General features: G+C 42.9%; 1 protein-coding gene across 1 annotated transcript; it reads left to right on the forward strand.

Moving 5' to 3' along the window:
• Nucleotides 1-191,058: 191,058 nt before the first annotated feature.
• LOC126298543 (facilitated trehalose transporter Tret1-like) lies at nucleotides 191,059-466,577 on the forward strand. The gene is made up of 8 exons (XM_049989903.1): nucleotides 191,059-191,108; nucleotides 304,749-304,793; nucleotides 441,040-441,112; nucleotides 445,586-445,694; nucleotides 448,379-448,592; nucleotides 451,702-452,032; nucleotides 457,286-457,542; nucleotides 465,456-466,577. The coding sequence occupies exons 2-8, from the start codon at nucleotides 304,758-304,760 to the stop codon at nucleotides 465,990-465,992; spliced, it is 1,557 nt and encodes a 518-aa protein (XP_049845860.1). The 5' UTR covers nucleotides 191,059-191,108; nucleotides 304,749-304,757; the 3' UTR covers nucleotides 465,993-466,577.
• Nucleotides 466,578-576,716: the final 110,139 nt, after the last annotated feature.

Raw genomic sequence — 576,716 nt, forward strand, 5'->3', positions numbered from 1 at the left:
TTGTGACTGGAGTTCTTCCATCGTCGCAGACGAGTACAAGAACCATCACTTCGACCCACCGGACGCAGTACATACGGTGATATCGCAAATTACTTCGGCTTATTAGGGCTATAAAACTAAACAGCTACGATCACGTTAAATTATTTCCACTGAGGTTCCACACCACTTAGATCATCTTTGAAAGTAGTGTCTTCTAGTGTTTGGTACGTAGATAGTGTCAGTAATTTCGCGTTATTTGAGAATAAGGGGCAGAGTTGGGCAATTGATTAATCATTTTAGTTAGGAAGTATAGACAATTGTACTTAAAGGGTTGATTTTAATCTATAATAAATATATATTGAACAACAACGTTTATCGTTTAGTTGTATTAGTTGCGTTCATCATTCATTCATGTTTAGATTGTAATTTATGTGTTAAAAAGAGCATTAAGAGATCCTCAGATCTGCTTCAGGGGGTAGTCAGACAGGGCCAAATCATAATTTTAGCGTTTATTATTTTCTGTTGCGCACATTCATTTTTACACCCGCCTGGAGTAGCATCTTGGAACGTGATGTATGCCACAGATGAAACACTCAATTATGTAAACTCAAGCACAACTTCACAACTTGAACTTCAAAAACAAAAATGACGATCTAGAAATGTATGAAACACAAAAATATTTGGTTTTGAACAGTAGGTTGGCCACACCAATATCAAACTAACACAGAATTACCAACCATAGATGTGGAACAGCTGAGGGTGTGGATGCGGCTTTTAGGCAAATCGCACAACCAATTAGGTGAACGCTAGACTAGGAACCCATTTCCGCCTCAGAAACACAACGCTCAAAAATATGAATAACGAAAATACCCAGAATAAAGTTGACATGAACGTTCTGGTCCTTGCAATACAGGGTAACGACAGAAGTAATAAAAATGTATTTTATTCTAAATCTGTATCCATTAACATACTCCGCAACCCACCATACGATGCAAAGTGGAGGGTGCTTTAATCACTGCTAGTCATTTCCTTTTGTATTCCACTCGCAAATGGAGTGAGGGAAAAACTGTCTATTTGTTACCGTACGAGCTCTTATTTCACTGATCTTATCTTCGCAGTCCTTGATCGATATGTATTTTGGTGGCAAAAGGATCGTTCTGCAGGCTGTCAAATATGCAGATTCTTGAAAGTTTCACAACGGTGTTTCGCTTTCTCCCTCGAGGGATTCCCACTGGGTCACGAAGCATTCCCGCAATACTCACGTGCCGATTGCGCTTATCGGTAATACATTTAGCAGCAAGCCTTTGGACTGCTTTAATGTCTTTCTTGCATCCGTCCTGGTGGGGATCCCGACAACTCAGTCAGTACTCAAGAATGAATCGTACAATTGTTCTGTACGCTGTCTCGTCTAAAGATGAGCTACGCTTTCCCAGAATCCTCCCAAGAAACCAAAGTCACCCATTCACCATCTATACAATCGACCTTACGTGTTATTTCCATTTCACTTCGCTTTGCAACGTTAAGATATTTAATCTGTGCGACAGTGTCAAACAACACACTGCTGTGTAACTACGGGAATGTGGTTCTGCCTTGAGCAAACGCAAGTTCCTTCTGTTTAACACACACTACACCACAAATACTATACCCCAACATACAGTATCGTTTGCCGTACTCATAAACATTAACTTACATTTTTTCCACATTTAAGGCAAACTGTCATCCACCATCCCAATACAAATTCTCTACAAGCGATCCTATATTCATCTACAGTCTCTCAACGACGATATTTTCCTGTACACTACAGCTTCATCAGCAACCACAGTCGCAGGTTGGTGGTCACCCTATCCGTCAGATACTTTATGTTTATTGTGTATTGAACTGGGGACATAGAAACGACGGAGAGACTTCGTCCCGTCGTAGCCCTAGGTCGTTCACAACGCCACAACAGGCCACAGCAGTCCAACCACCCCACCGCCGTCCCACACAGAAACCAGGGTAATTGTGCGGTTCGGCTCCCCAACGGACACCCCTCCAACCCGGGAACGTCTCCTACCAGACAAGTGTAACCCCAAATGTTTGAGTGGTATAGTAATTATGGTGTACGCGTACGTGCAAAATGGTTAAAATGACTCAGCACTATGGGACTTAACATCTGAGGTCATCAGTCTCCAAGACTTAGAACTGCTTAAACCTAAGTAACCTAAGGACATCACACAGTGGCCCTTGTGGCCGAGGGGTTCTAGGCGCTACAGTCTGGAACAGCCCGACTGCTACGGTCGCAGGTTCGAATCCTGCCTCGGGCATGGATGTGTGTGATGTGACAAAAAAGTGTTTCGCGATATATTTGCTCAGGACGGTGGCACGTTCGACCAAAACACAGCGACAGCTACTTCCACACACTTTGCGAAGTGGCGTACTTGTTAAGACACTGGATGTGCACGATTGTAGTCCCCGTCCAACCATCTTCATTCACATTGTCCTTGGTTTCCCTAAATCGCTTCAGTCAATTTTAAACGACAATTTTGCATCCTCTTCCTAAACGGGCCTGTGTTCTGTCCATAGTGACATAGTCGTCGAATGTACGCTAAATCCTAATCCTCCTCCTTTATTTCTAGCTGAGCAACATAATCAGAAAAGTTATGGAATTGTGAGGCGTACAGCATTTGAACTCGAACGAATGAAAAATCTCAAAGGAATGGATGGCGCTTATACTGAATGTTCACAGTTAATTAATCGGTACGCTGCATTTCGTAAGCTGGAGCTGTCAATCAACGACGTTTCAGTTAGCTTGCCGATGCGGTCTCCGCGCGGCTTACCACAACTGTCCAAATGCACTCCTAGCTGGCAGCGCTTTTCTGCCTCTGATACCCATCACACAAACCTCTAAAACACACGCGCTTCGCAGTAACACGCACTGAGAGAATAAACTGCTGAAATGACTGAGTTAATCAAGGAAACTGGTTGATCTCGTCACTTTTTAGCATAATAGTGGGAATGCATGTTTCTTCCATCATGCCCTGGAATTAGTTACATTCACGTTCACTTCAGAAACGTATGGTAGCGACCACGGATACAGAAAGACAAGTATATGGTATGTGTAAATTGAAAGTGGAGGAGGGAAGAAAGGAAACGAAAGGTGAGAGTTCACTGCTGTCACTGCATTGGGACATTACATGGAATGACGAGTGGAAATGTGTACCGGACAGGAATTCGAACCCGTGACCTCTTGCTTACTAGGCGGATGCGGTAACCCGGCGGGGTCAGGGATTTTCTCTGCCTCGTGCTGACTGGGTGTTGTGTGGTGTCCTTCGGTTAGTTAGGTTTATGTAGTTCTAAGTTCTAGGGGACTGATGACCATAGATTTATGTCCCATAGTGCTCAGAGCCATTTGAACCATTTTTTTGCGGTAACCACTGCGCCATCCGGGGCAAAGTATTATCGCAACTGCACACATTATCTCGCTCGCCTCACGGCCGATCTACACTCCCAACGAGTGCCACCTATCCGCGGCCCTTGTCCGTGTCCTCCAAATTCACTCTTCCGAGATTCCCGCAGGTCGGACGGATTTTCGCATCCGTACTGAAGAAGGTGGATTCATTCCAGATATACCTATCAAATTATATGAATGTGTGGCGTGTCCGGAAGAACAGACACCACGGTCAAAGTAACTAAGTTTACAATCTCAGGGCTGGCCTGCCGACTGGTAGAGCATGTAATGGTACTTGAATTACGTAATCATTACGGCACCTCACCTCAACCTCTCGATACCAGCAATATTCTACTGTGTTTCTGTAAAATAAACATATTTCTGTGACAACATTCAGATTTGATTTCATTACTGTAGAGGTACTTCGATACATCGATATGTACATATTTCAATGATATTATTCTTATGTGTATTCTTTCTTTTGTCACTATGATCTTTGACCTACTTGTAACTCTGATTTTTGGGCGCGTAAGCGGTTATTAAAGAGTCAAGCTTTGGTCGTCATGTTAAAAAGACGCAGATTGTAGTCAGTTTATGAAATGTGAACTTTAACAGTGCGAAAGATATTTTAGAGTATGTTTTATATTGTGAAGTGATGTTTTGGAACGAGTTACGTGATACTGCAACAAAAGTAATGAAAAAGAAGTGTAACTTAAATTCGGAGTATTGATTACTCTTTTTACATCACCATTGTCCTAACTTGTAAAAGTTTAATCTTCAAGAATGGTTTATGAAACACATCTATAAAACTTTTGAATATCGCAGAATAACACCTAGGCCTCTTTGCATCCGAGCTTGGAATCATCACTGCCTAGATTTTCGACGATTGAGCCATGAGTTCACAACGAGACCAGCGTGGGCAACACGAAAAGATGAGTGCTAGTTTATCCATTATTTCAAGAAATGACTTTATTAACTGTGCTCTAATGACACCTGTCACATAATATAACTTTGTTGTTGCCCGAAAATGCAATACTTAGCAGCGTGAGCAACGCTACAATCATAATTAACTTTTGTCCTTTGTTGTGGTAGGGTTGTTAGAAGGAGCAGTCAGAATTGCAAGACACTTGCACGACATATCAGGATGATGCAAAACTTATATTGATGTTTGTATCTTATTGCTTAGATTATACTGTCTTACATCAAAAGCTGGCCACGTCTAGTGATTTTGGGATGCCCTTGTGTAGATTTTTCGTAGTGCAGTTGTTTGAAGACAACTCACTCTACAGGAGGTGGCTGGTAGTCTGCAGGTGTCTGCAGTTAAACTGAACCCCCCCCCCCCCCCCCACCCTTCCAGGTGCTTTCTTTGGACCCTGCAAATTCACAGCACAGTCTGTTGATAGACTTCTAGGTCGTTCACGCCTCGATGTGGCTTAGAGGGAGTACTTCTCCGGGTGTTGTTCTGTCACTGAGATACGCAGTTCTTTCTTTCCACTGGTGCCGCATTGTCTGTTGTGGTGTATTACTGATGCCTTGTATTGTACACATAAAGCTTTTCTTAAATTGAGCGACACGATAGAAGTATGTACGTGGCTTTTCCTGATAACGTATTTTGTCGGCGAATTCTCTCACACCAGGAGAATCAGGTAGAACTTGCAAGAATAGCTCTGAAAGTTGTAATTAGTTAGTACTTATGCTTCTTTGGAACATACTATGAAAAAAAGGGAATTTTAATGCATCATCAGCAATGAAACTGCAACTATAAACGGAATGTTCATTCTGTTGCAGTAGGATGGTAAAAAGAAAATTAGTTCCGTTTTAGGAACAAGCCCAACATTTTATTCAAATTGTTTAGAAAACCACAAAATGAAAAGCTGGATGGTGGTATATGAATTCCAATTTCGAACGTTCAGAATACATTAATGTGGTCATAGGCGGCTTCAAAGTGCGACGGCAGGTGACAGCACTAGCAGTGGAGGGTAAATAAACCTAATCGGGGGACGCGGAAAACAGTGCAGTCTTTGTCGCATTAAAGAAACGGTGCGATTTATCTGACGTCCAAAAGCGCGTGATCATTGGCTTTCCGTCCAGGGATGGAAGCATATCTGAAACGGCGAAGTTTGTAAACTGTTCGCGTGCACCTATGGTTAAAGTATATCATGCATCGAAAAGGGCGCTATCCACAACCGGAGCCAAGGCAACTGTAGTGTACCACGGCCCATAGACGAGGGGGCCGAACAAAGGCTGCGTAGATGTGTACGGCGGAATAGACGGGCAGCTGTTGAGCAATTGACCACACGCATGAACTAAGGGGCTACCAACAGTGTCTCCTCAAAGACCACCCAGCGAACACTGCTGCGTATGGGCCTCCGCAGCAGGCGCCTGGATCATGCACCCGTGGTGAAGGCTGTTCATCGATGACGAAGGCTGGGATTTGTACGCCTGTACCGCAGCTAGACGACCACTGAGTGGTGGCAGGTGGCCTTTTGAGACGAATCACGTTTTATGCTCCTTCGTACGGAAAGCAGACCCTACAGCAATCGTCAGAAGGTTCCAGGCCGGGGGAGGGTGCGTTACGTCTGGGGAACGTTTTCGTGGCATTCCCCAGGTGATTTCGTCGTTCTGGAAGGCACAATGGATCAACAGAACTATGCATCTATCCCTGGAGGCCATGTCCACCAATGCATGCAGTTTGTTCTTCCTCGGCACGATGGCATCTACCAGCAGGACAATGCAACGAGTCACACAGTTCACAGAGAGTATGATTCAAAGACCATTTGGATATACCACAATTTGTAATCTGTGGGACCACCTCGATCGGGCCGGTCGCGCTATGCATCCTCAACAGAGGGTACCTTCCACTTCAGTGACACTCTTCCACCAAGTCTTGCTTCGGTTCGCGCTGCAAAAGTCAGTTACCCAGGCTTTTTAACAGGCGGCGGCATTAATTTAACTCGACAGTGTATTAGTCAGTTCTCTTAAACACCACTTAAACTTCGCTCTTAGAGAAGAGAACAGCTTTATACTGGAAAGACTGAAGGAACAAGGTATTTATAAATCAGCTACTAACCATAAAGCTGCTGTGATGTTTAAACAATCGTAGTGTTGCATGCTTCTGTTAGTTTATAACATATCAATTTTGTATATGGATTCATCAAATTTAGAAGTGCGGTAATGCATCTCTGATATTTTGCTGTCATTCTGACTACAGTGAAAACAACTTTAAATAACAAGGCATGAAACTGACATTAAGTGTCTATCTACACAAAATAAATATATTGTACTGAGAGAGATGCTGGGGTATAAACTACCACAGTATTTTTGGGAGGGGGAGGGGCGAGGGGCGGACGTGTGTAAAGTATACTGTGTAATTCAGCAGCGTTGAGATATGACGATGAAGCAGTTTTGTAGCGCAATCTCTGGCTTTACGATAAAAACAGCTTCAGAATCACTTTTTAGTGCTACTGAGCCATATTCTTTACACAGGCTCGGAAAAAAATTATTGCAATTTAAGTGACCCGTCATCTATTTACTACAGAAAATATACCCTGTAAATAGCAATGTATTTCATTTTCATACCTGTACCTCACATCCAGCGCTATGTTACCGTGGATGTCTATATTGTGTTCTCGCTACGCCAGTTACCGGATACTTACTAAGAATTTGTTGTCCTGTTTTGTATCTCGAGCATTTTAAGCTGTCACTAGACCAGTATTACCGAAGCGCCAGTGTAATAAATAATGGTAGCAAACTACTGGTACTAATTATCTACGGAAGAATGGGACACGTGATAGAAGACGATTTGCTTGGTTGGTTGGTTGGTTGGTTGGTTGGTTTGGGGAAGGAGACCAGACAGCGAGGTCATCGGTCTCATCGGATTAGGGAAGGACGGGGAAGGAAGTCGGCCGTGCCCTTTGAAAGGAACCATCCCGGCATTTGCCTGGAGCGATTTAGGGAAATCACGGAAAACCTAAATCAGGATGGCCGGACGTGGGATTGAACCGTCGTCCTCCCGAATGCGAGTCCAGTGTCTAACCACTGCGCCACCCCGCTCGGTGAAGACGATTTGGGGGATGATCATTTTAGCTTCTGGAGAAATGCAGGAACAGACGAAGTAATATGGGCCCTACAACATATTTTCAAGCTACATTTTAGATAAACCTACATTAACAGCACTTGCAATCTGAAAAAGAGATTTTTAACAATCTTGACTGGACTATAATCTCTGGAATTCTGAAAATAACACGAATACCATATAGTGAGCGAAAAACTTGTACAGAAATCGGACTGCAGTATAAGAGTCGTAGAACATGAAAGGGAGGCAGTGACTGAGAAGGTAATGCGACTCGGCGGTAGTAGCCTAGCCCCCACGTTATTTTATCTTTACATAGAGTCAGTAGTAAAAAAGACCGAAGACAACTCTGGAAAACCACTGAAGTTCAATGAGAAGAAATAAAAACCATAAGTTTGTAGATGATATAGTACTTCTGTCACAGGCAGGAAAGAACTGGGAAGATCATTTGAACGGAATGGATGGTGTCTTAAAAACAAGTTAGAAGAAGAACATAAAAAAGTAAAATAAGGATAATGAAGTGTAATCGAATTAAATAAGGACAAGCTGAAGGAATTAAATTGAGAAATGAGACACTAAAGGTAGAAGATGGGTTTTACAGTTTGGACAGTAATATTGACGATTACGTCAGAAGTAAAGTCGATACAAAAAGAAGACTGAAAATGGAAGGAAAAGCTTTACTGAAAAATAACATTTGTCAGACTCGAATATAAATTTAGATATTAAACATTTTTTTCTCTTTTTTAGAGTGTTTAGAGGGTAGTATTACACGAAAGTGAATCGTGAGCGCGAAACTTTACAGAGAAAGGAAAAGAAGCTTTTGGAATGTAATGCCACAGAAGAGTGTTGAAGATTAGATGGGTATACCGAGTTAAAAGTGTAAAGGTTAGCGAATCGAGCTGTCTAGGAAGGGTTTTGTAGTGCAACTTAACAAACGCATCGACACGGTTGAGAAGAAAAATCCTGAGGCACCAAGCATCAGCTAATTTGGTAATGGAGGGAAGTGTGGATGGTAAGATTTGCAGAGGGAGATTAATGGACCTGCCTATAGTAACCACCTTCAAGTGGGTGTATGTTGCACTAAGTACATAGAGATAGGGAGGCCTGTACACGGTAGGCTAGCGTGGAGAGCTACATCAAACCAGTCTTCCGACTGAAGACCGCAACAACAACACATTCCCAATATCAAATTAAAAGAAAAATATAAGAAAAAGACAATATGCCCTGTGCCTCCGGAAGCTGCAAGGGACTTGGTGGCTTTCAAGAGTAATAACGACGTTACAACTGTGGTAAGTTAGCAGATTTGAAGACAGGACGTAGCTGGAAGAGTGTAGGGTGTTTGAGCCCGGCAGACTGGCCTTTGGCGCGGAGGATCCGCTATTGATTCCGGGGGCGACCGCGGCCACGGCCAGCCATCCTAGTTCCTGTTGCGTATTTTCCTCAGCCTCCCAGTCGTATCCTGTTGCCGGATCACACGCCCCGCCGATGAAGACTCAGACAGGCAGCAGCTTGCAGGATGTTGCTTCTCGGTTACCTGTTCTATTACCGCTGCAAATGCGAGGTCACAAACAGATGGCGAGCAGGAAGCGTGTCTCGTCCGTATGAGCGTGCGCAGGTAAAGCAGGAACCTTTCTTTTGAAACTGGAATAAAGTACGTTATCTTCTATGTCGTTCTCTGCTATCATATCTGTTCGAATACTTTATTCCTGTTGACCTTCGAGAAGATTATGGTTCTTGAAGCCGAATGCCTCAAAACGCAATAAAAGAACGTCTTCCTCTTAGGGGTAGAGGGTATCATATTTCGTTTAGTAATCCTTCCAGTACTGTGAGTTGTGTTAGTATTTTTAATATTTCTCATCCGAAAAATGGATATTATTAAAGGAAGATTTGGTAATAATGCCCCCTGATGACGATGTCACTGAAGACAGAGCACATCCTCGGATTGGAAAAGCTTCATCTTTTGGTTCCGTCGGGCCATTCAGTACCGAATGGCCGCCGAGTCATCCTCTACCACCGGCGTAATTTGGATCCCGTACGGAGGGGCGTGGAGTAAGCACACCGGTCTCCCGGCCGTTCTCAGCTTCCCAAGCCTGGGAGCCACTACTTGTCACTCAAGTAGCTATTCAATTGGCATTACTAGGCTGAGTGTGTCCCAGTGCAGTCCTCCCACCAAGGAAAGTGTCCCTGGCTGTACCGAGAATGAAACCCTGGTCCTTCGCGTAGCAGTCAGGGGCGCTGACCACTGAGCAACGAAAGCAGACCGGACTGGACTCGGATTGGAAGGAACACGCCGTGTGCCCCCTAAGGAACCACACGGGAACTCGCTGCAAACGATTTTGTGGAAACTACGCAAAACCTTAACCTGGATGGCTAGATAGTAAATTAAATGCGAGTTTAGTGCGTTGGTCACGGAAACGCTTTTCTCGGTGTACAAACTGTGCGATTTCTACCGGGTGCCGTCTCATCCTCTGCCAATAATGTCATTTCTCATTTTGATGTGGTGTGGAGGGCTATGGGGATAAGCACAACTTCTCCCAGCTGCCGTCAACTTTTCAAACTTTAGAACCGCTACTTCTCATTCTGACAGCCCCTCAATGGACAACGCAAGCCTGAGTAACACCCTGTTTCAGTCCTCCCATCAGGAGAAATTACTAACTGTATCAGGATTTGAACTCGGAACTTCAGCATGGCAGCAGACGTGCTAGTCGCTCAGCTACATAGGCGAAAGCTTTATTTAATAGGAGATATTTAAATCGCAGTAATATAAATAAACGATCAAAATTAATCGAGGTGGTGCAGTGGTCAACACACTGGAATCGCAATCGGGAGGACAGGGGTTGAAACCCCTAGTCTGGCCATCCCGATTTAAGTTTTCCATGATTTCTCTATATCGTTTTAGGCGAATGCCAGGATGGTTCCTTTGAAAGGGCATGGCGAACTAACTTCCCCATCCTTCCCTAACCCGATTGGACCGATGACCTCGCTGTTTGGTCCCCTCCCCAAAACCAACCCACCAAACGAGCAATACGGAGCTTCAAAATCACTCGCCGCTTGTGAAGCCCTCCAGCACTGTTATAAGAGAGTACGGAATTATGCACTCCGTCTGCAGGCAACAAGTTGCCCATCGGGACCATCCGACCGCCGTGTCATCCTCAGATGAGGATGCGGATAGTAGGGGCGTGTGGTCAGCACACCACTCTCCCGGTCATATGATGGTTTTCTTTGACCGGAGCCGCTACGATTCGGTCGAGCAGCTCCTCCATTGGCATCACGAGGTTGAGTACACCCAGAAAAATTGCAACAGCGCATGTCGACCCGTATGGTCACCCATCCAAGTGCCGGCCACGCCCGACAGCGCTTAACTTCGGTGATCTGACGGGAACCGGGTTACCCACTGCGGCAAGGCCGTTGCCACGAAATTATGAAATGAAATGACATGTCATGTGGCTAGGGCCTCCCGTCGAGTAGAGCAGTCGCCTGGAATTATCGTTCATGTAAACTGTGTGAAATTCATGTTTCTCCACACTTCCACAATGCACGCATGTACAGAGCAATATTAATATAGATGAAATGTTTCTAAGAAAAGACATGTCCATAGAGAAAGCTGTAACCAGAAATGGTACAAACGCCTAAACAGGTAAATGTGGCTAAAGGTGTATTTAAAGAAAACAGTCATTGTGACATTAAGGGCGAGGAGTCCGCTATGTGTGGTATGTATATCAGAATATTTGATTGAGTGATGTGTAGCTGGCAAGTTTCCGTGATGTGACTGGGCAAGGTTGTGTCACAGAGGCCGTAAACGGATGAATACGGGGCTAACGTTCGGCTTGTAGACTTCACAAATCGAGGCGTCGCTGTTACATCAGTGCAACGGGCTTCGATCATTCACACTATAGTTTCCCAAGTATGACGAGCCTGAAAACTGCCGTCGCTTTGTACTGGTCGACCCGTTCTCTCTTACTGAGCCCTGAAGGAGTGTGAGGCTAGTCGCGGCTTATTGTTAGTTTTGAAGAATAGTACAAGACCTTGCTGCTGTAAAGTAGCACTGACAAGGCAAGATGACCGACTGTGGGGTTCAGATGGCCTTTAACGAAGCTGTGTTTTGTGAAACTGTGGAGGGTGTAATTAATTGATGCATAGTCCGCAACAGTAAATGTGTTCTCTTAGAGGAGGGGTGATATCTGAAATACGTTTCACGCTTACAATGATAAACAGGCAAATTTCGTCAAGTGTAAACAAAATCGTTGTATTCCTGGTAATTCCACCTCGACCATGAGGACATATATGTGCCGCGTCAAATGAAAACTAGGGACAGAAGGACGTCACTGTTATACACCTGCGACAAAAAGGAGCGGTATTTCTGTATTCATTTGGCCATGGCAACTTGCATCTATGGGCTAACAGCGAGTTGTGCAGCTTATCATTCATTTCTGTAACTTATTTTAACAATTAATGTCCATTTCGAGATTACACTTCATTCTCATTTCATATTTTCTAACACTGTCGTTCCACACTCGGTAACGCGTCGATATTGTGTACAAGTATATGACAACATAATTGTTAGTCATTCTCTGAGTAGATATCAAAAATTAAAGTAAATTTATAGTAGTCTTCGAAAAAGGCTTATATATATATTATTGGTGTTTTGCCCTTCAAGAGCGCATTTGGACTAAACTACATGGCCAGTTCCTTTTTCTGCCTTCCTTGCTGCCCAAACTTTCCTCATTCGCTCGCCGTGTTTCTGTTTCCGGTCCTCTGTCCATGCTTCTTGTCGACTTTGTGTCTTGGGCTTCATCTTGGTGGCCGTTTTGGTTGCCCATATTTCTTTCATCTTCTGGCTGTGATCTTTCTTGCGTTCTTCGGTCCATTTTATGCCTGTTCGTTTGTCACATTGTATCTCATGTAGTTTACTTTTCTTAATGATGTTTCTGAATTTTATTCTCTCGTTTATTGTGTCTGCTGTTATGTTGAGTTGGTTCAGGTCGTTTTCTACCTCTGCCACCCATTTGTTGTTTGTAGTGGTTACCCAGTCAATGATCTGTTTGGTCAGCCTGTGTGATGGCATTCTGTATAGGTGCCCATAGAATTGTAGTCTGCGTTTTCTAATCTTTTCTTTGATTGTCTCCGTATGTTTGTACAGTTCCTCTGTAGGTTTCTTGATCCGTATTCCATTGTTGTTAGTTGCGCCAAATATTTTCCTAAGTATTTTCCGTTTTACTTTTTCTAATTGTCTGATACATGTATGCCCTAGGATTAGTGTGGTCTCTGCTGCATATAGTGCCTCGGGGAGCACCACCGTGTCGTAATGGCGTAATTTGGTTTTTTGTGAGATAGACTTCTTGTTGTAATGATTCCACTCTACTTTGTATGCCTTGTCCAGTTTAGTCTTTCTTTCTCTGTTTGAGTCTCTGTTATGTCCACTCATTTGTATTGTTTTACCGAGGTATTTGAAGTTTGCCGTTTTGTAAATCGTGCCATACTTTGTGTTCAGAGATGAGAGTTTCTTTGTGCTCATAAACTGTGTCTTTTCGTAAGAGATCTGTAGTCCAGTTTTTCGTGCAGTTTTTCAACAGCGTCTTTTGTTTCCTTTATCCCTTTCGTGACAATCGCCAAATCGTCTGCAAAAGCCAGGCATTTAATCTGTAGGTTTCCTAAGGTTATCCCCTGTTGTGATGTTTCCCATTCTTTTATGACCTTATCTAACACCAGACTGAAAAGGAGAGGTGAGAGGCCATCGCCTTGTCGGACACCTGTGCGAATTTCAAAGGGCTCTGATAGTTCCCCACAGAACTTTACTTTGGAGGTCGTGTTGGTTAAAGTTTGCTCTATGATAGCCCGTGTTTTGTTGTCTACTTTGTATTCTGCTAGAATTTTGAAGCGAGTTTTCCGGTCGATAGAGTCGTACGCCTTTTTGAAGTCAACAAAGGTAATGATCAGGTTGTGTTTGTGTTGTAAAATCATTTTCAGGTTCCAAATTTGCTCCGCACAAGACCGCCCTTTACGGAAGCCTGCTTGGTATTCCCCAATCAAGTGGTCGGTCTAGCATTCTAGTCTGTTCAATAAAGCTTTAGAGAGGATCTTGTATGTGACCGGTAGTAGGGATATTCGTCTGTAGTTGTTCGGGTCAGTCTTGTCACCTTATTTGTGTAGTGGGTGTATCAGGGCAGTTTTCCAGTCGTCAGGAATTTTCATGGTCTTCCAGATGTCTTCCAAGATCCTGTGGATGTCTTTGTTGAGTTCTGGGTCTTGTAACTTCCAGATTTCCGCGATGATGCCATCTTCTCCTGGTGCTCTACGATTCTTGAGTGACTTGATTATTTCTTTAACTTCTTCTAGAGTTGGAGGTTCACTATCTGGATTGTACGTGCTCGTTTCTGTCATCATTTCTTCCATAGGGGGGGGGGGGGGGGGGGGGTCCGCGTTGAGCAGTTTTTCAAAGTACTTTGCCAGAATGTCACAGTTGTTTTTGGTATTGGTTTCTAGGGTTCCGTCCGGTCTTCTGAAGCACAAGTTGGGTGGTTGATATCCAGTCATATTTTCTCTGAACGTTCTGTAGAAGTTTCTTGTATTGTTCTTCATGAAGTCCGATTCGATCTCCGTCAGTCGCCGTTTATCATACTGTCGTTTTTCACTGCGAATGATTTTGCTTGATAGCTTCTGTGTTTTCAAGAAGTTCATTCAATTCTCTTGGGATTTATGGCTACTAAATTTTTTCCATGCACTGATTCGTTGGTCAATAGATTGATCACATGTGTGGTTCCACCAACGGTGTTTCCGTGTGCGTGATGCTTGTGCTAGTTTCATGGCCTCTCGGATTCTTCGTGAAAGTTGTGTCCAGTCTGTCGTTTTCTCCATTTTAATTTTGTGTAATATTTGTGTCTGGTTTAAAGTAACGTATTCTGGATCTGGTCTAACAATTTTGTTCTTCTGGAGCTTTTTCTTGGGCAAAAGACGAATCCTGATCTGTAGTAGCTGGTGGTCTGAGTCGAAGTAGCCTTTACGGGTGTCTCTGTTCAAAATTTCTTTTTGAGAGTCTTTCTGGACTATTGCGTGGTCGATCTGTAGTTCTTGCTTTCCGCTGGGGAATTTCCATGTGGTAAGTTTTCGTGTTGGTTTCTTGAATTTTGTTGACATAATGGCGAGGTCGAGGCTTTCGCAAAAGTCTATCAGATGTTTTCCGTTTTTGTTGGTTTCCTTGTGTGGAGTATGTTTTCCTGTGATATGTCTGTATATCTTTTCTTTTCCGAGTTTAGCGTTGAAGTCTCCCAGTATTATTTTGACTCTATGTACAGGAATTTTTCTGATAGTTTCTTCCATTGTCGTCCAGAAGTCATCAATTTCGTCCGGGTTTTTCCTGTTGTAGTCATTAGTCGGTGCATGTGCGTTGATTATTGTGTAGGATTTATTGGCTGATTTCACTGTGATGGTGCTGATTCTTTCGTCTGGTGACGAAAAGTCGATTATGCTGTCCGTGATGGACCTGTGTACTGCAAATCCTATGTTTTGGCACAGGTTTTTCAGTTGTCTCGATGGTTTTCCTTTGTATATTCCGAAATTCTCCGTGTTGAAATGGTCTTCGTCTGGGAATCGTGTTTCTTGCAGTGCACATATTTTGATTTGAAATTTTTCGAGAGTGTCTGTCAGTTGTTTCATCTTTCCTGTCTTCATCAGTGTGTTCACGTTGAGTGGGCCGATGTAGTGTTTGCGTTTGGTCTTGAGGGAGTTTGAGAAGCTCCGATTCTTCTCACGACGGTCGTGAGCCCTCGGAACCCGATGCTCACGACGATCCCAGTCTATTGACTGGGGCCTGGGGTAATGAGATTTTTCTCGTTGTACCATCATGATGTTTAGTAGTTGGATGTATGGCATGCTGCCGACTACAACCTGACTTTCCAGATCAGGAGGTTGGTTGAGGCCGCCACTGACACGTGGAGCAGACGCCTTTTGTGGCCGCCCACTGTGGGAACAGACGCTACTAGTAGTTTTGGCCCACCCCAAGTATTTCATTTCCTCGGTACCACCTATATCTAAGAGGCATTCCCCTATCCGCCACCTGGGGAGGCGCTCGGTTGCGGATCTACTAACCGCCCCTATATATATATATATATATATATATATATATATATATATATATATATATATATATATATATATATATATTTCACTGTTAACCCGTCATCGTTATATTGGTATATAACTTGCTTCTTTCACTCAGACTCAGGCATGTGTGAAATTTTGTGACATTTTAACTTACACTTGAGAATGGTTATAATGCCGAAATTAATAATAATTTCCAGTCCAATGGCGGAAATTTCTTTCAAAAAGATTGGGTTGTTGTTGTTGTGGTCTTCATTCCTGAGACTGGTTTGATGCAGCTCTCCATGCTACTCTATCCTGTGCAAGCTTCTTCATCTCCCAGTACCTACTGCAACCTACATCCTTCTGAATCTGCTTGGTGCATTCATCTCTCGGTCTCCCTCTACGACTTTTACCCTCCACGCTGCCCTCCAACGCTAAATTTGTGATCCCTTGATGCCTCATACCATGTACTACCAAACCGTCCCTTCTTCTTGTCAAGTTGTACCACAAACTCCTCTTCTCCCCAATTCTATTCAATACCTCCTCGTTAGTTATGTGATCTACCCTTTTAATCTTCAGCATTCTTCTGTATCACCACATTTCGAAAGCTTCTATTCTCTTCTTGTCCAAACTATTTATCGTCCATGTTTTACGTCCATACATGGCTACACTCCATACAAATACTTTCAGAAACAACTTCCTGACACTTAAATCTATTATATAATATATTTCTCTCCTTCAGAAACGATTTCCTTGCCATTGCCAGTCTACATTTTATATCAAATAGTTCAAATGGCTCTGAGCACTATGGGACTCAACTGCTGTGGTCATCAGTCCCCTAGAACCTAACTAACCTAAAGACATCACACACATCCATGCCCGATGTAGGATTCGAACCTGCGACCGTAGCAGTCGCACGGTTACGGACTGCGCGCCTAGAACCGCGAGACCACCGCGGCCGGCTATATTTTATATCCTCTCTACTTCGACCATAATCAGTTATTTTGCTCCCCAAATAGCAAAACTCCTTTACTATTTTAAGTGTCTCATTTGCTAATCTAATTCCCTCAGCATCACCCGAATTAATTCGACTACATTCCATTATTCTCGTTTTGCTTTTGTTGATGTTCATCTTATATCCTCCTTTCAAGACACTTTCCATTCCATTCAACTGCTCTTCCAAGTCCTTTGCTGTCTGACAGAATTACAATGTCGTCGGCCGACCTCAAGGTTTTTATTTCTTCTCCATTGATTTTAATACCTACTCCGAACTTTTCTTTTGTTTCCTTCACTGCTTGCTCAGCATACAGATTGAATAACATCGGGGAGAGGCTGCAACCCTGTCTTACTCCCTTCCCAACCACTGCTTCCCTTTCATGTCCCTCGACTCTTATAACTGTCATCTGGTTTCTGTACAAATTGTAAATAGCCTTTCGCTCCCTGTATTTTACCCCTGCCACCTTCAGAATCTGAAAGTGAGTATTGCAGTCAACATTGTGAAGAGCTTTCTCTAAGTCTACAAATGCTAGAAAAGTAGGTTTGCCTTTCCTTAATCAAGCTTTCAAGATAAGTCGTAGGGTCAGTATTGCCTCACGTGTTGGGTGTGTAGTGGGAATGGCGCGAGTCCGCTGTTGTACTTGAGAACTCGAGTACTCGATATCCTATGACATTACAGGACTCGCTTGTGTGTATGGAGCTTATTTCCGATTACTATCAAGTCAAGGCTTGGCGCTGGGCAGAGCAAGCAGGCTATTGCAGTGAGCCGTGGGCGGCCGGAAGGTGCTCGGTTACAGCGACTTAGCGACTTCGTAATTTAACGGGGTGAGGGGGGTGGGGATGGGGGAGAGAGTGCCGCCGTCTGCTTGAGGAAGCGTGGCAAGATCCCTACGAACTGAGTATGTTAAAACTGAAACCTAATATATTAACTGAAAATACCAGAACTGTTTATGGACATACTACGAAAAATCTATACACAGCCTCTCATTGCGATACTGAGATGAGCACACTAAAATTATTACAATATCTGAATACAATTATTATTAACAAAGGTATGAAAATGTTTACTATAAAATTGTTTAAAAAATTATACAGACACACTCTGTACGCATGTGATGCGCCATTAAGTGATTCTTGATTTCAGCTAAGGGATGAGCAAGTTTATAATATTGTTAAACAGGTAAGTAAATAGTTGTAAATTTGTCCACGAATAATCTTAAAAGGAGTGTCAAAACCATAACTTATCCACAAGTACACGATCGATTATTGGTAGTGTGAGATTCTTACTGTATTATCCTAACAGTTCATATCACTCCATACGTTTCGTTAATGAGATTTTGGTAACGGTCGTCCTATACATGTGATGACCGTTCGGCTACTGTAGGGCTGCAATGCCGATGTGTAAAGATGTGGCATTGCTTAGTGTAGCTGCAGCTCTAGAGATGACAAAATAAGATGATTGTTGATGCCAAGTATAGAGAGAATATTGCAAAACGAAATCATAAAGAATTGGTTGGTTCAAATGCCTCTGAGCACTATGGGACTTAACTTCTGAGGTCATCAGTCCCCTAGAACTTAGAACTACTTAAACCTAACTAACCTAAGGACATCACACACATCCACGCCCGAGGCAGTATTCGAACCTGTGACCGTAGCGGTCGCGCGGTTCCAGACTGAAGCGCCTAGAGCCGCTTGGCCACGCCGGCCGGCCCATAAAGAATTACATGAGAGTATTTTAAGTTGTGCAGATATTGTAATGCGTCTCATTTCATGAATGCTGGTGAGGATGAGAGACCCTAGAGTGACTCAAGTGTTGGTCAAGTGACCAAGCCAGAGTGAGGGGTCTCTTTTCAATGCGTAGATTTCTGGAAGGAACTGTGAGGCCACAGAGTCGCATGGGTTTATATACAGTAGTTCTGGCTTAGAAATTTTTGGGCGTCTACCAGTTTGGGACCAGGAATAACATTTGAAATCTAAATGATGGTAAACTTACAATGATACTACACGGAAATCGCATTACGTAAGTTTTTATATTTATGGTACACAAAGTTCAGAACTCAAATATCAATATGCCTACACGGTCACAAGCAACTCTCAAAAATTGTCGAGAAGATCGGCTTTGAAGTTTTCCGAGAATCGTTAACTAGCTAAACCAGTTCGGTTACGGCGTGTTCCACGTGGCTCTGTGGTAAATTTCTCGTCTGTCTTGCGGGTGACCCAATTTCGATTACCGTCTGACGCAAATTTTTAAAGAAAGGTGCTTGTTTTACTAGTCTTTCTGTGAAATGTTAAAAATACATAACGTAGAAAGCATAATATTTATTTTTTTCAATTGAAACAATCATTATTAACAATATTTTATAAAAGAGAGCTGTACCTAATTAATAATTTATATTTACAACGAAAACTGGGATTTTGAGTGTGGTGTAATTCGAAATAATAAGACTCGCATTTTCAATAGCAAATGACGATTAGATATGTGTTGATTAGCATATACTTGAAAAAATGTGATATTTCAATGACTTTGGTATTCTAGCTGAACGGAAAGTTCTGAAATAAATAATGATCAAGAAAAGACTCAAACCAGCGATTACCAGTCTCGAGAGCCACTGATTCCTTTTTTTTCTCATCGTTACGTATTTTACTCTTCACGGAAATGCTTACTGAATATACACATTTGCTTGAAAATGTACATCGGCTGCGAATCAAACCTGCGCTGCACACATGGCCAGCAAGCATTCTGCCACAGCCCACGTGGTCCAGCGAAAATATCCTTTAAGCTTTAGGTAATTAAAAATACTCGGAAAACTTCAAAACCGATTCCTTAGCGAATATCTTAGAGTTGCATAGAACTGCTGTTGACGATTGATACTTGTGTTGTTTGAATCGCTTACCATAAACACAAAAATTACAAAAAACTGACTGTAATGTGGTCTCCTTGTACAGTCACAGGCTCCCTATCAGTGACAATAATCCTAAAGACTACTGTACAACTGTTGGACTTCGTGATTATCTTTGCAAGTTCGTCTGATTTTGTTGCTTGGCTCGTGCACTTAATTTGTAGTGCTACTGACTGTGAAATGTTCTGTTTGCACTACAAATTAAAAATTAATCATTCAGTGGTATTCGGATTTAATTATTTTGAGTTTACAGGCTGTGCGAGGCTACCATTCAGTAATATCTACAATATTCTGTGACAAAAATATTGCACGTGGAATGCAAGACATATGAGACAGGTGAAATACCTTCAGATTCAAGAAGAATCCAATACTTCCAGTTCCAAAGTAGGCAGGTGCTTCAGTATAAAAAGTCCAGGTAGCAAAATACTAACATGAACTATTTACACAAGAATGGATAGACTTATCTTAGAACAGTGGCGATAACGGCGTGCAAATTTTCACTCATGCACGATGTGTTGATCGCTTCCGGGGTCAATTTTATAGGCACGACTTTCTTCAGTTCGGCATAATCGTGACATAAGCGCTGTTATACTCTGCTATTTACCGTAATATGCAGGAAGCTCACAGGTCCAGGGGCTGTTTGCGCAAAAAGTGGCAGTCTAGCGATCTATCGCCGCAGTGCTTTAAAAATGAATGGGAACCACACAGGAGAAGGATGAGTAATCTCTAGTTGCATAATTCACGGGTACCGCAAATTTACATTGCAACACCGCGCAGAAAGAATTTGAAGATTTCGTTGACGATGAAAGAGCTAAAAATTATAACAATCTATGGAATTCATTGTTTTATACATGAAGAAGCACTTTGTGTTAGACATCTAGGCATGGAATACGTAGCAGAATTGGTGTTGCGAATAGTAAATTTTCTGAAGTCACGCGCATTATTACTTCGCCAATTGCAACCGTCTTTGATGGAACTAAACAGAGGGTATGGAGACGCTATATATTACTGCAAAATACGCTGGTAAGTCCGACGACATGCATGTAACGAGTTTTCTATTTAAGACCCGCTATTGATGAATTTATAAAGGCAAAAGGAAAGCAAGAACGATAATTAGAAGATCCGGATTGGATTGCAGACCTTGCATTTTAAATAGACTGCTCTCAGTAATACATTGCAAGGCGAGAAGATAATTTCATGGCAAAAGTAGATGCATTTAAAAAGAGAATCGCGTAGTGGAAGGGATAGTTTCTGACAAGAAATACCGTCCATTTCCCTCAGCACACTGGCATTTACAATAAAAAAAGACGCAAATTTTGAACAATCGATTATGACATTGAAAGCATTGCAGGTATAACTTTCTAAGTGTTTGAGGAAACTGCCAGTCTTACGTTTGTTTTTGAGGCCTTTTGTCATTTCAGTTGAAGGCGATCCTGTGCATCTTCAGATGGAACTGGTCGATCTGCAACGCAATTTCCCTTCGAAAGAGAAATTCTTTAACGTTAAAACTGTCCACAAGTTCTACGTTGTTTTCCTCCGATAGATTTTCCACTTCCCGATAATGAGGTTACTTGCGTGATATCAATATTTTGATCAACATATTTGCGAAAAAGTCTTTTCTTGATTATGAACTAAATATGTCACGATTACGCGGCAACCTGAGTGAAGAAAATCTGCGAAACTGTCAGAAACCGTCCCTATGCTGACAGTTTGTGACAGACATAAATTTTACTATATCTTCAGCGCCCCAAGAATAATTAAATAATATCAGAAATTTGTTTTGCAGGTGATATATGCTGTTGAGAAATATGAATTATGAAGCAGACCCACATGCCGCATGTGGTGCTTTCACAGCTGTCCGCTCTTCCCGCACACACAACGTTGCGATGTAGAGAGGAAGTACGCACGTCGGAGAGAGAGATTCACATGTGTGCATGAGCACCACACGCGAGCCAAGAAGACAGACTGAAGACAGGCAAACACACAGCAGACATGTTTTAGCAAGAAAAGTGTTCCCGAAAAAGAGAAATATTTTAAATTCGAACTGTAATGATAGAAAATATTTCCTAAAAGTGCTTGTATGGTATGTAGCCTGATATAGAAGTGAAAAGTGGACGCTACATATAGGAAGCGAACAGAAGTTTTCGAAATGAGATGCTACCCAAGAACGCTAAAGATTAAGTGGCTAGAAGGGATAACTTATGAGGAGAGACTGAAGCGAACTAAGGAGAAAAGAAATGTGTGGCACAACTTGACTAAAAGAAGGGATCGCGTGATAGGTGACGTCTTGAGGAATCAAGGAATCGTCAATATGGAAATGTGGGAGGTAAAAGTTGTAGAGGGAGACCAAGGCTTGACTACAGTAAACGGGTTCATACGGATGAAGGTTGTAGTAATTACGCAGCAATGAAGTGGCTTGCACAGGCTAGACTAGCATGGAGAGCTGCATCAAACCAGTCTTCGAACTGAAGATCACAAGAACCAAAACAACGACGGCAGTATTAGTCAATGTGATAAATCTTGTGTTCAAGGTAAGGAGCTGGACTCGTAGTGATGAGGAGCGCTGTTTTAACCTACCTCTGGCTTCCTAGATCACATCAGGCAAATGTCCTGATGGTTCCGTTGTAAAGGCTGCAGACGAAATCCTGCACCATCTTTGTCTACTCTAAGTTTACGCTTTGTGTCTTTATCGTTGTCATTATCACTATCATCATCAGCAGCAGCAGCAGCAGCCTCATCATCTATTGCATTAATTGGTCTTTAACGCGTACGGCCGAAAACATAGGAAATAATCACACTACAAAAGGAGGAAAACAACACAGTATAAAATATTATAAAAGAACAAATTACAAAAAGCACAATAAAAATGAGATAATTCGGTCACAACAAGGAGATATCTACTGCAGATAGTAGTCCATCGTTGTCGGTCTCCACCTTTATCTTCCACTGTTGTCGGCTGCACTTCTTTAAGCGTTGCTAATACTCGATCCTTCCATCGCGCCCTTGGACTTCCACTTGAGTGTTTCCCAGCAGGTTGTGAATGGAGGACGCGGTATGGGAGGAATCCGTCAGCTCGAAGGATGTGGCCAAACCACTGTAGCCTCTTGTGCCCTAATATTAGGCCAACATTTGGCTTTCCAAAACCCTCGTACTTTCCTTGATACTGCAGCCCCCCATAGATCTTTCGAAGTACCTTCCTCTCGAAGCCACAGATCGTTTTTCCAGTTGTTGCTAATGTCGCCCAGGTTTCACAACCATATAAAAGTGTCGGCAGTACTAGTGTCATACCGAGCGAGATGGCGCAGTGGTTGGCACATTAGACTCGCGTTTGGGAGGATGACGCTTCAAATCCGCATCCGGCCATCCTGATTCAGGTTTTCCATGAATTCCCTAAATCGCTTCAGGCAAATGCCGGGACGGTTACTTTGAAAGAGCACGGCCTATTTCCTTCATCATCCTCCCGTAATCCGAGATGGTGCTCCGTCTATAATGACCTTGTTGACGACGGGGCGTTAAACACTAGTCTCCCCTCCACTCATGGCCGGCCGGAGTGACCGAGCGGTTCTAGGCGCTACAGTCTGGAACCGCGCGACCGCTACGGTCGCAGGTTCGAATCCTGACTCGGGCATGGATGTGTGTGATGTCCTTAGGTTAATTAGGTTTAAGTAGTTCTAAGTTGTAGGGGACTGATGATCTCAGAAGTTAAGTCCCATAGTGCTCAGAGCTATTTGAACCTCCACTAATGTCATGTACAGCTGGTTCTGTTTCTTCTATGATATCTTGACTTGAATAAATTTTTCAGACTAAAGAACATGCGATTGACGTTTGTCATTCGTTGATACACTTCTTTCGCCACTTCACTTTTATTAGTCGACAGGGAAGCAAGGTACGTGATTTCTTACTAGCTTTTTATCTACGGGACTTTAAAAACTGACGCTTTTCTATCCTCTGCTTAATACACTCCTGGAAAGGGAAAAAAGAACACATTGACACCGGTGTGTCAGACCCACCATACTTGCTCCGGACACTGCGAGAGGGCTGTACAAGCAATGATCACACGCACGGCACAGCGGACACATCAGGAACCGCGGTGTTGGCCGTCGAATGGCGCTAGCTGCGCAGCATTTGTGCACCGCCGCCGTCAGTGTCAGCCAGTTTGCCGTGGCATACGGAGCTCCATCGCAGTCTTTAACACTGGTAGCATGCCGCGACAGCGTGGACGTGAACCGTATGTGCAGTTGACGGACTTCGCAACCGTCTCCATGAAGCTGGGCTACGGTCCCGCACACCGTTAGGCAGTCTTCCGCTCACGCCCCAACATTGTGCAGCCCGCCTCCAGTGGTGTCGCGACAGGCGTGAATGGAGGGACGTATGGAGACGTGTCGTCTTCAGCGATAAGAGTCGCTTCTGCCTTGGTACCAATGATGGTCGTATGCGTGTTTGGCGCCGTGCAGGTGAGCGCCACAATCAGGACTGTATACGACCGAGGCACACAGGGCCAACACACGGCATCATGGTGTGGGGAGCGATCTCCTACACTGGCCGTACACCTCTGGTGATCGTCGAGGGGACACTGAATAGTGCACGGTACATCCAAACCGTCATCGAACTCATCGTTCTACCATTCCTAGACCGGCAAGGGAACTTGCTGTTCCAACAGGACAATGCACGTCCGCATGTATCCCGTGCCACCCAACGTGCTCTAGAAGGTGTAAGTCAACTACCCTGGCCAGCAAGATCTCCGGATCTGTCCCCCATTGAGCATGTTTGGGACTGGATGAAGCGTCGTCTCACGCGGTCTGCACGTCCAACACGAACGCTGGTCCAACTGAGGCGCCAGGTGGAAATGGCATGGCAAGCCGTTCCACAGGACTACATCCAGCATCTCTACGATCGTCTCCATGGGAGAATAGCAGCCTGCATTGCTGCGAAAGGTGGATATACACTGTACTAGTGCCGACATTGTGAATGCTCTGTTGCCTGTGTCTATGTGCCTGTGGTTCTGTCAGTGTGATCATGTGATGTATCTGACCCCAGGAATGTGTCAATAAAGTTTCCCCTTCCTGGGACAATGAATTCACGATGTTCTTATTTCAATTTCCAGGAGTGTATATCACACGATAATATTGGTGACCCACTTACTTCCCTCTCTTCTTGTGAGAAAGTGAATGAACTGAAATTATTAAGGCCATTCGGCTAGAGAGATTAACGTTAGTTCCCAAAGCTTCCCGAATCCACGATTTTATTCTTACATACACAATCCCAAACTTGATCGATGTGATAAATAATGATACACACATCCACAGTTTTCAGATTCATAGCGATACTTTTCTTCTTAGTTTCAGCTGGTTCCAATGCGCAAAAAGACAGAGGAAGAAGATAAGTTGCTTTTTAGTTTTAGAAATAGAGCTCCAGCACAAATGTAGAAGGATGGCGGGGACAGCCGGTCGCGGCATTGTGGAAGCAATCGTCCTAGAATTCGTCAGAAATTATTCACGTGAGAATCGCAAATTTTCATCACCATAACCTCACGACGATTAGAACCCTGCCCATCTCGAATGCGACCCTGTTGTAGTAACCAGAGCATCACTTTCTTGGGCCGCACGGCGTCTGACGTCCCGACGTCCAACTATGAGAGAAAATGAATTTTAAAAATGAAAAGGTGTTTGCTTCACAAAAGGGTCTCGTAATAATGAAACGTCTAAATCAGTGTGTTCTCACACTGTGTATTGGATCTAGAGACATTGGCCCATTTTTTTTTTTTTTTTTGTAAAAGGATTGAATACCTTAAGTATACGAGTGAAATGGCTTTTTTTGGATGGGGGGGGGGGGGGGAGGAGAGGTTTCAGCCATCATCTGTCTTGTGCAGACCATAACAACAGAATGAACCTTCGATTGAAGTAGGATTCGTAAGTGTATCAGATTTATTAATTATTTGCAACACCACTGACAGCTTAGCTTTCATTAAATCAACTGACGTTATAAAACTTGTTAGTAAATGCTGTTGTAGTTTGGCTTCCTGAGACGCAATGCTAATGTTAAAGGATACGGAAATTATCTGCCATGAAAATTTTCCTGCAGTTGAAAGAAAGGCCATATTAATATTATCCATCTTATACGTTGGAGGCATCGGTTGTGAAGTTAATCGCTATTGTTATTTAGCTTATATGAGGCAAATGTGAGGAATGTTGCCCGCAGCTATGTGTTTTTGGAGTAAAGCTCACATCATCTGGCTGCCTGCATTCAACTCTTCAATACACCTCCACTTGGAAGAGCACAACTTAATCATGAAATAAAATAAGTCTTACTTCAAAATCGGCGACGTCTGATTCGCTTCTTTATACCACCGCCGTAGCTAAACTGCTCCTTGTTTATAGTGTTAACACTGATCGCATCTACTTAGAGTCGCACCAGTTGCGTTTCTGTACACTAGCTCGTCCTAAAAACAAATATACAACTCCAGTAGTGGACCAAATAGAGAACGGGTCCAATGATTTATGGCCCTTCTGTAAACAAACCACACCTGCCACTTTTCCCTCCACCATCCATCCTGTCCGAGTCAGTCATTTGGAGTATTATTCTGTATCAATTTGCGATCTACTTTATGACTCTGTGGTGTTATTCTAGTAGATGTTAGTATTTATTTTGGATTTAATTTATTACGCATTTACTTATACTTATCATGACAGGATGGCGATATGTGTATTTATGTCATTCTTACATTCATCGCCATAACTTATGATGCAATTTGCTCACCAGATTTTTTCCCACTTATCTTAATGCGTATAATTTATGACAAAATATGGGTAACAAACTATGTCATCGCCATTATGCTGTCCAAGGTAAATCAGACACTATAGCAAGGACATGCAAAAATGGCTGGAAATTAAAAAAAATTAAGTGATATGGCGTGGTCTATAAATATATCTACTCTTATTATGATAAAAAATTCTTCCCACAGGCATCGCCAACACTGTGTTATGTATAAAATGGCACGAAATGCGTTGTGTAACAACTGTCCAGCGTTATTAATTGTGAATGAGTAACTTTTAATAAACGTATCCACTGTAAGGAACTTGTTCTCAGACCAGAGAACATTACCAGTACTCATTTTAGGATCGTCATCCAAAGCCACACATGGATTATCGTAAATACGAAACTTTAAATTTTTAGGCAATTACGGCTACACGCGTGTTGCGGCACAGGATTTGGTAGGAATGTTTATATATGTAAACAAATACTGTACAAGGAGGGCCCCACCAGTGCTGCTGCCGCCGAGCCGCGTGTCATTAGAGATCCGCGGAGTGTGTAACACTTCGCGCTGGGCCACAGCCATTGCCACTTGGCCTCCTGCCAGCTGTAGCTCATGCCACCCACCACCGCCTCTGATTGACTGGAGGTCCAATGTGTGGATGAATTTAATAGCGTGGCCAGAGGGACCGCAAGGTTGGGATGTGGCCAGCGAACATGCATAAACATAATGACCGTCCCACCACGCAGCAGGAAAAGAGAAACGTCGAGTCAGCCACTGCCAGCCTCAGGGAGCGAGATAACAACTGCATATAGGGAACTGTTGCCAGTCTTACACTTAAACACACTATAATTGAATAACTGGACGGTTTATGTTTCTTACTTGTCTGAGATATTTCCACGAATGAGACGTTATTATTAGCATTCCATCACCCTGACATGCTATGCCTAGCATTGTTCTGCTATACTGAGCGCCACATACAGTTTAATCAGAAACTCTAAAAGTATTGATCTCCTGTAGAGTAACCAAACAGGGGCTGCAAAGACCACACACTTATTCTTTGGTCTATGATCGATCTCTGCAATATATGTACAATTCTAGAATATCATTCCCCGTTGAAGTAAGGATATGTGAGGTCACCTACCTCTTATTAACTGTACTGTGATCTTATTTGAGGGCATAGGCGTATATTATTGATTTGATCCGTACTCTATATACGTTGATGTGTAATGCATCTACAGTTGTTTTGTAGTCCTTATTTTTTTAAAAAAGAAAATCGTGATTGGCAATAGAAAAAAGTTATTTTATAAACTAATCCATTACTTACATCTCGATCTGAAGACGGAACAAAGTGTTACTGGCTAACAAGTTGTGAATTTGAGCCTCTAAATGCTACGGGTTTTGCGATTATTTGCCTTGTACATTGAGAATTTGCCTCTTGCTGTCACATTGTTGCTCCCCTGCAGCGCCGGCCAGAGTAACCGAGCGGTTCTAGGCGCTACAGTCTGGAACCACGCGACCGCTACGGACTCAGTTTCGAATCCTGCTTCGGGCATGGATGTTTGTGATGTCCTTAGGTTAGTTAGGTTTAAGTAGTTCTAAGTTCTAGGGGACTGATGACCTCAGAAGTTAAGTCCCATAGTGCTCAGAGCCCTTTGAACCCCTGTAGCAGAAATGGTACTTTTGTCTTCAAACCATGACTTTAGAATTTTCCATCTTTCCTCAGTTAAAGTAAACACACATAAGATTCTGACAGAACTATATAACTGTTATGTTACAGAGTGCTTGTGTGGTATCAGAATCGGATAATTTCCATATTATAGATCCATCTACTGCTTCAAGACATTACTAGGTTAGTGAAGTATGTCAGATCGCTCTGGCATGCTACTCCCATATCGCAAAGCACTTTTTACCTAATAATATTGAGCTGTATAGCAAAGGTCCAAATGTCTTCTAAATTAAACTCTGCAGGGATATTGATGTTTTTAATCCTGTGGAAGATTGTCGACATCGACAAATGCTGATAATTCTACGTTTTGAAAATAAAATCATGGTTCTTTGATCTTGGTCAATTTTTTCAAAGGAAGTGTCAAAAGCACAGTGTAATCATAGCCATCATATTGAGAACTGATTTACCTAGATATTATCTGCCTCAATGTGGAATGCTGATGCACAGCACGTCACATGGAAAAGAAGCTACAGCCTTAAGAGGTGTATATATGTACAATTAAAGAGCATTTTGTTAACTCTGCCGCAGGATTTGTGACTGTGTATCTTTATGCAATGTAAATCACGCCGAATATAGAAAACGTCTGCTTAACTTCCAAAACTTTCATGTCTGAAGTATGATGTAAACTAATGTGTGCTGCTGCGTACCACACTTTACTACTGGAACACTTACAAGTTAAGAAAGGTATACTAAAGGGACTGCATACGCTATGCATACCAGTAAGAGAGAGAATTCTGGGCTTTAAATTTTGCTTTTTATTTTCTGAATTTGTTAAGCAGACTTAGAATTGAGGTTCATAAACAGATTTTTTTTCTAGTATCCTCTAATGTGGTTAACACCCTCAAACCCATGATTTCTGACAACTACGCCAACGGATGATCAACTCTCCATTAGTATTTACAGTAAATGCCTATATATTGTATTCCCCATCCGTATCTGGAATTTATCCATATTCTGTGTGTAAATGCAAATTCCATAATGAATAACGACTTTCATACTAGAATATTTGAATTCTTATTCTCTGCCGTACTAGGTGCAGCTTGGTTTCTTTACCCTCCAACAGTGATTCGGGTTACTCCAACCAATCAGGGTATCTACAAAGTGTTTTCCGGAGCCTTTATTATGCTTTTTCCTATTATATACCCAAAAAACTTCTGTCAATTCAATGATAGCCGTCAAAACCACCCCTGGATTATTTCGTGTTTTTTCAAGAGTATGTGTACGAAAGGTTGACACAGACAGCCAGATGATGGGAGCTTTATTTCCGAAACGCATAGCTGCGGATAAAATTAATCATATTTGTGAATTGAGTGCTAAATAACGATAACGAAAGAGATCATAGTTCAACATCTCGTTGACATCGTCAAAGACGATGGAAAAATCCGGATTGGACGCAGATGGCGAAGACATTTGGGCATGTCAGTGGTAAAGGAAATATCTTAACCGTCGCCTGAAGTTCTTCGTGTAAAACATAGGAAATTAAAATCTGGATGGTCAAACAGACAACTCCTCCCAATTACTAATCATAGTACCATCTCGCTATGTAGCAATGACATTCTGGACAAGAGATGCGCCAGTGCAGTACACTCATACAGTATAACCTGTATCACTGCTAACCAAGTACACAATCAAGTTGATCTTGCTAGTACACGCGTGTGGTAAGGTACCAGCAGTAAGCGGCTGTGGCGTCTGGTGCACAAATCCTTGGTTTTGCTAATATTTGGATAACAAACACGTCACACAATCGCTGCTCAGTTCAAGTGACTTCTGACCAGTTACCTATTTCTGTAGCTACTATCTACTATCACGTAGATAATTTTCATCTGCTAGCGGTCAATTACAATGTCTGTATCAAATAGTTTAGAACTTTGTAACCCTAAATAAACGCAAACAGCGATGATTTCTTTTTGGAAAGACCAATCGGTATTCTATTACTATCAAGGGCATATAGATCAAGAGGAAAAAAATGAGGTTTAGATTGAGAACGCGCCGGCACGGAGATCCGTACGCTATGGCTGCTATAGCAGCCATAGCGTAGTTCACAGGAGCTCAGTCCGTCAGTTCACTTGATGATGGCGACATGTTTGATCGCCGAAATATTGTGCCCGTTGGACACTATAGACCGGCAGTACACCCGTGGATATTTTGATTATCAAATACGCCGGGAGAAACTCAAGAATCACTTAATTACCTTGATTACTTTGAAGTAGTTAAATCTCTTCCAGGATGAATTTTCACACTGCAGCAGAGCGTGCACTGATTTGAAACTTGCTGACAGATTAAAACTGTGTGCCAGACTGGAACTCTAATAGGAGAACTTAGCCTTTCATGGACGTGTGCTCTGCCAACTGAGGAACGAAGGAATGACTTACGACCAGCATTCGCCAATACTTCTTCTCCTACCTCCAATAGTGTATCCTTTCTTCCAGGAGTGCTAGTCCCAAAACATACGTAAGACAACATCTGTGAACTGTGGAAGGTAGGAAATGAGGTATTGGCGGAAATAAAGCTGTGAGACCGGGTCGTGAGTCGTGCTTGGATACTCAAGTCTGCCGGTAACGGTGGTGGTGTGTGGCCCTCGGAGGAGGCGTGCAGCCAGCCTCGCTGGCGGCTTAGCGATTGTGCGCTTTCCAGCTTTCATTTGCAGTGTCTGAAATCCTCTGGATAGAAGACAATGCCGTGATGTGTCAACGAAGTAGGAAAGACACCCTGAAGTTCACTTTCGATGGAACCTGTGTTAGACTCCCTTCCTTTGAGGTAAAAAAGTTTCTTGCAGAAGAACTGAAACTGAGTTTTTATTACGTCTTTGGCAACCGTATGTCGATTATCAATTACTAATTGTTTTATTAAGTTGGTAAACGCAGAAGTCCGTGACAAAATAATAGAATGATGTGGTGATAATTTAAAATTTAAGCATTTCGATGGCAATATAGGTGATGTTACTGTTTCACAGGTCAGATTCGGCATGATAATCGTCAGAATTTTTGAGCTTATGTCTTAGGTGCCTGCTGAATATATTATTGCGGTAGTCTCGACTAGTAATTAATACTACCGACGAATGGTTCAATGTTCATAGGTTCCCTTTGCTGAATGCCGTGAGACAGATAAAAGTTGATTTACAACGACATATTCCACTTTACATTAATGTGTATGGATATGAAGCCACAGTGATCTCTAATGCACAGCCATGAACATGCGCAGGGAGTAGTGCAAAAGGTGACATGCGCGCCTATTGTGAACAGAGGGACATCGACCAGTTCCAATTGGCGATCCAGTAAGACCTGCACCTATATACACTATACTGCTGACTGGTATACCGTGGTTTCCGTAAATTATTTCAGGCAAACGCCGGGATGGCTCCTACTCTAAGACCACGGCCCTCTACCTGCCCCATCCTTGTCATTCTAGACCTTTAAGTCTGTAAATGTCTGTGAATTGATTTATTTTGGTTGTTCTTAAGTTTTAATACCACGACATGTCCTATATCCACGTAAAGGAGATTTACAGCCAAAAAATCAACAACAAGAACAACAACAACAGCGGGTGCCACCAGACAGAAAACCTTTGCTGCAGTTACGGCAATGATATCGAATGGCACCTTCAGTGTAAGAGACATACCAGTGGAGACCACTGCGACTGAGAAAGCGTTCTTGATCAGATCGCAGCTGACAGAAATTTTGACGAAGGCCCGAATCAGTAATGCCGCAGAAATCACTAACATATCGGCTGCCACTGGCCAGGAACAATCCACCTCGATTTAGGCAACGATCCCGAATAATAATTTCAATTAAAGTGACATCCCAATGGAGACCATCGATATTGCGGGAGTGCCCATGACTAGACAGCAACCAGTAGAACCTGTGACAAAATCCCCAACCACCAACATCCCTGATGACACTCAAATATATGAGGAAGCGTCTGCTGAAGATGACATTTCCTATCAAGAATAGAGAACTTCAACGGAAATGCCAGGGAATCCAACAAAAACCCGTTCCCCTAGGAAACACTAAAAGCGAAGGTTTCTGTTTCAAAGCACTGAGCGAACTGCTTCGCTAACACGTGTGAAGGCTAAACAAGTAGCCAGTAAAATCAACGAAGATTATGTGGGAACCTCTGTCCAAAAATCCACTAGTATCAGCCGCCAGCAGTGCAACACTCCTGGTAAATTAAATCAGACTGCAAGTGCAGTAAATAGTAACGATACAGAACAGACCCCTCATGATTATGGAAAAAAAAATTCTAGTCGACAGAAGGGGGCATGCGAACCAACCGAGGATAAAGAGATGGGTGGAATGCCGGCTCCTACTAATGAAGAAAAGACTGACTCTACGAAGAGTAAGTTAGACAGTAAAAGTGTGACACTGATTGATTAGGCAATGGGAAGTGGTTATGTGTCGGATACACACAATATCAGAAAAACAAATTAGTACACCTGGAAAGACGGCGTCGATTTTGATCCGATGACGGCAAATGCCACCTGGTGGATAGCAGACGTAGTGATAATCGTTTCAAAGCCGTCCGCTGACACATAGTGTAGTGGCATAGCGATCAGAGCGCCATCTGTGTCTACGTAGGGAATTTTCACAGCCAGAAGGTTCAGTGTGGTGCAAACGGGTGAAGTGAGAAGGCAACCATGCCACGGACATACACTCGTGCTTCCTACAGCCAACTGAGTGTGTTTGAAAGGGGTCAAATTGTGACCTTCCGAGTGGTGGGATAGTCCTTTCGGAGAAACTGACACACAATTCGGACGTGCTGTCAGTTGTGCAAAGATGCCGATATCAGTGATCACGTGAACATTCTCACACCCATAGACGATAGTCTACGGCCATGCACACCTCTAGCCCGTATTCCACTCACACCACACCATCAATGTGTACGGTTCGACTGGCACTGTCAGAGGATCACTTGGATGGTGGAGTGGCGTCCCATACTCCTCCAGGATGAAATCAGTTTCACCTGCACAGAGGTCGTTGCCGTTTGCGCGTACGACGTAGACCTGGTGAGGCTGTCTCGTAAAGCGCATTCGTCCAAGGCACACTGGGACCACCCCGAGCCCTATAATCTTGGGTGCTATGAGCTACAACCCTCGTGTGGGATACGAAAGGACAGTAAGTGATTCATGCGACTTGTCAACCAACAACTCTTACAGAACCACGTGAACAGGTCGAGCGCGTAGGTCATAATGGATGCCAGAGTCAGCCCCTGCATTGCCTCCGGTGGACGCTACGCCACGTACTAATACGGGTGTTTCAGCATGGGTCGATACCAGTTTCCTCAGAAACCTTTGTACTATTGATTTGTAAAGGTAATAATTTCATGATCTCCATACACACTGTCGCAACAATGAATCCTGAGTGAAATAGAAACTTCTAAAAGGGTCTTAGATAAGAATGTAATAATCTTTTTCATCCGACAGTGTATTAAAAGTGTCAGTGACGACTGTTAGTGAGGGGAATCTTAATTCAACATCGTTCAATAAATTATGACCTCCCTTCAAGCTTATCGCATTCTAGCATTGAATATTCGAGTGTTCGAAGCTCACTGAAATTAAATAGCCCGAAAGAATTTCTATATGACGCCGATAACGACTTTGACTTTGAAACTTCCTGGCAGATTAAAACTGTGTGCCCGACCGAGACTCGAACTCGGGACCTTTGCCTTTCGCGGGCAAGTGCTCTACCATCTGAGCTACCGAAGCATGACTCACGCCCGGTACTCACAGATTTACTTCTGCCAGTATCTCGACTCCTACCTTACAAACTTTACAGAAGCTCTACTGCGAACCTGCGAGATGGTAGAGCACTTGCCCGCGAAAGGCAAAGGTCCCGAGTTCGAGTCTCGGTCGGGCACACAGTTTTAATCTGCCAGGAAGTTTCATATCAGCGCACACTCCGCTGCAGAGTGAAAATCTCATTCTGGACTTTGACTTTCTTCAAAAAGTGAAGGAATTTGAATTACTTTTAACTGTGCCCTGAGGCCCAGAAATCAAGTCCCCAGTTTTAGCACGTACATAGTTTAGATACACAGTGAAAGAGTTTAGCCTGCCTGGCACATGGGAGCATAAAAAATGCAACGCGCCTGGCTTCACTTTTATTACGAGTCAGGCTCCAGCTCTCGGTTGATATACGAGTACTACTACAGATCGGCAAGTTAAATGTTTATCTTTTTCTGTGTTTTCCTGTAGCATATTTATTAAATTTCGCGCGTGTTTCTCTGCTGAAGAGGCCATATCTCGCGTTTTTGTAAGTGTAAATTCATTCAGTCTGTAGCGTAAAAGTTGCTCATTGAACAGCCAACTATGTAGCTCATTAACGCATCAGCGTCCATTGGTGTCATATGAGGAGGGTGCAAGTTTTATATCTAGAATTGTTTGCTTTTGTAGTTCACTTCTTCAGTTCGTCTTGCTCGGATGTATAGCATGTGTGCATGCTGTGTGCTGATGCATCAGGAGCTTGCCGCAGTTCGCAAACAGCTGAATGTGCTCTTGGCTATGGTCAATCATCTTGAGGCTGCTGCCTCGGGGTGTAGCGGTGGCGGAGAATATGACGCGTCGCATTGGACACTTCAGGTGCCGCTTGTTTTGCCCGCGGGCTGTGCTTTCGAGGCACCTCCTAGTGAACTCAACGTAGTGTGTCCGCTCTCACAGCAGGATGAATGGCGGATGGTAACGCGTTCGCGTTGCTCGAGGTGGAGGACCAATCCGGCACCTGGCCTCGCCTATTTACCCCGTGAGTGGACAGGTGGTCGCTCCTTCAGCAGGGTCCGAGTACTGGGAGAAGGGGTTCACTAGTTACTGGGAACTCCAATGTTAGGCGCATTGCGGAGCACTTTAGGCAGATAGCGTTTATGGCTGGAAAGAAAGACAATGTGCAATCTGTATGTCTGCCGTGGGGCCTCATCTGGGACGGGAAGGTGGCCTTGTCTGGGATCATTGGGCGTGCAGGGTGCAGTCGTCTGCATGTTGTGGTTCACGTCGGCACCAGCGACACGTGTCGCGTGGGTTCTGAGATGATCCTCAGTACGTATAGGTGGCTCGCGGAGGGGGTGAAGACTTCTGGCTTCGCGCGCGAGGTGCTAGCAGAGGTCGCAGTTGGCAGCATCTTTCACAGAGCTGATCGGGGTCCTTTGGTTTAGAGTCGAGTGGAGGGTCTCAAAGAAAGGCTTCGTTGACTCTGGCTGCAGATTTATAGACCGCCAATATTATGTGGGGATTTATAGAACTCCCTTTCACAGGTCAGGGGCGCACTACACAAAGAAAGCGGCTGCTCGGGTAGCTTGTGATGTGCGCATGAGGTTTTTTTAGGCTAGGCAGTAATTTAAGATGCTCTGATGAACACTTGCGAGTCGATATGCAGTAAGGGAAGTCAAACGGCGTTCAGAATAAAGACACTTAGACTGTCACAATTTTGTCAGCAAACTGTAGATGTACTCTTAATAAAGTTCCCGAATTTACTGCCATCCAGGAAAGTTCTTGCGCTCAAATTATTCCTGGGACCGAGAGCTGACTGAAACCCGAAGTGGAAAGCTCTCAGATATTTAGCGAGACGTGGAACGTATATCGGTAAGACAGATTAGAGGCCATGGGAGATGAAGTGTTCAATGCAATTGACAAAAATATTGTCTCTGCTGAGGTCGAAGTTTAGTGTGGCAGTAAAGTCGTCTGGTCGTGTGTAACAGGTGCAGGTAAAACCAAGTTAATTGTTGAATGTTTTTACCGACCACCCGATTCTGCTGTGACGGTTCTAGAGTCATTAAGAAAAGGTCTTTGTTCAGTACAGTGTAAATACAGAGCTTGTAGTACTAGTTGGAGGCGACTTTAACCTGCCGAGTATAGACTGGGATGTCTACGGATTCATTGTAGGGGGTACAGACACTTTTGGACACAATTTCTGAAAACTGTCTTCAGCAGCTAATTAGGCAGCCCACACGCAATGGAAATTTCTTAGAATTTGTAGCTACGAATAGGCCAGACTTTATCGACAACGTCGGTATAGAAACGGGCATTAGCGATCATGATATCATTATAGCAACTATGATTACGAAAGTTAATAAATCAGTTAAAAAGGCTAGGAGAAAGAGCAGATAATCAGTTACTAGTCTCTCACTTGCATAGTGATTGACATCACTTAATATACTGGAACTAAGTGATGCCAGTTCACTATGTAAGTGAGAGGATGTAGAGGAATTATGGGGAAGGTATAAGCAAATTATAAATCGTGATCTGGAGAGGTATGTGCCTAGTAAGTGGATAAAGGTTGGAAAGACCAACCATAGTTTAATAACGACATTTGGCGGACGCTGAGGAAACAGAGGCTGTTGCACTCTCAGTTCAAAAGGGAACGCGCAGATGACGACATGCGAAGGTTGGTAGAGATTCGTGCGTCTGTGAAAAGATCTATGCGCAAAGCATACAACAACTACCACCGTCACACCTTAAAAAAGATCTGGCAGAGAACCCGAGAAAATTCTTGTCCTACATAAAACCGCTAAGCGAATCTAAGACTTCTATTCAGCCCCTTGTTGGCCAGTGTGGTGTGGCAATTGAAGATAGCAAAACGAAAGCCGAAGTTTTAAATTCCACATTCAAGAAATCGTTCACAGGGAGAATGGTACAAACATTCTGTCATTTGGCCACCGGACAGACTCCCGTATGGACGACATAGTAATAAGAATACCTGGCATAGAGAAACAACTGAAAGATTTGAAAGCAAATAAATCACCAGGTCCGGATGCAATTCCAGTTCGATTTTACACACAGTATTCTACGGCATTGGCCCCTTACATCGCTTGCATTCATCATGAATCTCTCGACCAGCACAAAGTCCCAAGAGACTGAAAAAAAAGACGCAGGTGACTCCAGTATATACGAAGAGTAAAAGAACGGACCTGCAAAATTACGGACCAATATCCTTAACTTCACTTTGTTGCAGAATCCTTGAACATATTCTCACTTCGAATATAAAAAAGTTTCTTGAAACTGAGAAACGAATGTCCAGGAATCAGCATGGTTTTAGAAAGTATCGGTCGTGCGAAACTCAGCTTGTCCTTTTCTCATATGATATACTAAGAAGGGCAACAGGCAGATTCCATATTTCTAGATTTGCGGAAACCGTTTTTAAACGGTGTCCCATTGCAGGCTGTTATCGAAGGTACTAGCATAAAGAATAAGTTCACAGATATTTGAGTGGCTCGAAGACTTCTTACATAATAGAACCCATTATGTTGTGCTCGACGGCAAGTGTTCATCAGAGACAAGCGTATCGTCAGGAGAGCCCCAGGGAAGTGTGATAGGATCGCTGTTGTTCTCTATATACGTAAATAATTTGGTGGACAGGGTAGGCAACAATCTGCGGTTGTCTGCTGATGATGCCGTGGTGTAAGATAAGGTATCTTAGTTGAGTGACTGTAGGAAGTTACCAGATGACTTAGAAAAAATTTCCAGTTGGTGTGATGAACGGCGGTTAGCCCTTAAAGGTAGAAAAAATGTAAATTAATGCGGATGAGGAGGAGGATCAAACCCATAATCTTCATATACAGTTTTCCCAGTGTCCTGCTGACACTTTCAAGTCATTTAAATATCTGGACGTAACGTTGCAAAACGATATGAAGTGGAACGAGCTTGTGAGAACTGTGGTAGGGAAGGTGAATGGTCGACTTTGGTTTATTGGGAGAATTTTAGGAAAGAGCTGTTTGCCTGTAAAGGAGATCGCATATAGGACGCTGGTGCGACCCATTCTTGAATACTGCTAGAGTGTAAGGTATTCGTACCAGGTCGGACTGAAGGAAGACATCGATGCACTTCAGAGTCGGGGTGCTAGATTTGTTTGCGGTTGGTTCGAACAACACGCAAGTCTTACGGAGATGCTTCGGGAATTCAAATGGAAGTCCCTGGAGGGAAGACGACATTCTTTTCTAGAAACACTATTGAGAAAATTTAGAGAATTGCCATTTGAAGCTGCCTGCCTGCCGGATGATTCTACTGCCGCCAACATACATAGCGCCTAAGGACCTCGAAGGTAAGACACGAGAAATTAGGTTTTATACGGAGGCATACAGAGTGTCATTTTTCCCTCGCTCTATTTGCGAGTGGAAGAAGAAAGGAAATGACAAGTAGTGGTCCCCCCCCCCCCCCCCTCCCTGCTACGCACTGTACGGTGGCTTGCGGAGTATCGATGTAGATGCGGATGTAGAATACTTCAGCGAGCCGATTAGACACGATCTACGTCTCTAACAACTTGAAGAACAGTGTACTGCAACGCTAAGTGTGGTCTACGACATTTTCCGACCATTCCGCTTACGTAACCAAATATGAAGCGGCAAAAAACCTTCAGAGCATAGGGATACTGGAAGTTAAATGTCGCCCGCCTGAGAGATTCCGTATGTCGCGAGCGTTTTTGCAACATATGGTAAGTAGACTTCTCATAAATCTACTGTGACATGGCATCTTCAAATTGCTAAACCAAAATTAAGAGAAACGTTAGTGGACTATTGGGGAGAAAAACGTTTTTGGCATAAGAAAGCGGTTGAATTTTACTGCTAGTGTCGGCTGGCATTCCATAAACGTCATGCATGAGCGATCGAGAACTATGTCCAGATCAGCAAAGTAAAATCAAAAATCTTGGCTTTGAAGCGCAAACAGAGCGCCACAGAGCTCGGTCGAGTAGGCAGGACACTGTTTTTCGCGAAAGAAACTTCAGTGTTTCATGTTTCACCAAAAGGAAGAAGGGGGCAAAGGAATTTATTCACAGAATTTCATATGAAAGGTAAAGCCGTTTTTATCACCCAAAATGAAATTAAAGGAGCAATATACAAACATTTCGTACAATGTGCCGCAGTGCTGTTGATAATAATGCACATATAGTTTATTTCGAAATCTTCAAGAGACACTTAATTTGCAGCATTTCACAGTTTAAACACAGGATAATGATGATCTACATGCTTCCGCAGCACATAATCCGGAAACTCATTCGCCTGGGCCGGATGGCATTTCTGCGGTGTTTTCCCAGAGTATCCAGGCGCAAATGATACCTAACTTAACAATGTACGAGTCGTGACTTCGAAAACCCTAAAGATTTATTGGAAGGAATGGTTGTATTTCTTCCGAAAAATACACGAAGTGTGTTTCTCGGAAACCTATGGCGTATCACACTGCTTAATACTGACTACAAAATGGTGGCCCGTATCCTTGCACAAAGCCTCAAAAGGGGACTACACGAGGCCAGCGGTTCCTATCAAAGTTGTACAGACTATGACAGGTTACACCATCACACCGTGGGTGATTATAGATACATTATAAGAGCTATAACAAATGTTCTTGAATTTAGATGTGTAATGATGTCATTAGTTTCAAAAAGGTTTAAGATTTTGTAAACCATTGGTACCTTTTAGAGACGATCAGCGCAATAAGCTTCCCACTACGGTTTATCAACATGATACATATAGTATTAAAAAAAACAGGTCATGTAGGATCATGATCGAATGTCACTTATCTAGGATCTTTCTGTTTAGGAGTTCCTTGAGGCAGGGCTGCCCAATGTCGATGGCATTGTTTGCCATCGCTATTGAATCTCTGATTGCCACCCTGCAGCTAAAGCTTCGAGGACTATACACACAGCGTAAAATTGTCTGAAAAGCATACACCGACAACGCAAGTGTTGTGGTAACAGATCACACTACAGATTATAGGCCAATATTGTGATGTCATCGTAATACACCATTCGTACGGTGGCCGGCAAATCATCGAGAAGCCACTGCCTTCCAGACATCAATAATCTGGAAGGGGCGTCAACTTCACTCCCTGTAACCTGGATAATGATGACAACATACGATATAATCAATGGAAAACTCGGACATACAGTACCTAGGCTCTCCAAGCCTGTGAACATAGCAGATCATATACCGTATTATTTTTATGAAACCTGCAGCATCATGACACTGATAGGGTACATTATAACTCACTGCGAATGGAAGAGAGTAGCTATAAAGCCATGTGTTCGCGAAACCACACGGTTCCGTTGAAACGTGAGCCGTACTCACGCGCCTGTAAACATATTACGTGACGGGAAACTTGACATACAGCCGAGGACTTGCAACGAAAACACTGCAGACACGTCGCTGCCTACTTCATTCGAACCAAGTCAGTCGCTGTTTTCCAATTTTGGAGCCACATGCCTAACGTCCACGGACTACGGAAAGGAGCTTCAAGAAAAATCCAGCTTTTGCCTAAAATTTTTTCGATTACATCACTAGCTTTAACATCGACGGCAACACTTTGAGAGAACTACGCCACTGTCGGTACCAAGCACGAAAACCCATTCCACAAGAGATGGGAGGAGAAGCAGTGGAAGGGTGAAACCTTGTGTCCATCTGGCTCCGGGTGGTAGGCCCCCCGTCTACAGCGGTCTTAACAGCGGAGGCGTCGTGGAGCTGGATCTCGGAAAGAAATGAGAAGCAAGGCCAAAGGCTCAAAGGCAGCAGCCCTGCCAGTGGTGGACTCTATAGCACGCCTTTAGAGGGATTTATGTGACTCAAAAGCTACAAAGGAAAAATAACTACAGATCCCTTGCGCCCGGAATCGGAGAATCTCCCACTGACACACACACACACACACACACATATATATATATATATATATATATATATATATATATATATATATATATATAACCTTCCGTTCCCAACATAAGCGAGGTTGAGACGACTGTTTATTTGCTTCCATAATAATCGTTCTAAAGTCTGTCACAAATACAGGTTCTCTAAATTTTCCTAATAGTGTTTCACGAAAGGAACGTCTTCTTCTTTCCAACGGTTCCCATTTTAGTTCAAGAAGCAGATGTCTTCCTTTAATCTGATCAGCTAGGTATCCCAAACACTCGGACAGTACTCAAGAATGGTTCATAGAAATGTTCTCTATGCGGTATCCCTTATAGATGAGATACATTTCTTAGGATTCTCCCAGTAAACACAAGCCGACCAATTTCCTTCCATATAACCGATCTCACGTACTCGTTCCACTTCAAATCGCTTTCCACTTTACGCCAGGTATTTGATCTATGTGACTGTGTAAGTGTCATATTACTAATATTCGCCACGCGGGATTAGCCGAGTGGTCTGGGGGGGGGGGGGGGCTGCAGTCATGGACTGAGCGGCAGGTCCCGGCAGAGGTTCGAGTCCACCCTCGGGCATGGGTGTGTGTGTCTGTCCTTACGATAATTTAGGTTAAGTATTGTGTAAGCTTAGGGACTGATAACCTTAGCAGTTAAGTCCCATAAGATTTCACACACATTTAAACATTTTTGAACTAATATTCTATTCCAACACTGAAGGATCGTTTTTCCAACTTACCTGCATTAACTTACATTTTGCCACGTATAGAGGAAGTTGTCGTTCTTCACATCAAATAGAAATTATGTCAGAGTTATTCTGTGTCCCCATACCACCACTCTACGACAACACTTCCAGTACACTACAGGATCATCATCGAAGAGTGGCAGATTACTGCTCACCGTGTATGTCACATAATTTATGTATATGCCTATGGTACTAACACACTTACCTGAGGCACGTTTGATGATACCTTTGGCACTGATGAACACTCACCATCCAGGACAACGTATTCAGTTACAATGCTTAAAAACTCTTTGAATCAAACATATCTGAGAACCTTTTCTTCTACACTCTCAGAGCTTAACATTCTGCAGTGTGGCACTCCTTGGAAGAGGGGAATGAGAAGAATCAGCTTTGATTCGATCTCAATGTGTTTTGAAAAATCAGGGCTACAATTTCTCAGAAGTTTAGTCCCTGGCTACTTTATAGGATAGAGATCGAACCCACTGGCTTGAAAGCTGGTGCAGTATTTCTTCCTAATATGTAGGTGCTATAATTTAGTCATCTAATTTTAAAAATAGATCAAACAGGTAATAGAAAAGTATGCCATAGGCTAGCGAAAGCAGTAATTTTGTACAACACTACCGTAAAATGTTTAGGCAGTGTAATTCCAATGCGTATATAAAATGGAAATGCCGTTTGACTATGGCCTCCCGTCGTATAGACCGTTCGCCTGGTACAAGTCTTTCGAGTTGCCGCCACTTCGGCTACTTGCTTGTTGATGGGGATGAAATGATGATGATGATTAGGACAACACAACACCCAGTCCCTCAGCGGAAAAAATCTCCCACCAAGCCGGGAATGCACATCTTTGTAACGGAAGGAAGTTTTAGCAAATGTAAAACGAAGAAAGATAAGCAAGGCCTTTTTTCACGACATTTACAAAAAATGGTTCAAATGGCTCTGAGCACTATGGGACTCAACTGCTGTGGTCATTAGTCCCCTAGAACTTAGAACTACTTAAATCTAACTAACCTAAGGACATCACACACATCCATGCCCGAGGCAGGATTCGAACCTGCGACCGTAGCAGGCGCACGGTTCCGGACTGCGCGCCTAGAACCGCGAGACCACCGCGGCCGGCACGACATTTACACAAAATTATTGAATCAGAGAAAGTTATGAACCCATTTCATGTAATTCCAATGCGTATAACTAACTTGTTTGATTTTAAAGATGCTGCTGAAAACTTGTTCTCAGCGGCGTGGTTTAACATGTCCAAATGCAGTATGATCAAGGTGTCTCATTCTCCTTTACCTCAAATAACTATTAAATATTCTTACTGTGAAACAGAAGACTGGAAAAATGTGCATGTATTCAAAAGAGGAAAGATCATGGCTGATGTATTCCATGCCGTGCTTCAACTGAAAGACCAGCTACATTTACATGTTGCAAAATAGAAAGACTTGTTGATCGTGTTGCTATTTCTTTCTCAACAGCAAAGGCATTTCTGCAGTAAACTGTGCAACATCTGATCCCAAGAATGGAGATACGTAAGGAACAGAAGTCAGTACTGAGACACTTTTTCTTTGAAGTTAATTTTGTTATTCTCTCTTAAAAAACTTAAAAGAAATGTAAACTGGGTTTTACTGACTGCAGTTCTACGAGTTAAAATATTACTACCTCATTTCTGTACTTGTATTATCACAAATAATACGTAGTAACTCAATGTTAATGGCACTTAAAACAAAAACATTCTTATTCACTCTTACAAGGAAATGTTACCAACTGGACCTCGTATTATGAGGAAAAAGCGCATGCCCAAGAAATCAGCCCTAGCAGTCGTGATGATGATGATTGGTTTGTGGGGCGCTCAACTGCGCGGATGACTGGGAAGATGTTGCCTGGTCGGACGAGTCTCGTTTCAAATTGTAACGAGCTGATGGACGCGTAAGGTGATATAGGACCCCTCACACGTCTAGATACGACTTACGTAAGCATCCTTTCTGATCACCTGCATCCATTCATGTCCACTGTGGATTCCGACGGACTTGAGGAGTTCCAGCAGGTCGATGCGACACCTCCACAGATCCAGAATTGCTATAGAGTGGCTCCAGGAACACTTTTCTGAGTTTAAACACTTCCGCCGAGCACCAAAATCCCCAGACATGTAGATTATTGAGCGTACCTGGGATGCCTTGCGACGCTTTGTTAAGAAGAGATCTCTATCCTCTCGTACTCTTACTGATTTATGGACAGCCCTTCAGGATTCATGGTGTCAGTTCCCACCAGCACTACTTCAGACATCAGTCGAGTCCATGCCACGCCGTGTTGCGCCACTTCTGCGTACTCCATGGGCCCTACACGATATTAGGTGGGTGTACCAATTTCTTTGGCTCTTCAGTGTGTAACATATGCAGATTACCGACTTTTTATGTTATATGTAGAAACGGTTTCATAAGGATGCAATGAGTGACACTTGACTTTGTTGTGAACGACTATTTATTGAGTTAGATTTCGTTTCTTAGGACGAATTAGAGAGATAAGTGCATTCAGGAAATAGAAACAAAAAGGTTGATGGTAGTGCTACAGAATGAAGAGCACGTTTTGTCGCTTTACTATGCTGATTTCTTCGGATGAGTCTGATTTCCGGCTTAGTTCCATAATACCATCTCATACCATACCAAACCTCTCGTTTTTTTTTTCCTCTCTGAACTTACGCGTATTCAGATTACCAAGTATTATACCTATATTCTAATATTTATTATCAATATTCGCATCTGAGATCATCACTTTTATTCATTTAATACTTTAAGTAAGACAAGCCCAATAAATTTACCAATGTGTCGTCGAAACGGAAAAAATACATAAACGCGAAGACGTAAGGTCGAACACAAATATTCAAAACATAGAGACATACTCTTAACTTTTCAGAGTGTTTCTACGTCCATATTTGAAATAGGATTGTGACTGCTAGTGTGACGCGCAGAAGCATTAATATGCATAAGCACATGCAGGCACGTACACAGCATACGTTACATCCATTAAGTTCCATACCGCGCTGCTCGTGCCACGAATGTGCGAGTGAACTATCGCCATTTATCTGCCGCGTAATGGTAGCCCCAGCTGCAAGAAACGCTTTCGTGGAGGATTAGCCGATAAGGATGCTTTATCGTAGTTTCTAAAATAATAACCCCCACAAGCCAGAGGCGAACCAGCAGCACACACACAATCTGCCTCGATTGTCGTTGCCAAGCGGTACCGAAATGTCGGGCACAGCACCTTAACTGCCACAAGAACTTTGGGTTACGAAGCAGCATCAGTACGCCAGTGCATTTAAAGGGAAGACAAGTGTCGCGTTACTTATATATAACCAACGGAACGCAGCATATTTTTGCTAGGGAGCAAGGAATGTCTAACAGAACCAAAGTTCAGCTGCTCCTGGACATTTCCCTTCTCTCCATATTTATAAAGATAATATGGAATTGATCCTTGTATTCCCCGTTTAGCGCTTTATTAACCATACACTCTAAGAAAACTGTCGACACTGTGTCTAACATGAGTAAGTAGCTGTTTCGATAGCAGTCGGAAGATAGTTTATGACTTCGGACTCATATTCAGTTGTTACTGTTCGCTGCCAGTCTCTGCTTTCAATATTGTGTTCATCGACTATCTTCATTGAATGCATCAGTCAATTTAACCCGTTTGAAACTCAGTTACATATAACATTTCTGTGATGTTTAACACCGAGTCTAACGAGTGCTTTCGTTTACGAGTACGTAGACTCTAGAAAACTGGCGGTACCAACCGAGTCCTTTCGAATTTTATCGATACAGCTGTTTCCATCAACCACCGTGCTGGAAACCTTCTTAGACTGAAAAATTAGCACTAAAATGAAACTACACGTTTACTGGTACCAGTAGTTTATTTTCACTACGCGGAAAACCTCATAATTCAAATGTGGAGATCAAATGCAGGAAATTCCTTGGCAAGTTAAAAGACGTTGCCTCATATTTATAGCAAAAGAAAGTGATACGAAAATTCCGGAACTTCAGTGGTTAATTCTAGTACAATCTAAAAGATGACTGCTCCTTCGTGAATGCTGAGTTTCATGTTTTGCCTAGCATCAGAATATACAGTTTTCACCAAAAATATCCAAACATCTCTATGTAATGTGGAATTGACCACCAGATGTGACAATAGGTGGACCCACCAGTATAAAAGCAGCCGGTGAATATTGTGTTGCCAGTACAGACGCGTTGACAGCAGAATGTGTCCGTCAGAGGAGATCAGTCACATCGAATATGTCTAGCCACTGGCTGTCACCTCAGTAACGTACATCCATCAGGGACGTTCCCACCCTTCTGAAGTTTTCCAAGAAAACTGTTCGTAATGTGATAGTGAATTGGAAACGTGAAGGACAAATGACAGGTAAGCCAAGACCAGACAGACCTCCTGTACTGACGGACAAGGACTGTCGAGCATTATGGAGAGTGTTTGTGCAAAATCGCATAAAATCAGGGGAAGAATCAGACGTGAGTTCCAAATTGCTACCGGCAGTGCAGCCAGCACAATAACTGTGAGTAGCAAATTAAAAAAAAAAAAAGGGGGGGTTGAAATCGTCGATCAGCTCCTCAAAAGCCACAAATTTCTGTGGTCAATGCTAAGCGACGCTTGTAAAGAGGGACGCCACTGGACAGTGAATGACTGGAAACGATTGATGTAGAGTGATGAAATAACCAAGGCAATCCGATAAAAAGATTTGGATGTGGCAAATGTCTGAAAACGTTATCAGCCACCATGCGTGAAGCCTACAGTGAAGTACGAAGGAAATGGTGTTACGGTAAGGGGATGTTTTAAATGACTAGGCTCAAAAAATGGTTCAAATGGCTCTGAGCACCATGGGACTCAACATCTGAGGTCATCAGTCCCCTAAAAATTAGAACTACTTAAACCTAACCAACCTAAGTACATCACACACATCCATGCCAGAAGCAGGATTCGAACCTGAGACTGTAGCGGTTGCGCGGTTCGAGACTGAAGAGCCTAGAACCGCTCGGCCAAGACGGCCGGCAATGGTTAGGCTGTGGTTCCGTTAGTGCACTTAAGAAAATGTTGAAAGAAGAAGGATATGAACCATTTTACAGCATTACTTACTGCATACGTTCAGGAACAGTTAAGAGAAAATGATTTTTTTGTATCAGTAAGACAATGTTTAGTGTCACAAAAAAGCATCCTTGAGGCAATTTTTTGTGAGCGGTAACATTCCAGAAATGGACTGGCCTGCCCTGAATCCCTACCTAAACCCAATGTAACAACTTTGCTATGAGTTGTAACGTCGACTTTGCTCTAGAACCCAGCGTCCAACATTACTGTCTTCTCTGGTTTCGACTTTTGCGGAAGAATGGGCTGCCATTCCTCCACAGATGTTCAAAAACCTCAGTGAAAACTTCCCCGTCAGAGTTCAAGCCTTCGTAAAGGGGAACGGCTGGCACATCCGATATTAATGTCCGCTAACAGGTATCCAGATACTTCTGATCATACGTGTCTGGTGTTTCACAATGCTTAAGAAGAAGAAATACATTATTTGTAAATAGCGCCAAAGGGCCAAAGTATGCATTGGTTTCTTTCGAACAGGGAAGGCAAAGTAATGATGGAAGATTAGAGTTAAATGTCCCATCGACGTTGATAAGATCAGCGATTGATGTTGGCTGAGGAGAGAGTGCGTAATAGGCCGTAGCTTTGTGAGAGAAAATATAGCTGCAATCGCCTGGGATGATTAGGAAAATGAGTATAACCATAGTCCAAGTTGGAGAACCGCACCTCCTGAATACGTATTAAATGCATCTCTGTTCTGGCTTGGTTGGAATTGAAGGAGTAGAGAAACTCAACTAGGCCAACTGTGAATCGAACCTTTCAGAATATACAGTACAGACGTATGACCAATATAGGAGGAGCAAGCTCTCCAAAGTTTTCTTTGTGCCACTACGGAGGAGTAAACAATGTGCCGTTCAAGTTACCACGCCTTCCTTCTATTTTTTATATGACAACACAATTGAAATCCGACAGTACACGAACCCTCTTCATAGCCATACACATGATATACAGCGTACACTTGATCTACATGTTAGTAGCTTCCAATAAGATATTACGAAAAGTCAGTATGTAATTGCCTCGTTACTCCCGTTGTGTAATCTTCAGTTTATTAGTTACTCGATCTGGTCATCTAATTTAAATCATTCTTATAAAATGTCTGAAGACAGAATTCTCCAGAGAATTCTTCGCCCGGGCATTCGACTGGGATACTATTTTATCTCCGGTATATTTTACCCAAAAGGTTACAGTAATCGTTAACCCATATAGTAACATTGAATGTCCACTTGCTTTCCGCCAAGCTGTATTAGCATCATAGCAAGGCCATGATCACTGATGTTTCGAGGCCAGATCAGTCGAATATCCAGACTGCTGACCCTGACACTACTGAAAAGTGTGTCTTCTTCAGGACCCGTATTTTAGTCTGACGTCTTTACAGACACCCTACCAGCATGGTTGCACGTATGACTCCGCTATCTGCATTATTGGAGAGAACAAGCCACTTTTACCTGAGCTGATACTATGACTCCTTATGCTGAAACATTTCGACCCAAACCAAGTGGAGAAAGGCACAAGAAAGGAAAAGCAGGCATGGGCCTTATCAGCCGCAGCAGTCCTGTACGTGACGAGGCGTTCCATCCCGCCGCGTCTGAGAAACGTGCAGACACGCGCAAATCTCTGGAAGATGTCAGTGCGACCTGAGCGACGTTCTTTAGTCATCCTTTGGGTCCTTGCGGGACTGCGTGACGGCTGTAAACGTCAGCAGAGTATCGCCTATTGACGTTCTACCGTGACCCGGCGACAGAAGTTAAAGCACACAAACAAAGGACGAGCAGCATGGTTGGCAACGACGCACTTACCGCAGAGTAGTTCGTGACTTGCATCGCGACGAGTTGACTGTTCACAACAACTGAAAATGACCGTAATTTTGTCTACTACCAAACTTCATGTATTTCAGAGCTAGTCTGTTTGTACGTTGGACTAATGTGTCACCCAACTTCCTCCGAACTATACATTCGCAGACAGAATGGAAGATTGGCCGATGGAACCTCAGCCAGGAAACAGTATTCAAAATTTTGTTGTCTTAAGCACCCCTTAGAATGATGATAAATTATGAATAATAATAATAATACTTTGGAAACAGGTTGAAGACTATGGGTCAAGCTGCTGGAAAACCATTCTGGAGTGTAATTAGCAGTCTTCGAAAGGGAGGTAAGAAGGAAATGACAAGTATTTTGGGCAGGTCAGGAAAACTGCTGGTGAATCCTGTGGATGCCTTACGCAGATGGAGGGAATATTTTGAAGAGTTGCTCAATGTAGGTGAAAATACTATCAGTAATGGGATAGGAATGATGATGGAAATAGGATCACATTTGAGGAAGTGGAGAAAATGGTCAATAGATTGCAGTGCAATAAAGCGGCTGGGGTGGATGAAATTAAGTCGGAACTCATCAAATACAGTGGAATGGCAGGTCTTAAATGGCTACACAGGATAATTGAAATGGCCTGGGAGTCAGGACAAGTTCCATCAGACTGGACAAAAGCAGTAATCACACCAATCTTTAAACACGGAAACAGAAAAGATTGTAACAGCTACAGAGGTATCTTTTTAATCAGCGTTGTGGGTAAAATCTTCTCAGGTATTGTTGAAAGGAAAGTGCAAGTATTAGTTGAGGACCAATTGGATGAAAATCAGTGTGGGTTTAGGCCTCTTAGAGGTTGTCAGGACGAGATCTTTAGCTTACGGCAAATAATGGAGAAGTGTTTCGAGTGGAACAGGGAATTGTATCTATGCTTTATAGATCTAGAAAAGGCATATAACCGGGTTCCTAGGAGGAAGTTATTGTCTGTTCTACGAGATTATGGAATAGGAGGCAAACTTTTGCAAGCAATTAAAGGTCTTTACATAGATTGTCAGGTATCAGTTGACGGTAAATTGAGTTCATGGTTCCGAGTAGTTTCAGGGGTAAGACAAGGCTGCAACCTGTCTCCACTGTTGTTCGTATTATTTATGGATCATATGTTGAAAACAATAGACTGGCTGTGTGAGACTAAGATATGTGAACACAAAATAAGCAGTCTTGCATATGCGGATGACTTAGTTGTGATGGCAGATTCGATTGAAAGTTTGCAAAGTAACATTTCAGAGCTAGATCAGAAATGTAAGGACTATAGTATGAAGATTAGCATCTCCAAAACGAAAGTAATGTCAGTGGGAAAGAAATATAAACGGACTGAGTGCCAAATAGGAGGATCAAAGTTAGAACAGGTGGACGGCTTCAAGTACTTAGGATGCATATTCTCACAGGATGGCAACATAGTGAATGAACTGGAAACGAGGTGTAGCAAAGCTAATGCAGTGAGCGCTCAGATAAGATCTACTCTCTTCTGCAAGAAGGAAGTCAGTACCAAGACTAAGTTATCTGTGCACCGTTCAATCTTTCGACCAACTTTGTTGTATGGGAGCGAAAGCTGGGTGGATTCAGGTTACCTTATCAATAAGGTTGAGATCACGGATATGAAAATAGCTAGGATGCAGGTACAAGTAGATGGGAACAATGGCAGGAGGGTGTCCACAATGAGGAAATCAAAGAAAAACTGGGAATGAACTCTATAGATGTACAAGTCAGGGCGAACAGGCTTAGATGGTGGGGTCATGTTACACGCACGGGAGAAGCAAGGTTACCCAAGAGACTCATGGGTTCAGCAGTAGAGGGAAGGAGGAGTCGGGGTAGACCAAGGAGAAGGTACCTGGATTCGTTTAAGAATGATTTTGAAGTAATAGGTTTAACATCAGAAGAGGCACCAATGTTAGCACTGAATAGGGGAACATGGAGGAATTTTATAAGGGGGCTATGCTCCAGACTGAACGCTGAAAGGCAAAATCAGTCTTAAATGATAATAATAATAATAATAATAATAATAATAATAATAATAATAATAATACGAAGCTGATGAAGACAGTGAAACGGAAGAGGTGAAATAAGAATTAATTTTGGGTACGGAACACTCACAATAGAAAGCTGAGTAGAATATTCAATCATTTTTAAATGTACCACCCTCAAATATAAAATAATTAATTACAATTTAAATAATTTTAAACACTTTTTTATCGCACAGCCCATACGCTAGGTGAGGGAATACTGCGATTCACACATCCTTTGTCCTTACTTGTTTATACCAATAGCAAAGGAACATGTTGTGACGGATGGTAGACAGCATGGACTGCCTATTCATCTGCATCTAATGTCACTAGCCGGCCCGGGTGACCGAGCGGTTCTAGGCGCTACAGTCTGGAACCGTGCGACACCTACGGTCGCAGGTTCGAATCCTGCATGGATGTGTGTGATGTCCTTAGGTTAGTTAGGTTTAAGTAGTTCTAAGTCTAGGGGACTGATGACCTCCGAAGTTAAGTCACATAGTGCTCAGAGCCATTTGAACCATTTTTTTTTTTTTTTGAGGATTTATGAGCACTGTTTATTAAGTTATTTTCCTGAGAGTTACGGCAACGAATTATTATTTAAATAGAACGTTATTTTTTCTATCACACGGTCATTGTATTTAATCCAGTTACGTGTAAATTTATTAAAATTAAATTTCTATCTATTTTAGCCACGGATCTTGAAACGTTCCGGATTTGAGGGATGGATGCTACGTGCTGTACATTATTGGCTGTGCTGAGATAGGTGTTCTGGTTGCGTAACACACATTTAAGTTTAATGTTCCAACGAGCGCTCATTTCTCTTGAATGCACAACTCAGTGTCTCTTCTAAATGACCTGCGACCGAGATGTAGTTTTGTTGTTGCCACTGAGCGATGCACTGTTTGAAGCCATGTTCGTTTATATTGCAGAATATAACTTACACTTCCATATGTAACTCAGATTGGAATCTAGAAATGTAGTTCGCCCTGACACGGACATTGATGAGGGAGAAACATGATACAAACACCAGTGAGCACACTGAAATGTTGCTGGTGCACAGTGATGGCCAACACGATGACAGTTAATCACTCATGGCTTATTGAATTTGATTTCTTGGTCGAAGAGCTCCATCAGTCATTATGTTGTTACGTGCTGAACAACGACTTCTAAAAACAAGTACTTCGAGAAGGTGTTGTAGTATTATAGGAAGACCGGCAAAAAGCGCGGACATGGAAGTGTTTGTTTCAGCTCCAATACACCGACAAATTTGCATCTCATCTGCAGGTCTTTTGGAAGACGCCCTGAGTTGTGCAGTCACAAAAAGGGGCACTCGTTTGAACACCTCACGGAAGTGAACATTCCGCCACAAGAACATCCGTCTGAACACTGCCAATTATGTACATATGCCGCATCTACCCATAAATTTTAGAACGTTTCTAGTTTCCTTTCTAAAATTAATAAAAATTTGATTTAAACTGATTTGTATACGGCTTATTTAGGTACATTAGCAAAATTATGGAAAAAATAATATTCTATACAAAAAAATTGTAACTCGTAGCTGTGCCTCTGTGGAAAATAATTAAATTAACTGTGTTCATAAATCTGCAGGAACAGTAACGTTCCTTACGTCTACCTCTGTAAATAATATTCCTATCACTTATTATTGTGTAAGCTACAGTCAATAACTCCTGATTTTGAACACTCTGTATGTGCTAGTTGTTGTACGGAATGAGTAACTTGTTGTCAACATGGGAATATATATACTGAAAAATATTCATCGCCGCAACAACTGACCTCTCATATCGCCGAACGCGACATTACCGATACATGTTTCATAATAAAGCTCGAATTACCCGCCTAAACAACAACCAGATTTTTCCACATCCAAACCAACTTTCGAAACTTAGCAGTATTGTAGTTGTCAATGTAACCAGTTATCGGAAAAGTTTGGAAACGGCAGTGTATGGGTAACTGGGAGAGTCTGACGCAGGAATTTCGCCGATTGCGTCGGCCCTTCTCATGACGCAGTAATTACGTCAGCAGATGCTGAAGGGCCAAGCGCACAGAAAGCTACATAACTGCTTACTGCCTTTCTGCTGAAAGGTCTCCACAGTGGAACGACACGAACTGAGAGCACAAGGTGGCACTAAATTCCCGCCGTAGCGTCTTCCACTTCCGGAGTGATGTTTAAGGAACTTCTGTTCTAAGCTTTCATCATCCTCTTTAACCAAATCGCTATAAAAGCATCAGTTGTTATGAAGTTAAACAACTGCACCAAAGTTTGTCAGAGAACGTCTTAAACGACCTTCAGATACGTAGCGTAGCATTAATTTTGGCTGCCAGTTCGCAAGCTTGGAGAATTTGTCCTTTCGCATGGGATTTTAAATTCTGAAATATGTTGATGATAACAAAAAACTGTAAGCTTATATGAAATAAAAACAAATATAGACAGGACTAATTTTGTACTGCTATAATCCAATGGAACGGCAATGAATACTAAGTAACTTCAACAGCTGTTACAGCTGGTTATTGCATAAGTGAATCCTATAGTACCATGTAATATGTAGAATTCCATCGGGAGCGAATTCATTAATGAAAATTGTAGAATAGTCGAGTGTGGTATTTCGAAGTGACGATTCCGGCACTGAGCGAAATGGATTTGACCGGCTTTCGATATCTATCACACGTAACTGTTCTTTGGATTCTGGCCTTCTAGTGACAGCGTAAAGCACCACAAAGTGTTAATCTTAATCTGCTCTCCACTTTACGTTGCGCTTTCTAGTAATTGGAAATACTTGAAGCTTTTAATCCAGTTTATAAATGTAATTTTGTTGTCTTAACGTGTGTTGTGTTCATTCTTTTCATGTCACTATTAGTTTCATCCAGTTACTGCCATTTTCACCTTGTGCACGACTGCAACAGCCGCACCGTTACTGTAACAGTATGGTGACATTTGTCATGATCGAAATAATATCAATTTTTTCTGGTGTCGTATACATTGTGAAAGTCTGGATAGCTTCACCAACAACTTGTCTGACAACTACAACAGCAAGCATGAACAGCAAATGTGCAAAGGTAAACAAACAAATCGTACATGAGTTACGTGTTTTATTACATTTTGCCTAGTATGGTCGATGGAAATCACATGTTACATCGTTCCTTTTCTAAGAACATATCCAGTGCCACAAATGATGGTATACAAAAAACACACATTCAGTGTCATAATTCAAAGCAAATAACATTAAAAGTTTTTGCATACGTCATAAAATTCCCCATACTATCAGTACAACTTCACGAAACCCGTAACCGGATATTTTCCAAACACGTCTTCACTGACCATCAAGGCTAATTTCGAAGCGAGACTCATAACTGAAGACATTTCTACTACTGTCAATGAGATTCCAGGCGGGAGGCGTATTGGAGGCGCCCTGGACAACAGTGGGACACCAAGTTGACTGTCGCCCGCCTTACGCGCCGACATTGAGGACTGATAGTATGGGGTGCCATTTCTTTTCGTAGCACATCCCCTTTGGTTGTCATTGGCGGCACCCTTCTAACACAGCGGTACGTGGGCGATGTTCTACACCTCGTTTTGTTATGCGTCATGGCAAACCATCTTGGGCTTACACCTCAGCAAGATAATGCCCGTCCGCACACGGCGAGAGTTTCTATAGCGTGTCTTCATGCTTAGCCGGTTAAGTCGTCAGATCTTTCCCCAACTGATGACGTTTGGAGAACTCTAGTCAGGGCCCTCCACCCATCTTGGGATTTTGACGATCTATTTCGCCAATTGGACAAAACTCGGCACGTAATCCCTCAGGAGGACATCCATCAATTCTATCAATCAATGTCTAGCCGAATAACTGCCTCCGTAAGGGCCAGGGGTGCACCAACGCGTTATTGACCTGCTTAATTTGTAAAGCTCTTTCTCTTGAATCTCTTGAATAAATCATTCAATTTTTCTGAAATTGTAATGATTTGTTTGTCTGTACGTTTGCATCACATGTACCGATTTCCGTCCCATTCGAATATTTGCGTCATTGTATTCGTCTTAGTGTGTATCTAATCCGTACTTATAACAGAATCAGTGTTGAATTCAGGAAATATAGCGGATGTTTGAAGTTGAAAAAGTCTTGCTGTTCCCAATAATTCATGTATCTTACTCTTGTCTTTGGCGCTGATGTATTTGGTGGTATGACACAGCCGTATTCTGTGTTTCCTTTTGAAAGAATTGCACCAGCTACTTAAGGCTTTCCATTGATAACTTTCCGACTACAATGAGGCAGCTGCAGCCATTGCTCTCTCACAATGCTCGTGTTGCAAGCAAATATCCATTGTTTCTAAGCCTCTGTAAAACGATCGAAAACTCATGAATCGATCACTTTGTATTTATCTCGAGTCGACGCTCTGCTTGTCACTTAAGCCCTCCATCACGGCAGCTTTTTTGTAGTTGTGAGGTTCCGCACATGTACAGTTCCTAGTATGGATTATCACTTTCGGGAAAACTGTTGTCAACAGTTTTTGTTTGTCACCAAGCAGTCAGCTTCAAATTTGGTCCTCGAGGCCAATAAGACTTAAGCCAATTAATGGAACGACAATACAAATGGCACGCACAGCCACTAAAGATACCTAACATCAGTTTTTGGACAACATTTTGTGACCTTACGTAAAAACCTCCGTTTCTGTGGAGCATCTCTCTCAAATCGCTTCATCTATACAACTCCTGCACACAAATGCACCAAACAGAATCTCTAACTAGGAGCTCACAGCACTGGCATTTTCACAGAATGTGAAGAAGGCCGCACACATCACCAGATAAAGATCAGATAATATTTTTTAATCCCAGTAATATACATTTTTATGAATATTAATTCCATTAATCAAAAGCTGAAGATCGGTTACATGGAAGCCGTCAGCACGTATGAGAAATGGGCGACTGTAAGTAACGGATAAATACACATTTTGCACTTTCCATGTTGCCACTCAGTAAATTTCTTGAACCGGCCGCGGTGGCCGAGCGGTTCTACGCGCTTCAGTACGGAATCGTGCGACTGCTACGGTCGCAGGTTCGAATCCTGCTTCGGGCGTGGATGTGTTTGATGTTCTTAGGTTAGTTAGCTTTAAGTAGCTCTAAGTTCTAGGGAACTGATGACCTCAGATGTCAAGTCCCTTAGCGCTCAGAGCCATTTGAACCAACTTTCTGAGGTATTTCTTCACTCAGAAATAAAGTGTTGATTGCACAGTAGCGAGCAGTAAGAATAATGTACCCTGTTCATCTACATTTATCTCGCTTCGTACTTACTGTACAATACTAGAATGAAACATGACCTTTATTTTCTATAATCAAAAAGCTCTCAGTAGCTCAGAAAGGACCTCGGCATAAATCAACAAATTTTTGATCATTTTCCCAATAGCATAAAATATTTGACATGCAGCAAAGCAAGTTTTAAATGCAACCTCATATCATTTATTCTGGACAACTCCTCCTATTCCACAGACGAATTTTCATTTAAAATCTCGTAGCTTGTACGAGATACAAGTTAGTTCGTAAGTGTAGTTGAATGGGTAGAACTTAAAAATAATATTTTCATTAATATTAAAATTAATCATCTATACATAACCTGTGACCTCATTCGATTCATGTCATGTCGATAAAAAAATCGTTCAAATGGTCTACGGAACATGTAACTAAATACTGTCGGTTGCGTCCACCGCGAGAGGTAGTCAGTATCTAATGCAGTCGATTTCTCGCATTCCGTAGTGGTTGAAAGCTCTACAGATTCTGAGTTCAGGAACTGAAGAAACGATAATGTATCGAAATGAATGACAATACGAAATAAATAATTACACGCAAACAATGTGCACAACAGCTGTCACAATATTTCCCTGGCAGGTACGTATTGCTACATGTCTTCACCGGCCTTGTCGTTTGCGCACTGTTGCAACAGAACAGACTGTTCTTGAAGACGGTGCAGCCATGGTACAAAGCGGCACAAAATATTGCTAACAGCTGGCGCCGCCAGCTAGCGAAGCCCCAGGCGACCGCGGACACGTATGGCGAGGCTGCCGTGTTCTGCATTTCCTATTGGCACGTAACTACTCCAAAGACGAAAAGGAAGTCTCCTCAACAAAGGAATACCAGCGCCCTGCATAAGGTGCGACGCTGCTGTGCGAAAGAGTTCCGGGAAGACAGCAACAAAGAACAGCTGATTTCAGGAAGCGTTTTGGTCAGAGCCCCTGCGATCGATCCAGTACGATGTTCACGTTTCGGCATTGAGCCAACTACACCGCATGCATTATGCTGCTACCGCGAGTGCGCAGTTACAAACGGCATTCACTATGCTTGATTCCACTGTGGTGTAGCCTTTTTCGCATTGTAAAGTCTGTAGAGCATTCACTTGAATCGTAGGAGAAAGTTGTTGTGTCATTTTTAGAAGAAGTCCACGACATTCACCTTAATAGTTTTATGTAACCAAGGAAATCCTAAAGTCGTCGTCACACGGAGCTGTTTCTCATAGTGAAGCACTCCAGACGTGTGTGGTGGATGCCTAGAAACAAGCTGACGCACCACACGGCACATGCTACTAATCATGCAATGCTGTTGTCTCCAGCGGCAGTTGTCGGCTGTATCTCGCTCGCAAATTATACAGTTTGTTTACGAAAACGGACGAGCATTAAGTTCCTACCTTAGCTCTGTTAAAACGCACATTTCCTCCCTTGTCCATATGCTAGTCACGTTGTTCTGTCTGTCGTATACACAAACACAAACTTCAATATTCATGGCCTTATGACAAAAAGGAAAGTTCCATTTTCAGTTACTAAGGACATTAGCTTCTAAAAGTTCCTTATAAACAGCGCTATACAGATTTACAAGTCAGCCAAGTAAGAACAAAATAATTTCATCATTCTCACTTTTTAACAAAACCTTAAGGCCACTGACTAGTTTACTGGGTCCATCCAGTAGCAGAAATTATTGAACTGGTGTGACACACGGCTTGAAACATGAAGGTGCAAAACATGGTACCACAAGTGCCAGGAATTAAGTATCCCTAAATATAGAACGCTTTTTGGATGAATAAATAAATATTGATAAATAGTGAACTGTGATCGAATCAGGCAGTGACGTAGAAAACAATCTTGTAATTCGTCGGTCAACATTCCCTGGCATGTTCACAAAATCGAACTAGCTTACTCCTCAGAGAGAGTGCTGTTACATTTACATCATGTCGAATATTACGGAATCTAAACTGCATCCGAACAGGTCTCGCAAGACCCTAACGCTACTGACCGACTGCCGTGTCATCCTATGCTGATAGGCGTCACTGGATGCAGATACGGAGGGGCGTGTGGTCAAGCACACCGCATTCCGACCGTTGTCCGTTTTCGTGACCGGAGTCGCTGCTTCTCAATGATGTTGCTCCTCAATTTGCCTCACAAGGGCTGAGTGCACACCGCTTGCCAACAGCACTTTGCAGACCGGACGGTCACCCATCCAAGTGCTAACCAAGCCCGACGGCGCTTAATTTTGGTGATCAGGCGGGAAAAGTCCCAGAGCCGAAGGCTAGTAAAATTAATATATAGATACAGCAATACTCGAATCAACTACACTTGACTTCATAACATATGTAATATACGACCGTTTCCTTGGTGTTATGATCTCCTTAAGACTTTAATCGCAGATACGTAATTAACTGACATTTAACTATAAGAAATCATACCAAGAACGAGAGGCTTTTGATAAATCTTCAATGTGCCGGTCCATAACATGTACTTCATAAATCTAAAACAACTAAATGTAAAAATTCTTTAACAACGAATTTGAGGTTTCCCTTCATTTTAGTACACCAAATCGTATTAATAGCGACGCGTTTTCGATAGATCCTCAGTGTGCTGATGTTTTGAAATAGCATATTATACTGATAGGAGTAGAACGAGGAGGAGGACCAAATATGGGCTTCAACTGAGAACGACGAAATTCGACATGGCACCCCGAAATTCTGCTTGTGACGTAGAACGCCATCTTGCATCTCATTGGCCATGTTTCTCACCACGAAGCAAAAATCTGACTCGGCTGATTCACTTTTTCACGTTACGGAATATTGTGAAACGTGTAATTCCACACTGTGACGTCACAAAACACAACTAGCTCCTCGTCCACGAATGCTTTCTTGCGCCGTGTATGAGTATCTTATAGCTGGATGGTCGGACAGGAATTTTAATCGCTGTCCTCCCATGGTGACTACTGCCTGCTAACTACTTTGTCACCTCGCTATGTGTGTATCTTTTGAAGGTAGTAATAAACAAATAAGGGTAAAAGGATGATTACTGTACCTTACAGAACGAAGTGTACATATTACTTTAACACTAGAGACGTGGGAACGAGAAGGTAGAATAAACATAAAGTTTGCAGTTATCACCCTGTCATTCTACTTGCAAAAGCTCTTGCCCACAAGTTTGATAATAACAGGCAATTTACTAAGTTGTATTACTGGGAGATATTCAAAGAAGAGGTGCACGATTCTTGAAATGATTGTTTAGTTATCGTGAGAGTGTCATACAATCGCTCAAAGAACTTCAGTGTAAAACGTTTAGGAAAGTTGTATTGCATTAAGGAGAGACTTACTCACAAAATTCCACGAGACAATTGTCAAAAATCAGCCAAGTAACAAATTCCGCCAATATATATTTTTCGTAATGACCATGACGCCGAAAATGGAGAAATTCAGGCTCACACAGAATCTATCTCCCCACGAACCAACCCCAAATGGCACAGGAAAGGGAGAGGAAGAAGGGAGGTATGATACTGGCTGGCATACTAAGTACCCTCTCTTACACACCATACAGTGGTTGCGGAGCGCAGATGTAGTTGAAGGCACTATATGAAAATAACATAGTATGATAGCACCCTAAATTGATCTTCACTCAGCTCAGTAACAAATCTTGTCTTCAGTACTTCTTGGAAACCATATTCCTTTACTTTGGTGCATAAGCTATATGACAACAACTGAAGAAATCAGAAGGTGCCTGACAGAAATGAAATTGATTCCACCCATTAATCTCGAAATGTTACATAAGGGGAGAACGATAAGCCAAAATCAAGTTATAGAATATGAAAGACAGATAAACCCAGGAGATAGGCTGGGACAAGATTAAGATACAGCTTCCTAAAGACGGGAGGAAGGATGTAGGCGAAGAATGGTGAAGGATGAAACAGGCCCTAGTCAAGGCAGCGGAAGAAGCATATAGAAGGAAATTAAACAAGAGTCAGGCAGAAAGAAACTCCACCGTGGAATGAGAGAACTGGAGGATCAGTCAAGAAGAAGAATGAAAATGAAATGTGATGTGGCGAGAACCTCCCGGTTGGTAGACCTGATCAGCTCTTGCAAGTCGTTTGAGGTGACGCCACTTCGGCAATTTGTGAGTTGATGTGGATGAAATGTGGATGATGAAGGCGACACAAACACCCAGTCCTTCATCGGAGGAAATCTCCAACAAATTAATCTTATATTATCAACAATGAACCTTTTGCAGGTCATTAATGTTTCTACGGATAAATTAAGAGCTAATCACATCCACTTGTTGCACCTCTTGGACAAACGGGAACAGCGACACGCGTACATTCGACGAACGTCACCGGCGTTCCATCCATTTGATCGGGCACGGGTACAGTAGGACAGCTACACAGACAGCCTACAATAACATTTTACAGCACACGGAACTTAATGTGATGTAGCTAAACGTGCTTTCGTATTGTTTAATGCTGGTGCTTATGTGTATGTGAATCATTCAGAAACTTATTCAGAGTAAGGACCCGTGTGACATCAAAACACTCGAACGTTAAGGACAAGTTACCTGACTATTTTCAGAGTAAAATTCCAGTTGCGGTGGAACGCCATAAATTTCATCGAAAATTAAACAAGCCTTGACAGTCATTTAAAGAATACGATGCCACATTACTAGGCTTCACTAACGACTGTCTCTTCAAGAGTGACAATCAAGACAGTGCTCTTTCTTGTGCTGATACAGAGGTCAGAGATATGCTTATCGTCCATGTTCAAAAGGCAGGATTGCGTAGTGTTCTTATCGGTTTCCATAATCCCACGTTGGACGAATGTTGATTGGTTATCCAAACCTCTAAATAGGTCAGAGAAACAGAGCAAGCGCTCGAATACGGAGGAACGTTGTCTTGTGAATGTCAAGTACAAAAATAAAACAGTGCAGGCCCCGCCGCTAGTGACGAAATCACATACAGTGGCTAACCTCACGAGACTGGGCCTCTTCCTGTAACTGTAATTTAGGGTTCAAGATTCGGGTAACTACATCCGAGTCACCTATGTGAAAGTGAACTCTACATTACCGTCCTTGGCACGATGAAGCGGAGCCCTGCAACAGTCTACACCTCCATAACACCGTACCTTTTCTGGTGTCATACTTGCACGCATCTGTTAACGCCCACACGGGCTACCCTTACATGGTAAGGATGAACAGTACTGGGACGTCCCAAAAAGTTCGTGCACTGAAACAAATTTTCGCTATAAAGAGTCTTTCTCTTGTAATCATGACGGCAGTTCATAAGTCAAGAGTTTGAGTCTTTCTGCCTGTCTCATGGGATCCAGCACGAATCGAATGGGGCCGCCGAATACTTTGTTCGGACAGTCAAGAAACAAACGAAAAAGCTAGCAGCTGGTTACATATTGGAAGATGCTTTACTAGTGCTTCTCTCCTCTTACAGAAGCGCCCCCTCCCTCCCCCACAAGGACATATCTTCTGAGGAGATGTTCCAGGGTTGGAAAAAGAGGACCCTTATGTCCCTCACGGCACCCCGCAACTGGGACAACACTGTCATCACCGTATTTGGTAACAGAAAACGACAGTTGGCAGTAGACGCTGAGATCTCGTACGCAGGTGTTCGTATGGAAAAAAGGAATCGTCTCTAGGGACAGTGTTTTGCTGTTTGGGCAACGCAATGTACGTTGTATTGACAGTAAAAGGACACACACGCCGAAAACATGTCAATCAACTCTAACCACGAAACGTCGGGAAGATTCTTTCTTCCGGGAATGGCATCACTCATTCAGTTAAAACATTCTAGAATCGCGTCTTCCGTGGAGGGAGGAAGGGCAGGTTCAGCATCGCAGCAGCCTATCAACGCCGACCCCCTGCCATGGAAATGGTAATGAGCGTTTGGCATCATTGGCCGGCAGGCCCCGTGTGGGGCAGGACCGGCCGCTTGGTGCAGGTCTTATTACATTCGACGCCACATTGAGCGACCGGTGCGCCCGATCGAGATAAGATGATGATGAAGGCAACACAACACCCAGCCCCTGAGCGGAGAAAATCCCCGACCCAGCCGGGAATCAAACCTGGGCCCGTAGGACGGCAATCCGTCATGGCGACCACTGAACTGTCGGAGTGGACGACTCCCTGTCATCACCTGAGCCTATGGAAGCAGAATCCAGAAGCGTCATAGTGGAGCCCGAGATGGAGATGTACTTCGTGCACGGAAAACGGCAACCGCTAAAGAAGAAGAGCCTTCGCCTCCCTCTTGTCTCTCCTTTCAGGCTGGGCGAAGAGTGGGCGGGAGGGAGACTGTTGTGCCCCACGCTACTAACGCTGCCGAGCAGGCCTCCCTTCCATCGCAGCAGCGTTCAACGAAGACATCATTCCGAATGAAGAGCCATCGGGCGAGGAGCACGTGATCTCCAGCAGCGGCAGTCAATTGTGCAGGCTCGGTCTTGCAATCTGTGCGGTGATATAACCCGCAGCCGGGCAGTATGCACACAGTCTCCAGCGAAAACTCTCCACTCCTCGGCGACTGCTCTTCAGCGAGTTCAGTCAACAGGATGCCCTTCGGCATCTGTGAACAGCCAGCAAGGACTGAAACCGGCACATCCTGTAGCACAGCGATGTGACTACAGACTTAATCGATGAGCAAGTGTTTACAACTGGAAATGACTGTCTGTTATGGAACTCAGTTCTCAGTCTGCACAGATCAAATTTCTAACCAGAGTTTGGTTTAAATGTGTTATGCCGGAGCCAAGGTAGCACCTATGGGCCGGCAACCCATATTACACCACAGAGGACGGGTTGTCTATGTCCAAGGTGTACCGAAAGCATCCTGGTAAACACCGGCTATTTATATACTAGATAATGGAAACAGACATTCCGAGCACTACTTCCTGCAGGGGGAGCTCGAGCCACAGCCTACAGGAAGTATCACTATGCCAAAAGCCGATTGGCTCGAGACAGCTATTTAGGGGCTAGAACCAGCCCCAAAGTTCATTCCACTCCGGATGCCGACTTCGTGGACTTCGACTGCTGAAGATTACATATTCGTCTCTGAATTGGACTTTTACTAGTGTGTGGGTGTGTGTTACCACGAACCTTTGGGAAAAATTAGAAGTGAACTTTTGTTTGCCTCAATCAGGAGACTTTTACTGGCATAATTATTGTTAGCTTTCTTTTGTTGTTCAGTCATTAACCTTGTGAATGTACCTAAATAAAAGTTGATTTTTATGAAAAATTGCGAATTGTCAGTTACTGCACAAGTGGCGACGAGTTGGTGCCTGGGTGTGTATTCCTCATGGCGGAAGTTGTACTTCAGCAGCTGGTCCAAAGTTCTTTGACTTTTTTCCCAGATTGTGAGGTTCTCGCGGCTTACTGCCGACGACAGTTCCACATGTGGGCTGCCCATGTCGAATTTTACCAGTGTCTCAAGAAGGCTGACCACTTATATTGACAGTGGACAGCGGATATGCAATGTCTCAGCCGGAAATGTCATTTCAACACACGAGTTTCCAAAGAATCCTATGCGGACGAGATGGTCAGCGACCACCTCACTCAGGCCGCCTCTGAGGCGGCTTTCCGGCGCGACGCCCTCCGAATCGACGAACCTACTCTGAATCAGATCATTTATCTAGCATTCAAGTACGACGTCTCTACGGCGGCCGACAAGAGTTTGGAATCCTGGGGGGAAGTGGCGGCCCTCCGCGACGACGACGCCTCGGAGCCCGTTGCATCGCTGGCAGAGGTCGAAGACGTTGACGGCATCCGTTCCGATGACCGACGCCGACCGTCCTGTTCTGCACAGAGTCGACAGGGCAGCCGCCCTGTCCAGGAATTCGCGCCCTCGGACGGCTCCACGGGTCCGGCGCAGACCGTCGGCGCACGGAGGCCCTTGCGCCCTCGCCAGTGTCGCCAGCCCCTCCGGCTGTCGTCCTGCCCGGGATGCTTTCAGAACCATGCATGGAAAGACTGCTCTGACAGGTAACAGACACGTTAGTTCGGTCTGCCGATCTTGGCAACCCCGTCCTCATCTGGCCATTGACTGTCAGGGGCCTATACCCATGGATATCAACCAGGTGCAGTCATCGGGATCTTCCAAGCTGATGATCGACGTTCAGGTCAACAGTCAACAGTCAACAGTCGGCCGCTGCAGATGGAGGTGGATTCTGGAGCAGCGGTCTCACTGATCAACTATTCTCCTCATGCGAAGATTGGGCGACCCCCTCTGGCGCCCACACCTCGGCGCCTCCTTACTTATAATAAGCAAGGGATCGCCCTCTTGGGTCAGTTCACGTCTTCCGTCATGTATAAATCGGTTCGCCGGGAAGTTACCTTCCTTGTGGTCAACAATGGGGCCACGGCGGATCTCTTTGGGTTGGGTTCCAGGGCTTTGGCTTCACCATAGACGACAATGTTCATCTGGTGTCTTCACAGGTTCCGTTTCCGGCAGTGAGTACCTTGTGCACGGAATTCCAGGACCACCTCTCTCCGGGCCTTGGCTGTGCTCAATATTTTCATGCGTCACTCCAGCTGAAACCGTCTGCCCAGCAGCCTCTTCAACAAGATATGAACCGTCTCACCATGAAGAGAGTCGTCACTCCGGTCCGTTACTGTTCGTGGGCGACACCCTTAGCCGTCCTCAAGAGACCAAATGTACGTATTCGAGTTTGTGGCGACTCCAAGGCTACGCTTAACCCCTATCTTCCTCTTGGCTATGGACGTCTCAGAAGACTACTGTGCTGGGGCTGTCCTTTCGCACCATCTACCGGATGGATCGGAACGCCCGGAGGCGTACATATCTCAATCCCTTACAGATGCCCAAAGAAAATATTCCCAAACTGAGAAGGAGGCTCTAACCATCGTGTTTGCTTGTACCAAATTCCTCCTGTACCTAACGGTACGTCTTTTCGTTTAATTACTGACCATAAACGTCTCGTGGCCTTATTTTCCAAGTCAACCCAGTTACCCACGAAGATTTCCCAAACTGAGAAGGAGGCTCTAACCATCGTGTTTGCTTGTACCAAATTCCTCCTGTACCTTAACGGTACGTCTTTTTGTTTAATTACTGACCATAAACGTCTCGTGGCCTTATTTTCCAAGTCAACCCAGTTACCCACGAAGATTTCCCAAACTGAGAAGGAGGCTCTAACCATCGTGTTTGCTTGTACCAAATTCCTCCTGTACCTTAACGGTACGTCTTTTTGTTTAATTACTGACCATAAACGTCTCGTGGCCTTATTTTCCAAGTCAACCCAGTTACCCACGAAGATTTCCCACCGCCTGCCGCGATGGGCCCTATTGCTTTCACTTTTTAGGTACACCATCCATTTCCAGTCCTCCTCTCAGCATGCCAATGCCGATGCCTTTTCTTGGCTCCCCCCCCCCCCCCCTCCCGGCCAGGATTTGGCATTCGATTTGTTGGACCTCCTAATTTTTCAAGTCGATGATGACATCTAGGATGCGTTAGCTGCATTCCCAGTCACAGCTGAGAGGGTGGCCGCAACGACGACTGCAGATCCACTCCTGCAACTGGTGCACTGCTATGATCTCCGCGGCTGGGAGACGCTACCCCCGCCTCGCGCCCAGGCTAACCTCCGATTCTTCTTGTTCATCCGCCATCAACTGGTGGCTGTCAACGGGGTGCTCCTCAGTGCGGAAAATGACGCCAATACAAGAGTCATCGTACCAACTTCCCTGCGGTCCCGGCGACAAGCCAAGGTTGGCCCTGAGGCCGGCAACCCATACTACACCACAGAGGACGGGGCAGTCTATGTCCAAGGCGTACCAAAAGCAGCATAGTAAACACCGACTATTTACATGCAAGATAATGGAAATAGACATTCTGAGCACTACTTCCTGCTGAGGGAGCTTGAACCTCGGTCTGCAGGAAGTAGCACTACGCCAAAACCTGATTGGCCAGAGACAGCTATTTAGGGGCTGCAACCAGCCCCAACGTTCAGTTCACTCCAGATGCCGACCTCGTCGACTTCGACTGCTGAAGAGTACGTCTTATTCTCTGAATTGTGTGTGTGTGTGTGTGTGTGTGTGTGTGTGTGTGTGTGTGTGTGTGTGTGTGTTACCACAAACCTTTGTGAAAAATTAGAATAAACTTCTGTTTGTCTCAATTAGGAGACTTTTGCTGGCATCGTTATTGTTACTTTTCTTTTGTTGTTCAGTAATCAACCTTGTAAACGTACCTAAATAAAAGTTGTATTTGTGAAAAATTGTGAATTGTCAGTCACTACAAAAGGTGCAGGTGATGGAAAAAATATGGAATATGGAAACACCAAAACACATTACCAGACGGTGTAGGAAAATCAATGGCGTTCGAAATAGCTTCCACGCCTCTCGAAATGGATAAATAAAAGTGTTGCATGGTTTGCAAGGGGATGTGGTACCATTCTTCCCGCTAAATATGTTGTTCCCAGGTAACGATGAAGGAAGTGGATAGCGATAACGCAGCGTTCTCTCCAAAGAAGGCCAAAAATGCTCAGTAATATTGAGATCTGGTGACTGTGGTGGCCAGAAGAGATGCAATATTTCATCATCGTGCTCACTAAACCAGTCCTGGAAGACTCGAGCTGTGTGAACAGGGACGTCTCGTCTTGAAACACAGCTACGCAACAGCGGAACAGAAACTGTGACATGAAATGGACCTGATCGGAAAAAATGGTCACATAATCCGTGGCAGTAATGCGAAAATTCAGAGTAACCACTGAGCCCATGGAATATCACGATATGGCTCCCCAGATTCCCCATATCATTACCAAAACCGTATCATCTTTCACTCTTGGGACACAAACTTGTCCAGAAGTTGGAAATAGTGTGCGCAAAGATCATCCACCTAATGAATTTCTTACAGTCTGTTAGTCGAGGTTTTACGGCTTCGGCACCTCATTATCCTGTCACAGGAATTTGCATTACTGCTGAGAGGCACAGGAATTCCAGAGCGCCCTACAGTTTCCCGCCTATGGAATTCGTTGCTTTGGCACTGATACGGTTCCCCAGCGCGGCAGTACGCCCTTCAGTGACTTTAGCAGGTGTCATAATCATTCAAAACACACTATCGCCCTCGCTGTGACTTAGCGGATGATGATTTTCCGCTTTCTCTGAATGCAGTACAAATTTTCGACACAGTACCTCTTGAAAAGCTAAACACCTCGGCTACAGTCATTAAGGAAGAAACCACAATAGGGGCGCCATCACTTTTTCCACGTTAGAATTCTCTTATCTCCGACATTATGCACTCACGGCTTCACAGAACACTGTTCTGACCACCGCTGTCATTTGCAATGCGTGGAGGACGCTGGACAGGTGCCGTTTGTCGTCAAATACAATAGCGCAACCCACAGGCTTGCCTAGAATCTGCATTGCTGTTCTCGCCATTTTCCGTATTTTGTCCAACCCTCGCATTGATGAGTTACAATAGATAAATGTTCTTATTCCTCGACTGACTTATATCTGTAACGGGTACTAAACTCCTACATTGGCGCAGTCTTTGGAATCCAACCACATTCTTGGTACGATAGATACCGTAACTGTTACAACAGACAGGATCTTGAAATCCATCACATTAGCTACGGTATATCGTATATTGTTTTTGATGAGATCTCTTCAGTATGTTCTATATATAACACCAGATATACTTTACATAACGTGCTTCTATTTTCTGAAAACACTGTCCTTCAAGATTAAGTTCGAGACCCCCCCCCCCGCAAAAAATTCCGTAATTCATTAGTGAATCGAAGTATGCTGGATAAACTAGTTTTTATCAGTTAACTGTAACAGCTTACTGCAAAAATATCTGAACTATATCTGAACTAAAGCCCTTTATTAATTCTGGGGCATACGCTTTCCAGTTAAGATCGTGATCCATCCGTATTCCCAAAAAAGTGACGATACCTACTTATTGTTTTTCATAGTTTGGGTACACTATTCTTATTGCTTAAGTCCTACAAGGAGTACTAAATTGTATGCACTGAGTATAGTCAAAATTCATTGATAAATCCACTTGTTGTGACATGTATTTTTATGCTTTTAAATATTTCACTCGCTACCTTTTGAGTAAGAGTACTATCATTATACAGTACTTTCTGTTACTATATCTGCAGCATCTGCAAGAAAGAAGAGATTAGCTGGTATCTTGTGACAATGGAGGTGGAATGCAGCAGACAGCTATCGTAGAGGCAAACAGCGCACGACTAATGCTCCGTACATCGTCTGCAAACACTGTGAGAAAAAACCAAAGAAACGTTAAAGATTCCATTTTGGAGAAACTAAGAACGGCAAGAGTAAGGTCTGCGCTTTCCTACATAGAATTTATACACGATCGCAGAATGGTTTACGAAAGAGAGCCGTGTGGTGAATACATTTCCCCTCCCGCTAGCTGAGTAGCGTGGCGGCCTTGCTAGCAGACAAACGCACGATGCATTAGTCACGTCGGAATCCTTAAGAAGCATACTAGCTCGGCCAAATCGAACTTGGTAATCGGGAAACTGAAGCAGCACTTGTGCCGCATGGCGGCGCGCATAGCAAAACGCTCGCCACAGACGCTCTGACGCACAATGGTGGCTGCCGGCCAATGGGGCAAGGTCCGCCTAGTACACACAGAGTGCTCCGGACCTCCACAACAAAACCGACATCAAACGCTCTGTACACTTTTTGGGGAGGCTAGATAAGCTCATAATGTCAATCATTCAAGGAGGAGTGTTCCGTAAGTAATGCAACACTTTTTTTTTTCTCTCGGTCAATTTCAGTGCAAAAGTTGTGAGACGTCGTGGTATATTCTCGCTTCAGCGTCTATGATTTCATCAAGTTCGTATAGGTGGCGGCGCTATAAATAGTCTTCAAAATGATGTCTGTAATGAAGGTGCGTTCCAAGCAGAGTGTTGTCAGTGAATTTCTTTTGGTGTAAAATCAGAGCATTGCATATATTCATTTACGGAGACCTGGCACTGAACAAAAACACAGTGAGTCACTGGATGAGACGTCTGCCATCGTCGAAACAAGGTCGCGCACACCTGTCCGATATTCCGCGTGCCGGTCGGCAACACACACCCTCAGGAAATTGAAAAACGACTTCAGCGTTTTCGTTGCCACAAAAATGCAAACGTACTTCTCCATGACAACGCAAGGCCACACTGAAGCCTGCGCGCCCGAGAAGAGGTCCCAAAACTTCACTGTACTGTTCTTCCTCATCCACCCGACGGCCTTGCTCTCGCACCTTCCGACATTCGTAAGTTTGGCCCAATGAAGGATGCACTCCGCAGTAAGCAGTTCGTGGATGATGGAGAGGGTGTTGATGCAGCAAGAAGACATTGGCTCCGATGTCGATCAGTGGAGTGGTACCTCGCAGTAAGGTGGTGTAAGGCCTTCGCATTCAACTCAGATTATGTTGAAAAATATGGTTTTGTAGCCAAAACTGTGGAGAATAATATAGTCTATGGAATTCCTGAATAAAAGCAACCTGCTATCAGATGGTTCAAATGGCTCTAAGCACTACGGGACCTAACATCTGAGGTCATCAGTTCCCTAGAGTTAGAACTACTTCAGCCTAACTAACCTAAGGACATCACACACATGCATGCTCGAGGTAGGATTCGAACCTGCGACCGTAGCAGCAGCGCGGTTCCAAACTGAAGCGCCTAGAACCGCTCGGCCACGGCGGCCGGCCCTGCTATCATCAAAATATTGTGTTCCACTACTGACTTAATGCCCCTCGTATCAAATGAGTGTGCTGGTCGCATTGGAGTGATGTAGATTGTATAGAGCTGCTACCAGGCGGTCATCTGAACATTCACCGTTGATGTTATTCATGGCAGTGACTTCGTGTGCATGTGAAAATCGGTTGTAGGGAATCAGCGTATTGAGACAGGTCGTCGTGGAGACGTGATAGAATCGCATAAAGGAATATCGTGTTCTGCTCTACCCATAATGACGCTGTGAATAGAGTTTTCTAAGTTGTTGATGCACCACAGTCAAAAAGTAGCACGTTACAAAAACGGCTGTCATGAAAACATCCTAGCTGACAGGGGCCGGTGATGAGTGCCATGATTGGTAAACGAAAGTCTGTGACAATACCAAGAGGAATTTCTGTTGCCAGTGAGTGTAGGTACATCTAAACCACTTTCCGATCAAACGTTGCGAAAGGAATGGCACGCAGTGGTCATTTGGAGCCGAGTACCTCACAAAGCGCCATTTCTCATAGCGACATATGAAGGAACACACATTCATTGCGCCAAACAATACACAAATTGGATAGTATGTGAGGAGAGGCATGTAGTGTGATCCGAAGAGGCACGAGTTTGTTTATTTTCAAATTATACAAGGCGTCTATGCACCGAAGGCCGATTAGGCATTTAATTCGCAGTTTGTGGAGTGTGTAGTTCTGACAGGAGCTGTAATATTTCGGGGCTGCACTTTGAGGTTACTATGAACACTGAAAGGGGAGCTTATTTCCCATTCTTAGTGACCATGTGTTAACATTTCTTCAACATCTTCATGATAAGAATGCGGTAGCCATTCCTTTTTCAAGAATTGATAGCAATATTCACAGAGCTGCTCGCACACGTACCTGGTTTGACGAACACTCACGCACCCGATCATACCTCTACTTACCCGCTAAATCTCCGTCTTAATCCCTTAGGGAATGTCTGAGACTGTTCAGAACAACAATTAACATTCTTCAGTTAAAACTTCCGGGCTGAGAGGCCGTGGTCGATGTATAAAATTTCCACCTGATGTTTCGTCTCCATCTGCGGGAGACATCTCCTGAGGTCGTCCGGCTACTGCCACTGAGGCTGCTGGTACTCTCGCATTTATAGGGCGTTTAGAGGCAACATGGTAAACAATGACACTACATCGAAGCTATTTCATATATAGCAGATATTTTTACGACTGACATAGTGGCTTTATTTAAACACTGCCTGACGACAACTTATTTCCAGTATAACAACGAATTTTACGAACAGATCGACGGGGTGGCGATGGGAAGCCCTCTCAGTCCAGCTGTTGAAAATTTATTTATGGAGATCTTCGAACAGCGAGCGCTGCAGACTGCCAGTAAAAAGCCTGCTAAATGGTACCGCTATGTTGATGACACATTTGTAGTGTGGACTCATGGTGAAGAAGAGTTGGATGTCTTCTTGGTGCACCTGGACAGCATTAACCCGAAGATACAGTTTACGATGGAGAAAGAGAGCAGCGGTCAACTCAATTTCCTGGATGTGTCGGTAATTAAACGGGTGGATGGGACGCTGGGCCACAAGGTATATAGAAAGAACACTCACACGGATCGATACCTCCACAAGGAATCTAACCATCATCCTAGGCAGAAAAGAGGTGTTATGAAAACCTTGGTGGACAGAGCCAACAAAATCTGCGAGCCGGCTTACTTACAAGATGAACTGAATCACCTACGGTCAGCCTTCATCAAAAACGGATATACCAGCAAGTACATTGATCGAGCCCTTCATCAAAGAAGAAAAGAAGCCAGAAGTCCAGAGCAACAACGGTCACCTACTGGAAAAGTTTTCCTACCGTTTATTAATAAGGTTACGGACCGTGTCGGGAAAGTTCTGGCCAAGTATGGGATCGAAACAATCTTCAGACCCACCAAGAAGATTAAGGAATATTTAAGAACTGCAAAAGACGCCCGACATCGCCTAGCAACACCTGGGGTATAGAAAATTCCATGCGGTTGTGGACAAGTATATATTAGAACAACGAAAAGAAGTGTAAACACCCGTTTAGCAGAACATAAAAGAAACTGTCGCTTAGGACACATCGAAAAATCGGCAGTAGCTGAGCATGTTTTTCGAGATGGGAATCATGAAATTAAATTTAATGAGACAAGTGTTCTAGCACGAACATCCCATTATCATGCGCGCATGTATAGAGAAGCAATAGAAATTCACAAACACCACAACAATTTTAATAGAAAAGAAGAAGTTTTAAAGTTGGACAAAATATGGATGTCAACGTTGCGCCAGCAGAATGATAATCGATTAATCTTAATCGAGAATGATGACGCCTTCCAAAGATAGACATACCGTCGGCATCACGTGATGAATGGTGGTGCCCTCTATACGCTCTATAAATGCGAGAGTACCAGCAGCCTCAGTGGCAGTAGCCCGACGACCTCAGAAGATGTCTCCCGCAGATGGAGACGAAACGTCAGGTGGAAATTTTATACATCGACCACGGCCTCTCAGCCCGGAAGTTTTAACAGAAGACAACACCGGCCGTGAAAGCCTACATTGTATGAACAATTAACATTCTTGGAATCTGGTAGCTCTACGGGATGTTATCATCATTGAGTGGCTTCAGCTCCATATGGTGTACCTGCAGAAATTTGAGGATTCTCTTCCTCGCCGAATCGATGTATTTATCAAGGCTGCAGGAGAGACAGTATTAGCGTGACTAACCTTTTTTTCCGGTGTGTGTATTTACGAGGGTATCCGTAATTTAATCCCCGTATTCATGTACCATACGAAGTACTGGAGAAAGAGGTGGGATTTGGGGCGGAACAGTCACTAAGCTGACTTGTTTAGGACAGTGTTCTTAGAGCTGTTATAGCGAGAAAACCACATTGCTTCTACGAAGCGTGCTTAAAAGTAATGCTTAGAATTTCATAAGAAAATTATTACAGCATTTTAAATAACACAAGCTTTATTAACATGCTTAATGTTATTCTTCATGTCTACAGATTTGCCACTAGAGAGTTCCGAATCGTCGTATGTAACAGGGTGCTGTGCAACTTAGCTATGTCGGTGAGTGAGAAACAGTGTGCTTTAACCGAGTTTCGAATTCTAAGATCTCGTCCACACAGAGAGTATCCTGTCCTCGAGTATGACAATGCCTGACCACACTCGAAGGCTGCGATATTTGAAACAATTCGACGCCTTCGATTCACTGTCGTCGATCATCCTCCATGCAGCTCCGACTTGGCTACATCCGATTTTAATCTGTTTTCAAAGCCTAAAGAACACCTTCGAGGGCTTCACTTTGATAGTGATGCAGCGGTGCAGGTAGAGGTGGGGTTGTGGCTGCGTTAACAAAGTCAAAAATTCTACAGTGACGCTAACAACAAACTGTTCTCTCGTCGGAAGAAATGTGTTCGTCACCAGGTTGACTGTGTTGAGAAATAAACATGTGTACAATAAATTTCCTTTACTTTCCGTCTATGGTCACAATTTTTTTTGTCATCAGACTACCGGTTTCGGTCTGTAATGACCATCTTCAGATCTTTTCTTTAAAAACATATCCTAATGTACTGCAGTCATAGTGGCATCGTCAAAGGTTAAGCACAAAACAAGCACCAGCATCGTTAAAATATATAAATAACAGCATATGTGTCATCTTGTCAGCTCCATTTCCGAAATAGTTAGAGAATTCAATATTCCGAGGCCCACAGTGTCTAGAGTGTGGCGAGAATACCGAATTTCGGGCTATACCTCTCACCACGGACAACGCAATGGCCGACGGCCATCATTTAACGAGCGAGAGCAGCAGCGTTTGCGCAGAGTCGTCAGTGCCAACAGACAAGCAGCACAGCGCGAAATGACCGCATAAGTCAATCTGAGACGTAAGACGAACGTAGCCGTTTGGACAGTGTGGCGATATTTGGTGTTAATGGGCTATGGCAGCAGACGATCGATGGGAGTACCTTTGCTAGCAGCTCCTCTCCTGGGCTCGTAAGCTTATAGGCTGGACCCTAGACGACAGAAAAACCGTGGCGTGGTCGGATAAGCCCCGATGTCAGTTTGTAAGAGCTTATGATCAGGTTCGAGCGTGGTGCAGACCCCACGAAGCCATGGACCCAAGTTATCAACAAGGCACTGTGCAAGCTGGGGGTGGCTCCATAATGGTGTGGGCTTTGTTTACATGGAATGGGTTGGGTCTTCTGGTCCAACTGACCCGTTCATTGACTGGAAATGGTTAGGTTCGGCTACTTGGAGACAATTTGAAGCCATTCATGGACTTCATGTTTCCAAACAACTTATACGGATCACAATTTGCCATGTCACCGGAGTACAATTGTTGGCGATTGGTTTAAAGACCATTCGGGACGACTCGAGCGAATGATTTGGCCACCCTACGGCCCGATGTGAATTCAATCCAGCATTTATGGGACTTAATCGAGAAGTACGTTCACGCACAAATTCCTGCACCAGCAACACTTTCTCAATAATGGGCGGCTATAGAGACAGCATGGCTCAATATTTGTGCAGGGACTTCCAACGACTTGTTGAGTCCATGTCACGTCTAGATGCTGCACTACGCCGGGCAAAAGGAGGTCCAACACGATATTAAGAGGTATCCCACGACTTTTATCACCTCAGTGTAATTCACCAGACATCGAGCACTGCCCAACAATTAAAACGTCATCACGTATTGCTTACACGGCATTACCAAACGCCATCCCGCACTATTAACAGTTTTAGTTGTAAGTCGCCGAAGTTGTTTGAACTTTGACTAAACAGCGCTTGGCGTCTAGTTCTTAGGATTAGATATTCAGGGAAAATTAATAAAATAACAGAGCGGTTCTTGTGATCGTAAATAATATTTTTCTATTTACCTTAGAACGTGTGTTCTCGGAATTCTGCAACCGTGACTTTTCCATATGCATTGCATTGTAATGTTCTGTTTATTTAGAAAATCCATCCCCATGTTATAGAACAAATAACTTACTGGTCGATTACGTGGTTCGCTTGGTAAACATACGGTATACACATTTTATGTTAATTATTTAGTACTTAATTAAACACATGCACCTAAGCGTGACAGCTGCAATTAGTAATTTGAAGGGATTAAGTGTATCAGCTACTAGGACGGAATATAAATACACTGTAATTACTGCTATTTCCTCTAAATCACATTCACAGTTCTAGACACACTAATTTTACAACATTGACGAATTTCAAACTTTCTCATAGGAAGCTAGTATTTATTAAAATTATCGCAATATAATATTTATGTTTCAATTGTCAGCTTTTGTAGCTTGGAAATCTGTAGAGCGTGGTTCGTTGATCAAATGGGTAGATGACAGGCTACAATGCTACAGGGTTCATCCCAAGTCTGTTCCTAGAATTCACATCTTTCCTTTCCGGCAATTATTTGTACGTGTGTCATTAAACCAGCTCAGTTTTTGTAGCTAGGGCAGTTGAAGAAAACGACAGCAGTAGAAATAAACGGAACAGTAAAACTGCTTGGTAAACCAAATTCTATGTTCAAAACAATGCTTCCGTGGTTTGCGACCTTTTGGTTTGTATATGAAATATATTCGCAGCTGAGAACATACACAATCATTAGCTGTATAATGGAATGACGAAAACGAAAATTTATGACGGATCGAATTTCGAACCTGGATTTCCCGCTTAACGCGAGCGTTCGTTTGCTGCATGTCCGAAGGAGCATTGTATCGTACTTTTGGACAACACAGTCACTGCAATATCGTATTGTTTTGATTTATAGCAGTGAGACATGAACTTGTAATACGAAACCCGTTCAAAAACGGAGTTCCTCAGCGGACAATGTCGAGATGTATGTGGGAAATTACTTGGTGAGACGGGAAAGCGAACAAATGATCAAGGAATGGACTGAAGTCACAATTATTACTGCGCTGAAAAAAAAGTGGAGCTGTGACCATCGCATGGTTGGTAGGTGGACAAAGACCAAGAAATTATATTTTTTTATTCCAAGAGATACGAAAGACCAAGAAAAATGTCATTAGAAAATCAGCAGGAGCGGCGAGGAAGGGTATTGGCGAACCGTACTGCATGGAAAGGTCTAAAGGAGGTTTTCATCCAGTAGTGGGTGTCAAATTTTTGTTGCTGCTGCTGTTGCTACCGATGATGATGATGATGATGATGATGGTGGTGGTTGTGGTTGTGGTAGTGGTGGTGGTAGTTGTAGTGGTGGTGGTTGTGGTGATGATAATGGTGAATTTCCGTAATTTTTTTTTACATCTGCGAAATAGTTAAGGGGGTAGGACGTAGGACGTCAAACGGGCCAACTTGGAGCAGGAGAGGCACCACAGGACATTTTAATTTCTACTGTCTATACTTTTACAAATAAATTATAAAACTTTGTCAGCATGTCCAGGAAGGATTCACAATTCACACTCATAGCAGTGGAAGTTCGAAAACGTAGCAAAATATCTTTTTTTTACATGTTAAATTTCATAATTTTTTTGCTTATTACTGGCTGCAATTGTTTCTGTAGGTACACTTTTCTTCCTAAGTAAGAGAGATCCTTCTATGAATTTTGCACAGCATACAAGCAGTACTTACAGGTGTATGAAACTCTAGAATTTTCCAAATCTATTAAAAACTGTGGTAAAAATTGAGATATTAACTATAAAATTTGAGTTTTTTCTAAACAAGAAGTTTAAAATGTAACATTTCATTCATTTTTTCATAAATTAAATAAATTCTAGAGTTTCATACACATGTAACTATAGTTTGTATGCTGTGCATAATTCATCGAAGAATCTCTCTTACTTAGGAAAAAAAATATACCCATAGAAACAAATGCAGCCAGTGGTAAGTGAAAAAATGATAAAATTTCACACGTAAAAAAATGTATTTTGTTACGTTTTTGATCTTCCACTACTATAAGTATGAATCCTAAATCCTTTCTGATCATGCTTTCAAAGTTTTATGAATTTATGTGAAAAAGTATAGACAGTGGAAATTAAAATGTCCTGTGGTGCCTCTCCTGCTCCAAGTCGGCCCGTTTGACGTCCTACCCCCCTTACTTAAATAAATTCACCCCAATGAGACACGGTATCCTAGAATAAATTCCCAGCACAGTTGCACTTGAGGAAACAATGAAAATGACTTTACGTCTGCAGTAGTGAAAATGCAAAGGTTATTATTTTGTGAGCTGTTTAAGTCCATTCAGTTAGGTGACAATAGAATACAGTCGTCTTTAAAGTGTCAGGAGGTATTTGATGTGAAAAGGTGTCTAACCACAGATGTCTTTTTTACGTATTTCGATCAATTGATTCTTTTCTGAAATTAGCGTGCAATTTTTTTTATCGTGCAGCTCTTTGCAAAGCTTCCTTGAACCACTACCTTTGAGTAGCTGCTTATGGCTAATTATAGCACTGAAATTGGCTATTTATAATTCATCTCCTTCACTGAGCAATAGCTGTTGCATAACTGATTTGCGAGCAAACGAACTTCGCATTGACAAACTGAAAGGCGCAAATTCGCGCGCGCCTCCTAAATTAATTGGGCAGGAAAATCGTGCTGAGCCTGCCGCTAACCCGAACAACTCTGTTAACGGCAGCGATAAATTGGTTACAAGTAGCCCGCTGGACGGGAGCTGGAGGGAGGCGTAGGAGGCGGGGTGAAGGAGGAAGGGGCGACCTCAGATCAAATCCGTGGCCCACCTCGATCAAGCTGTGGGCGTAGCGACCAGGGCAGCACGGCTTTTTATGTGCAAACTTCCAACTAGGAGGCGTAACTTGCTCCGCAGAGCGGCGTAAAAAGTCAAACTGAGAAGTCACTCCCAAGAAAGGAAGTTTCAGGTTTAATATCCAGTCAGTGTCATTACAAACACAGCGAGGAAAGCTGTCAGCATTTGTCTGCAGTTATTTACGGAAAACACGGAAAACTTTCGTTTGAACGGAAGAGCTGGGTTCTATCTCCTTAGAACGCTGGCCGATCCTAATCTCTTGGAGTTCGGAAGATAAGGAGAAATGTTTGTAGCCTGTTCCTCGTGTTGTTCAGTTTGTACACTGAACAAGCAAAGGAAACCAATGAGATAAGGAAAGGAATTACAGCGCAGGGAGCAGAAATGGAAACCTTCTGGTTTGCCAGTGACACTGTAAATCTGTCAGAGACGGCTAAGTGTTTGGGAGAACAACTGGATGAAATGGATGGTGTCGTGAAAAGAGGTTACACAACGAATATCAACCAAAGTAAAACAAGGGTAATGGAACGTAGTCGAATTAAATCAAGCGAGGCTGAAAGAAAATAAGATACTAAACGTGATTGAGAAGCTTTGATATTTAGGCAGTAAAATAACTGACGAGAGCCGAACTAGAGACGATATGAAAAAGCATTTGTCCAAAGTAAGGAAAGCTTTTCTGAAAAAGGGAAAAATGTTTAACACGTAATAGAAATTGAAGTGTAAGGAAGTCTTTTTCTGAAAGTAGACCTATTTGTCAGGCAAGTAGCGTTATTTGGAAATGAAACGTGGACGATAAGCTGAGCAGTTGAAAAGAGCCGGCCGCGGTGGCCGTGCGGTTCTGGAGCTGCAGTCCGGAACCGCGGGACTGCTACGGTCGCAGGTTCGAATCCTGCCTCGGGCATGGGTGTGTATGATGTCCTAAGGTTAGTTAGGTTTAAGTAGTTCTAAGTTCTAGGGGACTTATGACCTAAGATGTTAAGTCCCGTAGTGCTCAGAGCCATTTTTTAGTTGAAAAGAAGGGATAGGTTGATGTGCACATCCAGAGGCATCGAAGAATAGCTTAGTAGCTACTGTAGAGAAGTGTGGGAGGGAAGAAAGTTGTAGAGAGAATTCAAGGATTGACTACAGCAAGCAGCTTGAAGCGAATGTAATCTGCAGTAGCTACCGAGAAATGAAAAGACTTCACTAGGTAAACTAACGTAGAGAGCTGCATCAAAACCGTGTACCGACAGATGACAGCAACAACCCCAGACATAAGTCTCGTAAAGTTATCTCATTAAATGTTGTAAGGAAGATGTACTTTACATAATTATATTCTGAAAACGAATTCAGGTTGGCTCCTTAATGGGTAAGCATCAGACACCTAACTTAATTGGACGTTGCACCCTGGATTGCTTGTTGCGCGTAATTTAGTGCTACGTGACGAACTGGAAGATCACAGCCACTGATGAAACACCTCACGTATCACTGTATTTCAAGTGTGATCTCTAAATCACCGATTTGAAATACACGTAGGTTTTATGTAAATTGGAGGTGGAGGAGGCGAGAATGGAAAGGAAACGGAAGGAGCTATTGATGTCAGCTGCATCGGGACATTATGCAGAGTCAGCGGTGACGAGTGAAAATGTGTGTCGGACCGGGATCTGGACCCGAGATTTTCTGCTTACTAGGCAGTTGTGTTAAGCACTGCTCCACTCGGGCGCAGTGTTTATGGCAATTGCGCAGACCATGTCGGCCCGCTACTTTGAGATTCCCGCAGGAGGTCGAGCGTAATTGTGCATCCGCACTGAAGGTGGTGGATTGATTACCTATCGAGGTGAATTAAATAAATAAATGCGTTGTGTCTGTTATTTCGGACATGCCCGAAAGAACAGACACAATGCATTTATATAGCACGTAGGTTTACCAATGATACATTTTTAAATTCTAGATTTGTGCCGGCCGCTGCGACCGAGCGGTTCTAGGCGCTTCAGTCTGGAACCGCGCTACCGCTACGGTCGCAGGTTCGAATCCTGCCTCGGGCGTGGATGTGTGTGATGTCCTTAGGTTAGTTAGGTTTAAGTAGTTCTAAGTTCTAGGGAACTTATGGCCTCAGATGTTAAGTCCCATAGTGCTCAGAGCCATTTGAACCAACCAATTTTTTATGATTTCGTTTTGCAATATTCTCTCTATACTTGTCATCAACAATCATCTTATTTTGTCATCTCTAGAGCTGCAGCTACACTAAGCAATGCAACATCTTTACACATCGGCATTTCAGCCCTACAGTAGCCGAACGGCTACCAAAATCTCATTAAAGAAACATATGGAGTGATATGAACTGATAGGATAGTACAGTGAGAATCTCACACTACCAATAATCGATCGTGTACTTGTGGAGAAGTTATGGTTTTGACACTCCTTTTCAGATTATTCGTGGACAAATTTACAACTATTTACTTATCTGTTTAACAATATTATAAACTTGTTCATCCCTTGGCTGAAATCAAGAATCACTTAATGGCGCATCACATGCGTACAGAGTGTGTCTGTATAATTTTTTAAACAATTTTATAGTAAACATTTTCATACCTTTGTTAATAATAATTGTATGCAGATATTGTAATAATTTTAGTGTGCTCATCTCAGTATCGCAATGAGAGGCTGTGTATAGATTTTTCGTAGTATGTCCATAAACAGTGTTGGCAATGTTGGTCATCCAAAAAGAGTGGAAACGCCTGAAAACATCGAGAAGACACGAGCTGTGCTTCAAACTCGCCCTAGGAAATCGATCAGACGAGCTGCACAGTAGGTGGGAATCAACCGGGAGACACTGCGACAACTTGTTGTTGACGACCTTCATCTCTCCCCCTACAAAATTCAAACAAATTAGCCATTAAGCCCCAGGGCGATGGAACAGCGGTTGTGTTTCGCCAACAGTATTATCAACATAAGTAACGAACTAGACTTTGATGTGAATATGGTTTGATTTAGCGACGAAGCCCAGTTTCACCTGGATGGGTTCGTCAATACTCAAAACTGGCGCATTTGGGGGACTGATAATCCGCATTTCGCGATCGAGAAGTATCTTCACCCTCAACGGGTGACTGTGTGGTGTGCAACGTCCAGTCACGGAATAATCGGTGCGATATTCCTTGATGGCACGGTAACTACCGAACGGTACGTGAAGGTTCTGGAAAATGATTTCAGCCCCATTATCCGGAGTGACCCTGATTTCGACACGATGTGGTTCAGGCAAGACGGAGCTCGACTCCATCGAAGCAGGAGAGTGTTTAATGTCCTGGAAGAGCACTTTATCGACCGAATTTTGGCTCTGGGGTACCCACAGGCCACTGGCATAGGCCTCGATTGGCCGCCATATTTTCCGGATCTGAACACATGCGATTCCTTTTTGTGGTGCTATATTAAAGACAAGGTGTACAGCAATAGCCCCAAAACCGTTGCTCAGCTGAAAACAACCGCTCAGGAGATCATCGACAGCATCTATGTTCCGACAATTCAGCGGGTCATGCAGAATTTCGCTATTCGTCTGCGCCACATCATCGCCAATGGTGGCAGGCATATAGAACATATAACCTAAATCCGAATATCTTTAGTGACGATTACAATGTTGAATAAAGCGTCTGCACGCCGCAGTTTGTGACTAATTTACGTTTTTTTTTCATAAAGTTCAATAATTGTCACCCTGTATCACTAGCGACTAACTTGGACGGAAATGAGTACTAACTTTATGGTAATAAATGTGTCTGCGCACAACTAGTCTTCTTTTGCATACCCATCCTACAGTGTCACCATCTCCGGGTTACAGAATGTCCTTTCCGTTTCGATATTCGCGATGTCTTTTAGTTCCTTTACTTAGTTCGTATTTTTTCTTGTTAGCCTCTCTTTCTCGGCGTAATTCTTTCCCTTTGGTTTGTGAGAAGTTCTTTTTTCCGATGTTTCCTACTGATAGCTCGTTAGTACGATCAACGTGTGAAACCTCCCGTCCAGCCTTTGTCATAAAACGAAAGCATCTTTAACTTCTTTCTTATTACAAGTGCATTTTGACGATCGTGAAGGCTGTCTTCAGTAGTAAAGTTACAGCAACTTCTCTTACTTCATACTGAATACACCATTTTATGGCAGAAAGCAGAGACGGAATACCATAGCGGGCTAACACCGCGACGCCAGTGAGGTAAATTCAACACCGCACCACATGGATGATCGATTGCGTGACATTCAGAATCGGAAGACACTTCCTGGATAATTCAGTTTAGGATTAGTCTCAGTGTGGCTAATGCATCCTTCACTGTACATGAGATGTATTCAATACAGAAAAAGCCCAGTATCAGTAGGAGGTATGTGTAATCAACAAGTTGCAGGGAACAGGAAGTTCACAGACACACATACAAGAGGAACTTTGCATCTACATAATTTCTATATACTCGTAGCATGTGGTTAGTATGTATCTGAATTTGAAGTAAGCGAAATAATTTATGTATTATAATTACCAAAAACGGAAACTCTGACTCCCGGATCAGATAAAACGCGACCTAACCTACCCAATCACTCAATATGCAAAGAAGTTGTTGGCTGATCGTAAGTTTACGAAATTAAAATTTGAAAGATATGTGTATATAATTTTATAGGTAATTTTCTTGTTTCTCGATGTCTTAGAACGCGCATGTAATATTTTTGCCGTTTAGTCACGCGCGTAGCCTCATCCGAGACACTGCGCTTGCGTGGGGCTACTGAGGTCATCTTTGGTCTGCGAAGATGTGCGGGTGGTAATTGTTGATCGCGAAGAGAGGAGATGGGAGTTGTAGCGGTGTGACGTGGCAGTGAACTTGTATAGGAAGAACGCAGAAGAACATGACGCTCTTTGGAATAATTTTATTGGTCTGAAGGAAGATATTATTATTACAAAAGAAGTATTATCATTATGCATTGAATTAGATGGATTTACTAAGATAGATACAATTTTGAGAAGATCGGGTCTAAGATACCGAATATACATATTTTACTTTATTGCGGTAGCATTTAGTTAGGCATTCTTGTCTAAACAAAGACTTCCAAATCAGGAATTTCTTGATGTTTTTATAAAAATTTGTTATACTCAGTGTTAATGGATTTAAAAAGACGAACAGAACTTAATCATTAGTACGAGGACTTGTATGTTAGCATAAATTTTCATATCGAGTTATATTTTTGCATTTATCCACTTTTGTTATTACGTAATTGTAATTTTTAATGAAATATGTTCTTATTGTTTGATAAGCCTTCAATGGTGAAATCTTCTTAAACGGAACAGTGTCAAGAAATTTTTTGAGATAATTTTATTTTAATGCGGTTTCTTGAGAATAATTTTTATCTAGGGAGTACATCAGATTATCCTATATCATTATCCATCTCCCATTACTTGACGGACATCCTGTTTTATGAGAGATAAATTTTATAAGAACCAAGTTTGCATTGGATATAGTTAAGATATCGCATTGCTTTACCGAAATTCTCTGTCGTTAGTAGCAGCTCAGAAATTGAGACGCGCCTTTTCTTCTTTTTCTACGAAACCGATGCAGCGCGTTTGCCATTGTGACACAGGTAAGCCAAATGCAGTTTCCCAGGATCAATTATCAGTGTTGAGTTTAATTACTGTTACTACAGTTCAGAGTCTTTTTTTTTGTAACAGACAGCGTTGGTTCAGACTAGGCGTATTTTTTTTTTTTTTAAATTCTCGGAGTCAGATTTGCTTCTAATTCTCATACACAGGTTCAGTTCTTACCTGTAAACGTGAGTTTAGCTCATGCACATATTTTTTCTATGAATGGAATTTTCTGGTGTGCAACAGCTTACAGTCTGAAAGAGACTATACATTCAGAAAGATAGAGTCCAAAAGTAAAGTAAACAGATTCATATTCAAGTAATCTTATTTTTTATTTATTAAGATAAAATTCATACTTAAGACCCTATTTATCTGAACTGTGTCTGCTGAATCAGTTTATCATCTGATCATTATGTAGATCGTCGCATAGAATAAATTACACTTTCGGATGTCCGAAAAAACAGATACCATCTTCAAATAGATGAGGCTTACCGGCCAATGATCTTCATCAATGCGGATGCACTCACATTGCCCAACTCTTACGGGAATCGGTTGGTTGACTGCCGCCTGTGGTGAGTATAGTGGGCAGGGGCACTACAAATAGCGTGTGGATAGAAAGTTGGAAGTGTAGGTTTCACGAGGAGCGTGCCAGAGATCAGTCCCTGCAGTCGCACTATCCTCTATGTCCCCGGTGGGATTGAGCGTCTGCCATGTAAGCAGGATATCCCAGGTTCGAATCCCGGTCGGGGCATACATTTTCAATTGTCCCCGTTGATATTTATCAACGCCTGTAAGCAGCTAAAGATCTGGATTTCATTGTAATTTCATTCTTCGAGAGCTGCAAGATCAGCAGTGGTGTCTGTTCTTTCGGAGATAAGAAAGAACAGCTGTCGGGCTGGGCTAGCACTTGGATGGGTGACCATCCGGTCTGTCGAGCGCTGTTGGCAAGCGAGGTGCACTCAGCCCTTGTGAGGCAAACTGAGGAGCTCCGGTCTCGGAAATTGACATGCGGCCGGGAGAGCGGTGTGCTGACCACGTGCTCCTCCATATCCGCATCCAGTGACGCCTATGGGCTCAGGATGTCACGGCGAGCGGTCGGTACCGCTGGTCCCTCAGGGCATGTTCGGGAGGAGTTTAATTTTTAATTTTTGCTTTGCATACAAAGGACTTTGTTACAATCTGAAGTTATAATTTAAAACTAATAACTATCTGCTCACAGGAAATTACAGGTTTTTCTGTTTGTAATCCATATTTTATAATATGAACCTATACTTCCATTAAAATTTAATGGAATGCACTAAAAACAATCGTTGTAGTACCACCTACCGTAACTGACAATTACCTTCTAATACTCATAGAAAAAGGTGTAATTCGCAAAATTGACTAAACTAATATCATATACTAGCGAGCGAAGGATTGAGATATTGTAGTTCTGAAAGGCGGTTGTTCGAATCCCCCTCCCCCCCCCCTCCGAAAATTCAGATTGAACAATAATTTGTTTCCAACATCCCCCAGCAATTTTAGAAATTCCGATGGAATGTTATCATCTACCCCTTCTGCCATGCTCGATCGAAAGTCTCCCAGAGCTCTGCCGTTTATTACGTTCTACAAAATACGCGTGTCAGCGCATTCGGAGTGAGTCGAGTGGTGGAGTGCGGAGTTATTCGCGGCCGAGGCCCAGCGGACGTAGGTTTGTAATTTTTGAGCGCGCACGCAGCGGGAGCGGAATTTCCACTACGGCCGCTGAATCAGTGTCCAGCCGGCGAGGAGCCTCATCCGTCAGAGGGCCACCCATTGATCCAGCGGGCCTAACAATGCACCGCGCACTACATTAAGCGACTGCTTTCACTACTGCCACAATTCTTTTGGACACGGCTAGAGAGAATCTCGCGGAAGACTGGAACACTTCGTGGAGCGTTAGTGATTCAACGCTACTCGGTTTCCGTGCTACTACCACCGGTCGGTTACAAGAGCCTTAAACATGTAAGTTCATCTGTGAATCACAAGTTTAGGCTAGCACACAAATTGTAACCCTACCAAACAAACAAACAACAACACCAAACAAACCAACAAAACTTTAAGAGCCTACTGGTCGCTATGAAGCTCTGTCCTGAGGGTGCACAAAAATACGGAACGCCAACAACAGGTCACATTACCATGCCTAACACGGAGACGAAAAATCACTGGCAATTAAAATAGCTCTCAGTTCTCTATGGATGGAAAATACAGGTCCTGTGTGGGGAATCTGATACCATTCTTCCTGGAAATAGTAGTAAGTTCAGCTAATGATGGTGGAAGTGGATAGAGATCACGCAACCTTCTCTCAAAAGTAGACAACAAAGTCAATAATACTGAGATCTGGCGACTGCAGTGGCCCGGGAGGATGCTACAGTTCATCTTCGTGCTCACAAAATAAGTCCTGGACGATACGAGCTGTGCGAACAGGGGCCCTCTAGTCTTGAGAAACAGCATCAGCATAGGGGGACAAACATTGTATCATGGGATGGACCATATAAGCCAAACGGATCACATAATCCTTGGCAGAGTAACTATGGGGCCATAGAATACCACGTTATGGCTGCCCAAATCATCACCGAACACCAGCCATGTTTCACTCTTGAGACGTGAGCTCGGTCAGAAGTTGGCTGAAGTGTGAAATAAAACTAATCTGACCAAATTGCACTACTGGACATGAAAATTGCTACACCACGAGGATGAAGTGCTACGGACGCGAAATTTAACCGACAGGAAGGAGATGCTGTGGTATGCAAATGATTAGCTTTTCAGAGCATTCACAAAAGGTTGGCGCCGGTGGTGACACCTACAACATACAGACATGAGGAAAGTTTCCAACCGATTTCTCATACACAAACAGCAGTTGACCGGCGTTGCCTGGTGAAACGTTGTTGTGATGCTTCGTGTAAGGAGGAGAAATGCATACCATCACATTTCCGAATTGATAAAGGTCGGATTGTAGCCTATCCCGATTGTGGTTTATCGTATCGCGACATTGCTGCTCACGTTGCTCGAGATTCAATGACTGTTAGCAGAATATGGAATCAGTGGGTTCAGGAGGGTAATACGTGCTGGATCCCAACGGCCTCGTATCACTAGCAGTCGAGACGACAAGCATCTTATCCGCATTGCTGTAACGAATCGTGCAGCCACGTCTCGATCCCTGAGTCAACAGATGCGGACGTTTGCAAGACAACAACCATTTGCACGAACACTTCGACGACGTTTGCAGCAGCATGGTCTATCAGCTCGGAGACTATGACTGCGGTTACCCTTGATGCTGCTCACAGACAGCCTGCGATGGTGTACTCAACGACGAACTTGGGTGCACGAATGGCAAAACGTCATTTTTTCTGATGAATCCAGGCTATGTTTACAGCCTCATGATGGTCGCATACGTGTTTGGCGATAACGCGGTCAACGCACATTGGAAGCATGTATTCGTCATCGCCATACTGGCTTATCAGCCGTTGTGATGGTATGGGGTGCCATTGGTTACACGTCTCAGTCACCTACTGTTCGCATTGAAGGCACTTTGAACAGTGGACGTTACATTTCAGATGTGTTACGACCCGTGGTTCTACCCTTCATTCAATCCCTGCGAAACCCTACATTTCAGCAGGATAATGTACCACCGCATGTTGCAGGTCCTCTACGGGCATATCTGGATACAGAAAATGTTCGACTGCTGCCCTGGCCAGCACATTCTCCAGCTCTCTCACCAATTGAAAACGTCTGGTCAATGGTGGCCAAGCAACTGGCTCGTCACAATACGCCAGTCGCTACTGTTGATGAACTGTGGTATCGTGTTGAAGCTGCATGGGCAGCTGTACCTGTACACGCCATCCAAGCTCTGTCTGACTCAATGCCAAGGCCTATCAAGGCCGTTATTACGGCCTGAGATGGTTGTTCTGGATAGTGATTTCTCAGGATCTATGCACCCAAATTGCGTGAAAATGCAATCACATGTCAGTTCTACTATAATATATTTGTCCAATGAATACCCGTTTATCATCTGCATTTCTTCTTGGTGTAGCAATTTTAATGGCCAGTAGGGTACTTTCCTCCATCGCTCCATCATCCTGGTTCTATGGCTTCGGCACTACGTATACGTCTTACGGGGATTTGCATTACTGCTGTGTGGTTTTGGAATTCCAGCTCGCCCTGAAATTCCCATTGTATGGAGCTTCCTTCAAGCCGTTTTGGTACTGACAGGGTTCGCCAGTACGACATCCACTCCTGCAATGACTTTTTCAGGTGTAGTCCTCTATTTTTTCGTCACAATCCTTTTCAATAACCATCTGTCACAATAATCCAACACCCAATTTCGATCGCGTTGTGCCTTAGCGGATGCTGTTTTTCCACTATCCCTGTATGCGGTATAAATCTTCGATACGGTGCCTCTCGAAACACCATACACTTCAGCTACCTTCGTTAGGGAAGTACACACCTTACGAACACCAACAATTTACCCACGTTCGGATCAGTTTGCTCCGACGTAATGCACTCACAACTACACAGAACACTACTGTGACCATGACTGTCACTGGCAACTCGTTGAGTGCATTGCACAGGTGCTGTTCGTAGTCAGCTCCAATAACACCGTCTTCGTTAGTACATACATTTACGTTCGAGCATGCATTTCTCATGGTGTTTCCGCATTTTTGTCCAACCCTTGTGCGTGGTTTACAACTGGTAACAGGTGGTCATGTCCTTCTTGCCAATGACGTATGTCAGTGCAGTGAAGTGGTGTGTATGTGCCAGTCGGTTCTATGGAATCAGCGCCATAAGATGGCTCGAGGTAACATAATGTCAGAAAGGAGCTATCGTGTTTGGATATCCCCATGACCACATCCTGGAAGAAGTTGTCCGATTTGTTGGTATTTCCACGAGGAAATAGGGCTACACGCTTACATTTCTGGTTTGACGAACACTCAATCACCCTACTGCGCCTCGACTGACCCGGTAAATCAGCCGGTCTTAATGCGATACGAAAATGTTAGATACTGTTTGGGACAGTGGATGAAAGGAAGCAATCAACAAACCCGCAGTTATGTAGCCCAGTGGGATCTACTCATCATCAATGAGTGCCTCGATACGGATTTCCCCCCCCCCCCCCCCCGAAAAAAAGCGCACTCTCTTTCTCGCCGAGTTCATTCTCAAAGATACAGGCAGTTTCACACGTTATTAGTGTGATTTCTCACTGTATTGACAAATTTTTCCGAAGTTCTGAAGAAACTGTATGTTTCTCCATTGTGTGACTAAGGAATAATGGATCACAGTAAGAGGTCCGAGACTGATGAAGCTGTTGCGTGCCGTTAAGTGTCGTCGCTGAATTACTTTAGGACGTTTCAGGCTGACTTAGACAGACTCATGTCGATAAAACATGTAGGCGTGACGCTGCAAAACGACATCAAGTGTTTTTTGCAGTTTTGCGTGGGTTCTGAGAAAATGTGGCATGGCTAAAAAGGAGAACACGTAAAGAAGGCTTAAGCGACCCATTGTTGAGTACTGCTATACTGTTTGGAATCTCAATAACGGATAACAAAGACATGAGCAATCGAGAGGCTTTCTGCTTGATTTGTCACCGGTAGGACTGGCAGTCACTTTTCCTTCGCTCCATTTGCGAGTGGAACAGCAGAGGGAATGGCTCGCCATAGTACAAAGTACCCTCCCATATGTACTGCAAAGTGGTTTGTGGAGTCTTTATGTAGCTGCGGAGGAAGGATACAGCGCTCGTTTCCTTTAAACAGAGAAAATTCACAACAACGTAATGACTACGGAAAACGTAAACTATTTCACACAAACGTTGAGTCTGCTGTCTTCGAAATAGTGCTGCAGAAATTCATCATGTCGTAGCCAAAGGCGAAGAAGCATTATTACAGTGTGGCTGAAGTCGTAATTTACACGTTGACGTAACGTTCAATGTTTAGGTTGAACCTGCACGTTCAAATGGGTCACATGGCTCTGAGCACGCTGGGCCTGAACTGCTGTGGTCATCAGTCCCTTAGATTTAAGTAGTTCTAAGTTCTAACTAACCTAAGGACATTGCACACATTCATGACCGAGGCAGGATTCGGTTCCAAACTATAGCGCCTAGAACCGCACCGCCACCCCGGCCAGCTGAACCTACAGACGTAATAAGATCCTCTAAAATGTGTCTTTTTGATATGGAACGCAGTTGGAAATGAATGCAAAGTGTGAAACGCATCCGGTACTTTCAACAAACCATATCTGTCAATAAATCTGTGGTAGCTGCTAAGTATGGAACATACAAGAGATTATTCATTCTGTTATTGATACGCAGTGACAAAAATCTCACACCTCAGGTTCAGTATCCTGAAAGTTTAGCCAACGACGGTCATGTTGTAAGACGTGCGCCAATGACAGACTATGGTTGTAGCGCACTGGAAGGAAAGAGAGCGCACCGAAAACTCGCCTGTGTCTGCCCTTGCTGAAACCACCGGGAGGGTGATATTATCGAGTACTGTGTGCAGAGGGCTTCACGAAGCATGTATGTCAGCGAAGCTAGTAGCTACTCGCGTACCGTTCAGCGCTCGTCACAGCAGGGCGCGTTTGTAGAGGGCACGCCAACATGCACACTGCGCTACACATCAATAGAAGGCATGTATGAGGCTGCATGTAAGCTGGAAAGCGACAAAAATGCATTTTTTTATGACGTCAAACAGGGAATCGTTGTAAAATAGATGACCCAAGTCAAGGCAGTTAAGTGCACGTACAGATTCTCGCATCTTTCTGGGGAACTTTGACTACGGACGCGTCAATAGATGGCAATGAGCACACCCATGTACCTTCCTATTCCAAAAATACAGGAAACTATTACATCCTGCAAAGCGACAAAACAGCAGCCGCAGGAGTTGTCTCATGTATCTGTTTCTTCCACTAACCATATTTCATCGTACGAGACAGCTACTCGTATGTGTCAACCTGCGGCACAGAGAGCATGTTTACTGTCGGTAGATGGAAATAATCGTTACTATCGTCATACAGTGCACCTACAAAAATATCCAATAATGGCAATCTCACCAGTAACAATCAAACTACATCACAACATATGAACTGTGGCTGAAACCGACTGATTAACACACTGGACTCGTATCCGCGAGGGCAACGGTTCATCGCCTCGTCCGGTCAACAAGATTCAGATTTTCCACGGCCTGCTAAATCACCTAAAGCAAATGCCGGAATACTGCTTTAAAGTGAAATCCGCAGTTCAAGCATGTACTCCGTGTCTAATGATCTCATCACTGAAAGCATAGTAACTTCCTTCTTTGGGCTATAACAGCATACAATGATTCAGAATTTATGTGTATCCTCTTGCTTTGGAAAAGGCATTTTTTGTTATTGTGGATGGCTCGTCAGTCTGGAACCGCTCGGCCGCTAAGGTTGCAGGTTCCAATCCTGCCTCGGGCATGGATGTGTGTTACGTCCTTAGGTTAGTTAGGTTTAAGTAGCTCTATGTTCTAGGGGACTGATGACCTCAGATGTTAAGTCCCATAGTGCTCAGAGCCATTTGAACCATTTGATGGTTCGTGATGTTTGGTAGACTATTTCAACTTCCGTGAATTCGGTTGCCCAAAACGATTGTTTTTTCGAAGCTGTTTTCTTTCCATACGAACTTACTTTCAAGTACATTGTTTATGTCTGCGTATTGTTTGACGTTTTCGTGGTGTAATTTGATGTTTGTCATTACTGCTGTTGTTTCTCAAAGGATGTTAGAGAGGCAGTGATCATTATACACACTGACAAACACGGTAGAAGAGGGTAAATGGATCAATTTGAGATAGGGAACCTGGACCGAAAACGAACGCGTCGAAAGCTACAAGCGAAAATGTGAAATTTTCAGATTTGCCATTTGTCTGCTGACGACGATAAACATCCAAGTACACACACTTCTCTAATAATTTTCTTTATCTTCACAACTGCGGTTTAAAGTGGCGTTCCGCAGCTTCTACACAAACACTGCATCTTGCGCAGAGCTCTGTCGTATCCGTTCGAACAACTTGACAGCGAAAATTTTTGCCATGAGATCCTTTTCAGTCTTGTCAGATAACTCAAGCCTTTTTACATTACTCAGATGATGTCAAGTGTGGTCAGACTGAATGAAAGAAGACCCTCATCCCCCCAAAAAATTTCATAGATTATATAAGTAAAATATCTGGACTAACAGTTTAGGGTCTCAATTATTTTTTCCGACAGTGCTTTTCTATTTTTGGTATACAGTTTGAATAATGATAATATCAATGCCGTACATATTCTCCTTTATGTTTTTCATTTTAATTACCTCTGGCTAGGTGTGTGAAAATGTCTACGGACATCTCAGTGGCTACCTCGACTTTTAGGCTCGATGTCTTATTAGTGAAAATATATCAATGCTATCAAATTTTTGAAATCAGAGACCTTATTCAATTTAAGTAGGTAGCTATACACGTGAAAGTAAAAAGAAATATTGTTTATTTTATTTGGAATTCCAGCATCAGATTAAGATTATGGAGTGACACAAAATTCGGATTTTGTAAACTTTTTAGAATAGTACACTATGTTTTTTGCTTCTATATAACTTCTGATGCTCATTTATTTTTTAAGAGTACCTTTTCTGGCGGTTCGTACGGTGTTTCTCCCTTACTTTTAGTCTACATTCCAATTTCAGAAATGAAGTAAATTGTACTTTCTGATCCTCTGGAGAAGAGGAGATGCAATAGGAATGGCCCAGTAGTACTGGCCATGCATCATTGTTTCTGGTTTCTCTACACCGCGAACTGTCTATTTCGTAGAGCAGACACATGTTTGGCACTGCGAGGTCCGCAAGTTGAAAGACGATTCTCAGGTGATAGTAATTTGCAGCTGGGACATGTACTGTATTGTATGACAATGACACATTGTTCTGGCTATCTCGCCTTTCATTTTATGTAAGTTTGGGTGCTTGTTATTTTGAGAAAACTCACGGGGTGTTACAACAATGACCACTTCGCTTAAACTTCGTGTTTCCATTCCTGTCAGAAGAAGGGTGTTTGACATCGGGAAAACGGATGCGGCTGCTTCAGCACCCACTATTGCGTTCGCGTTTCGAAGTTACAAGCTTGCATCGTGTTACTGCGTCTTACTTGAACTTATGGCATACTTACCATATTGCACTAACGACCGAGTGGGATGAGGATACCATACTTCCTGCACTGTTTCTTCTCGCAAAAATGTTGTATATGGAAAACGCATCTCACTCGCGTTTCTTGTACACCAGGAACATATCCTTAAAACAACATCTCATTAGCTGCAGCATGTACGGAATTATATGATGAGCAGAGCGTATTATTGATAAGCTGTATTTTCACTTGCGCGATGCATACTAATGATTTGATGCATACCAATGATTTGATACGAGTTCGGGATCTTTCGCCGTTCTCTCTTAACCTTTTAGCATATTCGAAGCGAATAATCTACAGGTACGTCGTCCATTTTAGTGTCACCCATCATTCCAAGCTTCCATCTCACTCATACACTAATTTTTTAGATCACTTTTCATCCTAGCAATTTCTTTAAAATATACATTATCTAATCAAGACTAGTGAGTCACCCTTATGTAATGCAGAATTAACCAGCAGATGTGACGAGAGGCGGACTCGTCTTTATAGAAGGAGGCGGGGAGTATTGTGTTGTCAGGAGAAAAGCAGAAAAAGAAACTAGAATGGGTCGGTTGGAGAGCTCAGTGACTTCGAACGTGTACTGGTCACCGTGTCTTCGAACGTGTACTGCTCACCGGATGTCACCTGAGTGACAAATCCGTCACGAACATTTCAGTCCTCCTAAATTCGACTGTTGGTGACGTGTTTCTGAAGAGGAAACGCGAAGGAACAACCATGGCTAAACCAAATCCAGGCAGATCTTATGTTCTGACAGTCGAGCGTTGCGGGGGGTGGTTGTAAATTATCGAGTGGAGTAAGTGGAAGAAATCACTCGTGAGTTGCAAAGTGCAACCAGCAGTCCAGCTAGTATAATGACTGTGTGTAGGAACTTAAAAAGAAGAGGGTCGAGCAGCTCCTCATAACTCACACATATCTGCAGTCAGTGCTAAGCGACGCTAGAGGTGATGTAAAGAGCTACGCCGTTGGATAGTGGATGAGAAACGAATGATTTGGAGTGATGAATCACGCTATACTCCGTGGAAATGCGATGGGAGTGTGGCCTAGTGAAAGTTAACTGCCATCATGTGTAGTGCCAACAGTGAAGTTCGGATGAGGCAGTGTTACGATAGGGGGCCCTCTCCGTGGTTAGGGTGTGATTTCCTTACTGTGCTTAAGAAAACGCTGATTGCGGACAGATATGAACACATTTTACAGCACTGTGTACTGCATACAGTAGGGTAACAGTTCGGAAACGATAACTGTATCGGCATGACAAAATACCCTACCATAAAAAACATCTGTGGGCCAATAGTTTGTGGACGGTAACATTCCTGAAACAGACTGCCCTGCCTCGGGTTTTGATATGAACCCAATGGACACATTTGGGACGAGTCAGAACGTCAACTTCGCTCCAGGCCTCAGCGTCAACCCTCTCAGTTTTGAACTGTTAGGACGAATGGACTGCCACCTCTCCACAGTCAGAGTTGAAATACTGAAAGTTTTGACTGGTTTCGTTTTCTAGGGGTTAGATACATAGTTGCCGCAATACAAGCCAAATACTTCTGAGTATACAGTATACAATATGAATATACACATGAATCGAATGGTCGAAGTTTCCTATCACTCGGGAATTGCGAATTTTGAACGTAACATAAGTGAAATATTACAATGAAATAAATTGTGCAGGTACCATCTTAAGGACTTTAAATGATAAGTACGATAGCAGAAGTACCTTGAAGAATGCACTTTATTACTGTAAAACATTTACTGGTGTCGATGGTCCAGCAATTAAATAAAATATAAGTTGAATAACAGGGAAACAATAGATTCCTACTTGAAGTAATTAGTTATGAACAACAACATAGCTCGCGAGATATTCACTTGTAAACGTATACTATGTCTTAACGAAGTTCCTGCGACCGGCCGTCCAGCACTCCCCCGTGTGTCCTCTCCCGTACTGTCCAGAACTCTGTGTGTCCTGTGCGACCGTCCCTCGCCCCGCCTTGTTCAGAACTGCCTCTCCATTCACTTCGGTAGTTGCCTCCCTTAGTAACGAGCGCTGTGGTTGGCGATAGCGCTCCCGTCATGTCTCCAAGCCAACGCACACTCAAACCTTTTGAAACACATTCGAAACACTGGATTTACATTTAAATAACTTGAAATTAAATGAATATTCCTAAAGCTGGACCATAAACACGTTCTTACACACATGATTAAATACATAAATAAATCATATAAACATATATCAAAGGAATAGAAACATAAGATAGGCCAGTAGCCTGTGCTCTCTAAAACACAGTAAACATGTAACCAATTTCTTTATAAATAGTATATATCGGATACAAACAAAGATATAGATGAATATATATATTTATAAGCATGCTGCTACCGCTTTTTCGTGTAACAGTGGAGTACTTATAGCCTGATGCGATCGAAAGTAATCGGCCACTTTGACCTCCCATAACTCATGTGCTATTTAAGTTACGTGCCTGTAATTTATACCAATTTAGCTTTACACTGATAGCTTTCAAAGGGAATGTCGAGCGACGAAATCAGATGAACCATTTAGATTTTGGAGATTCGTTGCTGGGTGTTACTTGTATAATTTACAGTCAAATACTAAACTTTAAACTAATAAAGATATTGAAAATCTGATTACACCATCAGAAGTGTCACACAAATAATGGTAATGTACATGTTTGTTTTTAAGGTATAATGACTCCTCTGGCTATTATTGATTTCTACGTGAACTGCGAAATGTCTGCCATTATGGTTTCACAAAATGGTTCAAATGGCTCTAAGCACTATGGGACTTAACATCTGTGGTCATAAGTCCCCTAGAACTTAGAACTAATTAAACCTAACTAACCTAAGGACATCACACACATCCATGCCCGAGGCAGGATTCGAACCTGCGACCGTAGCAATCACGAGGTTCCAAACTGAAGCGCCTAGAACCGCACGGCCACACCGGCCGGTATGGTTTCACAAAGTCCGCCATCTTTGCACTCCTGGCATGTCGTCTTCATCGACACAGCGTCACCATGGAATTCCCAGCCACGCTGTCGGCCTGGACACCGGCTAATGTTGGGCACCACGTGGCCGCCGACCAGCCGCGGCCCACCGAAAGGCCCAGCACGGCCACGCCAACTCCGAACTTGAATATCCTCAGGGCGCCACAACTTGCCCGTTACCTCACAATGTCCACTAGTATGTGTATGGAGACTTCTGACCATTCAGGGTACGTCCCAGCCGAAACGCCTTCCTTATTCTTATAATGTGAACTAGTTTTCTTTTCTCACAGTCTTACCAGTACTTCTTCATTCATTTAAGGCCTACTGTCAGAACATTTCATTTTAAAATAAAATATGCATTTTCCTCAACAACCACAATCCAATACCTTTGTGGAAGTACTGGAGAGTCTAGGAAATGCGAATACCAAAGTAGACTCTAGGAAGAAAAAAAAAATCTTGAAGTCACGTTCCTGCAGTAGCGATGGAGCAACGTCTGTATAACTGTTGTAAAAACGGCCGTCTATCTCCCGCGATAAGAAAACCATCTGAAAAGTACCAACGGTCACCTTGAAGGGTAGATGAGTGGGAATGGAGACCCATTCCTAAAGACGAGTGAACCTACAAAAGTAAACAGCATCGCATACAGGAGTCAACGTTCGAACGTCGAAACGACAAATATAGAGATAACCGATAGCAGGATTTAAAAACAATACAGTCGCTTAGCAGTGGGAAGGCATCAGGACCAAATGAGATACCTCTAAGATTCTGCAAAGATTACGCGAAAGAACTTGCTCCCTTCTATCGACAGTTTATCGTAGTTCACTTGAGCAACGAAGGGTACCTAGCGACTGGAAAAATACGCAAGTCGTTCTCGGTTTCAAGAAGGGTCGTAGGACAGATATACGTAATCATAGGCCTATATTGTTGATGCCAATCTGTTGTAGAACTCTGCTACATGTTTCATGCTCAAGAATTGTGACATTTTTGGAGGACAAAAAAATCTCCTCTATAAAAATCAACATGGATTCCGCAAACAAAGATCTTGCGAAACTCAGCTCGCCCTGTTCCACCATGAAATCGGTAACGCTGTAGCCAACGGCGCTCATTTACCGAGTATCGGATAATTTTTGTGGCTAGATTCAGGACTTCCTTGCAGGTACAACTCAAAATGTCGCTCTTAACAGAGCAAAGGCGAAATATGTAAATTTAATTACCGTAGTACCCCAAGGAAGTGTGATAGGGCCGTTACTGTTTACCACATATATAAGCGATCTTGTAGAAAGCGTTGGAAGCTTCGTAAGATTGTTCGCAGATGATGCGGTTGTCTGTAAGAAAGTAGCAACGCCAGAATGCAGTATCGATTTGCAGAATGAGCTACAGAGGATTGATAAATGGTGACGGTTCTGGCAGTTGAGCAGTTGAGCCTGAAAATGTGTAAATGTAACATTCTGCGCGTAAATAAGAAAAGAAATCCACTACTGTACAACTACACTACCGACAAAAAATTTCTGGATACAGTATCTACCGTAAAATATCTAGGAATAACTATCCAGAGCGACGTGAAGTGGAATGACCTCTTATAGCAAATAGTACGAAAAGCAGATGCCAGACAGATTCTAAAGTAGAATCTTAAGGAAATGTAACTCAGCTATGAAGGAAGTGGCTTACAAGGCGCTTGTTCGACGGATTCTTGAGTATTTTACATCAATCTGGGATCCTTACCAGGTAGGACTGATAGAGAGGATCCAGCGGAGAGCGGTGTGTTTCGTCATGGGATCGTTTTGTAGGAGCGAGAACGTCACAAAGATACTTAACGAACTCCAGTGACAGATGCTACAAGAGAGACGCTGTGCCTCACGGAGAGGTTTACTATTGAAACTTTGATAGAGTGCTTTCCGGTAAGAGTCGGATGAAATATTACTTCCTCCCACATACATGAGAAAATTCGGGAAATTGGAGCTAATACGGAGGCTTGCCGACGTCATTCTACCCACGTGCCATTCTCGAGTTGAACACGGAAACCAGATCAGTTAGTCGTACCGAAAGTACCTTCCGCCACACTCCGTATGGTGGTTTACGAAGTGCTGATGTAGATGTAGTTATGCTGCCGCATTACAGATCCGAATGCTACCCCTTGTTCCACTGCACGGATCTCACAGGCTTCACAGATACTGAGGCGAGGATTTGGGTAACAGAAATTCTCAGTACGTACCAAATACACTCCTGGAAATTGAAATAAGAACACCGTGAATTCATTGTCCCAGGAAGGGGAAACTTTATTGACACATTCCTGGGGTCAGATACATCACATGATCACACTGACAGAACCACAGGCACATAGACACAGGAAACAGAGCACGCACAATGTCGGCACTAGTACAGTGTATATCCACCTTTCGCAGCAATGCAGGCTGCTATTCTCCCATGGAGACGATCGTAGAGATGCTGGATGTAGTCCTGTGGAACGGCTTGCCATGCCATTTCCACCTGGCGCCTCAGTTGGACCAGCGTTCGTGCTGGACGTGCAGACCGCGTGAGACGACGCTTCATCCAGGCCCAAACATGCTCAATGGGGGACAGATCCGGAGATCTTGCTGGCCAGGGTAGTTGACTTACACCTTCTAGAGCACGTTGGGTGGCACGGGATACATGCGGACGTGCATTGTCCTGTTGGAACAGCAAGTTCCCTTGCCGGTCTAGGAATGGTAGAACGATGGGTTCGATGACGGTTTGGATGTACCGTGCACTATTCAGTGTCCCCTCGACGATCACCAGAGGTGTACGGCCAGTGTAGGAGATCGCTCCCCACACCATGATGCCGGGTGTTGGCCCTGTGTGCCTCGGTCGTATGCAGTCCTGATTGTGGCGCTCACCTGCACGGCGCCAAACACGCATACGACCATCATTGGCACCAAGGCAGAAGCGACTCTCATCGCTGAAGACGACACGTCTCCATTCGTCCCTCCATTCACGCCTGTCGCGACACCACTGGAGGCGGGCTGCACGATGTTGGGGCGTGAGCGGAAGACGGCCTAACGGTGTGCGGGACCGCAGCCCAGCTTCATGGAGACGGTTGCGAATGGTCCACGCCGATACCCCAGGAGCAACAGTGTCCCTAATTTGCTGGGAAGTGGCGGTGCGGTCCCCTACGGCACTGCGTAGGATCCTACGGTCTTGGCGTGCATCCGTGCGTCGCTGCGGTCCGGTCCCAGGTCGACGGGCACGTGCACCTTCCGCCGACCACTGGCGACAACATCGATGTACTATGGAGACCTCACGCCCCACGTGTCGAGCAATTCGGCGGTACGTCCACCCGGCCTCCCGCATGTGCCCACTATACGCCCTCGCTCAAAGTCCGTCAACTGCACATACGGTTCACGTCCACGCTGTCGCGGCGTGCTACCAGTGTTAAAGACTGCGATGGAGCTCCGTATGCCACGGCAAACTGGCTGACACTGACGGCGGCGGTGCACAAATACTGCTCAGCTAGCGCCATTCGACGGCCAACACCGCGGTTCCTGGTGTGTCCTCTGTGCCGTGCGTGTGATCATTGCTTGTACAGCCCTCTCGCAGTGTCCGGAGCAAGTATGGTGGGTCTGACACACCGGTGTCAATGTGTTCTTTTTTCCATTTCCAGGAGTGTAGTTCTCTAACACCTACAAGCACGGGTGCGTAAGTAAGGCTATGCGTTTCTTCTTACACTACACATTACATGTGGCCATAAGTGCGTAGCAATGGTTCCACTGTCAATGACTCTGTAAACCGTATGAAATATTGGTGGAGAATTCATGTTGCACTTAAAGAGGGAGAGGTTTCTCTCAGTCATCGAAAAATACATTACATATTGGAGAAAAGACACGTCATCACGGTCGAAGAATAAAAAGATACATTCTTTTGCTCTAATGCTGGATAAAAATTCCACAGGTTTTAGAGAATATACATGTAACTTACAGCAAAGATTAACTATCGGTACTTTTAATAATATTTATTAATTTTAGTACAAATTATTGAAGCAAAAATTGAGAGAATGAAGCCTGGGAGTCTGACAATTGGGTTTCCGACTCGCAACATGTCTTGCTGGGGTCAAGATGATCACTCCGATTTCCTGGGAGCCACATTACTGGCCGACAGGTCAGGGCGGTTCGTTAGGCTTGTTCATGGATGGTACGAGTATCGTCATGACAAACTACACCATACGAGGAACTCAATAGGTGTGATTTTTCTGGCAACGTAAGAGCTTAGTTACTGTCGCCTAGTCCACATATATTGATATAATTATTTTCCTGCAGCAGCAAAAGAAGTTCCTTTTTAAATCAATTTGCACGTCACAACCACATTTCGTAATGGATCTTAAGTTTCACTTACCTGACGGACGTACTTAACCATTAGTTTTCCTTGCCACCATTAGAGTTCTTGGTGGATCTGTTCAGGTACTCAGGCGTCAGGTGAAGCAAACCATCGCGAATTTCGTTAGGAACAACTAACGCAGTGCACTGAATACCTGAAAACGAAGGAAACATCTGTCAGAATAATTTTTTGTACCTTTTATCAGAAATACATGACTTTATATAAGTTCATTTAAAACCTGCTTTTTCAGGGAATCCGTCGAACAGCACTACATACGCTATCAGTTTTTCAGGTGGTAAGTTAGTATTTGTGTATTTATTTAGCGTTTGATGGATGCTCTTAGTCAATAAGTATATGAACAATTACAAACAAAGAGATTACAAACAACCAGTTAAATAAACAAACACAAAATTTCAAAGGTAAAAGTCCAGATTTTCCTACTACTCAGCTGCTTTAGAGTCAGCTTGATTTAGTTTTTCCAAAGATCTCAGGAAATGTCGTAAGAGGCAGCCCTGCGAGATATGTGGCACCGTCTGTTGCAGTTGCGGCTTGGAGAGTCTCGCCACTTGGAGGTGCAGAGAGTAGCAGCTATTCTTCCGACCCCACACCTAAGTAGTTTCAGTTTGCGATAGGTGACACGAGGGAGAATGAAGCCTGGGAGTTTTACAATTGGGTTTACGACTTGCAAACACGTCTTGCTGGGGTGAAGAGGATCACTGCGATTTTCTCGAGACCGCACTACTAGCCAGCAAGCTCGTGGCGATTCTCTAGGCTTGTTGAAAAGATTTCAGTTGGATTGTAGAACCTTGATGAATGATATCGTGTGTGGGAAGAAACTGGGTTTTCTGTATTCTTGTCCATAACCGAGCTGGAGCTTGCTGTCTTCTTACATGAGGTGGACTGTTATTGCTTGCAAGGAGACCGTACGAACTCCCCTTCACCGATTTGATTCGTGATAGCAGGTTGTGTAGGGCACGACTAGGACTTTAACATGTGTAAATAGGAAGAAGCAATTCTCAACCGTTATTGAGAAAATCGAGTTTGAATATTTTAGGCGTGTTTATGTACTTTGTATAGTTGCTAATGGTTCAAATGGCTCTGACCACTATGGGGCTGCTGAGGTCATCAGTCCCCTAGAACTTAGAACTACTTAAACCTAACTAATCTCAGGACATCACACACATCCATGCCAGAGGCAGCATTCGAGCCTGCGACCGTAGCGGTCGCGCGGTTCCAGACTGTAGCGCCTAGAATCGCTCGGCCACTCTGGCCGGCTATAGTCGCTAATATGCGAGCCGTCTGCAGCCGAGCGAGTAAGCACTTAGTTTCACAATCGTATGGTCTCTGGATCGAATCTTGCTGCCGGTACTAACTACTTCTCCTGAGTTATCTGCACCAATATTCAGTGTTACGCTTCGATATAAATGGTACTCCGCAAAACTGTGTGACGACCGAGAATCGTTTACGAATGTAAACTAAGTTAGTTTTGCAATAGAAATATTGAAAAAAAAACCACGTGCATGCACAATTTCGGCGTTCATTACATCAGCTGTATGATGCGACAAATACAGTTTTCCACGTTTCTGCGATCAGTATCATCCTGATTCGTTACAGATTGTACTTGTCACAAACGTAGATACAGTAATATGAGTAAAATTGAGTACATCGATTTGATTAAATATTCTCGTGTATCCTTTTTTTCATTTTCAATTTCCTTAAAAAAACTGTTCTCGCATTTTCATGTTAAAGATTAGGAAAATAGTATGGCTCTGAGCACTATGGGACTCAACTGCTGTGGTCATTAGTCCCCTAGAACTTAGAACTACTTAAACCTAACTAACCTAAGGATATCAAACACATCCATGCCCGAGTAAGGATTCGAACCTGCGACCGTAGCAGTCGCACGGTTCCGGACTGCGCGCCTAGAACCGCGAGACCACCGCGGCCGGCTAGGAAAATAGTAAATGAACGGTTAAATGCTGATAATAAATCTGTTGTTAGAATTACGTGGAAATGAAAAACTGCCGGCACCGAGATTCGATTCAGATACCTCGTGCTTATGAAACAAACCGCTTACTCGCTCGACTGTGGACACAGCGAACACTAGCGGCCCTAGAAAGCACACAGCATAAGCACGCCTGTAATTTTCAAACTCGATTTTCTCAAAAACGGTTGAGAGTTCCTTCTTCCTGTTAACACCCGTTAAAGTTCTAGTTGTGCCCTATTCATCTTGACAGTATGAATCAAATCGGTGATTGGAATTTCGTAGGTGCCCTTGTTAGCACGGGGAGCTACTGAACGAGCCAATGCAGAAACGTATCAGATACAGACTGAATGGCCTGTCGACAATAAACATCCGCTTGGTGTGTTTGGAAAATGGTGAGTTAGTATTCCTAACAGTAGTTAATCAACAATTAACTTTTTGTCAGTCACGAACCTCCACTTGGCATATATTCAGAACATCAGCTACTTGTAAGCACGATTCGCCTACATAACTGCAATCTACTACTCATTATTGTTTAAAAATAATGGAAACAAATTCCAAATTCAGCGCTCTGTTTATCATACGTTACTGTATTCAAGAAAGTAAACCTGCTGGTCGAAAAAAGGTTCAAATGGCTCTAAGCACTATGGGACTTAACATCTGAGGTCATCGGTCCCCTAGACTTAAAACTACTTAAACCTAACTAACCTAAGAACATTACACACATCTGTGCCCGAGGCAGGATTCGAATCTGCGAGCGAAGCAGCAGCAGTGCGGTTCCGGACTGAAGGGCCTAGAACCGGTCGGCCCTGCTGGTCCGAATGGCTGAAAGCCTCGAAGTGAAGCATATCTAATATCTTTGGAAAGTGCTGCGCAGAAAAATAGGCAGTGAGAGTAACAGATGGACAAAAAAGTACAATTAACATACTAGCTTTTTTCCCGGTACGTGCCTACGATAAAGACCACATGTTGCATAGTAATTGTTTCAGGTAAATCCCAAAGATGTTTAATTTGCTGCCCATGTAGGGTTTGAGCAGTAGGTGACAGTAAATTCAATCAGTGTTACGATCGACGACGAAACAGTTCTCGTTTTGTGGATAAAAATATCATAAAGCCCGTACAGACCGTTAGACTCTGATATGTTGTCATAGTGTAGAAAAGGCCTGTAGGTTCAAGCGCACATGACGGGAATCGAAACATATGTATATGTAAAGATATTTACGTTTAAAGATTTCCTTTAAGCTATTTACCGTTGCTTCAGCATACTGCTGAATTTCGTTTTTCATTGGAACAGAGCTAGGAGGTGTGGTGGAAGACCTCAGAGAACTGCTGAATACAATGTAAATGCTGTTTCGCCTTCCACAGAGACGAGGAGTAGTGGCTGCGTTTCACAAAACGCTGACTTACTCGAACGGCGCTATGCAGATAGGCAAATTGCGGCTTCCGGTCGAGAGATACACTCCCTTTTGATAGCTGTTTACGACCCACTCACCGTTGTGCGTGCCACAGCATTTCGCAGAAATCTGTGGTTACCAGACGTAGCGCACACAGTGAAACTGTGCTGACACAGCGTGAATCATCGTGTGCTCCCGAGAGTAAAAGAAGGAGCAGCTCGAAATCCACATGAGTCAGTCACTACACGAAAAGGAAAGTTACAAATTCAAAGCGTTGTGACTCGATTGCAGGAACCGGCTATCGTGCTTTCAGCTTTTGTCTCCCTAAAATATTTTAACTGTCTTACTAGCGTAACCCATTCTTGACTCTTCTTGTACGTCACATACTCCGTTTAGATGGCTTCAAAGATTGTTTACGTATTGATAGCCTGCAAATGGGATTTTCAAACCACATTGTCTCCAGGACCGTTTTAGGACCTGTAGACTCTTAGGCTGAATCTGTGATGCGGGCTCTGGAAATTTTATAATTGAGCCTCAAAATCAATATCTAGGAGAAATTGTCAAGTTAAAAGGCTGCAACACAGCATTAAATATGTGTTATTTAGTTGTAAAATTTGTTTCCATACAATTTACGATTTAACGAAATAATTAGATTGTTGTTTTTGTTGTTGTGGTCCTCAGTCCTGAGACTGGTTTGATGCAGCTTTCCATGCTACTCTATCCTGTGCAAGCTTCTTCATCTCCCAGTAGCTACTGCAACATACATCCTTCTGAATCTGCTTAGTGTATTCATCTCTTGGTCTCCCTCCACGCTGCCCTCCAATGCTAAATTTGTGATCCGCTGATGCCTCAGAACATGTCCTACCAACCGATCCCTTCTTCTGGTCAAGTTGTGCCGCAAACTTCTCTTCTTCCCAATCCTATTCAATACTTCCTCATTAGTTATGTGATCTACCCATCTAATCTTCAGCATTCTTCTGTAGCACCACATTTCGAAAGCTTCTATTCGCTTCTTGTCCAAACTATTTATCGTCCATGTTTCATTTCCATACATGGCTACACTCCATACAAATACTTTCAGAAATGACTTCCTGACACTTACATCTATACTCGATGTTCACAAATTTCTCTTCTTCAGAAATGCTTTCCTTGCCATTGCCAGTCTACATTTTATATCCTCTCTACTTCGACCATCATCAGTTATTTTGCTCCCCAAATAGCAAAACTCTTTTACTATTTTAAGTGTCTCATTTCCTAATCTAATTCCCTCAGCATCACCCGGCTTAATTCGACTACATTCCATTATCCTCGTTTTGCTTTTGTTGATGTTCATCTTATATACTCCTCTCAAGACACTGTCCATTCCATTCAACTGCTCTTCCAAGTCCTTTGCTGTCTCTGACAGAATTACGATGTCATCGGCGAACCTCAAAGTTTTTATTTCTTCTCCATGGATTTTAATACCTACTTCGAACTTTTCTTTTGTTTCCTTTACTGCTTGCTCAATATAGAGATTGAATAACATCGGGGAGAGGCTACAACCCTGTCTCACTCCCTTCCCAACCACTGCTTCCCTTTCATGCCCCTCGACTCGTATAACTGCCATCTGCTTTGTGTACAAATTGTAAATAGCCTTTTGCTCCCTGTATTTTACCCCTGCCACCTTTAGAATTTGAATGAGAGTATTCCAGTCAACATTGTCAAAACTTTCTCTAAGTCTACAAATGCTAGAAACGTAGGTTTGCCTTTCCTTAATCTTTCTTCTAAGATAAGATAATTAGATTAAATAAGATAATTAGATTAAATAATTAGATTAAAAAACAGAAATAAGTCCAGCCATTAAAACATTCAACACGATTTATTAACCTCTGCATGAATAACTATATTTTTTTAAAAGAGGAAAACAACAAAGTTGAGTTCTTGTCTATGCAAATCAGTATGTCTGTTTTGACAGCAACATTTTGTAACTTTAAGTAAACATGTTTTTAGGCACATGTAAGATAACAAAAAGGACTGACTTTATTTAGATTTCATTCAAATACAATATTTTCTCAAATAATCATCCTTAGTACTGAAGTTTTAAGTAACATTGTTGGCTAAACAGTTCGTGCCTACGGTTCATACCAATGAAGTTACTTACAATACCTTCAAAATTTAGTCGCATTAAAGTATCACTAACGATGCTGAGCGAAGCCATAACGTTGATCCTGTCTTCTAACATGGAGGTTAGAAGTCTGTTTTCGTTCAACTTCAGCTTGAAAAATAGCTTTTTTCACTGCTGTTTGTTGTCATGAGTGACAGATACATTCTCAGAGCGATCTCTGAAAATGGAAACCATCTTTAACGTTTTAGGATCCATATTAGGAAGAAAGTGACTTTACTAGAAATTTAAATCGTTTCAAACTGCCGAAGTTCAATTACCCATTCTTTTGAAAGTCTTAGTGGTTTTCCCAACTTCAATGCAACACGTTTGACCGGGAGCATCTGGGAATATGGCGTGAGGGAGCAAGAGGTTTGCAAGGTGAATGCTGACTTAATTCATATCTGCTGTGAGCTGAATAAATCCATAGAACAATTAATGGTACTGCTACAACATTTACGATTACAACTGGTCGTCCGTGTCACACATTCATAGACTGTCTACGGGCACAGAAATAGCACGGAGCAAAATTTGGGCCAATGTAACAAAACACTGCTATCTACTTCCTCATAGGTTACAGTTCGTATACAGACAGTTGAGTCACATTAATGAAGGGATATTATACACTTCGGCATTTCTTCACATTTGCATGGCAAATCGAACAGATTTCAGGTATCATTATCAACATGTGATGGCAACTTCATGTTGTAATCGACAGTCTTAAGACTATATGTAATCTGTACAACCAAGGAAGATCCATGATAATTTAAATGGACACGGTGGTGCTGCTTGGCGTGTCATATAACGCGATGTTATTTACGTTTCTATGGCAATGTCTCAGTGTTGCAACATCTCTTGGCAGTTATGGCTTTCAGTGTTGGGCGTGGCAACGCCTCCGTGTTTCCACAGCTCTGGGCGATTGTGGCTTTCAGTGTTACTGCACTCCTTTCCACTAAGCTGGCAACAGTGTTACTAACTGCCAATGATCTTCTGTTGCTGAATGTAGTATCATTATCTTGTCAAATTTCTTTTTATACTTGTGTAATGACTGCACTTTTCATCAGTTTGAAAATGCTTACAGCAATTATGCCTTATGTTCCTCTACAGTTTTATTCCCCCTCCATCGCCACAGACACACATATCTCCATTACCAGACTAACTATTCCTTCCTTCTTAGCAGCTACATATGTCCTTCTCAGGACATGTGCTATCACTCTATTTAGGTTGTTAGAGACAAGCTGTACCATGAAGCTTGTTTATTTCCAATTTGATTCGTTACCTCTTCATCAATTATTCCACCTTCCCATGTAATCGTTGTTACTTTTCTCCAACATTACTGTAAAATGGGGTGAACAGAAACGAAACTTACAAGATAAATGGGAATATCGTTCAAAGATTTTTTTGTCTAGTTTGGTAGTGAACCAATCTAACACGGAAATTATGAGTTTCAAAGTTGGCGACACTGTCAAATGATATTTTGTTCACTGTATGACAAACGTCGGATGTGGTGCTAAATTTGATTACTTCGAACTTTATCGGTAAATATCTATCTGAATTGTGGTTTTCTTTTAATTTAAGTACGTGGGAAGCAAATTTTCAATTCCATTTCATCAGCCAAAAGTTCAGTTTTAAAGAACACTTGCTTGTCTTTCGGCTAACTGAAAATATGAGGCTGTGTTTTCGGAATTTTTGGGGTGAACAGAAATTGTAATAGTGAATGTTTCTTCAGAAGAAGACCAAGAATTTCACGGAAATAAAGAACTACACAACTGTAATTAACTCTCAAGAATATGTTGTGATTAAAATAAATGGAAAAAGTAGGCAGTCATTTAAAGCGTATGAATATAAAATTCGCAGTTTAGAAGGCAGAGGTTATGTTGATCTTTCTTTGAAAATAAAATCCCGAATAAACATGTTTATTTTAACAGATGAGGAATCATTATTTCGTCAAAGAGATGTTGTTCGATAGTTTTCATTACTTTTGGGTGTACAACTTTTAGATTCAAAGACATAATTTTTAAACAAGAGAACCATGACTTAATGTATTAACAAACAAACCAAGGTCATCAGTTCAATGTTACAATAAAGCAATTAGAGATATAACGATTCTTGTTTGGTAAACGGAATAAACGACCACAAATCATGGAATATTTTTACTTTTTGTATCGAATAAAACTTTTTCGAAGCAGATAAACTTTGTTTCTTATACTTTTAGATTCAAAACAGATTCTGACATGTCCCTATTCATCCCAAAGACCAATCGCGAGGAAAAAAGCTATTAACACTGCTTCTTCTATTCGCCCCTTTTTTATACTATAAAAGCATGATCTAGGTTCCAAATTTAGTTAGCTACAAGACCTATAATCCCACATAATTTTCACATTTATTTTTAAAATTATAAGTATTTTTCTTTTAGAGATGAAGACTTTGTCTATAGGCCCCACTTTACGCTACCTTTCCAAAGTCTCCATTATCTTCTTGTCAATACTATTTATAGTCCACTTTTCACTTCCATAAAAGGCTACACCTTAAATACTTTCAGAGAAGACATCGCAAATCTTCAATTTATATTCAATGTTAAAAATTTTCTCTTTTTTTGCTATTATTAGTCTACATTATATATCCGATTTACTTGCCGTGGAGTAAGTTATTTTGCTGCTCCAGTAGCAAAACTGATTTTGTATTTCCAGTATGTCATTGACTAATGTACGTCTCTCAGTAGCACCTAAATTAATTCGACTAGATTCCACTGCCCTTGTGTTATTTACTTTCATCTTATAACCTCTCTTCACGACGCTATCCATTACGTTGGTCTCTTTCTCAGAATTGCATTGTTATCGGCGAACCTAACAGTTTATGTTTCTACTCCCTGAACTCTAATTCCTTTCTTGATTTGTTCTTTGTTTCATTTAAGGAGATACAAAATGCCGTATCCCCTGACAATAGGAAGCCTGTAGCAACGATCAGTCCTAGTAGGTTGTGGTACTGGCAGCGATCTCTGTATGGATGTTGATGCCGCTCGTTGATACGCCTGCTTATAAGTACTCGTTTACATTCAGTAACAAATGAGAAATCAAATGAGAAATCTGAAGGTACTTCTTCACCACGGTAGACACTGAAATGCAGAAATAACTGTCCGAACCGATGCTGTAAGTGGTGAACTTCTCCAACACCCTGATACCGAAGCTGAAACTTGATCTAAGATTTCACACTTGAATTGCTTGTCAGCCATTGCTCTGAAGGCACTATGGACTCTATTCAGTCCTTAAGAGAAAGCCATACAGCCTTCACCCCTGAAAGTGAAGGCTAGCAACCGATCAGTGCCAATATTGACTTTGATTATCACACTTAAAAGAAGGTAATAATTCACTCCGACAAACGATATCAGCATCAGTGCTTACTAAAACTGTCTCTGAAAATTCATTATGAAGCTCGTGAACTGTTCATCCCAGGCAAAACGCAGTCAGATAAAGAGTTTCATTTGATTCAGTCATTTTTAAAATGCAGTTATCTCGTTGAATAATTACCACATTTACCATTTCGCTCTGTACAGCTTCATTTGTTCAACAGCCACAAAGTAAATGAAAACATGGAACGTAGCCTTGTAAATTTACATATCCCAGTATTTAGCAGCCCTGTGTTTCATTATTTATCCAATAAAATTAAGTTTTGTGATTGCATCCAATCACTGGGGCCCAGCATTAACTTCCAAACTTTTATTTCATTTCAGCCGCTGCGATCTAAACGGCTAGAAGGCCGTGAACAAGCGTGAGGTGATGCTCACCACACTATCACACTCCTGATCCGTGCGATACGATGTACTGTGGCAATTTACTATAGCCACCAGTTACATTAGAGACACCTACGTAGAAGCGTGTAACAGCCTCTATCACTCTGCAGACAGTTGCTACGCACTATGTCATACACGCCACAAGATACCGAAAATGTAGGGGAGCGAAAAACAGATTTATTTATTTTATGTAGCTATTACAATTTGGGCTGTTACCTATAATTTGAACACAGGCTGTACTCATTCTTATTCAAATTATTACTATTAACAGTCAATTTTTGTCATATACATCGCCTACCAATGGTATAAAATTTACTATTGCAGCTAACACAGTATTACGTCCCATCACCAAAACTGTTTCTGCTATAAATGTTAAGTACACCTACTACCATACCTAACTACACTGACGTGACAAAATTCATGGGATACCTTCTAATATCGTTGGACCTCCTTTTGTAGGGAGTAATGCAGCAACTCGAAGTGGCATGGACTCAACAAGCCTTAGAAGCACATGCAGGAATACTGAGCCATGCTGCTTCTACATCTGACCATAACTGCGAAAGTGTTGCCAGTGCAGGATTTTTTGCACGAACGGACCTCTCCATTATGCCCCACAAATGTTCAATAGGTGACCAAATCATTCTCTCGAACTGTCCCGAATGTTCTTTACACCAATCGCAAGCAATTGTGGCCTGCTTTAAAAAACGTAACATTGTGCTCTCTGTAAAAATGTTATTTTATTTTGCTACCGGTTTGGATTCTGAACCATCATCAACGGCAACTGCACAATGTACAAAAGTGGACAATGTGACAATGCCAAACGAAAGAAGAAAAACATAAAAGTGTAATATCGATGAAACACACGCTTTAGAATAAGTTATCACACGAAACAGTAATTGCTGAGATAATATAAAATCAAAAATTGTAACAAGATAAAGATATGATGGCACATCAACATAGGGACAGTAAGTAATGTACAGCAACACAAGTCAAAGAACTTCAAGGTCAAAGATAACAGTCTTGATCCAATCCGAAGAAATTGCCATTAAATAATTATGTGATAATCAAATTACGAAACGGAAGTATTAAAAATTCTACACTTGATTGAGATTACATAGAAACACCAGTAAAATAGAGTATGAAGTAACAGATAAGCAAGATTGATGAATGTAAGAACATTTGACAGGCCATTCGAAAAACGTAAGCATTTGAAATACATGCTACAGATCAATCCACGACATTAAGATTAGTCAAGCCATGTCAGCTTGTATTTCACACACTTACGTTTTTTGAATGGATTGTATAATATTGCATGTTTTTACATTCTTCAGTATTGCTTACCTGTTGCTTCATATTTCATTTTATCGGTGTTTCTATGTAATCTCATCCAAGTGTAGAACTGTTTATACTTCTTCACTTAATCCGAAAATCCAATTCACCATGGAGACGGAAAGGAATGGGCAATTGAACTTCCTGGATGTGTCTGTGGTTAAACAACGGGACGGAACGTTGGGCCATAAGGTGCATAGAAAGTCCACACATACTGATCGTTGTCTACACAAAGAATCAAACCACCACCCTAGACAAAAAAGAGGTGTAATGAAAACTTTGGTAGACAGGGCGTACAAACTTTGTGAACCTGTTTATTTAAAAGATGAGATTGAACATCTACGCTCAACTTTCGTGAAGAATGGCTATTCTAACAAGGATATAGATCAAGCACTTCGCTCTAGGCAGAGAATAAGGAGTAACGACGAACAACAGTGGTCCAAGGGCAAAGTTTTTCTTCCGTTCATTAGTAAGGTCACAGACCGCATTGGAAAATTTTTAGGCAAGTATGGGGTGGAAACAATTTTCAGACCCACGAGGAAAATAAAAGAATTTTTAAGGTCGGCAAAAGACGCACGACACCCTTTGGCTACACCGGGGGTATATAAAATTCCTTGTAGTTGTGGACAGGTTTACATCGGTACCACAAAGAGAAGTGTGAACACCCGTCTTGTTGAACATAAGAGGAATTGCCGCCTGGGTCACACGGATAAATCGGCCGTAGCGGAACATGTTTACCAGGAAGGTGATCATGAAATAAAATTCAGCGAGACGAACGTCATATCAAAAAGCTCGCATTATTATGCACACTTGTATAGAGAGGCTATCGAGATTGATAAACATCGTAATAATTTTAACAGGAAAGACAAAGGTGTTAAACTGGATAAAATTTGGATGTCAGCGTTGCACCGCAAGAGTGACGATCGATTACTTTCAATCGAGAATGTTGGTGTTACCAGAGACAATCTCATAGCCGACGCCAAGTGATCAACAGTGGCGCCCTCTGTACTGCCTATATAATCAGCGCTTCCTCGAGTTCTCTTCGCAGTTCGCCGCTTTACCTCGGAGAATATCTCCCGCAGTCGGGGACGAAACGTCAGGAGAGAGTTTTATACTTCGACCACGGCCTATCAGCCCGGAAGTTTTAAGTGAAGACAATACCGGCCGTGAAAGCTTACATTGTATGTTAATACTTCAGTTTTGTAATTTGTCGGTTGGTCGGTGCAGCCGAGCGGTTCTTGGCGCTTCAGTCTGGAACCGCACGACCGCTACAGTCGCAGGTTCGAATCCCGCCTCGGGCATGGATGTGCCTGATGTCCTTAGGTTAGTTAGGTTTAAGCAGTTCTAAGTTCTAGGAGACTAATGACCTCAGATGTTGAGTCCCATAGTGCTCAGAGCTATTTAAACCATTTTTTTGGTAATTTGTCCTGTCCATAATTATTTAATTGCAACTTTTTCGAATTCGGTCAAGACTGTTATTTTGACCTTGAAGTTCTTTGATCATTTTTGGCCTTGAAGTTCTTTGACTGTACTGCTGTACATCACTTACTGCTCTTGTGTCAATGTGTCATCATATTTTTATTTCGTTACAATTTTCGACGTTTTATCATCTTGGCAATTACTGTTTCTGTAATAACTTATTTTAAAGCATGTATGACATGTGATAAATCTTTGATAATTTTCGTGAGTATTTTGATAGATTTTACACTTTTTCTGTTTTTCCGGTAGCAAAATAAAATAACATTATTACAGACAACGCAGTGTCAAGCATGAGTTTGTACATGCTTTGAGCATCGTCTAAGCCAGATGTTCAGTTGTGGGCTGGGGACATGGCGCCATTTCATCCACAAAAATTTCATCGTTTTTTGAAAAAATGAGGTCCATGAATAGCTGCAGATATCTCCACATAGGAGAAAATAATTTACAGTCCATGACCTGTTCAGTTGGACCAGGGGATCCAGTCCATTCCACGAAACGACAGACGTCACTAACATGGCGCCACCAGCAGCTAGAAGAGTGCCTTGTTGACAAGTTGGGTCCATGACTTGATGGCGTCTGCGCCACACTGGACCTTACAACCCCTTGTTAACAACTGAAATCGGAACTCATTCGACCAGGACACGATTTTTTAGTCATCTAGGGTCCAATCGATATGGTCACAAGCCCAGGAGCGGCGCTGCAGGCGATGTCGTGCTGTTACGAAAGGCAATCGCGTCGGTCGTCTGCTACCATAGCCCATTAACGCCAAATTTGGCCTCACTGTCCAAACGGATACGTTCGTCGTATGTCTCTCATTGATTTCTGAGGTTATTCACGCAGTGCTGCATGTCTGTTAGCACTGAGAACTCCACAAAATGACTGATAGCAGGGGCGTTTGCGTAAAGGCTGTCAGCCACTGCATTGTCTGTGTTGAGAGGTAATACCTGAAATTTGGCATTCTCGGTACACTTTTGATATTGTGGATCTTTGAATATTGAATTCCCTAACGTTTTCAGAAATAGAATGTCCCATGAGTCTAGCTCCAAATAAGATTTCGCTTTCAAAGTCTGCTAATTCCCGACGTGCATAATCACGCTTTCACATGAATCACCTGAGAATAAACGACAGCTCCGTCTGTGCCCTTTTATACCTTGTGTGCACAATACTACCGGCAACTGAATATGTGTATATCACTGTCCCATGACTTTCATCACGTCAGAGTATAGCGGACGGGGATCTACTGGTAAGGCACCGACTACCCAAGCCGTTCTGCTTACGGAGTCCTGCAGGCGGGCCACTTTTCCCGCCCAAGTGTGCCGACTTGTAGGCTACACTCGCCATCGTTACTGCGCGTCACCATCCCAAGTAGTTGCATGCTAACCAATTTATTAACTGAAGCGACATTACGTCAGCTAGGCACTGACCATCGTGTATTTCCCTGTGAAGTAATTTTACAGCTGTGGCGTGTTTTGTGAGGGAGTAATTAGTCGTTACAAGCTCGGAAAATTGCATGAGATCGCTCAGTGTGGGTGACTGCATAAGTTTTCCCACACTCTATTTATTACTGAAAAATTGTGGAAAAAGGTAAGAATGAAGAGGGGAAACGTGAGATAAACAATTTATAATTAAATAGAAAGGCAGAAAAGGTAAGAAATAGAGCACATAGGACTATGTGAATTAAAAACAAATGACGTTGTCAAGAGTTTCACAGGTAACGTTAAACAACGATTCAGGAAACAGAGGAAAGGAATACAATATAAGATGAAGAAGTAGCTCTGATGGATGAAATACTGAAAGCAGCAAGAGATACGGATAGGCAAAAAGACAAGGTCCAAAAGAAATCCTTCGATAACACACGAGATAATGAAAATGAAGCAGGCAAAAGGGATGAAGGAATCTAACGAAATGAGACTGAAAGAAACTGCAAAATTGCAGCGGAGGAATGTCTAGAGAAGAAAAGTAAAGCTATGGAAACGTAGATGACACCGGGCCAACAGAGGCTGCTTAGAGGATAATTAGAGAGAGAGAGAGAGAGAGAGAGAGAGAGAGAGAGAGACAGACAGACAGACGGACAGAGAGAGAGACAGACAGACAGACAGAGAGAGAGAGAGAGAGAGAGAGAGAGAGAGACCTTATGCGTATCAAGAGCTCAGATGGCAAGCTGCTTCTAAGCAAATAAGTGAAAACTGAGAAGTGGAAGGAATATATAGATGGGAACTGAATTTAAAGATAGTGTAATAGCAACGGAAGAGAAGTAAATAAATTAAGATGGGAGATATGGTATTGTGGGGAGAATATGACACATCATAGAAAGACTGAAGTCCAAACAGTGCCCCTGGAGTATATGACATTCCATAAGAATTATTGAGATCCTTAGAAGCGGTAGCAATGACAAAAATATGTAGCCTAATGTTCAAAATATATTAGACATAAATCGGCGTGGAAAACCTTCTAAAGATTCACTCAGCCTGATGTATATGTCAAACAAAATGCCATTAATTCGAACGAAGTAAGGTAGTATCCGGCGTCCCATAGTCCGAGAATTTGATGTGGATTTGGTGCAGCTCCTCGAGAGGCAAACTAGCGCATTCCTACAGATCTCTAAAAGTAAATTCTGAAATCCATTCTAAATTTAAAAAGTACTGAAGCTTCCACCATAAATTTAATCAGTCATTTTTCATTTTGGACATGTGTTTCACGCAGGGAAATATGTTCCCCGTTACCTGCTCAGTATTAATAACTTATAATTATCATCTCAAGCAGTTAAGTCATCATCATCATCATCATCATAATCATCATCATCATCATCATCATCATCATCCGCATCATTATTACAGATTCAGATATGAGTCACATAATGCGATTTTAATAGTGTAGCAATGTCGCAACGATCAAATACAATAAGATTTCTAGAAAAGGTCGAAAAAGTTCAAATATCTAGGAGAAATAACTGAGGAAAGTGAATTATAAAGGACATATTCTTAACTAAGATATCTACAATAAGTAATGCATCTTTAATAATGTGATCCTAAGTTACCATAACACAGTAGTTACATGAGAATGTCTGTAGGCGAGTGAATTATTAATTATGAATTACGAGCTAGACAAGTTGGATACACAAGAGAGAAAAACAGTAAGTTAGATTAAAGGAGGTATACAAAGAACATTTGGAAAATGAAGAAATCTGGCAGAATATTCAGAAAAAACCAAAAGGAATGCCAGAAGTTTAAAACTCGTTTCATATTTTAAAAAGTGAATTGCAGCAGATTAACGAAGCAAATATTTAAGAAACCCTGGGAAATCAACGGTAGCCTGTATCAAAATGATCAAGAAAGATATGGAAAGAAATATTACTGAAGTAGCAGAAATTTGTGTTGAAAAAGAAGATAATAAAGTTAGGATTTTAAGACACAGAAACCAAGTAAACAGGAGCAGCGTGGATAGAATAAAAACAAACAGAGAGAAGATGAGAGAAGTTTGGAAGAACAGAGGACTAAGAAAGACGACGAAGTGAAGTCGTAGCGCGATCGTTGTTGATTAATACAAAATTAAGGAAAGAAATATGTGTCCGCCATGTCAGCATCTACATCTCTTCCTACACATGCCAGTCTTGCTTCCGTTAAGGCTGTTCTCTCTATTTTGTACAGATTCCTTTGAACACTAAGTGTCCAGAGCAAAATACAGTACTGAAGGGGTCACACTAACCAGAAAATGCCACAGTGCGGTGGTACTACACGAGTTTCACGAGAGAGCAACACACAGCAACGGCGCGTAGTCTTTGTCAAAGGGCACAACCCGTTTACCTGAGAGATCACCGTGACGACGGGTAGATAAACCTCGTTTGGACGTAGGCCTAACAGAAAAAAGGAAAACAGAGCTGTCGTTTCCGAGCTCTCTATCGCCAAAGCGTACGTTCCGTTTACCTGCGAAGCACAAAGATAAACGTTGCTCCCGCGTTAGCCTGTCCGCAGCCAGTGCGTCACGCTGCGCTCAAATAAAGCGCGACACACGTGTACGTCTACCTCCCAACTTCACAACTGGCTGCTCTTTTCATTTACGTGTCTACAACTACAGACTGCGACGCCGCACAGTTCGATTACAATTACTGAATGGACACAGACAGGGCGATCCAGGTGACCTAACAAATTTGGGAAGAGAAAAAGTACTATGGAAAATTATGAGAATGTAGCCAATTTTCGGTTCCTCTGTAAAAACTTCCACAAAGGAGATGCAGCTACGCGACTGGAACAGTGACCCGAGACAGTGCTAACTCACAATTAATTTCGTCAATAAGTTCGCAAGCAAAAGCTGCAGCACAATAAAATTAATTGGGCACCCTTATAGAGAAGTGACTACGGTGGCTACGCATCAGTGGATTCCATGAGACACCGAAAATGGTGGGGAGTAATCCTCATCCTTGTCTCTTCAACCACAGCCGACAAATCGCGAGGGTCGATCGGAACTGGTTCCGAGGTGCGTGCATCTCGATCGATGACATCGCACAGGAACTCTGTGTGGCTGACGACAGGGAACTTTGGGACCACATAAGAAACCTAACGCCATTGAAGCGTTCCTCGAACCTGTATGCGTATGTGTAAAGATTTAGGGCTAAGTAATTAGCGCCCTGACACAATTCTCGACTATGTGACTGGCTGAAGGTGTAAGTCGCCTGCAGAATGTTGTACACTGCCATACGGGTGAGCATGATCGGAATGTACGTTCCTGTAAGAGACGATGGAAAATGCCCTTGGGGTCGCATTTCATCCCATGGCGATATTCCCAGCTTGGAAATATCTCTAGTACCTACCTGAACGGTACCGTGAAGACACCTTCTTTGGTTTTCAAAGTACTCGTATGCTCCCGCCAGCATGTACCAACATGTAGCACGACGCATCATTCGAGACGTCTTTCTTCCATACTTCGAGTTACAGCTTTTTTCTAATTTTTTGCAACTATGCTACCCTCTCTTAAAATTATTTTAAGGCTAACAGGAGCACGTAGAAGTGCGAAACTCACGCACCGAACACACGCATGATGTTGCATTTCATTCAACATGGTCAAACTTGGAAAGTATTCAGTATACAAAGCTGGAACTGCCATTAATGTGTTCTGCAAGAGATACCCTATTCTTCACTTCAGTTTTATTTACAACACCAAATTTTTAAAACGATGTACGGAATGTTAACGAAAATGAATTTCCTGTGATGATGTTATACAATTTTCGATACGTTAGAAACTTTTTTGTTATTGGAGGTTGATGAACACAGTACTGGACCTAAATCTTAGAAAAAAATCATATTTTCTTACATTCCAAATCTGACTCGAGAGAATTTCAGTTAAAAGTTCCTCATGATGCTCTGATCACGCATCAAGAGAAAATCCATCATCTGTTTGGTTTCATTGTGATAAACATCAGTAGGTTTATAGTTAACGTGTTACCGTCACAACACAAAACGCAGTAACAACAAATAAGACGTGCGTGTTACGGATTGCGCGGCCCCTCCCGCCGGAGTCCTCCCTCGGTCGAGGGTGTGTGTGTTGTTCCTAGCATACGTTGGTGTAAGTTATTTTAAATAATGTGTAAGTCCAGGGACCAATGACTGCAGCAGTTTGGACCGTTAGGAATTCACACACATTTGAACAACAAATAAAGTTACAAACACCGCAGATGTAAGAAATGGAAACTAACAAAATCACAGGACAGCAAGCTACCCGAAACTGAAGCATAATGCAAGGTGAAGTGTTGTATTGGGGGAGGGGAGGGGTGGGTGAAAGTATGGCGGGTTGCCTTACGGGACTGACCGAATGCGCCCCGTGCCTCCTGCTTCAGCTGTACTCCACTGTTTCCTTCGTAGCTGTCAACCCTAAAGTAATTTTGAGCTGATTATAGTTGTCTTGCTCCGTGGCATGCGGTAAGCTGATTTGAACATGTGACTTAGGGAATTCTGTAGCATGTGACAAGGAGTTGTTTCTGACAGGTATGGCCGCTCACCTCGTGTTGTCCAACAATGAATTGTCGAGTGACTGCTTACAGTGTGGTGCTCCCATCAGCTGTTAGAATCAGCAATAATCGATGGCGCCACCTGGCACCAACTAATTGTTACCCACTGCAGTTGCCTTTGGCGGGAGCTGATGTCCCTAACAAGAGAATCTCCCCATCGCACCTCCCTCACATTTAGTTATAAGTTGGCACAGTGGATAGGCCTTGAAAAACTGAACACAGATCAATCGAGACAACAGGAAGACGTTGTGTGGAACTGTGAAAAAAATAAGCAAAATAAACAAACTGAGTAGCCCATGCGCATGATAGGCAACATCAAGGAGAGTGTGAGCTCAGGAGCGCCGTGGTCCCGTGGTTAGCGTGAGCAGCTGCTGAACGAGAGGTTCTTGTATCAAGTCTTCCCTTGAGTCAAAAGTTTACTTTCTTTATTTTCGCAAAGTTATGATCTGTCCGTTCGATCATTGACGTCTCTGTTCACTGTAATAAGTTTAGTGTCTGTGTTTTGCGACCGAACTGCAAAACAGTGCGATTAGTAGACGAAAGGACGTGCCTCTCCAATGGGAACCGAAAACATTTGATCGCAAGGTCATAGATCAACCGATTCCTCCACAGGAAAACACGTCTGATATATTCTATACGACACTGGTGACGGCATGTGCGTCACATGACAGGAATATGTTGTCGACCCACCTAACTTGTACACTTGGCGAATGGGTAAAAAGATTCTTCTACCTTGCCCGATTTAGGTTTTCTTGTGGATGTGATAATCACTCCCAAAAAAAGTGATGAACATAAACTGCAACAAATGAATGCAACAGTTTCACAGTCGCACAGTTTTCCCTGTGCTCTGTCAAAACATATGTTTTTAACGTTTTCAAATTTTTCCGAGTGTTGATCGTCAAATCCTGCATATGTCCAAGCAAATCTGAACATGTCCTGGAATTCTGGAGAGCGAAGTTGATTATGTGTGAGTGCCTGAACTTTGATAATTGACACACGATCACGTAAACAATACTGCTCTGCGTACCTGTGCAGCTTCGCAAAATCATAGAATCTTCATCTACATCTACATGACTACTCTGCAATTCACATTTAAGTGCTTGGTAGAGAGTTCATCGAACCACAATCATACTATCTCTCTACTATTCCACTCCCGAACAGCGCGCGAGAAAAACGAACACCTAAAACTTTCTGTTCGAGCTCTGATTTCTCTTATTTTATTTTGATGATCATTCCTACCTATGTAGGTTGGGCTCAACAAAATATTTTCGCATTCGGAAGAGAAAGTTGGTGACTGAAATTTCGTAAAAAGGTCTCGCCGCGACGAAAAACGTCTTTGCTGTAATGACTGCCATCCCAACTCGTGTATCATATCTGCCACACTCTCTCCCCTATTACGTGATAATACAAAACGAGTTGCCCTTTTTTGCACCCTTTCGATGTCCTCCCACCTGGTAAGGATCCCACACCGCGCAGCAATATTCTAACAGAGGACGAACGAGTGTAGTGTAAGCTGTCTCTTTAGTAGACTTGTTGCATCTTCTAAGTGTCCTGCCAATGAAACGCAACCTTTGGCTCGCCTTCCCCACAATATTATCTATGTGGTCCTTCCAACTGAAGTTGTTCGTAATTTTAACACCCAGGTACTTAGTTGAATTGACAGCCTTGAGAATTGTACTATTTAGTGAGTAATCGAATTCCAACGGATTTCTTTTGGAACTCATGTGGATCATCTCACACTTTTCGTTATTTAGCGTCAACTGACACCTGCCACACCATACAGCAATCTTTTCTAAATTGCTTTGCAACTGATACTGGTCTTCGGATGACCTTACTAGACGGTAAATTACAGCATCATCTGCGAACAATCTAAGAGAACTGCTCAGATGTCACCCAGGTCATTTATATAGATCAGGAACAGTAGAGGTCCCAGGACGCTTCCCTGGGGAACACCTGATATCACTTCAGTTTTACTCGATGATTTGCCGTCTATTACTACGAACTGCGACCTTCCTGACAGGAAATCACGAATCCAGTCGCACAACTGAGACGATACCCCATAGCTCCGCAGCTTGATTAGAAGTCGCTTGTGAGGAACGGTGTCAAAAGCTTTCCGGAAATCTAGAAATACTGAATCAACTTGAGATCCCCTGTCGATAGCGGCCATTACTTCGTGCGAATAAAGAGCTAGCTGCGTTGCACAAGAGCGATGTTTTCTGAAGCCATGCTGATTACGTGTCAATAGATCGTTCCCATCGAGGTGATTCATAATGTTTGAATACAGTATATGCTCCAAAACCCTACTGCAAACCGACGTCAATGATATAGGTCTGTAGTTAAATGGATTACTCCTACTACGCTTCTTAAATACTCGTGCGACCTGCGCAATTTTCCAATCTGTAGGTACAGATCTATCGGTGAGCGAGCGGTTGTATATGAGTGCTAAGTAGGGAGCTATAGTATCAGCGTAATCTGAAAGGAACCTAATCGGTATACAATCTGGACCTGAAGACTTGCCCGTATCAAGTGATTTGAGTTGCTTCGCAACCCCTAAGGTATCTACTTCTAAGAAACTCATGCTAGCAGATGTTCGTGTTTCAAATTCTGGACTATTCCATTCGTCTTCCCTGGTGAAGGAATTTCGGAAAACTGCGTTCAGTAACTCCGCTTTAGCGCCACAGTCGTCGGTAACAGTACCATCGGCACTGCGCAGCGAAGGTATTGACTGCGTCTTGCCGCTTGTGTACTTTACATACGACCAGAATTTCTTCGGATTTTCTACCAAATTTCGAAATGTTTCGTTGTGGAACCTATTAAAGGCATCTCGCATCGAAGTACGTGCCAAATTTCACGCGTCTGTAAATTTTAGCCCATCTTCGGGATTTCGCGTTCTTCTGAACTTCGCATGCTTTTTTCCGTTGCCTCTGCAACAGCGTTCGGACCTTTTTTGTGTACCACGGGGGATCCGTTCAATCTCTTACCAATTTATGAGGTATGAATCTCTCAATTGCTGTTGCTACTATATCTTTGAATTTGAGCCACATCTTGTCCACATTTGCATAGTCGGTTCGGAAGGAATGGAAATTGTCTTTTAGGAAAGCTTCTAGTGACACTTTATCCGCTTTTTTAAATAAAATTATTTTGCGTTTGTTTCTGATGGATTTGGAAGAAACTGTATTGAACCTAGCTACAACGACCTTGTGATCACTAATCCCTGTATCAGTCATGATGCTATCTATCAGCTCTGCATTGTTTGTGGCTAAGAGGTCGTGTGTGTTTTCGCAACCATTTACAACTCGCGTGGGTTCGTGGACTAGCTGCTCGAAATAATTTTCGGAGAAAGCATTTAGGACAATCTCGGAAGATGTTTTCTGCCTACCACCGGTTTTGAACAAGTATTTTTGCCAACATACCGAGGGTAGGTTGAAGTCCCCACCAACTATAACCGTATGAGTGGGGTATTTATTTGTTACGAGACTCAAACTTTCTCTGAACTGATCCGCAACTGTATCATCGGAGTCTGGGGGTCGGTAGAAGGAGCCAATTATTAACTTAATTCGGCTGTTAAGTATAACCTCCACCCATACCAATTCGCACGGAGTATCTACTTCCACTTCACTACAAGATAAACCACTACTGACAGACACAAACACTCCACCACCAATTCTGCCTAATCTATCTTTCCTGAACACCGTCTGAGACTTCGTAAAAAATTCTGCAGAACTTATTTCAGGCTTTAGCCAGCTTTCTGTACCTGTAACGATATCAGCTTCTGTGCTTTCTATTAGCGCTTGAAGCTCAGGGACTTTTCCAGCGCAATTACAACAATTTAAAACTATAATTCCGACTGTTCCTTGATCCAAGCACGTCCTGCATTTGCCATGCACCCTTTGACATTGCAGCCCGCCCCGTACTTTCCCGAGGCCTTCTAACCTAAAAAACCGCCCAGTCCACGCCACACAGCCTCCGCTACCCGTGTAGCCGCCAGCTGAGTGTAGTGAACTACTGACCTATTCAGCGGAACCCGAAACCCCACTACCCTATGGCGCAAGTCAAGGAATCTGCAGCCAACACGGTCGCAAAACCGTCTGAGCCTCTGATTCAGACCCTCCACCCGGCTCTGCACCAAAGGTCTGCAGTCGGTTCTGTCGACGATGCTCTAGATAGTGAGCTCTGCCTTCATCTCGTAAGCAAGACCGGAAGCCTTTACCAAATCAGATAGCCGCTGGAATCCAGAGAGAATTTCCTCAGATCCAAAGCGACACACGTCATTAGTGCCGACATGTGCCACCACCTGCAGCTGGCTGCACCCTGTGCTCTTCATGGCATCCGGAAGGACCCTTTCCACATCAGGAATGACTCCTCCCGGAATGCACACGGAGTGCACACTGGATTTCTTCCCCTCCTTAGCCGCCGTATCCCTAAGGGGCCCCATTACGCGCCTAATACTTTTCACAAAGTATCTCACTTGCCGAAAACCAAACACATCTAACGGTTCCACAAGAGGTGTACAACCTGGAGGAATGGTAATCACGTCTACTACCACACTAAAATCGTGCAATGCCTGATCATTCTTTCCTGTATAGCTGTCAATGAGTAAGGCAAAATCTTTGTCCGCGTAAGGAACAATCATACGTTCATTAAAGTCTTTCACTAGTATTTTCTCCATTTTTCCTGACGCACTGCAACTCAAAATGACATTCGGCGTTTGCGCAAGTACCCTATTCACCTGTTGCTGAACTTGCGGTCCAAATACATCATTTTTTCCTGCAAACATAAATAAAATGCAGGTAAAAGAAATCCTGCTTTGTTCAGAGCATATTGTATGGTATAACTATGTGAAGTGACATGCAGCTGGTCTAAAATACATTCCGTGTCACCTTCTACAACTAACGATAACGTGCGGGTCGATTTCATTTCATAGATAAAACCGGACTGACCTGTGTTGATAATATATGCGTCTTCATACTGTTGCAATCTGACGTTAGTTTCTGTAACAAACGTCTCGGAACACTCTAAAAGTTCTTCCAGTTTATTCGCGTAGTTCTTGCTTACATACTTCGTTGTCTTCCTGCTCGTAATTTTGTATTTTATTTTGAACGTGACAAGCCAATGAGATGAAGCCTTGAAGTCCAGGCCGATTTGTTTAGCTTAATGCAATCCCCAAATCTGTAGGTCTGTATCATGCACTGCATTTCTGGCTTTAATAAATTGTAGGTATATATGGTTTTCTAGTTCATTGAACTTCTGTCTTCGGGTTCCACCTCGTTCCACGACTTCTTTGCAATATTTAATTGTGAATTTTTCCTCCATCCCTTTAAATTTCTTAAATTTATTTGTTACTTCACTCCATAATCTATATTTGCGTCTTTTAATTGGTTTGGAAAGTAACCTTCATGTAACCCAAAGAAATACCATCAGATTGAAGTCTCAGTATTTCCTCTTCGTGTTCTTCGTACGGATCGACAACAATCTCATCGTCTGGTATATACAGCCCCGCAGCAATCAGCAAGGTATCGTCATCACCACACGTACTGTTTATGAACAAATGTAGGAAATAATCATACAAATGTTCGACAATCGTTCGAGCCCTTAAGGAACTTTCTGATTCCTTACAGTTCGGAAAATATTCATTGACCTTGTTATTGAACTCGCGAGCTATATTTGCTGGATTCATACTGCCCACGGAATACATCTCACGTATTTAATGCACTCTTGTCCAAAGTAGCAAACAGTCAACTGCCAGCCAGGGAGCCTCGCTAGAAGGAATACTCTCTCTTCCGTGCGCTCTATACGACTGACGTCGTGTGTTTCGATGTTTGTTTAGGTGTAGCGTCCCCAAACTACGGCGCAGTTACCTCGCATCGGACGGACAAACGGACAGATAATAATTGCCTGAAAATAAAAAATTAAACTTTTCACTCGAGGAAAAACTTGATCCAAGAACCTCTCGTTCCGCAGCTGCTCCCGGAGGGGTCAGGATTTTCTCTGCCTCGAGATGACTGGGTATTGTGTGATATCCTTAGGTTAGTTAGGTTTAAGCAGTTCTAAATCGTAGGGGACTGATGACCATAGATGTTAAGTCCCATAGCGCTCAGAGCCTTTTTTTTTATTTTGTTAACCACGGGACCACGGCGCTCCTGACCTCACAGTATCCTTGATGGTTATCTTGCACAATGAGTACTCAGTTTGTATATTTTGCTTATTTTTTTCATAGTTACACACAACTTCTTCCTGTTTACGAATCTATTGACTTAGGAAAACGATTAGGTTTTCTTAGCACTATGTATCCTCATTTCACAACAAGATTCTACAATTCAGGGCCTGGAGGCTTTCGGCAACTATTCTGAACTTTATTTTCAACGTGCTATCAAAGGTCCACAGTGTCGGCGCATGAGCGATGGGACACAGCATGTCCGAGGTAGCGATGAAGTAATGTTGCTTTCTCTACACGGCAGTGAACCATGCCACAAATATCAATAACAGTTTAACAATCACAAAATTTTATCACACGTATCAAAATATGCCACGTATACAGCAAACACCATGTCTCCTTAAAGCCTCAATGGCATGTCCTTCTCGCAGTGCTATGAAAGTAGAGTTTTCATTTTCTTTTTGATTGTCTCCATTGCGGTCTGTGCCCTATTAACATACACTACATTTAGAGTAATACCGTATTATCTTCGCTCCTGTTACGATGACGTTTATTTCCGGTATCAAAAAGACATGGCTTCGGTTTACAACACTTAGTGAGAGCACTCATATGTTCTCTCCATCCAGATGCTATATTCTCCTTGTTTTTCCTCGAAATCACTTTGCCTGCGCGGCGCGGAATGTGTTGAGCTTTTACGTGCAGACCCCCACTTGAAAGCACTCGTCCGACTCAGCGATTCGTTCACTATCAGTAACTTTCGTGCAACTCATCTCCGGTTCCGTGCAACATGGAGGAGCAGGGTGGGGATAACGAACAGACTGCTACAATCCGCGAACTCTTGTTTTGAGCTAAATTGTACATATAAATAGCTAATTACAATGGTAGATGGCCGCGTGGGATTAGCCGAGCGGTCTTAGGCGCTGCAGTCATGGACTGCGGCTGATCCCGGCGGAGGTTCGAGTCCTCCCTCGAGCATGGGTGTGTGTGTGTGTCTTTAGGTTAATTTAGGTTAAGTAGTGTTTAAGCTTAGGGACTGATGACCTTAGCAGTTAAGTCCCGTAAGATTTCACACACATTTTTTTTAACAATGGTAGATGGCACAATAACTAATATAGAGGAAAGGGTACCAATATTCCGCGGCTTCCTTAAATATTTGCACAGTTTAACAGATGAACCAGAAACACAGGCATTGAATAATTTAAATGACATTCCGTAATTAATGCCTCATTAGGTGTACGCAGTAATTCCATTTATAAAGAAAGCAAGGCCTTCTGAGATATTTCAGTAGAAATGGATAAAGCTGCAAGTAAAGAAATACAAAAGGAACTTATGTAACTATGTACAGAATATAAACCTGAAAGCACTATGAAAGAAATGGCTGATAAACTGGTACAGTAAATTTTTCGTGAATTAGAACTGAGGAATAAAAGGTAATAACCAAAAAATTATGTCGGACTGAATGTTTTGAAATCCGAACAGTTATTAACGGTATAATGGGTACATTGCCACTCCATTGTCTTTTACTTATGATATTCATACTGGGTTATCGATTTCGGGATCATGCAATGGCATCTTCAGAGGGCTATATAGTAGTTGTGATTACTCAAGAGAAAAAACCACGACAGTCATCGAAACGAAAATTACTGTTACAAATTTCCAAATGGTATGATGTCTTCGAAGTATCATATGCGAGCAAAGTGTAAGTTATTAAGAACTCCGCAGGATGAACCTAAACACGAACGACAAAAATTTCTGACGTTGTTCAGATATATTTTCTGAGTATTTTGGTATAAAGAACCCGTGGTCCCTGGTAGCGTACTACAGAGTAATAACGTAATTTAATTTATTCGGTTTTTTACTCTACCTTTGTTTCGGTGAAAATGCTTTCCCAAGAGGAAACAAATCTGTTATACGCAGTCACTAAAACACAAAGCAATGAACAACCCTCAGACGAAACAAGTACACTTTTATCACAGTTTGTATAATATGACTGTCAGTGTACAGTCCAGAGCGTAGCAAATGCAAAATTGTTACCTTGGGGATATCTTTCACTATCACTGCAGGGTGTACAGAAGCTGTTGAGGTACAACTAACACTGCCGGGAAAACAAACCTGAGACAGACCCGAACAGTACTCAGTGCAAACTTGAAGACGCAGAGTAAACTGGACATTACAGTTGTCAACAGAAAGTACCGCGTGTGAGTAAACATGTTTGCTTCCAAGTAAGAGACACCGCACATACCATCGACATTTGCACTGCTGTGCACATATTTACAGTGTGATACAGACATAATGATACATGGAGTGATATATCACACGAAATGCAATTACTCTTTAACAAGCACTTGGGTTATGGGGGCCCTTATATTAAAATTCTCAGAAAAAATCCCTAAATAAGCTACAACTTTTGAGCTCGTATTTCTCTGTGAAGTGGTCTCCACAGTTCCAGTGACCTGCTGAAGTTTATCGTAGGGAGACTATCTGCACATCAGAAGGTGTGATTGCTTAACTCAGAAATAGAAAATGTAATATAAATATTACCGGAAATTTATCCTTTGCAGTATTTAAACGGGCTCTGATAACCGCGTTGTTGTGCGCCCTAAAACACTAACCATCATCATCATCATCATCATCAGTATTTAAAAATGCAGCTGGAAGCCCCACCAAACCGATAAACGAAGATGGAGCCTACAAAACTGAATCACTATTTTTTTAGCCCAAAGTTTCGCCGCAGTTCCTCGGGCGAGTATGCTTCTACGCTGAAACGATAAGTGCAGAAAGGTCGTCCAATGAAATTAGCTTTTTCCTACAAGTGTAACACAAGTTAAGGGCTGGTTGGATGGAACACGCGTCGGAATGTCATGACACCGGCGGTCCGCATGCGATGACGTTTGGGAGAACCCGATCGGGCACCGCTAACTCGGCGAACATGTGTCCGGAGACACTGCCCGATGGCGACGTCCCCTAGCATTCAACGTCATTTGCACATTAATAGTAATCTCTGGAAGTTGACTGTGAGTTAGCAGAAACACTTAGTAAACAAACTGGCTTTTCTTCGAGCTCTGGTGTACTTACATAACTCTATTGGCGCAACAGAGTTAGTCCAACGCTTAAGCCAGAACCGCGAACATACTGAGAACTTGCGATTCTTTGAATCAGAAAACAAAACAAAATACTTTTTCAAGACTTCATCTTCTTGAAAGAGAACAGGGGGGAACACATATTCTGTCTCTGCAATTAATGACAAATATAGTGTCATATCTCGTTACATTGTGTAAGATTTTATTCTATTCCAGCCGGCAGCGGTGCCGAGAGGTTCTAGGCGCTTCAGTCCGGAACGGCGCAACTGCTACGGTCGAGGGTTCGAATCCTGCCTCGGGCATGGATGTGTGTGATATTCTTAGGTTAGTTAGGTTTAAGTAGTTCTAAGTCTAGGGGACTGATGACCTCAGATGTTAAGTCCCATAGTACTCAGAACTATTTCAACCATTTTGAACTAAAACAATAAACGCGTAAAGAAGGACAAGAAATAATGCTTTACAATTCGAAAGTGTGTCCTTGATAAAATAAGATAGACAGACATACGAAAAGAAGATGTAAATATTACTCGTGTTTCAGTTGACACTGTCTGAACATCTTCGCCTTACTCTACAAGGTCATCGAGGCAATCTGTAATACCATACTGACTGGTGCGATAAACGGTAACATTGTATACGGTATACACTGCTACTGTTGAAATTCAGTCGATAAGGCTCCTTCCAGTTTCAACAGGTGTTCTATAAACGAGGGTTTTATGTAGTCCCATAAGAAGCAGCTCACCGGCGTGAAATACTGCTACCTAGAATGCAACGGTACTTTTCCATCTCATCCAGAAGGGGAGATAAAGTCCACATGATTTCACACATTCTGAGTTGGATGAGGAGCTGCTTCCAGACAAAACCATGGTCCGTTCCTCAGTGGGAAACATACTTTTTGCAGCTACATCTCCCTTTCGATTCTCTTCTAGAGCAATACAGTGTGTTTTGTTTTCGCTAGAGCCCGCATCTCGTGGTCGTGCGGTAGTGTTCTCGCTTCCCGTGCCCCGGTTCCCGGGTTCGATTCCTGGCGGGGTCGGGGATTTTCTTTTCCTCGTGATGGCTGGGTGTTGTGTGCTGTCCTTAGGTTAGTTAGGTTTAAGTAGTTCTTAGTTCTAGTGGACTGATGACCATAGATGTTGAGTCCATAGTGCTCAGAGCCATTTGTTTTCGCTCGAGCACTGTTCTCCTGTAGGTTTTACATTAAATCTCTCGTACTCAACCACAATTTATCGGTTGACAGTATCTCAGCAGAAAAGAACAACAGTTTTGTACAATGATGTAGCCACCAGTATGCAAATGTCACGTACAGATGATAGATTTTAGTTTTTATTTTAGTACTTGCTTTTTCTCCAACAAGCAAGGCAGCTTGTTATATTCTTTACTAACTGTATTTAATTATCACTATTAAATGAATATGAGTTTCCTCTATGGCACAGATGCCCATACCAGCGCTATGGGTGTTGCCACAATGGGACATTTGGCATACTTAGACGCTGTGGACGACATACTTATCAGGAGAAGCTGTAGTGCCTTGCTAGAATTTCAGCTCCTGATATTCTGCGCGAAGTAGTAGCCAAAGCAGAAATAAACAAAGCAACAACTTACGAAGCTAATTGTGTGTTCTGTTACCAACTGGTACGCTTACAACTAACATCAAGAAAAATTTTCCATACCTGGCGTACACTTTGCGATCAAAAGGATCCGGACACCCCCAAAAACCTACGTTTTTCATATTAGGTGCATTGTTCTGCCACTTACTGCCAGGTACTCCATACCAGTGACCGCAGTAGTCTTGGACATCGTAAGAGAGCAGAATGGGGCGCTCCGCGTAACTCATGGACTTCGAACGTGGTCAGGTGATTGGGTGCCACTTGTGTCTGTATGCGAGATTTCCACACTCCTAAACATCCCTAGGTCCACTGTTTCCGATGTAATAGAGAAGTGGAAACATGAAGGGACACGTACAGCACAAAAACGTACAGGCCGACCTCGTCTGTTGACTGTTAGTGACCGCCGACAGTTGAAGAGGGTCGTAATGGGTAATAGGCAGACATCTACCCAGACCATCACGCATGAATTATCTACTGCATCAGAATCCACTGCAATATCTATGACAGTTAGGCGAGAGGTGAGAGAACATCGATTTCATGGTCGAGCTGCTACTCGTAAGCCACACATCACGCTGGGAAATGCCAAACGACGCCTCGCTTCGTGTAAAATGCGTAAACATTGGACGATTGAACAGTGCAAAAAGTTGTGTGGAATGAAGAATCACGGTACACAATGTGGCGATCCGATGGCAGGGTGTGGGTGTGGCGAATGCCCGGTGAACAGTAAAATTCGGAGGCGGTGGTGTTAACGTGTGGTCGTACTTTTCATGGAGGGGTGTTGTAACCGCAGAAAAGCCAAGTCTAAATGCAGTTGTTCTCAGACGATACACCAGAAATCATACGGGGAGATAGAGTTAACAGGGGACGCCAGGCGTGTCAGAGGGGTCACAAAAGATAACGACGCAGCCAGATAGCCGAGGCGGCGGTCCAAGCGGCCAGGCAGCTGCGCGTGATAAGCAAGGAAGCAGACTCAGCTATTAAGATAAAAAGGGCGCTCTGGGCAGGTCCCTTAATAAGCAATAACTTACAGTATCAACACTCTTGGCTAGAGGGAGAAGTCTGGGAGCGGAGAGAGAAAGAAAGAGGGCCCTAGGTGGGGACCGCACTACGTCATGAGGAGCCAATGAAGGGCTCAGGACGCAGTGCGTGACCATATAGGGAGAGGCCCCTCTACCCCTCCACCCAGCTTCTGAAGAAAAGTACTGAAGTTAATACTAAAACAATCCCTAATAAGGAAAAGTTGCACTCGACGCTACGTCATGCCAAGCGCTGGCGGGGTCGAAGGGGAAGAGCTAACAAAACTCGGAGGCACGCCGCTCCGGGGATCTCTCTCTCTCGGGTTTAGGCAGCGACGGTAGTCAGCGTGAGTAGCAGCCGACTTGGGCTGAGGGCGGGCTGCAGGCAGACAGTTGGAGATAGTCGCCGATGAGCGTTTAGGCAGCGACCGCGGGACTCTGACGTAGGGTGCTAGTGTGGGCAGCAAAGTGCTGGAAAGTTCTATCAGGCAGCCAGAACGGTGGAAGTCAGTCACCGTCTCTGTAATGGGCTTGGCTATTCTGTAGGTACAATCACTACGCAGTTAGGGTGATCTGTATTCTTTATGAATAAATTAGAACTTTTATAACGTCCATACGAGTTTACTTCTACCAACATCCTAGCCTTGTACCTTCACACCAGGGAATTTAACATCTTAGCCAGATCAAAAGTCTCCCTCTCAATTAGGTCAACCGGCTAATTCCCGTTTACGAACCGTGTCGCTCAATCCCTCGCAAAACCCACGCTTGGGACGCGACAGGGGGCTTGCACCCCTTGTTGTTTTGAGTGATACTATCACAGCACAAGCCTATATTGATATTTTAAGCACCTTCTTGCTTCCCACTGTTGAAGATCAATTCTGGGATGGCGACTGCATCTTTCAACACGATCGAGCACCTGTTCATAATGCATGGCCTGTGGAGGAGAAGTTACTCGATAGTAATATCCTTGTAATGGACTGGCGTGCACAGAGTCCTGACGTGATTCCTATAGAACAAAAAATGGCTCTAAGCACTATGGAACTTAACATCTGAGGTTATCAGTCCCTTAGACTTAGAACTACTTAAACCTAACTAACCTAAGGGCATCACACACACGCATGCCCGAGGCAGGATTCGAACCTGCGACCGTAGCAGCAGCGCGGTTATGGACTGAAGCGCCTAGAAACGCTCTGTCACAGCGGCCGGCCCTATAGAATACCTCTGGGATGTTTTGAAACGCCCACTTCGTGCCAGGCCTCACCGACTGATATCGATACCTCTCTTCAGTGCAGCACTCAGTGAAGAATGGGTTGCCATTCCGCAAGAAACCTTCCAGCACCTGATTTAACGTATACCTGCGAGAGAGGAAGCTGTCATCAAGGCTAAGGGTGGACCAACACCATTCGTAATTCCACCATTACCGATGGAGGGCGCCACGAACTTTTAAGTTTTTTTCAGCCAGGTGTCCAGATACTTTTGATCGCATAGTGTATTTGCACCACAACCAATATCAACACAGAAGCCGCCACTACCATCATCGCACCATCTAGGCTAGAAACGTTATGTCCTACAGCTCTGCATTTGGAATGCTGGATCGTTCCCAAAAAAGAAATTCCTCCCAGTCCACAGCCAGCCAACTCCTTTCTGGTGTCACGAGGAACAAGAGGTTTCAATGTGGAATCTGTGTTTTGTGAATTTAGAAGTGAGCTGTCACTGTCGCTTTTGCCTAACCTTGCGTGCTATGAAAGATCAATTATAGCCTTTTAGTCGTCCAACATTTTTCTCTTGTTCTTTTGCAACTGCTTAAGCTGTGTATTTTTTTGATTTATACAGTTTCCTTCTGATACGATAAATAAATAAATTCGTTAGAGTTCAATTGTTATGAAAAGTTCTCGATAACTGCTGCTGGAGAAAGTAGAAAAGAATATTCTGCGTCGGGTCTGTTTACGTGAAATGTGCTGTGAGCCGTCAGCGACTGACCAATAATAAATAAGAAGGCATGCTGAAAAGTAATGCCTCAGAATTTTTAATGTGAAAACCCTTAAAGCTTTTTTAAACAAAACAAACGTTATTAGCATTCTACATCTTTATTCTTCATGTCTACACTTTTCAGCCCTCTCTCGCTTGAGGACTCCGAACTGAAGCGTGTAACATGGCGGTGTATAAGTTAACTATGTATGTGTATGAAAAACAGCGTGTTGTAATCAGGTTTCGTATTCGGAGAGTTCGTCCACACATGGGGCACCCTTTCTTCCAGCAAGACAATGCCAAAACACACACGAGTACTGCCACATCTGCAACAATCCGACACCTTGGGTTCGCTATTATCGATCATCCTCCATACAGTTCCAACTTGGGCCCATCACATTTTCATCTGTTTCTAACACTTAAAGAACACCTTTGAGGACTTCACTTTGATAGTGATGAATCGTTGAAAGCAGAAGTGAGGGCGTGGCTCCGTCAACTAAATTAAACATATTCCAGTGATGGTGTCAACAAACTGGTCTCTCGTTGGGAGAAATGTGTTCGGCGACATGTTGACTATGTTGAGAAATAAGTATGTACACATGAAGAATAAAGATATGGACTGTTAATAACATATGTCTATTTAAAAGAAACTTTAAAGGTTTTCACATAAAAAATTCAGGGGCATAACGTTTCAGCATGCCCTCCTATTTTTAATATTCAAGCCCTCTAAGTTAAGCCTTTTGTCTGTCTGAGCTTTCGAAATTTTTGCAGGCGTTATTGTAGATGACAAAGACGCAAGAGTCTGCAATGCTAAGGTAAATATTGCAGTGGCTAGCTGAACATAATGTCGACTGGTATGAAAGCGTTATTTTATTATTTAAAGCTCTCATATCGTCCACACCAACGGTAAGAACAAGACATGCATCAGACAAGTACCGTACGTGATTCCAGCGAGCGAGGCGGCGCGGTGGTTAGCACAATGGACTCGCATTCGGGAGGACGACGGTTCAGACCCGCTTCCGGCCATCCAGATTTAGGTTTCCAGCAGTGATTTCCCGAAATCGCTAGAGGCAAATGCCTAGATGGTTCCTTTTCGAGCACACGGCCGGTTTCCTTGACCATCCTTTTGCTCCGTCTCTAAGGACCTACCAAAATTTTTTCTTACTTTGGCGATTCTATGAAAATTGATTTCAAATGGCTCTGAGCACTATGGAACTCAACTTCTGAGGTCATCAGTCGCTTAGAACTTAGAACTACTTCATCCTAACTAACCTAAGGACATCACACACATCCATGACAGAGGCAGGATTCGAACCTGCGACCGTAGCGGTCGCGCGATTCCAAACTGTAACGCCTAGAAACGCTCGGCCACTATGAAAATTCTCTACTTAGTATTTCCGCAAGATGAACTTCACGACATGCATTCATACCACGATATGCCTTTAAACAAAATAAATAACAAGACAGATTTAAAAACTGTTTCAACTGTCAACTTACGGAGCGTTTCACACATATCAAATACTTAGTACTGTTAGCATTAATGGTACAACATTTACCGAATGCGTCAAATCTGATGTAGAGTAGGGGAGTGGAAGACTTAGATTTGTCGGGAGAAAGCCCAGCGCATCAGTTATGACCCAGTGCAAAAGTCAGTGGTTCTGCGCAGTTTGAAGTACTGCTCCAATGTTTGCGGCAATCCTCGATCTAGTCGGCCTGTTAGAAAACATCAAATTAATTCAGAGGCATGCTGCTAGACTCGTAACGACTTACGGGAACACGGATGTTCAAGATTGTTAAGTCGGAGTCCTTGGAAAAAAGGAGGCATTATTCTAACGAAACCCTACTTGGAGAAGTTCGGGAACTGTCGCTTTTCACGGTAAAGCAGATTCCTAAGGGTGTAGGAAGAAGCGCCAAATTTTTCACCTCAAATAACTTATAAGTTTTTCTAATTACATTTTTGGTAATGTGTTTATCTGACATGTTCCTCACCCGGGAGGATTCCCTCTTTTATGGGTCTATGGAATGAATAATTAATCTAATCTAATCTTAAATAGTTAAACCATTTGTAATCTCATTTCGCTACAGGAATTGTCAACAGTGACTTATGAAAAAAAGACAAACGCGTTTTCGTATTATCATTAAACACCAAGATAGTGGCATCAATTTTTTAATGGAGTTTTGTTTTTGCGTCAGTTTATCAGATATGTATGAGACAAATTCAGTGAAAATTCCTTCGTAGATCTGACGAGAAATTACGGAGTAAATATGTATTGAATACGGGGATTTTTGCAGTGTTGTTGCGGCCGTTTGAATGGTCCACCGGCCGGGAGTTTATTTCTCTCCACTCTTTATCGAGAGCAGCGTAAACATCATGTGCTGCTGGTCTCAACGGCGCTATTTTCCGACGAGAGTAGCATAAAATTCCTGGCGGTGCGCAGTCAAGCGGCCGCAACATCATAAAAGTCTCCAAATTCCAGTCCTTTCCTCTCTAATTTCAAGTCAGACTTGCAAAAGAGTTATAGTACTGAATTAGTCACACAGATCTCTGGTTTGGTGTGAAAAAAATAGCATCATGGTGACTATTAAAGCATTGTAAACGTTCTGGACTTTGTGTCTTGAGCTCCTAACGACTATTACTCTTGGTGAAGAGAGATTACAAATATTTTAATGAGTCAAAAACTGTTTGAGATGAAAAAGCTAGGCGTTTTACGCAACACATATGTAAGTAACGTTCTTGTCAGGTCCTACGAACAGTGTATGATTAGTGTATGAGTACCAAGCCCCTCAACTCTCCCGTTCAGCGATAGTCAGGCGTCGACAAATTTGATCAGCAATGAGATTCTTATGACACTGCTCCAGATATCACTTCATATGTTCTCCAGTCCACCCCTTTATGATGTCACGATGACAGAGTCTCCACTGTGCAATCTACTTTTAAATTTTATTTATTTATTTATTTTCACGTCAAGTTCCGTAGGACCAAATCTACTTTTAAATTTTATTTATTTATTTATTTACAGTCAAGTTCCGTAGGACCAAATTGAGGAGCATATCTCCAAGGTCTTGGAACGTGTCAGTACATGAAATTACAACATAAAAGTAATAACAGATAAAAATAAATGTTCATGAACCTGAAAAAAGTAAGTCCATAAGTTTAAGTAAACGCTATCAGCAATACAATAAGAATCGGCTTAAGTTTTTAAGGAACTCCTTGACAGAATAGAAGGAATGACCCATGAGGAAGCTCTTCAGTTTCGATTTGAAAGCGCGTGGATTACTGCTAAGATTTTTGAATTCGAGTGGCAGCTTATTGAAAATGGATGCAGCAGTATACTGCACACCTTTTTGCACAAGAGTTAAGGAAGTCCGATCCAAATGGAGGTTTGATTTCTGCCGAGTATTAACCGAATGAAAGCTGCTTATTCTTGGAAATAAACTAATATTGGTGACAAGAAACGACAATAAGGAATATACATATTGAGAGGCCAATGGCAAAATACCCAGGCTCGTGAACAGAGGTCGACAAGAGGTTCGTGAACTCACACCACTTATTGCCTGAACCGCCCGTTTCTGAACCAAAAATATCCTTCTAGAATGGGAAGAGTTACCCCAAAACATAATACCAAATGACATATCCTGTGAATTAGCTATTCTATTTGTATACCACATACTTTTTGCCTTGCTAATAACATTTTTAAGCACCTTGCAATACTGTTTGTAATGGGCTACTGTAGCTTGATTGTGACTACTTCTAACATTTTGATATAATTCCCGCTTTGTTCTACATGATATCCTTATCCCACTAGTCAGCCAACAGGGCTGTCCATTACTGCTAGTACCCCGTTTAGAATGTTCTAATGGAAAGCAACTCTCAAAGAGCATGAGAAATGTATTATGGAAAGCATTGTATTTATCATCTATATTATCGGCACCATAAACATCTTGCCACTCTTGTTCCTTGACAAGTTTAAAAAAACTCTATTGTTGTTGGATTAACTTTCCTACGTAGTTTGTAATTAAATATGACACTGGTTTGAGTACAAAAACCTTTCAGTGTTAGAAGTTGTGCCTCATGGTCTGAAAGGCCATTCACCTTTTTGCTAACAGAATGCCCATCTAGTAATAAAGAATGAATAAAAATATTGTCTATGACTGTGCTACTGTTCCCCTGAACCCTAGTTGGAAAAAAAAACAGTTTGCATCAGATCATATGAATTTAGGAGATTTACCAACACCATTTTTCTTGCACAATCATATACAAAATTAACATTGAAGTCACCACATATAACTACTTTCTGGTGCTTTCTACAAAGTGAATCAAGAACCATCTCTAGCTTAACCAAAAATGCTCTGAAGTCGGAGTTAAACAACAGCAATGAGAAGTTTAGTTTCACTAAATTCAACTAATGCTGCACAACTTTCAAATATCTGTTCAGTGCAGTGTCGTGATACGTCTATGGACTCAAATGAAATACTGTTTTTTACGTGCAGAGCCACTCCCCCACCCCGCAGGGAACTCCTTAAGAAACAACCAGCTAATCTGTAGCCTGGTAAAGGAAGCCTCTGAATTATCAAATTATTTGAGTGGTGCTCTGATATACCAATAATTTCAGAGTTAACATCTATTAGCAGTTCACTAACTTTATCTCTAATACCTCTTATATTTTGATGAAATATGCTAATTCCTTCTCTACTTGGAAACATTACATCCTCTGGAGGTGAGCCCTTAGAGGCACTTCCTTTAAGCAGATATACCTATCAGCTAACTTGAGTCTAAAAAAGGTGCAGCTATAACCCCAAGTACTACAGGAATTTTTCCATGAGTGACACCACTACCACCACCACCACCACCACCCACTTCACTGTCACCTATAAGCTTAGCCAGCCTCCCCTTCCCATACTTGATACCGTTATCTTAATATACGTATTGAGCAGTTGCGTGGCGTTTCCCCTCTTGGTTCCAAACATCCGTAATTTGTAGTAGCGGTCACCAGATGACGTTACTGACCACTGCGAGTCATGTCTCAAGTACTTAGTGGAATTCGAAAACGTTGTCATATTCTAGCTCGTCGTTACGTTTTTACGCTAATCCGAAGGGCAACGTTTCCTGTCACAAATTAGCGACACATGTGCGAGTGTAACATAGTGATTTATGTAAACACAGATACTGCACGTGGTGAGGCAACAGGGACTGTCCAGAACAGTCCGTACCACAAAGGAAGAGACAGAAATAAATTTAATTATTTCATTTCATCACAGATTCTGGCTTGTGATAAAATTCTGGGTAATTCGATACAAAACTCAGACCAGTCAGTTGATTAATTAACAAGACACCAAATTTAACTACCCTTTTTGTACCATTAAATTAATTTTCCCAACCCCGCCGACACCAGAGATGTCTTTTTTATACTGAGGTCGGTTGGCGGGGTATTTTGACATTTCCAGCTTCATTAATTGAATGCAGATAAGGCCCAAGATGGCGACGTGCAGCGAATTTCCCTGATCATTATTTCAAATTTAAGTTGAAACAATGTGGTGTCGGAGGCATACCAATTCCATTCCACGTTCTGAGAATTCGCGCCCTAACAGGGGTCCAGTTTTGGCGTCAAAGAACGCTGCCCTTCGTCAGGCCCAGGCTGCAGAAACGGATCCGCCTCTAACTCTTGTTACATTGGTGGAAAAAAAGAAAAAAATATTGTAGAGTAGTGAAATTTCGATAATACGTTTGTCTAGGTAACTTACTTTGTTCATGTATGCGAGAGATAACCACTGAAAATGTGAAGTGCTGGCACATTATTAACCGATGTAACCAACAGACTGTTAAATGTGAGCATGTAAACGTTAATGCATTGTGCTGTACAGGTACCGGACGTCAGTTTGTGGACGAGCCCCATGTCTGTTGAAATGGGTCGGTCAATATGGGGACGGTTAATGCCGTTTGTGGATGCCGCTGGAGTTGTCGTCCGATGATGTCGCACATGTGCTCGACTGAAGAGAGAGAGATATGGTGATCGAGCAGGCCAAGGCAACATGTCGACACTCTGTAGAGCATGTTGGGTTACAGCAGCGGTATGTGGGCAAGTGTCATCCTTTGGGAAAACACCCGTTGGAATGCTGTTCATGCACGGACTGTGCGGCTGGTCCCGGCGGAGGTTCGAGTCCTCCCTCGGGCATGGGTGTGTGTGTTTGTCTTTCGGATGATTAGGGTTAAGTACTGTGTAAGCTTAGGGACTGATGACCTCAGCAGTGAAGTCCCATAGGATTTCACACACAATGCTTTTCATGACAGCACAAAAGGTCGAATCACGGACTGAAGTACAACTCTGCAGTTAGGGTGCGTCGGATAACCACGAGCGTGCTCCTGCTGTCACACGAAATCCCACCCCAGAGCCTGCGCGAGCGCTACGGTCGCAGGTTCGAATCCTGCCTCGGGCATGGATGTGTGTGATGTCCTTAGGTTAGTTAGGTTTGAGTAGTTCTAAGTTCTAGGGGACTGATGACCATAGATGTTAAGTCCCATAGTGCTCAGAGCCATTTGAACCACTTTTCTGAACCAGTATACATCGAGATAGTCATCGTGCACCAGTTACGCCATTTCCTGCAAGTGTTACCTTCCATCATTTTGGGCGCAAACTTGTGTTTAGCCATCCATGATCTGCTCGTCATGATCTGTTATGCAGTGCGCCGCAACTACGGCGTTTGCTGATGTGCTGTCGCAGCGTCTGCACCGACACACTTCGGTTCCGCAAAACGACATGTCGTAGCGTGGTAACCTATATCGAAAGACCCTTCTTTTCTTTGATAGTATTCGTTTCACATTGCTGGCTTCTTGTGTTATCGTATTTCAAGTTGATTTACATTCCGCACTCTCTCTGAGGGACTGGACTTCATTTTTTAGATGTAACTGATCATGGAACTACTTGTAACTTCGGACTTGTCCTACAACAAGCTGACTGCTCGCCAAGAGTCTGTTACTTGTGGGAGATATGTTAAGAAAGTCTTGTGGCAGGACAACATGGTGTTCGTGAGCTAATCGCTGAATATATGATTCATTACCTGAATCTACCTGAAGTCATTGATACGTAGCTTCCCTGTTGCTCCTCTCAGTTTAATTAATTCATTACTGGGAAACATAAAACCTGTAGTTTGGACGAAGTCCGATGCCTGGGTCAGAAAATCAGCATGTGTTTTTGGAGCATTGACAGTTACTACGTTTCCGAAGGCCTCCGACGCCGTTTGTCCTAGTCTGCGTAATAATAGAAAAGCTATACGACTACATATAAAGACCAGCGATGTACGAATTTGGAACAAAATACAGAGGAAAAATACTGTTTAATGCCGTTTAGGTTTATAGGCGCATTGCTCTTTGCGGAATTACATCGAACGTTACGTACAAATGTCCAACACGTACGATTTGTGAGTGCTGCAGAACATTTCTCAGAAACATCTACACTAATTAACCAAAATATAATGACCACGTACTTACGCTGAGGTGACAAATGCCATGGGGACAGCAATATGCACATATGCACATATACATATGGCCGCAGTACCGCGTACACAAAGTATAAAAGGGAAGTACATTGGCAGAGCTGTCATTTATACTCAGATGATTCCTGTGAAAAGGTTTCCGACGTGATTAAGGCCGCATGATGGGAATTAACAGTCTTCGAATGCGAGCAGTAGTCGGAGCTAGACGCATAGGAAGTTGTAGTTCGGAAAGCGTTAGGGAATTCAGTATTCCGAGATCCGCAGGAACGAGAGTGTGTCGAGAATGCAAAATTGCAGACATTATCTCTCACCAAAGACAACTCAGTGGACGACGGCCTCTACTTAACGACCGAGAGCAGCGGCGTTTGCGTACAGTTGTCAGTGCTTACAGCCAATCAACACTGAGTGAAATAGCCGCAGAAGTCAATGTGGGATGTGCGACGAACGTATCTGTTAGGACAGCGCGGCGAAATTTGCCGTTAATGGGCTATGTCAGCAAACGACATAGCCTGCAGCGCCTATCTTGTGCTTGGGATGATATCGGCTGGGCCCTAGATAACTGGAAAGTCGTGCCCTGGTCAGATAAGTCCCGATTTCTGTTGGTAAGAGGTGATTGTAGGGTTCGAGTGTGGCGCAGATCTCACGAAGCCAAGGACTGCAGTTGTCAACAAGGCACTGTGCAAACTGGTGGTGGCCCCATAATGGTGTGGGCATTCCTCTGGTCCAACTGAACCGATCGTTGTCTGGAAACTGTTATGTTCGGCTGCTTGGAGACCATTTTCTGCCACTTATGGACTTCATGTTCCCAAACAACAATTGAATTCTTATGGATGACAATGCGCCATGTCACCGGGCCTCAGTTGTTTGCGATCGGTTTAAAGAACATTCTGGACAATTCGAGTGAATGATTTGGGCACCCAGATCGCCCGACATGAATGCAGTCGAACATTCATAGGGCATACTCGAGAGGTCAGTTTGTGCACAAACTCCTGCACCGGCAACACTTTTGGATGGCTCAATATTTCTGCAGGGGGCTTCCAGCGACTTGTCGAGCCCAAGCCACGTCTAGGTGCTGCGATACGCCGGGCAGAACGAGGTCCGGTACGATATTAGGAGGAAATCTCATGACTTTTGTCACCTCGGTTAATAGCGTATTAATCCACCTTTGGGACTCAATACAGCAGCTAATCTGCACAGTGAATTCGACAAGTCTTCGGTAGGTTTATGGAGGCATGTGGCGTAAGATGTCTACCCAAGGGTCAAGAAATTTCCGTAAATTACGGACCACTGGTTTGTGGGTCCGAAGCAGGCGCCGGATACCGTCCCAGATGTGTACCAGTAGCCAGCCACCAATATAGCACAATTTTCGTCTCACTGGAATTTGCCGAAGCCATCGGGGGAGACATCAAACACGAAGGCTCGCAGGTGATACGCAATAATTTTCATATCGTCCACATCTGTCATTCTACTTTCGATTACTTCCACAGATTCCATGCAGGTGCTGTTGAGTATCCCCCATAGCACAATACTGACCCCACTGGCCTGCGTCCGTGAGCAGGGCATGATTCTTTTGACCTGTCAACACCTTTCCATTGATCCAAGGTCCAATCTTGATGATCCCGTACCCACTGCAATTGTTACTAACGATGTCGTTGGGTCAGCATGGGAACACGCAGAGGCCGGTTGCTAAGGAACCTCATGTTCAACAATGTGTGCTGAACGGACATGAGGAGTGGATTTCAAATACCTTGGGGTTTACGTGAGGTTTAATCTTTCTTCGGTCATTTTCCATAATTTAACATATGAACAGCCGACAAACTTCGCCTTTTCCGAGATGCTCTTTGCCAGACGTCGCGCCACAACAGTCTGCTTTTTGTCACGTTCACTTATTTAGGTGGATTTCCCCATTTGCTACCTGTATCTTGGCTACAATGTTTCCAGATTCGTCTCTATCGTCAAATACTGGAGTTCTAGTTCATGAGATTTTTTACGAATTTCACAGACAACCCTGACGGTTACACAGATAACGGTTAAAACCTTTAGCGTCATCTCCTACAGCTAATTACACTCGCGGCTGCTGTTATTCATCCGTTCCTACATATGACAGATGTGCTCTGCGGTTGAGACATTAGACATATTTGGATCGTGCGGTGTTTAGTTCTTCGTGTAGCCATCCTGAGTTGGGTTTTCCATAATTTTCCTAAATCACTTCAGCCAGAGTCTGGACAATTTTATCCAAATACATTGCAGTAGAGTTTCTGCTTCATTGTTATCACACTGTGGTCGTTATTCGTTTATTTTTTATTAATGTTGTGGTTTTCCTGACAAATGGAGCAGAATATATATGTAAGAAGTGACAATTGAGATATATCACATGGCAAAAGGCAACATTTGGACATTGTGTATACTCAACAAAGATTAAACAACCTTTAAATTTTCGTAAGTTAATGCGTAACTGCCGCGTCCATTTCAGAGCAGCTGGATAGTTTCTACGCAGTAATACCGTTTCCATGGATACGACAGAAATATACACTTTCTCATAAAGAAGGAACATAAGCCTTTAACGTTTCGTCTACGACGAAAGCATTACAGACGAAGCACAAGTTCGTAATGTGGAAGGAAGCCAGCCACACTTCTTCAAATGAACCACCCCTGCATTCGCTTTGGAGAAACCTAGTGGCCTAGCGGTTCTACGCGCTTCAGTCCGGAACCACGAGGCTGCTACGGTTGCAGGTTCGAATCATCCCTCGGGTATGGATGTGTGTGCTGTCCTTGGGCTATTTAGGTTTAAGTAGTTCTAAGTCTAGGGTATTGATGACCTCAGATGTTAAGTCCCGTAGTGCTCAGAGCCATTTTCCTCTTTCCTTTGTATGCTCAGGTGTTATAGCAGGTAATATCCATTTATAAATACAAATATTTGGACTCAGTTAAATGCATTGAAAATAAATAAATGGCTGAAATAAATGAAGATTCAACAGCATGAAATGACAAACAGTGCAATCTGTTCAGGTATGCCGAACCTACACGGTAACGAATATGTAATGAAAATCAATAAAAAATGTGCCAGACCACATTTCTAACTCGAATTACTTGCTTTTAACTATTAGGCTATCTGTACACGCTTCCAGGCTTGGCTCAAGTTTTAAATGCCACAGATGTTTCCACCTAAGTTGGATATAGGTGTAATCCCTCACATTTTTCCTTAACAGTATTTTATGTAACTTCCCTGGTTTTCACCAAGCTTCCTCTACTCAAAACCGTCCCTAAAGAGTTTGCTGGAGTATTTACAATTTTGCAATTTCCATGACACCAAAACTACATTTTAAAAAATTCAAATTAATACTAAGCATAACCTTACTGTCAGTGCAGCATCAATATAGTTAGTGTCGGTGGTAGTGATACAATGTTGGAAACGTGTTTTGGTTCGTTAGAAGACCTCGTACGCTGTTATCTGGTCTGTGCACACCACTTAACAGTACCGCCTTCACAAGACATGTGAAAATTTGTCAGGTTTGTTAGGCGTTACACCATTACACCGACTGCAAATTCTGCTGTCTGCGTGTTCTTCCTTCTTTGCTTGGCTATTTTATTCTTATTGTGCTTTCCGACAGAAGCCTACATTAGCTGCACTAAGCCTGCAAGTTTACTTCCTCAACTGGTGCAACGTCAATATGATTGGAAAAATACAGAATACTATCGGATCGTCATGACTGGTGAGAATGCAGTTTTGTTTGAACGTGTAACGTAGATTTACGACAGTGAAATCGTATACACTCTTATACATGAATATAAAAATCGAATTGATTTAACAAGTTTGTGTAGCTAACATCCGCAGCAAATAGCAACTTTTTGCTAATGCAAAGGTATTTAATACTAAAGTTCATGCGGATTTTGTACATATATTATTAACAGAGTCAATGCATACTTGCTGTTACGTTTAGGTGAACTCCACATACGCTGTCACCATGTTAAAAATCAACGTCATGAGTATATGGCTATATTCCTTTAAATTGTATTTTATAATTCGACTATGTATGTTTACAACAATAATATTCGTCGTTTTGCAAGAATGGAGTGAAACGAAAAAAACTGAATAATATCAAAATAAAATATATGGTGCAAGGGCAACTAGCTGTCACCCACACTAGAGCCATGTGTCAGGTAGAACTTACATCTGCGTACAATTCTTGAACCCGTTGTTAGCTATGCCTCGTTTAGGCATCGCTTTTAACACTAAAACTTGTTTCGCAAGTTCAAAGTTTTTGGCGAGTGAACACTTTAGAAATATTTTCAACTTTTAAAATTTTTGTAACTTGATGTGGTATAACAAACGCCTGACACACTTTATATCCCTTTAACTTTAATTGCAGAACTTTAATGATCAACAGCCGAAACGGCATTTTATTATTATTGTGCTTTTACGGCCTCATTGGACCACTTCAGTCAATTTCTTACCGGTCTTCCTAAGATTTCTCATTGTTTTTTCCTTCTTGGCTTTCCAGTATTTCTTCATTCTATCCGATCTTTGTTTTCGTTCCTCTTCTGAAAATACCCTTTTAGTTGTTTCTCTTTTATCAATTTTTGGCAAGAAGCTAATATTTGTATTTTTAATTTATTTACTTGTTTTGATTTGGTTTTCAAGTCCTCATACGTTATGTCTAGTTTTTTCATGTCGTCTTTTATTTCCTTTATCCAGACAGGTTGTTGTTTTTGTTTCCAGAGTTTCTCCAAAATTTTGCGTATTAATCCGTCTTCAGGTGCTCTCAATAGATGGCCAAAAAACGATATTCTCTTCTTTCTCATGGTATCCGTTACTGGTTCTATCTCCTGATATACTACTGCATTTGGGACAATACGCCATTCTCCTGCTTTTTGGTACTTTTTATTGATGCATGTCCTTATTATTCTTCTTTCTATTTTTAGAATTTTGTCTGTGTTGTTCTTTTGATTTAGCTTAAACAGGGTTTCACTTCCATAGGTTATTTCTGGTTGGACAACAGTCTTGTAATGTTTTAATTTTGTATTTATTGACAAACATTTTTTGTTGTATGTGTTTCTGGATACTGTTTGGGCTCTTGATAATTTATTAGTTCTCTCTGTCCAGGACATTTTTTCATTTAAGTTATAGGTTATCTTTTATCCAAGGTACTTAAATTGTTTTAAAATTTCTATATCAGTCCCACACATCTTTACATTATTTATTACAAGGGGGTCTGTTGCCATTATTTTTGTTTTTTCAAATGAAATTGTTAATCCTACTTTTCCTGCAATATTTTGGAGATTTGTGAGTTGATCCCTAGCCTCTTCAATGTTGTTGGCTAGTAGTGCCAGATCATCTGCAAATCCCAAACAATTTAGGCTAATTTTGTCTTTATTGTACACAATTTTTATATTTTTTTAATTTTCTTTATACCATTCTCTCATTAAATATTCCAGAGTACAGTTGAACAGAAGGGGTGTTAATACATCACCTTGTCTTAGTCCTGTTTTAATTGTGAAGGGTTCAGACATTTCACTTCTGAACTTCACCTTTGATTTAGTATTTCTTAAAGTTAAGCTTATCATCTTCACTAGTTTAGGATGTAATCCAAGATTTCGTAGTATTTTCAACATTGAAGATCTGTGAATACTATCATATACTTTTTTAAAGTCCACGAAAGTTATAATCATTTGGTTCTGTCTTCTTTTGTAAATATCCAATACCAATTTTAGTGTTATGATTTGTTCCGGAAAGCTGCGCCAAGGTTGAAATCCTCCTTGGTAATCCCCTAATTCTTTTTCCAGATCACCTTTGCATCGATTGTAAATTATTCTAGAAAATATTTTATATGTACAATCCAAGAGAGAGATTCCTCTATAGTTGTCCGGATTAGTTCTATCTCCTTTCTTGTGTAGAGGGTGTATTACTGCTGTTGTCCAATGTTCTGGCAATGTTTCATCATTCCACATTTTAATTAAACTTTGGTGAAGTGATTCTTTACTTGATTCTGATGCATTTTTCCACAGCTCTGCAAATGTTTGGTCTTCGCCACTAGCTTTATAATTTTTCAATTCTTTAATGGCTTGATTTACTTCATTAATGTTTGGTGGACCAATGTATTCTGTTGAAGTTTTAATGGGCGTTTCTGTGTTTATATGAAACCGTTCTTTTGGTTCTTCACCATTCAGTAGTTGATCGAATGCATCTGCTAGAATTGGGGCATTATCTTTATTGTTGTGTGCTATTTTTCCGGTTGTATCTTTTAGCATGAGTGTTGGTGGTTCATATTTTTGAAGTTGTTTACTAAATATTTTATAATAATCCCTTGAATTTGTCTTTTTATGATCTATTTCTATTTGTTGAATAATGCTCTTTTGATATTGTCTTTTAGTACTTCTGATTGTTTTTTGAGTTAGTTTTCTTTGTTTAGTCAATTCTTCATGTGATTTCTCTGTTTTCTGGCTTTGATGATTTAACCATGCTTGGTATCTATTTTCAAATGCTTTATCGCATTCCTCATTCCACCATTGATGCATTTTCCTCGGGTTTGGTGGGGCAACTTTTTCAGCTATTTCTTTTAGTTTCGTGACTATCTCTTCTAATTTATCATTTTTCTCAATTTTTTGAGTTAGTTCTTTATATTGATCATTGTTTATTAGTTTATGAGGGTCATATATTTTTCTCATTTTAAATTTGGATTTTGGTTTCTTTGCAGGTGTGAATTTACATTTGATTTTCACCATGTAATGGTCTGACCCCATGTCTATTCCTCTAAGTACTTTAACATTTTGGATTTCTTTATGGTAATTTTTGTCCATACAGACGTGATCTAACTGCCGTTCCCCCTTTTTCCAATCTGAGTGTTTCCATGTCTTTAGTTTATTGGGTTTTCTCATAAAATAGGTCGATTTTGATATCATGTTATGGTTTCTACAGTATTCTACTTATCTTATTCCATTTTTATTGGTTCGTTTTTGAGCCGGCCATTTTCCTATTATGTCTCTTTATCTCTTTTCATTGCCCAGTTGTGCATTGAAATCACCTATTAAAATTTTACTATGATTTTTGTTTGTATTTGTCACTGTTTGATCTAGTAGGTCCCAGAATTCATCCGTCTCTTCTCTGGTTTTTCTCCTATTGTTTTTATCATTCGTGGGAGCATGGACGTTAATTATTGTATAGATTTTATTTGATGCTTTTACTGTCAGCGTCGAGAGCCTAGGAGATTGGGCCTGGAAATCTGTTATCGAATCAATTATTTTTAAGTTGACTATGAATCCCGTACCAAATTGTGGACAATTTTTCATCACTCTTTCTCCCGGGATGCCTTTGTATATTCTATAACCTTGAGATTCCATGGGCACCTGGTCCGAATTCCTCATCTCTTGTAGTTCTGCTATTAGCATCCCTTGTTTGTCTAGTTCATTAGTTAGAATTTTCAATTTTCCTACTTGTGCCAGGGAGTTAATGTTAAGTGTTGCTAAATAATTTATTTGTTTCATTTTTAATTTCTGTTTCGGTCTTTGGTCTGTCTTGGGTATTTCTAGATGCTCTGACTCATCTAACTTATCTTTTAAGTGACTGCCCACCGTATCCGACTTCAGTCTTCCTTGGGTAGTGCCAAGTGGTGGAGATTTTCTTAAAAGATTTCTGTCCATATTTGACTATCGAAGGCATTGAGCCTTGGATGGAGCAAGCTCCGAATTACAACTATGGTTGTGAACCATAGAGGTTGAGTGTTTGGTCCGCGAGAGCTATTATATTTCACTCATATCCGCCGGCAAGCCGGTGAGGACATCCCTATCCGCCACCCGTGGACGCGCCACGTCGGAATATCGCCTCTCCGCCTGCTACGACACCGTAGTAGGTTCGTGGCGAAATGGCATTATATATAAAGAAATTTATTTTACGATCTAGAAGGTTTCATGCGCAAAATATTCTCAATGATCACGGACTCATGTAGGAAATTTATTTCCTTCATTGTTGCATAAGTATTCGTTTTACAAATTCATTTTCGTTGTCCCAGGCGCGTTTCAACTTCTACAGTAACGCATCTTCATTGAATTTAATAAGGAATAATACCGTTTTGTTTTTATATGTGATACTTACAGATTACAGGGTGTTTCAAAAATGACCGGTATATTTGAAACGGCAATACAAACTAAACGAGCAGCGATAGAAATACACCGTTTGTTGTAATATGCTTGGGACAACAGTACATTTTCAGGCAGACAGACTTTCGAAATTACAGTAGTTACAATAGTCAACAACAGATGGCGCTGCGGTCTTGGAAACTCTATAGTACGATATTTTCCACATATCCACCATGCGTAGCAATAATATGGCGTAGTCTCTGAATGAAATTACCCGAAACCTTTGACAACGTGTCTTTCGGAATGGCTTCACATGCAGATGAGATGTACTGCTTCAGCTGTTCAATTGTTTCTGGATTCTGGCGGTACACCTGGTCTTTCAAGTGTCCCCACAGAAAGAAGTCACAGGGGTTCATGTCTGGCGAATAGGGAGGCCAATCCACGCCGCCTCCTGTATGTTTCGGATAGCCCAAAGCAATCACACGATCATCGAAATATTCATTCAGGAAATTAAAGACGTCGGCCGTGCGAAGTGGCCGGGCACCATCTTGCATAAACCACGAGGTGTTCGCAGTGTCGTCTAAGGCAGTTTGTACCGCCACAAATTCACGAAGAATGTCCAGATAGCGTGATGCAGTAATCGTTTAGGATCTGAAAAATGGGCCAATGATTCCTTTGGAAGAAATGGCGGCCCAGACCAGTACTTTTTGAGGATGCAGGGACGATGGGACTGCAACATGGGGCTTTTCGGTTCCCCATATGCGACAGTTCTGTTTATTGACGAAGCCGTCCAGGTAAAAAATAAGCTTCGTCATTAGACCAAATGCTACCCACATGCATATCGCCGTCATCAATCCTGTGCACTATATCGTTAGCGAATGTCTCTCGTGCAGCACTGCTAGCGGCGCTGAGGGGTTGCTGCGTTTGAATTTTGTATGGATAGAGATGTAAACTCTGACGCATGAGACGATACATGGACGTTGGCGTCATTTGGACCGCAGCTGCAACACGGCGAACGGAAACCCGAGGCCGCTGTTGGATCACCTGCTGCACTAGGTGCGCGTTGCCCTCTGTGGTTGCCCTACGCTGTCGCCCTACCTTTCCAGTACGTTCATCCGTCATGTTCCCAGTCCGTTGAAATTTTTCAAACAGATCCTTTATTGTATCGCTTTTCGGTCCTTTGGTTACATTAAACCTCCGTTGAAAACTTAGTCTTGTTGCAACAACACTGTGTTCTAGGCGGTGGAATTCCAACACCAGAAAAATCCTCTGTTCCAAGGAATAAACCATGTTGTCCACAGCACACGCTTACAGCAGAAAGACGACGTACAGAATGGCGCACCCACAGACTGCGTTGTCTTCTATATCTTTCACATCACTTGCAGCGCCATCTGTTGTTGAAAATCGTAACTACTGTAATTTCGAAAGTTTGTCTGCCTGAAAATGTACTGTTGTCCCAAGCATATTGCAACAAACGGTGTATTTCTATCGCTGCTCGTTTAGTTTTTATTGCCGTTTCAAAAATACCGGTCATTTTTGAAACACCCTGTAAATATCAAGTCACGTAATTGTTTTTACATGAATAAATTACTACTTGTAATTATTCGTTTTTTCAGCCGAAATCTTCGCTTCCTCTCATCTGGTCATAGGTTAAAAATATTTTTGTTTCAGAGTTTTCATATTTCGTAAGCTAACTGCTGTGGAACACTACAGCTGGTCTCACACTAACTGCGACTTGTTTGTTTGTTGCCATTATCCGCAGAAAGTATATAAATATTCTTTTAAAAAAATTCAGACGCCTGTTTCTTGCTGCAGTCTATTTCATTCGATAATGAGTTTAGAACACATCATACTTACATACGTCATACTTACAGTTATTCCATATTAAATGAAATGAAGATCCCTTAATGTGAAATCAAATGCGTCTGGAATAAATAAAATAGATTGCAACTAGAAAAAGTCATTTGAATTCGCGTGCACGATAGCTCAGCGTGTTCGGTCAGAGGGTTAGCTGCCCTCTGGAATAAATTTAAACAAATAAAACTGTCTTAATGGATCAACGATGAACTTGAACAAGAGTCATGGGACGTCCGCCCCAACAAATAGAACGAACAATGCCGAAAAAAATCATATAAAAAGAAAGAGGCACCACGTCACGGATTGCCCGTTCCCTCCCGCCGGAGGTTCGAGTCCTCCCTGGGGCATGGGTGTGTGAGTTGTTCTTAGCATAAGCTAGTTTAAGTAGTGTGTAAGCCTAGGGACTGACAACCTCACCGATTTGGTCCCTTAGAAATTCTCACACATTTGAACATTTTTTGCTTATCCAAGCTTTGCATTAAGCCTTTACATCTCGTCGAAATGGAAGCCATTAGAGACAAAGTGGAAACTGCTCTCTATGAGGAAGAAAATCGGTCCCCGTTTCACTAAGGGCCCACCTTCCTAGCTAGTATTCTGATTCACTGAATTTGGAAACCACGGAAAATTTACATCAGGATGCCCAGGTCTGGGATCAGAAACCCGCTCATGCTGCCTTTAGGAAGTTTTCGACATTTCGCTTTTCTGATTGATGCCCTATCTCCTCCGTCCATGGACACAATAAACAAGCACAATAATAAGGCCTGTGGAATGACATGTTCTCCTCTCCGTCAGTTAGGCTGATAAAAATCCAACAACCTTGTAGTCGACGTATTCTCAAGTTCAGTAAAAAACCTAACTCCAGGTATTAGCAAATTAAATGCTGAACTTCGTTGAAATTATTAAATTTCCTGTTCTCGTAACACGAAAACTTACTTCTTAAGCTACGTAAGGACTACGTGCGAAATGGTCGGTTTTGAAATTTCGGAGTTCATGTGTTATTACTTGTTGTTCCTTTGTGCAACTATGGCGCAAATAATTCCCGAACTTCCGCATGACAGTATACCAAATCGCCTTTTGACCTACAAAGTTGCCCCTACCAGAAGTCTGGTATCATCATTTCTTGTGTGTGTCCCAGGCACCTGTTTCATGGATCGTAGTGCGTTAAGACAAAATTTTCTTCTGTCGGTCACCGAGGATATCGATGTAACTCTCGGTGGCACTATGAGACCAGTTTTCCAGCCATTCCGCATGAGAACTCAGGGTCGATGGCGTAATAAATACCAGCGCCTCTACCTTTCCGACAGCCAGACGATCGTGATAAATTGCCCCATATCTCGCAATATCGCTGTCGGCGGGGCGTCAGAAACTATAACCGTCGTCCATAATGCTGTGCGTGTTTCCTGTCTCCGGACGGCGCCTTGTCAACTAAACTGAGTAGAGATACGCAACCTTTGTGGAAGCCGTATCGAGGCCACTGTGGAAATAAAAGCCGCCGTCGTTCACTGTCCACGAAACAGAAAGAAATGCGAATGTCTCCCTATCACGCCAACTGCGTGTAGGGGAGTGAAGTTTGTCTTGACGGAGGATGTCCAAAGACAAAAAGATGGCGTTCAAATGGTGCTGTGGTTCATTCCGGAAATGGGTATTACATTTATACAACTATAGTCTCAAAAACAGTGAGCTGAATAGCAAGATATACAGTACAAAAATTACTAAATAAAATTGTTCCAAGTTCTTTCTTATGGTTACTCCGTAACATTATATTTACAGGATGCTTCACATAAGTTGTTTCTCGCTGTAACGTGCAAAACAGTAACTGAAAGGAATTATTATTATACATAAGAAACTTACTCTTTCTGCAGAGTTATAAACATAATTTCTTAAGTTATTTTCCAGCGAGTTACAACAATGAGTTATAATTTTTTAAACAGAACGATATTTATTCTGCCGTGTAGCTGATTTACGTGAACTAACTGTGTAAAAATCAATGTCAATCCAGTTTCGATCAGTTTTATTTACGGAGCTAGAAACGCAGAAAGTTTTACGAATGACTCTGAGCACTATGGGACACAACATCTGTGGTCATCAGTCCTATAGAACTTAGAACTGCTTAAACCTAACTAACCTAAGGACATCACACACATCCATGCCCGAGGCAGGATTCGAACCCTCATTCGTAGCGGTCCCGCGGTTCCAGACTGAAGGCCCTAGAATCGCTCGGCCACACCGGCCGGCTTTTACGAATGACTGTGACATGCTATACTTAGCTGGCTATGTTTCAGATGGATGTTCTGTAGAGAAGTGCTGATTTAAGTGCGCTCTTAGAACAGGTACCCATTTTTATTACGTATTTCAAATGGTTTCTTGAAAAGAAAAAAAAAACTCCAAAGTTGTTTGAATATACTTGACACGTTCAACATAAATGAATTTTCAGCCTCTCTAGGATTTGGACAGCACGGCTTCATAAAATATCGTTCCTGCGAAACACAACTAGCTCTTTATATTCACGAAGTAATGAATAGGTTATGTCAAATTGATTCCATATTTTTAGATTTCTGGAAGGCTTTTGACACCATTCCTCACGAGCGACTTCTAATTAAACTCGTGTCTACGAAGTGTCTTCTCAGTTGTGGGACTGGATTCGTGATTTCCCATTAGAAAGGTCACAGTTCGTAGTAACTGGCCGGCCGCTGAGGCCGAGCGGTTCTAGGCGCTTCAGTCCGGAACCGAACTGCTACTCCGGTCGCAGGTTCGAATCCTACCTCGGGCATGGATGTGTGTGATGTCCTTAGGTTAGTTAGGTTTAAGTAGTTCTGAGTCTAGGGGACTGATGACCTCAGATGTTAAGTCCCATAGTGCTTAGAGTCATTTGAACCATTCGTAGTAATTGACGGAAAGTCATCGAGTAAAACAGAAGTGATATCTGGCGTTTTTCAGGGAATTTTCATAGGCCATCTGCTGTTCCTGATCTATGTAAACGATCTAGGAGATAATCTGAGTAGCCTTCTCAAACTGTTTGCTAATGGTGCTGTCATTTACCGTTTAGTAAAGTCATCGGATGACCAAACCAATTCCAGAGTGATTTAGACACCATGATACCTGTGTGGTGCGAAAAGTGGCAGTTGACTAAATAATGGGACGTGTGAAGCTATGATTATGAGTACTAAAACTAATCAGCTAAATTTCGGTTACATGATAAGTTACACAAATCTAAAGACTGTCAATTCGACTAGATGTTTATCGATCACAATTATGAGTAACTTAATTTGGAGCGATCACATAGATAATGTTGTGGGGAAGGTAAACCAAATACTGCGTTTTACTGGCAAGACGCATGGAAGATGCAGTTTATCTACTTACGAGACTGCCCACACTATGCTTGTCCCTCCTCTACTGAAGTACTGCTGCACGGTGTATAATCCGCATCAGGTAAAACTGTCGGGGGACATCCAAAAATCTCAGAAAAAGGGTGCTCGTTTTATACTATCGCAGGACAGGGGTAAGAGTGTCTCGGATACGATATGTGAATTTATGTGTCAGTCATTAAATCAAAGGCATTTTTCATTGCGGTAGGACCTTCCCATCAAATTTCTGTCACCAACTTTCTCCTCCGAATGCGAAGTATTTTGCTGGCGTCCAACTACATAGGGAGAAATGATCATTGCAATCAAATAGAGAAATCAGTGCTCGCACGGAAAGGTTTAAGAGTTCATTTCTCCCACGCGATGTTCGGGAGTAGAATGGTAGAGAAATAGCTTGAAGGTGATTCCATGAACCCTGTGCCAGACACTTAATGTGGATTCTAGGGTTCCAGAGTAGTCATGCAGATATAGGTGTAGACAGACGTAGTAACAACTTTTTTTCTTTTTTTTAAAAATTCCATATGTATTAACAAATGCTACTGTTAAATAGCATATATTGAATCAGAATTCCTGAATTATAATAACGTATCTCTGCTTTTAATTTCTAGTCGGGAGTATTCACATTAAATTAAAATTTGTTACAAAAATGTGAAACATGCAAAAGAATTTTTGTTCCCTTTTTAAGGATGGAACAATGTTATTTATACACTTTTTTTCATTTAACAATAAGGCATTTCGCTTGCACGTATCTATTTTTAATTTTTTCATACGAGTAGGAATTAAAAATAGGAAGATGTTTTTTATTAAAAATATGATTCAGTATTTGTAAATGAAAATGTCAGTTTGATAATAAATATGTAATTTAAACGCAAGTAAAAAAATTGTTACTAACCAGAATGGAATCAGCGACTTCAATATTAGAAGACTTGTACGCTCCAAAATCATCACATTAGAAATATTTTATAGTTAAAATTGCTCGGAAATCTTCTACTCTCCAATGAATTTTTTTTGGGATTGCGTCCTCCAGCTTCAGGAAACTGGTGTCAAACCAGTGACCTTTAAGCCCTATAAATATGAAGAAAATTAGAGAGGGTCGTTTCGTAAATTGAGTTAACAAAAGTGAGAGAGAATATTCAAAGGAGATCAGCGCGATTCCTCAGGTGTTTGATTGGTCAGAGCATTTCAGTGCCAATCTCGCACGACGAACCGCCGTAGGAAACGTAACAACAAAGAGAAAACTCTTCACATATTTCAGAGCCCACATTCCAAAATGAGTAAGGAAACAAACTACTTATTCCAACACATATATCGCGTACTGACCACGACGCCAAAATTAATGAAATTTGGGCTCATGGATACAGACAACCTGGCTTCACGTGTGCAATCCATGAACGGAATAGGAAAAGGGGGGGGGGGGGGGAGAAGGAGGCAGATATTCCTTGCACACTGTATATGCGCCGTACACACTGTAAGGGGGATTGGTGAGTGGAGACATGGATGTGAATTGCAACATTAAGAAAAATATCATTTGGGTATAAAATATGTTTGAAGATCGGATTACTTTCAAATCTCGCGCATTAGGGTACCTACACAAACTGAAAACAGGGCGTCGTCAGTCCCTGCTGTAATTACATCGCATACCATTCCCGTCCGACTAGAACAACGAATGCAAAAAAAAAACTGGTACGTTCGTAACTTGGAGGGTTAACTATGGGGCTCCAAGGGCCGGTTTCGACTATGAAGATGACGTCCTTCGTCACGGATAAGAGAACCTGACGGTGAGTACTCGAAACATTGCCCATACTACGTGTGCCTGTAGAGCACACAGGTGAGAGATCGTTGTCTCCGCTGCGTGCGTATTGTCAGTGGGAGATGTGAAAGTGATCCGATCATCAAATTTACTTCAAAATCAAATGATACATTTCCCATCAGGTCTTTCTTAAGACAATTTTATCCACTAAGTCCCCTCCTCTGCAAACCCCTCAATCCTATAACAGGTGCATTGAACTACTGCACGATTTCTTCATCGGAGTATTTCGTACGCTGTGAATAAATATTGGATTAATTTTTGTTTTATTTTAGATAATTTTAAAAGTTCTTGAATTTTATGTACGCAAGAGAGATTTCTTGCATGAGATGGCAGTTTTTTGTTTCCAGTTTGTGAGGGGTAGTAACACAGTTTTGATTATTTCGATATTCGCAAATCCGCGTAGGAGCGCATAACAGCTGACACAATTCACTGTAAGGTACTGTCAGATCCCAAGTTACTTGCATAAACGGATCACTTTGATCGCTCGATTTCAAGCTTAGGGTTTTATGACAGAGAAGTGAAATTACGTCCCCAAGGAGGAAATATGGAAAAATCACAATACCACTTCCAAAAAATTAAGTTGCATAATTAAAATGTTATTTGTGCATTTTCAACTTCTCGCGGCGTAATGAATAGTCCATTAAATTTTGCGCATGCAGCCGCGCAAATAAAATTTCCTCGACGGATATTTCGGCCGCGTATTGCCCGGCCATCCATCGAGTCGGTCACAAGATTGACGACAAGATGCCAAGCGCGGTCTTACGTGCCCCACCGCGGCGGTATTGCGCATGCGGGTCACAGATGCTGGTCGGCGGCAAAGAAATACGCTTACACCTGCGCCGCCTGTGGCGAAGGTGTATGGACATTAGATTCGCTTACCGATGTATGGTCGGCGGCGATGACACCATGACGAATTCTTTGCAGTTTAATTACCCCAAGAGACGGGTTCCATACTTTGTCCAAATTAAAACCATTATCCCTATTTATTAAATTATTAGCTAATCTAATCTCTATAGCTTCCTTGAAGACGGATTCCCAAAAAGAAGAGGTGGATGTTAAAATCGTCACATCACTGTAATTCATGGAATGTCCTGTATCAATACAATGTTCAGCTACAGCTGACTTGTCTGGTTGTAATAAGCGTGTGCATCTTCGATGCTCCACACACCTCTGATGAACGGTGCGTGTTGTTTGACCTATGTACGACGTTTCACAATTTCCGCAAGGAATCTGATACACATCCGCTTTACGAAGCTGTAAATCGTCCTTCGCAGAGCCGAGTAAAACTGCAATCTTCGTGGGATGTTTTAATTTCAGAATTCATTGGAAAGTGCAGGCAGTGATAACTTTCCATTCATTTGGACTTTCTTCTAAAATTAAAACTTGTCGCCTGATCTGGTGAAGTATACTAAGAAATTCATCTTATTTAAAATCAATTAACAAATCGAAATCATCAGTGATTATACTAGCACCGAAACGAAAGATGAAAGACAGAAGATAGACATACTGAATTTGAGCTTCCCAAATTGTTTCACTGCCGAGCATTGTATGCGGGTCTTCCTCTCAGTCGACGCACGGACGTCAAAGTACCGTTCGCAGTGCCGCCTAAGGAACAGAACACGAGCCTATGGAGTGCCAGTCAACTGTGGACCGGACTGGAGAGTTTCTGGCAAACAGAAATTCCATGAGGCTCGTCGCAGATGATGTTGTTGTATACAGAGAAATCGCTACGCTAGACAATTGCAACGAAATGCAGGAAGACCTGCAGAGGATCGATGCTTAGTGCTGGCAGTGATAATTGACTTCCAACATGAACAAATGTAACGTGCTGTGAATACATAGACAGAAATACCGTTTATTGTATTATTACAAAATTGAAGAAAAATCACTGAAAGCAGTTAAAGAATATGCGTACGGAGCGATTTGAAGTAGAACCACTACATAATATTATCCGCGAGTGAAGCAGATGCCAGACTGAGATATATTTGGAAGAATCTTCCGGAAATATAGTCCGACGACAAAGTAAGTAGTTTAAAAAGTACTCTCGTTCAATCAATACTTGAATATTTCTCGTCCCAGTGGGGTCCGTACCAGACAGGACTGATAGCGGGAATAGAGAATATCCAAATACGAGCAGCACATTTCGGTACAGGTTCGTTTAGTAAGGGTAAAAACGTTACGGAGATGCCCAGCTAACTCCATTGCCAGATGCTGCAAGAGTGGCAATCTGTATCACGGTACGGTCTACTGTTAAAAGTTCCGAGAGCTTACATACCTAGAAAAGCAAAAGCCAACCAGTATATCACTTCCTCCAGTATAGATATATATAGCGAAAACACCATGAACTTAAAAATTCAGAGATTCGAGCTTATCACCAATCGTTCTTCCCACGAACGATATGCGACTGGAACAGTTACACTGGTAAACAATGTACCTCGCGCTACACACCGTCAGGTGGCTTGCGGAGTGTAGATGTAGAAAATGCCATATGTTGAGAGATCTATCTGTGGCACAGAAATCGCCCAGGACATGATGTACTGTGCTATAGAGGCTGTGGAGAGATATTTGCTCCCCTCCTAGCAACAGTTTATCGTAGGTTTCCGTAACAACTGAGGGTCCCAAGCCACTAGAAACGGAGCAGGCCATCGCCACTTTCAAAGATGATGGTCGGCCAAAGACACATAATTACAGACCTATATGGCTGGCAAAAATTCGTTGTAGAACTGTGGAACACGTATTATGCCCGCGTATTATGGCATTTTGCGAGAACGAAAATCATCTCTGTGGGAACAAACAGGGACCCCGTAAGAACCCTGTAATACACAGCCCGATCTGTTCGTTCATGAGATCCAGAGAGCCGTAGACAGCACGGTCCAGATTGATGCAGTGCTGATTCATATCCAGAATGCTTTCGCTATAGTTCCGTACTGACGATTAGTGGACAAAAATACGAGATTACGAAAACTGAACCATCTTTTTGACAGGATTCAGGACTTCCTAGCACACGGAACTCAACAAGTACTTCTTAATCACGCGAAAGCATCAGATGAAAACTAATTTCAAGAGTACTACAAGTTCGTGTTAGAGAGTCGTAACTGTAAATTGTGTGATGGATAACATCGGAAGCAACGTGAAGCTGTTCGCGTACGATGCTGTTGCGTCTAGGAGAGCTGCAACGCCTGAATATTCTAGCGAAATGTACGAAGACCTGCAGAGGATTAACACTTGGTGCAAGGACTGTCAGTTGGATCTCTATGGAAAATAAATGTAACGTACTGTGCACGAACAGGCACAAAGACACGTTACTGTTGAATTACAGTATTATCGATAATTCAGTGGAAACAATAACAGCCGTAAAATATCTGAGAGCAACCGTCGGAAGCGACCTAAAATGAAACGAAGACGAGCTTTAGGAGAAGCAGATGCCAACCTGTGATTCAGAGGAAGAATCACTTACCTATGAAAGAAGTCGCTTACAAAACATTCTTTGAAACGATTCTCGAGTATTGCTCGCCAGTCTCGGACACATATCAAATAGTACCGTGTGGTTATAATTAAAGTTTAGCTAATCACGGAGCTCCATTATGGACTGTAATTATCGTAGAGCAGCGAAACTTGGCAGATAGGCTAATGCGTTAATGTGGAACAGATTTACGCTGGGAAACAGATCCAGTTGTGGCCACCAGGCGCAAATCTGGCGCTGTACACTGTTTGTTTGAGACATCCACTGTCACCTGACAGCCATAACGTGAGTGAAAAGCATAGCTATCCAGGAAGAGAGACCGTGCGCTGTTAGTAAAACGGTTTTATGTGCCGTTACAGTGCTGCACTGAGAGAGTGTCGCCGACTGAAAGGTCTGAGTAGGGGCCCGATATCATTAAATGATAATGAAATTCGGAAGCATGGGTGCACTTGGTGTAGCTCTTGGAAGTTACTGACGAGGTTGCTCTTGCTGTAACTGACCATCTGACCATGCAGCACGTGCCCGAGTAGCGCTAGTGCTCGTGCAGTGTCACGAGAATTGTCCATCCCATGGTCAGCGGTAGGGAAAGTTTTGCGGTCTGTTTTACACTGTATAAAGGGACATGTGGTGCACCAACTGAAACCTCGTGATCAGCAGCGACGTTCTGAATTTTCTCTTCGGTTTCTGCCACGGATAAAAACTGATGGCGTGTGGCTGAGCAATATTCTGTGGAGTGACGAGGCATATTTTACGCTGCAGGGTGCAGTGAATACACAGAACTGCCGACAATGGAGCACTCTTAAACAATGAATTGTGCACGAAGAGCCATTGCACTCACCGTATGTTACTGTGTTATGTGGATTTGCAAGCTCCTTTATTCTTGCTCGGTCCGCTCTTCTTTCAATAGAATAAAGTCAGAAGCCCTTTCATGTGTACCGAGACGTCCTTGTACAACATGTGACTCCTGCTTTGAACGAGCGCAACTATGTGGAAACAAGTTTTCATGCAAGATGGGGCAACATCTGATGTCGCTCGCCCAGTAAAAAATCTCCCACGAACGTGATATCTCCAGAGGTTTTCCAGATGAATGGCCTCAAAGATTACCTTATCTAAATCCATGTGATTTTTGGCTCTGTGGATCTCTGAAAGAACGCGTTTACCAGGGAAAAGTTCGATCTCTACCTGATCTTAAGGCCACGTTACGGGACCGCGTTGCTCAGATGCCGCCGGAACTGCAGCGAGCAACTGATTTATGATGCATTATCTTGTCGACGTTTCTGATGCACATACTGAGCAAACTCCATGAGCGGCGGTTAATAATAAAATCAACTTTATGCCTTTCTCACTTGTTTGATCTTTTCTGCTCATAAGCCGATTCCAATATATTACATCCTTTTCTGCTCATAGCCGGTCCCAACATATTACATATGGAAACATTTCTATACGGCCAAAATCGTAACTAATTTTTTTCAGCGTAAATCTATTCCACATTAACGCATTCAAATATCTACAAAGTTTCGATGCCATATAGTAATTACAACCCACACTGGACCTCTGTCAGTAGCTGCACTTTAATTATAACCAGCCGGTATAAAAAGAGGAGATGGAGAATATTCAAAGAAGAGCGGGAAGTTTCGTAGCGGTTTCGTTTAATAAGTGCAAGAGCGTTATGAAGATGATGATCAAACTGCTGTAGCGGTTACTACAAGAGACACGTAATGCATCGCGGTAGGCATAGAGTTGAAATTCCGAGAATGTACGTCCCAAGAAGAGTCAGGTCCTGCTTGCTCCTAGATACGGCATACTCACTAAACGACCATGACGAGAAAACGAGAAAAATTAGAACTGCTACGGAGGTTTCCCTGAAGTCATTCTTTCCCAAATGTAACTAGAAAGACGGAAATTAGAGTGTTGCCGGAAGTACTCACCACCACTGGCTGTTAGTTGCCTTCAGCATAGTGTTGTAGATTTAGAAATATATCAGGAACATTCCTTCACTAAACAACGCAAGATGTGTGCCGATCAAATTCCTCGTTGTTGTCTTAAGCATTTTCCCCCGAGCGGAGACAAAAATACCTAAAGTGTATAGTTGTTATTTTCGACCATCTAAACTGACAGAGACCCCGCGGACTTTGCATAATTCTTCACCGTTTATCAGGAACATTAAATAATTCAGGGCGGCATATAAGAGACAATAAAATTCAAAGGCAGCAGAACACTTACGTTGGCCTCTCTCCTAGAGTCGGCGTCTCTGATTCTCTCTGCTCGCGAGTGACATAAGCATCACATCCGGAAGCAGCGATTTAGATTCATCAGTTCGACGTGCGTCACGGACGAGCGGTATTTAAACGTCACACAGGCACATACAGTTCAGATTTCTGGGACCTACAATAGTGCGTGACGCAAACATAGAATATCTTCGGTGACCGCCACTGCTGATCACGGTCTCGTGCAAATGATCGTAAATACAGAAAAATAGTTCATCTCCGACTCGCATTTTTGACAACAAGGTAAACTTAACCCATGTAGTGTAATGACTTGTGAGCGGTAGTTACATTTTGACTTGCGCCTAAGCTTGATAAGTTCCTGCATAAACAGTTTACTGACGCTGAGGCAGTCTACTAACTACGACGAGGTAAGCGTTTCGTTTTAAAGAATTAAGACATCGTTTATGGCCTGAAAATTATAGGTACTTTACAGTTTTGTACCGTCGGAGATTGAAAAAGCAGTATTGGATTGCTGCTCTTTTGCGGACGACGTTTGCTGGACTCCTGCAAGATAGTGAGCTGTCGTCAGCGCGCACATTTCACATGAATCCTCCATTACATCTTTAAGTGCAGCGAATTTTTAAATAATTGAAAACCGATAGTTTCTCTGTCTGGGTAGACACACGAGCGTTAAAGCAGTGAATGCACGTTCAAATGGCTCTGAGCACTATGAGACTTAATATCTGTGGTCATCAGTCCCCTAGAACTTAGAACTACTTAAACCTAACTAACCTAAGGACGTCACACACATCCATGCCCGAGGTAGGATTCGAACCTGCGACCATAGCGGTCGCGCGGTTCCACACTGTAGCGCCTAGAACCGCTCGGCCACCTAGGCCGGCAGTGAATATATGTACTCAGACAGTATCGGATATACAGGTGTTCAGAGAAAATATTTCTGATGTTAATAATTTGCCAGAGCTGGTACATCATTCGTATGCTGATGATCCGTGGCAATTTCAGGCTATGGATAGCTCTTCAAAACACATGTGATGTGACCAAACTAGAAAAATAGAAATTGTATTGTTCCCCTTGTGTATGTGAATGTGAACAGAGGTAAGAGATAGGATAACACACAGTTCCGACACATTAATGAGTTATGCGGAATAGCAGTCGCTTGTAACGGAAAATACGGGCTAAGGAAGTGAAAATGGAGAAAGGGGAGGGCACAGTTTACCCCAGCATTCACTCTGTTGGTCCGTAAGATACGGAGCGTTACATACAAAGGTGCCCAGGTCAGTATTGTGTTCGTTGACTTCAGGAAGACATTCGTTACAGTTCCACATTGTCGTTTACTGAACACGTTACGAAAATATGGAGGACAGGAACGGATCTGTAACTGAATTAAGAAGTTCCTACCTAAACAGGTCGCTCTTAACAGTACGGAATCGACAAATGCAACAATAATTACAGGATCGTTAGTGTTTACGATTTGCCGGCCGGAGTGGCCGAGCGGTTCTAGACGCTACAGTCTGGAGCCGCGCGATCGCTACGGTTGCAGGTTCGAATCCTGCCTCGGGCATGGATGTGTGTGAAGTCCTTAGCTTAGTTCGGTTTAAGTAGTTCTAAGTTCTAGGGGACTGATGACCTCAGAAGTTAAGTCCCGTAGTGCTCAGAGCCATTTGAACCATTTGTTTACGATTTACACGATGCAGTCACATTAATGTGACGATGCAGTCACATTAATGTGACCACCGCTTATGTTCGACGTCAACGTACAGTAACCACTCTGAGACGGTACATGGAACCATTAGCAGTGGGGAGGCATATAAAGCAAGTCGGGTGCCGTTGGGAAGTGAGGCGGAACGCTGTGTAGTCGTTGTCGAACTCCGGAAACCGAACAATTTATATAATGACCAAAAGGGCATGGTCATTGGCTTGGGCCTAGGTTGGAAGCATTTCCGAAACTGCTAAGTTTGTATACTGTTCGCGTGCCGCTGTGGTTGCCAGTGCGTGGCAAAATAGCGCTATCCACAACGGGCGCCGAGGCAACTGTGGTGCGCCACGGGCGATAGGTGACAAAGGTGAACGATGGGTGCCGAGATGTGTGCAGGAGAACAGACGTGCAACAGTTGAGCAACTGACTGGCTAGATGAACCAAGGGGCTGCTAAAAGTGTCTCCTCAGCGACCGTTGCTGCGTATGGGCCTCCGGAGCAGGCCCATGATTCATGCGTCCATGCTGACTGCTCTTCATCGGCGACGAAGGCTGGAATTTGCACACCAACATCACAACTGGACGTCCACTGACAGGCGACAGGTGGACTTTTCACACGAATGATATTTTACGCTCCATCGAAAAGACGGAAAACACAGTGCAACAATTGTCGAGAGGGTCCAGGCCGATGGAGACAGCAGTGTGGTCTGGGGAATCTACTTTTTTCGAAGCATTACCCGTGTGATCTCGTCATTCTGAAAGGCACAATAGATCAACACAAGAATGCATCTATCACTGGGGAGCATCTCCATACCTAGATGCAGGTTGTTTTTCCTCGAAAGGATGTAATCTACCATCAGGACAATGCAATGCATCACACACATCACAGTGTACGTGCGTGGATCGAAGAGCACTAGTACGAGTTTACTGTACTCCCCTGGCCACCAAACCTCCCAGATTTAAATCCAACGGAGAATCTTCGGGACCACCTCGATCGAGCTTTTCGCACCATGCAGCCTCAATCGCGAAAGTTAGCGTAACTGGCCACTGCACTGGAGTCGACATCGCACCAAATCCCTGTCGGTACCTAGCAGAATCTCAGTGACTCTCTTCTTGCACGTCCGCGCTGTATTCAGTCTTCTGACAGATGTTCGCATAAATGTTACTGGACCGTGAGCAATAATGATCTAGTGGATAACGTCGGAAGTACTGGGAGACTATTCGCATATGATGGTGGTGTGTATAGAAAGGTTGCAACGTGGTAACATCATTACAAAAAATAGTAAGCCCTGTATGGGTCCGACGATTGGTGCACGGATTAGCAGCTGACCGTGGCGACATCCTTGGAAACAGTGACTACTGTAAAATACCTAGAAATAACATCCCGAGCAACCTGAAGTAAAATATCCATATAAAACAACAAATAGGTAAAGCAGATGACAGGCTGAGATTATTTGGAAGAATCTTAACGAAATGCAGTTTATCCACGAACGAGAGAGAGAGAGAGAGAAAGAGAGGGGGGGAGGGAGAGAGGCGGAGAGGGAGGGGGGAGGGAGAGAGGGGGGAGGGAGAGAGGGGGAAGGGAGGGAGAGGGAGAGACGGGGGAGGGAGGGAGGGGGTAGAAGATCCAACAAAGAACGGCGCGTTTCATCACAGGATTGTTTAGTCGAAACCAGAGTGTTACGGTGTTGTTAAGCAATCTCCAGCGGCAGACGCTACAAGGGAGAGGTTTAGTACTAATATTCCGATACAGTATGTCCGAAGATGAGTCGGTCAACATATTCCTACCAAATGAACTCGCGGAATGTCAACGACGAGAAAATCATAGAAATTACAGCTCATACTCAATTACCATTGGTGAATGGAACAGGGAAAAGCCATAAGGTAGTGGTACCAGAAGCACCCTCCGCCACACACCGTACGGTGTTTTACAGAGTTAAGATGTGGCTGTCTATTTGGAATCTTCGTGGAGTCTGCTACGTTCCGAATACCCATGGGGCTATCAGATATTATTAATGAAGTCGGTTTCCTTGCAGTTTTACTTGGATGATTACCCCATACAAGCGCTTTCGATTTCAAGAAAATATTATTTAATCTTAAGGCACCAGTTGGTCGTGTCTCATAAATCGAACGATATTACGTAGAGTAACAGTCCTTCCATCAAGGGAAGAATCTATAATGTGTTTGTCACATTGTAGGGTAATTCGTGTCACACATCATCTACTCTCTGCGCTGGAATAAAAAAAGTGTAAGATCCTAGACAATGATTTCTATGGAAGAAGTAGGACGAACGATAGTGCGAGCCTTAAAAACAGAAGTTTAGCTCAATGGATGAGCATAGGAAGAGAAACTGAGCGTGGTCAGTTTGCGGGTCTTAAGCAAGTTTGACAGTGAGTTCAGCGGTGCTGGTAGGACGGCAGACTCGCTTTCGAGGGAGCAGCGACTCAAATCACTGTTCAGCCATCCGGATCTAAGTTTAGCGTGGTTTCCGCAAACAGCGTAAAGTTCCATAGAAGGGGGAAAGGCTGATTTCATTCCTCTGCCCCCATTTATTCAAATGTTCAAATGTGTGTGAATTCCTAAGGGACCTAACTGCTTAGGTCATCGGTCCCTAGACTCACACACTATGTAAACTAACTTAAACTAACGTATGCTAAGAACAACACACGCACCCATGCCCGAGGGAGGACTCGAACCTGCGGCGGTAGGAGACGCGCAGTCCGTGACATGGCGCCTGTAGCCGCGCGGCCACTCCGCGCTGCCCTATTCTACACTCCTGGAAATGGAAAAAAGAACACATTGATACCGGTGTGTCAGACCCACCATACTTGCTCCGGACACTGCGAGAGGGCTGTACAAGCAATGATCACACGCACGGCACAGCGGACACACCAGGAACCGCGGTGTTGGCCGTCGAATGGCGCTAGCTGCGCAGCATTTGTGCACCGCCGCCGTCAGTGTCACCCAGTTTGCCGTGGCATACGGAGCTCCATCGCAGTCTTTAACGCTGGTAGCATGCCGCCACAGCGTGGACGTGAACCGTATGTGCAGTTGACGGACTTTGAGCGAGGGCATATAGTGGGCATGCGGGAGGCCGGGTGGACGTACCGCCGAATTGCTCAACACGTGGGGCGTGAGGTCTCCTCAGTACATCGATGTTGTCGCCAGTGGTCGGCGGAAGGTGCACGTGCCCGTCGACCTGGGACCGGACCGCAGCGACGCACGGATGCACGCCAAGACCGTAGGATCCTACGCAGTGCCGTAGGGGACCGCACCGCCACTTCCCAGCAAATTAGGGACACTGTTGCTCCTGGGGTATCGGCGAGGACCATTCGCAACCGTCTCCATGAAGTTGGGCTACGGTCCCGCACACCGTTAGGCCGTCTTCCGCTCACGCCCCAACATCGTGCAGCCCGCCTCCAGTGGTGTCGCGACAGGCGTGAATGGAGGGACGAATGGAGACGTGTCGTCTTCAGCGATGAGAGTCGCTTCTGCCTTGGTGCCAATGATGGTCGTATGCGTGTTTGGCGCCGTGCAGGTGAGCGCCACAATCAAGACTGCATACGACCGAGGCACACAGGGCCAACACCCGGCATCATGGTGTGGGGAGCGATCTCCTACACTGGCCGTACACCTCTGGTGATCGTCGAGGGGACACTGAATAGTGAATGATACATCCAAACCGTCATCGAACCCATCGTTCTACCATTCTTAGACAGGCAAGGGAACTTGCTGTTCCAACAGGACGATGCACGTCCGCATGTATCCCGTGCCGCCCAACGTGCTCGAGAAGGTGTAAGTCAACTACCCTGGCCAGCAAGATCTCCGGATGTGTCCCCCATTGAGCATGTTTGGGACTGGGTGAAGCGTCGTCTCACGCGGTCTGCACGTCGAGCACGAACGCTGGTCCAACTGAGGCGCCAAGTGGAAATGGCATGGCAAGCCGTTGCACAGGACTACATCCAGCATCTCTACGATCGTCTCCATGGGAGAATAGCAGCCTGCATAGCTGCGAAAGGTGGATATACACTGCACTAGTGCCGACATTGTGCATGCTCTGTTGCCTGTGTCTATGTACCTGTGGTTCTGTCAGTGTGATCATGTGATGTATCTGACCCCAGGAATGTGTCAATAAAGTTTCCCCTTCCTGGGACAATGAATTCACGGTGTTCTTATTTCAATTTCCAGGAGTGTATTTTACGCCTCTAATGACGTCGTCGTCGGGGATGTAAAAGCCTTCTCCAAGTTCAGGGAAAACACTGAAAGTACGAATCAGACTGATCAGCCTGTGATTTAACCTTACCATTAGCAACGTATTTCCAGTAACGTGTACTCCAGTCATAGGGGTATTTTATGAGCAATACACAAAGAAATTTGAAAAATATAAATTTCACTAATTGTTCTTGATTTTTATTAACAACATAGTTTTTAAGGGACACTAATGTTTAAGTAGGGTCCAGCAGCTGTAAATTTTCAATATAATATTCGTTGTCAAAAATCGGAACTACCACTAAGTAGCGAGACTCTATGACTACCCCTATGAAGACTTAAATTTTTGGATTACGTTTAACTGAGACAATTTAGAGGAGTTATAGAATCTAGTAGAACAATTGATTACAAAGAATAATTTAATTTTTAAATATTTTAAAACGTAAAGTACATGGCCAGATTACAATATTTACAAAAGGTAGGCGTAAAATACCCATTTTCCGGTTGCTATTAATGGGGTACAATAGAGTGATTGCGGTGTGTATCCGTTACGCGAGTGTAATTTTACACAGAACTCCGTCGATAGAGTCGGCTAGCTTTGTGAACAGGAGGAGCCCGGGAGCCAAGGTCAGAGGCGTCCAGGTGAGGCCGTGCGGGAAGATGGAGTATCGAGCAGAGGGGGCATGTAGAGCCGCCTTCCGCGTTGTGCAACGGCTCGGCTGTGCGCGCGGCGACACTCGCGTTCTGCCAGAAGGCCGGCGCATTGTAGGCCACGGTTGCTTAGCGCTTTCGGCGCACCGCTGGTTCCGCTCCGAGGACGGCAATTAAAGAGCTGCAAGGGCGCCTCTCTGCAACAATCACCGAATGGCCATTCGTGCCGTTGCTCTGTTAAGTGGATGGGAGTGGGAGGCACCCAGCAAGTTACCGCTATTCTCCGCTCTGTCAGCTGCGTCGCTGATGTAAATGTTTGCTAACGGCGCTTCTTCACCGTGACTGTGGCTGCTAGGTCTACTTAAAAGTTTTTAAATTGTTCGTAGATGACATTTTATAGATATTTTCGTATCTTTCTGTCTTTAATGGCACGATTCTTAGCCTCAGAGCCCGAGTATGAACACTCGCCTTACTTCGATTTGGCAACTTTTTAATGTTATTTAATCTATTTATTAATGTCATCATGTCAGTGTTCTGACTGACTTGATGTAGCCTTCCATGACTTGCTCTCTTGTGTAAAACTTTTCAGAACAGCGCCTACCTTCAAAGTTCGCAATTATTTGCTGCATGCAAGGTGTAAAGTGACTAATATCGAAACCTAACAAGGGTGAAAGTATACATAACAGAAGAAAAAAAAACATTCTAGTAAACCCGGGTCTGTATATGAGCGTGCGTGTGGCTATGAGCCGCAACCGAGTTCAGTTTACTAAAAACTCTTAGTGCAAGTGAATTTTCCATGTAATTGGGCTCCAGTGTCACTCGTGGCCAGTCTTGACAAGGAGGTCCGCAACTCGTGGTCTCGCGGTCGCGTTCTCGCTTCCCGAGTACTGGTTCCCGGGTTCGATTCCCGGCGGGGTCAGGGATTTTCTTCTGCCTCGAGGTGACTGGGTGTTTGTGTTGTCATCATCATTCATGGTAGTGGCGTGACTGGACTGAGCAAAGGTTGGGAATTTGTACGGGCGCCGATAACCGAGCAGTTGAGCGCTCCACAAACCAAACATCGTCATCATCATCATCATCATCATCATTTGACAAGTAGGTCAATATTGCTTAAGCAGGTATCGTGTACTTGGCCCTTTTAAAGAAGATGCTTCCGCATGGCGACCTCGCATTTGGATACAATACTGTACTCACCTCACGAAACGAGGTGGTGCAGGTATAGCACAATGGACTCGCATTCGGGAAGACGACTGTTCAAACCGTGTCCGGGCATCCAGATATAGGTTTTCCGACATTTCCCTAAATAGTTCCGGGCAAATGCAAGATGGTTCCTTGAAAATGGCAAGGCCGATTTCCTTCCTCATCCTTGACAATCCGAAATTGTGTTCCTCCTCTAATGGCACCGATGTCAAGGACGTTAAACCCAATCTTCCTTTCTCTCCTTTGCATTCATCTCTGCAGTCACTTAGGAATTCTTTCAAAGGCGTGTGAATTCCTAAGGGACCAAACTGCTGATGTCATCGGTCCCTAGTCTTACGCACTACTTAAACTAATTTATGCTAAGAACAACACACATACCCATGCCCAAGAAAGGACTCGAACCTCCGGCGGGGAGGGCCGCGAAATCTGTGAGACGTCGCCTCAAACCGCACGGCCAAATTCCTTCAGATAGCCCGAATCATCTAGTAAATGTTAACAACACTGTGCAATTCTCTCCACCAATTCTCAAGCCGTATCAGTAGGTGTGCTGTAATTTTTAAACAACCTCAGAGAGAAAAGTCTAGAGGACTGAGGTCAAATGATCTTAGAAGCAAAAGTATAGGCCGTGCTCTTCCTGTCCTCCTTGGCGCGTTAGCTGTCGTCTTACATCAGAAACAAAATGTGCCGGAGCGCCTTCACGAATGTATAACATTCCCCAGCAATGAGCATTTTCGTCACCGAATTTTAGAACTTCACACCTTACACAGATCAACGTGTCATTTAAAACCAACATCCGTGTCCGAAGCGAAACAGGAAATCGTGACTTCTGAGTTACGCGGCAATGACGCTATCACCCTCATCAAACACGCAGATCACTGCACTCACGAAAATGTCTCACAAATACCCTCAAAATAAATAATTCATATTTCGCAAACGAATAACGTCAGCGACTTCAGGTATGGGATACCTTATCCCAGAAAAACTGAGTTGCCGTAAGGAGTGTCAAAACCCACAGCGCCCTACTACTTACTTTCTCCACTGTTTATTAATTTTAACTAAAGGCCAAAATCTCCTCAGTTACATGCCAGCCAGCCCCTACTGTCACATACTCCTCATAGTACCGATAAAAAACGTCATCCACGGATAGACTGATGAAACTCTTCTTTCGGTGTTACAAGTAGCTCATGTCATTAAATTCAAAAATGGTTCAAATGGCTCTGAGCACTATGGGACATAACATCTGAGGTCATCAGTCCCCTACAACTTAGAACTACTTAAACCTATCTAAACTAAGGACATCTCACACATCCATGTCCGAGGCCGGATTCGAACATGCGACCGTAGAGGTTGCGCGGTTCCAGACTGAAGCGCCTAGAACCGCTTGGCCACTCCGCCCGGGCGTCATTAAACTCCTCGATAAGTTTAAATAAATTACTTTTTTAAATAGCAGAGGCTCTAGCCATATTTCCAGCTGTATTATAACAAAAATAGCGAATAAAAGAAAGAAATAACATCTTAACTATTTTTTACACAACATGGAAAGGTAATATGATGCATTTATCTTGCTTTAATGCGGCATGCATTGATTCCAAAACGCTTAAAATACGGACTGTTGACCGCAGTCACCAGTGATGCATGGGACAAAATTTAGCACAACCAAAAATATGTGGTAGACACAGAGACACTGCATTTCACGGCGCATAGTTCGAATAAATGGGAATTCGGCGTACATATCTGTCATATTTACGAACATTTTAACGGAATGTGCAATCAGAAGTGTGGTTTGTCTGAAATATGTACATAATGATGTGTGTTTAGCGAAGTCCTGTACAAAAATGTCCAAAAAAGGACAACTACCACAGATGTAACCCTGAAAATTTAAAAACATAGCATTCGATCTAACAAAGACTGATTTGGACAGCGCAGTGTTTTAAGGAGTATCATTTCGACGAAGGCGCTTTCCGAGATGGTGCAGTAGTTACGCAAAAGGACACGTTTTCCAGAAGACGAATGCTGCAATCCCCGTCAAGTCATACAAATTTAGCATTTTCGTAGTTATCTTAAGGCAAATATCGGAATGGATCCTTTAAACGGTTACGGTCGATTTACTTGCCTATCATTGTCCTATCTAAGCGTATGTATGATATCACAAAAAAGTTCAATATGCAGCAACAAAAATGGTTCAAATGGCTCTGAGCTTTATGGGACTGAACATCTGAGGTCATCAGTCCCCTAGAACTTAGAACTACTTAAACCTAACTAACGTAAGGACATCACACACATCCATGCCCGAGGCAGGATTCGCCCTTGCGACCGTAGCGATCGCGCGGTTCCAGACTGTAGTGCTCAGAGCCATTTGAATCATTTTGTTGGGCAGTGTCTCTAGCATGCCTGGCGACACGTCACGTCACTGTGCAGTTCTGAGCGCACAATGAGCACGTAAAGGTGACTAGGACAATAGTGTCTCCCTTCAAGTATGGGTGCCGGCTGCGAGCTTTCGCCTCATTTCGTACAATCCTGCATGACGTACTTGATATTAGACCTAGAGAAGATGGTAAATGTCCAACAGCATCACTTTGACCAATCCAGCGTCCATGTCAGTCGTAATCTAAACACTTCCCGATATGAATCAAATGGCTCTGAGCACTATGGGACTTAACATCTGTGGTCATCATTCCCCTAGAACTTAGAACTACTTAAACCTAACTAACCTAAGGACATCACACACATCCATGCCCGAGGCAGGATTCGAACCTGCGATCGTAGCAGTCTCGCGTCTTCCCGATATCTCTCTATAGACTATGCCCATGAGGACAAAATCTCTATCTCCAGAGAGCTATCAAACAGAACTGAAAATCGATCTTTGAAGCATATAGAAATACAGCAAGCTCGTTAAGGTATCTTGAAAGGAGAGTGAACCAATCAAACTCTGCGATGACAGATCGCGGAACACATTAAACCCAGTTTCATGAAGTTTACGTATGGGAAAGGAAGAGCAACGTCTAGGGCACTGAACTTCCATTCGAAAGAATTTGGGTTCAGACCCACTACCGGTAACCCAGATTTTAGATTTCGTAAATAACCTAAGCTAAGTGCCTGGATGATTTCTACGAAACGGACACTGCCGATTGCCTCTCTCATCCTTGTCCTATCCGAGCACAAGCTCCGTCCAGAAAGAACTCGATGCAGAGGACACCTTGAACTCTGATGTATTTCCTTCCTTCCTTTCCCTCGTTCGCGTGAACACGAGGAACTGCAGGAGCCAAATGTACGTATTTGTGGTGATTTACGATAACAGCGTTGATCAGTTGGAGCTGCGACTGGTGAAACAAAAAATTTCCGTACTCATGGCAGTCCCCGCTTTTGAACCACTCGCCTTACGTACGTTTATTCCTCGTCTTAGTCTTAGAAGGTACGCTCTGTATCCTTACCCACTCTAAACTGGACACTGATTCGCGGATTTTTTGAGGTGATCACGTCAAAAGTTGCCACATTACTGCACTGTCAGCTATACTTGACACTATTCGCGGTCCCTGAGATGTTTTCTTATGCAAATAATGGTCAATAATGACCGCTTCAGATGTATACCCAAAACGGACACCTATTCGACGTGTTAATGTTCACTACACTATTGTATTTATACTTCTTGAATGTTTGCATACTTACAGCAGGTTTTCCATGCAGTTAAAAGGAAAATCTCGTAACAACTATTCTTGCTGCTCTGTCTCCTGTTTGCAGCATGCGCGTGATCTTACATGACACTCCACCCTCGTGGAATCAGAAAACACGAACAGAAAATGCCTGGAGCACTTTCAGAATTTCCAAATGATACTTCTACACTGTGCTTTCATAGACGTCTTTCTCGGCGATTAACCCCGACCTCCCGCTCATAAACTGTCAAGTGTGAGTGCGGTGCATAAGTAACATCCCAAAGCGAATGCAATGGATGTAGACCTATACAGTCTGTGAACTGATGAGCCACTACATTATGAAGATCTGCTTAAAAACATGTTGGTCCACCTTTGGAATGCAATACAGCAGCGATTATGGATGGCATCGATGCGCAAAGTTCAAATGGCTCTAACCATTATGGGACTTAACTTCTGAGGTCATCAGTCCCCTAGACTTAGAAATAATTAAACCTAACTAACCTAAGGACATCACACACATCCATGCCCGAGGCAGGATTCGAACCTGTGTCCGTAGCAGCAGCACCTAGAACCACCCGGCTACTACGGCTGACCATGTGAGAAGTCCTTCGTAGGTTTCCGGAGGTATGTAGTACCAGATTTTGACGCAAAGCTAACCCAATTCCAATAAATTACGGCCCAGTGGTTTTAGGGAGCGCAACTGGCGCCCAGTAGCGTATCCATATGTGTTGCATGGTGTTCAGATCAGGTGAATCTGGTGGCCAACATATCAGCGCGAGTTCATCATCACGTTCCTCAAACCCCTGCATCACGATTCTGGCCTTGTGACACGGATATTTATCCTGCTGGAAGATGCCGTCTCTGTCGGGAAAGACATGAAGGGTGAAGTGATACAGGTGGTCCACTATGTTGGTCACGTAATCTGCAGTTGTCATGGAGACTTCGATTATTAACACAGGTCCCATACGAGCTCAGGTAAATGTCCATCATAGCATATACTGCCCAGACCGACATGCGTCCGTACAGTGGTGAATGTTTCGAGTAGACGTTTGCCTGGGTGACGGCTGACGGCGTATCCAGACAAGACCATCGACCTGGGAAAAAAAGAAAAAGAAACACAGCCGACCAGTCGACACGTTTACGCTAATCCTCTTTATAATCTTGTTGGTCTCTTGTTCACTTCAGTCGTAACTGTCGATAGGGGTCGTCAGTTGTGGAGCCCCATGTTCAGCAATGTACACGGAAAGGCGCTCCGAAAAACTCGGGAGCACGACGGTTCAATCCCGCGTCCGGCCATCCTGATTTAGGTTTTCCGTGATTTCCCTAGATCACACCAGGCAAATGCCGGGATGGTTCCTTTGAAAAGGCACGGCCGACTTCCTTTCCCATCCTTCCCTAATCCGAGCTTCTGCTCCGTCTCTAATGACATCGTTGTCGACGGGACGTTAAACACCAATATCCTCCTCCTACTCCGAAAAACTTTTATGCCTGCACCAGAATTGCACTTTGTAGACACATCTGTCACAGAATCCCGCCTATCCTGCTTCATAAAGCAGGCAAGCACAAACTCCACGTTCTGTGCGTGTACGTCCAACACTACTAGTGGTTTCACTGTCCTTCAATCACTTTCCAAAGAGGCTCGCGGCGGTAAGTTGCAAACAGCCGACCAGCTCCGTAGTTTCCGAGATGCTCGTTCCCAAGCGTCCACCCGTAAAAACTTTGTCAAAGTCGATTATGCCAGTAAGAGATCCCATCTGCGGTATATGTTGTCGTGAGGATGGATTCCCATTTGTCTTTGCTCCGCTTTTAAAGGGTGTTTCAGATTACATGTTTTTGCCTATAACTTACAGAACACATCCCTTCCGCGTCACGTGCCCACAGGGGCAACATGCGGCATTCAGTCTCGCGGTGGGCAGTGTTCGTAATGTGCTTGCATGTATTTCCAACAGCAAAATCTGAAATCGCGAGCCATAACGAAACTTCAGCACTCAACCTAATTTTCGCTTTTTTCCCGGTGGTCCTATACACTTCCTGACAAAGGAAGTGAAGCACCCAGACGGTGAGGAGCAAACGAAATTAAAATCCACGCGTTGAGAGTGATTACAATATTGAGTCTATTTACAAATATCTTGGCAATCTGGGTTCAGTTATCAGTATTACGTTGCACATCCTGTGCACTGATTCCTTTTTGACGAGTGTCATCAAGCCATTGTATCGTCTCCTGTGGCAAGCTGTCTCACAACTGTTGTAACTGGTCCCTGATATCCTCGACACCGACTACACTGGGACGGAGTTTACGTCAGGATTGTTCATAATCATGGTCTATCAGGGACAGAGCTGCGCATCTTGCTTGTCTCTGAAGAACCTCAATAGCCAGAAGAAAGTTCAAAGACAAACGTGTAATGTATGGACGAGCATTGTCCTGTTGAAAAATGGCACCATGATGTTATCGCGTGAAGGGTACCACACGAGGACGCAGCATATCCTTGATGTACAGTTGTGGCATTAGAGTTCCCTCAGTCATCATCAGCTGTGAGCTGAAGTCATACCCAATCGCTTCCCCACACTATGACTCCAGGAGTAATTCCGCTGTAGCTCTCCAAACCACTGGAAGGATGGGACTTCTTCCCACGTCGCCGACATACTTGCCGAAGATCGCCTTCCGCCGTAGTGCAGAACCGCGCTTTCTTTTATATACTGTATATGATAAGATACTGTCATCCCCCTTCCCTTCTGTGTGAGAGGATGAATGAGCAAATGTATTTCTAGTTGCATGCTGGATGGTAGCAGACAAGCCTGTCTGCTAGAGAACAGTAGGACCAACGTCGGAACAGGTAGATACGCTTTGTAAAAGCATAGAGGTTTCTATCCTTAGTATGGTCCTGTCCGTCAAATGTCATGTTGGTACAGGAAGCTGCCTCTCTGGTCCCTTCCGTTTTGTATACGGAAGCACCCTTGGTAGGAGCCCAGGTCAGTCTGTCCGTGGCGAGCGTCTGAAGTGGTAAGATCTCCGGCTACGCGCGTCTGTGGTAAGTCCGTAGGACAATGGATTTCTTAAGTTCAGCCTAACTGAAAATTTAATCACCTTTATTTCAGGTTTAGCTCTAAAACATCTAATGTTATCTTAAATTGCAACGCAGTGTATTTCGAGTGTGAAGTTCAGAATATCTTTTCAGTAGTTGCTTTGTCACTACTTTGTGAGTGGAGTGGAAGCACGTGTTGATCAGTAACTCTAACTAAGATTTTGTTTTAAAGTGTAGTAGTGTAGTAGTGTAGTAGTGTGACAGATGGTTCTTGTTTATGTGTAAAAGTAACACGTTTCACTGCTCAGACTCCTCCCAGATAGTCAGAAACACCACAGTAAATTTAGAAGAGGAATTTATGCCGTAAATGGCAACAGATTTCAGACATTAACATGAAAGAAATCCAACAGAGACCTTTCAAACTGTGGCAGCACATCTCGCAGGAACACCAGGTAACTTGGACCAGCCAAATGGGGAGGCAGCAAGTAACATCATGCTACGTGATCTTGTACAATGCCCATCCATACGTTAACTGAGAATCGTTGCTGGTGGCACCGATGTGGGTTGTGGTGCTGCCGCTGTTGGAAACACCATCACGGATGAATGAGGCCTGATCTGTGAACAATACAATCTGTTGGGCGCTGCAGCACTAAGGTAGATAATCTACTGACAGAAGTGAGGGCGGGGCTCAAAATCCGTTGGTCCCAGCGCATGCACACTTTCTTCATGACAAGGGTATAATACCTGTTCCACCAGTACTCTTCACACTGTATTCCTCGAAGTGTGAGTTCCACAGGCAAGGTGTGGCTGGTCGGCCACACGATCAGACACCCTCTTCTCAATGTCTGGTGTTTGGACATGTCTTTGGCAGGAACCTTGGCCAGCTCCCTTGTAAGTTGGTATCCACGGAGATAAACTTCTTTCAGTTAGGGTTACGCCTGCTGGGAAAGTGTTTTCTGTACATTCGTGCCGTATATTAAATGCAAGCCTTTCATCTCTCGTGAGGAGTAACGTTCCATGTTTGACTTGCGTCGTACACTGTACACACTAACACCCTTCACCGTGGGCATATCCCAAGCTGTCTGGTGCAATGGAAAACTGACTCCAGGGATAGTGGTGTGCGTACAGCACGGATTAATGCGCCGGTGCGATGCACGCGGCACAAGTGCTGTGAAATAAGTTGTGTACAGTATCTCAAAAGAATGGTCCAAATGGCTCTGAGCACTATGGGACTTAACTTCTGAGGTCATCAGTTCCTTAGAACTTACAACTACTTAAACCTAACTAACCTAAGGTCATCACACACATCCATGCCCGAGGCAGGATTCGAACCTGCGACCGTAGCGGTCGCGCGTTTCCAGACTGTAGCGCCTAGAACCTCACGGCCACTCCGGTCGGCTGTGTTTTATCACACGCTGCGTGTTCCAGTGTACAATAGTCGCCCGGGATCTTTGCGTTGCAATACATGACTTGAGACAGGCGATCGTCGCTTAGAACGGTTACTATGAGCTACGTTTCTATGCGGTGATTGCTATGCGGTGTACGGTGTGTATGTCCAAAATAATAAATACTCATTTCTGACCATTGGTTCCGTATCTCAGTATAGCCGGTCACGGACTCAGTATCACTTGTTTCAATTTGACGAAAAGGTTTGAGACAACACACATATATATACTCCTGGAAATTGAAATAAGAACACCGTGAATTCATTGTCCCAGGAAGGGGAAACTTTATTGACACATTCCTGGGGTCAGATACATCACATGATCACACTGACAGAACCACAGGCACATAGACACAGGCAACAGAGCATGCCCAATGTCGGCACTAGTACAGTGTATATCCACCTTTCGCAGCTATGCAGGCTGCTATTCTCCCATGGAGACGATCGTAGAGATGCTGGATGTAGTCCTGTGGAACGGCTTGCCATGCCATTTCCACCTGGCGCCTCAGTTGGACCAGCGTTCGTGCTGGACGTGCAGACCGCGTGAGACGACGCTTCATCCAGTCCCAAACATGCTCAATGGGGGACAATTACGGAGATCTTGCTGGCCAGGGTAGTTGACTTACACCTTCTAGAGCACGTTGGGTGGCACGGGATACATGCGGACGTGCATTGTCCTGTTGGAACAGCAAGTTCCCTTGCCGGTCTAGGAATGGTAGAACGATGGGTTCGATGACGGTTTGGATGTACCGTGCACTATTCAGTGTCCCCTCGACGATCACCAGAGGTGTACGGCCAGTGTAGGAGATCGCTCCCCACACCATGATGCCGGGTGTTGGCCCTGTGTGCCTCGGTCGTATGCAGTCCTGATTGTGGCGCTCACCTGCACGGCGCCAAACACGCATACGACCATTATTGGCACCAAGGCAGAAGCGACTCTCATCGCTGAAGACGACACGTCTCCATTCGTCCTTCCATTCACGCCTGTCGCGACACCACTGGAGGCGGGCTGCACGATGTTGGGGCGTGATCGGAAGACGGCTTAACGGTGTGCGGGACCGTAGCCCAGCTTCATGGAGACGGTTGCGAATGGTCCTCGCCGATACCCCAGGAGCAACAGTATCCCTAATTTGCTGGGAAGTGGCGGTGCGGTCCCCTATGGCACTGCGTAGGACCCTACGGTCTTGGCGTGCATCCGTGCGTCGCTGCGGTCCGGTCCCAGGTCGACGGGCACATGCACCTTCCGCCGACCACTGGCGACAACATCGATGTATTATGGAGACCTCACGCCCCACGTGTTGAGCAATTCGGCGGTACGTCCACCCGGCCTCCCGCATGCCCACTATACGCCCTCGCTCAAAGTCCGTCAACTGCACATACGGTTCACGTCCACGATGTCGCGGCATGCTACCCGTGTTAAAGACTGCGATGGAGCTCCGTATGCCACGGCAAACTGGCTGACACTGACGGCGGCGGTGCACAAATGCTGCGCAGCTAGCGCCATTCGACGGCCAACACCGCGGTTCCTGGTGTGTCCGCTGTGCCGTGCTTGTGATCATTGCTTGTACAGCCCTCTCGCAGTGTCCGGAGCAAGTATGGTGGGTCTGACACACCGGTGTAAATGTGTTCTTTTTTTCATTTCCAGGGGTGTATATCCATCCATTTTTATGATCTGTAGGGATTAAATAGATGCGAGATAGCTAATACTAAGGTTCGGAGATCACTTGTTGGCAGTCAGTTATCGCTAACTATTCATTTCTAAAGCTGAAGGTAATATAAAATATGCCTAGCTGCATCATGGTTCGGAGTCCAAGATTAACTGTAGGTCCATCTATAACAGGCTGGGTAAGTCAGTTCGTAAGTCAGACAATGACCAAAGCAGACCACCTCCAGCAGGACAACGCCCAGTAAAACACTACAGAGTTGAAATCTGTCTTCTGGTTGAGGATAGTTTTATATTTTATTTTATCGGACAAGGAAGCCTCCTAAACTTTATTTCGCTCCAATGATAAGGCTAATCAAATAGTTAATTCCCTTTCTGACTGGGTTGAATATACAATTTTCCACCCTACGTATAGTTCGGAAATGGAGCTCCTCAACCACGTCGTGAATGAGTGACTTCCAGCTGTGGCCGGCAGCTCACTAGGCTTGTTTCAACGCGTATAGTCGGTTGACAGATGTCCTGCCCGGCCGAATACAGAAGAGCGGCGGTCGCGACTGTTCGCAAACAGGTTGTAGCCTGGGCTCTATAGTCAAATACCAAGGTCGCAGACGCCGCCGTAGCAGTGCCACCCCGCTGCGCTCACGTGCGCCTTCGCCTCCCACCAGCTCCGTCTTCGTCTGCCGGCAGTCTGCACTGCCATGACCGTGTGCTCCGAGAACTCACCGCGACCTTCTTGTACTATGCTCGCCCGCTGCATTCTAATGGGCAAGGGAATGTAAAATCATGTTTCGTGACTCACGACAGCGTATTTTTGAATGGGAAACGTTTTCTAACTTTTTGGGAAATTCTCTTATCGCGACGCACCTTATTTCACTTTCAGTAAAAGATACTGTATGTTCCTCACGAGCACCTTACTCCAAATCGAAACCACGTGGCTCTGAACAATGTTCAATCAGTGTCGCGCGAATTAGTGTGTGTACAAGTCGTGCCTCTACAACTAAACACCGCAGGCCCAATCTACGGTGTGTGGCCGGGAGTACTTCTGGTATCACTATCAACATCACCTTACACGTTCCGTGGTGTGTGTGAAGAACGGCAGTCTATAAACTTCTGTATGAACTCCAATTTCTCTGATTTTCTCGTCATGGTCAGTTCACGAAAGACGTGTGGGGTAATATGTGACCCTACAGTTTATAGAATGCCCACGCTTTGTAATTCCAATAGTACTAATCGACAGTGATGCACAGTGTCTGTCTTGTAGAGTCTGCCGATGGACTTTGTTCAGTTTATGTCTAACACACTTGTGCTTACTAAATGATTCCCTGACAAAATGTGCAATTAGCCGTTGGATGTTCTCTATCTCTTTCATTAATCCAGTCTTGTAAAGGTCCCAGACTGATGAGTGATACTCAATAATCAGTTTCGCCAGTGTTTTGCAAACCACTTCTTTCGCAAATGAATTACATTTCCTTAATATTTTTCAGTGTTTTTCAGCCGTCTTTTGGCGTCTATTTTCCTAACACAGTACTTAGATAAACTTAAACAGAAATGAAACCAGGGTGATGAAACGCAGTCGAAATAAGTCACGCTGAGAGAATTAGATCAGGAAAAAAGACGCTGTAAGTAATGCACGAATTTTGCTACTTCTGCAGCAAAATAAGGACGATGCCAGAACTGAAGAGGGCATAAACTGCCCATTGGCAACAGCAAGAAGTATTTTCTCGAAAAAGAGAAACACACTGTCTAAGTAGTCTGTTTATATGTTGGCAGCGCTATAGACTGTAATTAATATCGCTGACAGCGCTCTACGCCCTCGGTAAGAGACTCTGTGGATGGACGGACTAACAGTTAGCAGTTCGCGAGCGGACGGCTTTGACATGTGTTATTCGTGGAGACTCAGTCTTGGTAGGACATGCATTAAAAATGATGCTGGATGTAGTTGGTACTGTTTGATTAGTGGAATTATTGACGACTAAATAATTTTTGGAACTTGATGTCATATAAATAAAGTAAAATCTGCTAAATACATTGTTTGCTCTACAACAAAATCTTTCTTCTGCTAATGATATGCCTCCTAATAGTTAGAGCCTATTATAGTTAGAACCCTTTTATTTAGCTGGCCGTAATTGATGCTTGCTGTAATTGCTATAGTTCGTGTTCTGAAGAGTTTCTGTGAGGTAAGTGACTTATGAAAAGTATGGGTTATTGTTAGGATTTCTTCCAATTCAGAGCCATTCTTTTGAGTTAATTATTTATAGACATGTTGTCATTGTAAAGCAGTCAGATTGCGTCGGGATTGCACATTGTGGGTAATAAATGAATAAGTTAAGTTTGAGTTGTCATTGTCAGGGAAAATTCCGTAGGTTAGTATTGAAATGATGAAAATAAGTAACGAGACAGTAGTAGCAGATTCACTAAGAAGTTTAAGTAAACGCTAACAAGCTTCATCTACTCACTTGTTTCAGGGGACACACAAAGAAGTTTCAACTGGAGCCTAATAAAAGTTTACGTGTTAGGAAGTATTTTTTGAAAGTATTTTGAGTGTAGCATAACATGGACATGAAACGTGGACAATAAACGGCATAGCAAGAATAGCATAAAAGCTTTAGAAATGTGACACTGCAGTCGAATAATGCGGATTGCACTGTTACATAGAGTAATTCATGAAGAAACACTGAATCGAATCAGGAAGAAAATAGCGTTATGGCACATTTTGTTTAAAATAAGGGGTAGGTTGATTGGACACATCCTGAACCATCAAGGAATTGTTAATTTGATGATGGAGGGAAGTGCTGGTGGCAAAATTTATAGAGGAAGACCAAGGTTTGAGTATAGTAGTGGATGTAGCATGCAGCAATTATGTCCTCACGAAGAGACTTGCACAAAATAGACTAGAGTGGAGAACTGTATCGACACATTCTTTGGGCTGCTGACTATGTATGCGAGCTGTCACAATCCACTCCTATCTGTTGGCAATGTCGCGCACGACCAACACCTGAAAGACAGCTCTCCAGCAGGCAGTACACTACTATCGACCATGGCGCGAGGATAGTGTGCGTGTTGTCGGGCGTGCCTTACGTGAAATAATCAGGACGACGGTAATAGGATTTATCTTCACTGGTCTTTAGAACAAGAAAATAAATAATTACTATCGCATATACTACCGTCGTCCCGCTGGTTATGCATATGGTGTCTGTTCTTTCGGACATGTCCGAAGACCAGGCATTTTGGTCCAGCAGCCACTATGAATCAAGACGCAAAGGAATTAAAGACATTAGCTGCCAGTGAGAATTGATTTATATCATTAGGGAAGGTTGAAAATTTGTGCCGGACCGGGCTTCTAACCTGGCTTTCCTGCTTAATAAGCAAATGCGCTGACCACTACGCCGTCCGCACACAGCGGTCATCACAAGCGCACGGACTACCTTAGCACGCCTCCCGTCAAACCCAAACCCTCAACTTATGCCACACATTATTGATGTAGTGCTCCTGCTCATTAGCCGCAATACGTGCAGCATCTCGCCGACTCCCGCAAGAATTCGAGCTTGGTGTGCATCTACTCCGAAGGGATCATTGGCCGTCATCGCCTGAATTGTACAGTCTGTTAAATAAGATTGTGGTCGGGTTAATCAGTACAGAAATCTATTTGGCAACAATCTAAAACATATACATACGTCACATACGAACAAAATAAAAATGTAATTACAATTAATAATACGTCCTGTCACTCGCGGCGTCGATAATTGCTTGGCACCTCCGAGGCATGCTTGAAACCAAGTTTCCCGCGTAATCACGTGGGAAAGACCTCCAAATGCGTCAAATCTGCGTTGGCTGCTTTCTGAAAGTGAACATCTTTTTTGCTTGCAACTTCGTTTTGATGAATCCCATAAATTTTAGATAGGATTAGCGTCAGGTGACTGTGGTGGCCAATCCAGTACCTCCACACTTTTCTCCTTTTTCCAATCGTGAAAAGCCAGTAGCGTTGCTTCGGATCATTGTCCTCCTGCAGAACGCAATGTTCATTTTTGTCGATGAACCAACGTCTGGCAGCCGGCATCAAGTATCTTTGATAAATTTATAATATCCTATGTGCATTTAAATTGTCGGTAAACAAGTGAAAATTGCCGAAACCTAATTTTGAGAAACACCCTCAAATATTTAATTTTATCCATATTCTGCAGCTTAAACGAAGCCAATGGTAAGGCTCTAAGTCTGTTAGAAAAACTGGAGATATACCTCGACAAAATCAAAAAACCAGAATCTATGTTAAATGAAGAAACAGATTTCGCAAGCCAGTAATTTTAAAGACCTATTCTAAAGTTATTTCTTGCATATGTCAATCGTTTAATAGTCGTATCTTTAGCACTACGAATAAATTCATCTTTGACAACATCATATACAAAAACACCTATGAAGTGTTTATAAACATGTGTGTACAAATTTACATCTTGAATGAAGTGACATGTACTAAAACGACGGAGAAATGGATGTTTGCCGGTACTAAAACGTTAAAAATGCTTTTCTTGGATGATGTCGTAAGTTTACACTGTTCATTTTCCACATTTGCACATACACTCCTGGAAATTGAAATAAGAACACCGTAAATTCATTGTCCCAGGAAGGGGAAACTTTATTGACACATTCCTGGGGTCAGATACATCACATGATCACACTGACAGAACCACAGGCACATAGACACAGGCAACAGAGCATGCCCAATGTCGGCACTAGTACAGTGTATATCCACCTTTCGAAGCAATGCAGGCTGCTATTCTCCCATGGAGACGATCGTAGAGATGCTGGATGTAGTCCTGTGGAACGGCTTGCCATGCCATTTCCACCTGGCGCCTCAGCTGGACCAGCGTTCGTGCTGGACGTGCAGATCGCGTGAGACGACACTTCATCCAGTCCCAAACATGTTCAATGGGGGACAGATCCGGAGATCTTGCTGGCCAGGGTAGTTGACTTACACCTTCTAGAGCACATTGGGGGTCACGGGATACATGCGGACGTGCATTGTCCTGTTGGAACAGCAAGTTCCCTTGCCGGTCTAGGAATGGTAGAACGATGGGTTCGATGACGGTTTGGATGTACCGTGCACTATTCAGTGTCCCCTCGACGATCACCAGAGGTGTACGGCCAGTGTAGGAGATCGCTCCCCACACCATGATGCCGGGTGTTGGCCCTGTGTGCCTCGGTCGTATGCAGTCCTGATTGTGGCGCTCACCTGCACGGCGCCAAACACGCATACGACCATCATTGACACCAAGGCAGAAGCGACTCTCATCGCTGAAGACGACACGTCTCCATTCGTCCCTCCATTCACGCCTGTCGCGACACCACTGGAAGCGGGCTGCACGATGTTGGGGCGTGAGCGGAAGACGGCCTAACGGTGTGCGGGACCGTAACCCAGCTTCATGGAGACGGTTGCGAATGGTCCTCGCAGATACCCCAGGAGCAACAGTGTCCCTAATTTGCTGGGAAGTGGCGGTGCGGTCCCCTACGGCATTGCGTAGGATCCTACGGTCTTGGCGTGCATCCGTGCGTCGCTGCGGTCCGGTCCCAGGTCGACGGGCACGTGCACCTTCCGCCGACCACTGGCGACAACATCGATGCACTGTGGAGACCTCACGCCCCACGTGTTGAGCAATTCGGCGGTACGTCCACCCGGCCTCCCGCATGCCCACTATACGCCCTCGCTCAAAGTCCGTCAACTGCACATATGGTTCACGTCCACGCCGTCGCGGCATGCTACCAGTGTTAAAGACTGCGATGGAGCTCCGTATGCCACGGCAAACTGGCTGACACTGACGGCGGCGGTGCACAAATGCTGCGCAGCTAGCGCCATTCGACGGCCAGCACCGCTGTTCCTGGCGTGTCCGCTGTGCCGTGCGTGTGATCATTGCTTGTACAGCCCTCTCGCAGTGTCCGGAGCAAGTGTGGTGGGTCTGACACACCGGTGTCAATGTGTTATTTTTTCCATTTCCAGGAGTGTATTTTCCGCGTTCGACGTACGAAATTCATAACCTAACATTAAACCTTTTCGTGACAGGAATATACATTTCACGTCATTCAGGAGAAGAAATAAATCATGTATTAAGACAAATTACACTTGACGATGGACCCACAGGTTCCGAAATCCATCGTGTAGTTAATAAAACACGAAAAAGTTGTGACTGAAGGCGTTGTTTAATTCATACCTCCAACCCTCAAATATGTTTTATGGACATTCTAAGGAGGCCAAATGTTCCCTCAATTGGGCTGTGAAAGAACTAAGGAAATATCTTTTACCATCTGTGTTTGATACCGACCACGTTCTTACTTAATAGACTGTATATTTGGTGCCGGTTCTTTCGGTCATGTCCCGCTAGTTACTTCACGTAACGCAACCCCAACAGCCGCACACACTTCGGTTGGATACCTGCCTCCTTAGGTCAGGTCGCTATCGCCCGCTTACGCGGCGGCGCTCAACTCGGAGGTAAGCCGTTCGAGTCCTGGTGATGCATGAAATTTTCACTGCTAGTATTTGGTCGGCAAGGGGAGGAGAGGTGGTGGCGAAAGTTCTTGATCACCAGACTTTGAGCTAATGCCTTGGATTAAATTCCAGACCTCTCGCAGTGTCTCATGAAATGAGAGCATGGGGCACTACTGATGGCGAGCCTCGCGTAAGACGGGACGCTAAGCTCGGCGGCCATCTTGGTGCGAGGAGTGCGTTTTGTGTAAGTTCTTTAGTTTTCGAATCATCTTCGGGCTTTGGAAGTAGTTCTTCTTCTCACGGGAAAATTATTCGATATATATCATTTCGATCAAACATGTGATGCGTTCCCATTCCAAGAAAAAAACGTGTTTATCACAAAATTGGCAACTATCGGATTTGAAAATAGGCCTTAGTTAGGAGTTCTTTCAGTATTTTCTAATAGCGACCGGCACCAGTTTCACAAGGCCGGACGACTTGTCTGGAACCGGCGGATGTGGCCGAGCGTTCTAGGCGCTTCAGTCCGGAACCGCGCGACTGCTACGGTGGCAGGTTCGAATTCTGCCTCGGTCATGGATGTGTATGATGTCCTTAGGTTAGTTAGTTTTAAATAGTTCTAAGTTCTAGGGGATTGATGACCTCAGATGTTAAGTCCCATAGCGCTCAGAGCCATTTGAACCATTTTTTCGACTTGTCTGGCGTAGTGACAAATATGTTTACGCGCCGCTGCATGGAGTTATGCATAAAATGCAGAGAACAATGTGGGGTAATTGATTATGATCACTTTCATAAAAGTGAAACGATTTAAGAAGTGCACACCAGAAAACTTATTTGGAGGCATGAATGAAACTTTGCCCATATTTAATTGGCGTTTGGAGTAACATCTCGTGGCATTGATGGGAACACATCATTATTATGTTAATAAGTTTACAACAAGTGTCAAACTGTATGCGAATCATGGGTGTATGTTTACGTGTGATTGGGAATATCTTTGAATTTGTAGCAAATTATATCGCGTACCCGAGGTTGGCTGGGTAAATCATGACCGGAGGTCAGAAATAAAAGAAAATAAAAGAGAAAACAACATGTCTGGTAATGATGTGTAGCCTGTGACAGCCCTCCTCCTGTAAACTTTACTACACTGATCCATTGTTCAGACACGTTGCCACAATTCTTCGTTACAGATTCTTTGTGGTACACTTACTTATCCTGCCACGCAAAGAAGAGAAGCAGATAGCTGTAAGTTGTCACCTGCTGCGCTGCTGAAAGAAACTTATATATATATATATATATATATATATATATATATATATATATATATATATGTATATATGTATATAGGGACAATGTTTTACTTTCAGCTTGAAGTTAAAAAACATAGATTCTGGTTTCTCATGTCTTTTGGTATGCATTTGTTCTCTAATGATTGCTTACGATACTCCAAAATTAAGTAAATCGCTGCTTCGTTGTTCGTAGGTTCTGCAGTGAATAATGAATGCGAACTGCGATAGCAAATCTGAAGAAAACAGAAACTGACCGCCTGAAAGTGTCGTTTTTCCCCCCTAATTGCGTTCACCATCCATCTGTAGACGTCCAAAGAAATCTGTAGCCATCCGCAAGGAATTTCTGAATCCCGTTCTATCCTCTATTTTTATGGAGTGAAGCAGATCGTACCCACATGTGTGTCCTTTAAGAAGCTGATGAATCCACCAATAATAATGAGTAATGCTGGTACTTTACAGTATTTTAGGTTATTCACTGTTGAGCACGAAACGTAGCATAATTTCACTGCGTCCAAACAAATAATATCTGGATATGTTCAGTTGTATCCACGTTGATACTGCCTGGCCGAAAGCCGATTCACGTGTTGTCGGAAGATCAAAGGTAGCGGAGCGTTAGCGCACCTGTTACGCATGGACTGCATCGTGCTGCGCAGAGCTGTGTGTCCAAGGACTTCTCATCGCTACATGGCAATGCTATAGTTTTCACAGCAGCAGCTGACGAATTCATCACAGATCAGCTAATTTGCACAAAATATTAATAAACTACATACCCGAACCTTCCTCATAAAGCAATCTACTTATTAGTAAGAACCGTATCAAAATCCCTACAGTAATTCCAGAGATTATACAGAAACTAGCGAGCAGGACACTTCATTTTATGTATGTAGAGATAAACCAGAAATTACGTTTATCATTTACTGAATCCACAACACTATCAGATACTTACAACTAAACGTGTCTTCTAAGGACTAAAGTGGTCAAATTTTACCTAAGCGGTCACCAGTAATCCTTGGGCTTACTACGGCAATGCATAAATAAGGCAGACTGTTTCAAATAGGCTATTCATTGTGTTTGTCATCCTTAAACCTACTATGCGAATGCATAAAGAAGGCTGACGATTTTACATATTCATTGTGTTACAATAAACGCACCCCCGTACGTGTTACATGACCAGTCTGAAATTTATATTCACCTAGCAAATCGGGAAATTAGATATTAACTGTACAACGTTTGATGTCTTTTGGACTGCAAATGATCTTACTGCCGCAGTAGCAGGGCATGGTAAATGTGCAACAGGAAGAGAATACAGCTGTAGTAGGTACATTAACCCTGCATTGCTATTGGTGGGTCTCCCGGACCCTGACTTGTGTGAGCGATTCGTTTTCGTTAGGTTTACAACACTGCACACGAGCAACGTTCCCTGTAGCTTCCTACCTTACACAGCTGTGCCATTTGCTCGTCAAGTGACGGCGGAAGTCCACTCTCTAGGATTGCTCGTAGCGTGTTTGGGTCTGCCGGACCGACCATAAGCAAGTAGGTAAGTACTTGATGCGGCTATGGGACCCAAAATAGCAATGATGATATCGGTTTTCACAACACAAATACGTTTGTAGCACACATTCAAATTGCTGAATCAGCCTATTTATTTCAGAAGAGGGCTATAATGGATGTAACAGAAGATCTGGTTAACGATACACTGCGAAATGAAATCGTTACTAAGGTGGCTACGGCGGAGACTTAGACGTCGAACTACACAGTGAACACGATACGGAAAGGGACGAAAGTGGGGATGACATTGATAGATATCAGAACAATAAGAAATATTTTGTTGGTAAGAACAAGCGTGCTAAATGGATGAAAGACATGCCTACACCAGGTATCAGAACGAGGTCACATAATATCGTGCCATATATTCCTGGTGTGAGGGGAATGGCAAATAATAAAAGGACAGATGTAGAAATACGGCGGCTGTTACGGATGAAATAAAGGATGAAGTAGTGATACATACTAACCAATGTAACGAATATGTTGAGATACTCCTTGTCTCAGACCTTCATATATGAGACAGATAAAGGTGAAATTGAAGCATTTTTTGGTTTGTTGTATTTGGGTGCATTCTACCATTTTGGTAGGGTTAATTTAGAAGAACTCTGGGACGGAGACGGAACAAGAGTGAAATTATTCTACTCTACAATGACCCTACAGAGATTCAGGTTTCTGACACAGTGTCCGAGATTTGACGATAAGTCAACGAGGTCCGACGGGCGAAAAGAGGATAAATTGGCTCCTATACTAAGTGTATTTGTTCACGAAGAACTGCATAGCACACTATTCTCTTGGAGAATATATCACTGTAAATGGAATGCTTGTCAAATTTCTAGAACGATGTAGTTTTCGAATGTACATTCTTTCCAAACCTGGCAATATGGAATAAAAGTGTTCTATCTATCCGGTGCAAGAACAACGTGCACGCCAAACTAGGAAAATTATTTAGTCGAGCAGCCAGACGGACCGTATAAGTTCAGTAATCGTGCAAGTGATGTCGTCAAAAGGTTGTGTAATCATATTTCCAAAACATCAAGGAACATAACGATGATAACTGGTTTACGAGCTATGAACTGACCCTGCCACTTCTGAAAGACCATAAAATAACACTTTTGGGAATAGTAAGGAAGAACAGGACGGTAATTCCACCTGAATTCGAGAACACAAGAGGTAGAAATGCTTTTAAAAGTATCTTTGGCTTTCAGGAGGCGTGCACATTTTGAGTTATGTACCAAAGAAAAACAGGTGCCTACTTCTAATGAGTACTATGCACCATGACAGCAAAATAGTCCGCAGCTCGTGGTCGTGTGGTAGCGTTCTCGCTTCCCGCGCCGGGTTCGATTCCCGGCGGGGTCAGGGATTTTCTCTTCCTCGTGATGACTGGGTGTTGTGTGATGTCCTTAGGTTAGTTAGGTTTAAGTAGTTCTAAGTTCTAGGGGACTGATGACCATAGATGTTAAATCCCATAGTGCTGCACATCGCATGGATCCACTTTCAGCAGTGAATGATGCTCAGATCTCCTGAAAAAGTATTTGCGACCTGTAATCAAATTTAAAAGACATGGATTGTTGTCTGCTGGTGTTCTACTGATTCATAACAATGTACGGCACCCCATGGTCAGTGCAACACCTTCGACAAATGCGGAGATGAAATTTTAGTGTCTTCCGCATTCACCAAACTCACCAGACATTACTTCGAGTCATTTCGATATGCTTCGATCACTTGAGGGATCATTGTGTGGAAACAGTATAATGTGAAAATGTGTAACAGCTCTGTGCTGCGTAAAAAGTACTGAGCAGTTTAATAATTTCGCTGCAAACCACACATAGTGAAGCATTTTCTCGGTAGCCTTGAATCTGCAGCTGATAATGGATCAATGCGTGTATTTCAATTGTATCACTTCTGGTTGTGTATTCCTTTTCCGTGCGGTAACATTAGGGCACTTCCGTAATAGGCGAATGTAATTCATCACTTGTCGGTAAAAGTATATGTCACAGGCTTAACATGACGGCATATACAATGACGTGACAAAAGTAATGGGACACTTCCTAATATCGTGGCGGACCTCCTTTTGCCCGCCATAGTGCAACAACTCAACGTGGCATGGATTCAACAAGTCGTTGGAAGTACTCTGGACAAATACCGAGCCATGTTGCCTCTTGGCTCAAATGGCTCTGAGCACTATGGGACTTAAGGTGGAGGTTATCAGTCCTCTAGAACTTAGAACTACTTAAACCTAACTAACATAAGGACGTCACACACATCCATGCCCGAGGCAGGATTCGAACCTGCAACCGTAGCGGTCGGACGATTCCAGACTGTAGCGCCTAGAACCGCTCGGCCACCACGCTGCCTCTATATCTGTCCATAAGTGCAAATTTTGTGCACGGACTGACCTCTCGATTATTTCCCATAAATGATCGATGAGATTCATGTCGGGCGATCTGGGTGGCTAAATCATTCTCTTGAACTGTCCGCAACATTCCTCAAACCAGTCGCGAACAAATGTGGCCCGGAGACATTGGACACTGTTATCCATAAAAATTCCATCGTTGTTTGGGACATAAAGTTCATAAATGGCTGCAAATGGTCTCCAAGTAGCCGAATATAACCATTTCCAGTTAATGATCCATGTAAATACACCCCAAACCATTATGGTGTCACCACCAGCTTCCACAGTGCTTTGTTGACAATTTTGCTCCACGGCTTCGTACGGTCTGCGCCACACGCGAACCCTACAGCTCTTACCAACTTAAATCGGCTCTCATTTGACCAGGTCACATTTTTCCGTTTGTCTAGGGGCCAACCGATATCGTCACGAGCCCGAGAGGCGCTGCATGCGATGCCGTGCTGTTAGGAAAGGCAGTCGGGTCGGTGGTCTGCTACCATGGATCCTTAACGCCTGATTTCGCCGTACTGTCCTAACGTATACGTTCCTCGTACGTTCCACTTTGATTTTGCGGTTATTTCACGCAGTGCTGCTTGTCTGGTAGCACTGACAATTCTACACATACGCCGCCAGTCTCGGTCATTAAATGAAGGCCGTCGGCAACTGCGTTGTCCGTTGTGAGAGTAATGCCTGAAAATTGGTATTCTATGCACACTCTTCACACTTTGGATCTCGGAATGTGCATGTCAGTATCTCATGTCTTTTGGCACCTCACTGTAGTTCTGTAGTTTGCCAGAAATGCTTTTAAGGGCCGGCCGCTGTGGCCGAGCGGTTCTAGGCGCTACAGTCTGGAACCGCGAGACCGCTACGGTCGCAGGTTTGAATCCTGCCTCGGGCATGGATGTGTGTGATGTCCTTAGGTTAGTTAGGTTTAAGTAGTTCTAAGTTCTAGGGGACTGATGACCACAGCAGTTATGTCCCATAGTGCTCAGAACCATTTGAACCATGCTTTTAAGGGGGGGGGTAGGACGTCAAACGGGCCGACTTGGAGCAGGAGAGGCACCACAGGACATTTTAATTTCCACTGTCTATACTTTTACAAATAAATTCGTAAAACTTTGTCAGCATGACCAGGAAGGATTCACAATTCACACTCATAGCAGTGGAAATTCGAAAACAAACGAAGTAATTTTTTTTTTACATGTAAAATTTTCTCATTTTTTCACTTACTAATGGCAGCATTTGTTGCTATAGGTACAGTTTTCTTTATAAGTAAGAGAAATGGTTCGATGAATTTTGCACAGCATACAAACCATACTTAAAGGTGCATGAAACTCTAGAATTTTCCATATCTATTAAAAACTGTGGTAAAATTGAGGTAATTCACTACAACATTTGTGTTGTTTCTAAACATGAACTTTAAAATACAGCAGATCATTCGTTTTTTCATAAATTAAATAAATTATAGAGTTTCATACACCTGTAAGTATGGTATGTATGCTGTGCAAAATTCATCGAAGAATCTCTGTAACTTATGAAGAAAAGTGTACGAACAGCAACAAATGCAGCCATTAGTAGGTGAAAAACTGATGAAATTTCACACGTAAAAAAATTATTTCGTTATGTTTTCGAACTTCCACTGCAATGAGTGTGAATCCTGAATGCTTCCTCGTGATACTGACAAAGTTTTATGAATTTATTTGTAAAAGTATAGACACTGGAAATTAAAATGTCCTGTGATGCCTGTCCTGCTGCAAGTCGGCTCGTTTGACGTCCTACCCCCCTTAAGGAAATTGTCGGTTTTATGACTGCAGCGACAAACAGCCCGTCTTTTAAGGTGGGAGCACTTTGTTTACCAGAAGAGTCAATAATGCACTGAAACTACTCTGTTTTTACGTAAGATCGCAAACTTTTGTCCAAGACATGATGAAATGTTCCATTCGTGAGTTCTCCAGATTTTACCGCTGTTGCGTCACATTCCAATGTCGTTCGATTAAGCGGTTTACATGTGATTGGACTCGAGGAAGAAATTTGCCAGTGACTTCCTTGAGAGAAATAAAACTGTTGATATGAGGTTTCCGGAAGGTGTGAAGCCGTATTTGGTATGAGTAATTTAGGTGAAAGGGCTGGCAGATATTTCCGTAATTTTCTCAGCCCGAAAGGATAACGATCTGTTACTATAAATACGACACCAACTGAGCGATACCCGGAAAGTCGGAGAAGTCTGTTACGCGGCACTGTCTCCTCAACGACGCAGTGTGAGCATCGAACCGTAACACGACGCAGCAGTGGTGGTTCGCGGGCGCCGGCGACAGGCTTAAGTGATGCGGACTCACGTGTGGGAGAAGCGACGCGGCCGCCGCCCCCAAGGCCTGCCAATTGATTGGCGACTACGGACGCGGGGCGCGAGATGCGCGCAGCGGCCGCAGCGGCGACGGCTGCTGAGGCGGTGGCAGGTTGTGTAACGGTGGTGGGGTGGGAGACACGGCCGCTATATGAGCGCCGGTGTGCCAGCGCGCCACAGTTCGCGCACAGCCACAGCAAAGCCAACCCGACGGCGACAGCCACTACCACAGTGAGTACCAGCTTGTCACTCGCCACGTGCTGCCGGCTCCCGCCGCCGCCGCCTGCGCCTCCGCCTCCGCCGTCGACATCTTCGCCGCGCCTTAAAGATCTCTATTGCTTTCTCACAAAGAAATGTCGTGGAAGTTAACTCGGGGCCCATTGTAAAACAATGGACAATTTAAATAACCACGACCTAAGTCAGCGCTTCTGTGAGCTCAACAATCTATCATTGTTCTCTGGCGTAACTCATTTTGATTTTATTTCTGTTCGGTTTCTCGAATAGCCGACATAATCTGGACAGTGAGTGAATCCATTTCTAGTTCAAAGTTCAGGAACACTTGTTTTCTAGCAATGTTTGTCGAAATCTAGAAAAATCTGCAGTGTTTTTTGTCATTCAACAAATTGTCTTTGAGTCAGTTGGACAGTTCTGTTTTGTTGTCATGTGTTGTTGATTGCTATCTTCGCGTGGAATTCTTTATTTACATTTTGTGTGTTATCAAAATCAATAACTATGGCACTTCTATGAACCCAGCAATTTATTACGGTTCTCTAACTTAACTCATTTCTTGTAGTGCATTTCAATCCGATTTCTTGGACAGCCAACATAATTTGAACAATCAGTGTATTTATTTCTGTTTCTTAGTTCTGTAACACTTATTTACCAACTATATTTGTCGAATTCTGGATAATATCTACGGTGGGTTTTGCCAGTAAACAAATGAACCTTCCGTCAGATAGTTATATTTTGCTGTGCAATACTTTATTGATTTTTTGTTAATTATCAATGACGACAGATGACGATGCATGTGCGCAAAAAATAAGGCAATTTCGTACTGTTTACAACTGACATTTCCCGTAGGTTGTCCGTTAATGTAGTTTCTAGTTTAGTGCTGTTGTGTGCCTTCTTCATCGCAGTATTTAGTTTTTGTTATTGCAGCCCTACGCGTTTCGGTGTTACAGCTACATTACCAGGAACTAGATTGATGTTTTTTGGACGCCTTTTCTGATTTAGTTTTTTCCCCTTCATTTTCCACAAAGCTGGTGAATATTTCCACATTTGTACTTACCCTGCAAACACACACACCACGTCATGTATTTTTTTCACTTTAGTGGTTATGCGAACGTATTTTAATGTGCCGTGCATGCTGGCACAGTGACAATACCAGCGTAAGATTTGCACTTTTTTTCCATTTTATACGGGATCCGCACATCTGGGATAGTAATGCCTGCAACTACTATGGTTGTGCAAAACTCTTACTAGGGACACCATCACATGTTGCTTTTTCCCCAGGTTGATGTGTGGCATGTGACGTGACGTAAGCACAATAATTTTTATTGTGATGCAGCTTGATGATGCCCAAGAGAGGCCAAAATAGTTAATTTGTAATAATGAAGTACAGTGTTTATTTCAAAACAATAAGAACATCATAATCTTCAAACTGACTTACTTTAAAATATTTACAGTGACTATTGACGCATACGTAAAAAACAAAAATGACGTGTGACGCAAGTCAGAGTATTAATAATAAATAACCCCTAACCAGATTTGCAATTTAGTTCGGTACCCGAGAACAACATTACATTTTTTAAATTAATTTCATGTACGATATTTCGTATGTTGCCAACACTGCGTGCAGTGAATCCCTATGAAGTTTCCGAAACTGCTGTACACCATTTACCACGAAGTCTAATAGAAGATTCTCCTCGAATCATCATAGAACATAAACAGTATTTTACAACCCTGTCAGTGGTTGTCGGAAAGAAGGAAAGGAAGCTTAACATCCCAGCAACAGTGTGGTTATTAGAGACGGAGCAATGACTTGTAACAACGCTAACGGGACGATTAACAGCTGTAACCTTTCGACCGAACGAACTCAGCATTCGCTTGAAGAGGTTTTTGGAAACTAAGGGCATGGTAAATCAGGATGGTCGGATAGGGATTCGAATTCCAATGCTCTTGAATATGTGGATTCGGTCAATAAAGACGCTACTGTTAGCCCGGAAGTACCTTATTTGTTGAGGTTTACAAACAATCATCAATCGTTCCTTCCACGTCCTATTAGCGGCTGGATAAGGAAAGGGAGAGAGAGACAGTGGTGTCGGAAAAACACACACCGAAAGATGGCTTTCGGAATATAGGTGTAGGTACTTAATTTTCCAAGAAATCGCAAGAAACCTATTACAAAAAACTCTCGATTGGGGAATAATAGAGACATACGCCTTTATTTCGTAATACATTAACTGACATATCTCATTCCTTCGGGTTCAGTTGATCATTTTTCTCCACTGAACTGTTATACCTGCGTGAAAAATGTTTGATCTAACGCGAAGCATTAACTGCCTCTTGGCGTATTACAACCTGGTTCCCCCACCCTACGCGAACGCCGTCTGTGTACCGGTAACTGCTCAGTATTACATTTTTGCATATTTGTTACAGAATTCCTCCTCGTAAGCTACATGTAGTTCCTTTATATCTGTGACTTCTATTTATTGCCATCGAGCGCAGAACTTGGGTACATTCAAGAAGTAAGTTCGTTCTCTCTTGCATTCTACCGGTTTTAGTTTTGGAATTGTACCTTCTATTGATTCTGTGGCCCCAGTTCGATTAATATTGGTGCTTTGAAGTTCGTGGGAGTACCGACCATTCTAAAATTACTTCTTTACTTTTCCAGTCAACAATCGTTTGTGAACTCAAAATCTTAGCGAGTATCGCGTTTTTAAGGGAGTTCGTTTTCCAGTTGGTAGAAATTAGTTACAGTTGTCGTTTTATAATAAATTTGCTTCTGGAAATATCCTCGCACTCGAATTCGTTCAACTACTTTCTACTGTCAGTGGCTCTACGATAACCAAGACTTCTGTGTGAGATACGTTCAACGAACGATACGCATTATCATCTACTGCATGCGTTGTAACCTAGTAACTTCACTCAGGGCAATGGTTTCTGTCGTATTTATTTGACTTTAAATGTTGGTTTGCGTTTACATTTCGCAAGATGCCTTGGGACAAAGTGGAGGCACGACGGTGAGTCATTGGGTTCATAATATGAAAAACCCCTATTGTAAGTCCATTCTAACAGTGCTCACTTGGCTTTTACACTGCTCTGCTAAATCTCTTCATCCAAATGCCAAATATTTTGTTTAAAATTTCTACCATTGCTTATTTTGCCCAGACTTTCCAAAACTGGACTTGTGTTCGGTCGCTAATAATATCGCTGTCGAAGGAAACTTGAAAATTAAAAAAAAAAAAAAAAAAAAATCCTATCATAATATGATGCAAAGAAATATTAGTATCCAGTCAACAGGGAATTCTGTTTTCGCATCGGTTAATCATCAAGTCCGTACCTCTGTTCTTAAACTTGAGCATTTTCGTGGCTTTTACTTTAACAACCGTAAATAACATGACAGTTTTTTCTTTGAGATACTACACAAATAATTTGTTTTTATTATAAGTGTCATATCAGTACAACAAAAATAAAAAATTATCATTAGTGTTACTACTATTATTATTGTTACTATCACTAACACGTTGTGAAACATAGCGTATATGGAGAAACAGAAGCTGAGGAACTGAAGCACATGCAGTTTTTGTTTTTTAAGCAGCGCGTCAAGAACAGTGGTTGCAGTGCCATTTCTACTCTATTCTTGATACATTTGGCACTGTGCTGGTCAGTTTCAAGATTATCGATTACTTTATTACAATAGTAGTCGCAGCACAATTTATACCGCATTTCTAACACGTTTTTCATTGTACTGGTCAGTTACGAAATTACCGTTATATACAACACGAAGGTTGAAAGACTTAGCAAGAGTCCTTGTTACCCGTTAATTACCAGCCGCGGGTATAGTAAATAACAGGAAACTACTTTTTCTTGTACACGCTACAAGCGTAATAATAATAAAAAAGCTGCTTGCTGTCTGCCCTGCGCAGCTGGATATACTTGAATTATTACAGCTGATCGGAAACTCGAATCCAGTTGGCGTAGACCGTGCAGGTCTTTGGATGTTTGGGCAGATTTTTCTGCCGTCAATGTCATTTTGTCGCACTGCCAAAAATTTATTTTGCGATTACCTACAGCTTGCGATAGCCATAAGTTCCATATCACTAAGTTGTAATTAACGTATTCTCCTACACTTGACGACGAATAAGGTTTGGACGTCCAGTTGATAACGAGGTAATTAGATAACTAGCCTAAAATAGGAAAGAGGACGGATTGAGAAGGAAATTGTTCTTTTGCTGTTGCTATTGCTTGACTCTATTTAGGAAAGCAAAGGAAAGCTAAATATTGACGACATGAATCCCACCCGTTTTGAATGCGGAGTAGGTGCCCTGAGCCCTGTACCACATCGCTCGATTTCTCCTGCACTTGGTGACCGCCCCTGACGCCCCACTGTGTCTACATCCCGTTGAATACAAGAAAATGTTATAATGTGCCATTGAGTTTCAGTTCACTGTAGTGCTCCGAATAATGTGTTGCCAGTACCGATATTCAAGTTAAAATCGTTTGGTCTCACTCTTTGCACATATTATATTGGTTGGGGCATGTGATTGCTACTCACACTGCGTTCTTCGAGGAATGCATATCACGGTCAAGTTGTAGGCTGCTTGTCATGATGTTCTGCCACAAGATGCAACACAATCTCTGCGAATTCTATGTGCAAGCAATCCTTTGTCGAGAACCTTCACCTGCCCCTCAGCAGCTACACGATCTACTTTTTCTAAGTTGCTTCCAATGGCATTTAACTTCCTTCATCAGTCGAACAAAATGAATAGTATGTTGAAAGAAGGTTATAAGATGAACACACATAGAATAACAAGAAATGTGATTGGCGCGTATTTGAATTAAGGCAGGTGACGCTGAGAGAACTAGTTTACGAAGTGAGACGCTTAAAGTCGCAGACGAGTTTTGCTACCTGGGAAACAAATAATCGACAACATAAGAAGTAAAGACGATACATACTGTAATCTAGCAATAGCAAGTAACATTTCATGAAAACCAGAAATATGTTAACATCGAATATAAATTTAAGTGTTAAAAGATTGTCCTCAAATTATTTTTGTTGAGTGCAGCCTTATGGAAGTTACATGTGGACAATAAACAGTACAGAGAAGAAGAAAGATGAGAGAAGTTTTGGAAGTGGGGTGCCAGAGAAAAATACTGTAGATCGGGTAACTAACGAAGAAGCACGGAATCGATTCGGAACGAAAAGGAATTTATGGCGCAACGACACAAAAAAAGGGTCGGATCTCAGGACACATCTAGAGGAGTCAAGGAATAGTTAATTTGTAATGGGAGAGGGTAAAAATTGGTTGGGAGAACCAGTATTTGAAGAGAGTAAACAGATTCAAATGGATGTAAGTTGTAAAAGTTTCGCACAGGGTTGAGCAAGACAGACTAGCGTGGAGAGCCGCTTCAAACCAGTCTTCCGACTGATGCCCACGACAATAACAAAGCTCTTCGAATTACAATAACGCCTGTCGCAAAACTATTCTCTGTGCATTCGTTCGGTTATCTTAGCAATATATCCTGCCGCACCACATATTAAAAGGAGGACTACAAGTTCCCATGAAGAGTAATGCATCAGCTTGGGCAGCCACTCATCAACTGTAGACAATTGTAAACTACGCATTATCACATCATATAGTTTCCCAAGGTATTGCCACTAACGTCGATATGACAGGCTGTTAGTTGTTATGAAGTATAAACCATCTATAAGTATGTGCTTCATACACATAGCTCACTAAAGACATCGTACCGCCAGAAATATTCATTTCCGACCAGCGTCTCCTTATCTGAAAATGCAGATTATAAATGTAAATACAGAAACCTGCAACCAGTCATTTTTGAAATATTTGTTGATTCCCATCCACTGCTTTTAGAGAATTTACAGGTTCATTTTCAGGTGGCGCTGGTGGAGGTTACATCTTTATTTCAATAGCGTGATAATAGTACTGGCCTGTGACAAGAAGAGAGAAAAAACCGTAAGGTATCGCCATGACTAACAGTTACAAACTAACGAATATTGCAAAATGTGTGCGGTTGCACTCTTGTTTATTTACAATTCAATAGTCAGTTACAGGTTCTAAAAAATCCATAATGGATAAGCTTAATCTCAAAATTCTCAATTTCGGATTCTCTGCAGTCAGTATGATTTTGACCGCGAAGGTTTCGAACTCCCTGCACAGGTAGCTCGTCACCCGAAATTTAGAGCTGTTCAGCTGACGGACTTAGAGATACGGGCGTCCTGCGGATTCCGCTGAAGAGTTCATCAATGTGACGTAGCTGACTTGCCACTAGTTACGTACCAGTGCAGCGTTCGTAAAATATGCAGTAGATGTATCATTCGATTCGCGCTAGGATAATGGGCTTCAAAACCCTCTCACAATATTCTGATTTAGATTCTTCTTGATTTCTTAAAATCACGTCAGGGAAATGCATTCAGGATACTTTGAACAAGGCTATGATCAGTTCAAGTCCAGGTCAATGACCCTATTTGTAACAGCCATGACGTCCGCTGAAGGGATAATTTTCCCCGGAAGAGATTCGTAAGAAACAAATTTTCTTCGAGTATTAGGGTAAAAGTAACTTATTGTACACGTCCCAAGACACTACGTCACGAATTAGTGTACTGTGGCCAAGTTTTGTCACGTGGCCAGTGTAAATAGCTGCCAGTCTTCAAACGTAGCAAAGCCTGGCGAGGAGCCGAATATGCATTAAGCGCGGGTTATTTTTAACTCCGCCTGCAGCACTGTTTTTGTTCGGAGGGGAATGACCACATACTGTAAACAGCCTCGTTACGACTATGTTTACAACTAATAAACTGAATTCACTTGCATTAAATGTACAGAGGTAACGAAGATGAAGTCAATGAAAATACAGTTAGACAAAATGGTATGTGTAAGGTAACACAAAGAAATGCTGAACTCTAATGTAATGAATATGTCGTGAAGAATGAAAACGTTTTCACTACAGGGATTCTAACCCGGATTTAGTGCTTTTTTGTGGGCAGTCGTCTTGGCCAGTGAAAAGCATAAAATCCGGGTTCAAGTCTTAGTCTAACATAAATTTCCATTAATAACGACATTTATCGCGCATGTTATGCGCCGCTTACAGACTCGGAGGCAGTATTAAAACAGAATCTACATTTCATACATTATTGCAATGTAGTTTCTAGAGTAGCGAGGAACGGAGAATTTGACGCTTAGGTTGGGCGGGATCGTGAAAGCCCGATTAGGTGACAAAGTGAAAGAGAGGGTCAGCACAGAATTCAAGCCGTCTTTCAAGAAACGTTTATATAACTTTGGAATGCTTCACTGAGTAATTCATCGCTGTCATCGCAATACAAGCCGCGCGGGATGGCAGCGCGGTCTTGGGCGTCTTGTCGCGGTCCGCGCGGCTCCCCCCGTTAGAAGTTCGAGTGCTCCCTCGGGCATGGATGTGTGTGTCGTCCTTAGCGTAAGATAGTTTAAGTTAGATTAACTAGTGTGTAAGCTTAGGGACCAATGACCTCAGTAGTTTCGTCCCATAAGATCTTATCACAAATTTCGAATTTTCGCAATATAATGTGTTGATATAACCCAGTCTAACATATCAAGTACAGTCCAGGAAGTAAGAAGCGATCATGTTCAGAGACGAGTTGTGCCCACATTGGCAACCATCGACGACCGATAATAATCGACCACAAAGCACCGATGTTTTTAACATCAATGTTAAATGAGGGATTTATAGAATTGCGTAAAAGTAATTTAACAATACACATCCGACAACTTTTTGTCTACGGGCTACAAAAATAATATTTGTTAGACATTCGTCTTTCAGTCTGTTGCGATGTTGATAAAGAGCATAACCTGTTTTCGAGAACAGTTTTTCAGAAGCTGTCGATGTGGCTATACAGCTCAAATATATAAGTGTAATTTTTTCTTGCTTTGGATTGATAGTACCGTTTATATTACGATTCCACACTTATAAGGAATCTTGTCTAACATCTAGACTAGGCCTTTCAGATACAATAATAACTGAGCTATGATGGTCGGACCATTTCTCCTCCAGTTTGCAGATTATTCTTTTTTTGTAGGCCTACTACTTCACAATGTTCAGTTCACTCCACAAATCAAATTTTGTTTCTGTGATTTCCCACGCAGTATCAACGTTATGCCCACACTACTTGACACCCGCATGAGAGTGATGAACAACGAAATGAATTGGTCCACGCTTAGCTACAACAATAGCCAATGCTCCTGCCTCAGTTCATTTGGAAATATTGCCCCCCCTCCCCCTCTCCCCCGCACACACACCCACAAAGACCACGTCTAGTAAGTTGCAAATACGTTGCCCGCATCTCGTGGAGGTGCGGTAGCGTTCTCGCTTCCCACGCCCGGGTTCCCGGGTTCGATTCCCGGAGGGGTCAGGGATTTTCTCTGCCTCGTGATGGCTGGGTGTTGTGTGATGTCCTTAGGTTAGTTAGGTTTAAGTAGTTCTAAGTCTAGGGGACTGATGACCATAGATGTTAAGTCCCATAGTGCTCAGAGCAATTTGAACCATTTTTTTGCAAATACGTTGCACTGTTGTCGTTATGAGGCATGTTCAGAAAAGGATTCGTTTAAGCGACGAAAATATTACTGGTCTTGTTAAAAAGTAGCCTGGTATTTTTGTCAACATCGAAAGAAGACACACTGACTGAAACGCCACTGTTACGACGTTTCAAAGATTTAAGTATCGATAGTGAAACATTATATTTAAACCTCTAAACATTGTTATTTTGCAAATACGTTTGATAAATGAACATCCCTAATCCTGTCTGGAGTCTGTGCAACACATTTCGATTGAGCAGCGTAAAAATTTTACAACTTACGGCTTAGAACGCACAAGAATTACGATATACAAAAAAAAGTCCTCACCACTTATAATAATCTCTTCGGCAGTGAACGGGCCGATCGCTAGGTAATCTCCGGCAGACACCTGTCTCGACTACAAGGCCACAGCCTCACCACTTACTCACAGAGATGAAGTTCGAGGTCTCTCCGACATTATAAGTGGGACCTACAACGAAGTGACAAAAGTGATGGTATAGCGGTACGCATGCATACGGAGGGCGATAGTACGTACTCAAGGTATAAAAGGGCAGTGCATTGGCGAAGCTATCATTTGTATTCAGGCGATTCGTGTGCAAAGGTTTCCAACGTCATTATGGCCAGCACGACGGAAATTAACAGATTTTGAACGTGGAATGGTAATTGGTGCTAGACGTACAGGACATTCCATTTCAAAAATCGTTAGGGAATTCAATACTCCTTGGCCCACAGTGTCAAGAGACTGCCGAGAAAACCAAATTTCAGGCGTTACCTCTCACCAGGGACAACGCAGTGGCCGATGGTCTTTACTTAATGACCGAGAGCAGCGGCGTTTTCGTAGATTTGTCACTGCAACCAGACAAGCAAAACTGCATGAAGTAACCGCAGAAATCAATGTGGGACGAACGAAGAACGTATCCGTTAGGACAGTGAGGCGTAATTTGGCGTTAATGGGCTATGGCAGCAGACTACCGACGCGACTGACTTTGCTAACGGCACGACATCGCCTGCAGCCCCTCTCCTGGGCTAGTGACCATATCGATTGGATCCTAGAGGACTGGGAAACCGTGGCCTGGTCAGCTGAGCCCCGATTTCAGTTGGTAAGAGCTGATCGTACGGTTAGAGTGTGGCGCAGACGCCACACAGCTATGGACCCGAGCTGTCAACAAGTCACTGTGCAAGCTGGTGGTGATTCCGTAATGGTGTGGGATATATTTACATGGTATGAACTGCGTTCTCTCTTTCAACTGAACCGATCAGTGGTTTGAAATGGTTATGTTCGGTTGCTTGGAGACCATTTACAGCCACTCATGGACTTCTTGTTCCCAAACAACGACGGAATTTTTATCGATGATAAGGCACCATGTCACCGGGCCACAACTGTTCACGATTGATTTGAAGAACATTGCGTACAGTTCGAGGAAATCGTTTGACCACCCAGATCACCCGACATAAATCTTATGGAAAATTTATGGGATATAATCAAGAGGTGAGTTCGTGCGCAAAATCCTGCACTGGGAACACTTTCGCATTTCTGCAGGGGACTTCCAAAGACTTGTTGAGTCCACAGCATCTCGAATTGCTACACAACGCTGGGCAAAAGGAGGTCCGACAATACCGGGTGATCAAAAGTCAGTATAAATTTGAAAACTTAATAAACCACGGAATACTGTAGATAGAGAGGTAAAAATTGACACACATGCTTGGAATGACATGGGGTTTTATTAGAACCAAAATGCAGGATGGCGCTCCGCCCCATACTGCTAGACGCGTGAAAGATCTCTTGCGCGCGTCGTTTGGTGATGATCGTGTGCTCAGCCGCCACTTTCGTCATGCTTGGCCTCCCAAGTCCCCAGACCTCAGTCCGGGCGATTATTGGCTTTGGGTTACCTGAAGTCGCCAGTGTATGGTGATCGACCGACATCTCTAGGGATGCTGAAAGACAACATTCGACGCCATTGCCTCACCATAACTCCGGACATGCTTTACAGTGCTGTTCACAACATTATTCCTCAACTACAGCTATTGTTGAGGAATGATGGTGGATATATTGAGCATTTCGTGTAAAGAACATCATCTTTGCTTTGTCTTACTTTCTTAGGCTAATTATTGCTATTCTGATCAGATGAAGTGTCATCTGTCGGACATTTTTTGAACTTTTGGTTCTAGTAAAACCCTATGTCATTCCAAGCATGTGTGTTAATTTGTACCTCACTATCTACATTATTCAGTGATTTATTCAGTTTTCAAACTTATACTGACTTTTTGATCACCCGTTATATTAGGAGGTATCCCATTACTTTTGTCACTACAGTGTATCCCTGCTGTGTACCCGAAAATATGAAAGGATACTAGACATTCGTGTTTAGGTAACAGAGTCGCAAACTCTGTGTGTAAATGTCTGCCACGTTCCTAAAGAAAATGTTCATTCAAACTTTCCCGAGTTGTAGAGCTAAATTTTACTTTAATGGGGCATACTCTGTATATTAGGAAAAGTGCTGCCATAGGCTGTGAAATAAATGAACCTGCAAGAGAAAAAGATACCGACACTGTGCATGGCCATATGTTAAATGGTACAAGCATTTTCCATTCATTCACAGGACTTCCTGTTGAAGGCATTAATGCCCACTTTACTTTTCCAGCACTAAAAACATTAATCTGGACAGCGCTCTTTGATCGCTGCCCCTCCCGGAATGCGATTACAGTTATCTGATGACTTCGCCTACTCTCGCGCTAAATAAGCTTCAAATTACCTAGTATACACTGGTTGCTGCTATTAAGCAACATGTCAAACCACAACCATAGTTCACACGAGCAACGAACAGGCAGTGTTAAAGACTTGTAGATGCCAATATGCTCGATGAAAACTGCTTCTCCTGCGAGAGCAAACCTCTAACTAAGACTCTAGAATATTCGCAGCTTGGTAATTTTGCGGACAAAAAACAAAGGTCAAAGAAAGGCTGATGTAATCGACTGCATAACAGTTGTCATTTCCTTGCTAGATTGCGCTGCACTGAGAAAACCACCACACAAACAAGTTCTAGAGGCCACTCTGTACGTAACATTTACTATACCTGACTGTGGACAGCCATAATGAACTAAATTTTTCGTTGATTGGAAGCTTTGCCCGCAGAGTGCAGTTACTTGTACGCTTGTGTATGTGAAAACCATCTTCTGAAGTGTCCGCCCGTAGTAGCTGAGTGGTCAGCGTGAAGTCATGTCATACCTAACGGCCTGGGTTCGATTCCCGGCTGGGTCGGAGATTTTCTCCACTCAGCGACTGGGTGTTTTGTTGTCCTTACCATCATCATTTCATCCTCATCGACACGCAAGTCACCGAAGTGGCGTCATCTCGAAAGACTTACACCAGGCGACCGGTCTACCAGACGGGAGGCCTAAGCCACACGTCATTTCCATCTTGTAAAGAAAGCCGGAACATACCAACAAAAGAAGTATTCAGTTTCTGTTGTCACGCTCTTCAGATACATAAAATAATTTTTCTATCAGTGATTGAATAGCTTAAAATGAGAGATGAAATGATGAGTGCTTGGTCGGATATGATTCCCGTATCGTACACTACGTTATACACGAAAGCTCCGGACTACTACCGCTTATCAGCCTATGCACGAATAATTATGTACTTGTGGAAAACTTAAGTAGGGGAATTTTTCACTCACTTTATTAATTTAATACTTCATATTTCCTTGCCATTCCAGATTGATCGTTACACTCAATTTTATTTGCTATCTATCCTGTGTTTAATTAACTGACACTCATAATGAAAATCACTCAGCACAGAGCGGAGATGGTGACTCTTAACAAATACATCTGAAGCTTTACATTTTAATTTAAAATCGTCCACACATAATACCAATATTACAAATACCATTAGAAACGCATACAGTAGTGCCACAAAATATAACCACAAAATCAACAGACTGAGCCAAAATAACATCAGTGTAACCTGGACATGACAGACACAAATATGCTATGTACGATTCTAGTATACGAAGTCAATAGTTGTAGCTTTATGAAGAAAATAAGTCAATAACCTTTTCATTGAAATTAGAATGCTTTGCATGATGTTATTTTCTATGAGGAGAATTGCTATGGCGATAAAAATTGTATCAATAACTGCTCTTCTAGAAAATATCTTGAACCTCTTCACTATTGAGGAGTCTCTAAGCCTGAGTGGCAGACAACTTCAAACGTTGTTTCCAGGCAATGATTTACGAAATTAGGCGCTTGGCATTATATAACACTTGCTGCATACAACATTTGATGAAATATATCACACACAAGAACTCCAGAAACTCGGAAGCATCCAAGACATGTACTCTTACACTATTAACAGAATGCTTACTCCTTTAACACAGTTCACTCACTCAACAGCCGGAGCACATCCGAAGTGTAGTTAGTGTTTGCTATTGCACGGTTCCCACCACCGCTCCCGTCGGACCCAGACTTCCAGAGTACACAATTGTTTCGCACAATAGAATATTTTTTATGTTGCGTACTTGGATAGTAAAGTCATTTAATAAGGAATGTATTACACAACATCTGCGAATGTGCTCCAAAGCGGACCTGCCACTACACAGCACAGTGTGAATCATTCGAGGGGACGGAAGCGTAAACCTTGCCACTGAAATGCAGGCAATTTTTACGAATTCTTTCATGCAATAATCTAATAGGCAAGGTACTCTCCGCACCTCCTTCTGAATCTTTATGGTGTGATGTTAGAACTATGTTTCTATTCACAGAGAAGTCTCACTTCACCTCTACTGCGAGCTACCGAGCACCGTATCTTTCTCAAGCTGTTTACACAGCTCTATGTGCCGGTACAGTTTGTCTGCAGTGGAAATGTGTACTCTTCTCGCACCATGCAGCATGTTTATCAACGATTTTTATTGCTTACCACAGACAAACGTTACACTCTACATTCTAGTCTCTCTTCATCTTTGGAGTGGAAACTGTTCGGTCCTTATACGAAATTCTAAGAGAAATAAAAGATAATGTCAACATACAACACTTATAGCTATTTAGCTTAAACCGAAGGAGCCTATAATCTCCAACAAGCAAACGTCCAGTAAAACATGTGGAATCAGAGGAAGTAATTAGGACACATCGCGAATTCTCACGTTATAGGAGCTCTTTAAGCAGTTAGACACAGAAAATCGACTTCTAATCAAATTATCTCATTCCATAGCCAAAGTGTGACTCCCAGAACGTAGAAGAAACGACGATTACAGCTCGCTGGCCCGTCGGCGATGAGGTCCTTCTAGTCGGAGACTTAAGTCGTACTACATACGTCTGAGAAAGGAAGTCAGCAGTGTTAATTTCAAATAAACATTGTGCAATTTTAAAAAGCTTCATTTTATCCCGCCAAAGCTGCTATACTTTCCATTTTATTTGTCGAAACTGGTTGCAATTGCAAGGTAACCTTGAGCCAATCTATACATACATAAAATACATATACAGGACGAACCATACCTCCACGGGCAAACTTTCAGAGGTGGTAGTCCAGAACAAAACAAGAAAAAATATCTCGTAAATATTGGCTCTAAAATGCATACCTTCACTATTGTGAAATACGTCTCTTCTACTGAACAAGTGCTCATAGCTCTTACTGTAAGTATTTTAGAGCCCTTTTTTACTTGGTGAAATCGTTGGAATCGACAAATATAGAAATCTTATTGTTATAATGGTAACACTTTGATATGTCACTGTCTGTGTCTTATCATCATTGCTTGCACTCGACATTACTTTTACCAAGTGAGCATGATAATGGCCGGTTGCGACGATCCTAGAGCTTGGATCAAATTGTATCTATTTACACACGACACCAGCGATAGCGATTGTGCGATAACGGAACCTTTGGGTACTCGATAACGTTCGTAGCCCATCCAAAGGCACATAAATGTTCAATCTTTGTACAAAGCTGTAAACGTTCGACAGGCTCCATAACAAATAGATTATTATTAGTCAACTCCTGGGGTATTACATTTCGTCCCGACATAATCGTTGAACGTTTATAAAGAGTGCTTTAAAACTGCATTACATATTGCTGCATGAGATAGTATTGGTCAAAATTAGGAGAAAGCTTTGTATAATGATATGACCGGAATAAAAACTTGTTGAGATATGGGCCGTAGAAGAGCAGCAGTTCACAGTCTGCATTTATTTACACGTGAGTTCTGATTCGCTAAAGACGGCTTAGTAAACTGCCGCAATAGCCACGTATGGCCAGATGCAAATGGGTCTGAGCACTATGGGACTTGACATCTGACGTCATCAGTCCCCTACAACTTTGAAGTACTTAAACCTAACTAACCTAAGGACATCACATACATCCATACCTGAGGCAGGATTCGAACCTGCGACCGTAGCGATCGCGCGGTTCCAGACTGAAGCGCCTAGAACCACTCGGCCACATCGGCCGGCCCAGATGCAAATCCTAGAGCAATCATAGAGCTGATGCATCAAGATCGCTGTAGTATTAGTGTATGGGCAGGAATTGTCGGTGACAGATTCATATAGCCATACAGTTCAACAAACCGATTAATAAGCGCTGTTTATTAGAAATTTCTCCCGACGAATTACCAGCGCTACTGGAGGATGTTACCCTGGCAGAAAGAAAACGACTATTGTTAAAACACGACGGGACACAACTACAATTTCTACAGATGGTGCGACCGTACTTCACCGCAACGTTTCATGTATATTGCATAGGTCGAGGTGGTCCGGCAGTATGGCCTCCCCGTTGATCGGATCTGAATCCCTTGGATTTCTAGCTATCAGGACATTTGAAGATATTGGTATGTGCTCAACCCACAGAAAATGTGTAGACGTTACAGGAGCGTGTGACCAGTACATATGGCGCAATCAGAACGGAGTCAGGTGTATTTGACAGAGAGCGTGATTCACTGCGAAGAAGAGCTGAAGGATGTGTCAGGACGCGTAGAATTCCCATGCATCACTGCCTATAGTGTCTACTTCTACGAAACAGACAGATGGCAGTGGGAGGACAGATCGATACATATTTCAACAGGTACTGATTTCCAGCCTTCTTGTGATTTTTTTGGTTTTGTTTCGACCAATACCAATACCTGTAGGAATATGTGACACTTTTTTTAAACAGCCTGTACGTACACAGCAAAACAAACACTGACTTCCTAATATTATAATTACAGAACTCAAGCAGTGATGTTAAGATATAATCGGTTTGTACAAGTGACATCACAAAGTTTTACCATAGAAACAGTAACATTTTAATATTTTTTGACTCCAAGAATTTCACCTTACAGTCTTCGCTGCTAAAGTGATACGTCATGACTATTTATGATAATGACAACCTGTTTGGTCAAATCTTCTAGTTATTTCAACTTATTAGTATTCAGTGTATACGTATGTGTTCTATGTTTGTACAGGTCGACCGAAGATGATCCTTGTGACTGAAATCTATTTCGACAAATAAAGTGTCTTTTGACGTAAAAAAATGTCGTTTCTTAAATGCAATGGAGCTGTTGAATGTCGCTCACGCAAAATATTAGGACTTTTTCTCAGTCTAAATGACGGAGCCTAGACAGAGATTTGAAGATATTATCCTCGCATGACCACTGTGATACTGGGCGACGAAGAAGGATACTGTGAAAAATAAAATCAGCTAAGCATGAACGGAGGAAAACATGTTTACTGGTAAAGATATTGAGCAGTAGATTAATTAGAAGTTGATGGCTTAGCCTCACGTAACTAGTCCAAAGGTAACTTTGTAATTATTCCTCGTAGTGGACGCTGAAGTGTTGCAACACACTCTGCAGGTTACGAAGGCTGTAGTTTCCGTTCCAGGGAACTTCTAGAAAATATGTTTTAAAAGCGTTTGTCCTTTTGGCGGTCTCGGTACCGCTGCAGCAGACAACCAGTAGATAACAGTTGACTGATTCTTCTCATAAAGGAGCGATAGTGACAAATGAATAGTGGATTTGCTATCTGAAAAAAATAGCCGGGACGAAATAGGTCAAACTACAGCATTACTCCATTAAACGGAAAACACTGCACGGTAGTTTATCTACAAATGGTTCAAATGGCTCTGAGCACTATGGGACTTAACATCTGAGGTCATCAGTCCCCTACAACTTTGAACTACTTAAACCTATCTAACCTAAGGACGTTACACACATCCATGCCCGAAGCAGCATTCGAACCTGCGACCATAGCGGTCGCGCGGTTTCAGACTGAAGCGCCTAGAACCGCTCGGTCACTCCGGCCGGCGTTTATCTAAAATATAAAGATATTTATTTTAGTGTGCTCTGAGCTTACATTGTTTTAATGAAATGTACATGCGCCGGAATCTAGTTTTCATGGAATACAGAAGAACTGCGCCATAAAATAAATCTGTCTTTGAAACTTATGAACAGAAATGCACTTCTGAACTAACTGGAGAGAGAGAGAGAGAGAGAGAGAGAGAGAGAGAGAGAGAGAGAGAGAGAGAGAGAGAGAGAGAGAAGGGGGGGAGGGGGAAGCAGTGGGAGGGAATGGGCGTGATGTGGTACAGTAACAGCTTATTAGTGGGGTTTTAATCAACAAAACTGATTTCAACAGGTAAGTCAAGTTTACACAGTGAACTGCACATATTTGGATTTAATATTTCTCTATCCGTATTGTTACTTTGCATGAGCACTTTAACGCTGCTGTTAATTTGTGGGTTTTTCCTGATTCATCGTCAAACAACTCTTCACAATGTCAAAGCTGCTCTTCGGATTAAACGGACAGTGCGTGAGACCAAAACTATTAATGTTTACGTTTGCATTGATTTAGCTCTCTTTCATTGTATTTAACGTGACACTTTCCGTAGATCACTCTGTTCCATTGTGGAAACGGTTTACACGAACCGCATTCTATGCTGTACCGTTCGCATCAATCTGTCTCTCGGTGAGACAGTGACCGCTTATGTTTAATAAGTTTCCAGGTTTCATCATCTTTAGATAAGTGTACATATGTGCTACAATGCACTGAAATTCTTTACAGGACTATGAACTGACACATCAACCGACAAACAATCTTTGTTATTCTTAGTATTTCAAAAATTTGGAGAGATTTCTGTATTCCATTTCGTATACTGTGAATCATTTTTCCCTAATATATCGGTATCCGTTTATATGTAACTAATGATAGGTATTAAAAATGGCTCAATCGTATCACTTAAATGAAGATAAAAGGCATATTAATGACAAGAGAAAGCGGAAGAGTACACTATGTTTTTATTTAAATCTATCTTTGAAAAATTTCTTATATGAAATTTTGTATCATATCTCTTAGAAATACTACAGGTTCGAAGGAAGAACTACTGTTCGTAAAGCTGACAGGAATGTTAGAGTGCTCCTCAGGAAAGTGAAACGAGACGTCGAAGTTTGAGCGGTAAAAACGTTTTCCGGCAGTAAGAAAGTGCTTCTAGAGCGTAACGATTGCTAAATATTATATCAGTGTAACGCTGTTAAACTATTCAGGTTGAAAATTCATGAAGAAGATTTGATTCCGCACAGCACCAGTCGACGCAGCGTTAAAAAGTTGGTACCTTCATCAGCTGAGAGGCAAATTCGAAGAAGGTGGGACCATCCCGATTTCGCGCTGGGGTAATCTCGTTAAATTACACCAGGCGAATAATGCAACAGTCCCTTGATTAGTGTTAAGCCAGTTTGTAGTAATATACAATAAACATTGAATTTGCACACTACTAATGCTATACTTTAGTTCAGGTTTTGCTATGGATTGTGCTTCCAACGAACGAGTACAAGAAGGAAACGTAATATTTTCTTCTCACCAAGTATTTCCTGCTTTCAAATGAACTCTATCCCTTTGAAGGAGATGTCATTTCAAAGCACTGGCGCTGCGTTAAGAAGAATGTGGACCGATCCTGCTGCCGGTATCGTAAAGCTCGCGAAGGGCTGATGAGAATAACATGCGAAAGACGAGGGCGCGCCCAGAGGTGTGTAGATAATTCTCCCTAGCTCAATAAGCGAAAGGAATTGGACATAAAATCGCTGATATTGTGTGAAGCACCCTTCGCCATGCACTGTGTGGAGGCTTTAGGAGTATATATGTAAATTTATACATGAAAAAAACCAAAAAATGTATTTTTTCGGGGCCAAACTCTCAAAGCATGTAAATTGTAACTTGCACATTTTTTCATCCACGCTGTTTGTGTGAAAAAAGCCATTCGCAGATTGCAAAGTATTTTATTGTTAAATTTTACTTATTACACTTTTCGACAGTTGCTATCATAAAATCTGTAGAGAAAACTAACTCATTTACTCTTGACATGTGCGTCACTGGCTTCACTTGTGATGACAGTTGCCGAATCACATTGAAAGGAAAACTGAATAATGAAGTAATTTGCAATCTAGACAACATTCTCTGTGTATTTTCTAAAAGAGATTTCAAAATCTATGTGCATTTTCTGTCCTACGACGGCGTGCTGAAAAGTAGTGCCACCGAATTTTTTATGTGAAAATTCTCGAAGCTCTGTAAATAATACAAACGTTATTGACATTATTCATTTTTATTCTCCATGTCAACATATTTGCAGCCCTCTACCGCTAGAGGTCTCCGAACTGTAGCGCTTAACATGGCGGTGTGCAAGTAAGAATCTCGGTGCGTTAGGAATGACGTGCCGTAATCGAGTTTCGAAACCGTCCACACATCGAGCAGCATGACAATGCCAGCGCTGCGACGTCTGCAACAAACCGATGCCTTGGATTCACTGTCATCGATTACACTCCATACATTTCCGACTTGGTCACATTCAGTTTTCATCTACTTCCCACTTAAAGAATACCTGCCCTTTTATAGTGATTAACAGGTGCAAGCAGAGGTGAGATTGTGGCCCTGTCAACGAAGTCAAACATTCTACATTGACGGCATCAACTAACTGGTCTCTCGCTGGGAGAAATGTGTTCGTTGTTGGGTGGCTATATTGAGAAATAAATACGTATACATGAAAAATAAAGATATAGACTGTTAATGACGTTTGTTTCATTGATTATTTCTTTATTTATTTATCGTTCCGTGGAACCAAATTAAGGAGGTCTCCATGGTCATGGAACGAGTCAATACATGAAATTATAACACGATAGTAGAAACAGATAAAATGAAATATAAGAAACATATTCAGGCGATAAGTCGTAAGTTTAAATAAAGAAAACCAACAATGTAACACTGGAATTTGCTTAATTTTTCAGCTCTTCCAGGAGCTCCTCGTCAGAATAGGAGTGAGCCATGAGGAAACTCTTTAGTTTAGACTTAAAAGTGTTTGGGCTACTGCTAAGATTTTTGAGTTCTTGCGGTAGCTTGTTGAAAATGGATGCAGCAGAATACTGCACTCCTTTCTGCACAAGAGTCAAGGAAGTGCAGATTTGATTTCTGCCTAGTATTATCTGAGTGAAAGTTGCTAACTCTTGGGAATAAGCTAATATTGCTAACAACAAACGACATTAAAGAAAATATATACTGTGACGGCAATGTCAGAATTCCCAGACTATTGAATAGGGGTCGACAAGAGGTTCTCGAACTTACACCACATATAGCTCGAACAGCCCGTTTTTGAGCCAAAAATACCCTTTTTGAATCAGAAGAATTACCCCAAAAAAATAATACCATACGACATAAGCGTATGAAAATATGCGAAGTAGACTACTTTTCTGTTGAACTGTCACTTATTTCAGATACAGTTCTAATGGTAAATAAAGCAGCATTTAGTTTCTGAACAAGATCCTGGACATGGGCTTCCCACAACAGCTTACTATCTATCCGAACGCCTAGGAACTTGAACTGTCCCGTCTCGCTTATAATATGCCCATTCTGTCTGATCAAAAAATCATTGAGAGTTTTCACATAAAAATTCGGACACACCCTCGTATTTTGCCAACATATGCACAATCATGTTTTCCATACTGAAGCTGCACTATATGCTGTGGAATACTGTTATTAACAACCGTTCAGAACAGTTTCTGTGTAAGGCTATTTGCAAATGTCTGATTATGCAGGTCGTTAGCGCTTGCCCTGCATTACACTGACAAAGAGACATCAAAAGGTTTTAGGGTAGGAACTCCGTGGCACCTTCGTCATACTGATTGTGTAATCAGACATTTTAACGACTCCATAGCAGCGCTCTAAGACGCCCGTATTTCGTTTACGTCAGTCTCTTGACGACTGCACTACAGAGTGAAGGAACGTATAACAAGGGGCTTACCGAATAATCGTCATAGCGCCACGCTACCGTCCAGAGGCAAAGCTCACAAAAGATCAAAGCAGAATAAAGATCAAACCGAGTGCCTGCAAGAATCCACAAAAGCCGTGAGACTGAAATCTTTGATGACTTTGTGCGAGTTCTAGCGCCGATTCTCCTGACATGGCTCAGCTATCATATTATATTTCAGGTAACAGAATTTAATAAATACGGCCAGCGCACTTAAATGAAGCGATATACCCTCTCACGCACCTTGTATTGTGAACCTTGAAGTCTTCGTTGCGAAAACAAATTGAAACAACGAACACCCGTTATCTAATTAGATGACAAAATTTCAAAAAGTTCTCTAAATCGTACGTCAAAACAAATCTTTTTACTATGCGCATATGTGTGACACTTGTTACAGTGGAAGGAAAGCAAGTTTTCTGCGTACGTGTGGCTTTTTCGGAAATATAACACTCGCATCAAAGTATATAGCTTCTGGTCGTTGGTAGTTATTTGTGCACTGTTTATCCCAGCAACAGCCACAAGAGATCAATCATTTTACGATGTACATGAGTTCTTCATAGCGCTTCGCAATGTTTTTGAGTCGAAAATAAAGTGAACACACTGCAGATCATGCAGGACTACAGAGTTATTATAGAAGTCCAGTTCAGAATATTTTGTAAGTAAAGTTGTCCTCGAACCGAAGATGAGTTTGAACACCACAGCGCTGTGCCAAGCGGTATTATGCTCTTGTATTCCTCTGACCTCTGAACTGACTGACCCAGCCAATTATAGGTCTCTGATAAAAATACGATGTCATCGCGAAATTCTTTTGTAATTCCTGCCATTAATTATACACAATATATACATAGTATATTATAGGTTAAATTACTTTTGGTTTTGTTAATATTCTTGAGTCCAACAACACTACTGTCTACATTTCGTGATATGCATCTACTGCAAATATTTCATGCTATTGCGAACAGTAACACAAGAACAGGGGTGGCTGCAGGTTTTCATCTCATTAGGAGCAAAATACGTATATTGATAAAGAGGGTGGTCAGAAACAGTCTGTACAGCTTTTAAGGTTGGTGTAGTGTAGGTTGTGTTGAGAAATAACTGTTGCGCCGTTTCATAATTAATTAGCATTGAAGTTAGCAAGTGAGGCCGTTCCGCGCACAAATTCAAGCGGCCCATCAGCGACGGTGTGTTTTCTTCTGGTTTGCTAAAACTGAACAAGAGAACAGTTATTTCTCAATACAACTTACGCTGCAACACCATTACAAGCTTTCCATACTCTTTCCATCCACCCTGTGTATATACAGGGTTTACTGGGTATAAGTGCAGATATTTCTATTGGTAACTGAGGACGGTGTACTAATCAACATCACATCAGTATTTATGTCATGTGCAGACTTATAATTATAGCTATTACAAGTTTGTGACCTGTTTGTAGGGAGACTATTCGATGTAGTGAAAAAGCAACCGACACTCTGATGGTTGTACATATTAAGGTACCACATATTATAAAAACCCTGCACTTTCACCAGTTACACCATGTATACAGAGTGTTAGAAAACGATACCGACGAACTTCGAGGGATTGTAGAGGGTGTCTTGAGGAACAAATTGAGGATAGGAACCCGTGTCGGCAAACGCCATCCAACGACAGTAAACAGCATCTAAGATAAAGGTGAAGGCGCCTGCTGCTAGGCCACCCCTTTGGCAGCAAATGTGACTTGGTAACTGACGGACTGCAGGTAGGACATCCTACAATTCTGTTGTTAGTCAGTCAGTGATTATGACTGTCACCGTCGCCAGTGGAGAAGAAGGAGCTAACTACTGGCCATTAAAATTGCGACACCAAAAAGAAATGCTAATGATAAACGGGTATTCTATGGACAAATATATTATACTAGAACTGACATGTGATTACATTTGCACGCAATTTGGGTGCATAGATAGTCAGAAATCAGTACCCAGAACAACCACCTCTGACCGTAATAACGGCCTTGAGTCAAACAGAGCTTGGATGGAGTGTACAGGTACAGCTGCCCATGCAGCTTCAACACGATACCACAGTTCAACAAGAGTAGTGACTGGCGTATTGTGACGAGCCAGTTGCTCGGACACCATTGAACAGACGTTTTCAATTGGTGAGAGATCTCGAGAATGTGCTGGCCAGGGCAGCAGTCGAACATTTTCTGTATCCAGAAAGGCCCGTACGGGACCTGCTACATGCGGCCGTCCATTATCCTGCTGAAATGTAGGGTTTCGCAGGGATCGAATGAAGGGTAGAGCCACGGGTCCTTACACATCTCAAATGTAACTTCTACTGTTCACAAAGTGCCGTTTATGCGAACAAGAGGTGACCGAGACGTGTAACCAATGGCACCCCATACCATCACGCCGGGTGATACGCCAGTATGGCGATGACGAATACACGCTTCCAATGTGCGTTCACCACGATGTCGCCAAACACGGATGCGACCATCATGATGCTGTGAACGGAACCTGGAGTCATCCGAAAAAATGACGTTTCGCAATTCGTGCACCCAGGTTCGTCGTTGAGTACACTATCGCAGTCGCTCCTGTCTGTGATGTAGCGTCAAGCGTAACCGCAGCCATGGTCTACGAACTGACAGTCCATGCTGCTGCAAACGTCGTCGAATTGTTCGTGCAGATGGTTGTCGTCTTGCAAACGTCCCCATCTGTTGACTCAGGGATCGAGACGTGGCTGCACGATCCGTTACAGGCATGCGGATAACATGCCTGTCATCTCGACTGCCAGTGATACGAGGCCGTTGGGATCCAGCACGGCGTTCCGTATTACCCTCCTGAACCCACCGATTCCATATTCTGCTAACAGTCATTGGATCTCGACCAACGCGAGCAGCAGTGTCGCCATACGATAAACCGCAATCGCGATAGGCTACAATCCGACTTTTATCAATGTCGGAAACGTGATGGTACGCATTTCTCCTCCTTACACGGGGCATCACAACAACGTTTCACCAGGCAACGCCGGTCAACTGCTCTTTGTGTATGAGAAATCAGTTGGAAACTTTCCTCATGTCAGCACGTTGTAGGTGTCGCCACCGGCGCCAACCTTGTGTGAATGCTCTGAAAAGCTAATCACTTGCATATCACAGAATCTTCTTCCTGTAGGTTAAATTTCGCGTATGTAGCACGTCATCTTCGTGGTGTAGCAATTTTAATGGCCGGTAGTGTAATTCCTGGCTAGACAGGTCTTGCCTCATATTAATGTGTTTCACAACTGCTGACAACAGGTAACAAGTTTAAGGAATGAACATTACTATTAATTATATTGTTACAAGAAATTAAACGAAAATAGAGATTGTCAGAATGACTGCCTCCAGCATTGCAGCGTACCACTGACTGACGCACTAGCTCAAAGATGCCGGGCACGGCGCAAACAGATTCACACACTGCATGTGTCATTGCATCTAAGTCTTCCGCTGACTCCATTGGGATTTCATACGCCACATTCTTCAGACGACCCCACAAGAAAAAGTCAAGCGGGTTGAGGCCAGGCACCGAGGCGGCCAAGTTACACGGCCCTCTCGACCTATCCAGCCACCTCCAAACATCTGTCGCATCTGGGTTCTGGGAGCTAGAACGAAGTGTGTGGGTGCTACGTCGTGCTGAAGCTAAATACGTCGACGGACTGCAAGTGGCATCTCCTCCAATAATTACGGCAGCATTTTTCAAACGAATGTTGCATAGGCATCACTTGTGAGTCGAGGAGGAAGCACGTAGCGCCCAATCAAGTAACTGAGTACCATACCCTCCCATAAATTTAAGGTAAACTTTCCTTGACGACCTCGTTCGTGGGTGGCGTGAGGTTCTCTTCCACCTAAATATGACAGTTGTGAGCACTGAACACACCCCCACTGGTGAGGGACACGTCTTCCGTGAACAAAAAATAGACAGCGAAATGCGGTTGTGCAAAACCCACCACTGCCCGAACACCACACACGGAGCAAAATCACGGCCGCGAGCACCTGTGCTTTCTGCAAATGGAATGGATGCCCTTCCTCCTCACGCATCAGCCACCAAACCGCTATGCGGTTGCTTTGCAACGCGCGTGTCACAGCGCTAGTGCTTGTGGATGCGTCTGCGTCGAATCTCTCTAAAACGTCCTCTTCAAATCGTAGCGTGTGTATGCTTCGCTCGCGACTTCCAGTGTTTGTTCGTCCACACGCTGATGAACAGCCGGAAACGTAGAATGGTGTTGCTGACGCCTATGTGAATATCTTTGTCCGAAGACGCGCAAAGCTGCGTGCCCATTTCCTCGCGCCTTACCATGAAGGAAATGCATATCGCGCTACTCGGATCAAGTGAAGTCTCCATGATGTGGCGCAATAGACCGAATAAGTGCTATGTTTCTACCGCGTATGTTTATCTTTCGCCTCTGCCATCAATACTGTTAGCGGTCGCTACAGTGTTGTGAAAGGTGTGGGCCCGTTCGGCGTCGTCTAATGTCCAGAATCATGGTACTTACATTGCGAGACGTTTCGCCTGCAGTCCGTCAGCGTGTAAACCACATTTTCCTACCGGAAGGGTGGTGTGGGGAGCCATAATGTTTCATAAGCTTACTGACCTCCATATCTTTGAACACGGTGGTACACTCTTCAACGCTATTGTAACATTGTACTCCTTCCCCATGTACGCCTTTTCAGAGGTGCATTTAGTCCTGCTTTATTTTTAAGTGTGAATGGACTGGCCTGCCCATTCCTCTACCTTAAATCGCATCGAGCACGTATGGGTTGCGTTGGGGAGACGTATTGTACCTAATAGTTGTCAAACGCGCTTATGAAAGAATGGAACGCCGTACCACAAGAACTTACTACCAAGCATGTGGCCAGCATGGGAGCACGCTGCAGTGTATAAATTGCCGTCTGTGATGATCACACGACCTATCAAGAACCAGTTCTCGTCTTTTTTAATGTCCAGGGGACCATCGTGAATAGCGGTGGCTTCAGTATAATTATTATCCTAGAATAAAATTGTCATTTCTGTACATGTCGATGCGTATTTCTTTCACTTACCTCCCGTGCTATAATGTAGCATTTCTTTCTACGTATGGTCCAAGTTTCATCGAGCTACGTTACTTGGCAGCGACACCTCATGCAAAAGTTACTTTTGTCCTTAAGTTTGCACACTAGTGTAGATGATAGTTCATACGATTATCATCATTTTCGCGTCACTTACTGTTGTTTATTTCTACCGTTATACGGCATGAAACCAACTCTCGCCATTTTGTTTCTATATTGTCCGCAAACGTAACGTCCTGTTAATATCGATATTCGTATGTCGATATGTTAGATTATTTCCTGAAACTAAAGAAAAATATCGAAGTGCACGCTTCAGTTGTACCAGCAAAAGTTGAAAGGTCACAAGTGCTGAAAGATTTAGTAGGTAATAGAACAAGTTGACCGACAACATAGTTTCCCTCACTGTAGAGAACGTCTGCATGCTGTCATACACTGCAATAGCTCTACGATAGTTATACAACAATTTTCGCGTATCTGCAAAGAATGAGATTTATTAAAGAAAAACATAACTATTTTAAATTAATCATATGTTTTGCAATTTCATTTCCAACTACCTACAAAGTTTTTACATTACTGTAGCGCAAATCACTTTACATGTACTTTATAACACTTTAAAGGGAGTATATCTATATTTTCGGCTCATTTCAGTGATAATTTTCAAAGTACTGCGTTACAGGTCCTTTTCCATACCTGTAAAAACTGAACTAAACTTAACTCCTCCCGAACAGGCCATGAAGGCCCAAAGGTACCGACCGGCCGCCGCGTCATCCTCACCCCACGTGCGTCACTGGATACGGATATGTAGGGGCATGTGGTCATCACACCGCTCTCCCGGCAGTTTGTCAGTTTCCAAGACCGTATCCGCTACTTCTCAATCAAGTAGCTCCTCAGTTTGCCTCACAAGGGCTGAGTGCACACCGCTTGCCAACAGCGCTCGGCATACCGGATGGTCACCCGTCCAAGTGCTAGCCCAGCCCGACAGCGCTTAACTTCGGTGATATGACAGGAACCGGTGTTACCACTGCGCCAAGGCCGTTGGCCTTTCCATACGTGTGAACTAAATGAATTTCCATTGGGAACTTGCCCCCGCCCCGTACGGGCACCCCTACATCTCAAGAGCTTTCTCATACATACAGGTACCACAAGTCACTGACGTAGCGTGCAGTAACCGTCTCATAAGATAGCGAAATGTCTTCTCATAGTAACTGTGCCTACGTGGCACAAAAAAATTAGACTGTGTGTTCTGTGTAAAACTGAGGAAGGCGAACCTCTCATTATATCGCACGAATATGTCAAGTTCTGAACAGAATCTCAATGGCGAGACAAGGTACTTAAATTCGTGTTCACCTTAGATTTCAAACATGGCAGCCTCGACTTACTTTCGTTGGCAGTAGCCTACGTTGGAAATGCGTGTGACGAAATGTTTCCCCGAACGTGACAGTTCAGTGATTTCCGCAAGAAATGTTCTCCGTAATATAACATTAATGTTAGGAATGAAGCTTTTTTTAAAGTCGTAAGTATTCTGTTCACCGTTCTGCAAAAACAGTCTAATCTTGTAGAGTAAAGCAAAAATAAATTTCTTCACTACTCGGATAAAATTTTGGAGCAGTAAAACGGACACAATTTTACTACCTCTGCAGCTTTTTTTCTGTAAATAATTTTGTCTCTCAGAATGAACTAAATAGTACCAATACTGGTGCAAAGCAGCAGATTTCACGTAGGAAAATAGAAACATTTAATTAAATGGCATGCTTCTATTTACAACATTACTAGAAAAATACAATACTTTAAAACGGCGAAAAGTAACACGTAAGTACGTATTGTGTATGAGAAAAGTTCGCAAAATTGATTTTAAAAACCCAGCATGATTCGTATGTTAATAATGTGCTACTACAATAGTTACTACCTTCATGCGGTATGGGCATAATTGATGTTACAACTGTGAACGATAGAAAATATTTTTTTAATTGTTAGGCCTTTGTTTAACACAGAATTCGTTACTAGTGGAACAACCTAATACAGTTTTCCTGTAACCAACGAAATGCAGCCGTATTATTCAAATGAAAATGTTCGACGAAAGATAATGCGAGTTACAGATGAAGATAATTCAGTAGCTGCTAGATGCAAAAACAGCACACATAGAAACAAGTGTGCGTGTACTCATACGCAAGCGAAGACGCTCGACGGAGTAAAGGACACTGGATCCCAAGGTGTACACATTTGATTCAATAATGAACATATGGAAGGACTTCCTCTTTTCTAGCACCGACGTATCGTTGGTCATTAGAACAACGGATCATCTCAACGCCTGGAAAAAGATACATGTCGTTCTAAGCGTTGAGAAGGGTCGCAGGGCAGATTTACAGAGCTACAAACATATCTCACTGCCGTCAGTTTATTGCAGAATCTTGTAACTAATTTTATGCTTGCGTGTGGCATTTATGGAGAGCGAACTGCTCTCCGGTAGGAATCAAGCACCGATCGTATGAAACGAAGCTTGCTCTTTTCGTTCACGAGATCCAGAATGCTGCAGATAGTGAAGCTCAGGTTGATGCGTTTCTTCGCTTCAGTTCAGATCCACACCGCCGTCTCACAAGCAAAATAAGTGTCTGCAAGTTATAGGGACAGCTGTGCGAGTAGATTGAAGACATGGTAGCTAACGTAAACCTGTGCGACATTCTTGAAGAGGCCGTCAGAAGTGATACCAGCTCTCCGTTTACCCCAAGGAAGTTTGATGGGAACGTTACTGTTGACGATCGCCATAAACGACCTAACAGACACCGAATGCTCAGTGCCTGGTGAAAGGTCTGAAGGCCAACCCTAAACGTCATTAAAAGTAATACGCGTAAACAGACGTAGAGATTACATGTAATTTGATTGTACGATCGACAATCAGTTACTGACGACAGTCACAACACTTCAGTACGTAGGAGTACATGTCATTAACGATTTAACGCGAATTGATATCGCAAATCTAGTTGCGGGAAAGGCAGATGTTGCTTTAAAGTTCAGTCGGATGAATACTAAAGACGTGTAAATTACCCTGAATGAGATCGCCCTCATTGGACCATGAAACAGCAATAGACCGATGGAACACACACTCACACACACACACACACACACACACACACACACACACCGATGGAACACACACACACACACACACACACACACACACAGAGAGAGAGAGAGAGAGAGAGAGAGAGAGAGAGAGAGAGAGAGAGAGAGAGAGGGGGGGGGGGAGCAGGGGAGGACGGAAGACTGGGGGGTGGTGACGGGGCAGGTGGGAGGTTGAAAAAAAGATATTTGCACGCTTTCATAGTTAGCTTAGACAGCACAAGAGCGTCAGAGAAATACTCGACAAACTTCGATCACGCTAAAACTAATGTATTGGGCATCCCAGAAGACTCACTCTCAAAATTCCAAGAGCTCGCGTTCGCACACGAGTCCAACAAACACGTTAGTTTCTCGAGCTACGTTCCAGCGCGCAAAAGAAAAACAAATCGGCTTCATCATATGACAACTCTTCGGGAACATACAGCGGTATAATCCGAACGAACCTTGTAACCAATTTTCGCACACTCGGTTGTGTGAGCTGTAAACTCTGGGATGATTTATGACTGACAGGTTTATTTTTTTCTTTGGTCAGGGACAGGACGAAACCTATGTACCATTGCGTCAGTGCTGTCAAACGCTGTGGATCAGGCTTTCTCAGGAAACGCGGTGCTCGTTCGACAGGTGTCGCTGCCTCTCTTCGCATTTCTTTTGGGAGAAGCCACATACGATAATAACCACCGTGAACAATACGCCCTATATTATTCAGTTAACTAGGACGTACCAGTGAAAGAAGCTTGCAGGGCTATTACGTCTTAATTACTGGGCGCCAGCACAGAGCGAACGGACCGTCACACCGCGTGACCTTGGGCTGCCCTTAGTCGGCACACCGGGCCCTCGTAAGAGGACCTGCGCGCTTTTACGTAAGATGCAATTCTAGCTGCTGGCCACCGCAGATTGCACTCATTGGCCCACTTACTCGCTAGGTCGTTCTCCTCTGCGCCTTTAAGTGCTATGCCGATTACCGCCACACTTCCGAGACATCTCAGCGACATACGTCAGCAAATAAACGTAGTGTAACAGTCGACCGGACGCATGGTATGACTACTCATCGGCTTCATTCCATTCATGTAACTCCCCAGCTGGCTTCGTGAGTGTGAATTGAGTCCATTTTCCAAAGTGCTCCTCTTTGTCTTAAAAAGATATTTTCATGAAATAATTCGAGTATATACTGGAACAGTCACTTGTTAGTAACATTTCATTATTTACTGATACATTGTAAATAGTACGCAATGAGGTTAGTTTCCTTTGCTGTGTGTGCCAGTGAGGGTATATGTCAAAAAAGGCGCATTTTTTTATTTTTGTTGGTAATTTCGTTGTCTGGCACATAGAGCACAGTACCAATACAGTCATAGCCTTCAAATGACATTCATACAACATGGAGAAATTTAAGTTCCAATGATACGTCAGACGAAACAGTAACCAAACGCAGTCAGATTCAATACTGTCTTTCACAGCAGGTTTTTTTCTTTATGTCTTAACCTATTCCTCTTTTTCAGAAATGCTTTTCTCGCTTTCGTCGGTCTGCATTTTATAGCTCTCAACTTCGTCCATCGGTCCAGAATAATACCCTCCGCATTACCAGATTTGAAACGACGTTTCTTTGGCCTTGCTTCGGTTTTATTGCTGTTCGTTTTGTAACCTCTTTTCAAGAAACTATCAGTTCCAATCAACTCAACTTCCAAGTCATTAACCAACTCTGACCAAATTTACGTACCACCATGTCATCGGCAAAGTTGAAAATTTCTTTTTTTTTCTCGAAACTTCTTTTCCCTTTCCAATATTCTCCTTCGTTTACTTTCCTGCTTCTCAATGTACTTATTAAAACAGGCTTACATCCTGTTCACAGCCTTCTCATCTTCTATTTAAGTTTCGTGTCCTTCGGCTGGTCGTTGTACAAGTTGTACATAACCTGACTCACTCTATACTTACTCTGGCTACCCTCAGAATTTCTGTATCACAGTCAACATCGTCGAAAGTTTTCTCTAAATCTACAGGCGCTGTAAACTTAGGTCTGATGTTCTTCATCATATCTCCACCAAGTGAGGTGGCTTAGTGGTTAGCACATTGGACTCTTATTCCGAAGGATGACGGTTCAAACCCGCATCGGCCATCCTGATTTATGTTTTCCGTGATTTCCCTAAATCGCTTCAGGTAAATTCCGGGATGGTTACTTTGAAAGGACATGGCCTACTTCCTTCCTCATCCTTCCCTAACTCGATGCAACCAATGATCTCTCTGTGGAGTCCCTTCCCCTAAATCAACCAACCAATATATCTTCTATCGTAAGCCGTAAGGTCAGTATTGCCTCACGTTTTCCTAAATTTCTTAGGAATCCAAACACTTATATTCCGGTGTCGCCTTCTAGTACAGACGTGTTTAAATTTTTTATCGCTACATACCTCTAAAAAACGAGTATCTTAAACTGTTGCCAACAGTAAGAATAGCTCTATTCTTGGATGCGTGTGTGTTAAATGTCTTGACACCATACCAACGCTGTCAAGACATCCGAGAAACTAAACTAAACTCCGTTCGAACAGGTCATGTAGGCTCAACGGTACCGACCAGCCGCCGTGTCGTCCTCAGCCACAGGCCTCACCGGATGCGGATATGGAGGGGCATGTGGTGAGCACACCGCTCTCCCGGCCGTATGTCAGTTTACGGGACGGGAGCCGCTACTTCTCAAACAAGTAGCTCCTCAGTTTGCCTCACAAGGGCTGAGTGCACCCCGCTAGCCAACAGCGGTTGGCAGAACGGATGGTCACCCCTCCAAGTGCAAGCCCAGCCCGGCAGCGCTTAACTTCGGTGATCTGACGGGAACTGGTGTTACAAGTGCGGCAAGGCCGTTGGCTCAAGACATCCTAAGTCTAGCTTATTCGGTGGATGAACTATCTATACTGCATTATTTAACACCGAGGTCTACAGTGTATCTAAATTGAGTCCCCCTTTACTGATGAAGTTGTTCTCGCGTTTGAGAATATGTACGCGCCCTTTTCGGTACTTGCGAAGTTCGTTGACAGGTAATGTACGCATTGTGCAGGAAATAATAATATGAAACGGCGAAAGACCTGTTGACAGTAAAAGGAATTCTGATTCAAATAGAGATTCACCAAGTGTTCTGTTTGAAGTTTAAAATTGTTCAAGTGGCTCTAAACACTATGGGACTTAACATGTGAGTTAATCAGTCCCCTAGACAAAGAACTACTTAAATCTGACTAACCTAAGGACATTACACACATCCATGCCCTATGCAGGATTCGAACCTGCGACCGTAGCAGCAGCGCAGTTCCGGACTCAAGCACCTAGAACCACTCGGCCACAGCGGCCGGCGTTTGAAGTTTAGCTTTATATGAGAATGAATGATATACAGAAAGAAAAGAGGAAAAAATACACTATATTATCAAAGGTTTCGGGACACCTTCATGTAATGCAGAATTGACCAGTAGATGCCTCAGGAGGCGGACCAACCATTAAAACAGAAGGCGAGAAGTATTATGTTGTCAATAAAATGGGTCACTCAGGAAAGCTCAGTGACTTCGAACGTGGGCGAGTCACTCAATGTCACCTGAGTAACGAATCCATCAGAACAATTCAAGCTTTCTGAAGATGGCAAGTCGATTGCTGGTGATGTAATTGTGAAGTGGAAACGCAAAGCAAACACCACAGCTAGGCGCAGACCAGGCAAAGGTCATGTACTGAGGGACAGGGTCAGTAGAGTACTGCGTAGCTCTAAAAGTGGCACGATATCAGCGGAAGGAATTACTCGCGAGCTCCACAGTGCTACCAATAGTCCAATTAGCACAATGACTGTGGGTAGAGACTTAAAAATAATTGGGTGCAATGGTCGAGCAGCTGCTCATAAGCCACACATTACTTTACTCAACGCCAAGCGACGGTTGAGGTGGTTCAAAAAGAGATGCGACCAGACTGTGGATCACTGGAAACGAGTGATCTAGGGTGCTGAACTGCGCTGTAACTTGTGGCAATCCGAAGCATGGGTTTGGGTTGGGCGAATGCTTGGAGAAAGCTACCAGTCACCTTCTACAGTGCTAACAGTGAAATTTGAAGGAGGTGGTGTTACGGTATGGGGATGTTTTTAGGGGTTATGGTGTGGTCTCCTTATTGTGCTTAAGAAAATGCTAACACGTTTTATAGCATTTTGTACTGAATATAGTAGGGCAGCAGTTCAGAGACGATGATTGATTGTATGAGCTTTTGACAATGCACCCTGTCATAAACCAACATCTGCGAGGCAATGGGTGGTGTGCAGTAACATTCCTAAAATGGACTCTCCTAACCATTGCCCCGAGCTGAACCCATTATTTCACTTTTGGGATGAATTAAAGTGTCGACTTCGCTCCCGACCCCAGCGTCCAAAGTCACTATTTTCTCTGGTCTCGACACTTGAGCGAAGTCCGCCCCCGGTAGCTGAGTGGTCAGCGCGACAGGAAGTCAGTCCTAAGGACGCGGGTTCGATTCCCGGCTGGGTCGGAGATTTTTCTCTGCTCAGGGACTGGGTGTTGTGTTATCATCATCATCATGATTTCATCCCCATCGACGCGCAAGTCGCCAAAGTGTCGTTAAATCGAAAGACTTGCACTCGGCAAACGGTCTACCCGACGGGAGACCCTAGCCACACACGACGTTTACTTGAGGAAAAATGGGCTGCAATTCCTCCTCAGTCATTCAGACATTTCACTGAAAGTGTTTCCAGCAGAGTTCAAGCCGTCATAAAGGCGAAGAGTGGACGCACCACATGTTAATGTCCACTGAAAGGTGTCCGAATAGCTTTGGTCAGGTAGTGTATCTGTTTTGAATCGTACTTTGGGGGGAAAACGCTTGAAGTTAAATGGACTGACAGAATGAGGAATGAAGAGTTGTTTTTCAGAATAGGAAAGGAAATGAAACCAGAGGAAATGATATAAATGAGGGAAACATTGTGGCTGAGACATATGCTCCGAAGAAATATCTGCATGAAAATCATCGACCGTAAGATTGCAATGAAGATGGCTTCAAATGCTAAGGCACATAAAAAATGAAGTCGTTACCAGCAGATTAAAGAACAAAAGTGGGAAGTGTCTAGTCAGTATTTGACGTAAGATACATATACAAAAAATGAAATGTAGTCTTCAAAAAATCAAACACAATTTTCTGGAAAGTGTTGTTCAGGCGTAATCCTTACTACACGGCAACTGTAGTGGGTGGGTTGGGTGTGGGTTGGGGGACGATGACACACCCATTTTCCTTGTCAACAAGACCGCACCTCGCCTGTTTAAGAGTACAAACTAAAAGCCGGTTACTTGCCACATACGTGGCATAAAAAATGGTTCAAATGGCTCTGAGCACTATGGGACTTAACAGGTATGGTCATCAGTCCCCTAGAACTTAGAACTAGTTAAACCTAACTAACCTAAGGACATCACACACATCCATGCCCGAGGTAGGATTCGAACCTACGACTGTAGCAATCACACGGTTCCGGACTACGCGCCTAGAACCGCGAGACCACTTTGGCCGGCTACGCGGCATATCTACTACAGTGTACAGTGTTAAGAAAGTATACACAGTATAAGAATTCTAGGGGCAACAACGTCACGCCGGCTCTTATAACTCAGCGAGCCTGGCTACTTTGAACACGGCATTTCTCGTGGACTTAAAAAGTTGGGTGCCCAGGTTGCAGATCACTCGTAGGTCAGCCAATGTGGTCTCAGTGTAACGTCTCACTCGTCAAGTGGTAGTCGCAAGACGTACGTGGCTTTAAAATGCGCAGTTCCAGTGCATGTCTCATTTATACATTACAACACAGTTCATAATGTACGTCGTTTTCAGACTTCAAATTAGATATAGCATTAAAAGAAAAAAGAAATAACGGAAATTAACTGCTTTGACGTTCTACAATTGTGTATATATAGTGTTTTTCAGGAGGAATAGTAAATATATTTGTATTTGTAAGTATGGGCTAATTCGAATCAAACACTCCTTATAATATTGCCTAATTTTTGTTGGTTACAGAGATAAAGCTGGTTACACAGATAACTTTTCATTTCGCGTGTTGGTACTCCATCTGTTATGAGTTTCATTTATCGACTGTCATTTATTTTTATTTTTAAATTCAAGTTGTGAAGTTGTATCGGAGTTTACATCTCGTTTAACCATGTCACACGTATTTAAAAACGCTGAGTATGCCGATACGGTATCTGTGTGCGGGTTCTGTAATAGAAACGCTGCTGGTGCTTGCATGGAAAACAATAACGATTTCCTAACAACGGAGTATCATATTTAAGAGTGTTTATACGTATTTCCAACTCAACTGCGCGCGACTGGTACACTGCCCAGCTGACATATCTCATCTCAAGGTGCAAATGAGCAGAGAGAGAGAGAGAGAGAGAGAGAGAGAGAGAGAGAGAGAGAGAGTGTGTGTGTGTGTGAAGTAGAAGGAATTATTCAATTGACAGAACGTAGTAATTTGGCAAGCACAGTCAAAAATTCTACATTTATTGATATTTTATATGCAATAATATTGCGGATATTACACATACACCGTCGCTACCCTCATCACTTACAACAGATTCAAGTCCTTCGACAAGGAGATGAAGGTAGACGATGCAATTTTGTCGTTGGCTAGCTGCAAGTCGTCGAGTAATCCTACTGATACTGTTTACTGATGAAGCCACTTCCACTCATACTCACATCATTGAGCGGGTGAAAACTCACATGTCTTTGTGGAAACGCATTTTCAAGAACGCTTCTCTGTAAATTTATGGTTTAGTACGATTATCAGTAGACTGGCTCTTTTAGGTTACCATATTGTCTTACATGGTCACATTACCCAAGCTTTTCTGAAAATTAGTTTACCAACATTATTTTAAGAGATTCCTACTGCTACAGCGGAGGGTACGTTATATTTTTTCAGTATGATAGGGCCTCTGCATATTCTAGTCGTTAGGTGACATCAACTAAACCTAACATTCCCCGGATGATGGATCGGCAGAAATGGTTGAGTTTCTTGACTTCTAAAGTCCACAGAATTTACCCCTTTGTATTTTTACCTATGGGTATGACTGAAAGGCATAGTCTAGAAAAAAACTGAGCACGAAATACAATTTGATATTTCTGATTATAAGTAGTGTTGCAACCACAAAGAAGCGCCAATACAACCTCGGAAGAGCTACATACGGTGTTGTCAAGAAAATTTTAAAATGCATGTAAGTCGGAGTTGGAAGTCATGAAAATTAGTTTTGAACTTAATCATTTACCTCTGTATAATACTTTCTTAATGGTTTCGGTTACATTCTATCAGCTGTATCCAGGCGACCAAGAAAAAATGAGTACATACTAAATGGAATGTTTTATTCGGATTAGCTTATGCTACCACCACATAAAATGTTTTCTGTTCCTACTGAAACATCTCTATAAAGAAAAGAAAGAATCTCAACACGGAAGTTTTAAAACAGCGCAACTCTCCTACAGAGTGAAATTTTAATTCCAGAATCGACACCAAGGTGGAGGCTAACCCATTTGTTCGCGATAACGTTTTTACCTGGAGTACTAGCCCGGTAAGGGATGCAGAAGTGTTTCTGTGAAATTTGTGAAGCTGGAAAAGATGTACTGTCAGATTTGGAGCTCTGAAAGTGGATTGTGAGACATGCCTTGCTAGTTCCATCGGTAGGAGGACCGCCCAAGAAAGTCAAATTTCCGGATTTGAGTCCTAGTCCGTAACAAAGTTTTAATGTCAGAAAGTTTCAGAAAAAGCCTCACAGGTTATTGAATAAACTGGATTAGGTAATTCCAACCCAGTAACGCATGAAGAAGCGCCTTAGTCTTATTTAAAACCTTGCCGAAACGCTGCTTGAAAGAATGCGAGCGATGCCGGATAATTTGGGAATTAAGTCACGGCAGTCCTGCAGTAACTATCAACCGAGCGTCGTTACGTATTTCTTCGTTGGAGGGATAATACAGATGTAATATACATTTAAGCCCTTCCAAGCACACCGCATACCGCTTGTAAGGGCGCGAAGCACTGGCACCACAGTATGAAACGGAAATATAGTGCGTTTTCTGCTGCTTCACTTGCCTGAAAGCTCAGGAATGGGCCTCGTCTTCGCGTGACAGAATTTAGCACAAACTGCGGCCATAACGCTACGAATTTATCTTCTCTGTATTCTAGATGATTTTCGTGAAATGCCAACTTATCACCCGCACCTTGGATTTCTAGGCTACTGTACACAATGAAATCTATCCTTGCTCCTGCTAGTAACTGATTTCGGATCACAGAATGAGTAGGCCCGATGCAGTTTGGGGCCACAGATCCCAAACAGCCGACTACGCAAGGAAGTATCCTTAGATCTACTCCGCTTGTCTTCTTGCTGAAGTTGTAGAGATAGTGGAACGTATCTGATATTTCTAAAACCCCTGAATACATTTTTATTAAATGTTAGACAATAAAAACATGATGACAGTAGGGATGTGAGCTCAACTGTACTACTTCTTCCCTCCAAGCAAACCATAATGAGAGAAACTACTTTACGAGAGACATGAAATGGTATGACGGGCAACGTGTGGGCTTCGAGTTGCTACGTACGACGCAGTTGTTTCCGTGACCTGAGGAACAAAGTGGACACGTTATCTTAACGCCGTAACATTGCGAGTAGATACAGCACGTTCCCTTTATGAGTCAGTTCCACAATGGCAACACGAGTTCATAAGCAAATTCTTTAGTTAAATCGATTGAGTTTCAGCAGGGGCCATAGTCTGAGTTGCAATAGGTGTTCGTAGTCTGAACAGTTATGATGACTTACTTTTAATTCAAGAAACTACTCACCAGGAAAGCTAAGCGTATACGAATAATTTCGTACAACAATTTTATTCACATTCTTCGCAAAACTGAAGGTAAAAACTAATGTCACGTGTATTATTGGCCGGAAGACCTTGAAAAGTTGTTTCCGATTGCCTGACTGGAAAGGTTTCTTTTCTACGCGAACTTTAGACAACATTCCTTCACAAAACGCGTCTTGTGTCTGAATTGCAACCGTTTCGTGGAAGTGACTGTGTTGTTGATAACAAAAAAGGAGCGCGTGTTCTGGTAAAACCAGTTCTGTGAAATACAGATTGCTTTATACATACACATCTTGCAAACTGTAGATGCAGGTGAAGAGGTAGAATCCGTCCCACTAGATTTACGAAAGGTGTTCGACACTGGGCCACATCGTAGCCTACTAATGAAAATTCGATCATACAGAGTGTCTTTGAAATTATGTGGTTGGTTCGAGAAATATTTGACTAATAGAACCCAACACATTATTCAGGATGTCGAATGTTCTACAGAAACCAAAATAACGCCGAGTGTGCTCCAAGTAAGCACAACAGGACCTCTGATGTTTTTACTGTACATAAACTATTTATCAGATACGATCATCAGCACTATAAGATTGCTCGCTGAGGATGCAGTTGTGTATAGGAAGGTATGGTCGTTGAAAGCTCGTCAGGAATTACAACAAGACTTGGACAAAATTTCCACTTGGTGTAATGAATTACAGATTTATATAAAAATAAGATAATATTTGTAACAAAAGACAGAACCCGATAGAATCTGATGACAAGGTTACTGATAAACATCTTGAGCAAACTGAACCGTCTAAGTATTTAGGCGTAATATTTAGTAGTTGTTGTTGTGGTCTTCAGTCCCGAGACTGGTTTGATGCAGCTCTCCATGGTGCTCTGTCCTGTGCAAGCTTCTTCATCTCCAAGTACCTACTGCAACTTAGATCCTTCTGAATTTCCGTAGTGTATACATCTCTAGGTCTCCCTCTACGATTTTTACCCTCCACTCTGCCCTCCAATACTAAATTGGTGATCCCTCGATGTCTCAGAACATGTCCTACCAACCGATCCCTCTTCTAGTCAAGTTGTGCCACAAACTCCTCTTCTTCCCAATCCTATTCAATACCTCCTCATTAGTTACGTGATCTATCCACCTTATCTTCAGTATTCTTCTGTAGCACCACATTTCGAAAGCTTCTATTCTCTTCTTGTCTAAACTATTTATCGTCCATGTTTCACTTCCATACATGGCTACACTCCATACAAATACTTTCAGAAACGACTTCCTGACATTTACATCTATACTCGATGTTAACAAATTTTTCTTCTTCAGAAACGCTTTCCTTGCCATTGCCATTCTACATTTTATATTCTCTCTACTTCGACCATCATCAGTTATTTTGCTCCCCAAATAGCAAAACTCCTTTACTACTTTCAGTGTCTCATTTCCTAATCTAATTCCCTCATCATCACCTGATTTAATTCGACTACATTCCATTATCTTCGTTTTGCTTTTGTTGATATTCATCTTATATGAAATGGGACGATCAAGTAAAATCTGTATGAGGGAAGGCGAATCGCTAACATAGATTTATTGGGAGAGTGCAGTGCATATGTAAAACAATTAGCATGTAAGACTAGTTCTAGATTATTGTTCCAGCGTATGGAGTCTTTATCAAGTAGGCATCTAAAGAATTCAGAGACGCGCTGCTAGTTTGGTAAAAGGTCGGTGTAACCAATAACAATTTAAATTCCTTCTTCCTTTCTATTAAAATTACTGCGGCATTTATGTATTTCTATTTCGTCTCGGTATAATCACACACGATATGTGTTGTTTGGCTACAAAGCTAGTCTCATACAAGTTTATTTTATAGTCTTCACAGTATTACACACGATCTGCTAGGCCGACGTACCGATTTGTCCAGATGTAAGTAAATAGTTTTATGCACCAAACATAGCCTCTCAACACGAATGTTTTCATAGAAACTTTGTGGAGATATTTGGAATTGAACCCATGACATTGGTTGTTGGTCTAGTGACAGGAAACTTGCGCTACCTCTGCCTGCCTTGCCAGTTAAGTATTAGCGATGTATGTATGCTTCGCCAAACCAGCACGTATTAGAAGGCACAGGTATGGGAACGGGAAACAGAAATTCATAAGAAGCATTTAATAGCTCAACGGAAAGTAGTAGCATTAAAAAATGGAAGAACGGAAGGAGGTTGAGTCAGAGCTTAACATTCTGTCCGTGTAAAGGTCATTAGGGACAGACTAGTAGTTCAGCACGACAATTATGGGGCAGGAAATCGGCCGTACCCAGTTCTTGTGTTCGGAACTCTTCCCGTTAGTGATGCCCTTTCAACGGACATCTAGTTTTAATTTTAATTTTGGTAACGAGCCTTTACTGGGATAATATTGGGGCAGAAACGGTAGCTCTTGCAAAAGCAGGAAAAACTGGACTGCTACATTTTAAAAGACGATAGGACCTATAGTTGCGGAACACTTTCTTCTACAACAATTCGTTCAGTGTGTAGAAAGGATACGCAGCAATAACTTATTTACGTAATTCCGAACCAGAGAACACCATTCATTGCAACAAGAAACTAAGAATATTATACTTCTACCAATGCAGCGCCATTTTTAAGCCCCCACCCCTTTTTTTACAATAGTATACTTTTCGTGAACCAGAAATGTTAATATACGCCAAAATCTGTCAGGGAAATAGGGAACCATATTATACGTTTGTGTCAGAGATGCCCTAAAACCATATCCGTGCAAGCAACAAAATGGAATGAAGCCGCAGTTGGCCCACGTAGCCGTTTAGCAGGTACGTACTTGGGGCACACGGCTACATTAGCGTCCCACGGAGAAGGTTCCCTGTTTGTTGATCCGTTTCAGTGGAACAACGCTCTCTGAACCGATCCAGATCTGTCTATCTGTTTGAAGTATTGGGGTCTTCTCATAGTTTTGGTGGTGGATAATAACTCGATCCAAATTAGTTTCTGAGAAGTTTTCGTTTAACACCACACACATCCAAAACCGATTTACACTTCCAGAAAATGTTCGTGTTTCAGTAACTGGTGAACAATACTTATCGTCTATAAATACAAACGTCGTGCGTTAAACAACACTAAAGTTTTTGCCTTTCGGTTAACAAGAAACCAGCAACAATGATAGTTCAATCGCTCTGAAGGAAACAAATACGCTGTGTCGAAACAATCTTACTTGTTGTTTTACCTGTCCAAAGCTTATTTCTTGTGTAGGAAAAATGATTCCACTCGTTTCTATCTATGGAATGAGAAAAAAACGGAGAGTGGTCTGTTCCAGAGAGGATTAAACGGAAAGTAATTAACTTCCTCACTTTTTGAACCAAATTAGTTTGTGCATAGTTTTTGCACAGTGTGTCGTCGGTTACGATAGACTTCTTGCGATTATTTGGAACTTCTTGTCATTTTTATCGATACAAAACTATTTGTTGGGATTATTTCGCTAAAATGTGGAAGTCCTCTAAACAGAATTGTCAATGTTTTCTGCCGTTTTCTGGAAAGTTTATAGATAAAAACTACCGTACAAATACTTTAAGCGCCAACATACCTCTCGTGATTATTTTGTAAGTAGTACAAAGTGATGCACAATAATTTTCATACTTGCAATGCACCTCCCACTAAAGGTGACAAGTAGAAAACTTGTAGAAATGTTGCTTCACGACAACACTATTACTCTGCTGATAATCCGAAAATATTTCACAGAAGCTGATATTTTTTAAAAAAAAGTTCTTCCTTTATTAAATTTTGAGCAAATAAAGAACAGTTTATTGTTGGAAAATATAGCGTGAGGGAATTGTAACTCCGTCCGAACAGTCCTCGGAAGGCCCAACGATACCGACCGACCGCCATGTCATCCTCAGGCGATAGACGAAACTGGATATGGAGGGTCACGTAGTCAGTACACTGCTCTCTCGGCCGTTGTAGGTTACGGTAACCAGAGTCGCGCTACTTCTCAGTGAAATAATTCCTCAGTTGGCCTCACAAGGGCTATGTGTACCCCGCTTGCCAATAGCACTCGGTAGACCCCAACGGACACCCATCCAACTGCTAGCCAAGGCCGACAGCCCTAAACCGCAGTGATCTGATGGGAATCGGTGATACGACTACGTAAAAGCCGTAGGGAGGGCTTAGTAACGTATAAAATAATACCAGATACATATGACATTCTACAGTATAATGCAAAAGAGAGAAGGTCCTCATTTTGTTAGCTGCTGTGTTTCGAGTATTTAAAAATGCGGCATAGTCGATATAAATAAATACTTAAGATTTTTCACACGTGCTTTTTTTCTAGCAGAAAATTTAAATTTTATTTGTAAATACTTCGAACATCCGAAAATAATAATACAAAGGACGAAATGATTAAAAATATACTTCAGTGAATCAACAAAGGGGCCCATTTTTTAACAATGTGTGATGAACGGTGTGCTCCAAACACTTGTGTGTGCACCAGCATTGCACCCTATCTACCACAGGCAGAGGGGCAAACCTCCACGTTATGTGATGAGATGTGTTTCCTATCTATGCCTTGCAAAAAATGGTTCAAATGCCTCTGAGCACTATGGGACTTAACATCGGAGGTCATCAGTCCCCTAGAACTTAGAACTACTTAAACCTAACACACATCCATGCCCGAGCAGGATTCGAACCTGCGACCGTAGCAGTCGCGCGGTTCCGGACTGAAGCGCCTATAACCGCTAGGCCACCGCGCCCGGCCTTGCGAAAAAGAACTGAAGGTAAAATTAGAGGGATACACGAAGGCTTAGCAACAACTATTCTTCGCAGGGACCATTTTCTACGGTATCCGCCACACACCGTAAGGTGACTAGCGTAATATGGCTGTACACGTACATGTTACTGTTTCCATTGGTTGTTGTCCGAAACGTAATCAAACAATATCGGGCCTCTTTGTTTATTTAGTCGCATTACATTTCAAACTTATGAGTTCGGAACAGACTAACGTCTTCCGAAAACACTGCCCACAGCTACAGACTGGCAGCATTCCTGAAACGGGGATAGGAAGACAAGAGCAAGAAATGAGCGCAGAAGACAGCAGCGAGAGAGGCGCATGAAAGAGAGACGGAGCGGACGACCGCCTGTTCCTGCAACCGACGTAAAAGCAAAGAAAGCATTCTGCATCGGGAAAGCCACAGCCAGTCGCTGCTAATGAGAGCGAAGGGGGCTAATTAGCATAGGCGGAATGCCGAGCACGACTTTGACCGAGATGCGTGAACCGCTCTGCTGGGCTCCGCGCCGTTGCGGTAGGCCGGCCTTGCGCTCGTCGTGCGCATGCGCTTCCCAAGGACGCGCCCGCTCTCCTCCCACACGTGTTCCAAATACGAGAACTCTGTCTTCCTTACACCCTCCAGAACGGCTCAGCTGCCCACTAAAAACCACTGGATTTTCAATGGCGCCGTTATAGAACTGTCTGTTTAAATCATTTCAGCAGATGGCTCGGATTATTCTCTAGAGACACTACCGCCTCTTCTTCCTCTCCATCTCCCACACCGGCTTCACTACTTCTCTGTTAAGGGCTATTGCAATTCGTATGTGTCCATTACTGAGTAACGATTACTCTACGAGACTATAGGTACCAATTAGATATTTCAAAAAACGTTTCGTTACTCGCATGTTGTCTTTCCCGCAAACAAATTCATGCACCACTCCTTCGTGTTCCACCAGATCCTCTAAGCGACCCGCGTGTGATACTACTATAGTAGCGACGGGGCCCATGCTGTTCGTGTTACAGTGGGGCCATGTCGGTAGTTTTCGGTAGTGGCACGAATAAGTAACGAATAAGTAACCCATTTCGTTACTGCTGACAAGTCCTTTACTCCAGTGGATTCGCTCTAGCCATGCTCGCACGTCGTCACCAAATTGGACGCGTAATGTAGGATGTTGCATTTCGCAGGCAAAGAATCTTTAGAAACTTGAATCTCATTTCTTCCCTGTATCCTGTAAATAGCATCAGTGTTGATACAGTAATCATAATATGGATTCATAAAATCGAAGATCTTTATCTACCTAACTGTTTCAACAATTAATATAAGCAGCATATACAAACACAGAGACATTTATGTGAGGGATATGGATGTTAAACTTTTCGTGTTATTTATGCGCTTCCTCAGCAATACCAATTTGCAGGTGGATTTGTACGTACTTTCAAAACTGCTTCCTTAAATTTTCATTTTTAATAGTGTTTATTGTATTAATATTTTTTTATTTTTCCGGAACTACCTTGCTGTTGCACCTTTGAGAACAAGATACGCTATACACCTTATATGACAACCGCAAAATCTTTGAAACATCCCTACCTGGAATATACTAGAAAGTTAGCCGGCTGAAATCACCCTACATTTCAGCGTATATTCCTGTCATTTATTAATAACTGCACTAACAATGATACCGATATATTAAATTCTTAAGGATGCTGCATAAAAACGACAAAAACGGCAGAAACATGTCCGAAAGAATAGACGCCACACAAATATAAAATATCTAGAGAGACTACTACTAGAAGCAAAGCTGTGAAGCGTGACGTAAAAGCCGCCATTTTAGGTCGGGGAAAGCTGTCAAATTGTTCTGCTAAACAGGAGAAATGAAATTACTGTTTACTGCTACTACGTGTCAGTGTCTTGGTTTAGTCTGTAATTCACCGAATGAATCACTGGCAAACCGCCAGCACAAACACTACTAACTAATCCGTTTTCCCCACGCCAGTATGTCATACCCGTCAAATACAATTAAAGTTTTCATGCAAAGACGCCTTTGGGTAGTACTTCCAGTTTGGTATTAAGCACACTGGCATCAATTTATTTTCATCTGGGCAGTATGCCACAAAAACAGCATCAAAATTACCACATTCGCTGTATTTTTACTCCTTAATTTCTTGTTGGACCTATATAGAAGTTTTATTACTGAATTAGTCTCATACAAATCTGCTATCTGGCACAAAATTATGCCACAGACTCAGAAAAATGTAGTGACTCTTTGTTACAATTTGTCATTTAAGGCCGACCTGTGTGGCCGAGCGGTTCTAGGCGCTACAGTCTGGAACCGATCGACCGCTACGGTTGCAGGTTCGAATCCTGCTTCGGGCATGGATGTGTGTGATGTCATTAGGTTAGTTAGGTTTAAGTAGTTCTAAGTTCTAGGGGACTGACGACCTCAGAAGTTAAGTCCCATAGTGCTCAGAGCCATTTGAACCATTTTTTGTCATGCAAGTGATTTCTATAGCATAAGCAGGCAGGGCTTGGAGCCCCAAACGACGGTTTGTGTCTCTTGGGCCTTAAACCGGCCCTGGAACTATCGCAAACAGTGCCGACGATTTGCGGGTGTCAAAGTAACAAAACGTACCGGTCGTTGGACTAAGAGACGACCCCCACGCAGTTGCCGTACCACCCTGGAGCGTGCGGCTGCGTGCTTTCAGTCCTGTTAAATGTGATTGTAGCTGTACCAGTTATATCACGTGGGTCCCTTCTTGGCTTTCTCACAATGCAGCGGTCACCTGCTACTGAAATGACCGTGGTCGACCACCTCCTCGCCTTGGGGCAGCAGTGCCGATGGATCGGAACACTCCCACGTGAAACATTGCTATCAGCAATACCGAACTCCTGGGCTAACTAAGTCCTCACAGTCTCGCGACGATTCCTCCTCGTCTCCAGGCCGTTTTGTAATGAAGATCACCACCACAGCGCGCCATACCTCCTCGCTGAGTGACAAAAACTCTTTTTCCCGTTCCTTCAACTGCCTCGTTACCCACCGTGCCCCATTTGGCGCCATAGTCGCTCTGACCTCACGCCATGCGACATCCAACTTTTTGTACGCGGCTAGGAGACCTCTCGCAACATGTTCCCACGCTTTCATTCATTTCCACCTAGCAGTTGACATGTTATGTCACGTTATCGAGCCCGTCCTTAAGTTTTGCACAGCAGTGTGTAATTTTCTTTTTGACAAACTGTGTGTGGATATCGTCAGTCACTTGTTTCCTGAGTTCCTAGAGCGAGAAAATATCAAAAGCATATGTGAACAGCGTACTTTAAATAGTCACACACGTTTTGTGTGACATGAGAAGCTATCGTGGCTTGCCAACATTTATTTAGTGTCCATATTCTCTTACCCTCTCTGTCTCCCTCTATGAGCGTACATCACGCGAGTTCGCCAGTAGTCAGTTAGAAATGGACTTAAAAAAGAAAAAGAGCTTTGTGTACTCTACGAGAAAACTCTGCGGTAGGCACTGCGTGCGTACTCTCTGCAGAATGGGTCGCTACATTCCTTTTCTGTCAACGTGTTGTCTCTATAAATCGTTATTTGAATTCTTTGAGACATTGATGGGCACCCAGGTCACGGTATCGCTTATAACTAGGGCCCAGATTTAAAGGTTTTATTAATAATGTGAATTTGCACATCTTAAGAAAATATATAACAAATAAATTTAAACACTGCACTGAAATCAAGAATGTGTACGGCGTAATGTTGGAAGTCTTCATAGCTTGATAACGTGTCAACACGCTACTGCATCGGTGATACTTGAATCTACTATTTTTATGTAGTTCGGAATGAGTAACAAATACAGCGCGTACTGAAATCAACACCGTCAACATGTCCACATGTCGCTGCTTTGGGACAAACCCAGTTAGCCTTTACTTAAATGCTGTCCAACAATTGATATGGATATTAAAAAAAACTAATCGGCAAAAGTTCAGTCTATTTTTGGAGTGAGGAGGTAAAGTTGTGTGGTGTAGTGACCCGCATTGAACAGTGCGCTTTAAGTGCAATTGTGTCACGCCTAAACAGAAATCAGCAAAAGTGGTCTTTCCCGACAGTGGATTGTGGAAAACTCCAACTTCACATCTGATGGTCGAGTAATTTTTTGCCAAGCCTGTCAAAAACAAATAAGTACACAGGCTATTTTTATTAGTCATTTCATCTACGTATCTTCTTCTCCCGTATTTTCAAATCGAAATTTAAAACTGGTCACTGACATGCATATGCAATTCAGCTGAAGCTTACATGATCACGTTATTATTATTTTTTTTTGTTATTGCCATTTTCTTAGTCTTCGTTCGTTTTAATTTTTGTAATCCATGTTAAAAATTCACATTTCCTTCAACAGGAAGATTCTGCAGCGCACATTACGAGCGTCACTAGGAAGAAGAACAACCAACAGATTCAATTATTAATTCGCTCTGAGACAAGTAGTGTAGTGGGCAGCTTTAATCTACACTTGTGTGAAGGCTTAGTGGCGGCTAATGTGCCACGCAACGTGCTGAACAGCCCTACTTTTCAGGGCTTCCGGTAGAGTATCAGCGGCCGCAGTATATCAGATGACGATGATGATGATGTGTGGTTTGTGGGGCGCTCAACTGCGCGGTCATTAGCGCCCATACAAAATCCCAAATTTTTCACAGTCCACTTTTGTACACAGTCCAATCTACTCACTGTCACGAATGATGATGATGATGATGAAATGATGAGGACAACACAAACACCCAGTCCCAGGGCAGAGAAAATCCCAAATCTGGCCGGGAATCGAACCCGGGACCCCGTGATCCAGACGCAGCAACGCTAGCCACTAGACCACGGTATATCAGGTGAATAAGCCTTGCGCAAAAAATATTTGAAACGGGTGTATGGAAAGGCTATTGCAGATATTAATACAGGTATTGATGATCACTTTATTTTGCTTTCAGCCGATGAGGCCTTTCACAGTTGTGGCAGAATTCTAGCTAATGTCACGATGAGGAAATCAGATTCCACATCAGCAAAACTCCACCTACCCCTGTATAAAGAATTGGAGACGACGAATCACAGTACTGTAATCCGCACTGTGAGGAATACCCAACGCATCCTATGGCCAGGAGAAAATACAGCTGCGAAATTTTTGCTGTTCTTGACAGACTGTGCTGCTTATATGTTAAAAGCTGGAGCAGCGCTGAAAGAATTATATCCCAGTATGATCCATAGCACCTACCCTGACCATGGCCTACACCGTCTAGCAAACGAACTCAGAAATAATTTTCCTGAGATTAACAATACCATTTCTTCTGCTGATAGAGTGTTCCTCAAAGCTCCTGTTCACTTTGAATCCTTTAAGTAAATAACTTCAAACATTCCCCTCCCACCTGAACCCATACTTACACGTTGGTACTCCTGGCTCTTGGTAGCTTCATATTATACCGAGTAGTACCAAAATCAAAGAGGTTTTAGAGTCATTCCACTATATACAATCAGCTTCAGAATAACATGAATGTGGCATCCTTGACATTTTTAAGAGCTCACTTCCAACAGCTACCTGAAGCAATTCCAAGCCTGAAGCCCAAATCTCTAGCATTGAATAATTCTGTACACGTGATCTCCGACATGCAGATGTATCTGGAGGAAACACCTGGTTCAGCGAGTAGGACATGCATCACCAATTTAAGGAATATTCTTCTGAGGAATCCTGGATATGAAGATACCAAGAAAATAACCGCCATTATTCAGGGGGAGAAGTTCAAAGGTGGACTGTATAGGAGGCAACGAGCATTGCGTCGATGAATATGCACCATATACTACTTGTGCTGAAAGAGATCTTTCTCAGCCTACAAACATGTACTGAGAGACAATAGAAAGAAATTTCGCTTTAACAAACTCAGAAATTTGGTTAATTTTGTACAGCAACACCAAAAAGCAACATAAAATTTCTTGTGAACTGGAGCATTAGCCCACAGATTGTTGTCATATGTAGGTCTACACCTCAAGTGTTACAGGTGAAAGGATTTTTCAGTAAATGGCTTCTCAACAAAATATTATAAAAAGAGAAAATAATTGAAGCACGGGTTAATATACACTCCTGCAAATTGAAATAAGAACACCGTGAATTCATTGTCCCAGGAAGGGGAAACTTTATTGACACATTCCTGGGGTCAGATACATCACATGATCACACTGACAGAACCACAGGCACATAGACACAGGCAACAGAGCATGCACAATGTCGGTACTAGTACAGTGTATATCCACCTTTCGCAGCAATGCAGGCTGCTATTCTCCCATGGAGACGATCGTAGAGATGCTGGATGTAGTCCTGTGGAATGGCTTGCCATGCCATTTCCAACTGGCGCCTCAGTTGGACCAGCGTTCGTGCTGGACGTGCAGACCGCGTGAGACGACGCTTCATCCAGTCCCAAACATACTCAATGGGGTACAGATCTGGAGATCTTGCTGGCCAGGGTAGTTGACTTACACCTTCTAGAGCACGTTGGGTGGCACGAGATACATGCGGACGTACATTGTCCTGTTGGAACAGCAAGTTCCCTTGCCGGTCTAGGAATGGTAGAACGATGGGTTCGATGACGGTTTGGATGTACCGTGCACTATTCAGTGTCCCCTCGACGATCACCAGGGGTGCACGGCCAGTGTAGGAGATCGCTCCCCACACCATGATGCCGGGTGTTGGCCCTGTGTGCCTCGGTCGTATGCAGTCCTGATTGTGGCGCTCACCTGCACGGCGCCAAACACGCATACGACCATCATTGGCACCAAGGCAGAAGCGACTCTCATCGCTGAAGACGACACGTCTCCATTCGTCCCTCCATTCACGCCTGTCGCGACACCACTGGAGGCGGGCTGCACGATGTTGGGGCGTGAGCGGAAGACGGCCTAAAGGTGTGCTGGACCGTAGCCCAGCTTCATGGAGACGGTCGCGAATGGTCCTCGCCGATACCCCAGGAGCAACAGTGTCCCTAATTTGCTGGGAAGTGGCGGTGCGGTCCCCTACGGCACTGCGTAGGATCCTACGGTCTTGGCGTGCATCCGTGCGTCGCTGCGGTCCGGTCCCAGGTCGACGGGCACGTGCACCTTCCGCCGACCACTGGCGACAACATCGATGTACTGTGGAGATCTCACGCCCCACGTGTTGAGCAATTCGGCGGTACGTCCACCCGGCCTCCCGCATGCCAACTATACGCCCTCGCTCAAAGTCCGTCAGCTGCACATACGGTTCACGTCCACGCTGTCGCGGCTTGCTACCAGTGTTAAAGACTGCGATGGAGCTCCGTATGCCACGGCAAACTGGCTGACACTAACGGCGGCGGTGCACAAATGCTGCGCAGCTAGCGCCATTCGACGGCCAACACCGCGGTTCCTGGTGTGTCCGCTGTGCCGTGCGTGTGATCATTGCTTGTACAGCCCTCTCGCAGTGTCCGGTACAAGTATGGTGGGTCTGACACACCGGTGTCAATGTGTTCTTTTTTCCATTTCCAGGAGTGTATGAACTTTTTATGTATTTTTTTGAGTGCCAGTGTAAGGGATAATCAATTGTTTATTTTCCACAAAATTATAATTTTCTGTGAGAAGAGTAGCGTTCATTATATTTCTCATTAATGATTTCAAAAACCTAAAACCTAAACCTAAAATGGGCTATTCCAAGAAAATAAGGGGCAATTCCAAGAAAATAAAGGGCTAATTCCATTTTATAAAAACCTCAAAATCCGGCCCTAGTCACACTGAGGTGACGAAAGTCATGGGATACCTCCTAATTTCGTGTCGGACCTCCTTTTGCCCGGCGTAGTGCAGCAAGGACTCAACAAGTCGTTGGAAGTCCCCTGCAAAAATACTGAACTATGCAGCGCCTATACCCGTCCATAATTGCGGAGTTGTGGCCCTTGCAGTATTTTGTTCACGAACTGACCTCTCTATTTTGTCCCGTAAAAGTTCGATGAGATTCATGCCGGGCGATCTGGGTATCCAAGCAATTTGCTCGAACTGTCTACAATGTTCTTCATTCCAGTCGCGAACAGCTAAGGACCGGTGACACGGTGCATTATCATCCATAAAAATTCCATCGTTGTTTGGGAACACGAAGTCGATGAATGGCTGCAGTTGGTCTCCAAGTAGCCGAACATAACCATTTCCAGTCAATGATCATTTCAGCTGGACCACACTATTACGCAGCCACCACTAGTTTGCACAGTGCCTTGTTGTCAACTTGGGTCCAAGGGTTCGTGGGATCTGTGCCACACTCTAGCCCCGCCATCAGTTCCTACTAACTGAAATCGTGACTCATCTGACCAGGCCATGGTTTCACAGTCGTCAAGGACTTAAACGATATGGTCACGAGTTCAGGAGAGGCGCTACAGGCGATGTCGTGCTGTTAGCAAAGGCACTCGCGTCGGTCGTCTGCTGCCATAGCCCATCAACGCTGAAATTCGCCACACTGTCCTAACGGATACGTTCCTCATTCGTCGTACATTGATTTAAGCGATTACTTCACGCAGCGATCCTTGTCTGTTATCACTGAAACTCTACGTAAACGCCGCTGCTGTTAGTCGTTGAGTGGAGGCCGTCGGCCACTACGTTGTCCGTGCTTAGAGGTAGTGCCTGAAACTACGTATTTTTGGCACACATAGGATCGCGGAATGTTGAATAACCTAACGATTTCCGAAATTGAATGACACATGCGTCTAGCACCAACTACCATTCCGCGTTCAAAGTCTGTTAATTTCCGTTGACCAGCCAGAATCATGTCGGACACGTTTGCACATGAATAATCTGAGTAGGAATGACAGCTCCGCGAATGCGCAGTCCTTTTCTACCTTGTACACGGGATAATACCGCCATTGGTACATGTGCACATAGCTATCCCAGTATATAGCTGGCGGGGTCGACTGGTAAGGCATCGCGTTACCCATGGCGAGGTTGTAAACACAATAGAAGAAAGGCGGATAAATAAAGATCTCCATAGGAAGCATAAAACTGCATGGCAGAGGAATACAAAACCGCCAGGTATCTGATAATACAAAGTATGTTCAAATGTGTGTGAATTCTAAGGGACCAAGCTGCTGAGGTCATCGGTCCCTAGACTTACACACTACTTAAACTAACTTATGGTAAGAACAACACACACACCCATGCCCGAGGAAGGACTCGAACCTCCAGCGGGAATGGCCGCACAACCAGTGACATAACGCCTCTAACCGCGCGGCCACATAGTATGAAAAGGGTAATAAATGTATATAGCTCAAGCTTTAAAACTGCAATGGAGGACCTAGTTTATAGACTTATAGGGCGTATGAGTTGAAAAGATGCTTACGTTAGTTGTTTCGGAAGTTGAAAACAGCTGCGTGTTTCTACTGCTTCAAGTCACTCTCTCTCAAACAAAAGAAAATACCTGTAACAGAAAGAAAACAGAAATGTTAGGTCGACCGTACTGAAACGCAGCCACAAATTTATATTTAATCAAAAAATTTCTGTCTTACATTCTTATCTTAAAAGTAGTTACAAGAATATGACTGCCATTAAAAAATATAATTTATTTCCTCTTTGCACGAATGAAAAAATGTGCATGAAGATTGTCTGCGGCAACGCCATTTTCCTAGTATGTTAGTTACTTGATCTGCTAAGAGTTGTTACGTGACAGACTTTATTCCCAGTGTCCATTTAGCAGCAACGACCATCACACCATGAAATGAAGCTGGTATCTCTATCACACACTTTGTGAATGGATTGAAGCGTTCCTAGTAAATAGAAAACAGCATGTCACTCTTAATGGAGATAAGTTCGGAAGTAAAACTAACTTCGGGCGTATCCAAGAGAGCGTTATAGTATCATTATTTCTCACAATCTACTGTGGAGGCAGTACACATACGAAAGGAAGCGACCGCAATGTCCGTGTCGTTAGCCAACAACAACTATTAAAATTTTATACAAAATACTAACAGTGCCGAAATTGCTCATTCTGATTTATTCAGTTACAAAAATAAAAGTTCCTATACCAACAAAACTGCTTTATATTTTCGAAGATTCTATATTTCTGCGATTTAGGTTAAGGCGATGCGCAGATGATGAACTTTCTAATACATCGAAACTAAAAGGAGGTGGAGGTCTTCACTTTTTGTTACATATGTCTGTACCGTAGTTCACATCGTAATGCACCACTTTGTCATAATCCCTTAGGCTATGAGTGAGTGACTACGTTAATGTTCCTTGGAATGAATGGCAGGTCGAAAGTGAGTATCAGGTATAGTAGACTAAAAACTTTGAAAATGTACATATGGATCAAAATTGCCATTTTAGAGTCTTCAAACAGCGTGGTAGTAAGGCAGAGATATAAACAATAGTGCGCGCAGTCATCGCTGAACTTCATAAACTATATATATAAAGGTGGTATCTGTTCTTTCGGACAAACTCTTACGGGAATCGGCAAAAAGCCGCGAGTAATGAATGTAATGGGCAGGGCCACTACGAATATAGTGTGGGACAGTGATAAGTCCCTGCAGTCGCACTATTATCTGCATCTCTGTGGCTCAGCTGCTGGCACGGTAGCTCAGCATGTTCGGTCAGAGAGCTGATTAGCCTCTGTAATAAAAAAAAAAACTGAGTGGAAGGATCAACAAACGAACTTTAGCGGATGTTATGTGACGTCCGCAACGACCGAGCCCAACGAAAAAAAAGAAAAAATGGATAAAGTGTCTGCCATGTAAGTAGGAGATCCCGAGTTCGCGTCCCGGTCGGGGCACACATTTTCAACTGTCCCCGTTGACTTATATCGACGCCTGTATGCAGCTAGGGGTATTCATTTCATCGTAACTTCATAAACTCACTGAAAACATGGTTGTCACCCTCATCAGTGGGGCGCAGTCATCGCTTTTCTCTGCCACATCGCGCGCACTGCAACATATTGTGCTTCAAACTTCATTACAGCAGGTCGATTTGCTCGCTCATTGTCAGTCCACATCAGTAACAGGTAATAAAACACCATGTTGCCTTCAACTTCGTAATACACAGAAAGCTAATTTCAGTCTCGTTTGTGTAGTATGGAACGGAAAATGCACTGCAAAATTCTGTTGAAAACTACGTAGAATTTAAAAATTGCCATTATCTGGATTCCAGCCTGTCCATAGGCTGCTGTGTTTCTATCAGTTTCGGAGTGCTGTCTGTATTCCGGGCATTAAATTTAAAACTTAAACTTTGTCTCATTCCCACTTCTTTTTCTTCTTATTTTCCCGCAAGTTTTCAAACTTACCATTTTGAATCACTGTGACTATCAGGGCTCCATTCATATTTTCGGCGTGGTAATTACTTCCAGAGCCGGGCGTCCTTTCTGACATCAAAGCAAAATATTATATGATGACAAATATTATATGATGACAATAGTTGTATACCTCTTTCGTCTGTGTGACATTTAAACTAACGTATCAAAAGGTGAAGTCATAAGTTCATAGCGGGTGCACAAAAATATCGTCAGCCTGAACTGCGTGATTCACCAAAACTTTTGAACAGAAAATCATTTTCAAATGAAGTAAGTCTTCGACTGTCATCACGTCACCTACGAAGCACTGATCACCACAAAAATAAACAAAATAACAACCTTCATGGCCACTGGTGTTGCAATGCAATGTAATTATTTAACTACTGTTCACACATTGGCTCTCATAGTTATCACATAATAAACAACTATACAGCTCAATCTGAATCTCATTACTGAATATCAGGCCTTCTACCACGTAGTTAACTCTGATGACAAATTATGTGGAAAGAAAGAAACGCTGTCAATAAACAGTGAAATTCCCTCTTTATATTAGACGCCGTAAGAGCAACGTGAGGTCTTTTACGTTGTAGGTATACGAGTGGCATTTTTTGAGTGAAATGTAATGTGTAGACGGAAACTGCCCAAAGGCACTCAGTCGGGTAGTGAGCTAATAGGACACCGTTTCTGTCGTCCTTCACAAACATCAATTCCATTTTCATTTGAAAACCCTAAATAAAGGCCATGTCGCCATACTCCGCAAACATATTAGTCAACCACAATATTATTGCATGTGTAAGAGTGTGGGCGCTTCGGTCGGATCATGTGTCTCCTGTGTGTTTGAAGACGATCACAATGTTCTCTGGTGTTTTAATGGCCGGGCAGCTTGATCTTGAAGCAATTCGGGATTTCACAGTTTATAAGGAAGTCGAAAAAAATAATGTGGTTCTCGTTTACTGTAATACCACGGGAGGCCAAGTGCAACAGCATCGTGGTAGGGTAGTAAAGACGTGCAGAATTATTCTAAGTACTAGAATGTCACACACAGTCAGCATGTTTCAGACATTAGTGTGAGGAGCATTAGTCATGTGTATGCGTCAAATTCAAACATCTGATCTTTAACGTCCATTGAAAATTATGTATTGTAAATAATGTGATAATGTTAAAAAATGGTTCAGAAGGCTCTGACCGCTATGGGACTTAACTTCTGCGGTCATCAGTCCCCTAGAACTTAGAACTACTTAATCCTAACTAACCTAAGGACATCACACACATCCATGCCCGAGGCAGGATTCGAACCTGCGGCCGTAGCGGTCGCGCGGTAGCAAACTGTAGCTCTTAGACCCGCTCGGCCACCCCGGCCGGCTGATAATGTTAATCACATGCCAACTGATAATGAGAGTATCAGAGAAGGAACTAGAAGAGCGGATGGGACATGGTTCGAGGAATGTATCGGCTGTGTACCAGCTGAACCAACCTTCGGTTGAAGTGATTTTCGGAATGTACAGAAAACGTAAAGGCCAGTAGGACGGGGGATAGAAGCGAGCTATTCTCGAATATGATATTGATATCTCTACCGTTTGTAAGATATGTAACTTAATCTCCATAGCCGTAATAGAGACAGACAATGTAATGGCAGCACTCTCTCCAGCGTGCTCACTGTGAATATTCGCAGACAAGTTGCGTTGCTGTTAAGAAGTTCTTTAGTGGCACGAAATATGAAAGTGTGTGAAGAAAAAGTACTTAACAAAAAGGCGTGATGCATGGTTGTGCTTCTGTTGTTAATTAACAGACGACTCCCCAGAATTCAAGTGACAAATATTACATAGCATCTTGACGTGGTAGCTTCTGTATATGGTCTGCGAGTTTGGGAGAATAAGGAGGTGTCACCTAGTAAAACGGAGGCACATTACGATGTAACTTTTCGACGACGATGAGGTCATTAGGCGTGGAGAGCAAGATCAGACTGTGAAAGAAAGGTGAAGGTTTTCGGCCGTGTCTTTTCCCCAGCATTTGCATTAACCAACTTAGCGAAATTACGGAAATTCTAAACATGAGTAGCCACACTAGGATTCGAATCGCCGTCCTCCAGAATGCAAGTCGAGCTGTGACATCTCCTTTCTCTTCCATTATTAGTTAATCTTTATTGAGCTTTCAATACAACGCCTTTCGCGCAAGACGCGAAGTTGTATTCAAGAAACCGAGCAGAACAGCCTCGTTTGATCTCACATGGGTGGAGCGCATATGACCCAGATCCGCAAGTAGCTATCTGGAAAATTACGAAGGAATACGATGCCACAGAAACATGAGAACTTGGGTTGACTAATACCGCTACAGCGGGGAAAAGCCTGCCAGTATTTATTGTTAGTTGTTAACCGAAGTTGATATATATATATATATATATATATATATATATATATATATACGAGACAGCGATTTTAGAAAAAAACTTTATAACGGATTTGTGATATAGAACGCAACCAGGCAAGAATACTTTCAAAATGCTTTATTTTATTGCCGTAACCGGTTTTAGGTTATGATGCCCATATTCAGGCGGCGACGCCTCTTTCACTACTGTACTGTTTTCTTTAGCAGCATGTCGTGCGCTCCCATACTACACAAAAATATTTGCGTAGTTAGCGACACTTTATACTCTGTGTGGATGATTTCAGTAATGCAGAAAATCTACTAACGTGCTGCGAACGGTAACTTAGAAAGTAAGTGAAAATATTTCTTTCACTTTAAACGTAAGAAATTTCAGCACATTAGCATATTTTTCTGCATTATTAAAGTCATTCATACTGTATAAAGTGGCGTTAACTACGGAAATATTACTACGCTGTGCACGTGCTGACGACGTGCTGCTGCCGAATGTAATACCGAAGGAAAAGTTGTACAGCCGTCTGAAGACGGGCATGTGTCGTATTCACCAAATGCTCTTGCTGTCAAACATGAATACGTGGCTGGAAGAGAACCCCATACCACCGAAAGCAGTTGCTGTTATGAGGTAGCTTGCTTACAAGCAGACTCGTCACAAGGCCAAACAGGGGTAGGCAACAGTTGAAGAAAAATATACAGCAACAATTCCCAATTATTTATTAATAGATACGTAACATTACTTCACTCTGGTATGATTACAGTGCGTGGCAATAGTTTAAAGTTCACCTACATTGAACCATGTCAACTCTGGTCTAGTCCTGAATCCAGTCAACAGTGAAAGTGCATTAGCTGAATGCCCGCTCTTCTCGACAGCTACTATAAACACGATCCTAATGCAATGTTGAGAAGCAGTAGAAACTCCGGATACGGTCGCTGATACTGCTTGAGTAATACCGAGCGTCTGCTTACATCCACGTTTGGCGTATGGATTTCCTCTTAAAGACTAGATGAGGGACGTATGGCGGAAGCATAAAATAGACCTTGTCGCGTGGCACCCTATCTGGACGCTACCTTTAGCTCAGTGCTGCCGGAGTTGCTGACAAACTCAGAATTTCCTATGTATGGCTGTCTCGTATCTGTGGAGGAGACAGCAACATGATAGCCCGAAACTGGCAATGGCAACCAAATAAAGCTATCTTAAAAATACTTGTGGCTGGTTGCATTCTTCATTAACAGTCCTTAATTGTATAACGGCCACGGTGTTCAACAAGATACAGCGTGGGGGAAATAATATTATCACCGTCTTTGTTTGTTTACCTTGTCACAGTCGTATGGACACGTTATTATTCCAATATTAAATGAAACAACTGATGCTTTTACAGTGGAACAATCATATCCGAGTGCAAATGGAGATTTACGTAAAGTTATTCACAGTTATTTGTATACAGGGGGTTGGAAAAGCTACCTCAGTCGTTGCTCAGACATTATATTGTCAACTCACCCGAGTGGGGTTGAACTTCGTCAGATAGTAATGTGTGACGCAATGGCTAACGCTTAGTGTGTGTAGAACTGCATTAAGCTACACGTCAGCATCAGGCTGTATGATACATTTAAATTTATTGTGATGTCAAAGTTACGATCTTATATGCCGAATGTTTCCGTTAATGTCTGAACTTACTGCGGACAATAGCATAGTGTGCTGTGCCGATTAAATCCGATGTTCTAAAACCAGCTGATGCGCTTCGTACGAAAGTTTACCTTCGTCAATAGTAAAAGCCACCTATTAGTTTGTTTTTGTGCGTAGCCAGGCTGCAGAAAGTAAAAGAGCTGACACCCACTGGAATTTGGAAAGGAACTGTATGTTGTAGTGAGTGAGTAACAACACACTGGATAGTTCGTTCTTAACTGCCACTGTCTGCCTAGGGCAGGCCGCTGTGGCCGAGCGGTTCTAGACGCTTCAGTCTGGAACCGCGCTGCTGCTACGGTCGCAGGTTCGATTCCTGCTTCGGTCATGGATGTGTGTGATGTCCTTAGGTTAGTTAGGTTTAAGTAGTTCTAAGTCTAGGGGACTGATGAGCTCAGATGTTAAGTTCCATAGTGCTCAGAGCCATTTGAACCATTTGTTTGCCTAGGTAGTTGCGCAGTCAGCACGACGGATGCTAACCGAAAGGGCCCGGGTTCGATTCCCCGTCCGGTCGGAGGTTTCCTCCACTCTACAACTGGCTGTTGTGTTGTCCTCACGTTCATATCGTCGTAAGTGACATTGCACTCTTGAGATGGCTGTATGGGCACATACCGAAAACCAATAAATTAAAAAAGAAAACTTCCATTACGCCAGTACTTCTTTCAGTACAGCTCGTACGGTATACTGAATGAGGAAATCTTTTATGCTAGGAAGAGAATTGATGAGGAGAAAGCTTGCACAGTATCTCAACCACTGCTTCACTTCCTGCTATTACGACGGAAAGAAGGAGCGTCAAAATTCCTGTGAATTCTTCACGGCACCATGGCCAATGCCACGAATTCGTTGTGTGTTATCTCCTGAGAGCACCCACATACGCAGACATACGCGGAAGGTCAAGGGAAAGAAACGGCCCGAGGCGCTACAGGACAGTCGGCTGAGCTCTGGAATAAAGAAGAGTAACGGGAAGTTGGGGAACACGTATGGAGAAGTCCCGAGGAAGAAGTCGAAAGAGATAGCGAGTGGACGGGCTTAGAGCATCGCTTTGTGTGCGGAGCGGCCCTGCTCTTTCGGTAAAGATCAATGCCGGCTGCGCCTCTCGGAGTCACGCCGGCCGGCGCCTCCTCGCGCGCCGATACAGATTCTGCACAGCCGCTCTGCCCCCTCCCTCCCCCACCCCCAACCGCCTACCCCTTCCCCTACCACTACCCGCCGGCTCACCACACTGCCTCACGCTTCCGTAAACAACCGCCGCGCACAGCACCCCTTAAACGCTCTCTGCTATCCTCTACACTAGGGGAAATGAAAAATGAACACTTCTCATGATGTGACGTGGAAACAACGGGCTGACACGTGACACAAAGGCCACATTCACACAGGAGGTCGTGCATCTGGATGCAGCTCACTGCTTCGGCGCATGGAGCGGAAGTATCGTACAGCGTAGTAGAGTTTTTGTCATGTGATAGCTCATCTGGTTCCAGTCGGCGTTATGTACACCATGTCTCAATATTTTATAATTATTTACATACAGTGACCAATGTTTTGTAACCTAGAAACATGGAATCTGCCTGTTGCCCTTCATCCATGGTTCTCAGTATATCATGTGAAAATAAGGCAAGCTGAGTTTCGCAAGAGCAATTCTTTATAAAACCATGCTGATCCGTGGACATAAGCTTCTCAGTCTCAACGTTTATTATATTCGTACTGAGAATATGTTCAAGGATTATGCAGCAAACAGAAGTTAGCGATGGTCTGTAATTTTTCGGGTTCGTTCTATTATCTTTCTTATATGCTGAAGTCACATGCTCTTTTTTCCAGTCGCCTTGGACTCAGTGCTGGGCGAGAGATTCACAAGAAATGCAAGCTATGTAGGGACCTGGTGATTTATTTGTTTGCAAATCTTTGAGTTGTTTCTCTGCGCCAGGTATGCTTATTTCTAAGTCGTCCATACGGGAGTCTGTCAGACGGTCAAACGGCGGTACATTTGTACGGTGCTCCTGTGTGATTAGCCGAGCGGTCTGAGGCGCTAGTCATGGACTGTGCGACGGCTCGTCCCGACGGAGATTCGAGTCCTCCCTAGGGCGTGTGTGTGTGTGTGTGTGTGTGTGTGTATGTGTTTGTCCTTAGGATAATTTAGGTTAAGTAGTGCGTAAGCTTAGGGACTGATGGCCTTAGCCGTTAAGTCCCATAAGAGTTCACACACATTTTTTTATTATTTTTTTATTTTTTTTTATTTTTTTATTTTTTACTCATGTGTGAACGATTTCTTGAACGTGAAATTTAATACTTCGGCTTTCGTTTTGTCATCTTCAACTTCCAACACCAGACTGGTCAACAAGGGACTGGAGATTTTACATTCGACCAGAATTTTCTCGGGTTCTCTTTTCTTGGGTTCTCTACCAGATCTTTTGCTAAGGTGTGACTGTGGTAGTTGTATGTATCGCGCATAGCTCTTTACAAAGACGCAAGAACCTGTATTAATCTTCGCGCTTGGCGTCATTTGTGCGCCCCCTTTTGAACCTAGAATGCAACAGCCTCTGCTTCCTCAGAATCCGCCGAATGTCATTATTATACCATGGTGGGTCTTTTCTATCCGTTATCCACTTATTAGGCACGTAACACTCCAGTTGTCTGGCTGCCCAGGTTCAGGTTTGTGTTTTTCGTGTTTCCCCAGAAGCGATTAAGGCTAATGTCGGGATGCTTCCTGTGAAAGAGAGACACCGATTCACTCCCCCAGCTTGAGAGTGCGCAAAATGGCGGATTCAGCTCATTGATCAGCGTGGGTTGTAAAAGAGAACCAAACATCTGTACTATAATATGTAAAGGAGAAATTTCCAGGCAGTAAGTACAGTGTATGATGAATATGCTAATGTAAAACTATGTAATCACAATAACTTTGTTAAATGCTAGCACGCAAATGTAAAAGTTTTTGTAAGCTATGCACCACAAAGATTTTGTTATAATTTGGGACAGAAATGGAGAACTTGGAAAGAAGTCAACGCTACCACCTGACGATGGGCTCAGATCGGAAACTAGTAATACTATAATAAAATCATTTCAAGGAGACTTGGGAGTGGTTGCAGTATTTCCTACAGTGTAATTTACAAAAACAGTTGCAGTGTTCTCCAACCAAAACGGAAAAAATTCATACACTGACATTCTTTATAACGTACCACAGTGGTGTAGAGGAAGTTGAAAAGAACAGTTTAATGCAGGACAGTCGAGGTCTATCAAGTCGTGGAAGTACCTCAGACTGGCAATCAAAGCTACTTAAGTTACAGAGCATGCGTGTCACGCGATATTTTCAATATTTTCGTGCTCTCTTCACGCAAAATATTAGTCCTAGATTAAAAATGAATATGACGTTTTTTGTAGGAAATTTAATGTAGTTTAACTAGGTACTGCGACACGTTTTTGCTGGAAGATACGGTTTCGAGTTACTTAGAAAAACGTACAAAAGTGATAGTAAATGTGTTTTATGTTAGAAACCATTCGGAATAGGGCATTTGTCTATATAAAGTTTTTTGTTCAGAATCACTAAAACTATCACCCCTCAAAGCCCGTACCTTTCCTTCTAACTCAACCCGTATACTGGTCAAGTTGATTCTCCACGATCTAGACTGGCACCCCTCGAAACAAGATAATCCTCTCAGCAGTAGCAAATTATGAATGCCTTCTAGAAACGGCCCCGTATATCTTTCCGTCTTTGGCCCCAGAATTTAAGTGAAAAACGTTCAGATATTGAATCTGGACTCAAACGCACCTCCAGTCATCTCTTGAATAACACCAGAACGGCGAGACGCACTTAAGAGATTTCGTCTCACTAGACGACGCAACCTACGCTACATATATTAAGACGGCTTATAGACGACAAATACAGATTATGCTTAAGGAAGGAATCACTTTCTGAAGTATGTTTGAAGAATCTAAGCCAGAATGGCCAGACTGGAATTGAGATAACGAATAAGGTGGTGCCGAAATCTCATTTGGGAGGACGACGGTTAAAATTCCCATCCAGTCATACACATTTATGTTCCTTTGAATTAGATATGACTGAACATTTTCTCTATCCTCTCCCATTGACCTCGACAGGTCGTTAAAACGTCTTCCTTCCTTTGGGATTAGAACGAGTTTCCGCTTCATTCTTTTGGAGTTGTTCTTCCAGCACTGCTGTGAGTATTACACCAAAATTACGCACGCTGTCCCACTCGGCTGCCGGTTATTCGAGTCTCGCAAGAGACTTTTACCAGAACAGCTTTTCTGTAAAACTAAACACCCGTTCACGTAACAGTAACTGCAAAGAAAGGGTGACAACCAAACTCGCCGTCAGCAATTGCCGGAACCGCCTGATACCGCTTTTTTCGTCGCGACTTTTCGGCCACCTAGCTAGTCGAGAAGAAATCAAGCTCGTCAGCTGTGTAACCCAAGTCATGCGAGGAACGTGACTTTTTCTGACAATGAATGTCTCTCTGTGACACTAGACAGTAAGAAGTAAAACTGACCAGAAGTAATGTGCCCAGCAATCACAAAATAGCTGCATTTAAACACAGTACTAACATTTAAAGCAGCAGTCACTACGACAGAAAATAATATCGCTTTATCGAATGATCAGAAGTCCCAAACCCTGAGAATATACCCATATATCTTAATAACAACGATTGTAGCTAGCTATGATTTAAATGCTAAACAAATGCTGTTGATGATTGCCGGTTTAATGTCGCATCTATTGTGAGGCTCGCTTCACCGTTCAACTGGTGTATGAGGAGGTGTTCGAAAGAAACGGTACGAAACTACAACGTGATTATAATTAAAGGCTTTATTCAAAACTAATCCCCAGACGTCTCAGTACACAAGCGGAAGGACTCCCTGTTCCCCGATTTCTTGCGGCTGTGACAGGAACCAGTCCTCCACTGTGTCCTTCAGTTCGCCGCCCGAGTTGAAGTCCTTCCCTCTGAGATGTTTTATTAGCGGACCAAACACATGGAAGTCGTAGGGCGGCATGTCCGGGCTATAGGGCGGATGTTCAAGCTGCTTTCGCTTGAACTTGGCCATAACACTTTGTGCGTCCTTGGAGACGTGTGGATGAGCGTTATCGTGAAGCAGAGTAACTCCTTGCGTGAGCAGGCCAAGCCTTTTGCTCTTGATGTACTTGCTACGGAGTGTCTCACACTACACGCCACTGTTAATGGTTTTTCCGTGCTTGAGATATTCGATGAGTATCAGACCTCGGAAGTCGAAACAGAGATGTGCGTCACTTTGCCAGCTCAGGGCACAGCTCTGAATTTTTTAGTGGTGGGTGATAACACACACTTTCATTGGCTAAATGTCTCACTACGTTGTCCCAAAGCGGCATATGCAAATTTCAATCGGTTTGCTTGTTACAACGTTTTCTACCTCTTCATTTGAACATTCCTTGTACCTTCTAAAAAGGGAGGAAGATACAAAAATTTGTATTCAAAGTCTCGTTGACGATACCAAGCACAAGCTCGGAGGAGGGAAGGATGGAGGAGGAAACCGGGCGTAACCTTTCGAAGGAGCTACCCCAGCATTTCCCTTAAGCAAATTACGGAAATCAAGGAAAAACTCAATCTGGTTGGCCGGACGGGGATTTGGATCGTCGCCCTTCCGAATGCGACTCAAGTGAGTTAACCAGTGAGCCAACCCGCTCGGTAGTACCTTGTATAAAGCATGACAAACGTAACTGGCATTGATCCGCAGCCAGGCGAAACTAAACTTCACTATTAAGAAATTCTCACAGATGTGCAATTTCACTGTCAACAACTTCTTTTTTAAATTGTGATAAAACAATAACTCGCTTTACAATACAATTTTAATTATCTGCTCTAAGATCGCTTTGAGTCCTAATGACAGACGTGAATGGCGTTATTATGAAAGTGATGCAACAGTTTCGTTTGTGACCAGAGAAACTGGCAGGGAACGGAGAACTGGGTAAGAGGACGGCTTGTCGTTATGTAATATTCACAAGAGCACTGCGAGAGGCCTGAATTATGTTCTGCCATGTAAAGCTTCGAATTTTGACCTAACGGAGAGGCTACTGACTTAGCGCGCTACATGTGAATACACGGGAACGCGCAAGAACTGTGACTAGGTTTCACGTAACACGGTGTCCGCCAAGTGGGTGCCGCCTCATTGGAACGAACTGCTACTTACACCTATTATACAACTGGCCTTCGAGTCGAATGCTGGCCACAGTGCCAGCTGGAGAGGTGTACGTAACTGTAACATCAGGCATATCTGTTTGAATAGACAAGCTTAGGCTATTACGTAGACCAGTGTTACGTTTGAGATCTTTCTAGACAACAGTCAATTGCATGAGACACAAAGCTCTGTCAGCAACGAGAAAGTTAATATACCGGGTGATCAAAAAGTCAGTATAAAATTGAAAACTTAATAAACCACAGAATAATGTAGATAGAGAGGTAAAAATTGACACACATGCTGGGAATAACATGGGGTTTTATCAGATGCAGGGTGCCCCTCAACCCCATATTGCTAGACGCGTGAAAGATCTCTTGCGCGCGTCGTTTGGTGATGATCGTATGCTCAGCCGCCACTTTCGTCATGCTTGGCCTCCTAGGTCCCCAGACCTCAGTCCGTGCGAGTATTGGCTTTGGGGTTACCTGAAGTCGCTAGTGTATCGTAATCGACCGACATCATTAGAGATGCTGAAAGACAACATCCGACGCCAATGCCTCACCATAACTCTGGACATGCTTTACAGAGCTATTCACAACATTATTCCTTGACTACAGTTATTGTTGAGGAATGATGGTGGACATATTGAGCATTTCCTGTGCAGTACATCATCTTTGCTTTGTCTTACTTTTTTATGCTAATTATTGCTATTCTGATCAGATGAAGCGTCATCTGTCGGACATTTTTTGAACATTTGTATTTTTTTGGTGCTAGTAAAACCCCATGTCATTCCAAGCATGTGTGTCAGTTTGTACCTCTCTATCTACATTATTCCGTGATTTATTCAGTTTTCAAATTTATACCGATTTTTTGATCTCCCGGTAAATTCTTACTGCATCGGTAATGAAGAACTACTCGCGAGCCTACCAGCATTTCCAACATTCGGTCACGTAATCAGTCTTACAATCGCTTCAACATATCTACAACAGTCCATGGGTTTTTTCTCCGGAACTAGTTCTTATACGAGTAAACGCTTGGAATACCTACGAAAGTTTTCGAAATTCCGGGACCGAGACGAACCCGTATTTCTTACTATGTCACTCCACTTACACAGGAAGAAGGTAGAAAATGCTGTCAGGCTGTTTATTAGGATCAGTTTTAGACATACGACGCCTCTGATGAAACATCAAACCTCACCAGTGTGCTAGTGCCGAAATACTATTCGTGATCCCTCGTAGATACTCCAACAGTAGAGAACGATTGAGCGCGGAACTCGAACGTTCCGTGTAATCAAGCTTCGGTTAAGAACTCAACAAATCAGCATGGATGACGGCGAGCGTAAGACGATGACACCGAAATATTACCTTTTCACTAAAATGAGGAAGTCGAAATAAAATAAAATAAATTGTGCCCGATAACAGTAAACTTGTCGTTTCAGTTTATGACTACATTAGAGATGCTAAAGTATAACTTAAAATATTCACATTTAAAGTAAAATGAAAACAAAATACGGTACTGGGCCATCGAATCTTCATGTTGTTGTGTGGAATTACTGTCAAGTCAGCATACAAACGTCACATGCTCCGATATTCAAGTTATTAAAGTTTATTTCTCCCTTACATTGTTGTTACCATTTTTTGGGATCGCATATGATGACCACTAATCAAACATTATAAAGCAGTGTTTAAACTTCTGTCGTTTGATGCCAATAAAACTGTGAGAAGTATATCAAGAATATTCGGAATATATGTATCTCCGAGCGCACGGTGAACGTCATTACAATCGTATTAGTGGGGTCTTCCTTGCTGTCGGCAGAACGATTTCAAAGTTTTGCATTAAAACTGAGACTCGGAATTTTATGTAAATTCTATTCATCTCGTTAACTTGTTTTTGATTTATCAGGCTATAATCAACAATATTCTTGAATGACTTAAGAGCAGCCGGTTGGAGTGGCCCAGCGGTTCTAGGCGCTACAGTCTGGAACCGCGCGACCGCTATGGTCGCAGGTTCGAATCCGGCCTGGGGCTTGGATGTGTGTGATGTCGTTAGGTTAGTTAGGTTTAAATAGTTCTAAGTTCTAGGGGACTGATGACATCAGAAGTTAAGTCCCATAGTGCTCAGAGCCATTTGAACCTTTTTTGGACTAAAGAGCAGTCATTACAGCCGAAAACAGTATTGCAGAAACTTGCACACTAGAAGTTGCGTTTGACAGTAAAAAATGATAGCAGAAACCTCTAAAAGTAAACAGTGGATGAATGTAAACAGAAAGACGACGGAGAATGCACAGGTGACAAAAATTAGTTTAAGAACCCATTTTTTGCTCTAACTACATTCAGCTACCTACTGCAATATCGCGAATATGAGGGTGAACCTCCTTCAGCTGCCTACTTCACATGAACGATAGCAAAGTTACAAAAATGATCCTGTTAAAATTTGGGGAGGTCGAAGGCAAACACATATGGCACAAAAGTGCAATTGCAGGTGATTGGGGATACTATACTAGAAGGACTGGTGAGAAACATATTTAAGCAGAAGAATCATCGACTATAAGTACCGAAGATGAGGGCAGAAAAAAAACAACGAATGTTCACTTCAAACGAAGGAATACCATGTGAGTGAGGCTACTAAAAAGCTGTTGGGAACAAAAATTAATCGCCATCGAAAGTGGCCCATCGATACAAAAATTCCATGAAAGAATTAATCCGAATTAATGGGAATTAGCGATAAAACCTTGAGTCCAGAAAGTCTCAGAAACACCTTCGAAATGCGGTAAAAGTAATGTAGGGCAGGCCCCCCAGGGACAGAAACCTGTGGTGGGAAGCACAAATCCCTCAACCGGCCCACGTTGACAGCAAGGAAGCGTCGTAATAAGCGTAATGCTCACAGTTAGCTAAAAATAAAGATATTCAAAGTTACTCATTAATTGTTTTTATGAGATCTGCAAGAAAAAACAAAACAATGGTTCTCCAAAAAAAAAAAAAAAAGGAAAATAATTGGGTTGCGCTGTTGGCTGCCAGACAGCGAGGGGTAGGTTGAGCCGCCTAATGGGAAAGTGTTTTTCTTCCTCCGCGTGCAGTGGTCTCTTTCCTTAGTAAAGAGTTCTCTCTGAAGTGTATCTGTCGAGTAGGAGTGGGTGCAATGGATGTACGTATAGTGTGGCGTGCTGTTTGTTCAGTGTGAGGATGAGAGCAGGGAGAGGGTGAAACTCAGTACCGACACACAGCTTACTCCTCCCCCCTTCTGACGGACAGAAAAGCATCGACAATGTCACATCTCCTGACTCCACGAGACACCGCGGAGAAGTTAGTAATTTAATCCAAAACTGCTGCAAATTTTGGTGATCAGGAAGTTTAGGCAACCATTTCTCTTCCTCCTAGCGGGACAGATACTGGTGATTAAAATCTTTTCCACGCCCAGGTATCGAACCAGTTACCTCCGAGTCGAGTGACGTGTCACAAGAGAGCGCTAGCGAACTCAGATATAGGCGCGGTCATGGTTCTTTATCTATATAACAAATTGGCTATAAACGGATGTTATACATCAAGACACAAGGTTAAATAAAATGTACACTTACAGAAAAAACTGAAAGCAGGACAGGTGAAATTTTATAGGGTGGACGGTCTCTAGCGATATAGGATTTCCCTACTGCATCTGTTGGTAACTAAAATTTTCTGACGGGATAATTAAATTTTGTGTAGTAGCCGCTTTCTATATATTAATTTAATACTTTGCAACAGTGCAATTATCCGCCACGATCTGCGGTAAGGGCTTTTCTAGTTGTACGAGTAACTATGCTGAGGATTTAGTAAGTCTGGACAATCGACAAGAAGTGTCGAACAGCCATAGCCGCCCGTGACGACATATGGGCTGGTCTTCTTGGCGGAATATATATTCGCATGTGGATACGAGAGAAGAAATACAACGGATCAGTGAATACGAATAATGACACACAGCTAGAGAGAAGACATGGTGAAACATCAGACTGTCTAGCAGTTTAGATTACACTGCACGTCAAAATAAATATACGGGATGGTTCAGCTAAGGTGTTCGCCTCAAATATTTCTGTAATAGTTTAAGATATCGTAATTCTGATTCCACCCAGATGAACTGCGAGCATTTCCTCAGTAAACGACGTGCGGATTACAAACAACAGCTGACAGAACATTGGCATCATTCTCTTTGCTCGTTTCAGACTTGCTCGTTAACCTCTGCGCAGTGTTCCAGTGCTTGCATTGCATTGTTTGATATCGTCTGTGTGTACAAATCAACTGTTCGCTTCACGTTCCTTCCGCATTCTCCACAACGAAGGAACGTGTCTTACCTAGCTACTCTTGGTTATTGAAAGACATTTATTTTTAGAAGTAACCAGGACTCAACACACATGAAGGGCACACACGTAATGAAAACTGCATTTCCTCTGTGCCCATTTTATACCAGTATCGCGGCAGGGCAAGGCTATTTCCCACTTATTCCATGTCATGCATTTCCTTATTTGGGAATGGGATACGAACTTCTGCACCGTTCCATGTTCAAAACAGTTCAATCCTAAGTTACATATATTGTAATTTCTCCGAATCTAGCCCTTCAACATAAAAAATCGTCGCAAACCGAACTCGCATCTTGCTCCGCCATGTACACATATCAATTCAGGATCAGTTTGAAGAGAGCAACATGTAATGGATACTTACTAATAGCAGGTGTACCCATATTCGTGAAATTACTTCATCCTTAACGGCGAAATGTGTTGCTGCTTCCCCCCCCCCCCCTCCCCCCCACTCGCCCAATCCCCGCCCCTCAGCACTGGTCCTGGCTACACTCTTGGATGGGACGGTGCTGTGGAGAGTGTGAAAAAGCGGCTGAGGGCAGGCACTAAGCTGAGATTAATCTGTAAGGGACTGGTATATACAACCCGTCCCTTACTAGAGGAGCGAGGCCCGGCGGACGTCATGTGATCGGGTCGCCAGCCACTGTCGCAGCAGTGTCGAAACGACTCCATCGGCTGACCTCGGCGCACTCTCGAGGCTAGCAATATTGGGTTCGAATCCTGCCTTGGCCTCGTTGCAGAGAGCGCGGGAGTGAATAACGAAGACCACCCTCGTGTTTACAACTAATTTGCGAACCGACACTGCGAGCGAGCGCGTGAACTTTCGCGCCGGGTATTGCGCTAACACGCCGAGGGTCGGCCTGTTGACAAGAGTCCGGCCGCCGCCCTAAGGCGCATGCGCGAGGCGAGTGGAGCAGCTAGTTTCACGGTCGCTCCAAGTAATGAAGTAGTCTTTTCACGGTGAATTTTTGTGGGCCGTAAGTTGTGGTCCGAGGCATATTTCTGTGACTATCGCTGATCTCCTAACTCTGGAGACATCATCAGAGGCTATGAAGACTCACCTAGTAGTCTGTACCTAAAGGAAGCTCAGCAAGCAGAAAGGTTAGTACGTACTCACGCAACGGTCGTACAGTGACGTCATCAGGTCGATCGCTCAATCGTGGAGAAGGTTTGGTGCTATCTGCTTTATTCAGCAGTAAGTTCGACATCTTGTCTAATTTCAGTCTTTCTCCATTTTTGTTAACGTTCTTTTCGTGCTGTTGATTTTCTGTAGCCTCTCTGCACATACCTGCACAGTAATGATTGGATCCTGAGAAGACAACAGCATAGGAGAAACTATTTTGTGGTGCCCTGGTCCCCGTGCATGATCTGCTACTGTCGAAATTATCCGTTTTTCCCACATGATAACTGCTCTTTTGTTCCTTAAGCTGGATGTTAACTTTTTGTAGTTCCCCGTGCCGGTCGTTGTGGCCGTGCGGTTCTAGGCGCTTCAGTCTGGAACCGCGTGACCGGTCCGGTTGCAGGTTAGAATCCTGCCTCGGGCATGGATGTGTGTGATGTCCCTAGGTTAGTTAGGTTTAAGTAGTTCTAAGTTCTAGGAGACTGATGACCACAGAAGGTAAGTCCCATAGTGCTCAGAGCCATTTGAACCATTTTTGTAGTTCCCGTGCACACTTATTCCAGGGATTTTATGTAATCCTGCTGCGGCAAGCGGCGGCCGTAGGTCCTTTGCAGTGTTCAAATATTCACGCACCTTTCTTATTGGTTAAAACACAGTGTCAGTGTCGTATCTTCTTAGTACTCTGGTGATGCGATCCGTGACTGCACTTTACGAACACGAGTAAAACTCTCTCTTTAGCAGATTCTTTTTCACTAGAAGCCCCAGCTTTTTTAGAATGCAGCACCGAGTAGCCGCCTCTTCTAAAGAGCAGTTGTTAAGTGACGTTTCCAATATTAGGAAAGGATACGTCAGGCACGACAACATGCCTAGGAGCACGGCCTATGCCCATCAAACATAACTCACCAAGGGCGCAAATCCCGGCCGTGAAAGCCTGCACGGTAGTATTTTTATTTATACATTTCTGGGCAGCCGGTCGGAGTGGCCGAGCGGTTCTAAGCGCTCCAGTCTGGAACCGCGCGACCGCTGCGGTCGCAGGTTCGAATCCTGCCTCGGGCATGGATGTGTGTGATGTCCCTAGGTTAGTTAGGTTTAAGTAGTTCTAAGTTCTAGGAGACTGATGACCACAGAAGGTAAGTCCCATAGTGCTCAGAGCCATTTGAACCATTTCCGGGCAAAAGTGCTGCAACTCCGTGAGGGTATCATTACAACAGCATGGAATACTTGTCACTAATGGCGTTATAACCGAACGAGCGATGTTGTGGTATCGTTGACTGCCTTCATGTGGGTCTCCAAGCTAATACGCCCAGGGTAACTTTTTCACTCCTGCACAAACACCGGTCCACATCTACTTGAATTTGTTTACTGCATTCAGGCCTTGGTCTTCATCAACAATTTTTACCGTAACACTTACGTCCGTTACCAAATTAACTATTCTTTGATTCTCCAGGATGTGGTCCATCAGACTACCTCATGTTTTGTGAATTTTTCGTAAGTCTTTTTTCCTGTGATTTTTTCAGTGCCTCTTCATTAAATACCGGATCCACCAACCGTGTAATCATCAGTATTGTACGTTTACATCCATACGCCAGATGGTACTTGACGGCGTGGGGCGGACAGTACTTCTGGTAGCACTACCAGAACCACTAGGATCCCGTGATGGTGGAGTAGAAGCGGACGCGGCGGTCGCGCAAGCAAAACACTACCATATATGGCGCGGAGCTAGGCACCGGTGACGTCCCTGACGGCGGCGCGGCTGTATAAGCACGGCAGTTGCATACAGACGACAGTCAACCACTTGACAATGGCAGAGGAGATCTCTGCCGAAAGCTCGTGGCCAGTTAACCACTAGACACGGCTTGAAACACAAGAATATTTTGTTTACATTTACATTGTTTGGTCTTCAACAATTACACTATTCAGTCATTAACAGTTACAAAAAGAAACCCAAACCTTTTTAATGTGCAAAGTAACAAAACAATATTTCTTCACTATTATAAAAAAAGCTCGATTTCTGAATGTAGAAGTAATAATTAAGTTTTTCCTAACAAAAAATATTTACGAACATGTTCGCTCAGTCACAAGTCTTGCAGCTACTAAATTACAATACGTTAGTTGCGAATTGATATCATTCAAGAAATTTGTTGTAAGGTCTTATGGGACCAAACTGCTAAGGTAATCGGTCCCCTTCCCACGCCCAGGTTCCCGGGTTCGATTACCGGCGGGGTCAGGGATTTTCTCTGCCTCGTGATGGCTGGGTGTTGTGTGATGTCCTTAGGTTAGTTAGGTTTAAGAAGTTCTAAGTTCTAGGGGACTGATGACCATACATGTTAAGTCCCATAGCGCTCAGAGCCATTTTTTTTATCGGTTCCTGAGCCTACACACTACTTAATCTAACTTAAGCTAACTTACGCTATGGACAACACACACCCATGCCCGAGGGAGGACTCGAACCTCCGACAGGGGGAGCTGCACGAACCGTGACAAGGCGCCTGAGACCGCGCGGCTTTCACGCGCTGCGATATCATTCATGAGAAATTTGGTAACAAAGCACTAAAATGGTAATAACACCTTCTCTATAAGTCCGTGGTTAGATTACAACACTGCTAACTTAAACAAATTGTATCAGACATCTAAGAACTGGCTTGACGTAATGTAGTGAAAGGTCAGTAACGCTCGTAGGGAATGATACTCCGAGCTTTGTCAGTTCTGCGAGGAGTTGTTCTCTGTGTTGATGGAACTTGGGACGAGCAAAGATTAATAATAAATGTCTTTAACAACTGAATTGTTGCAATCACAAGAGTCTGAATTTCTTAGCTGTAGGCGATAAAAATGAGAAGGAAGCTGCCACGATTGAATATCATTCCTATGTTTGCAGAGAGAGCTCTGCTGTGTGTTGACATGTTATGAAACGAAGGTAAACGAGGTATGTGGGGTTTAACCCAACCGTAATATTTTCATTTATTTGCAACTGATGTTTCCCATTCTTCTTCCCAGTGGGATCTTATTATCATTTTTACCTAATGAGGGAATCAAAGAATGTGCATTCTTGTGGGGTGAAATAGGTGGTAATCTCGATGTAAGACTGCACTGACGCACAACAGGAATGACGTAATACTAGACGCCAAGGAGTACGATTTTCCTGCTGCAAGGTTTACGACGTTGCTGACAGACGCACGGTGCGCCGCGGTACAGTAAACGGTTCATATGCAGGAGTGGTGAAAACCGCGAGGAGCGCTTGCAGCACATAGGGTTTATGGGCCGACAGCCTCGTGGATCGTGGATGGGTCTGCTAGTCCGATGGCTGAGGCTGAGGTGAGGAAGCGAGTGGGCGATGTGGAAGGTTGGGGGGGGGGGGGGGGGGAGAGGGAGTACAGCGAGGGACGCACTGGCTGAAACCTGCACCTTACGAGACTCTCAAGTAGACTAGCAATGGCAAGGAAAGCGTTTCTCAAGAAGAGAAATTTGTTAACATCGAGTATAGATTTAAGCGTCAGGAAGTCTTTTCTGAAAGTATTTGTATGGAGTGTAGCCATGTATGGGAGTGAAACATGGACGATAAATAGTTTGGACAAGAAGAGAATAGACGCTTTCGAAATGTGCTTTTACAGAAGAATGCTGAAGATTAGATGGGTAGACCACATAATTAATGATGAAGTATTGAATAGAATTGGGGAGAAGAGGAGTGTATGGCACAACTTGACAAAAAGAAGGGACCGGTTAGTAGGACATGTTCTGAGACATCAAGGGATCACAAATTTAGCATTGGAGGGCAGCGTGGAGGGTAAAAATCGTAGAGGGAGACCAAGAGATGAATACACTAAGCATATTCAGAAGGATGTGGGTTGCACTAAGTACTGGGAGATGAAGAATCTTGCACAGGATAGGGTAGCATGGAGAGCTGCATCGAACCAGTCTCAGGACTGAAGACCACAATAACAACAACAACAACAACAACAACACGTTGTCTGCGAACAGCGTCATGGGGCTTCTCAAGTTATCTACGGAGTCATTGATTCAAACACTGTCAACAGTGAGGGCATATCGTACTCCGTTAGGGTCCTCCGTAAATAACATGTTTGTTGGTCTAGCCAGTGTCCTACACCAAAAATGCATATCCCAAAATTACCTTCGCATCTGTCAATTCCGTCGCGTTTTTTCTATAACATTATGTTTCAAAAGGTTCCGTTACTTTCGTGTCAGTAATATTTATCGCCCACGTAAGACTTCCATATAAGAATACACTCCAAATAAATACCTTTAGTACAGACTTCTTGATCAAAACAAAAACAACAAAATTCTTCTTTCTCTGGAAAGTTTATCTTGCTATAATAAGTCTACGTTTTACATCATCTGTACATTTTCGCCACCAGATATTTTACAGTCTAAATAGCAAAACTCGTGTATGTGTATTTTTTTTAATTTAACTTCCTCAGCATCGCCTACTTTTATTCTGCTACTGTCCATTTTCATTGTTTGACTTTCACTTGTGTTCATTTTAATATCTCTTTTCAGAAATGTGAGCAGCCTTAAATAAATCGATGTTCTGTTGTACCACCAGTAGTTACAATAAAAGCTGCATTGTGTCATGGCATCGTAACGACCTTTGATGAGTTTTATGGTAACGAGCATCGCACTGTTTCGATCTGAGTTTATAGGTAATTGGCACTGACTCTTAGCGTCTATAGAGTACAATTTCTGGGTATCTTCGAGTCTTGTATTTTTACAAGAAAAGTCATGCGAAACCTCGTAACACAGTGTCGGATCTCCTTTTACCAAGATAGTGCTGCAACTTGACGGGTTGTGGACGCAAAAAGTCTCTGGAAGTCCCCTGAAGAAATATTGAGCCATGCTCCTCTATAGTCTCCCATAATGACGAAAGTGTTGCCAGTGCAGGTTTTTCTGCACGACCTGACCTCTCCATCCCGTCCTATAAATGTTCGATGGGATTCGTCTGGGAATCGTCCACAATGTTCTTCAACCCAATCGCGAATGTGACATGGCGCATTGTCATGTCCATGAAAGGCTGCAAATGGTCTCCAAGTAACCGAAAATAACTACTTCCAGTCAGTAGCCCAGTCCATTCCGTGTAAACACAGGCCACACCATTGTGGAGGCACCACCAGCCTACACAACTTGGATCCATGTCTTCGTCGGATCTGCGCCACACTACAACCCTGCCATCAGCTCCTACCAACTGAAATCGTGACTCATCTGACCAGAACACGGTTTTACAGTGGTCAAGGGTCCAACCGATGCGGTCACGAGCTCAGGAGAGGCGCTGCAGGCGATGTCGTGCTGTTAGCAAAGGCAGTCGCGTCGGGCGTCTGCTCCCATAGCCCACTAACGTCAAATTTCTCCGGACTGTCCTGACGGATACGTTCGTCGTACGTCCCACATTGCTTTCTTCGGTTGTTTCACGCAGTGCTGCTTGTCTGTTTGCACCGACAACTCCACAGAAATGTCGCTCTTCTCGGTCGTTAAGTGAAGGCCGTCGGCCACTGCGTTGTCTGTCGTCAGAGGTAATGCCTGAAATTTGATATTCTAGGCACCCTCTTGACACTGTGTGCCTCCGGATAATGAATTCCCTAACGATTTCCGAACTGGAATTTCCCGTGCGTTTAGCTTCAACTAGTCTGTTAATTCCCCTCGTGCGGCCATAATGACTTCGGAAATCTTTTCACATGAATCATCTGAGTACAAATGACAACTCCGCCAATTCACTGCCCTTCTGTACCTTGTGTACGCGATATTGCCGCCATCTGCAAATGTGCTTGTCGCTATCCCATGAATTTAGTCACCTCAGTGTACTTCCCCACGCTTTCGAAATCCGAGCATGTGTTCTGTGTTTCACATATGTAAAATTTAATGCAGAGGATAAGATATGGGGAATAAAGCAGGCGGAATCTAGTATTATAATCTTTCTGCAATCATATGTATTTTAAAGCATCACAAATCAGACAATAGCTGCTATCATATAAATTTTTAGATTGTAATACTGTAATGGAACGTACATCGGCAAAACTAATGCTCGACTGACTGCGGGGATCTGTGCCACAGATACAGGATTAGTCAGTCTCAATTCCATATTCGATTATTCTACCAATAGCTGACTTTAACAACATGCGTTTCGGGGAATTTCCTCCAAATAAAGAATAAATAAATGTGCATTATTTATTCAGTAACGTGACAATGCTTTCAACAACTGAATTTTTAATGTGCTTGTAAAATGTTTCGAACGCTAAATATTGGCTCTAAAGAGCTGAAGTTTGTTGTTTGATACACTACCAGTTACGTCACAATAACATCATGAGTTTTGCACCAAAGTCATCTATGAGCTGAAACTGATGTAATTAACAAAAGAGTAGCCTCTGGCAAGACTTTTTCCCGTCACTCAGTGGTTATTAGGAGCAACGTTCTTGCATTTTAGTTTCCAAGCAAAATGAAGATAATATATATCGACCTAGTTACTTCGGCAGCTAGCAAAAGAGTTGATAGCGCTACTGGAATCAATATACTGAAAATACTGTGTCCAAATAGTGGTCTAGCCGTAAGTTTCGCTACGTTTTCTTGAAACACGCCTGAGGAGTGCAGAGACGTAGACAGTGGTCTTGTTAAGCAATTATCTTCGTTAAAAGTGATCTACTTCTCTGTCGGTAATAAGCGTACAATTGACAGGCTGTTAAAGACCAACAGGAGAAGAACTTGGGCGGTTGTGCCTTGTTACTGTAATGTTTGCCCAGGCACGCTACACACAAAACATTCTCACCGTCGTTGTAACCAAGGTACCTTTCGCATTACTTTTTTTCTCTATTTCTTTAAAAGGAGCCATAGTAAAAATATTACAACATACATTTACGTACAGCTTTCTTCCTAATATGAAATCGAAACTATTGACATGGAAGTTTTCAGAAGGCTACAACGAGAGTTTGACTACAGTGTTAAGTGACACTATTTACAAATCAAGAAAATTAATACTGGGAATCAACAACCTATGGTGAGAAAATTTTCACAGTGGCAAATAAATGTTATTTGTTCCCTTTCTATTGTATTTATTGCATTTCATTTTAATTACTATCGATTTTGAAGCCAAGAGGTTCCACCTTCAGACACCTTGCTATTAATGTAAAATCGTTTAAAAGTAATTAATAACATAGCTACTAAGATATGAAGTACTGACAAGCACTATATACAAATATTAGCTGTAAAATCGTCCCGTAAGTGTAAAACTAATATAATCATGTCGCATCACAATACTGTAGTAATAACACAAATATATTAACTTCCAACTGTGGTTGAGAACCGTATTAGTGGTTATTGTGAAAATCTCTCTAAGAAACAAAAGAGGAAGAGGATATTAGGATGACGTCACAATGACAGTCATCTCCATCAGGCAGTTATAACCAGGGCGCCTAATGCGTATGGCAGTTCTCACGAGATAGGTACTAAATATACGTGAGGGGTATGACCCCAATAAGGTTTAGGTGCAGTGTCAATTATCCCTCGCGTATATTTAGCTCGGTTACAGGGAGAGCTGTCATATGCGTTCAGACTCTGTCCTACTGATGGAGATAAGTGATACTGTAATGCCGCCCTATTTCCGCGCCAACTCCTTTTATACTCTATTCCGTTAGCAAGTCATATGGCTGACAACCACAGTTTATATTTGGACGTTAACAAGTTTCTTTCGAGTACTCCGCTTTTATTATGCGACATTATTAAATTAGTTCTAGACGTATGAGACGACTGCACGGCAAGTGTATGTACGTGATATTTATCTTGGGGCTTAAGCCCGCATGTCTATGTTTCCATACAAATGAATTTATTTTTGGATAGGAGACGGCGTGAGCAAAACACAGTTTTCCTTTTCTTCTATTATACAGACATGGTTCACTGAAGTTTCAGCATCATCAGCGGGCTTTTATTTTCTCTCTGTTAAACAACAAGAAAAAAATGTTCTTTGCAACATGCACAATTTCGATATAAATAACTTTTTTAAATAAAATTCTATATGGTTGCAGATGAAAAACTATATAAGGAAAACAACAGTTTCTTTAAAACTCAAACTTATATATGTACAGATAGTTAAGAGCAGTTTTCTTGTTGTGTAACAGAAAGAAAATGATGATGCGGAAACATCAGTGAAAAAAATGCCCGCGTAAAAGAATAAAAAATACTGTGTTTTGATCAAAGCGCATCCCATCCAAAAAAGAAGTTTATGTATATGACGCTTATTAGTATTTTATATTCTAACAGCTATATATCTATCTCCATTCTTGTTTGTTGATTTTAAACAAGATTTTGATATTGTTAACAGGCCAGCAATGTATAAAGGACTAAAAGAGTTGGGCATCTATGACTAGCAAAGAAAGTTAGTTGCGTGAACAATGGACACAAAGGTGAAAGTAAAGGTGAATAACAAAACTGCCAAGAGTTTTCATTTTACAGATGAAGTGAAACAGGGTCATGGTCTCTCTTCAGTCCTGTTTAACTTATCACTACATGGTCTGATACAAGAAACACACAAAAGAGATACAATAATGCAGACATCCGGTAACGTAAGTGCATACACAGACTGCAGTTGTGGCAAGTGATAGAAACACCCTTAAAGAAATGTATGAAATTATGGAAGCACAGAGGGGAAAACCTGACTTACTGTAGACGAAAACAAGACAAAATACATGGCGATGTCCACTTCTAAAGCTATACGAACATCGCACGACCTGACGCTCTCTGATAAATGTTTTAGAGTGTCAACTTAGTCCATTATGTACGTGTACTGCTGATCAGTGATGATAATGGTTCAAATGGCTCTGAGCACTATTGGACTTAACATCTATGGTCATCAGTCCCCTAGAACTTAGAACTACGTAAACCGAACTAACCTAAGGACATCACACACATACATGCCCAAGGCAGGATTCGAACCTGCGACAGTAGCGGTCTTGCGGTTCCAAACTGAAGCGCCTAGAACCGCACGGCCACACCGGCCGGCGATCAGTGATAATAATATGAGACAATGTATTAGACAAAGGATAGAAGCACGAAATAGGGTCTATTACTCAAGCTTAAATGTATGTAAGAATTCTCTAATTACAAGAACAACAAACAAGAGTCCATTATTCCCTTGTTTGACCAGTTGTTTCTTATGCGCAAGAAACGTTGAGTATGACAGAAGCGAATATAAATAACCCAAGGGCATTTGAAGCAAAAATCTTGAGAAAAATTTATGAGCCTTTGAGAGAGGCAGAGGGTCGGAGATTAAGATAGAACCATAAAATACAACAGTTTATACAAATGTAAGACCTAGTAAATTTATTAAGTCTAAGAGAATATGCTAGTTAGGATATACGGAGAGAATATCTGATGACAGGATTCCTGAAGAAATAATGAAAGGCAGATTGTATTCCATCAGAAACCTGGGTCAGACCAAGGTAGTTGGAAAATGCATTGGATGACTTTACAAGATGGATATCCGGTGATGGAAGAGAAAAATAGAGATAGGTATGGAGGGAGATTGTCAAGGAGGCCAAGGCCCATGAAGGACTGCGGTGACGAAGAAGAAGAAGAGGCTACGCTGTTGATTACTTGTAATTGTATTTTTAGCTATAACCAGGTGCCTGATGGTGGATGGAAATAAGTTAAAGGATTATAATGAAAGTACACCACGTTGAATATATAAATTAGGAAAGACAAAATAGTACTTAATTTCCATCGTGGAATTATTAGCAGCTAACTTTACATCTTCTTCACTCTGGAAGCTATAAGTTTTAATGAGATTATGTCTCCACATATGACGGCACTAGTACCTCTCGAATATAGAGGACCCGATGTAGAAGCCACAGCATTAAAGAATCCTTACGTAGTCCCGTTTAACACAGTATTGCAGTTACCACATGATACTGGTGATCTTCTTCGAAGTACTCTTCCTTGGAGAAACTTTAATCGTTTGTAGAGCTAAGGTCGACTTCACTATTTCTTGTACCGTGTAACACTTAGAAATATAGTAGTTATACGTGTCCTGCCCAAAGTCAATAAGTCTGCAAGAAGTCACTGGTGAAGGAGAATACAGAACACGTTTGAGGCGCGAAGTTACGGAGACGTCTTGGTGGTGGTTGCGAAACTTTGTGTTGAGTTGGGTAACGGTGCGACAGGCTGCGGTAAGCAGGCTTCCATGCTATCCGTTCCCTTTGACAACCGACCCGACCCCAAAGACACCACACTACAGACAGTACGGTCGTGCGCTTTCTCACTCCTCAGTCGAAACACTTCCTCACGAAAGGTGCTCACTGCAGGTATTCTTATATCCATTGTGGTGAAGACTTTAAGCACACTTGTTTGATGGGCTCACGGCATGATACAAACATTTTTAGTACAGTCACAGGTTTCGATGAACAACGCGAGACTTTGTTACGTTACTTGAAGTGTAACGTTGTAGGTCACATAGCCTTGTTTGTTTCCTGTGCTTTAATTACAAAAAATCGTTTGGTTCTTGTGGGTGGTGGCTTGGATTGTGCTTTTACTGGACTTATACAGGGCTGGTGGAGATTGTGAGAGTATAGAATATTGCAATATTGTCGCTCTACTTCGAACAGTGGCATCACCGGTAGAACATTACATATATAATTATATTGAGGGAGGTTCTGACAACTGACTAATCTGCAGAGTAGCCCGCAGTCTAGGTTAGTTTGGAAGGTCACAGGTTTCACTACCAGTTGGCGAAGTCAATGCATGTGCCATGACGATCCTCTACTTAATTTTCGTACACTGTGCGTTCCTCAGTTACATTTCCGTACCCAACATTTCCACTGTGGTTAGATAACTTTAAGTACAACTCCAGGCAAAACCCCTATATGCAGAAAGGAACAGTTAGGTTGTCAGCTTTTGTTTCTGGTTATGTATCTACTTATTAGTGACGTCATTCAGTGATCGTTTCTCGAGGCTCGCATTTCTGTCATGACGTGATCGATCTGCTGGCGCAGATCGCGTCGTCTGCTAATCCCGATGCTGCTTAGCCAGTAAGTAGCCAGGTATCTAAAATGTAGGAGACTGTTATGAGTCTTGTTTGTTTGTTATTGTTGGTGATTATTTAAAAAACGAAAAGGTGAAATCGGCGCCGGCTCATAGCCTACCGTTACGGGGCCGCCAAGGTGTGTCCCTATCCGACTGAGAGACTATTGCCACTCTCACATACACACGACCTAAGAAATAATTCAGAGAGGTTCAACACTCAACCCAAGGCACTGCCGTAGAGAGATCAAGAACTTTTAGTAACCACCTCTCCTTCCCTTACCAGGCGAATACTAGCTTGTCAGGTCACCGGAGCGAAAGTTACGGAGCGGTTGCTCTCATATATGACCTTGTGAGTAACATGCGGTCCGGCGCTAGAAAACTATAGTTATTGCAGGAATAGAGGATTTGGCAGCTAACCCATAGCGTAAATAAATGTAACGTATTGCGGATATAAAGTTCGGTATGTCCATTACTGTTCGATTATATTATTAGCGATGAAAGTGTGGAAACTGTGACAACCATAAAATATCTGTTGGTAACAGTGCAGAACGACCAAATGTGGAATGATCGCATAAAATAATTACAGGAAAAGCAGATGTCAGGATGGCATTCACTTGAAGACTCTTAAGAAAATGCAATCCATCCACGAAGGAAGTGGACTACAAAACACCCGTCCAACCCATCCTTGAGCATAGTTCTTCCGTCCTGGAGCCTTACAGATGACGTTTAGTAGAAGTGATACATGATATTCAACGAAGAGTGATGCGTTTCTCCCAAGTTTCGTTTAGTAAGCGTGACAGCGTAACGAAGAGTCTTACAAAATTCCAATGACACATACTGCAAGAGAAGAACTCTGCTCTATGGAGAGGTAGAAATTCAAGTAGACTTAGATGCAACAAGTTAGCCAACTTATTAGCTACTTGCGAATTAACCACGAAGATAAAATTAAAGAAACTGGATCTCATATGGGGCCCAGCATACTTTTGTCGTTCTTTCGCTGCACGGTCCGCGAATCAAATAGAAAAAGGCGTATTGGCTGTTGGTGGGGCCATGTACTACGTTATACATCGGTAGGTGGCTTGCGGAGTGAAGTGAGAAGTCATTGACGGGCAATGAATTTTTGAGAGACGCTAAGTTAAATAAATGACGTTTTGTGGCATCCTTACTTAACTGACGAATTGTCTTCTGATAAAACAAATCGACAAAATGGCCACTATTACCAAGAATTTTTTCCAGCAGCCAGCCTTCAGATGGAAGATCAAAAATGAACTTCACTCAGGTATTTAATAGTCGATTTTTCAAACTGGGAAAAATAGTTGCTAATAGAATCTATTTCGAATAACAGGTGCCGACTCCTACGTTTGAACAGGCTGCAGAAGAAATAAGCAGCAGATCAAAAATGGTCTGGAGTCCGTTTCGTATATTCAATTAAGTTTTCAAAACAGAGTTTCCAGTGTGTCTGAAACTGAAAGTTTACGATCATTGTCTATTTCCAGTTTCCTGTTGTGGAAGTGAGACATGGACTTTACGTGCAGAACCTAATAAAAACTAAGAGATGCTTAGCATGCATCATGGGAATTACTAGGAGAGAAAAGACGCAACACAATGGATCCGCACACAGACAGTAGAGGCAGAATTTATTATGCCAGTAACGAAAATGGAGCACAGGTGGGTGGAACATTTAAACAGCGAATATCTAGTAGTTCGACCAATGAGGTACAGGATACATTCCAAGCTACAAAAAAAATACGTACTGCCGTTCTAAGATGCGCGTTATATTGTATCGCTCTTTCAGCTTAGATCCGTTTATGTGCAACTGAATAACACCAAATTTACCATGCCAATCGCGTTTCGTCTTTATTTATTGACAGATATCGTCAGTGGTAAGGTTTCTAGATGCTGTTCTATATGTGCACTTTCTCTGCCGGTTTTGAAGCTGTTATTCTGCTTGCAATCTTTCATATTTTCACCAGCGAAGTACAGAGAATACGAATGACTGGAAGCAGAAGAACAGCTTCAAAACCAGCAAAACAAGCACACATGCAGAACGCTATCTACAGAACTTGGAACCGATGATGCCTTTCAATACAAACGAAACGCGTATGGTATGATACAATTGGTGTCATTCAGTTATGGGCGGATCACATTAAAAGATATGCAGGATCAGCATGCACACATATCGCTGAGGACCGCAACGCATGGAACAGTCTAGACCGTTCTCCAGCAGTGCATGTCAAGCGATTAATGATAATCTAATTAATGTCTGACTAAAACCAGAATCAAGCCCTTTTTGCAACCCTCTAAAAATTTTTATCGAAGCCCTCATGGAATGTTTGTCTTCATGGCCGGAACCACCGACGTAATGTACATCGTCCGTCAAAGAGAGATTTTATTTCTCATGTATAAGCAATGTCAGCGCATTAGCTACGGTAGCAGCTATAAATAACCGATGTACTTTTGACCACTTACGTGTGAGCAGGTAGTTTTTAGTACCGGACCTGCGGGTGTAGTATGTGAAAGTTGTTCTGTCAAAAATCGCAATGGAACATCATCTTTAAATAAAGTATTAGAGACATTCTCTAGAATGTTTAGAAGAAGATGAAAGCGTGTGAATAGTCTGTCCCGCACACCTTGACTCCCAACCAAAAACAAGGATGCGTTGATGCTTTCCGCGAGTTGACTGAGGTTAAAAACGCGTAGAATTCCTTTCTAGATAAAATCATCACGGATGACGAGACTTGTTATTATCAATAGTAACCTGTCACAAAACGACGAAGTGCAGAAATGCATATGAAGAGTCAACGCTTTGGCGACATAACCGACAAACAAGTCAATGTCAGCAACACAACGAAGAACTTCCTGACGTTCCACGTGGTTGTACGAACATTCTGTGCATTGTACTCATGTGCGGTACGCTATGCAGAACACTTGAAGCATTAAAACCACCATGCTAATTCTTGTCTATTTTTCGCTGACGCAGTCCCGAAACGTTTTGGTGTGACCGGGTATCTGAGGTGCATCTCCGCGTCTAGCTGATATAGAAACTTTGACTGGGGCTGTCGTGGAGAGGCCGCCCCCCCTGTGACGTGCAGGGTGAGGTTGCAGCTGCGGCCTACTTAGTACAGTCGCACGCTGTCGCTGCACACTCACTTTCACTCACGGGATGCTTCGAACTTGACACTGCAGTCGCCTCGCCGGAGAAAGTCAGATTTCTACGCCAGCAACTGCCAATGTCCGGGAAATAACAAGTACAGTTACTACGCACAGCGTTGTATCCTCCATGGTTCGACTGTAACACACCAATATTCGGAACAATAACGATATTATCAGTGCCCCATTCACGGACAGCCCATCAAGGCTTTCTAGTATAGGGGCTCGCATCACAATGATTTCAAATAAAAATATTTTTGTTTTAAAACCTTGTTGCGATTCCACTTTTAAAAGACGTGGATGCTATTTTTTGTACAGGGTTATAAGGACGAATTTTTCTGGCGACAAATGATGTTAACTAAGTAAACATTTACTTCTCAAATCACGAGCTACTTCGTGTCAAATTCCCGGTACTGTCCGGCCAAATATGTGGTCATAATTTGGTAAAATCATTGGGATTAAAAAATGCTTAACGGAATCTTAGTAGTTTGAATCGAGTCCGATTACGAGCAAAAGTGATTCCTTCCATACCTCATTTGATCCAATGTGAGGAAAACCGTTTTCAGATACTTTATTTATTAACGAGACATTGTGGGAGATGTGTAAAATACCTTAAAATTCATAGCATGTGACAGATAACATACTATCTCGTGAGGTTAAGCAACCACCATAAGCTCTATAGCGAGCTATTTAGAAATCAAATAAACTAACATATTTTTTAAAAAATAAGGGATGTATAAAATGATATTTGTCGTAATTATCATATTACAACCAGCTGCTTATCACTGAGACCGTTAAAGTAAAATACTGATTTCTGCACGGACATAGCCTCAATATTCGCCCTTTTCCTTTTTTAAAAAAAAGTCTTGCTCATAGCAGTGTTAATAAATCGTGTCGAATACCTGAATACATAATGGCAATGAAAAAACGTTAGGAAATAGCATATGTGGCAATATAATAATCCAGAGTTTAAAAAAATATTTTTCCATTTGCACTGCACATGAAAAAGTTTAGGTCTCAACCTTACTAACTGTGCGCATAAAGATTTTTTAAGAAATGTTTACGTTTTTGGTAGCATCTTCCCTTAAACGTTGTAGAAATACTTTGAATAATGGCATTACACGGTCTAATATTAAAACAAAAATAACAGTAACACTCTAGAGGCATCTAAAGGAAAAACAGTGTACACGCAACTCAGTTTAGTTGAAATAACCAACAGAGATAGTATAGTGGTAGAACAGTGAATTTGCATTCGGAAAGAGGGCGATTCAAATACTCTCCAGCCATCTTCATTTAGTTTTTTTTTTTTAATCGTTCAAGGCAAATGCAGGGACTGTTCCTCGCAAAAGCTAACGTCCGATTTCCTTCCCAATCTTTTCCCAATCAGAGCATGTGCTCAGACTCTAATGACCTCGTCATCGACGAGAAATTAAACCCTACTCTTCCTGTATTTTCTTGTTGAAAGTCAAGTGAAGCTGTGTATTCAAGTCATGAGAAAAAAATGAGTAAGCTACGGGGGCCGGGTTTTGCTGAAATATGTATGATTCGCGTCGGAAGTAAATGTAAGAAAGCGTGCCTTATATGATTTATTTTTCGTGGCAAGCACAAAAGACTATCAAGCAGTGTGGCGCAGTGGTTGAGAAGAAACATTGCTTTTGTTCGACACGAACGAGATTCAAATTTGTCAGGCCATCTAGTTGAACATTTCTGTATCTCTCTATCACTTCAAACAAACACTAAGGTGGTTCCTTCACCAACCGATGCTGTCCCTCTTTCCAGCTGGGATACGGTTCTACGGTATTTCTAATGACCTTGACATCCACGAGTTGTTAACTTCTATGCCTCCTTGCACTGTGCGTGATATGCAAATTCCGTATACTTTGGTTAGTTTGGTGATAATCATCGTAAATAAAAAAACAAGTAAAGTCATATGGCATGAATGGTTGGTCACATTCAGCCGCCTAATTGGAACGATTCTCCCTATACTTCGGAAAGTATGAGAGCTGTGTGCTTAAGGGTACCTGTTAAGTGTAGGTGACTGTAATGTGTGTGTGTGTGTGTGTGTGTGTGTGTGTGTGTGTGTGTGTGTGTGTGTGTGTAGTATAGAGTTATGTTCGCGTTGGAGATCATGAGAGAAGGCAGAGGGTGAAAACCGGTGCTGGCGCGTGCTCTACTCTTCTCCAGGAGCACCAACGGCCGCCGAGCCTAACGTTCCGTCTACGGACATGTCACCATCAACAATTTCGGATGCCCTCACTTCATGAGACACTGCCGAGAGGTTTGGTATTTAATCCAGGATAATGGTGCAAAGACTCGTGATCTGGAACTTCACGCCACCACAACCTCCTGTACCCTCACCGTAGAGGCAAAGGGAAAATTGTCAACAGAGCGCGCCATCTCCGGATTGTCACCTATCCAAATACTGGGCTTACCCGACGGTACTTAACTTCGGTGATCCGATAGGAACCTGTGTATCCACCTCGGCCGTCAACCAACATACAGTTCTTCCCCAAAAAATCGTGCGTGTTCAAGACTACCACCCCGCCAACTGCGACAACTCTCTTGATTGGATGAAGCGTAGCGTTAAAGATAGTTCCTTTCCAGCTACTATAAAAACTTAGTAGATTACCGTAAAATACGCCAGTCTTATTTTCTGTATACTTTATGTCCAGGAAGCAACACATCATCATCACTAAAGACCTCAATTTACTCTAAAAAAATTGGAAAACCGTAACCTGATGCTTTAAGGGTGTAGTTATCGGTGGTGGTCCGTGAGAATTGCATGTAGCTGTTCCAAGGTCGGTTACATGCCTCGGCTTCTCTCTCCCTGTTACAAAACTACATGAAGGGAAAAAAATGATGCAAGAAAGGAAAAAAAATTCTATGTATAAATCAGCACGTGCGTCCAAACAACACGTTATAGCACTGGTTGCTTTGGAAGAACAAACATTCCCGCAATCTGAAAACTTTCGGTGGTGATTCACCTGTGGTAGCAGGTTCACAGAAATTTTACCTCCAGCATTTGTCCGGCAAGATGATGTGCGGGGACTGCGTAGAAAACCAGAATTTGCACCATTGTCATCGATTATACAATAACAGCAACAACACAAACATGACATTAAACTTCATACGCATAATAAGGTACACTAAACAGTCACGCCAAAGGCACAGCACTAAACCGTTGCGAAGAAAAGCTGCCCAATGTATACGAATAAAGCGAGTCTTTCCGATTTAGGCGGATGGGCCGTAAGAGGTATCTCAGTCAACAGTACCGTACTATATTTATGTTTGCCTTAATTTTTAGAATTCTTCAAATGAGAAACTTGAAGAATGGAACTGAAAAAAGAAAGTGAATAGGAGATGTCTTACCAAAATGGCTCTGAACACTATACGACTTAACTTCTGAGGTCATCAGTCGCCAAGAACTTACAACTAATTAAACCTAACTAACTTGAGGACATCACACACATCCATGCCCGAGGCAGGATTCGAACCTGCGATCGTAGCGGTCACGCGTTTCCAGACTGAAGCGCGTACAACTTCACGGCTACATCGGCCGGCAGATGTCTTACTGTACACATTTTACATCTGAATACTGTTTTAGTTTTTAAACCCATATACATAAATGAGATCGTTCATGGGATTAGTACTCGCACGAATGTTTTCCGTCAACCAACCGGAAGAAACAGTAGGCCGACAGAATTTGCCAGTCTGACGAAGAATGAAAAGCATATATGTTAATTATAATAGTTCATGGACAAAACGGACAAGTTTATTTCATAGGTGCTTTTACGTGTCCCTTGAACTTGTGAGATCATAGCGACACGACCCTGAACATAGCAAGGCAGTTATCGTTAATTGCTGCATTTTTTAAATCCCTATGAAGCTACTTTACGAAATATTAGTTTCTAGACTAGGGAATGAAACAGCACAGTAATAAAATAAGGATGTGATGGAACTGCTGCGAAAATTCCACCTTAATTTGGTTCAAATGGCTCTGATACTATGGGACTTAGCTTCTGAGGTCATCAGTCCCCTAGAACTTGGAACTACTTAAAACTAACTAACCTAAGGACAACACACACATCCATGTCCGAGGCAGGAATCGAACCTGCGACCGTTGCTGTCGTGCGGTTCCAAACTGAAGCCTTAATTTGTTTTAACGTCAAAACTGCGCAACAAACTTTGCTGTAACGAAATTTATTCATCAACTGCGAATTATTTTGACATCAACTGTATTGGTAATGGAGATATTACCTATTGGTGACTGAAAATATGAACCGGACGGGGACACGATCCCGGATTTCCCGCATGTCGCGAGCACAGATTTTCGAGATGGTTTAGGCGAGAGCTCAGAATAAACTGGAAATTCAGGATCGAGTCCTGGTCAGGAATAAATTTTCGTGTCTCACCTAAGATAGCTGATGCCAAAAGAATTCGCAATTCGAAAATAAATTTCTTAATATTAACCCAGCTGCAGATCGTTCTTCAGGCATGCATGCATGAAGGAACAGACATTGTAAAATAAGTAAACTTTGTTGTTAATGTTGTTGCTGTCGCCGCCGTCGTCGTCAGTTCGAAGATTTTTTTGATGCATCTCTCCACGCTAGTCTACCTTGTCCATATTTGTTCACATCTGCATGACTAACGCATCCAACTTCTACTTGCACCTGTAGACTGTATTCAAATCTTGGTCTTACTACATAGTTTTTACCCTTACACTTTGTTCTATTGCCAAATTAACGATTCCTTGATAACTCATGATGTGTTCCACCAACTTACTCCATCTTTTAGTCAAGTTGTGCTATAACGCTCATTTCTCCCTAGTTCGGGGCATGACCTCTGCATTAACCATTTGATTACCAATCAAGTCTTCAGTATTCCGTATCGCATTTCAAAAGGTTCAGTTTCATTCTTGTATAGTTACATATTTATGAACCCCTAGTTTTGTAGAAATGTATGGAATTTATCGAAAACTCGTATCCTTAGGGAAAATTTTGAGGCAACAGCACAAAAGATTATGAAACATTTATGGACGATTATAAATAAATTAATATACGTTGCATACAAAGATATTTCCATACTAAGCTCTTTTTTTGCAATCACGAAAATCGCAATAACTACAATATCTAAAGGATGACTAGATCATAAGAGCTGAAATAAATATTCATAGTCGACTCCATGCCCCCATGGTTTTAGTCAAGATTTCGTTCGCGGAAGGGATTCGGGAAGGTGAAAGGGGGGGGGGGGGGGCTAGGAAGTGTTTTCATACTGTTCACCACTAACGTGATCTGTGACTTCATCGTGTCTTGATACGTCTGAGCGCAAACACACAGCCTTTATCGCTTCAATCCCGAGGGGATGGCTTCAACTAAGTCAGAGTCTCCGCCTCCCCTAAGCTACTCAGGTGACGTTGGTGCAGAAATTCAATATTCTGAATGCCAGCGTAGCGACTCGGCAAGTCGGATTACAATAGGCGGAGGCTTAGAGGTGTGCAGCCTATAATGTCAAGCATTGTTCTGAGTTCTGTCTATCGGCAGGCACGCCTTGTGGGCTCGGAAGGCGGTAATTGGCGTGGCGCGCGTATTCAGCGAACACTTAACCACTAAGATATATAAGGACATAGCTGTCTTCTTGTCGAAACCGTAGTGTGCCCTCACGGCCGTGAAACAGCCTGATCATCTCTCAGCAGAGCGCGATTATGCACCATTAAACTCAGTTGATGTGCTGCGAGACGTTAGTTGCATCAAATCGTGTCGGATTCGCTGAATTTCTTCTAAGTAACCCACGTGAACAGCTCTCTGCACCAGTTGTGTTTGTTCAAAAGTGTAATGCAAGGCATAGTAAAAAAGGACACACCATGTGAGAGCCACTATTAAAACATCACATTAACACCATACGTTATTTGGATGGTGGCTTCCTTGGCCACATCTGTCAGACTGTCTAGTGACAAGGATCAAAGTAATCAAACAAAATAGTCACTCTGCTTTGCTAAGGCCGATTACATTGTTTATGTGTGCCGTGTATCATCTCACACAATACGCGTTGATTTACTCCTCCATCAAGCTGATTGCAAAACGTCTCAAGCCAACTTCAGTTCACCATCTATAGAAACACCCACCCTCCATCCCAAAGGCGGAATCCCATCAAGTTTCACTGTGTGGCCAAGGTAAAACTAACTCAGAAAATGTTTATATATCTATCACGAAATAAGTTTACCTAGTTAATGAACAGCAGAACTGGTCACATCCGTCTACACGAAGGGTAGCAGAAGCGATCCACAAAACTACAGTCCAGTCTCGTTGACGACCGTCATATGTTGTAGAATACTGGAACATATTACGAGTGCAAACATAATGCGATACCTCTAACAATGTGACCTCGATCATGTCAGCTAGCATGGATTTTGAAAACACTGATCATGTGAAACCAAATTTGCGCTTTACTCACATGACATCCTGAAAGCCACGGGTCAGGGGAATCAGGTGGATGAAGTGTTTCTTCATTCCCGAAGTCTATCTAACTCCAAGCCACACAAATATTTATTAACAAAAGTACGATTATATGGGATATTAAACAAAATTTGCGACTTGATTCTGGATTTCTCGATAGGGAGAATGAAGAATATTACGTGGGTAGAGTGATCGACGGAAGAACGGATAAATTCAGGAGCGTCCTAGGGAAGTGTACTGGAACCACTGTAGTTCATATTATTTATTAATGAGCCGGCAGACATTAACATTACCCTCATACCTTTCGCAGCCGATGCAGATGTCTATAAAGAAGTACAATCTGAAAAAGTTCCACAGATATCCAGGTAGGTTTGGAGAACATTGCACAATGATGTAAATATTGGCAATTTGCTTTAAACGTCCAGAACTGTGAATTTATGCACTTCACAAAAAGGAGAAAAGTTTTGTCCTATGACTGCTTCGTCCATCCTCAGTTTTTTTCTGCCCAAATAACAAAACTCATCTACTACTTTCGGCGTCTCATTTCTCCATCTACTTCTTTCAGCATCACTTGGATTAAATCCATCTACATTCCATTACTTTTTTGTGCTTTTATTGATGTTCATTTTAAAATCTGTTTTCAGGACACCACCCATTCCATTCAACTGTTTTTTCCAAGTCCATAGCCGTCTTTGAGAGATTTACAATATCATAGACAAACCTCAAAGTTTTTATTTCTTCTCCCTGAACTTTAACATCCTCACCAAATTTCTCCTTGGCTTCTTTCATTGCTTGTTCAGTGTATAGATTGAATAACATCATGTATATGCTACAACCCTGTCCCAAGCCCTTCTCAACCACTGTAATCCTCATATCTTCTTTAACTCAAATTTTTGCAATCCCATTTATTTATGTGCAAGTTGTAAATAACCATTCGTACCCTTTATTTTATCCCTGCTACCGTCAGAATTTCAAGAAGTGATACACCAGTCGACGTTCTTCAAAGCTTTCTCTAAATCTACAAACGCTATAAACGTAGGTTTGGCTTTCCTCAGCCTACCTTCTAAGATAAGTCGCGAGCTCCATTTCTCCGTAACCCAAATTCATCTTCCACGCGGTGGGCTTCTTCCAGTTTTTCCATTCTTCTGTAAATAATTCTTTTCAGTATTTTACAATCGTGACTTTAAGCACCTAACTTCTTTTGATAAGGAATTATTAAGTTGTTTTTGAAGTCTGAGAGTATTTTGCATGACTCATATGCCTTACACAACAGGTTGACATAGCTTTGTCACGACTGGATCTCCAAACTGTCTCAGTAATCCCGAAGGAATGCCGTCTACTCCAAAGGGCTTGCTTCGACTTAGGTCTTTCAGTGCTCTGCAAATTTTTTCTCGCAGTATCGTATCTCCGAACCATCTTCTTCTGCTTCTAGTTAGTTTCTCTTGTATAGCCCATCTATATATTCCTTCCATCTATAAGCTTTCCCTTTTTTGCTTAGAACTGGTTTCCCATCTGAACTCTTGATATTCATACCCTACTTCTTTGATCTCCAAAGAGCCGGCCTTAGTGACCGAGCGGTTCTAGGCGCTACAGTCTGGAACCGCGAGACCTCTACGGTCGCAGGTTCGAATCCTGCCTCGGGCATGAATGTGTGTAATGTCCATAGGATAGTTAGGTTTAAGTAGTTCTAAGTTCTAGGAGACTGATGACCTCAGAAGTTAAGTCACACAGTGCTCAGAGCCATTTGAACCATTTTTGATCTCCAAAGGCCTCTTAATTTTCCTATGGGTGGCATCTACCCTTCCCTTACTTAAACACGCATGAACATCCTTGTATTTCTCATCTAGTCATTCCTGCTTCGCCATTTTGCACTTCCTGCCGATCTCCCTTTTAGGCGAAAGTATCTCCTTCTGCCTGCTTGATTTGGTGCATATATTTCCTTTCGTTAGTCAGATTAAAAACACACTTTTGCGTCTTATCTTAGAATATCGCTCAAGTGTGTGGGGCCCACACCGCATAAGACCGACAGGGGATATTGAACGCTTTCACAGAAGAGCGGCACGAATGGTCATAGATATGTTGACTCACGGGAGAGCATCACAGAAATGCTGTAAATCCCGAATTGGTAGACAGTTGAAGATATATCAGCACTCTTCCTCGCAAACTTTACAAAGTTTCAGGAATACGTATTAAGTCAAAGATCGAGATAGTATTCAGCCCATACGTTTCGCTCCCTTGGGGAGGAAGATGCAGGAAGGCACTGAAACAGTATTTCTTCTCCTAGTCGGGTAGAACCATACTGACACTGGAAAAACCTCCGTTCTACGTCGGCAACTCCACTCCTTGTTTACGCATTGGTTAATATCGAACCACCAAAGTGGGGGGTTGAAATGGCTCTGAGCACTATGGGACTTAACTGCTAAGGTCATCAGTCCCCTAGAACTTAGAACTACTTAAACCTGACTAACCTAAGGACATCACACACATCCAAGCCCGAGGCAGGATTCGAACCTGCGACCGTAGCGGTGGCGCGGCTCCAGACTGCAGCGCCTTAGAACTGCTCTGCCACCACGGCCGGCCTCAGTGGATGGCAACGCCGTTGGCGCATCTGACCAGGCGGCGTGTTAGCGGTGGCGCGAGGCGGATCCGCCGCTGAAGGTGATCAAGATGCGCGACCGTGCCGGCACGCGCTCCGACTCATCCTGCTTAAGCCTTTCACTTTTATTTCAAAAAACTGTTATTCACACTTGCTGGCAGCGTCTCTTAAGAGCAACCAACCGTACGCTTTGTCCGCGTCGGGTTTCTTTTTTACGTCAATCGAGTTGGCCACATTATTATTCGGAGTCGGGTCGGCAGACAAGCTGTTGTAAAGAGTGTGTGCTGCCACCGATGGATAGAGCGGTGAAGAAATAAATAAGCGAGCAGTGGACGTACAGCGTCCTTCGCTGAATCCACAATTCTAATGGCGTCGCTGGGGAAGTCACGCGATAAGCACAAGCCGTAAAATTCGGTAGGAGATTTGTACCAAGGACTGTGCTGTACTGTTGCTCAGAGAGTAGCGAAGGAAACCATCCCCGCTTGTGGCTAATGACTAAAACGCTTACGATCAACAGAATATTTTTATTTCCGTGTCTGCCTGCCATGTTACATTCTGGCATTACAAACCTCAGTCCAGTAAATAATATTCTCTAAACAGAGGAGCAAAAGCTTGAGTTGCATTTGACTGAAGAATAGCTATGTTAATGCCCTCAGTCACTGGGCTGGGCGCATTCTGCTACCAAAGATAACTGACTGTGCGCTAATAAACTTAACATTAACAGGACCACCCTGGCCTAGTAAATTACGTGATATGAGCCCTTCATGAAATAATGTGTTGGCACAGCAGCTCGCCTTGCTTGTAAGTGTGACGCTTCCATCTCTTACTGATAAGGAAGGCTGTCGCTTCGAAAGATTTATTTTGTACTAGCTGAGACAATATATATTTATTCTATCAGTCCATCTCCTCCAGCCCACTCTCTCTCTCTCTCTCTCTCTCTCTCTCTCTCTCTCTCTCTCTCTCTCTCTCTCTATCTCTCGATCTCCTTCCCTTCACCCTTCTCAATCCATCTGCTTCTCCACTTCCCACTCTCTTTCTGTCTGCTGCTTCTCCCCACGTACATCTGCTCCCTCCCCTCTTTCCATCTCCTCTGCCCACTTCTCTGGCAATCTCCTTCTCCCCCTCTCTCTGTTCATCTGCTCCTCCATCCCTCCTCCACTTTCTGTCCATTTGCTCCTTCCCCTACTTTCAAGGCCATCACCTCCTCCTCCTCCTTCTCCTCCTCTTTCCTTTCTCCATCCTTCCCCGTCTGTGAAACGTTTTACGAATACAGTTAGAAGTAAAGAAGTAATAAATTAAAACGTCAGGCCTGATGCGACAGGTTTACTGCATGAACAGTGAAACGTGGTAAGCGTTCCTTTCTAGATTTTGTGAGAAGTGTGAACAGGAATTAGATTCGTAAGAGTTTGAAATTATGTGCAAAGTTTGCTGCAAATTGCTAACTGTTCTCGTTCTCAAATACTGTATGAATAGCTTCTGACTACTTAACGCGTCTTGGGCTACGCTACTTTTTCACTCCCAACCCCACTCATTTGTGAGGAAGGTGGTTCTTATCCCCAGGATAGTTCTTTCCAGACAGTTAGTGATACGTATACCAAGTTTCGTTGAAACAGATTCAGTGGTTTAGGAGCAGGCGTGAAACATACGTAAGTTACATACTACCACTTTTATAATAGGTATGGATGTTGATTCATCCTCTTTTCTTTAACATCACCGCTCTGACTTTTAGATGAGTTGTGGTACTTATCCCTGCACCTTATGGGTAGTGTATGGTGGAGATTACTTCTTGCCACAACTTGTCGACCTCTTTCCTTCAGCAGCCGCGAATGAGGCGCGGAAAAAATGTGTATGCTTCTGCGATCTAATTTCTATCGCCTTTCTAGTGGCCCTACATTCAGATATTAGATGATGGCTGTAAAAATTCATTACAATCTGTTCCTAATATCTCTTATTTAAAATTTCCCTATGACGTTTCCCAAAACGACAACGGCCTTGTTTCCAAAAATTATCAGATCCCTGAACATCACCGTGCCTTTATCGTAACTAACTGAACGGTCTGGTAACAAAATTAACAACGCACCTCTTTAAGTCGTTCGATCTCCCCCTTCCATCTGACGTAGTAAATATCCCATACACGCGAGGAGTGTTAAGGAAGAGATCTTTCATTAAAATCACGCTGGATATCTTTTTTGAGTTGCACTACGCTTTTCCAAAATTCTTGGAATAAATCGAAGTCTCCCATTTGCTCTCGCTCCAACTGATTTCACACGATCATCACGCTTCCTATCACTCTGTAATCTTGAGCTACCAGGCTTTTCAACATGTTGTAGCCTCAATCATATTTCATTTCTGTTATAAGAGCAAAGTAGATGTACGTCAGTAGACGGAAATACGTTATTAAAGCTTACGATAACACTGCAGAAAATAACAAATAATAAAGCCACTTAGACAGTTAAAATAAAGCTGAGAAATATCGCTCTTGAGCGCTGATTACTTTTGCTTGGAGCAAATACCAGGGCCGTAGGAGTGAACGACTACAAGTAAAAAATGGAGAATGTGCTGATTCCTAGACGTTGTAAGAGTGTTGTTGGCGGTGAAGTTGCTTACTATTAAACACAGAAGAACGCAATTCAATACTGAGTCGTACGTGTTTCATAAAATACGGTAGAATACTATTTGGAGTCCATCAAAGCTAAGCGCTGCGCTATACTTCCGCCTTGATATTCCTCACGCAAATATTTTTACCATTTTGAAAATGAGTAATTCTTCTGCTTATCAAATTTGCGCTTACGCACGAAGACGCAAAGATGGTTCTTGATATTAAAATAACAGGAGAAGCGTCTTTTATTCAAACATCGTATAGCTAATTTTTACCACAATGGGAGTATATGAAAGAAGAGACGGCTAATACCAATGAGCGCCTCGTGAGCGGATGCCTCTACAAAAGACGGGAAGGAGCTATTTTGTTGCTGACAGGTTGAAGCCCTCCTAATTAAGGTGCTAGTTTTCTTAATGCAAACGCCCTTTCGCCACGCGTCAAGATGTTGGCCACTTCGTTCCAGTCATAATAAGCAACTCGTTCTTTACTAACGAGTGTGTGGCTCATTAACTACCCCCGAGGAATCACAGATCAGTCTGTCTACATATAAAGAGAGTGGAAGAACGTGCTGCAGACGTACATTAAATTTGTTTCCTTAAGAAAATGGCATATTCTAACTGTGTGGCCGCGTTATTAAGTGTCAGACTACAAGTTGAGAGCTGCAGGCCTTTATCTTTTTTCTTCTGGAAGCTAACAGGTCTTTCTCGTCTGTAAGTAGTTTGCGTGTGTGAAAATATCAACTTGTAAGGAATCCAAAGGCAACTATAAAATGTAGGATGAAAGAATGGGCAGAACGTCTCGCCTGATTGCAGGACGACGTTACTACAGACGGATCAGAACTTAGTACCGGAAAAGAATGGGGAAGAAAACTAGCAATCATCTACTTATAGGAAACAGCTCACATTCATCTTATATTATTTAGGGATATTACGGGAAACCTAATCCCCGGATGTATAGATATACAAAGTATACTGTTATGGTGTACAACTTTGAATAGTCTCAGTCTAGATGTTATATCGTACCGCATTTTTGTAATGGCATAATTATATTTCCAGTAAAACGCATCTATGACTGTAAAGAAAAAACTATGTAATCTACGTAACATATGACGTCACACTCAAAGAATACACCGAATGAACGCGTTGTTTACTTGACCTAACGACTGTACATTGTTATAAATGCGAGGAATCATCATCCGCAATGAGTCGAACGCTAATTCGGTCACCCTTACTTTATATTCTCATAATTTTGTTTATTTATTCTTGAATGTGTCTATAAAGATCATGCATGGTCCCTACATGCTAGTGGGACATTCATCAGCAGCATCTTTGTTGACAACAAGCTATCAAATTTTCAGTAGACGAGGTTACACTCTTTCGGTATAAAACTAAAATCTATGAAACTTCGCAGCTCCTTTGCTATTAAACTTCGTTTTCATGTATTCAGCTTCCCTTGGATGCGATGTATACTTCTTGTTGAACAAACAAAATATTTCACATAAGTGTAACTTTCGACCACAGAAAATCTTTTTCCGTAAGGGAACTTCAAAATTTATAATGATCATGATATTAGCATAAATCCATACTCAGATGGTTAATTCTATGTAACCTCTGTTCAGATCTAATCTAGAACCAGTGGACGCATTGAAATTTGTCAGTATAACATAACACACATTCCTAGAAGGTAGACTGATTTGAGCGTGCACGGGAGCAAAAGTACTCTACAAAACGTATACTACGCGCCGATTTCTTTGACCTTCCTTCACTGGCTACTAGTCACTGCAGCAACGAAAAACCAGCTCCGTAAAACATGCGGTACAAATTTGTGGAAAAATCGATAAATAATTGGTTTTGGAAGGCGCTAGCTGTAATTTATTTACCACACCGTGGATTTTCCTATCTTGCTTTTGAGTGATACGACGTTTCTGTGACAGTCTTACAGCCGAAACACGAAAAGTGCTAGTAACCGAGACACATAAAACGCCTTCACAGTAGTTAAGGACTAGCTGAACCATTTTCACTTACTTGAAATTTCATTTTCATTAACTTCTAAGCATAAATAAATCATTATTTTAAACTCAGAACTCGATTGCATTCAGGTTGGCGGAGAGGAAAGTGCAGTAGAGCCCAGTACGAATTCATAGTAAATGATTTACGGAAATCAAGGAAATTCAAATTTCTGTTTCATCTACGGTAAGTATGATGTGACTACTACCGTTCGGGCAAAATGTGTTCTTCACGTTGTAGTCTGACGATTATTTGACGAAGAAGAAGGGACGAAGAGTGGCGTTCAACGTCTCGTCGAGGACGAGGCCTTTAGTGACGGATCACGAGATGTGCCTTAACGTCCTGTCATTTGCCTTAAGCAATGTACGGGAACCTCGGACAGTCTAAATTTGAGTGACTCAACGAGGATTTGGACCGCTGTCCTCCAGCATGCGAGTTCTGTATCTTGTCACTGCGCCACCTCCCTCGATGTCTGAAATTCTATTTTTTTTTTATTACAAACATACGAACTGTACAAAGCAGTACTAAGACAATAACAGATTCTACGAAATGGTGTTGCTTACACGCAACAAATATCTTATCAGAAAGCAGAAAATGTACTTCATAAGGAAAGGATTTTCACGTTTCCGACGGCTCATTTAAAAATGACAACTTGACGGTTAACTGTCACAGTTTGACTTTCTTTGCTTCCTGGAAACGCAATCATCACTTACCCATCTTCTGTTATATTTTCACAACGTACATTGCATAAACAAGGTTTGGCTCGCTTCCCGTTCATAATTATGGAAGCAGGATTTATTATACTGAGTAAATCACCTTAAAACAGATTTTAGTATGCAAATAGTGCTATGACAATTAAGAACTATACCTACAGATCCGATTACGGGATAACTGTTTATAGATGTTATTTTACGTGAAATCAACTGACAATGGTGCAGCAATACTTAGCATATTTCCATCCACAGATAATATACCAGGCAGTCGATACTCTGGACCTTAGAAACAACGTATAACACTTCTACACACACTTCAAAAGTAAAATCAAGAGTCCTCACCCAGAGGTGATAATATTACCTTTGTCCACCATGCAGGTAAAAAGAGAAGGGAGGTGGCAGTACGTCACATGTCCGCCAACTTAACTAGCCCAAAACATTAGGTTGACAGCATTCATTCTCCCATAGTTCACCGCGGTGACACTTCCTCGTGATGTCACTGACTGTGTCGTATTACTAGAGTAAATACGCATTCAAGAACAGAAAAATGTTCGAAATTGCCCTCCTGACACTATGTTATTCATGTAAGCTCTATAATTTTTAGTGTTGAAAACAGTTATTGCCCGTTCACAACAGAAATAATAAACAAGACGCGCCCGTAAACAGTAGTCTCCTAATGTTTTGGGCTGCTTAATGGCGACATGCTCCACCCAGTCTGCTTCAAAACAATGTACAGCGTAAGTCTGTAGCACCACCTCCTTTCTTTTTTTACCTCCATGTTGCCCACGCGCAGTCTGTATAGCCTCTCTGGGTGGAAGCACAGAGTCCTAACATCTCGCTACGGTCGCAGGTTCGAATCCTGCCTCGGGCATGGATGTGTGTGATGGCCTTAGGTTAGTTAGGTTTAAGTAGTTCTAAGTTCTAGGGGACTGATGACCTTAGAAGTTAAGTCCCATAGTGCTCAGGGCCATTTGAACCAGTCCTAACATCTAGAGAGTGAACAATAAGCTGTGCGGTACTTTTTTTTATGAAAACTTGTGAAATTTAACAGTTCCTCCTGTGACGCATTTCGATTTGCATCTGCGTACCACTATTGTGATAACATATTCAACTTCCGTGTCAGCTGACTTACTTTTTCCCCAAATTATTGCTGGCATTTATTTACTAATTTATGGAAACCACAGTACTTATATTAGCAGTTAGCATGTGGGTGTCTACATGGATAAAGTTAACTCGACGCTCCGTTTGCAAAAACTCCAGTCGAGAGTTGGAACTCTATCACCCTGCGATGTGAAAGCATAAAAAGTAAGTGCGTCGATTACCGGAACCAGATGCGAATGGAGCATTCAGCGGGAGCTCAGAGGCAACGAGGCGGAAAGTGATGCGGCGACAAAGGGCGCAGGCGAAGCCGCTGGAGCCGCTCGTAAAGTGTGTGACGCGAGGAAGGCCGTTGTAGGCCAAGGCCCCGGCGTGGCAGACTGCGCGGCGCGCCGCTAAGGCGTGGCCCATTCAACCGGCCGCAGCGGACTGCCGGGGCAGGCGTCCTCAATACCTGTCGTATTGGCAACCGGTCTCTGATCACACTCCCACCGCCTCACTAAATCTTCTCCACTAAACAGCAGCGCCAGGGGTAACATTCTCGGATGTTTGACACCGTCTCCTGATAATTTCCCTATACTTTCCAGTATGACCTTTCTGAGCCGATTTCAACGAAGAAGAGAAACATTACACTTCTAACTTAAGAAATTGTTGATAAGTTTAAGCCGGTCGCTGTGGCCGAGCGGTTCTAGGCGCTTCATCCCGGAACTGCGCTGCTGCTACGGTCGCAGGTTCGAATCCTGCCTCGGTCATGGATGTGTGTGACGTCCTTAGGTTAGGCTTAAGTAGTTCTAAGTCTAGGGGACTGATGACCTCAGATGTTAAGTCCCATAGTGCTTAGAGCCTTTTGAATCATTTGGTAAGTTTAAACAAAGTTCACCACGTGTAAAGTACCTGAATACTGCTCCGAATTCTGAAGTTCACTCATTGCTGAATAGGTGATTAAGGCTGCACTACCACGACGTGCAGTCAAAGATTTAACTATCATCTCGAGAAAATAATGTCACAAAATAATTTTCTGTTTACACGTTAATTACTTCTCTAAAGTGAAAACAGTAACTGCGAATAATGCAATGTAATAAGAACAAACAGCGCCGTTACCGGTTTCTAACCTACGGTTCATCATCAAACGGCTGTTCACACTTAACCTGCGTACAGCCATCTTGTGTTTAACCTGGTTCTCCTAAACTGGTAACCATGCCATTTTTTTCAAATTATATAGCAATATTAACATTGTCTGGTTGTTGGTTTTACTTCCTTTGTAGGAATTATCCCGTATATTCACACAGCCACAGTTTCGACAAAATAGAATCTTTTTTTCGTTTGCAGGAGCATGACTACAGATCAGGTACACGTTTCATTATCGTAGCACGCCGTTGGAGAAACCAAAATGAAATATCGCAGCCTACTGCTACAATGGAGATGGGCTACGCCAGTGTTTTTGTTCCTCTAGCGGCGTGCTGTGATACTGTGGTGCGGGGATTTCTCTGTGTACTACGACTGCATACATATACCTGCTAACAAATACAAAATTAATTACCTAACTTCATATATTCGACGTGATAGTTAAAATTTTACGACTACCTTCTTAGTTTCAGGCTTGCGTTCTTCGTGAGGCACAGTTTTCATACAATCGTAACTTCAATCTAACAATAGAAATCGAAATTCTAAGTGAACAGTTTTCCACTATATACATCTACATCCGTACTACACAAGCCACAGTATGGCGCTTGGCGGAGGGTACCTTTTACCACTACTGGTAATTTCCTTTCCTGTTCCAGAGCGAGGGAAAAACGACTATCTATATACAGCCTATGAGCCGTAACTTCTCCTCGTGGACATTACGCAGAAAGTACGTTGGTGGCAGACCAGTCGTTCTGCAGTCACTGCAGACGCTGGCAGAGGAACATATTCTCAGACCAAGCTCTCTGGGAAAACAGAATCGATAAACAAAAAGCTCTTCAGTGATTCGTGAAGTAATGCCGTTGCACTTGTTAACACACGCTTATTAATGCAATGATTTGTGATCCAGAATCCGACCAGCTGACTCGAAAATATAACGGAGCATGGTTAGACTTGTAACTTCGCCATTTGCGCCATTTGCCAGTCTACCTGTAGCAAAACAACGAACTCTAACAGGACACAATTCAAAAGATATAAAATCTAGACAACTAAACTAACTGCAATGACATTCAAAACAGTGAAGTATCGTAAGTAGTTTCTACACAGATTTTTATGTTACTTTGTGTTATAACATTACAGCCACATTAGTCGAGTAGCTTTTCTTCCTTCACTGTGTCTTAACGGAGTCTGTTATTTCACGGGTGCACTTGAAATGGTGTAAATACAGAAGCCAGTTGGTAGTGCAGAACAAAACAAAATTGTTTTATCGAATTGATCAGCCTTTGAGAAAATGACATTATCTTTCTCGGAATTTAATGAGGCTGTAAGAATTGATGTAACATACAATGTTTTATTAAATTCAACTTTCGGTGTTTGTTGCTAGTCTTAAGTAGTAATTATGCATGATCTTTACCTAATGATAGGCGCAAGCCTGAAATCACTCATGCAGAAATAGTGTGTTTATTCCTCACAAAATCACTAACTGCTCGTTTTAAGTGTCGACTATCTGTAAGCACCTTTTCGCCGTGATTGCAAACGTGTCCGATGATACTACGATGTGCTTAGAGTTCTGATTGCTATGGTCTACGTCAACTTCTTAGGCGCACCCATTGGAACTGAGAATGGGAAGTCACGAAGCAAGCTCCACACTGAAGAACAGTTGATTTATACAGTGGCAGAAAAAATGTGGAATGGCGGAGAGGTCAAAAAATAAGGAGCAAGTCCCGACCACTCAGCTGCCCATCCTGATACAGCCGTTCCGTAATTTCTCTAAACCACTCATACGAAGCCAGCACGGTTCCTTAACAAGGCCTCATCCAGTTTCCTGCGCCGAGCTTGCCTTAGTGCGGAAGTCTGTCTCGAATGACCTCGCTGTCGACAGGACATTAAACTCTGACCTTCCTTTCGTGCCAAACGAGTCAGGCGAGCTGGTTGGAGTTGCATGGGCCTACTGCACGAGCAATATAACTTGGCACTGTGCGTGCGGTTCAGGGGAGGAAATGTAAGCAGCTTCCATCTCGTAGATGATGAGTTTAGTGTCGAAGGCAGCAAACAAAACGAACATGCATATGATTTCAATGGAAGTGATACACGCAAGTAACGATTCCTTAAATGATTTTATGCAGTCGACACTGAAATCGTGTTGCTGCAAATTCAAAAGTACTGCTACATAATGTCACTGAAAAATGTAGCATTTCTAAATGTTTACAATGAGCGGAACGACTTCGATACTGGCCAACTTTTGTCGATTTCTCCGCTCCCAGTATCCGTTTCCCAAAGTGTGAAGTTTCTTGATATAACAAGAACCCATGGCGTTACCGTTTTAAACACCACCTGGTATGAAGACCTCGGCTGTAAACAATGGTAAGGAACAAGTCGGTGATTTTGAGAAATTTCACAGTAAAGAATTAATAAAATCTCATAAATAAGATATTTCAGTGATTTTTTTAATCATGTAAGTCTTTGTTTTCAAATATGTTTACACTAACGACATATTCTTAAAATGCTAAATGCAGTCAAAAACTTTTATTGTTAAAAATTCAACGAGGTGTACCTTACATTGTTTGCTTGCAAACTGAGTCCACTTAACATGGGTCAACACTGACTTAAGACTGTTTACATTTTAGTCGAATTAACGAAACATACTGCAAATCCTCTAAAAAACAAATTTAATACCTCCCGACTGTTTCAGTTTTTGATTGATAATATTTGCAATAATAAAGAACAACAACCTCAAAATTAATCTATGATTCAGAACAATGTAAAACTAATGTTAGCAAACACCTCAGTACAGCACGCAAACAATGTTAAGACTGTCAAATGGTTCAAATGGCTCTGAGCACTATGGGACTTAAAATCTCAGGTCATCAGTCCCCTAGAACTTAGAGCTACTTAAACCTAAATAACCTAAGGACATCACACACATCCATGCCCGAGGCAGGATTCGAACCTGCGACCGTAGCGATCGCGCGGTTACAGGCTGAAGCGCCTAGAACTGCTCGGCCACCAGCGCCCGGCTTAAGAATGTCCCCTAACATTTCTATAATCGCCCTGTCAAGTAAATTCACGTAAATAACTATTTGGAACACAACTTTATATTGCTTACTTGCTTTAATAAAGGAAATGATTAGCTAGTACTTCTGGAACCATTTAGCGTTCCGGAACATAGTCAGGATGTTGATCCGGATTTTAGTTGTATACATCAGCCTCAGACTCGTGAAAATTGCCCCCTAAAAGCATTTTCCTGCGCAAAGACCGGAGGCTGTACTACTACTGCCAGCTATGTTCGTGGCACTTCACCACCATTTACATGCACACATCGTAACAAAATTGCAGTAAGCGAGAATCTGAAATTAGAGACAGAGCTGCCATTTACCGTTTTAACGTGTGGTGTATCAGCTGGCTATAAGTTTTATAACAAGGAGGCTGACTTGGCGAGTTTCCTTAGAAGGCTTACAGAATTCTATTTGTTCCAGCGGATACTTGTTGTTTTCTGCAGGTGTCCATCTCCTTCTTAACTTTAGATTGTTTCCTGTTTTGTTTAAGGAGGACATACCGGTTGGAGACGTTGTAGCGAATATTTGCTGTGTTCGTTTTCCGATCCAGTGGTCGGATCTTAGAGTCTTTGAGAGCAGCTAGATTGCTACAGAGGAATCATCAGTTAGCAGATTTGAGTGGCGATAATTTTAACCCTGTCTCGCCGGCAAAGCGAGGATAGCGTGCCTTATTTAGAACGGTGGTTCATGTAGGGCAGCGCAGAGAATTAGTACAGGTCTGCTAACGAGCAGTTCCGTGAACGTCTACGGAGCAGTACTTCTAACTTGTCGCGCGCGCTGCTCGTTGCGATTTGTGTGTAGATTCTGGCCACGCCTTGAGTGGGTCTTCGCCCGACGATACGGAAACTCCGAGACAGGGACGAGACGGAACGACTCAGACCTCTCGAAATCCATATAAATTACAAAAATGGATGTACGTAGTGTGTGTGTGTGTGTGTGTGTGTGTGTGTGTGTGTGTGTGTGTACGTATGTTCCACACCTTCTCCTAGACCAGTGGAGCCACTTCAACCAGGCTTGCTACACATATTATTTACTCTCTTGAAAGAACTGCTGTGGGGGTAAGACCGAAGTACTATAAAAAATGTGGACGTGGGTGTGAAAAAAATCAGTGCAGCCCACAACGAGCGAATACTCAAACTTTATCCGTCCAGTATTTGACAATGAGAGTACTTGGTGACTTGCAACAAACTCATAATTTCAAACCTTTAAGAAACTTTTGCTCGTTGACAGACTCAACAAAATGATGAAAGGGAAAAGTTTATCGCTTACTACATTTTCTCTGTTCATGCAGTAAAAGTGCCGCATGAAGAATGATCTTTAAATTTATTACTTCTTTAGTACTAACTCTATTCGTGACATATTCTAAAGACGGTATTCACATATACCACTCCACATACCAGCAAAATTATATCATTGTACGACTCATAGTTCAGGACATACTAGACCATAAACGTTGAGTTACGTGAAAATGAAACTGCAGGACGAAATTCATAGAGATACTGGGAAACTATGTGTACTGATACATATGAAATTAGTTAAAGATATGTGACATTTGCAGGAACCGGCAAAGCCACGAGTAAAAAGTTCATCTTAAACACACGGAATGATTTCAATCAAATTTTTCACACATCCACTGACGAAAAAAATCGCAAAACCAAAAAATAATTAATTTAGAGTAATCAAATTACGGTAATATCTGTCTGTGTAACACATTTAAATGATTACCATTGCAATATTACAAGCTAACGTAAGCGCGAGATAAGCCATTGCAAATGTGAATTTCTGGTACATGAATAACCAGTGTAAACGCCAGAATGTTGAATGCAGGCTCGTAAACGTGTATGCATTGCGTTGTGCAGGTGCCAGGCATCAGTTTGTGGGATGGAGTTCCATGTCTGTTGCACTTGGTCGGTCAACACACGGACGGTTAATGCTATTTGCGGATGACGATGGAGTCGGCTGGAGATAGATCTGGTGATCGAGCAGGCCAAGGCAACATGTCGACACACTGTAGAGCATGTTGGTGCACAACAGTGATGCGTGGGTGAGCGCTGTCCTGTTGGAAAACACCCCCCGTAATGCTGTTCATGAACGGCAACACAACAGGTCCAATCACCAGATTTGCAGTCTGGGTGCGTGGGGTAACCACCAGAGTGCTCCTGCTGACATACGAAATTGCACCCCAGACAGTAGCTCCAAGTGAAGGTCCCATGTCTCTAGCGCACAGACAAGTTGGCTGCAGGCCTTCAACTGGCCACCTTCTAACCAACATACAGCCATCACTGGCACCGAGGAAGAACCATCTTTCATCTGAAAACACAAATACCTCCAGCGTACCCTCCAATGAGCAAATGACGGTCGTTTGGGGTCAGTGCAATGCATGTTACTCGGCTTGTGGCTCGGTGCTGTTTTCGAAGTAATCGATTTGTAACAGCTCGTTGTGCCACTGCTGCAGACGCAGTAAGATGCGCCAGAGCCATATTCCGAAAACGTTGGCTTCCCTCTTGGACCAGGTTCGATTCCCGGCAGGGTCAGGGATTTTCACCTGCCTCGAGATGACTGAGTGTTTGTGTTGTCCTCATCATTTCATCATCATTCATGAAAGTGGCGAGATTGGGCTGAGAAAAGGTTGGGAATTTGTACGGGCGCTGATAACGGCGCAGTTGAGCGCCCCTCAAACCAATCATCATCATCATCATCATCATCATCATCATCATCATCATCATCATCATCATCCCTCTTCGTAGTACCACGTCGCCGTCCGGAGTCCTGTCTTCTTGCGGCCGTAATTCTCGTGTCCACAGCGCCAGCAATTATGTACAGTGGTTACATTCGTGCCAAGTCTTTCTGCAGTATCGCAGAAGGAACATCCAGATTCTCATAGCCCTATTAGACGATCTTTCTTCGAAGTCAGTACGGAGTTGATAATGGCGTCTTTGTCGCCTTGAAGGCGTTCTTGACTATCAATTCACCACGTCCAGTCTCAGAGATAGCTAACACTCACGACCGTTGCAGCATGTATTTAAAACAAACCTGATTCGAGCCCCCATAGCGACGCTACAAGCGCCAGTCTTTTACAACTGGTGCCAGATTTGAATAGATATTATTTTCCAGATGAAGAAACACGCCTGCCAACTTTCGTGTAAGTCTCACAACTCTTTCTCGGCATTGCGATTTGTTTTATCAGTGAATTAGTTACTATCTGGAAAGGAATACTGTGGGGGTAGGAACCAAGGCCTCCTATTGGGCTGTGGGTGATTACGTGAAGAGTGAGGGGGAGGAAAGGAGATGGACACAGAGAGGGGGAGGAGGAGGTGGAATTAGAGAGGGGAGGAGCAGATGGACAGAGGGGGAAGGGAGGGGAAGGAGCGGATGGACTGCCGGTAACAGCAGACCGAAATAAATATATAGACGGGCATCAACTAGTTTCAACAATAAACCTCCCTGTGTTCCACAACGCCTTTACTGTAGCTTCTGACACAGGAATTTGATGAGCATATCCGTGGCACACTCGCGATTACTCTACGAATCTGTAGAAAAGCGATACAGTTGTACTGCTTTGTGACTTATGTACGTACAACAGCATTATCCGCCACAGTTTCACGGAGCTCCTAGATCATTTACATATGTCTGGAACAATGTGGGCCCTCTAAAGCACACTTGGCTTACTTTCACACATGATGATTTGGCCCCGTTAAGAATGACGTGTTTAGTTCTGTCAACGTGTGTGATTATCTACGGCCTTGTGAATCTTCTGACCGATCAGTGCGGCTTGTTTTTCAAATGACTGATCTTTACGGAAAACTTGTATTTCCTGCAGACATTTTGACTAACTAGTAAGGTCACAATACGAGAGCATAGAACATGTTCCACAACGATATACTGCCTTCACAACTCGTGGAAGATTTGTCACGTGTGTATTTATACGATGTTAATAACTGTGACGAGTGCTTGTGGAGTGGAGTGTTCGTGTTCTTGTGCATGGTGATGGAAAGAAAGAAACGGGGAGAGCGAAAACCGATGCCAGCACTTAGTACACAGCTCTTGCAGACTGATTACTGCAAGAGAAATGTCACATGCTTCATCATTCAGCAGTGTAATGGAACTTAACGTTCTCTCACCGTCAAACCCATCAGGACAAGCAGTAAAAGCGCATCAAGTAGCACATAAAGAGGTTAAGTAGCTATCACATAAAATTAACGATGACTTGCTGCGTAACACGTGAAAAGTAAATATGTAAACAAATTACCTGTTTTGGACAACAATTCAGTTATTGCATGTGAGTGCTTAGAAACACACTGGTTTTGAGCACCCCTTTCTAAAAACACAATAAAATATGAGAATGCCAGAAATAAAAATTCGACATTAGGTCGATATGAAACTGGAAGAATACTTTCAGCAACGTAATCGCATAAGAAAATAAGACGAATGCTGATACTGTGCAGGAAAGTATTTCCTTGTTACACGTCCCCGCCACCCATTTAGATTTCCTTATCGCTGCCGGAGCGATAACAAACATACACGTTTCTGAGCGTCATTGATTATTCACAAGGAAATCACGTAAGGACTGACGATAAATATGAGGAATACGTGTAACTTTCCAGTGAGAGTTTTGCTGTCGATCGCACAAACGTCCAGTAACACACTTAAAAGGTAACTGCGGAAGTGGAAGTCGGCAGTGAGGTCACAGCGTCGTAAATAAGCGACTCAGCTTACGCGCAGTTGTAAAGGTTCAGTCACACAGGGCGAAAACACACACACACACACACACACACACACACACACACACACACGGTCGTTCGTCTTGGTAAATCAAGGTTCCCCCCCTCCGATCAACAGCTGCTCTGGAATAAGGCCAGGGACGCCTCCTCTCACTAATGTCTGCTCTGGTTCGTAATTGTCTCGCTACTTCCTGTCAACCACGCATTTTCTAGAAAGCTCCTTACTCGGAATTGCTGTAACCGCAGTCCCACACTTCTGGCGAAGATAACAGAGATACCCCAGTCGTTAGCGTCCGCTGCTAACCGACCGCTTTCCACGAAGTGGGGCCGGGGCTGTTCCTCAGCTAAGTAACGTAGCTTGACATGGTACCACGGTAACTTAGCTTTTCATGTTTGACCGTGCCTTATTCTGACATTATTAGTTTATTTTATGCTTCCGGAGAAGGCTAGATTACTCTAGCTGAAACCTGGGTAAAGACCAGTAACATTTTGCAACTGAGGCGGATTTTTGACATATTAATTTATCACAGTTGCTGACAGGGCTGTAACATGTTAGAAATTCTTAATTATTTTTCTACTTTGTCACATTCATCAATATAAATCTATGTTCTCCCTCCTCATTAGTCAGTTTATGGAGGAAAGTTTCTAGGTGGAACAGAAGGCAACCGCTATTTGTTCCTTTCATTACATTAGTTCATGCCTGAGCAATACAATTACATCATTGCAAAAGAAGCTTCATAAACGAGCTTTATCCAGCAGATGTGTTTACATCACAATCAGATTTACAACAGGAGATGAACTCTGGGTACTTTTGGAACTGCCAATAAATGGGCAAAATGAACGACGTTGAAATAAAAATTTTACATTTCCCCTTTACTTGGGTCTCAGAAGTAGAGCACATACGAAACAACAAGCTTTTAGGATATCTATAACTGTCCTAAGCTTGTAGCCGCACCGGTGATCTGAGGGGAAGGAAACGAGATGACGCTGCAAACTTGTTCACTTGTTAAATATGATGAACTGGGAGTGGTCTCCTTCAAAGTAGGACCAATTTGAGTCCACACACATTTGCATTCATTCCTTCCCCTTCTGAACATGTTTTTGAATACGGATTCCGTGTGGCTGCACAGCAACTATTCGTTTGAAGCAGAGTGCGAAAGCAAGTCTGACGAATGATAGTAGCCACAGGGTCACGTAATTATGAATTAACAGAAACGTTGAAGCATTCGAAAGGCCCTGAAAATCTGGTTAGTGTGGAAAAAGGCATTCCAATGGTGTTATTGAAACTTTCCGAGCATAATATCCGAGGAATGCACTAAAACTGAAAGTAAAGACTGCAGGAATGGACTACTGTTGTGTTAATACCACCAAGCACCTGTCGCTGTAAGAACAAAAGACTAACCTCACTGAGATAAAATGGATTTCTTTTTGGCCCTACTTTACACGACCCGGATGCAGAGTCATCAGTTATTTTTGTAAACAGATCTATATGCAGATTTATAGCATATTAGGAGGTGATTACGATTAGTATTTCATATGAGTGAATATAGCTATGTTGAAGTTAACAGCCTTTGTGCCAACAGGTGAACAGCCGAAAAGCTTGATACAAAGGCGCAGCCTGGCATGATTCGGCCGTCTTGCCTCTCTGTTTCGGCAAAGTTCTCAGGTATTTTGGTGAAAAGTTTCAACACACACATTAACAAGCGTTGTATCACTGTAAACATGTTTTCAAGAACTTTCGAATATTATTAAAAGTAAGGTCATTATTCCATTTAGAGGGCCGGCCGCGGTGGTCTCGCGGTTCTAGGCGCGCAGTCCGGAACCGTGCGACTGCTACGGTCGCAGGTTCGAATCCTGCCTCGGGCATGGATGTGTGTGATGTCCTTAGGTTAGTTAGGTTTAAGTAGTTCTAAGTTCTAGGGGACTGATGACCACAGCAGTGGAGTCCCATAGTGCTCAGAGCCATTTGAACCATTTTTTCCATTTAGAGAAACATACTTGCTTCAATTCGAGACTTACGTTAAAAAGTATTATCCATACAATACTTCGTCATTTGCCGAAATCTTCCCTGTAACATCTTGAACCGTTCACGAAATAAATTGTTTTCGTGTTTCTGGTTACTCGCTCTGAATATGTTTCAGATGAAATTTACAGGATTTTATGTTATTGCATTTTAGTAAATAATTGTCATATAAACAAGGGTGTTATAGAAGTAATAAATAAATGCTCAATTAGGTGGATACGAATGGGCGAACTTTTACGTAAAAACTTCAAACTTTATGATCGTTGTAACAATCTCCTCATAAAATGGACAGAGGCGGTACGGATTGCAAACGGAACACCTCATATGCGACGGCCAGTACAATCGGCTCCTCAAAAGCGAAGCAGAATGATGAAGGGGAGAGAGGTTGAGTTGGAGACTGCACAGGTACACAAGATGACAAACTTGAGGTCCCGCGAGCGTCTGCAGCTGATTGGGTGAAACGAGAGGGCACCGGTAAGTGAAAGCCCGGCGGATAATCCGCCTGCGGCTTCCCATCGCCACACGCGCCGTTTTTCTTGCCGGCTGTTCCCGACGCTTTCGCCGTTTATTGCTCCATCATGAGCCACTTCGCTACCACTTAATCACAATGATTTACTACTATGGAACCTGGGAACGAGAGCGGCCATCAAAATAGGACCTTAGTTTGTCACCAGCGTCGCTGGTAAGCCGAAGGGATTCCTCAGTGGACGCTGCAATTGCAAATTTTGAATTCCTAGTGTTGCAGTGCCATACTAGGCTAAAGATGCCAATCGCAAAGCCTCATACATAGGCTGAAGTGAACAATTTGTTAACCGCACGCCACGAGGCTGTTGTAAGTAGTGTACACAGTAAGTGCACTGTAGCAAAAAATTTCTTGGGTTGTCCAGCTCCTGGAGATAGTTTACTATAACTGAATTTTTTATTTACAAATATGGCACTTTTTTCAATGCATCAAACCAGTACGACAGGCTGCACTTCGATTAAAATAACTTTGTGATCGACCCTTCTCGTGTTCATTGGCAAGGTGTTACCCACTAGAAAATCTCGGTTCTTTCTCGAGCGCAACGTGTTTGCAATGTTGCTTGGATTGTAGGTTCATGGAGAGCCTTCTCAAGCGTGACTGGCTTCACGTCGGCAACACTGCCTCCTGCTACTATAACTGTCTATCACAACGTTATTTCATTCTATGTAAAGTATTCACAATTCTTTATTTTTCCATATCAGCCATGCATTTCAGACCACAGCCAGTTACTATTTACATAATCAATTAATTTCTTACGCTGAAGCACTTATGAAAAATAACGACTTTCAATCGAAAAATTATGATTTATGCATAGTTTTTCCCAGGGTGTATACTTATATCTGACCGATCATCTCAGGATTTTTAATCTATCCAATCGAATTATTTGTTAGCAACTTTTGTTGATCTTGACTTCCTCTCTTTTCTCATACTAAAACTACGCAGCTCTCATAGAATATCTTTCGTAATGCATTCTACAGTAATGCTTGATATACCAGTATCTTTTCCAGAATCTGCAAACTATGTCTTCTATGAAGGTGTGAAATTAGGCCTCTGGTAAAAGCTTTTGACTATCTGTTGCGAACAGTTACACTGACCTACAGACCAACAACAAGGGGAAGTCTCATCTTTATCTACTTGGATAGTATGCAAATCACACTGAAGTACCTAGCAGAGGATCCACCGTAACAATAATTCTCTATTATTCCAATCTCTAACAGCTCGTGGAAAAAAAACGAACACCTATATCTTTCCGTTGTTCCATTTTAATGAAAGCATCATCAGCGGTCAATATTTTGGCTCCTACGTTGTTTTCATGTGTTCTCATATACACAGCCATTTGATTTTTGATTCACTGCATTGGAATAACACACAATAATTTCTAGTTTGCTTCTTTTTATGTATCCATCTTCACCTCGTGGTTAGGTGTACTGCAGTAGTATCTAAGCACGATGTACATCAAGACGAGAACTTACTGCTTTGTACTGCAGCGCATTGTGTCAAAAATCAAACGCTTGTGTATAGGAAATGTGCGTATGGCATTTTCGGTCGGGAATCCCAGCCGAGGGAGTTCGGCTTACTGCTGCGTCTAGTGACCTGACGGAACTTCGGCGACTTGCCCGTCGATTATGATGATGAAGATGATGAAATGATGATCAGAACAAGCCACACACACAGTCCTGCGCCGACAAAATCTCCCGTCTGGTCAGGAATCGAACCCGGGACCCCATGATCGACAGTCAGTAGTTCTAACCTCAAGACCTCGAACTGCTGACTGTGTGTAGAAGAACAACTGAAAATATTGTAGCAGCCAAAGAAATTGACCACTGATAATACCTTAAATAAAGCAAAACTTTTTCTGTCTAAATAGGACTTTATACAGCCGTAAAAGATAACGTAACTCCCACATTACATTCAAAATTGGGGCTTAGGAAGTGCGGCTTCAAAACCGAAAGGCAACTTTTTATACTTTTCATTATTTTACTTTCTGTTTTTGTAATGACGCTATATTTCTCTAAGGAATAATGTTTAATTAGAGCGTTATATTATGGAGTATAATATATCTTTTGGGTCAAAATTACACAGATCATAGAGAATTGTAAACTAAGTACTATGAAAAAAGGAACTAACTGCCGAAAATTAATCTTTAGCTTTCTATAGATATAGGGCGCTCAACTGCGGGTTTCACCAGCGCCCGTACAAAGTCACAATTTTTCACAGCCCTAATTTTGTACACACTCCAGTCTAACCACTGTCACGAATGATGATGGTGATGAAATGATGAGGACACCACAAACACCCAGTTCCCGGACAGAGAAAATCGCCAACCCGACCGGGAATCGAACCCGGGACCCCATTAGTCCAGAGGCAGCAACGCTAGCCACTAGACCACGGCTCCGGACTGTAAGGGATGAGCTGTATCTTCGACGATCAGTTGTGACTTGTAAATAGTGGGGTACATCCATCGTGGACACATCACAGACGATTAAGTAAATGCTTGGAATAACAGAAGTAATGCGGGCACGTATGTAATGACAAGTGTCAATCCTTACAGTTCGCATACGCAGTTATAAACGTCGAAAGTAAGGAAATCTGGAAATTTGTGGTAAGGTCTTATGGAAGCAAACTACTTAATTCATCGGTCCCTAAGCCTACACACTACTTAACCGAAGGTAACTTACGCTGTGGACAACACACACACCCATGCCCGAGGGAGGACTCGAACCTCCGACGGGAGAGCGGGGGGGGGGGGGGGGGGAGCCGCACGGACCGTGACAAGGCGCCTAAGACCGCGCGGCTACCAGGCGCTGCCTCGAAAGTAAGGGTGTCCTATAGTTCAAGCACCTGACAGCACGAGGAGTTGTAAATTCATTTAGTCCATGATACGGTTATAATTTTGCTATCCACTGTATCAGGGACATAAACTAGAGTCTTTAACAGATCTTCAGTACTGTTGATGAAGATTTGCAAAATTGACTACTGCTTCTAACCAAACAAAACTCGAATACCAACTAACTATCCAATATGACACTGTAAAATTGTATCGTTTCTTTTTTTCTTTTTTACAGATATTCGACATGGTTTACAAGATAAAAATCAGTTGCAACCATAACGTAAGTAGAGCTTATAAATTAATACTTTTTAAGAAACGTCTGAATTTCTGAGTTCCATAAGTATAGTGGCTGAAAAGCTGTTAATTTTCTTGAGACGTAGGCTTCCTGGTGAACTCTAAGCCTTCTCCCACCCACTAAAATTTAAAGTCCTTAATTGTTTTCCGAACTGCCCTGAAAAGTGAAGAACACTGAAAGAAATTCAGGACATAACGTTTTTATGCGACAGTCCTGTGTACTCTCAAACAGTGCGAAATTACAAGATTACACTTATTCCATAGGATTCAGTCTCAATGACAGGAAACATTTTTTATCTTCTCTACATATAATTTACTCTGTTCTGATTTTTACTTCAGCGCCATCAAATTCCTACCCGTGCCCACTGGGTGCAGCGTATGTGTATTCAGTTCTGCAGTAAAAATTTACGCCGCGTATATCAAAGCTGCTCTTTGATGATGACTGAATTGCTGGAGCTTGTTGGAACAGCAGTCTACGTCCGGGGACGAAGTACTTTCAAGCTGCATGATGAAACCTGCAAAACGAAATATCTTCTCCATTGCATGTGCAGCATGATAATTAATGTACTAGTAACCAACTAAAAAAAGTGGTATTAATGCTCAATGTAATCGCTGTTGTAGTAGAGGAGCGGGGTGTTGTCACTCAGTGGAAGAAATTTTACCGAATGTATAATGTGACACTTCAACAGTGGACTATTCTTGTATGGTTTAGCACTCGGGAATGTTAACGACATTAGTTAGTTACACTTCAATAATTACCATTCACGTAAAATCTCTATTTCATCCAGTGGATATTGGGAGGGGTAGGTGGGATGAAACATCGTTTTACAAAGAACTGATATAGTATGTCTTTGGGCATTGGTTCCCATTCAAATCATTATGTACACTGCCCCACTCCTCATTGTACGAGTCTGTAATAGGCATTTAGAAAAACTTTGCCGTTCCAAAGCCAGCAACGTTAGCAGCATACTGAATAGTCTCTATTGTACGTCATGTTTTATACTGTCAGTATCTACACTGTCACTTGGCTGGGCTCACGCCGCTGAAACTGTCTGCCAGCGGAAAGGCGACCCAGGAGGCTTCACTTTCGTTGCGCACACTAGCTTGCAACTCCCTGAATAAACTTTGATCAGATTAAAACCATTTAACTGACGGCTTTCTTCCTGATACCACTGCAGAGGAGAGCATTGACCGGGGCCAGTGTCTGGTTGTGTATTATGTGGCAGGGAGCAACGTCCACGAAACCACTGGAACTTAGGAGTCCCTGCAGATTTTATTTTCTCATTTGCAAAAAGAGTCAAAATCCTGAACACTGTAGATACCAACAGCATTGTAGTCGTATTTCAACAAATATCTTTATTCGTTCGAACAGTGCCTAGAAATCAACTTAAATTTTTGGTTCCCTACTCCTCGGTGCATCAGAGAGAACCTACGTAGGTTGCAAATGACTTACTAATCATAGTATTATTCATGAGTTAACGACGAGTCTCTCTTGTGCTGTGTTTTATATACCATTTATGCGACTGGGAAATTCCTTAACACATGCTTTCGACGGTTACCTAACTGCGATCATCTATCTCGAGCGAATATCACGCTGTGAATTAAACTGAAAATGGGAAAAGACTCCATTTGATAAAAGACGCACAATAATGATGATACGTCACGACGTCGCCACATTGTTGGAGTGATAGCTGTACTCTTATACTGGAAATTCCACTTATTTTTCATGAATGATTGATTTCATGCATATAATTGCGTTCACTTTACTAAACTTTGGCTAGCTCTCAAATGTGGAGGAATGTATGAACTTCTAAGCCAAATGTTGCGAATCATTTCCATGGCTGTCCGTGGTAACTCTCTTCTAAGCGTACTTTGTCATCTGTGTCACATGAATGACTGAAGAGCGCTTGTGCAGTGTAGAGTTGTTTTCCATTTGCGTTGTTATAGACGAGTACGGAATGAAAGAAAGGTAGAGGGTGTAATCTGATGACGTATAGCCTACTTCTCTTTAACATTTCCGAGGTTTTCGTCGAACGTAACGTCTTTGTCTGGGTAATGGATCATATATCACATTGTCAAATGCTCTTCATTGACGGTAAAATGCAGAGAGATTTGATATTCAAAAAGGAAGGAACGAAGATTAGAATTTGACGTCTTGTCCACTACGAGGTTATAAAAGACGAATCACAAGCTCGGGAGGGGAAGAAAATAGGCCACGTTCTTTTCACAGGAACATTCCTGTCATTTACCTTAAAGGAATTAAAGAAATCAAAGAAGAACTAAAAGTACATGGTCGGACAGTCGCACAGTGCGTCTCTAAAGAATTGTACGCCACTATCTCTTCTCCCCTGTCAGGAAACGTAAGACTTACTCTGAAGAAAGGGCACTGCGATAAGCCGCCGAGTCAGTTTCTGCGCTTCGACGCAATTGCCCCGAAAGTGAAAACAACCAATTAGAACGGCGTCTAAAGACAGTAAAGAAAAACAATACGTTGTACGACGTTGACAAGAAGCGAGCATAAACATATGGGGAAGGCACTAACAAAACGTACTAGTTTTACTACTCGCGTTGTGAAGTCAAGCGTAGTGAATAATGCTCACTGAGCAAAGACACAGGTTTTAGTGTGCTGGGATATCGCCAACTACAGTACTTGACTTCTTAAAATAATCTTTCACAGTTAACACTCATTACGGAGATGAATGTTATTACTTTCTCCCCAGTGCAGTTGCTGTTTTTCGAGTGATAAACAGCAATTAGTATCTACATCTGCAATCCGCAAACTACCCCCTGCACCCTCCCCCCCTCCCACCCTGACGCTACTCACAGGACCAGCGTTTTTCCTTGTTCCATTCACTAGTGGTGAGAGGGTATAACGATTTTCGGTAGAGCTCTGAATTAGTTCTACACTACTGGCCATTAAAATTGATACACCAAGAAGAAATGCAGATGATAAACGGGTATTCATTGGACAAATATATTATACTAGAACCGACATGTGATAACATTTTCACACAATTTGGATTCATAGATCCTGAGAAATCAGTACCCAGAACAACCACCTCTGGCCGTAATAACGGCCTTGATACGCCTGGGCATTGAGTCAAACAGAGCTTGGATGGCGTGTACAGGTACAGCTGCCCATGCAGCTTCAACACGATACCACCGTTCATCAAGAGTAGTGACTGGTGTATTGTGACGAGCCAGTTGCTCGTCCACCATTGACCAGTCGTTTTCAGTTGGTGAGAGATATGGAGAATGTGTTGGCCAGGGCAGCAGTCGAACATTTTCTGTATCCAGAAAGGCCCGTACAGGCCCTGCAGCATGTGGTCGTGCATTATCCTGCTGAAATGTAGGGTTTTACAGGGATAGAATGAAGGGTAGAGCCACGGGTCGGAACACATCTGAAATGTAACGTCCACTGTTCAAACTGCCGTTAATGCGAACAAGAGGTGACCGAGACGTGTAACCAATGGCACCCCATACCATCTAGCCGGGTGATACGGCAGTATGTTGATGACGAATACACGCTTCCAATGTGCGTTCACCGCGATGTCGCCAAACACGGATGCGACCATCGTGATGCTGTCAACACAACCTGGAGTCATCCGAAAAAATGACGGTTTGCCATTCGTGCACCCAGGTTCGTCGTTGAGTACACCATCGTAGGCGCTCCTGTCTGTGATGCAACGTCAAGGGTAACCGCAATCATGGTCTCCGAGCTGATAGTCCATGCTGCTGCAAACGTCGTTGAACTGTTCGTGCACATGGTTGTTGTCTTACAAACGTCCCCATCTGTTGAGTCAGGGATCGAGACGTGGCTGCACGATCCGTTACAGCCATGCGGTTAAGATGCCTGTCATCTCTACTGCTAGTGATACGAGGCCGTTGGGATCCAGCAAGGCGTTCCATATTACCCTCCTGAACCCACCGAGCCCATATTCTGCTAACAGTCATTGGATCTCTACCAACGCCAGCAGCAATGTCGCGATACGATAAACCGCAATCGCGATAGGCTACAATCCGACCTTTATAAAAATCGGAAACGTGATGGTACGCATTTCTCCTCCTTACACAAGGCATCACAACAACGAACGCCGTTCAACTGCTGTTTGTGTATGAGAAATCGGTTGGAAACTTTCCTGATGTTAGCACGTTGTAGGTATCGCCACCGGCACCAATCTTGTGTGAATGCTCTGAAAAGCTAATCATTTGCGTATCACAGCATCGTCTTCCTCTCGGTTAAATTTCGCGTCTGTAGCACATCACCTTCGTGGTGTAGCTATTTTAATACTCAGTAGTGTAATTTAACGGATTTTGTCGTAGTGGTCATGTCACGATACTTACGTGGGAGGAAGTAATACGTTTCACGACTCTTCCTGGAACGTACTGTCGCGGAGTTTCAGTAGTAAAGCTCTCCGTGGTGCACAATGCCTCCCTTGTAGCATCTGCCACTGGAGTTTGTTGAGCATCGTCGTAACGCTCTTGCACCGACAAAGCGATCCCTTGAAGAATCGCGCCTGTGCTCATTGGATTTAGTCTATCTCATCTACACTCCTGGAAATTGAAATAAGAACACCGTGAATTCATTGTCCCAGGAAGGGGAAACTTTATTGACACATTCCTGGGGTCAGATACATCACATGATCACACTGACAGAACCACAGGCACATAGACACAGGCAACAGAGCATGCACAATGTCGGCACTAGTACAGTGTATATTCACCTTTCGCAGCAATGCAGACTGCTATTCTTCCATGGAGACGATCGTAGAGATGCTGGATGTAGTCCTGTGGAACGGCTTGCCATGCCATTTCCACCTGGCGCCTCAGTTGCACCAGCGTTCGTGCTGGACGTGCAGACCGCGTGAGACGACGCTTCATCCATCCCCAAACATGCTCAATGGGGGACAGATCCGGAGATCTTGCTGGCCAGGGTAGTTGACTTACACCTTCTAGAGCACGTTGGGTGGCACGGGATACATGCGGACGTGCATTGTCCTGTTGGAACAGCAAGTTACCTTGCCGGTCTAGGAATGGTAGAACGATGGGTCCGATGACGGTTTGGATGTACCGTGCACTATTCAGTGTCCCCTCGACGATCACCAGAGGTGTACGCCCAGTGTAGGAGATCGCTCCCCACACCATGATGCCGGGTGTTGGCCCTGTGTGCCTCGGTCGTATGCAGTCCTGATTGTGGCGCTCACCTGCACGGCGCCAAACACGCATACGACCATCATTGGCACCAAGGCAGAAGCGACTCTCATCGCTGAAGACGACACGTCTCCATTCGTCCCTCCATTCACGCCTGTCGCGACACCACTGGAGGCGGGCTGCACGATGTTGGGGCGTGAGCGGAAGGCGGCCTAACGGTGTGCGGGACCGTAGCCCAGCTTCATGGAGACGGTTGCGAATGGTCCTCGCCGATACCCCAGGAGCAACAGTGTCCCTAATTTGCTGGGAAGTGGCGGTGCGGTCTCCTACGGCACTGCGTAGGATCCTACGGTCTTGGCGTGCATCCGTGCGTCGCTGCGGTCCGGTCCCAGGTCGACGGGCACGTGCGCCTTCTGCCGACCACTGGCGACAACATCGATGTACTGTGGAGACCTGACGCCCCACGTGTTGAGCAATTCGGCGGTACGTCCACCCGGCCTCCCGCATGCCCACTATATGCCCTCGCTCAAAGTCCGTCAACTGCACATACGGTTCACGTCCACGCTGTCGCGGCATGCTGCCAGTGTTAAAGACTGCGATGGAGCTCCGTATGCCACGGCAAACTGGCTGACACTGACGGCGGCGGTGCACAAATGCTGCGCAGCTAGCGCCATTCGAAGGCGAATACCGCGGTTCCTGGTGTGTCCGCTGTGCCGTGCGTGTGATCATTGCTTGTACAGCCCTCTCGCAGTGTCCGGAGCAAGTATGGTGGGTCTGACACACCGGTGTCAATGTGTTCTTTTTTCCATTTCCAGGAGTGTATTAATCTCAACTGGTAATGGTCGCAGACTGCTGACGAATACTCAGGAATCGGTTGAACAAGTGTTTTGTAATCCTGTTGTTTCGTGGATGAATTTCATTTCCCTAAGACTGTTCCAACGAATGTGAGCCTGCTATATGTTTTTTTCTAGTACTTGTGGCAGAGGTTGAGAATACCGCCTCAGTTGTAAATTACTTTATTTTCACACGACCGGTTTCGGACTGTTATAAGCCCTATCGTCAGGTGTTGTAGCTGTGCTGTGGTCCCCGAGCGCCCCGTGTACAAGGCGCGGTGTTCTGCCTATGAGCACGACACCTGAGAATGGGATTATAACAGTCCAAAACCGTTCGTGTGAAAATAAACTAATTTACAACTGAAGCCGTATTCTCAACCTCTGCTGTAATGCTCAGTTGTGGATGTTCTGCCAGAAAGATTGTTCCTAGTATCTATTTTATATTGTCATTCGAGTTTAGGGCATTGCATACCGTTATTCCTAGGTACTCACCGGTTTATTATTCGAAGTTGCGAATATGAACATCCATCAGCTGTATAAGGAACTGACTACAACGAAACTCTCGATCCTAGATTTCCCACTTTACGCGAGCGGTCGCATTAACTGCTTGGGCTACCCGTACACGACACATGACGAGACCCATACTTCCATGTGCCGTCGTTTCTGCGTCACAACCTGTGCTCGTACACACATTATGTAATTCCCGTGCAGTGGAAGACATTTTTATTGAAAATCGCTGCCTGTTATCAGCATGTCCGAAGGAACATTGCATCGTTCTTCTTAACAATACAGGCACTGCAATATCATATTTTTGTTATATGGTGCAGACTCATTACTCCAAGTGACATTTCCAAGTTATAACCGTATAACATTTTACTCTCACATAATGAAATGCTGATTGCAGTGAGCGGAGATACACACTAGCAGATAATGAGAGTAAAAAGCACTCCGTCTTCAGGCCACGAGTGGCCTACCGGGACCATCTGACCGCCGTGTCATCCTCCGAGGAGGATGCGGATAGGAGGGGCGTGGGGTCAGCACACCGCTCTCCCGGTCGTTATGATGGTATTATTGACCGAAGCTGCTACTGTTCGGTCGAGTAGCTCCTCAATTGGCATCACGAGGCTGAGTGCACCCCGAAAAATGGTAACAGCACATGGTGGCTGGATGGTCACCCATCCAAGTGCCGGCCACGCCCTACAGCGCTTAAATTCGGTGATCTCATGGGAACCGGTGTATCCACTGCGGCAAGGCCGTTTCCAATGAGAGTTAAGTTTGCCAGAAATTAAATTCAACGGTAGTTCTGTTCGATCCAACTTGCTCTCCTTTAATTTTATACGGAATTATTGTACTAGAACGCCGGAGTCCAGTACTCCTCAAACGAATTTTTATTCCACACCTTTCTCGAATCCATATATGGTTATACCACACGCAGACGTCGACTGAGCAGTATCAATAAAGACGACGACGTTATAGCAAACACATTCCGAAGATAGTAATGTTGTCGATATTGTTCAGTTTTGATACTCCATAGTTTTACTGTGAACTTTCTGACTTAGACCTACTCATTCCTTTCTGCAAATGACAGGATACCAAAAAGATGGCTGTAATTTTGCTGAATGCTGTTTCAGGATCAGATTGTAGCGAATTGCAAGCAACGTAGAGGTGATAAGTTACTTAATACTCACCAACAATTCTGGCTAAATATACCGAATCCTCTCTTTAAGTTTCATTGACGTGTATATCCCTTGTGAGCATACAATTATCTTTTCCACATGACACCACGAATATACGTACTTATTTCCTGGATTATCGAGGAGCTGGTACTTGGGACTCCATCGCTCTCCTGGGACATCCCACCCGCCCAGTTGTAGCTATGCCTTAAAGGTCTCTGCATGTTTCAGCACCTCAGGGAGTGAAACCGAATTCCCTAACGATCCTTATGCGGATTCCACAAGTGTTAAGCTCCTGGTTCTCTCTCCATTTTAGCTTAACACTTTTAGCTAGCCAAACCGACAAAATCGTGACTCCCTTTTCCTGACTGCAAAGTGGTATAAATGGAGTAAAATGCACCACTAGCTTATTACAATATAAACTGCAGTAAGGACATTGTTCTGAGAATAGGGAGCTTATTCACGACCAGTTAGAATCTTTTTTTTTTTCTTCATTGCTATTAAGAGGGATTTTTAAATGTAAATTTCAAACTCAGTTCAGCCAGAGCGGCCGTAATACTAGTGAAATGGTTTAGGTCAGTCACTCAAAACATTAATTACAATTTTTACTTTATTTTATCTATTTATCTCCGGTTCCCGAGAGACAATTTGAAACAAAGTTACTCGAGCATTACCTACATACGTCACAGAATGCTGATAAACTGTTTCAAAGTTAAAAGAAAAACTTTAAAAAATAAAATATATACAGCAACAACATTTTTGTGGTAGTTTACATCAATAAATAAGACAGCGAGAAATTACTGTGCAGAATAACAGGGCTGCTCTGAACTGGCCAGAATGTTTCTTACGATGTCTAGAGTGTTTATTTGTACCACTTTCATCCAGCTTCGGTTACAGGTATTTTGTGACAAAAATAAAGGAGGGTGACTGATGAATTAAGCAGAAACACGTATCTTTGAGGGGTTGACTCTTAAGTTCTGTCTATCACTAGTTTTATCCATTCCTTCCAACATCCGTACACGCTTTCCTGAACTGCGCAATCGAAATAGCACTCGCAACGAACGGTTGATGTCTGAATTGGAACGCCAACCAAACGTTTTCGCTTGTGACCTATGATGGCCATAGCGTAATAGTAAAAGGGTCTCCCACTCTGGGTAATCTCTCTAATGATCGATGGCATGTGTCGCCGGCCAGTCTCCAAAATGATTTGCTAAAAGGAAATGGGGATGGTACAGAGCCGCGAAGGCAGCAACAAGACTAAATCGCAGTTTCCTTCCTATGACATGATCAAAATTTGTCAATCTGTGAGCTAACATTCAACATTTAACTCATTCATGACTCCAGCAGCGGAATATTTATTTCAGCACTGAGTTCAACGACGCAGATCAAAGATTACTTTCGCTTTATCGACTAATATTCTCCCAAACCCACATGATATGCGTCTGGTGGTCGTCTTTTGCCTTATATTTTACGTACATTAAAGAAGGCAGTTTGTGTTTCAGAATTCCACGACGCAGAGTACAATACAGACGACGGGGGCTCTCTGCTTGGCGTAGGGAATGGGTCGTGACCTTTCCAAAGCAAATATTCCGGCACTTTCCTCAAGTGTTTTAGACAAACTTGGGAAAACTTAAGTGTACGTCTGCATATTAACCTTCTTATTTTATTCTCCTAATCCTTACCAGAGATTTGAGATAGTGGCAGAAGAACTGTCGTATGATCTTTGTCGAATCCGGCTCTCTAGATTTGCCCAACGGTTCACGAGAGCAATATCGGATCCCTATTAAAATTCTCATTTTATTTGGCTGAGCAGCTGTGCAACCCTTTCGCATAGGCTATACCGACCAGTTACGATCCCTGTAGCACTTTGTAAGATTTTAAAGGGCTACCTCAAACACGGGGTCAGCACTCAAACCGACGTTAACGTCCCCGACTGCTGAGACGTTCCCGCAGTGTAAGGACAGTGAAGTTTGTTGCTTTCCCTAATGATATTCAGAAAAGTAACGGGATATTTCCTTAAGAGGAGGACTGTTTGTGTGTATTCTTTACCAGCGAGTTAATGCTACGTCTCTAATGACCATGATCTTGAGGGGACGTTAAGGTGTAACTTCCCTTTATTATGTCGTAAATTCGATCACTCCTAAGCTGCTTTATTTGTCCCAGGTTGTCAATTTCTACTACTTTATTCGTAGTGCAGTAATAACGTAAAGGCTTTCTCTGTTTTATATGTGGTTCGCAATAAAAGAATTTCTTGCTCTTCTTGATTCTAACTGGTTCCCTCGGAGCCACCGTACAAGGTGGCGTTAGTAACCGTGACAGTAGAGATCGATACGTTATGGCTGTTCAACTTAGGCAGAAAACGCGAAAATTTCCCAGCGATTTAAAGATCGTCCAGCACCCGCACTTGGTGTAGTCCCTCAGCAGAGACAGTGTCACCATTGTGACAGTATGCGACTCCCACATTTTCGCTTCAGCCACGTCCAACATTTGACGATCTTTCTGTTGGTTCTTCTCCTATGCCACACATGATGCTAAAATGCCAGAAACCAACATCTTACATAACAGTGCGTCGGAGGATCTATAACTCAACAATCAACCTCTAAACGACCAGCTGACAACAGGCAACCCGCAGCGCAACCAAAAACTGACTTCCCCGCACAGCAAGCCAGCAATAAAAGAAATAGCTAATAAAATTATTCCGCAGAAGCTAGAAATCTGGTACCTGAACATCGAGCATGTATGAAACCGATAGGTTTTGAACGCAAGTTTGAAATCAAATGGTCAAATGGCTCTAAGCACTATGGGACTTAACACCTGAGGTTATCAGTCCCCTAGACTTAGAACTACTTAAATATTACTAACGTAAGGACATCGCACACAGCCATTCCCGAGGCGGGATTCGAACCTGCGACCGTAGCAGCAGCGCGGTTCCAGACTGAAACGCCTACAACCGCTTGGTCACAGCGGTCGGCTGCAAGTTTGAATCAATAATAATGAATCCAGGAAGCGTAGAAGAGACCAATGAAGCAGTAACGAAGACTTGAACTTCTCATATACAATACCCTGTAGCCTGTGTATGTGTAGACTGACGTGTCGAATGAAAATTTGTACCAAGGCTGAAACTCGACCCAGGTCTCCTGCTCACTGGATAGATGCCTTAACTACACCACCCTGGTACAGTGGCTTTGCACAGCTTCACAGTCTGCTGGCTGGAGTGGCCGAGCGGTTCTAGGCGCTACAGTCTGGAACCGCGTGACCGCTACGGTCGCAGGTTCGAATCCTGCCTCGGGCACGGATGTGTGTGATGTCCTTAGGTTACTTAGGTTTTAGTAGTTCTGAGTTCCAGGGGACTGATGACCTCTGAAGTTAAGTCCAATAGTGCTCAGAGCCATTTGAACCAAGCTTCACAGTCTACCGTAGCACCCCTCCCTCCTCAGTCCTAATTCCCATTCACGCCTCAGCCCACTTGGTATTCCACCTCAAGTCGAATAGCATTGCAGAAGTTCTCCAATTGTATTCGAGCAGCATCTCGGCATGGGACGAAACGGGGGATCCTGCCTGAAATCCAGGCATAAGTGCTTCAGTCAAAAGGAACTACAATGGTTCAAATGGCTCTGAGCACTATGGGACTCAACTGCTGTGGTTATTAGTCCCCTAGAACTTAGAACTACTTAAACCTAACTAACCTAAGGACATCACACACATCCATGCCCGAGGCAGGATTCGAACCTGCGACCGTAACAGTCGCACGGTTCCGGACTGCGCGTCTAGAACCGCGAGACCAAAAGGAACTACAAATATACATCACTGATACTTGAAACCATATACTTAACTTCATTTGACTTTCTAACATGCCAAGGGCCGATATTGAAAGAAGACGGCAGTGTAGTTGCGGGAGAACTTCGCGTCGAAGGAGGTCTTCTTGAGGACATCAAGAATGACCCAGTAAGGTGAAGAGGAGGACTTCGTTAAAGTATCTTTAAGGGCCAGCCAGACACTCATCTAACTGAGTGGCATAAGGAAACTATCCCCTCTAGAGATATTTTCCATTATTTTATCTAGTGTCACTACCGAAAGTGAACGGTGTATTTGGAAGAGCAGTAGCACCTATTTACAGGCTTCTTGGCGAGCCGCCTGCAGCGGCAGACGGCAGCCCGCCGGCGCCGCGGCATGTATTGTTGATGCGAGCGCACCGCACGGCCCGTGTTTCGCGGCCTGCCGGCTCATCATTATGCACGCGACGCGGTGCCTGCTCAGGACACAGGCGTCAGCAAGGTCGCGGCGGCGGCGATGCCCGATCAATGGGCACGCCGTTCGCCGGCGGATTACCGCTCGCCTTCAGGAGCTCATCCGCGCCTGCGCTGCACCAGGCACCGTTACGCCGATTCCACTTTTCCAGTGTATGTGTGAGCACGGAGAGAGAGACGTTAGCTTGCGTGCCGACTACTCGCGCGGCAGGATCCAGTTATGTGCACCTGCAGGTGCACGCATAGGACGCTCGTTAGTCTGCTAGCCAAAGAGCAACAGAAAAATAGCTACGTTTCATACGTTGCCATTCATCACCTAAGATGCACCAAATGCAAAGTCACATAGATTCCTTTTTTTCATCGCGAACTACTTCAGTTTCACATACTGGATTACTAATTTTTGAAATATCACAATTTACACAATTTCCGGAAGAAAGGCCGATAGGACAAAATGTTTTTCTGAGCTAGAACTGCTTAAATACTTACTTTCAATATATTTGGAAAAGAACGTGATTCTAATACAGGCATATTTAAATAGACTGTGTGCTACTATTAAGTAAATCTTTCCATAATACTAGATATATTAACCCATTTTGTTAATGTAAAAAACTGTGCCCCCCCCCTCCCCCGGTAGCTGAGTGGTCAGCGCGACGGAATTTCATACCTAACGGCCCAGATTCAATTCCCAGCTGGGTCGGAGATTTTCTCCTCTCAGAGACTGGGTGTTGTGTTGTCCTTATCATCATCATTTCATCCCCATCGACACGCAAGTCGTCGAAGTGGCGTCAACTCGAAAGACTTGCACCAGGCGAACGGTCTGCCCGACGACGGATGGCCCTAGCCACACGGCATTTCCATTGCCAGTGTAAAAAATAATATTACTGATAACATAAATCAGTGTCAGTAGGTCATAGTTAAGTAAACAGGTAGCTGAATATAACTATACAAATAAAATACCACTGTTTGTCCTGTAGTCTATACATTATGATGGACAGAATCTTGTAATGTTTTACGTTTATCTATATAGAAACTGTCAAATACCTCTTCTTGTTGACCGTCACCTAGTTGCAAGTAACAATTTTTGACCGCACGATGACAACTGAAACTGTTTTTCCTTTCATGCTAGCGCCACTGGCAGAACCCTAGCTGCCATTTTATTTTCTTGTCGTCTTTCTTCGTATTAGAATTGTCATAGGACTGTCGTTTACTACCCATTACTACTATTTACTGTTGCACAACTTCAGACCAAGTTTCTTCGTAATGTAAACACAACACTAACTGCCGATGCTCCAAATAAGCTGACCTGTACATAAGCACTCTCTACATTAAACTGAATGAAGAGTGCTACGCGCGCACGCATCAAGAAAGCGTTGCCTTGGTCTCTTGCCCTAAGTTAATGAAGCAAAACCTTGGTAGAATATTCTAGACAGCCCTTTGATTAATTTTAAACAATTTCCCGAAAAAGGACGCACAGGCCTATGGACTATTCTTCCGGAAAATCCTCAGTTATTATGATTTTTAACGAACAGATACAGGCAGTTTGCCGCGAAGATGGCGAATGAGACTGTAAGATGCGAAAGAATGGATTTTTTTTACCGAATAGTTTCATTAAAATCGTTTGGGAAAGATGCATATTCTGCCATTCACCCAGCGCAGCTAGTCTGCATAGAAGTGGGCAAGAAATGTTTTGTGCATTCAGACCAGCTGGCTGACGCTTTCGGTGCTGCCACCCAACTGCTACCGTGTACCTCTGCATTAAATGTCACGTGGATATTCTTCGTGCTGCTTTAAGCTCCGTTGCGCTGGCCTTCAGTACGGGTGTACCAGGCTCTCTCTCAAGCCGCAAAATATGGCGTTACGCGACGGCTCCACCGCAATGAAGAGTCATCCATCATAGCTTACCCGATGGACTTTAACATCTGACGAGGAGAACAGGGCAAGTGCCACATCCTGATTTCCCAGAAAATTCGCTCAGTGGAAGAGGTATCAAAATAAGCGAACAAGTCTCTCGGCTTACCAGTAGTTACTCGACCGTTTCTGAAAAAACGACAAAGTTTCGACGTAATTTAGATGCGTTTTAACGCATCATACGCTGCGCCCGACTGGTCACATAGTGGTTAGTGTCTCAAGTTCGTGTACCATGTTCGTATCCTGTACATTATTCTTATTTATTTTATTTTTCATTTATCTACCCACGTCCGTGTAATTCTACTACAGGAATGTTTCTTATCAAGTTAGGAGATGCAAGGGCGTTATATTAATTGTAAAACTACAACTGGGTTTCACAATTAGTGCTCAGGAAGATTTGGTGCATTCCCTTGGATGATACCAATCGTAGAAGCACAAGAAACGTAGAAATTCCGAACACCACGAGCATCGCGCAAAGGCAGGTTTGTCATATTTCCTATCATGAATCTTACCCAGAAAAGAACCGTCGTAAACATTGCTGAAGATTTCACGTGTTGGCAATAATTTCTCGGCAAACCACAGATAACGGATTACTTTTCCGAAAATTGAAATTTATTATGAATCAAGATACGCTACAGGAATTTTACCGAAAACAATTTCAAATAATACAATTTACTTTTCATTTATTGTTTTTTTCTTTTCTTTAAAGTGATTTACCAGACGTATAATTAGTAGACCAGTAAGGACAAAGTTATTTCAATATACATTGAAAAACATTGGTATAGTAATCTTCCACGGACATTGGTAGATAAATGAAGAACAAAAATAAAAATAAAAATCGGGTATCGAACACGGGCGCAAAAAGTGTAAATCTGTGACGCTAGACACTGTGCTACCGCTTAGGTTGGACTGTTTACTCGCTAAAAGGCACATAAATTACGTCGAGAAATTTGACTGTCGTTTTCTCGGAAATCGTCGAATATCGACAGATAAGACGAGACCCGTGTTCACTTATTTTGACCCCTCATCCACTGAGCGGAGTTTCTGAGAAATCAGGTTATGGCACTTGCCATGTTCTCCTCGTGAGCGAGATCATTTGGTTGGTTATATTTATCTATTCCGAGTAACGCTCTTTATCATGATTTAGTATTCGGTGCTTAATATTAGTGCACTAGACGGTAAAACTGCTATTTATCAAGAGAAAATCCCTGTCGAGAAATGCATAATGTCAGCGATGTGATGCATCAAAGCTTCCTTGGATTGTGTTTGGTGTCCTAATCAATCTCATTGGACAAAATAATTAGTCAGCCCAAGGAGATAGCGTACAAACATAGTTTAACACCGCCTCTATGCTTGATAAGGGCCTCAGTTCGGAGTGGGATAGAGCCCACATATTTCTCCAGGTGTGCGGTACCAAGTTGAAGCCAATTAATTGTCATTAGATCCCGTAGAGCTACTTAATTACTAAGATGTTGATTTCTGTGTTATACTTGCTGTACAAAACAGTCTCAAACACTACATATAGGACTAAGATCGGCTCATTTAGCGGACCACCCAAGGTGTGATTGCGTGCCCGGGAGTTCGTCAGACTAGGATCGTGTTCGTGTCGCTCTGTAAACATTGCTGTTATCGTCTTGAATTTGCATTTCCGAATGAGAGCACTTAGTAACTTGCAGCAAACTTCATACATAGTTTCAAACCTTTGCGAAACATTTTCTGGCCAACAACGCCCATAAAATTATGAGAGGAAGGAAGCTTCTCACTTACTATATTTTCTCTGTTTATGCAGTAAAAGTGCAGTGCATCAGGCATGACGTCCTAATTTATTTCTTTACTACTAACTACTGTATTCGTGACACTTTTACAGGCAGTAGCCACGTGCACCATTGGATGTACCGGTAAAATTATACCACAGCACGACACATAGTTCAGGAGATACAAAGTTGTAAACATTGAGTTGCATCGAAATGAAATTTTAGGGCGAAATTCGCTAGACACCAGTGTAATTACGTGTTAAATATGTTAAATGTAAGTGAAATATCCAGAATGAATTTTCACTCAGCAGTGGAATGTTCGTTGATATGAAACTTTCTGGCAGATTAAAACAATTTGCCGGACCGAAACTCGAACTCGGGTCCTCTGCCTCTCGCGGGGATATGCTCTAGAGCATGCGAAGAACTCTAAAGTATCCTCTGATACTTTCAGTAAAATGTCCTTTACTGGTATGGGGGAGGGGTTCACCAGCGTACGCTACGTTTCGTAGGTGTTTCTTTTTATATACACCCTGTATAAACAACTACTAAGATAAAGGAACTTGCAAATTTAAAGATCGAAGTCTCATTTTCCGAATCACCTGGTGGTTTCGGAGCTGCGATCAAGCCTTCCAGGGAACCGAAGCAATGACACAAGGTGCAGTCAAGTAAGATACTTGGCACAGTCTGCATCACCTCGCTGAAGTCACAGACTGGGGAGTCTCGTCACACCTAGTCGTGCAGTAGCAGTTTTTCTTCCTTTTAACCGTCAGAGGCGCAAGGGTTAGTGCCAGATGGCGCGAGGAAGGTTGAAAACCGAAATTTTATTGTTGGGTTTTCGATTCACTAGAAGCTACAGCATTGAAAGCGCTGGATAACAGGCCCGTGCCGGTTCTCAGGGCTGGTTGACAGATTTCAGTCGGATTACAGAGCTATAGTAGGTTATGTCATGTATCGGGAAAGATTAGTTCTTCTGTATTCTTGCCCATAACGAGGCAAGAGATTGCTGTATTCTTACATGAGGTAGAATGATACTGCTTAGTTCCGGGATCCACTGAATAAGCATAGGGAGAAGCAAAGATAGAAAGAGAATGGCCTAACGAAGCTGAACACCCACTAGACCACTGATTCCCAACCATTCTCAGACCATCACCCCTGAGTGAAATCAGACACTGGCTGACAGAACTGACATAACAATACACAAAATTCCATCAATCTACATAAATTACTGAGATAAGTGGCGTAATGATTTTAAGAAACAGTATTCCCTTTCAGAAAGAGAAAGGATCAGATCCCCGTCCAGGCGTCCAGCTTTCCCTAAATTGTTTAAGGCAAATTTAGGAATGATTTCTTTGAAGAGGATATGGCCGTATCCGTCCTCAATCTTTTCCATTTCCGCCTCGTGCTCCGACTCCCTCTATCTCCAGATTAATTCGAAATAATTTGCTTTAAAATTTCAATAAACTACGTCTCAGCTATAGGAGAAGAGTCCATACGAGAATTAACTCCTGTATTGGAAATTTGTGGATCTAAGAGAGCAAGATTAAGGTAAACGTCTGGTCGACGACGAGTTCGCTAAAGGCTGAAAACATTATTTAGCAGGCCGCTGGTGGCCGAGCGGTTCTAGGCGCTTCAGTCTGGAACCGCGCGATCGCAACGGTCGCAGGTTCGAATCCTGCCTCGGGCGTGGATGTGTGTGATGTCCTTAGGTTAGTTAGGTTTAAGTAGTTCTAATTTCTAGGGGACTGGTGACCTCAGATGTTAAGTCCCATAGTGCTCAGAGCCATTTTTTGAACACACTATATTTACTACTGTAGAACGACGACCCACGCTGCCCGAAGTCTCACGTTTCAACAAACCATACCTTGGGTTGAGTTGATTACGATCCATATCCCTTAACAGGCATTTGTCACAGATAGGAGGGTGTATTTCGGTGAACAGCGACTAAGATTTTGACTATTAAACAGAAACAGGAATGCAAAAATGGATCTTTTTTAAAATATACAGCGAATTTCTTGAGATAACAACAATGCTTTTTTCTATGTTGGTAAAGCTACATGGTATAGTGCCTCGTTCTACGTTCCGAATAATCTTTAAAATAACACAAATATGATGTGTATTTTGAGTGCATATGTGTTAACTTTTTCCGTAATAGTACGACAAGATGTTCCTTTCTGAGGGGACGCATGAAGGTTGAAAGGAAGAGAAACGAAGAGGAATTTTACTGTCAAACAAAAGGGTACATGCTAAGAAATTTTTTGGTATTGTCAACGTATTTCGCAAAAATTAATGATTTCCTTGATGTTGCATGGAACCTTTCATCGAAAATGCATTCATCAGACATTTTCTACTTTCACAACTTCATCTATCTGAAATTAGTGGAAATGTCTTTGGCTGGTAGGAAATCGGCCGTGTACGTTTCACAGGAACTATAAATTCATTCGCTTGAAATGATTTGGGAACACAACGAAAAACCTAAATACGAGTGGCCCGACAGGTATTTGAATGCATTTCTTCGAGCAGGAGTCCATGGTCTTACCCACTGTTTCATCTCTCTCGATATTTGTACATGTAATTTCTTTTAGACGTATAAATGAGGGTGATTGCAAACACAGCGGCAGCATATGTCCCTCATTGATGCAAACACCATAGACACAGTGTCGCCTTTATGGGAGCAACACTCTGCCGTCTCGTCTCCCCCTACCCGCAATCGGTCTGGGCTGCAAAGCGATCCCTTTATGCGGGTTTCGTCAAATGAAAAGCCAGCACGGAGAATTTATGACCCAGTGTGAAATCCTGAAGCCATAAATCTGGTCATCCGCGCTTCTTTTACGGCTAGGGACATACAAACTTTACTGAGAAATAAATGCATTTATATTCGCAGCCATTCAACCGTTCGCGAGTCTTCTACAGAAGACCCTGTAAACTTTTCTTGAGGCTGCAACGCATGCTCCAGCAGGACAGAAAGAGAAAACGTTGCTTAAATGATGCACAGTACGATTCTTTCCGCTACAAAGGAAAGTGAGCCTCTCAAATAATAATGCATTCTTTCGGTAAACAAGAAATTGAAATTGCGGAAACAGAAAATTTGTATTACTGTCACAGTAGCATCGTACGACAGTACTTCGAGCACACCCCACATCTGAAGCAAAAATGACGCCCATATATATCTGTTTATTTTTACAGTATTTGCCTTGATCATATCACTTTTTTTTAATATTTCTCTCTTTACCCACACATGCTTTGGTGATGTTACATCATCCTCAGTATGTTTTCTTTTATTCTGGTGGAAAACACACGTATATGCATGTTAAATGAGAATACGTACAATTTCCCAATATAATGATATTCACAAAAAGCTTTTCATCAAAAACATATAACTTAACAGTATATTGATAGTTCATATCGCTCTTTCATGTGGTACAGCTGGCATTTTAACACATTTTGTACTGCTCATGAGTGCGGAAAACCGTCGAAAGTCATGACTGTTTCCTATCATTTTTTGGTTTGCTGTCTGTGAAAGTGGTTTTAGTCTTTTAGTGTAGTTTCTGTAATTACTTCTCATGGTAATGACTTTTCAAAATTCTTTTGGCTTATTTTTATGACGAAAAGTTGTAATTACTAACTGTTTTTACAATCATGTGGAATACAAAATGTATTAAAATAATGTAAAATACAAACAGCAACAGAATAACAAAATTTGCTGTTCAGGTTTTTGTTTTTATTGAAATATTTTTTGTGGGTATGAAAGACATCAACATGTACATATTATTACTCAACGTTTACTTTTGATGTCCCTGAACGCACCATCATTCAGTATCTTTGAACAAGATTACACCAAAAACGGTCATATACTAAAGAAGCCAGACTTGTGAGTTAATTTCACAATATCCTTCGAAAACGCATGAACCGTTTGCTACACGCATTTAAGAAAGTACAGTTTCCATTTTTAGACATTACCGAGCCATGCCTGGAGCATCATCACATTAGATATACTGTGTTGATTACTAGACAACTATCACAAAACTTTCGAAAATCGGGCGTGTCAAGTGTCTTCAAAGAGGACAGGATGATAAATTCTCAATTTCTTTCTTCCGTAGTTATGGTTTAGTAAGAATAGCGATACATAATTTCTAACGCACCTTAATTTATCTTCTATTGTTTCCACGATTTTTGAGAGGTCCCAGCGAAACCTGAATCATGAGATGTTTCAAGTAGTTTCTCGGGAAATAAATGAATTATTTTGGCCTTCGTCGGTGCTTGATGTATCCGAAGAAACATTGTTTGGAAATCTACTTGTAGGCACGTATAGACGTTCAAGCAAATTCTATAAAATGAAGTACCAGTTTTGTAGTAAACATCCATGTAATACCTGTGCGTCAGGAATAACTATACAAACAACAGCCATGTGACAGTGTTGCTAGATTCTTCTAGTAGCTCATTGATACAGCGCATGAACAACTGGTTTCATCACATTCTCCGCGGCACAGCTACCGTTTTCTTTGTGTGTAGTTTCATGGCTTTTCGTCATAAACAAAATCCTTCGTTCTACTTTTGCGTCTCATATCTGATTAGATATCTCAAAAAATTGTTTTGTTTTGTAGGTCAGGTAATAAACAGGAATTATTCGTAAAACAAAGAATATGCGGCAGTCTGAAGTTTTCAGCATTTTGTGTGAGTAGCGTTACTTTTCAAAATCTGTGCTGGTTGCTGGGAAGAAGTCCGTTCTGCATCAGGTATTTCGATTTATTTTCATAGTTACGCTGATATATTTCAGAAGACGGAGATTATTAATTATATTCGTGTATCTGTTTGCAAACTGGCTAAAAATTCGACAAAGGTTCCGCAAAACACCGTGAAACGATTCAAAACATGGTGTCAGGCAGTAAACTGGACAAAACCAACATGACCTAACTTTACTTCTGAACAGTTATGATGGGACAGCGTGTAGTACGTCCCGCTACACAGACATCCTGCATCCTGGAGACTTACACAGAAGTCAGCGAAAGTTGTTGGGTTGCGAAATCATGTTTGTTCGACACTCGGCTGCCGACCTTTCATATAGGTATCACCGCTAATTCGCAACCTTCTCCCTCAGTTGGGCAAGTAGTAGTAGCAGTAGTAGTAGTAGTAGTAGTAGTAGTAGAAGAAGAAGAAGAAGGAAGTTAAACAGGTTCCTCTGTAAAACTCGAATTTTCTATTAAGCAGGGTTACTCAGGAAAGCCATTTAGTTAAAATATTATAATTCTGTTTCTGCCTATATTAATGGTAAGAAATTCCTCACTAAACGACGTATAGTACCTTGTCATAGGTATATTAATTGTACAGAGTGAGGAAGCTAAGAATGACCACCTCAGCTGCACCCGGAATAAATACATAGGTGCGGTTTGCGTCAGCTTGGAGCAAACACTATGGCATGTTTCCTGAGGTTCTCAAGTAATTTTTATCGTTTATAGCCACCGAATTACAACACCATCTTTTTTTGTACTCAACCTACATACCTTTTTCTGTGGAATCTATAAGGAAGTTCTAAGAGAACTTCAGCGACATAACATGTATGGGACTTGACCACATAGTATCAAACAAACAGCAGCGCAAACCACGTCCCACCGTCAGGAGAAGAGGTTCCACAAACGTCTGCCCTGTTATATCAAATGCAAACAAGCGCTAACTCAAGTACGGTTAGTCTGTTTATCATCACAGTTGTCAAACCAAGTGCTCAACGTGTTGACTCACAGCATTTCTGGATGCTATAAAGTGATTCTGGAGAAACAATACTGCACGTTTGACTTCCACAGGCCCGTATTGTAAGGCATTTCACGCCTTGCGGAGTCGTCGGTGTTTTCTTGTAGATCTTTTGTTTTAATTTTCGTCACAAATGAAAGTTTTGTGAGTATGCACACCATTACGCGTTTCCTGAACGACCGTTCCAATGCTCTCCAAATGTTCTCTTAAGACAGTATGTCAACATGTACAACACTGACTGCCAAATGTCCAGTGGGATGCCTTCCAATAACTGCAGCAGCAGCTTATCTTAGTATCTTATACTCGGGAACATCTAAATGTATTCGGTGCCGTGTCTTTTCCTGAGAAGTCCGGCCAGCCTCCTATCATTTCAACACTGTGATTTGATATGTTTTTGGATTCTAGCCCATGTATGTCGATTTTAGTGGGTTATAATACACAAAAATTTTAAATTAATGCACAGCAATAAAATAATTAAAAAAACATATTTAAATTCAGCCAGTGGTAGCCAGTATGGTAGAATGTTGTCATTCTGGCACGTCTATTTCGCAAACGCTCACTAAAAAAGAGGGGTATAATATGCTGAAGACATTGGTTCTCACATAGTAAGTCCACACTTCAACATCACAGCACCAAAAACAAAAGTGTCCTAAAATTATCTCTTATTAATGTTAACTCTCGATCCCGGAAGTAAGTGCACCTAATGAAAAGGGCATGACCAAATGTAGTTATGCAGTATTGAATTATGTAGCACCCACTGAATGGTACCAAGTCGTTTGTTATTAAAAGTGAGAATTTTTATAACCTATGGCATTGACGAAGCAATATATATGAATCCCAAGTGAATATCTTCACTCTGCAGTTGGGTGTGAGCTGCTTTGAGACTAAGCCAGTTTTCCGTGGTACTACTTCTTCCAGGTGTACAGGACAGCACTACTGATAGAGCTGAAGCTATGAGGAGAGTTCTGATTATTACTTGGATAGCTTGGTTTGTAAGAGCAATTTCCCATGAATGGCAAGGTCCCGCGTTCTAATCCTTGCCCGTCACATTGTTTAAATCCATTAGGGAGCTTAAATATGTATGCATGTTAAAAGTCCACAAGATCAAGATTGGGTCGTATGACTTTTTAGCACTTCTGCCTCATTACTTTCATGGATAGCTATCATTTGTGTATACGAAAATTGTCAAGCTACAGTATGGATCTGATTCTACTTTAAAGTGTTGGTCTCCTAGTAACTGGGAGGCTGGTTTGGTTGAGAGGCAGGATGAGAGCAACGGCACACCATCACCAACACGAGCATGCCTAGGAAAGCACTGCGGCATTCAAACTAACCTTCGACCTGATGTCGTCTTTGTTTCTCATTCTCTGGATGGGTAGTTTAATTATTCGGCCGTCATTAATCCAAGATTTGATATGTCCGCTGTTGCCTGTTCCAAAAAAAATCGATCGTTATAATCCTACTTCCGAGCAACATTCCGAATAAATGTTTGTAGAACGTGCGTATAATGCCACTTGTAACGATGGAAAACTTGATTCGCGTTTATGTATGAAAGTCTGAGTATGCTTTTGCAATTCCACTGTTTGTTTGGAAGAGGATTACAGCGGAAACAGAAAGAACTGCCACATACTAATACCCGCTGGTTTACTGTGCTCACAAAGTGGCTATGGTAATTATACGACATTTGACTGCTCTTTTCGGCCAGAAAATTTTAATTTTATTCCGAAAGAAAACTGGTAATGGCCCTCTGACCTTATTGTATAATGCCGCGAATCTGTGTAAAGATTTTTACGCACTGCCCATTTCCAAGATCGTGAAACACGAAACGCATGTCGCGAGGAAGTTTCTTTCGGTTGTTCTGCATAGCAACAGTAATAATGATAAAAGCAGAAATCCTAAATAATTTGTCGCTGCCGAATTCGTGCTTTCAGCCGTACGGACAAAATAGTTATTGTTCTTTCAGGAACTGCCACATAACAATTGCGCTGGATAGCAAGATTGTGGCAATGTTGCGAGAATGTGATCATAGAAAGTCTACATTCTTTGGAGAAGCCGGTGGTAGATACTCGTAAGTAACATATGAATCGACAATTTAATGAAATAACAAGCTCTCGCCAACATTTCCAACGTAAAAAGGAAACACAGGAATATAGTTCGTAGACAGCATTTTCTTGAAAAATGGGAAACATCGTTTCAGGAACGACAGCCTGTAATTAAATGACGTCATCTTTTTATTGTCATTATTTACTAAAATAGACATGAACGACTCAGCATTTAAATAGTCCCTAGCATATTATTACAACATTTGATGTATGGTGCACCGTTTATTGTGGAATAGGTAAACCATGTTCATCCTGTCATATCATAAGGTTCAGGATAGTACGTTCAGTGTTCAGTTCTAGCAAGACATGAAAGAGCTGAAGCTGATTTGCAGCGATGCTGTGTATGACATAAGCCTTTGAGTGATGAGAAAATGTTTATTTGTCTAATAATCAACTGATTAGCAAATCGTTTATATCAGTTTATAACACCATGCATTACGAGTCACATGAACTATCTTGAGAAGCATGTTTACAGTTAACATATTATCTACCATCAAGAATAAATCAAATTTCTCTATTATTCGAAGGTAGTACATCTGACTAGCAGATCGTTAATATCATTTTATAACACCATGCATTACGAGTCGCATGAACTATCTTGAGAAATCTGTTTACAGTTAACATAGTATCTAACATCAAGAATAGATCAAATATCTCTATTATTCGAAGGTAGTACATCTACGCTTGGAGGGCATCAGAGATAAGCTGTAAGTAGTGCTAAGTACACGAAGACTGACGATAGTATAAACCCTGTTATGGGTGAGTTTTCCTCCAATCACAATTTAGGTTTATGTACGAACAAGTTTGTACCGAACATATATGTATAATAAGTAACACTGTAGGTATCGCTACAATGGAATACTTCACCAGGTAGTAAAAAATTTTTTTACCAATGTTTAGGATTGATGAAAGACCAAAAACTGTCAGATGAATCATTCTCTCCCTGCTACCCCCTCCCCCCCCCCCCCCCACCCCCAGACCCCAACCCCCAGAATATTTCTACGGGTCACCATTCACTTTTGAGTATTTCGTATAAATCAAATGTTCATACGTACAATGCGTTCAAAACAGCTCGTCGGCACAGGTAGTGACATAATTAACTGCTTAGATATGTTCATATATGATGGGGAAAAATGCAGCAGTAGAGAAGCAAGGCACTTGTGCAAAAAACGAATTACAGTGAGGAGGTTACCATGTCTTACCATACGTTAAGTAGTTCCTGACTGTTTTCGTGAAACAGGACCGCCGATAAAACTCTATAGTGATCTCGTCAAATCATACAGTGTGTGACTTCAGTGCGTCTTGCAGATACTGTACGAGAATTATTGGGCAAGTTCAAAAATTGTTGGCCAGGTCCTACATCCCTATGGCAGCAGAGTACTGAATGTACCTCAGGGCAGTGGCAGTAGGTGCAAGAGAAGACATAACAACTGACACATTTCTCCGTCGTGTGGACTTGTATAAATATCACTTTTTCGAATACCTCGGCTAGGAGTAGAAACAGGAGTGACGGCCCCCGGAGGCAATAACAAGGACTTACACGAAGCGGAAGAAGTACACACCACCACTTTTGGCAATCTTCAAAAACAACAGCAAGGGCACCATGTAGCTACCGGATGTAAAGACACATATAATTACACCTGTCCACGGCCGTAATCCCAAGGGATTCGATGCTTGGAACTAACTGAATCGTTTAATACCGCTTCGCTAACTCAACCACGGCGTACTTTTTCAAGGTAACCTAGACCTCGGTCTACGCTACAGATCACTATGCCTCAGTATCTAGTATTTCACGTTCACATTTCTTGGCTTCATCAAATCACAACCATACTACCATCTTCAGATCTAACCTACACCTTGGTCTACGCTACAGATCAGTCTGTTAGCACAACCTACATTCCAAAAACTAATGTAGACGCAAAAGAGTTATTGTGAGTGTTCTGTTCTCTTTCCGTCTTCGCACGTGTGGCGTCTCACGCCATATCATCGTTGGGTTACAGGCCGAAGCAAATATCCGGTACTGGTAGGTTCAGTTGAATTCTACTGGCCACGTGACGCCACCACTATGCCCACTGGGACGTCACGTGTCCTGGGCGGAAACTCTCAGTGAAATATAAGGCGTCGTAAGTTCACTCTCGTCACAATCATAAACTGTTGTCGACCTCGTGGCCTCTAATTGGCGGGAATATAGGTATACTGCACTTGTTGAGCAAGTCCAACTCTCGATCTTATTCTGATACACGTGAACAAATACACTTACTAGCTTTCACTTTTTCTCTGGGATATATTATCCCAGAATTAAATTAAAAATACTCCCCATTCCCCAGTTCTGATCAAGGGTTTCGATATGTTTCTCTTAGATTTAAGGCAACAACTGGAGCTGGAAGTCCCCTCCATAAATATTCCCATTTGACTGAGAACAGCCTGTCTCTTAAATGGGTCAGAAGTCTAACGAATCACTTTACCTCTAATCGTACAAAACCAATACTCTAACTCTCGACCGCGTTGGCTACAGTTCATAAATTCTCCAGGAACGCTACCTCGATCAGACGAAACTTGGGATTCTTCAATTCTTTCTTGGCATTATTCACAGACTACTACATTTTCGCTCTGGCTCACAGTGCTACAAGTGATCTACTCGGTTATGGTCTTGTATAGCGACTTCGTTGGCATCTTGAGTTTATTCTCCAAACAACGTTCATTTCGAATTCAGAAAACCTTTGGCTAATCTGAATTGCAGCTAACTTCTTTTCTTTTACTCACGAGGCTTCTTTCGCAAGAGAAGGGGTTATCAACAGCAATAACAGCAACCTGTGGAACTTCCAATTTCGCCAGGCAAACATTACGATTAGTTTCTCGGCGGGTCTATTTCTACTTACAGTAACTTCGGCTAATCTTAGCTACAGCTAACTTATCAAGTATGTTTTCTTTACTAGTGAGGTTTCTATCAAAAGGGAAAGGGTTTTCGACAGCAACAAGTCACCTGTGAGACAGTTAACGTACTGGGCGGCATTGTATATGATTTTCAGGCCGTGTTTTACGTTCTATTCAATACGTTCCGAGGTGAAAATTTATTATATTTTCTTTCGTAACAACGTCCATTAGAGGTATCTGAGAAAATGCCACCGATTAACAGAAGGCAATTATGTGATTTCAATATGACGAACCCAGTGCACACCGTGACGTTCATGTCTGTGTTTTTGACAGTCGTTGATTGCCACTGTCGTGGAAACCTCGATATCCAGATTTTAACACCTTCATATTTCTGTTTATGGATGAGTAGGAAGCTGGCTGTCACACTGTTGAAGCTGCATAAATTATTCGTGAAATTGCTGGCCATCTTGAGTGTGTCAGTCAATCATTACTACATAAATGCCATACAGTGGTTGGCGTGCACTGGAAAAAGGAAGCAAGTTATGAGTTTCACGACCCATCGCCGAGGTCATTCTAGTTGGAACACACAGTCTGAAAAGAAAAGGAAACAGGCCGTGTTATGTTTCGAAGGATTCATCTCGGTATTGGCGTTAATTGACTTCGGGAAAAGATGAGAAACCTAAATCCTGATGGTTAGTCTCTATCCAGTGGTACGTAGTAAGACAGTTTAAATACGTCCTCAGAACATCATGTGCCATTCGGTGGCGCAGCAGGTCAGCAAACACACATTAACAAGATTTCTATCTCGAAAACGAGCTATTTTGATACTTCGTAGACTTTTAAAATCCTGTCAACTGCAGTAAATCGGACCATATGTCATGCTGAAACCACAAACAATGAGTAACTCCCGTCGTCGTAAGTGACAGGCAAGTTTCATTCAGTTATTTTCGCGGGTGACTGGACATCAGCTAGAAATGTCGATGTCATGTGGACTACGTTGCAAAGTTTCAGCATTCCCAGTACTGACCTCCATTGTAGTCTGAAGTAGTGGAACACGCATATCATTTGCAATGAATGAATTTCTAGAACAGGAACTTACTGTCTGTTGGTCATATTGCCATAACTCGTACTGTGTTTATTGCGATACTCGCAATCGAAGTTCTCTTCTGAAATCGGTGAACGCCGTAATCTCAAAGTGGTCTCTGTCGTCAAAACCCTACGACCTCATCTCATTAAGTCGTATAATAACTCCACGTTAAAAGTCGCTTGTAGCGTCGTAACTCTCGCACTCTCTGCGCAAGCACTTCCACGGTCTTGCACCAAAGATATCTCCCATTTCATAAACGTGAGCACGCTGCTGTATAGCTCGTAACAGCCTCTGCTCAGTTTTCTTACTGTTTCTGTGTTCTTTTTGGGTTTTAGATGGATTTTCTTTCTGTAATGCCCAAGGCCAATATGGAACAAAGCGAAGTTCCGTCTCATCCTGTGTGTTCACAATAACTACATCAGTACTCGTCAAACGACTGCACTAGGTATTGTGGGATGTACATACAGCATTTGTTATTTCGCGCTTTCCATATTCCATTCGAAAATGGTGAGCAGGAAGAATGACTCTCGGTACGTCTCGATGCTTAAAACCGTATTATATATGAGGGATATACCTGAGCAGAAATTATGTTTTTTAATTTCTATTGGAAATAATGCCCTGGGGAATTTCAGAGTAGAAAACTAAAAAACGAATGACTAAGAGAGGAATTTTTTTAGGTATTACGCACCTGTTTCGCTTAAAGAACGAGGAATCGTAGTCGTGAGTCGGTTTGACGAGTATTTTGAGAATGACCTTCTTTGTGAATGAATTACATTTCCTATATCACCATGAATCTGTCATCAATCTCCCCCAAAACTACAAGGGGCGTTCAAAAAGAAACGACCCGAACGCTATAAAATGAAAACTGTTGATGGGATCGTAACGCCATTGCTTACGGAAGGAGGTGCGGTCCGTAGAGAAGCGCTGTGGCCCTAAATTCGCCGCTGGAGGGGTGTGGGCGCACACCCACGTGATGACAGAACCCGCCGACCGCTCACTTAACTCAGGAGAAGAACACGGAATGTGCCGTATCCTGATTTGCCAGAAGCTTCGCTCGGTGGAAGAGGGGTCAAAGTAAGCGAACACGTGTATCGACTTACCCGTAGACACTCGACCATTTCTGAGAATACGACGCTCAAAATTTCCGACGCAATTTAGATGCTTTTTAGCGAGCGGTAAACACTTACGCAGTGTTGGTACAATGGCTACATTGGTGGGTTCACACTTTTGCGCCCTTTGTTCCAAGCTCAATTTCTTTTTCCCTTTTTCATTTATCTACCCATGACCGTAGACAATTACCACATGAATGTTCGATGTCAAGTTACGGGATACTGAAGCGTTATATTAACTGTAAAATTACTACTGGGTTACACATTAAGTTTCATAATTTATTATGTAATATATGTTTGTATGGTATTTTCAAGGGATACAATCATTTTAAATTCTCATGTTCTTACATTTCATTCTTACATGAATTCTTATATTAAATCGTGTATTTCATTCTTATGTCTATTCTTCGGAAGGATTTGGTGCAGTCCCTTGTATTATAGCTATTGTAGAAAGATTCGAAGCATAGAAATTGAACACCATGAGCATTGCGCGAAAGCAGGTTTGCCGCAGTCACGCATCTTACAGTGAATCTCATACAGGAGAGATGGTTCAAATGGCTCTGGGCACTATGGGACTTAAAGTCTGAGGTCACCGGCCCCCTAGAACTTAGAACTACTTAAACCTAACTAACCTCAGGACATCACACACATCCATGCCCGAGGCAAGATTCGAACCTGAGACCGTAGCGGTCGCGCGGTTCCAGACTGAAGCGCGTAAAACCGCTCGGTCACAGCGGCTGGCTCACCCTGGAAAGAAACGTCGTTACCATTACTGTAGATTTAGCAATAATTTGTGGCAAACCACACACAACGAATTTGTTTCCCGAAAAGTAGCTCTTGCAGTCGATTTTGTGTCAATGCATCGCATCTAACCGTGATATTCCTTTGCTGTGCAATGTGCGGAGAGTAATGATGCAATTTTCAGATGAAATTTTTTATGTGACGGTAAAAGTATACGTCACAGGGATGACAGAACGGCGTGCACTTCGGAGAAATAACTTTCAATGACGATGTTGGTATTCTATCGTCCTCCATGAACTTCTTGTCGTATAACGAAGGATCGCTCTATCCACGGCATGAACCGCGAACGAACAGGGACTCTATTTTAACATAAGGTTGCATAACTTAATCCAAGAACTGACTGTACGTTTCTTTTGTCAGATTTCCTGATTTTGTGGGCGGTTGCGTACAAGTTCAGATGCTGTTCCATTAGTTGACTGCACTCGATGACCGAATTGTCCGCTAACTTCTATAAGACAGATCAAGGCTGTACGGAGTGCGTTTGTCCTCTGTGCTGACATATTTGGTAAACATTGGCTGCCTCATAAGCTTTATCTTGGAGGTATAGTACCTCGTTTGCGAAGCTTTAAATTCAAATCTTTGGATTGCAAGGAAGCCGCTGCCGCCATCGCCCATTACCGCAATATTCGTGTCGTTACCAGACGTCCGATCTTTCTTCATTCTTCAACAAGATCGTAGACCCACGAATCGATCATTATATATTTTTCGTGGACTGTTCCACCTTTCTTCGTTTGGTTCTTCCATCAACGTAGCTGTTTATTATTTTTTAGTCTGCGTGTGCTTTTTCACGCTATCGTCTTCCACGTCCATTTTCGACGAGGTTCAGCAAGTCTTACTGCCTTTACCATTAACGAAAAAGTAAGATTGTTAGACCGTTCTTTTATCTAATGAAATTCCTGCTCAAAATTTGAACATTAAATGAAAGTCTCACGAATAACGTTTAAAAATTATAGATTTCAATTTACCTTCAACTCTAGTGGAACTGGGTCGGTTCCTCCCTCGTCTTCATTTTTTTTTCTTGTCATCTGGAATGCTTTTCTTAGATTATTGATGTGCAGTACGCACTTCACCTGCTTTCTCTACTGTTTCCCCTATAGACAAGAACTCGCTTTCATCAGCAAAGACCCATCTGTTGATAAGATCGATAACTTTTTCACCATTTATTTACCCAAGGTTTTCGATCGGCTGGATTTTATTGTTTGTGTTTTATTAGTTTTATACAATTTCTCTAACAGTTCAATACAGCAGTCCAGTGCAACAGATATTTCTTCTCTCGTTTCAGGGCTCGCAGTGTCACACTCATTTAGAATATCCACAAATTCTTCCGTAATACACACATCTTGAAGCTCAGTTTGCGAGGTGCCTGCTACGGGCTCGGCTTCGATATTTTTTTCGTTTTAATTTTGCTGGAGGCTCTATTGCTGTACGTTCATTCGCTTTGAGAAACAGCTCGGAAATGGTGTGTTTCTCTTACTGATTCCCTGAAGGAGACAAAAGTAAATGAGCAGGTGAGAATCGGTTGTATACACGACCCTCCTTGTAGCTTGCAGGAATAAACGAGTGTACTTGTTGGCCGACCGATTGCAAGACCACCAATGTTATTGACAAGAAATACTACAGGATTTCCACCGAAAAGAATTTCAAATAATTTTATCATTCATTTTTTGTTTTACATATTCGAGTAGTTGTCTTCTACGGGCATGTGTAGATAAATGAAAACAAAATAAAATAAAATCAATAATTAAGTTTCGAACACGTGGCGCGAAAGTGTGAATACGTGATGTTGGCCACTGTGCGACCACTTTGGCGGAACTTGGAACTCCTTAAGAGGCACATATGTGAACTAGAAAACTTTGGCCGCTGTTTCCTCATAAAGGTCGAGTGTCTACGGATAAGCAGAGACAAAATTTGGCTTGCAGTGAGTGATCGTTCGACACGAAAATTAGTCTACTTTGCTTATTTTCATTTGCTTGTGTCGTATGGTATTATATTTTGGGTAACTCTTCCCATTCTAAAAGGATATTTTTGCTCAGGAACTGACGGTTCGGGCAATAAGTGGCGTAAGTTCACGATACTCTTGTTGACCACTGTTCACGAGTCTGGGTAATTTGACATTGCCCTTTCAATATATAATGTTATTTCTTGTTAACAATATAAGCCTATTCCCGAGAATAAGCAGCTTTCACTCAGTTAATACTCGGCAGAAATCAAACCTGCATTTGGATCGGCCTTCCTTAACTCTTGTGCAGAAAGGTGTGCAGTATACTGCTGCATCCATTTTCAAGAAGATACCAGTCGACTTCAAAAATCTTAGCAGGAATCCACGTGCTTTCAAATCGAAACTGAAGAGTTTCCTCATGGGTTACTCACCTTATTCTGTCGAGGAGTTCCTTGAAAAAGTAAGCTGACTCTTGTTGTATTGTTCACCGCGTTTACTTAAATTTGTGGATTGACTTTTTTCGGGTTCATCAATATTTATTTTTATCTGTTATTACTTTTATGTTGTAATTTAATGTACTGACACGTTCCATGACCTTGGAGATTTGCTCCTCAATTTGGTCCTACGGAACTTGAGGTGTAAATAAAAAACAATTAAATAAAATAGACAAAGTCAAACATATACAACTTGTACAGATTATTGAACTGGCGTCACAGCTCCGTCAACAGGAGGAAACCACACTCTATTAATGCTGAAATATGAAAGGAAATGATACAGAGCGAGAGCGATATTGTCAGGTGTTGATGCGGTGGCACTACAGCTGTTGGCGTTACCTGAGCTGCAGCATAGATGACCCTGACGTTCAGCTGTGGTCGTACTTTCGAGTTGTCAAAGTAATATCGATTAATCGAGTTCTCAGTGAACGAGCAACAAGATGCTTAAACTGTTTGTCCACTGAAAACCCGCTACCCTCGCTCAACTTCAGCACTGGGGAATAGTGCTACAGCATGGCACGTAATCCTTTAGTCCGTGTGGCTGTTAGACTGATTGTACGAGGTGGCGCAGTGGTTAGCACACTGGACTCGCATTCGGGAGGACGACGGTTCAATCCCGTCTCCAGCCATCCTGATTTAGGTTTTCCTTGATTTCCCTAAATCGTTTCAGGCAAATGCCGGGATGTTTCCTTTTAAAGGGCACGGCCGATTTCCTTCCCAATCCTTCCCTAACCCGAGCTTGCGCTCCGTCTCTAATGACCTTGTTGTCGACGGGACGTTAAACACTAACCATCACCACAGAAGTGCATCTTGACTTCTTCATGGTGGTCCAAAATAATGAGACCCACTTCTCTCTTTGAGTGCTGTTTAAAACGGCGGTTCCCATTGAAATCACTTGACAGACGGAAGTGCAAGTACGTTTTATGGCCAACATAACTGCGTCTTTCGCATCACTTCCGGAAGAACCACTCTGAAACGTTACGTTTCCTGGGATTGGCGACTCCTGACGGACAGTTTCACCTGGCAGTTGTTTTTCTTTGCGGGAGTGTGTTCCAGTTCCTACAAAGACATAGTTTTAGAGGAAATATCCATCTTAGCGTTAATTATCAACTTATTAATGTAACTTGGTATATCCCCGCAAAAATCATGGAAAAATCACATCATACACAAAATATTTGCAAATTTGGCCTCACATTAATGACAGGTGTTCTGAATACGTTTTTAGCCTCAAGTGCTTCATTTTCTTTACCCTAAATAATTCTAATGTTTTGTCGTCATCCATTGTGGGCGTGACATGGCATTTGGTAATAAAGTTTCAACGTCGCTATTCGTCCAGCAAAGGGAAGTTGTAGACGATTACCAGGTTCTACGCCAATGCCTCGGGTCTAACTCGACATCTCCCCGCAATGTCTAGTGGTTTGAGGTCATGCAACACTTGATAGTGATCCGTCTGTCGGATGAGGATGTTAAGCAAGGCTACTTCTAGAGGAGCACGTTTTCGTCTCTTCTTGACAGGGCGTCAGTCCTAATCTTTCTTCTCGAATCGACCCCTTTACGAAGCATTGCACGTATATTCCACCACTATAACAAATAAAAATAGCTACGCAATGAATTTGATCGAAGGCTGAAGGCCAAGATGTACGGCCAGTGAGAGGGGCTTTGCCTGCACTCTTCCGTGTGTGGATCTCCGTGGCTGCACAGCTGCTCAGCCGGTTCAGCAGGATGACGCCCAGCTGCTCACACCTGTTGCACTTCGTGAATAACCGACGCGGAGCTCGATTAATTATGGGCTGAACGTACGCCATCGAAAACACCTGGAAATACTCGAGGTCACATGTAAGAACTAACGCGCTCGTGGCAGATTCGCGCGTGGCATCGTTCCAACGTACGCCAAGGCTACAGTAATCGCCTAGCGCGCGGTCATGCCATCAGTCAGCGTCGAGGCGATCAACGAATTGCACCTGCAAACGAATATACGGGCAGCAGCGCAGTTGTTGTCAAATCGCAATTGGCAGCCGCGGTGGCTGGGAAATCACTGTCACTCACGTAGCCCGTCGGCTGCCACGCCACGCTGTTTATAACCGATCAACAGCCGCGTATTCAAACGGCCCGCACTGCATTATACACTCTTTCCGCAGAATATCGACCCACCAATATTTTACAGATGGTTCAGTATATAGAAACAATCTTTCCAGCCACTCATTGCACTCAAATAAGAGAGTATGATTAACATTTGCAATATCTGATACAAAAATAATGCTAATATGTCAATCAGTGACTTTTTCTCTATAGTTGAGACAGGAGCTAAGCAAGGTTGCAGCCTATCCTCTTGTCATTAAATCCATATTCAGATCAAGCAGTAAAAGTAACTAACAAATGTGTTACGTAACTCAAATGAAAGAATTTATTTTACCCTTCAAGGATTTAGTTAAGTGGTAAATGTCATATTATCTTTCATTGAACTAAATCCTGCTCATGCGAGTCATTTTGCTGACTCATATACACTACTGGACATTAAAATTGCTAAACCACGAAGATGACGTGCTACAGACGGGAAAATTAACCAACAGGAAGAAGAAGCTGTGATATGCAAATGATTAGCTTTTCAGAGCATTTACATAAGGTTGGCGCCGGTGGCGACACCTACAACGTGCTGACATGAGGAAAATTTCCAACCGATTTCTCATACACAAACAGCAGTTGACCGGCCTTGCCTGGTGAAACGTTGTTGTGATGCCTCGTGTAAAGAGGAGAAATGCGTACCATGTTTCCGAGTTTGATAATGGTCGGATTGTAGCCTATCGCGATTGCGGTTTATCGTATCGCGATTTTGCTGCTCACGTTGGTCGAGATCCAATGACTGTTAGCAGAATATGGACTCGGTGGGTTCCGGAGGGTAATACGGAACGCCGTGCTAGATCCCAACGGCCTCGTCTCATCAGCAGTCGAGATGACAGGCATCTTATCCGCATGGCTGTAACGGATCGTGCAGCCAGGTTTCGATCCCTGACTCAACAGATGGGGACGTTTGTAAGACAACAACCATCTGCACGAACAGTTAAACGTCATTTGCAGCAGCATGGACTATCAGCTCGGAGACCGTGGATGCGGTTACCCTTGACGCGACAGCACAGACAGAAGCCCCTGCGATGGCGTACTCAACGACGAACCTGGGTGCACGAATGGCAAAACGTCATGAATCCATGTTCTGTTTACAGCGCCATTATGTTCGCATCCGTGTTTGGGGACTTCACGGTGAACACACATTGGAAACGTGTATTCGTCATCGTCAAATTGGCATTCACCCGGCGTGATGGTATGGGGTGCCATTGGTTACACGTCTCGGTCACCTCTTGTTCGTAATGACGGCACTTTGAACAGTGGATGTTACATTTCAGATGTGTTATGACCCGTGGATCTACCCTTCATTCGATCCCTGCGAAACCCTACATTTTAGCAGGATAATGCACGACCGTATGTTTCTGGTCCTGTACTGGCCTTTCTGGATACAGAAAATGTTCGACTGCTGCCCTGGCGAGCACATTCTCCAGATCTCTCACCAATTGAAAACGTCTGGTCAATGGTGGTCGAGCAACTGACACGTCACAATACGCCAGTCACTACTCTTGATGAACTGTGGTATCGTGTTGAAGCTGCATGGGCAGCTGTACCTGTACACGCCATCGAAGCTCTGTTTGACTCAATGCCCAGGTGTATCAAGGCCGTTATTACGGCCAGAGGTGGTTGTTCTGGGTACTCATTTCTCAGGATCTATGCACTCAGATTGCGTGAAAATGTAATCACATGTAAGTTCTAGTATAATATATTTTTCCAATGAATACCCGTTTATCATCTGCATTTCTTCTTGGTGTAGCAATTTTAATGGCCAGTAGTGTACATTTTGTGGCCAAATGAAGGGTAACCGCTAATAATACTTTATTTATATTTATTGATTCTTTCGTCACTTCTCTGTAGAACATTTTCGTATTTAAGACTGAAAGAAACTGCTTTTTTGTTCACTAATATTTCTTTTTCTTTCGAACTACTGCTCAGATTACTAGGCCACCGATAGGAAACAAGTCTCTAACGCTCTCCAAAGACGCTAGTATACAGGACCCAAACATTAGAAAGGGAGATACTGTCAACAAAAATATACTCTTTGGTCATGGCATTAGGTCATTAGGTCATGCCAAATCGAGCGCTGATCACTCGGGCTATGCATCACACATGTTAAAACCCGCGCGGTTCTAAGCGCTTCAGTCTGAAACCGCGCGACCGCTACGGTCGCAGGTAAGAATCCTGCCTCGGGCATGGATGCGTGTGATGTCCTTAGGTTAGCTAGGTTTAAGTAGTTCTAAGTTCTAGGGGACTGATGACCTCAGATGTTAAGTCCCATAGTGCTCAGAGCCATTTTTTTGAACATATGTTGAATTAAAATCTACATTGGAGATAGTACTATGTGATACTACCGGCTTTGTAATTGTAATTAACATAATTGGTGCCTAACACGAGTGATGAACGACCTTTTTGCATTTCTCGCGTGATGTCATGACCAACGGTTCTGTGTGTGCTGTAGTATGTATGATTCTACTGTTTGGTTCCTACAGATTAGTTCCTCTTGTGGACGTTAGCCATTTGTTCTTTCAGTCTTAAATATGAAAATGGCTCAATAAGCCGAAAATCTGTGCGCAGTAAACAGATATTAGTAGACCGGAAACACAGTTCGTATGTTTTTCAACCTTATCTACTTGATTTGTTCATTCATCTCGTCGGACATGACCTATCGTAAAACTAATAACTGCGTCTTTCATTTGATAGTAGGTGATAAAGGGAATCACATGTAAAGCCAACGAACGTCAACCTAGACCCTGAAATTCGAACTGTAGCTCCGAAACACTTTGGACTGGAAACAGTAAAATATAATTCTGCAACTGCAGATGGCGTGTTAGTAGTAATTATATCCGTAAGGTATGGCATGAAATGTTTATGTATGGCCGCGTACGTTTACACTTTTTGGTGGTAACATGTAATTTCCTGGCCGTACCTGTGTGCTAGTCTTATTCCATATCGTGGTCGCCAAGGCAGGAGAAAGGGAGAAGGTGTTCTTTGTTCATTCCCCTTTTAACCCTTTGAATACCAACATCATGAAAAAAATATATATATTTACTTAATTTTTCACATAATTAGCCTTTATAATCATAGTAAGCAACGAGTATAACATTAAACTGGCATCTCATGGACAATCAGTTGTTTTAAAGAGTGGCTTTGGTTTGGAACCAGTGGAACATATAGTTTTCAACGAGCCATAATTTCATGCGATATTCTTGAAAACAAATCCCCATTTTTCTTAGACAAAATTCCACATCTCGAATTTTTCATGACCTCATAATGCCTGAAACAATTTATAGTACTAAATAAGAAGAAAAACTGGATCTAAAATTTAATAAATTTCGTATAACAACTATATACTGTCCCAGTAGTTTCGTTTCCATAATACTCGTAAAAGAAGTAGCACAAACTCAAATGTATATTACAGTAACTTAGATGTATTTGCTTTCGCTGTCAATAATGTCAATTTGACTAACATAAAACACCACATATCAGAATCTCCTACAGTCACGTACCACAACATACGCGCCGACTGTTGCTTTGAACGCTGTTAGTTACTGTACAGAGCACTACATTCGTAAACCTACCTCAGTGTGCCACAAGAAGTCTCTGTCTGGCAATATCATCAGTGATTTCATACGAAAGACACTGATACTTAAAAAAAAATATGTTAAAATGGTGAAACCACTGGAGTTCAAAGGGTTAAATGGGTGGTGCTCTAAGCCAACTACGCCGGTTTATAGGACGAGTCATATTTGTATCACTGTTGGTGGTTTTCAAAACACCTTCCAAAGGAACTTATGGAAGTCTGGGAAGGAAATAGCATCTTACAGAAGCCCTCTACGTTAGAGAAGGAAACGTGCAATGGAAATTTTACATTCGGCTCCTGATTCTGACACGAAGAAGTCCTAAATGTTAAATAATTTCTTGGGCCATTTTTGAGACTCGCTAAATTCTGAGTCGGCGCGCAGCACTCGTGGACTTGAGGTGTCAGGTGGTGGGCCAGCTGGGGCCGAGTTGGTGCTGTATAGCAGTTATTATTTCGGAAGTCGGCAGTTGGTGCTCTTTCGTAATCAACGAGGTTACTTTTCCAGTGTGAAGAACGTACAATACATTGGCAAGCACGAGTGTTCAGTTCAGCAAACGCACTTTCCTGAATTTTCGGGCGAGTGTTACGATTTAGTTACTGTAGAGTTATTCGGCAGGAAGAGTTCTTGTAGCAGGCCTGGGGCTGCTAGCTAGCTGGATGTGGTGGTTAATGACCGAGTCGGATTTGCCGAGCTTCAATTGAAGCCAATAAATTATATTTGTTGATGTGGAAATATGCGTGTGGTTTTCTGAGTGGCTTTTTCCCTACTGACTTGGAAGTGTATTCCTGTTATGCTGTGTGGAGACAATCGGCGGAAGCTGTTAGGAGCCACTTACGAGGCAGAGTGTAAACGGTTAGCGGTGTACATATTCCAGTCCAGTGGTTGGATATCAGAATCTTCCTGAAAGTAGTTGGACTTCAGCAGGGCATTAATCATTGACCATGTAGTTAGGAGAAGTTTAACCCTTGCTCTAGGGTCAAAGCGAAGCTGGCGACCCTTATTTAGACTGCTTTTACATGTGTAGCAATGCAGAAAATTACTCTGGGTCCAACAATAAACGTCTCCTATGAAATCCGCGGAGCAGTGCGACGCGAAATTTGTCTCTCAAGCCGCACATCGCCAAAGAGTTCGTGGATTCTGGCCGTGGACGTGACTACGTTCTCGCCCCTCTACGGTAGCTCCGACGTATTGAAGAAGGAACGTTTCACTGTGTGCGCTCTAAATTTTCCACTTGCAGGTGATATGCAGTCTAAAATACAATCGTATCGATTGAAATAACAAGAGAAGTGAAAGACTGAAATGTTGTCATTAAAAAATAGCTACCTCTATTTGTAGGAGGCTAAGGGGAAGGAGTCACCTTTTATAAGATCGTCTTTCACTGTGAGAGATAACGATGAACATTTGTTTAACTTTAACTTTTTTTTCAAGAGAGTCATGGATCAAATTTGAAAAAGCCTGATTCAACACCGAAAATACGAGGGCTATTTGGAAAGCTAGTTCCGATCGATCGTAAAATGGTAACCACTGCGAAAACCTAAAATGTTTTATTTGCAATAGTCAACTACACCTTACAGCTACTTCACTACACAGTCACCGCTCCGACTTAGATATTGTCGTAGCGTTGTACTAACTTCCCGTCATAGAAAGCAGCCGCCTGCAACTCCCGCAAATTCTCTACGCTCCTCTACAGCTCGTTGTCTGTATTAAAATGTTGTCTTCATAGCCAGCGGTTCATCTGAGCATAGATGAAACTCAGGACGAACCAATTACGGGAAGTGTTGTAGCTGATCAGACACTTCCCACCGAAAATGCCGCAGGAGCATCTTCATTGCCCCTGCAGAGTGTAGCCGTGAATTATCACGAAGAACGAAATACATGGCAGCTATGCTATGTGGGCTTCACGACATAAGGAGAAATCTCTCACCAGGACCTCATATTTGGCGGAAGACATTATTTTCTAGCCATCTTTACCTGCTCACTGTACGCTCAGAATTTGAAAGAGCGACGTGCCATGATCGACGGGCATACTAGAGACACTATCCGACACAACTGTGCAAAACTTCATCGGATTTTCATAGTGGTTTCCATTTCGCGACCAATTGGAACTTACTTTCCGAAGTGCCCTTGTATAAAATTCTCGACTTTATCAAGGCACTTGAAATTATTTCAAAGGTGTAACGTAATATTATCACCGTGCCCATGGAAAGAGCAGATGTATTTAATTGCTAAATAAATCCCTCACATCTAAGCGAAATGTCGCATTGGAAAGGGTTGACAGGAGTTCTCAAACTTCCAAAAAGGGATCACAAATTTGAACTTTGACTGAGCTTAAGACTGACGTCTGTAAAATGTTGCGCTTAGTCAACACTTTCTTACAATGTAGAAAGATACGCATTAAAGGTAAACTCCTTTAGCAAAATAGAAGATTTCGATTTTTGAATGCAAGTCGGTGTACTTACGATACCGTAACGTCAAAAACGATAAATGACCGAGTCCTTAAGTGTGTCAGTATGGACACAATAAGAAGAAAAGGCATATTTAGGGTATATCACGTAAAACGACAAATGAGGGTTATTGCCGCTGATAAGTGAAGGAAAAATTGAAGGCATATTGGAAAAAAATGTACATCTTAGCTGCGAAAACATTAGGCAATGGACGGGCTTACATGATATTTAACCGTTGATGAGTCGTAAAGGAAACAGAGGAGCGGTGGAAAACGTGATCGCAAACATCTAACAGTAAATATGCGCTGGAAGATGAAGGATTAGGAGAAGAAGAAGAAGAAATAGATTTAATTTCCCCCTAAAAAGTAAAGTAAAGTCGCTCCTAACCCGAAGATTCGTGTGACAACGCAGTGTTTTACTAGACGTGTTCTTCGTGGATGTATTCCGTTGCCCTCCTCTGATCATTGACTTGCGCAGCCAGGTACAGTGGGACCAAAAGTTTGGCACGGTCTCGGAACATTTCTTAATCCCCCCACAGTCAGCTGTTGGACCCACTGTTGGTGCAACAGTGCCTCTGCGGCAGGCAGCCGTGGCCTCGCGGTGTCGGGAGCATTGACTCCCGCCCCCGCCTGCCCTTGGTCACGCAGTGGCCACCCGCACCTCCGCACCTGCTCGCATTCAGCATTCTGCGGACCGCCGCCCCGGATTTTCTCCACCGGCTTAACTTCTGGACCTAATTGTTTTCGTGTCCCAGCCGTTTTTGCTCGCGGGGTATTCAATTCTCTCGCATAAAAGCGGAGGTACTTTTCTTTGCATCCGTCGGTGAAACAACGACAGGGCAGGATTTCTTATACCGTGAACGTGGAATTTCACGAGCTCGAACATCCATCGACGTGTAGTTCATTGCGCTGCTGTTAGAGCTTGACGAGGTTTGAAGAGCGGGCAAATTCTAATGTCCTTTTTATTTTATCCATTAGAAATAAGTGGTAAGTCTGCGATTGTAAAAAGAATGGTTCTGCTTGTAAGAAAATAACTTTTGCTTCTGCCAACCACAAGCTGTTTTTATTTCTTTCTTTCACGATGCATTTCGTGAAAACGCTCTTGAAAAGGGGAGTTATTCCAGAAACGCGTCGTGTAAGAAATAAAAGAAAATCCTGACTGCGAACAGCAGAGGTTACTTTATACCAAACGAACACCATATACTAGTATTTATTTCGTTATCAACCAGTTTACAGCTTATTAGGTCATTATCAGTTAAAAGCTGACTAATGTTATCAGTGGCTCGGCTCTGCTCTGAAAGTAAACTAAGCTTCGAACACCAAGAACATTACAAAGAGCACAGAACCCTTGGTCATAACGAGGGCGTGAAACATTATAATTCGCTTGCATAACAGCCTCTTTGCGGTAGTTAGTCAACTCGTAACTGGTATTTCGTTTACCAATAATTCAGAATTTGAGTGACTTGTAATGCGTTCACGTTTAGTGTGAAGGTTTGCAGACATGGCTGCGGGTGCCTGTCCATGTTTCTTCCCAGTTATGTACCAGCTGCGCTGCGTCACCCAGGACTGGGCATTGGAATCACCCCTGGTTCATCTCCTTCTTCCTAAAATGGAAGAAAAGGCTCCCCTTTCCCTCCCTCCATTCATGTTAGAGTCGTAAGATGTAATTATGACATGAAAATTAAGTGGAGAATGGCAGCAAAATTAGCCATGCGAATGGGTGATACATGAATTTCTAGAAGTAAGGAAGACCCCAGATGACCTAATGGAAGATGGGTAGAGGACGTCAAAAAACATCCAGGAGCATCTTGAATAGCTGAGGGCCGTAATTCATGGACGAGTATTAATGTCAAATGGCTGGTGGTGATAATGAATTGATGATAGCTTAAAAAGCCGGAAACTGTTTTGTACCCAAACAGACAGGTGTGAAAAAATCGCAGTTAGCGTACGTTTCAACCTTGTATATGGATTTTGTATGCTACGAAAGGACGGAACATCCCAAACATCTTATTAATATTATATGAAAACGTTCTACAGGAAACTATTTGGACTGAAAGACAGTTTGGAGAATCTAATTGAGTCACAATAGACAGTACTGTGTCATAATCAACACAGAACAGAAAAACAGCCAGATTCTTTTATTTACAATTCAGCTTCGTTGTGATCACGTTGTTTAGTTCCTTAATTGAGAGCGCCAAATTCCTTCAATTTTGTCTCCCTTCGTTAGCGTAAATCCCATCCTGCGTTGTCCACCGTTGTCGTAATTTGGCATATTTATTTTTCTTTGCGGTCGGTTACCCTTTCTATGGCCACAATCTTCAGTTATCCTACGGGAGGGAAGTCGTGTTCCCCATCTGTCTACGAAACTTTATTCTGTAAGTTTCCGTATTTTAACTGTTAATTTATCGTATTTTTCAAAGCGTAAATTTGTACCAGCCAAGCACTTGCCTAATCAATTGTGGAAAATCACCTTCAAGCCATAATCAGGCTTAATGGTGTACCGGAGCAACCATCGCTAATTCGCCACGGATGACTCACCCCCGCGCCACGCAAGCAAGCACAGTGCAGGACGAGCTATACAAGTATATCGAATTTCCTCGCTCTATATTTCTCCATAATTATCCGTTCTTGCGTTTACGAGTACGTTCAAATATTTCCTATTTTAGTAAATCTTTTGCACATAACTTAAACCACAAATTCGGTCAAAAGTATTCACCAGAAGAACACTGCAGCTCCCATAACGCGACTTTCCCCTGGAACTTCGCTCAGGGGAAGAGCAGTCAAAGTAAGCGAACATGTGTCTAGACTATCCGTAGATATTCGAGCGGTTTTGAGAAAACGGCCGTCAAAGTTTTAGACTTAATTTAGACCCTCTTAGGGCGCGACAGGCACAGCCCAACTGGTGGCAATGTGGGTAGCGTCTTACTTTTGCGTCCCATGTTCGAAACACCATTATTTTTTAAATTCATTTTATGTTATTTTATCTGTTTCATCTATCTACCCATGTCTGTAGAAGGTTACTACACGAATGTTTCTTATGAAGTAAGGGGATAGTGATTGTAAAATTTCAACTCAGATTGTCAATAAGTGTCATACATTTATTTTATAATATTTTTTTTGTGTGTGTATGCCTGTATGGTATTTTCAGGGGTTACGATCTTTTTAAGTTCTCATATTCTTATATCAGTCCTTAATTCTTATATTTTATCTTTATGTTTATTCTTCAGGAAAAATCATGCATCCTCTTGGATGATACTGATCTTAGAAACAATCGAAACCCAAAAATTCCGAACACCACGACCATCGTGCGAAAGGAGATTTGCCACAGCAAAATTTCTTCGAATGAACCTCACTTGGGAGAGAAACGTCTTTAATTTTGCTGAAGATCCCACGCATTGGCAATAATTTCGTGGCAAACCACGCAAAACGAATCACTTTTCTAAAAACTAGTGCTTGTGACTGGCTATTGATAAAGATTGGCTGCAGACATTTCACCGAAAACAAATGCAAATAATTTTTCCATTCGTTTATTGCTTTTTTTTTTAAATTCATTCGCCAGACCTACAATTAGTACAGGAATAAGATCAACGTAATTTCAACATACACTGGAAAACATTCGTGTAGTAATCTTCTACGGATATGGGTAGATAAATGAAAAACAAAATTAAAAATGATGATCGGGTTTCGAATATGGAACGCGCGTGTGCGAAGACGGGACGCTAGCCACTGCGCCTTTGCTTCGAGTGGGTTTACTCGCTAAAAGGCACATAAAGTGCCTTGAAACTTGGGGTGTCGTTTTCTCAGAAACAGTACAGTATTTACGGATAAGCCGAGATACGTTTTCGCTTATCGTGACTCGTCTTCCACTGTGTGAAATTTCAGGGAAATCTGATTATGGCACTTGCCGTGTTGTTCTCGGGAGTTTTCGTAGCTCCGGATTAAACCTGGCCATGTATTGGGAGCTCACCTCGCTAGGTACTGTCGACTGAATGCAAGCAAGTGATATGGAAATTAACAAAGTAATTTTTCACGCGAACTTGCCGTTCTTGTTCTTGTTGTGCGACGTTTGTACGCTCGACGGCGGGCGACAGGTGGTCTCCAAGGTTGACGTAGCATAGCGTGCGATGGCCAATACATTTACTAAAAAAGAAGAACGAATTTAAAAAAAAGCTTTTGGAATAGTAAATGAATGTAACCCTGTTATCAAGGATTTCTGCTCCATTACTGGAAGCTCGGGCAAACCACGGAGGAAAATAAATTAAAAAAAAAACATTAGAGAATGATTCTTTCTAGGCAAGCAATCAGAGCCTGTCCTTCACCGCTATCGAGTAAGCATCTGGTCAATGCGTTGGCGACAACGGCCAGCTCTATGTATTCCTTCCCCACAACACGTGCTGGAAGGTGGTGTGGTGGGGGAATGGGTGAAGGGAGGGGAATCGTGGCTGCCAGCTGCCGTGGTTAAACGACGGTGGACCGCGTTCTCCGAGCAATCACAATTAGTTAACAAGTGATACTATCAACGATTCTCACTACACATCATTACACAAGCGCATGCAGTGTTAAACTACCTGCCAAATAAAACTGTGTGCCCGACCGGATCACGTACACGGGCCGTGCTATTACTAAGCTAACGACCCTACGAAATATAAAACTCATTCACGTGCAGAAATTCCATCTTTGAGCAGCATTATTTTCTCTGATATCAAAGGCGCAAGAGAGCAAATACATCAAGAACAGCTGAGGTCAAAGAAGCATTTAACAAGAAAGGAACCCTATTCACATCCAAATTGGCATCTACAGTAGTAACGAAACAGTTTCACAAATTCTTGTGTGTGAAGCGTAACAAGCTAATGTTCAGAAACATTTCTCATGAAACAACTAAACTGAAAGCTTTAGGAGTGTTGTACTGGCGGCCAGCATATACGACGGGACGGGGGTGAGGCGAAGAAGGTTTGAAAAGAACAAAGCAGCTTTTCATAAAGAGTAAAGAAAAGACAAAGTTGGTTATTTTCTGCTCTACTCCAAATGGTGGCTATTGAGGGTAACGTTGAAGAAACCAGAGCAAGAAAAAGATCCTGAGAACAATTTGTGATATCATAACGGAAAGAAGACCGTAACATCAAATAAAGAAAATGGTATTGCAAAGGAAGCATCTAGACAGAGGTCATTGTGCTAGAAGAAGAAAAAGATGAAGGAGAAACTCTTGCCAAAATAAATATCCACACGATTCAAAATCTGTATTTACAGCCCCATTCTGCCATTACTTATCTCATATACGCCACCAACGCAGGCAATATGCTACAGAGTGAACGATACATTCTTCATGTACTGTTCTCAAACGTATCCGAGATACAGCTAGTAGGCGCTGTGTGGAATGGGAACGGTGTAGTTAATAGCAGATTAACCCATAGTTTATTTTGTTTTGTTATCAACTTAACTTCGTAATTCACGTTTAAAAACACCATTGCGAACTTAACAAGTCTTTTGCAGGTTGTGCTGAAAGCAGTGTGTTATTTACCGAAGCTCCTGTGTATGTTCAATTAGAAAAACAACATTTGTTACCACGAGCTTCGAAATCCTTTCAGCAAGCTTGTATGACGATTTTGAACCTGAACTGTGAAGTGAAACTAACATAAAAAACAGAAAATAACTGTCTACTTATTTGCTATAGTTGTCGTTCATCATATTTTTACATACCCGTATCTCGCAAACCACTCACAATTGACCATACGTTTGCATGACAAATATTGAAGTCAATGTCTGCTACTTTTAGCATTGCGAGTCAGACAAAGGATGACTTAAATGCTAGCTAAGGCGCGTCGATAATAACCGACTGAGGTGTAGAAAAAAGATAGTACACAAATGAATCAAACCTTGGACAACAGACACTTTATATGAAGTCTCTGGGTGCAACAATGGGCAAGAAGTGTCATAATCGAAAATTAAAACTTAGTAAATTAAGTATATCTGTAGTTCGGCACATGTTGTTGTGGTCTTCAGTCCTGAAACTGGTTTGATGCAGCTCTCCATGCTACTCTATCCTGTGCAACCTTCTTCATCTCCCAGTACCTACTGCAACCTACATCCTTCTGAATCTGCTTAGTGTATTCATCTCTTGGTCTCCCTCTACTATTTTTACCCTCCACGCTGCCCTCCAATACTAAATTGGTGATCCCTTGATGCCTCAGAACATGTCCTACCAACCGATCACTTCTTCTAGTCACGTTGTGTCACAAGCTCCTCTTCTCCCCAATTCTATTCAATACCTCTTCATTAGTTATATGATCTACCCATCTAATCTTCAGCATTCTTCTGTAGCACCACGTTTCGAAAGCTTCTATTCTCTTCTTGTCCAAATTATTTCTCGTCCACGTTTCACGTCCATACATGGCTACACTCCATACAAATACTTTAAGAAATTTCTTCCTGACATGTAAATCTATACTCGATGTTAACAAATTTCTATTCTTCAGAAACACTTTCCTTCCCATTGGCAGTCTACATTTTATATCCTCTACCATCATCAGTTATTTTGCTCCCCAAATAGCAAAACTCCTTCGACACATAGCGTTAGTCAGAATTTTGGAAGACTTCTCTATATGGCGCTGCCAAAGATTCCGCATTCTTTGTAATATCCTTACTGTTAAAGGCATGATTCACTTTCAGATTACAATTTCATCTGGTATACATTATAAAGTGATAATCATATCATAGATAAAGAAGTGAAAATATGTAGAACACAACACTTTGTCTTACTCATCACGTATCACAATTGTATACGAAGAAGTAAGAGTAAAAAATAATTTTTCATTAATAGAGCACATAGCCAGGGGACGCATTTTCCAATAGTTTCCATATTAGACAAGATCCTACCCAAGAGAGACTGTAAGAGCTTTTATTTTCTAACTCGATTTGATAGCGGTTTCCTACCCTTGCTGGCACGCTAATAAATCATTCACGGCAGGTGGACCGTGTGCCTAAACATGCGGAAGGCAGATTATAATTAAAGTGTGTTGGCCTACACAATTTGGAGAAAGTGACAACGTCACACGGACACAGTTCGTTAAGTCATTCACCACTGCGCTAAATCAGGATGCAGCTACAGCCGCATCGCTTTCGTACGACACTTGCAGACGAGCGAGGTGGCGCAGTGGCTAGCACACTGGAATCGTATTCTGGACTACGGTTCGAACCCATGGGCGGCCATCCTAATTTATTTTCCGTGATTTCCCTAAATCGCTTCAGGCACATTCCGAGATGGTTCCTTTTAAAGGGCACGGCCGACTTCCTTCCCCAGCCTTCCCTAACCCGATGGGACCGATGACCTCTCATCTCCAATTTCGCTGCTCTGCACAGGTGGACGACGTACCAAATAACATTCCAAAAATTACAAATGTACTTGCGTATGTTCTAAAAGTGCATCATCCAAATACTCAGTTACACTTTACACAGTTCTATCCACATCGATTTACCAGTGGGTGTAGTATACTATTGCCAGACCATGATTGTGCTCTCTCTCATTCTGTCCCAACGCGATTGAATTCAGGTTTGTTTGTCTGATCGCATATTCTGCTCCTATAGTCATTCACTTTCTGTTCGCCGTATATTATTAGGATGCACTTCTCTAGCAAAGGGTTTTACCCTATAAAGCGTAATTAAAACGGTACAGTGCTTGTATGCTGCGGTCGTCATGAAGCGAACTTACTCTGACCCAGACTGCTGGCACATAGCGACAAACCTAAAACCAGACGACAATGACCAGCTGAACTCAACAGTCTGGCGCCTGATCTCGGAATTTCCAAAGATAAGGCCACGACGAAACAATATGCTTAGAAGACGACTAAAAGAAATATCTGTGTCAGTGCCGTACATAGGATCTATAGACCCTTCAGCTGGACCGGTGGTGTAGGTCATAGGAGAGGAAATTTTATGATAACTAACCAACACAAATATCAGTTTAGAGTAACTGTCTAGTTAAAAGCCTGTAACAAGTCATTTAAGATTTATTCTTTCATTGTATAAAATTTTACTATACAATTTATGATTTAATCCACTGATGGAATTAAAAAGTGAATAGAACTGAAGTCACTAAGGTGTTCGAAAGGGTTTATTAACATTGCTATGTACAGTATTATGGTAATAGTACAATTACTGTGGCAAAATATTTTTAGTAAAAATATATTCATTAAAAAAACGAATTTTTATTTGACTTTTTAATTCAACGCTTAAACACTCACGGTGGTCTTGTGAGCTTCCTCCGACGTCAAATGCCAGTAAGCTGTCTGTTAGGCAATGTGGAACTTAAAACGTCTTGTGTGTTTCTGCACTATCTCGTTAACGAATAAAAACTCTTTCCCCAGCTTCAAGAGCTCAAGAATCCGTGTATGGCGATTGAGAGTAAAACATGTTACAAGTTTTACTTTGAATGAAATGCGGTATGGAAGAAATCGACTTTCCACGAAATCAAACTGGCATAATCTTGTTAACCTTTATTTTTTTCTAAGTCTTTGATAATTTTTCTAGATGAAGTGCCACGCGTTTGACGTAGTGCTAATGGAAATTTGGCGCGACTGAGCACGGGGTTTGAGGGGTGAATGCTGACGTCATTCATACAAGCTGCCCACTGGGGAATTCAGCCAAAATACCACATACAAATAATTATTTCTTCGTGTTTCGTGAATATAACAGGTCGTGCATCATAGTATCAAAACGAAGACATTATTTTCTAATAAATGTTTGTGACACTGCAGCCTACATAGCCTGCGCTTGAATGCGGTCCTGGTATATGCCTGTCCTGCTCAAATGCAATCACAATGCGAATCATTGTGTTCAGATACCAGTACCAAACAAATGGTTCATTCCCGATTGCTGTAAATCTTCACCCACACCCTGTAGTCACGTGCGTTGTGGGGAGGAGACTAAAGGAGGGGAGGTGGCTGCTGAACCCTCTTTGCATCTCGAGGCAGCTGCAGTTCACGGGGGTGTTCTGTTCTAATAGGGTTTGCAACACAAATGTCTCCGGAGGATGCTGCATCCTCATTCGGGGCGTTGTTAACTTTACGACGTCCAGCTAACTACGCGCTGCTGCTAACCGTGAAGGCCAAAGGGCTGCAAACTCCCGTTGGGAGAGGGTGAGTAAACCTTCGCAATTATTTCGCTTTGAGCAATATGGTCGGGGGTTCTACCGCGTAACGATCCCGCAAACTTCGAACAATGTCGCGTCTTCCAAGGCACCCACATAATATCTCTGAAGCTATGGAATTATTTGGCTAGAAATTCATTCGCATCGTGAGACTAGCGTCTCCACGAGTGTAGTTCCTCCCTCCCTCGCACGCAATAGAATGCAGACAGCTGTTTCAAAAACAACTTTCGTTAAAAGAACTTTAAGTTTGCCAAAGTAGCACAGGGAGGCCACATACGTCATTCTATGAATGTTTGAGATAAGAAGTTTAATACAAATTAAACGATGTACAAGTTCTTAAGGAAACCCGTTTAATTGCATTAATACATTAGTTAAATTTGCGCTGTTGCTACTTAACGTCAGACGAGAAGACCGGGCTTGGGACAGCTACCTGACACTACGGAGAGGGAACACTGTAGTGTTCGGCGTTTGGCTCTGGCGCATCGTGCTTCATCTGCAGCAGCAAACTGAGCAGCAGTTGGCACCACAGTGACACAACGAACTGTTACAAATCGGTTACTTCTAGGTATCTCCGACCCAGACGCCCAGTAACGTGCATTCCACTGACCCGAAACTACCGCCGTTTGCAACTTCAATGGTGTAAAGAGAGAGCTCACAGAAGAGCAGGGTGGAAGTATGTGGTTTTCTCTGATGAAAGATGGTTTTGCTTCGGTGGCAAAGATGGCCGTCTGTTGGTTTGGAGGAGGACAGCTGAGGGCCTGAAACCAACCTGTGTGCGTGCTGTACACACTGGACGTACACCTGGTGTATGACAGCAGGAACATTCTCGTGGTTATCCCAACCACTCTGACTGCAAATTTGTACGTAAATCTCTTGATTCAGTGTTTTGTGCTGCCATTCATGAACAGCATTTAAGGGCGTGTCTTACAACAGGATAATGCTCGCCCACATACCGCTGTTGTAACCCAACATGCTACACAGAGTGTCGACACGTTGCCTTGGCCCGCTCGATCACAGGACCTGTCTCCAGTAGCTCACGTATGGCACATCATCCAACGACAACTCCATCGTCATCCACAAACAGCTTTAACCGGCCTTGTATTGATAGACCAAGTGCAACAGCCATGGGTCTCCATCCCACAGACTGACATTCGGCACCTGTACACCATAATGCGTACGTGTTTGCATGCTTACATTCAACATTCTGGGGCTTACACCGGTGGTTAATGTACAAGCATTTCACATTTGTAATGGCTTATCTCGCGCTTACATTAAACAGTGATCTTGCAATGTTAATCACTTACATATGTTACCTAGACAAATGTATTCCCGAAATATCACTAGTCTGCATTAATGACTTTTTGGTGTTTGATAGTTTTTTCATCAGAGTATGTCGAAATTTCTGATTATTATAAGTTGAGGAAGCGGTTGTTGGTTCAAATGGCTCTGAGCGCTATGGGACTCAACATCTGAGATCATCAGTCCTCTAGACTTAGAACTACTTAAACCTAAGGACATCACACACATCCCTGCCCAAGCCAGGAATCGAACCTGCGACCGTAGCAGCAGCGTGGTTCCTGACTGGAGCGCCTAGAACCGCTCTTCCACCGCGGCCGGCGAAGCGGTTGTAATATCAAGTTTGGAACCTCGTATTTAGCAGAATGCGTGAGACACAGCAGATCACTCTACCTTCATCCTTTTTGCCGTACCTCGGTTAGGGCACAGATAATTTCTTGTAATTAGTAATGCTGGGTACATGCATTCCGCTTTAATTCAGTTTTTAGCTTCAGATTTTTTCCTGGTTGTTGCGTACATAGTTCCGCGTAGTCAGCGCGTACACAACATTCCCACTAGAGCGCGCCCCGCTAAGCACAACAGCGCAGGAGCAGCGCTCGTCCGTCTCCGCACTACGAGATGGCGCTGCCTTAGAGATGGAGCAAATTCTCCTTCCGCCGATCCGCGTATTAATATGTAACGCAGCCAATGAGATTGCTGCTAACGTAGAACCTTTTCTCCTCGCGGATCACACTCGCGCAGTGGTACCTGAACGCTCGAGGTGTTATAACGAGAGTACAGACCTCCGATTAGTCAGTCTGCATTTGTCATAGCCATGCAGATAAATGAATAGACACTTTGTCAAGTATCAGAGATATGTGAGAATAAGATTAACGTAGCAAGACCAAAGGAACTTCAGATTGTCAATTGTAAACAGCATCCAGAATCAAGTTACGTAATATCTATGATTTTTATTATTTTAATAAATGTGTGTGAAAATTAATGAAGTTCAGTTTAAAGTTGGTCACCGTCAATCTGCTACTCTAAGCGTGCAAGTGGCATTTCTATCGTCTGATCTAATGGCAGAAGATAAACACGCCACGATAAGACCACGAGACATATTGCTGACACTCCCCTACTTCGTTAGAGTGACAAGTCAAATAATCTGATGGTTTGTGTACCGAAGGTCTTACAGTACGCACACCACACTGGTGCTCTGATTTTCCGCATAGGACAGCTTGGATCGAATATATATGAATGTGTGTGTCCGTTCTACTTTTGTGAAGGGAGGAGTACTGTGGTTTAACGTGCCGTCGACGAATAATTCGTTAGAGACGGACCGCAAGCACGAGTTGGTGCAGTTTATGGAAGTAAATCGGTCGCGTTCTTTTCAAAGAAATCATCCAAAAGCATTAGCCTGAAGCGCGTTTCCTCACGGTATCGTTTAGTCGTCGCGAGAGCGTTACGGAGATGCTCGACGATCTCCAATGGCGGGCGCTACAAGAGAAGTTTCGCGCGTCACAGAGAAGTTTACTGTTGGACATACGAGAGAAATCGTTCGGCGAAGAGTGGGGCAACATATTATTTCCTCCTACGTACATCTTGCGAAATGGCCGCAACGAGAAAATCCGAGAAAATAGAGTTAATGCGGAAGCTTAACGACATTCTTCCCACTCGCCATTCGCGAATGGAACAGAAAAGCATGAATAAGATATTAGTACCCTTTGCCACACACTGAAGTGGCTTGCGGCGTTTATATGTGGATTTAGGGAAACATAAATCTGGACAGCAGTACCGGGATTTTAACACAGTCCTCTTGAATGCGAGCACCGAACCATCTCCCCAAGTTCTGCTTTCCGCTTTCTTCGTCGCCTGTTATTCCCGCGATCACCACTGTCAGCAATCATGTACAGTGACTACATTCCTGCCAGGTCTTTCTGCTATATCGCAGAAGGAACACATAGTTTCTTGTAGCTGTATTACACGATCTCGTCCAAAGTCAATAAGGTGTTGATAATGGCGTCTTTTTTAGCCTTCAAGGCATTCTTGACTAGCATCAACTCACCACGTCCAATCTCAAAGGTCAGTAACGCTCATCGTATAGTATTTCGTTCGTAATCCCACTGAGCCTGTTCAGCCACCGTTCTGTTTGCAAGGTGGAGAGCTTTAGTGCCTCGCCAATAATTGGAGGTCAGTAGCTTGCAGCGACTGGTGACAAATGGTAGCTGGCTGTGATCAGCGCTCCGGCGCTTTCTTTTTTCCTTCCTGTCCCGTCGTGTTCTCCTTCAAGGTGCGCAGCTGATCAGCGATCACAAGGCCGAGCATCCAGTGCCGCGGCGAACTGGTTAATTAGGGAGCCCCACCACGTTACATGGAGTGCCTTCCGCGGCCCTCCGACAGTGTCTGCGCTGCTCCTTGCCCGATACACTTTATAAATTAACACAGTCTGGCTCGCTGCTCAGGTGCCAAACCACGGACCCAATGGTATCGGGCTCGATCTCAGATCACTCTGACGATTTTTATATGTTTTTATGTGACTGTCGAAGTAAAGTTTGAGTAAGCCCGTTGAAACGCTATAGGAAGGAAAAGGCATACCACCTCCAGTAGGGTCTTGTTTACTAGCGGACTGTGCTGCTCAAACTACCTTTCGGGCTGAAGACAGCTTTCCCTTTACAAACTACGCTCAGCAGACGCACCGGTACAGAAACAATTCAGGCTTTGCTGTTCGCTAGCTGTTTCCAAGTTTCAAAGTAGCATCAGACTAGTGGAAGTGGGGGATTTCTCGTTCAAAATTATTTCACTGTAGACGTGAAAATCGGTGTGGAGGGGTTGAGGAACCGTACAAAAATACGAATGAAGTAATTTACAGAATTTCAGTGTCCTGCTTGCGACTAGAAACTCGGATCTGCAGATACATGTCGTATGCCAGAGTGTGCTATGCTCTCACTCGAAGAACCTCGTCCTGATTCGGGAGCGTTATCGAAACTTTGTAGGCAGCGGCCGAGTGGGTTGCTGAATGTGTCCGTGAGCGGCTGACCGGCATTCATAGAGCTTTCCTCGAGTCAGCCTGTCACTGGAGGTCACCTGCTCGCACTGCAGCTCAGGGCGTTGACTTCCTGGAAGAGAAAACTAGAGGACACACCAATATCCGCTACATGGTTTCCCTGTCTCTTTTACGCTGTTCTTTCGCCAAGGCGACAGGAAACAGTTGCGTCTCGAGGTCACACGGAAACGCTTTCGAATCAAAGTCAACACAAAGCTCGCATTTAAATGGAGAATTGCCGCTCACCGAGACACATACTGTACCTGTTTATGATCTATTCAGCTCGCAGCTGGTTTAATGGATTTATTGCTGCAGTTACTGTTACCAATAATACCTATTATTGTGAAAGGTCGTCCTTAAATATAGACTTATTTCTGTAATGCTCTGCGCAGACTGGTATCGACAGAGGGTCCGAATTTGCATGATATGCTACAAAAATCCAAGCGCATAATCGCTTTATTTCTGGCTGGTCGCACCGTGAATTTCCTTACAAGAGCAGAAAAGAAGAGACAAGATTTAAAAACTATTCTAGATATCCGTGTTGTAAGCGGATTAATGCTACCCCCATCCAAGACTCAAAACCAAGTACTCATTAATTTTCTAGTGTTAATTAATCGTCCTTCAGAAATTTCCTAATCATTTGGCACCCGTAACTTACAGTTATTCCTTGAATTAAGCAGCTTTTATGTATATGGGAACGACAACTAAAATATGTATGCATCTTTGATTGGGATTCTGCAGAACTAGGGACGTAATTAATCTCCGTCATACACATACGCAAGACAAACGTGTATATCTTTTCGTCATCTGAGAGTAGGTGTGCCACTTCTGAAGCCATTAACATTTTCATGTTTCTAATAGGTTCAGTGAGTTTTGGTATTGTTTGCTAGTAAAATATCATTTCTCACAGAAACCATTTAGTGGCATGAGAAGAACTTTTCTGGAAGTCATTAGTTTGAAATGCTTTGACCCTTTCTTTTTACTTTCACTTCTTGTGTTTAGGGATCAGTATTTCACCGTGTAAAATAAAAATGAGCAGAAGTAAACCTACAGGAAAAAACCGGACAAGTGGAAATGAGGCCCGCGCTCTGAGGGTCCTTTATAAATTTAATTACGTATATAGATAGTTCATTATAGGTTTTGATGAATGATTTTGTATCAAAATATGCGACGTAAATAACCGCATCTTTTGACTGCATTGCCTTGGTAGCTTATATGTTTTACACCGCCAAGAGACCGTAGAACTTAGTATTTGACATACATGTCAACTTTATATACCTACGTGATCCTGTGTGCAATCGGTCTTAAAAGACGGACAGACAGATGGTCAACAAAGTTACCCTATAAGGGTTCCGTTTTTACCGCATGAGGGACACAACTCTAAAAATTAAATCAAGTTCCCTGGTGTACTTACATGGTACAAATGGGTTTTAAGTCACCGTTTGCGCATCCTGATTTAGGTTTTCGATATTGCTGAAACTTACGTAACGCGAATGCTGTAGCGTTTCAGGCAAAGCCACGGCCGAATCGTTCCCCAGTCTGAGTGAAGTAAGACCCCGTTTCTAGTGCCGTTGGTCCGAAGAGATTCAAATTAATTACCGTCCTTTGTACAACCTGATGCCAGATCGCTCACGCTGTTTAGCGTGTCCTCGTCTTGTCTTTCCTCAACGACGCAACAAGCGAAGAGGCACAGTGATCAGAAAGTTACATTCATCTGTATTCCGAGGAAGCAGAGTAGAAATACGCACTCAGCCATCCGAATTCCGACGTTCAACAATCCAATGACCAAGTTTGACTCTAGTTATGGTCCGTCTGAAACAGTACTGCATACCCTAGCGATCTCGACGTTTGCGGGTCATTAAACTGTACCCTTCTGTCCGCCGTACAGAGGAAAGTTTGAAAGAGAGCTTTGTCGCCTCGGCTCTCAGTGCGTCGCTTATTGCTGGCTACGCTGGTTCATGTCCATTCTGAGTAGCAGTGTAAGTTCTACAGATATAACCCGCTCTCGGAAATACTAGGCTTAGGATATAGATTTAGATCCAAGACAGTGTAAGAGGCCAACATGCCAATGTATGCCGTCAAAAATTTGGTGATTCCGCATCATACCGTATGTCTAGTTTACATGAAAATGACTTAAAGCAGAAATTATTCCATTTTAATTACAAGGTGACTACACGGCAATCGGATTATTAAAAATTTTTATGTTCATGGTAGGTGAAGTTCAGAACTCTAATACCAACACCACAAAGAAAATCGAAGCAAATTTCAAAAATTCTCGAGAAATTCGTCTTCGAATTTTCCGAGCATCTTTAATTCGCTAAATCTAGTAGAATTATTTCGACCGGCCGCGTTGTTCTGTGGTAGAATATTTGCGTGCTGTGTTGGCACCCTTGACTCGATTCCCGGCCGATCCCACGAGGATATCCGTCAAGTGTAAAGTACACGAAGACGAAAAAAAATCGGTAGCGTTCGAGACTGTTAATCGTTCTCTCACTGGTTAGAGTCTCGTTTCGGTCATTATTATTTTCTGTTCATCTCAAATACCTACGTCATTCAAATACAAAATTTATCAAATATATACTAGTTAACACATATCTGTCATTTTTTATGAAAAATGCTCATCATCTTATTCATTATTACAGTGTTTAAAATAAGAAAACATTAGAAATTAATTCTTGTTCATATTTATGTGTGTATCACGGAAGTGCTCGCAGAAATACACCTTTGTTTAAAAATTTACATCAGCCGAGTATCGAACTCAAGGCGCACACCTAGTAGGCAATCATTCTACCAAGAGCTACGTGTCCCATCGAAGACTGGTCCTAGCTTTAGCGAATTGAAAATTCTCCAAAAACCTCAAAATCGATTTTCTCGAGAAATTTTGAGAGTTGCATGTAACTGTTTTTGGTGATTGGTATTTGAGTTCTGAACTTGACCTACCATAATTAAAATAACTGAAAAAATTAGTATCATTTAATCGAAGCTACGCCACTGATACCCAAGATGGAAACGAATGCTCACAACAGGTCTTTCACCCATATCGACTGTGTATCTGGTTTCTGCAAAATTATTACTGAGTAATTAGATTTATTTATGTCCACTTTTCAGCCACAACCAGATTCGTAGTCTATCTGTACACTTGAGATTGAACGTGAAGCGTCACCGATGCAGTTCTTCAGACTCTGCTTGGGGACATTTGGAAATATAATGTGATTAGTAATTGGTTCGTCTGTGAGGTGAAATTTGAAGAATTTCGTTTATTAAAGTATTTCGACTACGATTATCGCAACCGAACTGTCCACGAAATGTCGTCACATAGTGAAAAGTTTGTTCATATCTTGAAGACAGGTCAGAGTTGACAAAAGCAACAGCAATTACAACCAACTGTGTCTGTTTCCATTTCTGATGACATATTTGCTGCTTGGATCACGTTGACATGAAATGCTGAAAATCATTTTCGCACTTGTTTTATTTTGGCTGCCCTGTATATAGTGTCATATTGCATTCTTGCTATTTCTCTATTATTTCATTAATTGACTGCTGATGATCATTTACCGAGTAGCGCTTCCCGAAATGACATAATATCCCAAATAACAGAAATGAGCCGTACTGTAATACCTCTACACCTCAAAGAATCACATAACAAGATGGTCGAGATAAAAATAATTCCCTTTTCGTTGTTGTCGTCGCCACTAAACTTCGATACAAAAATGATAGAAACTGTGGTTAGTAATGACTTTCCCAGGAGTTCGATCTCACAAAATCATAAACCGTGTATCAAAGAAGTCGATCATAGAACTGCAAATATTCTAGATGAAAATCCGCAAGCAGAACAAGAAAACTACGTTCGACAGAAAGTCAGAAGTGAAATGGCAGTACTGCTATCGAAAGTAAAGCTCGTCACAGCTTTTCCAGGGAAAACATCAGCTTGACACTAACGGATCCTGGTACGAGGTGGAAGAACACTGTGTTTCAACTGCAGGGACTGTAGTTTCCCTATATTAGTGTGGTAAGTACACGCCTACATTTAACAGGTTGCACTAAATTCGCATTTATGTGCAAAGAGACAGTAAGCTTTTATCGAACTTCTTTTTCGCTAGAAGCAACGCTTTGCATGTTGGTACACCGGTAGGGTGTATCACAGCAACACTTTTCCAGAAATGAGAAATCTTCATAGTCGGTTGAGTAGCGAATTCGCACTGTTCAGACCAGGTACCAATTATCTGTCTCCCGTGAAGAAAACTAGTCGAAACAAAAGACGAGTCATAACTGCAGCGGTCAAATCGATAACAATGCAGAAAATAGGACCATATACAACGTAGCTTGAATGGGTACATTCTTCACGATTCGAACCGGTAGTGTTTATCTAAGTACCAATGTCCTCGTAACATTGAATGATGAGTGAACAGTTGACTTATCCCTTAGCTTCAGCTGAAGAATGTCAGGACTATTTTGGCAAAGCACTAACAGAATAATGAAGTAAAGAGGCAAGTGGAAATGCTAAATATCCCACTGAAAGAAGGATGTACCCCACAGAAAGAGATTTTGGCCTGTGGGATAGTCTTCTTACCGCCTGTAAGAAAGAACATTTACGTAACACTTAAATCTGAGTAATTGCAAGCCAAAATAGCAGATTATTTATGGAAGTGTTAATCATGTTACTAACTACTTTGGGCGCTTTCTTATTTGCCGAAACTAACAGTATCTGGTTTCAGTTTTCCCGCATGTAGTCGCAGTAATAGTGCACACAAGATTTATATTTAGCTTCCGTGAGGTGGCCCACCAGAAAATGTATGCAGTCATCGCTCAGGCAGTGAACCAGTTTGCGAAACTGGCGGCGACACGCGCATAGATGAGATTAATGTAACGAGGACGTCTCATTGTGCTACTCATTGGAAAATAATTGCGCCATGTTCTACAGTGCAGAGAATAACCGTGGGTGAATAATGTGACTGATTTTTCGCCAGGTGCCCCTATTACGTCATTAACATAACTGAGAGAAAACATGTCACTACCATATTTACATAGCGGTAAGTGCTCGTGAAATTTAATACCTCACGCAGAACGTGCTATGTATGTAAAACCAGCGTCTCCCAAGTCACAAAAAAGTCTGCAGCGGTTATAATATCGAAACAACAAATCTACGCCCGTAAGACGGCCGAGCGAAGTGGGCTCGCATTATATAGAGCACAGTGCCCCAAATCTCCGTCTGGCCATCCAGACTTATATTTTCAGTTGTTCCCGCATATCACTCGAGGCAAATACTGAGACAATTTCTTCGAAAAGAACATAGTCATTTACCTTTCCTAGTCCGAGTTTGTTTTCCTCCTCCAAATTCTTCGTCGTCGACGGGACAAAAAACCCTAACTTGCTTTCCATTTCTGTTAGCACAATGATCTGAAACATCCTATGAAATAAAGCGATGTATTTCATTGCTGTCACGTCTAAGTGAGAGTGCTGACTGATAAGGGATGCCAAAGTTAACGTTATTGTAGGATACAATTTCATAAATAAAACACAGAAATGTTCGTTTGAATTTCCTCATTAATTACAGACGTCCACTTTTCAACACAGACATAGGAAAACTGGATGCACTTTGTTCTAATGGAGCAGGGCAGCAACATCGATAAAATATATAGGAGTGTACGTACGGGGCGATTTTAAGTGGAGTAACCACATAAAACGTATCGCATGTAAGGCAGATGCCACGCTGAAGTTCATTAGAAGAATCCTCAGGAAGTGTAGGTCGTCGACAAAGGAGGTTGCTTACGAAACCCTCGTTCTACCAGTGTATTAATTTTGCTGGCCACTCAGGGATCCGAACCAGACACTATCGCTAATTTAAACAGAAAAGATGTAAAGAAGAACAGCGCTTTCCGCTGCAGGTTCATTTTGTAAGTTCGAAAGCGTTACGTACTTTAGTGGCCGACGCTGCAAGAGAGGCATTGTGCATCACGGTGTGGTTTACTGTTAAAATTCCGGGAGCGTACGCTCCTAGAAAAGTCAAAGAAGATATTTTATTTTCTCCTACGTACATCTGGCGAAAAAACAATGAAAGTACAATGGGAGAGATTCGAACGCACACGGAGCCTTACCAACAATCGTTGAAAATGCCGCAACTGGAAGAGGACCAGGAGGGGAGAGGGGGGAGGGGGTGGAAGAGTCATAGTGTTACACACTCTCCGCCACACAATCACACACCGTAAGGTGGCTCTTTGAGTGTAAATACCTCTACTTTCTTTGCTACTACGCGCTGGTGACTGTTTGACTGCACCATTGGTATTTAACACGAATGTGCGCGGAGTGGCCCCGTGGTTTAAGGCGCAGTGTTACGGATTGCGCGGCCCCTCCCGCCGGAGGTTCAAGTCCTCCCTCGGGCATGGGTGAGTGTGTTTTTCTTAGCATAAGTTAGTTTAAGTAGTGTGTAAGTCTAGGGACCGATGACCTCAGCAGTTTGGTCCCTTAGGATTCAAATGCCTCTGAGCACGATGGGACTTAACATCTGTGGTCATCAGTCCCCTAGAACTTAGGACTACTTAAACCTAACTAACCTAAGGACATCACACACATCCATGCCCGAGGCAGGATTCGAACCTACGACCGGAGCGGTTACGCGGTTCCAGACTGAAGCGCCTAGAACCGCACGGCCACACCGGCCGGCTGGTCCCTTAGGAATTCACACACATTTGAAATGATGTATGTGATGGTCGCCCTGTAGTTTTGGAAAGGGATTGTTTATGGTGGCGTGTGATGCATGATGCCTAGGATAGTCATAATATGATTAACAGAGTCTGTCATACAACAAAACACAGTTATATGTTGTACTATTGTTACACTTTCCGAGAGCGTACGTTCCTAGTAAAGTCAACCAATGTATTGCTTCATCCTACGTTTATCTTAGGTAGATTTCAGCCTTCGCGGAGGCTTAATAACAGTCGTTCTTCCCGCGAACTATACACGACTGGAAGAGGAAAAGAGCGAGGCAACACTGTTACACAAAATATCCTCAGCCACACATCGTAAGGTGGCCTGTGGAGTATAGATGGAGATGTCCTGTCAATAGCACTTATTATTTCACGTAAATAAAGAACCAGATGTGTTTCACAAGAATGATATTTTCTAAATCCGTGCGGCTTATGTGTCAGTAGATCGTTTACCCCAAGGTATTTCATGACATTTGAACACAGTGTACGTTCCAAAATCCTTAAACGGCTTTCTGCAGACGATTCTATTGATGCTACTTTGGCACAGGTCTCTATGATCTGTTGCTGTGGACTGAGATTTCAGAGGCGTGGGGAACCTGTTTGACGTCACTGTTGCCACGTGGTAACCAGTAATGCTCGCGGGGGCATTGTTTACCAGGGAGCCCTCGCAAGTCTAATCTCCTCGCATGCTCTTGGATCCCGCTAATGACGTGAAGGAGCCAGGAAGCTTTACGGGCTTCGTGTAACGTATCAGTCGGCCTTGACCCTTCCAGCAGCCCAGTAGCCAGAGCAGACGTGGGAGGTGGGGCAGGAACGAGAAACCCAACTCCCACCTCAGTCAACCTGCTCGGCTGCGGGCTCTCTCGTACAGGTTAGCAGCGACGTGGCAGTTTCTTTGGTCTGTTCCCATTTGCCTTAGAGTTTCACGTTATAGTAACTAGTCTAGTTAAAAATATCCAAATGCTTTTGCTTCCTCGTGCTCTTCCTCCTAATAAACAGTACGATTACACATCGCTACAGATGAGAATTGTATTTAATTACAAAAGACGTTATGTTAGTTTTTCTTCAGTTTCAGTACAAGACAAGAAAAATATGACACTGATGATGAACATAGATTGGAAACTGAATAATAAAGTCGCAAAAATGATATTCTTATAAAGATACCAAGCACGTAAAAATATTACGGAGCTTACAACTGCGAATAAAAGCCATGAGCGTAGTGAAAGGCGAAATTGTTTCCTGTGATGTACTGCACAACATAGTAATTACATATAATACTGTCAATTAACGAGAAATGTGCTCATTCACAAATGGAACGGGGTAGGTACACTCGAAATTCACCGTCCGTCGTCGTCGTCAGAGTTATCTGTGCGGTAGAAGAATACGGCCAGGAAAGGATGGGGCGAGACGTAGACAGCGGCCTCTTCGAAGAAACCACCCCATCTTTTGCCTAAAGGGATTTTAGCAGCTCACGGAAATTCGAATCAGAATGGCCGAACGGCAGATAAAAAAATCATAGTAACTAGTCTCGGAATACATTGCAGAAGTGATTTAAATGAAGGCGCGACAGTGATGGAAGAGTTGTTCCACAGCAAACCATTTTGAAATTCTACACAGTGAGGCGAGGACTGTTGAAATTTCTGAAACAGTGAGACTGGGTAGTATTTCTAAACAGTAAGTTTAGTACTTGAGTCTGTGACAGTGTCTCACGGTGGAGAGTCTCAATTGGTAAACGCTGTTTACTCAAAAATTATATTTTGTATATTAGAAGACGAAGATCTCAATCGAAACTCAACTGTAACTTCAAACGACAAACAGATAGTCTTTACATAAAAGACGTGAAATTCGCCAACATTTTCACTTCGGTAAACTACTTTAGAGAAAATAGATAATTCTCCATGGTTTCTTCAGTTGAAAATGAGGTCTACTAATGAGGTTCGCGAAGAGCTCGAATTTTCTTTGTAGAAAACCGTGGACGGAAAGCCCTTTAACAGGCAAATCATATTCTTTATATTCTATGCCAGACGAATTTCTTTTAATTCGCGAAAGGGTTTCCGGTGTCGTTAGGACGAGGTAGGACTCGAGCGCAGAGGGGAAGAGAAGCTAACGTGAGTTAGGAGGCGCATCTCCCTGTGCGCTTCCTGGCCGCGAGAGCGCAAAGGGAGGAGAAGGAATTGCCAGCTGAAACTCTGCTCAACCAATGAATTTTCTTTGGCGTCCAGCTGCCGTAATAGCTGTTTCATGATCTTTCCCACCGGCGTGTTAAAATATCTCTTGATCTTAGCCGTCGGAAAATGCACGTAAGGCTTCCGACTAGCTGGCTACGTTGATACCGTTCTTTGAAGGATTATTAATGGATGCATCACGTGGTCATTTGATGGCTCAAGATTTGCAACGCTCTATGAATTGTTGACTAATTTGTCGAAACAAGATTTCACTTGGTTAATCTTAACGCGCAACTCCTCGAGGGGAAAGGTAGTGCAAAGAGAGTATGTTCAGTCCTGCTCGCTAAACAATAAATTTGTAGTAACGTTAACAAAACTTTCCGTTGCTGCTTAGAAGGACATGAGAACAATAATAAATAGTGAACACTTCCGATGTTCTGCAAAATTATATTTATTTCATCACGAACCGACTTCCTGCTATCTAGGCCATCACGTGAGAACTGAATGTCGCAAATACTTAAACCCAAATCATTTCTACAAAAGATACAAAAATGGTGACATGCAGAATGGTTACATAGGTAAGTATTACGTTTAACAACAGATCAAATATAAAGCTGAATTTAAAAGTACAATCTGATACTTGCGTAAATAAATCCTTAATCTAAAAGAGGGCGAAAAAGAAGTTCATTTTGGTCATTTAGTACTATGCTCGCATTCTGGGTCATATGTTTATTGATTTCCAGCAGGATTATCTTTCTATTTTTCTTAACAGAATGTAAAATTTATCAATCTACATCATATGTGTGGTTTCAAGTTAAAACATGTTAGGTAAAGATTGAATATTTCTTTCTCAGAATACAGCATCTTTCATGTTCAGGAAAACTAATTACCACAACTGTGCTTTTTCCACAGTGCTTGCATGTGTTGTTAAATATACTTCCACGCAAAAACTTTATTTTTCAGTTAAATGTAACTAGTTCCGTGTGGCATAGAAATGTAATACCATCTCATTTAAATATTATACTTAATCGTTTTTGTATATTTTGTATAAATAATATCTGTAAGTCGCACGTCATTTTATCTATGTTTTCGATATACAGTTGTCATCTACCGATGGCCTAACAAGCCGAAAGCTGGTTCGTGACAGTAATAATTTTGTAGAATATCAGCAGGTATTTCCTACTTACTTTTGTAATTTTCTGGTACCTCATAATTACAATCGTGATGAGGTAACTTCAAGTAAAATGTTCTTATGTAGAAGAGCACTGATAGAAAAGGAAGGGTGCTTAGGGTCTAGCGTCCCGTCGATAACTAGGTACCAGCTCAAACAGGACAAGAATGAGGAAGGAAACTGGTCGTGCTCTTTTCGAACAAACTACCACTGCATTCCTCCACAGATTTAGAAGACATTAGAAACCCTAAACCAGAATAGCTGAAGGAGGCTTGAATCCTGATGCTCCTGAATGCAAGTCCAGTGTTTTAACCATTGTACTGGACTACCTCTATCGGTATTCACACTAGAGACAGACTTAAGAAGTCAAAGATCGTTACAAATCACATAAAACATGTAAGAATGTAAGCAAACGGAGCTTTCAGCCAAGGTGAAAATGTAACAAAATGTCTCCGTCTTGTTATAATGTCAAATTCGGCTAAGAACTCGAGCTTCCGGTTATTCAGTTACTCCATTCGTCATCATCATCACCATCATGACCAAATGACAGACGTTCTTGACGTTAACGATGGGGCAAGTGATGGAAGTCTCCAAAGAACAGCAGCACTTTTCGTCGTGAGTTCGTTTAGTAAGCACTGCAGTGTCATGAAGATGCTCGGTCAACTCCAGTGGCAGACACAACAAAAGAGGCATTGTGGGTCACGGAAAAGATTTACTGATATAGAACCGATCCCGTGCGTTCCAAGAAATGTCAAGCAGCATACTTCTGTCCCCGCATACATCTCGCGAAGTGACAATGTCGATGTAATCAGTGGCATTCGAATTCGTTCAGAAGTCTACGGTCAGTCGTTCTTGACGCGCGTCATAGGAAAGGTGCTAAACGGTAGAAGTGTCAGAAGTACTCTCCGCCACACATTGTGAGGAGTTTTGTATGGTATCTGCATGTACATATATACTCTACAAACTACTGAAGTGCAAGGCGGAGGCTATCGCCTCTTACAGTTCCTTCCCGTTCCATTCGTATATGTACTGCAGGAAGACCGATTGTTCAAATGCCTCTGTGCGAGCTGTAATTGGTCTAATCTTGTATTCACGATTCTTAAGGGAACGAGACGTAGGAGACTGTAATATACTCCTGTGTATTTCTTGAAACTTGTTGAGTGGGCTTTCGCGGGATAGTTGGCGTCTGCCAGATCAATTTCTTCAGTCTCTCTGTGGCACTCTCCCATGGGTCAAACAGACCTTTGATCATACGCGCTGTCCTCCTTTTTATACGATAAATATCCCACGACAATCTTATCTGGTCCCACTAGTGTTCTGAAAGCTATCTTATTTGTGGATTTATTACTTTTTCCAGTATTCTGACACTGAATGTATTTAGATTCAGGAGTGTTGACTCAAATTTACTGCTTCAGGTAACCGGAGGGCATTGTTTGCATTAATTGCCATCAACTAGCGATGAAATACTCTTAATCCATGTGGAAAACGACCTAGAAAAATTTGCTTATGTTGCAGTTTTACACTCGGAGGAGTTTCTGGGAAATACGAACGCTCACCACAGTCTTTCTAACGCAGACCATTCATGAATGGAACAGGAAAGTGGAGAATAGGTAGGGCTCTCCAAAAAGCCCTTCGACACACACTGCGAGGGCGGTTGCAGCGTGTGGGTGTAATAGCAGATATGGGAGTGTCTTCTCAAATTTAACAGTTCATGAAGACGGCGAATTTTTCTGTATTCGTTGGTACCGACTATCGAGAATATACACTCAACCTATGGAAGAAATAATGCGTAACAAATAACTTGGTAAATATGTTTCATCCAGTTCTATAGCAATAAAACGCAACTTGTATGGTGATACAAATAAGTACTTATTTTAGTCGCACTGACGGATTTTAAATACCTTTAATAACTGAAGTATTACAAATACATTGTACTTAAAATTGTTGCCCATACTTACATAGCAACCATTAACAGTTGCCATAAACACATTACAAGTGTTATTTGTTGGCTCTGAGCACTACGGGACTTAACTTCTAAGGTCATCAGTCCCCTAGAACTTAGAACTACTGACACCTAACTAACCTAAGGACATCACACACATCCTTGCCCGAGGCAGGATTCGAACCTGCGACCGTAGTGGTGGCGCGGTTCCAGACTGAAGCGCCTAGAACCGCTCGGCCACTCCGGCCTGCCATTGTTAAGACATGAAGTAATTACTCCCAAGCTACGGTAGGGAGCTACAGGGTAAAAGCTCCAGTGGAAGACAGACTGAAAAACATCCAACAAATAAATGACGACGTAGGGTGCAAGTGCTACTCTGAGATGGAAAGGTTGGCTCTAGCCAGAAATTTTTTTTTTTTAAAGTGGAAGATGGTGGATGTTTATTGGTTATTACTGATTTGTGAGCTGTGCTGCGTGATATAAATACGTACTTTCTCGTAGTAGCACAGATGGATTTTAAATATCTTTAATAATTATGAAGCAAATACGGAGACTATGGCCACGCAAATAACAATACTTTTGTTTCGAACTGCGTTATCCTGTTGACGTCGTTCTATCTTTAATGACGACAGACGTTCCGCTTTTGGTTTGGTATCTGCCACTTGAGTAGTTACGGTTGTGGCATGGGAACGGAAAGAGGCGCGACGCGTGCAGCGGGCTGACCTAAGTAAGGTCTTTGTGAAGGCCTGCCAGCAATGTCATGGGACTCGTCCAGCAGGCTTTTGTTTCGCAGCGCGCTGTAATTAGCCAGGTTGATGACCCGCCGCGTCGCGGCTGGACTGCCCTGCCGCAACGCGCATCGCATGCAGTGTTTCCTTTCACCTGCCGGACCTTACTGCTCTTTGATGCCTCATTCATTACGCTATTATTCTAATTAGATTTTTCATCTCGGTGTTCCACTTGCGGAGGTCGCAATACAACAGCCGACACAGTAGCCTCTGTTCACGAATATCGCTGATAAATGCCTGATTCGAATAGAAATTGATACTGAGTACAGCATTAATCAGCCAGAGGGTTGTTTTGACCACCACACTGTCTTGCTAGATATGCCTGTTGGAGGTAGTATGCCTTGCCTTCGTCACACCATTGAAATGACTTATCCAGCCGGTTATACAAGGAGCGGCAATGTAACGTAGACTTTGCTCCATGGTGCAGCTCGCTCACAATAAAATTCATTGCATGATGTGAAAGAAGGAAAAAAAAGTGACAGAAAAGAAGCTAAGGATGCCTTGAGAATCGAACCTTGGTAGTTTGTATTGGACTGTATTAACTGATGGATTTAAGGAACCTTACAGGTACAAAAAGTACGTTCCTCCACAATCCGTAAGATGGCTTCAGGAGTATAGATGTAGATCTAGAACCACTAGGTCATCAGTCCCTCCATCGTGGGAGTACCAAATCAATAACGTTCCTCTAAAAGAAACGAGATGGACTGAGGTACGACCACTGGCATGTCCCTTAGTGGGGGGAAAGTAAAAGAAAAAGCTATAAAGTCAAGGGAGAAATGTGATGCCCGAAAATAGCCCAAAGCCCTTTGATTACATGTCCAGTGGCGAGATGCACACCTTCCGCGTCCTACCGCCAGGCGCTGACAACCTCGACGTTGACCGGCCCTAAGCTCCTACCGGCAGGCCCTTAGCATTATAAAAGACCTGTGAGATGATCAAGTCAATGAAATCTTAGGACGAAGTAATGTAGCACCGTTAGATTGAAATGATGAGGGGTGTAGAACGATAAGCGAATTGAAAGGTCGAGTCCGGACATTTCCCATAGAAGGGCAGCCGTACCGCCTCCGGGGTAAGACTTCAGTGGGAGGGGCCGGCAATACCAACAAGATTATACCAGCCGCACCGTCGGATAAAGTGTAAACCTAGGTTCGCTGCTTGGACTTCATGGACTACAGCTAGGGGTAACGAGGAAGCTATATTGTTTGCCTTAAATTAGGACACACGGTTAAAACAGATGTGACAACTGTATTATGGTTTGGTATCCGTGCCTGTAGCTTGACTCGTAATATTTTTTCAGCCACAGTGAGTCTGGTAGCTCAGCGGTCCAGACCTGATGGATCATTCAGTACCGGCCGGCCGCCGTGTCATCGTGTGTCTTATAGTGTCATTTCGATACTGTGTGGAGAGGCATATAGTTAGCGCACATTTTTCCCGACCGTTGTCGGCTTTCCAAATCTTGAAACTACTATTTAATGAAATAGCTTCTGAGATGACACCACGATGCTGCGAGGATCCGTTCCAGTTCTCTCATAAAGGAAAACTCCCTGGCAGTAGTGGGAATTCAACCCGCGTTCTCCGCTCGACAGTCAGACATGCTGATCACTTAGCAAAGGAGACGGACACATGTCACCCCGGAAAATTCATGGAGTAGGCAATTTTATGAACAGCCGATGTGGCCAATAAGAAGAGGCGAAACATTTTTGGTGGATAACAAAATAATCTTTCAGCTATAAATGATTGAATGTTTCATTCATATCTACACTCCTGGAAATTGAAATAAGAACACCGTGAATTCATTGTCCCAGGAAGGGGAAACTTTATTGACACATCCCTGGGGTCAGATACATCACATGATCACACTGACAGAACCACAGGCACATAGACACAGGCAACAGAGCATGCACAATGTCGGCACTAGCACAGTGTATATCCACCTTTCGCAGCAATGCAGGCTGCTTTTCTCCCATGGAGACGATCGTAGAGATGCTGGATGTAGTCCTGTGGAACGGCTTGCCATGCCATTTCCACCTGGCGCCTCAGTTCGACCAGCGTTCGTGCTGGACGTGCAGACCGCGTGAGACGACGCTTCATCCAGTCCCAAACATGCTCAATGGGGGACAATTACGGAGATCTTGCTGGCCAGGGTAGTTGACTTACACCTTCTAGAGCACGTTGGGTGGCACGGGATACATGCGGACGTGCATTGTCCTGTTGGAACAGCAAGTTCCCTTGCCGGTCTAGGAATGGTAGAACGATGGGTTCGATGACGGTTTGGATGTACCATGCATTATTCAGTGTCCTCGACGATCACCAGAGGTGTACGGGCAGTGTAGGAGATCGCTCCCCACACCATGATGCCGGGTGTTGGCCCTGTGTGCCTCGGTCGTATGCAGTCCTGATTGTGGCGCTCACCTGCACGGCGCCAAACACGCATACGACCATCATTGGCACCAAGGCAGAAGCGACTCTCATCGCTGAAGACGACACGTCTCCATTCGCCCCTCCATTCACGCCTGTCGCGACACCACTGGAGGCGGGCTGCACGATGTTGGGGCGTGAGCGGAAGACGGCCTAACGGTGTGCGGGACCGTAGCCCAGCTTCATGGAGACGGTTGCGAATGGTCCTCGCCTATACCCAAGGAGCTACAGTGTCCCTAATTTGCTGGGAAGTGGCTGTGCGGTCCCCTACGGCACTGCGTAGGATCCTACGATCTTGGCGTGCATCCGTGCGTCGCTGCGGTCCGGTCCCAGGTCGACGGGCACGTGCACCTTCCGCCGACCACTGGCGACAACATCGATGTACTGTGGAGACCTCACGCCCCACGTGTTGAGCAATTCGGCGGTACGTCCATCCAGCCTCCCGCATGCCCACTATACGCCCTCGCTCAAAGTCCGTCAACTGCACATACGGTTCACGTCCACGCTGTCGCGGCATGCTACCAGTGTTAAAGACTGCGATGGAGCTCCGTATGCCACGGCAAACTGGCTGACACTGACGGCGGCGGTGCACAAATGCTGCGCAGCTAGCGCCATTCGACGGCCAACACCGCGGTTCCTGGTGTGTCCGCTGTGCCGTGCGTGTGATCATTGCTTGTACAGCCCTCTCGCAGTGTCCGGAGCAAGTATGGTGGGTCTGACACACCGGTGTCAATGTGTTCTTTTTTCCATTTCCAGGAGTGTATTTGATAATTATAAGACGTGTGTAACTAAACCCTGCGCTGTTCAATTGGTGCCAGCAGCGCGCATCATGCAAGTGCCGGCTGTGCTGTACCGCTATTCCTCTGGTTTCACTGAAAATCGACAACCGACGGGACGGGAACTATGCCTTCGTCATAGTCATAAGTTTCACTCCTACAAAGCGTGAGCGGGAGACGTGAAGAATGGTTTTCTCGGTCATGAGATGCTGAAAGGCTTCCATCGACAACAGTCACAGCATCTGCATCAAAAAACGAAGGGAACTGAATTCATCCACACTGTCGCTATTCTTAAGTAATCTTCGACGGTTTCCACGTACGGTACAATAATCCGCGCTTGCACATCTACAAACTGCTTCTTTAAATGCCTTTTACTTGCCGGCCGGTGTGGCCGAGCGGTTCTAGGATCTTCAGTCTGGAACCGCGAGGCCGCTTCGGTCGCAGGTTCGAATACTGCCTCGGGAATGGGTGTGTGTGATGTCCTTAGGTTAGTTAGGTTTAAGTAGTTCTAAGTTCTAGGGGACTGATGACATCAGATGTCAAGTCCCATAGTGCTCAGAGCCATTTGAACCATTTGAAATGCCTTTACTAGAAATCAGAAAGTGAGCGAGTACGAATACTAGAAATCAAGGCGCCACTGTTAAGTAGTAAAGTTTTCTTGCAGTCTATGAAGAATATTGATGTAGTTATTAATAAAACGAACAAGTTCATGGAGTGCTGTAGGTCAAGTCATCTATTAATGTTGCTAGAAGTGAATAATGTCTAATTTTGTGCTGTTCGCTACCCATACCCCGTTACAACTAAGCGGTCTCCTATCCAACCCAACCTTCGTGATTTCTCAAAGCGTTTACTTGGTGCAGTCTACCTAAATTTGTCTTTCTGAGTACTTGCAATGTCAGAAAATACCATTTTTGTAATTCTCTTGAAGACATTTTCTATAGGATATTATCACTCTTATTATCACAATCATCGTCAACATTATCCTATGTAAATAACCATTTCAGATTCAAGCTCTGGTTTTTCCAACAATTTTTCGTTCGATGTTTCCGGAATTCCGACCACATTGCTTCAGTTTTATTTTTCTGTTTAATCTGTATATATGAATCCAAAACTATCTTTCTAAACGTGTTTCTGTCCAGAATTTCATGTTTTTCTGTCTTTATCACTCTAATATCTCTTCTGATTTCTTGGGGCCACGTGTTCCCATGTAGATTTTTGTGGTTGACGTGTTCCTAAATATTCAGTCATCCAAACAAGATGGCCGTCAAACATCACTGTTGTGTTGTCTAGTCTGGATCTTCACTATTCCTATTCCAGTATTCACCGTTACGATTTTTTGATTTGTTGGCTGATATGGTGGAGGTGACCAAACAGCGAGGTCATCGGTCTCATAGGATTACGGAAGGATGGGGAAGGAAATCGGCCGTGATCTTTTAAAGGAACCATCCCGGCATTTGCCTGAAGCGATTTAGGGAAATTACGGAAAATCTAAATCAGGATGGACAGATGCGGATTTGAACGGTCGTTCTCCCGACTGCGAATCCAGTGTACTAACCACTGCTCCACTTCACTTGGTAGCCGGCCGCGGTGGCCAAGCGGTTCTAGGCGCTTCAGTCCGGAGCCGTGCGACTACTACGGTCGCAGGTTCGAATCCTGCCTCGGGCATGGATGTGTGTGATGTCAAAAAAAATTGGTTCAAATGGCTCTGAGCACTATGGGACTGAACTTCTGAGGTCATCAGTCCCCTAGAACTTAGAACTACTTAAACCTAACTAACCTAAGGACATCACACACGTCTATGCCCAAGGCAGGATTCGAACCTGCGACCGTAGCGGTCGCGCGGTTCCAGACTGCAGCGCCAAGAACCGCTTGGCCACTACGGCCGGCTGTGTGATGTCCTTAGGTTAGTTAGGTTTAAGTAGTTCTAAGTTCTAGGGGACTGATGACCTCAGATGTTAAGTCCCATAGTACTCAGAGCGATTTGAACCATTTTTGAACTTCACTCGGTATCATTTTTTGGTCCCAACATTTTTCTGAGGATATTCCTTCCTTTCCATGTTTTCTATTTCTCTTGTGTTAGTCAAATCCTGATATTCCGGTTGCGTATAAGCATTTTGATCTTATTAAAGTAACACAGAGATGTAACTTTTCTGGAAAGGAGACAGATCTATTACTATTATTGTAATTATTATTATTAACAGCAGAAAAATCAGCAGTAGTATCGTTACAGCTAACGCTCTTAGTCCTTAGTGATGTCAATCGCACTGTCGTTAGTTACATTCAAATGTTGTTTCAGTTTTAATTCTGTTCATACCTTTTATTAGTATTTACCATATTACAATTTTCATTACTTAAGAAACTAAGATATAAAACGCACTGTCGTTAGTTACATTCAAATGTTGTTTCAGTTTTAATTCTGTTCATACCTTTTATTAGTATTTACCATATTACAATTTTCATTACTTAAGAAACTAAGATATAAAAAATACTGCCTGTGAATAACATTGGGTCGTTATAAGAAAGGGCCTGAAAATCTGATCCGATTAAATAAACAAATGTATTAATTAATCGAAACGTGTGTTCGACATTCGCGCTTCTGCAGCATATGTGTGTAGTTTACAGAGAGCTGGCGCAAGTTTGCGATGTATACGAGCTTCGTTGGCAGTTAAAGCTTTAAATAAAGGGAAACAGGTGTCTAGGTTACGAGTAAAAGAGATAGATAGATAAAGAGGGAGAGGGAGAGGGAGAGAGAGAGAGAGAGAGAGAGAGAGAGAGAGAGAGAGAGAGAGAGCGCTCTGTGTAGTCGCACTGTGGCGAGCTCGGTGCTGCAAAATGAGGAAATGCATGAGCAGCGCTCTCGCGCTGATCCACAGAGATGCGCGGCGCGCCGCGGCGTGGCTCTGTGGTGAGCGTCTGTAATAGTGCTGGGATGTGGTCGCCATAGCAGCGATGAAATGCGGAAACGCTCGTACAGCCTCAGCCGAGGGAAAGTGGAGACAAGTCCTCGAACCGAGGTCGCAAAGCCTGCTGGCCCACGCCGTGCATCCGATTTGCAGCCGGCGTAAGCTTTACTTCTCATGCGACATGCGTTAATTAATACTTGCTTTACTTCACTCGCGGAAACAGCTGACTGTACGCACATTCCTCTTCCGAGGCCCAAATAAAATCTAATGTATTACTCGAGAAAGTGAACAGTCAACCAGTTAGCAGCGGGAACTAAATTGGTCACGTGACTTTGTACTAGGTATCTAATGGTTCAAATGGCTCTGAGCACTATGGGACTTAACTTCTTTGGTCATCAGTCCCTTAGAACGTAGAACTACTTAAACCTAACTAACCTAAGGACATCACACACATCCATGCCCGAGGCAGGATTCGAACCTGCGACCGGAGCGGTTATGCGGTTCCAAACTGAAGCGCCTAGAACCGCTCAGCCATTCGAGAAAGAAGACAAAATGCACAATAAGTCCTTTCAGTGCAAACAAAATGGTTGTATTCTTTCTTATTTCAACTCCACCATACGGGAACACCTGTGCTCTGTCAAACGAAAACAGCACATAGCAACGTCACTGTTATGTCCCTGCGGTCAAGAAGCGCACCCTTCGTCTATACTTTTGGTCATGGTAAATAGCGTTCATGAGCTAATAGCGCGTTGTATAGTCTACCATTCATATCTGTAACCTTTCGGAAGACGGTTGTAAATTTATTTTAATAATTAATCACCATACGATTCATCCTCGTGTCCCTTTTTCTTGTACCGTCGTCACAGATTCGAAGGTGTGTGTGTGTGTGTGTGTGTGTGTGTGTGTGTCACCGTTATTCTTCGACCGTTTCTGTACAGAGATGAAATATAAAAATAATTTCACGCTAATCTATACAGACATGAGAACAGGACACACACACACACACACACACACACACACACACACAGTCACGTGTGTGTGTGTGTGTGTGTGTGTGTGTGTGTGTGTGTGTGTGTGTGTGTGTGTGTGTGTGTGTGTGAGAGAGAGAGAGAGAGAGAGAGAGAGAGAGAGAGAGAGAGAACAGAGCAACATTCACTACCAACCTATTTATTGTGCTGGTACATAGTAATCGTCATTTGTATGAGGAGAGATGTGAAATTAAAGTGTTGGTCAATGTTTAGTTGTTGTACTCTGTAGCGCATTAGCGTACAGAAGAGTAGTTTGTCGATGCACTCCACTTGTAAGAATATTGGAGTTTACAGTGTTGGTTACGTCCTTGGTCCTCTATCTCGAGCGTAAGCACCATATTGCTGCCTCCCCGAACGGATCTTCAGTTCGCTTTGCTGGGTAATAGATGCAGTTACACGGAGATGGAATTTATCTTCGACGGGGTGAATTTAAATAATTTTCAGATTTTTCTGAACTGTCCTGTTCGTAACACGTGAGGGTTTTTCATAATAAACTCCAGGTTTTCAGAAGTAGACCGTGCGTAAACTGTAAGACCTATAGGAAAAACTGCACATACCAATGTATAAAGCATCTCTCTAGATTTCGGTAAGTATATATTTATATATGCTCCCAAAACTACCGTACGGTGCATGGCGGAGTATACATTTCCTGTCCTGTTCGATTCGCAAAAAAGAACGAGGAAATAGCCACTGTACGAACGGTAATTTTTCGGATCTTATCTTCATGTTGCTTAATTCGAAATGTACGTTGGCGGCATTAGTATCTTTCTGCAGTAGGCCTCAAATGCCGGTTGTCTAAATATGCGCAATATTGCCTTGCGAAAGGAGCATCTTCTTCCCTCCAGGGCTTCCCATTTGAGTTACCGAAGCATCTCCGTAACTGCTTGCGCGCTGATCGAACATACCGGCAACAAATCTAACACCACGCCTCCGAATTGCTTCCATGCCTTCCTTTAATCGGACCTGGTGGGGATCCCAAACACTCGAATAGTACTCAAGAATGGGTAGCACTAGCGTTCTATACGCCGTCTTTTTGATGGATGAGCTACACTTCCCCAAAATTCTCCCAATAAAACTGTGTCGAGTATCCGGCTTCCCTGCTGCGTTCATTCCATTTTATATCGCTTTGCGACGTTACGCTTCGGTATTTGATCTAAGTGACTGTGTAAAACTGCACCCTGCTAACGCTGTATTCGAACGTTGCAGGACTGTTTTTCCGACACATCCGCATTAACTTTCGTTTATCTATATTTAATGCGAATTGCCATTCATCACACCAACTAGTAATTTTGTCTAACATAAGTAATCCTCTATTTTCCTACAGTATCTCAACGATGACACTCAGTGTAGGCGTCGTAACGGGTAGACAAATCTTTGAACTTCGTATTGTCGCAGAGCATTAGTTCGTGCCTGCACATAGGCAACCCAATGAACATATTTCCAAAGTAAGCTCCTGTCGCTGCAATTAGTGTCAGTGACATAAATGATTTGCACGCACGTATTGATGTTTGCCATGTCACAAAAGTTGACCATATTGAACACTTGTGCTGTGCATTAGAAACTTGGATACATGCTCTGTCCACTGACACGCCTCTGTTTCTCTAAGTCTTGTAGTTTTTCTGTAGCCGTTTTCTGAAGTCCCAGATATACTTACGAATAACACTGTAGATAACAACCTGAGATCACCCCGCTTAAAAAGGGGTAGTTGCTACAATAAGCCGAATTCACCACGCCACTAAATTGATTTCCTATAATTATTTCTTGTTTCAGTTGGTCAAGCGTTATGTCCAGCGTAGCTAAACTATAAATATGCGTCATTTCAGGCAAAGTCTTGCCAGAAAGGAACAGGAGAGGTTTTTCGTAGCTTTTGCTCTTTATCAACTCTTCCGTAACGTCCGTAATTCATGAAGACAAATGTTTATAAAAAGAGGTTGAAAAAATATCAGCCAGCCAGTTGCAAACCAAAGGTTTATTTAGCCCTGGACCAAGGTTTCGATATTTCTAAAAATATCTTCTTCAGAAGGCGTGGGCCCTAAAAATCTATATAACCGGTTACAAATTATTTTCACATACATAACAAAATACCAACAATATTTGTGGGATAAGTGTACTCTCTTGTTACATCACACGGTGATAAATTGCATTAGTGAAGGCGAGCGGCTCTTGTCAGCTAGAAAATTGATTTAAAAACCAGAAACATCGCATGTCATGTCTTAAGACAGCAGCCCGATTACATTCAGCGTACGTGAGAATAAATGCACAAATGTAATCGCCCAGTGGTAAAGGCACTTGTCAACATAAAATTATAACACGAGTTCAAAGAATAAAATATATACAAAACCTAAGCATTCACTGTGCCAGAGACAAAAGCCATTTGCTGAACATTTACTTATTTCAGACCATTCTCCGAGCGAGTTAGAAGAAACCATAATTTTACGTAAGGAAATAAAAGGCTGGAAATTGGATTTATTAGAATAACTTGAAATTTATAAAATTCATGCTAAGAGGGACGGCAAAATTTTGAACGATCAGCTGCAACTCGCGAGTAAGCACTTCCTTGATGGATTTAAACCGCTACTCACATAATACGTGTTTACCGAACTCCGCTAACATCGGTGAATGTGCCGCTTTCCTCAAAATATTACCTCTCTACTGTAGAGCTACTGACATTTCATATCACGGGATTTTGTTTTTCATGGCCTTTTCAGTACATGTTCCTACAGGTGGTTTCTCCGTAAAATTTTATTGGTACAGTTACGCAGAAGGTTCTCATTTTTTATGTTGTAATTTTATCCATTTAATTCATTCCACCACCTTTTTATAACAGAAGTAATTTTTTGTAATAGAATTCTTATCTTCTGCACACTAAATTTAGTTGCAATATCACTCTACTACATACATGTTTTACAGATAATTTTATATTTAATGTACATCTCTAAAATTACTGAATTTATTACTGGTTTTCTATAAGAGATGTCACTTTGCTTTAATGTTAAATTACGTTACTTAAAATAAGCAAGACGCAGTGCTTACGCGCATGTATATAGCGCGAACTGCATTCCAGTTTTCCTTATCGCTGCCGTAGTGTCAAGCGGAAGTTTCTCTTTTTGCTCACGTTGTTTTCCCCATGGATTTGGAACAGTCGTCGTTTGTAAGTAGTACTCTAGTTTCTACACGCTGAATTTACGTAAAGTAAATTTTCATTCTTACTTAAATGTAAAATGCCGTTACTTAGCTCATGCAAGGCGTAGCTCTTACGCGTATGTGTTTAGCACTTTCTGCAGTCCAATTTTTCCTCGTCGTTTGAGCGTGTGCCTTTGAACAGTTGGCGTTTGTCTCTGTCACAGTGCATGCTTAGGTTATTTAAATATTTTATCCTTTGGACATTTGTCATAAACTGATGTTCAAAAGAACCTTCACCAATGGCCGAATACATTTGTACATTTATTCTGATGAACGCTGAATGTAATCTGGGTGTCGGTTCAAGCCATGGCATGTGATATTTCTGTATTTATATCAATTTTACATATGACAAGAGCTGCTCGGCTTCAGATAACGTACTTTATCACCACGTGATGTAAAAAGTGGGTACGCTTAACTCACAAACATTTTTCTGTTATTTTGTATGTAAAAACATTTTATAACCGGTTGTATGTATTTTAAGGACCCACTCATTATGAAGAAGATATTTTTAGAAGTATCGAAACCTAGATCAAGTGCTAAATAAACATTTAATTTGCAACTGGTTGGCTGATTTTTTCAACCTCTTCAAATTTGTACAGTTGCTGATTCGCAGCCATGTTTAAGATCCTTACAAAGGTTTAAAGAGAAGTCGTTAACGATGTCATTACAGGCCGAATACCACTTCGTATCTGAGAGGCGACGCGGAGTGGCCGCGCGGTTTGAGGCGCCATGTCACGGATTGCGCGGCACCTCTCGCCGAAGGTTCGAGTCCTCCCTCGGACATGGGTGCGTGTGTTGTTCTTAGCATACGTTAGTTTAAGTAGCGTGTAACTCTAGAGGCCGATGACCTCAGCAGGTCGGTCCCGTAAGAATTCACACACATTTGAACGTTTTAAGCTGGGAGGAATACAAGCCGGCCGCTGTGACCGAGCGGTTCTAGGCTCTTCAGTCTGGAACCGCGCTGCTGCTACGGTCGCAGGTTCGAATACTGTCTCGGGCATTTATGTGTTTTAATGTCCTCAGTTTAGTTAGGTTTCAGTAGTTCTAAGTCTAGGGGACTGATGACCTCAGATGTTAAGTCCCTTAGTGCTTAGAGCCATTTGAACCATTCAAGAGAGATACAATAAGAAATCAGCAGTTTCATTTTCAAAGGAAACGTCCCTGGATTTACTTTAAGTTATTCAGGAGAACCACGGAAAATCTAAACATGGATGGACGGACAAATAGGGAATTGAAAGACGCTGCTCCTGAATGGGAATTAAGTGACCCACCCAGCCCCGGACAAAAAATTTTTGGTATCTTTCAGAGATTTAGTAAACTAAACAAATCTACCATGAAGTATTTTGTGTTACGGCGTCACACTGTTTCTGTCACCATTTTATGCAGTAAGAATGAGTTCGCCGATATCTTCAGACTAAACTGTTTTCCGACAATGCATACTATCTTTCTGCCGTGAGATTTCTGAATTCTTAATACATAACCGACCTTCTGGAAAATATTTATCTATAACATGAAGGAGCAAGGGTGTTTCCTTATGACTGAAGAACAATTGTTCGTGCTAGTTTAAAGTGTTGAATATAAAAGTTTCATAAATATTCCGCGATTCGAAAACAGTTAGGAAAAAGCATACGGTATGCAGAGAGAGAGTTGTTATAAATCAGAAACCATTCACAAAAATTTCTTTACAGTTTTAGTGTAGGTGTACAAATTCTCCTGGCAGTCTGCCTGCCCGTATTTCCGCCGCAACCATTAAAGCAGCTTAACCTCCTGCAAAGACAAGAGTTCATGTGTAATAAAGCAAAATAGTTAAAACAGGCCAGCTTGGGTTTCTGCTTGCTCCACGGAATACTTTTAGCATGCTGCACCTGACAACAAGTTCTCTCTAGCAAGGTACATGTTTGCGTGGGTAGTTTCACAGCAGCTCATTAACAACAGTGGGAGCAGACAATGAACAAACCAAACTTAAAGGAAAGTGAGGAGAAGTTAAGAATCGGGGAATATATACCACTCACGAAATAGACCAAGTGCAGCAGGGGAAAAATAGCTGTGTGTTTATGAGGCAGCTTCATATAATTCGGTACGTGGCTTACATTGGCGCCTGTTTTCGAAAGTTACTAACCATCATTTGGGAACCTCGAGTATGTTACAAAATGTTTGTAAATTTGACCAGCAGTTTCCTCGCTCTATGAATATTTTGAAAGAAGGCAAGTACTTAGTGGCTGACAAGTGTGTGGAAATGTATTCTACAAAATTGGGGTCATTAGCAGTATACTGATTTTTTAAATTTAGGGCAAACATTGATTGACACTGGAAAAAAAAATATGCATCACTGAACAGAAGAACACAGATTCTGATGGCATGCCACGTAATGCGAAGAAAGATTGAAATAATATAAATAAAGAACTTGGTGTTTTTTAAAATGTATTTTGGCCACTTAGAATGAATTCAGTAAATTCGCAGTATACATCCTGGAAACAGTAATTAGAATTTGTATAAATAGGGTCATATTTGGCTGGAACGATCTAAGGGTACAGGTATAATAGACATCTTCTGGTTCTTGGGTGCAAAGGATCTCAACTTTTTGCTTAATATGGAAAACGTGTATCAGAGGTGATCTGCTGATGGTTCGAATTGAAAACAGCCAGTAGTAGTTGAAAGAGGGTGAAGTCAAAGAGAAAACCGTTCATATCGAAGTAAATAAATACGCCCGAAATACGCTGAAAAGCACAGGAAAGACAAATGAAATCCACCATTTCGTGGCATACAATGACCCAAAATGAATATATATTTCACTGAGCCTCGTCTTGTGATACTTTTTTTTTCATCAACTTCCGAGCCCTGCTCGTAACACTGCAATGAAAGCAAACGTACAGAATAAAGTACTACGCAGCGTAGCACCGTCGGAAGAGGGGCAGACAAGCGAAATTCCTTCAGCCAGCTTTGTTTGGGAATAGCTTGGCTTGAATTGGAGTAAAGCAGCCTGCCTGTTATATTGATAACGCGCGGCGCTAATAGGCAAGCATGGGCACGTTAAAAGCGGAATGTGTGTGAAAGCACTAGCGTAATTTAGCATTACCATTATCCTAATATCAGTATCGCAGTGTCGTGGCAGGCACATTATATCACTGGAAGTTCTGTCCTCAGAATAAGTTGTGTCATCGTATTTTTGAAAGTTCAAGCTTGCAGCTAAGTCGTACTCTTATAAAAAATGTATTTTACCACACTTGCACTGTAGCACTTTTTCATAATAATTATAGGTTTCGTTACAGGACATCTTATGTACGCTGTGGACAAAACCTGAAATTGATTGGTTGCTCTGCAATTCCTAGTAATCCGAGGATGTTTTGTAACTAGGCGAAACGGATTGTCATTGTGGACAACAGATTGCAACGAAAGACCTTTCTTCTGTTGTTGCAGGTTTCTACAGTCGACAGTATGGCATACTTTCATAAAAATCTCTTACATACAAGAAACATTGTGACTAATAATGGTTTATTAAGAAGTTTTTGAACCGTCAATTGCGCCTAACCAAGTAGAGAGCTAAAAGAATTCGGGCCAAATTCAGGGCAGTTTGTTCTCTTGTATAGGCAACTGCATGTATTCACTCAGGAGAAATACAGAGGCTCACCTCGAACTCTGTAAGATGTACGCTTTAGCAAGTGTATGCAGGTCACACTCAAGAACGGACGCACCGAGCGTACTCCTGAAAGAAACGCTCGCAAAAATCTTCAGAACGGCTGTGGAAAGCCGCTTTCCGCAAGAACACTAGCGCACGTTCGTGAAATTGCGCCCGCTGGCAACGAGGAAAAGAGGCCACCATGCCATTTCCGTTCCAAATGTCAGGAAGACGCCTGTGGGCTGGCGCAGCCCACACCGCGAGTGTGTGTGTGTGTGTGTGTGTGTGTGTGTGGAAAAGGGGAAAACGGAAGAGCAGTCCGCTAGCGTGGAGGTTCAGCCACCTTTCGTCCCACACGCTTGGTACTGCATGCTGCGTAAACTTGTGCGCCATACAAACATACCAATTTCTTTGCAGTTACGAGCGCATCAGAACCGCTGTCCTGTGCAACTAGTGACGTACAATCGTTAGGCTACCACCTTTCAACCCAACAAAGTTCATGTGGACTCAAATAAAATTAAAGATTATGTTGTGAGGAATAATAACAGATTTACCCTTTATGCAGTTGAAGCACTCACAAATGAAGCTGTTACGGAAGTCACCTCGAAAGGCTGGAAGAAAGCCGTCAAACATACGCTAAACAACATGGAAAGAGCATGGCAGAATGAAGCCGTGGAGGAGACGAATATTTAGTTCATGCCACGCGGGATTAGCCGAGCTGTCTTAGGCGCTGTAGTTATGGACTGTCCCAGCGGATTTCGAGTCCTCCCTCGGGCGTGGGCGTATGTGTTTATCCTTAGGATAATTTAGGTTAAGTAGTGTGTAAGTTTAGGGACTGATGACCTTAGCAGTTAAGTTCCATAAGATTTCACACACATTTGAACATTTGAACGTTTAGTTCATATTCGCAGCCATTTCTCCTCGGTTGCTATTTAAATTATGCATCACCACATGGGAAGAGCAAATTCGTCTTTTGCAACTGAATGTTTTATTCGCGTGTACCAAACACGTTTCATCTGTTCGTGCTAGGCATCACCAGTGATCTATAATGTAACGAAAACTATTTAATTACACATAATTTGACATGAGATCTGTCTGCCTTAGATCTCATATCAAAATATGTATAATTAATTAATTTTCTTTATATTACAGACCACTGACGATGCAGTGCATGATTAGGCGAAACACGTTTGGCAGACTTAAAGAAGAAACGTTCAGTTGAAGTAGACGGAATTTGTCCTTATCTATTGGTAAAGCATCATTAAATAATAGAGGAATATTTCATTAAATAAGAACAGTGGCAGCCGTCTGTCATACTGACCAGGGTGTCACTGGAGCTTTCCCATTGTCACCATCGAAATTAAGCATACACGGATTCAGTTGCATGTTTAGAGTTCGTAATTCACAATGGTAAATTGCTACATAGCAAAATTATATTTTTCTAAGTTCTGAATTTTTTATAATAAGGCATGGAACTGACTTCAAATGGTGTTGGTTTAAGGAATTTAGCCCATATGACACAAAGCAAATATTACTGCTTTACAATGTAAGTGCTGCAGTACTGAGGTACCACTTTTTATGGCCTTTGTTATTTCTCCCAAAACGGTTGGCCTATTTAAGAAAATTTAATGATAAGCTAGTTACAAACTTAGCAATCTGTTTCTCGTAACAAAGCTATGAGGAGGATCTCCAAGTGGACCATTTCGCGGCGCATTTAAATTAAATTGTCTCGTGTTAGAAAACTCCGACAGAGTTCTGGTTTGGAGTAGATGAAAACGTATTCACAATCTTTCCCACATGTCACAAATTCAGTAACACCGTCAGAAGATGCATTTTCGTAAACAGTCCGTATATCGTCTTAATAATTAGTTGGCGCAAATAAAATTAAAATGAGTACATAGTGCAGTTTTTCCAGAACACATTGACGCCACTTCCTTATTTCTATATTTGAACGAAATTAAGACTACACGTTGTTTATTGTGCAGCAGCGTTTAACTTTGGAAGGAAGATCAGGGTTTAAAGTTCCCCCGCCGACATTGTCATTGGCGACGCAGCACAAGCAAGGGTTTAGTGAAAGGAATCATCCCGGCATTGCCCTAGTGATTTCGGGAATCCACGAAACTCCTAAAGCAGGGTGGCTGAACTCGGATCCGAGTTGTCACTCTCCCGACATCGAGAGTACAGGATCCTACCTTCCACTGTGCTAGTTACCTTTCGAGCAAGTCACATCTTTCTGTTTTCCTTACAAATTTATAGAATGGAACACCGCAAACCACCGTACGGTGTGTTCTAAAATTTTTACCATCATAGTCTGAATGTGATATGTGCGTGGGAAGAAGTAAAATTTATTAAACGTCTTGATCTATGTCGTTCTATCAGCGTCTCTCACTTCAGCATGTATGAGTCTTTCTGTGACACGCTCGTGAAGAATTTCACTTCTCTTCTTGGAATATCCTTAACTTAAGGAAGGTCACCTACAGACAGACAATCGGTACTGATACATTGTTCAGACTTTTTGGCAGCCGTCCTTCCTGAATGAATCTATCATTTGCCTTTTCGTTAAGATGACCGAAGTAGTTGTTCCACAGTCTTACCGCCAAGCCTTGCATCTAGATTTTCCAACATTTTGATTTACAGTGGGTCCGGATTCACTTCAAGCGATAGTACCTCTTACGACACGGTAGGTAAATGAGTTCAAATTTACAAGGAAGCCAAAGCTGTACTACCTCCAACAGGACCATGCTTAGTGTTCAAATCAACCTTCTGGTTGAGGACAGCTTTATTGCTGCTGCATCGTCCGAGAACCCCATAGGACGAAAGATTAGATTAGATTCAATTTTCACTCCATACACCCAAAAATGAGGCGCGCGCGACTCATATCTACAAAATTAACACACGTTATTGTACCTTACCACAGGACCAATACGATTTCGACTATTAAGAAGCCCAAATATCCTGCTGTGTTGTACACTGCAAATATTTTGATCCAAAGGAGCTTATCTAAGGGCTGATAGAGGCAAAATTTACAGGCAAGAAGAAGCCCACCAACCACCCTGTGTCTTCACCACTCTACTACCTCCTAACGTTCAATAATGATACACTGCACTAAAGTGTTACAGTCCGAAAGTATTTTTAGTTCTATATACCCCTTTCCAGTTGAATCATTTATATTGACATGAAATGTATCAGGGTGATGAGGGTGAATCAGTGGCATCATATCACATCAGTGAAGTAATCAGTGGCATCAAATGACATCGGCGAAGTAATGCTTGACTGCAGCCATCGTCATGACCATTTGGCTATCTGAGCACGCCTGAGGGCATGACTCAACGCTGATGTTTCCATCTATAATTTCTGAACGTAGCTACTAGAGGATCTCACGTGGAATACTTGAGAAAAGCGCCGCTGGCGCAGTAGTGTCGATGGAGCAGCGTTCCCCAGCCTACCACAGGAATACAATCCAGATGAGTTAAATTCATTGAAGCTAAAATCAATGAAATGCAAATGGCACAAATTTCCATTGTCACAGCATATTCATTACACTGCAAGATAAGCATTTCTGACCGATATTGACTGACATGATTTCGTGTCATTGCACATACATTGAATTCATCCACATTATCGATCATTTCATTTCAGTTAATCTAATTGAGTTGATGTATACATCATATGACAGTGTAAGCCATGGGCCTCCACTAAGTCGGTTCCCTCAGTGATTCTATTCCCATGTTCCCTGTGGACGACGTCTGGCAGTAGTAGGCGGTTCAAATGACACTGAGCACTATGGGACTTAACATCTGAGGTCATCAGTCCCCTAGAACATATAACTACTTAAACCTAACTAACCGAAGGACATCACACACATCCACGCCCGAAGCAGGATTCGAACCTGCGACCGTAGCGGTGGCGCGGTTCCGGACTGAAGCGCCTAGAGTCGCTCGGCCACAACGGCCGGCACCTAGTAGTCGGAAATCATAGGTGGAAACATCAGTGCAAATGACAGTTTAAGTCAGGCTCATGAGGGAAGCATAGACCCTAAGCGTCACCGCTCTTTCTCGACTTTTGCCCAATTGTAGCACACTTAGATGTAACAAATGACGCCCTGGTACGATTTGTTTTTGCAATGTTTTCTAGAATCAATGTTCAAAGTCTTGAATTTAATTATTTTATACTCAAAGAGAGGAAAATTATTTGTTTCGGATTTCACGTCAAATCTCATTACGTATTCAGTGTAATTAACAAAAATTTGAAGAGCATCATCTACAAGAAATTTGTACGAACCATGCATACAGGGCAGTCAGAAACAGTCTGAAAAGCTTGTAAATGTTTTGTAGAGTAGGTTGTGCAGAGAAATAATTGCTAAGAAAAAATTCCGTACGTTGGGCCGTTTCCGAGTTAACTAGCATGTTTGGAAGGTAGGAGACGGGGTACTGGCAGAATTGGAGCAGAGAGGGCGGGTCATGATTCATGCTTGGGTAGCTCAGATGGTAGAGCACTTGCCCGCGAAAGGCAAAGGTCCCGAGTTCGAGTCTCGGTCCGCCCCACACTTTTAATTTGCCAGGAAGTTTCATGTTAGCGCACACGCCACTGCAGAGCAAATATCTCATTCTGTTAACTTCAATTTAACTTAGTCCATCAGACCGCTGCGAATCCAAATTCAAGCTGCCCGCCGGATAAAATTAGTGCCAGTTGTCCTCGTAGCTTGGATGATAGCGCACGAAACTGGTCAGCCTTTGGCATGGTTCGATCTTTAATACCTTCCCATATCCAATTTTTCTATGGCTCTTTTGTTCGATTTTAGGAAACCAAACGAAGTACACGTTTGGTGACACCGTCTCTGACGGATCACTTGAATTTGTGCGCCCAACGGCCTGACCCGCTAACTTAATTGCTTATTAACTCGTAAACGACGCAACGTATCGATTTTTTTTACAGTTATTATTCGTCAGTACAACTTACCCTGCAACACCCTTGCAAGCTTTACGGCCTGTTTCTAGGCACAATGTATAATTAACGTATGTGCACTTTCTTACAATAGACACGAAATTATTATTTTACTAAAAAGAAAAACAAATATTCTCAGGCAACTGTTACAGTTCCGCTGTTTAATTTTCTAATTTACGTCTTAAATCATTTCGAGCAATACGTGAACATAGCACAGAGAAAACGTTGTGCAACAAAAGTTAGAATCAACCACCGCCACTGCAGTTGTTTCAAAAAATATATTTGTTGCCTTGTAGATAAAAATGTACACCAGAGGAGGCTACTTTTTTCTTATTTGCACATTTAATTTTTTAATTAATACCCTGTTCATGTAATTGTCTGAAGGATGTGTTAGTAGAGTTTAAAGTTTTGCATTAACATTTGTACAACGTTGATATTCATTGAACTTCGGCATAATTTAAGATATTAGTTAAAAATAAAATCGCAATAACTAAGGCGACAGACAATGTGATGCTTCATCAGAAGGTAGCAATAATAATAGTCGTTGTGGTGCATTCGTGGCGAGGTATAATTCAGTTATAATAAGAAATCGTGATGAACTTAATGTTCATTGCTGTGCTCGTATTTCAACGAACTCATACCAGTTATGCCTGCTTTAAATAACGTACGCTGTATTTGCGATATGCGCATGATAGTATTGTTATCGGAAATGTTCATTTCATGATGATTTTTTACTGCCTTGCCACTAATGTACCACAGTGATTACTATATTTTCTTTCCGAAGAAATACGATTCGTTGTAGCTATACAAGTCTTTGGTAGAAGATCTGAAAAAAAAAGACGTAAGATGAACGCAGAACGAACAGATTTATATCCTGGCTCTTTAGGCCCGCATTACACTGTAAAAGATCTTTGTTAAATATGTTTTATAAAGTCTTTATAGGTGTAATGGGGTATTTTTTCACATCTTCTATAAAAAGTTAGAGCTTGATCCTAGATTTTATAAAATAGGTGTTGAAGAACTTCGACATTGTACTACGGGGTTGTGCTAACACGGCTATTAGGCGGTTGGTGCACTCTTATGTTATTCAAAGGGCTCGTAAAAGCTTGAGCCTCCATTTCTCGAAAAGCCTTCAGAAGCAAATCGCACTAGAGCAATAATTGTTGCGTCTAAGTATGCTCTACAAGCATGTGAAAGTCGATCAAAATTGGTGACCCGCTGGCTGGATGCTCCCCTTGTCACATGACGTAATGGTAAACGTAAGTGCTTGCGAACATAAGGAATTGCGAACTAGAGTCCAGGTCTGGCAAAAATTTTCATGTCACGATGTATTCATTCTATTCCAATATTCACTGTAAACTGGGATTGGCAGTCTGCTGGCTACAGAAGTTTCAGGACGGATTGCAACCACTGTTCTGCGGTCTTACATGAAAAAAAGCAGAGACCTAGTACTAGAAATAAACTACTAAGACCTCACGCGCTAAACTATACATTTGAGACCTCCAGAAATATCAAATGTCGTAAGACCCATATCATTTATACTTCTTAGACTTTTTATATTGAGCCACAACGAATTTTTCTTGTTTCACTGACTCTGACAATTAGTGCAAGCCCCAGTCTACATTAATATCACTCCCGTCTATTTTTCGCAGCGTCTCTTGTGTAACGTCGATGGCGTGTCTCACAAAATTTTCATGCTAGGGATTCATTTGTGGTCTCGCGCTTGTACTTGGGCTAATGAACCGGACAGTTTGCACGCAAGCAAGCTCTTAGTATCGCAGCTTATTTGAGCGTTCAGTACTGGCAATCTTGATGTTGAACACTCTAACATTGCCATCGTGAGTTTTACACTCAGAGGGAAGTCGACCTGTGCCCTTTGCAGTTGTGCTATTTTTCTTATACGGGGAACGCTAAAATGACTTTTTCCGCTGTGAAAAGTGAAGAACTGTAATCTTTGAGGTAATTACGTATTTTCTATCTCCCATATTGACAAAGGCGACTTGTCTGGGATCGCTGATAGGCTAAAACAGCTTCAGTTCCAATGAGAAATTACTTATGCATGATGGACAGTCGAGAAAATGAAGAAAGATTAAGGTTTAACGTGCTGTCGACGACAAGGACGTTGGACATAGGGCACAAGCTCGAATGGGAGAAAATCGGTCGGGGTATTCTCGGAGGAACGCTTTCGCTATTTGCCTTGAGCGATTTAGAGACATCATGGAATTTGGATATGGACGTGGATTAGAACAGCCGTCCTCCCAGTTGCGACTCTAGTGTCTTAACACTGTATAGCAATGAGAAACGAAGGAAATGGTAGAAAATTAATAAATCTTTTCCTTTTTACAATTTGTTTTCGTAAAAAATTACGTAGTAAATATCAAAATTACTTCACTGGCTATAAGACTATTTCATAAATTCCTGTTATTCAGACAGTAATTTATGTTTCTGCTTCTTGATCATAGAAATGAGTTTGAATTTGCCTAATATCCTATAATTTTGAAGTATTTATAATCAAATATTTCACAGCTTTTTATATAAGTTAACAACGATTACTGAAGCTAGTACATAAGGCCCGAGATTCATGTACAAGGTATTGCAGAGTTACAATATTCCGTTTGCATGGCAGCAAGCAACCTCAGCTCCGGAGACTGTCAGGATACACTTTCAATCCCGTTTATGTCAGTGTAGATAAAATTTCGTACTGTGACACAAAATCTGTCGGTACTACGTGTCCCAGATCTCTTCGAACGTATTCTTTTCCATATTGGAAGTGAAGCGTCCAAGCGCCGTGGCGTTAACGAAGTGATATTTTTATAATGATCGATGTATCTGTCGGTTTCCACGGAAATCTGTTAAGGGTCAACGTCAAATCGAAGATGAAGTCTTAGAGCCAGAGCATAGTTCGCATAAGAAAAGCTTTTGGAATAAAATCGACCGTCTTTCTTTCTTAAGATAAACCGTGCCGCACTTTCTCTTGCTTAATTTAAAGAAACCGTAATTTGAAGAAACCATGTTACTTCCAAATACGCATCTACTGCGCTAATCACTTCATCTCGCCTGTCTCTAGTGACCGCGTTATCGACAGGATGTTAAACTAAAACACACATCCTTCCTTCCTTATTTCCTTCATTATCTCACTCGATTTGGTTCTAAAAGACTGCTCTCCTCTTTACACCTACATTCTGCTTATATGGCGTTTCGCAAACACTGTCATCAGCCACGAAATAATCTGTGTCTTAGCCGAGGTTATTTCTCTGCGTGAGGCCTGACTAGCAAACAGATAACGCGCCGTTTTCCAGAACTGGTCTACTTTCCTTGCGTGTTAGGTATCGGAAACTTTCACTCGCCTGTAGATAAGTTGATTTGCGATACAACTTGCATGTCTGTAGTTATTCAAAGATTTTCAACTTGAAAGGACTGGAATCTAAGCATAGCACTAGAAAAGCAGTTTAAAGAAGATCTTAAAGCCACAGTCCATAATGAATACGAAGGCAAACATTTTATTTAGGAAAATTGTATTTCAAAGAGCTTGTTTTTGTATCTACTTCTATACTTCTTAAGCTATGCTATGTTGTGAGGTGTAATGTACTTCTTGCACCAACACAATGTCCTTTTCTTACTGCTTTCGCGAAAGGTGTACGATAAGGAAGATTGTGAGTAAATTCCTTATGATCTCTAATTATTCTCATTTCTCGTCGTGGACATTTCTCTAGATGTATGTGGACGACTCTTCATGGAACTCCCACCCTGGAAATTTGAACAGTACAAATATACTAGATGCAGAGTGTTTCTCTTTTAGCAATTGTCATTGAAGTTTATGAGCATACGCCGTAACGCTCTCACGATTGCTAACCGGTACTCGACGAAACGCGCCTCTTCTCTAACTCCTCGGTCATACATTGGTAATGGTTCCAGTTTGACTAACAATACACAAGAATATGGCCGGTAGCCCGCTGCACATCGGGATCGACGATTGGTATCTTACCGTTCGAGCCTTCCTTACGCCGATTCTTCAGTATAAGTGTCACCGCGAATTTCTAGACCAGGACTTCGAACTGCGATTGTGCGCTGTTTTCTGAAACGATGCTGGCCACTGATTTGGGCTCACGTTTCTTGCAGTCGTAACATGCACTCTTTACGTTATTTTCGGCAATAGACTTACAGTTGATTTTGGTTACCAACATTACGTGGTTCGCGGAAGTGCCCTGCCTGGTTAGGATCAGAGTACGACACAAAAAAAAGAAAAAAATACTGTTACTAATTTTGACATCAAGGAATGGACCATGAATTTATCGCGTGTACTGATAGAAATAGATGGAACGTTGCTTCTCAAAGAGCTCTTGATCCATCTTGAGGTCATTCGTGGTTTCTCGGTTCGAAGCCTAATTACCAGATACGCTTCCCTTCCCATCGTCTCTCTCACCGATATTCATAATGGGATATAATATTCTACGTGTTATACGAATCATGTATGTAAATCACGAAAACACAGTGCTGTGTGGTTTTGTGTGGCACCCCGGAGTAGAAAGATTGCACCCTATGCATTAAGCTACACAAATAGATAAAGACAGAATGATATAATGGATAAAAAAGGAATATTATTAGTTTTAACGGCGCTGCCAGTGCTGAGGTGAAGAGAAACAGCATTTCAGCGGTAATCAGTACCTAAATATGAGTATATACACTACACAAGCCACTTTACAGCACATCAGTGAGTGCATTTTTTAGCAGAAGTAGACGCTTCCCCTCCTATTCGATTCGCAATGGAGCGAGGCACAAACTCATCGCTACGGGCATCCGAACGCGCCCTAACCTCTCTCACCTTATCGCCATGATGTCTACACGATACAGGAGATTGGGGTAGCAGACTTGTTGGATTGGAGAGTGTGTCTCAAATGCCGTCAGGAGATGTAATAGAAGCACAGCACGAAAAAGTAAAAAAATGGTTGAAATGGCTCTGAACACTATGGGACTTAACAGCTGAGGTCATCAGTCCCCTAGAACTTAGAACTACTTAAACCTAACTAACCTAAGGACATCACACACATGCATGCCCGAGGCAGGATTCAAACCTGCGACCATAGCTCTCACGCCGTTCCAGACTGTAGCGCCTAGAACCGCTCGGCCACTCAGGCCGGAACGAAAAAGTAAATTTAACAAATTCTTAACTAAACGTTACAATCCACAACAAATAAAAACGACACTTTATGAAGGGGATGATAAGCTCGGCGGTACATTTGCTGCTATTTGAGAGTAGCAGGCTTTAACATGAGCTGATCAGTTACCCATTAAGAAAGCTTTTCCGACTGAGGCGGTTGAAGACCTCGCGGATAATACCATATGCCACTTGCATTTAAACATCTGACAAATTGCTATACATGGTGTATCTGGAGGAACAGTAAATATCTTAGGAGGTGGTAGTATAGATTAAATCGAATAAAAAATTTCATATAACTTGTGTCCATTTATTTTTTGGTAACCGAGGTTCATGCGTTAGAATGGAACAAACACATACTCTCAGAATGTGTTAAGACAAGACATATGGTTAAATACCTAGTTGATCTGCAGAAATTCCACCTCTGACTTCACTTTAGAATTCTCTTGACAACACTAGGTGTAGCGCTTCTGAGATCGTCGTGGCTTTCTTTTATGGCGACGGCATTATTCGTAATCAGAACGATCAGTTCCTCTCTTGTGTTTACTTTTTCTATTTAGACATCGCCTTTCTATCATCCTCACAGGAAAACTATAAAAGGTGAAGGTCCTGGAACTTTGGTGGCAAATAAACGTTGCGTTTACAGCCAATCCATCATGCGTGGGCCGGTTAGGTTTAGGCGACGTGCCCTTTGACTACTAGAACGTATTAAGTCCCAGTCAAGCTGTAAGAACATACCAATCCTTGTAGCCAAAGGAACCTCTTGTAATAATGCTGAAAGCTCGTTCTTTAAAGAAATTACCGGTATCAGGGACCCGTAGAATAATGCGAAAGCACTACAGGGTCAATCTACTGTTTGTCTATCATACCACACCAAACATGTACAGAAAATCTTTCTTGAACATGTGTCTCCTCAAAGGCATTTACGTTTTTAACAGAGTGAGTTCAAAAATGTTCAAATGTGTGTGAAATCTTATGGGACTTAACTACTAAGGTCATCAATCCCTAAGCTTACACACTACGTAATCTAAATTATCCTGAGGACAAACACACACACCCATGCCCGAGGGAGGACTCGAACCTCCGCCGGGACCAGCCGCACAGTCCATGACTGCAGCGCCTGAGACCGCTCGGCTAATCCCGCGCGGCCCGATGCGAGTTACGAGTGTCATTGATATGGTCACGAATGAAAGTGGCTTCATCAGTAAACGATATTAAATGGATTACTCTGCGGTTTGCAAATACGCAACGATATAATTAAAATAGTCTGCCTTCATCTCCTCCTCGAATGAGATGAATCCGCTGTAAATAATAGGATAGAAGAAGCGTATAGTATTGTCCACCATATTCTTGCATGTAGAACACCAATTGGTGCAGAAAAACTCCTTTGCCGTGCGGGGTAGCCGCGCGGTCTTGGGCGTCTTGTCACGGTCCGCGCGGCTTCCCCCGAAGGACGTTCGAGTCCTCCATCGGGCATAGGTGTGCGTGTCGTCCTTAGCATATGTTACATTGAGTAATGTATAAGCTTAGGGTCCGATCGGTGACCTCAGCAGCTTGGTCCCATAAGACCTTACCACAAATTTCCAAAAACTGCTTGTGCTTGTTGAAGAACAATATCTTCCTCCACATTATGTTCATTTGCACCATCAGGTGAGATATAACTCCGGAACACTCTATCAGTTTCACACTGTTGAGTGAAAATACGAGAAAACAGTTTTGAATTTGTTGCTCTGCCGTAAGGAAATCGCCTGACGAACCCTCTACATGCGGAAGCAGTGATTCCACTAGAAAACGCGTGTACAGATACCATATCGGCATACTCAGAATTAGTAAATACGTGAATCGTGCTTAAACAATGCAGTAGTACTGGCTAACAGATGATTATCACAATCACAATTGAAAAATTCAGTTATGAAAACTAAAGCAAAACATTACAACTAGAACTACAAAAGAAAAATGACAACCGCAAAATAAACCCATAGGAAGTGAAGTACCAATGCACGAAATGAAAACTGATCTCTGTAACTACATGTTTATCTGTAACCAATAAAATTGGACCCGTGGTATGTGGAATGTTTTATTCGAATTAGTTTACACTACCATGTCCTAAATATAAATATTCCTCCAGAAACACCACGTATGCAATGAAAATACTTTAGAACTACTCACATGCTACTGGGATACTGCTGACATTAGTTGTGCTTCTTTTACACATTTTCCGCCCACTATAACCCACTACTTTACACCAGTTAAAAGTTTTTCGTGTCTGTTACATATTTTAGTGGAATCATCGTGATAAGTGGAGTCTAGAACTTCAATAAATCGAAAAAAAGTTCTCGAGAACGAAAAGGACAAACACTAATGCTACAACAGCCTACCCGCCAGGGGCACCGTACGCTTTAGCCACGCAACCGCTGTACTCAAAAAGTTCTCCGTTCTTGGTTCCAAAATGGTTCAAATGGCTCTAAGCACTATGGGACTTAACATCTGAAGTCATCAGTCCCCTAGACTTAGAACTACTTAAACCTAACTAACCTAAGGACATCACACACGACCATGTCCGAGGCAGGATTCGAACCTGCGACCGAAGCAGCAGCGCGTTTCCAGACTGAAGGGCCTAGAACCGCTCGGCCACAGAGGCCGGCCCGTTCTTGGTCTGCCATCATAATGTGTGATTTTATGTCATCTGGTATGCCTATATAAAAACAGTTTTGTGCAAATGAAATAAACGTGTTACAGTTCTCAATTCGCGGATGTGTTTTCGTTTTCGTCCGTTTCCAAGCTGTCTGTTACTTTTGCTTTCATTTGATATTGGAAGAGAGGTTGCATCGAAACCAGGAAGCATTCTCAGTCTGATCTCGAGCTACCAATATAAGCGATTCCACAATGTGAAACAAAAGATTGGTTCTCCGATTTGGTATTCAAAGGGCTGAGAGAACTTTGGAATGGAGAACTTCTCGATAAAATTTCGAAATAAAAAAAGGAATTTAAGGGATAATGTCCCGTCGACCAGGAGATCATTACGAATGGTACACAAGCCCGGACTGGGGAAGGATGGTAAGAAAATTATCCCCTTCCGTTTCATAGGAACCGTCCCGGCATTTACCTCAAGAGGTTTAAGGAATGTGTTGACGACGGGCTTCATAAAGGTTAAGAGGTCACAAGTTTACTATGTAAGGAAGCCATCCACGCCAAAACTAGAAAGTACGCATTTGCACTCTTTTTATACAGGAAAGATAATCAGCGAAAATGCTTCAGCCTACGGCCCACACGCGCAGCGTGACTGTTTCTTCGTTTTTTCACCTCAGTTACAGGTGGTGTGTAACGAACCCAACTTTCCGCCGGAGGGGGGATTGGCCCGCATATGGCCAGCACACACACCTGTTCTGTCTGCAGCCTTCGAGGGAACTGGCCGGTTGCATGACGTGGCATGCGTGGCCTTCGTGGCGATCAGCTCGCCTCTAAATCTAGTAGCGCGATCCACAGTAGAACGCACTCGAAAGTTCTCAGCGGCACTCACCAGAGTGCAACGCAACAATTCTGGGGCGAATTTCCACCTGAATGTTCGATTCGAGATCTTGCTGTAATTGCAGAGAAAATTGGAGCCGAATAATTCGCTGAACTTCTTTTCACCTCAAATAAATGTTTGCTAATTAAAGATATTTGTAATATATTTGGACCTAGGAGTGACCTGGAGCTCATGAAAGGTCAGCGAGTTTTATAATTCCATTGAGCACCGAGAAAACTAATGAAGTTATTCTTATAACGGAGTATTGTACTTTTTGCGCCAAAATAGCAGACCTGTATGAGACAAATTCAGTGATGTAATGCTTTGGTAGGTCTGATAAGTAACAAATACATTGACTACGGGGATTTTGTGGTGTACGTAATGTTCACGCCATTGTCGATGGTAAACCTGCGTAGAAGAGACAAGAGGTACTCGGTTAGTAGCGTGCTGTCCTTTGAAGGAGTTGACTTAAGTGCAGTGGAACTACTGTTTACGTAGATCATTCTCATTGCTTCGAAAAAAAGTTTAACCTTTAGTAAAGTCTAATCAATAGCATCACTAATGCTTACGCAAGACGACTCTTCTTCTCAATTCTGCAACGGTAGTCGTCTTCAGATGACCGTAACAATGGCCCGAAATTCATCATATTCAAAGCAATTTTACTCCATAATTTTCTATCAGATCTGCAAAAGAGCCATTTCACTGAATTTATGACAAGCAACATACACCATAGTCCTATACAAAGAAAAAAATTTTCTGCTGTATCGAGGTGCTTCATGACGTTGCGAAAACATCTGCATCTACGCGTGTTGAACTTCGTTTCATGAGCTCTGGTCAAAGTGGAAACATATTACATTAATCTCCAGTAAGTTACTTGAAGCGAAAAAGTTTGGCATCTCGCCACACACGTCTCGTACCAGTAGCTGTGCAATATTCGTCTGGTAATCAGCGAACTCGCAAATAGTAAAAAAAGAAGCCGTAATTGAAATTTGCAGTTGTATAAATATTTCTGAAATTTGAACGAACAGGATGAAGTGAAAATGCAGGCACAGACAAAACTATAAACTTATGACTAGATTTACATCCCGTACTGGCAGTACTCAGTTAAGCCTTTCAAAATAATTGTCAATGAATGCTCCATTATTTCCTGAGGAACACTTGCGGGCCCGCCGATGTGGCCGAGCGGTTCTAGGCGCTTCAGTCCGGAACCACACGGCTGCTACGGTCGCAGGTTAGAATCCTGCCTCGGGCATGGATGTGTGTGATGTCCTTAGGTTAGTTAGGTTTAAGTAGTTCTAAGTCTAGGGGACTGATAGCCTCAGATGTTAAGTCCCATAGTGCTTAGCGCTATTTGAACACTTTTGAACCCTTACGATATCCCATGCGTGGGGTTTGCCTACCGTCGGGTGCTAGGGCAGCCGCCAGGCTGAACTGGTGTCGAAGTGCCTGACAGGTAAATATGAAAACTGCATGGGTGGCACCGTGGGTGTTGCCAAAATGGGTGGTCTTAGAGGTACCTTTTGCCGTATCCTTTTCCGTTTGATTTACGCACATGTTAATATTGCACTCCGCCGTGTTCACGCTACAAGAGGGCTGAAAAAGCATAGTGCTCGAATCCGCTTCGGATCACGTTCAGATTTCGTCTAACGGTTGTCAAAGATCCATAGTGGTTCCAACATGTACACGAGAGCAAAAATTGCTGTCGTCCTGCACTAGAAAGTGATGTGATCACGTTCAGTGTGGATGCAGCTTCACAGTGTCCTTAGAGAAGGGTTGGAACGGCCTAGGGTGTCAGCAATAACAAATGTTTTCAAGAACGTCTTTCGTTTGCACATCGCACTATAACTGTCGTTTTCGACCGTGAAATGCAAAGCCAAGCTCAACGCTATCTAACAGATCCTCAGTTTTCTTTTCCATTCTTCTGTATATTATTCTCGTCAGCAACTTGGATACATGAGCTACTAAGCTGATTCTACGATAATTCTCGCAATGCTCGGCGATTGCAACTCTGTGAATAGTGAGGATGATGTTTTTTCGAAAGTATGATGGTGTATCGACAGTCTCATGTATTTTACACAGCACCATGAATAATCGTTATGGTGCCACTTTCTCCATTGATTTTAATAATTCCGACGGAAATTTCCCTGTCGATTTCTGTTTCTTTCTCTATCACGTCATTAGTTTACGCATTAGATTTATGTTGCTGAAATATTTTATAGCTATCGTGTCCGTCTGCTCGTGCCACTAGCTTCGGTGCACTCATTTGAATTAATGTTGATTAATCGACACAAAGTGTAACTGGCCATCGATAACCCCTAAAAAATAATATATGAAATAAACCTTGTATATTGCTCTTATTAGTAAAATTGCAACGCTTTCTGCTGAATGTTCAGCTGGAAACATTTAATCCGCTGATTGAAACTTCATAAGTTCACAAACATTTGTAACCAACTGGAATTAAATCTAGTTGAATACGGGAAGCACAGAAAACTTGGCTCATACTCTATAGTTTTCCTATTTCCTATATTCGTTTCGAGCACGAGTTCCAGCGAATTTCGCAGTTCTGTGAAGAGCATACTTCTGACGTGCTAGACTATCTCAGGGAGTTAGTGAATTGTTTACGTGCACGGCACCGCGTTTGCTCTTTTATTACCAGAAACGAATAAATTGGTGGTGGTGAAATGACTACCGCATTACTTTTTGCGATTTACTCAACAGAGAATTTCATGTTTTGCCAGTCGCATTGTATGCTGTCTCTGTGGCAGGTTTTATCCTCCCCTGGATGCCATTCTAAACTAGCAAAATGTAATTCCTCCAGTTCAGTAGGAAAATTTAATTACGATGGACGCTTCACTTAGTGAGACTAAGGTTTCCCCCACATGGGAGCAACCACACTGGCGCATTGACAGGTATAAGACGGAGTAGCTTTGTGACCCAGAATAATAAGTCTTTAGTACAGAGCTTGGCGTGCTTGAAGACGTGAGACCACAATTTTGGATCAACTCTGCGTGCAGCAGCATATCTGACCACTGTGCCTCCAGTGGATGAACAGATAGGGCTAGCAACCTAAACTAGAACCTCGGTAGCCGGCCAGAGTGGCCGTGCTGTTCTAGGCGCTACAGTCTGGAACCGAGCGACCGCTACGGTTCGAATCCTGCCTCGGGCATGGATGTGTGTGATGTCCTTAAGTTAGTTAGGTTTAATTAGTTCTAAGTTCTGGGCGACTGATGACCTCAGAAGTTAAGTCGCATAGTACTCAGAGCCATTTAGAGCCTCGATAAAGCAGTTGCATAGATCTTATACAACCAACTCAGAACTACGCTAGTGCAAGAAATGTTGTATTGGTGTCGTCATCTGTCCTCCATCTGCTCTTCAGTGACTTACCCGGAAAACGTATGTTACGGCCATTATCCCTCCTGCATTATATAACTGTTTCGAAGTGACCTGACGCCTCGAGCTTGTTAAGTTTGCACCTAGCGTGATGGCGCTGTGGTTAAGATGATCAAGTATGGGTTCTCCAGAAAGTTCATAGATGATTTACTTGTCCAATCCGAGCTTGTAGTCTGTCTGTAAAGACCTTATCTTCGACTGGATGCTAAACTCTAAGAGTCTTTCTTTATTATGGTAGACTTGCATTTCTGATAAATAGCAGCTAAGTACTTGTTGGGGGAAGACAGTGCATTCTTGATAGTCAGATATTATGCTCCAACAAGAGAGCCTTCTTCGTCTGACATGCAGGAAATCGCACATGTTTTTGGAACTCCATATTAAATAACCGGTAAACAATATGTAGAATATGTGAGATGCACAGTTGGTGATACGGCAAAGAAGCCGGCTATATGGAGGGTCTCTGTAAAACAAAAACTTTCGCTACTTGAGAGAGCCCCCATGAAAATCAAGTGATCGTAGAGTATTGAAACTTTGTGGAAACATTTGAAAGGACGTGTGGAAGAGAAAAAACGAATAAAGAACTGAAATAAAGACATTTTAATTTCCACATGAGAGACTAACATGTATTAATTGCGTATCGTGTTACTTACGTTCAGGTTACAAACGTTGCTCAATGTGACGACCATCTGCATCCACGACAGCCTGGAATCGCACTAGAGATACCATTTCACGATTATTCGCAGCACTTTTCGGACTGTTGACAGTGGAATGTTCAGCTGTCATGACACAACTTGTACAGTGTTTTAAGATCGCACATTGCATCCAGCGTTATCAGCCATAACAACAGTAACTTCTGCAACGATTTGTAGTGTAACTGACCGTCGGCGTTTCCACGGAACAGTTACAAATCGCCAGTTACTTCGAACTTCCGAATCATATTCTTCAACCACGGTGTCCGCCTCGATAGCTGAGTGGTTGCCGGAATGGTAGCTCAGCGTGTTCGGTCGGAGGGTTAGCTGCCCTCTGTAATAAAAAACAAAGAACTTCATCGGGTGTCGTGGGACGTCCGACCCGAACAAATGCAACGAACAAAAGGAGATTATTATAAAAAAAGAAAGGTCAGGGCGACGGAATGCCATGCAAAGGGGCCGGGGTTCGATTCCCGGCTGGGTCTAGAATTTGCTCCGCTCAGGGTCTGGGTGCTGTGTTGTCTTCATCATCCTCTCATCCTCATCGACACGCAAGTCGCCGAAGTGGTGTCAGCTAAAATGACTTGCATCAGACGACGGGAGGCCCTAGCCACACAACATTTCATTTTATTTCACCACGGTGCAAAAAAGAGGACCCCTCCATATTCCTCTAAAGAGTCTATTCTCGCGAAGCGCAACAGAGCTATCACTGTCGTTTTTATAAAACAGCTTTATGAGTGAAGACCTGCTCACCTTGTCCAGACCCATGTTGACAGCCTGCAACTGTAATTTACAGTGATGCTTGTGATTCAACCCCTACTTCGCCGTACCAGTACCGGCACTTAACGGGAAGTCAGGACACCAACACTACTGACAACGCAAATCCTGCTGCGCACAGTCTGAACATCATTCCTGTGAAATTGGATACCAATATGGTAAACAGTTTTCCTTCTATACTGGCTCAAGTAGCGAAAGTTTAATTGTAACCACCCTGTAGCTGACTAAGAAAGATGGGCTCAACGGCGAAATGTGAGTCCAGTCACATACTGAATGCCGATGCTGAAAATCACCACCATCTGCAGTAGTGTTTAGGAATTATAAGGCTCCTCCGAATACTCAATGGTCCTGTCGTCTTCGTCACGGGCGTCCTTGTTTACACTGGCCTACTCATTTGTACTGACAAACTATTTTTGATTACCTTAGAGCCAAGTAAACGCTCCAAATGCTCCATGGAGTTGCTAATGTATTTCATTATTTTATCAGTGAGGCTCATTTTTTTTTCCTTGACAGAGAATTAAGGGTACTGTAATCCCATTATACAACTTGCGTAGTGTTACACACTGTAATTACCGCTATGGCTGTCAAGATGATATGTGTACAATTTATGCCCTTTTTGTCCATTTCCATTTGTGGGTTTTCCATTAGAATGTGGAGTGCTCGAAACTGTTAAAGTAATACCTGTTTTACAGCCGAAAGGGGATACCAAGTTTAATAACTGCATGAAAGGTGTGGACCCAGCTACGTAACGTGTTAACAATATAGCTCGACATTAAATTATGGCTCATGGGACATATGATTAATCGCGGTAACAGGAGAGCTTCTAGCAGTCTTTACCGTTTTCAGACTGTGTTATTCAATACTAAGGTGAGGTCCGAATCTCCGACACACAGGAGACCGTTACGATGTCTATTAGCTCAACAAAAGAAGGAAAATCCTTACTACGCGCTGAAAGCTCTGTGACAGGGAAGGACATGATTTATACTTGACGCTGACCGTGAACCGAATAACGGCCTCGCCGACTGTAGGGGCGTGCTAACAAGCCTTGAACAGAGATCTCGCGTTCCCTCAACTCCCAAACACTGACTCCTTCCTCAACCTCCCCGCCATTCCCACTGTTGGAAACACGGGTTTCGTCACTTTTCGGAAGAAAGGAGGGCATAAAAGGCACTCGGTCGCAGGAAACGAGCCAGTTTACTAGAACTACCTGACGTTTATACAACGCACAACCCCGAGGCGTCGTGCCAGATCGACGTGCATCACGTGTGGCTCTAGAGAACGGTAATAACTTATAATACAGCGGTCACGTACAGATTACAGTTTGCCGTGGCCTTTCTAGGTCAGAGCAATAGGAACGCCGTCTAAAATTTGTTGCTATATGTATTTCTAAACTTGTGTTGAGAATAAGTATAAAACAGAAGAAATTTGCCAAATACGGAGTATTTGTAAGAAGACTGAATATATTGAAAGAATCGATTTTTTCCAGTGTTTCCTTACTTACTTATTGTGTAGATCATTGGCTTTTTGCTGGACAACTATCCGGCAGCTCCCTTATTAGGAGTGTGGTATGTGTAACTGTGTAATATCCGAGCGTGTGGCGAATATAGCATTGTGTCGAGTTCTATTCTTGATGCTGGTGATGAGACGGAAATGAGAGGATGAAACCCAATGCCGACACACAGGCTGCTCCTGCCGAAGTGCACCAAAGGGGATGTCGAGATTAACGACCCCATCCGGCGGATCGATTACCATCAACGGCGAATTTCACATGCCCTCCCTGCAGAGACGCTACAGGGAGTTTGGAATTTAGCCTGGGACAATGACATACACTCTCGTGATCAGCAACATTTCCCCCCCTCAAGTCCTTTTACTGAATAAGCGTGTGTTGGCGACTTCGGCTATGGGAGGTCTATTACCGATCGATTACCATCAACAGCGAGTTTCACATGCTTTCCCTTCACGGGACGCTACAGGAAGGTTTGGAATTTAGCCTGGGATAATGACACACAACCTCGTAGTGAGCAACACTTTGCCCCAAAAATCCTTTTACAGAACAAGCGTGTGTTAGCGACTTTCGCTATGGAAGCTCTATTATGACACAGATTTTTTCGCAAGTGATGGATTATAGGAAATTTCAGAAAAAAGTATTCGTGTTTCGAAATCCAATGGTGCACCGCACGGTGAATTGCTTAGTCGCACGAATCCCGGGGCACCCTTTATATTTGTTGTGAGATGCAAGGTTTTAGTGATAAAATAAGTTCTTAACATTGTCACTGACGGTAATTGGTTCTACACGATATTTCACAATTCATGTTACACACTTCTAGAGGTTGCAGAGGAGACTTAGTAGATCAAGTTTTACATAGGAAACCATGTCCGGAAACGTCATCCAACGTCGCTACAGAGCGTCAAAGTTATACGCCGGTGCCCGTAAACGTATACACGTATAGGGTGATTCCGTGATGATGATACAAACTTTAAAAGATGATGGAGAAGGATAAATGTATCAGTCTGAGGTAAAGAACCCTGTACCAGAAACGAATGAGTCGAAAGTTATAAGCGAAAACCGTTATGATACCTCTGACACAGGAATACATGTTGTTGCTATGAATGTAGGGTGTGCAACTTTCTGATATGGTAGTATGAACCAAGACAAGAAAAATGTCTAGTGAACATGGGCTTTAAAATGTATGCCTAATGAGCTATGAGCACTTTTTCATCTTCGCTAGTGTGAAACACGTAATCTCTATTGAACAAGCACTCATAGCTCGTAAGGCATGCATTTTATAGTCCATGTTTACTTGACATTTTTTTCTTGTTTTGGTCCATACTGCCACCCCTGAAAGTTGCCTACCCTACAGTCTTAGCAACAACAGTACCGGTACATGTATTCCACTGTCAGAGGTATCTGAACGGTTTTCTGTTATAGTTTTCGACTCGTTCGTTTACGGTACAGGGACCCCTACCTGAAACCGATACATTTATCGTTCTCCATCGTCCTTGAAAGTTTTTATCATCATCACGGAATAACACAGTATATACGCACGTTTACAGGTGCCGCTACAGCGTCGTCGGATGGCGTTTCTGGACATGAGTTCCTAGGTGAAGCTTGATCTACTAAGTTCCCTCTACAGCTTCTAGAAGTGTGTAACATGAATTGTGAAACACTCTGTATATATTCGTTAATTAGTGTCGGTGACAGACGGTACACTTGCTGACTCCTTCATTTGTGTTAACAGTATATGGATTAAATGGATTAAAATGTATGAAAATGGTCTAGAAGATAAGAAATTCACAGGAAAAGCATTTAATTCTTAAACCAAAGCATCTTGGATAGTACACGATTAGAAGTTATGTGTAACTTGATAAAATGAAGCTACGCCACTAATGTTTGTTTGTTTGCAGGTGAATGTCTGCATTACTGGCACACATTAAATTCCCCGTGCCACAGTACTGTAGCACGCCGCTAGGGGAGCCAAAACATAATGCCGCAACCCACTGATAGCGTGGAGATGGTTTTGTCTCCTCTAGCGACGTGCTATGGTATTGTGGCGCGGTGATTTCAGTTGCTACCAGCATTGAAAACATGTAAATGTAAACAAACAAAAAATTAGTTACTTGAATTTATTTTTCGAGATAAGTAAAACTTTATGATTACCCATGGTATTCTTGTGTAGAGTGTAGCTAAGTTCCTCTTAAAGGCTCCTTGGACATGTAACATAGATGGTCAATATTCAGGTATTTGACACGATCACTGGAAGAAAAAAAAATGCCTAGTAAATATGGGCTGTAAAAAACGTACCTTAAGAGCTGTGAGCACTTCATCATCTTCGACGTTGTGACGCAAATTATTCTACCGCAAGCTCTTTGCTTTCCGTCTTTTGAGCGGTGGTAGTATGGACCAAAACAAGAAAAAATGTCTAGTAAACATGGGATCTAAAGTGCGAACCTTATGAACTCTTGAGCACTTGTTCATCTTTTCTACTCTGAAACACATCTCATCCACTGAGAAAGTGCTCGTAGGCCCTCAGGTATGCATTTTAGAGCTCATTTTAACTAGATTTTTTGCTTCAAACTATCGTTCCCGTTATATGCTTGAATATTGGCCATTCCTCCTAGGACATCCGGTATATCTAGAGGTCGCGATTCTGTGCTACAGCGATAAAGTTTTATTACAGTATGGTCCCCTTTCCTGCAACTGTAGGATCAAACAGATATTATAATTTGCTTTGAATCTGGTAATTACTTCGTACGTAACTAGTTAACTGGTGTGGTAGCGGTGTCAAATGCAATACTGTGGCAAAGGTGAAACAAAATGCTGGTTATCAGTAGAAGGTCGAACAGAGGGAGTGTTACGAAAAATGTATGTTATGAATGTAATATGGAACTAGAGACATTGTTGCCACATTAGGTACAAATGTAATGAATGTCAGAGTCGCACTAAACTGCTTTGCCTATTTCTCCTGGTACATCGAGACAGTGAAACAAACTGCTTTACATAGTCATTCCTCTAGGATCGGAAAAATGCGCCTCCAGACAAGATTTCTTGTTCAAAACATTGTCTATGTGTGGCCCTTCACACATGTTAGGACTTTCGGAGAGAAATTTAAAAACATTCTGCATGTGTATCAACACTTCCTCCGCTTTTGTTAACTAACGTACATTCAATGACCGGCAGGCAACAAATAATTTTTAAACCCTGAACTTCTTTCCAAGTTATCAACAATTTCACCGAAAAGATTTTCTTTGACCACTTGAGTTATTTCTTTCCTCATTATGCAGTTTCGTTTATTTTTGTCGGAATAATCAGGAGAACGAAGGTCAAGGTTTAACGTCCGGTCGATGATACTGTCATTAGAGATGAATCACGAGATCAAATTTGCGAAAGAAAAGGGGAGATCAGCAGATCCGTCCTTTTCACAAGAACCTCCCACCGTTTCCTTTAACCGATATAGTGATGCCATAGAAAGCCTACATCTGGGCCGCCGGACGTAGGCTGTTTTAAAAATCAGGTTCCACGTGTCAATGCTAGACAAAGCAACCTTGTGTTAGAACGCGTCATTACACGTTCACAGAATGTTTATTAGAAAATTTATAAATAAGAGAATTAAAGTAATTATAAAACACAAAATAATTTTGAGAGGTATGCGAATAAATAACACGCTACAAAGAAAAGTTCTTAACTACCGCGAGGATTTCCTGCGAAGAGTCGAAGGAGTGTACCATAAGGAAACGTTTCAACTTTGATTTGAGTACACCAAGTTTATCACATAATTTTTTCAGTTCTGCCGGATGCCTGTTGAAAAGGAAACTGCTAAATAGTGCACATCTTTCTGTAAACTGATTGAGGAACTGTTATCCAAGTGAGCATAGTTTCTCCGTCCAGTTCTCACTGAATGTATATTGTAGTTTCTGGTGGAAGAGCCAACACCGTCAACAAAAATATCTTATGATGGAACAGAGTTGGAATTAGAAGATACCTGAACAGCGGCTTCCACCAAATTATGAAGGCGCTTTTCTGGGCTAAAAATGTCTTTGGTGAGTTCACAGAGTTTCCCAAACTATGATAACTAGATAACACAAGATCGTGATGGTCATACTTATATGAAAGCTTTAAAATAACCGAGTTCACTGACTTTTTGACCATGTTGGAACAATCAAATTTTGCCTTTACAATGGTTTCGTTGCAGAAACTGTAAGAACTGAGTTTTGTTGCAGTTGTGTGTTAATAAGTTCTCTGAAAGCCACAAGGTGATGTTACTGATGACCCTATCAAATACATCATTTATTTCACGTACCACGTCTTTACAGTAAAACTAGTGCCACATGTAAAGAGATTTGACTGTGATTCTACAAATCTGTGTCTATTATGATAACCACTGCAACACCTCGCTCGGTCATTCGAATAAACAGGACTACATATGTTCCAAAGGCACCCATGTTATTCGCACACCAAAGGATTTCACGATCTGTTCTCAGTTCCACTTGGGTAACATCATTGGCTGGCAACTGAGTTGGAAGATGTTTAATCGCTCAAACAGCTGCAACTCGACACGTCAGTGGCAGATGAATTGCTAAATAGACGAGTAGAACTGTCGATAAACCAGCAAGCCGGAAACTACCAAGCAAGTAATCTATATTTAGTAAACTCACTATCTGTTAGCACTTGTAAACTTGCTTCGTGTAATGAGGCTCAGAGTTGCAGCGCACGAGCAGATTAATCATCAAGGGTGGGTGTTTTATTTAACTGCGTACGCTGCTATCATAATCCACAGCAAAAAAGAATAACAGTCCCACAGTACACGCACCCACCTTTGTTCGAATGAACGGGTATCTTCCTTGTCATTTGCAACTTCTTCAGTGGCAGATAATGGTAAAACTTATCACTCAAATCACTGGCTGATATTTCGGTATTGATACTGTCCTCCGTGGATGGGACGTAAAAACTATTGCATTACAGTACGAGCGACGCACTAACACGGAAATCTATACGTCGTGATACACTCCGATCGTGAAACTGCTGACGGGAAAAATACAGAAACCTCAAACTAAACACGCAACTCCGTCTCATTTCGCGATACTCTTAATTAAACAAATATAGACGCACTCAAAACGATAGAATGTCTGCACTCCCTTCCGCTTGCATACGATGTGCTTTATTGCAGGGGATTCTGAGTAACGTCCACGGTTTTAATTAAAAAACACTCTCTCTTCGATACACTAATATGATTTCTGGGTTGAAAGGGGCTCGCCGTCCGCGGCTAAATGTGGTCGAAGCTTTGATACGTGCAGCTGCGCTCAGTCGTTTAATTTCTTTATAGTGCCTCCGCAGACTGAATTGCCATTTTCGTTCTCCGTCCTCTCTCGGACCAAATGATGCTTTGATGCAACGTTGCGGAAATAGACTTTCTGCGAAGAGAGACATTTATTTTTCTGCTGTACTCTAGAACACCTGCGGAAATAATCTTTTCTGATTTTATTGTGCTACACAGGCGTATTATACACACACACAAATGATACATGTATCACTTCATACAAAGTGTTTCTTGGAGCCTTTGTTCTTCACAGTGCACTCAGTAACTACTTATAGTGCTCCTGGAGCATAAGTATCAGTCCCGTACGAAACACATGTTCTACTACTTGTCGGTGTTCATCTGTGCTTCTAGGAAGAGGAGACCGAAAAATTCACAATTATTTTAACTTGCCACATTAAACCGCGGACTGGGCCTGCGAACATTATATGAATACTGGGCGCATTCATATCATCGCTTGCGGCCGGCTAATAAGAACAATCCACTTATAGCTAAAAGTTTTTATTTACACGTTTCAGACATAGCCTATCATCAGGACACCTGCCAAAAATATCACAGTTGTTATGAAAGCACAGTTTTTAGATGACATATTAAAGACAAACATACTACCATGCCACCGGGTGGCATGCTGTGACGGCTAATTTCTGTAACATGAGTTGACTAGCAGTATTACCATTACCAATACTCTGTATTAAGTTGTGTGTAAACCTGCGGTCTAAAAGTTTTCCTTTCGTCAGAATTGTGATGTTTGTGGTAGATACTTCGATGAAAGGTTACGACCGAAACTTTTAAAAACAATAAGACTATTTTTAGCAGCAGCCAAAATAGCTAATGAGGACGCTCTAAAGAACCAAAATATTCTGATATCCAGTTACCGCTTATCATTCCCAAAAACTTTCGCTGCATCCATGTACTTCACACAAGCAGACAAAAAGAGACAAAGATCAGGGCTTTTTACTTTTCCTCGACGATGAGGTCATTAGAGACGGAAAACACACTCGGATTAGGTAAGAAAATTGGCAGGATCCTTTCCAAAGGATCCATCGCAGCATTCGCCTTAAGCGATTTAAGGCAGCTACGAAACTGAAAATATTTTTTCATAATACTAAAGAAAATATATCCGAAGAATCTTCTAAGAAGTGCTCAGGGTTGTAAATTCGATCTGGGCATAGAAGTATCCTAGAGCTACGCACATCTTTAGCGAAAGTATGGAGTATATAGGGGCAGCACTTGCGCACAATTTTGTCTCCCTGTTCGCGGAAGCCATATGTAGGCCAAGAGAAATACACCCAAGAGTACCGAGACGAAGAATCAAAGATTTGAAACTCACTTGGCTAATAAAGCTGAAAGAACTCTCTTGATCCCGGCTTTATCGAATGACAAGTACTTACACTTTCCACGTGAGTCCTAGGATAACAATATGATTTCTCGAGGAGAAATCGCTTTTGAATATATTAATCATTTTTAGTGCTCCGTAGAAGAATTATCATTATTTATGTTATCTTTTCCTCTCGTGCCTTCCCAGTCACGAACCTTAGTAAATACAAAGGGAAAGTAACATTATGTCCGAGCTAAAATTCTTAAAAGAATTACCAAACATCCGTGCCTGAGTACACAATCATTTTATATTCGTCTTCCCATTTGAAACATTCTTTGAATTCTCATATATGCTGAAGACAATATTTTCGTTTATGTTCTAGCTTTCGTAGTTAATCTGTAAACTACAAGAAAATATTAGTAACACACATTATATTCCACATCTATTTTTCATAAACATACAAAAATGTAAATAATAGAAACATGAATATAAGAAGTAAACATACACATAGAAAGTATTTAAAAATGCACTAGAAACAAAAAGAAGACTCGGCGTGAAAGTTACGACGACCAAGTAGTTAGTAGAGGAGCAGCACCAGGACACAAGCCCGTGTGAGACAAGGATAGTGCAAGAAATAGATTATGTCCTATTTCAAGGAACCATTCTAGCATTTCCCTTACGCGATTTAAGGACACCACTGGAAACTTAAAATCTAGTTCATAGGACTGGAATTTAAGTCCAGCCTCTCACGAATGTGAGTCCGATTAATTATTGCGATATATCGCGGTATAAAGCAAGAATTCCATAGTTGACAGTGCTTCAAGTCATTGCACACAGAAAGGTTTACCCCAGACAAATGAACCGAGTGAGGCGAGCAATATTTACGCCACTGGACTTGCAAAAGGATGGTCAGAGATCAGACTCCTATACCCAATCCAGATTTACGTTTTACGTGGTTTCTCTTAAGGTAAATTCTGACACGATTCGTTTGAAAATGAAAGGGATGACTTCTTTCCCCAGTCCGAAACTGTACTCCGGCGCTAACTACCGTGTCATCGATCCGACATTACAGCCTAACCACTGAAATGACGACAAAAATGTTAAGCACTGTCCAAGTAAAAATAGTGCCAGAGGAACACTAATACGTTCTCATTCGCGTACAAAAGCTTTTAATGAGAACACAAAATAAGTGTTGACATGGTACACGCTATGATTGTCATTACGCTACGCCATTGTGACCGAAAGTAAACAGGACGTAGTGTGTTTTGCAGCAAACAGAATCACTTCTAGAAGGTGATATCAGAAGAAGTAGTTCATATTTTTGGAGGTGGTGGTATATACTGCTTCAAATACAGCATTTCGTGTAGTATCTACCCAAGTTTCATTGATTACAGAGATACAACTGTTAAAATTTAATCCCAAAAAAGCTCACTAAAGTTGTTAAGAATGTCAAGGCAACCTCAGATGAGCCACACGTGGTGTTATCAAGAGAACTGAACTCGAAAGTGGAATTTATGAAAACTAATTTTCAGTTTCCTTTGCATAACACCTTGTGTAAGTATGTTTAGGTTACATTCTAGCTGCTGTAACTCTGCAATCAATAAAAATTGAATTCATGTTGTACGGAATTTTTTTATTCGGATTGCTCCGTAGTGCCATCCCCTAACATGTTTACTATCCATCCTGAAACACTGTAAATCAAGTGCGTTCAATTGAAATCAGCGAATGGAGAAGCCACTGTTTTATGTCTCAAGTGACGTTAGTTTAAAGTCTCTTACGACGATCTTCGTGTGTGGACAACAATCGAGTACGAAGCAAGTTCCGTGGGAGCGTGACTAGGTGTTCTCCCATGGAACACACGTAGGTAGTGCCATTTCTTTGTGAACCTCGTTCCCAGCGTCTCTGTAAAAATGTTTTAAGTGAACCAGAGCGGCCAGCTTCCTTAGCGGCCTCTACACGCACAGTTTTACCGTTCATTTCACCTGAGCGCTCGAGACCAGTCCACGTATAACGGAATGTGTAACAAAGAAACCAGAGCAACTGGCACTTTTTTCTTTCGCATCTGTGCGAACTACAGCAGAGTTGGACTTTTTGCCCCTTTGAGAGTGGGACTGTTGGATGAAATTTGTGTTGTAGGAAAGCAATGAAAATTGTTTGACGCGGCAGTAAATATGTTAAGGATTCAAACATAAACAAACTTTGGAAATAGTCGTATCTTGCAAGGCCATGTCAGTAGCTCGGGGGTCTGCAATACAAATGACTTGTGTAATGACTATTCCCGTGAACTACTGTCCCCTCCCGAATTTGTATATGTCTGTATTTCGCAAGCATATGGCTCGGTGGTTCAGTGGTAAAGTGCCTTAATACAAATCCATAGGTCTCAGGTATCATCTCCGATTAATCCTAGCTTTTATTTACCTGTCACTTTCACTTCCGGCACTGTTTGTTGCGGTGAAAAATGCCGAGTTGAGCAATGGTTTTGCATCCACTTTAAACTGTAGGTCACCCTGTAACTGTTAGTTCAGAACATGCTTTCCTACCGTCCCACACCCCACTTTCTCTGTTCCATTCACGAAAGGCGCCTGGGGAAGAATAACTGCCAGTAGACTTCTGCATTAGTGCCAGTTTCTTGGATTTTCTCATTGTGGTCATATCGCGGGATGTATGCGACACGAAGTAACATGTCTTCCTGACTCTTCCCGGACCACTGACTGACGTGGCATAGCAGTCGGCACACCAGGATCGTATTCGGGAGGACGACGGTTCATATCCCCGTACGGCCCCTATAATTAGGTTTTCCGTGATTTTCCCAAATCGTTCCAGGCGAACACCGGGATGGTTCGTTTGAAACGGCACGGCCGATTACCTTCCCCATCATTTCGTAATATGAGCTTGTGCTCTTTCTCTAATGACCTTGCTGACGACGGGACGATAAATTAAAATCATCCTTATTTCCTTTTTCCCGGAACGTACTCTCTCGTAATTTCAACACTAAGCCACTCCGTGACACACAGCGCCTCTCTTGTAGCGTTTGTCACTGGAGTTTGTTCTACATCTCCGTGTTGTTCCTGCAATGATTGACGAGTCTAGTGACGAAACGCACCCTTCTTCGTTAGATCTCGCCTGTCTCCTCTATTGCCGGCCGTTGTGGCCGAGCGGTTCTGGGCGCATCAGTCAGGAACCGCGCTGCTGCTACGGTCGCAGGTTCGAATCCTGCCTCGGGCATGGATGTGTGTGAAGTCCTTAGGTTAGTTAGGTTTAAGTAGTTCTAAGTTCTAGGGGACTGATGACCTCAGATGTTAAGTCCCATAGTGCTCAGAGCCATTTGAATTTTTTTGTCTCCTCTATTTATTCATCCTGGTAAGGGCCTCAGAATGATGAGCAATACTTAATAATCTGTCGAACACGTGTTTTGTAAACCATTTCTATTCTGAATGAACCACATTACCGTAACATTCTTCAAATTGGTCTCGGCCCGGCATCTGCTTTTTCTGCTATTTGTTTTATTTCGTCAAGCCACTTCATTCTCGTAGTTATGAAAGTAAATTCGATTAGATAATAAGCTGTTTTGTTTTGTTGCTATCGCTGTTCTTGTTCTTGTGTTGGTGGTGGTCTACAGTCCGAAGCTTGGTTTGGTACAACTCTCTACGTTACTGTATACTGTGCAAGCCTCTTCATCTCCAAAAAAACTACTGCAACCAACGTCCATTTCAACATGCTTACTGTAATCTTGTCTGTCTTCTTCTACAATTAAAATACAAAAAAAAAGCTTCCATCTAACATCAAACTGATGATTCCTTGATCTCTCAGAATGTGTGGTGTCAATCTATTCCTTCTTTTAGTCTCTATTTACATTCAGTACTTCCTACACACGCCGACATAACGTTCACCGGTCATTCGCCGTACCCACACCCTGCCAACGGTTCGCCACATTGTGTATCGTGATTCGTCACTCCACACAACGTTTTCCACTGTTCAATGATCAAATGTTTGCGCTCCTTGCAACAAGCGAGGCGTTGTTTGGCATTCACCGGCGCGATTTGTGGCTTATGAGCAGTCGTTCGACCATGAAATCCAAGTTTTCTCACCTCCCGCCTTACTGTCACAGTTCCTGCAGTGGATCCAGATGCAGTTTGGAGCTCCTGTGTGATGGTCTGGATAGATGTCCGCCTATGACACATTACGACCCTCTTCAACTGTCGGCGGCCTCTGTCAGTCAACAGACCATGTCGGCCCATACGCTTTTGTGCTGTAAGTGTCCCTTCACGTTTCCACTTCATGATCACATCAGTAACAGTGGACCTAGGGATGTTTAGGAGTGTGGAAATCTCGTGTACAGACGTATGACACAAATGACAACCAATCACCTGACCACGTTCGAAGTCAGTGAGTTCCGCGGATCGCCCCATTCTGCTCTCTCACGATGTCTAATGACTACTGAGGTCGCTGATATGGAGCACCTGGCAGTAGGTAGCAGCACAATGCACCTAATATGAAAGACGTATGTTTTTGGGGCTCTCCGGATAGTTTTGATCACATAGTGTGTATAATACAGTTGCCCTGTATAGAGGACACATATTTTTTCTGAATCACTTATCCTTATGCTTTTTGGACACTGGCTGGATTCGAAGAACAACTCGAATCAACACAAGCATATTTGTGCTCAATGTAGGAAAACTGTGTAACATATTTAGCTTTAGGCACAAATGTCAATATTATTGACTAATTAATGTTATACAGAAATAATACCAGTAATACTGTTAAAAGGTTGCAGGAAATTGAACTTGCAGCGAAGGTCTGTAGACTGGCAAGCTCAACTACGCCACAACCTAGGTCGTCCAGTACTGGAATGTAGCGAACCCGCTTAAACCGGCTGCGTTAGCTGCCAACCATACTGGATTGTGAACTTCAGCATATTGGTAATAATTTGTTACAATTTTCGTGACAAGATTCCATTAATGAGTTATGTTTGAGTTACGTATGTCACTTCAGCATAGAAATGAACATGTGAGGTAATTACGTTAGTTAACACCAGTCGTAAAGAGTAAACAGAGTATGTTGGAAGGAAAGAAACGATGCAGAGAAAATAAAAGTTTGTGATTCTCTTTAACTGCGTTACACTTGTTATGTCAGTAAGTTTCAATGTTACTTAAATCCAGATACGTAAACAAAATTAAATGCAAATACTCAACAGCAGAGTCGCAATTCCAAGAACTTGCTACAGCAGTTTGTTCAAATGTTACAAATACGGCTGAGGATAATTAATTTCCTTCTGCTTAAATTTATGCTCTTTGAGTATTTACACAATACATCAATGGCTTTTACAATAGATACATGTCGGTAATTTAACAGTGCATCTGGCGTGCAACGAATCGGTAAGCAGTTTCACAGTTATTGTAGAAGCCTTCTAGACAGCAATGAATCCCTGCCACATTGTCTTCCTAAACAAGGATCGAATTCTCCGTAGTAAAAATATCTGCCATATCGCTGGGAAACATCGTTTCTTCTGCTGAACAGTCCATTGACAACGTAAGTATGGCAGCGCATCATGTCATAATCTTACACACACATAATGGTTAATGGTTGCTGGAAGAAAGCCAGAGACAATACGTCGAGTCGCTCGATAGTTGGGTCACACATTATGCGATTGAATGTTGGTTTAATATCCACTACACCAGTTCTGCCAATGACGTGACTGCATAACCTCGTCTTGTTTTTGAGTGCACGTATATAATAATGCTCCTCGGTACAGAATACTGACAATATTAATTTCTTATACACATTGCCCTGTAAAGTTGTGTGTAGAGTTACAGCAGTTCTAACAAGTCTCATTTACACGAGCAGGACTAGCAGCCTTTCCAATTTAGATTTTCCGTGGTTTCCTTGAATGACTTCGTGTCAGTATTTGGACTGTTTCTTAGAAAAGGTCACAGGCGATTTGCTACATCCTACCTGTGCTCATCGTTAATGCCTTTGACGTGAACGGGCCATTAAACTCTAATCTTTCTCCTCCGAAGCAACAAAACAGCAATAATTAACACCACTTGGGTATTACAGACGTTATTACAAATGGAGCATCTCTCCATTGGCTTACTTAAAAAAAACACTCCGTCTTCAGGCCACGAGTGGCCTACCGGTACCATCCGACCGCCGTGTCATCCTACGTGGAGGATGCGGATAGGAGGGGCGTGGGGTCAACACACCGCTCTCCAGGTCGTTACGATGGTATTCTTGGCCGAAGCCGCTACTATTCCGTTGAGTAGCTCCTCAATTGGCATCACGAGGCTGAGTGCACCCTGAAAAATAGCAACAGCTCATGGCGGCCTGGATGGTCACCAATCCACGTGCCGACCACTCCCGACAGCGCTTAACTTCGGTGAGCTCACGGGAACCGGTGTATCCACTGCGGCAAGGCCGTTGCCCATTGGCTTACTTAGGTGGAAGAAATCGGTTGATGCCTTATTAAGGGAATCGTCGTCGCATTTGTGTGGGTTAATTGAGGAAATTGTAGTCAAAAATGTATTACAGTTTAAAATAATTACTTTTTTTACATACTAACAGATAATTTGGTTTCTTGACGCTACTGCAGAGAATTACTTCTAAATATGTACTGATATTTAAACGTAAAGTGACAGTTTTCCGTTACTTGATTACGCTGCTCTGTTCGCCCAACAGACCTTGCCTCCAGTTGTGATGGAATAAATTTCAGGATTCCAAATAGTTTTTACTTAGTCAGTACTTAAAATCTCAAGTCTTTCGCTAGTGAACGTATTTAACATGAATTAGTATAAAATGGTAATTGTAAGAGAAGTTTTTATAGAAAATATGATAGCAATAATAATAATAATAATAATAATAATAATAATACCCTTACGCTTTGAAATAAAAAAGTAGGAAATTGTCACAGAACCAGAAGCCGCAAAAAACAAAGATTTTTGAGAGCAGCTGTAATGACATTAGGACTTTCCAAGACGGTAATGTACAATGGGTGACAAATCGTGTTATACATAATGAGTTAATGAAATACATCTGGCATAAACGAAAAAACAAATCAGGAAACTGTCATAACGGTTATAAATTTATCGCGATAATTAGACAGATGAATAAAGAAAAATATAAATAAATTAAATAACAAATCATTTTGCTTTGTGACAGGAAACGTAAAAACGCGTTCTTGACGACTGAAACTGTTCGTTATTTAATTTCAGTATGCGAATGTGGCTTTGTACTATGTACTATATTTTGACCAGTTGCTGCTGCAGCGAAGCAGATATTAGGGTGTCGATGTGTATCGTCACATATGCGAAATGCTACGGAGGAGAGTTGGCTACCTAAACAGAGGTAAGGTGAGGTGAGTGCACCTCGTCGCGAGGTAGCCGGCGCGGCGCAACACAATATCCTGTTTGTGAGCAGCCTTTCAGCGGCGCTGACCCAGTTTCTGATATGCGGCCTCTTGAGCTGAGTGACGGGCTAGCTGGCACCGAAGCGCGGACGCCGGCGACCCCGAAACCACCAGCCTAGCCGCTGGCCACATCTGTTCCCAGCGATGCGACAGCACCATCGAATATTCAATGATATACTTCTCATCTTCAGACGCGTGAAGACAAAAATTCAGCTAATGTTATTATGAAACAAGGTTCAAATGGCTCGGAGCACTATGGGACTTAACTTCTGAGGTCATCAGTCCCCTAGGACTTAGAACTACTTAAACCTAACTAACCTAAGGACATTACACACATCCATGCCCGAGGCAGGATTCTAACCTGCGACCGTAGCGGTCGCGCGGTTCTGGACTGAAGCGCCTAGAACCAGCCGGCTACCCCGACCGGCTGTTGAAACAAAGAAAACAGAATATGCTCACAAAACACTTGTATCAGGTGAAAAACTGGCGTGTGCCCCATCTGACGCTAACCACTGCTATAGTTGAGCTCAGCTGTAGCAAATCAGAATACGGGGCACATGTCAATATGTTTACCCGAACACACAGTTTCGAATTTATACCCCAGGAAAAAAGTTCAATTCAGACGTGGCCTTAATATCATTGTGTTGCAGATGACATGGTGTATTAATATAGACTTGTGTCTCATTTCGTCTGAAAAAAAAAGTGAAGTCCAACTAACATGCGTAATCTAGGTCAACGTACTTCTTATCAACGTAAAAATTTTGCATATTTATCTTTCAGAATCAATAAATGAGAAACGATTTGAAGATGACCCAACTGTGAGAAATATTCGAAGGCAATACACTTGTCTTGCTCACCAACATAATTTTTTATTATTTATTTCATTACGCGTTTCGGGATAACCCAATCATAAGATCTCTGATACAAAACAAACTGTTTAAGCTATTTAATGACATACAATGTTGTGTAAAGTGATAAAAAAACTGCTGAAACACGTTTAGAGAATAAGATAAAACTGTTCTTGCAAGAAGGTGGATCCTTTTATTTCATTATTATTTTCTGGAAGCACGTAACATACGATGGAAGTTCGGTTAACTAATGAAGATGTACTGTAACTAATAGAAGAGAAAAGACTTTTGTGCCGTCATTTTACTAAAAGAAAGGCTATGATGATGTGGCAAGTCTACGGGGATGATGGCGTATTTAATTTGGTCATGACGGGAAACATACCTGGTGAAAAATGTTGTGGGAGACCATGGTTTGAGTGCAATAAGCAGTTTCGATTTGATGTACACTACTGGCCTTTAGAATTGCAGCACCAAGAAGAAATGCAGATGGTAAAGGGGTATTCATTGGACAAATATACTGTACTAGAACCGACATGTGATTACATTATCCAGCAATTTGGGTGCATAGATCCTGAGAAATCATTACCCAGAACAACCACCTCTGACCGTAACAACGGCCTTGATACACCTGAGCATTGAGTCAAACAGAGCTTTGATGGAGTGTACAGGTACAGCTGCCCATGCAGCTTCAACACGATACCACAGTTCAACAAGAGTAGTGACTGGCGTATTGTGCGGAGCCAGTTGCTGTACCACAATTGACCAGACGTTTTCAATTGATAAGAGATCTGGAGAATGTGCTGGCCAGGGCAGCAGTCGAACATTTTCTGTATCCAGAAAGGCCCGTACAGGACCAGCAACATGCGGTCTTGCCTTATCCTGCTGAAATGTAGGGTTTCGCAGGGGTCGAATGAAGGGTAGAGCCGCGGGTCGTAACACATCTGAAATGTAACGTCCACTGTTCAAAGTGCAGTCAATGCGAACAAGAGGTGACCGAGATGTATAACCAATGGCATCCCATACCATCACGCTGGGTGATATTTCAATATGGCGATGACGAATACACGCTTCCAATGTGCGTTCACCGCAATGCCTCCAAACACTGATGCGAACATCATGATGCTGTACATAGAACCTGGATTCAGCCGAAAAAAATGACGTTTTGCCATTCGTGCACCCAGCTTTGTCGTTGAGTACACCATCGCAGGTGCTCCTGTCTGTGATGCAGCGTCAAGGGTAACTGCAGCCATGGTCTCCGAGCTGATAATCCATGTTGCTGCAAACGTCGTCGAATTGTTCGTGCAGATGGTTGTTGTCTTACAAACGTCCTCATCTGTTGAGTCAGGGATCGAGACGTGGCTGCACGATCCGTTACAGCCATGCGGATAAGATGCCTGTCATCTCGACGGCTAGTGATACGAGGCCGTTGGGATCCAGCACGGCGTTCCGTATTACCCTCCTGAACCCACCGATTCCATATTCTGCTAACAGTCATTGGATCTCGACCAGCACGAGCAGCAATGTCGCGATACCATAAGCCGCAATCGTGATAGGTAGCAATCCGACCTTTATGAAAGTCGGAAACGTGATGGTACGCATTTCTCCTCCTTACACGAGGCATCACAACAACGTTTCACCAGGCAACGCTGGTCAACTGCTGTTTGTGTATGAGAAATCGGTTGGAAACTTTCCTCATGTCAACACGTTGTAGGTGTCGCCACCGGCCCCAACCTTGTGTGAATGCTCTGAAAAGCTAATGATTTGAATATCACAGCATCTTCTTCCTGTCGGTTAAATTTCGCCTCTGTAGCACATCTTCGTGATGTAGCAATTTTAATGGCCAGTAGTGTAGTTATACAGAGACGAAGGAACTTGCATAGTGTAGCCTAGCGTGGAAAACTTGATCAAAGATGCCTTCGGACCGAAGTCTAAGACGGCAACAAGAACAACACCAACAACACAAACTGATAGATGCTGTCTATAGATAGAGTTCTGCAATCGTTTCAAACACTGATGTTACACTTCTTCGGACGTCCTCCGAAAGGTCATGCAATCAGCTGTGCACAGAGATTGTCATGGTTGCCTACCCTACGGTACGACAAACTGGCAGCAACAGGTCTCACCTCTGTGATAACGCGCCAAAGAAATCTATAGTGGTTTCTATCTGCGTCATCATTTACGCTTCAGTCAGTTTTGCAACAGTGAAATGAAACACAAGTTTGACATATACGAAAGTTTGTGAGTGCTGAAGTTAAAAGTGTCCCAGCTTATCGTTAACTCCACCAATGCCAAGAGATAATCATCAACTTTGTTGTTGTGTCTATCGCACTTGCTCAGTGTTAGCAGTCTGGGATTTATGCTGACGGTTTCTGTTCCGTACACGTGTATCACTGGTACGCGTTACACTCATCGTTTCTCGGTATAAATCTATCGATCAATCTACATGGACAATCGGCAACCACTGCATAGTGTGTTGTTGAGAGAAGCCTTTCAGCATACTTTGTGCAGAAAACTTACGTTTGGCGTATTTTCATTGCACTGTTATAAGACTCTTGAAAAGAGCTATTCGGCAAGCCACTTCAGACAAATTTATTTCAGTAATGTGCGTTACACATTACGTGAGGCCGCTTCGTCCAACAGTGTGCGTTCTTATCGCAGGCCTACGGTGCCACAGATACTGGTGTTTCCAGCTAATTTTACATCTTGTACAACGCAAACATGTACACAGATTCAGAGGTAACCTCCGTGCTACGTGGAAAAGTTTCTTCCTAAATTACAAGCTCTAATTTTGATACTAGATTTCCGTAACACCGTCCAATAACATATGCTTTGCAAATCTTACATTTAATGTCCAATTCTAGGCCACTGAGTAGTCCATGTTTCTAAATCTTCAGAATAAAAACGAAACTTGAACTATTTTCTTTTGTAATCCGAACGTTAATAGATATAAGAGCGTAAATAGTGTCGCTTTCTTTCATATCCTAATAGTGGTGTTCGCTACGAGAGGTTTCCTCGTTTCATATCGTTTATTGTTGTATTTTCGGAAGGCTGTTATTCTTTCCAATGAAAGTTCCCGCGTGAAATGTTCCAAAGCGTATAAAATTGAAAAAGAAATCCTTAATTCTCTCCATGCAGCAAGTAAACATGTTACGACAACAGTATTTCTAGTGTTTTACAGCACACTATTGTCTTCCGTTATGATAGTTAAAGACTCGTGAAGACCTCATGCAGCCAGAAGCCCATTACTTTACGTCAAATATTTCAGTAGAACTGTCACATTTTAATTTTTCTATTGGTAAATATGAAGTATTATTGTAAAGAAGCAACGGAAAAATCGAATGACGCAACTGACAGAAAGTTAAAGAACTTAAGAAAACTTCTATCCGATGCAAACCAAAAAACATTACGTGTAATAGAAGCTCTAGATATCAAAGTACTTAAACAGGTATGGCTGTACTGGATGGGATATATTGTTTATATTGTCAAATACTCATTGCTGCAACCAGTCAATAACAAAGGTCACCGGCAGTTTACCTTGATTTTAGAACAGCGATGCGTAATCGGTTAGCACTACCTTCGATCGTCCGATGTAGAAGCCGCACTGCAGCTAATTTTTCTTCTTACTTCCAGCATTATTTTATCCGGCGATTATGGCATTCCGATAGCTTTTATGTGCATCTGTCTTTCCTTTAGGGTGTGCAGCTTCAACACAATCGCATCAAGAAGCTCTAAACCAGTCTAATCCAAATACTCGCCTCCAATGAAACAGCCAGTCCCGACATAAATGGTGAATTAATAACAGACTTCCAGTGATATGAAGTGTCGTGTTCTGTCATACGTCGTCTTGATCTTACGATGTTAACATACGATTCATTCTTTCCCTAGTGATCGTGGATCAACATATACCCCACACTGAGCCACAACATTATGACCAGTGCTTGCATTGAGACTGAATGTCACGTGATGGCGTTGCGGGCCCGTGACGCAGTAAGGAAAGGAGATAAGCGAAGCAGAAACCAGTGGAGAACCATTTCATCGACGAAGCGGGTCGCAAATTGGGGAATCCACTGACATAAGAGACTTTGACAAAGGGTATGTTCTCATGGCGCGGCACCAGGGAACGAATATCTCGAAAACGGCGAATCTTGTCGGCTGTTCGGGTGCTACTATCACGAACACCTATGGAAAATGGATGAACGACTGTGAAGCCACGAGCAGGCGACGGAGCTGAGCATCCATGCCTCACCGCAGAGCGTGGAAGTCGGAGACTTGCCCGTTCTGCGTAGTATACGCGACGATCTGTAGTAGATCTGACGATAAGAATACAGTGCTGGAGCAGGCTCAAGTGTTTCAGTGTAAACCGATCAGCGCACATCGTTGAACATGATGCTCTGCAGCAGAGAATCCCGACGTGTCCCTACGTTCATCCAACATCTTGGGGGCACAGGATCATTGCGATTGGACAACGGATGAATGGAGACGTGTCTCCTGGTCGGTTTAATCACGTTTCTTGCTACATCAGGTCTATGGTCGTGCCCGGAAAGCTATTATAGAGGTGACCGCCTGCTTGAAACATGCACCGCGCTAAGTACACAGGCCGTATTTGGCAATATGATGCTATGGCGACATCCCAGACGGCGATACCATCTTCCAGCATGATAACTGTTTCTGCCACAAGGCCGGAATCGTGATACAATGGTGTAAGAAGCATTACAGGGGTATGGGGCAACTGCTCCGCTCCCATAAACCACTGGCATGTAATTTACCGTAACTCATGGCCTGTGTGGAGGCATTTAGTGCCACGTACGTGCAGAAACCTACGAATGACTTGCCGAATCCACTCTACGCAGAATGGTTACTGTAATGCGTTCTAGAGGTGGACCAACATGCCATTATACTTATGGTGAAATTGTTTTAACACATCTCCACGCTCTTATGGTCGGTTCTGCGCTGAACGCAAAGAACATTATACTCCTAACAGCCCGCTGGCAGAAGTACCAACAAGTATGTAGGGTTGCGTGCTTTCAGGAGCCCAACATCCCACTTCACGCTGATTGCGGAGGAGGACTGGAATTCAACGTCGCATCGACATCAAGCTGTAAAATAAAACAGGGATGACTAGAACACTGCGTTGTTCAAAATATCATTTAAGCATTTGTCTCAGATAATACAGAGAAACTACGGAAACCATGACTCTACCTGGACATAAATGCCTAAACTCTCTCTCTCCCTCCCCCTCTCCCTCACGTTGATTCCCGAAATTTTTACCATTCGCGTCTTTAGCAAAAAAGTTTGCACTCGTACACAAATCTTTAAACAACAAAGATGGGGATAGTGTTATCAACGCTAGTGTACTTTGTTAAGTCTTTATGACGTCAGTCACCCTTTGAACGTCATGTCTATCGTTCGTACACCTGGATCACAAAACGATTTTGAAAGATTGCACATTTAGGCATGTAATAATTAACAGCGGAAACTGGCATGGCTGAAAGTGTACGATAATAGAGGGAAAAAAAGTTTCCAGAAAACATGGATCCACAAACGAGCCGTTTGAGAGAGAACTGCGAACGTGTTTACAACCCACCACTAAGTTCTCTATGAAATATTGATCTAGTTAGTACGAATGTATTTGAAATAGAAACTTTTCAATTAAGCCCCATGTAATGGTACTAAAATTTCACACATGGCTCACGGTTAGGGAATGTAGTACATGCACGATCGGTCACCAGCACATTCGGCAGCTGATGTAAGATTATAACTCGTCAATATGGTACAAGATAGACAGGTCGAGTATTACCTGTATCTCAGCCCTCAATTCTCAAGGTTTTTCTGTATGGAGTGTTCTCAGAAGTGACGTGTACAGCACTCCCGCTTATGCGGATAAAGAACTAGAACAGATAATGGTACTGTCTTGTGAACTTTTATGAGATGATCTGGAGATGTTTGAAGTCACTGCAGAAGCAAGTGCATTATTGCCCTCCAAAGCGAGGACGGTGCGTGAAATATCTCGTTTAACAGGGTTGTGTGCACAATAAACAGTAGTATGTAACGTACTCAAGCAGTACTGTTAAGGAGAGCCAATTGCAAACTTTTAGATTATGAAAACATTTGCCCTAACTAGATCAATATTTCATACTGAAGGCAGTGGCGTATCATAACCACACATTTTCGAACGGCTCATTTGCTGAACCATGTTTACTCGAACGTTTTTGCTTCACCCTTGTCAGTTTTCGCTATTAATTATCATATATAACATATATGAAGATTTTTATGAGACTACTTACATCACTTGCAAAGAGAAAGAACATTTGAGAGAGACTCCATGACCACTCATGGTAGGAGACTAAAGGTGCATATCCACTGCTAAAAAATCTGGAACTGAGCAAGTCAGTAAACAGCGGCAACACGATTACGAGCCGCAGCTACTGCCCTGACCAGCCCACTCTGTGCAAGGAAGGCGTCAGACCGGTTTGAAGGATCTCGCTCAACCCTGGCAGGTCAAGTCTGATTTAAATAGCCAGAGCGCGTCATGGAATCTTCTCGAAGCGTAGATGCCATCCGCAACCAGACCGCTGCTCTGCTTAAATCTACATTTACTTCCTGTATGGTGATCATCTGCTTGAACTATTATCCCGCACCACTATGTTTCGAAGCATCTTCTTTCCCCAGGGACCATTGTCAAAGTTGTAGATTACAGATATCTATACCTTTGCTCCAAATTCTGAAAGGCTATTCGTAGAAAAGCTGCCTCTGATTCTCTTATTCCGAGTAAATGACACTATACACAGTTGTTGCTACATATTTAAGGCTAGATCAGTGTTGTAAGTTTATACGCAGTGTAGCTTGTCACTGGTAATAACCAGTTGCAATTCCGAGTTAGATATTACATTTATAAATTAGTATAAGATTTCACGGTACTGGAATCTGCACATACGAAAGCTACTGTAAAGCACTGGCTAAAAGCACTACCTTTATTCTGCTATAGGCAATTGCTACGCAAATCTGTTCGTCTAAAACTCCACCCTTCAAAATCCCCTCACTAATTCTGCTAAAATTTCACAAAACACTTCCCTTCAAAATTAGCATTAAGGAAGGTAACTGAAATTCCAAAAACGGTAGCCAATCACTTTCATCGATATTCCAACTGGGTGTTTCGCAGGGTGATGCCTTCATCAAGATGGTTTTATTTAAATTAACAACAGATAGACTTCTCTGGGAAACCTGTGGTGTTTTATTTCAGTAGCCACAGGCTGGATTCTAGAAGTACGTGCATTTTCTGTAGAAAGCGGAACACTTTGTCAGTAAGAGTCAGATGTACAAATCGTATATGTCTTGTTAATTTCAATAAATACACCAGATGATGGAAGTACTGTCCTAAGTAACGCCGAGTGGGAAGATCAATAGAAGCGATTAAGTTACAGTTAGTTGTCTATATCGATTGATATTCGTAACAGACACGGTTAGACCCAATGTAAATTACGCGCGTTTAAAGTCAAGGTAGTCGTTAGATAATTGTCTGTAGATGTATTTTATCTCCGGTCCAAGTAGGAAACTGTCAGGAAAAGATACATAATGACTGTGCGGGTACATTGCGGTTAGCTAGCTCCGCGTCTGACGATGATCATAGCTGCGGTTTCATAACTGTAGTGACGCAATTCGTCATTGTCTAACTCAACATCAGGAAAGTATTTCCTGTTCGTTTATTTCGTTTTATTTCAGCTCAGCTGAATAACAGTGCTAACTGCTACGCCTAAGTTTCCTGGCTGACTGTCTTCATCAATCATGAAATATTTACGAACAAAATATCCGCGTTTCACTGAAAGAAGAAGTTACTGCATCATCAAATTCGCCACAGAGTTTTCCGTGTTTTGCGTTTTTAGTGCGTAATCTTGTATTGTGTTGTATGTCGTAACTTTTTTTTTTACCGTGTCAGTTTACGCAAACAATACTCGAGGAACTAAATATTGCTCGGATGTTTTAGATACGTACTAGATAGGACTGATAGAAGAAATAAGTAGGTCCAAAAAAGACAGTACGTTTCGTTAGAGGTTCACTTAGTAAGCGCAACAGCGTCATAGAGATGCTATGCCATCTCCACTGGCAGACGTTGCAAGAGAGGATTCTGTATCACGGTGTGGTTTACTGTTGCAGTTCCGGGGGCGTAAGTTTCTATAAGAGTCCACCAATATACATGGTGTATTCTTATAGATATCTCGCAAAAATATCATGAAGATAACATTAGAGAGAATCGACCCCACACCGAGGCTTACCAGCAATCGTTCTTCCCGCAAACCATTCGGAACTTTACATGAAAAGGAGGAGGTGATACTTGTATCTAAAGTGCCCGCCGACACGAGTCGTATAGATGTAGGTGTAAACTACACACCTAATGACTCGAGAATTAATGATAAGTGTAAAAGTTGACTTTCCCTCAGGAAATTTGGTCAGTAGTATGGAGTACAATACCTTTATCATATCTTTAAAATTCTCAAATAACACTTGTCACTACGGTGTTAGACTTTCCAATCTGTTCCACCTATATTCAAAAAGAAACAAACGAAAAACTGTGTTCCTTCAAGAAAGTAGACCTTACGAAACGTTATATTTTTAAAGAGATATCCCGGTATTTGTCAGAAGAGCTATTATTCTGCGTATTTACCTTTTGCTCTATAGTGAGTTCAAGCACTTGTTTGAACTATGAAGCCATTAAAAGTTATGTTCATCACTAAATATATTTTACAGTTTCATTGAAACTTTAGTCTCACACTGATGACTATGGTGTGAGACATACAAGAAGAATGCTACACATTATTTGTCAAACAGTTGAACTAAAAATGGACTACATTAACAACAAAAATGAAATATATGAAATGGTTAGTGATTGATCCGAGTAATAAGTTCGACAGGCATGAATACTTTACTTCCGTAAATAAAACTAAATCAGTCGTACACTCCCTGCGTTTGGCGATATCTTCTTGTTATAGGCTCGGAAAACACAATAAATGAATGTCACACATGTACCATTGAAAGCTATGTTTTATGCATCGTCGTGTAATAACAGTACCCAAAACGTACAAGCAGTGGGAGAGTCTAAATTACAAATTGTGGCGTGGTCTCAGAATAAAACCGGTCGAGACAAAGATCCGCGCAGCCAGAAGGGGTACATCAAAAGCCTTTTGCTGGGCGATTGTTGCTGGCTCGCGTTTTGCTTTGCTCGCAGAGGGAGAGTCTAATTAAAGGCAGATAAGGTTTCGTCGTTAACTGCTTTCTCGACGAATCCGAGCTCACTTTCCTGAAACCTAGACGCAACTCTCGCTCTCCGGAACGTCTTTGCTGTGCTCTCGGGTCCCTCCTCGGGTTCGACGTAAACATTGCCCCAGATATACATCGTAGGTAAATACTTCTGCAGTTACACTTCAGACGTTTCCTCTAGATGCTACACAGTAGACAGTAATAGTTATTTAATGGGAGGACACTCGAAGTTACGAGCATTTGACCAAAGACACGCCCAGTGAATGAAAATAAGTTGGCAATTATTCTTGTTGCAAAAGTTGTTGAAACTAATTAAAGTCTTAGCACGACTTCTTTTTTCAGTTTAAGGTCTCATCAATATGCGCACCCTAAAACTTTGAACATTTTACCCGGTTTACATTTATTGCACTTTAACGTAAGGTGTGGGAAAAAGATGAACGAGCTGTGTTCCTTTTTCTTCAAATTTTGAAGCTAGCCCTTTTGCATAAAACTAGCTAATAACACAAAAATATTATGCACTACTCGTATTTTCTCTGTTGGTGCTTCTCCGATTGGCTTGACAATAACACTGGTAGCTCGTACGTTCCGTAAGGTGCAGAAATTTGTTAAGTACAGTTCATACCATAAACGGATTTATGTATTGATTGTAACAAACTATGATTCTGATGTCCCCCCGGCTGTGAAATACGTAAAGAGATTCAGTTTTTGCTGTTAGAAAATGTTAGACCACGCGACATCCACTGCACTACTATAGCAGTCAGTATCGACGGCGGCCTTTGTCCACAAATGACGATCAGTATTTTAGAGTGTGCAATTATTTCGATTTTTGTCCACTTAGTTTACTATCATTGTCTTTAGTAAATATAAAGGTTGAAGACAAACGTCTACGGCTACCCAGTGATTATCAAAGAGCAGTTCACCTCCAACACTAGGAATGTAATTACAAACACTGAAAAAGAAACACTGGTGATGTGAGATTCACAGTTCTTACTTTTAAGATTACTAATTACCCATAAAAGAAACTGGACAGCTTGTATAAGTAATGAACTGTAAGTCGTAGCAAATAATTATTTGAATGATTGAACTGTGTCCCTACGAGTTTTCCACTTTGTCGCAATAACTTAATTCAGCATCATTTGCCCCTCCGCAGACAGTATTTCGGTGAGATGAGGGCATGTTGGGCGTAAAGTTACTTATTATGAACTGTTCCTTATACAACTGATGGATAACTTATTCGTCGCGCTTCTCCAGCTTCCGCTTCTGATGTTTCGTGGCCTCGTATACATACCACGTATTGGGAGAATCCTCAGAAAGATACACGGTCTTCTTTGATTTTATACAACGATGTTTAGTGGCTCTGATTGCACAGCGCGCAGGCTTAACACCAGACTAATTATTTGTATATTGCTTATGTCCATAAACTGTGTTATAAAGTTATCCTTCTTAGTGTTGTAATGTTCGTACATTTATAAGCATGTGTAAGTCTGACGGGAACAAAAACGTTTTTGTTTTATTTTTGAGTGCATTAAAAAGAAATCAGCGTAAGAACTGGTTACTTAATGGGACCCCGCAGCAGCTGCTGTAAGATAATTTTTTCCGGCATCCTTCGTTCAATCACGACTGTCGGGTCACGAGGTAAACGGCCGTCACGACTCCAAGTGCCAGTCGAAACTCAGAAGCAGGCACGAGAAAAGGACCCACAAGTGATGCACCCATCTGAGTTTTCGTCATTATAACGACTCTCGGCTACTGTGCGTAGGTGTAAACCTTTCTTCCCGCTGGTATAATTAGCATGTTCGCCGGCTTTTGATTTGTGGCACTGTAAGAGCTAGCTGAGGGTTGATAAAAAGGTTTCGTATTCTAAAGACTACACTTGCAAGGACACGTGTCATTACACATTTTCCATATGTGGAGGAATGTTACCGAACTTTAGTTCTTACTTGGGTACAAAGAGCCACCAGTACACGGAGGCCAGACCTGTGGTAGCCCATTAAGGTTCTGAAGTAAGGATAGTGTCATGGACAGAATCCGTACTACAGTGAGTTAATTTAGCCTTTGCAGTGCTACAGTAGCTCTTCGCTCAACTTATCGACTTCTGGCGAGTAGGGAGATCACCAAATATGATAGAATGTAGATGCCGAGCGGTTCTAGGCGCTTCAGTCTGGAACCGCGAGACCGCTACGGTCGCAGGTTCGAATCCTGCCTCGGGCGTGGATGTGTGTGATGTCCTTAGGTTAGTTAGGTTTACGTAGTTCTAAGTTCTAGGGGACTGATGACCTCAGGTGTTAAGTCACATAGTGCTCAGAGCCATTTGAACCATTTTTAGGAAGATATGATGAAGGCATTCACGAATCTACATGTCTGAGAAATACATTAGCTTCAGTGAAAATACATTTTCATTATTTAATGTTCCGCTGTAATTCATCAACGAAATAAGTCGTCGTATAGCCTCTGTCCTGACAAATATGAAACTCTTACTTTTTGGGATTATCGGAAGGGAGACGAAAGCTTGAAACAGGGGCCTCTCTTCTCGATTCGCCACAAGTTTATAAGCACAAGAGCGTAAAAGAAGTGCTCAACATACTCCAGCGGGGGAAGCCACAGCAAGACGATTGTACGTCACAAAGGGAACACATTTAAAATTTCAAATGTACGCTTTCAGCAAATAATCAAGGAAAAAGCTACTTCCTCCAGTATACGCATTGCTTATTGAAAGACATTAGGCTTTGCAAGGAGGCATACCGACAGCGGCTCTCCACGTACGCAATCCATGAATCGAATATAATGATATTAAAACGATCCTAGGTCATTATGTACCCTCCACCACAGATAGTACGGTGTTGTGTGGAGTTTCCACATAGTTATATGTTTCTGGTATAGGCTAACTGCAGCTCAGAAGTTGCTCTTTCTGACAACGCCTCCTGAAAACAATCGTTATATTACTGGCTAAAATTCCTCCATTATTTTAGTCCCTTGTTGTTACTTCAGTGACTACTGGTCGCATGTAAAGTTTATTTAAGTCTTCTTAATAAGAGAGTAAGTGCAAGGCGTTCCCCTCCCCCTCCCCCCCCCCCACACACACACACAAAATACGGATTTAGTTTAACGTACTACCAGCAGACGAAGACAGAATTACTCTGTATCACACCTAAATCAATGCTGTACCTGTGTTCTATGCAAACGGCTACGCAATATTATTGTGTACTGCTAGACAGTCACGACGATTAAATATCTTGGTGTAACGTTGCGGAGAAACATGAAATTGAACGACACGTAAGGTCGGGTGTTATGAAGGCGAATCGTCGAGTTCGAATTATTGGCAGAATTCTCGTTAAGTGTAGCGCATGTATAAAGAGACCACGTACAGAAGATCTATGCGACACATTCTTGAACACTGCGCGAGTGTTTGGGATCCCCCTCAGGGTGGATTAAAGGAAGACATCGAAGCAGTTATGAGGTGTGCTGCTAGATTTATTACCGGCAGATTCGATCGACACGTGAGCACTACGGAAATTCTACGTGAAAACATAGTATTCCGTGGAGGTAAGAAGATGGCCTATTCGCGAAACACTACTGATAATGTTTAGAGAACCGGCTTTTAGTAAAGACTGTAGAACGGTTTTACTGTCACCGATGCACATCATTCGTATGGACCGTGAACGCAAGATAAGAGAAACTAGGAGTCATACGGAAGCATATAGAGGGCCGTTTGTCTTTCTCTCCATTTGCGAGTGGGAGACGAAAGGGAATAACTAATACTGATACAAGATACCCTCCGCCATGCACCGTATGCTGGTTTGCGGAGTAAGCCTATGTATATAGATGTAGACACGTTATCAACTTACAATTTCTACTCTATTTTCATTTTTTCCATTGCTTTAATGGCTTCTACGCATTTTAAGTTATGATTACCATTGTTGCCTCATCGTCCTACAAAACTTCTACCCGATTTATCATGTGGTTGCGCTTAAAAAGCTAGTTCAACGCTCAAGTAGACAGCAATGTCTCTCCTTTAGGGGAGTCTTGAGTAGGGCTTTGTCAGCCCAGAACCATATTATTGTTTCACATTACGGGGATGCCTGCTGGGTTTCAAGTTTTTCACAACGGATTTCTATTGGCCACAACTGTGTACACGAATGACAGCTGTTACAGACAACAAGAGCGGATGAAGATTCGTAAAAGTTAATGTGTGCTACGCCGCTAAGGAACACGCACCAGTGACCTGTTATCAACGTCCGGTATCAAGGAGATAAGAGAAAACACAATGCTCCGTACTAGAATACGTTAGTGGCACTCACCACTTTAAGAGCGCAAACAATACCTGAGATTATATTGCTTACGGAACTTGTGCAAAAACCGCAAGGAGTTGGCAAAAGGAAAGATCTTCGTGAATCAGTCATTAATGTCTACATCTACATACAGAGACCTACTCCGAAAACCAGCATACGGTGCATGGCCGAGGGTACCTTGTATCACCACTACTCATTCCCTTTCGTCTAAGTGCATTGTTGTCAGCTATCGTATTCGCGCTGCACTATATGTTCATTACTGTAACCTCGTGGCACAGTATTACAACGATCATTTAAATTCCAAGAAGACAACGCCGAAAGCAGTGACTTTCAGAAACGTATAAATAACAGCATAAAACAGAGTACGTAAACGTTTTGGTGGGAGCAGCACAGCATGAGACCAGTAACAGGATATAAGTAAAGATTGGGTTGAGTTGGGTTGTTTGGGGAAGGCGACCAGACAGCGAGGTCATCGGTCTCATCGGATTAGGGAAGCACGGGGAAGGAAGTCGGCCGTGCCCTTTCAAAGGAACCATCCCGGCATTTGCCTGGGGCGATTTAGGGAAATCACGGAAAACCTAAATCAGGATGGTCAGACGTGGGATTGAACCGTCGTCCTCCCGAATAAGTAAAGAAATTGCAATAATAAAACACTACCAAATCTCTGTCATGTATTTCATTAATCCTTCATCTGATAACATAGAAGCAACGTGGTAATATACAATACCAACATCATTCCATTTTTAAAGCAAGTACCATAATTTACCTCAAAACAGACAATACAAGTACAAAAAGAAAAGCAGGATGCACTATGTAGTTGAAGGAGCGTTCCGCAGCGCTATCGAATACCAAAATTTAAAAATGAGATTGATAGGAAACGCAAAATGACTGAGTAGGAGTGACTAGAGGACAAATGTAAGGATACAGAAAAATGTAGGGGAAAGATAGATACCGCCTATAGGAAAATTAAGAAGATGTTTGAAGAAAAGAAATGCAGCTGTATGAATATCAACAGCTCAGATGGAAAGCCAGTGCTGAGCAAAGAAGGTGGAAGTAGTATTTAGAATGGCTGATAGGAGATATGATAACGCGAGAAGAATTTGACAGAGCACAGGAAGACCTAAGTTGAAACAAAACCACTGGAGTAGACTACACTCCATTAGAACTATTGATATAATTTGGAGAGCCAGTTCTGACTAAACTACTCCACTTGTTATGCAAGAGATATGAGACAAGCGAATACCCTCACACTTCAAGACAATATATTAGTTCGAATTTCAGACTCTAATAGGTGTGATTATTACCGAACTGTCAGTTTGAAAAGAAGAAAACTTGGTAGAATCCGACCTCAGAGAAGATCCGTTTGTGTTCCGGAGAAAAGTGCGTACACACGAGGCAATACTAACCCTTAGATTTATCTTGGAAGCTGGTTAAAGAAAGACAAACCTACGTTTATAGCATCTGTTGTCTCAGAGAAACCTTTTGACAGTGTTGACTAGTGTAGAGTCTATGAGATTTTGAGCAGGGATAAATACAGAGATCGAAAGTTTGTTTACAGCTTGTAGTGGAACCAGCAGAAGTTATGGTTGAAGGGCATGAAACGGAAGCAGTGAAGGAGAACTGAGTAAGACACAGTTGTAGCCTATCCTCAATATTACTCAATCTGTACATTGATCAGGCAGTACAGGAGACAAAAGAAAAATTTGAAGAAGGCATTAAAGTTCAGGGAGAAGAAAAACAAACTTTGAGGTTTGCGATGACATTGTAATTCAGTCAGACACAGAAAAGGACTTGGAAGAGCAATTGAGCAGAACGGACAGTGTTTTGAGAGGAGGATAGAAGTGGTAATGGGATGTAGTCGAATTAATTCACGTAGTACTTAGGATATTACATTAGGAAATGAAATATAAAAGTAGTTGATTAGTTTTGTTATTCAGGCATAAAAAAACTGACGATGGCCGAAGTAAGGAGGATATAAAATGCAGACGTGCCATCGTTTAAAAAAACCGTTTCCGAAGAAGAGAAATTTATTGACATCAAAAACAGATTTAATGTTAGGAAGTCTTTTCTGAAGGTATTTCTCTGGAGTGTTGCCTTGTATGGAAGTGAGAGATGGGCGATAATCAGTTCACACAAAAAGAGAATACAAGCTTCTGAAATTTGGTACTATCGAATAATGATGAACATTACATGTGTATATCACGTAACTAATGAGGAACTACTGAGCAGACCTGGCGAGAAAAGGAATTTGTGACACAAGTTGAAGAAGGGATCGGTTGCCAAAAGGATGTAGATTGTGGTAATTATTCGGAGACGAAGATGCTTGCACAGGATAGAGTAACGTGGAGCGCTACATCAAACCAGTCTTCGGACTGAAAAGGGCTAAACAAAAACTGCAACAACAGTAACAACAACAACAATCACTAAAGTCTGCATGGTGCTAGGGTTTAGATACAGTTGTACCACGGAGCCTAGCCCAATACGTAGCTTCCCTGTACAAGTCACAAGTTGCAAAACTACGGAGTAAGTTTGAATGCCGTGTACTGAGAAAGTAATTTTGGGAACAGGATTGTTCGCACACAACACTCATAGACGTACCACGAATGATATTTTAATGCTTAGAGTAAAATCGTTCGCCACATATCATAAGCCGCTAACGTTGCTCAAGAAGCCAGATTGTTTATCATACATTCTTCTTAAAAAGGACTTTATTCACTTAATTTCGGTTGTACATATGGAAAGTGCGATGTGGATGACAAATACAGTATAATCTTTTTGGACTTTCGTGGCTCGTTGTTGACGCACTGGCTTTTGGCTTCCTTTTCGGCATATTCGGTCGACTTTTAATGGGTTTTCTGACGTTTTAACAGCACGAGTGGCTGGTGTTGTCAAAGATTCACCCCCACCCCACCACCAGCAGTGGAGCGCGAACCTTTCTGCAATGTCAGCCACTAGTGCTCGAGAAACGTCAGAAAAATCATTAAAAGTGGGTCAAAGATACACCTAAGGGTGTTGGTTTTACTCCCATTGATTGAAAATTGATATTAACTTCGCTAAGTTTACTGAGCGTAAGGACAAGGAGAGAAGTCAAAAGATCATGTGTCAGTTTTTTAGAAAAGTCTGAATCATTGTCTAAAAAGGGAAGGTCTCCACAGAAAACAACGAAAAGAATAAGTATTATGTTGTTGAAGATCTTTTCTACGAATATGGTTGCTTATTCATGGCACAACTGTAATAAAACTTTACTGTGAAAGTCTTTCTATGTAACCACAAGATGCATCTAGTGTTCCACACGATAACGCCCATCACCACCACCGTCGTCGTTCCGCTGACAATTAGCGATAGCGGCGCCAGCCAGAGCGCAGCTACAAGAACGTGAGATTCATGACCTTCAGTGCGAAAGCCGCCCTTGGCCGGAGCTAAGACTCGACAATAGCATTAGAAGCTCTCGGGTGGCATGATATTAAATGCCCTGCTCCTGGCTCCTTACATCTTCTTCAGAACAAGTTTTTCCATCTGGTTAATACCCAGTTTTTGTTTACCTTCGTTACGTAACTGACAACATACGTGGCACTCGCTGGAAACTCCATCCCGTCGACGTTGATGTTTTGCGTAACTTTAAAGAACTGGTTAACGCGTTGGCAATTACTCTATCTTTCCCTGTGCTCCAAGCAAAGTGAAAACATTGTAAGAGATAATTCACCGAATAGAAAGCTCTCTGCACGCGTTGTATGATGCCGTTAAATTACGTCACCGTGATTAGTGAAGGCTGTCATTATTTCAGCAGATTTTTAGTTCAGGTTTTTTTTTCAGGTGGCTGTGTGTGCTATACAGCTGCATAAAATCAAAGCTTACTCTGTGAACAAATCTGGTGGAAATATCATACCCTTTAAGGACGCTATTGTTACATTACCGAATGGACAGATTCTCATTCCTAACGTCATCTTTGGCGATGCTATTTTCTATCTTAAACGTATCGAACATACTGTCAAATACTCTAGGATAGGATGTCTCGGGTGAAAAAGCTAAAAAATGTTCTTGCGAAAGTGTTCTGTAAAATCTTTGTTTCAAAGTTTTGTGACTGCTATGCTGATTACGTCAGCTACAACAAATGTTCGTCCCACTTGCCATTGGTTGCATTTACAAATGGTTCAATCCGCGTCACACTCCGTGTCCCAAGTGCTCACTTCTCCTTTAAACGTAGACTTTTACTCGCTGACAATGTTAGTTCCAACGGTGCTCAGAGACATCGGGCGAAGTGTGTGGTACCTCGCACTCTTCCACGAGTCGTGCATAAAGAGAATCTCCGTGACTGACAGGTGTTGCGTAAATCATAGACTTCGGATAACCCGGCACAAGGATGGAAATGGGGGCACGGAAGACAACGGAGAGTTCCAGCTTTACCTCTACAGTGAGTATGGACTGGGCTTTCACCTTAATTAGAAAAATTAACACAAAGAGCTCGGCTTTTCGAATGAGTTAATTCGTTGACGAGATTAACATATACTCCCGTACTCCATCTACACCTACATAAATACTCTGCAAGCCACCATACGGTGTATGGTTCAAATAGCTGTGAGCACTATGGAACTGAATATCTGAGGTCATCAGTGCCCTAGAACTTAGAACTACTTAAACCGAACTAACCTAAGGACATCACACACATTCAAGACCGAGGCAGGATTCGATCCTGCGACCGTAACGGTCACGTGGTTCCAGACTAAAATGCCTAGAACCGCTCGGCCACACTGGCCGGCCCTGAATATGGCATGGTATGCTGAAATACTGGTGATCAGTTTCTTTCCTGTTCCACTCGCAGATGGAGCGAGAAAAAAAGGACTGTGTAAGATTCCGCACGAACTCTGATTTCTCTCATTTTCTTTTCGCGGGCCTTACGCGAGATCCATATTGGTGGCAGTATGATCCTTTTGCAGCCTGTCGCAAATACTGGTTCTCTAATCTTTCTCAACAATGTTTCACGAAAAGAACGTCGTCTTCCCTCCGGGGATCCTCATTTGAATTCATTTAGTAACACTCGCGATTTGATCGAACCTACTGGTAACAAATTTATACATGACGATGAGAGTGAGTTACAGAAAATAAAAACCAAAAGAGCAAACCTCGTGGAATTGTCGCACATTTACGAGGACTTTACTCGGTGCAAGAAGTGCATGGCAGCTCTTCCATCTGCTCTCTGATCTGATGCAGTTGATTTCTTCGTGGGGCGGAGAGGGAGATGGGTCATAGGAAAGCCTTTTGTACGAGACGGCTGTCGAGACCTAAGAATTCTCGCACCCTGTGATACTGTTCGAACTACATCGCGCGTTTTCAGCCAACTGGTATTAAAATTGTGTGCTGCATCGGAACTCGAACCCTGAACCTTTACCTTTAGTGAGCAAATGCATTAACGACTGACCTATTCAGGCGCGACTCACGACCCGCCCTCGGAGCTTTACTTCCACTAGTACATAGAACGGGTATGACAGAACTGTCGACATCATGCCTGCATAAAAGCTGGGACACCAGCTGTCGCGAATGTTTCATCATGTGCAAGTTATGCCTATAAATAATCACAAAAATGTGTGTAGTTGTCTCTTTATCATCCTCATAGACCAACGACAAAGCTGGAATTTTTCAGTTTCGCTTGTGACTTTCGACTCAATCGTTGTCAGAGTCCCCTTTATAAACGGATACACTTATCCTTAATCGTCCCTGAAAATTTCTATTGTCATCACTGAATACCTTGCAAGCTAATACACAACAGTGATGACGAAAAACGAAAGCTACGAAACTTATTCGCAATTGCGAATTCTTTTGATATCAGCTATCTTAGCTCCGGAAATACGACCTATTGGTGACACATGAAAATTTTTGCCGGAGCGCGTCTCGAAACCTGATTTCCCGCTTATTGTTAGTGGTTGCCTTATCCATTCGGCTATCCGTCCACGCTCTCCGGACTGAACAAAACCTCCATACGCCAAACTATCTACGCCGCTACTGCTCGCAATATTACTTGGATTCTCGCAACAGGATGAATAAGTCAATCATGCTCGACATTTGTATTATTATTGTCGTTCTGACCGTCTAGGTCTGTGATACTTACTGTACAATATCAGTTCCTTAACACACATCTCATTAACCTGTTGCGGGAACCAGAGTAATATTGGGAGCCGTAGGGTCGTAAACAGTGGCAAATATGGCTCCGTCCGGGAAGTGTGCACAGATAGCCGAGTGGTGATGGCGACCGCACGCGATAGCGGTTAATCAGGGTTCGAATCCCGGCGCGGCACAAATTTTCACGTGTCACCAGTAGGTAATATTTCCATATCGAATACAGCTGATGTCAAAGTAATTCGCAGTTGCGAATAAATTTCGTTGTACTAATACAGCTGCAGATTGACACCACTGTCTGTACCTCGAGGAACTCATGGTTCAACAGTTTCAGATGGCTCTGAGCACTATGTGACTGAGGTCATCAGTCCCCTAGAACGTAGAACTACTTAAACCTAACTATCTGAAGGACATTACACACATCCATGCCCGAGGCAGGATTCGAACCTGCGACCGTAGCGGTCGCGCGGTTCCAGACTGAAGCCCCTAGAAACGCTCGGCCATACCAGCCGGCGCAGAAATTCATGCAGGCATGTCTGAAGGAAATGACATTGTACAATAACAAAAACTAAATCTCTTCCAACTCCAGTTATTTAACGTACCTAAACTGCGCTATATTTTTCGCGGAAGTCCTTGCTTTTCCCTCTTCTCTCTTTTCCGCTGTTTTCACAGTTCGGAAGAGCTGTTTTCATTTAACTGTGTGGCCGGATTTCTTCCTCTTGCCACAGTTGTCAGTTAACCTGAAGGGGCAAAGTCGTATGCGCCAAGTCTCTGAACCGTGTAAACTTCTGCTGTCTGTGCTATTGTATTTTAGCTAATTTTCTGAGGTCGAGGTTGTGGATCTTCCCAGAATGTGCCTAAAACCACACATAAGGTGGCCGCCTATCTGCTCTTCTGAAAATTCAGTAGACGGATAACAGAGGATGCAAGAAGAGGGGACACTTCCCCTGCGTATTCAGTACAGAATCTGACTGGAGCTCCGTTAGACCCCGTGGTCTTAGCGCTATCCATCGATTTAAGCTGAGTTTCATTTCGCACTCACTTATTATTGTAACTACTATTTTTTCATCCGGGCGACGGTCGAACACACAAACGCCGGCCGCAGTGGCCATGCGGTTCTAGGAGTTTCAATCTGGAACCGCGCGACTGCTACGGTCGCAGGTTCGCATCCTGCCTCGGGCATGGATGTGTGTGGTGTCCTTAGGTTAGTTAGGTTTAAGTAGTTCTAGGGGACTGATGACCTCAGATGTTAAGTCCCATAGTGCTCAGAGCCACTTGCACCATTTTTGAACATACAAACTGCTGTGTGATCATCCTCGGTGAAACAATTTAAGAAGGCAAAAATAAGTTGTTTTTTTCTTTCATCTTATCAGTTATTTCTGTTCAGCATATTTGTCTGTGTAACTTTCGATTCATTTATTTCCGGGCCAGTACACCCTGTGTCAAACAGAAACAACTGCCCTTCTTAGTAATACCCGGAGACTCATATTGGAAACCTACTGCATAGCTGCACCACCTCTTACGTATGATAAAGACGAGGTAGCAAGAGCGCGCAAGGCGCCAGCTGGTGCCGGAGCGCAGGTCGGGAGGAAGAACCCGTTTCCGCGGCGCCCTTGGTGCTCGTCTTTCTGGAAGGTGTTACGTAAGGGCGCGCCTTTACGCCAGCTGCCGCCTGCACATTGGTGAGCGCCACCATTCACCACTCACTTCGGCCTCCTCTGTTGCAGGACATGGGTTTCAAGAAGCCGGACAAGGACCCAGCGTCGGTGCGCTGGCCGCAGTACCTGGCCGCCATCATTGGTGAGTGTCTCTCCTTGCGCACGGAACGACTGCGTCCGTAATGCTACCCTTTTACGACGGCAATCAAAAAGTTTTAATTATCACTTCGAAAACATAAAGTTACGCAATTAATTTTGTCCTCTGTTTGAAAGAAAAATCTCGGCAGTTCTGGTGCAGCCCCTGTGCCACAGTACCGCAGCGCGTCGCTAGAGGAAAAAGAAATGGCGCAACGTATTGATAAAGTAGAGTATCGTGCGGTGATTGGTTTCCCACGGCACTGGAAATGCTGCATCTGCTAGTGAAAAGTCCGCAGTTCGTGGTCGTGCGGTAGCGTTCTCGCTTCCCACGCCCGGGTTCCCGGGTTCGATTCCCGGCGGGGTCAGGGATTTTCTCTGTCTCGTGATGACTGGGTGTTGTGTGATGTCCTTAGGTTAGTTAGGTTTAAGTAGTTCTAAGTTCTAGGCGACTGATGACCACAGATGTTAAAGTCCCATAGTGCTCAGAACCTTTTTTTTCTTTTTTCTTTGCTTGTGAAAAAGAATTACCGCACGATGTTCCGCGTTGTCCATAGGCTGTACCATTTTGTTTTGACGGATCTAGAGACATGCTGTGGTACTGTGGATTTCATTGGGTACCAGAACGGCTGACATGTGCCTGCAAATATACCAAAAATTAATCTCGCAACTTTATTTTTACGAGGTGACAGTTAAAGGTTCAGGAATACGACTAGTATTTATCTATTTATTTATCCTGGCAACCTCAGGGAAATCTGGCCCTCTCTTACAGATAATCAGGCATTCTACATATTTTAGGAAAAATTTATCACGACACATATTTTATAAGACGTCCTACATCAAATATGGACTTCAACACTTAGAAATAACAGTGAAATATATGTTGGCAAAAATAGTAAGTACAGCTGAAAAAGCTTATATTAGTTAATGAAAAGTAGAAGAAAAAAGACAAATTAGAGGCCGACGGACTTGAGAGAGAGAGTGGGAGAGGTAGAGAATGATAAATGTGACAAAGCACAAGTAATGAAAACAGGGCAAAGAAAGCGACGTTACAGCTTTAGAAATGAAAAGAGAAAGAAGCGAAGTGCGAGAAAATTGGAATATTTTATTTACTGTCTCAGAGAGGGGAACTGGGCACAGACATTAATTTTTTTTTTAGGAAAAGTTGTGAGGTAGGCAGAATGAATTGATTCAGCCGCTTATTGTAAGCAAAAGGGCAGTTTCAAAATAAATATTGTCTGTGAAGCGAAATTTGCACTAATTTGAAAGTTTCTGGCACACTGAAACTATCTGCCGAATCGGGATTCGAACCTGGAGTCTTTTCCCATGACCGCAAAAATTCATTATGGTAACAGTCCTTCAGGCTGTGGCAAATAACGTCTCCGCATTATTCTTTCTTTGAGGAGTGCTGTTCCCGCAAGGCACATCCAGGATATCAGATAAGCGATATCATGTCTTGCTATTGCGATTGAATTATATGTACTTTATCGCTGAACCCAAGCACTGGGGTGCATGAGCAGTAAGATGCCGATGAAGTAGGCAGAGCGTATGTTAGTCAGGATAATTGTTTGGCGGAAACATTTTAAGTGGTCGTATGAAGCACTGACATGGTTAAATAGACGGATTAACAGATGTCACGCACGCAATCATTCATGGTTCGTTCTCACCGTACAAAATTTAACATCATGCTTCACTATTATTGAATTAAAGGGGATCTGTGTTACCTCGTTATGCTCGTTTCCTGAAGTAGATGTGATTTTTCTCACAGAAGTACCACATAATTAATGTTACAGCTTCAGCTGACACATAGTAGCAGATTCAGTAGAATTCCCAGAGTTATAAAAGAACAATACTCGCACAAGCACAATGGAAGTCTTACTGCTACACAAAGTGCGAAGTACGTACTCACGCCATGTCAGGCCAAAAGATACCGTACATGACTATTCTTATTACTAAAGAACTAGGTGTCGTGGCGTATTAGCTCGCGACTCTTTTACGACACTGAACGGAGCACCGAAATCGATCAACTGTGTGGCCATAGACGAGTAATGGAGTGCAGTTGTGTCTTGACTTCCATGAGAGCGCCACATTTAATTCATAATATGATGCTAGGCATAAATAGGTGTTGCATACAAAGACAGATGCAACTTCAAGTCAGTCTGTCAGGTCATGTGGATGCAGTGCGAGACAACAAAGAGAGCCATTCTGGAAGACCTTCGATTAAATTATAAGAAAGAAAACAGTTGACATAACAAACAGTTAATTCAACGATTTTCGTACTCACTGTATTACTTATGTATGAAACAACCCCTCGCCGTCCGTTAAAAGACTCGATGTCCGGCTGGATCGGTATCATTACCTGAAATCATAGAGAAAGTACATTAGATAAAGTAACACTAAAATAAAAATACATTACTTACAATCTCATTTATTTTCATTAATTTTAGCCTCACAACATTCTAAAGAGTTCAGAACATTTCCTATAAAATTAAAGGCACGGAACAGACATTAATTCATCTCGTCAAATGCCGCCTATGACGCACAGAATTTGTAGATGGTCAATGTATGCCTAAGAACAGTTGTCGTTGTTATCATATTGTATGATAGTGTCTAAGAAAAAATAACTATTATATATATATATATATATATATATATATATATATATATATATATATATATATTCTTTTCTAGCTTTTAACCAGTTCCATGTCCTGTAACAATGGTGGACACTTTTTCGTACACCCCCTATTTATTGTGTAGCTGTAAGTACAAGCTGTAAACCATTCTGGCCCGAACACTTTCTCGCAGAGTACATATTATTATATTACTTACGGAGTATATTGTTTTACACGTATCCGTGATGTTCTGCTGACGAAACTCTACTTTTACCTGTACCACTAAGCAATTTGTAAGCTCTGCTGTTAAGATTTCTTAATTGTGTAGTTTTTGAGCTAAGCTGACAAGAATTGTTGGTTAAGTAGACAGAAGAACCGCTTCACCAGGAGACATTACTGTAAGTAATTAAATATGTGTATTCGGTAAGAAAACGTCAACGCCTTTTTGTAGCTTACAAGTAGAGTGGCACTATATGTAAACAATAATGCTGTATTTAAGTAGAACTAAAATCACTAGAGAAAATCGTAGTTCCCTCCCCCTCCTCCCACTTAAAAGAGCAAAATTGTCGATCTATAGTGCTGTACGAAGATGGTGTACATCTAGAACTATGCGATTATGTGAACCCCCACAATTCGTGTCACTCATGGCAGTGAAGTGGTGTGTATGTGCCAGCCAGTCTTTTTCAGGGTAACAGCGTCATAAAATGCGTTGACGTGGCAGAATGACAGAAATGAGGTATCGTGTTCGGACATGACCGTAGTCACGCAGTAAATGACATCCCCCGATTTGTTGGGGTATCGATGCGAAATGTCTATTTCGATCAGTTTCCGTCCAACACTGTGGACGGAAACGCATATAATGGGCATCTGAAGTCCCGAACCACACGAAAGGCGATCGGTCATAGATGCACATTAAGCTGCACATGTTCAGAGGGCCAAAGCCACAGAAATTTTAGAGCAGCTGATTGGAGGCCTGTAGTGTGGTCCGAAGAGTTACGATCTTACCTCTTTTCAAATGACGTAAGACGGCGAGTGCACCAACAGCCTAATAATATTTCTCAACCTGCAGTGTGCAGAAGATATAGTAGTTCTGCAACGCTTTAGGGGTGTTTTATGTTCCCCGACATGAGATCACTCATTCAGCTTACAGTGAACCAGAGCCAGGATGTTTATTTCAGCATTCTCAGTCGCCAAATGTTGCCCTTTCTTCTGCCTCTTTACGATGTGTAAGTGTGTCGTGGACACTCCCGTCTTCCAATTTGACAACATGTGTGTTCAGAGGGCTCGACGAACACTCAGACGTAACTAGATTGGACCTCTAAATTATCTGATCTCAGTCTCATAGAAAATGTCTGGGACAATTTCTAACAGCGATTGAAACATTTTAATCAACACCAACGCAATTTGGTAGCTCTTCAAGATCTTATTAATAATTAAAGTCTTTAGCAGGACATTTCATACATCAGTAACTTGCGGACACCCTTCCTCGGCAAATATAAGCCCGTATCAAAGCTAGAGGCGGTATTAGCGTGACGTCTCCTAGGGGGTAGTATTTTTGGTATGATTTTCTTAGCTGTGTATTTCAGGCCACCGAAGGTGCCTCAGAAAGCTGAGACGTAATTCGTCTGGCACAACGGAAACTGCATCTACTGGGCTGCACATAGACATAATCTAAAAATTGCTAATGTAGTATAAGTAATGGATTATGTATCCCTGACGATGATCTGCCGTGGAATGACTTTGGTGCAGTGTGAGAATGGCGAGTGTGGGTGTGTTTTGTGCGAGTGCTGTGGCGCGCTGGCAGGCTTCCAGCGCCAGCGGCCGGAGAATCGATGTGGTGGCGACTCAGGTGGCTGGTGTTGCAGGCACCATCGGCGGCCTGTGCAGCGGCAACCACCTGGGCTGGACATCGCCCACGCTGCCCTCCATCACCAAGCCCAACGGCAACGCCACCTCACTGCTCAGCTCCGCACAGTAAGTATAACCCGCTTCTGCTCTCCGCAACACCACTCGACTGTCAGTGCAATCATCTGCATGTATTGTTTTGACGGCGTTCACACAAGCCATCATGGTTTCTCTGGAAGAAATGAGGGGGGGGGGGGGGGGTCAGCTGGTCTCCAACATTTGTAGTTAACCTATTCTCACTGCCATTAAATTAAACAACAAGTTCACTGTTACCAGTCACCGTTGACTGGTAACAGTGAACTTGTTGTTTCATTTAATGTCAGTAACAGTCACGGTAAAGTCTAACCTAAAAATGTTCGCATTTAAAGTATTTTCACTGCGCTAACTCGTATAATAGTATTGGGTTTCGTGGTTTTGAGTCTTCTTAGTGTTAGTTTTCATTTTGCGTTATGCTGGCCAAAGAAATATCCTATACCGTGTATAAATAAGAACATCAATTGATAAAACAGTTTCCATTAAATAGCCTTTCTTTCATACTGAAAAAGTTAACTCTATTGAAGGACGAAAAAAGTTATTTTTGATGTTATTTAGTACTGTTATTTAGTACTAGCAAACCTGGAAATGCTTCACGATTGCTTAATATGAATGGGAATTGGATTTGCGTTCTTCCCCCCCCCCCCCCCCCCCAATCTGTCCGTCCATCTCCTCCTCTCCTTCTGTCTGTTCTTCTTCTCCCCCTATCTCTCTTCACCTCCTCCTCCTCCACCTTCTCCTCTCTCTGTTCATCTTCTCCTTCCCCCTGTCTTTGTCCATTTCCTCCTTTCCCTCCCTGTTCATTTTCTCTCTGACTGGGAACTGAAGTCGCTTAAAGTAAACGGGGAAAATTGCTTAGGGTAATTGGAATATGAAGAATGAGACACCATTCCTGCTGTTGGATCTGTGAGAATAGTAGCGAAGTCACAGTATTTCGCATAGTTTTGATCTGCAAACGGGTAGAGGAAGAAAACAAAACAGTACACAGTTGTGTAACAATTTTTGTTTAAAAAGAATGCTATAGACGAGAAACAGTTTATTTAATGGCTAAAATGCCCAGCTATCGTAGTTAGCTAAATGAAATCGCACATTTTCACAGCATAACACAGTATTTTCTGTATCGCAGTCAGTGTTAACAAGAAACCAGTACAGTGTTGTTTAAAAACTATGTAGCCTATGTCTGAATATTTATTAGAGTACCGCGCAAATATTTCAAGTAAAGCTGCCAGGAACTTTTCGAGATTTTTGATTTAAAAAAGCGTGAAGCGTGGAGAATTCCGGGCAATGGGAGCGGTGGAAAGGGCGAGGGAGTTTGACCATAATGGTAGCTACTGCCTATGACACTGCATGGTACTCCGTTCTTACTGAACACTACGTCCAACTCATTATGGATTGTTGCAGTCTTTTCCCCCTTGAAATGCAGTGCGACACTGCACTGAATCAATAGACTGCGTCATTTTGCTGTGACTCCTACAGCAGCGTGTTAAGCTACTGCGACAACAAGATTTCGGTGTGTAAGAGGACTGCAGCCTTGTATAGGCAAAGAAACAAAGCAATTATGATGTAGGTTTGTTTTTCGATAGAATAATTAAAATTTTATGTGTACCGCCTGTAACGTAGAACCAATTTCGACCATTTTTAGAAGGGAATTCTTACATTCTTCTATTATTTGAATCTCGAGCTTCACAAGAGTATTTATACACTGACATTGATACTCTGCAAGTCACCTTACGATGTGTATTCGAGGGGTGCTTTGCATACCGCTGTCACTTCTCTTCATTCCCATTTTAATCCCGAGTCATCCGCGGCAAGATCGATCGTATCGATCGTTGGTAAGCCTCCGTGTCAGCTCGAATCTCTCTGATTTCACCTTCGAGATCTTTTCGCGAGATATACGTGGGAGGAAGTAATATATTCGGTCAATCCTCCAGGAATTTACTGTCTCGGAATTTCAGCAGAAAAACCATGCCACGATGGACAACGCCGTTCTTGTAGCGTGTGCCACTGGAGTTTGATAAGCATCTCCGTGATGCTTCTTAGCTTACAAAATGAAGTTGTGGCGAAACGCACTGCATTTCTTTAAATCTTCGCCAGTTCCTCTATCAGTCCTATCTACTAAGGACTCCAGACTAAGAAGCAGTATTCCAAGTATCGATCGCAAGAGGGTTTTGTAATCGACCTTCTTCGACGGTAGACTACATTGTCTGAAGATTCTTCCAATGAATCACCATTTGGAAACTGCCCTACCCGCTATTAGGTTTACGTCGTCGTTCGATTTTAAGTCTGCACGCATACTCCCAGAATTTTAAAGGACGTGACTGGTTCCAGTGAATGTTCTGCAATCGTGAAATCGTACGAGAATGAGCATTTGTGCCTATCTATTAGTAGTACGCCCAGAAATGCTAACTAAATAGAACCACCAGAGACGAAGAAGTGGCACCTGTAGCTGAGTGGAGATTCAAGTAGTGATACAGGAAAGCCACGAAGGGGGTCGCATAAGGCCAGTAAGGTATGGTTTCCTGGTGGGAAGAAGTATGCTTTGAACACGCTGTTGCTTTGTCTGACCAAATGTTTCGTGCCAAAAACCACACACACACACACACACACACACACACACACACACACACACACACACACACACACACACAGAGAGAGAGAGAGAGAGAGAGAGAGAGAGAGAGAGAGAGAGAGAGAGAGAGAGAGATCTGTTGTGTGTGCAGCGCACAGGCAGCGGAGCACGGGCAGCAGCTGGTGACAACGGCGGAGGCGGCGTGGATCGCGTCGATGCTGCCCCTCGGGGCAACGCTGGGATCGCTGCTGGTGGCGCTCTTGCTCGTGGAGTCTCTAGGACGGAAGGGCTGCATCCTCGCCATGGGCGCCCTCTTCACCGTCAGCTGGCTGCTCATCGGCCTCGCTCAGCTCACCAAATACCCAGTAAGTACACCACTTGCCTAACGGACGGGAGTAAAACTTGATCTAGAGGTAGCGTCTTCGACTAGTAATCAAAACGTCCTGCTTCCTGGTTTCGTACTCAGCCAGCCCAGCACTGTAGCAAAAAGTTGAGTGAAATTCTTGTCTATAGAATTGGAAAGATGTTGTGCAACACCCGCAGAGAACCACTGATAACATAGAGGCGAAGGAGCAGATCGAAATTAAAAGGGCAAAAGAAAAAAAAAAAGTGGTGAAGTGTGTGCTTGTAAACCGAGAGGTCGCGGAATCGAATCCCCGTGGGACCTCTGAAATTTTCATTCTGTCTTTAATCTACCCTTCATCTGTCAACGATATGAAACGCCGCGAGGAACGATACGTGTGTTTCGAATTGCACGTTAAACTGAAAGTCCACTTTTGCTTTGTGAATTACTGGGGTGATTCTAGGCGCTGCAGTCTGGAACTGCGCGACCCCTACGGTCGCAGGTTCGAATCCTGTCTCGGGCATGGATGTGTGTGATGTCCTTAGGTTAGTTAGGTTTAAGTAGTTCTAAGTTCTAGGGGACTGATGACCATAGATGTTAAGTCCCATAGTGCTGAAAGCCATTTGAATCATTTGAATCGAAACGTCGTTAATCACCGAAATACAGATGTTGACTTACTTTTAATGAAAAAATAATTCTTATAATAAAGTAAAAACAGCACTGAGCATTGTTGTTAATGCTATTTACTAAAAACAAACGGCGGCGTTACCGTCGTCAAACGTCTGATGCCGTTTAAAATTGCATATAATGTACATGTGATGTTGGCAGATTTACGTTGGGGCGATAAGTCTTCGGGGAGGTGGGGCCTTACAAAAATGGCTCTGAGCACTATGCGACTTAACTTCTGAGGTCATCAGTCGCCTAGAACTTCGAACTAATTAAACCTAAGGACATCACACACATCCATGCCCGAGGCAGGATTCGAACCTGCGACCGTAGCGGTCGCTCGGCTCCTGACTGTAGCGCTTAGAACCGCACGGACACTCCGTGGGGCCTTACAGCAGGAAACGATGTAACAAAATATCTGAGAAAATGCGGTCATCACATACAGACACACAGTCAGTCAGATAGCATACGACAAAAAAGTATTTTTTTCGTGTGGCATATTTTTAAATTAACGATTTTCGGTTTTTTCCTTTACTTCACTGGAATCTTGCTGCTCGCCAAATTTCTCGATTGTAAGTAAACCGTAAGTACCCTGTAGGTTATGATGAGCGAGTTTGCGAGTGTCAAAATGTGTGACATACATGGCCGTAGCTTTTGATTGCCTTGACTTAGAATCTTACATTAATTACACTGCCAAGAGACCGTAGAGCTTAGCATGTGACGCAAACTTGATACGTCTATCTTTTCCTGAGAAAAAAAGTGTTTTTAACATTCGAACCGAGAGACTGACAACAAGCTGATCTAATGACGGTTCCGTTTTTACCGATTCAGGTAGTGAACCCTATAAAAGAATATTTTATTGCAATTGGACCTAAGAACGATTAAAACAATGTAAACAACTTCCTAAGATACGAACTGCATTATTTTGTGTTAGATACATTGAAGTTCCTGCGTCATTTTATAGCAGTGTTGACTGTTTTCCAACAAGTGCATGCTTCGCCGAATAGCAGGCAAGATATCTACATCTACATCTACATCCACACTCCGCAAGCCACCTGCGGTGTGTGGCGGAGGGTACCCTGAGTACCTCTATCGGTTCTCCCTTCTATTCCAGTCTCGTATTGTTCGTGGAAAGAAGGATTGCGGTATACCTCTGTGTGGGCTCTAATCTCTCTGATTTTATCCTCATGGTCTCTTCGCGAGATATACGTAGGAGGGAGCAATATACTGCTTGACTCCTCGGTGAAGGTATGTTCTCGAAACTTCTGCAAAAGCCCGTACCGAGCTACTGAGCGTCTCTCCTGTAGAGCCTTCCCCTGGAGTTTATCTATCATCTCCGTAACGCTTTCGCGATTACTAAATGATCCTGTAACGAAGAACGTTGCTCTCCGTTGGATCTTCTCTATCGCTTCTGTCAACCCTATCTGGTACGGATTCCACAATGCTGAGCAGTATTAAAGCAGTGGGCGAACAAGCGTACTGTAACCTACTTCATTTGTTTTCGGATTGTATTTCCTCAGGATTCTTCCAATGAATCTCAGTCTGGCATCTGCTTTACCGACGATCAACTTAATATGATCATTTCATTTTAAATCACTCCTAATGCGTACTCCCACTTAATTTATGGAATTAACTGCTTCCAGTTGCCGACCTGCTATATTTTAGATAAATGATAAGGGATCTTTCTTTCTGTGTATTCGCAGCACATTACACTTGTCTGCATTGAGATTTAATTGCCATTCCCTGTACCATGCGTTAATTCGCTGCAAATCATCCTGCATTTCACTACAATTTTCCATTGCTACTACCTCTCGATATACCACAGCATTATCCGCAAAAAGCCTCAGTGAACTTCCGATGTTATCCACAAGGTCATTTACGTATATTGTGAATAGCAACGGTCCTACGACACTCCCCTGCGGCACGCCTGAAATCACTCTTACTTCGGAAGACTTCTCTCCACTGAGAATGACATGCTGCGTTCTGTTATCTAGGAACTCTTCAATCCAATCACACAATTGGTCCGACAGTCCATATGCTCTTACTTTGTTCCTTAAACGACTGTGGGGAACTGTATCGAAGACTATATAAGAAATATAGTGCAGAGCAAAACACACACACACACACACACACACACACACACACACACACACACACACAATTTGCTATAAATGTGTCCATACTTTTGGTTAACCAACACAGATGCTCCGTCTCGCCATTCATTTGTTACCAACTTTTATTGCTGTTGCGTAATGCCCGAGCTAAAAGGAACAAACTTTTGCCAAGAATGGTCCTTTGTAAAAGCACTGTTGTATAGTAGTAGGTAACGTTTATTCTGCTAGTATCTGCAAAACTCCATATAAATCTCTCCGTCCCTGGTGACTGAAATATGCGCCGGACATTCACCCGATCTGAGACTCTCGGTAATAAACGGATGAAGGAACAAGCATTTTTGGTGTCTGCAGGCGATCATGATGTACGTCGGCCGGTTCGTGGGCGGGCTGGCGGCTGGCGGGCTAACGATCGTGGTGCCCATCTACAGCGAGGAGGTGACGGTGAAGGAGGTGCGCGGCCGCGTGGGCGTGTTCTTCGACCTGAGCGTGAACGCGGGCATCGTGCTGTCGTACGTGGCGGGCGGGCTGGCGCCGCAGCCGCACCCCTGGCTGGCTTGGATGTGCGCCGCGCTGCCCTTGCTGCACGTGGTGCTGCTCTGCCGCATGCCCGAGTCGCCCGTCTTCCTGCTGCGCCGCGGCCGGGACGAAGCCGCGCTCAGCTCCCTGCGCTGGCTGCGATACGGTCAGTTCCTCTACAGCGTATCTTACCGTCACTCGCGGGCACCTTACGGACTAGCCCTCTTTTATTCACACTTACTAAACTGGAAGGTCAGTGCCCGGACATCAACTTCCTACAGCAGTACGATTAGAAGATATCTGAGCACTATTAAGTACAAAACATTTCGATGCACACTGAGGCGCCAAAGAAGCTAGTTTAGGCATGCGTATTCAAATACAGAAATATGTGAACAGGCAGAATACGGCGCTGCGGTCGCCAACGGCTATACAGGGTGTTACAAAAAGGTACGGCCAAACTTTCAGTAAATATTCATCACACACAAAGAAAGAAAATATGTTATGTGGACATGTGTCCGAAAACGCTTACTTTCCATGTTAGAGCTCATTTTATTACTTCTCTTCAAATCACATTAATCATGGAATGGAAACACACAGCAACAGAACGTACGAGCGTGACTTCGAACACTTTGTTACAGGAAATGTTCTAAATGTCCTCCGTTAGCGAGGATACATGCATCCACCCTCCGTCGCATGGAATCCCTGATGCGCTGATGCAGCCCTGGAGAATGGCGTATTGCATCACAGCCGTCCACAATACGAGCACGAAGAGTCTCTACATTTGGTACCGGGGTTGCTTAGACGAGAGCTTTCAACTGCCCCCATAAATGAAAGTCAAGAGGGTTGAGCTGAGGAGAGCGTGGACGCCATGTAATTGGTCCGCCTCTACCAATCCATCAGTCACCGAATCTGTTGTTGAGAAGCGTACGAACACTTCGACTGAAATCTGCAGGATGTCCGTCGTGCATGAACCACATGTTGTGCCGTACTTGTAAAGGCACATGTTCTAGCAGCACAGGTAGAGTATCCCGTATGAAATCATGATAACGTGCTCCATTGAGCGTAGGTGGAAGAACATGGGGCCCAATCAAGACATCACCAACAATGCCTGCCCAAACGTTTACAGAAAATCTGTGTTGATGACGAGATTGCAGAATAGTGTGCGGATTCTCGTCAGCCCACAGATGGTCATTGTGAAAGTTTACAATTTGATCACATTGGAATGAAGCCTCATCACAGAGAATATTTGCACTGAAATGAGGATTGACACATTGTTGGATGAACCATTCGCAGAAGTGTACCCGTGGAGGCCAGTCAGCTGCTCATAGTGCCTGCACACGCTGTACATGGTACGGAAACAACTGGTTCCACCGTAGCACTCTCCATACAGTGACGTGGTTAACGTTACCTTGTACAGCAGCAACTTCTCTGACGCTGACATTAGGGTTATCGTCAACTGCACGAAGAATTGCCTCGTCCATTCCAGGTGTCCTCGTCGTTCTAGGTCTTACCCAGTCTCGAGTCATAGGCTGGAATGTTCCGTGCTCTCTAAGAGGCCGATTAATTGCTTCGAACGTCTTCCTGTCGGGACCCCTTCTTTCTGGAAATCTGTCTCGATACAAACGTACCGCGCCACGGCTATTGCCCAGTGCTAATCCATACATCAAATGGGCATCTGCCAACTCCGCATTTGTAAACATTGCACTAACTGCAAAATCACATTCGTGATGAACACTAACTTGTTGATGCTATGTACTGATGTGCTTGATGCTAGTACTGTAGAGCAATGAGTCGCTTGTCAACACAATCACCGAAGTCAACATTACCTGCCCAAAAATGGGCCAACTGGCGGTGAATCGAGGAAGTACAGTACATACTGACGAAACTAAAATGAGCTCTAACATGTAAATTAAGCGTTTCCGGACACATGTCCACATAACATCTTTTCTTTACTTGTGTGTGAGGAATGTTTCCTGAAAGTTTGGCCGAACCTTTTTGTAACATACTGTATAACACAAGCGTCTGGCGCAGTTGTTAGATCGGTTACTGCTGGTACAATGGCAGTTTTTCAAGATTTAAGTCACTTTGAACGTGGTGTTATAGTCGGCGCACGAATTATGGGACACAACATCTCCGAGGTAGCGATGAAATGGAAATTTTTCCGTACGATAATTTCACGAGTGTACCGTGAATATCAGGAATCCGGCAAAACATCAAATCTCTAACATCGCTGCGCCCGGAAAAAGATCCTGCAAGAACGGGACCAACGACAACTGAAGAGAATCGTTCAACGTAACAGAAGTGCATCTCTTCCGCAAATTGCCGCAGATTTCAGTGCTGGGCCATCAGCAAGTGTCAGCATGCGAACAACTCAACAAAACACCATCGATATGGCCTTTCCGAGCCGAAATCCCAGTCGTGTACCCTTGCTGACTGCACGAGACAAAGCTTTACACCCCTCCTGGGTCCGTGAACACCGACATTGGACTACTGACGAGTGAAACATGGTGACTAGTCGGACGAGTCTCGTATCATATTGTATCCAGCGCACGGACGTGTACGGTGTATTGAGGCAACCTGAGTGAATCCATGGACCCTGTATGTCAGCAGCGGACTGTTCAAGCTGGTGGAGCCTCTGTAATAATGTGGGGCGTGTGCAGTTCGAGTGATATGAGATCCCTGATACGTCTAAATAGGACTTTGACAGGTGACACGTACTTCAGCATAATGTCTGATCACCTGCATCCATTCATGTCCATTGTGCATTTTGACGGACTTAGGCAATTTGAGCAGGACAATGCAACACCCCACGTGTCCAGAATTGCTACAGAGTGGCTCTACGACCACTCTTCTCAGTTTAAACACTTCCGCTGGTCACCAAACTCTCCAGAAACGAACATTATTGAGTATGTCTGGGACGCCTTGCAACGTGCGGTTCAGATGAGATCTTTACCCGCTCGTACTCTTACAGATTTATGGACAGCCCTGCAGGATCCATGGTGTCAGTCCATCCAGCACTATTTCAGACTTTAGTCGAGTCCATGCTGGTTACAGTCGAAACGTCAATGGTTGAATCTCGCTAGTAACAAGTTTCTTTAACTTCTACTTCAGTTCTACATTTGTTAACAAATGTAAATGTTAATCACATTTTTTCATTAAAATGGCATTTTTTTAAATTTTAGTTAGTAATCTTATGTAAGTGCCAGTACTCGAAATAAATAAAATTTTTTTACAAAAGTTTGAAACATCGAAAAAGAAATACTCCTTCATTTTTAGAAATTGGAAACTGTTATTGTGCTATACAATTTTTCATTTAACGATAAGACATTCAGCACGTCTGTACGAACTTCTAATTTATTTTCACACGGCCTGTAACTAAAAATAGTATTATTTTTATTAAAGTATTTTGATTCAACATTTGTCACCTACAATTTTGATTTAACAATAAGTACAGAAAATAAGTAAAGCTTTTTTAAAAAGTTACAAGTGAGATCCAGACTGATGACTTTACGATTTCTGGATTTCTATGCTACGCTCTTAGCCACTAGCGACTAAGTTAATTTGTTCTAAATGTTTGTACTGAACAGAGCTCAGAAATCTGCTAATCTTAAAAGTCAATTACTTCCAACCACTGAAATTCGAATGCTGTAAGTATGAAGGAAACGGAACAGGCCGACTACGCAAGGTCTCCTTGTCGGTGCAGTAATTACAACCAAAGTCCTCAACTATTCGTTGGATGTATTCCAATCTGTGCTTTTATGGAAAGCTATACGATAATGCAAACAAGAGTTAACAGAACCGAACATTCTAAGGAATACGGCAATAACCACAGTAGGCACAAAATATTTTTAGGCTTAATTTTCGTTCCCTTAACTAGAAATTGAACAGCTTATATTTTGCAGACCTCAATAAAGATATTTGATAACAATGGCACAAAGGTGCCAAAATAGTTTGTCCTATAAAAGGATGTATTGTTTTCATAAAAGGTGAATCTGAATTACTATAATAATTACTACTGTACGGATAAATGCAGCGAACATGTAAATAATTTGTTCGAATCAATTTTGGAGCTCTCATTTTGTAAACTAACCATCCCGCAGAAATGAAATAAATCTAAAAACTATCCAATATCTCTGTCTTTATGGAACTTTACAGTTCTGTATTACAGTTAGATATCTGAAATGTAATGTGATCATCAAAACGCAGTTTATATTAAACTGTGCGTATTTGTACCATTTATGGTGTTGTATTGACCATTCATTTGCTTCTACTTCTACCTCCAATTACACGATTTCTCTTCTTATGCGGTCTACACGATGTTAGTCACTTGTTTTCAGATATTTCATTTCCACGCCTTGTATTTTACCTCAAGTTCAATTTTGTGGGTAACCAGCTTTCACTTCCATAAAGTAATACGATAGCAGCTAGTGTTTTATAATGTTTCATCCTCAATCTTATACTATAGAGTAAAAAATGTTACACATAAAAAACTGGTCTTTTGAAAATCATAGTTTCAGACTGTTTATAAAGGTGGATCTCTGAGGGCCATCCGAATCTCTCTCAGTCTTAAGTAAATCTGTGTCTTGTATTTTATACCATACTTTGCGTATCTGATTTTGAGCATTTCCTGAAAGGGTCTCTCACTTATTTCGTCATATCCATAGCAAAAGCTGTAAGTCGCTCGACATGGATATCATAATAATGAATGGCGTCACCGTTTCCAATTAAAAAGAAAAAAAAAGATTCCCCTAGCACACTGAAAACTAATGGCAGAGTAGAGATTATCATGATACCTATCTTATTCAATATTCTTCCCGCTGTTCAGTCGAAGCTGATGGGCTACTTTACCGGGAGAAATACAAGAAGCTCCCACTTTGATGGCGTACTGCTTAATTTCTTTGATAATCGCCATTCCTTTTGAATGTTTTAAATCAAATAAAGGACATAAATGCTGTCTGTGAATATCTTCTTACTTTCTAAAACGGCAGAATCTGTCTGAACTGTCCTGTTTATTTCCCCCACCCCGTGCTCTCTTTCTAGAAATGGACTAAGGTGCAATGTGAGTTCGTCCAATACTACTATGAATTATTTCCGCTTAGATTTTTCGGTGTTGTATCATTTTTGAAACAGGAATTTCTGGAGACGTGTAGCTTCAGATACCGAGCATGTATTTGAACTGCGCTGCATCATAAGTATCATATCCTCAGTGTTCTTCATGCACAACTCTACAATCGATCCACTGATTAAGTGACCGTTATAACTACAATGTTATAATCTACCTGAAAAACTTTGGAATCACATAGAGCACGATTCAGTTCATTTAATTACAGCCTGGCTGATCCTGTCTTTATTCTGAACGTACTAGATTTGTTGCAGGAAATTCGTGTTACTAATATGGTCTCATGCGCTTGCACCACAGGTCACAAGGAAGGCGACTACGATGTATCAGAAGAGTTCGACAGTTTGAAGGCCGCCATCTGCGCCGAGAAGAAAGAAATTGAACAGCCGCCAATCTACACGATCACAACGCAGACGTCGGTGCTGGATTGCGAGCTCACTGAAGACCTTAAGAAGCGCGTCAGATGGATCTCTGCCGGCATCATCCTGGGACTGATGTTCTTCAGGCCTCTCAGCGGCATCAACACTGTCACTTTCTACAGTGCTCCCATTTTCCAGGTGAGTGGCAGATGGAGAGATAGGAAGTATGCTCATGTGATTCTATTGCGAGATCACTCACCACAAGTAGCAGGCTACCATTTTAAAACATTAATCCGGGATGCAACAGTGATCTCTAATAGGGCTGTCGTATATCTTATATACTCATTACTGAATAACGAATAGTCTACGAGACTCTAAGAACTGTTTCGTTACTCGCATGCTTCTCCGCACCAGTTTAATGACTGACTCGGGTCGAGTGGGAAGTTTTCGTATTTCTCCACCTCGCTATCATCAGCGGACTCAAGAATAACGCAAATGTTCAGTTACTCGCCTGTCTTCTTCCCCACGCGCTTCCTGTCAAGTTGGTAGTTTCCGTATTCCTCCGATTTCTTATTCTCAGCGAAACAAGTCGTTTGTGACACGGAGTAACGAACACATTTTGTTAGTCAGCCTTTTTTCTTTCCTCAATTAATGTCTACAACGGGGAGACTCGGCAGCATTCGTAGACCTCTAACTCCTGACTCCCAAATACGTTTCGTGCGTGAAATAGATGGTATGGGTGACTTTTGCGGGAACTGTACTATGTAGTTTTGCAGAGTGGTCACATCCCAAGTAATCAGTTTTCTTCATGTTTGTGATGATGTCATTGTAGCTTAAACGATTCTTCTAGCTTAGAGACCAGTTTTCGAGATACAGGCGGGTTCGATCAGCAAGAAACAACTCATTAGCACATAAATCGTCCAAAGATGGGATAGCTGAATATCTGTTGTCCCCGTGTTGACACAGAAAATGGACGCGAGGAATGAGACCGCGGAACTTAGATGCACAACCACAATAGTAGAAAATGAGGTGAAATTCCATCTGGGAAACGAATAGCACGTCTGGCCACATCCGACTTCTTGTTCTTGTTGTGTCTTCAGTCTGAGGACTGGTATGATGCAGCTCTCCACGCTACACTATTCTATGCAAGTCTCTTCATCTCCGAATTTCTACTGCAGCCGAAATTCATTTGAAACTGCTTGGTACCTTCCTTACTTGGTCTCTCCCTACAATTTTGCCACCTACACTTCCCTCCATTACCATATAGAAGACTCCTCGATGCCTCGGGCTGTGTCCTAACAACATACCCCTTCTTTTAGTCAAGTTGTGACAAATTTTCCCCAATTAGATTCAGTGCCTTCTCATTAGTTACTCGAACTACCTATTTAATCATGAGAATTTTTCTATAGCAGCTAAATTTAAACGTCTATTCTGTTCTTGCCTGAACAGCTTATCGTCCTCGTTTCACTTCAGTACAAGGCTACAATCTAGACAAATACCTTCAGAAAAGACTTCCTAACATTCAAAATTTTACTCATCTTTACATTAGATGCTGACAAATTCCTCTTCTTCAGAAACACTATTCTTGATATTGCTGGTCTGCATTTTATATCCCCTCTACTTCTTACATCATTAGTTAGTTTGCTGACCAAATAACGAAACTGATCTGCTACTTTTAGCGTCTCATTCCCCCAATTAATTCCTTCAACATCACGTGATTTATTGCGACTACGTTCTATTACACTCCATTGCCCTTATTTTATTTTTTCTGGTGTTCATCTTATAATGTCTCTTCAGGACACTATCCATTCCATTTACCTGCTATTCCAAATCCTTAGCGTTCTCTGACAGAATGTCATCGGCAAACCGCAAAGTTTTTATTTCTTCTCCACGAACATTAAGTATGTTTCTAAATTTTTCCTTTGTTCGATTCACAGCTTCCTCAATGTACGGAGTGAATAACAATTCTGATATGCTATAACCATATATCACTACCTTCTCAACTACGGCTTTCTTCTCATGCCCTTCGACTCTCATAACTGACGTTTGTTTTCTGTACGTGCGGTTCTAAGCGCTATAGCCTAGAGCCGAGCAACCGCTGCGGTCGCAGGTTCGAATCCTGCCTCGGGCATGGATGTGTGTGATATCCTTAGGTCAGTTAGGTTTAACTAGTTCTAAGTTCTAGGCGACTGATGACCTCAGAAGTTAAGTCGCATAGTGCTCAGAGCCATTTGAACCATTTTTTGTTTTCTGTACAAGTTGTAAATAACATTTTTCTCTCTGTATTTTAGCCCTACAGCCTTCAATATTTCGAGAAGCGTAGTTCCAGTCAACATGATCAAAAGCCTTCTCTAAATCTACGAATGATGTAAACGTAGGTTTGCCTTTCTTCAACCTATGTACTAGGGGATAAGTCGTCAAGTCAGTATTGCCTCGCGTGTTCCTGCATTTCTCCTGAACACAATCCAATCTTCCCCGAGGTCGGCATATACGAATTTTTCCATTCTTTTGTAAATTAATTGTGTCGACACTTTGAAACCATGGCTTATTAAACCGATGTTTCGGTAATATTCCCATCTGTCAACATGTGCATTCATTGGCATATGACTGATGACATTCTTCTTGAATTCTTCAGGGTACTTCCCCTTCCCCCTATATCTTACACACCAGATGGAATAGTTTTATCTTGGTGTTTTCCAGATTAACTCATGAACGACCCGGTTAAAGGCTTTCTCGAGGTTCAGAAATGCGAAGTGTAATTTTTTTTTTTTTTTTTTTTTTTTTTTGTTTATCGGCAGGCGGTCTGCATGAATCGCATATGATGTGATGAGCCTATTTGTAATGAACCCCACTATGCACAACTTGTGACTGAGACCAAATGGCTGTTATATCTGTGACGTCCGCGGTTATGACTGCAATATAATCCCACTACTTATATTTTATTACTTATTGATGACGTACTTGCGTACCATGGATTAACACTTCTTGATAGGTGCTGATGATCAGTACTAACGAAACTGGTCGTAAATAAGATTTCTGGTCTGTCAGCTGCTTTTTTTCGCGAATAAGAAGTTCAAAAAATGGTTTAAATGGGGCTCTGAGCACTATGGGACTTAACGTCTGAGATCATCAGTCCCCTAGACTTAGAACTACTTAAACCTAACTAACCTAAGGATATCACACACATCCATGCCGGAGGCAGGATTCGAACCTGCGACCCTATCAGTAGCGCGGTTCCGGACTGAAGCGCCTAGAACCGCTAGGCCACAGCGGCCGGCGAAGCATAAGAATGGAATGGGGAATAATGGACAAGTAAATTGGTCGAGTCCTTTTCAAAAGAGTCATAGCTTGATTTGCTTTCATCGATGTAGGGAGACCACGTGAAACCTCAGTCTGGGTCCCCATACGAGGATCCCTGATGCAGGGATTCATCATTGACCCTAAACACAAACAACTTATTGTCCATAAATAGGCTGATAAAATCTGCTGTTGTATGACTGTATCATTGCCGAAGTCACTGGAAGTAATCACATCCGTCTAACATCTGGGAGTACGATGCGTATTGACTTAAAGCGAAAAGACTATAAAATTAACCGCGGGAAACGCAGATACCAGACAGAGTGTCACTGGAAGAATTCTCAGGAAGTATAGCTCACCTACGAAGGAGGTAGCTTACAGAACCCTTCTTCTACCAAAAATTGAATGCTGCTCACCAGTTTGGGAAACACAGAAAAATTAGAGAGGATCCCAAGAAAGGCATATCGTTTCGTTACAGTTTCATTTAGTAAGAGTAAAAGCGTCATGGAGATGCTCAGGCAACTCCAGTGGCAGATGCTGCAGGAGAGACTGTCTGTACCAGACTGTAGTTTACTCTTAAAGTTCCGAGAGCGCACGTTTCTAGAAGTACCAACCAATATATTGTTTCCTCTTGCGTATATGTCGGGAAAAAGTCATTAAGGCAAGATCAGACAGATTCTAACAATTCGTTATTCCCGCGTACCATTCACGACTGGAACAGGAAACGGTGGAAGTGAGGTGGTACAAAAAGAACCCTCCGTCACACACCATTGTGCTTGCGGAGAATATATGTAGATCTAGATTTAAATGCAAAGTGCGAGTCCAGCCATATGAGGGCCCACTGGGTGCAACACAAACTTGGTTTTGGTATCACAACTGTCAGCTGGCAGCCACCCGCTGCTCAGATCGCCGCCGGCTGTAATTCAGTGTGTGTGTGTGTGTGTGTGTGTGTGTGTGGACCAATAACCGCTGCTATGCCACACACTCCTGGCCGTCGACGCACGCCCACCCTACATTCAGCAGCGTGCGCCGGTCTTCTCTATGGACCGTCTCCACCCCGCTAATGAATTTCCCGGACAACATCCGGTTTCAGGAAGTTAGGACACGACATTTCCATCACGAAGCTCCGAGCAAGTTCCTAGAATACACACGTTTTGCATATGTAGTCCTCTGCAGCGTGAGTGAATTTCGGGAACATTACTGTGATTCGGAAATCGGCAAAAGCTGGTCAAAATGTTATTAATTCACAAATATGCCAGACTAATGTCGGGGCAGACACCACTTTTCGGCGGTAAATTGCACGCAGCACACGAACACAAAGTTTTTGCAACTTTTGGTTTACACATAAGTACTAAACATCGCCTACAATTTCTTTTATGTCACAATGTGTATTACCCACATATTTTATAACCTTTTATATTTAATGGTGTGTTTCAGTATGTTGCGCTATCTCGATTCGCACTTGTTATTCGTTGGTAAATGTCTTATGACACTTATTGACCGCACTCACTCTAGTTTCTCCTGCCCTGTCTCTTTCTTCATTCGCTGCCAAGTTCGTTCTTTATGATGACAGCTCAGAATTTCAAATATATTTCTTTTTCTCCCTCCTCCCACAATCTTTCCTTTCATGACGCTTCCCTTCAGTGAATTTCTTCGAAATGCAAGCCCCAGCCACGATATTTTCCTCATTCCAATCATTATGACAAGTATTCTTCTTTCTGATGTTCTTAGAGATATATTTTCATTTCTAAATCTGTCAGTCCATTTAAATTTAAGCATTTTCCTAGACAATCGTATTCGAAAAGTACTTTTCCTACGTTTGCTAGATTGTCCATGATTACATATAATACTCGTACTATAAAACACTTGAGGAATCTCTATCTAAGTTCTATCGGAAATAACTTTTGCCCATTTGTGTGCCCATAGTGTCCGTAGTTGCTTTACAATTCATGGGCATGTTTTAGAACCGTCGTTGCAACTATAACAATGCCTGATTTTTCACCAGACGCGTTTCTCTTTACTGTAGTAAAGCATCATCAGTGGTCTTTAATTTAGTTATTTACATTTTGATTTGCTTTTTAGACCGAAAAACAGTTCGTTAAGAATAGGTTCATTTTTACTTAGGAAGATTTTTCGGCTGATTTCTCGCTTACATCGGGAAATGTCGTCTGCAAGCACATCGTTGTTTTTCTGTGTTAGTCTAACACAGAATTATCAGTGTCGGAAGCGGACATATACCACCAACAAATATTCTAAAATTAGAATGTTTCGATAACTGGTACCGAACTCTTTCTGGCATTCCTTTCTTTAATCAACAATAAAAATCTTACACTACTGGCCATTCAAATTGCTACACCAAGAAGAAATGCAGATGATAAACGGGTATAAAAAAGTGGTTCAAATGGCTCTGAGCACTATGGGACTTAACTGCTGTGGTCATCAGTCCCCTAGAACTTAGAACTATTTAAACCTAACTAACCAAAGGACGTCACACACATCCATGCCCGAGGCGGGATTCGAACCTGCGACCGTAGCGGTCGCGCGGTTCCAGACTGTAGCGCCGTTAACCGCGCGGCCACTCCGGCCGGCTAAACGGGTATACATTGGACGAATATATTATACTAGAATTAACGTGTGATTACAGTTTGGGTGCATAGATCCTGAGAAATCAGTACCTAGAACAACCACCTCTGACCGTAATAACGGTCTTGATACATCTGGGCATTGAGTCAGACAGAGCTTCGATAGCGTGTACAGGTACAGCTGCCCATGCAGCTTCAACACGATACCACAGTTCATCAAGATTAGTGACTGGCGTATTGTGACGTGCCAGTTGCTTGGCCACCATTGACCAAACGTTTTTAATTGGTGAGAGATCCGGAGAATGTGCTGGCCAGGGCAGCAGTCGAACATTTTCTGTATCCAGAAAGGCCAGTACAGGACCTGCAACATACGGTCGTGCATTATCCTGCTAAAATGTAGGGTTCCGCAGGGATCGAATGAAGGGTAGATCCACTGGTCGTAACACATCTGAAATGTAACGTCCACTGTTCAAAGTGCCGTCATTACGAACAAGAGGTGACCGAGACGTGTAACCAATGGCACCCCATACCATCACGCCGGGTGATATGCCAATTTAACGATGACGAATACACGTTTCCATTGTGCGTTCACCGCGATGACGCCAAACACGGATGCGAACATAATGACGCTGTAAACAGAACATGGATTCATCCGAAAAAATGACGTTTTGCCATTCGTGCACCCAGGTTCGTCGTTGAGTACACCATCAAATGGCTCAAATGGCGCTGAGCACTATGGGATTCAACATCTATGGTCATCAGTCCCCTAGAACTTAGAACTACTTAAACCTAACTAGCCTAAGGACAACACACAACACCCAGCCATCACGAGGCAGAGAAAATCCCTGACCCCGCCGGGAATCGCACCCGGGAACCCGGGCGCGGGAAGAGTACACCATCGCAGGCGCTCCTGTCTGTGATGCAGTGTCAAGGGCAACCGCAGCCATGGTCTCCGAGCTGATAGTCCATGCTGCTGCAAACGTCGTCGAACTGTTCGTGCAGATGGTTGTTGTCTTGCAAACGTCCCCATCTGTTGACTCAGGGATCGAGACGTAGCTGCGCGATCCGTTACAATCATGCGGATAAGATGCCTGTCATCTCGACTGCTAGTGATACGAGGGCGATGGGATCCAGCACGGCGTTCCGTATTACCCTCCTGAATCCACCGATTCCATATTCTGGATCTCGACCAACGCGAGCAGCAGTGTCGCGATACGATAAACCGCAATCGCTATAGGCTACAATCCGACCTTTATCAACGTCGGAAACGTGATGGTACGCATTTTTCCTCCTTACACGAGGCATCACAACAACGTTTTACCAGGCAACGCCGGTCAACTGGTGTTTGTGTATGAGAAATCGGTTGGAAACTTTGCTCATGTCACCATGTTGTAGATATGGTCACCGGCGCCAACCTTGTGTGAATGCTCTGAAAAGCTAATCATTTGCACATCACAGAATATTCTTCCTGTCGGTTAAATTTCACGTCTGTAGCACGTCACCTTCGTGGTGTAGGAATTTTAATGGCCAATAGTGTGTATAGTAGGTGAATCAGTTGCAAATGTATTTAACTTTTGTACGGACGTTTTCCTGATTTTGGAGGAAACTAGACATTCTATCTTTCGTACACTTCAACGATTATTCGAAAAATGAGAAGTGGAAGCAATGCCGAGTCCATATGTGACATAAGAAGGGGCAAAGTCGTTATTGGAGACGTGGCGCATGTACATACTTAGAAGGAAATTACATAATCATGTATCTGTGATTCCGGTCGAAATTGAAAAAGCGCTTGACCAGGCACGCTGGCAGTCACTGAAGCAAAATAAGATCATCGATTTCGTTTTAACTTTTTTAGGTATAAGATTCTCCTATTTCGACTACTTCTTGATTCCGTCTTGATCACTCAAACTTAAGTCAAATTCTCAATTATTTGAACTTTCCTTAATTCTGACCTATCGATAATCGACTATAAGACATGAAACTTCCTGGCAGATTAAAACTGTGTGCCGAACCGAGATTCGAACTCGGGAACTTTGCCTTTCGCTGGCAAGTGCTCTAGCACCTGAGCTACCCAAGAACGACTCACGCCCCGTCCTCACAGCTTTCGAGTCTCGGTCCGACACACAGTTTTAATCTGCCAGGAAGTTTCATATCAGCGCACACTCCGCTGCAGAGTGAAAATCTCATTCTGACTATGTGACATGTGTAAGACATATTCATTACGGTGCGCAGGAGGCCGGCAGCCCGCTGTCGCCCAACAACTCGAGCATGATCATCGGCGCGGTGCTGCTGACGTCCAACACGACGGCTTCTCGCCTCGTGGACCACGTGGGTCGGCGCGCGCTGCTGCTCGTGTCGCTGGGCGGCATCGTCATATCGTACACGCTGCTCGTCGCCTACTTCTACCTCAAGACCGTGTACCCAGACATCGAGCTGACGGCGAGCTGGGTGCCGCTGCTGTCGCTCATCCTGTTCGTCGTGTCCTTCTCGCTGGGCATGGGCCCGCTGCCCTGGCTCATCATGGCCGAGCTGCTGCCCGTCGAGAACAAGAAGGGCTCGGCGCTGTACGTGTCGCTCACTTGGCTGCTGTCGTTCCTGATCACCAACTTCTTCAGCGACGCCGTCGACACGGTCGGCTCCATACCGACCTACCTCTTCTTCCTGGTGGCCAACGTCCTCGCCATAGCCTTCGTGGTGCCGTTCGTGCCCGAGACGAAAGGCAAATCGAGAGAAACGATTGCCAGGGAGATCGCGCGCATCAAGAACTGAGCGGCCGGACGGGCGAGCTTGGAAATGAAGAGGTGCTGCGTCGGCAGCCAGCCGTGTGTCCACGAGCAGCGGCAGCTGCCCAGCAGAATGCCCACTGCCCGCCATCGCCCGCGCAGGCCACGGGGGAGCCAACCTGCTGCGCACGAACTAAAAACGAGCACAGCGCGGTGTGGGCTCTATCTGCGCCACCGTTCCCGTTTGTCGGATCGAGCTTGTCTGTCATCCAATGAGCCAGGCTTGTGATAACTACAGTATTACTGTTAAAAGACTTACTCTGCAGAGATTGTCCAAGTATTATTAACTCTTGTTCCTATACGAGGAAAAATAGTTATTCCTTACACGGAGTATTTATTATTGATGCATTTTATAAACAAGGAGATTCCTCACTGTCGTCTCGTCAGGCATGCTGCAATATGCAGTGTTGTTTTAGCCTACAAGTGACAATTTTTTATACTCCTTTGGGTTTGCGAAAACAAGCCGTGCGCTGTTTTCATTCTACTATGTATTATGAAGCACATAGATATTTGTGACGCTATTTGTACTGAGTTTCTTTTAATAAAATACAAAATCTGTTTGTAACAATTATTTTCTGTAAGTGGCACCTTCGGTGGAGCGCTTGGAACGATAAGTCATCGAGAGAAATATTGCAAGACAGAGAGGGAGAGGTAGGATGATGATGTGTGGTAGGTCCACTGTTATTTTCTATCTACATAAATGATCTTTTGGATAGGATGGATAGCAATGTGCTGCTGTTTGCTGATGATGCTGTGGTGTACGGGAAGGTGTCGTCGTTGAGTGACTGTAGCAGGATTCAAGATGACTTGGACAGGACTTGTGATTGGTGTAAAGAATGGCAGCTAACTCCAAATATAGATAAATGTAAATTAATGCAGATGAATAGGAAAAAGAATCCTGTAATGTTTGAATACTCCATTAGTAGTGTAGCGCTTGACACAGTCACGTCGATTAGATATTTGGGCGTAACATTGCAGAGCGATATGAAGTGGGACAAGCACGTGATAGCAGTTGTGAGGAAGGTGGATAGTCGTCTTCGGTTCATTGGTAGAATTTTGGGAAGATGTGGTTCATCTGTAAAGGAGACCGCTTATAAAACACTAATACGACCAATTAATTCTTGAGTACTGCTCAAGCGTTTGGGATTTCTATCAGGTCGGATTGAGGGAGGACATAGAAGCAATTCAGAGGTGGGCTGCTATGCTAGTTACTGGTAGGTCTGATCATCACGTGAGTGTTACGGAAATGCTTCAGGAACTCGGGTGGGAGTCTCTAGAGGAAAGGAGGCGTTGTTTTCGTGAATAGCTACTGAGGAAATTTAGAGAACCAGCATTTGAGGCTGACTGCAGTACAATGTTACTGCCGCCAACTTACATTTCGCGGAAAGACCACAAAGATAAGATAAGAGAGATTAGGGCTAGTACAGAGGCATATAGGCAGTCATTTTTCCCTCGTTCTGTTTGGGAGTGGAACAGGGAGAGAAGATGCTAGTTGTGGTACGAGGTACCCTCCGCCACGCACCATATGGTGGATTGCGGAGTATGTATGCAGATTTAGATGTAGATGATGCTAACAATGAAGGCGACGAGGTAGATGATTACTATGATGATGATGATGATGGTTTCAGGGCGCTCACTGGGTGCTCTCAGTAGCCTTGCTGATTATAAATGTACACATTTAGAAAGAAATCTCACTGAGACAATGGCCCAACGACTCATATTACAGACTTAACAGATGCTCTGCGATGACAACAAAGACAACATTTGCTTGTCTTGTCAGTATGTTAAAACGGATAATAAAAAACACGTATAGGTGTGAGTGTCACATGCACGTTCCTCCACTTTTCTTCGTGCTTTAATAAAACTATAAAAGAGTCATGACATCAAATACCAAATAAAACGAGAATCATCTGAAAAAAAAAATGCTTAAGCTTAATCTTCGGTATGTGTAGCTGCCTGACCGGTAATAGCAAACAGAGATGAACCTGTCTCTCTGAGAACAAGTGGAAGTTGGTCAACGATTCTACGCATGGATAACAAAAATTGCTTAAATATAAACCCGAGCATCAGCTAGAATGTGTATACAAATACGATACAACAGAAATGAACACGCAATCAAAAATGTAAAACCACGATTCAGATAACCGTGGTTTGTTTGATTACTAACTGAAAATCGATGAACCGTTCAGCATTCAGATAGCTGCTAATTTAGGTAGGAATTTAGACAACACACAAATCTCAATGCCTTTTACACGCTTACCTCGTTATTTAAAACAAACGGCAAATCGTTATCAAGGAAACCTGCTTCCCTCTTGCCAGAATATAAAATATAGTGCCCGGCATCGGTTGGAAGAGGAAAGTTTGTGGTGCTGGCTGTCATTAAAATGCATGAAGTCACCAGCAGAATAAACAGGAGATACAAGATAAACCAAAGCGAGAGCGTTCATTCAGTACCTGTCGTAAGAGAAATATATACGACGAATTCTATTAGCGTATTGGTATAGTTTACGCAATAGTGTAGCATGAAAATTACGAAGAAAATTGTCGTATATTCTACTTAATATCTGCCAGTATTCCGTAACACACGGAAAAGCATAGAAGAGGCCTTTATTCAGCAGTGGATGACGATGTTCATAAAATACTATGAGCCCGTATGAGAAGAAAGGACTATTTATTCCATAGTCATAGGAATCCTTTCATATAGGCAACAAAGTTACACCAATATTTACTTTAAAAATTAAAGGTATGTAATTTACACTGGGTATTTTTGATATTGTGAAGCTCCTTAAGCTAAAGGGTGACTTAAGTCAGTGATAAAGATTCGTATTTTAAAAATAACGCTTTTAATTCTGAGATATTTTATAAAAGGAGATCATGAGAAATGCTAAGAAAGAACAATGGATGGAAAATGTTTCTAATTGATGAACCTTAAGATACAAGTTATAAAAAATTAAAAAAATACGTCTAACTAAAACAGACAATCGTGCAGAAGGCATAACGGAACATATTTGGAACATATTTAAGAGGTTTGTGCAAAGTACTCATCTGAAACTGTGGCACAACTAATTTAGTACAAAACTTTTGAATAATTTATAAAATTACAGTCGACTGCAATACCAGTGACATCAAGTGGTTAACACTGAATTAACCACAAAAATATTAACGTTTGTCTTTTGTAACTGACTACACAACGATGTCAGCATCTTCAGGATTTGAATCTGAAGCTGGTGATCAAGAAAACCATGTCGTGCTTCACCAACATTCAGGGTAGAAAGGCAGCCTTCAACTACAAGTAAGTAGAAGTTTCATTCTTACACGTAATTAATTAGTTGCGAGAGGATTTTTGGAATTTACTAGGCTAGGCTACCGACACAAAACTCTGAATTGCGGAATGAAATACAAACAAGAGTGCACAAAATTTACTTACTCTTAACTTTACCCTGTGTCCTTTATGTCGATCGCATCTACTGAAGTTTTCTTCCACCATGCTGGATAATATGCTGAATTTAATAACTGATCTGCCAGACAACAACACACAGTTTTATTCTGATACTATACATAGCACACATAAATTCAATTTTCAAGTATGACCATGTTACAAAATTGCCTTTGTCAACGTTTCATTTGCCATCTTCCCTCCTGAAATTCAATATACACTCCTGGAAATTGAAATAAGAACACCGTGAATTCATTGTCCCAGGAAGGGGAAACTTTATTGATACACTCCTGGGGTCAGATACATCACATGATCACACTGACAGAACCACCGGCACATAGACACAGGCAACAGAGCATGCACAATGTCGGCATTAGTACAGTGTATATCCACCTTTCGCAGCAATGCAGGCTGCTATTCTCCCATGGAGACGATCGTAGACAAGCTGGATGTAGTCCTGTGGAACGGCTTGCCATGCCATTTCCACCTGGCGCCTCAGTTGGACCAGCGTTCGTGCTGGACGTGCAGACCGCGTGAGACGACGCTTCATCTAGTCCCAAACATCCTCAATGGGGGACAGATCCGGAGATCTAGCTGGCCAGGGTAGTTGACTTACACCTTCTAGAGCACGTTGGGTGGCACGGGATACATGCGGACGTGCATTGTCCTGTTGGAACAGCAAGTTCCCTTGCAGGTCTAGGAATGGTAGAACGAAGGGTTCGATGACGGTTTGGATGTACCGTGCACTATTCAGTGTCCCCTCGACGATCACCAGAGGTGTACGGGCAGTGTAGGAGATCGCTCCCCACACCATGATGCCGGGTGTTGGCCCTGTGTGCCTCGGTCGTATGCAGTCCTGATTGTGGCGCTCACCTGCACGGCGCCAAACACGCATACGACCATCATTGGCACCAAGGCAGAAGCGACTCTCATCGCTGAAGACGACACGTCTCCATTCGTCCCTCCATTCACGCCTGTCGCGACACCACTGGAGGCGGGCTGCACGATGTTGGGGCGTGAGCGGAAGACGGCCTAACGGTGTGCGGGACCGTAGCCCAGCTTCATGGAGACGGTTGCGAATGGTCCTCGCCGATACCCCAGGAGCAACAGTGTCCCTAATTTGCTGGGAAGTGGCGGTGCGGTCCCCTACGGCACTGCGTAGGATCCTACGGTCTTGGCGTGCATCCGTGCGTAGCTGCGGTCCGGTCCCAGGTCGACGGGCACGTGCACCTTCCGCCGACCACTGGCGACAACATCGATGTACTGTGGAGACCTCACGCCCCACGTGTTGAGCAATTCGGCGGTACGTCCATCCGGCTTCCCGCATGCCCACTATACGCCCTCGCTCAAAGTCCGTCAACTGCACATACGGTTCACGTCCACGCTGTCGCGGCATGCTACCAGTGTTAAAGACTGCGATGGAGCTCCGTATGCCACGGCAAACTGGCTGACACTGACGGCGGCGGTGCACAAATGCTGCACAGCTAGCGCCATTCTACGGCCAACACCGCGGTTCCTGGTGTGTCTGCTGTGCCGTGCGTGTGATCATTGCTTGTACAGCCCTCTCGCAGTGTCCGGAGCAAGTATGGTGGGTCTGACACACCGGTGTCAATGTGTTCTTTTTTCCATTTCCAGGAGTGTATTGTGAGTAAATTTTCTGCTATAGATACAGAGGAAAGGTATAAGCAGACACTACATAAGATCAAAAAAATTAACATTCGTAATTGTGAATTGAAGTTCTCTGTCATGAGAAAGTTATACAAAAAAGCGCGGCTCATCTGCCGATGACACGCCTTTCTCTCTCATCGTAGCAGCCACAGCTAAATGTTTAATATCCTCTTATAAATAAGTCAAAAATCATGCTCATTAGTCTTTTCGTTTCTTTCGGTAATGATTACATTGCTGAAACAAAAATATTATTGACTATGAGAGTCTTGAGATTTTTCTCATTTTCCAAATGTATTACATCTGTTATATTTCTGAGACTGCTCTGGTGTGCGATGATGTGAAAGAATTTCTTTTTAATTTTTTCTCTGTTACCGAAACGTGACAGAAAAGGTTTCGTTGTAACATGTAAACGGATAATCGTCGAAAAATTTCATTTGCTTTACAAATATGGCATGTACAGTCTCACTCGTTCTGTTTCTCGAACCATGTTTATCAGATAAGGTAGTGGAGTGGTTAACACACCAGACCCGTGTAATGAAGAATTGAGGATCAAACCCCAGTCCTGCAATCTGTGTTTATGCTGTAGTCATTTGTCTACATCGACTGAGGCAAACAACGAGGGTAGTTCTTTGAAAAGGAAAAGGACAATATGCGTCTCTATACTTATTTAATCCAGGTATGTGCTGCACCTCCAATCATTTCGTCGGTCACGCTACGATACACCTCCCACTTCGTTCGGACTCCATTTCACATTTGTCAAACAGCAGTACGATAATGACTTGAAAAATGTCTCGTTAACTTTACTCCTGATATGCGCAGCTAAATATTTTACGTATAACAAGTATACAGATAACCTGCTAAATCTAATGCAGTTGTAACTCAACGTAATTACATATGTGGTCGATACTGTTAATAAGTAGAGAAAGGATGTCAGAGGCAAAATTCTTAAAATTCTGATGAAGCCTTGTCACTCACACCCAAAGTAAGATAAACAGAAAAATAACGATACTAACAGGGAAGTCGTACACGACTGCCATCCATTACGCAACTGTAAATATCATCACACCAAAGTTATGCGCCACTCTCGTAATGGTCTTGTATTTTAAGCGCACTTTAGAGGCTAATTTTTGTAGTAACTTTCATGCTATCCAGTTTGAAAAATTAGTAGTTGTGAACAATGCAAATGAGTGCAGTATTTGAAATCAATAAGCAATACACAGATTAGATGCACCAGCTGCAGGAATGATGTAACTAAAGTCCATTATGATTGCTTTTTATTGCACAAAATTTATCTATTTTTCTAAAAAAAGTATATATTTCGGACTACAGTAATTACTCCTTATAAAGATACTTAATAACTGACTATGGAGAATATACATTTTCCATGAACCACTATATTTAAAAATACAAAAATTGTGTGTCTGCTATACTACATCTCTCAGGGTCATTTTCCTGAATATTCGGTATTTCTTTGAGATCAAATGAGCAATTTTAATGGGGTACTTTTGTGCACATTAATATCTGTAACAATGGTGTGGGGCATTTCGTTGTGATCATGCTGCACTCCGGGAGGAAGCAGCACCTACGGACACCACCCAGTGCGTGTCCATGGCCAGGTCGAACTGCATCTGAGTCGGCTGTCATGAATGTCTCTTTTTGATTGGCGTCTCTGATGCTCACAACCAGTACTGGATTAACATACAACGCTGAAGTATCTCGCAACAGGCATACCAGCAAAGCGTTCAGCAGCAGCAATATCACTCTGTTTCCAGTGGCATCACCCACTATGTTTCCAAACATTACGTTGGCCAGCTCCGAGACTCTGAACCGCCAATCGAATTACCTGTTAAATACATTTATAACTCTTGTGTAAAGACCTTTTCTCCCCACACTAAAACCCACACACTTTCCAAAAATAATGGTCCTAAAAGCTTTCCCAATTAATGTATAACTTGATGAGCTCTCTATTGTGCGATAAATCTTGTCAGTTCCCTTAGAACTGCACCTCAATTACGTAGGCTTGCAGCAAATATTCCTTGTGAGGAGGGTTACAAATGATTTTGCTGTACATCAAGAAGTTGAAACACAAGAAAACTATAGCGAAAGTAGGAAGCTTTCCAAAAAAGCGAGGATTTGTGTAAGAACTGGCATTTGATCCTGAAAACAAATAAATGCAATTTATGGCGCAAAAATGACATGAACTATCTTCAACACTGTCATACACGCAGTGGCGGTTGGTGCCTCTGCATTTTCAGTAACTAATAGTTTTCTGAATAAAAGTTGCAGTATACTCTTCACAACAGTTGTGGATTTGTGTAAAATGATCGGTTCAGTAATTCACGTTACACTGATTCCACACTAGAGCCGGCCGGTGTGGTCGTGCGGTTCTAGGCGCTTCAGTCTGCAACGGCGTGACCGCTACGGTCGCAGGCTCGAATCCTGCCTCGGGCATGGATGTGTGTGATGTCCTTAGGTTAGTTAGGTTTAAGTAGTTCTAAGTTCTAGGGGACTGATGACCTCGGAAGTTAAGTGCTCAGAGCCATTTGAACCACACTAGACTTCTGTTTTCACACCTTTCTGAGGCTCTTGATGTAAATTATGACAATCATCAGAACTAGAAAGTAGATTGTTCTGCGCGAGTTACGTACCACGGTAATGGCAGCCAGCTTCATCAGAGAGACATACCGTTTCAGGGTCAACCACTCCATCACACACAGACTGCAACAGCCAGTTACAGTGCAAACGTCGAGAAAGAGTATCTGAATTGGTCATTGGAGTCACTACTGCCACACTCTAACGTTTCCGTGACGAGTTTGTGCAGAAAAAATGGTTCAAATGGCTCTAAGCACTATGGGACTTAATATCTGAGGTTATCAGTCCCCTAGAACTTAAAACTACCTAAACCTAACTAACCTAAAGACATCACACACATCCATGACCGAGGCAGGACTCGAACCTGCGACCGTAGCGGTCACGCGGTTTCAGACTGAAGCGACTAGAACCGCTCGGCCACCCAGGCCGGCCGATCAAGCATGAAAACAGGAACAAGGTGTACTGAACTGTTAAAACAAACAAACAAAAAATACAGTGAACGCTCCAAGCTTAGCACGTGCAATATTGAGACACATGGCGTCGTGGAAAGTGGTCACGATAGTGGACTGCGAACCGGACGAGCCGTATTCAAAACTCCTTGGTGCCTTTTTTTTCACAACATTATGAACTGTATTCTTGGAAGTTTATATGTTGGTTATAGAATATGAGCCATGTAGTAAGAATACGTTATTGTCGCAGGTAAATCTGATTAATAGTGAGAGCAGGCAAGATACCATATAGACGTCTTATAGAAATGAAAGCAACAAATAAACGGGTGTGAACTATGTTACAACAACGGAATTCAAGAGTTAAAACTTCGAAAACGGAACGAAACGTTAAAAACTTATGTTTTGACAGAGCACAGAGAAACTGTGTGATTGCGAAACTGATGCGTTCATTTGTTGCAGTTAATGTGACAAACTATTACGTTTCCTTCATTTTCTTAGGAGCGATTACACTCAAATGAACACCTAGGACAAAGAGGCTTACGTCAGTCACTTACCAACCGTACAAATTAGGTGCGTCCATAAGATATTCCTATCAAATGACACATGTACGGTCAGTAATGCCATGTATCGCACACCGGACGTGTTTGCCGGTGGAGGATTCGGTTGATTTGTCGCCTTGTTATCAAACGTTTGCGGTTCCCATTCCGAAGCCACTTCCTTTCGGCTGCTAATAGAGTAGTTGTGCAGAATCAACTGTCATCATAGGTCCCTACCTTACACATCGTAGTTGCAAATGGACGTTACACCACGAAACAGACACAATTTGCACAGAGCGAACAGTGAAAAAAGTAAATTAAAAATAAATTGGCACTTAGGAAGGTTTGAACATAGTTCTCCCACTTCGTAGTCCAACACCTTTACCACTTATCCACGACGTCGTTGCTGTTTCCTGTTGCTCTACATTGCACTTCTTATTCTTGGACGGTTTACTGTTCCTATTTTGCTTTTTTTGTACAGTTCGGTACATCTGTTTCTTGTTTTAATGCTTGATCCGTGCTCAGTTTTTGACGGGCTTTCCACTGGGCTTTCTTACCACTAAAACTGAGGGGGGTGCGCTGGGGAGTTTCCCTTGTTAGTATTGGTGAGCTTGCGTCGTACCTTGCACAAACACTGCTTGCTGAGTTTCCCTAATTATTTCGTAACTCATTAGTGACCAGAAATAATCAGAATAAACTAATTTCTTCATTTTTAAATGGCCTGTAGCAGTAATCATGAGTACTGCAAATGTAGCTGATGAACCAAAACATTTTGACCCTGCGCTTGCGAGTGTGTTGATGCACCTTTGGAAGGCAATAAGCAGCAGTTCTGCGTGGATAGATTCTACAAGATCTTGGTAGGTTACCGGAATTACGTGACGCCAGACGTCAACGTACATGCACATGCACGTAATTCCGTAAATTATGTGCCAGTGGTGTATCGGTGCGGGCAGGCGCCCGATTGAGTCTCAGATGTGTTCCATAGGATTGAGATCAGTCTAATTTCGTTGCCAAGACATCAATATAAGTTCACCATAATGGTCCTGAAACCACTGTAACGTGATTCTGGCATTTTGGAGTGGACAGTTATCTTGCAGGAAGATGTCACAGTCATCAGGTACATCATCAAGCTGATGTTTCGAAATATGGTTCACGTAGACTACTGCTGTGATGGTGCCTCCGACTGTTACCACAGGTCCCATTGAAGCACAGAAATGCGTGCCCCATGGCATAATACTGCCACCAGCGGCCCCTGTCTTTGGCGCGGTGCAATTTTCAAGTACCCGTTCGCTTGGATAATGAGGAATCCGACCACAACCATCTACCTGGTGTGTCAAGAAACGTAATTCGTCTAACCAGGCGACATTTTTCTTTTGATGCAAGGTCCAATCTCGATTATCCCGTGCCATCTACAAAAGTAATTCACAATGTTTTTGTGTCAACATGGGAACAAGTAGGCCTCGTCTGCTACGGAGGGCAACAATGTGCGTCGAACGTTATGCCCCAAAACAATGTGCCTGTACCAGTTCTGTACTTTGTCCTCAGATTTGTCACAAACCACCACCAGTCTTACTTTACACAGCCGTCAACTTCCATGTTCTGTGATGAGACGTGGACGTCCAACACCCTGTAGGCTACACATGGTTTCACCATCCTTCAAATACTTTCTGTATTTTCTCACTACAGAAGCGTGTGAACAGCCGACCAGCTTCGGCGTTTGTAAGATGTTCTGTCCCAGGCGCAGAACCATATATATCCGTCCGTTGTCGAGGTTGCTTCTGTCTGTGGATTTCTGCATTTGCGGCCCGTGTTGTCGCTAGAATGTGTTGTGTTGGCAGAAGAGCCAACACCGTGTTACTAGAGGAGGCCGAAATGCACGCGTTTTAGCTCACACAGGCTGGCGTCAGGAGGGAAGAACTATACTGACGTGAGGTCTGGAACACGACAAGGAATTAGAATTCAGAAAGCGGACGTAGCTAGGTAGATAGTTCACTTTAATCCATTAATGATGAACGTCGCTCTTGATGGTACATGATTCACAATATCGTCTGTTCAGAATTCATTCTAATTACTGAATATGGCGCCTTGCTAGGTCGTAGCAAATGGCGTAGCTGAAGGCTATGCTAAACTGTTGTCTCGGCAAATGAGAGCGTATGTAGCCAGTGAACCATCGCTAGCAAAATGGGCTGTACAACTGGGGCGAGTGCTAGGGAGTCTCTCTAGAGTATACCTGCCGTGTGGCGGCGCTCGGTCTGCAGTCACTGATAGTGGCGACACGCGGGTCCGATGTATACCAACGGACCGCGGCTGATTTAAAGGCTACCACCTAGCAAGTGTGGTGTCTGGCGGTGACACCACAGAATGACTCCCCGTTCGTCTGCAGTCCGTGTATTAGCTGTCGATTCCGCGTTACACTCTGCAAGGCGGCATTTAATCCTACGATGGGCAGTGACCGTATGAAGTTTTGGCTTATCACTGTAACGCTCTGAATTAATTCTAGGATAGACCCTAAGTGGTTTTCCAGCAAACGTTAAGCTCTTTTTGTAGTTTAAAAACAGTAACATTTCCCACTACTTTTATTTCATTGTTATCACGTAACACTTTCTTATAGGTAACGTTATCTCCCAAAAGTCATCAGATGCACATAATACTATTCACTGAGTCATTGATATCTACTTGTGCTAGTATCGAAGCATACTGTGCGACAGAATGTCCTTCCCACGACACGGGAAGAGAGTATTCGCTGCATTTGCAGGTCAGTAATTGTTAACTAAATATTTATGCCCAAAAATATGAAGTTTCATCTGCAACGTATCTTGATACATATAACTATTATAGTCGGATTAAAGCGAAGAGCAGCATCTCGCGGGAAAGTCCGACCATCGAGGGCCACTTTGTCCGTCAAACGCATCGAATGTGGTTCATTAACGCAATGCTCGCTGAGGTATAATAATGGGCAACATCTGAGGCGCGGCGTAAGCGGCTTATGTTCTTAGGCGGCGAGCACGTACGAGGGCGTAGGGAGCCGGACCCGCTGCTCGCGTTACAGCCGCTGCTGGAGGCAGCCAAAGCTATTCCAACAGCCAACTCCACTCTGCCACTTCTTACCACTGAAACTAAAGCTTCAAAGCACTGACACTCAGTAGGTCGAAGAAGCTGGGTCGACGCCTTTTTCATATAATAATACTTACTGAAGGTGCTGAGCATAAGCTATATTACACATCCGTGTTTTATCACTATTCTATGACTGAAAAGCACTTTCATGTTTACGATTTTCAAGCGTTGTGTTGTGTGATACATTCCTATATAGTACAGTTTAAGAGAAGCGTCAAAGCTTTACTGGCGTTTAACTCCTGAATGAATTAGAAGGAGCAACAGGTGCATAGAGGGTGAAAAACCTAAACAAAAATTACACCCATTTTATGTCTCAACGATTCAAGGAAACGAAACAAGGTTTTCGGTACATAATAGTCGGCGGAGGTGAACGTAATTTTCTTTCACAGTTAATACTGATAACTCCTGTATCAATCCAAATATTAAAAAAGAGTGTGTTTTTCCTTAAACGGAGAGATATACTTTAACAGCATTCGCAAAGAAAGAGGACGGTAATATAATGCTCGCTAATGTTGACGCTAAGACTGTTAGCGAAATTAACCATGGAATGTATGAAAACTGAAAAGCAAGGTGGCTGGACTCGGCCATACGGTGTTAAAAAATGGCTTCAAGCACTGTGGGATTTGACATCTGAGGTCATCAGTCCCTTAGACTTAGAACTACTTAAACCTAACTAACCTAAGGACATCACAGACATCCATGCCCGAGGCAGGATTCGAACCTGCGACCGTAGCAGCAGCGCAGTTCCGGACTGAAGCGCCGAGAACCGCTCGATCACAGCAGCCGGCTATAGCGGTGTTAACACATTCAAAACTCAGCCGTTGTACCAAGCCTTCCGACTATTTACTTGCTTCCTCAGAAACTGTTCACTTAAAAATGGCTACGTACATAAATTTCAAACTGCCCATTCTGATACGCTATTAGTTATCATGTAGATCCACTACCAACAAGCGCGGTTGTACCTCTATCTATGTGGTATAAAGTTGCGGCAAGAGGAAATACAGTTTATATTAGTAGCGTAAGCCTATCATCTTGCTGAAAATAACTACGCTGCCTGGTTAGAGAGCCCCCACTCGACGGTGTTTTCAGCGCAACAGCCTATTTCGGCACCCTACCCCTGCAACTGCAGCACGTTTCTGGCGTACTTTTGCGAAAAGTTTCAGTGTGAACATTAACGAGCGTTATATCAATATACTGGTATTTTCAAAAGATTTCGACTGTCTTAAACACAAGTATATCGACTGATACAGGAATTCAGTATTAGACATACAACATATTTCGTTGTTCTTATGCCCACTATCAATTGTCGGAAATGCGACCTCTGTAAATATATGTAGACAGTGAGTGGACGACGATTCAATCCCGCGTCCGGCCATCCTGATTTAGGTTTTCCGTGATTTCCCTAAATCAATCAAGGCAAATGCCGGGATGGTTCCTCTGAAAGGGCACGGCCGAATTCCTTCCCCATCCTTCCCTAACCCGATGAGACCGATGACCTCGCTGTCTGGTCTCCTTCCCCGAAACCAACCAAACAACCAACCGTGAGTGGAGACAAGTGAATTGGAGTGATGACTCATGCTACAGCTTGCGGCAATCCGATCGAAGGATGTGTGTTTGGCGAATAAGTGCAGAATGTTATCGGGCAGCTTGTGAATTGGGTATCAATGAGACGACTGGCGCAGATAGCGATCTTGCGGGAAACCGCGCCCCCACCCATCCTTCCCATTGGTGAGGCCGAGATCATGCCAATTGGTGGGGAAAATGAACCTGGTACGTGTCGAGGACACTACAACTATTTAAACCTAACTAACCTAAGGACATACACACATCCATGCCCGAGGCAGGATTCGAACCTGCGACTGTAGCAGTCGCGCGGTTCCGGACTGAAGGACGTGCTGGAAAACGACTCCTCAACACATGCTAAAAGTGCTGGAAGGGATTTAAGTCGGGGTAACTGTACTCCATTCACCTAATATTCTATCGTTCCGCCACCTGTGCCGTTCGATGCGGTCACCCATTTTCTCCCATAAAAAAGGAAGTCAGGGACGTATGTGCCCCTTAGAAGATGGACATGGAATCGGAAGTGTCACAATAATGTTCACCGGTGGTAAGCGTTATGCTATGATAGCTGGAAAAAGAGTGAAAAAGCTCAGTGAGCAAAAAAGAGACAACTTAAAAATAATATTTCCATTATTACCCAACATACCATAACACACATACACACACACACACACACACACACACACACACACACACACACACACACACTCACACACTTGCAACCCCGTGCAGTTCTCACGATCAGCCACTTAATGTAGCAGTGAGGAAAGTTCCATCAACAGCCAGGTTGGGAACTGCAGTAAAGTGTACTCTTTTATTACAGAAGTTTAAGTCCGCAAGTGCTTAACACAACAACCTATGGACATGAATAAAACACAGGCATAAAAGAAAGTGCTCAGCGTACACCGTGTAAGTGTAGATAATTATGTAAACTAACTTAACGGAAAACTGTTGCTATAAAAACTAGATATTCCAAAAAGAACGAAACAACCGAATCTTGGACTTTATTATTAATTTTTACGAGTTTCTATTTGATATGCTAGTTGTACATTGTAAATTATTTAGAGAGTCTATTTAAAATCGGACAGTTATTGGTAACTTGCGATACGAGGTAAGAGCAACGAGGGGAAAAAGAGAGAATAAACGTTATGCAAAATTTCACCCCATAAAGCCGACCAAGTGTGTAAAATACGGAAAAAAGTAAGTACAGAACATCTACTACTGTTACTCTTTCAGAAAATTATGGATACGATTAGTGTCGAGCAAAGAAACAAATTATTTTCGACTAATTTGCCGATGACTTGCTGTCAAATCATAAAAAGCTTAACAGCAGGCCAGCCTGTAAAACCTAAGCATCGCATTAAGCACCCTGGGGCAAGAAATCACGACAGAAAAGATGCGCATGTTAGAGTTTTTGATCTAAAATGGGCCACCAACTGGAAGTTCCTTTAAGATATTTATGAAATAAAAACGAGACCCGCAGAAGGCGACACACGGATGTCAAGACAGGCATCGTTACAGAAAAGTAGTTGTCGGTATTTTTAAAAAATCGTTCAATTATCAAGTATCTGTACCACTGATTCATCTCGCTAAGTATACCAACATTTAAAGCCATCTTCGAATGATTGTATAATATCCTCTGTTGTTGATTACTGTGCCATTTGCCATTTCCATAAAACAAAGTCATCAGTGCTGCAGATGCTCAGCTGCTTACTCAAAATGTCTCCAATTCCCTTCCACATCTGGGCGGAACAACTTATTTCCTTAGCAAATTCGCGACCGTACGTCGGTAGTATGAGGGGCAGAGACCGTGGCGACAGTTTCGTAATGGAAAGAGAACGCGATTACGTTGCTTAACGAATGTGATGCTAGTGCCCACCTGTCGTCCCACATCCCGGAATGAGTCTGGCAAATAAACAGCGAGACGCCAAACGCCGACTTGGGCCTCTTTCACGCTCCGGCGGACGTAACGAGATGGCGCCGGACTTATTTGGCCGCATCCTCGTTCTCGCCTGCGTCCGCCGTCCTCCGTCCTCATCAAATTCCCTGGCCCTCGCGTCTTTTCGATTAGAATCCACTCGGAACGCGGAATGCCACGCTGTCGTTTAATTACTCAGACCTAAAGGCGCCGCGTCTCACATCCGCCGTCTCTCATTCGATTTCTGCTGATTTACAAATTCTGAACGCACTATTTTTATTTTTATGCGATTTTACTGGACAGCCTACCTTCTTCTAGCCACAACTATTCTGACGCTCTGCTTGTATAATCTAATTAAATTGTGGACAAAATTAATACAGGATGTCCAGAGTGGTAGTTTAAATTTTACTTGCCAGCCCATAACCGATTTTTTTAATTAGAAGCCCTATAAGATATTTTGTGCGAGTAATATTCCACAGCTTCACTGAAATTAATGGCATAGCCATCTTCAGTCAACCTGTACGTACACTACTGGTCATTAAAATTGCCACACCAAGACTAAATGCAGATGATAAACGGGTATTCATTGGACAAATATATTATACGAGAACTCACATGTGATTACATTTTCACGCAATTTGAGTGCATAGATCCTGAGAAATCAGTACCCAGAACGACCACTTCTGGCCGTAATAACGGCCTTGATACGCCTGGGTATTGAGTCAAACAGAGCTCAGATGGCGTGTACAGGTAGAGCTGCTCATTCAGCTTCAACATGATACCACAGTTCATCAAGAGTAGTGACTGGCGTATTGTGACGAGCTAGTTGCTCGGCCACCATTGACCAGACGTTTTCAATTGGCGAGAGATCTGCAGAATGTGCTGGCCAGGGCAGCAGTCGAACATTTTCTGTATCGAGAAAGGCCCGTACAGGCCCTGCGACATGCGGCCGTGCATTATCCTGCTGAAATGTAGGGTTTCGCAGGGATCGAATGAAGCGTAGATCCACGGGTCATAACACATCTGAAATGTAACGTCCACTGTTCAAAGTGCCGTCAATGGGTAAAAGAGGTGACCGAGACATGTAACGAATGGCACCCCATACCATCACGCTGGCTGATACGCCAGTATGGCGATGACGAATACACGCTTCCAATGTGCATTCATCACGATGTCGCCAAACACAGATGCGACCATCATGATGCTGTAAACAGAACCTGGATTCATCCGAAAAAATGACGTTTTGCTATTCGTGCACCCAGGTTCGTAGTTGAGTACACCATCGCAGGCGCTACTGTCTGTGATGCAGCGTCTAGGGTAACCGCAGCCATGGTTTCCGAGCTGATAGTCCATGCTGCTGAAAACGTCGTCTTGCAAACGTCCCCATCTGTTGACTCATGGATCGATACGTGCCTGCACGATCCGTTACAGCCATACGGTTAAGATGCCTGTCATCTCGACTGCTTGTGATACGAGGCCGTTGGGATCCATCACGGCGTTCCGTATTACCCTCCTGAACCCACCGATTCCATATTCTGCTAACAGTCATTGGATCTCGACCAACGCGAGCAGCAATGTCGCGATACGATAAACCGCAATCGCGATAGGTTACAATCCGACCTTTATCAAAGTCGGAAGCGTGATATAGGCATTTCTGCTCCTTACACGAGGCATAACAACAACGTTTGACCAGGCAACGCCGGTCAACTGCTGTTTGTGTATGAGAAATCGGTTGGAAACTTTCCTCATGTCAGCACGTTGTAGGTGCCGCCACCGGCGCCAACCTTGTGTGAATGCGCTGAAGGGCTAGTAGCTTCTTCCTGTCGATTAAATTTCGCGTCTGTAGCACATCATATTCGTGGTGTAGGAATTTTAATCGCCAGGAGTGTATATACACTGACCAGCCAGAACATTATGACCACCAACCTGCTATCGATAGAAACCTGTCCAGGCGATAGCAGCACCATCTTGCGAGGAATGACTGCTAGTCATTGTATCAGTGAGCGCGCCCTCCGTGTGTAGAATGGGGAAGACACGCGATCTATCTCAGTTTGACCGAGGCCAGATTGTGATGCCCCGGAGGCTCAGCACAAGCATATCGGCAGTTGGATTAATTGTCGAGTGCTTGAGGAGTGCTGCGGCGTCTTCAGCACGTGGCGAAACCAAGGTAAAACAATATCCACACCTCGTGGGGTTGGGTGGCACCCCTCATTACAAATGTCGGACGACGTAGTCTGACAGACTGGTAAAACAGGCGAACTGTGGCGGAAATAACGTCATATTCAATGTTGGGCAGAGTACAAGTGTGTCCGAACTCTCAGTGCACCGAACCCTCCTAACGATGGGTCTCCGCAGCGGACGACCCATGCGTGTACCAATGTTAAGACCACCACATCGGCAACTACGACTGAAATGAGCGCAAGACCATCGGCACTGGACGTTGGCACAATGGCAGAGCAATGCATGGTCTGATGAATCTCGCTACCTTCTTCATGATGCCGATGGGAGGGCGCGAATACGTCGTCTTCCAGGGGAACAGCTCTTTGACACCTGTACTGCGGGACGGAGACAAGCTGGTGGCAACTGCATTGTTTTCTGGGGAACATACACGTGGGCATTCATGGTTCCAGTGGAGCTCGTGCAAGAAAGTATGACGGCCAAGGGTATCGTGCATTGGTTGCAGACCACGTACACCTCTTCATGCCGATCATGCTTCTCGACGGCAGTGTCATTTTTCAAAAAGATAATACTCTACGTCAAAAGACCAGAAGTGTGATGGAGTGGTTCGAGGAACGGAGTGGCGAGTTCCAATTAATGTGCTGGCCAACCAACTCGCAAGATCTGAACCCGATCGAACCCATCTGGAACGTGATAGAACGTGGGGTCGGAGCTCATCGCCCCCACGCCCCGGAATTTGCAGGAATTAGGTGACTTGTGTGTGCATATGTGGTGGTATCTCCCTCCAGCGACGTACTAAGGCCTCATTGCTGCCACACCATGACACTTCGCCGCTGCTATTCTTGCCAAAGGTGGACGTACTGGATACTAGGTAGGTGGTCATAATGTTCTGTCTGATCAGTGCATGTACAGTAACATAATCAGAAATTATTACTGAATAGACTGTCATTATAACAAATACTCACGAAGTTTTACTTTAATATCAAAACTAGAAAGGCAAAATCCTTGGAATAGAAAAATATAGAAATCTTACTGTTATACTGGTAATACCGGTTCTTGTCACTGGCACAAGCTGTTTTTGTCGCAACATCATTGCGTGTTTCAAAATGGCCAGTTTCAACGATCCTAAAAGGTGGATCAGATGATAAACAGAACCAGGAGTAGCGATTCTGCAATACCTGAATCTTACGGTAGTCGATCCTATAACCCCCCGGATGACCGTTCTTCTTAAAACGCTGCTTCCGGGATGGGGAGATGTGCTGGCTTCGGTTCGATTAAGTACGAGGGTCGTGGTGCCGCACAGCATGGCTGATGTTTTTAGTCGGTCCCTCACATCCCACTAGGTGAATACCGGACTGGGACCCAAGTTATGCCTGAACTACACGGTTTGCAAATATTTAGAAAATTCCGCTCATTTTGACATGACTAACTCTACATACAAACAGGTGGGATACTTGCGTTCCGTCCCGTGTGGTAAAGAGGTGGCGAAAAGACGGGCATCTGACTACGCTTTAAATTAACACTGGCAAATATGTTGCCAAACATGCTAAAGCTTCGCCGATGTGGGACAAAGACACAAGAAAAAGGGAAGAGTAGTCGACCATAAGCATAAGTCAGGGAAAGATACGTATATGTCCATCTTTTTATGAAGTTGTACACTCGTGACAAGTTTTTTAACAAAAAGATTATTATTTAATGCACTGGTCGACCCCTCGACCCCTGGGATATTACGTTTTGACATGTATAAAAGTTTTGTCGATTATCTGTCGTGTGAAATTGTAATATTTCGGGTGATGACCAAAGTAACTAATAAGATTCAATTAGTTAAAAAAATTCTCACAAGTGTACAACTTTGTACAAAGGTGAACGTTTACAGGGGGTGGACAAAAATACGTGAACACCAAAACCAAAATACATTACCATGCCTAATGCGATGTAGAAAACCAGTTGGCGTTCAAACCTTCTTCCCGTCGTCTCTGGATGGACAAATACAGGTCCTGTATGATTTTCAAGGGAGTCTTGTACCATTCTTCCTGCAACATATAGGCAAGTTCAGGTAACGCTGACGGGGGTGGATAGTGATCACCCATCAGCAATATAATGCACGACCGCATGTTGCAGGGCTTGTACGGGCCTTTCTGGATACAGAAAATGATCGACTGCTGCCCTGGCCAGCACATTCTCCAGACCTCTCACCAATTGATAACGTCTGGTGAATGGTGGCCGAGCAACTGGCTCGTCACAATGCGGCAGTCACTATTTTTGATGTACTGTTGTATCGTGTTGGAGCTGCATGGGCAACTGTACCTGTACACGCCATCCAAGCTCTGTTTGACTCAATGCCCAGGCGTATCAAGGCCGTCACTACGGCCAGAGGTGGTTGTTCTGGGTACTGATTCCTCAGGATCTATTCACCCAAATTGCGTGAAAATGTAATCACATGTCAGTTCTAATATAATATATTTGTCCAACGAATACCCGTTTATCATCTGCATTTCTTCTTGATGTAGCAATTTTAATGGCCAGTAGTGTAGTACGGTGAAATCTTCGTAATAAAAAAATATAGAAATCTTACTGTCATACTGGTAATACCTAGCCATGTCACTTGTACGAGCTGTTTTTGTCGTAACATTACGTGCATTCGACATAACTGCTACAAAGTGAGCTTTGAAAATGGCGAGTTTCAATGATCGTAAAGGTTGGATAAGATGATTAACTGAACCAGGAATAGTGATTCTGCAATACCTGAATCTTACGGTAGTCGATCCTATATCCGCCCGGACGGCCGTTCTTCTTAAAACGCTGCTTCCGAGGCGAGGAAATGCGCAGGCTTCGGATCGATTAAGTACGAATGTTTTGGTGCCGCACAGCATGGGTGATGTTTGTAGTCGGTCCCTCACATCCTACTAGATGACTGCCGGGCTGGGACCTAAATTCTGCCTGATCTACACGGTTTGCAAATATTTAGAAGACTTCCGCTCATTTTGACATGACTAACTCTAAACGTAAACAGGTGGAGTACTTACTTTCCGTTCCGTGTGGTAACGCTTTAAATTAATAGTGACTAATACGTTGACAAACATGCTAAAGCTGCGCCGATGTTGGACAAAGACACAAGAAAAAGAAAAGGGTTGTCGATCATACGCATAGGTCAGCGAAAGACACGTATATGTTCATCTTGTACGAAGCTATACTCGCGCGACAAGTTTTTTTAACAAAAAGATCATTTTTTATACACTGGTCTACCCTTAGGATATTATATTTTGACATGTATATAAGTTTTGTGATTATCTGTCGTGTGAAATTGTAATATTTCGGATGTTGACCAATGTAACTAATAAGATTCAATTAGTTAAAAGAAACCTGTCACACATTTTAAGCTCTGTACAAAGATGAACTTTTACAGGGGGTGGACCAAAATATGTGAAGACCATAACAAAACGCATTACCATGCCTAATACGGTGTAGAAAACCCGTTGGCGTTCAAACCTACCTCCCGTCGTCTCGGAATGGACAAATACAGGTCCTGTATGATTTTCAGGAGAATCTTGTACCATTCTTCCTGCAACATATAGGCAAGTTCAGGTAACGCTGACGGAGGTGGATAGTAGACCGCAAAGGCTCAACGATGCTGAGACCTGCTGACTGTAGTGTCTAGGGGAGATGCGGCATCTCATAGTGCTCACAAAATCAGTCCTGGACGATGCGAGCTGTGTGAAAAGGGAACCTATCGTCTTGTAACACAGCCTCGCCATTGCGCAACACACATTATACCGTAGGAAGAAGTTAAACAGCACGGGCCGGCTGTGACCGAGCGGTTCTAGGCGCTTCAGTCTGGAACCGCACGACCACTACGGTCGCAGGTTCAAATCCTGCCTCGGGCATGGATGTGTGTGATGTCCTTAGGTTAGTTAGGTTTAAGAAGTTTCAAGTTCTAGGGGACTAATGACCTCAGATGTTAAGTCCCATAGTGCTCAGAGCCATTTTAACCAAGTTGAACAGCTAAAATAGTCACCTAGTCCTTGGCAGTAACGCGACGTTGCAGAGTAATCAAGGGGCCAATTTATTACCACGATATGGGTGCCCAAAGCTTCACCGACCCCCGCCATGTTTCGCTCTTGGGACGTAAGCTCGGACAGAATTTGGAAACAGTGTGCGACAATACGCATTCGACCAAATGAATTTCTTTTCACTGTTCTATAGTCCAGATTTTATAGCTTCGGTACCACGTTTTCCTCAACGGGCATTTGCTTCACTGAAGCGTGGTTTCGGACTTCCAGCTCGCCCTGCAGTTCCCTGACTATGGAGCTCCCTTCGTGATGTTTTGGTGTTGACAGGGTTCGAAAGTGTCACATTCAGTTCTACAGTAATTTTTTCAGCTGTCTTCCTCCTATTTTTCTTCACAATCCTCTTCAATGGCCATTCGTCACGTATGAATCTTCGATATGGTAGACACGTGAAAACCAATTCAGTCGTCAGTTATAAGACTTTCGACTGGAAGAAACAATGGTTCAAATGGCTCTGAGCACTATGGGACTTAACATCTGAGGTCATCAGTCCCCTAGAACTTAGAACTACTTAAACCTAACTAACCTAAGGACATCACACACATCCATGCCCGAGGCAGGATTCGAACCTGCAACCGTAGCAGTCTCGCGGTTCCGGACTGAAGCGCCTAGAACCGCACGGCCATTGCGGCCGGCTTTCAGCTGGAAGAGAAATACGTAGTGAAAGCTGTAAAACAGTGCAGTAGAAAGAGAGACTGACGGATCTCTGGGTTAAGAAAGAATGAGCCAGCTGCAGCACATTAAAACATCAAACCTATGAGTTTAGGTTAGTGTCTGAACAGTTAAGAAACATTCAAAACGAGAACCACACTCGCATCGTCATCCACTGAAATAGAAGGAAGAATCTCACTTAAATCCACTCCAGTCCTTTCTTCAGAAAATAAAACGTATTTCTTAAAATATGGCGCACTGAAATGTTTACACGTTACCTGATCCAATTTCTAGGATCGTTTCAACAGCCCAGTAGCAATGCTCACTTGGTATCAGTAATACTGAATGTAAGCAGCGAAGTTCAGACACAGGCAGTTTCTACAAGTGACATGACTAGATTCTGTCTCTATGACAGTGAGGCTTTTGTGACTCCAAGGATAAGGTGTTGCAAGCTTCGATGCAAAAGTAAAACTTCTTTAGTATATATGATTCTGATAACCTGTCCGGTAAAACCTTCTGTTTAGATGGCTCATGCTGTGTGTGCAAAACAGTGCTTCCGAATTGAGTTCGAAGTGTCATGCGTCAAGGTCTTATCGAGTTAGTCTGTGATGGTTTGATGAGGCAACACAGAAGTTTCTGGTGACTGGACACAGATATTTGAGCTGCGACAGAATGGTTCAAATGACTCAGAGCACTATGTGACTTAACGTTTGAGGTCGTCAGTCCCCTACAACTTAGAACTACTTAAACCTAACTAACCTAAGGACATCACACATATCCATGCCTGGGGCAGGATTCGAACCTGCGGCCGTAGCGGTCGCTCGGTTCTAGACTGAAGCGCCTAGAACCGCTCGGCTACAGACGCCGGCAACTGCGACAGAGATTTTGGAATTATAGAAAAGCAAGTTTCCCCCCCCCCCCCCATGAATCATAGACCTTGCCGTTGGTGGGTAGGCTTGCGTGCCTCAGCGATACAGATAAGTGCAACCACAACGGAGGGGTATCTGTTGAGATGCGAGACAAACGTGTGGGCCCTGAAGAGGGGCAGCAGCCTTTTCAGTAGTTGCAGGGAAACAGTCTGGACGATTGACTGATCTGGCCTTTTAACACTTACCAAAATGGCCTTGCTGTGCTGGTACTGCGAACGGCTGAAAGCAAGGGGAAACGACAGGCGTAATTTTTCTCGAGGGCATGCAGCTTTACTGCATGATTAAATGATGATGGCGTCCTCTTGGGTAAAATATTCCGGAGGTAAAATAGTCCCCCATTCGCATCTCCGGGCGGGGACTACTCAAGAAGACTTCGTTATCAGGACAAGCATGGAGAGCTGCATCAAACCAGTCTCAAGACTGAAGACCACAACAACAACAACAACAACAACAACAGAGAAGCAGGATTTTTGTTTCGCAAGATATACACAAGATTACTGAATCAGTAAAAGCTATGAACTCATTCTATGTATTCCAATGCACACAAACGACCTTTGCGATCGTAGCCGCGCGGAGTGGCCGCGCGGTTTGGGGCGCAATGTCACGGATTGCGCGTCCCCTCTTGCCGGAGGTTCGAATCCTCTCTTGGGCAAGGATGTGAATGTTGTTCTCAGTATAAGTTAGTTTAAGCAGTGTGTAAGTCAAGGGACCGATGACTTCAGCAGATTGGTCCCTTAGGAATTAACACACTTTTGAACATTTTTTTGAGATTGTAAAGGTGCTGCTGAAACATTGTTACCAATGCAGGCGTGTAAGATCTCGATCTCCAAATGCAGTACGATCAAAGTGTCTGATACACAGTCATCTTAAGTATTTATTAAAAATTCTTATTCTGAGATAGAATAATAGCAAAAGTTCACTAAACTCAAAGAGGGGAGACAACAGATCATTATGCCATTCCGTATTTAATCGGAAAGTCCGTCCATGTTTATGAGTTGCCAAACAGAAAGAGCTGATGACGATGTTGCCGTTTCTTCCTTAACAGCAAACGGAGTTCAACAGTGAGTCCAGCAACATCTTATCCTGAGAATGTTGTTGTGTAAGAAACACAAGTCAATGCTAAGAAATATTTTCTTGATTTAAATTTGTAATTCTCCTGTAACGATTTAAATAAATGTGAGAAATGATTTTTTTGTCTATAGTTCAACTAGTTAAAACATTACTACTGTATTTATGCACTTCTATTATCTCAAGTAAAACTTAGTGCCTCCGTATTAACGACGGAACAAAAACTTGGTTATTGGCACTGAGAACTGATCAGTTCCTTGGTGCAGCAGTTAGGACTTCCTTACTAAATTGTATATTTTTTTACTTGTTTTGTCAGTTTTTGAAGTGATAAGGGGAACAGCATAATTCTGTGTATCAGAATACCTTCTCAGTTTTCGTTGGGTACAAATAAAATGTGTGCAAAAAGAGGTACATTGTTTTTTGGTTCTCCTGACAAATATTTGTAGTAATTTGAATGTTGTTTAACTTTTCCGATCGTCATATAACACAGACTGATGATGGCCATGTGTTTAATGTGACTGTAGCCGTTTCGATAGATAAAGACAACAATACAGCAGCATTTGGCGAAATCAAATGGCGTTTTTACACTTTTATTTATATTTCATTCTTTGCGTCTAGTTTCGGAGTCGCAGCACCATTCCCAAGCGCTCATATATATCGGAGTCTCCCAAAATGTAAACATTCTACGTGGCATCATTACTGATTAACATTCAGTCAAAGAAAGTATATTGCTACAATGTGTCGGGGCTCAACTAAATGTTGTTGCTTCTTGATGACCTTGGCTATATTTTATTAAACGTATCCTAATTCGTCGTTTGTGCTCTCGTGTTTCTACATTAGTACTAAGATAGGACAATATATTAGGTACTGACTGTAATTTTACGATTTATTATATGAGTATGCAGAAAGTCAAACGTGAGATCATCTGCGACAGCCAGATTTAACACGAAACAGTTTGTTCGTCTTTAGCCACTCGAAGGCACAATTTTTATCTAAATGATAGTGAGTACCGATACTGCGTAACACGTTGACGGTTTGGGAGATTTCAAACGTATAGGAACACTTGAGAACCGGAATGCGACTCCCAAACTTGGCTCTGTGATTAAAATATAAATAAATAAAATAAAAACAGTGAAGTGTACCTGCGGAATTTCTCTATTAAAAGAAGTGTCCAGGGAGGGTCACAATGAATCAAATTCATTCTGATTACCAATCCAGAGTTTTGCAGCTGCACTAACTCTCACAATGCCTACCTCAAACTCACACACGAAATAATCCGCTTTATCCACGACTACAGTTTTAACTTACCTGGCCATTAACAATGCATGGTGGCACGGTTAGCACCTTGTATACCACTCACAGTCAGTTAGCTACCCAGTTACGGCGGACATTCAATAAGTAATGCCGCACACTTTTTTCTCGGCCAATTTCGGTTGAAAAACTGCGAAAGTTGTTGTGGGACGCCCTGGAATATTCCCGCTTTAGCCCCGATAATTTCATGAAGGTCTGATAGGTGGCGTCGCTGTATGTAGTCTGCAAAATGGCGCCTATAACGAAAGTGCGTTCCAAGCACAGAGCTGTAACTGAGTTTCTTTCGGGGAGAAAGTAGAGCTCGCAGATATTCATAGGTGTTTACAGAATGTCTCCGGAGACCTGGGATTGAATAAAAGCACTTCAGTCATTACACGAGGCGTCTGTCAACATCACAACAACGCCGCCCAAACCCGTACGATGTCCAGCGCGCCAGCCGCCCGGCTAATAGCTGTGACTCTGCCAGGTTGGAACGTGCGGACACTCTCATATGAGGTGATCGACGGAGCACAATCAAATATTTCGCTGCTCAGCTGGACGCCCCTGTTAGTAGTGCTGACACACTTGTCCACTAGTTGAGGACATCAAAGGTTTGTGCTCGCTGGGTTCTCGCCGCCTAAGAGAAGACCATAAAGAGAAACGAAAGATCATCTTTATAGAATTCCTTGCGCCTTACAAAGCTGATCGTGATAGTTTTTTGGCGAATATCGTCACAGGTGAGGAAACATGGGCTCATCGGATGGGACTGAAAAAAAAAATGGCAATCACTGAACTGCCGCCACACCGCCTGTCCTCTGAAGAAAAAGTTCAAACCTGCACCATCTGCCGGTAAAGTCATGGCGTCGGTCTTATGGGACTATGAAGGGGTTACTCTGTTTAATGATAGGGAGGTTACTGATGCAGTAATACGATGGCTCCGAGGCTGGCCAGAGTGGCCGAGCGGTTCTAGGCGCTACAGTCTGGAACCGCGCGACCGCTACGGTCGCAGGTTCGAATGCTGCCTTGGACACGGATGTGTGTGATGTCCTTAGGATGGTTTAAGTAGTTCTCAGTCTAGGACACTGGTGACCTCAGATGTTAAATCCCATAGTGCTCAGAGCCATTTCAACCATTTGATGGCTCCGACGTCGACCAGTAGAGTGGTACCATGAGGGCACAGGCCCGTTCAGTAAGGCGGCGTAATGCGGTGGCGTTGAACGGAGACTAGGGTAGAAGAAAAATAGATTTTATAGCTAAAAGAATGGGGAATAATATGGTGCACTGGAATCTTGAATATAACTAACCACTGGGTGTTGTGTGATGTCCTTAGGTTAGTTAGGTTTAAGTAGTTCTAAGTTCTAGGGCATTGATGACCATAGATGTTAAGTCCCATAGTGCTCAGAGCCATTTCAACCATATAACTAACCTGGTTTCAGAAAAAAAATGTAGTCTTTCTTACTGAATGCCCCTCGTAATTCAATCTTTCACTATTCCTATTCACGAGGAAAGTTATGATGTATGGCGTGTCCCTAGAGTAAAGAGATACATTGAAAATCCACTGATTAACAGAAATATTATGCCCAGTATCCACTGCTAGACGGAATGTCACCTGGTGCCACTGCAGGTACCTGAAGCTGTATTGAAAATATATAACGGAGCAGGGACGAAGGGGAAAAGCTACAATGGAGTCCGCAAATATGGAAACCCACTGACATAAGCGGCTTTGACAAAGGGTATACTGTTATTGGATAACGTTATGGCTCGTGCCTGAGAGAAACCATCTCGGAAAAAGCAAAGGTGATCGGCTGTTGGCGTGCTATGCCTCATTACAGACGCGGAAGTCGGAGGCTTGCCCGCTCTGTAAAGCAGAAAAGGTGGCGATCTGTGAGAGATTCGACGACATAGTACAACGATAGTGTCGGCCCAAGTGTTTTCGCCAAGCACGTATATTTGAACCTGGGGCTCCGCTCCAGTCGACCCCTGCGTCCGTAACAGTTGCAGTGGGTACGAGATCATCGAGATTGAAAGGTGTATCAATGAAAACGAGTGGCCTGGTCGGATGAATTGCGTTACTTGCTACAACAGGTGGATGGTCGTGTGCGAATACGCCGCCTTCCCGGCTACTCACAAAATGCACCGCACCACAAACGCACACCGGTACGAACAGTATTATGCTATAAAGACAGTCAACTGGGCTTTCATGGGTGATGTGGAAGTAGTCGAAGGCACCATGGCCGCTGTGGACTAACTGAACTTTATTGCGAGCCTGTATCCTTTAATGCTTGATGCCTTCCTCGATGGCTATGGAATCTTCCAGCAGCACAGCTGCCGTATCGCAAGGCCCGAATCGTACTTCATTGGCTTGAGCAGCATGACGGTGACCTCATTTCGACGTCTCGACCACCATCTTCGCCTGTATCTCTAAACTGTTCTCTAAATTTTAAGAAGACCAGGATATGATATTGCTGTTAACAGGTGCCTCAAGTCTTAGGGACACTGTGAATGACGTCTTTAAATATCAACTTTACAAAAATGCGTGTGAATTCCTAAGGGACCAAACTGCTTAGATCATCGGTTCCTAGACTTACACACTACTTAAACTAACTTATGCTAAGAACTACACACACACCCATGCCCGAAGGAGGACTAGAACCTCCGGCGGGCGGGGCCGCGCAGTCCGTGACATGACGCCTCAAACCGCGCAGCCGCTCCACGCGGCTCAACTTTGCAGCTACTGTACTAAAACTGTAACCAAATTTAACATAACGAGTCACAGTTTCTGCCACGAAAACAATAACAACATGACATCAGGCTACTTGACAATGATGGATGAAAACTCTTCAGGTTTTTTTTCTGTAAAAGGAGAGAAGATTAGAGCTTCACTCAAGCACAGTAGGTAGTTTTGGAGATTACACAAGTGATATAATTAATCTGGTTAGAGGTACTACAAGAGAGCAAATTTAATAATGTTTTTCAATAAATTATTAAGTCGTTCTCTACAAAGGGACTCTTGCTTGCAAAAAAAAAAAAAAACTGTATACGCCGTTCGATGGAACCCACATGACGGGACAAAGCTCAGAAAGAAAAACTATATAGTTAGTTCTATAGGACAAACAAAATAAAAACCAAGATTGATGCAACACGTGAACAGTGTAGAATTTTCCAATTTTTTTTTCTTTTCTTGAAAGGAAGGGAGCATTATCGATGCAAATATGAGCTGAAAGGAATACGTTATTGAACATCGCAAGCAGTTGGTTAAGCGATTTTTTACCTGCACAGAGTTGCTAGTTTTTGAAGTCAAACAAATTAAGTGAAAGATTCATTCCACAATATGCAAGGTGATTTTTTTAATGCGTACAAGCTAAAAGGAACGACTTCCTGAGAGGATAAAAAGCAATGGAGGTCAGATGGACGTATTGTCGGAAATGCGTTACAAGGGAGATAGACCTGCTTCAAAGTGGAGATATACGACATTTGACAGTGACTCCATTGTTAGCATCAAGCAGGTGGACCGCCAGCATGGGGTCAGCCGGACGACCGTGTGGAACATCGTCTGTGACAATTTCCACTATCCAAACAATCCGTGCTGATCTCGTAGTCGCGCAGTTGCCTTCGCGGTGTAGCTGGTTCGTCTCACATACCATCACAGTGCTGAGATTTTTGTCATCCATCGGTTTCACAGATGGGGATAGCTTTAAGAGGAGCGGTATCGTCAAACTTCCCAACTCTCACCTGTGGGCTGCAGAGAATCCTCATGGTACCAGATAATGATGCTCTAGCTCACTAACCTCTAGAGGGTGGAGCTAAAACACTAGTACAGACAGAACATTCCGACTTGCCTGATGTGTTCTCATGTGTGATTCCAATCATGGACAAATACGCGGTCAAACGTCTTTTGTCTCCATCTTCAAGATAGTGTCCCTACCTTGGATCGCATTTTTGGCCACGTGCCAATGAGAACTACTTTGCTTCTTGTCGTATCCTACAGTTCGTCTCTATTTAGCAAAATCATCCTGTGTATGTAGCCATTAAACTGCCTCGTTATTCATTATTTCTATACAAATCGTGCCAATGTTGCATCGAAGACGGAGTTAACTAATTGACATCGTGGTGACGACATCACTAGAAACGGAGAAGTAGTTCCTGATCGGTAAGGCAATGAGTTGTGGCCTTGTCATAAGGAAACATAATCTGGAAGGTTGGACAGTTCTGACATATTTGATGCCGGAACAGATCTAGCATGGGCCGTAAGTGCACCAATACCTACCTTTCTGCACACGAATAAAAATACTTGTTTTTCGGTAAGTACACACTGTGTTTAATGTCTTAAGATTCACATTTTGCAGAATTATTCGGTTATTGGGCATTATGTCACTAATGTAGATAAACGCTGTCAGTTCCATAAACTAAGGCGCTGCAGTCATGGACTGTGCGGCTGGACCCGGCGGAGGTACGAATCCTCCCTCGGGCATGAGTGTGTGTGTGTGTCCTTAGTATAATTTAGGTTATGTAGTGTGTAAGCTTAGGGACTGATGACCTTAGCAGTTAAGTCCCATGAGATTTCACACACATTTGAACATTTTTTGAGTTACATAAAATTTATTTCGTAAACGAAAACGATATATGGGCAATACGATTAATATATAGTCAACCCGAATATATTACAAAACAGCATCTACATACTGCGGTAGCAAACACGAATCTCGTTCTTTGAATATCTTAGCAACAACAGCCAATTTTGAATCGTGGTCCTGTTTAAAGATAGCTCTGTCTATGTCAACTAGTATGAGGCACGGGAACACTGCTTCCTATATAAATTGGAATGACATGAAGGAGGCATGCAGTAATCGTCTAACTGACGTGAATGTTATTACGTGCTTGGTTATACAGACGATTACCATTTCACGGCAACTGAACTAAGCAGCAAGGAGTAACGCTATCTGCAGTCCGTATGTAAGAAAAGTTTACGCATAGGATTTCTCACTCAGAAATGACAATTCAGTGTCGGTTGTTAGTGGAAAGATAGTGTTATGTCTCGTGTAAGAAGGAGAAACGTCGACTAACACGTTTCGGAATTCGTAAGTGGCTGGATCGTGACTTATCGATATTGCGGTCTATTGTTCGTCGATATTGCTGCAGACGTTGGCCAAGGCCGCACGATTGTCAGTCTAATATGGAACCGATGGGTTCAGGAGCGCTACCCTCAGCGTCATACAGTGTCTCAATGGTCTCACGAGGTTAGCCTCCGAAAGAACACACACATTGTTTGCTCGACCGTGTAGGACGTCACGTCGGCCGCGGGACGAAATGAGCTCGTTTGCAGCAAGAAAAATGTTCACTTGCACAGTGCAACAATGTCTAGACCACCATGCACTGTTAGCACAGCGGCCACGGAAGCAGCTTCCCTTGACGACGCAGAAGAGAGGACACCAAAAGTGATGTGCCCATCGACAACACGACGTATCCCTGGGTAGAGGCTCCGAGGAAATCGAATGTTGCCAGATTTCATTCGTCAACGGCCCAAGAGCCCAGAACCTGGCGTCATGGTATGGCATGATACGGTCTCCTTTGGTTGGCCTAGCCGATAATTTGGGCAGAAGCCATCACATTTCTGACTTGTTAATACAGCTGGCCGTGCAGTATCTTCGGGGTCTCCGTGACGTGGTCTTTGATTAAGATAATACAAGACCACATGTTGCTGGCATGGCCGATGTCATAGGGATTTAAATCGTTACTCTGACCAGCACGTATCCCAGACCTCTTACCCACTGAAAACACCTGGTCACGTGTTTCTAAGATACTGGCATGTCACTACTCAATAGCCGCTATTATTAATTAACACCCGCATACGGTTGAAGCAGTAAGGAGTGGCGAATTCGTGTCCGTCATCCAAGCTCAATTTCACTTAGTGTCCAGCTGGACTAGGTAGCAGTTCTGTGTACTAAACTGGCGGAGTACCCGGCGTTGCCCGGGTATGTATTTATTCCAGTCTCCTATTGGTTCGTGTCCTCCTTCCCCCTCTCGCTGTTCATGTCCTTGGCCAAACAGGATGAAATTTTAACTTTAGATACAAAGAGAAAATCAGAAATAGTGACAATAAACTATCGAGCTTCTTTCTCTAGGGGACTCATTGACCTCAGATGTTATGTCCCATAGTGTTTAGAGCCATTTCTTTCACTACCGCAAAAATCATCATTACACAGTCGATAAATTGAAAATAAATTGCAAACACTGCATAGGTTACCAAAAGGTCCCATTATAAACATTCTTGAAGAATTAGAAATTCATAGACAGATAGAAACTATCCACAAGAAATATTAAACGTACGTACAGATTTCAAACACAAATTCAACCTCAAAAATTTACTGAAATACTGTAACACGAAAAGGAATAAAATTAAAAACAAATACCGCCGAATAAGCAAAGATAGCTTACATCGAAATCCAACCATGGGAAATAACATCATCGCTGTCTATCTGCATATACTTTGTAAACTTGTAACAACATCGTAAGAGAACTGTCAAATTACTGACGAAACATATTTAAGGTATAACAAATACTACAATTACACAATTTCACCAAAAACTGAACACTAAATGTTACGTGAAAGTTTACTATCGATGTAATATGAAACAAATATTTCGTGAAATAAAGACATAGTTACAAGGCAGCTATTCTGGGCCTCCTTTATAAGAATATAATCCAGATATTTGCACATCGAGAGCTATGCTGTACTTTCACTCCCACCCGTTGAGAGGTAGGTGGTTCTTACGCCCATTGAGGTTCTTTCCAGACCGTAAGTGATATATACGATGTTTGGTTGAAATTGATTGAGTGGTTTAGAAGAACATGTGGAACATACACACATACATACATACATACAAACACACACACTTATATAATATCTTACCCCTCCAAAATATCTACAAATTTAACAATGTTCGTTTCTACTATAACGTGCGCGAACTATGGTGACTGTTCAGTTATTTGTTATCCTTCCTGGTGTTGCAATTTTAATTCTCTCCTTTGTAAATTGGATCAGTTTTAACAAAAGGATAACAGTACAATTTTTAAAAGATTTCCCTCGCAGAATATCAATTCTTGGTCTAGTTCGGTACCCACTGCGCCATCTTTCTCTGCAGAAATGATATCGAAGAATATGCCAGTTACAGGCCAGGAACATTGCGTGTCGAAGGCAAGAACTCTTGAAATTTCGTCGCTGGAAACTGGAAAATAGAGAGGCGGCGGCTTTGCAGTCGCGGGGACCCGGTATAGGTAGTGGCGGCGACTTCTTATCGCGTCATCGTCCCCCATTTAGTGTCTCTCACACGTGACGCAACCTGGACGCTGCGTTCGCAAAATACGCTACGATCTATAGGAAAGTCATTTCGTCCATTATTGTCTAATGTCCTGGTTTCAGGTCAAGGAAGTTCTGTCACCTCCAGCTGCAAGGTTCCGAACCGCAGAACCGTCTGATCGTTTCGCCTGCTCGCGATAGCATTGTACCTGCTTAAGTGTAGCAGTCACGATAGGGGTCACCTCCCACCGCCCCCCCCCCCCCTCCCCACACACAATCGTCTTTGTAGATCCGAAGGTGAACTTCCAAGTACATGGAATGAATCAGGAAAAATTCATATCACAGTAAAGTGAAGCACTGCTCATCCATGATAATTAACAACTGTTTAAAATTAACAACACCTGTATTCGATTCTTGAAGTTTTACTGGAGAAATAATTTTGCAGTTAGTTTTCGTGAAGGAAGCCAAGTCTTCGTTATTCGTACTTCCGGTATTTCAGCAGCATGCGTTGTCAAGGTGAGTCCATGGCCGACATATGAGTGCAATGAGGTGGCCATACCGAACTAGAACGTAGACAAGGTGACACAGAAGAACGTGATCCTTTGAAATGCGTAATGGAAGCCGTATACAGTTGGCAGCACAGTGTAACAGTAACCTTGAGCTGTAAACAATCTCGCCATTTAATAATCATAATCAGTGGAACGATCAACAGCGTGCTTTTGCCATAAAAATATTTTACAAAAAACAATGATTGCGTTTTTTCAACTTACGGCGTCATAGTCGTGTTTCCTAGAAATAGGGGATAAAAATTTGGATTAAAAGCTTGGACTAGACTGGATAAGTTCTACAAAAGTAACGTACAGGACGACGGTGACGTGCTGGTATTGCACAGGATATGGAAGCTGTACGCCTTTCAGTCTTACGAACACCATGGCATTCAGTTCTTCACCAAGCAGTTGGGAACAGTGTTTTCCTACAGAGTGTTCACCGAATTCTAAATTTTGATTTAAACTTTCATCCGTATCAGCTGCAAATTTTGAAACAGCCGAAGAAGAGTGCTTACCTGCTTCGATTATAATCCTGTCAGCAAATTACGACAAATATAAACGACAAAGGAGCTTTGGACGAGCTGTGGATATCAGACGAGGCCCACTCTCATCTCACAGGTTACCTGCATAAAGCAGAACTACAGTTACTGGGCAGACAGCAACCCTAATGAAGTTCATAAATGTGCTTTACACGTCAGCTGGACGGCAGTATGGTGTGAAGTTCGTCAAACTGCATCATAGGACCTTACTTTCTCGAAAATGAAGATCTGATCACAATGACTGTCAAGTCGTATCGGGATGTTGAGATACTCCAATCTTCTGTTGCATCTACACATTGTGATCAGAAGTATCCGGACACCTGGATGAAAACGACTTACAAATTCGTGGGGTTCTCCATCGGTAATGCTGGAATTCAGTATGGTGTTGGCCTACCCTTAGTCTTGATGACAGCTTCTTCTCTCGCAGGTATACGTTCATTCAGGTGCTGGAAGGTTTCTTGGGGAATGGCAGCCCATTTTTCACGGAGTGCTGCACTCAGGAGAGGTATCGATGTCGGTCGGTGAGGCCTGAGACGAAGTTGGCGTTCCGTAACATCTTAAAAGTGTTCTATAGGATTCAAGTCAGGACTCTGAGCAGGCCAGTCCACTACAGGGATGTTATTGTCGTGTAACCACTCCGCCACAGGCCGTGCATTACGAACAGGTGCTCGATCGTGTTGAAAGATGCAACAGCCATTCCCGAATTGCTCTTCAACAGTGGGAAGCATGAAGGTGTTTAAAACATCAGTGTAGGACTGTGATGTGATTGTTCCACGCAAACCAACAAGGAGTTCAAGCCCCTTCCATGAAAAACATGACCACACCATAACGCCACCGCCTCCGAATATTACTGTTAGCACTACGCACGCTGGCAGATGACATTCACCGGGCATTCGCCATACCCATACCCTATCATCGGATCGCCACATTGTGTACCGTGATTCGTCATTCCACGCAACGTTTCTCTATTGTTCAATCGTCCAATGTTTACGCTTCTTACACCAAGCGAGGCGTCGTTTGGCATTTAACGGAGTGATGTGTAGCTTACGAGCAGCCGCTCGACCATGAAATCCAAGTGTTCTCACCTCCCGCCAAACTGTCATAGTACTTGGAGTGGTTTTTGATGCAGTTTGGAATTTCTGTGTGATGTTCTGGACAGATGTCTGCCTATTGTACATTACGACCCTTTTCAACTGCGGAGGTCACTGTCAGTCAACAGACGAGGTCGGGCTGTACGCTTTTGTGCTGTACGTGTCCCTTCTCGTTTCCACTTCACCATCACATCTGAAACAGTGGACCTAGGGATGTTCAGGAATGTGGAATAGACAAGTGACATCCAATCACCTGACCCCGTTCGAAGTCCGCGAGTTCCGTGGAGCGCCCCATTCTGCTTTTTCACGATGTCTAATGACTACTGAGGTCGCTGATATGGAGTACCTGGCAGTAGGTGGCAGCACAATGCACCTAATATGAAAAACGTATGTTTTTGGGGGCTGTCCGGATACTTTTCATCACATAGTGTACATTGAACAATATTCCACAACTTCACGAAAGCTGGTTTCAACAGCATGTTGCGACATCGCACACTGCTAGGCAATCATGGCAACTGTGCGAGAATTGTTTGGTGCCATTGTTATCTCAAGATTCAGCCACGTTCTCTGGCCCCCCAAGATCACCGGATTTGTCCCTTTGTAATTTTTTATTGAGGGGCTACCTTAAGAGCTGGGTCTACTTGACTCGATCAAGAATATTGAATGAAATGAAACAAAGAATTCAAGACGAAATTCGTGGTATTCTAGCTGTGATGTTGCAGTACTCAATGAGGAACGTCAACAGCACATTGCAAAAATGCAAACATACAGGAGGACGCCATCTACAGGAAGTAATTTTCAAACACTGACAATTTGGATTACTGTCCCTTAAAAGGCAAATCCTAGTAGTTTAACTCCTGCCAATAAGAATTTTTGTTGGATTTTTCCTGTTCTTATTGGGTGTTTCAAACATTCCCATTTTCTGATCACTGTCTAGAATAGGATGATTACCTAAGTCCGTAACTTCAAATATTTCTGGAACAGTTAAATACCGGCATTCCGCCTTCACTTAGTTGTGTTCCAAAACATTAAACGAAGTAAAGTGCCTTCTCATAACACCGAGCTGCGTGGGCAGTGGAAGTGCCGTGTACTAACATTCGTGAGGATCGCGGTTCAAATTTCCGTCCATCTATCCACATTTGGGTTTTTTTCGTGTTGTACATAAATTTCTCAAGGACAATGCCACCTTGGTTCCTTTGAAAGGACACAACCTATATATTCCTCCCTTCCAAGCTTGTGCCTCTTATAACCCAGTCGCCGGTCGCTGTTGCGGAGCTGTTCTATGAGCTTCAGTCTGGATCCTTGCTGCTGCTACGGTCGCAGGTTCGAATCCTGCCTCGAGCATGGATGTGTGTGATGTCCTTAGGTTAGCTAGGTTTAAGTAGTTCTAAGTTTAGGGGACTGATGACCTCAGACCTTAAGTCCCATAGTGCTTAGAGCTATATGAGTGTATAACCTAACGTGACGTTACACCCTAACAGTCCTCCTTTTCATGGAATATTCCGTCGGCACTTGGCGGAACATGGACCTATTAAAAATTGAAACATACAGTATTATTGTTCCACAATAATACTTATTTTTTATTTTGTTGTGAACCAGCTTTCGATTTATCCTCTGACAACTTGAGAATGAACAGACAGTCCACACAACAATGAACATTTCGACATGTAATCGTAAAATGGAATTACCTCTGCTACTGGTATCTTACGTCTGAATTAGACGTATTCATAGGCGCTTCAATCTCCGGAAATCAAGAAGTAGCTTCAGAGCATTAAGGATTTACAGTTGATCATTTCTCAGTTGTTGAATGAGAAACTTATTGCTGTCTTATAAGGGACTTTGTGATGAGATATTGAAATACCATGCCTAGCTTGTAGGTCACCCTGTCTTGACGCAGTGAAGTGAGACTAGTTACAAAGTCAAAATAGCAGAGAGACAGAGTACGGAGCTGCATTTCCTCTTTGTCCCTTCAATTCCTGTATCACGTTGATGGGTCATTCTCTTTCCTCCTTACCCGGTGCGACATAATATTTGCGTATGAAATACCCAACTTCCTTGTAAGACAGCTGTCAGTTTAAAACAGAAAAATCCGGAATTCTAAATACTGTAATTTGCTGTAAGTTATTTATCAACTTTTATGTAAATGAAATCCCGTTGAAATCGTTTCCTTCAGACCTACAATACTAGCAGCAGAAATGACTACAGTTACAACCGAAGAACACGGAGTTCTTACCGACGTCTTTATCGTTAATACATTACTGGTTGTGAAAATAGCTGTACCAACACGAAAACATGCGATTATTATGAAATTTATTCCACAGATTAGGAACATGACAATACAAAAATGATTAGTATTACAGAACGGTACACGCACATTGACCGTGAGAATTCAATACGATGTAAAGCAGTCGCCTGCTGGGATCAGAGACTCCAGATGTGGCAGCACGGGCTGAAGGAGGGCCTGTATCTGATTCTGGAGAACACAATGCGCCGTGATTTGTAAGCGCGTTTGCAAATCACTGGCAGTAGTTGGAGGAGGATCAGAACGAACAAGTTAGAGACCTACCAAACCCGAGATAAGCTCGGTGAGAAACAATTCGGGCGGACGTGCAGGCCAGGGAATTCGTGGTACCCGTCATTCTTCGAGGAAGGGTTGCACTCTCATCGCAACATGTGGCCGGACATTGGTCTGCTAAAATATAACATGTGAAGGTGCTTGCAGGAAAGGTAGTGCTTAGGGCTCTAAAACTTTCTTGACGTAGCGGTTGCTGTTCAGATTGCCCTCAAAATGTAGAAGATGACATCGCCCCAAACCATTACACTTGGCTTCTGTCCGTTATGCCGCTCAACAATGTAGTCTGCCCCACTGTGTTGACCACGGTAGCTTGTAATACACTCCTGGAAATGGAAAAAGAACACATTGACAACGGTGTGTCAGACCCACCATACTTGCTCCGGACACTGCGAGAGGGCTGTACAAGCAATGATCACACGCACGGCACAGCGGACACACCAGGAACCGCGGTGTTGACACTGAATAGTGCACGGTACATCCAAACCGTCATCGAACCCATCGTTCTACCATTCCTAGACCGGCAAGGGAACTTGCTGTTCCAACAGGACAATGCACGTCCGCATGTATCCCGTGCCACTCAACGTGCTCTGTCAACTACCCTGGCCAGCAAGATCTCCGGATCTGTCACCCATTGAGCATGTTTGGGACTGGATGAAGCGTCGTGTTACGCGGTCTGCACGTCCAGCACGAACGCTGGTCCAACTGAGGCGCCAGGTGGAAATGGCATGGCAAGCCGTTCCACAGGACTACATCCAGCATCTCCACGATCGTCTCCATGGGAGAATAGCAGCCTGCATTGCTGCGAAAGGTGGATATACACTGTACTAGTGCCGACATTGTGCATTCTCTGTTGCCTGTGTCTATGTGCCTGTGGTTCTGTCAGTGTGATCATGTGATGTATCTGACCCCAGGAATGTGTCAATAAAGTTTCCCCTTCCTGGGACAATGAATTCACGGTGTTCTTATTTCAATTTCCAGGAGTGTACGTACGCAGCTATCACACATTTACCCACTCAGCACTCAAGTGCAGAAGTTAACGTGCGTATTGCAGTCTGAAGTGTTGGTGGTTTCTGGTCAATGGATGCCGACGCAATGGCGTGTCTTTTGCGACCCTAGCAAATTTTAATATTTTTAGTTATATGTCAGATAATGACGAGAAGAGTACGCAAGGTTCCATGATCAAGCTGACCCGCGTACATGACAGATGGAAGACGAATAGGATATTAGGAGAAGGTAACGCTTCCCTAAGCAGCTGTACACTGTTTCTAACAGGCTGTCATTTACGTCAGCAACCATTACACTTGACATCTCGAAAAAGGTAGAGAAATCAGCATAAATTTTATTTTAAAAAAATGTAACTATGGTCTTTCCTACTGCTAGTATCGTAGGTCTGAAGAAAACAACTTCAACGGATTTTTTTTCAGAAATCTGATAAATAACTTAGGCGAAATTACAGTGTTAAGAATTTTGTATTTTCTTGTTTTAAGCCCACGGCCGAGGGTCAAATCAATCGAATAACATCAAACGTTCCAATGTGCGCGATGGAGGAATCCAGAGTGGAATTTAGAACGGAAATGAAACGTTAAGTCGATCACATGTCGAGGGAAGGGTCTAAGAGAATGTACCAGACAGATACTGAAGATGGGAGAGTGTACCCAGAATCAATTAAGAACGACATAAAAGGTCAGCCAGCAGCAACAGAGTTGTCAGTTTCAGTACCGAGCCTCTAGAGGGCAGTGGCGCGCCGCAGAAGCACCTGGTGGAGCAATAGACGTTTCAACTACGAGAAGACGTTGATAACTCTGGTGCACAAACAGCAACTAAAAGCTGAGTAGCGTTTACAGTATTTACTGTAATAGTGCTGAACACAGACTGCCTGTCTCTGTCTCAAAGACTTAGAACAATGAGAAACAGGAACAAGTGAATGCTTGGTACTTTTCTCTTGTACGGTAGGCGTAGTGGTCCTGGAGTACTGGCGAATTAGTTCAAAGTGCTGTTGACCGATTAGTTAGGCCGAGCGGCTAGTAGTTGGCAGACCAAGTACCCGCGTACGTGACAGATGGAAGATGAATAGGATATTAGGAGCGGATAACGCTTCCCCAAGCAGCTCTACACTGTTTGCAATAGGCTGTCATACACGTCAACAACCATTACACATGACATCTCTCAAAAGGCAGAAATATCAACATCGTCTCTGATAGACATCCTTTCTCGTAATTATAAGAGCACCTGGCATTCTGATAAGGAGTCCGAAACCTCACTAAGGAAATAAGTTTTTTAGAATAATAAATTGATTACAGAAAGAGTAATAGCTTGCTACTTCAGCGAGCCATTCTTGCCAATTCCACTTGAGCTACCAACCCTCTGCAACATATTCACCCTACCTACTTCCTCACATCTCCGCTATAAAGGTTGAAAAAAAATCAAACTATATCCACATTGTCGTTAACGTCCAGACTGCGCCACACATGTCACACTGAGTCCAGTTTGGTATAGGGAAACTGAATGGACGCAGTCCAGCTCCCAGCAGACGGCGTCGAACAGTCACGGCAGGTATGTCCACACCCGCTACAGTAATCTAACGTGGAGCCAACACTGTGGACGACTGTTCTGTGGGTTAAGTCCCTGTCGACGAAACGGTGGCGGTCATTCCGCGCTGTGGTCGCACAGTCTGGTCCAGTGCACGCTCGCCGCTGTGTACGACCCGCTTGTATCTGCTAGCTCCGTAGACGCATCACTGTCGTAGCCGCGTGGCCTGTACAGGCCGCAAGGTCATGGTACGACAAAGCTGTTTCCCAGAGACCAATCGTTCTATCCCGTCCGATCTCAGATGCTGATACTGTGACCTTTGACGTCGACGGCTCATCCCAGCACTTGCTTACGCGTTTCCGCTCCGTTTCACGACTGTGCACCGGGGGGTGCCGTAACCGACTTGTCCGGTCACACAAAACAGATCGCTGCTGGGCCTACGTGTACACAATCTCTTTGTAATCCTATTATGGTCCACTGTTCTAAACATCATCCGAAGTTGCAGTGATTCAAACCATTCCTTCTAGGCGCTCCAGTTTTCACGAACAGTAATGTATTATTACGATAAGAGACTATACGTCCTTTAAGGAAGGCTTTGCTATAATTCATCTGGGTGAAAACAGAATTACGTATCTTGAACAATACCGGATATATTTTACGTTATGAGTATAGGTCACTCGCCCTGTCTAGTGGTTATAATCGTAATAGCGTATTACACCATCATTTGCTACAATAACAGCCTACCACAAAGTACCAATACACGGATAGTCTGATTTGTTTCTCTCTCTTGTTCCTAAGGTACGACGAATAGTTGTTGCTGGATTTAGGGGTAAAATGATCCGGGATGCAGCTGATACCCTGGTCCAGTGGTTCAGTGCGGTCTTTTACATAGCCAGAAAATCCATTTGATTTTATTGCCGACAACGATTTGACTGCCTCTGATTTGTAAACAGGGAAGCTGCACACAGGAAAGGTGCCATTCGAAACTGTTAAATAAAGAGTGAAGAATGCTGTTATCCATAGTACTTTCAGGAAAACCTACACTCATTTCGCAGTTGATCAAAACTAATGGGACATACAAAAAGTGAGACAACTTTGCCCAGATGATCACCTCCGAAAAATTCAAGGTCAGTAGAACTTCCTCAGGTGAATATCTGTCTCTAGAAATCTCCCATGTCCACACACGACCGCCGGCCGGGGTGGCCGAGCGGTTCTAGGCGCTATAGTCTGGAACCGCGCGACCACTACTGTCACAGGTACGAATCCTGCCTTGGGCATGGAGGTGTGTGATGTCCTTAGGTTAGTTAGGTTTAAGTAGGTTTAAGGACTGATGACCTCAGATGTTACGTTCCGTAGTGCTCAGAGCCATTTAAACCACACACGCCCACATGGTTTCTACTTCACATATCGTAACCGAGACTGCACCATCTTCAAACAGTTTATAACGAAACGCTTTTTGTGCTTTGATCCCTATGTTCTCTCCATGGAGTCTCAACTGCTACGATGAGACGACTTGTAGGAATGCAGTACATGTATCAGGATTTCAAGCTACCCAGCAGTCTGACCAGAAATCGTGTGAGACTGCAGGATCAGGAAGACAAGTTCGTGACTCACGCTTCCAAGATTTGCTTTCCACTGGCATTTATGTAACTGATGCAACTGCTCGAGACACTGTCTTCCAAATCGCTGCAGAGGATCGTGCGAAGTTTATTTTATTTTATTCTTTATCTACATACCGTATTTTTTCCCTCGCATTTCTTCAACATGCGAAGTTAAAAGAGGTGAAGAAGAATTTGGACTGATTTGTAAAAAAAAAAAAAAAATGGTTCAAATGGCTCTGAGCACTATGGGACTCAACTGCTGTGGTCATTAGTCCCATAGAACTTAGAATGTTTCCACATTCTTCTTTGATATCTGATTCTTGAGAGCGCGTAAGCGTACGGGATTTTGTGCGAGACAATTGTTTACCTGACTCATCTACAATTTCATATGTTTCACTATGTTTGTGACTATCGTCTACAAGTAACGTAAAGTAAGGACTTCAGATATCTCGCATTATATACGCTTAGCTTAGAGGAAGGTGCATGATGGAAGGAATTGCTTATAAATTTGTTTGAGGAACGATCCCGGCATTCGCCTTTTTCTTTCCGTGCGCATTTTTCCATGCCTGGATCACCTGATATGTTCGTCGCATCTAACATTTATTCTATTCTATTTACGTGTTTCAGATTTGCTCGCATACTGAGAGAGATCATACAATAACAGTGTCAGCCACGAGCATATAATATTATGTTGTACGTTCTATCCACGATTAAAGCAGCCAGCCACAGACGGAGACAGACGAGATTACGTTATAGCACAGTATGCTGCATGGCAGAGCGGATGTACAGATTTATTAAGGGGGGCTGAAACAGTTTTATGACCTCTAATAGAAAGTGTTCTGTAAGAAGGTTTCTCTCTCACACTGCCACCTTAGCAAGCAAGAAAACTACGTCGTGGAAATCAGCTTCAGTGCACTTCGTAATTGTGACAAATGTATTGGTACTCGTAATATATTAGTTGAAGGGGTCTACCGCATACTCTAGTGATTTACTTAAATATTTTGCTAGGCTATGGAAACTACGCAGCTTCTCAGTACAATACACCATGGGTGTGCCCAGTGAAGGGAGGGGACAAGGTAACATACTCCTACGAGTCTGAAGAAAGTCACAACATATAATGGGTATTCATCCTAGTAGCAAACGTACACAGGGAAATTTGTTGCGAAATTTCAAAAATACTACGTCATTCGCCGCGGAACTAAAAGAGTTTACTGCAGTACCTATGACACCATTACGTGTTTTGCATTGGAAGTCATAAAAATGAAATTTGAAGTCGAAAAGCCTTGATAGTTGGTGTCGCTAACGTCAATAGAATGTCAAGCAGCTCTTCATTTCGGTTGAATACACAAGGGGAAAAGCGGCAATGCATCCCGTCCAAGACGAGGCACAATGCTGACGGGAAGCTGGTCACCTGTATTGAATATCTTTTTCGTACCGATCACAGTACAGACTCCCCAATCGGAAATGTATTTTGCCCTGGGACGATCAGTTTAAGCAGGCAAGAAGTGCTGATCACATGACGAAATGCAACGAAACAACACATAACCCTGAATCCTATCAACCATTTATGGGTGCATTTTGCAAAAACTCCACAGGAATGTATCCGTATAACAACAAACTGCTGAAATTCATGATGTAAAGAATTGTTTACGTCTACGATGATACAAATTGCTACTTCTTTAAGGTATTTTGCTAAGTAATCGCCCGCATCAGAAGTTACGAGAGCGACTCAATTGTGGTAAGTACTCTGGAAAAAACTGTTTAATGACACTGTTAAAGGGAACACGTGGAAATGTAAAGTCCGGGTGAACGAATATGCACATGACACGATAGAGGTACGAAAGTGACTGCAGCAAAGTAATGTTTAGTTGTGGCTAGTGAAGACTGGTGTCACTGGACTGCTTTTTATCAAACCCATAGTGACTTGTACCATAAATGTGAAAAATTACACCGTTGAATAAATACCACCGGAAACCAAGAACAGTTACGACGGTTCATATCAGTTGAGTACTTGGCGTTGCCCAGGTATATATTGTTGTTTCAATCTCCTATTAGGTCATCTCCTCCTTCCTAACCGCTGATGGGTCCATCTAGCCCCCCCCCCCCACCCCCCCTCTCGTCCATCTGCTACTCACACCTTTGCCCATATGCTCCCTTCTCCTCTGTCCATCTCCTCCTGCTCCCCACCTCTGTAACTGTATCCCCCCTCCTCCTCTATCTCCTCCTCACTCCCTGTTAGTCCTTCTACTCCTCCACCCTCACTTTGTCCATCTCCTCCTGCTCCCTCTCTCTGAGCATCTCCTCCTCTTTCCTTTTTTCCCAACCCCTCCTCTCCCCTCTCTCTTTCCATCTCCTCCCCCCCCCCTCTCTCTCTCTCTCTCTCTCTCTCTCTCTCTCTCTCTCTCTCTCTCTCTCTCTCTCTCTCTCTCTGTCTCTGTCCATCTCTTCCTCCCCATCACTCTGTCTATCTCGTCCACCCCTTCCCTAAGTCCATCTCCTCATTTTCCCGTCCCCTGTCAAATTCCTCCTCCCCCTCTCTGTCCATCTGTTCCTCCCTCCTGCCTCTGCCCATTTCTGCTTTTTCCTTTCTCTGTCCATCTGCTCCTCTCCACTGTCCATTTACTCCTCCCTCTCTGTCCATATGTTCCTTTCCTTCTGTCCCTCTGATCCTTTCTCTCTGTCCATTTAGTCCTCTCTGCTGTAAGTCCATGTCTTCCTCATCCCCTCAAAGTTTATCTACTCCTCCCATCTCTCTGTCGATATTGTCTTTCGCCCTCTCTCTGAACATCTCCTGCCCGCCCCCTTTTCTCTCCACGTTATCACTCCTACCTCAATAGGAGGTTGCTGGTTCTTAACTCCTCAGTATTTCTTTCCAGATACTAAATAGTATGTGTACCAAGTTTGGCTGAAGTAGGTCAAAGGGTTTAGGAGTAACATTTTACCCATGGCTTTGCACTCATACCCACATTTCATATATATTTCAGGATATTTAACATATTTCACACATATTTGTACACATATTTCACCTGTATCTCAAGCGAATTTCGCCCTACAGTTTCGTTTTCACGCAGCTCAATTTTTATGACGTTATACATCCTGAAGTAAACCGATAAACTTTTTTTCCTTTCATAATTTTGTGGGGGTTGTCAGCGAGAAAACGTTGCACAAAAGTTTGAAATTGTGGGTAAAGTTTGTTGCAAGTTACTAAGTGCTCTCATTCTCAAATATTGGATGAATAAATTCTGCGTATTCGCTTATCATGAGCTACACTTCATTTTCACTCCAACGCCCATCCCTTTGATAGTTACGTGGCTTTTACTCCCACAGGGATTCTTTCCAGACAGTAAGTGATGTGTGTATCAAGAGTGGTTGAAATCTGTCAAGTGGTTTAGGAGGAGATGTGTAATATACATTCGTATACAGTATACATCCATTTTTATTACACGTATGGTTTCTCTTACTTCACCCGAAATTGTTCAGGACTACTTCCTATATTCAACTTCCGATATAAATATAATTCGGTGCTCTTTAAATTGGGGGAAGGCTGGCGACAGGAAGGAGATCCAGTCACCCTCTATAACAAACCTTGCCAAATCCAGTAATTAACATGCCGATCCCACGAAGATTCGGGTTAAAGGCCACGAAAGAAGGAGAAGAAATATGGTTGCATATGTGGTATCAAAGGTGATTTTTAGTCACTATCAGCATTGCTATAGTCCTTGAAAAACTGTTTGGCAAAATTTCTGACGGCAGCATACGTTAACCCTCTAGCAAGTGAGACAACTGCTGAAACATGTTTATTAGTAGGCGGTAACCCTGCTGAGGTTAATACAACGCTGAGGTGTAGTTGTCATGTATACGTGCTCTCAGTCATACAGGGTATATCAATGTCAACACATGACCCTACAAGTTTTTTAGCAGTGGTGTCTTCAGATGATAGAGATAACAGTGTGAACATAAACTTAATATTGTTAGACACGATTCGACGTAAAAATATTGAATCTTCTGAAGAACCGAATCTTAAATGATGACCTGCTCGATTCTATACCACTTGTAACAAACGAAATTGGTCCAATTCAAATGCTGCAGTAGTTCCGTAGATATTTGTTCTCTCTCTTCATGAATATGTTACATTTAATTCGTAACCTGACCCGCGGAATAAAAGGTAGTTGCATAGAAAGAGCGATACATTTGCAAGCCAGAGTGCCTGGTATTGGAGAAGCAGTTGACATTCCTTCTCCTGGTAGAACGTGACAACAGACACAGCCACATCGTGGAAATAAAATGAAATAAAACATTTAATGTATCAAGTAGTTAGTTCCAGCAAACAAAGCCTACGAGTTTCATACTCACTATAGTGCTTGGGTATGGTATAACCCCTCAGCGCCCCATAAAGGAGTCAACGAAGACGTTCGGGTGAATCATTTTCATTACCTGAAATCAAAGAGGGAGAGCAGTTTAGACAAAGTAAAACTAAAAGGAATATAAATTACTTACAGTCTCAATGGTAATGCATACCATGAATCTACATAAACATCTACATGATTACTCTGCAATTTACAATAAGTGCCTGGCAGGGGGTTAATCAAATGTTTTGAGTTACTTCTCTACCATTCCACTCTCGAACAGCGCTCGTGAAAAACGAACACGTGGCAGCTTCAGTTTCTCTTATTATGATAATCATTTCTCCCAGTGTAGGTGGGTGCCAATAAAATATTTCTACACTCTGAGGAGAAAGTTGGTGCTTAAAATTTCCATGTCTACTTTCGGTAATTTCTGCTCTGCAACTACACAATAAGTTGAGTATCTTTGACAAGAAAACTAAAGGAGCAGAGTCTGCCTCCAAAACTAAGTGGTCAGCGCGTCTGACTGTCATGCAGAGCGCCCAGGTTGGATTCCCGACAGGGTGGGAGATTTTCTCCGCTCGGGAACAGGATGTCATGTTGTCTTCATCATTTTATCATCATCCACACCTAAGTCGCCCAATGTGGCGTAAGCTGAAAACACTTGCAACTCAGTGGCCGAACTTCCCAATGTGGGCACTCCCGGCCATCAATGTCGTCCGATCGTTTCATTAAAGGATGCAGAGAAGACATTACTTCATCTTACCAACATTAGGAAAACAGTAAATCAATGTGAGAAAATTTCATATTGAAGCTACGTTACATCTGCGAATAAAATTTTATCAAAATCGGTAGAAAATTGCTTTACGACATTTTGCTACAGATAAAATCTTCAGTACTGCCCTTAGCACTCCTAAATCATACAAATAACTAAAAGAAATTGGCAAACTAAATTCAGATATTTTTAACCCTTCCAGTAACAATGGTAAATATGTATACCACAGGTCTTAAATGCTGTTTATTCCATTATTTACTGCAAACAATCCATTACATTTAATTAATATTTTCACAATAGTGTCTCACTAATTAAGGCAGCCGAAGGCATGACTGTCTTACCAAAGACAGAGCCGGCCGACGTAGGAAATCTGAACCTGAATGTGGCGATGAAGACTCAGGGAAAGAGGAGCTGCAGAACTACGGACCTGTATCTGATGCTGCACACTAGTCGATGGACAACTAGGATCACCAGGACGATCGAAATGATGAACAGGCATTCCAGTTGGTCCAACAAAAGAAACCTACCCGGAAAAGGAACAATTCCCAACAATTAGAAGACTTGAGTAAAAGACAGAATGCACTGCCAGCGTCAAACCAGTTCACACCTCTGCATGTGGATGCGCAACTAACTGAGGTCACCAGCCACCCTGCTGACGATAAAACGTGTAAAGGACCTACACCTCCAACGACACAATAACTATCTCCACCAGCCAATAAAATACCTCCAATCACAGTCCAGTACTCAGGGAGCTGCCTGACTCTGAACGCGAAATTGAAGAAACATGTAACTGGACCTATCAAGGCGATATTCAAGGGTAAAACAATCAAGTATCACTGTGAATCCCTGGCACATCAACGTGATGGACTAAGATTCTTTCAGGAGTCCAAAATTCCTGTTTTCACTCGCTGTGCATCAACAGAGGAAGCACTGAAAGTTGTTATAAAATACTTGGCAGCTTAGACAACCGAGTTGAAAAGGAACTAAAAAACCAATGGATTCACTTTGGCCTGCACTCATTAATTCAAGTAACTTTACGAACAGACCAACAAGCTAAAGGCGCAACCTGTGTACCGTGTTTCACTTCCACCTGGACCAACTAGCTACTCGACTGATGACTTTCGACAGGTCATTCACACCACAATTAAGCGCTGTCAACGCTTCTTTCATATGAACAACTATTGCTTATTAACGCCCAGATGCGTCAAATGCACTGGCCACCATCTCTCCTGAGTGATGAAGGCGACCATCCCACTTGCGACTTTCCAAAAGGCATTGAAAACGCACAACCCATAGCGGCAAGCACCTAAAAAATAAAAAATAAAAAAAAACAGCCACTGTTCCTCTGCCACCAAACGTGGACAACTAGTACTTTCCCCCGTTATCTAAGAGCACGACGTCAGCACCATTTACTGGTCGATCTGCAGCCTAAACTAGGGCCCGCAAACCACATACTGCTTCACCTTCAGCACAGAAATGGTCCAACTTCAGCAATATCACTCAAATTTTCTCGGGTATATCGGAATTCAAACAATCACTCCGCCAGAATAACATTTTTACTATCCTTAAGGAAATTTAACGAAAACTGAAAGACCCACAAGACACTCTCTCAAAAATGCTCATCCTCTTCGAAAGTGCTATGCAGATCTTCGCCCCCAATAATTTCCCATAGGTCTTCACAGCTAAATACCTCACACTCTATATATTTAATACCAGCAGTGTTGGAATTAAGAAGTACGAACTAGAAGACTTTCTCACTCAACATCCTCTTCTTAAAGGGAACTCGATTACGACCTGCTCAAAAATTTGAACTTCGGAACATGGTTGGTTACAGGACAGACCGAACCAACGGGCACGGGGATTGCATGGTCATATTTCCTCACAAAGTCATCATGCACATACCACTAGCACTTCCTCAGTTCAAATTTCTCATGGCAACAGCAGTAAATGTCTCCACTTCTCATGGCATTGCCACGGTGGTGTCTACATATTTAAGCACATGATGACAGTTCAACGAACAAGATCTCACCGATCCTTTCGACCAATTTGAGAAGATCCTCATGTGTTGTGATGATAAAGCCAATCATTACGGTTTTAACTCATGGTTATGACTCCACTACTTTGAAGAATCGCTAGAAGCCATTAGCTCTTAAGAGCCGACCCATGTCCCAACTAACTCCAACCATCAACCGGACGTCCTGGGTATTGCAATACTGAAATATTTGCCTCTATATCGACAGCTCACCACTGTTACAGATCTCACTTCAGATGATCACCCTGTCACTGGCTCCATCAAGGGGACTTTTGCTCACCCTCGTTAGTGTTCATCTACGCAAAGGACTGCGAAGAGCAACTGAAAGGAATGGACAGTGTCTTGAAAGGACGATGGAAGACGAATATCAACAAAAGCAAAACAAGAGTAACGTAAATGTAATGGAATTAATCAGGCGATGCGGACGGATATGGATTAGGAAACGAGAGATGAAAAGTAGTAGATGAATTTTGATTTTGGGCAGTAAAATTGCTGATGATAGCCAAAGTAGGGAAGATATAAAATGTGGTAATGGCAATGACAAGAAAAGCATTTCCGAAGAAGAAAAATTTGTTTTAATGGAAGATAGACTCAAGTGTTAGAAAGTCTTTTCAGGGGAAATTTTTCTGGGGTGTAGCCTTGTATGGAAGTGAAAAGCGGACGATAAACAGTTCAGATAAAAAGGGAATGAGAGCTTCCGAAATGTAGTGCTACACAAAAATGCTACAGCTTACATGGGTAGATCACATAACTAATGAGGAGGCACTGAATAGAATTAGACAGGAAATAAATTTCTGGCTGAACTTGACTAAAAGAAGGAACCGGTCATAGGACTCATTCAGAGACATCATGGAATCACCAGTTTAGTACTGGAGTGAAGTGGGTGGGGGGGGGGGGAGGAGGAGGAGGGGGTGAAAATAACGGAGGGGGTCCGTGGGATGAACACAGTAAGCAGAAAGATATAGATTGCAGTAGTATCGGAGATGAAGACGCTTGCACAGCATAGAGTAGCGTGGAGACCTGTATCAAACCAATCTTCGGACTGGAAACCACAACGACAACAACGTGGCAGGTGAGATACTGAAGGTCCTCTCTCCCATTAAGAGTCGACTGCGGATCCGAATACTAGCTAATGGTCTGCTAATGTTTTTTTTTGCTCAGTTCCTATCCTGTTATCCAGCACATGTTATCTCTTTCTGCCCTGGGCACAAGGCTGTTGGTACACATACTCTCTTTTGTCTGTCTGTGAGAAAACTGAAGCCATTCAATTTAAGACGCTGAATTTCAGGTCATGGCGCATAGCGTCGTAGATAAGGGTGCTATGAAGCTGCTGTCTCCCTTCTGCCATCAAAGATTCATGTAAACTGAACATCAGTAAGACATGGCCAGATGTACCTATGGCTCCGCACAGCTGGACTGCTCTCTTTTCTGCTTTCTATGCAGACAATCCGTGTACAGACGATGTCCTGTCACACAATGCACAAGACCAGTGGTTGGTTGAACATAATTCATCTTAAGTTTCTTACCAACATTTGGGAAGAAGCAATATGTCCGCCTTTCAGTAACAGACAACTATCTCTCTTACCACAAATCAGTAATACGTTCTTTGACTGAGGTAAGATTTCCTTCACGAGTTGCAAGTTTTTGATTTACTTTATGTGTGCCGTTTTTCTTCATTCAGTAGATGGACGCTCTTTCTCTGATACACAGATCAAAAGGCAGGATCCCAAACACACTTTCAAGGCATCAGATGATGTCCAAATAAACCTGTGCAATGCAGTAGAAATGTACACTCCACCAAGCCCAAAGACAGCTTCTCGGTCACCAACCTCTGTCTATGCTGCCTACATCCGCACCGTAACTTACTGTGGCTACTCCTCACCAAAGTGATGAAAAGTATTTAGAAGTAGAATGAATGTTCGTTGTGTGATTTTAACACTTTTGTTCATAATTACCAAACCTTTCAAGCAGCTGCATTTATTTGGATATGGAAATTTATTTATCATCCAGGTCCACCCAAAGATAGTTGTGGGTGGTAGTATGCGAGTATACGTATCATTAATTCTGATTACAGTACATCGGCTATAACACAGTAAGCCTTTTAATATTATATAGTTTTACTACTAAAGACCGATGGAAAATTTAATCACATTTCACCATTAAGAGATTCTGTCCAGCAAAACTTCCAAGTCAGTTCTAATTTGTAGCCTGCTAAGTGGTCCAAGATAAATATGCTAAAATGTAGACCCAAAGACTGAGCCTTGGGGACAGTCTCTGGTAATTATTTGCGTCAGTGTCGTATAGGGACTGGACACACCCCTTTTTGCGCACAGTGATTTAGCAGACATTAATGAAGTGTAGCTGTAGCCAACGGGCAACAGTAGCGCAAATAAACAGGGCTAGATACAGTAGTTGGACAAAAATATGGAAACACCACGAGAAATGCGTGCTTTAACATAAATTCATAGGCTAGCCAGGCCTGCAGGATGCTGTTGTTTTCGAAAACGAGCGGTACCTGCGCAATATCCTCAGTACTTCGCAAGTATCAGTCATCGAGAGAATAGAGTCCTGTGTAGTTGTTAGCGCATTATGTCCGACAGAAGTGAAGTCGAACGTGGGTAAATTGTTGGTGCTCTTATGGTGGGTGATTTCGTAAGGATGTTAGCCGTGTTTGGTGTATCAAGAGGCATCATATCGAAGAGTTACAACGCATACAGGGAAAGCGGAAGAATATCATTCGGCATCTCAAAACGCGGCCGGAAGTATGTGTTGAGAGATAGTGGCAGACAGTCATTGAAGAGGGTTGTGACAGAAAATATGAGAATGACAGCTGCAAAAGTCAGTGTAGAGCTGAATGTCACGCACGTGAACCATGTTACACAAAACCAACACAAAGGGAGCTCCGTAAGCAGGAAATTGCATGGCGATTTGAATTAAAGAAAACATTCATCAGTGACGGAAACGTCTGTAACAGAAAAACGCGATCCCGAAGCCATATAATTTCGACTATGGGGAAATGGAAAAAAGTAATTTGTTCGCGTGAGTCTTGCGTACTGTTTCCAACCACTGGCCTTCAGGCCGAATTTAGGTCCCAAGAGTGGAACAAGGCGGAGGTTTGGTGATCGTCCGCTCAGCCATATCGTTGTATTCCATGGTCCCCATGGGTGCTCTGCAATGTCACATTTGTGTCAAGGATTATGTGACCATTTGGGAAGATTAGATCCATCCCATGATACGATGTTTGTTCCCCAATGGTGATGCTGTGTTTGAAGATGACAGGGATCCTGTTCACACAGTTTGCATTGTCTACAACTGATTTCTTGCTCACGTTTGCCAGCGATAACAGTCACCACATCTCAATATTACTGTGTCTTTGCGGTATATTTTAAATAGAAGGATGCGTGATCACTATCCACCTGTATCACCGTTACCTCTGAACTTGCCACTATTTTGAAGAAGAATGATATAAGATTCCCTTGAAAATCATACAGGACCCGTATTTACTCATTCAGAGACGAATGGTAACTGCTTTGAATGCCAAAGATTTTCCTAAACCGTATTAGTCCTGATAAGATGATGTTTTTGTGGCGTTTCCGTAGTTTTGTTCACCCCTGTACGCCAGCGACGACATACTGAGCCTGTGAATCCTGCACCAGCTCTGGATTAGAACAGTCTCTATATTAACAGTGGAACAGCCTCTTACCTGCAACAAACGAACTTACATCTGTCAGGCATCAAATTCTGACATCTCTAAATTTCTACAAGTGTATAGTAACTGTGTACTTCACATTTCAAAGTCTGAACTAACTGTAAAAAGCACTTGTCACCAATTTTATTTAGAAAAAAATCGACTTGCACCCTCCTCTGTCCACACCCTGGACTCCATAGTTGTGGGGCGCTTGTGTGGCCATGTGTTATTTACCTTAAGAAGAGATTCTTCCGTTAACCCGCATCGTCGTAACGTACCCCATAGTGTGGGACTCCATCCTTTCCTAGCTGGTAAAGACAGAGGGAGTACTTGATATTTATTTGTTTGCTATTTCCTTTTAGATTGATACCTAGATACAAGAAAAGACCAAATGTTGTGCAGGCCATGGTGGCCAATCGGTTCTAGGCGCTTCAGTCTAGAAACCGCTCGACCGCTACGGTCGCAGGTTCGAATCCTGCCTCGGTCATGGATGTGTGTGATGACCTTAGGTTAGTTAGGTTTAAGTAGTTCTAAGTTCTAGGGGACTGATGACCTCAGCTGTTAAGCCCCATAAAGGTCAGAGCCATTTGAACCAAATGTTGCACTTGAGTGAATGAATGTGACACATAATACATTAACATAATTTCAAATGAGTTAATGTAACTAAGCATTATGATGTTTAGGGGAAAAATTACATAAAATATTTGTTTAAAAACGTAAATAATTTTAAAAAATATACATATTAGGTTGTGGCCATCTGGCGCTTCGTCGGGAATCCAAAAGGTACATGCTATTGTTCTCTTACACTATGCTACATAACAATTTTTGTAATTTGTAATTGTAGGCTACACATACTACACAGCACAACACTGTACACCAAAACATTTCACAGCACTTCACTATACTCCTGTACTTGGTGTCTGAAACAAACAAAATTTCCTCATTTGTCTGAGTAGTTAGTCCGTGGCGCGCTGAGGCACGACAGCAGGATTGGCAGGAGCTGTACTGCCGCGTTACTCAAGGTTGGAGAGATTGGGAGAAATCCTTCCTTATCGTCAGCGAGGGTCATCTCATGGCTACCTCCGGTAGGTTGTGTTAAATGGATCTCCTCCCGTAGTGTGCCTCGTTGTCATGATGTCCCTTGTCTTGGTTTTCTCTCGGCCATGTAGGGCTTACAGCTCTTAAGCTGTCGCCAATTTAAGCAATGTTTCTCATTTTTTATTGTGTTATGCACAGGTGTACTGCCAAAGAGGTTCGTGTACTGTTTACTGGTCTATAACATCTAAAGTATATTACCAAGCGCTATCCCAGAACCTATTAACGGTTGCAGGTTGCCTATCTAAGGGCCAACTGAAATTTCATTTTCAATATTTCACATAATTATTGATCAAATTAAAAACTCTCAAATGTTGTCATAATCTACGCACGTTAAAAGTTTAACACAAAAAGACAAGTATTATAGTTACAAACTGTGTGTTTGCCTTGAAGCAGCGTAACTGACGGGGCGCATATACTCGGACTTATTTCACCTAGAATTAGAGAATGAAAACACTAATCGATTTCTAACAAACTTTTCACATAATATCAATTCTTTAGGCATCTTTGTCTGCTGAAACTCCCCGAAAACTGAAGGTAGCATGAAAGGTTTATAGCTCCTTACACTTTCCTGCTCATGCAGTAAAACGTCAGCAGATATAACGTTTTGATTCAGTATCTATTTACTACCGACTCTATATGCAACATAGTTTACAGACGGTATCTACATAGCACCGAATGTACCTGCAATGTTATGTCATTGTACGAGACATATGTGAGGAGATGTGACGTCATGAATATTGTGCTGCGTGAAAAATTAACTCTTGCTTAAAATGGAGGGCAAATTATCCAGACTATATTGAACTTGTGTTTCATAATGAGAGCACTTCGTGAATTATAACAACAAACTTTAAGCATAATTTCAAATCTCTTCTAAACTTCTTCTCGCTTACATGCTTAACGTCAAATATGTAACACGTTAACTCATTTGTAAAGTAACCAGAAGTTTTAAGCTGTTTTGTGTGCCTTGTCTAATGGCAAACTGCCAGACGATGTAGTCTGGAGTGCCTATTGCTCCACATTCGTGTTTCTGTGGTGCATTGTCGTATTTTCATTAAGTAGTTGGGATGTGGACCATGTCCCGACAGGTGTGTGTAGCTCCCTTAGTTGGAAGGAAGTATGACATTCTTGATCGTTATTGTATGTTAGAAAGGAACTGATAGGTTCTTTTCCATGTTTCTGCCCTGTTGCACATTCCTTTCCATTCTCGACCAATGCATGTCTTTATTTCCTTATTTGATATGACACTTGTGCTAGTATCTCTTTTACCTTATTATATTTGTCCTTCTTAAGCTAATATTGTGCACCTCTCGCCTTGTTGCTAGGTCCTGTTGTAATAAGCCTAAAGTCACCGGCAGCATTTTAGCCGGAGTTGTTCTACACGCACCTGTCAGGCACAAGACTACACTTCCCTGCACTCGCCGAGGAACTTGTGCTGTCTTCCCCTTTTTAGCTCTATGAGTCCATGCGATCGACCCGTAGCCCAAAAAGCGATTAAGAGTGCATTGTGGACGTTCGTATTGCACTTAGAGATAGCTGGAAGCTTGTCTGGACCGTTGTTACTCTTTTGTTCAGGATATTAATGCATCAGAGTCGTGATTTCCGACGATGTTGATACTTAGGTACTTATAAAGTCCATTTATCTTCACAGGATGGTCATTTATTCCGACTGTGTTTGTTTATGATCTTGAGAATCTTCCTTTTGGTAACATATAAACCGTTTTGTGTGCTGCTGTCGTTAATTTATTTTCCGTGCTCCAATTGCGAAGTGTTTCAAGAACTTCCCTTCTATTTTCCTCCAATTTAGTCTCTGTGTTGACAGGTGCTATAATCAGCTTATTGTCTGCGTAGCCTACGCAACCTCTAATGTTTTTCATATTCTATAGCTGGTTCAGTAAAGGCTCAATGCCATATCCCAGAACTATGGACAACGATCAGAACCCTTTGGGTGGACTTTGCAAATGTTTTTCATAATTTGCTTTTCGAAGTAGGTGGGGCACAATAGGGAATATCAAGCGACACCAAGCAAGAAGATTAATTGTGACCTATGGTCATTTACGATGCCGCTGGGTTGAAAAAATGTTCTCTTTACATAAGCCAAGTGCGGCCTAATGACTACTGCATAATAATAGGCCTAACATGCAAGGATGTCTGTGCAATTAAAGCGTTCTGTGGTCAGAGACTTTTGTTAGCTAGAAAGGTTTCCACTATTTGTCTAATCCAATCAGAGCAAAGATCAAAAGGTTCAAAAAATGGCTCTGAGCACTACGGGACTTAACATCGATGGTCATCAGTCCCCTAGAACTTAGAACTACTTAAACCTAACTAACCTAAGGACATCACACAACACCCAGTCATCACGAGGCAGAAAAGATCATAAGGCATGAGAATTAACTTAAAAGGTGAATTTTGAAAGCTAAATAAGCTTCCCATTGTCAAGTGTCCAACAGTGGTTTTATAAAGCACATATGGTGTCGATTGCAAACAACTAACGGTAGTAAGTGTTGGTCATTCCCAAGCGATAACCACAGGATGCGAATATGGTGTTCTACGAGACACCTCTATCTGTTCTGAAGTTATCTGCTACCGATGCACTCCTGACGCTTTTCTTGCCGGCGTTCATGTTGATCCCGGTTCTCGCCTGCACTCTGACGCCGTATTTAATTATTCTACTGGAGTTATTTAAGTTGAGGCTATACTTTGATGAGGATGAACTCGACAATACCCAGGCATCGCCACAGTCTACATCTGAAAAATGAAGGAAGATTACAGCTTAACTCCGACGATGACGAGGTCATTAGAAAGGGAGCACAAAGTCGCATTAAGGAAAAGATGCGAGAGGAAATCGGCTGTGGCCTCTCAATGAATACTCTCGCACCCTGTGGCAGTGTCATATTCTGACAGAGAGAGAGAGAGAGAGAGAGAGAGAGAGAGAGAGAGAGAGAGCGAGAGAGAGAGGAGGGGGAGGGAGGGGAGGGGGGATGGAGGAGAGGGGGGAGGGAGGAGACGGGGGAGGGTGGCGGGGTGGAGGGTGTATACTCGAGTATCGAGAAGTGGTGTTCAAATTAGATTTTCCTATCTCGCTCACACACGGACACAAAAGTTAATTAGAGTACGAACGCAGCCTGCTTATTAATTGGAATGTGTTACTACCACTAATTGCTCTTCACTTTGTTGAAATGCCCCCGCTTGTTCCTATTCAGTGAAGTCCCATACAATTACGCAAGTCTGTAATGAGCCAAAAAGTGACCACTCCCAACTTATTGGAACTTCGCAGCGTGCTGCGATACGATTTAGTTGCTTCGAACTTTCAAAATACTCGCCGTTTAAAGAGTTACTACTCCTGAGAGAGGATTGTACTACTCACATGGATCCATTCTTTGATGGGTGTTATTTAGTACAGGGCAGTCCAAGAATTGTAAGATCTCGATTTCGGGCTGTTCTTGAGAAATTATGTCAAGTTTTTCAACACCACACCTGCGAACATGACCTCCCGTTTCATGTGCTGATCAGCGACTCTCCGGGACCGAACGAGAAGATTTTTTGGTTTTTCTCGTAAAAGGCCCCTAATGTGTATTCGTTTCACTTGCTTTCAGCTGCCTCTTACTGCGGGAGTTTGGGTAATGGCTTTCCCTTGTTACAGAAAATAGGAAATTGCATAAAAATTTATTTAAGAAACAATATTTGATCACTAATCTTTTCTATTTGCATTATCGTAACATCATGAACTTCCCTTACGAATTGTTCCATTAATTTAAAAAAAGAAGCTCATTAAAAAATACGAAAACAAAATATTTTGAAAACAACTTGTGACGAAAATATGAAGCCGTTTCATTTTTCATTTAATACCAGAGTCCGGCTCTCAGTAGCCGGCTTTAAGCGCTGTTAAACGGTTGTTTCCCGTACGAATGAAAGTGTCCCACACTGTGAACGTAGGTATTCTAGATACGGTCTCGCGGTTCTAGGCGCGCAGTCCGGAACCGTGCGACTGCTACGGTCACAGGTTCGAATCCTGCCTCGGGCATGGAAGTGTGTGATGTCCTTAGGTTAGTTAGGTTTAAGTAGTTCTAAGTTCTAGGGGACTGATGACCACAGCAGTTGAGTCCCATAGTGCTCATAGCCAGTTGAACCATATTCTAGATACACGTCCGAGAACTTCACTAGCAGTGGTTTCACCGCATCGCTGGGCAGCATACCACGAAAGTGGAAGGAACAAGGAGTAAACAATGGGAGGTTGAAGAGTTGTGTCGACCTGTGAAGCGTGTTTGCTTAACGCAACTGATTTTGCGCTTCCTGTGGACGACACGTATTTGGGTTCTGGTCCCTGTGATGCGTAGTTCTGATTATCTAAATACCCGTTTCTATGCTTGTGTTGTCATACGCACTCAACAGTAACATTTTATGAACACTAACCACACACACCGCTGAAATGTCACCAGCCCACGAGCCACATGACATAAATGAATGACTGTGAATCAGATCATCTTTCGTCTAAGGTGGAAAACCGCTTAGGTCTTATTCAGTATGTGCAACAAATCGAAATAGTCGTTGAAGAAGACTGTTATGAAATGATTCTCCTCAGACGCGAAGGAAGGTAGTAACGATTAGAGGATTTGTTTCTAATAATAAGCATGTCATAAAGTGATAATTTGCCGTCTTCCTAGAACACTTGATGTTGAGTTCTCTAAATCACTTTCCACTCCACTGTCTAGCGAGATTTTTCAAGCCGGTTAAGTCAGTCTAGCCAGTATAATCCGCTTCTCGTTGAGAAATATTTTAACTTTTTGTGTGCGATATTGGACTTTCGAGGTCCTTTTCTCATGCACATACTGCCGAGCATCCGATGAGAACGGATGCCTCAAGCAGCCTGGAGGCACTGCAGCGTGCAGACGCATGTCTTGACCAGCCACGGGTGGCAGCTCTTGGGTACGTTATCAAGTGTTACCGAATATCATTTTGTGCACGTTGTAAGCTACTACGGAATAAAGCATTTTCGCGGCGAATTGAACGTTCAAATAACTTACAGGTTTGCTGCAGGGTGACGTCGTCGACCACCGCTGATATTTCGAGAGGAGCACACCCTGCCATTCCAAAGGCAAAACTGCAAGGAGGAAGCAATGTGCAAGGGAATTTAATACCTCGGTTCACAGAGGAGAAACAAGGAAGATACCACACACAGAACAAGTAACCGCAGAGTCAACACACATCCAAAGATGACCAACATCAGAAACATCGATAGTGACTATTTATCAACAGGTGAGGTAGCACTAATTTGGTCCCTCTGTTTTTTGATGATAGACAGAGTCGGATTCCAAGCAGCATTTAAACAAAATCCACCATCTCTGTCTATAAGGTTGCTTGATAGTTTGATTTTGACAGCTTCCTTAATAACACTATCCCAATAGCTGGACGTGCAAGCCGGAATCTCCGTGTTGTGTATTCCTTACGGCAACCAAGATCATCAATTACGGACCCCAACAGGGCCTTAATCTTAGAAGATGGTCGAAAAACACATTTCATATCATATTTCCACAAAATATGGCCAATCCTGTTGGAAATGCTTCCTGCGTAAGGCAAAAAGGCCGTAGACTTAGGTGCCACTTCGTTGCTATCGTCACTCGCCCCCCCCCCCTCCCCCCCGCACAGGAGGCTGATAGCGCAACGCACGTTTGATCTGCCTCCCACTTAACCATTCTGACGAAAGGTGACTTCGAGATGTGATAGCTCACTTGCCAAACTTTCAGGGCCTGAGATAACGTGGGTCCTGTGAACCAAGGTACGAAGTGCCTGGTACATGGTGACAACTACCAGCTCGCAGATACGAGTCAGTGTGAGTAGGCTTCCTGTAAACAGAATGTCCCAACGTACCATCAGTCTTCCTTCTGACCAACACTTCAAGGAAGGGAAGACATCCATTCTTTTCCACCTCCATAGTGAACTGAATATTTGGGTGGATTGAATTCACGTATTCCAAAAACCGGCTTCAATTCTCATTACCATGAGGCCAAACAAGAAATGTATCGTCTACGTATCTGAAAAAAACACGCAGATTTTAAAGTCGCTGACTCCAATGCACGCTCCTCAAAGTCCTCCATAAACAAATCGGCCACAATAGGTGACAACAGGCTTCCCATAGCAACTTCATCAGTCTGATCGTAATACTGACCATTGAATAAAAATTAAGTGGAAGTAAGCACATGTCGAAACAAATTTGTCAACTCGACACAATACTTAATGATGAAATTCGGAGATTTGTGAGCCGGTTTGGTGAATCGCAACAAGCCTCTTGATGACCGGAATATCGGAGATTTAATGGTGAACCCTCTTTGTGATTATCCTGAACCCCTTATCCTGAACCCTCTATCCTTGAGATTCCTGCCAACAGGCTGCACAGGAGGCAACTTGTACAACAGTTGCATCACTCCTTTTGGAAGAGGTGGTCCACTGAGTACCAGTATCATCTGCAGCAACACAGTAGATGCACATCCGAAGGAGTGTAGCAGCCCCAGATCGGCGATTATGTTCTGGTCAAGGAGGATGACTTGCCTCATCTCGTGTGCAGGCTGGGTATCGTCGAGCAGCTGTGATCTCCCATTGATGTCTTGGAAACGGTATCCGCCTAATCTGTACGCAACAGATATCATCCGTGACGCCATCGGGCGTAAGCTTAGCGCCTACAAACCGTGACCCATTAGTTACGGGATATACGTGGCCTGTGTGTAGACATAACTCCGAAAACATACCAGGGTCTTGAAGAATTCATGACACGCAGAGTCCTGCTGTATTGTGTTTGAAAGGTGGGCCAACACCTCGTGAGCAGCTAGTCTTAAAAGTTTTGCCTCATCACTGTATGTTCCAGAGAAAAAATTAAAAGCCTAGTGGACGCGTAATTATTTCTTTGTACATATACAGAGTAAGATCGATGACTTGCTCGACATATGCAAGGTACCTGCGTATCCCGTGCGGGCCGCCTTCTCCTCCGTGGCTACATGCCCATTGGTCCACGTGCCCTCGGATGTTGGGACCTGCCAGTTGTGATAGTTGCGTGGATACTCGTGCTGGCTATCCTAGCCCATGTCTGCGGATCTCCTTGCTGGAGTAGTTCTCCCTCTCCACATCAGTAAACGTAGTACGTAGTTTCCGATGCTACCAAGACGGCTTCAACCGAATCAGTCCATCCAGTCGGTAAGAAAACTGGGCAGTGCATACCATAGTTAGAGCGACAGATCTCTCTCTCTCTCTCTCTCTCTCTCTCTCTCTCTCTCTCTCTCTCTCTCTCTCTCTCTCTCTGTGTGTGTGTGTGTGTGTGTGTGTGTGTGTGTGTGTGTGTGTGTGTGTGTGTGTGTGTGTAACTGGTAAAGAGGTAGAACAAATAATTTATAACGCGTTGTAGCAAATATTAACGCCAGATCCGTCTCCATCAACATTCCCATTTTTACAATTTTCGAAACTGGATTAGTGAAAATATAGGAAAGTTGAGAGGGTAGTTTTTTGCTTCAAATTTTCTACGTAATTACCGCTCCCCTCCCAGTCCCCCGCCCCACGTGAATACAACGCAAAGAACGTTGATGCAGCCACGTGAAACGGTCTTGTGGTAGGTTTGTATTGATAAAACCAAATCTCGCACCCATGATGACTTTTCTGAAAAAGAATTGTCCTTGTGTGCATTTCAATCAAGTCGCGGCAGGCGTCCACGCGTCGGTCTTGTTCAGGAGTGAAGGTGTGTGAGACAAACTTTCCACATACTTTTCTCTTCTTGACAACATTCTGGAGAATGTGTTGAACACTTGACTCAGAGACGTTGCTCCATTTCGATTTGTGACACGACAACATTGTCACGCTACGACTACACGTCAGCTACTTAACACCGTCTGCTCACGACTGACTAACCGAATACACATCTGTTCATTGCAGTTATTAGCTCAAGTTGACACTATAGTTGCTGCAGGACGTCGCTTATACTCAAGGAATAAAATCAGTCTCGCAACTTTTTGGACGGACGACGTACACTCTGTAAGAAACTATACAGTGTGTGGGGGAATTATAATGAGTAAAAATATTGATGGGTTTCTTCTCTGTGCCATTCGCGTATTGAGCGAATGAAAAATCATTGTCTATCTGCATCAGTACGTGGCATAATCTCACGTCTTATTCTCGTGATCCGTCTTTATAATATACGTAATGCTGCACAGTTTTCTTCGAATGCCGGTACTCTACATATTTACCCAATAGAATTTGGCGAAATATACGTCGCTGTTTTTCCAGAGATTCCATTTAATGCCCACGAGCATATCTCCCACATTTTCGTATGGTCTATACCGACCCCCCCTCCCCCGAAACGGTTGTTTGACCTGTGCACCTACCGCAGAACGTTTACATGTTCAGCAACATAGGGTGCGCTCCAAAACAGTTGTAACAGCACCAGCAATGGTCTAAGTCATGAAATCGGACATAGATCGTCACCTATCCTGCTTTACAGAGCAGCCTAGCCTCCGATCTCCACGTTCTGTTATGAGACGTGGACGCCAAATACCTTGTCACCGACTCGTGGTTTCCACATCCTTCGAACGCTTTCTATAGATAGTCACCACAACAGCATGCGAATAACCCGAATAACCGACCCGCTTCGCAGTTTCCGAGGTGCTCATTCCCTGGCGTCGCGCCATAACAACCAGCCCTTATTGTTAGTCAAAGTTGCTTACGGCAATGGATCTCCCATTTCAGTCCTATATGGTCGGTAGAATGATACCCATTTCGACTGTGCTCCACTTACATATTCACGTGCACGCAGCGCAACCAGGCGCCCTTCGGTGGTCATAGTGTTTTGGCTCATGAGTGTACGTACTAGAATGACTCGAAGAACCCGGTACGGATATTCATAATATTGAGTGGCGTCCACATTCACCGGACCATCATATAAAGGTAGAACGCCGTACTTAATGTTGTGTTGTTGGTCATTGCTTCAGTGACTAAATAGACGTCGCAGTGCAAATCGAAAGGTTCGAGTATCACTCCTCCTTTAGTTGCAGGATGTGTTGCTGTCAGATATTGCTTGTTTCACCTCTGGCAGTGATTTGTATAGGTGATAAATGCACCTATATTCGGGAGTCAGCGTTGAATCGTATTTATCTCTAAGACTGGTCTGGTAAGTAAGTACAGGGGGTCGTAGGAAGAAAAGGGCGCCTCCAGCAGAACCATACACAATGAAAGAGAACTATGCTATTCTAATCAATACTCAGATTTATGGCAGTGATACTTCTAGTTTGCAGTTCTAAAAGACTGCTGCCAATGTATTGTCTACGTAGACTACCCAATACGAGGCGGATAATGATCTCAAAAACGTTTTGGCACGAAAATCGTATGGAATCGACTGTAGAAGACCTAATGTAGTGACCAAGCGCCATATTTGCACTTACTCCTATTTAAACAAATATGTAGAAAATTAGTGCCAGTAGACTTACTTTAGAACCCACCGTCAATTGGTTGCCCATACCTGTCGGATTGTCTTGAAGTGAAACGTAAAATTCTGCCGCCCCCAGCGCCAACGAAACACATAGAACCATCATTTTGTCGTATCTGGTTACCTAGGAGAGTCGTGTACAATTAACAGCCGTTAAACTCGTGGCTGTTGAGTGGAAGTCTGACTACCACTTAGGCTACAGTGAGCGTTTGACATTCTGCACGAGGCGGGTAAGGACCGCTTGTTTTGCAATGTCCAAGTCCCGGCCGCGCGCTGCCGTGCAAAGGGCCCCATTCGGTTTAATTGCGTAAACGTCATTCATTTCTGTCCTGATAAGTCAGATTTCGCACTGAGCCCAATCTGATATTGCGCTTTAATATTTTGCGTTCTCGTTTGTCATAATCTACGAGGAAACGCTTGGCAAATATTATCCATGTAGACAGGTTTCAGACGTCATAATTTCTCAATGCGGATTGAAACTTTTCCTGAAGTGCTTACAAGTTATTGCAAGACCTTCGCACAACAACGAGGCATCCTGAAACAGTACCAGCTGTGATATTGTGTTAAAGGTTCCTGTAAGAGAACTTTCTTGCGCCAATGGAAAAAGCGCATGCCCTCTGATTAAATCGCAGATACATTAATTAATTTTGTAATTATTTGCAGAGTTTTTCGGAGAGCTGGCTTCTGCGCCTGTCACTGCTTCGCGTCCGATATCTGTCCTCGACAGATAATTTGACAGATGTGTTACCGCAACATTATGGAATAAACTGTATGGCATGTAAGCCTGCCATGAAAAGGCTGAATATGTGGCCAGGGTACGATGCTCATTAAAACCGATGTGCTCTTCAGCAAACTTGGAAACTGTTCTGGGGTGTGTTATAACGAGTAGAACACAAAATTTATTTTATATCCATCTGTATCGTGGAAAAAATAGTATTAACATGATTTATTGATCATCTCAAGTGTCTTTACTGCAACTGTTTCTTGTGATTTCAACTATAGTGTCTCGTTCAACACCGGCTTCTAGATGTTCACAATCTCTCAGCTGGAAGCATCCTGTGATTACTGTGAACATTTTTTTTTGTTTCGTAATTTCAAGGCTTTTTTATAGTAGTGAAGAAGTTTTGAAAAGTATTCAAGAGCTGTAAGTCTTACCGTATGTTAGCAGTTACAGTACGTGTGAAAGTCGTTCCACAAACTGTCAACTTTCATGTTATTCATTGTTACGTGAGTTCTGAGATGCGAGTCCGTTGTGCACGGGCTTACCGATTGCGTAATGTGTTATAGACCTTGATTAATGGACTGGAGGCATTTCTGTTAGCCTGTACTTTGGAGGCAGTCTGTACGGCCAAATCAAAGGACTGCGTGGGCCATGTCACGTATTGCTGAGCCCTGATGAACGGTGGACAAAGCATTCTGTTTCTGTTCTACTCTTGGCTGTTGGCTCTTCTCGCCGCTTTCATGTTTTGCTACAGATGACGAGGCAGTTTGCCTATGGATACTGGATATCTGCACTGAAGTTACCTTCTGTTGGCCGTTCTCATACAAAGAGCTACGAAATTACGTTGAGGTGGCGGCTTGCGTGTGTGGCTGTGCGTAACATTTTGTTTGCAGGATTTCAGGACTTTAAATGTGCCTTCACTTGTGCTCAAACTTAACTTCCTTTGTTCAAAGGACGTGGTAAAGTATCAGCTTGTCACAAGTTTACCCATACGGCAGACATACTGGGCACTTCACATTCACGTTAATTTAAATATGTTCAGGATCTGCTGATGCGTCTAGAAGTTTTCTTCGTTCAATTTCTCGTATATCACGGCCCCGTATACTGCGAGGTCCATCGTAGGGTGAGTGTAATGTATCAAGTGTAACTGCTTTTGAATTGAGTCTTAATAGTAAGGAATTTTCCTTCCTCAGTCACTTGCTGAAAGCCATGCTAAAAATTTGATCGATCACGTGGTATTGTATTCGCTCTCTTATCTGTATTTAATTCAAGCACGAACCTTATTGTGAAACCAGCCTTCAGCAGAATCAAACTGCCATCAGCAGAGAGTTCTTTTTCCATTCCTTGCATGCCTTTACAGCTAAAACGGTAAGTAGTGCTGCTGAGGCTACGAAACTACTTGCTGTTTAGCAGATTATGTTCCATGTGGTTATTGTGTTTCACGCTCTTGTGTGGGTAGGTGTTGGACTATCTGACTGAGTCTCACGTCCTCGTAGCACTTGTCTACCTACAAGGAAGATCACTTACACGTTCACCAAATGAAGATTTGAAGATATGAAGATATGAAAATTCTAGATGTAAATGTAATCTTAAATTCACCCGAATGTTCCTCTACGCACCATTTATTGCCGTTGTGCAATGTACGAGGGTCGTTCAATAGGTAATGCCCCACATTTTTTTAAAAAAAATTCATTAATATACATAGACAAACGTCCTTGTTGGTGCTTCACATTTGATGTTTTTCCTGTGCACCGGTGAATTTTCGAACCGTTCTGGCAGATGGCGGAGTCATAGTAAAGGGTCAAAATGGCGTCTACATATGACTCACGTTACAAGCAGCGTGCTGTTATTGAATTCTTCTGTGTAAAAAAAGAAACCGTGGTGAACATCCAGAAACGTTTGTGTGCAGTGTACGGCGATGCTGCAGTTGATAGGACTACAGTCGGGTAATGGGCAAAGAAAGTTACTGCCTCAGGAAATGCAGAAACTGAGTTCCATAATCAGCCACGCTCGGGACGTCCTGTGACAGCCTCTGTTCCAGATAAGCTGAATCGTGCGGATACCATTATTCGTGCCGACTGGCGCATCAAAACTCTACAATTGGCTCTAAAGTTGTCGTTCAGCAAAGGAAGTGCGTCTGCAATGATCGATACTCTCGGATATTCAAAGAGGTGCTCACGAAGGGTTCCACGAATGCTCATGGCGGACCACAAGATGCAAAGAAAGACCATTTCATTTGAATTGTTGGAGCGTTTTCAAACCGACGGAGAGGCTTTTCTGTCACGGATCGTTACGGGGGACGAAAGCTGGATGCAACAATTTGCGCCGGAAACAAAAAGGCAGTCCATGGAGTGGCATCATCCTCATTCATCAGAAAAGAAGAAATTCAAGAGAACCCCCTCTGTCAGAAAACTCATGGTGATAATACTCTGGGATTTTGATGGCTTCATTCTCGTGGGTGTGATGGGCAGAGAGCCAACCATCAATTCAGAGGCATACGTGAAGACGCTGCATAAACTCAAGAACCGTTTCCGGTGTGTTCGATCGGACAAGAATCCAGCAGAAATCTTGCTCCAACACGATAATGCACGCCCACACACAAGTCTGAGAATCCGCGTGAACATCACCAAACTGGGTTGGGCATCATTGCCTCATCCACCCTTAAGTACAGACCTGGCACCCTCGGACTTCCATCTCTTTGGGCCGCTTTAAAATTCTCTACATGAACACACTTTGAAGATGACGAGAGTATCAGTCATGCAGTGAAAACATGGCTACGTCTACAGGACAAGAGCTTTTAATAGCAGGGAATACATGCTCTTCCACAACGTTGGCTTACGGCTATAGAACGTGATGGAGACTACATTGAAAAGTAGGAAATGAACTGTCACCAAATTCTGACTCTTAATAATAAATATCTACTGAGAAAAAGAATTTGGGGCATTACTTATTGAACGACCCTAGTAGGTATCTCCCAATTTCTTTAGTCAAAATTTTGCATAAAAGTTTCACACGTTCATGGCATTTTACAGAAGTCACATATTCTCATGTACTTAGTTCAGTAGAAGGCTTACAAATGATTCCAGTATTTCGTATATTTTTATTCAGGTGCGTGTTAATAGAACTTCATCTGAACTACTTCACATGTCACTTAGTTTTCGTAAACAGGAAGTGTGGAGAATTCGGAAGCACATGTAGTTTCAGTTTTCCACAAATAAAGGGAAAGTGCTACCAGCAGTTCACCACCTCCGCGGCCGTGGTCGCAGACGTTGGCTTCTGCAGTGGCTCTAGGCTCGGAGTAGCAGATTCGAGTCCTGGTGCTGGAAGAAACATTCATCGTTATTATTTGGAATTTGAGAAAAGGAGAGGTATGGACGTATAGTTCCTGAGCAGTCCACTATGCTTCATTAAGTGAAGGCCTGTCAGGCGGGTGGGGACATTAACTTATAGGGGCACATTAGTGCTAATCGAGACGAGCAAGCTCTGTACCACCACTCGGTACACCTTCTCCCATTTCATTTCTTCCTATGATACACTGAGGTGATAAAAGAAATGGGATCGCTCTAATATCGTGTCGGACCTTCTATTGCCAGGCTTAGTCCAGCGACTCGATGTGTCATGGACGCAACAAGTCGTTGGAAGCCCTTGCAGAAATACTGCGCCGTCCTGCCTCTATAGCCGTCCATAACTGCGAAAGCGTTGCCGGTGTAGAACACTTTGCACGAACTAAGCTTTCGAATATGTCCCATAAATGTACGATGGGACTTGTGTCGGGCTATCAGGTGACCAAATCATTCGCTCGAACTGTCCAGAATTTTCTTCAAACCAATCGCGAATAATAGTGGCCACGTGACATAACGTCTTCGTTTGAGAACACGAAGTCCATGAACGGCTGCAAATGTACTCCAAGTAGCCGATCATAACCATTTCCAATCAATGATCAGTTCAGTTGGCCCAGAGGACCCAGTCCATTCCATTTAAACAGAGCCTACATCATTATGACGCCACAACCAGCTTGCATAGTGCCTTGTTCACAACTTGGGTCCATGGCTTCGTGGGATCTGCGACACACTCGAACCCTACCATTTGCATATGGTCCAACCGATACGGTCACCGACCCAGGAGAGGCGCTGCAGGCGATGTAGTGTTGTTAGGAAAGGCACTCGCGTAGGTCGAAATGGCTCTAAGCACTATCGGACTTAACATCTGAGGTCATCAGTCCCCTAGACTTAGAACTACTTCAGTCTAACTAACCTAAGGACATCATACACATCCATGCCCGAGGCAGGATTCGAACCCGCGACCATAGCAGCAGCGCGTTTCCGGACTGAAGCGCCTAGAACCGCTCAGCCACAGCGGCTGGCTCTCGCGTAGGTCATATGCTGCCGTATCCATTAACTCCAAATTTCGCCGCACTTTCCTACCGCATTCGTTCGTCGTACGTCCCACACTGAATTCTGCGGTTCCTAACAAATCTACACAAATTTTAAGTGAAGGCCGTCAGCCACTACGTTATCCCGAGTGAGAGACAATGAATAAAATTTGATATTCTCGGCACACTCTTGACACTGTAGATCTCGGAATGTTGAATTCCCTAACGATTTCCGAATGGGGTTGACCCATGCGTCTAACTCTAACTACCGATCCGCGCTCAAAGTCCATTAATTCCCGTCGTGCGGTCATAATCACGTCGGAAATTTTTCCACATGAAGATGAATCACCTGAGTACAAATGACAGGTCCGTCAATGCATTTCTCTTTTATACCTTGTGTACGAGATACTACCGCCATCTGGATATGTGCATATCGGTATCCAACGACTTTTTATCATCTCAGTGTATAAAAAAAACATAAAAACACACAAACTACTCCCACAACCATTATAGTCATCTATACTGAACATGTACACTTACGCTACAACATTAAGCTGGCAAAATGAACAAAGAAAGAAAACCTTCCCAAATAGACGGGTTCTCATGGCCGACGACCTTACTTTACTTTACCGACCTTCCCGGCCTCTGTGCCATCTTCACATGGTGTTTCGGGCGTTGAATGAGAAACTATGAGAGATATCTTTTATGTCACACACAGAGAATAGCTTTTTGTTAACGAATATAAGGGTACCGTTTTTAACAAGTCGTTTTTTTAATTATGTGCGCAAAAGTGTTTCATCGGTCATGGAACATAACCCACAGTAGACCGTTTATGTTAGTTGTCGTTCCGCTTTTAAGCATGTACTCTACTCTACCACTTGTTGTTGTTCTATACATGCGAGGCTCTGGATCCAGTATGGACTAAGAATTTTTTGATCTCCCTGACGTGATCCTATGCTGCCGTGAGGCGAGGGCCGATGGAAGAGGCGCTCGTCGTGTCTACGAGGGTAAGTTCCTTATCAGAAGATACCTGAAAAACAGGAACTTTGTTTTGCACTTCATCGATAGCTTCGATAAAGAGGAATTCTTCGAGCTTCGAATATTCGCGGTGGAACACATGTTCATGTGAGAAAGTCGTATTTTGATGCTGTGTAATAGACGGAACAGCAACACGAACAAGAACTGAAGTCAGTTAACTGAATGAGCGGGGTAGGTTTTCCTTGTGGTTCCATGTACAGGAGAGAATTAGTGAGTTTTGTTTTATGTTTTTAATAACATCATGTTTACGTGAATAGTATACTGTGATACGGTTTTGAACATGTTTCGACTTCTTAAGGAGAGGAAGTGGATTACCAAACAAAAAATATAGGGAGCCTCTCAGGAAATAGGTACTGTCTTTCGTATGTTAGTCACGAGCGAAGTTACAAGAAAGGAAATCATGCTAGTTAACGTCCCCATGGTAGCTAAACAACATTTGTTTGGTATCTTTTTTATTTTGCTTCTGGCCATAAAGTTATATAGGATGGTCAACATAGAAGGGACAGCCAGTACACTTTGGTCTCAAGACCTTGAGTACGGGGAAAGTATTCGACCATCTTTGTACATGCGCTCGCCCAACCGTTAGCACGTGAACGTTGAGAAAAGTCAAGGATTATTACAGACCTCTTTTGCGTGACGTACCTCATTTTGATGACACTTTTAAATTTTCTGCAACAGCATGACTTAATACACAGAGAGAAATTACTCTCAAATTCTTAAGTTTTATTCCTGTGTCGCTTATCTCCGAATTTTCCTGTGTCTGCGTTCATATATGGATCTTTCGAGCTGGAGGCAGCGACGAGGATAGTACGGTAAACCGCGTGCTCAGCTTCATGCCTCTACACACCGCGCACACGTTGCATTTTTCTGAACGCTTCGCACGAGAGCTGCGCCTGACAAGCGGACTTCCGTAACGAAATTAGCCCAGGCAGGGCGTTTCAGTGTCGCCGGGATTGGCTGCAGCTTGTTGCGAAGGAGGCGAGCGCGCCACAAACGCCATGTGTGTGCTGTGCGCCGAAATGAACTCCGCGCCCAAATTGAATCTCTGCCTAAGTCCTCATCGCTCAAATTCATGCAAATAGGGCGTTCGTCCAATTTGTAGTGCTCTCGTTACGTCCGTATTACGTTTTACAGTGCCCGGCAGGGGTGGACTGGGACGCGGTGCCACACCCGCGTTCGTTTCCGACGTCGCTACCCGTTGGACGATACCAAGGAAATGGCAGCGCTCAGCCTCCTCAAACAACGAAGCTCTCTAATGAACCTCACACTTAAACCTCATTAAGAATTGCTGAGTAGTCCCTAACGACTTACACTATTTACAGTATTAGTTAAAAAGGACACGCTTCGCTTTGTCTTTTTTCCATTGGTGTCCTAATTTTTTTTTAAAAAATGTGTTAACAGAAAAATGTTATGGAGCATAATGAAGAACAGAGTAGTAACTACTGGATTTAATTAACACTTCAAGAGGCCTATAAGGACACACAACAATCACGTTAGATATAAACAGAAAGGTGACAGCACCTTTCTTTAACCACAGTGAATTTCCTCTGGTGTTTCATCAAATATCTGCAATTTCGCTTTTGCAATATGCAGCTGGAGTCAGTTCAAATGAATACTTCTCATCATGCCTTTCATGCTTCGCCAGGTATCGAAGGAAAGCGCCGGTTTATTTCTCATTAACGACCGCCAGGCAGCAGCGTTGCTCTTTCGCTGTTGGAATGGAATCTATCCTGTGTGTTCTGCTGTCCTTGTTAACACATATCGATAAAACAAATATCCCACTAGACTAATCTAGAACCGCTCTAACAAACTGGCACGCAAAATTCCGCTTTAGCAATTATTTTGTTTGTAACGGTATAAGAGGTCTAGATTCTCTCTTCCAAATCGACTCAATCGATGCTGGTCTCACTGTTAATGAATTGCTCGATACAACTTTTCCCGATATTCGCGTAATTCTCAACTTTTGTTGGGGTGCTGCGCTGTATTATATTTATTCATCAGTTCCGTTTCTTTAACCTAACGGATAAATACGAAATTATTCAGTATGCTTTTTATACAAACACATGCCCATTCTGAAAAACTAGTCATCAAGGCATTTTTAATCTCAGCTTAAAACAAAAGCGTATCAGAATTATTATTAATGTCAATATAAGTTATATTTTACAATAATACACGAAACTCTGTTTTTATAATGTACAAAATTAATGTCACAGTTTATATTTTCACGCCAATGTAACTTCTTGGAAGCATATCTTTGGCATATGTATATCGTTCGTTTCGGAAGCACAAAAGCTCTTTGTTTTGAATCGATGTATAATGGACAGTACGGTGTCAGTGTGCATGAAGCATGGGACCTGTTGATCTTCGGTTATGGACAGTTGGCGGATTTTATAGAAGAAAGTTTGATTTCACTGATATTATGATGAGAATGGATTGTAGCAACTGCGTAAAATTACGAGAACAGATTTTTTTGTTCGAATGAACAGCAGAAAAATGAAGTTTGTGTTTTATTGAAGCAACTGTTAATAATTCGGACCATTATTAACACCAGGTTAACAGAAGAAACAAACCTCGAGACAATCAAAGTGAAGTATCAGCAATCATTTGTTAAATGTAAGCAACTCTAAACTAATTCAAAATAAGAAATAGATATTGTGACCTCTAAAATGCCTTAATTAACTAATTGAGTCTAATAATATCATTGTGGGAGCTGGGTAAATTTCAACGGGAAACAAACCGACGCTTTCCGTCAATACTGAGCATCGCATGGAAGATTTGATGAGCAGTATCTGTTTATGCAAACGATGTAACAATTTCAACATATCATAACGTGCAGAATTTCACGGCCGGTGTCTTCATTAATTAAAACCTCCGGGATAAGAGACCATGGTCTTACAGTAGACATTCTTCTTCCTGACGTTTCGTTGCCAGCTGCGGGCAACATCTTCTAAAGGGAATTTTATACATCCCAGGGGTTGCAAAACGGTGTCGTGCGCTTTTCACCGACCTCATACATTCTCTGATCTTCTTGGTTGCCATAACTTTCCCAATACGGCCCGTAATTGGGAATTTAGCGATTTAGTTGACAATGAAAGAGCAAACAATTACAATGATCGCCAGACTGGATTTATTGTTCTGTGCATCAAAAAAATTGCAGGCATGGAGCATGTGAAGAAATTGGTGGTACGAATAGTAAAATTTCTGAAGTTGCACACATTATTCCACTGTCAGTTGCAACAGTTTTCGATGACACTGAATCAAGAGTATAGACACTTCATATACGTATTACTGCAAAGTACGTTGGTTTAGTCAATGGACACGCCTAGAACGATTTTTCGATTAATATCCGCTACTGTTGAGATTTTGAACGAAAAAGGTGTGCAGGAACAGAAATCAGAAAATCCGAAATGGACTGCAGATCTCGCATTTTAAGTGTGCTTGATTGCACACTGCCCACACTAGGACACTGTAAGGTGAGAGCGAAATTATTTCTAATACTTGGCACGAAATCGTCACTCAGCCATCATAATTGAGTTCAACAGCATAAAACGCACACATCAACCTATTGTACGCCATGTTCAGACACGCCTACCTCTTAGTGGTCCATTCTACAATTACGCCAAGACGCGCATTACGAATCGAAACTTGGAGAGATGCTCTAGTCACTGACGAGTCATTTTTCTGTATGTCTTGTAATTTTCATGCAGTTGTTTTCTGAAACCATGAAGGTTCTTAGGAATAAGGCTTTGTGCGCTCGCCTGCACGAGAGGGACCGTTTCTACATTCAACGTGTAACCGGAGACCAGTGCAGCTCTTTTCGTTATCTCCTCTTGATCTCAGAGCAGTTTGACCATGCTGTGTAGCTCCTGCCGCTCTGCGCTGTGGGAGGTCCAGAAACGCTGTTGTCGCCAAGGTCCTGATAGAGCATCGAATCAACATTCCAACAACTGTATGCAATCAAGTTACGTGGTATACTCAACAAAAGTATCGCCGGTGCCTGCGAAATGACGCATTAAGCATACACTGACTCAAAACTATAAAACTAAACTCCATGATTTGGTCCAGAGGTACAAGTAATGCTAAACATCATCGTACCATATTGTGCCACATGGTGTCATTCGGATGTGTTATGGAGATGAATGGGTTCAAGTACACCGCTCTCAGGCCGGTTTCCTCTTTCCTGACCTTGGAACCGCCACTTCTCATTTAGGTGGCTTCTCAGTTGGCTTGACGATGCTGAGTAGATCCTATTCCAGTCCTCCCAACAACGATAAAATCTCTGACAGTACTGTTAATTTAACGACGGTGTTCCACATGGCAGTCAGATGCTATGACCATTCGGCTACAGAGGTGGACTTGAAATGAAATGACCGCATGGCTTTATTAGCCAGGAGACACCTCCTGTGACTGTTCGGTCGACTGGTGCAATTCTATCTATTCATGCTATTTAGGCGACTTGCGCGTCGATGGAGATGGAATGATTAGGACAGGACAAATACTCATTCCCGATCGAAGAAAATCTTTGATATGGTTGAGAATCGAACCCGTGACTCAGATTCAGAGGCAGCGACGCTGACCACTTTCAACCGAGAAACCGAGCACTGGACAGGAGAATCTAACTACACAATAATAAAATGTCCTTGTGCAAAGGAAGTAAGACTAGTATTTAATATTCTGGTAACGATGAGGTCTTGACAGACTGAGCCCAACCTAGGATTGTACTATGATTGAACCTTCCCGAAATTTAACTTAACTGATCTGGGAAAATCACAGGAAACTTAAATCTGGTTGGCCGGATGGGGATATGAACTGTTGTCCTCTCATATGCGAGTCCAGTGTCTTACCACTGCGCCACATGTTGAATAAGTGACCAGTACAGAACAGAATGGTAGCAGTACCGAGCCTAGGAAAGCGCCAATGAGTAAAAGCAAGAGCTGTGCCTTTTTTTTCTCTGAGTAGTGTTCTGGCACCTCAGCTGTGCGTAGGTCAGATCATCCAAATTTCAAATTACATAGACCGCAAATCCCTACAGGCGACTGACGATATGTGCGCTAGTCTTACAGCCTGTTGCTTCCCCCTCGTAATGTCTGCAACATCTGTGTTCTTCTTTGCCCTCTCGTAAACCCCTTGAGTTGGAGGCCTAGTAGCATTGTGAGTCAATATGAAAAGAGTTCATAACTTCCAGATCCTCTGTCAGTAAATAAACCTGGAGTCGTCAGGGTATAAAACTGCACCGTTCTACATGTGGCCGGCTTTCCCTGTCGATATTGCGACCGACAAGCGGACATCAGCTCACGAGAACATTGCCCACAGATGGATTCTAGCATGTCGCATAGTATGGGAACCTTCCTTACGTATCGATAAGTACTGGGTTGTTCATAACCAAGGTTTTCGAAGACGACTGCGTGAAAACTGTGAAATAGACAGAAAAATGACATGTTAGGAAGTAGAGCATCCCTCCAAGATTCAATTCTTAAGATGCGCCATGGAACAGTTGCACTAGGCCGCCAGGCGTGTCAGAACATTCGCTCCCTATTGGCGAATCGCTTTATTTGGCGCCTGCAGACAGGACAGTAACCCAGTGAACACATTTCCAAAGTGGGCTGCTGCAGCACCTTGCCAGACGATTCCTCTCAGTGACTTCAATTAACTGCATGCTGGTACTGACGTCTGCCGCATCACAAACGATGCACCTGTGATCTCAATTAAAAACTTGGAGAAATGCTCTACCACTGATGTGTGTCTAGTTTTAGTACATCTTGTCTTTCTCACACAGTCGTCTTCAGAAACCCCGGAGGTACCTACGAATAACCGTGTGCATAAACTCAATGAAATCGAGTTCTCAGTCGTTTAAGGAAGACTGGATACAATTCAAATGCCGTTATTGGCAGAATCGTTGGCTTGGCTAGCATAACAGCTTTGTTCTTTGTGTGGGTAGAGCGTAGTTCGTGTGCTACGAATTTACACCACCTGTGCAAGATAGCCTATTCCACGGATAGCTTACCTGATCAAAGCGGATGCTGCGGCTCAGTGCTAGAAAATGCTCAAAATGTTCCCATAACAAATATACGAAATTTACACAACTCTGTAGCTAATATCAGTACTGCATGCTAGCGCAGTGTCACTCGTCCCAAAGGAAACGAGTAAGAATCTTGTTGTTGAAAGGCATGTTTATGTCCAGTTTTTAGATGACAAGAGGAGGCGGCGGCATCTCCTCAGAGTCAAATTCCTGATTTTTAGACTTTCCAACAATGCTCTCGATTGCCTTCATTTATTGTTTCAATCATTCTAATTCACTTTCTTGATGACAACAATGGACCGTTACATATAAAATTATATTTATGTGAATCTTTCTAATAACCTATTTCCTTTTTTTCTATTCTGAATATTGAACTAAGTTAATATCAGTCATACTACTTTCCTTTATCTTTCTTTACTTTTGCAACTACTGCTCTATCGCATAGTTGGCTACCGCCATCCTACAGCCATACACCTCTCTGCATGTAATTATCCTATGGCAACTTTTTCAATTCTCTGTCGGTTGTTTCTTTCTGTGACAGAATAAGGGTCACTGTTTTTCGTTTTTATTATCTGCCTTGACTAATTTAATGTTTATCACTAACTGATATTAACGTTATAAAAGCTTATAAAAATAAAAAAGAACCCAACTATTATAAATACAAAAAGCTGTTATCACTACCACGGCCACCTTGTTTTTTCTGCAGCAACTACTCCAGGCGAAATTTATTTTATCAATACTAATACTTCTATTACTTACGATAATGTTAGAGTCTCTGGTCCATATAAATCAGTTAAGTAGTGTATTATCTTGTATAGCTCCACTATTTTTTCGTTTCTTGCAATCTGAGATACGTTATTGAAAAGTATATAGTTTATATACTGCTGCCTGCAGACCACATGACGATGGATGAGTGTGAAAACTTACCTTCCACTGCTTCTTCTCCTCTTGATTGACTCCCAAACATCTAAGCATGATTCGCGGAGTGAAGAAAGCGATATTGAAGTTTAACGAACCGCCGAAGACTAGTATTCATTAAAGGCAGCGCACTATCTTTTCAAAGGGCTCATCCTGTCATAATTCTTTAATTATTCGGGTAAGCTAAAGAGAAAACTAAACTGACGTGTCAAAAGTGAATACAGGCCTCAGTCTTCCAGAAAACGAGTCTAATGCCTTAATCACTCTACCAGTGCTCCTGATTTTGCGGATTTACGTTCTTTGCTATCTACTATTAAATACAAGGGCTTCTGGAATGTAAGTTCTAATTAAAAAAAAAAAAAAAAAAAACGTGCATACAGTAGACTGCGCTGGCACCGCCACTAGTTTTGGGCATTACTGCAGAAAGTAGTAGCTTAACCGCAGCAGTTGAATGTGTCGGCATGTTGCCTGCAGCAAAAAGACTGTTTATACGAGTGGCGATCAGTAAGTAAGGTAACACATATTTTTCTCGATCGATTTCGGTTGAAAAACTGCAGAATTTGTAGTGGAACATGGTAGAATATTCCTGCATCGACCGCTATAGTTTCATGAAGTTCCGGTAGGTGGCGGCACTATACATAGCCTTCAAAATGGAGTCTATAATGAAGGTGCGTTGCAAGCAGAGAGCTGTCTTTGAGTTTCTTTCTGCGGATAACCAGAGTATCGCAGGTATTCATAGGCGCTTGAGAAAGTCTACGGAGAGCTAGCAGTGAACAAAACCACAGTGTCCAGAATGAAATTTTCACTCTACAGCTACCCAAGCACGACTCACGACCCGTCCTCACAGCTTCAATTCCGTCAGATTGTAGAGCACTTGCCCGCGAATGTCAAAGGTCCCGAGTGCGAGTCTCGGTCTGGCACACAGCTTTGATCTGCCAGGCAGTGTCAAAAGCACAGTGAGTTGTTGGGTGAGGTGTCTGTTATTACTGCAGGAAGATTGCGCGAAGTTGTCCTATCTCGGGCGTGCCAGCTGGCCCCAGCTGGGGAAGTCAAAGATGTGTTTCCTCTGGGTTCCTCACTGCAAAACAGAAGATCGTAAGGAGCAACGGAGGGCCATCTATACGGAACTGCTTGCGCCTTACAAGGCTGATCATGACAATTTTTGTCGATTATCGTCACAGGCGATGAAACATGGGTCCATCACTTTGAACCGGAAACAAAACGGCGATCCATAGACCGGTGCCAAACCACCTCTCCTCCGAATCAAAGGTTCAAAGCCGCACACTCAGCCGATAATGTTATGGCGACAGTCTCTTGGAAATGTGAAGGGGTTTACTCTGATGTCCTCCCTCATGGCGCAACGATCTACTCTGAAGTTACTGTGCTAGCCTCAGGAAATTGGAGAAACGACTTCGCCACAAAAATCAAACAAACATCTCTTCCTCCCAGACAACGCAAGTCCTCATTCTCCAAGACAACGCAAGGCCTCACATAATTCTGTGCACCCGAGAGGAGCTGACAAAACTTCATTAGACTTTTCTTCCTCATCCACCCTACAGCCCGGATTTCGCACCTTCCGGCTTCCATCGGTTTGACTCAATGCACGATGCACTCCGCGGGAAGCGGTAGGTGGATGGCACCGAGGTTATTGATACAGCGAGACGTTGGCTCTGATGTTAACCAGCAGAGAGTTACCATACGGGTATGCAGGCCCTTCCAGTAGGGTGGCGTAAAGTCGTCCCACAGAACGGAGATTATGTTGAAGAAAAGGATTTTGTAGGCAAAAGAGTGAGAAATAATATAGTGAAATGATCGTATGGCATTGTTGGCTGGAGGCCTATGCGGGGGAGTTCGGCCGCCGTATTGCAAGTCCTCTTTAGTTGACGCCACATCGGCGAGTTGCGAGTCAATGACGATGATAATGATGATGATGGACACACAACAGCCAGTCTCCTACCGGGAAACGAACCCGGGCCCCCTGCGTTGGTAGGCAGTAACGCCACCTCTACGCTACGGATGTATTGGAATCTTGATCAAAACCAACCAGCTTTCAGAAAAAAAGTGTTACATTACTTATTGAACGCCCCTCGTAAATTGCAAGGTGAGCCAGGCCAATCCAGCCTATACAGTGTTCAGACACGGCTCTTGCAAGAAGTAGTGCGTTCTTACAGCAAGTGACCACCCAATCCGTATAAATAACAGTCAATGTTAGCTGATGTATCAGCAGACCAGCAGCGCCTCGTACTATGAGAGGGGTAGATCAAGCGCCGGAGCGATATGGACATGAACGAGTCGCCCCGAATCCGGGCATTCACTGCCACACCATGTTCTAGCACCGAAGTCCTCTTTTCTGGATTGGGTGCCTCCAGGTTCACTCCAGCAGTAGCCAGACTCCTGACCTCGAGGGTCGTGAACTGAGACTGGGGCATTAGAGCCGCTCAACCTTCTGTGCTGGTACGTGCGCCCTGGCGCCACAGGCCACTGCTTTCAGGGGCTAGATCCACCACCGGAGGCTGTCATCGACTGCAAGTATTCCGACACTCTTCAATGCCGCTGGAACCGTCCGCGACCAGTTGTGCCACGCCTACTGGGGCGCACGCCGTGGGCGATTTCTGGAGTCGGCGTTCCTGGCTGGAGACGACAGAAGCCGACAGTTAGCCGCTACCACACACCACGCGCCATACACACCACGTCCTGAGAGGCGTCATGGTCGCCGCTCTAGCTATCAGTGTAGTCGCATGAGTTTTAATAAAATATTTGACTTTAGATATTGTTTTCCTGAGCTGCCATCGGCATGCAGCCTCGCCACGACCACCACTGCAACCCAGTCTTGCACAGATGGGTTCCTGGGTCCGCTTCGTGTGGTACAGATAAATACTTATTTGTAATTACTTCGTCAATCTACCTGGCACTGTTGTGAATATATCAGTTGCTTATGTATACCTCATTCAACACATTTCTCTATTTTTAGAATAAAATCCGCAATGTTCCGATCAGGGTTGTTACACAATAGCTATTTCCCGTTGCTTTAAAATTTACGTAGACGCAACACAAATGAATAAACATCTATTGGAGGAGAAGGAGGAGAGCCATTAGAGATAGAGCACAATTTAGGATTAGGGAAGGATAGGGAATGAATACGGCTGTGCCCTTTCACAGGAACCATCCTGACATCTGCCTGAAGCGATTTAGGAAAATCACGAAAAACCTAAATCAGGATGGCCGGACTTTGGTTTGAACAGTCGTCCTCCCGAATGCGAGTCCAGTATGCTAACCACAAACAGCTGTCGAACGTATCAGTGATGTACAATAATTGTATTCACAGCTGCGAATATGAACCACCTTCGACTGCATACGATTAGAATGACGAAAGTAAAAATTTGTGCTGGACCGAGACTCGGACCCGGATTTACATACGGGAATAGTAGCCCTAACCGCTTCGGATACCCGCGCATTCGTACGGTACGTATATTACCATTCAGAAAGAACATATTTACAGAGAATTTTGGGCCTCGTATTGGCGACTAAATACGAAACAGCAGTGCCTGTGTTATTAAAAAATATGATGCAGTCTTCCTACAGACATACATGCACTTCCGAAGGAACACTGCATCGTAATTCTTAATAACACACCCACTGCTAATTCGTATTCACAATCCATGATGGTTATAGTTTAGCACATGCTAAGAGGGAAGTGTTCCGTTTATCTCACAAACCGGCACTCATTGAAACTTAGTTTTAATAACAACCACTGACTCTGGCCACAAAGCAATGGGTTTGAAGTTCGATAGTCAGTCAGTTCAAGGATGCCACAAATTATTAAGTTCCATAATTGTTTGGAGATCATGGTAAAATTTTAGTTCTCAAATGCCTGGCTAGGTAACATAGTTTGAAGGTTGGAATGAAGGCAAGGACATACCTCCTTGAACAAGACCACACCTGGTAAAGCGTTACGGTGTTCAACTCAACGTGCAGGTTGTGCATATCTCCACCTTTTTTGAGTGTTGAAGTAAAATCATTTTTGCAGTTGTTTCAAAAACTTCCATTTGCATGGACTGAGCAAAATGGCTGGCACCCACTGTGTAAGAAAAAATTTGCAGCTTGATGACATCAAGTACTAGCGAGTTGACAACAAATAGATCCAAATTCTAAGGATATTCAAGTTGTGTTAATAATCAGTATTGGTATTCTTATTGAAACACATTTACTGAAAGCTAAACTAAGTGCTTTACTGTCTTTAGAATAGACCGGTATTGTCTACATTTTTTTTTCAGCCCATGACAGAAGACAGGAAGGACCGTGAGATATCCATCCCATTACAGAGCTCGATTCTTTTCTGACAAATTTAGAGAACCGGGAGTAAGGAGAGGGGTTCGAAACTGGAAATATTTCGAAGGCGATTATTAGAAGGGTTATTTGATTTACAGCCAAAATAAACGTTCGTCGGACGGGATTCGAGCTATTCCTAATTTGCATTTGCGACAGTATGTCCCAGATATAAATAAGAGCAGTGTTCCTACAATATAGCTCTTTGGAACGGCTTTTTTCCCCATTTATTTATTCATCAAGTCCGTGGGACCATGCAAGCCACAGCTACCTGGTTATGGAGCGTGTCAATATATAGTTTACAGAATGCTGATTAGAAAATTAATAAACAAGGAATTGAAAAATTAATAAAATACGAAAAGAACACATAGAGATTGTATGAGTAAGTAACACACTACAAAGAAAATTTCTCAACCACTGCAAGAAACAGCGGTACATAACGGAAGTACACTACAAATAAATCTTTCAACTTTACATTGAATACTTGGGGGGAGTCACTCTGTTTTCCAGTTCTGCCTGAAGCCTATTGAAAATGAAAAATGTTGAATAGCGCGCACCTTTCTGTGCAATGCATAGGGAAGTTTTATCCACGAGTACATCGTTTTTAACTCTAGTGTTTAATGAATGGATGTTGCAGTTGCATCTGAATGAGTTAATATTCTGTCCACCAATTCTCTTGATGGAACGTATGTACCCTGAGCAACGGCCTACATGTAGTTTACAAACTGGCACCGCAAATCAGGCTGACCGCCCATTTCTGGCCTAATAATATTCTTGGTCAGTGCAGAGTTCCCCCAAAATGTAACATGATAGGAGACAAAAACGTGAAAGTAAGCGAAGTAAACAAGGCTTCGTGTTTCAATATCAGAGGCAGTGGAGATAAGGTGTATATTGAATATAGCATCATTCATTTTCAGAACAAGATCTTGAACGTTATACTTCCGCTCACTTCCAGTGTGAGTATTGCATGCTGTTTCAGATCTTCTTTCTTATCAGTTAACTCGGAAAAGATGCATTCACAGCAGAGAGGTTCCCGATTGGGGATATTTGTAAGGGAGTTGGCAGTATCGGCAGTATACTCAAAGGCCACCTCGCTAATATATTATTGAAATTATTCTCATATTTAAATGAGAGGCCGAAAGTGGATTTTGCGTAATTAAAGCAGATTTTCTTATTAAATAAGTAGAGAAACATTAAAAGTAGTGGCAGTACTGTAAACTTTAGATATATAGGAAATTTAACGTATAATTCAATTTCTTTGTTAATATTTATATTATGAGCGGTGAGGTAGCCGCTAATTCATGCGTATAAATTATTCAGGGTTCCTACTTTCGGACATGAAATATTTCGCCGTCTGATGGACTTGTTAGTTTTCGGGTCGCATGTTATACAAGCCGCACTCAGAAGGTTTCACTGTGTAACCATTGTGGAACTTATACTTTGAGATGCTGTGGAACTTTGCCGATTTTCTAAAGATAACTCTGGCAATTAATCGTGGTTTATTCAACCGCCTCCGAGATCTTAAGAAACGCGGTCACAGGCTGAAATTAATTTATTGTAAACTGTGACCTTCAATTTTTCTATGATCTTAATGGAAATAAACTCGATTTGCGAAACTTTAAAAAATACGTGGTTAGGTGATTTTTACATAACAAATCTGGCCTGCATTTATATTAAATACCGTTGTGAACCATTGGGTACAGTGCGACCAATGTGAGTTGGTGCCCAATAGACGAAATGAAGTCCGACTTCTAAGTCTAACCACATTTACGGACATCCATTGAAATGTTTGTGCTATGTAATGTGTGGGTAAATCTTTTCGTGCAGTAGCATGTGGGGGCTCCGAGCTAATACCAAAGTTGTGAACAGTTTAGAATTTCAATTTTTTGTGAGTTGATGAGAGAGATTTATTTTATTTCGTCATCACACCACATGTACATTCCAATACAACTTGGACGGTTGCAAGACAATATATTATTGTTCAAAATTCTAGTGTACCATATTTCCCTAATTAGGTCTAGCACCTTCTCATTAGCTGTTCGATCCACCCACCTAATCTTAAATGATCTTGTGAACCATTACGTTTCAAAATTTTTGTATTCGTTGAGATAATTACTTATGACAATATCTTTGTGTGACTACTTCGTCCTGATGGGAAATATTCCTGTGCAGTTCGTTTATTTTGAACATGGAAACTTCGCAAAAACGTATGACCTCAAAGACAACTTCAAGAAACTAAGGTCGCCATCACTGAAGTCTACACAGGCGGATCAAAACTGGTATGGAATACTCTACACTACTGGCCATTAAAATTGCTACACCACGAAGATGACGTGCTACAGAAGCGAAATTTAACCGACAGGAAGAAAATGGTTCAAATGGCTCTGAGCACTATGGGACTTAACATCTGAGGTCATCAGTCCCCTAGAATTTAGAACTACTTAAACCTAACTAACCTAAGGACATCACACACATGCATGCCCGAGGCAGGATTCGAACCTGTGACCGTAGCGGTCGCGCGGTTCCAGACTGAAGCGCCTAGAACCGCGCGGCCACACTGGCCGGCGGAAGAAGATGCTGTGATATGCAAATGATTAGCTTTTCAGAGCATTCACATAAGGATGGCGCCGGTGGCGACACCTACAACGTGCTGACATGAGGAAAGTTTCCGAGCGATTTCTCATACACAAACAGCAGTTGACCGGCGTTGCCTGGTGAAACGTTGTTGTGATGCCTCGTGTAAGGAGGAGAAATGAGTACCATCACGTTTCCGACTTTGACAAAGGTCGGACTGTAGCCTATCGCGATTACGGTTTATCGTATCGCGACATTGCTGCTGGCGTTGGTCGAGATCCATTGACTGTCAGCAGAATATGGAATCGGTGGGTTCAGGAGGGTAATACGGAACGCCGTGCTGGATCTCAACGGCCTCGTATCACTAGCAGTCGAGATGATAGGCATGTTATCCGCATGGCTGTAACGGATCGTGCAGCCGCGTCTCGATCCCTGAGTCACCAGATGGGGACGTTTGCAAGACAACAACCATCTGCACGAACAGTTGGACGACAGCATGGACTATCAGCTCGGAGACCATGGCTGCGGTTACCCTTGACGCTGCATCACAGACAGGAGCGCGTGCGATGGCGTACTCATTTTTTCGGATGAATCCAGGTTCTGTTTACAGCGTCATGATGGTCGCATCCGCGTTTGGCGACATCGTGGTGAACGCACATTGGAAGCGTGTATTCGTCATCGCCATACTGGCATATCACCCGGAGTGATGGTATGGGGTGCCATTGGTTACACGTCTCGGTCACTTCTTGTTCGCATTGACGGCACTTTGAACAGTGGACGTTACATTTCAGATGTGTTACGACCCGTGGCTCTACCCTTCATTCGATCCCTGCGAAACCTTACATTTCAGCAGGATAATGCACAACCGTATGTTGCTGGCCCAGTACTGGCCTTTCTGGATACAGAAGATGTTCAACTGCTGCCCTGGCCAGCACATTCTCCAGATCTCTCATTAACTGAAAACGTCTGTTCAATGGTGGCCGAGCAACTGGCTCGTCACAATACGCCAGTCACTACTCTTGATGAAGTGTGGTATCGTGTTGATGCTGCATGGGCAGCTGTACCTGTACACTCCATCCAAGCTCTGTTTGAGTCAATGCCCAGGCGTATCAAGGCCGTTATTACGGCCAGAGGTGGTTGTTCTGGATACTGATTTCTCAGGATCTATGCACCCAAATTGCGTGAAAATGTAATCCCATGTCAGTTCTAGTATAATATATTGTCCAATGAATACCCGTTTATCATCTGCATTTCTTCTTGGTGTAGCAATTTTAATGGCCAGTACAGTAGTACTCCTTGTGTACGAAAGTGATTGCTATCTTGAAGACCATTAAATATTACCAAATATTGTCTCGTAATAACTTTCATACATCATAAGCGCCTGAAATCTGTGTCTAACACCCATTGAATGAATAGGACAACGAAATAGATCTTTAATTCCGTGCAGTCTACTATTAATGTGTTAAGAAATTTCACAGTATCTTGTTCATCTGGGTGAGAGCACACTCTGGTATCGAAGGTAATAGAAGAGCTGATGGCTTACGAAGATAGTCGCTTAGGATCATTACTGAATACTGAAATCCAGTTTACAGAATTTAATTGCTTCAGCAGGGAGAGAGCGCTCTCCTAGTAGCAAGAAGAATAGAAGCTTACATCTCCCTTCGAGGGAAAGCGCTCCGCAAGAATCCAGACTATAGAGCCACCACAGAATGGTGGACTTCCTTTAATTGCTATAGAAACGAAACGTTTACTATTAGTAGTATGAGATATAATCATGACAGTTTCTCAACCAGTCTGCACAGAATTCATTTATTGGATTCCCCTAACTATTCGCGAGAGAGATATTAAGTATTTAATTTTCTAGCAAGGAGTACAGCGCGCACAAAGAAGAGTTTCTGCATGAACTGAAGCAGAGTGACGCCCCTCAACCGATTTACATCAAGTTTCTCTTATGTACCAACAATTCACATATACAGGGTGAAACTCCCGTTACAAAATTATAGGACTTGTGGAGGGGAGTGAGTGCCTAATATTCTGAATAGGAACCCATGTCCGGAAACGTACCGTTTCCGTTCTACGACGGTTTCAATTCAGATGTTTAACTCACCCACTTCTGCTGAGGGAAAAGGAAAGGTCCCAGAGTTGTTCGTCCCAGTATACAGTAAGGTAGACAGGAGACATGTACTACGTCAGACGATCACCTGATGTCACATAACGTCTGGCTTGTTGCATCAGTACTGTTCTGTACGTACAGTATGCGTTTTTTTTGTTTTGGAACAATTTAAACAATTAATGTTTAAGTGTTAAAACAAACAAATGTGCTTAAGTGATAAATGGATGCCAGCCTGTGTGGCCGAGCGGTTCTAGGCGCTTCAGTCAGGTACCGCGGAGCTGCTACGGTCGCAGGTTCGAATCCTGCCTCGGGTATGGATGTGTGTGATGTCCTTAGGTTAGTTAGGTTTAAGTAGCTCTAAGTTCTAGGGGACTGATGACCTCATATGTTAAGTCCCATAGTGCTCAGAGCCATTTGAACCATTTTTGCTAAATAGATGTTTCGTTATGTTTCCTTTCGAAATACTAAAAATAATCTGCGTCACGTTTAATTCAGTTCCTCTAGCAGATATAGGCGAGTTAAAAATCTGAATTTAAGCCGTCGTAGAACGAAAACGATACTTTTCCTGACATGGCTTCCTATTCAGAATATTATGTACTCACTCCTCTCGAATGTCGTAGAAGTTTGTAACGTGAATTTCTGAACCCCCTGTATACGGCGTTCCTTTGGAATGTATATCTACAGCGAACATTCAGTAGTTACTGCGTAATATTAATATATCTTATTAATGTGTACTTCCGGACGTATTTTAAGTTTGAAGTGGTACTTTGGAATATGTCTATGTTACGCTACATGTACTTCGTTAGTCGCGTAATGGTTTGCTGCCTGAAGTCAAACAAAGTAACTTTCAATTTTTAAAGTTTTTCCGTGGAGTTGATGTAGCTGTATCAGGCTGTCTTACGTCTAAAATGTGCATCTTTCACAGTAGACCACCTTTCAGCCATGCCTCTAGCTTCTCAAAAAATGCAATAATGCGAACGCATTCTCAAAAGTGAGTCACGAAATTGACTTTTCGTTAGCTGGAACGCTTTCTGGTGAAATATCGAAAGAATAATTGATTCTGGTCCGGACGCATGCACGAAACAGCGTTTTGAATGGTATTTTTCTGCTCTTTAACGAATCACGCGCTGTGAAGGACATTGGCGAAAAGCTATAATTATTGTCTGCCGTACCGGGACTCGAACCAGAATTCTCAGAATTATGCGTGTTTGGCGCTGCCGAGCGCACGATCCGCCAAAGGCACGACTCCGGGCGCAAGTGCGGGTCCAGCAGACAGTTTAACTGTTCGAAGTATCGTTTCGTTCATCAGCACTTGTTATCAGATTTGAATATAACTGAAAAGACGACTTCAAAATAATTATGGTGACTTTACGGAGTGCTCAAACTTCCACAAAATACTGGAATACAATCGAAGACGATTTATACAAACAGAGAAAGCGTAATGTGTGAGGAATAATGTCAATAAACGTGGTGAATCTCGGTTGGGTCACACTTTTGGACAAATGGAATGGATGAAGATAGAGATAAATAATCTCCAGTGCGTCTTTGCATGTAGGACGGGGGAGGGGGGGGGGGGAGAGAGAGAGAATTGAAGACTGCATAGCGACAAAAATAATTTCTACGCCGAATCAAAAACCGAACGCGTCAAAATAGTGAAATTAAGAAGGGAAACTGCTGATTCTCATTCTTGGGATTCTGACAGCGAAAGAATCTAATTTTTTTTTTTGTGTAGCATATTGTAATTCCGACATAAAGTACTGGTGCCTGTTTTAATGTTTTGCTCAAGCCACAAAGCACTCACTACAAACGTCAACTACGGCGTTACAGAGAAGTTCATTGACCAGCTGTTGCGTTATTCTGGTAGACTGTAAAGCCAGGTGTCGGCTACATAAATGTCAAAACATACAACAATTCCTTGAATATTCATGATTGTGGTAGACTGCACAATTATTCTACACTTCCTTTCAATATGGCCCTTGCAAACAGTGATCCATATTAGAGCAGATTTGTCTGCAAATTTTAGTGACATAAAGCAGCTATGGAAATGGTCAGTGTGCCAAACTTTTGGAACCGTACTTTTCCGTATTCTTTCTAAAAGGTAATATCAGACATGCAGTATCTCTCCGAGTTGTTACCTTATTTCAAGTAATGTGTAGAGTGGAAAAATCAACCATGATTACAAAAGTGTAACTGAGATGACCAGGCAGGAGTAGGTACGCCATTCTGACGAATGTTGATGACTTAAAACAAAAATGAAAATTAAACTCATTATAACACAGGGGTCAGTGTAATTTGGATCACGTGTCGGAAAGTTGTGGAAATAAAGTGTCTTACGAGTTGTTCTTGTACGCTTGTGCCCCATTCACCTTGTTCCGCGTTATTTTTGCTTTACGACTTGCTGCGCAGATCCAGTCGGCCTTGCTTGGCATAGGTTGTAGCCATGTGGTGTCTAGCACCGCCACAGGCTATTATTCGAGGACATACCCTACAATGAGAAAATATACGCAAAAGGGAAATCTAGAAAAAACATTATTGCTTTTTAGTAAGTCTGGTAAGTCTGTCTTGGCAACGCTACGCTAACAACTTGTCTCATCAGTTCCAGTGTAAGTGTGTTCTAAGAACTTCTAATCAAAATTTGTGCTGAACCTGCAAAAAATATTCTTCAAATAAAATGAAGCCGTAAATTTTTCAGAAATATACTGGCGTGTAAGATTTATAGACACAATCGGAATTTTGTCAAACCTGGAAAGTTAGCTAATTGACCTGTTAACCGAACTTTTGGGTGAGGTTATATTTTATGTTCCATTCAGAGGCAGTGGTACCACTATTGTAATTATTTGTATGATTAACAGATTTTTTTAACACAGTGACATAGGCGTATCCAGATAATTTACAGTATTACATTCTTCTGCTGAGCGAGGGAACTACGAGGGTTGTCCAGAAACTAAGTTCTGATCGGTCGCTAAATGGAAACCACAGTGAAAATCAGAAACATTTTATTTGCAAGAGTTAACTGCACTTTCCAGGAACTGTACTTCTCTACATAGTCGCCGGATCGTTGTAGCAAATTTCGAAGACTATCGTCATAGAAGGCAACCGCCTTTGCTTTCCGATAATTCTCTACGCTGGTCTATAGCGCATAGCCTGTACCCAGGTGTTGTCTTCGTATCCAGCGTTTCATGTGAACAGAGATGAGCCGGCCGTTGTGGCTGAGCGCTTCTAGGCGCTTCAGGCTGGAACCGCGTGACCGCTACGGTCGCAGGTTCGAATCCTGCCTCGGGCATGACTGTGTGTGATGTCCTTAGGTTAGTTAAGTTTAAGTAGTTCTAAGTTCTAGGGGACTGATGACCTCAGATGATAAGTCCCATGGTGCTCACAAGGGAACCTCCCCATCGCACACCCCTCAGATTTAGTTATAAGTTGGCACAGTGGATAGGCCTTCAAAAACTGAACACACATCAATCCAGAAAACAGGAAGAAGTTATGTGGAACTATGAAAAAAATAAGCAAAATATACAAACTGAGAAGTCCATGCCCAACATAGGCAACATCCAGGATTGTGTGAGCTCAGGAGCGCCGTGGTCCCCTGGTTAGCGTGAGCAGCTGCGGAACGAGAGGTCCTTGGTTCAAGTCTTCTTTCGTGTGAGAAGTGTAATTTTTTATTTTCAGACAATTAATTGTCCGTCCGTCCGTCCGTCCGATGCGAGGTAACTGCGCCGTAGTAACGGACAAGATAGAAGAATCTTTTTTCCCATTCGCCAAGTGTACAAGTTAGGTGGGTCTACAACATATTCCTGTCATGTGACGCACACGCCGTCACCAGTGTCGTATGAAATATATCAGACGTGTTTTCCTGTGGAGGAATCGGTTGACCTATTACCTTGCGATCAAATGTTTTTGGTTCCTATTGGAGAGGCACGTCCTTTCGTATACTAATCGCACGGTTTTGCGGTGCGGTCGTAAAACACAGACACTAAACTTATTACAGTGAACAGAGACATCAATAAACGAACGGACAGATCATAACTTAAAAAAAAAGTAAACTTTTCAGTCGAGGGAAGACTTGAACCAAGAACCTCTCGCTCCACAGCTGCTCACGCTAACCACAGGACCACGGCGCTCCTGAGATCTGATTGTCCTTGTTATTGCATTTGTTGCTCATGGACTACTCAGTTTGTATATTTTGCTTATTTTTTTCATAGTTCCACACAACATCTTCCTGTTTTCTCGATTGATCTGTGTTCGATTTTTCAAGGCCTATCTATTGTGCCAACTTGTAACTAAATCTGAGGGGGGTGCGATGGGGAGGTTCCCTCGTCAGAGCCATTTTGAACAGAGACGATACTCAGAACGAGCCAATTAGAGCTGTGTTGTGGGTGATCGAACAATTCCCATCGAAAAGGCTGCAGGAGCGTCTTCACTGCCCCTGCAATGTGCGGCTGAGAATTGCCCTGAAGAAGGAAGTGCGTGGCAGTTGTGTTAGGTGGGCTGCATTCATTAAGGCGAAGCCTCTCAGCGGGCCCTCCTACTTGGCGGGAGACATCGTTGTTCTAGGCAGCTAATGCTCACAGTGTGCTCACAGCTGAAAAGAGCGCCTTGATGCGATCGACGGTCATACTAGAGACACTACCCATCACATCTGTGCAAAGCTTCGCCAGGGTTTCACTGTGGTGTCTATTTCGCGACCGATCGAAACTTACTTTCTGGACAACCTTCGTATTTATATGCCTCTGTACTTGCCCTAACCTCGCTTACCTTATTCTCACGATCTCTGCACGAGGCCTACGACAGCGTAAGGGTCGCACAGTCACATTTATACACAGATTCTTTGAATTTACCAACTTGGTTTAGCCGAGAACTAGAATTTCGTACTTGCAGAATATTCTTTTAAGTTCTCTAACCATGTTTTTTAAATTTTCGAATGGGCTACAGCGATCTGTTACGTTCCTAGCAGCGTGTGTCGGAAAACGTTAGTTGGCTGCTGTGATGATTACTTATTATATAATTCTAGATTTCGTCACATTCGCATCTTGTATGCGATTACCTTTAATAATGTACCGTACTTCACCAGAAAACTTCCAACAAATGCATTTCTTCCATTTGCCTTTCCTGCTTCGTTTTTGAGTGTTCTTCCTATTTCATTATTTTCGTCATGGCAGTGACAACAGCAACCGTTACGAAACTAAAGAAATTCTTCGAATGAAAAAACAGCCCACAGTTGCAATAAGCATTGACCATGGTTTCTTCTGTAATAATATAGCCTTCTTCAGAAGCCCTAGAAATGATCAAAATAACCTCTAGACCAGCGATACAATCCACACATAAACTCCACAATTAGGTAAGTGGTAACATATTGCTTACATACACACTAATCAATGAAAAATGTCTTAGCCCAGCAGCTGCGTCAAGACCAATAAAATAACTTCAACAGACATAAGCCTGTTTCGAACATAAGTAAAATTACGTATGGCACCGTATGTCCTCCGCCCACTACCACTGTCATACTGGGCGCACAGTTGCCAAACGTGGTGCACCCCCCGCACCACAGTGAGATACGTCACACCGTTTATCAAGCAAGTAGTCAATATGTACGACAATAAATTAATAACGAGCCTACATGTGCAAATGACGGACCATATACTATTAATACGAATGTCCATCCGATGAAATACTGTTGCATACGATCATGCTGAAATACAATGTTATATTCAACCAAAACATGTAACGACTTCAAAACATATTAAAATACGACCTGTTACAAACGTAAATATGGAGAAAGAATAGGACTGAAGGATACAATAAAAAGAAAGAAAGAACACAGACGAATGGGGCACCTCCAGCGTCGATACAGGCCACGGAGGGAAACTCCACTAACATAAGAAACTCCGACCAGAGGCAGATTGTTATCGCCTGGCGCCTGGGAAAGTGCATCTTGGATACAGCAACGCAAGTCGGCTGTTAGGTGACAAGATGCTGGACGTCCATACCTTACGACAAAACGTGTAGGTAGAGGTGTTCCCGCTCTGTGAAGTAAGATAGGCGGCGATCTGTGGCAGATTAGTGAAGCTCATTACTGAGATATATCCGCGCAAAATGTGCCCGAGGTAACATTTCACAAATAATTAACACAGCCAGGTAACAAGTGTTTTTTTTTCGCTAGAATGCTAGTGGTCATGGGACACTTAAGCAGTGACAAAGTAGAACGAATAAGAATAGAGGGAGGTGGAGATAGAAACGCAAATAATGAAGACATGAGATCATTAATGTATTGCAATCATTAAAAAATCAAACTTTTATCTATCTACATTAATATTCCGCAAGCGACCTTACGGTGTTACTGTGGTTGATGTTACTTTTGGCACCACTATCACCTCCCCGGTTTCGTCCTCCATCTGCAAATGGTGCATATGAAGGGCGACTGCCGGTAACCTTCCGTATGAGCTCGCATTCCTCTGAATTTTCTCATCGTGGATGTTCCAAGAGACGCATTTGGGACGATGTAATATGTTGCTCAACTCTTCGTGGAACGTAATCTCCCGGAATTTCAATAGTAAACCTGTCCGTAATGCACAACGGCCGTCTTGTGGCGTCTGCCACTGGAGTTTAATGTACATCTCCGTAATGCTCTCGTGCCTACTATACGAGCCTGTGACGAAACGTGCAGCTCTTCTTTGAAACTTCTGTCTTTTCTATTAATTCAGTGTGACAAGTGTCCCTAAATAAGGAGCAGTACTCATGAATTCGAAGGAGTGTTTTGTTTCCAACTTCCTTCATTAATTAATTATATTTCCAAGAATTGGACTATGTTCTTACTTCGGGTAAAATATTATCGGTGGCAGAGTCACATAATAACGAACGCAGAACCAGAGCTTTCCATGAAACGGTCTTCATCACCGTGAGGAATGTAACTGACTCTAGCAATCGGAAAGGTGCCTCGTACATACTAGGTTTTTCATTATTGTATGCTAAGCTCCCGAAGCAGATTCCTTCGATGAAACTGATTTGGAAACATATAAATAAGATAAGGTACAGAATGATCTCTGATCTCAAAATCGTGCTGACATGTTCAAGCATAAATTGGAAACAGCTTGCGGTAACACAACGAAAACTGGCATACAAGTAAACATTAATAAGATACGTCAGCCCAAAAATTTCCGCCTGTGTACTGTCTGAGCGGTGGTGCTCTTTTGGAGAGTGATCTGGGATGACCGTTCGTTCACTAATTTTGCCGGTAAAGGAAAATTCATACTGTAGAAATGAATGAAAGAGTTCTTTCCAGCCGTGGCTTATATCTTAGCCAAATTCGTCAAAGCTACAGCGTTTTTACTCGCCACACTTTATGTATGGTATGTAAAATGACCCTCCGAATTAAAATCCGCACCGGTGTATTTGCTACTACCTAGGTTCGTTGTTTCAAAGCCCGGAAACGTTACAGCGGCTGCTGGTCACGGGCAAGTACACTGGAGTATAGCTAACAAAGTTCAGTGAGACATACGTTTACGTAAAAATATGAAACATACTGTAACGTTTTTTTATCTGCCTCTATGCAAGTATATACGTAACAACAGGGTAGTGAACGTGGTTTATGTGTGTGTGTGTGTGTGTGTGTGTGTGTGTGTCTGGGGTTCGCGATGGGGGGCTGGATAGCTGAATTTTTTAAACTGACAGACGATCTTTTGGTACATTTGTTGAAACAACTAAGAGCAGTTCAACGATAGTTTTCATTCAGTAACATTAATGTGTTTGGTGCTCCTATGTTACATTGCACGGATGCTAAATAACTATAAAAAACAGATGTTCGGAACACACAGCTAGGGTTTTAAAATCTGCCAAATACAGCGTCGGAGTGTGGTTGATAGAAATTCCTGCCAGACAACAGTTTTCAAATTAATGACAGCAATTTTTTACCATACCTAACTTCGTCTTACAGTGATTGCAAATATTAAGGTGAGCTCAGCATACTCTTTCTCAAAATAAGTAACAGAATACTCTCTGTATTTGACAGAGAAGTTGTGAAAGGCACGTCTTGATAATGAAATTTTTCATTTCGTTGCGAACCAAATTTTTCCGCACAATCCTACAAAGCGTTTTCAGTGCTTTTGTTATATACTTCGGTCCGAAACTGGAAAGTAGGAGAGAGTGTGTGCCGATTTAGAAAAAGAAACGTCATCGTTATTTTCGACTTACCTCACGTCTTCTTCACGCTAACCGTGGTGTTAAGGCCACAATATTGCAAAAAGTTTGTCGATTATGCATTATTATTCCTCGGGTGCAGCCGTGGAAGATGGTGAGCAAACATTCCGTTATTTACGAAAACAATTACCTATACACACTGAAAGGGATCACACTGAAAATTTCATGCTGAAACGTCTATTTTCTCTATCTACTGAACAAAACGCTGACACTTTGACATTTGTTTTAAGGTTGTAACGTCACCGACGAGGGCTTGTCAGATAATCTTAGAAATATCAAGGGCCTCTGTATAAGTACGCAGCGTGAAAAACAAAACTAATTCTTGTTTTTCAGTATTAAATAGATTCCAGCTACAAATTAGCTTATGACTTTGAATTCTAATTCCAGAAAGCTGCCTCGAAAATAGAAAAATCAGATTCCAGGTAGTGATCAGTAAATGAATATTGCTTAAGGCCTTTATAAAATTCCAAAGCAGTAAAAGTAATAAGACGAATAAAGCTGCCTAACGCTGAGATAAGATTAGCTGTGAATGATAAGCTTGTCATTTACAGGAAGACGTGAAACAACCGGTAGAAAGGGAGCTTCAACTCAATGCGAATACATGGATCTGATGATAACATCTGTGATCCTTTTAACAGATAAACGGATTAAAGTAAATCATCTCTCTCTTCTGTCTACATGGTACGCGGAAAATTGAAGTCCCGTGACGTCAAAAGCATTTGTAGTCTCACCATTGCATAATATGTAAATTCGCAGTACCACGTCTTATCGGTTTTAATGGGACTAAACCTCATTTCCTTTTTAACATCACTGAATCAGTGAAACAAAATAACGTACTACTTCATCTTTTATCGCCATACACAATCCACAAAATTCAATCTTTTGGCAACTGTTGTATGGAACGTGACTGGGAGTATCAAGTACTACGGGATTAACTCGATAAAGAAATTGTAGAAGTGAATCATGCCGATTTTTTGTACTGTTACTGAATAATGTGTGCTCCGTGGCTCAGTAAGTAAGTGCCACACAACAAACCAAGGCCCAGGGTTCGATCTCCAATCGGTCCTATGACTGCTTTTGTCACTTATGCCTTCTTTCGTCTCTGTCATATTTCAGTTTCTTTCAGAAATACCATACAATGCTGGGCCGTGGCTCGGAGGCCACGTTAAACTGCCGTCCCCCTCTCCCTCCGCCACTACTGCCCATAAATTGCTAGTTAGTAAGTTCAAATGATCGCCGGAAAACAAGGGCATAGCCACCTCCAATACAGCCATTTCTAGTGCACCACTACGGTGCTCGAGTCAACCTTCGCGTTATGGGCAGCTTCAGCCTAATTTATATTAGTGGAAAAATAAACGGTCCTACTGCAAATTAAGACAAAGTTTATATCTCTAAATGTTAAGTGACTTTGTCATGACTGAGAAAGTGGACTTCCAGAGCTAGGGGGGACTTACTGAAAATGGGACGTCCATCTAGGCATTTGTCGTGTTATACATTGTACGTATATCTACATCTAAACTCCGCAAGACATCCTACAGCAGCGGTCGCACAACTGCAGCCCACAGGCTGCATGCAGCCCATATTAAGTATTCGTACGGCCCGTTGTTCTCAGCCGTATTTTATAACAGTATGCATTTAGCAGCTAACAGCCGAATCGATAAAACGTCAGATAACGCTAAGAACGTCTTAAGAGTGTAACTTTCCTGCTCAATAACAAAAAAAACCACTTTCAGAGACAGTAATATTTTAAGATGTTCTTAATTTTAACTGATACTGGTGAATTCGGCCGTGAGCTAAGTAAAACTGGCAGCCTGGTTCAGTGGGAGGGGGGTCCATTGGCACCACCACTGCGGCGTTACGTGATGTGTGTGTGTGTGTGTGTGTGTGTGTGTGTGTGTGTGTGTGAGAGAGAGAGAGAGAGAGAGAGAGAGAGAGAGAGAGAGAGAATGTTGTATTGTTTGTCTTCCACTACTGAAACTCACCGGCGTGTACAACTCGTAGCGACCGGCTACTGGTTTTCAAATTTTGACAAGGACGTACCAAGGATTCGTAAATATGCATTGCAGAGACGGTCTTCTTCAAATAAGGTACTTATTTGTAGCCAATAATATTAAATTAAGAAGGCTGTTATAATACAAGAGTGGCTTGAAAAGTTCTCGGAATCTCCACGAGAGGTCAGCGATAGCGCAACGAGTTGTTCGCGTGATATTCATTTGACTGTTTCCACATGTGAGTGCTCTTGGAGCGGAGCTGTGGCGGTGACGTGGATCTGTTGTTGTTCCCGCATAGTGATTTGCGAAGATGGAAAAAAAATCGAGATTCGAACAGTGATTATGTACTTCGTAAAGAAAGATATGAAGGCAAGGGACATTCATGACGATTTACATAATACACTGGGGTACTCTGCTGCTTCATATTCAACTGTTGCCAAGTAGACCAATGAATTTAAATTTGGTCGGGAGAGCTTAGATAATGATCCGCGCAGTGGTCGGCAAAGAAATGTCACTACTCCACAAATCAATGAAAAAGTGCACAAAATAGTCACGGAGGATCGCCGATTGGAAGTGCGTGAAATTGCTCACGCCTGCCAGATGTCATCTGAGAGGGTATATCACATTTTCACTGAAAAATCAGACCCGACCGGAGTGGCCGTGCGGTTCTAGGCGCTTCAATCTGGAACCGCGTGACCGCTACGGTCGCAGGTTCGAATTCTGCCTCGGGCATGGCTGTGTGTGATGTCCTTAGGTTAGTTGGGTTTAAGTAGTACTAAGTTCTAGGGAACTGATGACCATAGCAGTTAAGTTTCATAGTGCTCAGAGCCATTTGAACCATTTTTTTGAAAACTTAGAAATGAAAAATTATCTGCAAGATGGGTGCCGCGACACTTGACGTTGGATCAAAAATATGTACCGCCACCAAGGAAACATTACAAAATGGTTCAAATGGCTCTGAGCACTATGGGACTCAACTGCTGTGGTCATTAGTCCCCTAGAACTTAGAACTACATAAACCTAACTAACCTAAGGACATCACACACATCCATGCCCGAGGCAGGATTCGAACCTGCGACCGCAGCAGTTCCACGGTTGGAAAAATTACATGAACAAGGTATGAATTGTTGCCACACCCGCCTTATTCACCTGACATGACTCCGTCAAACTTCCATTTCTCAGCAAAAGTGAAATTTTTCTTGGTGGACGAAGATTCACAAACGAAGAATTGATAGCCGGGGTTGACAACTATTTTGCAGACCTGGAGAAAACTCATTTTTGAGATGGGATCAAGGCACTGGAACATTGCTGGAGCAAGTGCATTAGCCTACAATGAGACTATATAAAAAATAAAATAAGTGTAAGTGATGTAAGGACTTTTTTTTCCATACCGTTCCGAGAACTTTTCAAACCATCCTCGTACAAAGCAGTGAGTAGAAGAAAACCGGTATTTCATTTATAAAACTTTGTAAGGACAGATACCATTATTAATCCATAATCATTTGCACACATGGTGGAGCAAACAACGCCTCATCATGGAAACTATAGTGTCACAACTGTTAAACTGCTCAGGTTGGCAGCAGTCTAAAAGAGACCACAATCAACACGAATTGTTCCGAATGGTAGCGACTTGTTGCGATCAGTAGCCTACTTTGAGGCTGCTGACCAACTTTTCGCGTATCTCTTGTATTATATAATAATGCAATCAATAAAAAGTGACCAATAATTATAGAAGAGCGATTTACGAGCACACGTCAGGTTACAGAAACCTCTGAGGTCGAGGCTTTAATTAAAATTTTCTCGATGTAATTACAATCCCATAAACTGCTTAGCACGGATAGAGAAGTTTGCCCAAATCAGATGTTAACTGCAACTACAGTGCCATTAATATTGTAACGCACTTGACAGTTACGAGCATGTGTTTCCAGTATCTGACTAAATCAATCATATCTTACAGTCTAGCGTAGGAACTCGGCATAGTTGCCATCTGCCCGACATGCGAGGGTAAGTCAATTACTATCAGCAATTTAGTTATAGTTTTGTTTATTTTGGTAGTACTGTCGTTTTACGTTGATGAAGCATTATTTGTTTATTTGCTCTTATATCTTTGCAATTTTCAAGTTACTAAGTTAGTTTCGTTATCGCTGCCGTGCTGTTATTATTACAGCCCACGCATTTGTAATAATTTTCTTCATGGTAATGTCTATTATAATTGGTGGATTTGGTAACTGACTTGTTCCATTAATAATTGGTGCACCAGATATAGCATTCCCACGAATAAATAATATAAGTTTTTGATTAATCATGGCTACTCCGCCCTCTATTTGCACCAAAGAAGAGCAACGTTCAGTGATCCGTTTTTTTGTGGTCAGAGGGCGTATCAGGGGTCGAAATTCATCGAATACTTTAGTACAGTACGGGAACAGTGTCTACGAATGGGTTGAAAAATTCTGAAATGGTCGCACAAGTTTTACGCACGATGAAGGAGCCGGGCGATCGTTTGCCGCCACAAATTAAGAAACCATTCAGCGTTCACGTGAAATGATTCTCTTAGACAGACAATTAACTATTGACAAAGTGGCACATCGTCTGCAAATTAGTCACGATTCTGCCTACGAAATCATTCACAACACACTTGGGTTTCATAAGGTGTGTGCAAGATGGGTCCCAAAACAACTTACACAGTTGCATAAAGAAACGCGCTTGGACATTTGTAAAAAACATTTGGATCGCTATGGTAACGACGGGGACAACTTATACAGGATCATTACTGGTGACGAAACATGGATTCATCATTACGAGCCGGAGAGTAAACGGCAGAGTATGGAATGGAAACATCCAAATTCGTCGTGCAAGAAAAAGTTCAAGACCCTACCGTGCGCAAGAAAACTGATGCTCACGGTTTTTTGAGACGCACAAGGTCCAGTACTGGAACATTAAGGGAAGAGGGGCACAATAATAAACAATGTACATTACAATGAGATGCTCACTGCCAGGCTACAGTCTGCAATTCGAAGCAAAGGTGTTGTTGCACGACAATACAATGAAACTCATTCTGGGAACATTCCCCAGGCTGTGGCTAAGCCATGTCTCCGCAATATCCTTTCTTTCAAGAGTGCTAGTTCTGCAAGGTTTGCGGGAGAGCTTCTGTAAAGTTTGGAAAGTAAGAGGCGAAGTACTGGCAGAAGTAAAATCTGTGAGGACGGGGCGTGAGTCGTGCTTGGGTAGCTCAGTTGGTAGAGCATTTGCCCACGAAAGGCAAAGGTCCCGCGTTCGAGTCTCGGTCTGACACACAGTTTTAATCTGCCAGGAAGTTTCATATCAGCGCACACTCCGCTGCAGAGTGAAAATCTCATTCTGGATTCTCCATATAGTCCCGATCTTCCCCCTTCTGACTATCACTTGTTTGGTCCACTCAAACAGGCATCAAGGGGCTGTCCATTTGCCTCGGACGGAGTAGTGAAAGCAGCGGAGAATTCCTGGCTCGCAGCTCAACCGATCAACCGAGAATCTTTTATGAGGGCATCAGGAAGCTGGTACAACGATGGACCAAGTGCGTTGAAACGCAAGGAGACTGTGTCGAAGAATGATGTTCTTGTAAGTTTCCTATTTGATTACAATGAAAGTTTATAACTACTTTGCGGATAATAATTGACTTACCCTCGTACACTCTTTTACAACTGTCAATTCGCCGCCACAGGTGGCAACGCTGTGTGTCCCTTTCGTCGGCTGGCAGAAACAAATCAATTATAATCGTACTATAATAAGAATACTCTCTAATATGATAGACAAATATCCCATATTTTACGGATTATATGCATCCGCATTTTATGGATTATATACATTTGAATAGTTGCAAATATGGAGGAGAAAGCCTAAAAAAGAACATCACAATACACATTAATTTAATAATTTTTATACTTAAGTTTACCAGTAAAGAATAGATACGTAAAATTTGCAAATGTCGTCTGTGCCTGAATCCGTCGTCTAATCAAAAATATACTGAAGGAATTATAGTAGGTGTGCGAAAAGCTGGCCGGTCACCTCAAGGGAGAAGCTTGGTGCAGGAGCAAATAGATTTGCCGGTCAGACTGAGTTGGCTTGATAGGGGAAGGTCTTCTTGTCTGTTATGCAGTGTTGACAACTGAAGGGTGAATGTGCCTCGTGCTGATTAGCTACTATGGTATGAATTTCAAACGGAAGGAACATCGATTCATGAGTGTACATTATACACACAGTCATCTTAAAAGTGGTACACATTTGTAGCAACGTATATGAAATTAAATTCAGGCTTTCGTAATACAACGCAATGAGTAGAAGAAAAATGATATTCAAAACATTTAGTAAATATCCGTGATCGTGTCTCCTATTGTATGGTGCATTTAAGTATAAGTACAATTACTGTTGTTAATCAATTAATCATCCGCTCACATAGGCAACGCAACAACACATCGTCAGGCAGGTTCAAATATGTGTGAAATCGCATGGGACTTAACTGCCAAGGTCATCAGTCCCTAAGCTTACACACTAATTAACCAAAATTATCTTAAGGACAAACACACACACCCATGCCCGAGGGAGGACTCGAACCTTCGCCGGGACCAGCCGCACAGTCTATGATTGCAGCGCCTTGTACCGCGCGGCGTCAGGCAGCTGCAACGCCACAACTTTACGGTCGCTGAGGGCAGCAGCAGAGAACACGCGAAACGGAGTGGTCCGAATGGTGCCAGCTTTTAATGATCATTACGTGAGGGCCAGTGACTAACATACTGCAGTCTTACTATAGCTTGTCTATTGGGGGCTCGTAACATACACATTTTTGGAGATTACCAATTAATAATAATACGATAGACAACTCTGTGGTTCGAAGTACCACCCTACAATATCAGTATTTGATCTTGAGCATAAAAGCCTAACGAATACTGTTACATGCAGAGAGGGGAACCGGCACATTTTGCTACGATGTAAGACGAAGTCAAACGCACTAATACGGTCCGAGATGCACAGGCGAAGTGTAGCCTGTACTTCAGCCTCCAATATCCCCTGATGTAACAGACAATTACTTAATTTGGTAACAGATCGTACATGGGAATTAAGTCCTTCCGCCACTTTCTACAGCTATGAAAGTCATATCAGGCCCATCTTCATCTCTACTCTTCCTGGCACACAGTCTTACTCTACCAAGAAGTTTAAATTGGCGTACACTCCGCTGCAGAGTAAACATTCATTCGGATAACGATCAATACATAAGAAAACACTTCTGCAGTATGTCATATGGTTCATTCTGAAGATGGCTCGACGATTCACTGCCGAAATACCAGAAGAGGGAAAGTGGTTCAGTTTCTTTCGAAGAACATCGTGCATCAATAAATAATAATTGTATACAAATTTTATTTTAAGAAAAACGTATTCGAATAACATGAGAACAGGTGCATCATCTTCCATGAGTATCATTACACGCTCAGTGACTGTTTAACTGACTCTAGCATGGAAAGATTGTATTGAATGTGGTGAAACAAATTAGTAATTCACGCAAGTACCTCTGTTCTGGTAGCAAAGGGAGTAATAGGGCGGCAATGGGCCAAACAGTGAATAAGGAAATAGGATTGCTTTGACAATGAATAAGGAAATAGGACTGCGCTTAGGCTACTATGAACAGTGTAGTGAACGTATTATCGGAGCGAAAACGGACAAAATTCCAAAACTCGACACTGTTTGAAAGACGTGATGTTTCACCACCAAGAGCTACTGATAAATATTCCTTATTGAACGACCAGCTTGGGTTCAAGGACCATCATCAAGTTCATAAAACATTTACATCATACTAGATGATCGTATAAAACAAAATCCATGAATTCGTCACTACTGTTAAATAATAATAATCATATCAATGTGTCAGACAGTGCACTGATTCACGTTATATAATCAGTCAGAATTAACGTTATGGAGGCACTCTATATACTGCGATATAGACGAATTCATAGACTTGAATACATAACGCCACTGATAGTCAGGATGAACAAACGTCACGAGTTTTATATAGCTTCTAACACGAAGCTGTAACAGCGAATAGATAATTGAAGAGGAGCTTGGTAGAGGTCAAAGAAAGTATGAGCCGATACGAATATAATTCAACAACTAACTGCACGCACAGTAAATACACTTTGTTTTGACGTTCCGTTAAAATGTCCGTTCATTATTTCTGGCAACTCTTCGCACTAATAGTTCTGAACACCAATATACTCACACTATGAAGTAAAGACACATATCGGGCCCTTTACTTAAGAAGTGGTGTAAGTGTATCTGTAATCTATAATCGTGCAGACCCTAACATGATTCTCCGCGAACGGCAAGTGAGATTGAGTGGCATGTCGCTCAGCCTTAACTGCCTTCCGATTATGCTACCAGCAAAACAGTAGCGTATAACGTATTACCTATCAGTCAGGCGCATCAAACAGCTGTGAATACAATTAATTTCTAACAAAAAGATACAACTTCAGAGTCTTTACTGGCCTCATACACGTATGATTTTATGTATATGGACTGAAGCGGCGAGTGAAAATCTGTACTAATGCTGGGAATCAATCCCAGGTCTCCTGCTCGCTGGCTAGCGCACCTGCATAGTAAGCACGAGACTCGAGTTCGATTCCCGGCCTTGGTACAAATTTTCACTCGTCGTTTCAGTCTATATACATAAAATCATATCTGTAAGAGACCAGTAAAGCCTCTGAAACTCTGTCATTTCATTTGTATAAGTACGAGTAACTAAACCTGGTTTCAGGTTGGATTCTCCTTACGTTAGATGCCATAATGCGATTCCAGAACACGGAGAGACTCAGCAATTCTGTTCGTATGTAAGAGGAAATTAAAGTAGGCTGCGGCGGCGGTGAGAATTTGGATCGAGGAGAGAGGCGTGCAAGGGTAATCCGTGAAGTTGTGTGAACCGCTGTGCCAAGGTGCCTTAGTGACTAGCGCACCTGCCTAGTTACTGGGAGACTCGGGTTCGATTCCAGGACTTGGTACAAAATTCCAATCGGCGCTTCAGTCTATACAACTATTTTATGAGACGATTCCAAGAGAGAAATTTCTGAACAAATGGGATATCGCGTAATTTTTGGTTAATTATATACGGATCAGTGTACTAAAATAGTAGCCTCCGGTGTTTGAATACTACCGACGCCTTACGACAAGAAACACGAACAGCAGCGCTTCCAGATGAAGCAAAGTACGAATAGTGTGCCGTCTCAAGACGATAAAAAACTATCAGCGGCAGCGTGAACGTCTTAAATATAAGTGCAATTTCTGTTATTGATCAATTAATCTGCTGCTCACACAGACAACACAAAAACACTTCGTCACGCAGTTACAGTGTCACAACTTTGGGTCGCTGAGTGTGGCAGCAATCTGATACACAAAACAGTTGACACGAAGTATTTCGAATAGTGCCGACTATTAAGGATCAGTACTTGGGGGACTGGCGGCCAATATGTTGCCGTCTTACTACAGCTAGTCTATGGGGTCTCCTAAGACACCAATTGATTTGGTACCCCCCCCCCCCTCCGCCCCCACATGAACCATGGACCTTGCCGTTGGTGGGGAGGCTTGCGTGCCTCAGCGATACAAATAGCCGTACCGTAGGTACAACCACAACGGAGGGGTATCTGTTGAGAGGCCAGACAAACGTGTGGTTCCTGAAGAGGGGCAGCAGCCTTTTCAGTAGTTGCAAGGGCAACAGTCTGGATGATTGACTAGTCTGGCCTTGTAACAATAACTAAAACGGCCTTGCTGTGCTGGTACTGCGAACGGCTGAAAGCAAGGGGAAACTACGGCCGTAATTTTTCCCGAGGGCATGCAGCTCTACTGTATGATTAGATGATGATGGCGTCCTCTTGGGTAAAATATTCCGGAGGTAAAATAGTCCCCCATTCGGATCTCCGGGTGGGGACTACTCAAGAGGATGTCGTTATCAGGAGAAAGAAAACTGGTGTTCTACGGATCGGAGCGTAGAATGTCAGATCCCTTAATCGGGCAGGTATGTCAGAAAATTTCAAAAGGGAAATGGACAGGTTAAACTTAGATATAGTGGGAATTAGTGAAGTTCGGTGGCACGAGGAACAAGACCTCTGGTTAGGTGACTACAGGGTTATAAAGACAAAATCAAACAGGGGTAATGCAGGAGTAGGTTTAATAATGAATAGGAAAATAGGATTGCGGGTAAGCTACTACAAATAGCATGGTGAAAGCATTATTGTGGCCAAGATAGATACGAAGCCCACACGTACTACAGTAGTACAAGTTTATATGCCAACTGGCATGATGACGAAGAAATTGAAGAAATGTATGATGAAATAAAAGAAATTATTCAGATAGTGAAGGGAGATGAAAATTTAATAGTCATGGGTGACTGGAATTCGAGTGTAGGAAAAGGGAGAGAAGGAACCGTAGTAGGTGGATATGAATTGGGGCTAAGAAATGAAAGAGGAAGCCGCCTGGTAGAATTTTGCACAGAGCACAACTTAATCATAGCTAACACTTGGTTTGAGAATCATGAAAGAAGGTTATATACATGGAAGAACCCTGGAGATCCTAAAAGGTTCAGATACATTATATAACGGTAAGACAGAGATTTAAGAACCAGGTTTTAAATTGTAAGACATTTCCAGGGGCAGATGTGGACTCTGACCACAATCTATGGGTTATGACCTGTAGATTAAAACTGAAGAAACTGCAAAAAGGTGGGAAATTAAGGAGATGGGACCTGGATAAACTGAAAAAACCAGAGGTTGTGCAGGGTTTCAGGGAGAGCATAAGGGAACAATTGACAGGAATTGGGGAAATAAATACAGTCGAAGAAGAATGAATAGCTCTGAGGGATGAAGTAGTGAAGGCAGCAGAGGATCAAGTAGGTAAGAAGACGAGGGCTAGTAGAAATCCTTGGGTAACAGAAGAAATATTGAATTTAATTGATGAAAGGAGAAAATATAAAAATGCAGTAAATGAAGCAGGCAAAAAGGAATACAAACGTCTCAAAAATGAGATCGACAGGAAGTGCAAAATGGCTAAGCAGGGATGGCTAGAGGACAAATGTAATGATGTAGAAGCTTATCTCACTAGGGGTAAGATAGATACTGCCTACAGGAAAGTTAAAGAGACCTTTGGAGATAAGAGAACCATTTGCATGAACATCAAGAGCTCAGATGGAAACCCAGTTCTAAGCAAAGAAGGGAAAGCAGAAAGGTGGAAGGAGTATATAGAGGGTCTGTACAAGGATGATGTACTTGAGAACAGTATTATGGAAATGGAAGAGGATGTAGATGAAGATGAAATGGGAGATACGATACTGCGTGAAGAGTTTGACAGAGCACTGAAAGACCTGAGTCGAACCAAGGCCCCCGGAGTAGACAACATTCCATTGGAACTACTGACGGCCTTGGGAGAGCCAGTCCTGACAAAACTGTACCATCTGGTGAGTAAGATGTATGAGACAGGGGAAATACCCTCAGACTTCAAGAAGAATATAATAATTCCAATCCCAGAGAAAGCAGGTGTTGACAGATGTGAAAATTACAGAACTATCAGTTTAATAAGCCATAGCTGCAAAATACTAACGCGAATTCTTTACAGACGAATGGAAAAACTAATAGAAGCAGACCTCGGGGAAGATCAGTTTGGATTCCGTAGAAATGTTGGAACACGTGAGGCAATACTGACCTTACGACTCATCTTAGAAGAAAGATTAAGGAAAGGCAAACCTACGTTTCTAGCATTTGTAGACTTAGAGAAAGCTTTTGACAATGTAGATTGGAATACTCTCTTTCAAATTCTGAAGGTGGCAGGGGTAAAGTACAGGGAGCGAAAGGCTATTTACAATTTGTACAGAAACCAGATGGCAGTTATAAGAGTGGAGGGACATGAAAGGGAAGCAGTGGTTGGGAAGGGAGTGAGACAGGGTTGTAGGCTCTCCCCGATGTTATTCAATCTGTATATTGAGCAAGCAATGAAGGAAACAAAAGAAAAATTCGGAGTAGGTATTAAAATCCATGGAGAAGAAATAAAAACTTTGAGGTACGCCGATGACATTTTAATTCTGTCAGAGACAGCAAAGGACTTGGAAGAGCAGTCGAATGGAATGGACAGTGTCTTGAGAGGAGTATATAAGATGAACATCAACAAAAGCAAAACGAGGATAATGGAATGTAGTCGAATTAAGTCGGGTGATGCTGAGGGAATTAGATTAGGAAATGAGACACTTAAAATAGTAAAAGAGTTTTGCTATTTGGGGAGCAAAATAACTGATGATGGTCGAAGTAGAGAGGATATAAAATGTAGACTGGCGCTGGCAAGGAAAGCATTTCTGAAGAAGAGAAATTTGTGAACATCGAGTATAGATGTAAGTGTCAGGAAGTCTTTTCGGAAAGTATTTGTATGGAGTGTAGCCAAGTATGGAAGTGAAACATGGACGGTAAATAGTTTGGACAAGAAGACAATAGAAGCTTTCAAAATGTGGTGCTACAGAAGAATGCTGAAGATTAGATGGGTAGATCGCATTACTAATGAGGAAGTATTGAATAGGATTGGGGAGAAGAGAAGTTTGTGGCACAACTTGACCAGAAGAAGGGGTCGGTTGGTAGGACATGTTCTGAGGCATCAAGGGATCACCAATTTAGCATTGGAGGGCAGCGTGGAGGGTAAAAATCATAGAGGGAGACCAAGAGATGACTACACTAAGCAGATTCAGGAGGATGTAGGTTGCAGTAGGTACTGGGAGATGAAGAGGCTTGCATAGGATAGATTAGCATGGAGAGCTGCATCAAACCAGTCTCAGGACTGAAGACAACAACAACAACAACAACAACATCGTTATATACGGGGCCTGAGGTGCCTCCGCTCAACGTCATTACTGTCCCCTGAGCAAAAGCAGTATGACGACCACTGTCGTACACTGTGTTGTGGAGGGCATTTGCTATATCATTGTGACTCCCCCTCCAACCCATTTTCTGCTCCAGTCACGAACGGAGCGCAGGAAAAATAGTTTTCAGTAATCTTCCGTGTGAGTTCGAATCCCACTGATTTTACGTACATGGTCTTTCCGCGAGGTATCCATGGAATGAAGCAATACAGGATATGGGTTGGCTCTTCCAGGAAAGTAATTCACAGAATTTCACAAGTAAACAATACCGTGATTCGCATTACTAAACGAACGTGTCACGACAGGCGCTGCTCTTGCTTGAATCTCCTCCGTTTCCTCTATGAATCCTTTCCGGTACGTGTCATAGACTGATGAGCAATATTCAAGCATTGGTCGAATGATGGACGTAGAGGAATTATGGGCAAACTTTAAACATATCGTAAAACTGACCCTGGAAAAGTATGTGCCAAATAAGCAGACTGAAGACGGAAATGGCTCTTCGTAGTTTAATAAAAAAAAATTCGGAAATTACTGAGAAAGCAGAGAGTGTTGCACTCTCGGTTAAAAAGAAAAACCGCGTGAATCATGATAGGCAACAGCTGGTAGAAATTCGTGCGTCTATAAAAAGATCGATGCGTGAAGCATACAACAACTACCATCGTCATACCTTACCAGAAGACCTTGCGGAGAACCCGAGAAAATTCTGGTCTTCGATGAGGTCACTAAGCGGGTTAATGGCTTGTATCCTGTCACTCTTTGACGCGTCTGGCGTGGAAACAGAAGACAGGAAGACATCGCATCTGCCCCCATGGCTCATGCCCTGACCTGGAATTGGTCTCGAAGTCTTGTTTGATCCCAAAGATTCCACAGACCACACGATTTTTCGCCGCCTGTTCTTGGCTATCCTTGAGATGTATCAAGGTTCATAAGTGGTATTCACAGAAAGCTCAATAGTCGAACGAACAGGCTTTGCATACACGCATACACGTTACAGTGAACTCCACTCTCTTCGAAATGGCTGCAGTGTCTTCACTGCTGCAGCAACAGCCATTAAATTAGCCCTTAGCCTTATTCATTCTTGTACTATCAAGAATATTCTAATCTGTAGTGACTCTCTTAGTAGCCTTCACGCTCTAAGTGAGTGCTGTTCTCCGCACCCGCTGGTTACGGGTATCTATGATCTTGTCTCCGATCTGTATCAAGCTAGACAGCCAGTCGTTTTCGTTTGGATTTTGGGAAATGAACGAGCTGACCAGTTGGCCAAGCTGGCCACCAGGATGCTGATTCTGGAAACGGGGGTCGCAGAACTGGACATTCGGTCGTTTTTATGCCTTCGATTGCTGGAGGTCTGGCAATCAGAATGGGCTGCCCTGACCACAACAAACAAACTGAGGACAATTAAGGAGGCCATGACGCCATGGTAGTCTTCCCTGCGTGCTTCTCACAGGATATCCGCTGTTCTCTGTCGACTCCACATTGGCCACACTTGGCCATCTCATGGGCACATTCTCCGACGTGAGGAACCCCCCTGCCCCCCCCCCCCCCCCCCACCACCACTTGCGACGCGAAGCCCGCCCGACGGTGGTCCACTTAGTCATAGACTGCCCTAATTTGGCTGCTTTGAGGCCGCATCTTCATCCTCATATGATGCTACCTCTGGTGTGGTAGTAGACAACTCTTTCCACCTTTTTATTCATTTTCATTTTTTGGTTTTAATACCGTGTGTCGACTGATTTTAACGACTTGTCTGTGCTGTCTTTTTCTGGGTTTTTATCTCCTTTTTCTATGGTGTTAGCTACATTTAGGCTTTCCGTGGTTTGCCTTTCAGCTCTTTCCTTCGACCACCACTCCTAGTTCGCCACTAAACGGATGAAGGGACTCCTGATTTTGCAGTTTAGTCTCTTTCACTGCAAGACGACTAACCAACCTACCAGATATTTTCAACTCAGCGTAGAACAGGGAATCGGTGGTCAAAACGCATATAGACCATCTAAATAGAAATACAGGGTGAAAAGTATTTAAACCGACAAACTCTGGGAGGTTGTAGGGGACATCAAAACAGATATTTTTCCCTAATGTCATTTTTTTCCTATGAGGATTATTTAAACCGGTGGAGGCTGTATTACGCTCTTCGGTTGTTAGAGGCCGTATTACGATCTTTAGTTGGTAGAGGGCGTATTACGCTCTTCAGTTGCAGGCAACTGCTGTCCACCAGTGTGGTAGTGCATTGTCTCTGTTTACTAATGGAGCGATACACCTGGAGTGAGTACACTGATGCGGTTGGTTCGTACTACGTAGCGCACTACAACGGACGAGCCGCACAGATGATTGATCAACAAATGCGGTTCTTCGTTAATGCGTTGGTCGGTGTTGTTGGGGACTGTTTAATTGGGCCGTATCTGCTACCTAGGCCATTAAATGGCAGGCACTATTACAATTTTCTCCCCAGAACATTTCCAGACTTGCTGGAAGACGTTCCTCTCCCTTTAAGACAACGCATGTGGTTCCAACATGACATGGCGCCGGCACATTTCAGTCGTTGTGTGCGTCGATTCCTGGACCGACGGTTCCCAGAAACGTGGATTGGCAGAGGTGGTCCTGTACCATGGCCTGCTCGATCCTCAGATATGTCCACTCTGGACTCTTGTTTGGGAAGAGATGCGCAACCTTGTCTACACAATTCCTCTTGAATCAGAAGAGGATCTGGTAGCCCGGATAGCAGCAGCAGGAAGAATTCAAGATACTCCTGGGGTTTTTGCCCGTGTCAGACACAACATGATCCGACGGTGTAAACTTTGTTTACATGTCAATGGACGCATTTTTGAAAATTTACTGTAATTCAAATTGGGTTGTGTTAATGTGTTGTCTCCTGGTCATAAAAAATGGAAAAGTGTTTGTTGGTTTAATTAATTTGCCGCCAGTAAAATCTTCCTCTACCGGTTTAAATACTCCTCATAAGAAAAAATGACATTAGGGGAAAATATTCGTTTTGATGTCCCCTACAACCTCCCAGAGTATTTCGGTTTAAATACTTTTCACCTTGTATAATGAAAAAGGGAAGAAGATATTTCTGCTTAGAAAGAGGGACAAGATATAGATTTATGATTACGTAACAGGTCAATATGAATACTTCATCGCAACACTGACAGTATTACGTATCAATGGACAAAGTTCACTGGTATCGTACAATACGCATCAAACGAGTATGTGCCAAGGAAAGTTGTGAGGGATGGAAAAGAAACGCCGTGGTTCGGTAACCACGCTAAAAGCTGCTAAGAAAGCGAAGGGAGCTTCACTGCCAATGTAAACGTATCCAAACCCTTATAGCCAAACAAAAACTGAACGAAACCAAAACTAGTGTAAGTAGAGCCAAGAATAAAGCGATCAACGAATTCGAAAGTAAAATTATACCCAACAACTTGACAGAAAATCCTGTAAAGTTTTGGTCCAAGGTTAAAACAGTAAACAGATCAGCTTTGTCACCGCACATCGTGAACACAATGGCATCGATGACGAGAATGACACAGAGCAGGCAGAAATACTAAACGTCTTTTTCCGAAACTGTGTCACTGAGGAAAATCGCAGTGTAGTTCCTCCTTTAAATCGTCGCACGAACATCAAAATGACATATATCGAAACAAGCGGTCATGGGCTAGAAAAACAACTGAAAACCCTCAATAGAGGAAGGGCACTGAACCTGATGGGATACAGTGCCTTTCTACGTGGAGTATACGTAAACCTTGCTCCTCTTTTAACAAAACTGTGCCGTAGGTCACTGGAGTAGCGAAACTTTCCTAATGATTGGAAAAAAGGGAAGGTCATTCTCGTTTCCTAGAAGTGTTGTCGAACAGAAGCACAAAACTATAGGCCTGTATATCTGACGTCGGTCTGTAGTACAGTTTTGGAACATGTTTTATGCTCGAGCATTGTGGTATTTCTGGAGACCGAAAATCTTCTACGTAGGAATTAACATGGGTTCCGAAAACAAAGATCGTGTGAAACCCAACTCGCTCTATTCGTACCCTAGTCACAGTAAGCAGTAGATATCGCCGTCCAGGTTGATGCCTTGACCCTTGAACCAAGCGAGGTGGCGCAGTGGCTAGACACTAGACTCGCATTCGGGAGGACGACGGTTCAATCCCGCGTCCGGCCGTCCAGATTTAGATTTTCCGTGATTTCCCTAAATCGCTCCAGGCAAATGCCTTGATGATTCCTTTCAAAGGGCACGGCCGACTTCCTTTCCCGTCCTTCCGTAATCCGATGAGACCGATGACCTCGCTGTCTGGTCTCCTTTCCCGAAAGAACCACCCAACCTTGACTCTTGACTTCCGGAAGGCGTTCGATGCAGTCCCGCAGTGCCACCTAATGAAGAAAGCAAGAGCGTACGGAATATCAGACCAGCTGTGTGACTGGACTGAAGATTTTCCAGCAAACAGATCAAACTATGTCATTCTCAATGGAGAGAAGTCTTCAGACGTAAAAGTAACTTCGGGCATACCTCAGTGAA

Source organism: Schistocerca gregaria, chromosome X (genome assembly GCF_023897955.1).
Source record: "Schistocerca gregaria isolate iqSchGreg1 chromosome X, iqSchGreg1.2, whole genome shotgun sequence".
Classification (NCBI taxonomy): Eukaryota; Metazoa; Arthropoda; class Insecta; order Orthoptera; family Acrididae; genus Schistocerca; species Schistocerca gregaria.

Bases quoted from the DNA above. Each gene is read 5' to 3' on its own strand.
- LOC126298543 (XM_049989903.1), top strand. From the start codon at position 304,758: ATGGTTTACAAGATAAAAATCAGTTGCAACCATAAC. The intron at 441,113-445,585 runs GTGAGTGTCTCT...CTGGTGTTGCAG, and splicing joins GTACCTGGCCGCCATCATTG to GCACCATCGGCGGCCTGTGC. The intron at 457,543-465,455 runs GTGAGTGGCAGA...TACGGTGCGCAG, and splicing joins ACAGTGCTCCCATTTTCCAG to GAGGCCGGCAGCCCGCTGTC.